The sequence below is a fragment of the Schistocerca americana genome, chromosome X, assembly GCF_021461395.2.
Source record: "Schistocerca americana isolate TAMUIC-IGC-003095 chromosome X, iqSchAmer2.1, whole genome shotgun sequence".
In the NCBI taxonomy this organism is placed as follows: Eukaryota; Metazoa; Arthropoda; class Insecta; order Orthoptera; family Acrididae; genus Schistocerca; species Schistocerca americana.
The window spans coordinates 867,912,041-868,488,756 of NC_060130.1; the positions used below are offsets into that span (position 1 = coordinate 867,912,041).

The following is a 576,716-nucleotide window of genomic DNA, read 5'->3' on the forward strand; positions in this document are numbered from 1 at the left end:
TCCTGTACTACGTGTCATACTATGATATAATTTCAAAGCTACATTTAGTGGTATATATGCATATCCTCTGCAAAATTCTTCGCGAATAGCTTTAGTAGTAATGACATAATAAATAGAAATCACAAACCTGATGTTGCGGTTATTCAAGAACAGAATTGTTTATGACGTCATATCTCCTGAACTATATATCGTAAGTAGTTTTTGCTACCATAGCAAATGATTCATTACCTTAGAGAAGATTTGTACCAAATTTGATTGAAATCGGTGTACTAGTTTAGGAGCAGATGTGGAATATCGTCACATGATGCGGCCGTTTTTGACGAATTACATTGTTCATGACGTCATATCTCCTGACGTATGTGTCGTATGTGGTTCTTACCCCTACAGTGATAGTTTTCCGATAATAGGACTATGTGTACCACGTTTCGTTGAAATCGGTCCAGTAGGAGGAGATGTGGAACATACATACATACACATACAGTCATTTTTATAATATGTATATATTTGTGATTGGGTTTCCATAGCACCACATTGCAGACGAGTCCTGTTTCTTTTTCTTCGTTTTATAAATCTTTTGGTGTTTTCCGACTAATTCTTTTTCAATGGAGTGGATTTGTCACTTGTGTGAATTGCATTTTCTGTCCAGTTAGCAATACAATAAATAAATAAGGGGCTTTGTTAGAATTGTTTGCAATAAATGCATGTAACGCTTATAAGCGACAGACAGCAGGCAGCATTTATCACATGATCGGCATGCAGCTAAAGTGTACTTGTATTTCTATATCTAGCACCTCTTCCGCAGACGTTATATTCGTTGCCAATATTACGTTCGTGCACAACATGAATTTGTCGCAAAACTAGACATTAGTCTTGCGATCAAAATTTAGGCGTGTTCATAATTTGTATTCAGCCAGGTATCGATTACGAAATATAAATTCCAGCAGTATCTTATTATAACTTGAAACTGCTGACTTCCCTTGCAGAACAAAGTTTTATTCATCCATAAGAATTATGAAAAGATACAGTGGCGAGCTAAGTCGGTAACTATGTAAAGTTATTTCCTCGAAATAAAAATCATAGAAGGCCGTGCGGCTGCAAAGAGAAGTGATTGCAGCGCTCCTGGCAGCTAGCCCCGAACTGTTTTGACTGAGTGGAACGCTGCGCCTCTGGTAGCCAGCGTACGAACTCCAAACGAATCAGCTGGCGGCATCTAGTTTATTCGCCACAAACTTACAGGTTTCGCAGGGCTATGATTTCAGCTCTCAGCGCACGTGCGCTTACAAGCGTCCGCCTCGCGCGTTAACGGCTCACACTGGCGACCGCAGCGAACGTGTTAAAACGGGACTTACATTAGGGCCCACAACACATTTATGGCAAGAATAATTTCACAATTAGAAGGCTCAGGGAGACCTATCTACGACAATATTTCTTTGCTTGAATAAGTCAAAATGAAAATTAATGAAGCGCCAGGTGAAGTAGGGGAAAAAGTATGGGGCAAAAATGCAAACGGTTTTGCAGAAGAACACTGGCCTGAAGGAGTCTTGTGCAGCTGCCAACATACTTAGTGGAAAATCCAGCACTCCTGATTGCAGCATTCCTGTCCAACATGTGCCGAAAATGAAGTATGCCCCTGTCACATCTGTTGATGTAGAATGTTCTTTTTCAGCGTATAAATTAATTCTGACTGCCAAGCGCCACAGTTCTTCACTAGAAAACCTAGAAAAGATTTTTGTTATTTATTGTGAAGCAAACTATGGTCAGAATATGTGAAACTACGAATGTATTAATTAAACCATTGCCCCATCTTTTTTACAGAGATCTTTATCTTGCAGGAACTCAAAAATATTTGGAGTTATGTTCAACATTAGTGTTGTAGATTGCTGTGCTCTGTAACTGTGTAAATATTCATTCTCCTTGTTTTAATGACTAATAAGATGTTCATACTGTCAATACTGTGTATTTTAATTTATTTTTATTTTTTCTGCATCATTTTTATTAGAGCCTATTTTAGGTTTTATATAGCCTAAATGAACTACTGAAGGAGCTTATTTTAGGTGCCTAAAACACACTTTTTTACGACCTAAAAATCCGTGGTCTAGTAATAACACCTAACCAGAGAATAATCGCTGGATAACTAAACCACTGACTGTGGCAGGGTTAGTAAAGTTAACCGGAGAATGTTGTTTTGACAGTGGTAGGAATAGTTACAGAATTAATGATGACAAGACTGTTTGCTAGAACGAGGAAGGAGAAGAAACAGGGACATCACACGAATTGTTGATGACTATGACGATTCCAAAATGTCGTTCTTCTACTTTTCGGTCTCGTGCATGAGAAATTGGAGTGTATAAATGAAGTGTGAAACTATTTCCTAACGTAAAGCTTTTTGCTTGTAGTAGGCCAAATAGGTACTTCATGAATTATATTCTGTTGTATTGTAAAAATGATAATCATTGCCAAAACAGTCTCGCTTATTTGGTGTGTGTTACAGTTACTGCAATATTAGAAAGCCCTGTTTTGTTTTATCCAGCACACAGTGGCAAAATAGACGTTACCAGATCAAGAAACCACACCAGTCTTGGGTACTATTTGCATTAACAGCTTTTTCAGTATTAGACAACGACATTTCTATTTTTCATGTAGCAAAACGTTTGACGAACTCTGATAAGGTAATAGTTCTTTCGCAGAAAGGTAAGCACTTCATGTAAAGCTATAGTAAGATTACATAGAAAAATCGCTGGGACCTAAGGATTGAAGAAATGTGTACTGTCTTGCCAGTCTCTTGTCTTTACTGGTTTTAGGCATCCTATATTTAATTTTATCACACAGAAGAGGAAGTTATTAGCTAATAGACAATAAAGAGTCCAGATTTTCTGAAGAGTTCTAGTTCTACTGATTACAAATAATCCTATCCAGTATTAATTGGGAGTTTTCTTTTTTCTTTCCTTTTTTAAGTGAGGGGCAAGACGTCAAACTGGCCTAGTGGGAGCAGGAGAGGCACTACAGGACGTTTTAATTTCCACTGGCCTGAAATAGTTTGATGGCATCCGTTACAAAATATACGCATTTGAGTTCCACGGAGCGAAATAAATCTTCTGCTCATAAGCACTGACAGCAAATTTCGCCACACCGTTCCAATGGATACATTTGTCATACATCTCACATTGATTTCCCCACTTATTTCATGCAGTGTTGCTTGTCTGCCAACACTGATGACTACGCAAATGTCACTGCTCTTGGTCGTTAAGTGAAGGCTGCTGGCCACTGTGTTGTCTGCAGTGAGTAGTAGTGCCTGAAATTTGGTATTTTCAGAACACTCCTGACACTGTGGATTGCAGAATACTGAATTCCCAAACAATTTCTAAAATGGAATGTTCCCTCCAACTACCATTCCACATTAAATGTCTATTGATTCTCATCATACAACCATTATTAAGTCAGAAACTTTTTCACATGAATCACCCGAGTACAAATGACAGCTCCACCTTTTGTACCTTGTGTACGTGATACTGCCGCCCTCAGTGTATATGTGAATAATATAGTGTATGCAACATCACCTCATCATGATGATGTGGCAGAATTATTCCTAGCACAAATATTGTAAGAGCAGTATATGTGTGCACGGAAAAACAAAGTACATTTACATAATCAAAGTGCCATCTTCTATCAAGTATGTGCGTATCCAGAGATCAAAGTGTATAAATCAAATAGTCAAGTGTACATACATAGAGGTGTAAGTTAGAGGTAAAGGACAATCTAAGAAAATATGTGGCATCAGAAATGTGTTAGTGTGGAAGTAAATGTCACATGACTGGGGCCCTTTTGCTTGCCACAAGCATGATGCACGAATGAGTATACAGCTCTCCCTGAAGAAATTTACTAATTTACCACATCTTCGTCAATTGTTGTTCTCTTTCCACCATTTTTATTTTACAGATTGGTACTCCCTATGGCTTGTACTGACAACTCCTTTCCACTATCCTCCGTATTTGCATTTTCTGTTACTCCATTTTAACTGCTTTTCTTTTACAGCTGGGTATGCCATAAGGACTAATAAAAAACACATCATGAAGTTTCAATTCTAGTTTTCATTCATCACTTCAGTCTGCATACATAAATGTCCAAATCCAGAACGGATAGAAGTTTTATGTCATGTATGTTTGAGTCTCGTAAAGGTCTGTGGAACCACATAGTTTTGTCTGATTAAAGAATCTATGCCTAGGTTTCAGGTAGGATTCCCCAGTTCCTTCAATGCTGAGGTGCTACTCCAATAGTTGGAGAACCTCTGCAATGTTGTTCAAATTTAGGAGGAATACCGAGTGGGGTGAAGCATGAATGAGAATTTGGATGGAGGAGAGAGGGGTGCTAGAGTAGTCCCCGTAGTTGTGCAAAGCCACTGCACCAGAGTGGCTTAGTGGTTAGTACATCTGCCTAGTGAGCAGGAGACTCTAGTTCAAATCCTGGCTGTAGTACAAATTTTCATTTGTCGCTTGTTGCATATATACGTCAATGCTATTGAAACTTAAAATTGTGACAACCCTACGATGGGTCCACTTTTGCCAAGGAATCCTATACCATTGCGTTCGCAATACAAATATCCAGATTTTATATATCTGATTGTACAAGGAAACCCGATTAGAGTAATTAACTACTATACGTTCACCTGTTTGCATCTGACAGCCTTTCCTTATGGCCTGGAAAAAGTTAGACACCCTTACTTCGCCGTTTTATATACATCTTATGCTCTTGATATATGGCTTTTTTTTGTTCAAGAAACTGCAAAAAAGTAAATATCGAAAAAAACAATTTTTAATTAAAAATAGATGTGTGGGGATATGAGGTGGCAACCCTAACATGTTTTGCTTATTTAGACGGAAGTTTCGTTCAAGCCGCGATCAATTTCTGCAGCTAACGACGTGTACATGCGACACATCTTCCGAACAACGAATACTGAATTTCGGAAACTGTATTCCGCTGTCGTGTTTACCTTTCGATGTCTGAAGCGGATTTGACAGCCCAGTTAAATAACCCGCCTTAAAAACAGCTGATAAAGTTTATGATATAGTCAGCACAACCGCTTCTGTCTAATGCTTTTACTTATCCTTCACTGCGCAAAAAGCCACTCCGTCCTTGTTAGCCGAAAATTCTTAAAGAAACAAGGCGAAATCTGACAGCCAATGCACATTTCAAAACCGATTGCATACACATTGACATAAGAACGAAAATCGATTGCGGAATTCGAAAACCGACAACCAGAGGCGGATATCCAGAATCGATTTTGAAGTATTTACACGACCATCTAGAAGCGGTATTTGGAAATCGGTTTATGAAGTCCGGATTTGGGAGCCTCTTGTAATCAGGGTGACACGGAAGCTGTGGGACCATCCAGCGAGCAAAGAGCGACAATTAAAAACTAAACTGCTAGGAGTTTTTTTTAAAATTTTTGAACTTGTATCTCTTTCTCGCTTGTTTGCTTTGACATTTTAGCGGCAAGAATTGAACAGTTGTCAGATTGGTTGATTGTTTCTTATGTATATGTACCAAAATATTAATTATTAGAGGTTGTTTTTAGCCGGAAGAATAAACCCATATGTAATGTAAGTTGGCTGTTTTTCAGCGATTTGTAGTGCAGGTAAATATGTGAACAGATGTGCAGGACATGTAATTAACTTTTTACTGATTCTGATACAACGCACCGGTGTCTCAGGTACTTGTACGTAACAAACTGAGAATATGTGTAAAAGGTCCCTCTAACGGTGTTTTGGTGTCATTTTGTGAATGAAGGTAGCAAGGAATTAGGTTCGTAGAACACGTTGATCGAGAATTCTAATAATGAATGAACCCTAAGTGCGTGCGTCATTCTTATGAAGAATTTTGTGCGCTTGCTGTGAAGTATGCTGCATTCACTAGTTTAAACCAAGCAGTAACAACGAATAAGACTGATTGGATTGTGTGTACTCGAAGCTGTGAACGTTGAGTTAGTGACAGGTGCTAGTTGGAATTCTTACAGCACAGTGCAGCGTAACGTCGTAAAAATGACAGTTAGCGGTGCTTTGTTGTTATCTTGTAGTCTCATTCTTTCGAAATGTTTACAAACTATATGTGCCAGAATTCTTTGATTCGATCTTTTGTAACAGCTGTTCAAATCTCCAGCTTCTATTTCGTTCAGTAACGTTTGTCCCTCTCATCATACCTTTTCTGCATAAAATATTCTCATTTGTGCTTTTGATCTTTAGATTTGTACTGCATACAACACCGTTTTTCAAATTTCTTGTCACCACAATTTTTTTTTCCAGTATCGTATCGTATTTCGTATTATTGAAATAAAAATAAAAGTGCGGTGCTGCAAGTTGCCCAGTTAAAAATACAAATTAATTAGTTCATACTATAAAATCGTTACCTAGTAATGCTTCAGATGAAACTAATCTTTATGTGCAATGTTGGTTTCAAATTTAAGCTGCTAGAGGTGAAAAGACCTTTCCTGTCATTGACTAAGGTGTCGGTGCTGAAGAATACAATATAATATGTTCAGAGACGCTATTAACCAGTATGGCATCATACAGTAATGTACATTGCTACTATCAAAGTACAGGAAGCCCTGAAGAATACTGGCGTTTTGAGTAGGGAAGCCGTATTTAATAACGCCACCTTCAAACATATTAAAAATTTCACAACATTGAGCCAGTGGGGAAAAAAGGGGTTTTTCATCAAGTACATAAATATAAGTACAGGATTTGAAAGGATGGAGGGAATAGTCATACTACCCATAATTATGTGCATTTGTCTAACACAACTTCCAGAAAATGAAATTTATCCTCCATATTTTCAAATAGTTTTGCAGTCTTTGTTGCTCCAAGGACGATCTGCTGCCAGAAGGGATGTAAGTTCACTGGCAAAATCAGTACAGAATTGTAAAGGTACCATCAGGATGAGATGCTTTTCCTCTGTTTAACAAGTTTAGTTGATTTTCTGTTACATGATCACTTACCTCAGTATCTGAAGATTGGGTGTCTGTGCAGTTATTGAAAGGACAAACTATCTTAGGATTTTTTGCCGTGAAACAATTGTGGATTACTGAATTTAGTATTTAGCACTTCAGTCTGCCATCCTCCGTTTCGGGGCTATTATAAGCAATTGGTGACTGTATAGCTCAGTTTGCCGACTTTGAAACTAAAGCTACTTACAATTTTTTCGTGGGGTCAGTTTGAAAAATTTTGCTTTTTAATTCATTGAAACCATCTTGCAGTGCTCTCCTTATGCACGTTTTGATATCTTTTAGTTTTTTTGCTGTAAACAACACTTAGATTTTATTTAAATCTGTGATGAAACTTTCTTTCCTTTTGTAGCAGCTTTCTAACACAGCTATTGAGCATTTCTTAATGCTCCTAGCTTTCCCAGAACTGTCTCAAGGAGAGTATTCCAAAAGATTGAACTGAACAAGGTGGGAGAGGGGTTAAGACGTTGGACTCAAATTTTGGAGGACCATAGTTCAAAGCCCAGTCTTGTCTAGAAGACCATTTGGATTTATTTTTTGTGGTTGCTTTATATTGTGTAAGGCCACTATTGGCAGTGTTTCCTTTTAATGGTACACAGCCAATTTCTTTCCACCCCCTTCTTTGATCTAAGCTCCATTTCTAATTAGTTTGTTGTTCCTGAAACATTAAATAGTAGCCGGCTGGTGTGGCCGAGTGGTTCTAGGCGCTACAGTCTGGAACCATGTGACTGCTATGGTCGTAGGTTCGAATCGTGCCTCAGGCATGGATGTGTGTGATGTCCTTAGGTTAGTTGGGTTTAAGTAGTTCTAAGTGATGACCTCAGAAGTTAAGTCCCATTGTGCTCAGAGCCATTTGAACCATTTGATTAAATAGTAAGCTACCTTCCTTTTCAAAAGGACTTATTTAAATATTTGAGAAAATATTTTCCATAGAACATCAATTTGACTCTTACACAGTTATAGAGGACTATTGGATATGTGATGTCCATTAGTAATGAGAATAATGTAGGCCAATGCAGGATATCAGATACTTTCATGAACACATATCAAAATTATCTTGACATAATTTTCCAATAATGATGCAAATGGTTCAGTTTATAGCATCCTTAATTGATTTTCTCTTTCTAAATGTGCACGAGTATTGTTTTCTGACTGTAACAATCTTGCGTTTCTGAGAGCCACACACAAATTTTTTCTTAAATTTTTACTCATTACATTTAACTGGCAAATTGGATGGTATGATTTTGCTACTTATTGAGCCTTAGCATGGTGATCTCTGCTGTCTTCCATATGGTTGACATACCATTTTGAAGTAGATAGACATTACATGATTTTGTTGGACATGGCATGCCTTAATCTCTTAATATTTATGGATTTTTTCACGCATTTTAACAGACTATTTTTTTTATCAGTATTGGATCTCTTTACTTTTTCTTTTATTCTGTCTCATTTCTGCTGTGTCATCTGAAAGTAACTGTACTGAAATGTACTGTGTCCTCACCGTGGTGTGTTCTTTTTTTGTCATGACAGATAAATCCATTACAGGAGCTGTTGTTCCACTGTTCACATTCTGGATTTTGTTATTTTTGTGTGCCATCTCGTGACTTAATGCCAAACTTCCATTGATCTTGTGTTGGCTATTGGTCACTTTCTTGAGAGCATCTCATTTTTCCCTGTTTAAATTGAATATGTACTCCTGTTGTCGATATTTTGTCTAGACCATTTTGAACTGTCTCTCAGAATAAATGAACTCTCATGGTAAGACTTCTCCCACTTCTCATTACACTATTCTGCTTCGTGCATTTGATTAGCTAGGTCTATGTTCGTATTTGAAAATGAGCTACTGCATTGCGAAATTTAGAACAATATAAAAGACTTAATGAATTCTAATTCTATTTCCTGTATTAAACTTTGCATATCTAGTCCCTTGTCCTCTGTTTCTTTGCTAAGCTAAAGCAATAATTTTGCATGCACATATATTATTACAATGTGGTTAGGTCTTCCTACAGCAGATATTTTTCATTTATATTTAATGTACATATAATGTGTATTTATATCTTGTCCAAATACTGGAATCATTTATATTTAATGTACATATAATGTATATTTATATCTTCTCCAAATACTGGAATAATAAGTTTGTGATAATGGAATGTCCAATCTAGTCCTTTATTTCTATAACAACAGTGTGATTGTTGCTGAAATGAATGTTTTTTGTAGTATTAACATGTATTTTAAAAACTACATTACTGAGAGTCATGCTATGTTAAACAATAGGGGTGTGCTGAGTAGTGGTTAAATAACTATCTTCAGCATTGGAGTCAAATTTCCCAGAGGTTGCACAATTACATTTGGTACTACACCTATTTTCCAGAACAGCCAAAACTCTGGAACTGAATCTCACATTTGTGAATTAGAGTGTACAGGTGGCAATCAGTTGTGTTGAAACTTCAAAATCCTGTGGCTCATACTAGCAGCCTGTTTGAACATGTTGCTGAGATGTCTATCCCAGAGCCTTCAGTTCTGTTCAAGAGAGTGTTGTATATGTTTTTGCCTGTTCCTTGTATCATGCGACAAGTTGCAATCATGTGTAATGTATCAGTAGGTTCACAAATAAGAAAAATTTTCTCTGAAAACATAACATGAGCTCCAACAGAACTGGGACTTTTAAATCTCAGTCTACAGCAATATGTGATAAATATAACCCAGCCACATACATACTATCTACACAGAAATTCATCTGTGGAGTAGAGTGAGTTGTCAACTAGAAATTATTTCACCTTGGTTTTAAATTGTTCATTATCTGCCAGCACCTTTAATTCACAGAGGAAGTGGTCCAATATGCCTGCATACTTTGTTCCTTTCTGTTCAAGAGTAAGATTGAGTTGTGTAATGGATCTGTTAGAAAAGTATCCGACCTTTGGCCAGGGGAAAAAAAGACATGGTTTACCTGGAGCGTAGGACACACCACCCACCACAAAAGTAGTTCACTTGGGACTCCCCACACTTCTTCCAGCAGTGCTTCCATTATTGTTTAGCTAGGCTGTCATTGCTGCCATAATGTTCTTTCAATGGTCTATTGAGTTTGGGGAACAGGCTGAAGTCCCCCGGGAGACATATTGGTAGAGTAATGAGCTTGTTGAAGCACAGAAATCTGGTTTTTCGCTAAAAAAAAAAGTCTAAATCATGTGTGAGGAATGAGCTGGAACGTTGTCATAATGGAGACATCAATTTACTATTGACTGCAAGTCTGATCCCTTGTGCCACACAGCATCACATAGACAACAGAGGATATCCCTGTAGTACTCTTTGGTGATTGTTTGACACTGTGGTGCATACTCGAGTCAAAGGAAGCAGTCAGCATCACTTCAACATTGCTGTGCACTTGGCGGGCCGCCTTTGGCGTTCGTGATGGGGATTGCTTCTACTGTGATGACTGGGGTTTGATTTCCAGGTTACACAGGACTCGTCATAAGTGATTATGAGGTTCATTACGTCAGGGCCACTGTTTGTGGAGTCCAGCGTGTCCTGTGAGACTTCGACATGAAGTTGCTTTTGCTCTGCTGTCAGCAGCTTTGGCACAAATTTTGCTGACACTCTTTTCATGGCCAGATCTTCGGTCTCAATGGAATGTGCCAAAGAGTACTGATGCCCGCCTCTTCCACAATTTTTCTCATGGTCATACAACAGTCCAGCATCACCACAGTGTTCGCTTTGGCAATAATCTATTTATTTCAGCATGTTGATAGCAAATCGGGGTGTAGCTTTCTCTGCACTGATGTGCTGACATAAACCCCTCCTAAATTAGTGTGATGCCTTCAGCATCCTGACCAAAAGCTGTCTGATCCTAATGGTTTCCACCTGGCTGTCACCCAGTTTCTGGCAAAATTTGATGCACTAGCACTGCTCCAGTCGTTCCATTATTTCCCTCACTCAGCTGACAGGACTGGAGGAGAAAAATCCACACATGCCCATGAAGGTTCAAGGATGGCTCATGAAAGTGCCCCAGACTCAAATCCATTAGGCGTTTGCCCCGGAAAAACCAAAAAAAAAGTTTGGGTACTTTTTTTTAACAGAAGTCGTATAGTGGAAGCTATTTTTGAACCTAGTATTATATTTATGAACACTGTTATCATTTTCAAATTGTGCCTAATTTTTCATAACCAACTTCATCAGAGGGTAAATGGGTATTGTCAGACTTTTGTTAGCATGCCTGATTTTTTTTAAACAGTTTCCTACATGAAGCTCAAGAATGAACACTGGATGCTATCTTTACATGTTTCTGTGCAATGAATACTTTGTGTCTGTGTGAAATTGCTCCAGAAAATTATTCCATATGGTATTAATGAATGGAAATATGCAAAGGACACTTTTATGATGTTTTCATCACCAAAATAAACAATTACACATATACCAAATGTTACTGGACAAAAGTGTTTGAGAAGCTGTGTGTGTGGTATCCAGTTAAAAGTGTTGCTCAGTATGCACACACATACTTACTCATTATACCTTGGAAGCCATAAACTTATAGTTTTCCAAAAGACTGTTGTGATTTGTACAGTCAAACACCTTAGGTACAAAAATTCTGGTGATTATGATGATGATGATGATGATGATGATGATGATGATGATGATGATGACAAAAAGAAGAAGAGGAAGGAGGAGAGTGTGACATGTGAATGGTATACTCTCATGACCATTAGGACAAGCAGAGGTTCTTGGATTGGACAAAGAGGAAAGGCTCTACCTTGACCTTATGGAGAAGTTCTCGTAATATACCCCTGATGTCTTTGTCCGTCTTTGGCCTGGCCTTCATCCTGTATCATTACGGGGTGGGCATGTTAATTATTGGATGTGGCAATGATAGTGGTTGTGTGTGGCTGAATGCCATTCTAGTATTCTCCTGACATTAATTAAGGAAACCACAAATACTGGACTATTGATGGTTGGACAGTAATTTGACCATGACTCCTCCCGAGTTTCAACTTACTTTATCACTGCAGTCATGTTAGGTTGAACGCCAGCCTCAGTGACTACAAAGTGTACAACTGCCCCTTCTCCATATGGGAATGAGAATTTATATTGTTTTCATATATGCTACAAGCCAATATTGACACAGATTTGCATATCATCTGAATGTTTCACGTAAAAAAATACTTTGAAGATTTTTGTAATAGTGTAAAATTTGGCATTATGGAAGTGTCAGATTTCACTTGTCTGCTTTGACCCATGACATCATCAATATGGCGGAAACATCTATCTCCAGCGCATACAAAATGATGACGATTATGTCGCTGCATACACATGCCAACAAATGCGAACAAAAATAAAAATGACACAAGTATGTCTCACTCCAAAAATAAAATGAAACTAATGGGACAAATGCAGGAAATAGGGGGTTTAGGGAAGAGAAAAGCTAAATATATAACAATACAAAACACTGCACCATTACAAAACAAATAATATAAAAAAAAGAAAAATTCAGCTTACAACATGACGCTCCAGCCACAAAACCAACAGGCATCGTACACTTCACTCGACTAATATACCTAAAATGAAGCCCACGATACCAAAAAGCCATCTGTAATCAAAATATGTATATAAAACTAACACCGACAACTCATACAAGTGGAATCGAACATTTCCCTTGACCTATATTCCTCAAATGCAGCTCTCAATTTGAGAGAGAGAGAGAGAGAGAGAGAGAGATAAGCAACCTACAAATCCGAAAAGTGGATCGAATATTTCCCTGTACCTACATAGCCCAATCACAGCTCTCGACACCAGAAACCCAACGCCTATGATTTCCGACAGTGGAATTGGACTGTTCTCTTTACCTATACATATCAAACGCAGCTGTCCATGCCTACTAGCAAACCATAAAAAAAAAAAAAAAACACACCCACAAAGTTCACACACCCACATAACTTACAAAACACCACTGTAATTAAAACCCTACCAACTCTAAACCCAAATACCCCATATTCACTAGATCAATTAAAACACCACCAAAATACCATAAAACCAACAAAAGCCTCTGACAGTATCACCTACGTTGGACACACACACACACACACACACACACACACACACACACACCAGAAAAATCTAAAATATGTACAACCTCTCACCCATAAACCAACCCCAATCCACCCTATATCACTTGCCCCCCTCCCCCAAAAAAATGTGGGAGAGGCAGTCCTCTCCAACATAATCTCTAAACACTCCCTGCCCCAGCCCATAAACTACCTCATTAACTGCACGAACAATTACCCCTTCGCCCTCCAAAACACACACACACACACACACACACACACACACACACACACACACACACACACACACACACCTCCCCACAGTCTTCAAAGAACACGAAAATTCAAAAATTCTCAGGTACACTCCTCCACCAGCGATACTCGTCTAAATGAGATTGCAGGTTGGAAGAGTGTGTCTTACCCCTCCCACGAAACCCCTCTATGATATTAGTACAAGGCCCAGTGTCATAATCTTTAAACTGAATGCTATGGTTAACTCTAAAGTGTTCGTAATCCTTCTTTCCCAAACCCCTATACTACGAAAATGCATAGCGTTACAGTACTCCTCAATATATTCCTCAACCTGCTGCACTAGTTCCCTCTTACTATGTCCCTGCAAAACCCTAAAAACACAATTAGCATACCCCCCCGCCCCCCCCCCCCCCCAAAAAAAAATAACAGACCTCCAGAGTCACAAACCAACCCGAGAACTGCCCCTCTCGTACTTCCTCTTACCAAACAGTGTCTCATCAATTTCAACAACCATCCCCAACCCACCCAACTTCTCCTTATACTTAATGTGCTCCAAACAAACCTCATGACAAAAAGAAAACCATTCTAAACAGTCTCACGCAAAAATTTAGAGGACCGATAACAAAAATAGTACATAAGCAAGACAACCTCCCTTATGGCCGACCTAGATTTCTCGAACCACGTACCATGCCTTATCAAACATCAGATATTGTTATGCCGACAACGCCACATATACAAGTCTTGGTCCAAGGTGCCAGAATTTCTGTCAACTTCATGTTGTGCTCACAAGCGTAACGCCGAAAATATTCGGCTATTAGCCCGAATTAGCCCTAAAACCTGCAGAAACTTTATTATGGACAATATATCATTACCCATAGCAGCACGTAAAGAAATGCTCATAAACTTGTCTGCTATATCCATCCCTAAAAGAAAAACACACACACACACACACATATATATATATATATATATATATATATATATATATATATATATATATATTAGATTTCACTCCATACAACAACCACGAAACTAATCAGACACTAAAAAAATGCCAAATATATAAACAAAAAAAAAGAAAAACACCCTAAATAACCCACTCAAAACAAAGCAAACACTTCCACAACCCACGTTACCGCACTGACTACCCAGATTCAGAACCATGTTACCATGGTGATAACCAAGACTCAAATGAATCAAATACTACATGTTAAACTCAGCACGTCAACATTCACCACCAGAGGTCAACGTCAAATACAACAATGTGACATCTACAAACACAAGCAACTCAAAACCACCTCACTGCAGTGACATCACATACCACAACACCATTACGTCACTGGTCAGAGCAGATGGGTGGAATCAGACGCTTCCAGTGAAACTGAAACTTTTATGAAGAATTTGTACTTCTTCCCAATAAAAGGCCCTGTTCCAAAACTGTTGAAGAATTGCAGCTGTATGTGTAGATATTACATTACTGTTCTTACTAATAACTCTGTAAAGCCCCTAGAATGGATAGTGAAATTTTTAATTGGCTTAAAGTGTTACACCAGAAGTTATCAAGCTGGCCTCAAAAAGCAGATGTTTTCATTGGGAACCTGGTTTACTGGGCAAGGCTTCTAATCTCCATTTATCTAAGTTGATCAGCTCTCGGTCTGGTTCAAGTATATCACCTATGCTGCTATTTTTTTGTGATATCATTGTTGCAGTTACAGGTAGCACATCTCAAATGTGCATCTTGGATAAAGAAAGGGATGGTGGCTTATTGTTTAAAATCCAGTCTTAAATGGCATTTCAAATCATTTTGTATTCATTGCCTCAAAATAATCAGGTGATGTGGCATAATTGGCCTGCGCAACCTTGATGTGTTGCTGACATAGAGCAACAATGACCTTACTGAACTGCTACTACTCTGCCCCACCATTTGGGGTGCCTTTACGTACGCTGCAACTTTTTTTGGCATGAAACTCAAATAATGTGCTACTGCATGTAAATTACTAATTACTGGAATTTGGAGTCCATGATATTTCTTAAGCTTCCCAGTCATTCTTAATGATACCAAAATGTCGGGATGGCTTTAACATAATTTCTACTAGATGGTGTCATGTAGCATTTCGCCTTCACTGCAGCTGAGGTTCAGTTTTCGAACATGGAAAAAGAAACCTGTACTTTCTATTTTTTGATTACTGCCAACAACCAAACTCGTGCAGTTCAGTGCTACCACAAAATTTCTGTAAGTACTAGAAATCCTAGCAAGATCCTAGAGCAATTTGCCTGCATTCAGACTGGATATTCTTCAAGTATGCAAGTAAATGATGCTCCCCATGCTAGTATTTACCATTATGGGAAATGATGTATCATGCGGCTTATTGAATACACTAAGATCTCTTGTGGGTGAATGATTGCCCCCCCCCCCCCCACACACACTCACTCACTCATAACTGCATCTCACCAACTACAGTTGTCTTGTGGAAAGGTGGCAGAAATGGAAATGAGCTGTGGGTTTACATGTAATTAATTCTGTGTGTCAGTGTTTTTAATGTTCAACACATTTGCTCTAGCAGTTTTAATAGTCTAGTAGGGACCATTATTCATTGAATAAATTAGTTAATGTCTGTGTTCAAAAGACACTGAAGGTATGAGCCACGAATATCTGGATATGAAGTTTCCAAGTGAGAAAGGCTACAGTGGGGTTCTGACTGCTGCGATGACAGAAATGTTACAGTTGTAAATATATTGCACTTCTGAAAAAAAGTGTGTCCATGTAGGATACAGAAGTCATAAAATGTGGAAGGAGACCTTGCAGAATAGATGACTAATGTTTTCTGGAGCCGTCTAGTCATTAAACAAAAGTGTAAGGTTGTAATCTTAGTGAAGCTAATGTAGTTCATTGAAAGCATCAGTTTTAATGTGGAATGTATTCATTAAAGTGTTGCACCAAATTATAGAAATGTTACTGTTATAAATACTACACTCCAATGAGACCGATGACCTCGCTGTTTGGTCTCTTCCCCCAAACAACCCAGTCCAACCCACTTGTTTGTCAATAGTTCCCAGTATTCAGGTTGATCATCTGTTCTAAATTGAACAGTAATGCACCCCTTGCAAGAAAGGTCACATGGGCAATTTCATCTCAAAGCATACAGGTCAACAGTGAATGTGTCACATCATTATTTCAGTTTTCTGAATAAAAGTATGTTGAAATGTCAAGACAGCTCCCAAAAACTAGAATATTTTAATTCTTTGATGATTTGTTAAACATTATAAATGTCACTAAATGAGTGTGTTTGTGAAAATGTGTTAACAAATGGAAAATAAAAAAACTGTAATAAGCAAGAAGTGCTACAGGCATGGAATTATTTTTAATAAAAACCTTTTTCACAATACTATTAGACATGGTTAACACATGCACACTTCTGAGCCTTTTCTCATCTTTGATGGGAAAAATAAGCTATGAAAACTTGCAACTTTTAGCAAAATTCAAAATTATCTTTTGAAAATATGAATAGTCGTAGAATGTTAACTGTCTTGGGAAATGATAAAATGGAAGGACTGCTAATTATCAGCTATGACATTAGTGCCTGAAATTCTTAATCCATCAAAATATTTCTATATAAAGATGAGAGAACCTGAAATTTTTTGATTCTTTGTAAATTATTTTCTCTAAAACCCCTATCCTGAATATTCTAAAAATTGCCTGATATGTTTGTTGCTCATTGTACTTGTGGGCGGCACAATCAGAATGGACAGTATTTCACAGTGCAAAATTTATGAAACTTTTATGTTCGACTTAGCTACTCTCAAGATAAAAAACCTTGACACTTAAAAATTTAAATTGAGTGCTGATATTGAGTAAATGTAATGTGAAATTGGTATAGCCTAGTTAAAATAATTACTTTAGAGCTTTATAAGTGAGAGGGAAACAATTACTCATTTTATTCAAGCATTTTATATTTTTTTTAAAAAAAAATTGCTGTGTTGTCTGAACAAGACACAGCTAGGGAGAAAGCACAACAGGCACAAAGATGCGAGCGCCATAGACACTCGCTTTTTGTGTGAGTTCCACCAGCGCCACGGGCAGTGCTGAGGATGAAGGTATCGACTTCGCCTTGGCCAATTGCTGACTGAGTACAACCCATCAATGACTGGATGACAATGGACAGAAGCCTGCTTGGAAGATAGGCGAGCAGCTCTCACCCACTTGGATATAGATCATTGTCCAGGGCTGACCTAGACAGGGAATGTCATTTAGTGGACTCTTCGAAGTGAACAGATGGCTGTTGTAAATTGCATTTGCAGGGCTGACCCTGGGGCATAGCTGTGTAATAGTGGCAGGGAGAAATTGTCTTAGCAGTGTACTGCACCAGAAGCCATTTCATGAATCCAGAAGCTTGGCCTACCGTAACAACAGTGGCAACTCAGCCTCCACGGCAGTAGGGATGACAGTTTACAAAACTGGTGACGAGGGCTTACAAAAAAATTAGATATAGAAAACAGCTTTGTGTATACATTTTTCTGTTTCTGGTATTATTCAAAAACTGTTATTGTCTTCTGTCACGATTTTACTTCTTTATTACATCCCATGAATTGCAATTGCGTACACTATAATGATCAACACTCCCAACACTGCACTTTTCAAAAGAATTCTCTCTTTTTTTTTCACATGGACAAGGATGGTCTAACAAGAGCAGCGCTTTGGAAATGGGAACTGCATACTGATCTGTTGATGATGACCATATGAAGGAACTTGCCGGAGGTGTCATAAAGGAGACGGTTACATCTTGCACCTTATTGGAGACACTAATTATTTGTCCCACCCACCACTGATTGTCATACACACAAGAGATGAAGTTGTTCACAACAAAGTCTTATGAAGTGTGCTGAGGTCTCTAAATTTCACAGACAGTAACAGGCTGCAGTTCGTGGAGAACTGTTCTTGCTATGTATGTGCCCCTCCAGGATGTTACTCAGTAGTGACTTGTCTGAATTCCTGCCACTGGCTTCATAGCAGACCAATCCTCTCTCTTTTTTTTTTTTAAATGGAATTCCTGTAATGTACTTTCATTTAGAAGCAAGTTTCATGTTTTGTAGTAATTTTGATGTGGTCTGTACAAATTCAATACAATCTCTTATAGCATCAACAACTTCATGCAGGAGATTAACTCTTGATGCAAGATGTTTACAGAGACCTCCTACCCCATTGGATGCACTTACTCTATGGTCTGTTGCTGAAAATATCCATTTTGTCTTTATTCCTGTACGATGTTTTCCAGACTCATAAAGCTGAAAGCAGTTTTTAAAATGAGCTACTGCACCATCAGTCACATACACATGTTTAGGAAATGTATAGTCTCTAGATGCTATGTCATCATGTAATGGAACTGACAGCATAGCATGCATGTACACTGTTAGGAATGAGATCATCAATAGCAAAACAGTGTGATGCTCCAAGCAAATTCGCAGCACATGTGAATATTGACACCTGCGATGGCTGCCAGTGGTAACTTCAAATTTCATTCTGCAAAGCAAAAGACCCGCTCTCAACAGAGAAGAAATGAAGAAGTAATGTCATATTCTAGGATGTGTCTGATTTTGCTTCTGCTATGGCCTATCTCTGAATTCTGCGTATATGATGTGCTCTTTTCATGACTCAATTCATAACCTCTGTAAGAAACTTCCCTAGCTCCACAGTCTTCTTCACCAACTTTTCACCCTCTCACAGTGCATACATTGTCATTGTCACTATCCTGAAGGTGTAATGTTTCAGTGGTCATCTCTTCAGCACCTCCCCCTGTGGGTCCGGGGGCTAGAATAGGCTTGAGGTGTCCCTGCCTGTTGTAAGAGGTAACTAAAAGGGGTCTCTCACTTTTCGACCCTATAAGTTCAGGTCCCATTTTATAGTTTGACCTGCCACTTTCCAAATTGTACAGAAGTGTGGGCCATACGGGGAAGGACGCCTTATGTGGTGCATGAGTTATTCATAGTGCCCTTAGATTGGATCTCCTGAACCTATTGTCATGGCTTTCCATCTCCAACTGCAATTCAACTATTAGGGTGAGGACACTTTCCGGGGTATGTCATCTTCTGTTGTCTCCTGTCCTCTTTCGCTCCCGTGACAGTATTGCATTTCTCTGCGCCCAATATCCAGCATGGTAGCCAGTCCATTGTGGTGGGGCCGTCATGTACCCATTTGGTGGTAGCCCCCTGACAACACAGGGATCGCACTGCTGATGCCTGAGCTGTAAACTCCCCGTGTATGCCAAGGGCATCAGGACTCCCGGCAACTGCCATCATGCCAGTTGGCCTTTGCTGTGGCTGGGTGGTGCCTGTGGGGAGAGCCCCTGATCAGAGTGGGTGGCATCAGGGTGGATGACCTGCAATGAAGCGGACTAAGTCATCTCTTGCTGGTGACCGTATGGCACCAGCAGTCTCTAAGAAGGGCAAGATCGAGTACAGTGCTGACAGATATGACCGTAAATAGTTTCCATCCTTCACTACGTCATGGGAGGAATGTATGGCTACAGAAAGAAGAGAGCCATATTCGCCTAGGTATTTGGTCTGTAGTAGAATGGACGTGGACTCCTTTCTAGCTATGAAGCCTCAATTTTTTGTTGTAACGTCTTGAGGAGAAGTTTGGGGAAGTGACAGCACTGTCTAAGATGAAAAGCGGTGCATCTTGATTCAGACCACATCCCCAGCCCAATCCTGGGCGTTATTCGCTTGTGACCGGCTGTGTGATATTCCTGTTTCTGTCACTCCCCATAAAAGCCTCCACATGGTCCAGGGGATTATTTTCCATCGTGACCTCCTCTTGCAGTCTGACGACGAGCTCTTCGCCAATCTAGAACGGCGGGGTGCTCATTTCATCCAGTGTGTTTACAGGGGACCCAAAGACAACAGGGTTGCTACCGGTGCCTTCATCTTGGCCTTTTAGTGTGATTAATTGCCTGAAAAGGTCAAGGTGATGATCTACCGATGTAACGTTAAACCATACGGCCCTCCTCCTATGCGGTGCTTTAAGTGATGGAAATTCGGGCACGTCTTCCCGCTGCACTTCCAATGCCACATGTTGAGACTGCAGACGTCCACTGTATCCAATACTCCATGTGCACCTCCTCCCCCTTGTACCAACTGCGTAGAGCAGCACTCCCCCTGCTCGTCAGACTGCACAGTACTCGAAAAGGAGTGGAAAATCAGGCAGTACAAGACACTGGACCAGTTGACTTACCAAGAGACTAAATGTAAATGTGAACAATTACACCCTGTTCGGTTGACGTCCACATACGCTGCAGTTACATTACCATCGCCATCACAAGTACCAGTCGTACCATACTCTGTGCCATGAACACTGGGCCCTCCAGGCCTCTAGGATACATCTGCCCCATTGGTGATAGAAGGAAAATCTGCTTCCGTTGCTCCCAAAGTACCTACTTCGGGAGCAAAGCCCCCCAAATGCAGGGGACATCGGTCCTCCCCAGCCAGAGAAGCAACAGCCTCCTCCGGCTCCTCTTGTGTGGAAGGGTTCCCTTGGGACCCTCTCTCCCAAGGTTTCCACAATTGCCACAGTGGATACTCGTCAGTGGCTAAAGGAGCCAAAAGCTGCTGGACGAAGAGCTTCACAGTCTTCCTCCGTACCCGAAGCTACATGAGAGAAGTCCTCTCAGCAAGCCCCTAAAGAGAAGCGAGAGGGCAAGCAAACAAAGAAGTCTGCTAAGAAAAAGAACCCTCCGGTAGCCCCAACACCATCACTCCCTATCAATTCTGCACCTGCGGATGAGGTGGAGATCTCAGCATCCCCTGAGGACCTGGATCTCACTGATGCCTCATCCACAATGGGAATGGATACAAATACTCAATTGGTGGCAGAGGGTGACCCTGAGGCGTAACCTGCCTCCTTGCATGCTTCATGCCTTCCCCGACTTACGATGATGTCATCTTCCATTGGAATTGCGGCGGTTTTTTTCCACCACCTGGCTGAGCTACAGCAGCTGTTAAGCTTTACACATGCTTTCCACATTGCCCTACATGAAACCTGGTTCCCTGCAATGTGGACCCCTGGCCTTCGCGGCTGTAGGGGATATTACAAGAATCGTAGCGACTATAATAGAGTGTCAGGTGGAGTTTGTGTCTGTGTCCTGAACTCAGTATGCAGTGCACCTGTGCCCTGTCAAAACCCTCTTGAAGCTGTGGCTGTCAGGATGAGTCTGGAAGTAACTGTCTGCAACGTATATCTTCCTCCAGATGGTGCAGTACCCCTGAATGCATTGGCTGCACTGATTCATCAATTCCCTAAACCTTTCCTACTTTTGGGAGATTTTAATGCCCATAACCCCTTGTGGCATGGCACTGCTTACTGGCCAAGGTAGAGTTGTCGATACTTTCCTGTCGCAACTCAACCTCCGCCTCTTAAATACTGGGGCCCCCACACATTTCAGCGTGGCTCATGGCACTTATTCGGCCATTGATGTATCCCTCTGCAGCTCAGGACTTCTCCCATCTGTCCACTGGGGAGCCCACAATGACTTGTGTGTTAGTGACCACTTTCCCATCTTCCTGTTGCTCCCCCAGCACCATTCCCACAGATGTCTACCAAGATGGGCTTTAAACAAGGCAGACTGGGAAGCTTTCACCTCTGCTGTCGCCTTTGAATCTCCCCCACATGGTAGTTGAGCAGGTCACTAGAACGATTGTTTCTGCGGCGGAAAACACGATCCCTTGGTCTTTAGGGTGTCTTCAGCAAAAGTCAGTACCTTGGTGGTCCCCGGAAACAGCTGACGCTATTAAAGAGTGTCGGCAAGCTCTACAGTGACATAAGTGGCACCCTTCCCTAAAACACCTAATAGCTTTTAAACGGCTCTGTGTCCCTACTCGCCAGCTTATAAAAAGACAGAAACAGGCGTGTTGGGAGAGGTATGTCTCGACCATTGGGTACCATACATCACCTTCCCAAGTCTGGTCAAAGATCAGACGTATTTGTGGGTACCAGACCTGACAGGTGTGACTAGCATTAACATCAATGGCGTGTTATCTGCTGACACAAACGCAGTTGCCGAGCACTTTGCTAAGCACTGTGCTCGAGCCTTCGCGTCACAGAATTATCCCCCAGCATTTCGCACCCTCAAATGGCAGATGGAAAGGAAAGCCCTCTCTTTCACTGAATGTCACAGTGAACCCTATAATGCTCCATTTACAGAGTGGGAGCTCCTCAGTGTCCTTGCACATTGCCCTGACACATCCTGGGCCAGATCGGATCCCCAATCAGATGATCAAATATCTCTCATCTGACTACAGGTGACATTTCGTCATCATCTTCAACCAGATTTAGTGTGATGGTGTCTTTCCATCGCAATGGTGAGAGAGCATCATCATTCCAATGCTCAAATCCGTTTGACATGGATAGCTATCGACCCATCAGCCTCACCAATGTTCTTTGTAAGCTGTTAGAACGTATGGAAAGTCGGTGGTTGTGTTGGGTATTTGAGTCACGTGGCCTAGTGGTTCCACGTCATGGTGGTTTCTGCCAGGTTCTCTCTACTGTTGATAATATAGTTTCCTTCGAGTCTGCCATCCGAATAACCTTTTCCAGATGCCAACACCTGGTTGCCATCTTTTTTGGTTTACGAAAATCTTATGACACAACCTGGCGACATCATATCCTGGCCACAATATATGAGTGGGGTCTCCGGGGCCTGCTCTCGATTTTTATCCAAAATTTCCTATCGCTCCATACTTTCCGTGTCAATGTTGGTGCCTCCCATAGTTCCCCCCCCTTTCCCATATCCAGCAGAATGGGATCCCACAGGGCTCGTTATTGAGTGTATCTCTATTTTTAGTGGCCATTAACAGTCTAGCATCAGCTGTCGGGCCGTCGGTCTCACCTTCTCTGTATGCAGACGACTTCTGCATTTCATACTGCTCCTCCAGTACTGGTGTTGCCGAGCGGCACCTACAGGGAGCCATCCACAAAGTGCAGTCACAGGCTGTAGCCCACGGCTTCCAGTTTTCACGTGCAAAGTCATGTGTCATGCACTTCTGTTGGCGTCATACCATTCATCCGGAACCAGAACTTTACCTTAATGATGATACACTCACTCTAGTGGAGACATATCGATTCTTATGACTGGTTTTCGACACCCGATTGACGTGGCTTCCTCATCTTCGTCAGCTGAAGCAGAAGTGCTGGCAGTACCTCAATGCCCTCTGCTGCCTGGGCAATGCCAACTGGTGTGCAGATCACTCTACACTGCTGCAGCTCTACCGAGCTCTTGTTCAATCCCGCCTTGACCATGGGAGTCTGGTTTATGGTTTGGTGGCGCCCTCAACGTTGTGTTTACTTGACCCAGTGCACCACTGTGGCGTTCGACTGGCAACAGGAGCTTTCAGGACCAGCATCCTGGTGGAGGCTGGAGTCCCTCCATTGAAAGTTAGGCATGCACAACTGCTCGCCAGTTACAATGCACACATTCATAGTTCTGAGCATCCATATTACCGTCTCCTTTTCCCATCCACAGCTGTTCATCTCCTGCATCGGAGGCCCAGGTCAGGGCTTAAGATTGTGGTTCGCGTCCAATCTCTTCTGCCTGAAGTGGAGTCCTTCCCTTCACCACCTATACTCGATGTCCATTCACATACACCTCCATGGTGTACACCTAGGCTGAAGCTTCGCCTGGACCTTTCACATGGTCCTAAGGACTCAGTTAACTCCGCAGCTCTCTGCTGTCACTTCCATTCGATTCTTGACATGTACCAGGACCATGAAGTGGTTTACACTGACAGCTCGATGGCTGATGGTCACGTTGGCTTTGCTGATGTTCATGGAGGACATACTGAACAGCACTCCCTGCCAGATGGCTGCAGTGTTTTTACTGCATAGCTGGCGGCCATTTCTTGTGCTCTTGAGCGCATCTGCTCATGCCCTGGTGAGTCATTTCTTCTCTGCACTGACTCCTTGAGCAGCCCACAAGCTATCGACCAATGCTATCCCTGCCATCCTTTGGTAGCAAACATCCAAGAGTCCGTCTATGCCCTGTAACAATCCAGTCATTCTGTGGTGTTTATGTGGACCCCAGGCCATGTCGGAATCCCAGGAAGTGAACTTGCTGACAGGCTAGCCAAACAGGCTACAAAGAAGCCACTTCTGGAGATCAGCAGCCCTGTTACTGACCTGCGATCATTATTATGCCACAAGGTTTTTCAGTTTTGAGAGACGGAATGTCGCAATCTCAGTACGGACAACAAACTGCGTGCCCTTAAGGAGACTACGAATGTGTGGAAGAGCTCCATGCAGGCTTCTCGCAGGGACTCTGTGGCTCTCTGCTGGCTCTGCATTGGCCATACATGGCTAACACGTGGCTACCTCCTCCGTTGTGAGGACCCACCTCAGTGTCACTGTGGGTCACATATGACTGTCGTCCACATCTTGCAGGACTGCCCACTTTTAGCCGCTCTGCGGCAGACTTTTAACCTTCCCAGCACCCTACCTTCGGTGTTGGGTGACGATGCCTCAACAGCAGATTTAGTTTTACATTTTATTCGTGGGGGAGGTTTTTACTACACCATCTAAGGGTGAGCATTTGGCCTTCTGTCTGAGGTCACCACCCTCCCTCCATTTTAACTCTGTTGCACTTTCTTTGCATTTGTTTGTCTTGGTGGTCATATTTACCCTACACGTGTTCATCTTGACTTGTCTTTTTGGGGTTTACATTTTAATGTATTGCAGAGTGGCTGGCTTATCCTCTTTTTAATATTATGATCAGCCAGCCCAGATCATGTGCTCTATGGTTTTAATACCTTATTCTACTTTTCGTTGTGGTGTATGTTTTCCCCCTTTTTTTGTTCGTTCCATTTGTTTTCTTTTTAGGTGTGGTGTTGGGTGTTTTTTTTTTTGTACCTTGAACCTTGCTTGCGTCACGAAAAATGGACTGATGACCCTGTAGTTTGGTCTCTTTATACCCCAAACCAACCAACCAATCTTCAGCACCAGGACACACCGCACACTCCTCCAAACAAGATTTATCTTGCGGCTCTTGACATATACACAAAAGCATTCTTCCCTGTAACCCTACTTATGGGGAAACAAATAAATTTCAAATTAGTGCAGTAAATATATGTGCATACTTCCTTCACTGGCTGGCATTTTACCTATTTTGGTCATAAGGAGTAGAATTTTAGAGACCAATTTTTAAATTTGTCTTCTCCTTTTTCATTATGAGATATGCTTATCTTACTGATCTTATCATATATATTTTTACCTTTTTAACTTTCTCGCCATTTTCACTAACAGAAATCGCATCAGCCTGATTAGGACTTTGCATGCTGTGATCTTTGTCACCATTTAGGTAATATTCCAGAGCAACATTAAGCATATCATCTTGCAATGGCTACCCACAGTAGGAATCTGGGCATGTCCAAATACCTTTTTCATTCTTTATTTTATGAGCTTTTGAAATTATATAACACAAGGAAGTGGGTATGTATTTCTGTATCTGCTGCTTGGAGTAACTATCTTTTATCAGTGTCAGTATAGATGGCCACCTAGATAGCAGTGTATAGATTTTGAAACCACACATCACATTGGGTTGCGTGTCACACTATCTTCAGGTTCTGTACCAAGGACATCTACATTACACACTTCACAAAGTTTGGAAGATGTTTCTTATGTAAAACTTGTTTCCAGTTCTTCCATTTTTCTTTGTACTTACTGTTTTCTTCTTGTGCTTCTTATCTTGTCTGGGCGTTTAAGGTGGGTATGTTAGGGGCTACAACAGAAATGCTAACATTCAACTCATCGACAGCTTCACACCCAGGAATACAAATATCTGCACGGTTTTCTGCAGTTTCACATTTCAGTGACAGTGATTGTTCAGGTGGGTTATCACTAAATTCTGTGTTGTTGCGTGTATAGCAGTTCCTGCGCAATGGATGTGAAGGTATCAGTTACTTGAGGACCAAGATGTTTCTGCAATATCTCTGAAAGTGTTTTTTAAATTTCTTAAAAAACCACATTTTGTGTCTTTTTTTTTATAGTCCTCACACCCCTGACTACTGTATTTACTCAATGATACTATATCCAACAAGAAGTTTAAACCAGACACAAAACGCAATGTAGAATGATTCACTTTATTGACAGAAGAGAGCTGTTATAAACAGAAGAGAGTTGGAAACAGTGTTGCCAACATGCATATTTTATTTTAGAAATTCAATGATGCAAAATATGCAGAATATTGAAAAATTTCTAACACTTTAAACAGAAAAATATTTTCAACTTTGATAGCAGTAACTACTAAGACATTAGACAAACAATATATTGTACACTTTTCATAAGTCTTGTGATGGGGGTTAGTGAGTAAACAATTCATAAAAGTGCCATTTTTTAAAATTTTAAGTAATAAATATTTACATAATACAAAATTTTAAGTAATAAATATTTACATAATACACATACCCAAAATTTACATTTTTCAAAGGATTGTACCATTTACAAAAGCCAAGATGAAATGAAAATTTTTATTTCTTAACACATAGGCCTATGATATAGAGATCTAATGTTCGTTTTTTCCAGAGAAATTCATGATCATGAATTTACATGTACTGTTTGATTTGAAATGAAATTGCCCACACAGCATGGTACACTTCCCAATAAAATTGCAACTTCATCTTAATCAAACCTGCCGCCATAGCCGAGGTCGCTAGCCTCTGCCGTAGCACTCAACACTGAGGTGAACTGGTTTGTACCCTTGTAGTGGGTGAAATTTTTACTGCCAGTATTTAGATGCCAAGGGGAAGACATATGGTGGCATTAAGTTCTATATCACCAGTCTTTGTGCCAAAGTCCTAGATTAAATTTCAAATCTGACCGCAGTGTCCATGAAGTGAGGGGATGTGACATTGTTGATGGTGATCCAACTGTCGGATGGGGACATTAAGCTCAGCGACCCCCTTGGTGGTGTTATTCGAGAGCAATAGCTTCTGTGGCATCTCTGAGTTTTACCCCAACTCCACCGAGTAAGGTGGCACCGTTGTTAGCACACTGGACTCGCATTCAGGAGGACAACAGTTCAAACGCATGTCTGGCCATCCTGATTTAGGTTTTCCATGATTTCCATAAATTGCTTTGGCAAATGTTGGGATGGTTCCTTTGAAAGGGCATTGATGACTTCCTTCCCTAATCCGATGGGACTGATGACCTCACTGTTTGGTCCTCTTACTCCAATTTGACCAACCAACCAACCACCCAACCCACTCCTAGAGGGCTCACATTTCTTCTGTGAGTTTGTCTGTCCACTAAGGGACACCAAACCTTGGAGTGCTACTTCCCTCTCCGTGCTGCAAGTCTGCCTTTGTGCTATTCTTTATTTCTCTCTGCCTTTCCATTGGATGGTCTTCTTGGTGACAATTGTGCTTGGATCTGGTTTGTGTTTTTGATATTAGTTTTCTTCCCTTCTGGCATTCTGCAACTTTAATTTAGTTATATGGTCCCCTTTTTGCAGTTTAGTTGCTACTTCCTTTCTAAATTTTAAAGATTTGTGATTGTACAGGAGAGATCACATGGTGCTGTGTATATTCCACCTTTGTGCCTTTCTTTCTTGCAGTTGTGCTACATCCAAAACTCATCACGGCAGCCATTCTGTGTGTGCATGTGCATATGCATGTACACGTGTTTGTGTTGGGAGGGGGGGGGGGGGGGGGGAGGTCGGGGGTCGTCACGTACCTGCAGAGTGGTGGCCCCTGCCCATTAGTGCCTGAGCTGGAAACTCTGCATGCAGGCCAAGGTGTAAGGTGTATGTACTCATCATGGGAAGGGGTTGGGGATACCAGACAATGGTTTATTGGCCAAGTAACTGTTGCAGAGTGGCATCTGTGGGGAGAGCCCCCATTTGGTGTGGGTAATACCACGGTGGAAGACATGCATATGAAGCAAATTAAACTTTCTCCCAATGGTGGCTGCACAGCCCCAGCAGTCTTTTGTGAAACAAAGACATGTTACAACTTGGAGGGAAATGTTCCTTTCCCTGGCTATGCCATGAGATGAATATAGGGCGCAGAGGCAAGGTGAGAAATACTCCTCTCCCACCCCCCACCCCCATTACTTGGTTTGTTCCAGGAGAGATGGGGATTCCTTTTTGACTACAAAGCCACTGTTCTTTGTTGACCACATTGAGAGCAGGTTTGGGGAAGTGGCAGCGATTTCAAAAATGAAAAGTGGCTCTTTTCAGCTTAAAATGGCCTATGCCGCTCAGTTACGGGTGCTGCTCATCGAAGACAAGCTGAGTTATATTCCTGTCACTATAACTGCTGATAAGTCTGATTATGGTACAGGTTATCATTTTTCCACTGACGTCACCCTTTAACAGACTGATGGGAAGTGTGATAATTTTGAGTGACATGGTGTGAATTTTGTCCGTCGTGTTGAGTGAGGGCCAAAAGACAACAGACTGGATGCTAGAGCCTTCTTCTTGACCATTAAAGGTGACACTTTGCCTGAGAAGATCAAGATGACAGTGTATCACTGTGATGTGTCAAGCCTTATATTCCTCCTCTTGTGCAGCACTACGCTATGAATGCATGCAATTTGGCTATACGTCTTCGCATTACAACACCAGGCTCATCTGTAGGAATTGTGGCCGTCAGTTGCACACAAGTGCTCTTTGTTCGCCCTCTCCCCATCTGTGTCAACTGTGGGGAGCTCCATTCCCCCTGTTCAGCACACTGCACCATTTTCAAATGAGAAAAGAAAATCCAGGAATACAAGACCCTTGACTGCCTCACATACCATGAAGCCAAGAATAAAATACAATCGGCTTCATCTTACACATGTGATGATGACATATGTCACTGCTACAACTTTCTCTTTAGTGACTGTGCCATTGCCCTCTCTGTGTCTTCTACATCTGGCCCTTGGGGTCGCTCATGTACTCCCGCTCCTCTGGTGGTTGGGGGTCTTCCTCCTCCTGCTTCTCTACACCCTCTTTGGGAGCATCAACTCCCTACTATATTCCGGGGACATCAGTCTCCAATCCCAGCTGGAGGAGGACTGCTCTCCTCCAGCACCCCTCATCAGCAAGGGATCCCTCAGGATGTTCCCTTCCCAGGACTCTGCTCACCTACAACTGGATACCAGCTGTTGGCTGTAGGTCATAGGACTTCGTGTTCCTCCTCTGTCACAGAATCTGGGGCTGACAAACCCTCACAGAAGTGTAAATCATCTAAGGACAAGATACTTCTTGTCCTTTAATGATTAAGACTCCAAAAAGAGGGAGATTCTGATGGCCACTGTGCTGCCAGGCCCTGCATGTTCTGCCTCTGTATCTGAGGCAGTGTTGCTGGTGGCCACTGTGGCCCAGGACCACACCACACACCATGATTGGGAACAAATGTGTGTTGATGGTGTGTCTTCATACCAGTGGCAGCAGATGGCAGTAAGATGTGGCTTATTCCTTGGTCTCTTCAGGACCACACAGGATACTGATAGCGTGATCTTCCTGTAGAACTGAAGCAATTTTCTCCACCACTCGGCTGAGCTGTGACGTCTTTTGTGCACTTCTCCTGTTTTTGTGTCTTCCTCCAGGAAACTTGTTTCCCAGCAATGCAGATCCCTACCCTCAGTAGCTGTCATGGCTGTTTTAAGAATTACACTTACTCTGAAGGAGCAACCCGCCAAGTTAGCCGAGAGCGCTAATGTACTGCTTCCTGGACTTGAGTAGGCGCACCAGTCCTGGATCGAATCCGCCTGGCAGATTAATGACGAGGGCCAGTGTGCTGGCCAGCCTGGAAGTGGTTTTTAGGCCGTTTTCCACATCCCACTAGGTGAGTAGCACGCTGGTCCCCACGTCCTACCTCAGTTACACGACTCGGAGATATTGAAACACGTTCACACTATTTCATGATTTACACTAGACGCAGACAGTTGGGGTACACTGATTCTGTCAGTATGATGATATGGGGTGGCATCAGGAAGGGCATCTGGCCACCACTTCAAATTAACCTTGCCAAATCCAGTTGTAACTATGCTGACCCTGCGCAAACTGCAGGACAAAGGTGAAAGAAGAAGAAGAAGAAGAAGAAGAAGAAGAAGATGACAACTCACTATGAAGGAGCATCGGGTGGTGTTTGCATGTATGTTCTGGACTTTATCTACAGTAAACACATGCTACTCAATATTTCTTTGGAGACTGTGGCTGTTTGTGTGGGAATTTATCATCTGTGATTTTTATCTCCCTCCTGACCATGAATTGTACCAGAATGCGTTGTCTGCACTATTTCCTCAGCTCTCCCCACCCTTCCTAATACAGGGTAACTTCAATGCCTGCAACCCTTTGTGGGGTGGAACTACAATCACTGACTGCAGTAAAGCTGTCAAAAACTTGCTTGCAGAGCTCGATCTTTGTCTCCTGAATACTGGTGTTTCTACAAACTTCAATGAGGCCTATGAGTCTTATTTGGTCACTGATGTTCCCATTTGCAGCCCAGGTCTATGTGACAGTGATGATTTCCAAATTGTTTTGACCCTCCCTGGGCATCCACCCAGATGGGATCTCTCCAAAGCTGATTGGGATGCCTTCACCACTGCTGTCACCCTTCACACCCAGCCAGATGGAGGTATCTATGTAGTTGTCAAGAGCAAAAATGCAGCCATTCTATTGGCAGCTGCCCCAGCGATGCCCCCAAAGACAGTGAATCAGTGTACCCTCGAAATCACTGTGGCCCTTAGAGATTGCAGGTGGACTGCCCAATGCCATAAGTGAGAATGACATCCATTGATGGAGCACCTCTTGCCTTTAAACTGCAACGTGCATATGTCCGCCACCTCATAAAATGACAGAAACAATATTGCTGGGAGCAGTATGTTGCTCTTGTTGGACCATGTACCCCTCCTTTGCAGGGTTGAGTGAAGGTTCAACACCTCTCTGGACACTGGTACCCTGTGGGTATACGTAGTAACTTTGTGAATGGTGATGTCTACACTGATCCAGATGCTGTTGCCGAACATTTTGGTTTTCGTTATGCTCAAGCCTCTGTGTCTGAGAATTATCAGCCTGCATTTTGCATTTTCACACTGTGGGTAGAGTGACTTCCTTTATCATTTACTACACATCACATGGAACTTTATAATGCTCCATTCAGTGTTGGGAACTCCTCAGTGGCGTAGCCCTTTGCCCTGTCACAGCTCCAGGGCCACACCACATCTGAAGTCAAATACTCAGACACTTACCAGTGGATTGCCTATGTTACATTCTTGCCAGTTTCAACTGTGTCTGGAGCAAGGATGAGTTCCCATCTCAGCGGCGAGAAAGTGTGTTTGTCCCAGTACTGAAACTGGTTAAACTTGCCCTTGAGATAGACAGCTATCGCCCAATTAGCCTCACAAATGTACTTTGCAAGTTGCACAAATGTATGGTTAACCAATGGCTGTGTTGGTACCTTGAGTCTCATGATCTTTTGGCTGCATCCCAGTTTTCGCTCAGGTCATTCCACTGGTGACAATTTGGTTCACCTGGAGCCCACCATCTGGATGGTCGTTGCATGTTGTCAGCACCTCATTGCTGTCTTTTTCGACCTACAGAGGCCTTATGACACGGCATGGCATCACCAAACCCTTACTATATTACGTGAGTGGGGTCTCCATATGTTGCAGGTTGAAGTGGGCACTTCACTCAGTTCCCCTCATATGCAAGAGAACATGGTCCCACAGGGCTCTGTATTGAGCATCCCCTTCTTTCTGGTGGCCATCAATGGTCTAGTGGCAGCTGTAGGGTCTTTGGTATCGCCCTCCTTATATGCTGACAAGTTTTGCTTTTATTATTGCCCCTCTGGTATGGTTGTTGCTGAGCATCACCTATAGGGCGTTATACGAAAGGTGGCGTCATGGGCTCTCACCCATGGATTTCGGTTTTCAGCCACCAAGACACATGTCAAACACTTCTGTCGCCATTGTACTGCCCACCTACACCCAGAGTTTTGCCTAGATGAACAGTTACTTCTTGTAGTTGAGACGCACAGCTTTCTGGACTAGTTTTTGATTCTCAGCTGACTTGACTTCCATACCTTCGCCAAGTTAAGCGAAAGTCCTGGCAACATCTCAATACACTTCACTGCCTCAGTAGCTGGGGTGCAGATCGCTCTACCCTTTTGCGGCTCTACAAAGCTCTGATTCTGTCCTGCCTTGATTATGGGAGTCTTGCACATGGTTCAGCATCACCCTCAGCATTGCAGATACTGAACCTCATTCATCATTGAGGGGTTCAACTTGACAGGAGCCTTCTGAATTAGCACTGTGAACTGCATACTAGTCAAGGTTATAGTCGCTCCATTACCTATCAGGTGCCAACAACAGCTGCTGAATTATGCTATACACATTTGTAGCTTCCCTGAACTTCCCAACTACCATGTCCTTTTCCCAAGAATAGAGTGCCACCTCCCACAGCAGCAACCCAAAACTGGATTTACAATTGGTGCATGCCTCCACTGCCTCTGTTCGGAACTGCAACTTCCTTCACTGTCGCCTCTGGTCAGGGAGACATCGCATCTGCCCCCATGGCTTGTGCCCTGACCTTGGATTTGCCTTGAAGTCACCTTTTGTTAGAAACATCCATTGACCCCACAATTTTTCACTGCCTGTTCATGGCTGTCCTTGAGAAGTATCTGGGTTTGGAAGTGGTATTCACTGATGGCTCAACAGTCAACAGACAAACTGGCTTTGCGTACACTAATGTACAGTGTAGAGAACTCCACTCTCTGCCAAGTGGGTGCAGTGGCTTCACTGCTGAATTGATGGCCATTAAATTAGCCCTTAGCCATATTCGTTCTTGCACCGGCAAGAGTATCCTACTCTCTAATTACTCCCCTAGCAGCCTTCAGTCTATAGACCAGTGCTACTCTCCTCAGCCACTGGTTATGGCTGTCCAGGATCTTGTCTCGGACCTCCTTTAAGCTGGCGACCAGTAGTTTTCATTTGGACCCCCAGTCATGTTGGGATTTCAGGAAATGAACAAGTTGGCCAACTGGCCACCAGGATCCTCCCCCCCCCACCCCCCCCCCCCCCATCCCCTCTTGTCAACCAACCAACCCAGCAGTTTCCTAGACCATTTTCCTGGCCCCACTTCATACTGTTTTCGCTTCAAACCTTCAAGCTCTTTACAGTGCTACTTTAATTCAAAGCACATCTTTAATGACACATTGAAAGTTTTCTGTTCATTTTTATATTACTAGTATCCAGTAAAAATATTACTTATAGCAGGCAGTTTCATAGATAGAAACAAAACTAATATTTTACAGCTCTTTTAAACAACTATTTCAGCTGAGTACAGGACAGTCACATCTGGAGGACACACTAAATAATTATCCTAATAATTTATCCAGAAAGTATAGTGAATTTAAACTAACTATATTGGAAATCTAATCATGTCTGTTGAATAAAAAGTTAGCCTTGTGTCATGAACACTTTTGGAAAAAACAGCACCTCACAGAAATTTGAGTAACCACAGAAGACATTGCAATGTTGCTACTCAACACTGTCACTGTGGTTACCTCACAGACCAACATTGGCTCCATAACAATGGGAATAGATATACACACGGCAATATACTCAGTACTTGACTGGCACAGGTGGCTGATAACTAAGCACGCAACACTTGGCACGAAGCACAAAATAAGGTCAACGGTGGTTTAATCCCACATGAGCAGTGGCAGCTCCATTTACTGCTGCTCGCAAGTCAACACTTTTGTCAGAGGATCTGCCCATACTACGCAATGTGTGTGACCTCCATGGCAGACTTTCTAACTACTCCACTGCTCTACCCATGCCAGCTATTTCGAGTTCTCTGGCGGGGGTGCTAAATATGTCCCTCCCCCTCCCCTCCCCCCTCTCGGCCCCCAAAAAGGTCATCCAGGGCTGAAAATAGTAGGGTTTGGGCTGTGATCTCCAGCACAGAAAGCGTTGGAGGACCCGGCAGTGGATGGACAACTGAAGGAAGCAACATCAATGCTGCTGGCTGTACTAGAAGCGTGTAAGTACAAGGAGGCTATGCTAGTGGTGGGTACAACAGTGGCAGTAGGAATGAGGGCATCTCCATATCAACAAAGGGGAGAGGTGCTGGATCGAAATCAATGATGGAGGCGCGAGCCTCACTGGGCCCCAAGGGTGCAGATGATGGGAGGATGGCAAAGGGCATGTAGGAGTATTGCTCATCAGTGTGGGATCCATACCAGGTCGGGTTGACGGAGGAGATAGAGAAGATCCAAAGAAGAGCGGCGCGTTTCGTCACTGGGTTATTTGGTAACCGTGATAGCGTTACGGAGATGTTTAACAAACTCAAGTGGCAGGCTCTGCAAGAGAGGCGCTCTGCATCGCGGTGTAGCTTGGTGTCCAGGTTTCGAGAGGGTGCGTTTCTGGATGAGGTATCGAATATATTGCTTCCCCCTACTTATACTTCCCGAGGAGATCACGAATGTAAAATTAGAGAGATTAGAGCGCGCACGGAGGCTTTCAGACAGTCGTTCTTCCCGCGAACCATACGCGACTGGAACAGGAAAGGGAGGTAATGACAGTGGCACGTAAAGTGCCCTCCGCCACACACCGTTGGGTGGCTTGCGGAGTATCAATGTAGATGTAGATGTAGATGTAGGGGGTGGCAACAGTGAGACATGTGCTGCAAGTGGGAGCCCACCCCTGGAGTGATGATGTGATCTACCCTGCCTTTCTAGTGACCAGAAGGCCGCAGTGGTGACGCTCCAATAGGATGTGGGTGCAGCTGATTTGCATGTCGGGTCACTTGTTCCCCACTGCCATCCACCACCGACTGTTGCCAACATTTGTGGCCCACCATGATATCTGGCAGCCACTCTGACTGCTGGCAGGAGGACAAGGCCCAAAAGGCAGCCCCAGGAGGAAAATGCAGAGGGCAAGGTGGTTCGTGGCACGTGGCACAGGGTGCAACAACTCCCGGAGGTCTCCATGGCTGGCACCCATGGAAATTCTCCACCAGACTACATCCTTTGACGGGCATTGCCCGGTATGTAGCCAGAGAACTCAAAATAGCATTTATGGCGAAAAGAATCAGACACAGACTTCTTCATTTGGCTCTTGAATGTAAGCACAAAGTGCTCCACCACCAACTTAGAATCCGGGCAAAACGTGGTGGTAGTTAGATGCTCAACTCCAACTATACAAATTGCCTACAGTGTGACACAGCAACTGGAGTCTGTGAGGAAACCATGGCAGGAGACAGTCGCTCAACAGATTACTCCTCTACAGTAAATGTGACTACGCCTCGGACAGTGTTGAGTCGATCGCAGTGGGGAAAAACTTACATCATGCTGGATCTGCATCTAAAGAGATGTATTCCAACCAACCCATCAGGGTCACTGAAATGATTTTCTGGAGAAGTGGGTCAGAAGCCATGGCAGTCACGACCTCTGGTGCTGTCAACAGGAAATCTGATATGGTTTGTTGCAAGGCATTATCCAATGGCAAATGTGGATCAGGCCCCACCAATATCTGTGATAGTGCATCAGTAGTGGCATGCTAGGCAGTGGCGTGGTAACGAATGCCATAACAATAGTTGCTGAGAAAGAGGGCTCATCATTGCAACCAAAGGGCAGTCCAATCCAGCAGACTGGAATGACGGCCAAAAAACGGAAACCAACAGCTTGTAGTTGGTGATGAGAAGAAACCTTGTCTCCATACAGAATGTCATGAAACTTTTCAACCCTGAAAACAATAGCTAGCGCCTCATTTTCCACTTGTGAATAATCACATTGCACAGCGGAAGGTGTCTTCGATGCGTAAGTTATGAGCTGTTCGGTTCTGTTTGTGTCCCAATGAGACAGGGCAGCGTCAGTTTCATACTGGGACTGTCGGAGGCCAGGATTAAAGGTATTCCAGGGGTAAAGGAAGCCAGAAAGGGAGCAGAGCACGAATTATACCTGAGAGACTGAAAAGTTTGTTGACTATCCACAGGTGAGACAAACTGGCGGTGCCGGTTGAGAGGTTGGTGCCCTTCATGTAGTCTTCCATGGGGACAAGACCATCTTTACTAAGCACATGACCCAAAAAATGCAATTTCAGGGAGAAACAACTGCACTTTTCCAACTTGCAGGGGCATTCACCAGGAGGTGCTGTAAAACCGACTAAAGGTTTTGTAAATGTTCCACTCGAGTAGGGCCTGTGACCCAGATGCCATCAAGGTAATTGATACAACAGGGAATGTCTTTAATCAGCTCCCAGCTGTGACAAGATTCCAAAATGCAAGCAACTGAAGTGATGAAGCCCAAGGGAGGTGTTAAGGAACAGGAAAGTCCAAGAAACTGCATCCAATGGCAACTGCAGGTAAGCATCATATATGTCAATTTGGGAATTACACTGCCCCCCTCCTCCCTCCCACAGATACTTCGTCAAAAAGACTGCCTACTGCAGAATGAGATACCAGTCTGAGACACATTGTGTGTTGACCGCCTGTTTAAAAGCACCACAAAGGCACATGGGGCTGTCAGATTTCTGAATCTCCAACAAAGGGTGGGCCACTGACTCGACAAAATAGGGGAAATGATGTCATGATCCTGCCAAGACTGCAACTTAGCCTTTACCTTATTGTGCATAGTGAAGGGAATGTGGTGGGGGCAACAAAATTTAGATGCTGCCGATGGCTTGAAAGAGAAATATGTGCCTCGAAATTTTCTGCCCAGACCAAGCACGAACAGCATCAACGTAGATCACCACACACTACACAACAGTTTAGGATGGTAAGGGGCAACTGATTTTTAGGTGTACCTGTAGGGCAGTTTCAGTGTCCTTCCTGGAAAGGCCACTTCCACCACCAGGAATGCAGCATGTTCATGAGTTTGCTGACAGACTGTAGCACATTTGGGACACTCAAAACAACTCTTGTGTGAGAGGCCTTGCAGATCAGTGATCCAGGCCACATGCAACTGTCCGAGGTTCTTGTGGCACTGGTTAAACTGCAACCCTGATGCCACCACATGTGTTTCACGGGCAAAATACTGCATAGAGCAACCAGTGGAACTCATTAAAGGGAAACTTCTTGGGCTCAGTGGAGGCCTTCCAGTTTTGGACAACTTTGTATAAACCCACACTGCTGGATGACGAGGCAGCTTTATCAACTGAATCGACGATACACTTTACTTGACAGTACAGTGACAACTAAGCACATGACAGCACTTGGCACGAAGCGCAAGGCGAGGTATGCAGCAATTTAACTCTGCATGAGCACTGCCCTGCTCCATGTGCTGCCACTCACAGGTAAACAATTCCACCAGTGGATCTGCCCTGCGTGGCAGGTTTATGAACTACTCCAGTGCTCTACCTGTGCCAGCTCAATTGCCTCCATTATGCTGTCCGCTGATGGGGATACTAAAGAAATCATTCTGACTCTTATGTTACTGCAACATTTGCTGAGGCAGGCTGTCAAGTAACGCACATTCCGTCTCCAGGCAATGAGAGGCTGTTTGCCATGGTCTGGCATCTGCAAGCTGAACAAGAAAACTTTTGAGTTCTTAAATTTAAATGACAACTCTGTTTCATCCATAATTTAACAGAATAATCAATTATTCTAGTCAACTTGCATCTCTGACAACAATCATTAGCAGAAAGGTTCTGTGAATTACATAGACATAGTCACATAGTAAGATAGTAGAAAGTAGTTTCCTTTTTTCCTTCCTGTTTTGTTCATTTTTAGTAGCATATTTCTTTGTGATATTAAAATGTGGAAATTACTAATAATTATTATATAAGTTTCGTTACATTTAAATATGTGGATTCCATAGCCTGTTTCAGCTCTCCAAATAATAGGCTGTAATTCTTAAGAAGAAATGATTGAATGAATAAATGACAGAATATCTACTAATAAGCTGTAATTTTTTTGAATGGTTGGTCACCTTCCGCATAAAGCTGGTGAGAATGTATCACACTAGGTACAAACCGCGTCTGTGTTAGTTTTAAAATGCATCTTTCTATGTCGATCATGCTCTGAGAAAAATCTCTAAAAATAGCTGCTCCAGTACGACACACCAGTTAAATCACTTTCCTAGCATGTACCTAAAACAGATACTGTATCTTAAGTTTTCATAATATTTGACAAGTAACATTCATCCAAAAGGACAAGATAGTGTGTTAAACTTTAATTATCTCTAAAATTAGAATGGTAGCTAAATTTGGTTTTTAATGTAAACTTTTTGTTGAATTAATAGCAGACAGCATACTTTCACCTCTAATGCTACTGAACTGAGTAATTTTAAAAAGATTACAAAATTTCCAGTTCTGGCATATTTGATCAAATTTTCTGGAACTCTGTATTTTACATCTTTTATGGTGTAGATAGACTAAGATGTTCTGTATCATTCATTTTATTGGAGGTGATTGCACAACATTTCTGTGTGCTGCATTTAGGTAGCAACATGAGTGTGGAAAGATGTGTAATGTGTGGAGCACCATAACGCATAGTGATGCGTTAACTTAACAATACACAACGTTCTTCGTCATTGTTCGATTGTTGTATCATTGCATTGCAGATGTATGCTGGCCATCGAGAAAGTGGGATACGAGATGATACCCTCATACTTAATGGAATGGAAAACCGGACTGAGAAAATGGAACAAAATAAACATCTCTTGGTTGTGTATAGAGACCTTCGATTACAGTGCATGACAGCACTTCAGAATCTGAATGATCAAATATCAATGTGCGTATTCTCTGTTTATAAGCTTAATTAGCATAATATTCTTTAATCAATTATTTAATTACTATATTGAACTATTTACTATATGTACTGTATTAGGATATTATAAAGTTTATTTCAGTTGTTCTGACTGGTTTAGTAAATTTTGCATGCTATAAGTTTTGGAGTTCTCAAAATTTGATTTTAACTCCCAGTTCATAATATTTGGGGATAGTTTTTCAGAGTTGATTGAAATTGTAGAGGCTTAAAATAAATCACTAACAAGCTTTTGCACTTTTTAAGAAAAAGTGGAGAAATGTATGCAGTCTCTAAATTTATCAAATCATTTAACATAGCGACTGGAATCTGACATGATCGGGAATGACTCACGAATCTGCAGAGACTGCTCAACAGGCCAAGGGCATCAGAACAGTGAATTTCCACAAAGTAAACATGTGAATAACAATGAGAGAAAGACAAACAACGAAGATGATGCGGCGGAGTAACAAGTCCAGCAAGTAACTCAAGATCAAAAACCTAAGAGAAAGCAATTCAGAACCAAAACTATGGTGTGTAACGAGATCAGTACAATAGTGCAGTAGGGCAGCTGCATGTGCTGATAGGCCGGCAGTACAGACATGTTTCCATAGCCAGCACTGCATTGGCAACAACAGTGCCACAGATTATAGCAGCACTGTTTAACGGCCGTCATCAATGTCCACAACTGCTGGCAAACTCTCAGACTTGCCAGGTGGAGATACCAGATCCCTCTCCCCTGAAATGGTGGCCAGGCGAACTGTTGGCACACTAGGAGTCCTGACACTGAAGCCCACTGACTGGTAGGAAGAACCTGACACATCATTCGATGGTTTGGCATGGATGAGCATTCGTGGTCCAACAGTAATGCTGCTGGCAGGTGTGGACAGAATCGATTTGTATGACAGTGCTCCAAACCTATCGGACTGTCAACTATTGTAAGGTGCCGCTCATGAGTGGCAAGCACAAGGATTGAGAGGGCCCATACTTCCAAGCCTGACAGGCAGCACCCAGTGTGCTATGTCTGGGGCTCCTTGGCTTTGGGGCCAGGAGATGGGGGAGTGTACGCAGCTGCTGTCCATGGAGAAGTTCCGCTGAGCTATGGTCATAACATGTAGGTGCTCAGATATAATGTGAACGCAGCTGTAGAGGTGGAAGTGCTCACTACTGTCAACATTTGTTGTTTAAATGTTCACACCCTGTGCTTCACTTTTCTGTTGGAGGACAGGTGAAATGATGTAGCAAACAGGTGCTTGATGCAATTGGAGGTGCAGAACTGTTCAAAAGCCATTGCTGTGAACTGGGGTCCATTGTCACATGATGGTGCACAGAAGCCCATCTATGGCTAGCGTCTGTATGAGTGAATTGAGGGTGGTGTTAGTGGTAGTGGTTGCCATGCTGACGATGTATGGGTAATTAAAATAAGTGTCTATGACAACGAGCCACATAGAGCCTAGAAAGGGGCCTGAAAAGTCCATGTCAATGTGATTCCAGGGGTGTTGGGGTGATGGGGGTGGGCCATGGAAGAGCAGACTGCACACCATGGCCTCCACATCATTTTTTAGTCCTCACTAGTGGGCATGTTGCCTTGCATGGGCATTCATTTGCTACATACCCCAATGCCCATGATGGAGTAGTTGCAAAACCTGAGGGCTCGTGGTAGACAAGATGACAACATGATGAGTATCTGCCTGCGAATCAAGCAGGAGAACATCGGAGATGAGTGGCAAATGGTGGGAAAGACATGCCCAGACCCAGAGTTTGTGGTCGTTGGACTTTGTAAAATATGTGAGCTACCCATGGAGCTCACAGTGCAGAACATACTGTAGGACAGGGTGTGTGTCTGTAGTGATGAGAGTAGCTGTAATAGGAAAACCTCCAAAGCGTGCTGCCATTCCACATTGAGGTGGAAACAGATTTTTTGTTGGCCTAATGCTGGGTTGGGTCCTAAGGTTAGATGAGAGAGGGCATCCATATTTGTTTGTTGTGCCGTCAGCTTGTATTTAATGGTATAATGGCCGGAGCTGAGGAAAAGTGCCCAATACCATCTGCTTTGGAAGCCAGGAGTGTGGGCCAAAGAGTGCTACTTGTGGTTTGTGATAGTAGTGAGGTTAAACTGGGTCCCTAATACGTAAACATGACACTTTCTGAATGGCAAAGATTATCGCCATAGCCTTCTCCTTGATCTGTGAGTAGTTCTTTTGAGCAGGTGTCAGCGCTTGGGAGGCATAGGCAATTGGTTGTTCAGTACCTTCATTCCTCATATGTGCCAGCACTGCATCAGTGCTCATGGGAGAAACACCAGTGGCAAAAACCTCTGTGCATGGTGGAGAAAAGGGTGTAAGGCAGTGCGCTGAGCACAGTGTGTGCTTCATCTGTGTGAAAGCATGCTCACAGGCAGCCATTCACCTGTACTGAAACCATTCTTCTGCAATTGGTTGAGCAGCTGCATAAATTGGGATGCTTGTGAAAGGAACACAGAATAATAATTCACCTTACACAAAAAGGCCTTGAAGCTTCTGTAGGTTTTGGGGGTGGAGTAAAGATTCAATAGAAGAAATGTTGCACTCAGTGTGCTGGATCCCAGCTTTAGTAATTCAAATGGTTCAAATGGCTCTGAGCATTATGGGACTTAACATCTCAGGCCATCAGTCCCCTAGAACTTAGAACTACTTAAACCTAACTAACCTAAGGACATCACACATATCCATGCCTGAGGCAGGATTCGAACCTGCGACCGTAGCGGTCGCGCGGTTCCAGACTGAAGCGCCTAGAACCGCTTGGCCACCAGCGGCCGGCCCAGCTTTAGTGAGCAAGTGTCTGAGGCATTCCACCTGCTCCTGCAAAAACTAGCATTTGTCTAAGCGGCATTTGAAACCTGCATCACACAACCTAGTAAAGAGGGTGCAAAGGTTGTGCAGTGGTCCTGATGTGTAGCACCTATGACAGTTACGTCATTGAGATAGCTGGTACAAGTGGGAATGGACACGGTTAACTGCTCCAGGTATCTCTGGAAGATTTCTGGAGCTGAAAAGATCTCAAAGGACAAGGACTTGTATATGTATAAGCCAAAGGGTTGTTGATGACCATAATGCACACAGGTCATTCAGCTCGTGGAAGGGAACTGTGTGTGAGATGACCTGAACCTCATCAGTGATTGAGGATCCAAACAGCAAGAAGGTATTGAAACTGAAAATGTTGCCAGCCCAGTGACTATTGATAATGCACAGAGTTATTAGTTGTGTAACTGTTTTATACAGATAGCCGTACTGTAGGTGCAGCCACAATGGAGGGATATGTGTTGAGAGGTCAGACAAACATGTGGTTGCTGAAGAGGGGAAGCAGCCTTTTCAGTAGTTGGAGGGACAACAGTCTGGATGACTGACTGATCTGGCCTTGTAACATTAACAAAAATGCCTTGCTGTGCTGGCACTGAAGATGGCTGAAAGCAAGGAAAAACTGCAACCATAATTTTTCCTGAGGACATGCACATTTGCTGTATGGTTAAATGATGATGGTGTCCTTTTGGGTAAAATATTCCAGAGGTAAAATAATCCCCCATTTGTATCTCCGGGCGGGGACTACTCAGGAGAAACTTCATTATCAGGAGAAACAAAACTGGTATTCTACGTATCGGAGTGTGGAATGTCAGATCCCTTAATTGGGCAGGTAGGTTAGAAAATTTAAAAAGGGGAATGGATAGGTTAAAGTTAGATATAGTGGGAATTAGTGAAGTTCGGTGGCAGGAGGAACAAGACTTCTGGTCAGGTGAATATAGGGTTATAAATACAAAATAAATAGGGGTAATGCAGGAGTAGGTTTAATAATGAATAAAAAAAATAGGACTGCAGGTAAGCTACTACAAACAGCAGAGTGAACGCATTATTGTAGCTAAGATAGACACAAAGCGTACGTCTACCACAGCAGCAGAAGTTTATATGCCAACTAGCTCTGCAGATGAGGAAGGGATGGGTGAAATGTATGATGAGATAAAAGAAATAATTCAGATAGTGAAGGTAGACAAAAATTTAATAGTCATGGGGGACTGGAATTCAATAGTAGGAAAAGGAAGAGAAGAAAAAGTAGTAGGTGATTATGGAATGGGGGTAAGGAATGAAAGAGGAAGCAGCCTGGTAGAATTTTGCGCAGAGCATAACTTTAATCATAGTTAACCGTTGGTTCAAGAATCATGAAAGGAGGTTGTATACATGGAAGAGGCCTGGAGACACTGGAATGTTTCAGATAGATTATATAATGGTAAGACAGAGATTTAGGAACCAGGTTTTACATTGTAAGACATTTCCAGGGCAGATGTGGAATCTGACCACAATCTGTTGGTTATGAACTATAGATTAAAACTGAAGAAACTGCAAGAAGGTGGGAATTTAAGCAGATGGGACCTGGATAAACTGAAAGAACCAAAGGTTGTAGAGAGTTTCAGAGAGAGCATTAGGGAACGATTGACGAGAACAGGAGACAGAAATACAGTAGAAGAGGAATGGGTGACTTTGAGAGATGGAATAGTGAAGGCAGCAGAGGATCAAGTAGGTAAAAAGATGAGGGCTAGTACAAATCCATGGGTAACAGAAGAAATATTGAATGTAATTGATGAAAGAAAAAAATATAAAAATGCAGTAAATGGAGCAGGCAAAAAGGAATACAAACACCTCAACAATGAAATCAACAGGAAGTGCAAAATGGATCAGCAGGGATGGCAAGAGGACAGATGTAAGGATGTAGAGGCATATATTACTTGGGATAAGATAGATACTGTCTACAGGAAAATTAAAGAAACCTTTGGAGAAAAGAGAACTACTTGTATGAATATCAAGAGCTCATATGGAAACCCAGTTCTAAGCAAAGAAGGGAAAGCAGAAAGGTGGAATGAGTACATTGAAAGGTCTATACAAGTGCGATGTTCTCGAGGACAATATTATGGAAATGGAAAAGGATGTCGATGAAGATGAAAAGGGAGATATGATATTGCGTGAAGAGTTTGACAGAGCACTGAAAGACCTGAGTCGAAACAAGGCCCCGGTAATAGACAACATTCCCTTAGAACTACTGACAGCCTTGGGAGAGCCAGCTCTGACAAAACTCTACCATCTGGTGAGCAAGATGTATGAGACAGGTGAAATACACTCAGATTTCGAGAAAAATATAATAATTCCAATCCCAAAGAAAGCAGGTGTTCACAGGTGTGAAAATTATTGAACTATCAGGTTAATTAGTCATGGCTGCAAAATACTAACATGAATTCTTTACAGACGAATGGAAAAACTGGTAGAAGCCATCCTTGGGGAAGATCAGTTTGGATTTCGTAGAAATGTTGGAACACATGAGGCAATACTGACCCTACGATTTATCTTAGAAGATAGATGAAGGAAAGAGAAACCTACATTTCTAGCATTTGTAGACTTAGGAAAGCTTTTGACAATGTTGACTGGAATACTCTCTTTCAAATTCTGAAGGTGGCAGGGGTCAAATACAGGCTATTTACAATTTGTGCAGAAAGTAGATGGCATTTATAAAAGCCCAGGGCATGAAAGGGAAGCAGGAGTTGGGAAGGGAGCGAGACAGGGTTGAGCAAGCAGTAAAGGAAACAAAAGAAAAATTTGGAGTAGGTATTAAAATCCATGGAGAAGAAATAAAAACACTGATGTTTGCCGATGACACTGTAATTCTGTCAGAGACAGCAAAGGACATGGAAGAGCAGTTGAACGGAATGGACACTGTCTTGAAAGGAGGATATAAGATGAACATCAACAAAAGTGAAACGAGGATAATGGAATGTAGTTGCATTAAATCGGGTGATGCTGAAGGAATTAGATTAGGAAATGAGACACTTAAAGTAGTAGATGAGTTTTGCTATTTGGGGAGCAAAATAACTGATGGTGGTTGAAGTAGAGAGGATATAAAATGTAGACTGGCAATGGCAAGGAAAGTGTTTCTGAAAAAGAGACATTTGTTAACATTGAGTATAGATTTAGGTGTCGGGAAGTCGTTTCTGAAAGTATTTGTATGTAGTGTAGCCGTGTATGGAAGTGAAACATTGGACAATAAATAGTTTAGACAAGAAGAGAATAGAAGCTTTCAAAGTGTGGTGCTACAGAAGAATGCTGAAGATTAGATGGGTAGATCACGTAACTAATGAGGAGGTACTGAATAGAATTGGGGAGAAGAGAAAGTTGTGGCACAACTGGACTAGAACAAAGGTTTGGTTGGTAGGACATGTTCTAAGGCATCAAGGGATCTCCAGTTTAGTATTGAGAGCAGTGTGGAGGGAAAAAATCATAGAGGGAGACCAAGAGATGAATACACTAAGCAGATTCAGAAGGCTGTAGGTTGCAGTAGGTACTGGGAGATGAAGAAGCTTGCACTGGATAGAGTAGCATGGAGAGGTGCATCAGGCCAGTCTCTGGACTGAAGACCACCACAACAACAACAACAACTGTTTTACATGCAGTTTAAATTGTGGATTGACCCCCAAGAGGAATCAGACTCTCACCATGTGCGACCAGCTTACGGGAGGGTGGGGCTATGAGAGGGGAACTCAGATGAGCATGCATTGGGAGTTTAATCAAAGAAACAGTAGCTCCTGCACCCACCTGGAAATGGACATCCTGGTTTGCAAGCATGAGGTTGATGTACAAGGATCGCCTTGAGGAATACCTGCCTTAAGTTCATGCAGAATCCCATGATCCATGATGGGAGTGGGATCTGACTGTCCTGACAGTTTGCAACAGACAAATTGGAGATGCCCATCATTCTCACAACAGGTGCAGGGCTTCCAGCGATCTGGACAAATGAGCACATGGGTGCACTGTGAAGCAGTCAGTATGCGACTGGTTGTTGAGAGGGTACTGACACATTCAAAATCGATGAATCACACTGCTGCCGAGAAAAAGATGTACAAGTTTAATGCCACTGAGGCAATGGCTGGACCCTGCCTCTTACAGTTGAGCCATGAGGTGTCCATTTTCTGTCTGCGTGATCTCAAAAGAGCACACAGTTTTCAAAATACCATCCAAGGATTGTCTAGTTTGAGAGCTGTGGTGCATAGTTCTGGATTGGGAGTGAATTGGACCACTATGCCGCAGGTCAAGGACTCTGCATAAGAAATTTTGCAAGTTTCGTTCATAGAAGTAAAATTACATCACCAAAGCAACCCTTGCAAATCCTTCACTCACGAGTGGTAAGACTGATCAGGTTGCTTGTGGTATTGATGGGACTTGAGTGATGATGCGATCACAGGGAAACATTGTGAGTAATAATTTGACAATGAACACATCACCTTGAACACGATCATGACAAATTCGAGAGTGGAGTCAATTTCTTTAGTAAGAAAAACGTCTGCAGGTTAGCCCAAGGAATGAAGAGCGACTCTTGGAGAACATCATCAGAAACCTGAAAAGCATCAAAGTGCTGTTTGAGCCACAACAAATACGTGTCCCAAACCTCTTTGGCATTGTTAAATGGTGGAAACGCAGGTGGACAGCTCCCCACAAGGGGAGTGACCACAGCTTGGATGGTGTGGGAACCCTGAATCTGCAGTTGGTTCATCAAAAGTTGAATTTCTTGCTGTTGCTGTTGAAATCGTAGGCACTGCTGCCACTGATGTTGAAACTGCTGCCACTGATATTGAAACTGCTGCTTTTCATCCATGGATGCTGCAAAACTTCTAATTAGTCACCAATTATAGTGACTGCTATGTGACAAGTTCTGGAATGACTTGAGAATCTCACTGACAGGCCAAGGGCATCAGAACAGTGAGTCACTAGAAAGCAAACGGGTGGATAGCAATGAGAGAAAGACAAATGATAGAGTCAGCAAGGTGCAATAAGTTCAGTACAACAATTTGTAGCAAGATCAGTACAATATCACAGTGAAATCACAACTAACTGACTGAATGAGTGGCTATGCTGCTGGCTTTATAGGGCAGCTGTGAGAGCTGACAGACTGGCAGACGTGTGTCTCTGTAGCCAGTGCTGCAGCAGTGCCCACAGCTTATAGAAGCACAGTCTAGCAGTTGTCGTTGGTCCCTGCCTTCCGGTGGCCTTTCAAACTCACCAGGTGAGGATACCAGATTACATGATGTGTATTCAGTAATAAAATAATTTTAAAAAACTTGTCAGTAACATGCACTGTGAATAAGATAATACTGATGATAAACTTTTCCCTTGGTGACTAGGCAGAAGTTTATATGCCACAGGTTGGAGAGGCACACTTCTACACTAACATTAGTGACTGAAGCTATGTAGTCATTGGCTTAAGTTGTGTCAAACATTCTTGCTTCTATTAACATATGACATGTAGTAAAATAGTTGATGTGGTACATGGACACTAAAAAGGCCATAGCTCTTCTGCTGGATCATTAATTAAACCTTTTTTAAATCTATGTAGAAAAAACATCTGAATTCACTTGTGTGATATACTACATCTTATAGAAGAATTTTCAGCATGATGGTATCTGAATTCCAGGCAGCCAGCTGACTGGGATGGTTTGTGATGCTCCGTCCATGGTTGTGTGCAGCTGGACTAACATGTTGGTAATTGAGAAGACCTGGTTCATAATTGCAGCTGGTAACAGTTAACTTCTCCCAAACTTCTAGACAACTGAGCTGAGTGTAAAGTTTTTGATCATATTTAGATGTGCTCAAAGGATGAACAAGCAAATGGGTAGTGGGCAAGGATTGGACAGTGACCTCAGGTTAAGTAATTAACAGAAATTTAATAAAGAGCACTGGTTTACTAATGTAAGTTGCTGACAGCAATTAAAGACTCTTAAGCCGGAATTGGGAAGCAAAATAACTGATGATGGTCAAAGTAGAGTGTATATAAAATGTAGACTGGCAATGGCAAGGAAAGCGTTTCGGAAGGAGAGAAATTTGTTGACATCGAGCATAGATTTAAGTGTCAAGAAGTCTTTTCTGAAAGTATTTGTATGGAATGTAGCCATGTATGGAAGTGAAACGTGGACAGTAAATAGTTTAGACAAAAAGAGAACAGAAGCTAACGAAATGTGGTGCTACAGAAGGATGCTGAAGATTAGATGGGTAGATCACATAACTAATGAAGAGGTATTGAATAGAATTGGGGAGAAGAGAAATTTGTGGCACAGCTTGACTAGAAGAAGGGATCAGTTGGTTGGACATATTCTGAGACATCAAGAGATCACCAATTTAGTATTGGAGGGTAGTGCGGAGGGTAAAAATCGTAGAGGGAGACCAAGAGATGAACACACTAAGCAGATTCAGAAGGATGTAGGTTGCCGTAGATACTGGGAGACGAAGAAGCTTGCACAGGATAGAGTAGCATTCAGAGCTGCATCAAACTAGACTCTGGATTGAAGACCACAACAACTGAACAAGCCAGAGTTAAGAACTGAACCCATAGTCAATTTCATGTGGAGGAGACAGCTAATAGAAATAAGCTGGAGAGCTGTACATGGCCCCATGTCCAACACCTCAAATTCCAACACCATAAAGTGGGGATGGAGAAAATTCTTTCAGAGAGCAACCATTCTGGTCAAGATCAAGAAACCAAGAGAGAGCTCTTGACTAGGTTGGCTTCTCGGGACGGTGTGGCCCTGTCATACAACTTTGGTCTCTCTTTCCAATTGGTTTTTTGGAAAAACTGAATATTGGTTCTAGGTGTGACAGAAGTGACCTTGGTCAGTAACCAACATGCCTTAATGAAACTGGAAAATGGCACCTTCCACTCAAAAGATGGAAAGTTTCTCTTGTTCGAAGACAGATGTCAGAAGAAAATAGCGTGATGGACAAAAATGGGATGAGGGTATGTGCATTTATCTGGTCCTACAAGGTCTTACAGGTGTGACCACTAGTGCTCACATCTGCTCTGTTCTCCATCTGTGAGTGTGTGGTATGCACTTTCTTTACCTTCACATTGACCCCACTGCTGCTACAAAAATGAATAAGGTATTAAAAAAACAAAACAAAAGCTCTGGAAGGCAGTATCACATGTAAAGGAAAAAAGTTGTCTTCTTGTTGGCCATGACATTCTCAATGATCTCCACTGGCAGATCGGCAGCAGCTCAGCTGTAAGTGTTACATGGTGGCACTTACATTGGATGCTATGAATTGAGACATGGTGAAGTGGAGAAACCACGCTCCCTATGATTGCACAGCAATGTGATGTGGACTGCAATGAACTGAAGGTACCCCAGCTTTGAAGCAAGGACTTCAGCGATGGCAGTGGACACTGCAGAACTGACATCTGGCTGCTACATGACATGGGAGGACTGGCTGCTGACATCCCAGTGATGACTGCAAATGGGGTGATGCTGTTGGGTGGTGGCATGCTGTAATGAGGCAAAACTCAGGATTGCGTGCATTCCCACCAGGCTGGTAGGCCACGTGGCATGTTAGACCAGGCCACGTGATAGCACAAACTAATAGCATGACAGCACTAGCTCAGCTACACCAGTGCAGTCAGAATTTGCTCGAAACACAATTAGAATGACCCAGGGGACACACAAAGCTTATAGAGAATATGATGGATGCAGTGAGCATTATCCCTCTGCTGTTGAACTGCACCTGTTGTGACCATGTGAGACTGGATTTCAAATACACTGCCCCATTGGAATTTAAAATGAATACCACCCTGAAACTTTTTTTGTTGTATCTTTTGAAATTTCCATTTTTTTAAATATCATGATATGTTGCTGCATCTACCCAATGCTATTGAGGACGTGCTAATTCATTCATTAAATCAATTTATGAAGCACAAAATGTATTAAGTCAATTTAGACCATGTGTCTCATAAGCTGTCTTTTAGTCACAACTGTGACTGCAGAAAAGTTCATAAGTCGGTTTTCCTTATTGGATATTGTCAATGGAAGTGAGGACATTGTCACTGTTTCTGTGTGATATCTCCTGTGGATCATATGCTTCCTTCATAAGCAAAAGAAAATTATGGTGAATCTTAACATGCTTATAATACATGTGCCTTGTAATTTTTTGTCGTGTTCATACTAACTTTGTATTGCATAATTAAGGTTATTGTCATTAAGCACGTTATTTTTGCATGCAACTGAAGAGCTACATGAATTGTTAACAACTACCTACTTACTATTGTGTCAGTCGGTTGATTGTGTGGTTAAAATCTCACAAGTCTGTATATGATGAAACCATAGGAGCTCATTACCCTCTATTGAAAGTACAGAGCTCAATTTAATATTTCATTCTAAGAGGACCAAGAAGTTAATTGTGATTCGTTAACTGAACTTGCATTTTAGTAGTACACATGGTATCTTTGTATCAGTTATCCAATCAAAAAATTTGTAATTTCCATCTCAATAGCGTAAATTGATAGATTACATCAGCTTTCAGCTCTCCGTTTTGACCCTGTGATGTTATGACTTTTGCTACAAATCACAAATATCCACTCATGCTCGTTGCCCAAGTTCCAGGCACTACTGTACTCCTGTAAGGACCTGCATTCAATCAAGGCTGTGGACCATTACTCTTGGCTGTGAAGGAAGGAAGGAAAGAAAGAAGAAGAAGAAGAAGAAGAAGAAGATTGGAGTTCAGTGTCCTATCAACAATGAGCTCATTAGAGATAGAGCACAAGCTCAGATTAGGAAATGAAAGAGGACAGGAGTCAGCAGACTGCTTTTGTGCTTTTCAGATTCCTTTTGTAGTGTCAATGTGTTTGAGGCATCCAGCTGCTTCCCATCGGTATGTACATGATGTCCCACAATGCTAACAGTACGGCATGGCCGAACAGTGATGCAACACCACTGTTTCTGTCAGTGATATCCTCCGGACTCAGCAACTATGACAGCATCAGCTAAAGCACAACTGCCATCTCCAGCACTGCAGCAGCCTTGACTGACTGTGTAAGCACTGTGGCTGGTTTTCTATGTCCTAGGGCTCAGTTAGCCCCACAGCAGCAGCTCTGATTCTCATGTCTCAGGGCAGTTTGCACTGATAGACAGTGGCAGTTGAAGCACAACTGACATCTCCAGCACTGCAGCCACTGTGACCCACTGTAGAAGTGCTGTGGCTAGCATGCTATGTCCCAGGGCTTGGCTGGTCCCATGGCAGCAGCTCTGCATCTAGTGTCTCAGAGCAGGCTCTCCAGATAATAGGTTGAACTGCGGACCCTGTACTGCATTCCAAATAACGCCCCAAGTCTCATGGCCCAATGGTGGTAGTGCTGCGATACTAACACAAGATGATTTCAGTATGACAGTGGCTAGGTTTTTATGTGCTCGCAGGCTGTGCCTACTTGAGTTTTACTATGCCTTATGGCACATATACTAAAGACTTCCATGGTTGCTGGTGTGGAAATGCTTCTGCCTTTTTCCGCTTAAGTGCTGCTGTGTTAACTATTTCCACACCTTGCCTGGCTGCCTTGCCTTGCAATGTGCTATGGCTGTGTTCTGTTTTGTAAGGCATAACATTAGTACTCACTTGCAGCTGGCTCTGCCGTAACCTGCTTCATAATTTGCGCATTTCTGCTGAAGTATGGTTGGTATGCTACAGAAAGGAAGGAGAAGGAAATCAGTTGTGTCCTTATCAAAGGGTGCACTTTTTGCACAGCTTAAAATCTGTACCAGGTCTACCAGGTTGTATCTCACTGGGTGTGTGATGAAGCAAGCTGGGATTTGTTTTCTTCCTTTCTTGTTTTGCCATCTGCCTCCTTAAATTCATTTTTTCACTTCTGCCTAATTACCATTAACATATGCGAGTATAATCTGCATTTTCATAAAAGAGAAAGGTTGGCCCTCAGTTTTAAAGAATATAACACAAGATCTACTTTTGTGCTTAGTTTTATGTATGTAATTGGTTTTCTGATTTATTTTGACTATTCCTAGTTAGTATCTTCCATTATAAGGCGAAATCTTTAATTGTTTCGTAACTTAAATTCTATTGTTGACATATAAACAAGTATAAATTATGTACTAATTATAAACATTTGGAGGAATGGTCAAAAGTATTCTTAAAGATTCTATTTGGCTCTATTTGAAAACATGCTAGCAAAGCCAGCCCTTAATTAATTCCATAGTAATGAACAGTTTTGTCAAAAGTATTGTTGCTTAACAATATCCAGTAATTTCATCATTTAAACAAATAATTCGGCCTAACTCTTGTAGTAGAGGAAACTGTTACAAAGAATCAATTTTTTGATGTATACAGTTAATCGAATGAATGAAGTTTTAATTGCAATTTCTGTAAATTAAACATCAAACAATGTGTAGTTTCTGTACCTATTATTGTGAGGATATATAAGGGCCCAATTTTTGGTCCCGAGACAGTCAGTCCACGGCAAAGTTTTAGACGAGGAACCCATATTGGTTAGATCAACAACAATGCATCCACTTAGCTGTGAAATAAGTGTTGCAGCATACGCTGTGTGTTAAAGCAATGACAGTGTCTGTTCCACACTTACATTTTTATTCTACAATAACAGTGAACTGTTTGGTTAGGCTTTTACTGCTCATAGATGTTCAACATTAAACTATTGTAGCAGTATGTGGATGTTCACCTACAATCTATTAATGAGGCTTATCGGAAGTTAAACAATAGAGCACTGGCCATATATAACTGTGTATTATTGGGAGGGGGGGGGGGGGGGCTGTGAACAGTGAAAGTAAATAGCTGTGAAACGCAACATTATTTACTCAGTGTTGAAATTAAAAACCCCATTTTTCAGCCAGTGTAGCAATGCAGTACGTCGACACCGAGGACAATCAATGAAGAAATAAAACAAGTGAACGTCACATGTGGTGCTTGGTGTTATAGTGCTCTTGTGCTCTTGGTCTTTCTCCTGGGCATGCAGGGACTGTTTGTGAGGCAGCTGTCTTGCTTCTATGGTCCTGGTGATGAGATGTTTCATGAAGTAATCCTGAGTAGTGTCCATTTGAAATGGGAACAAAGTATCCTTTGTCATTTTAGCCTTGCAACTGTGAGTCATAAAAAACAGTGTGAAGCCTGTGGTGTCCTGCTTCACTGTGTTATGTGCATATGTCACAATGAAAAGTTTTATATCCCAGTTTCTGTGTTTAACATCATCATACAATGAAAGCATATCTGCCGGCATCTTATTAAAGTGTTCTGTGAGGTCATTTGTCTGGGGGTGATAGGCAGCTTGTAATCCACTGGGTGATGCTGCAACGTGATACTAGTCTGTACTGGAAAACTTTTCCATGATCAGAGGTCATCACACCAGCTGCCCCATGCTTCAAAACAATGTCTTCTACAAGGAACCTTGTAATTTATATAGCTGCGGCAGTCTGCACAGCTTTGGTGGCAGCTTGCCAGGTGAGGTAATCAGTGCATACTATTATCCAATGATTCCTATTTGTTGACTTCAGGAACCTGTCAAAGAGGTCTATTCCGATCTGGTGGAATGGTGCTGCTGCAGGCATAGTTGGTATCAGTGCCTCTTCCCTTGCTGACATTCCTTTCATAGGCTCAGATAGAGTGTAATGGACTGGTATAGACCTAGTCATTGATACCTGTTTCTGATTCTGTCTAGCATCTTTATGAATCCCAGGAGACCAGACGTTAGCGTGTTGCGGAAATACAGCAGGAGAGCTGCCCATAGATGAGCTGGTATGACAAGCAACCATTTTTGTTTGATTAGATCATATTTCCAATTATACAGTGTTCCATTTATTAAGTGGAATTCTCCTTTGGTCCGTTCCTCCACAAGGCCAGCCAATTGGATACTCACAGTGAAGCCCTTTTCAGACTCTGTGAGGTGCTGATAATGCTGTCACACGTAAGTGTGCAGCATCTCTATGTCCTTCACAGTGACTGTTTAACATCTGACACTGTTTACACCCCCTTATATACCCTACTAGGCCCAGTCACAACACTAAACATAAACAACACTACTCCACTCTGTTGATCGGTCTACTGGCCACAGAGAATTTCAACTGTAATCATTTACATACCTGCCAATGGTGTGTGTATATGTATGAAGTTATACTGCCATCCAACCATTTTGTGTGGGTGCATAAGTTTTTTTATCAGTGTATTTCATTGTAATATTCTTACACAAACTCATGGTTACACGAGTCATGAAGCATAGCAATACAGTTATGTGTTTGTAGATCAGCATTACTGAAGGTATTCTTCCTAAATTGAGGTATTCATCATTTCTTTATTATATTTAGTTTACTTTGTGCTAAGGACCAAAGCAATTATTTTGTTGTTGACAAATGTGAACACACTTACTGTAATGATTTCACTGATGACAGGAAATTTAATCTTAAAAACATCATATAGAATGAATATTCTTCATATCTACCTCTACATACACACCCTGCAAACCATCATATGATGCATGATGAAGGGTGCCTTGTACCACTGCAAGTCATACCCTTTCCTATTCCACTCACAAATCGAGTGAGGAAGAAACAACTGTTTATATGCTGCCCTAATTTGTCTTATCTTGTCTTTGCAGTCCTTCCGTGAGATGTGCATTAATGGCAGAAGAACCATTCTGGAGTCAGTCACAAGTGCTGGTTCTCTAAACTTTCTCCATAATGTTTCATGAAAGGAATGTTGTCTTGCCTCCAGAGGTTCCCATTTGAGTTCACATTTCTTTAAACCTCATGTGTTTAACAAAAATACTGATAACAAATCTGTCAACACACCTCTGACCACTTTGGAGTCTTATTTTAATCCAACATTGTGAAAATGTGAAACACTTGAGCAGCACTCATGAATGGGTTGCACAAGTGTTCTATACATGGTTTCCTTTATTGGAGCTTCACATTCCAAGAATACTCCCTGTAATCCAAAGTCAACTATTCAGTTTCCCTACAAATGAGCTGGTTTGCTTGTTCTATTTCATGTCCCTTTGCAGCAGATATTTAATGGACATGACTGTATCAAGCAGCATGCCACTAATACTATATCTGAACCTAATCAGATTGTTTTTCCTACTCATATGCATTAGCTTACAATTTCGTACATTTAGGGCAGACTGCCATTCATCACATTGAAGAGAAATTCTGTTAAAGTCATCCTGTATCCCCTACAGTCTCTCAACAATAACCCTTTCCCGTACACTAGAGCATCAACACTTCTACCAAACGGTGGTCCTATAAGCAATTTTATAAGTAAATAAAGTAAATTATTGAAATATGTCAACAGTCCTTGAATTATATAGTGAGACATGAAAGATGAAGGAGTCCATACAAAGATCAAGCCGTGATGTGTACTCAGTACATAGGTTCCTTCACTTGCATCCTTAGATGCCCATAACTAAGATCAGATAAACAATCTGAAGTATGTCTCATGAATAAAATCACACCACATGCCCTACTGTCCTGTGGCAGAAAACTAGATTCTCTCTTTCTTGCTCAATATCCTGAACTGTTCTTCCTTCTTCTCTGTCCCTCCTGCTGCCAAAAGCACCTCTTCCCCACCAGCATCCACCAATGTCATAACACTCCAGCCACTGAGAGCTCAAGCAGCTCCCCACCAAGTTACACACTTTGACATACAGTATATGCAAATACATCAGCGTTCCTACACTAATGATTCTACAACTACAATAGGTATTCTAATCAAGAGGTCATATCATGACGTTTCTGCTGACACCCAATTCATATTACACGTCTCATAAATATCTGTGGCACTTCTAGGATACCATCATTTACACTGAAGTGCCAAAGAAACTGGTATACGCATGCATATTGAAATACAGGGATATGTAAATAGGCAGAATACGGTGCTGTGCTCGCCCATCCCTTTATAAGACAACAAGTGTTTGGCGCAATTGTTAGATTGGTTACTGATGCTACAAAGCCTGGTTATCAAGATTTTAGTGAGTTTGACGTGGTGTTACAGTCGGCACATGAGCAATGGGACACAGCATCTCCAAGGTGCCAATGAAGCGGGTATTTTCCAAAATTGCTGTGTCCGCAAAAAGATCCTGCAAAAATGGGACCAGCAACGACTGAAGAGAATTGTTCAATGTGACAGAAGTGCAACCCTTCTGCAAATTGCTGCAGATTTCAATGCTGGGCCATCGACAAGTGTCAGCATATAAACCATTCAATGAAACATCATCAATATGGGCTTTCGAAGCTGAAGACCCACTCATGTACCCTTGATGACTGCATAACACAAAGCTTTGTGTCTCGCCTGGACCTGTCAGCACCGACATTGGACTGTTGATGACTGGAAACATGTTGCCTGTCAGATGAGTCATGTTTCAAATTGTATAGAGCAGATGGATGTGTATGGGTATGGAAACAACCTGATGAATCCATGGACCCTGCAAGTCTGCAGGAGACTCTTCAAACTGGTGGAGGCTCTGTAATGGTGTGGGGCGTGTGCAGTTGGAACGATACGGGATGCCTGATACGTCTAGATATGACTCTGACATGTGACACATACACAAGCATCCTGTCTGATCCCCCCCCGCCCCCCCCCCCCCCCCTGCAGGCCTGGAGGTTAGAATAGGCCCAAGGTATTCCTGCCCATCATAAGAGGCAACTAAAAAGAGTCTCACACCTTTTGGCCTTTATGTGATGGTCTCCTGTATTGTTTGACCTCCATTTTTCAAAATTTACCCAAAGAGTAAGCCAATTAGGGAAGGGCGCCTTACATGGTGCATCACGTCCATCATGCATTGAGATCTTTAGCCCACTTTCTCATCGTGACATTACAGTCCTGCTCATCCTCGATCTTTTGAGCGAGGACACCTTCCTGGGTGCGTTTTCCTCCACTCACTATGCAGTGTCATTTTCTGTGCGGACGAGGACCATGGAATTCTTTGCACCTCATATCCAGTGTGGTAGCCACTCCATTGTGGTGGGGCCACGCTCTGCTGATGCCTGCTCCGTTAACTACCCACGTGTTCCAAGGAGTGCATGCCCATCACCCTGGAGCATTGGGACACCTGGCAATGGCCATCCTGCCAGGTGGCCTTTGCTGTGGCTGGGTGGCGCCCATGGGGAGGGCCCCTGGTCGGAGTTGGTGGCATCGGGGCGGATGACACGCGATGAAGTGTACCACATCATCACTTGCTGGTGATCAAACACCAGCAGTCTCTAAGTATTCCAAGTCTCAGTACAATGCAAGGAAGTATGATCCTAAATCATTCCCCTCCCGGGCCACACCATGGGAGGAATGCCAGGCTAAGGATGGCAGCCAACCTCAGTACCTCATATGTACGAGAGCTGATGGGGACTCCTTTGTCTCGATGAAGCCTCAGTTTTTTTGTAGAGCATTTAAAGAACAATTTTGAGGAGGTGCAGGGCTTGTCCCAAATGCGGTCAGGGTCCATCTTGATAAAAACGGCTACCTCTGCACTGTCACAGGCATTACTCACTTGTGAGAAGTTGGGGAATATTTCTGTTACCATCACGCCTCATCAGAGCTTAAATATGGTCCAGGGTATTGTATTCCACAGGGACCTTCTTTAGCATGTCTGATGATGAGCTGTGTTCCAATTTAGAGTGGCGAGGAGTTAATGTTGTCTGGCGTTTCCATCGGGGTCCAAGGGATAATCATCAAGTTGCCACCAGTGCCTTCATCTTGGCCTTCAAGAGTGACACATTACCCAAGAAGGTCAAAGTGATGGTCTACCACTGATGTCAGGCCATATATCCCTTCCTCAATGTGGTGCTGTAAGTGCTGAAAGTTCTGCCTTATGTCTTCCCACTGTACCTTCAGCATCAAATGTCGAGATTGTGGACATCCATCCCATCCCAATACTCCATGTGCCCCGCCTCCCAGCTTTGTCAACTGCAAAGAGCATCATTCCTCTTGCTCACCAGACTGCAGGATTTTACAGCAAGAAAGGAAAATTACGGAATAAAAGACCCTGGACTGCCTGACCTACACTGAGGCCAAGAGGAAATTTGAGTGCCTACATTCTGTGGCTATGACCTCTTCTTATACTGCTGCCCCATCAGTTGCACAAGTTCCAGTCAGCTCTCAGAGCCAGAGTACTACACCTGCCCCCTTGATGGTGGGGGGCACTTCCCTCCCTGTTAATCCCACACAACCTACCTCGGAAGCCCTGTCCCCCCAACCATTGGGGACGCCTGTCCCCACATCTCAGCCAGAAAAGCATAAGTCTTCTTCGGCTCCTCTTGCTAGGAAGGGGTCCCTTGGGTCACTCCCTTCTCACGTTTCTGCTAGTGGCTCAAGTGTCCAAAAGCAGCTGGTCGTAGGGCTTCACGCTCATCCTCAGTCCTGGAAACTGAATCAGTGAAGCTCTCCCAGCCAGAGAAACCCAAGGATCAGCGAGAGAAATACAGAAAGAAGACCCCCAAGACCAAGGGAATTGCTGTGGCACCCACACCACTGCTGCCTACAAGCTCTGCATCTGAGGATGAGGTGAAGATTCTGGCATCTGCAGAGGACCTAGATCTCGCCAGTCCCTCAGACACAATCGATATAGCCTGTTCAGGAAATAAGTCGGTGGCAGCAGGTGACCCTGAGGTGTAGACTACCTCATTGAGTGTTTCATGCCATCCCATTCTCACAATCACGTCATCCTCCAGTGGAATTGCGGCGGTTTTTTCTACCACCTGGCTGAGCTATGGCAACTGTTAAACTTTACACCTGCTTTCTACATTGCCCTCCAGAAAAACTGGTTCCTGGCCAAGCAGACCCCTGCCCTTCGTGGCTACAGGGGATATTACAAGAACTGTAGTGACTATTATAGTGTGTCAAGTGGAGTTTGTGTTTATGTCCTGAACTCGGTAAGTAGTGAACCTGTGCCCCTTCAAACTCCTTTTTAAGCTTTGGCTGTCAGGATACGGACAACACAGGAAATAACTGTCTCCATCGTATACCTCCCTCCAGATGGTGTGGTACCCCTGAACGTATTGGCTGCACTGATTGATTAACTCTCTAAACCTTTCCTACTTTTGGGAGATTTTAATGCCCATAACCCCTTGTGGGGTAGCACCATGCTTACTGGCCATGGCAGAGATTTCAAAAATTAACTGTCCGAGCTCGAGCTCTGCCTCCTAAATACTGGGGCTGCCACACATTTCAGTGTGGCTCATGGTAGTTACTCAGCCATTGATTTATCAATTTCCAGCCCAGGACTCCTCCCATCTATCCACTGGAGAGCACATGATGACCTCTGTGGTAGTGACCACTTCCCCATCTTCCTGTCACTCCCCCCGCCGTCATGCCCATGTATGCCTACCCAGATGGGCTTTAAACAAGACAGACTGGGTAGCCTTCACCTCTGCTGTCATCGTTTAATCTCCCCCACATGGTGCCATCGATGTTGTGACTGAGCAGGTCATTACATCGATAATTTCTGCGGTGGTACACACAATCCCTCATTCTATAGGGTGCCCCCAGCGAAAGTCAGTACCTTGGTGGTCGCCAGAAGTTGCTGAGGCAATTAAAGAGTGTCGGCGAGCTCTAGAGTGACATAAGCGGCACCCTTCCCTTGAGCACCTAACAGCCTTTAAGCAGCTCCATGCCAGCAGTTGCCTACTTATAAAACGACAGAAACAGGAATGTTGGGAGAGGTACATGTTGACCATTGGTTGCCATATGTCACTTTCCCAATTCTGGACGAAGATCAGACGTGTTTTTGGGTACCAGACCCCAACAGGTGTTCCTGGCGTTAACATCAATGGTGTGCTCTCTACCAACACAAATGCGATTGCCGAGCACTTTGCTGAGCACTATGCTTGAGCCTCTGTGCCGGAGAACTACCCTCCAACCTTTTGCACCCTCAAACAGTGGATGGAAAGGAAAGCCCTCTCGTTCGCTACACACCACAGTGAGCCCTATAACGCCCCATTTACAGAGTGGGAGCTCCTCAGCGCCCTTGCACATTGCCCTGACACATTCCCAGGGCCAGATTAGATCTACAGTCAGATGATTAAACATCTCTCGTCTAACTACAAGCGACATCTCCTCATGATCTTCAACCAGATCTTGTGCGATGGCATCTTTCCATCGCACTGGCAGGAGAGCGCCATCATTCCGGTGCTAAAACCTGGTAAAAATCCTCTTAATGTGGATAGCTATCGTGTCATCGGCCTCACCAACATTCTCTGTAAGCTGCTGGAACGTATGGTGTGTCAGTGGTTGGGTAGGGTCCTGGAGTCACTTGGCCTACTGGCTCCATGTCAGGGTGGGTTCCACCAGGGTCACTCTACCACTGATAATCTTGTGTCCCTCGAGTCTGCCATCTGAACAGCCTTTTCCAGACGCCAACATCTGGTTGCCATCTTTTTTGACTTACGTGAAGCATACGACATGACATGGCGACATCATATCCTTGCCACATTGTATGAGTGGGGCCACATTGTATGAGTGGGGTCTCCAGGGCCTGCTCCCGATTTTTATCCAAAACTGCCTGTCACTCCATACTTTCCATGTCCAGGTTGGTGTCTCCCATAGTTCCCCAGATTCAGGAGAATGGCATTCCGCAGGGTTCTGTATTGAGTGTATCTCTAGTTTTTGTGGCCATCAATGGCCTAGCAGCAGCTGTAGGGCCATCGGTCTCCCTTTCTCTGTATGTGGATGACTTCTGCATTTCGTATTGCTCCTCCAGTACTAAAGTTGCTGAACAGCGCCTATAGGGAGCCATTCACAAGGTGCAGTCACGGACTCTAGCCCACGGCTTCCAGTTTTCAGCCGCGAAGTCGTGTGTTATGTATTTCTGTTGGTGTAGTACTGTTTCATCTGGAACCAGAACTTTACCTTAATGATGATTCACTCACTGTAGTGGAGATGTATCGATTCGTAGGACTGGTTTTCGACACCCAATTGACTTAGTTACCTCACCTTCGTCAGCTTAAGTGGGAGTGCTGGCAGCACCTCTGTGCTCTCCGCTGCCTTAGCAACACCAACTGGGGTGGAGATCGCTCCATGCTGCTGCAGCTCTACAGAGCCCTTGCTCAATTCTACCTTTACTGTGGGGGTCTGGTTTACGGTTCAGCAGCACCTTCAGCGGTGCGTTTCCTTGACCCAGTGCGCCACAGTGGCATTCGCCTAGTGACGGGAGCATTTAGAATGGGTCCAGTCACCAGTGTCCTGGTGGAAGTCGGAGTCCCTCCATTGCAGATCTGACATACACAACTGCTCGCCAGTTATGTTGCACCATGCATTCATAGTTCTTTTTAGCATCTGAATTACCGTTTTGTTTTCCCACCCACGGCAGTTCATCTCCCGCATCGACGGCCCAGGTCAGGGCTCATGATTGCACTTTGCATGTGATTCCTTCTCTCCAAACTGGAGTCCTTTCCGTTACCACCTCTACTTGAGGTCCATTCACGAACACCTCCATGGTGTACACCTCAGCCGAAGCTTTGTTGGACCTTTGGCATGGTCCTAAGGACTCCGTTAACCCCACCGCTCTCCACTGTCACTTCCTCTCAATTCTCGACGTGTTCTCAGGCTCTGTTGTTGTTTACACCGATGGCTCGATGGTTGATGGTAATATTGGCTTTGCCTATATCCACAGAGGCCATATTGAACAGCATTCCTTGCTCGCTGGCTGCAGTGTATTCACTGCAGAGCTTGTGACCATATCTCGTGTACTTCAGTACATCCGTTCCTGTTCTGGTGAGTTGTTTCTTCTCTGTTCTGACTCCCTGAGCAGCTTACAAGCTATCGACCAGTGCTACCCTCGCCATCCTGTGGTAGCGAACATCCAGGAGTCCATCTCTGCCTTGGACAGGTCCAGTCATTCAGTGGTGTTTGTGTGGTCTCCAGGACACGTCGGTATCCCAGGCAATGAACTTGTTGACAGACTGTCCAAACAGGCTCTGCAGAAACCGCTCCTGGAGATGGGCGTCTCTGAAACTGAGGTGCGTTCTGTCTTACGCCGCAAGGTTTTTTGGCTTTGGGAGACGGAGTGGCATAACAGTAAGCACAACAAACTGCATATCATTAAGGAGACTGCGAATGTGTGGAAGTGTTCCCTGTGGGCTTCTCGCAGGCAATAAGTTATCTTTCGTTGACTCTGCTTTGGCCATACATGGCTCACACATGGTTACCTCCTCCGTTGTGAGGACCCACCTCAGTGTTGCTGGCTCGCAAATGACAGTTGTCCACCTCTTGCTGGACTGTCCACTTTTAGCCGCTCTGCAACAGATGTTTAACTTTCCCAGCACCCTACCTTCAGTGTTGGGCAACAATGCCTCAATAATAGCTTTAATTTTACATTTTATTCATGAGGGTGGGTTTGATCATTTGATCTGAGTTTTAGCGCATGTCCTTTGTCCCTCTGTATCCTCGACCCTAGGGATTTTAGGGTGGGGGTTTTAGTGTTTGCAGAGTGGCTGGCTTCTCCGTTTTTATTCTCTTGCTCAGCCAGCCATGGTAATCTGCTTTCTTGTTTTTAATGTCCTTTCGCTGTTTCTTGGATCTTTCTGTGATTTTCTTGTCCTGCTTTGTCCATTTTAGTGTTGGTTGTCCTCCTGTCAATCTTCTGGTTCTTCCTTTCTCCTATTATTGTGCTGTACATCTTCTTTGTTTTCTTCTTTCCCTTGGGTAATTGTTCTACTGGGAACAAGGGACCGATGACCCAGCAGTTTGGTCCCTTTCCGCCCTTTTTAAACCAACCAACCAACCTACCTGTCTGATCACCTGCATCCAGTCTTGTCCATTGTGCATTCCAATGGACTTGGGCAATTCCAATAAGACAATGGGACACCCTACAAGTCCAGAATTGCTACAGAGTGGCTCCAGGAACACTCTTCTAAGCTTAAACACTTCCGCTGGCCACCAAACTCCCCAGACATGAACATTCTTGAGCATATCTGGGATGCCTTGCAACGTGCTGTTCAGAAGAGGTCTGCAACCCCTCATACTCTTACAGATTTATGGACAGCCAGGCAGGATTCATGGTGTCAATTCCCTCCAGTACTACTTCAGAGATTAATTGAGTCCATGCTGCATAATTTTGCAGCACATTTGCGTGCTCGCGGGGGCCCTACACGATATTAGGCAGGTGTACCAGTTTCTTTGGCTCTTCAGTGTATGTTATAATCAGCACTGATTGTAGATTAGTAAATTGATTCACTAGTAACAATTTTATCAGTTTAAGTTTGGAGAATGGTCTGGTTTGACACCCTCAGGTATATAAACTCAATATTTTAGAATATTTAACAGCAATGGAATATTCATTGTATCACAATGACAGCTACTGTGTGATGCCATTATTGGACATGTGGTTTATTATGTATTATAAAGTTATTTATCACTCAGTAAGTGTAAACATTTGTGGCAGAATGAATGGTTTGATTGTAAACATTTATAGGTTTGTTTATAAATAAATACTTCTGCTACCAGTCACGATTTTCTTTATTTTACTATTTGCACGACGCGTTTCGAGAAATAATTCCCATTTTCAAGTGCGTTTTTTATGATGTGTGTTAAGCCATTTCTTTTGATGTTGTCAGTGTGTGTGAGTCTGCTTCACTTTGTTGACTTTTACTGTAATACATAAGAAACGCGATTTTTAGTTGGGTGTCAATATTTTCTGTGAAGTATTTATTTATAAACAAACCTATTGTATCTACAGTCGCAGGCTTTCAAAAACCATTTATAATGGATCAAATCAGTAAACATTTATGATTGCAGCTGGTAATTTTTTATACGATGTATTGTCTTCTGTTCATTGAGTGAGTGCTCTTGCATTTACTATACTAGTCTTCCTGGCCTCATTTCAGGTTATTTAAGTATGTACTATGCCTGTTGTTATGCAGTGATATATGCTATTTAGGGTCCATCTGTCTGCGGTCCAGCACGGCTGACCTACAGCCACCTGTAAATGACATTCCGGCAAAGCCTGGTAGCTTGCTCAAGCTAATCCTCTCCTTGTCCCTAAGTACTCTGAGTATGTGCTCAGCAGACACTTTACTGAGACACAAAATCCACATAACTATTTGTTATATTCCACTGCAGTCTCAGGATTTTCCCAAGACTCGTTAAGTTACTGTCTTCTATTGTAAGTGCATCCTGATCGCACTTGCTGAACAGAAACAATTCCATGATTGCTGAACAAATATGAACTATACAACCTGTCAGTCACCTTACAATGAGAGTGGCTCCCCCACGTTGAGTATGCTTGAAGGTGCTTCAGCAGCAGAGCCTATGGGAAACAAACAACGCTTTGAGGCACCTCTTGTAACATGCTAGTCTCCCCTCTGCCACTCTACCCTGAGGCTGCAGCCTGCAGACAGCTTCCTGTGCCAACAATGTCTCAAGCTTTTTGTTAACTGTGGCCAGCACTTTCTGCATCATGCACACAGCAGGCACACCCCCTATCCATTCTACTACTACAATTTGAGTGAAAACAATTAGTAGAAAACAGTAAATAAAGAGGAGCCCTGTTGTCTTTTATAGAGAAGGATATGCACTACCAAACTCGTTAAAACAGAAAACAAACTACTACACTAAGACTGCCATTGACACCACTTTGCTGCAAACTGAGAGACAAGGAAATATTTAATTATTGTTTCACAAGTTTACATTTTCAATTTTGAAACTTACTGTTGGATTAAAACTGCATGCAATACCAGTGCTTGAACTTGATCTGTGCTGCAAATTGAAAAATTAATCTTGGATTTTTAATATTGTTAAATCTGTTTTATGGTATAAGAAATTTTTATGTTTGTAGGTGGTGGGAAGAGTGTGAGAAACATCCAAACTTAATACAAGAACTGAATAATCAGTCTTTGGAAATACAGAAAATAAAAGAAGCTGTGCATGTGGATAAAACATTATTGTCACAATATGACCATAAAGCAAAGACACTTTTAAGGGACTACATAGGACTGATGGTAAGAATTTTTAAAAAAATATTTTCCATAAATAATAAGGGTAATTAGACTTCTTCCTCAGTTAGTTCCTTTTTACATAAATGCAGGTTGAAGATAACGATGATGTTTTCTGCATATGTCATTTGAGCCAGTAAAATCACGTTTAAGTGAATAAAATGAGAGAATTTCCACATTAGGGTATACAGGTAATGTGTACAATGGTGAAGAAGAGAATTTCTCAACAAAAAGGTAATAGATCATATAGCAGCTAAAAAGATGCGCTAACAGAAACTTCCATGAATGCAAAAACTGTCTGAAGAGACAATAAGAGCTATTCTGATAATAATCAGTCATAAAAATTATTCATCTGAATTTATACTGTCTGTTGTCTTCTTTAATGTTCTTATATTATGTCCCATTATTAATGTTCAATAGAGAGACACTTTGAAAGACAAAAGCAGGAAATTTTATTTACATTAAATGGAGTTATGATTAATATGAGGATAGGCTTACAAAGGGAGACAGTGATTATCAATAATCAAGCACACATGGAGATTGGCAGGCTCTGCACTCATTACCATCTAACAAAAATTCTGTCATTGGTCTTAGTAATGACTCTTCATGTCTGTTGCTTTCTTTCACCCACATATGACCCCTGTGTAATGCTATGTGTGGTATCTGTTGTGACAGTGCCACGACATTTAAGAGTGCCGCCACGTCAGTACGGCGATAGTGGCGCTCCGCAACTCGGCTGAGTGCGGGAGTGCCACCTAGCTACGATCGGTGCTGGCCGCATGTCACGGCACGGCAGTCGAATGACCGATACGGAATTGGTAGCATGTAACCAGCTATTGTTTCTACGTTTGTATATCCACGCAATTTATTAGTGATTAAAGGTTATAACACTTTTTGGCGACGAGGTCGGATATTTCTGTTCCTGCGTTGTGGATTTGTGTGTTCGTGTCAGGGCAGACATGGAACAGCTTATGCAAGCGCTCATTGAACAACAAACACAGCTGACAGCTGCTATTCAGGCGTTGTCGACGTCGCTTACTCATCGTCTGTCTTCCTCTTCTCCGCCTCCGTTCCCTCCTTACGACGAGGCCGCTGAAGACTGGGAGGATTATGAGAAGCGTTTGTGGCAACACTTCTTGGCTTTCGGCATTGTTGGCGCTCCTGTGTGTAAGTCGTTATTTCTATCTTGGATTTCCCCACGGATCTATCAACTGCTATCTCAGTTAGCCCCGCTGCGGGAACCTGTCTCTCTGTCCTTCCAAGAAATGTGTGACTTATTGTCTACCTATTACCAAAAAAACACCCACGTTGTTGCCGCCCGCGTGGCGTTCTACTGGTGTCGTAAACAGCCACATCAATCTTACCAGGCTTGGGCGGCGGAACTACACGGTCTGAGTAGGAAATGTCAGTTTGTCACGGACACTCATCATGAGTCTTACGTTGATTCAATGGTTAGGGATGCTATTCTACGGCTTGCTCCTGATAAAGAAGTTCGGCAACATGCCTTGCAACTGCCAAACCCGTCATTGTCGGAAGTTCTAAGCATCGCTCAATCTTTTGAAATGTCTCACGCTGCTGGTGTGCAAATAGACGCGTGGTGTGATGTAGGCGCTATACAGACCACTTTCGACACGGACAATTTGTCTGTTTCCCAGGGGACCGACGATGTGGCTGCGGTTCACTCGCGTCAACGATGTCGCGTTGGGCCGCCACGCTCGCAGCGAAAACAGCAACCACAGAAGCAGGTTCGTTCCACACTTCCTTCTTGTCCACGTTGTTTCGTACAGCATGACAGGGCTGCGTGTCCAAAACGTTGGGCCACGTGTAATTCATGTAGGAAAAAAAGCCACATTGCTTCTGTGTGTCAGTCCCCTAAAGTTCCTGTCGATGAGGACGAGGCATCGGACATGGATGTTAACTGTGTGCTTTCTCAAACAAATAAGTTGTTTGTTACTGTTCGTGTTCTGGATAAAGACATTCGAATGCAAGTGGACACTGGCTCTGCAGTAACTCTCATTAATTCTCGCACGTATTTGGAGTTGGGCTCTCCTCCCTTGTCTCCAGTTACGCGAAATCTGAGAACTTATAATAAGCAGAAAATTCCTTTCATTGGCCAGTTTGATGCTTCCACTGCCTACAAGTCTGTTGTTAGGCCCCTCACATTTTATGTGGTGGATCATGCGGGCACTGAAAACCTGTTCGGTTATGATGCTTTCCAATTGTTCGGGTTCTCCATTGATGATGATATTCAGTATCAACAGCTGGATGGATTGTGTTCTGAATTCTCGTCCATATTCTCTGCTGGTCTGGGTCGTGCCAAGGATTTTGAAGCCCACATTACTCTTAAACCTACAGCTCACCCTAAGTTTTTCCGGGCATGCCCTATTCCGGTGGCGTTGCGTGCACCTGTCAAGGCTGAGATAGACAGGTTAACAGCTTCAGGGATTCTCCCTCCTGTTACCTCCAGCGAATGGGCATCGCCAATCGTGGTGGTTTCTAAACCAAACGGGAGTCTGCGATTGTGTGGTGATTTTAAAGCCACTGTCAACGCTCAGAGCCTCATTGACACTTATCCTCTTCCCCGTCCTGAGGAGTTATTTACCAAGCTCGCTGGGGGCCAGTTCTTTTGCAAACTTGACTTATCGGAGGCGTACCATCAGTTGCTGTCGGATGCGTCTTCCAAGGAATTTCTCGTCATCAACACTCCTTGTGGGTTGTATCAGTACCAGCGGTTACCGTTTGGCGTCGCTAGCGCGCCGGCCATTTTTCAGCGGTTTTTGGAACAGCTCACGGCTTCTGTTCCCGGCTGAATAAACTATCTGGATGACATTATTGTCACGGGGGCCTCCACTGAGGAGCACCTTCGCAATTTGCGTTCACTGTTTTGGGTTCTGCATTCGGCTGGGTTGAAGTGCAATCTGGACCAGTCACAGTTCTTCCAACCCTCCATCGTGTATCTTGGTTTCCACTTGTCCCATGAGGGTATACGTCCTCTATGTCAGCATGGTGCGGCCATTACCGCTCTACCCAGGCCGTCTACGGTAAAAGAACTTCAGGCGTTTCTAGGCAAGATTGCTTATTATCACAAATTCATTCCATCCACGGCAGTGGTAGCTCATCCTGTGCATCAGCTGTTACGCAAAAACGTTCCTTTCTGTTGGTCCGACGAGTGTGAGCAGGCTTTTGTCCACCTGAAGGCTCATTTGCAGTCGGCGCCTTGTCTTGCCACATTCCGTCCGTGTCAGCACTTGGTTCTGGCGACTGATGCGTCCCAATATGGCCTAGGAGCTGTTCTCACCCATGGGTATGAGGATGGGTCAGAACAACCCATCGCCTATGCTTCCAAGACCCTCAACGATGCGCAACGGCGTTATTCTCAAATCGAAAAGGAGGCGCTTGCTATCATTTATGCTCTAAAAAAGTTCGGCGTTTTTTTGTATGGTTCTAAGTTTCACCTCATCACCGACCACAAGCCGCTGGTCTCTCTGTTCAGCCCATCGGCGTTGCTTCCGGATAAGGCAGCTCACCGCCTGCAACGTTGCGCCTTATACTTGTCTCGTTTTCACTATGAGATTCACTATCGCCCCACGGCCCAGCACGCCAACGCTGACGCATTGCCGCGTTTGCCGATGGGCCCCGACCCGGTTTTCGATCGAGATGAACTACTCTGTTTCCACATTGATGAGGCAGAATGTCGTGCGGTCGAGGGTTTTCCGCTTACAGGTTCGCAGGTCGCGTCGGCTACTGCGCGGGATCCGGTCCTGCGTCAGGTGATCGGTTTTATTCAACGGGGTTGGCCGGACAGGACCAAGGGCCGGGCATCGAATCCCCTTCGCGACTACCATGCCTTGCGCCTTCCTCTGTCTGTTAGTGATGGTGTTGTTCTTCTGGCCACGGATGGCGCATCTCCACGGGTCGTGGTGCCAGCCTCTCTTCGCAAAGATGTTCTCAAACTGTTGCATGAAGGCCATTGGGGGATTTCTCGGACTAAGTCCCTGGCCCGCAGGCACGTTTATTGGCCCGATATTGATTCAGACATTACCCACATGGTTGCTGCGTGTGGTCAGTGTGCTCAACAACTGGCTGCACCCCGTACAATGCCCTCTCCGTGGCCTGACCCGGCGCAGGCATGGGAACAGGTGCACGCTGACTTTGCCGGCCCCTTCCTCGGCACTTATTGGCTGCTGTTGATTGACGCCTTCTCGAAGTTTCCGTTTGTTGTCGATGTCCGTCGCCCACCACTGTGGCGACGACGCTGGCTTTGTCCAAAATCTTTGCTCTAGAAGGTCTTCCATCCACAATCGTCACGGCAATCGCCCTCAGTTCTCTTCGCAGGCCTTCCATGATTTTTGTACTGGACACGGGATCCATCATGTTACAGCACCGCCCTTCCATCCGCAATCGAATGGGGAGGTCGAGCGCCTTGTCCGCACTTTCAAAAGCCAGATGAAAATATTCCTTAGTGATTTTTCCACAGATGATGCTCTGTTGCATTTTCTGAGTTCTTATTGCTTCATGCCTCTGGGTGATCGCAGCCCTGCTGAACTCTTGCATGGCCGCCAACCGCGCACTCTACTGCACCTGCTTCACCTTGTCAGGCCTTGTCCTGTGTCCCCTCGTGCGGGAAAATACCCGGTGGGTGCCGACGTGTGGGCACGAGGGTATGGATCTCGCCCTAAATGGACTCCAGGGGTGGTCAAGGCTCTTCGCGGCCGCCGGCTTTGTGAAATACGTACGGACGACGACATGGTTGTTCACCATTATGATCAGATGCGCCCACGAGTGATGGCCACGCTGGTGCAACCACCCCTTCCTTGGCCTCCACCAGCCCGAGAAGCCAGTCTTGTCGCTGCTGCCGATCTCCCGTGTGTGTTGCTGCAGCCAACATTGCTACCACTTCCGAGTACGCCGGAACCGGCCCCAGTCGCGACGCTGCCTTCTCTGGGACCCATCTCGCTGGAGCACACCCTCAGGTCCACGACACCTATGGATGCTGCTCCGGAGTTTTCACCCATCATCTCGTCCAGGAGGCACGTTCCACGCACGGGCTTCCGTCCTGGACATTTTCGACTGTACTCTCGTGTTTCTCCGCGGGATCTTCTCGGGGCCTCCCAAGAGGCCATGGATGTCTCCGCGCTGTCCGTGTCTCCCAGGAAGTGAGTGTTTTTTTTTCAAGGGGGGAAAAGTGTTGTGACTGTGCCACAACACTTAAGAGTGCCGCCACGTCAGTACGTGCAAACGGCAATAGAGGCGCTCCGCAACTCGGCTGAGCGCGGGAGCGCCACCTAGCTACGAATGGCGCCGGCCGCATGTCACGGCATGGCAGTCGAAAGACTGATACGGAATTGGTAGCATGTAACCAGCTATTGTTCCTATGTTTGTATATCCACGCAATTTACTAGTGATTAAAGGTTATAACAGTATCTGTCACTGACACAGTGTTAAACTTATTATCACTAGATATTGTGTAAAATTAGTTTTTTCTGGTGAGCTCTCAGATTTTCTTGACATGAGTGATTAATGGTGCACTTCCAGATGTTCAGCTGATTTGTTGTTTTCATTTCATGTCTGGCATCTTGGCAGCGAGTGCATAAAATAGCACAACTCACAGCCCATGAATATGATGACTGGGTCAGTCATCAAAATATCAGGCATAGAATGGAACTCAGCTGAAAATTGGGAAGCACACCATTGATCACTTTACTCTTGTAAGGTAATGAATGTCACCCGATACACCAAGAGCTCTGTCATCAATGCCCTCTTGGGTTTTACCACCACATAGTCTAGTGGCTACTCTTTGTCTTATGTCAAACATACAAAATGAACTCTACACTCCGGGTGCCTGTGTACCAAGCCACACCATTCTATTGTTCATCAACCATCAGAACAATCTTTTAATAGTTGTCTGTGAACAGTGAAGCCACTCGGGATGTGTTCATACGCCTGTCTTCTAGGAATATTTAAGTGTGAAGTCCCTTTTACGGCTGTGAGAGGTGTTATTCCACTGAATATTGGGCAGATTGGAATAAAGGTGATACAAATAAACTAATATAGCAGTCAGCAAGCTATGGGAACATGTCATCATTGAGTTACTGTAGGAGGATACAAGATGACTTGGATGAAATTTATAGTTGGTGTGATGAATGGCAGCTAGCTTTAAATGTAGAAAAATTTAAGGTAATACAGATGAGTGGGGAAAACAAACTCATAATGTTGAAATACAGTATTAGTAGTATGCTGCTCAATGCAGTCACATCAATTAAGTATCTAGATGCAATGCTGCAAAGCAATTGCAACTGAATGAGCATGTAAGAACTATAGTAAAGAAGGTGAATAGTCGGCTTCAGTTTATTCGAAGAATTTTAGGAAAGTGTGGTTCATCTGTAAAGGAGACCACATGTAGGATACTAGTGTGATACATTGTTGGGTACTGTTAGGATTTGGGACCCACATCAGATCGAATTAAGCCAAGACATCAAAGCAGTTCAGAGGCGGGCTGCTAGATTTGTTACCAATATGTTCGAACAACACACAAGTGTTATGGAGATGCTTCATAAAATCATATGGGCATCACTAGAGGAAAGGTGATTTTCTTTTTGAGAAGGACTGCTGAGAAAATGTAGAGAACCAGAATTTGAGGCTGGCTGCAGAACTATTCTACTGCTGCCGACGTACATTTTGCATAGTAGCCATGAAGATAAGATTGGATGGACTAGAGTTCATATGGAGGCATATTGATAGTCACTTTTCCTTTGCTCTATTTGTGAGTGTAACAGGAAAGGGAATGACTAGTAGTGGTACAGGGTACCCTCCACTACACACCAGAGTACATATGTAAGTGTAGACACACCTGCAGGTGATACAGAGATAAATATGTGCCGTTCCACTGTGTGCTAACATCTCAGTGCTAAACCAGAAGGACTAGCATCAATGTAAGGAAGAGCACATGAAGTAAGTGCTAACCAACTGGAGCCAGTGGAAGCCATTGTCTTGTACCTCTCTTTGTTTCCTGAGACAGGTTAAAGTAGCACTCACTGATGTACAATGTAAAGAATTTTACTTATGTTTCATTTTATGTAATTCTCATGCAAATTTGGAGTGGTTCACTTCCCTTGTATACGTAGTTCATGTAGAGGCCGCCATGTAACCAAACGATATGTTCTCCATACAGCCTGCTTTTTGCAAACAGTAGTATTCAATGAACTGTGGGTGAAGCCCGACGAACAGGGACTTACATGCTTTGAGCAAAAATAATAGTGGTATGTAATATACAAACAATATGAGTTAAGCCATTACTTGTAACTTTTTATGACATCATCTGACTATGTACTTCTTGTATTCTTAGCATTGAGAATGGATAGCCTCTAGCCGAAATCTAGATCTGCATAATAAAATTTAAAAAGGACAACTGATTGCTGCAATCTATAATTTACAAGACAACAGGAATTCTCAAGATAGGAGAGTGCTGAAGGATTGCAAGTAGAATATCGGAGATGGGTGTACGAAATCAATTTAATGAATTTGTAGAAAAGAAATAAATGTAGAACTATATAGAAAGACATAATGTGGTTTTCTATAAAACACATCTGCAAATATTTTTACTGATTAGCCCAATATAATATGAGATCCTTTTGGTATGTGGCTTCTTGCATACTTTCTGCCAAGACAATGCTCCAGTCAGTTTAAGAAAGAAACCACACAGCTAATTTTTCAAGTTGATAGAATCATTTGTATGTCTCTGTTTGTTTCCCAAGTATGGATGTGAGTTCTCAATAGGGTGGTCTCTATATTCATGGAAACGTGGTAGCCTCTGCACCAAACACAAATTGTTCTTGTTTAACCTGCAACTATGCTTCAAAATATGTGAATATCTGATAAACAGTGATGCAGTGTGTGTAAGGAAACACGGTTTACACAAACTGCAGAGGTGTGAAAAGGCAATATAAAAAAGATGAACTGGAGCAAATTATGAGCAGCACTGTCAGAGCGCCACACAACCATCAGTTTGTAATACTAAGAAAGTAAATGAACCCACTGGCAATGATGTAACTTCACCAAAAAATCTTTTGCTGTTAACCAATAAGGATTTGTGTTTGTTCAAAGCAGAATCACATTTCCATATTTATATACTAGGCAGTAAATATGGACATTGGTAAATACTATATCTGTTACTTTTCAAAGGTTGAACATGTGAACAGGCTTGTGTGCATGGTTATTATTCACAGTACGTAGCCATTAATGTAATTTCTGCACACAAATAAATAGGTTAATAAGTGTTTAAGAAGTTGATTCAAATGGTTTTTAACTGATGGACATTGTCACAAATTTCCAGTAAAACAGAATTCAAACAGTTGCTAAAATTTGGCTAGGTTCCTGTTTTTCTTCATGAACCCCTAAGGGAATTTTGTACTCCCAGAGATATATGTGTTAATTGAATCTGGACCAAGTCAATCAAGAGTAATATATTAGTTAACTGTGAATGATGAAACGACAAATTTGTCTATTTAGTACATAATTAAATGAATATGTATTATACTTAACTTTGGCATACCCTCTGAGATGTCTTCACGTACTAACAGGGGATAGGGCTACCTTCCAGTGGTACATGCATCCTTGTTGTATACTTGTTAGTCGAACTTATAAAAGTACCCACTGAAGACATGAAGTCTGTATACGAGTCTGTGATCATGGTGGGCAGTTTATTTATAATTCTCCAACTTGATCACATATGTTGTGGAACTCTCATTACCAGTTCTAGCGTACTGCCATCATCAGATAATTGAATCAGACACAAAATCATTATGGAATATCTGTACACATCTGTAATGAAAGTAGTAAATACTGGTTTTGCGGGGAAGAATGAATGATCAGTCAAATAAAACAGTTTCAATTGAAAGAATGAAAACATGTTCCGAATGACAGAAAAAATTACAGACTGGTTTCACTTGAAAAGAAGAAATGAATAATTCTGTCAATTTACAAAACTACAATGGACTATGTTGATGGTTTCATTGAGTTGCTCTGACAGACTGATTTCAGTCAAAAGAATAAATGATCAATTCATATTATGCATAAACTACAATCGAATGAGTCCATTGTTTTCCAACAACCGACTGAATTGATTTTCATTCAGTTATTCCCACTGGTACATGTGTCTCATTGCTTGTCACTCAATGTCGGTGGGCATGTTGCCTAAGAGCATAACACAGCAGAGCTATTAATGAACAGGCTGCACCATGAGTAATCACAATGCGCAGCCCTCTGGGCTGGGAATGCTGCCGGCTGCTGGGCCATGAAAGCTTGGTGGCTCTGGACTGGCGGTCTGAGCTCAGCTTACCAACCCGGTCGGCTGGCCCATGGCCCATACGGCTTGGCTATGAAACATGGTCTGGGCAGGCTGAAACCATCACTGTGCACGACTCTAAACAAATACTGGCCATGAAAATTACTTCCTTCATGATGAAACTAGCAACATATTTTTAATCGATTGTGTTCCACAGCATTCATAAGTTGTAGAGATGACATTATGTAACACCTTGAGCTGCTATTCAGTTCATTCCTTGTTGTGTGACAACTTATAGTCAAAGACCACTCTCCAGCACCTGTTGTACACGTGCCATGAATGTAGGAAAATTTCGGGTGCAAAGGATATTTGAAAATTATAGCAAAAATACAACCAATGTTTAAAGATTTTTGCTAACATCAATACATATACATGACTTCTATTAGAGACAAAATGTTCACTGACACTTCCTGGCAATGCTAGGCATCTTTTTATTGACTCAGCCTGCCTTGGGACTAGACGGTCTCACTGAACTAGTAGGGTCTTTGCTAGCCAGGTGTGCTGCATGTGCAGACTACCTACCCCAGTAAATTGATGGTGTGTTTTAAGAAGAAAACCTTAAGAATGAGTGTCTGTAAGAGGAGAAATATATTTTAGAAGCCAATAAGGAACTGTTATTTTACTGGGCCTACCACCTTCAAACGGAGCAGATGACTGGATTATAGGTGACACACATTGCATATACATGCCACAAAGTGCATATGCCGTGCTACCTGCCAGTGGCATAACCAATAATAAGACACCTTGCATCACCAGGGAGCCTCAATGAACATTTCGTCTCTAACAAAAGTTGTTGCCAATAATGTGATCTATCACCCCTAGACATTTAATGCAGATGCTTTATAATATTTATAAATAATATTTGGTCATGCCGAGGAAGATTCTTTGAGTGTTGACTGTCTGTAATTGACACTCCATACATCCACCTCTGCATGACCAAACATCATAACATTGTCTTGCTATTAACAAAAATCCGTAGGTATTGCTTATATTTCTGCAAAAATTTTCAAACATCCTTTTTGCCTAAAATTTTCCTGTATTTACGAGCAATTATCTGCTCCTGAAATCTTGATAATGCCATGAAAGTGCCAGAAGGAAAAATATTAGCTTTCTGATTTCCTGCCCATTAATTAGTAATTTGAAATTAACATTTTATCTTCATTAGTCATTTGTCATTGGCTGCCTGATAACGGTCTCCTCCAGGGATTAACATGCACTATGGTCTTCAGCTGTAGGCATCCATGTTGTTATTGCTTGTTTTCTGATGTTGTTTACCTTTCTTCCATTAGGTCATTGTCTTTTCTTAGTTCTTTGAATCTGCCATAGTACGTCTTTGGCCTAGCTACCATCTGTACATGTGGCTACATGTCCCAACCATCTCTACATAATTTTCATTATATTTTCCACTCTACTTTGTAATGTGTAATATTCATTTACCAAAAGCGTTTGTGGCTACTTTTACTCTTCTCTGGACTTCTTTTGCTGTCCCTCCAGCTGTTGTCTTCAACTCCCTGCCACGCTGGATTAGCCGAGCGGTCTAAGGCGCTGCAGTCATGGACTGTGCGGCTGGTCCCGGCAGAGGTTCGAGTCCTCCTTCAGGCATGTGTGTGTGTGTTTGTCCTTAGGATAATTTAGGTTATGTAGTGTGTAAGCTTAGGGACTGATGACCTTACCAGTTAAGTCCCATAAGATTTCACACACATTTTTTTTTCTTTTTTTCCGCTCCCCTAGATGCAAAAACTCTTAAACTGCTTCTGTGAGAATTGGTACTATTTTGTTAATGAAGCACAGCATTGAGGATTGGGATCATGTTGGGTATTGTGGGCAAGAGGAGAAAGTAGACTGGGATTTTTTTTTTGGGCGGGGGGGGGGGGGGGGGTAGTTGGGAAAAGATGGCTCATTGTAGTTGCAGTGAAGGGGACTCGTATGATGTGGAGGAATTGATTGGGAAGGGGAAATACAACAAAGTAAGAGGGGAAACTGCAGAGAGGAGAGTCTGAGTGCAAGATGAGTGAAGTTAGGGTTAAGACACAGGAGTGGAGGTGCATTTGGGACAGGGTCTAGTGGAGGTTGAGGCCAGGATGTTTACTGCAGCAAAGGGCCAATTCCCATCAACGTAGTTCGGGGAATTTGGTGTTGGGGAAAGGATCCAGATGGCATAGGTTTTGAAGCAGCTATTGAAATCAAATGTTTTTCTCGGCAGCATATTCCTGACCGGATGATGGTCAGCTCTGCTCTTGGCCACAGTCTGGTTGTGGCCATTCATTCATATGGACGGTTGGTTGATGGACATACGCAGAAATACTGATGTGCAGAAGTCATGGCAGAGGTGATGTATGATATGACTGATTTCACAGGTATCTCTACTGCTCATGGAAGATGCCTGTGGTGGAGCTGGAGTAGAATGTTGTGGGTGCATGACTTGGACAGGTCTCGCATCTCGCTTTTCCATAAGCATATGACCCATTTGGTGAAGGGGTTTAGAGTAGCTGTGTCGTAATGACAGACTAAAATGTTTCGTAGATTTGGTAGGTAGTGGAATACCACTTTTTCTGGGATGGGAAAGATTGCGGGTAGGATGATCGTAATTTCGAGACACGAGGATAAGTAGCCCAAGCCATGGTGAAGGTTATGGTTAAGTTGTTCCAGTCCAGCATGATACTGGTTGAAAGGGGAGGAGGGCGGGGGGGGGGGGGGGGGGAATTCTTCTGCAACGTAATGGGCAAAGGGTTGTGGGTGGCCACACATTAGAGTAGAGTCATTTTAGTGTGAAAGAGATGAATGCTGTCAAAACAAAGGGACTGTTTATGGTTAGTGGGCTTTATATGGACAGAGGTTTGTAGGATGCCATTGGAGCGGTGTAGACCAATGTCCAGCAAAGTGACTCACTGAAATGAGGGAGACCAGATGAAACGGATGGGAGAGAAGGTGTTGAGACTGCAGAGGAATTGGAATAGTGTCTTAGTACTTGTCATACAAACTGACTGGTCAGAGAGATGTTGGGTGCGAGAGCAAGAGATGGGAGGATTACCTTGAAATACTACTTGAACAGAATGGACTGCCTGGTCCAACATGAAGGTGATGATGGTAATGCTGACACTAATGTTGCACTTGGATTAGTTACTGACATGTGTGGTCTGAGGTTTTCCTGGCATACAGAAATCTTGAAAATTTCTCAGGTATTCAGCCGGGTAGCATCGTCCAAAAGGAGCGATATTTCGGCAAGCTGACTTCTTACCATCTTCAGGTGCCTGAAGATGGCAAGAAGTCAGCTTGCCGAAATATCGTGCCTTTTGGACGATGCTACGGCTGAATAGCCGAGAAATTTTCAAGAGTTACAGACATGTCCCCAGTTTTAAATGATGATCAGAGAAGTGTGGTATGTCTCTTAAGATATTGCCTGATCTTGGAACACCTTCTTAGATTGCTGGAGTAGAGATTTTAATGCATTACATAGGCTGGCCCATGCAATAATTTTACAAAGAGTAATGACCATGTTCTTAGATGCCCTTAAACAATGACCATCTCAATGTTTCTTAAACATTTGCAGCATCTTTACTATTATTTGTTGATGAGGTAGGTGATTTTGCAAAATCTTTGCTATTATTTGTCCATGGGTTAGGTGATTAATGGAAATGCTTATTAAAATTGAGTTGCCAGTTCACAGGATGGGAGTTGTGTTGCTGGTTGACATTTTGAGTGATGTGATAATCACACTTGAGTCTCAGAGGTGGTGTCAAAAGTCACTATTAGTGATCCAAGTGGCAATGATATGGCAGTGATTGAGAGAGAGTGAAAGAAGTGGTTTGCATCTTTGATATGGGATGCTAGACTGCTGGAGTTCCAGTTGAAGGAGGTGTTCAACAAGAGCCAAGTTTCTTTTCATGGGAGCACAGCGATTACCTACATGGGGCATTCAGAATTATTAGGTTTATGGGTTTTGGGAAGCAAGTAGGAGGAGGTTAAAGAGTCTGACAGTTGGCAGGTAATTACTACAGTTTATTACAACACTGGTGGAACCCTTGCAGAGACAATGATTCAATCGGTGCCTTTCTTAAGATTGTGAATGGCTGTTCTTTCCTCTGCTGAGAGGTTGGTGTTTTAGGGTAAGGACCAAGGAAAGGAGGATGAGGCCAAATTGGAGGTAAGTTAGACCATTATTACATATCATCATGCCTGCAAATGAGGAATACTCCATCCACAATCCTTCTCATCCCTCATAATGTGTTACCCACCACCTACCCAATCTACAAAATAGCCTAGTCTATCCTTACACCACATATATTACCAACCCTTTGCTGCATGGGTGATTTTGGAGTTTTGTAGGTTTTGGTCCAACAAAATCAATCATAGTCAACAAAAATCTAACCTTTAACCACACATCTTCCAGTTCACACGTCTGTCCTACTGCGACCCTCTCCTTCTCACACCAAACTACACCCTGGTTTCCTTCCAGGAATTCCTTATCTTCATCTTGGCATTATCCTCCTTTCCTGTGTTCCTTCCAGCAACACAAACTTCCCAATGGAAGAAAGAGCAAACATCCACAACCTTAAGAAATACCTCTATTTATGTGTCTCCTCTGCAGACAAAGGCTCCACCACCGTTGTGATAAACCACAGTGAATACCTGCCAGAGTATCTTCCGACAATCTCTCTTCCACCTACAAGCTCTGCTATAGTGATCCTATCCCAGAAGTCCAGGATTATCTTCAATTCCTACTCAAATCCTTCGGCTCATTCCATGATCTAGCACTGAATCCCTCCACCCTCTACCACCTCATCCCAGCAGCTCAACCACTTCTCCCTGGCCCCTGTGCATGTTTTATGCATTTTTCTCCATTGTAACTGGTTATGTTCTCCTGTGGGAAGAATGTTGGCTCTAGTTGTTAACATCTCCAACCCATTGCTTGCAGCCTAAATCCTCATATCAAAGATACAAACACAGCTTCATTAACCATCTCTCAACCATTCTAATTTGGATCCGTTCTCATCGCTGTTGATGTCAACTCCTTATACACCACCACCCCTATGCCCATGACCTTGCTGCTACCGAACACTACTTTCTTCAAAATACTACCAACTCCAAATCCACCATCTTATACCTTAAGCTGGGTCCACACGGAGCTTGCAACATGTTTCCAACAACGTTTGCAGCTACTATTTGATAGCAGATGTTTGCAACCTGTTGTAAACATGCATCAAAAGATAGATACAGATATACATGGCAATGTTGGTACATATCAAAGGAAAAAATATTTCTGGTCAGTCCCTACATATCACCATTGCATGGTACTAGCTTATGTTTATATTTCCTGTTGTGATTTTGTGTCCATCTATTGAGCTTGTTTTGCAAATAAGTGGACAAGGCAGCAGACTGTGAAGTTAGTGTCACTGTATCAGGCAGAGGCAGAGGAGTGCATGTGGAATGTCCAAAGTGAAAGGGAGAGAGAGAGAGAGAGAGAGAGAGAGAGAGAGAGACAGAGAGACAGAGAGAGAGAGAATAGCAACAGAAAGATCAGTGCTGTGAACACCATATACAAATGTACATGGTTCAGTTAATCACCTGGTGTTCATGGGCCACAAGAAACAAGACACCATAGGCAAAGAGGTACAAAAATTATGCTTCTTATCTTTATACTGTACAGTAACATTCAACCATAGTTAATTTGCCATGGGGCAGTTTCCTGTGGGCTTAAAAAATAATTTTCAAACTCTTCACAAATTTTTGTTCAAGTTGGAATCTCTTTGTGGTTTGTTCTGGGGCACAGTAAAAATCAATGCAATGTCAGCTCATCTCCATGTGCCGGGAATCATCTCACCTGTCTGTAAAATCATATTAATCAAAGCTTCCTTGTGGGGTATTTTGGTTGCTTGCTTCAGCATTTCACCTTGAGAAATTGTGGAGACAAACAGCTGCAAGGCTAACAGTTTGTGCCTTGTGTGTGTGTGTGTTTTTGGAAGACAGGAAAAACCAAAACTATAATACTTGATGTGTTTTCTACAACCATTCTAGCCCTACACAGTTGGTAATTAAAAATTCTTTCTTTTGAAACTTGAATGTGCCTTCCCTCATAATGTTTTCCTGTAATGGAAAAGATACATCTGCCAAGAAAACATATAGTAGGGCCTTTGGCCTTTGTCCCTCTAGGTATGCATTCACTTTGTGGCCTTTGAATGAGCATACTTATGATCATATTCTTGAATACACCTATGTTTGAAATTCTTTTTTGGCAGCCAATATCAGCATACAAAAAGTTAGAGGTGTCAACAGTAGCAAGCAGCACAATGTTAAATGACCATTTGTAATTGTAAAATTCACTCCCGCTAATGACACAGTTCTACAGGACTCTATGCTTTCTGTCAGTTGCTCCCAGACAATAGGGGAAGTGAAAGTCATGCTGTTTCATGTGAGTCATTTTCAGTTGCCGTATATGAAAGAGATAAATTTGATTATATGTTCCAGAAGATTTGACAGTAGAAAGAGGCGATGAAGGAGAGGAAGTTGCTGGCCTTCCTGCTTCATTGTCTTCTCCACAGAAAAAATTAAAATGATAAGTGGTGAGCAAGGCAGTTACAGTGTCACTTCCCAATTGCCGATGAAAGTTTTGAAGATGCAGGAAAATAAGGATACAGACAAATGCAGCACCAATGACAAGTATGTGGCATACATGCTAAGGAAACTACTGTATATACAGAGAGCAGTGACAGAACAAAAATTGAACAATTTCTTGCTTGGAGCAGAATTAGACATCTACGAGAGTATGGAGTCATTAGTGTGTGTGGGTGTGCCAAGTGCATCAACAAGTAGTGCTGATTCCCTTGTCAGTTTCATAAACAACACAAATACTGATGATGTAAACAAGAAAGTCATGCTTTCTGGTGATATATGTTCAGTTTTTTTTTAAATAAAATGAATAAAAATGTGTTAAAATACATATTTAACAGTATTTTTCACTAAGCTACGTTTACGTAATTGATCAGGAATTCTACCAGAGATCCACAAACTTGAAGTACAATTTGAGGCTTGTTTCAAAATGTGAAGTAAGTATCAAGTCCTTGGTTAATTGAAACTGTGTTCCTGCAATTTGTGTCCTTTTATTAAATCTTGGTGTACCACTTCCTAGACATTGACTTCTATATCTTCGATGGCTCCATACAAACCTCTGTGTGAATCAAGTCACTCACCATAAATAGTACCTTCATTTTGGTAGCTGCCATCTTTTCCACACTTTAAAATGTCTCCTACACACAAAATCTGGCCACATGTGGGCAGCATGTGCCCAATGATGAGCAGTACCTTTTCCAGTGTCCTAAAGGTCTTATTAAGGCCTTCACAGATAGGTATTACCCCAAAATGTAGTATGTAAACAAATTTCCCATGCCATTTCCGCACATGCCCATAATCCTCTGGACAAACCTTGTGACACAGCTGCAAAGAAACACTTACCCCCTCCTCCCTTGTCACCCTGAATTGGAAAAACTGAATTGTGTAACTTCCAAGGCACTGAAAACTGGGGATGTCAATTGTGAAATACTTTGTTATGTAGAACTGCTTCTCTGCTCAGCTGCGTTTATTGTTATTAACTTAGTTGCGAGCAATTTTGAAATGACTATGGCTACATTATCAAGCACTTTAGCACTGTTATCAGTGTGATATACAGCCCAAGGTATGTCCTGTCAATGTACTCCCAATGTGTCTTTGCTTGGTAAGTGTAAGATCTTAGTTAATAAGATGAACTTTAGACTTTTGTAGGTCCCACTGTAGACGATGCGGAGGGTATATTAACAAGATGTACTTGCCATGATATTTCACATAGCTAACAGTGCCAAAGTACCTGAATATGAAGCCATAGTTGCTTCAAACTAGATTAAAAGTAAATTAAAACAATAAACACAGTTGATTGGAAACACCATGTGACATGTTGCATAATTTGCTAACAGACTGTAACCTCACTCTTGAGATATCAGTTCAACATCTGCAGTGGCTGTTAAGTATAAGACAATAAAATGTGTTCAACAAGACAACTATTGTGTATCTATTTCCAGCCACTATGAAAGGTCATTTCTTTCTAAGGTAATGACATTTAAGGGGAAATGTAGTTTGCTCAAAGATTGTAATTAGCAATAGCGTGATAGAGCAGGTTAGCAAATTTTAACTGTTTAAAATGCATTATTTTGTGTGATCAATAAAATGAGCTGAGAAAAAAGTCAGATAAATTCCAATTGATATGTGGCACAATAAACATAATGATTATTGACAAAATAAGAAAGGATATACAAGTGAATTTTTATTAAGTGATGGCAGTTCCTAAGCTGTTGTATGGTTGTGAGAATTAGGCTTTGAAGAGTGAGGAGAAGATAGCCATTGAAATAGCAGAAATGAATTCCCTAGAATGGCTGAGTATATCCTTAGAGATGAAATAAGAAGTGAAAACACCAGACAGGAATTAAAGATATTTCATATGAATGAAAAGACAGAACAACATAAATGCAACTGTTCCAAGCACCTCTTATGAATGAAAGACAAAAGATGTGAGAGAGAAGGCTTTGCTGTAAAAACTGACTAGTCAGAGAGATGTTGGGTGCATATGCAATAGATGAGGGGATGATCTTGAAACCTTATTTGAATGGAGCAGTCTGTCATGAAGATCATGATGATGATGATAATGATGATTGGGATGTATTTCATTTGTTGATAAAAATGTTGCATTTTGATTGGTTGGAGATGTGTCCCTAGTTTTAAGTGATGTGAGAAGAATAATGTGTATCTTAAGACTTGGTGCAGTTTTGAACACCTTTCTAGACTGATTTTAATATACTAGATAGGCTGCCTTATCCAATAACTCTACAAGGAAGAATGACCATGCTCTTACACAACAACCACATCAGTGTTTCTTAAGCATGTGCAACATCTTTGCTATCATTGTCTGTGAATTAGGTAATGAATAGAAATGCTTATTAAAGTTGTGTTACCAGTACATGAAGGGGGTTGTGTTGTTGGTTGACATTTTGAGTGATGTTATTGTTCTGCTTCACTCACAATCAATCAGTACCTGGAAGGAATTATCTATAAACTTTGTGTTGTGTTCTTAGAAACTTGTATTCTTTGCTCCTATATTCTCTACTAAATTATTGAATCTCTTAAAAGTTAATTGTCTGTGCTGCATCATTTACTAAATTTTCATTCTTTATTTTTAGCATAAATGGAGACCTGAAATGGATAACAAAGAGCCATATTTCTTCAAATTTTCATATCACAGTGATGGCTTGATGACAGGTATTAAACTACTTCTTCTAAATTAATAATTTTTATTATTAAGACATACCTGAAGCATTACTTTGTAAATAGTGAAGCTGGCCAAAAGCTGTTGGGAAATCTTATTTATATTGAATAGTAAAAAAAGGTACTTCCTATAATCCATAATTTAATATGTAACCTTTAAATTTCCACAATGGTCACATACTTCTAGCTCTTCTCATAGTACAGCAGCATTCATGATTCCTCATCCAAGAGTTGTACTTCTCCCCAGGGGGTTCACAACTTTTTTGTGAGTTCTTGTGTGGTAAGCATGATACCCTTAGCCACTGCAGTACTACTTCTTTCCTGTGCTCTATTTTACTCTCCAACTACATCTTTTCTCTGACTTATTCCTTAGGACAGATTCCCTGCTGACAATGTAACTCACTTGTGGGACGTTGATTTTGACTTCTCCCACTTTGTTCCATTCTTTTACACCATATATTTTGGTTAATGTGTGATCTGTTCTCAACATTTAGGTGTGACATCCACATTTTCAAAATTATTTACAGATTGTGCTATGTGGACGTCATCTGGGACCCGTTTGGTGGTAGCCCTCTGACTAGGCAGAGATCACACAGTTTGTACCCTTGCTGTCACCCACTATATGTGTTGAGAAATATGTACCTGTCTGGTTGGGGGCACTGGCACTCCAGGCACTGGTCCTCTTGCCACGTGAACTTTGTTCTGACTGGGTGGTGCCATTGAAGAGAGCCCTCTTCAGGACTAGGCAGCATTATGTCAAATAACTGCTATCATGAAATATCCAAAGTTATCAGCTGGTGGCTGTGAGGCCTTGACTGGAGTTTAGTACGATCATTACTACCCTAGCAACTTTCCCTCCCTAGCTATGAAATGGGAGGAAAACTGAACCAAATGACTTGCAGACAGTTACTATCCTTTGTTCCTGGGTTGTACCTGTACAGCTGGAGGGTCCTTCTTCTTTACTAAGTAAATGTTCTTTGTGGAAAATATTGAAAATGTATTTGGCAAACTCTAGTCTTTTAGCAAATTACACAATACCTTCCCATAAGAACCTCAAAATGGAACAAGGATTAATTTGTTACCTGGACGTAATGCTGCAGACAGATGAAGAACTATGTGAATACTTGGAAATGCGAGGAATCCACTTCATATGTTAAGGCCCACCAAACAATAAGGTCGATACCAGCACATTCAGTCAGGTCAAAATAATGTGTTACGACTGGGATGTGAAGCGATTTGTTCCTCTCTCCAAGCAGTGTTTTAAACACCAGCTCTTCAGCGATATGTACATACAATTTCATCTGTGCAGACAATGGCTGATGACTTCACAGATATTCAACATGTGTATTACCACCTGTCTGTGTCAACTGCAAGAATGACAACGCTTTCCAATTCCCGAAGTGAGATAACCTACGCAAAGAACGCACAGTCCAGGAACTGCTGGTCTCAGATTGCCTTTTGTTTTATGAAGCTTGAAAGAACTATGATTGATTGTATCCAGTGTCTCAGTGATGTCGACCATCACCACTACTGTGTCCAAGTCTTCCATAGTACTTGGTGTATTTACTTCCTCAACATGGACATCTGGGAGTCACACAAATAAAACTGACCATAGGAACGGTAGGCCCTCCTGTCTCATGGTTTCTGTGGCACCATTTCAGAAACCAAATTCCACATCCAGCCAGTCCCTTTCAGGAACCCTCTCCCTGTAAATCTATGGATCAGAGTCCCAACACTAGCCAGTGGCTGAATGGGTTATGGGCTGTGGGTCCCAGGGCTGTCTGCTCTTCTTCCATTCCTACAGCCACAGTGGATAATCCCTCAGAAGATTCTTGACCCCCAAAAGTTGTGAAACAGGAGAGCAAATCAAAATTTACAGGGTATCTGCAACTAACTTTAGGCTCTTTTTGGTTCAAATAGAATTATTGTTATCTGATTTATTTTCTGATTTTAATGTAGAGTTTTTAACTGAAAACAACAACAAAGTAGAGCTCCAACATCTGATGAATTCATATAATCTTATTCCAGTAGTTGACTTTCCTGCCAGGATCACACCTGAGAGTCAGACTTTGATAGACAATATATTTGTAGGTTTAAGTTGGTACCATAGCTTTGCTGTCACCCCTGTCATGAATGGACTGTTTGACCATGATGGACATCTCCTCACTCTGCATGACAGTACACCCCTCAAAAAATTAATCTCCACTTGGAAATCTATTAGGTCAATGACTAGCAATGAACTAGAAGTCTTTAAACACAAACTGCAACAGATGGGCTGGAGCCCATTGTATAGGGTGGATGAGAGTAATGCTAAATTTAATACACACATCAAAAAAAGTTTTACATCATCTCAGTTCTGAGAGTTCCAGAACCTGTACAGAAAATTGGAATAGAGATCAAAATAAACATAATTTCCGCCCTTTTTATTGTTCATGAACACCACACATTGCATGTTGTACCACCATATAGCGAGACCTTCAGAGGTGGTGGTCCAGATTGCTGTACGCACCAGTACCTCTAATACCCAGTAGCACATCCTCTTCCTTTGCTGCATGCCTGTATTCGTCGTGGCATACTATCCACAATTTCATCAAGGCACTGTTGGTCCAAATTGTCCCATTCCTCAACAACATTTAAGTGTAGATCCCTCAGAGTGGTTGGTGGATCACATCGTCCATAAACAGCCCTTTTCAATCTATCCCACGCATGTTCAATAGGGTTCTTGTCTGGAGAACATGCTGGCAACTCTAGTCCAGCAATGTCGTTATCCCGAAGGAAGTCATTTACAAGATGTGCACGATGGGGGAGTGAATTGTCGTCCATGAAGACGAATGCCTCGCCAATATGCTGCCGATATGGTTGCACTATTGGTGGGAGCTTGGCATTCAGCCGTTACAGCGTCTTCCATGACCATCAGCATCATACGTCGGCCCCATATAATGCCACACCAAAACGGCAAGGAACCTCCACCTTGCTGCACTCGCTGGACAGTGTATCTAAGGCATTCAGCCTGACAGGGTTGCCTCCAAACACATCTCCAATGATTGTCTGGTTGAAGGCTTATGTGAAGCTCATCGGTGAAGAGAATGTGATGCCAATCCTGAGCGGTCCATTTGGCATGTTGTTGGGCTCATCTGTACCGTGCTGCATGGTGTCGTGGTTGCAAAGGTGGACCTCGCCATGAACGTTGGGAGTGAAGTTGCTTATCATGCAGCCTATTGCGCATAGTTTGAGTCATAACACGACGACCTGTGGCCACACAAAAAGCATTATTCATCATGGTGGAATTGCTGTCAGGGCTCCTCCAAGCCATAATCCGTAGCTAGTGGTCATCCACTGCAGTAGTAGCCCTTGGGCGGCCTGAGCGAGGCATGTCATCAACAGTTCCTGTCTCTCTGTATCTTCTCCATGTCCAAACAACATCGCTTTGGTTCACTCTGACACACCTGGACACTTCCCTTGTTGAGAGCCCTTCCTGGCACAAAGTAACAATGTGGATGTGATCGAACTGCGGTATTGATCGACGAGGCATGGTTCAACTGCAGACAACATGAGCCGTGTACCTGTTTCCAGGTGGAATGACTGGAACTGATCGGCTGTTGGACCCCCTCCGTCTAATAGGTGCTGCTCATGAATGGTTGTTTACATCTTTGAGTGAGTTCAGTGACATCTCTGAACAGTCAAAGGGACTGTGTCTGTGGTAAAATATCCACAGTCAACATCTGTCTTGAGGAGTTCTGGGAACCGGGCTGATGCAAAACATTGTTTTGTTTTGTGTATATCTGTAAATGAGTTCTCAGCCATTTTTGAAGAGTTATTCCCAAAAAAGTTATAAACAATAGTGATACATCACCGAACAAACCCTGTAAAACAAAGAGGGAACTTTACTGTATAGTTAGAAATTCTAAGGACTCGATGAAAACTGGCCATTATAAAATGTATGTAAGAAAATTAAAGAAGGTAATACAAAAATCAAAAGCATTGTATTATGAGAAAGAAATTGATAACTCTCATAACAAAATAAAGACTATTTGGAACATTGTTATAAGGCAGACAGGGAAAACCATAAGAACTTTTCAAGAACACAAAATACAACATGAAGGAAATCTAGTTCATGATCCTGAAAACATAGCCAATATTTTCAACAACTACTTCTTGTCAGTTTCAGAACAGTCTCTTGCCATTGTTTCGCTAATGAGACGATTTCTCTCTTTTGTTTTTTAATTGTAAGCAGCGGTAGCGTGCACAAAAGCAAGCCATGCCGCGAGCAGCGACAGGTCGTAAACACACATTATCAGAATGTGACAAACAATGCATGACACAGTACAATAATGCATTTTCAGCTTAGAGGGACGTAAACACCTAAAACAAAGAGAACAGCACTTATCAGATCAAAGAAAATAAGCAATCAATTCAAACCAGACAAAGCACATGAAAAAGGAAGGGTACCCGTATAAATACAGACGGAGCGCCTGACGCATACCAATGGCTACCTGGTAAAGCTTAACTGCTAAGCCTACGACTCGAACCAAACTACTGTAGCTGTATTGTCATTCATTTGACCTAAATTGTGTCTCATATTACAATGGACCAACTTTGTTTTGATTTGGAGGTGCGGCCTAAAACTTTTCTCTCCCCTTGAATTTCGAGTCTCAAATTTCAGGTGCGACTTAGATTTGGGAACATTTTTTTTCCTTGATTTCGAGTCTCATTTTTCAGGTGCAGCTTAGATTCGAGTGCGGCTTAGATTCGAGTAAATACGGTACCTCAATGTACAAAGCTACAGTGCTTTTTTACCATTTTTGCAGATGACAGCATCATTATGGCTGATTGTTGCACATTTGAAGATCTTCATGGATTTGTTAAGAATATTCTTATTGATTTAATAAAATGGTTTAGCATCAATGGACTCTTGTTGAACTTTAAAAAGACTAACTATATTCATTTCACTGCAACAGCTGAAACAGAGGATGGGTTAACTGTGAAGTGTGGCGCAGAGTCAATATAAAGAGTTGAAACAATGAAGTTTTCAGGTGTTTAATTGAGTCCAGAGTAAACTGGTCTCATCATATAATAGATCTTTGGAAGAGACTCAGCTCATCGATTTTTTTGCCTACACGTTCTCTCCATGGGTGGAAATATAGACATAATGAAAGTAGCATACTATGAATATTTCCATTCCCTTATAACATTTGGTATTATATTTTGGGAAACCAAACACTAGCAAAGAAAATACTCTTGGTCCAATAATGTGTTGGAAGAATAATGAGTGGCATAGGCTCTATATTTAGTAGTAGAAATCTTTTCCAAGAACTAAACATTCTTACTGTTACTTCCCAGTACATATTTTCTCTTGTGTGTTTCATCGGCAAAAATACAGATTTTTATATATTAAATAGTGAATACAATGGATATGATACTAGGAGAAAGCACAATTTCCACAATGATTGTAAAAACCTGACTATGGTGTGCAGTTCTCTGGTGCAAAACTTTTTAATGCTCTCCCTCCACATATTAAAAGCAAATTTGATAACCATTCCTCTTTTAGGGAGCATCTAAAGCAATTTTTACTGGAAAGGTAATTTTATAGTTTAGAAGAGTTTTTTTAGCCCAAGTGAAAAAAACCTAATAGATCTGTGGACCAGAAATTTTGAGTGTGATATACTATAGTGTAAGTTTGAGCAATGATGTAGGTAATGTACTCATGTAATATTCATAGCTATTTTTACTGTTTTTGTGTTTGTTTTTCACTTTCTCTATCTAATGTTTGCTGTAATCTGTCATTCTTACCACATGTGTGTAATGCAAACATGGAGTATTACTTTTGTATGATTGACTGCTTTAATACTACCTATGTATAGATTGTACACTGACTCACACCATATTCTTGTGAGTTTGACAGTTGGATTGATGGAGTAAGAAATAAATAAATAAATGATCCTGGAGTGGGACCTGTCCTGGCCCCTTCATACCTACTGGCAACATCCTCAATGTTATGATCCACTGGAACTGCAGTGGATTTTACTGTTACCTGCTGGAACAACAACAACAACAAAATTTGTCTTGTTCTGCAATCTGTGTTGTTACCCAAGAAACATACTTCTTAGATGGCCATTCCCCATCTCTTTGGAGTTAGCATGCATTTTGTGGGAATCTATTGGCTCCGGCAGAGCTGCACAGTGAATGAAGTGGAGCCTGGTCAGGATGGATGAGGAAGGGTGTGGGAAGTTCATTATATAGGTTCATTTTTTTTTTTTTTTACATTTTTGAAATAAAAGAGTTGAATATACTATATTCTGATATACTCTAGTTACTTGAGGTACAGAGGGGCTCGCCTAGGCCAGATAGCGAGTCCACCCGCCAGTCTAGGTTAGACATAGTGGGTGTAGAAATAGGGAGAAGCGATTCATGTTTAAATGAGCTGGTGGCTGATCAAGAGGAAAAGAACCAGAAGCAAATGACCTAACCCATCTTCTCTGTAAGAAGTCTGTCACACAATTGAATCAGAGACATACAGCATAAAGCCAACTGCTCTGGTAGATGACCAGATCAAAAGAGACAACCAATCTGTGCTCAGAGGTCCACAATGTGGCAGCATTCATTACATGCCACCTTTCTCCAACATCTGATTGGCTAGGCTGGTTTTTGCAGCAAAGTATCGCAAATGGTGGTGTGATGCTGATGCCACTGTCCTACGTGGCACCTAGGCACTGTAGGAACTCATGCTGGTAGTGGGTTGCAGCTTCAAATGCAAAAGAAAATTAGGTTCTCAATCAAGTACTGTATTAATTAATTACTCCCAATGACTCAGACTGGCTAGGCATCCTGTACAAGTGTTCCCATTTCCACCAGGCCCACATTCAGTGGGAGGGTTGCCCCTGTGGGGAGTGGGAACTTTGGGAGGACACATATTATGTTATATCTCAAAATAATCATGGGAGGGGGGCTTCAATTCTAGGTATTGGAGTTGGTCAAATACTTAAACCACAAGAAAGTGCCAAATGTTCATATTAACCCTCTTTTTGAGTGAGATGGTTCAAAGTTACTGCAATTTTTCAGTATAGATCCTGCATATAAGTCCTGGTAAACTTCATAATGACAATGTAGCACTTAAACATCACTGATAAAATTCCAAGTCTAAGTACACTAATATTTCTCTAGCCATAAAACATCTACATACTGACTCCATTAACAAAATTCCTGTTATATTGCAGAAGCCAAATGAACTCGTGTGCTTAATGTTTTGTCACATGTAGTTTCTAGTTAAGTACACAACTATTCACACTGAATCAATCATTCTGTAACTGATAACTTACAACTACACAAATGAGAAAATAAATGAGGTAAATATTATTCTCTGTACAAACTGCTATGTCTACTGAGTAATGTAGAAACTAGATGGTTCTTTCTTTCTTTCTTTTTTGAATTTTCATAAAATACCCTCTGCAGGCCAATAAGACTGTGTTGTTTGGATACAGCAGCAATAAAAAATGGAATCTTATAAATAATAGTAGTAGTCATTCTCTCAAGAAAGGGTCAGCACTGTATTCATATTGGTGGCTTGAAGTATCTCCAGGTTCTAAGAACTAACTTAAAACTATAGGGGGCAGTCAAGTGAAAATGAGAATATGGAAAAAAGTAAGTAAACTGTTTATTATTTCAGAAGTAATTGCCATAACAGTTAATAAATTTGTCCCACGGTGAGACAAGATGGCCAATGCCTTCATGGAAAAATGTTAGCAGTTGCCTGCAGGACTATGATTGTACCCAGATATGCATCTCTTCATCTAAAGTAAATCGGTGGTCTTGAATGTCTTTCTTATGGCCTCCAAAGATATGGAAATGGCATGGGGAGAGATTAGGACTATAAGGAGGATGTGTAAAGGCTTCCCAGAGAAACTTCTGCAGTGTAGTCGAAACAGTCTTGGCAACATGAAAGTGGGCCCATGTGTTGTCAAGGTTGCTTCGGCTATGCTCCAGATGTGTTGATGGGAAACTTACACATCCTACAGACAGTCCCCATCTCTTCCCATGTGATTTCCATATTTTGGCACCCATAAGACAGACATTTGTGACAGCCAATTTGGTCCGGATGAGGAGGTGTGCGCCTGGATACAATCATGGTCATATAGGCAACTGCAAACATTTTTTCCATCGAAGCATTGATAATCTTGTTTCATGTAGGTATAAATGTGTTAACAGTTATGGCAATTATTTTTGAAATATTAAACAGTTAACTTACTTTTTTCCATCTATCTCATTTTCATTTGATTGCTCCTTATACAAAACGTCAGGTGGCAAAACAAGAAATGGTGCACCAGTAACAAAGTAAGTATAATAATTATTATCCTATGTAAACACAACAAACAAAATTCCATTTATATTGATCCATGTTAATACAAATTTGCTGTCTCAAGTTGCCCTAAAATAGAGGTACAAAGTTCCACAAGAGTTGAGCAGCGCAATGTCATCCATAAAACTTAAACTAAATAATATACCCGCAAACTCGACGCCCACTCAAGATGGCCGCCGAGTAAGTGACGCCAGAAACCATTTCCAGAAAGTTAAGTGATTTAGACAGGAATATAATTTAGTTTAACGCTGACAACAAATTAAATACGTGCATTAGTGTATCGTTTAGTCTTGCCGTTAAAGGTTTGACTTTTTTTGCGTATTTTTTCAGAAAACACGAAAAGATCGTAACTTCGCGAAGTCGCGCTTAGGCTTAAATTTTGTAAACGTGTTTGTTTCTTGTTTCAAGGTAATTTAACTAGTTTCTCGGTAACAAATAAGTAAACTACCGTAAATAGCGTATAACTTCATTGTTTTAATACAGACTTCAGAAAAACAGCGTAACTTTATATCAGAAACTTGCCTATATACATTTGCTTATAGGCCTATTCTCGTAACGTTTTTGGAGAATCAAAGTTAAAGTATCTCGTTTAATTGTCCTTTTTTCATTCCATCGAGTGAAATATATAATAAATAGCGTATACCTTCGTTGTTTTAATACAGATCTCAGAAAAACAGCGGAATTTTAAATCAGAAACTTGCTTATATACATTTGTGAATAGGCTTAATTCTTATAACGTCTTTTTTGATTTTCGGTAATTTAATTGATTTATTCTAGCTAAAGTATTATTTTTGCCAAGAGTGAGAAGTGCCTGACTTGCCGTAGAATTGTTAGTTCTGGGGTTTGGTGTGATGGATGCAGTAGTTTTTTTCACTGGGAGGACTGCAGTGGCGTGGGTGTTGGGAAAGTGGATCAGGCTCATCAGTGGTTATGTAGGATTTGCAGCAGAGATAGGAAGATAGTGGAACAGGAGGGGAAAATTGCTGCCCTTCAGGCTGAGCTAGATCAGGCTAGGGAAGATCTGGACAGGTTAAGGAGGGAGAAGGGCAAAGAGAGGTGGGAAGTGGCAACAGGTAGCAGAAGGAACAGGCCTAGAACTAAGTCTGACAGTTTTGTGGTGAATGTCAAAAATAAGTTTGACCTGTTGCTTCAGTTAGAAACTGATGAGCCTCAAGCAGAGGTAGGTGTAGACAGGACACAACAAACTTTCAATAGGAAATTGAAAAAGAATGTAGGAAAGTCATCGAAAAGGAAGAAAGTTTTGTTGTTAGGCAGTTCTCATGCCAGAGGTGTAGGCCAACTTCTGCAGGAGGAATTAGGACCAGAATACCAGGTCACAAATTTTTTCAAACCAAGTGCTAGTCTGGATCAGGTGACAGAGGATTTAGGTTCACTCTGTAAAGGATTTACCAGGGAAGACACCGTGGTTATTGTGGGAGGGCCAGGGAACAGCATCGACAGAGATCCTGGGTACAGTATAGAGTGTGACCTGGTAAAGATTGCGCCGGCATCGAGACACACCAATGTTGAATTTGTATCTGTCCTGAGACGCCATGACCGGCCTCATTTGAACTCTTCTGTTGGGAGAGTTAATTTGGAGTTGGAACGGCTGCTTGGGTCGGGTGCGGGGGCTTATATTGGTGTGGTTCCTGTTGATTATCTCAGTAGGTGGGACTATACCAGGAATGGCCTACATCTCAACAGGAAAGGGAAGGGGAAACTGGCTGGGGTAATAGCAGGAAATTTAAGGGGGGGAGGCACTGCCATGAATGGTAAAATACCAGTGGTTACAGGTGTTGGAGCAGCACCTTTTTTAGGATAGGTAAGACAGAAAGATGTCAAGTTCTACGAGAGGTCAGGATTGAAACAAATCTTCAGTTTAGGAAAGAAATTAAACAGCACAATTCTAGCACATTGGATCACCAATCACAGCTATCAATTATAAATTTTCACCAATCACGAGAAATTTTATCTCCACCAAGTTGTATCTCAGTCCTAGGTAATTGCATTCATGAATTAAAGTCACCCAACCCAATTGACATAATCTGCCTCTCTGAACACCATGTGACCACTGGTATAGGAACTAGGCCTAAGCACAATGAGAAACTCAGACAGGAGAGTGCTGCAAATGTTAGAATAAGGAAAGGTTCTCATAAAAGTATAATTAAAAATAATGTAAGTATATTTCATCAAAATATTGAGAGTTTAAAGAATAAAGTAGATGAGCTTCTGGTTTGTTTAGAAGATTTAGAAGCTGAGAATGAAATAGATATACTATGCCTGTCTGAGCATCACATTGTTACTGATATGAATAAGGTAAATGTAAGTGGTTATAAGCTCTCTGCACATGTAATGAGAGAAAATATGGAGAAAGGAGGAGTTGCCATATATGTCAAAAGTTATCATTGTGCAAAAAGTATAGAAACAAAAAAGTTTTGTGTAGAGAAACATATAGAAGCATGTGCCTGTGAGCTTAAGTTAAATAAAGGCACATTTATAATTGTAACTGTATATAGGTCCCCATCAGGAAATTTTCATCTATTTCTGAAAAATTTGGACTCCTTGTTGTGCTATCTGTCAGACAGGGGGAAGCAAATTATTATTTGTGGGGACTTCAATGTAGATTCTCTGAAAGAGGGTAATAGGAAAAATGACCTTGAAGTATTACTCTCTTTCAATTTGACACCCGTTATTGATTTTCCTACTCGGGTGGTAAAGGATAGCAGCTCACTGATAGATAACTTCTTTATAGACCAAGATAAGTTTGACCAGATAAATGCTCAGCCTGTTGAGAATGGTCTTTCTGATCATGGTGCACAGCTAGTTACAATATATGACATAGCTCCATTCAGCAATACTAAACAGTCCTCCAAAGTAGTACGTTCAGTCAACGATTTAACAATTGCAAATTTCAGGGAAAGCCTACAGCAGTTAGACTGGGATGAGGTGTACCGTGAACCTGATGCCAATTTAAAATATAATTTATTTCATGACATTTTTGTAAATGCATTTGAAAACTGCTTCCCCAAGAAAATAGTTAAATATACTCGTAAGAAACCTTGTAACAAACCATGGCTTACTAAGGGTATAAAAATATCTTGTAACCGGAAAAGGGAAATGTATCTGACAGCAAGAAAGAGTAGTGACCCAGAAACTATATTAAGAAAAGTTATTAAAAAATCCAGGAGTATGTGTATCATGTCTGAAATCAGCAACTCTGATAATAAAATTAAAACAATTTGGAATATTATTAAAAGAGAAACAGGTCAACCAAGAGCAGAGGAAGACAGTATTACCATCAAATTGAATGAAAACTTTACGAACAAAAAGTCAGAAGTTGAAAATATTTTTAATAATCATTTTCTAAATGTTGTGGATATAGTAGGATCCAGGTGTCCATTAGAAGATGCTAGGCTGTTAATGGAAGAGGCCATACCTATGCAATTTGATACAATTGAAATCTCACCCACTTCTCCCTCTGAAATTAGGAAAATAATAAACTTGCTTAAAAGCAAAAACTCACATGGAATTGATGGGATTTCCAGCAAAATACTAAAAGCTTGTTCTCAACAGATAAGTAAGATTCTCAGCCACCTGTGTAATAGCTCTCTGGAACAGGGCATTTTCCCTGATAGACTGAAATATGCTATTGTTATACCTTTGCATAAAAAGGGGGATAGATCTGATGTCAACAATTACCGTCCAATCTCCCTTCTAACAGCTTTATCCAAAATTTTTGAGAAAGTAATGTATTCAAGAGTAGCTTCACATATCTGTAAAAATGAAGTACTAACAAAATGTCAGTTTGGTTTCCAGAAAGGTTTTTCAACAGAAAATGCCATATATGCTTTCACCAGTCAAATTTTGAATGATCTGAATAACCGAACACCACCCATTGGGATTTTTTGTGATCTCTCAAAGGCTTTTGATTGTGTAAATCATGAAATTCTGCTAGACAAGCTCAAGTATTGTGGCATGAGTGGGACAGTGCACAAATGGTTTAATTCGTACCTAACTGGAAGAGTGCAGAAAGTTGAAAGAAGTAGTTCTCGTACATGCAAAGATCAGCACATTCCTCAAACTGGGGGAACTATCAAGAATGGGGTTCCACAAGGGTCAGTCTTGGGTCCTTTGTTGTTCTTATTATATATTAATGACTTGCCATTCTATATTCATGAAGAGGCAAAGTTAGTTCTCTTCGCTGATGATACAAGTATAGTAATCACACCTGAGAAACAAGAATTAACTGATGAAATTGTCAATACTGTCTTTCAGAAAATTACTAAGTGGTTCCTTGTAAACGGACTCTCACTGAATTTTGATAAGACACAGTACATACAGTTCCGTACAGTGAATGGTATGATGCCATTAATAAATATAGACCTTAATCAGAAGCATATAGCTAAGGTAGAATATTCCAAATTTTTAGGTATGTCCATTGATGAGAGATTAAATTGGAAGAAACACATTGATGATCTGCTGAAACGTTTGAGTTCAGCTACTTATGCAATAAGGGTAATTGCAAATTTTGGTGATAAACATCTTAGTAAATTAGCTTACTACGCCTATTTTCACTCATTGCTTTCATATGGCATCATATTTTGGGGTAATTCATCACTGAGGAATAAAGTATTTATTGCACAAAAGCGTGTAATCAGAATAATAGCTGGAGTCCACCCAAGATCATCCTGCAGACATTTATTTAAGGATCTAGGGATATTCACAGTAGCTTCTCAGTATATATACTCTCTTATGAAATTTGTTATTAACAACCAAACCCAATTCAAAAGTAATAGCAGTGTGCATAACTACAGTACTAGGAGAAAGGACGATCTTCACTATTCAAGATTAAATCTAACTTTGGCACAGAAAGGGGTGAATTATACTGGCACTAAAGTCTTTGGTCACTTACCAAATAGTATCAAAAGTCTGACAGATAACCAACAAGTATTTAAGAAGAAATTAAAAGAATTTCTGAATGACAACTCCTTCTACTCCATAGAGGAATTTTTAGATATAAATTAAGAAAAAAAAGAAAAAAACAAAAATATAAAAAAAAATAAATAAAAATAAAAAATAAAGAAAAACAAAAAACAAAAAAAATTGTTTTATTAACTTAAGTATGTTGTTAAATTAACCTAATTATGTCATGTATTGGAAAATTCGACTCGTTCCACATCATTACGAAATATCGTATTCATGATCCATGGAACTAGTATTAATCTAATCTAATCTAATCTAATGATTCTATTACATCAAATATCCAGAACATCACTTTTCATGTAGCACATGTAGCTGACATAACTGAAGTTTCACATAATAAAATGACAAAAGAGAATGTGTATTTAGATTTACTAATGCATGAAGATAAGAGTTACGAGAAATTAATAGACATAATTTTAAATGTTACATGATGTATCGGAGTTCGTATCACTAGGGCTGGTGGCAGTGACAGTTACAATCCTTATAGAATAGAGACAATCATTCACTACAGTTTCTACTGCAATGAGGCCAGAGGCATGACTCTGCAGTGTGTTCAGATAGTGCAGCTACCCCACTGTCATTAAAAACTTGGCAGTAGCAAACTACATGTAGGAGGTGTGGACAGCGATGACACGCACCGGCAATGGCTGCCATGCATGCGGCAGTGCAAGAAAAGGAGAGTAATGGGTAGTGGAGGTGCGTTCTTGTGTGGCTGTGCTTATTGTGAATATGACAGCCGTGTTGAAGGCTGTGCAGTTTCACCATGGGGTCTGCTGCTTGTAGCACAGCATTCATAGATGACAGGAATCTTGAAGTGATTCAAAACTTTACTATCTTACTTGAAACTTGCTACATAGGACAATTTACTCAACCAATGCTTTCTTCTCTCTTGAGGTAACAGCAGCAAAAAATAAAAGTACACTTCATTTGCACATTATTAATCATATTATTGTTGGTAGACATCGTATATACTGTAAGGGGAAAAAGGTGGGATCATGAACCAAAGTTAATGGAATATATTCTGATTTAAGTCATGTATTCAAAAGACCAAATATGTCATTCACAGATAATACAGAAACAAAACAACAGAAAGTACTAAATACATTTCCACCAAGGACACTGTTTTACAGAATTTAAGTAAAAATATAAACATCTAGAAACTAAATCAATAGGTATCATGTACAATACCAGATAAAACAATAATTGTATCTCATGAATGTTCAATAAATCCTAACTCTCTAATCAGATCAAACGAAACACTTTAAAGTCTCTAGCCACCATGTGGTATGCGAATCAGTGAAATTAGTATCATTTTGGCTTACAAGATGTTAAACACTGAAAGAGGTTCAACTTTAAGCTACTTTCCAAAATTGATAGTGATGACAAAAAATAAGAAGGGATATGAAAACCAAGTATGAGGTGAATTCTTCCTCTCGTATGCAAAAGTAGAATATCACCTGTGTATTACAGCCCCCCTGCAGACAGTCTGTGGCAGGCACCATCCCAGCAAACAGCACTTCCCTTGGCAGACAGGACACGGAGTAAACATGCCAACTGGTAGCCAGGCAGTGTCCCAGCGACCGGCCTCTACCTACACAGTCATTGGAACCGAATGCCCCAACTACCCACGACGCTGGCAAAACAGAGACCACCAACGAAGTTGGCATATAAATGTTACATCAACTGCAGAGGTAATGCTATCCCCTGGGGGCACTGCCAGATATCTCTGACCTGTCATCGGACATTTCACGATTATAGACAAGTGCAGATGGGAATATAAACTGGAATACAAGAGCTTTTCACCACTGGTTGGGCCCTTTCATCAACATGCATCTGTCGAAAACAAAATGCGCCAGATATATTCTGCCCACACATCGCAGAATTTTTGTCATTTAAGATTGGTAGTTACGTAACGCAGTGAAGATATTAAAATTCTTAGTAATAGACCAATAGACAAAAGGAACAAATCATAAAAATAATCTTAGAATTCTGTCACAATGAATTTAAAATAATAGTACAAAACATGTAAATCACAATTAAACAGTGCAGTATGTGTCCATAAACACAAATGAATATTAAATATATTCAATAAAGAATGAACTGATGTAGTGTCACATGATAACAAAAAGTATAATAATGTGATTGAAATAATGACTATGAGAAACAGTGAATTTAAAATAAAATAGTGGAGTAGCAAATTAATTATAATAAAATAATAGTTCCGCATGTAGACATAAATTTGTTACAAAAAATTGAATAAAAATTCAACTATAATATCATGTCACATATCAACATAAAAAGTAATAATATGTCTCAGATAATGAGAAATATTGACTATTTTACAATTTTAACAAAAATATATGCACACACATTTCGGCAGAGTTTATGGGGGGCTTGGAACTAGCAGTGGTAAATGTTTTTTATGCGCTGAATGATGAGGCAGTGTCTAAAGTTTGTTAGACACACTAGATGTTGGCCAACAACTAAGGGTAAAACTGGCTAGTGTCCTTGCTATATTTATGGAACATAGTACTTTATAGAGAAACATGTAAGGAACAATGAACTACAGGTTGTGCACAGCACTGAACACATTAACTGGACAACAGTAATACAGATTGCAGAATAGGCAGAGCACTCATTTGCAATTGCTTAAATAATACCTGCTCCTGCAGGTGCTGTGGCATTGGCCAGGGAGAAAAAGGCTTCCGTGAGGCTGCCTTTTGCTGAACACAGTGAGGGAAAGTGGTGATAAGCTGCGTAATGTCCCCATTTATGACTGGCCAGTACACATGCCATTGGGCCAAAGCTTTGTTGCAAGAGGCCCCTCAAGGACCAACATGCAAAAGCCGCAGTACATTACAGTGTAAGGAAGCGGGAACCACAACCCGGGGACCAGTGTCCTCCGTAGCTAACAAAAGAAGCCTATGAAACACAGAAAGGCGATGCTGGGGGGAGTAGTTGTAATGCAAGCAATCTGAAGCATGGCCTGGGGGTTTTTCCGGCCAATCGTGCTGTACAAAAGAAAAGACCTGACTAAGTCCAGAATCCGTGGCGATGACCAATGCATTTGTCACACTAGTGATGGGAAAACCATCCACCACATTCAGGTTCTTAACATCTAAATAGAAACAAAGCAGCTCATCCTGATTGAATGTTGGGTCCAGCCCAGTCGTAAGACGAGATAAAGCATTGGCATTGGCATGTTTTGCCATCACCCAGTAGTGGATCTGATAGTGATAATGGGAGAGGAAGAGAGCCCGCTGCTGCAAACAATGCACTGCCTTGCCTGGCATGGAAGCTGAACGGTTAAAAAGAACAACCAATGGCTTGTAATCTGTGATTAAATGAAACTTAGAGCCATACTAGAAGATGTGAAATTTCTTGAGGCCAAATGCAGTCGCTAAGGTCTCTTTCTCAGTCTGAGAATACTGCTGCTGAACGGGTGTTAAAAGTCTTAGAGGCATGAACAACGGGTCATTCAAACCCGTCCATGTATTTGTGCACCAACACAGTGCCAAGACCGTGCTGAGAGGCATCTGTGGCCAACATGAGATGCCGACCCGGCTGGAAAGATTGACGCTGAAATTTAAGTGAAGCAAATGCTCAGTCACATGCTGGGGACCAGAAAAAGACACATTTTTATGCAAAAGCACTTGCAGGGGTTGAACAACAGTGGATGCGTCCAATAATAACTATATAGTACACAACATTACCTAGAAACGCCTGCAGTGCCTTAATGGAGGTCAGCTGCAGCAGAGCCACAGTTGAGTCAATATTGTGATGCAATGGTCTGACCCCTGTGTACAAAACCTCAAAACCTAGGTACTCAACTAACAGCTGAAAAAAAACTGAGATTTGACATGTCTGCACTTGAGACCTGCAGCCTGGAAAACAGAAAACAACGTTCAGAGATTTTTATGGTGTTATTCAATGAAAGAACCCGAAACAACAACACTGTCAGGGTATGTGTGTATTACGGACTGTGCGTTAATCATGAAACTGAAGTTGCCACACTAAATGTACCTGATGCTCAATGGAGGAATCGAAAGTGTGAAATGCATCTAACCCAAACAGGCCTGCAGTATCGAACAACAGATTTGTTAGGGACAGGAGTGGAGAACTGACCTAGGATTTGGAATCTGCTGTTTTTGTGGTTAACCAACTTCCGTGAAATCTGTGTGAGAGGAGGGGAGCCCAAGTCTACGTATGTTTGTGTATTTACTTAAGTCATTGGCATTTTCAGCAGTTTACTAAACACACACAAGTCAATAAACAATTTGCTCAAGGAAACAATCATTGTAGAGGTACAGTTTTTGTCCATCAGTACTACTGTGTCCATCACATTTGGAGAGGAGTTACACACCAATGCAATGTGGCCTTTCTCTTGACGCTTGTTGCAAACTCTCCAACACTTAGAGCATGCAGCATGCTCATGTTGGGCGAAGCAGTACGGGCAAGATAGAAGATGGAAAGGGGGGAGGGGGCGGCATGCAGCTGCTGCTGTGATGTGTCCTGTTGCTGCTATGGCTGTAACTGATGCTGCCCCTTGCAATGCTGAGTCAAAGTTTGTGCTGCTGCAGTGGCGTCCCTGTCACCCTGAACACTTGCAGCATGCCTAACCAGGGTGGACTGAGCATCTTCGAATACCTCCCCCCACACAGATATGTGATTGCCTGCAACCCTTGACACTTCAAAGGACTGTGCTATATTGGGCACATCTATAAACATCAGATTCTCACATTGAAGTGCTTTTTTGCATACTTCTCTATCTGTGGCGAGACAAATAGTAATATCATGTATCGTGTGATCAGCGTATGATATGTGATGGGTACTAGTGACAAATTTACAATGATGGCTCAACCCTCATAATTCTGCAGCCCAGGCTTTGTAAGATTGTTTTTGGCATTTCTAAATTCTACACTTGTTGCAATGACGTGTGACAGTAATATGTTCATCAAATGTTGAACTGGCTGTTTCTTGCAAAGGTGCAAGTTGGCACAACAACTAATAAATGGACACCAAAAGCTAGGAAAGAAAGAAAGCCCTACACAGGTTTTCATCATCCACGCAAAGAAACATGGAAATATTGGTGTATCCGTGTCTTGTAGGAATCCCAATCTTCAGTCAATTCATCGTATGCTGGCAAGTGTGGCTGTTGCACTTCTGGGAGAGTGACCTGCCACGAACACACAAATGCCACTTGATTTAGAGCAGTGGCAAGAGCCTGCTGTTATTCCGCTAAAGGTTGCTGTTGGGCAGTGATAGGTGGGAGTATTTCTTTCATTGAGATGTTCATCGGGTGACTTACCACTGACACTAACATGCAGAGAAAATGTAATCCCATCCTCCTTGTCAAATTTGCTGCAGCAACAAGAACAACCACGATTTATGGAGCATAGTGCTTTATAGAGAAACACGTAAGATACAATGAAGTAAAGGTTATGCATAGCCCTGAACACATTGACTGTACGACAGAAATACAGGTTACAGAGAGGCTGAGCATTCATTTGTGATCGCTTAAATAATACATGTCTTTGTGGGTCAGCAGAGCACGCCAGGGGGCTGACCCAGGTGCCCTCTGTAAGTGGGCCTGTGAACTGTATGGACACACATTTTCTGAAGTTGCTTGCATCGTGAGTGAAGGTACATGAGTTCTGTCAAGCAGAATGAGCAAATCAAAGATTTATGATGTACTACATAAAGTATATCAGGTTTGTAGTTATCTTGAGCAGCATGGTATGGGTGTTGGCTATGAATGTGTACACCGAGATACTTTGAGTACATGCGCTTCCAGTCTCCAGTGGGAAGCCACACAGTGCTGGCCATTGATTAAGGTGTCCCCTAGACATGGTGGCAAGGTGGGTTGTGGGTTCCACCAGTTACATGTGGTGCAGATCAGCACCTGTCCACTTTGCCACCATCATGGCTGATGCCTGGTAGACCAGCTTGTTTTCACAGTATCTCCTCTATGAGTCATCCCATTTACATACGCAGCTTGTCAGTTATTCTGCCACCCTTGGTGGGCTCTGTACAGTGCCTTGTCTCTTCTCTCTCCTCACTGTTGTGGCCAGTGCTAGTGGGAGTCCTCCATCAGACACCCATGCAGTACAATTAAATAACTAAGATAATTAGTAAACTATTGAATTGTATGTAGCTTTATGTGAGAAACATACATCATCTGATTCAAATAATCTATATGAAACCTAACCTTAGTTATGTACCCAGATGGATACAACATTTTACTTTTAAAATAATATTTACATTACACAAATTATGAAGTCTTATTTAATTAAAAATGAATATGAGACAAATAATATACAAAGAACCCTTCTCATCTGCACAAGAGAGATGTAATTTTATAATTGTATTTTAAGCATCAAATCTTACATTATTAAAATGAACATTCTCAAAAGTAAAATAGAGAAAGAATCCTTGTCCTCTGGACAACAGGGATGTGATTTTATTGTACATCATGTTCTTTCTTGAAATAAGCATTGATGATAAAAAAAAATATTTATATCACAAACTTTTGCAGAGAGAAATTCCACTAAATCCTCCACTGACTCAAGTGACAGTAAGATGGTGTGGCTCAGTGGTCACAGTAACATGGGACTACGTCAGCGCGTACATTGTGTAAAGTATAAGTACATTTGTCCATATGCAATAAAGCTTACAGTGGAAACATGACTTCAGTGCTCCTGAAAATTAATAAAATGTTATGACAGAGAGAGCCTCATACAAAAATCTAAGCATTTCTGAGGTTAACACCATTCTCAGTACTTTTCTGACTTTGCTCATCTCTGTATGTCCTCTTTTCATGACTGGCTAAAAGGTAATGACATGCTGTAGTTTTAGAGTCTTTACTAAAAGGAAATTCTCAATAATCCCACTCACTTTCTAATTGAGGATCAAAATCAGGACACTCAACCAATCCCAACAGATTCATCATCAAATCAGAATCACAGTAATATCATCATCATCATCATCATCATCATCATCATCATAATACTACTGCATCATATCACTCAACAAGGAATTCCACAATATGCCATGTATAACATATATCTATAAACCAGTCAGTCAGATTTAATAAATTGAGTCAATAGATTATGAAAGTGCAAAAAAAGAAAAAAGAATGGTATACTCTTTTACAGGAGTCCACTTAACTCAAGATTTATTGTTGCAACATACATGAAATGATTACATTTACAGATCAATAGCACAAGCAGTTCTGAGGTACCAGGTATCGACCCATGCTGCAACACCCATATAAGTACGTGGTGGAGCCTCCACGGGAGCTAATCCAGGCACTGACTCTGGCATTCAGTCAATCACACAGATGGCGAATACTGTCCTGGGATACATTAAACCACATCTGCTCAACCTGTTCATGTAGTTCTGTAAGAGTTGCTGGTTGATGAGTCATGCGAGTTGCTTCTCATCCTCTCATATCCAGCACTTGCACTGTTGGAGACAAATCTGGGGATCGTGCTAGCCAATGAAGTTGCTCTGTCTTCCAGAGCACATTGAACTTCATAGGCAGTTTGTGGGTGGGCATTTTCCTGCTGGAATAACACGTCATCTTCCTGTTGCAAGAACAGCAAAAGAACAGGTCTAACAACATTGTGCATGTACCAAGCGCTGGTTAGTGAAGCCCTCAGAAACATCAAAGGTGTACAAGACTTTTAGTTTATCGCACCCCAGACTATAAGGCCTGGCGTGGCCAGTTGTCTTGGATGAATGAACTCTATGAGACAGTGCTCACCAGGTCTACATCATATGGGAAAATGACCATCACTTGCATGCAGACAGAATCTGCTTTCATTGCTGAAGACAAGGCACACCATTCCATCGTCTGAGTGATCCTCTGATGGCACCAGTCTAGCCGTGCATGTTGATGCTGTGGTGTGAGTGGAAGACGGGCTAGAGATGTGCTTGCTTGTAGTCTCACTGTAACAACCAGTATACAACAGTTTGTGTTGACATGTCTGGGCTCAAAAGCCTTCTTATCTGTGCTATGGTAGCTGTACTAATTGCCATTGCAGCCCTTACAATATGATGATCCTGGCAGGCATCTCTACTGTGTGGACATCCAGAACCTCATGTACGGGTGTGAGAACAGTCACATGACTACTGATACCAGCATCATCACACAACTGATGCAGCATGTCTAACTTGGGTAGCAATTCTCTGAAAGCCCACTACTCAGAAGGCCACAATTTGACCCCTTTCTAAATCACTTGAATGGTTGTTGGAAGTACGAGTGCATCTCCGTGGCATGGTTGCCTGCTTACTCCACACTTTTGCATCACACTGAACCTTCTGGCTGTGAGCAATCCCTATTAAAGGGTAGACACAGATGGCACTCTGGCTGCTATGCCACTACACTATCTGATAGCGGACAACGTTGAAACCATTATCCCTCAGGTGACATATGCCATCATCAGATCAAATTTGACATCATCTTTCCGTGTGTACAAACTTTTCTTTCTGACAGTGTAAATAGGAGGGACATTCTGACGATTACCAATACTTAATGATCATATTGAAAGAATCTTCTCCACATTTCACACCAATCGCCATGTGAAGAAAAACACTGTAAAAAAAAAAAAAAAAAAAGATCAATACCTTAATCTTTTCAAACTAGGTTAAAAACCTTGTGACTTGAACTCCACATGAAATGAATCATCAAGCAGTACATGGGAAAAATTCATCATCATCAATTCACCAGTTCTCGAAGGTTCTGAGACTCCGCTGTTCTTTTCTCAGGAACACACGTCAGGTACGGGCTGTGGCTCCAAATTTTGAACAACTGACTTGTGATCTATCACTTGTTCTGGCTACACGTTTGAGTCTGTAACAGCCACAATTGTACTTATTTCCTGTAAACAGTCCCCCTCATTAGTTTTTTTTATACCCTTCTACTTCATTTAAACTTTCTGATACCTATTTGTCAGTTATTCCTCTAGTTTTATATGATTCCGCGCGATCACCTTTGTTTGTTCTATTCTGACACAGATTCAGCCTCCAGTTTTTGCCTAATTTCTATACTCTGCTTGTCCAGCTTGATTGATGATGTATTAAGGTCAAGAAAAATCATCAGATTTAATCAAAAAATATGTTATGTCTTTACATTTTTCAATCTATGTAAGGAATGCTGTGAAACCTTATTGTTCCAATTAGTTTCGCCATTGTTTCTAGTTTATGTGGGTAACCAGAGCTTACTTTGTGTCTACTGAATACAAGTGACTGGTGATCTACTCATTTAAATAAAATGTCTGACAGACAGGGGAAGTTTTTTCAAATTTAAATAAAATTTAATTCTCCTTACCAACTCATTCCATACCATTAATAGAATAATTATCCAATTACAATCATGTAGATACTACCTAAAAGTTTTCTCTGCAATCTTTCGTGCAACAAACGTGTTCCATATTATAATGTACCTCGTGAATATGATGTGTGGATCATGGAACTAACTAATGGACACTTCGGTGAGCTTCCAATCTCCTCAATGTACTTACTATTACTCTGTAGTAGTTTCACCTCCTTCGATTTGCTTAAAAAGCCTTGTATGAAATCTATGTAACTGATGTTGTGCATGAAGTTTTGGTTAATTTTGCATATGTCAGTATTGCCAGTAACATATTTACTTTCTAATTTCAGTGACTTGATAACTGAACCTTTCTGTTGCTTCCCTTTCATCTTTTCCATTACATTCTATGCAGTTTTGATCTTAGAATAAATATAATGAAAGGAGTGAAGGTAACAACTCATTGTATAGTGAAGACATTGAGCACATTTAAAAAACTAGTGCTCCGATCCTCTTTTGTACTATTTCTTAAGACCTCACAGTATTTTATGTAATGACCTACTGATTCTGATGCCTTGTGTTACCCCCACTGGTTGTTTATCACTACTGGAATTGTGTTTTATGCATCTTAGTAGAAAGTAACTGCCATAAAACTCGATAAATGCATTGTATTTATCATTCAATCTGTGTGCACTGTTCACCATTTAGAATTGTCACCGTAAGGTAATCAACCTCCTCTGATAACACGTTAGTAACTCCTTTTGTGTGTGTGTGTGTGTGTGTAAGGTAATCAACCTCCTCTGATAACACGTTAGTAACTCCTTTTGTGTGTGTGTGTGTGTGTGTGTGTGTGTGTGTGTGTGTGTGTGTGTGTGTGTGTGTATGTGTGTGTGTGTGTGTACGTACCTTTACGGTGGGAATTCTATATGGTGAACAGTGCACACAGATTGAATGATAAATACAACACGTTTATCAAGTATGATGGCAGTTACTTTCTACTAATATGCATAAAACACAATTCCAGTAGTGACAGTCAACTGGTGTGTGTAACAAAGCATAAGAATCAGGCACGTTTGTGTTTTATGGCTTTTACAAACACTATTTTCTCATTTTTCTGATTTTTTCGAGGGAAAGTATATCCTGCTTCAGAGAATTTATGACATAGTTTTAATTTCTCTGTGTGTTTGGTCATTACTGCCTTTGTGTCTACCATTACAGAGAAGTGAAATTTTGTTACAGGAAATTTTGATGGATGTTCCAAGGAAGGGAAAGACGAAATTGGGGCTATGTGCACAATCCTGCCTCTGGAATATGAGGACAAGTTGGCATACTATAAAGATCATATTGCCCAGTTACATGACATGAAGAACAAAATCAGAAGGGAAACATTAGCAGAAAGAAAAAAACTGTATGAACTTTTCACAGCAGAAGTTTCTCGGTACAAAATTACTTATTACTATTATTTTGTAATAATGTTCTTTTATGGTATTATATTTATACTTTGAAAATTTTTGTGCAATAATAAATATTATATCATTTGTCAACAATAGTCACTAGTTTTAAATTGAAAAAATACCATAGCAGCTGCATCAGTAAGAATACAAACTTATGGGACTATTACCTCAGTAGAAAAATATTCTGTTAAGCAGTAGAAATCTGAAGCGCTAACAAGAAACTCCTTGTGTGCAAGTTCACAAGTTCAGTCTTTAGTAAAGCTCATTTAAATTTTTGTGTTAACAATTGTGGCAGGAAAAATGTTAGCTGGTAATGACTCACCATATGCATCATGAGGGCAACAGAAAATTATTGTCCAGGATGTGCAGAAATCAACCTTCTATGGGATATATGTATTACACTTCACAAAATGGACATCATTGACATTCAAAAAATGTTCAAAACAAACAGTTAACTTGTACCATGTACACCGAATGGAAAATGGTGTCCCACAGTGACCACAAAGGTTCACACCATCAAGATCAAAGGCAAACTTCCTGGTAGCTACTCCCTCAGGATCTCGGCATTCATTTACTGTGTATAGGCTTGGTGGGCCTGGTGGCCATGGAGTTCCTGAGCTGGGGACTAGTAAGCACCGCCAGTCCCCTTCACCATGAGTTCTGGGCATGCTTCAGCAACCACTGTATGGTGTGGCAGTGGAACATTGTGTATCACAGGGAACGGGGATCTTGGCTTAACTGCCCGGATTGCAAGGATGGTAAAAACCTCTATGAAAAACCCCTCAATCTCAAAGTGTGCTACCCACTGATGAGGTGCATGTTGTTGAGGTGGAACAGTCATTAGCGGGGAACCTCTGGGGACCCTGCTGCACCTCAGTTGTATTAGGCTTACTTAGACTTAGGCACTTATTTCCCTAGCAGCTTGTGGGACCAAGCTGGAACCCTCAAAATTATCTCTTCCTCTATCTCCTCCTCCTCCCCCACCCCCACCCTCACCCCCTTCCCCTCCTCCTCCCCCCCTCCCCCCTCCTCCTCCTCTCAGTGAAAATGGTGGGCCACTGGTAACTATTAACACCAAATCAAATATGAGGGCTGGTGCAGCCAGTCCTTCTGACTCAGGAGTAAAGTCTAAGAGTTTTGGGTTTACTAACAGAACACATGCTGGCAGTCAAAATGTGTTTTTAATAGTAAAAAGGAAAGAAGGCAGCTTCAAGAAAGTTTTGCCTTTCTATATTCAAAAAGGGTTATAAGGCAATGCGGGCAGTTTAAAATCAGTTATGCGATTGCATGGCCTTGAGGTAGCGTTCTTGTTTCCCACACACGGGGTCCCGGGTTCGATTCTCGGCGGATTCAGGGATTTTTCCAGCCTCTAGAAGAGTGGGTGTCTTCATCATCATCATCATCATCATCATCATCATCATCAATCATCCTCATTATGGTCGGAGGAAGGCCATGGCAAACCACCTCCACTAGGACCTTGCCTAGCACAGCGGTGCGGGTCTCCCGCATCGTCCCCTATGCTCCTCGGAGTATGGGACCTCATCATCATCATCATCATCATCATCGTGCAATTGCCTAATGGGACACTTGGTGGAAACACCTGACTCCAACAAGTTACGAACCTACAGAAAGTGCATTGCCTTGGGGAATATGCCATCAAAAGTGAGCTGCACACCACCTTGAATTACAGCAAAGGTGTTGTGACATGCAGGGATCCGGTGGATATTTCCAAGGAGGAACTGAAAGATGAGTGGGCTCTCTAAGCTATACTGAGCATGCAAAATGTCATGAAGTGGGTGGATGGGGATCTTATAAAATCAAACTCCTTTATCTTGACATTTAATTGCATGAAACTTCCTGAGTATGTTAAGGCAGGTTTACTTCATCTAAGCACACATCATGATGTACTCAACCCAATGAGGTGTTTCAAATGTCAGCATTTTGGGTATACTACTCTTTGTTTTCACGGAGAAGCTACTTGTGGCAAATGCAGTAAGGCCGCTGACATATGTGTCCCTTGTTCCTCTCCACTGAAGTATGTGAACTGCTCTGGAGCTCACTCTGTCTGGAGTTGAGACTGTAGCGTGTATCTGGAAGAATGGAAGATACAAGAACTTAAGACTATGAACTGCATCCCATATAAAGAGGTCAAATAAATGTATAAAGCCATGCTGCCCCCAACTTTAACTGCCTCCTGCACTGCGGCTCTTAAACAGCCACTGCAGAAAGCTGATGCTGCAACACGAAAAGAGGTTTCTAGTGTCAGCACTAATATCTGCATTTGTCTGTGCACTTGCGCTGCTGCTGTCCATCCCCCCAGAACTCCAGGAAACGCCATGAATGCCATCATTGTGGAGTGCCCCTCCAAAGGTTCAGCCTGATATGCTGGCCAGTGCTGCTGCAACCACAGCTGCAGTTGTGGCTGCAAAGCTTACACAGGGGAAAAAATCTATGGAAAAACATTCACCACAGATGCAATCAGAAAGTAATCAGTCTGATGACGATGTTACCCTCAATGACATCTATCTCAATTCTTCTTTAGAGGTGATGGCTCTTGATGTTGGTCTGGGGCAATCATCTTGGTCCAAGACTGAGCCTCCATCAATTGTGGGCTCCGCTCCATGGCAGAAAGTCAGGACGAAAATGCTACCCCTGTGATAGATGGCTCCCACCCTCCAGTGGAGTGTTAATGGGTTCAGGACACATGTCAAGGAACTGAAGCTTCTAGCACAGGAACACTTCCTGTGCATGTGTTTGCAGGAAACACATTTTAAAGCATCTGATGGGGCACTACACTCTATTGCAAGAATGACCTGACTGGAGAAGGGGCCAAGGGAGGGGTTACTGTGTTCATAAGTAACATGCACCAATTCTCTGCTCTCCCCTATCTATTGACCTGCAAGCAGTTGCAGTTGAAATTCATGAACTTCGGAGGATTACAGTTTGCTCACTGGATTTACCTTTGCTAGATGCAGTAGACTCTTAGGCTCTCACAGATCTTATGGATCTTACAGAACAACTCCCCAAACCATTTCTCCTTCTGGGAGACTTCAATGCCCATCATATCCTGTTGGACTTGACCTCTACTTGCCCTTGGGGTTGGGTTTTGGAGAGCCTCCTGACACCTCAAGAGCTGTGCATCCTAAACGCTGGTACTCCCACACATTTCTGTTTTGCTACTGGGTCATTCTCAGCCATTGGCCTTTCTCCCTGCTTTCCAGCCCTCACAGACTGTTCAGTGGGAAATTATTGATAATCTTCATTCCAGTCTCCATTTCCCACTCCGCATTTACCTACTGAATGGAGGATTGCTTGAACATATTCCACCAAAATGGATGGTCAGCAGGGCTAACTGGATGCTGTTCAGACAGCTGCCATTGTTCGAACACCATGACAGCATCCAGGAATGGGTGGACCACATCACACGAATGGCTCATTGTGCCGATGACTTATCCATCCCAAAGTCTTCCAATCATCTTGGTGGGCTAATAAGTGCCATTCAGCTATCTGGAACAGGTGGCTCTTCGGTGGTTTAAGTGCCGCCCAACAGCAGACAACCTCATAGCCTTTCGAGTTGTGAGAGCCAAGGCTCGACTCATAATTAAGGAGAGTAAGAGAAGGTCATGGCAAGAGATATTGGACTCCATCAACTCTTCCCTCCATCAACTATTCCACTTGTTCTACCAAAGTATGGGAAGCCATCTGGAGGACTTCTGATAAACACAGTCTTTTACCAATGACAGTGCTGAAACATGAGTGTCTCCAGACAATGCCCGGAGACATTGCTCAGACACTGGCAGAGAATTTTGTAAACACTGCTGTCAATACAAGCCAGGATCTGGAATTTTGTTGCTACTGTGCAACTATAGAGAGGGGAAAGTTGGACTTCAGATCCAACGGTTCTGAGTCTTACAACTCCCCTTTCTCCATGCGAGAGCTGGAATTGGTGCTCTATGAGACATTTGACACTGCACCTGATCACGACCAAATCCGGTAGTGCATGCCAGCAGTATCAAATGAAATACTCTTTGAATGTTTTAATTTAATATGGCAGGAAAAGACCACTCATTTTCCAGTAATTATTGGAGTCTCACCTTAATGAGCTGAGTAGGAAAGACCCTGGAACGAATGGTTAACCATCATCTGATCTGCTTGTTACAGACCAGGCAGCTCCTTCGCCCCTCTCAGTGTGGATTCTGGAGATTTCAATGCACTGTCGACAACCTGACCCTGCTAGAAATGGCTATTCAGCAGGCTTTCCTACATAAACATCACTGTATCGACATATTCTTCGATATCAGTAATGCGTATGTTACTACATGGAGAGACAGTATTTTTTTTTTTTTTTTTTTTTTTAGGGACTGGAGTTGGTTATATGTTGTCAGATCATTTTGAGCATGGTGTCCCTCAGGGCATTGTTTTAAGTGTTACCCCGTTTGCCATAACCATAAACAGTATCACGTCTATGGTAAGGAGTCCTGTACGGTGCTCCTTATTTGTGGATGATTGTGCTGTTTTCTGTTCCCCCTCCACTGTTGCAACAGCAAGCCATCAATTGCAACCTATAGTGCGGAGGTTAGAGGAGTGGGCTGTAAAGACGGTATTTCAATTTTTGGCAGATAAGTGTTATATGTGTGTGTGTGGGGGGGGGGGGGGGGGGGGGGTCTTCTCATATTTTCAATGTATTTTATTTATTTATTTACACATCGAGTTCCATAGGACCAAATTGAGGAGCAAAGCTCTAAGGTCATCGAACGTGTCAGTACATGAAATTGCAACATAAAAGTAATGACAGATAAAAATAAATATTTATGAACTCGAAAAAAGTCAGTCCATATGTTTAAGTAAGTGCAATCAACAATACAATAAGAATCTGCTTAATTTTTCAAGGAACTCCTCGACATAATAGAAAGAGTGACCCATGAGGAAACTCTCCAGTTTCGATTTGAAAGCGCATGGAGTACTGCTAAGATTTTTGCATTTGAGAGGTAGCTTATTGAAAATGGATGCAGCAGTACACTACACACCTTTTTGCACAAGAGTTAAGGAAGTCCGATCCAAATGCAGGTTTGATTTCTGCCGAGTATTAACCGAGCGATAGCTGCTTATTCTTGGGAATAAGCTGATATTGTTAACAAGAAATGACAGTAAGGAATATATATATTGAGAGAAAAATGTCAAAATACCCAGACTTGTGAACAGGGGTCAACAAGAGGTTCGTGAACTTACACCACTTATTGCCCGAACCGCCCGTTTCTGAGCCAAAAATATCCTTTTAGAATGGGAAGAGTTACCCCAAAATATAATACCATACAACGTAAGGGAATGAAAATAAGCAAAGTAGACTAATTTTCGTGTTGAACAATCACTCACTTCTGATACCATTCGAATAGTAAAAATGGCAGCATTAAGTCTTTGAACAAGAGCCTGAATGTGGGCTTTCCACGACAGCTTACTATCTATATGAACACCTAGTAATTTGAACTGTTCACTTTCACTAATCATATGCCCAGTCTGTGAAATTAAAACGTCAGGTTTTCTTGAATTGTGTGTGAGAAACTGTAAAAACTGAGTCTACCATGATTTAGCATTAGTTTATTTTCTACAAGCCATGAACTTATGTCATGTACTATACTATTTGAAACCGAGCCAGTGTTGCACACAACATCCTTTCCTACCAAGCTAGTGTCATCACCAAACAGATATATTTCGGAGTTACCCGTAATACTAGAGGGCATATCATTTATATAAATAAGGAACAGCAGTGGCCCCAACACTGATCCCTGGGGCACCCCTCACTTGACAGTACCCCACTCAGACCCCACTTCACAGCCGTTATCAACATGGTGAATAACAACCTTTTGCTGCCTGTTGCTAAAGTAAGAAGTGAACCAATTGTGAGCTACTCCCCGTATTCAGAAATGGTCCAACTTCTGGAACAATATTTTGTGATCAACACAATAAAATGCCTTAATTAAATCAAAAAATCTGCCAAGCATTCAAAACCTTTTGTTTAACCCATCCAGTACCTAACAGAGAAAAGAGAATATAGCAGTTTTAGTTGTTAAACGACTTCTAAAGCCGAACTGTACATTTGATAGCAAATCGTTTGATATAAAATGATCAATTATCTCTCCCTACACAGCCTTTTCAATAACTTTTGCAAACATTGATGGCATAAAAATAGGTCTAAAATTATCTACGTTAACCCTTTCTCCCTTTTTATAAAACGGCTTTAACTGAGTACTTTAATCATTCAAGAAACTGACCATTCCTAAAGGAAAAATTACAAATGTGGCTAAATACAGGGCTAACATGTGCAGCATAGTACTTTAATATTCTGATAGACACTCCATCATAACCATGAGAGTCCTTAGTCTGCAGTGATTTAAATATTGACTCAATCTCCATGTTGTCTGTATCACAGAGGAGTATTTCAGACATCAATCTCAGAAAGGCATTTGCCATGAATGTTATATGATTTCCTGTAGAAACTAAATTTTTATTTAATCCACCAGCAAAGCTCAGAACATGATTGTTAAATACTGTACATATATCTGATTTATCAGTAACAGAAATATTTTACTATGAACTGACTTTATATCGTCGAACTTACACTGTTGACCAGACACTTCCTTCACAACTGACCATGTGGTTTTAATTTTATCCTGTGAATTAGCTGTTCTATTTGCATACCCCATACTCTTTGCCTTCCTAATAACATTTTTAAGCAACTTACAATACTGTTTGTAATGGGCTACTGTAGCTTGATTATGACTACTTCTAACATTTTGATATAATTCCTGCTTTGTTCTACAAGATATCCTTATCCCACTAGTCAGCCACTCAACCTGCCTATTACTGTTAGTACCCCATTTGGAATGTTCTCATGGAAAGCAACTCTCAAAGAGCATGAGCAATGTGTTAAGGAAAGCATTGTATTTATCATCTATGTTATTGGGACTATAAACATCCTGCCACTCTTGTTCCTTGACAATGTTTTAAAAACTCTCTATTGCTCTTGGATTAACTTTCCTACATAGTTTGTAATTAAATATGACATTGGTTTGAGTACAAAAGCCTTTTAGTGTTAAAGTTTGTGCATCATGGTCTGGAACGCCATTCACGCTTTTACTAACAGAATTCCCATCTAGTAATGAAGAATGAATAAAAATATTGTCTATGGCTGTGCTACTGTTCCCTTGCACCCTAGATAGAAAAACACAGTCTGCGTCAGATCATATGAATTTAGGAGATCTACCAACATCCTTTTTCCTGCTCCATCATATACCACCATTCACTACACTGTCACCTATAAGCTTTGCCAGCCTCCCCTTCCCATACCTATTGAGGTGCAGGCCATGCCTAGTGAAACCCGGTCTACTGATGGATCCAACTGGCACCACTGAAATGTGGCCCATGCTCTCTGCCATCAGCACCCTCTCCAGCCCCATGTTAATCTGCCTAACAGTCACATTAATATGAGGCCGATCATGACGCTGAAACAGTTGCACAAAATGCACGTTTGTGCCATCAGTTTGAGTAGCTATCTTTACCAGGTCACCACTTACATCATATTCCGCGTACTTATCAAGATTATTCCCTGCTCCACCCTCTATCACTATCTGATCCTCCTTCGTAAAATTCCTACGTAACTCCCCTATGCTGTAGGTCACCTGAGTCAACCCTGCGCTAGGCTTTACAATGCTGGTGACCTGGTACTCACTCCCCAACACTTCCTGCAACTGCTGACCCACACCCCTACCATGCAAACTACCTAGAAACAGAACCTTCTTCTTTCTGTTAGACATTGCAACTGACCTAGACCTCCTAACTGCTGAGGACTGCTGCATATTCCCTACATCTACAGCTACAAGAGGCTCCTCTCCACTCGACTGTGACAGTTGGTCAAATCTATTGCATATATGCAAAGTTAACTGTCTGAATACCTCCTCCTCCTCCTCCTAGCTGCCTTCTTGCCAACTGTCAGTTCCCATCCCCCACCACCCTTCACCCTCCTCAACCTATCTAGTTCCTTCTTTGCGCATTAAAACTGCACCTGAAGGGCACAGATGTTAGCTCCTGCTGCTCTATCAACTTATTTATACTACAGATTCTGCCTTCCCAGGAGAGGATCTCACTAAAATACCCACTGGCTTCCCCACTGCATTTCCCCTAATGAAAATACTTTGAACAAATCCCTCACCATAACCAACTACTCACAAACCTACGACAGAGCCCACACATCTTACTCGTGGTAAAATTGTTCAGTTGCTGAAAAAGACTATACGTCTACGTTACCTAAGTTCAGTTACACCAGTAGAACTATTTATAGAACTAACAATAGTGGTCTGGAAATTCTCTGCCTACTAAGAGAGCGACTACTTGTATTAATACTACTACACCACAACTAATACCAATACCAAGAAAACTTCACAAAATTATTAGCTAAAACCAAAAATTCAAGTGGCCACTTTGAACACGCAATGAAGTTAATACACTGAATGAAACTTTACTGAAATATTTCACTAGAAACAATAAGAAATGTCAGCTGAAAACTAAAGCACAAAATTTACTAAACGACTTCAACGCGCAGGAAACTCTAAGAGAACACAGTGAGCGAACGTTTCCAGAAGTTAAATAAATCATTATTTAGCCATAAACAGCTCGAATCACCACTGAAACCTGTTAAATTTAATATCTGTATAACAGTGCACAAATAACTTTGTCAGTACTTAGCTTGATTATGCTGTATATCATAACCAAGTAAAGTATGTTAGCAATCCTGTCTGCAGATCAACACAGTGACACCTTATTAGTATGTTCATCCACATTTGAAACACAATCCGGCAGCATTTCTGCATGGCATGGATTTGACAAGTCCTCGGTAAGTTTACAGAGGTATGTGGCACTAGATGTCGACACACAGGTCATGCATTGCCTGTAAATTACTGGCCAGTTGTTAGTGGATGTGGAGCTGGCACCCAATAACATCCCAAATGTTTTCCATCAGGTTCAGAGCTGGCGAGTTTTGTGACCAAGGCATCAATGTGAGTTCTCAATCATGCTTCTCAAATCACTGTAACCTAATTCTGGCCTTATGATTCTGACAGGTGTTCTGTGAGGTGCCATACCACTGGGGAAGACAGTAATACTGTTAGATGTTGAACCAATGGGGAAGATAATAATACTGCGAGATGCCATCACCTCCGGCGAAGACATAAAGTAGAAAAGATGTGGGTGGTTCGCAGTATTTTTTATGTGGTCCACAGCTGTCAAGATGCATTTCATCACTACCACAGATCCCATAGAAGCCCTGGTGAATGCCTCCCGCTCCCCAAGCTTAATACAGCCCACGTAGATCCCAGTCTGGTAGAGTGCATGTTTTGAACAGCTGTTCGCATGGATGGTGGCGTATTCAGACACTACCATGTACCTGGTTCTAATGAATGACATTATTCCTCTGATCTGTGGTCCATTCTCAATGACCCCATTCCCATTGCAATCTTAATTGATGATGTGGTTGGGTCAACATGGGAACCTGCAGGGGTCACCTGCTGGGATCCCGTATGTTCAACATTGTGCACTGAATGGTGTGCTCTGGAACACTTGTGCCTACACCAGCACTGTACTCTTTTGTCATAACTGTCACAGATTACCACCTATTCTGCCTCACATGGTGAGCAAATCTCAGACCCCCACTTTCTGTGAAGAGGCTCAGGCATCCCAACACCTTGTTGCCTGCTCATGGTGTCAGTGTCCAACTATTTTCCGTAACTCGTGATATTAGCATGTGAACAGCTGACCAGCTTCACCATTTCTGTGATGCTCGTTTGCAAGTGCAGGGCCATAACAATCTGCCTTTGTCAAAGTCCAATATCACTGAATTCCTTGATTTCCAGCCCATATAATTGCTAGAATGATTTTTCATTCATCTCTGGTGCTCTTACATACTTTCCTTACCAGGTCACATGCCCACAACACTACCAGGTGGGCAGTGATTATGAAGTTTAGGCTCATTGGTGCATCTTCAAAGTGACAGTTGGGTATTAATAACCTCCTCCAATTACCTTGGGGTTCGCAGCTCGTGGTTTAGTGGCTAGCATTGATACCTCTGGATCACGGGGTACCGGGTTCAATTCCCAGCCGAGTCAGGGATTTTCTCCACCCAGGGACTGGGTGTTTATGTTGTCCTCATAATTCCATCATTCACAAAGTGATGAGATTGGAACTGGAAAGAATGGGAACTTGTACAGGCACTGATGACCTTGATGTTGACTGCCCCACAAACCAACATAATCATCTCATCATTACCTTGGGATCATCACCAACTTGTAGGGATAAAAATGAACATAACTACTAAAATGGCCCCAGTAATTCAGTATAATATGAACAGATTCATTTAATTGTGAGGAACTGAATCATCTTTCATAGAGAAAATTGTTCTTGTGTTTGTAATGGACATACTTAAGAGCTGAAAATACTTGTGCTAAGAGGCTTTAATCTGAACAGAAACAGTAGATTTGATAACTGGGCAGCAGATACCATTCTTCAGAAAGTTTACTTTCTACCAGATTAGAAGGGGTCACTGTTAGAATACGTGTGTGATTGAAAATAATGATGTGCTCTTTGTATCTGCTACAGTGTGATCGTCTAGGAAGATTGCACTGCAAGATAACTTTCATTGTTGTACTAATAACTGCATCATTGCTTCTGTATTACAGAATTATCAATTTGTTGGCCTATCACTTAAAATGTTCTGTTTTATTGGAGCAAAATAATAACACATAGATTTTAGGTTATGTTACATTACCTGCATGATGAACCTGTTTGACTGAGAGGTATAACTTTTCCTGCATTATTAACATATTCAGTTCCTCTAACTCTTGCCTTTTTAATCACATTAAATTTAAACTTCTCAGAGCTTTTGCTTTTTTTTCTTTTAATTTTTTGACATTGCTTCAAGTTGATGTCATATTAGCTAAGTTGAAAACAATTTTTGTTGTTTCACAATCAATAGTTCATGATTCTTCCATTAGGGCAGCACTAATGTTCATTATAGAGCAGTACACATGTCCAAGATGACATTGCTAAAATGAATTCAATAAAGGAACACAATTCTCTCACATAAGAAGTAAAGGATTATAGTCATTTCTGTGCTGACAAGATGCAGCTGCTGTATGTTGATATGAACCTGTATCTGACTAATGTTTGTATAAGATGGACATATCACCTTTGTAAAATGGCTGTTTCAAATACTGTAACATCATATTGTGGGTTACAGTAGACAGAGATAAGTATTATATTAATAACAAGAAAGAGATATAGCTGCAATTTCAAGAATTTCCTCTTTAGAAAACATTTCAACATTTAGTGTGTCATTTATAAAAGTAGCTACTCCTCCATGGCTAATTTTAGTTCTACAGAAAGAACTTGCTAGCATCCTACAGGAATGTACAAAGCAGATTCAGCTTGTGTGAACCAGTGTTCATCTGTACAGAAGATATGACAGGGGTTTGTGTTTATGTTGTCTATTTCTTACGACTTACCGGTAAGTCTCTTCACATTTAGTGTTGGCAGTGGACACCCACTCAAGAAGTTTAGATATCTACTTTGTCCTAAGTTCTAAAGATTATTTTTTAAATGTTGATTATAGTCTAGGATGATTGGGTCCATGATTTTATTTAGTTCATCTCAAAGTTCCACTTCCAGGATCACTCAAATGAGCTTTCCATTTCTGTTGAAGTGGAGTCCATGACTACTGCTCGTGCTCAGTAGGAGCACATGTTTTAATTTTCTACACAGTTTCTGTAGCTCAGTGTGGCAGTGCTCAATTTCTGTATTAACATACGACCACTGAGGGACATCGTATCACACTGGTATGTTTATTATAGTGACATTTGTGTTGTGTAGTTTTTGTAACATCTTCCTGTGATCTGTTGAGTGCTGGCTTGCTCTCATTTTTGTAAACGCCATTTCTGACACTTATTGTGGTGATTGCCTGCTTTATTTCCTCTTTGATTGTCCTTGGTGTCGACATACTGCACTGGCTGAAAAATGGGGGGTGGAAATTCAACACTGACTACTTTAAATGATGTAGCCAACAGGTGCACATATGCCGTTTTACAGTTCTTTATTTTTTTATTTTCACTGGTCACAACCCCCCCCCCCCCCCCCCCCCCCCATAATACACAGTTACATGGCCAGTGCACTATTGTTTAACTTCTGATAAGTCTCATTAATAGGCTGCAAGCAAACACCAACATACTGCTACAGTAGTTTACTGTTGAACAACTACAAGCAGTAAAAACCTAACCACACAGTTCTTGCCACATAATATGGTATGTATCGAACAGACACTGTCATCGTTTTAGCATACGGCCTATTACACATATTTCACAATTAAGTGGATGCATTGTTGCTGTTCTAATCAATACAGGTTCCTCGTCTGAAACTAGGTCATGGACTGACTGTCTTGGGACAAAAATCGGGCCCTTATATATATTATCACAATAATAGGCACTGAAACTACACATTGTTTGATGTTTAATTTACAGAAATTGCAATTAAAATGTAACTCAATATATTAACTGAATACATAAAAAAATTGGTTATTTTTAACAGTTTCTTCTACTGCAAGGGTTAGGCTGAATTATTTGTTTAAATGATTAAATTAACATATATAGTTATGCAAACAATACTTTTGACAAAACAGGTGATTACTTTGGAATTAATGAAGGGCTGGCTTTGCTAACATGTTTTTGAATAGAGCCAAATAAATACTTTAAGATTACTAGTACTACTTCTTCCAAATGTTTACAATTAGTACAAGATTTATATTTGTTTGTAGGTCAACAATAGAATTTAAGTTACAAAACAATTACTGATTTCACCCTATAACAAAAGATACTAACTAGGAATAGTCAAAATAAATTAGGAAATCAATTACACACATGAAACTAAGCACAAAATTAGATCTGAGGGCTAACCTTTCTCTTTTATGGAAATGCATGTTATACTCACATATGTTAACAGTAATTAGTCAGGAATGAAAAAATGAATTTTAAGGAGGCAGACGGCAAAACAAGAGGGGAAGTAAAACTATCCCAGCATGTTTCATCACGCTATGATTACAATGTCATTGTTTTTTTCCAAATTGTTTGTTTTTGTTGTTAGTTCTTCAACTGCAGCACTTAATATAGTCCCAGGATTACCTTATGTGAATACAGAATATTCTCTGTGTAAAGCATAATGAAGAGGACCAGAAAGGCTTTGCCTGTGGCCATGTGTGTACAGTAAAAACTTTTTTGTGCTTCCAGCATAAGAAACTTTTTGTTTCCACATTTATCTAAATATTAATTGTGTTTAATTTCGCCTATACTGCTCATTTTTTTGATAACTGAATCAAGTACTGCAATTTTATTCAGCGACACTGGTGCATCATTTCCAGTGTTTTGTTTACCACTTTCTTGGTTTCTTGCTTTGTTTTTGTGTTTTGCTGCTGTACACTTATATTTATTTGTAGGCTCAACATATTTTGAGTTTATTATTACACCTGCTTCATAATCAGAATCAGTTTTTTTGTTCACAAATCACTTTTAACAATTTCAATTCAACTGCTTTTGTGGCTATTTTCTGTCACTGTTTCACTGTTTTCACAAGGCCCTTCTTCAGCTTTTTAATGGAATTTGACTGATAGGAGTATTTCACAACTTGTGGAAAAGTCCCAAGTCCAAAAACACAATTTTTCAAGAGACCAGACTTAGGATAGTTGTCAGAATTTGAACTGAACTGTATCTAACTATGTAACTCACATAGTGAATATATCTGTGGCTTCTCAAACTTCATTCTAAAACATATAATTTATATTATAGTTTCTCCTTTGACTTACCTTATAAACTGTGAGCTTCAAACTGGAAAATTCGCTGATGTCTTGAAATCCACAATTGTTGATCCAGTTTATAAGATGGGAGATAGAAGCAATACTGACAGTTACAGGCCCTATATCCCCTCATTCCCATAATATCAAAGGCCATAGAACTCTGCATAAAAGAGCACTTATGCAGATACTTTGAGTATACTAAGCTAATCTTTTCTTTACTTTATGGCTTTAGGGCTTGCCTATCCACCATTGAAGGTGTAAAATCTCTGGTAACAAATGTTCTATAATTCTTTGAAAACCATTGTTTTTTCTTGATCTGAGCAAAGAATTTGACACTGTATCACATGATGTCCTATTATCTAAATCTGAAAATAAGGGAATCAAGGATAATGAACCACCATTAATCAAATCATACCTCTTAGGCAGGAAACAAGCTATTACTCTAAATGATTGTAGATCAAATGCTCTGCCTGTTACTACAGGAGTACCACAAGGTTCTGTCCTGGGCCATTTTGTTTACTTTTCTTTATATGTATGATCTACCTAGCCTATGGTATATGCCGATGATACAACTCTTGTAGTGACCAGTCCTAATATAGATGAAGAAAAAGGAAAACACTGAAAATATGAAATAATACTAAATAAAAACAAAACAGGAATGAGATAAAACTTCCTGGCAGATTAAAACTATGTGCCAGGCTGGGACTCGAGCTCAGGAACTTTGTCTTTTGTGGACAAGTGCTCTACCGACTGAACTACCCAATCACGACTCGCAACCCATCCTCACAGCTTCAATTCTGCCAGTACTTCATCTCCTACCTTCCAAACTTCACAGAAGCTCTTCTGTGAACCCTACCAAACCAGCACTCATGGAAGAAAGGGTATTTCGGAGACATGGTTTAGTCTTTGGCTGGGGGGCTGTTACCAGAATGACGTTTTCACTCTGCGGTGGAGTGTGCGCTTATATGAAACTTCCTGGCAGATTAAAACTGTATGCCAGACCGAGACTTGAACTCGGGACCTTTGCCTTTCACAGGCAAGTGCTGTACTGACTGAGCTACCCAAGCATGACTCGTGACCCATCCTCACACCTTCAAATCTGCCAGTACCTCATTCCCTATCTTCCGAACTTCACAGAATCTCTTCTGCAGAGTGAAAATTTCAAACACCCTCCCAGGCAGCGGCTAAGCCATTTCTCCGCAATATCCTTTCTTCCAGAAGTGCTAGTTCTACAAGGTTCACAGAAGAGCTTCTGTGAAGTTTGGAATGTAGGAGACAAGGTACTGGCAGAATTGAAGCTGTGAAGATGGTTCTTGATTTGTGCTTGGGTAGCTCAGTTGGTAGAGCACTTGCCTGCAAAAGGCAAAGATCCTGATTTCAAGTGTCAGCTTAGCCCACAAATTAAAACCCTGAGCCAGTAAGGAAGAGCTTCAGTCTTCATATTATACTTTTTTCCACTCTCACTTAACTTACAGAAATATCCTATGGGGCAGCTCTTCCGGTGCAAAAACAACATTGTATGTGGCAAGAAAGAGAAAACATAATTGATAACAGTTACAGGCATTGTAAACAGAGAGTCATGCTAGCCACATTTTAAGGACTAAATACACGGTGAAGGAAAAATGCTGCACTTGGCAGCCGGCACACAATTCCTCATCCCATTTCAAGACAGAAGTGCATCTAGCAAAGCCTAGTCCCACCAATAGGCTTAATAGAAATGTGATTTAAAAAATGAGAATTTGGCAATGCTGTAACTGCATGCAGCATGGCCAAGAACAGGTAACATGAACTATGCACTGTGCTGGAGCTGACCCATTAGCTCAGTGAGACAAGGCAGTGCCATGGGGAACAGATACACAGACTCACCAATGTTCGAGTCGCGTTAGTGTGAAACACCTTTATTAAAAAATTGAGACATAACATTAACTTCTTACAGATATAAATGACCACTTTGTTTTGTCTATGACACAAATAAAGCCAATAAAAGATAATAGTGGATACAGTAACATTGTTTGTATCTAGTGGGGTACAAAAAATCCAGTAGGTAGGCTGCACTAGATTGCACATTATGCTACACACAAGCTTATCTTCACAGAACTGGTACATACACATACGAGGAATGTTCACTTTGGCAAAGATGTTCAAGGTGACCACCTTGCATTTGCAAAAACTTTGACACTCGCAGGATCATCCTATGCTGGACCCTACGCAACACCCTTGCATCCACCATTGCCAAAGCTGCATGCATGTGAGCTATTGGGTCATGTATATTCTACATCTACATCTACATTTATACTTCGCAAGCCTCCCAACGGTGTGTGGCGGAGGGCACTTCACGTGCCACTGTCATTACCTCCCTTTCCTGTTTCAGTCGCGTATGGTTCGCGGGAAGAACTACTGCTGGAAAGCCTCCTTGCACGCTCGAATCTCTCTAATTTTACATTCGTGATCTCCTCGGGAGGTATAAGTAGGGGGAAGCAATATATTCGATACCTCATCCAGAAACGCACCCTCTCAAAACCTGGACAGCAAGCTACACCGTGATGCAGAGCGCCTCTCTTGCAGAGTCTGCCACTTGAGTTTGCTAAACATCTCCGTAACGCTATCACACTTACCAAATAATACTTCTTTGGATCTTCTCTATCTCCTCTGTCAACCCGACCTGGTATGGATCCCACACTGATGAGCAATACTCAAGTATAGGTCAAACGAGTGTTTTGTAAGCCACTTCCTTTGTTGATGGACTACATTTTCTAAGGACTCTCCCAATGAATCTCAACCTGGTACCCACCTTACCAACAATTAATTTTATATGATCATTCCACTTCATGGGTGGAGTATTATAAACTTGTTTCTTTGAGTGTCCCTACAAATAAAAATTTACTGTATTAAGGTCCATAGAATGTGGAGGCCAGAGCATTGGACCTCCATGACCAATCCATTTCCCTGGAAATGCTTCATTTATATAGTTGCTCACATTCATTTCAAAGTGTAGCAATGAACCACCATGCTAAAACCATAGCTGTCCTGAACACCGAGTATGGCAAAGAAACATATGATACAGGGGTGCATTCAACTTGTCTGGCAATAGGTAAAGGCCCAAAAGCACTTCCCCAATGATTCCAGCCGACAGGTCTTGTGCCAAAGCTTTGCTGAAAGCTACAGTTATGGGTGCCTTGCTGGGTTCTGTTCCAACCAATAATGTCTACTGTGGAGATTGAAAATACTTTCACGAGTCAAGCTAGATTCATCAGTCTATATCAAGTTATTTATAAAATGTTTGTTATCTTCTGCTTGGTGCAAAAGCCATTAACAAAACTGTAGTTGTCATATACACTCGTCTGGTCGCTGATGTTGAGTTAACAAGTAATGATACGGATGCAGTTCTTTATCGTGCAACACTTTAACTACAAGTCACTGACATATCTGGAACAGCCTCAGAAAATTATAGTAAAAGGAATTTGCTAGAGGAGATGTCATTAATAGGTAATACCAAAGAGAAATTTGTAGCTGACATGAAAATGAAACTTCTTGTTTGCCCCTAAAATGTTGTGTAGAAAGACAATCATCAGGTTTTGTGCAAACTGCACTTTGTCATTTCAAGCGAAAAAAGTCACTTGAGCAGTCAGTGAATGCTATGACACATTCATATACAACAATGTCAGTGCAAGTATCAGTGGATTACTGTTTCCACAACTTTAAATTTATCTTCAGGAACATCAAGGCAAATTAGGACACAAATTTAAGGAAGCGACTGTTTACCTTACTCCATTCCAGATCTGTATAAATAAAACTAGTAATTTTTTTGAATGGTAGATGTTATGTATCCAGTAAAATACTTAATCTGTCCAAAGTTTTTGTAATGTTACATATTATTTTTATTTTAATGTATCACTCTTGTAATGTTTGGTGCAGTCTATCCAGCCATGACTGGTGAACTATACAGAATTGGTAATAAATAATTAAAAATGTATTAATAACTAGCAAGGCTGGGGTTCTCAACATTCTCTGCCTGATGCTGGAATGATAGAAGTATGAACTTGGAGCCCAAATGACAGGCATCGTTTGTCCCACATGCACCACAGTCAGCAGTTGGTTGCATCCTGTTCCCTCAGTGGCTGCTGGAACAGCCTCTTCGTCATGTTGGATCAGGCCCTCAGGGATACACAATGAGTGCACACGATGCTCCTTCCCATTCCTTGCTGCCATTACTGTAAGAAGTATCAACATTCACTGCACATTTGAACTGTTGATAGTTAATAGATCTCTTCACTTTTGTGCTTGTCTCCCCTTGACACGAGAGACAGAATATTTCCCAACTGGGGAAGAAAGTCTCAGTTTCAATGGAGGTAGCACCTCTGACTTGTTAATTAGGGGTATGAGTGCAACATCCTGAGTTCTCCCTGGTCCCTTTCTCCCCTATACATGGTCTCTAGACCTAACATTGACATGCCATTCACTGTAAAGTGGACAAGTAGTGATAGATCTTGTATTTCCTGCAGAAGAGATGCACAGGAGAGAGTAATAATTGAGGTACCTTTGGTATCTCTGTTACATGCCTCTTGGTACCCCTCCCAGCACACCCATTTGCAGAATATTACGGATTTGCTTTCAATTTGGGGTCATGATGTGCTACATGTATTACTAGTAGCCGTTGGAACTGAAGCAGTTAACAGCCAAAACCTTTTATGACAAACTTGATATAAAATTTACTGTTTCTCTGTAATGTTTTTGAGATTATGATCACTAATAAATTTGACAGTAATATTAATTTATGATAAATGCAGACAATACACACTCTTTTTAAAAGAGAAAACTAATGTGACATGATGTGTTGGTTATTTACTGTAAATGTAAATCACAAATACTTATTTACTATGACCGTGCATTCTAAAAAATGAACTTTTTCTCTCATGTCATTATGCAGTGAAATTAGGGAACAATTGTTTTTTTAATGAGGGTACCATTGCCAGAAGTTTGTAAAAAGCACAAATTAATTTTACAGTTACTAGCAATGTTAAAAGTTACACAATATATCTTGTTATGTATTAGTATTCACACAGTCAATTATTTTGTAGTATTTATTCAAAAGTAAAAACGCTAGAGATAGTACACTAGGTCAGTTAGGTAAGTGCTGGTTTTGTGAAAGTATCTTTCAAGACATTGAACAAAAATGATTAAGAGTGGTCACAGAATGTCCTCCTTAAATCAAGATAAACAGACTAGGGCATGAGTATGGCTATTCTCAAACATGAAAATGGTATTGCTCCTCATTACTTCACAGCTTGAATGTGAGTGTGGCATCATAAATGATGGTGAAACTGGGAGGCCTGTAAGCATTTAATTATCAGAGCATATGACTAAGATACCATATGAGTTGTGGGCAGCCCATAAAGTTTTAAGTGCGCTGCATGCTTGCCAGGCCACTAGAGATGCAGCAGGGGTAGATTATGGATGCTAATGAGGTTATGAATAGCCAATATAATATGAACAGGGAGGAAGGTAACAAGAAAACACTTTGATGGTCACTTTGCCTGCTTCAATGACTGCCTACAGGAAAATACTGCTACTGTACTTCCAGTTCACTGTTGAGTGCCAATCATTGGTATTTGTGTAATAGAATTCATAGGCTTCCAGATAACCAATCTCTCAGTTATCAATGAAATCATGGAACATTTCCAGTCATTACAAATGCCAACTAAATTGTGCACAATAATTATAGAAACTAGGGAACCAGCAGTCTAGACTCTGAGAAAAATATCACTTTGAAATAATCAAAGCACAATTTATTTCATCTTATCTTAATACAAAGCATTGCACCAAAAAGGAGATTATTCAGATCATTTCATTACTCACTACGGTGATCACACTGCAACTGATTATGCTGGAAAAATGACGTGATTCTCTTTTGGAATTTAATTGTTGTTTCATAATATTATGTACTTCCACAAATGGCATGTCACTATTTTTTTTTCTTTCCTTTTAGGGTAGGTGCAGCTGATAGTACATTCTGCAACCTTAGCCAACAGTTGGTGTCTACTTACAAAAATGTGTATGCAAAGAAAATGGATTGGTTAGAGGAGGAGGAAAGTCTACTTCAAACGGTCAACAAACTGTATTCAATAAGCCAGAGTGAAGCAGTTGAAAAAGCAGAGAACACAAAGCTCAAGAATTCACAAAGAGACCAAGAGCAAAATACAAAGGTAACAGAGCATCAAAACGTAGTGTAACCAGCATGTAAAGCATTGCAAGCAGTTTCCATTTTTTTCTGCTAACAGAAACCACTTCAGCCTATCATAGTTTATGCAGTAGAAAATGTGTCTTAATTTGTGCACCAATATGAAAACTGTTTTTTGATAATACACAACTAATGCAGCCCCAAGTAACATCCTGTTGCTGCTAAATGGTGTGTTGGAAACTTTAGATAACTATTTACAATGGATTTTAATTTTCTGAAATTTATTCAGAAGTCTGAAAAAGTGGAGTTTACAGTGGTACTTGTCCATGAGGAAGTGTAAACATTATTGAACTAGTCTAATTTGAAGCACTGCTTCATAGCCTACAAAATCATGAGATGAATGCTTGACATGCTTGTTGTTTACTTATTTGGTGATGCTTGGGTTTTGGGTCACAGGCTGTGGTCTGAGGCATGATTTCCTCCTTAAAATATCAACTCTTACAATATTAGACAAAACACTAGACAGAAATTTATATATAAGACGATTGTCTAAGACCCTTTAAACTATAAGCCACCAAGGAAATAATAATAATAATAATAAAATAATAATAATATATATATATATGGCTTTTGGAACAGACAAATGTAAGAAAAATGGCATAGTCAAGGGAAAACACACTAAACAAGAAGATTACATATTGGATAACCACAGCGACTGCATAGAAGCGATGGAAAAAACAGATGCCTATAAATATCTAGGATAGAGACAAAAAATAGGAATAGATAATACAAATATTAAAGAAGAACTAAAAGAAAAACATAGACAATGACTAACAAAAATACTGAAAACAGAATTGACAGCAAGAAACAAGACAAAAGCTATAAATACTTATGCTATACCAATATTGACCTACTCATTTGGAGTAGTGAAGTGGAGTAACACAGACCTAGAAGCACTCAATACACTTACACGATCACAATGCCACAAATATAGAATACATCACATACATTCAGCAACTGAAAGATTCACATTAAGCAGAAAGGAAGGAGGAAGGGGATTTATCGACATAAAAAACCTACATTATGGACAGGTAGACAATTTAAGAAAATTCTTTATATAACGAGCAGAAACTAGCAAAATACACAAAGCAATCACTCATATAAATACATCGGCTACACCACTGCAATTTCATAACCACTTCTACAACCCTTTAGATCACATAACATCAACAGATACGAAGAAAGTAAATTGGAAAAAGAAAACACTACATGGCATGCACCCGTATCATCTAACACAGCCTCACATCGATCAAGACACATCCAACACGTGGCTAAGAAAAGGCAATATATACAGTGAGACAGAAGGATTCATGATTGCAATACAGGATGAAACAATAAACACCAGATATTACAGCAAATATATTATTAAAGATCCCAATACCACAACAGATAAATGCAGACTTTGCAAACAACAAATAGAAACAGTAGATCACATGACAAGTGGATGTACAATACTAGCAAATACAGAATACCCCAGAAGACATGACAATGTAGCAAAAATAATACATCAACAGCTTGCCTTACAACATAAACTTATAAAACAACATGTTCCCACATACAAGTATGCACCACAAAATGTACTGGAGAACGATGAATACAAATTATACTAGAACAGAACCATTATAACAGATAAAACAACACCACATAACAAACCTGACATCATACTCACCAATAAAAAGATGAAATTAACACAACTAATCGAAATATCCATACCCAATACAACAAATATACAGAAGAAAACAGGAGAAAAAATTGAAAAATACATCCAACTGGCTGAGGAAGTCAAGGACATGTGGCATCAGGATAAAGTTGACATTATACCAATTATACTATCAACTACAGGAGTCATACCACACAATATCCACCAGTACATCAATGCAATACAGCTACATCCAAACAGCTACAGAAATCTGTAATTATTGATACATGTTCAATTACCCGAAAGTTCCTAAATGCAATATAACACATACCATACAGTTAAAAGGAAGTGACGCTTGATCAAGGTCCGCGTCACTTTCCATTTTTAACCAGACTTAACGCCTGAGAAAGTAAAGAAATAATAATAATAAACCCTGTGGAGGCCCGTGAAAAGAATAGACCTTCTGTATGTTTTGCCAGTCATAAAAGGCGACGAAAAGAGCAAACCACTAATGGGGCTATCCCCGCTTTTAGTGTGATTAGTTGGTTCAGGACAGAACTAATGAAGCCTCGGACAAGCGCTGTCATGTTCGGGGACGACGCTTGAACCCTAAGCCCGTCCACAATGATAACAACACTGCTAGCCACACGGAAAATGATTTAAATCCAAGTAGAGGTGTTTTGCAGGATATGCTTCCTGCAACCACTCCAGAAGGAAAACAAAGACAAAGGATGAGATGCTCAGATGAAGTTAACTGACACTTCATGTTCTGTTATTACCAAACAACAAACTTAGGAACCAACACAACTGGATACAGATCACAAGTATACACAACATTTATTGCCAGATACCCAGAACTAAAATTTTTAACAGAACAACGAGTAGCTGATCAGATCCGTGTAATAATAAAGAATAACAGGATACCCCAGTCAGAATTAGAAAACATCAAACAACAAGTACAACAAATACTGGAACAAAATAATGTGCAATCAGAAGAAGAAGAAAATACAGTAATGGAATCAAACATCCCAGAGCAAACAAACAAAGAACAACATGCATCAATTAAACAATCAGAGGAAAACAAAATCTTAAGACAGCCACCAGAACAAGCACAAATAGACCACGAAGTGACACACATGTTAGATATAGAAGAAAAATTTCAGCTTACATATATAGAATACAAAGACACAAATACAGACATTAGACCATTCTTGCATAGACCACCAAATAACCCACAAGCCAAAACAACAATAAAAACTATCGACACAATCATACACAACAAAATAAATGAAAATACAACAATGGAAGAGTTACAAGTACTGGTTTATATAGGAGCGCTCACTACACTAAATATACACACTAGGCAGAGATCAGAACCAACCAAGACACAGAAGAAACCCACAAAACCAGCATGGCAACACAGGTTACAGATCAGAATAGAAAAACTGAGGAAAGACATCAGACAGCTAACACAATTTATAAGAACTGAAATATCAGACAAAAAACGAAAAAGGTTAGGTAAAATCTCACAACAAGAAGCAATAGAGCAATTAGAAGCATTGGCCAAATGACTTAGAAGATACAGAAAAAGTGAAAATAGAAGAAAACAAAACCAAACATTCAACACAAACCAAAAGAAATTTTACCAGACAATAGATAACCCATACATTAAAATAGACAATCCACCAAACGTAACAGACATGGAACACTTTTGGAGCAACATATGGTCAAATCCGGTGCAACATAACAGGCATGCATGGTGGATACAAGCAAAAACAGACACATACAAGATGATACCACAAATGCCTGAAGTGATAATTTTGCAACATGAAGTCACACAAGCAATTAATTCTACGCACGATTGGAAAGCCCCTGGAAAAGATAAAATAGCAAATTTCTGGCTAAAGAAGTTCACCTCACCTCATTCACATCTAACTAAATTATTTAACAGTTACATTGCAGACCCATTCACAGTCCCTGATACACTTACACAAGGAATAACTTATCTGAAACCTAAAGATCAAGTAGACACAGCAAACACAGCAAAATATCGCCCCATAACATGCCTACCAACAATATACAAAATATTAACTTCAGTCATTACACAGAAATTAATGACACATACAACACAGAACAAAATTATAAATGAAGAACAAAAAGGCTGTTGCAAAGAAGCACGAGGATGTAAGGAGCAACTGATAATAGATACAAAGGTGACATATCAAGCTAAAACTAAACAAAGGTCACTACACTACGCATACATTGATTACCAAAAAGCTTTTGATAGTGTACCCCACTCATGGTTACTACAAATATTGGAAATATACAAAGTAGATCCTAAATTGATACAGTTCCTAAACATAGTAATGAAAAATTGGAAAACCACACTTAATATCCAAACAAATTCAAATAATATCACATCACAGCCAATACAGATTAAGCGTGGAATATATCAAGGAGACTCATTAAATCCTTTCTGGTTCTGCCTTGCTCTGAACCCACTGTCCAACATGCTAAATAATACAAATTATGGATGTAATATCACTGGAACATACCAACACAAAATCACACATTTGCTATACATGGATGATCTAAAACTACTGGCAGCAACAAATCAACAACTCAACCAATTACTAAAGGTAACAGAAGTATTCAGCAATGATATAAATATGGCTTTTGTAACAGACAAATGTAAGAGAAATAGCATAGTCAAGGGAAAACACACTAAACAAGAAGATTACATATTGGATAACCACAGCGACTGCATAGAAGTGATGTAAAAAACAGATGCCTATAAATATCTAGGATACAGACAAACGATAGGAATAGATAATACAAATATTAAAGAAGAGCTAAAAGAAAAATATAGACAAAGACTAACAAAAATACTGAAAACAGAATTGACAGCAAGAAACAAGACAAAAGCTATAAATACTTATGCTATACCAATATTGACCTACTCATTTGGATTAGTGAAATGGAGTAACACAGACCTGGAGGCACTCAATACACTTACACGATCACAATGCCACAAATATGGAATACATCACATACATTCAGCAACTGAAAGATTCACATTAAGCAGAAAGGAAGGAGGAAGGGGATTTATCGACATAAAAAACCTACATTATGGACAGGTAGACAATTTAAGAAAATTCTTTATAGAACGAGCAGAAACTAGCAAAATACACAAAGCAATCACTCATATAAATACATCGGCTACACCATTGCATTTTCATAACCACTTCTACAACCCTTTAGATCACATAACATCAACAGATACGAAGAAAGTAAATTGGAAAAAGAAAACACTACATGGCATGCACCCGTATCATCTAACACAGCCTCACATCGATCAAGACACATCCAACACGTGGCTAAGAAAAGGCAATATATACAGTGAGACGGAAGGATTCATGATTGAAATATAGGATCAAACAAGAAACACCAGATATTACAGAAGCATATTATTAAAGACCCCAATACCACAACAGATAAATGCAGACTTTGTAACAACAAACAGAAACAGTAGATCACATCACAAGTGGATGTACAATACTAGCAAATACAGAATACACCAGAAGACATGACAATGTAACAAAAATAATACATCAACAACTTGCCATACAACATAAACTAATAAAACAACACATTCCCACATACAAGTATGCACCGCAAAATGTACTGGAGAATGATGAATACAAATTATACTGGAACAGAACCATTATAACAGATAAAACAACACCACATAACAAACCTGACATCATACTCACCAATAAAAAGATGAAATTAACACAACTAATCGAAATATCCATACCCAATACAACAAATATACAGAAGAAAACAGGAGAAAAAATTGAAAAATACATCCAACTGGCTGAGGAAGTCAAGGACATGTGGCATCAGTATAAAGTTGACATTATACCAATTACACTATCAACTACAGGAGTCATACTACACTATATCCACCAGTACATCAACGCAATATAGCTACATCCAAACGTATATATACAACTACAGAAATTTGTAATTATTGATACATGTTCAATCACCCAAAGGTTCCTAAATGCAATGTAATGTGCACCATACAGTTAAAAGAAAGTAATGCTTGATCAATGTCCACGTCACTTTCCATTTTTAACCAGATGTAACGTCCGAGAAAGGAAAAATAATAATAATAATAATAATAATGGTGGTGGGTGGTTGTGGTGAATATGACAGAGTGCAGTTTCATAACATTTAAACAAAGGTTTAAGATTGGTCTTAATTTTGCACCTTGTTTGCCCCAGAATGGTTTATATTATTTGCATTTGATTTTCTTGGTAGGACTTCACCTGGTCATGAATGAACACCCCGATACCTTTATATTCCAATTTAGAAAGCAATAGACTGTGAGCTATAAAAGTGAGAGCATTTTTCAGATTATGAAGAAATAGTGTGTGATGTGTTCCAGAAACAATGGAACTATTAACTAAATTACTCTGTTTCTATGCTTTTAAAGAATCTGATATAAATGATTTTTGTTTGTTTGTTTTTGAGAGCTGACACTGCAGAGATATTGGTCTCTTATATTTTATGTGAGTCTTGGCACCTTTCTTAGAGACTTTATGTTTGCCTTTTTCAATTTCTCTGAAAATATGACCTTTAATCATTGGTGAATTTCAAAGTTCAGCAAGGAGCATGATCAATTCTGTTGCAAATTTTTAATATCTGATCAGGAACATTGTCCTCAACAGCAAGATGCACAGTGACACACTTTTAGTCACCAAGTAACTAAGATCTGATATCCGAAAATGTAAGAGTAGTACACTTTAATATCTGATTCATGTACTGCATTGAACAACAGATAAGTAACGGTCACATGCCAAGTTATGATACATCTCAATAACAAATACCTGGAAAAGCGATAGGAATTTGGTAGTGACAGCAGAATTAAAAATATTAAATAGCAGGCTGGAGAAAAATACTGGCTTTATATTCACATTCAATATCTTAAAGTTAACAGAGTACATAGTGGTCAGATTTATTTACCTAAAAGTCAAGCCATATGTACTGAATATAATACACTGTCTTAGACACCAGCAGTTTGGATAAACCACCACATATTGTACATTTCAACCTATTTGGGGGAGAGAGGGTTCAACAATACATACCATATTCTGTACCATCTCTGATAAGCCTGTCACTCGGAGCAAAGAGTGTTCAGTCTTTATTGAGCAAAAGAAGATTCAAGAGATAAAAGATACCCAGTGCATACCAATCATTGACAACAGTCATTTGGCAACCAACTCCAAACAATGACAAACATAAATATGCACTTGCAAATGCAGCTGCAGAACTGGATCCTTTAATAAAGAAACAAGTAAGCCTACATCAGAAAAAGCCATAGGTAACATGATTTAGATTCCAGAAAGAGATTTTCACTCTGCAGCGGAGTGTGCGCTGATATGAAACTTACTGGCAGATTAAAACTGTGTGCCCGACCGAGACTTGAACTCAGGACCTTTGCCTTTCAGAAGTACTGGCAGAAGTAAAGCTGTGAGTACCGGGCGTGAGTCTTGCTTCGGTAGCTCAGATGGTAGAGCACTTGCCCGCGAAAGGCAAAGGTCCCGAGTTCGAGTCTCGGTTGGGCACACAGTTTTAATCTGCCAGGAAGTTTCATGATTTAGATTGCTACACTGTCCCGGGAAACATAAACATGGGAAAATACAAAATCTCTAAAAGTACATTTGTACCATAACCCCCAAAAGGAAAACACTTAGATAGAGCACTGAGCAAAACTGCACAGATACCATGTTCAAAGTTATCATTGGTCATAACTGAATCAGAAGAAGACTAATTAATGGAGGACATTGTGTTTGAAGTATGCTCAAGGGATTCAACAAGGACCTCTACCAACCCTCTGACTAATACAATGTCCATATTTCCACAAAAAGGTTATAAGGGAGGAGGGGGTACAGAGAATAATTCAAACTGTTATTAGTAAAGTGGCTCCCACCCTATGGTAATGGATCATAAACAGTTTCAAGATACAAATGGAGGAGTTAAAACTATTAATACAGAGTACATATATGTCTTTGTGTCTACAAGAGATACGTTTTAAGGAGTTTGACTCCCCTGTGCTATGTGGTAATAACCTCCACGGAAAGAGTATCATCAGTGGGGAGAGAACTAAAAATTTCATAGATGATGTGTACCACTCCTAAGTTCCCTCCCTAACCACAAATTTACAAGCAATTGCTGTATCAATGGATGTGTGTCATAGGATCACTTTATGCTCCCTCCATCTGTCCCTCAAGAACCAATAGCCTCTCACCAAACTCCTCTCTCTCTCTCTCTCTCTCTCTCTCTCTCTCTCTCTCTCTCTCACACACACACACACACACACACACACACACACACACACACTTTTACACCTGCACATGTAGTTGCTGTACACTTTCAGTTGTCTAGCACACAAGAAGAGGGATGCCTGTAGATACATTCCTGTTTCTCAAGACATGTAATGCCTCCAAATTTTTTATGTGAAAACTCTTAAAGCTTTTTAACTACAATAAACTTTATTAATGTGCTATATCTGTATTCTTCATGTCTGCATATTTATTTCTCAACATAGTCACCCTGACAATGAACACATTCCTCCCAACAAGAGACCAGTTTACTGATACCATCACTGTAGAATGGAGGCAAGACCTCACCTCTACTTGCACCGCTTCGTCCCTATCAAGGTGTTGTTTAAGTTATGGAAACAAATTAAACTTGGATGGGGTCAAGTCAGGACTGTCTGGAGGATGATTGATGAGGATGAACCCAAGGTGTCAGATTGCTGCAGATGTTGCAGTACTTGTGTGTGGTCTGCCATTGTCATGATGGAGAGGGTTCTCCATGTGTGGACTAAGTTTTCTGTGGTTAGAAATTTGATCACAGCAGACTGTTTATCACACACTGTCACAGTTACTTAAGACAGTGTGATGTTACATGCTACACTTTGGAGTTGTCTAGTGGCAGAGGATTACAACCTGTGTCAGCAAACCGTGAAAGGTGACCAAGTAATATGCATGACACTTAATATTTCCACTGATATTGAGAACGGAACAAAAAATTTGGAGGCATTACTTTTCAGTACACTTTGTAGTACAAAGCTCTGTGCTAGGTTGATTAATATCTTTTGTGTAATTATGCTTGTGTGAGAGTGATATAAGAGAGAGATATGCCAAATACCTAGTGGTTGTAATTAAAGTGCAGCTACTCACAGAGGTCCAATGTGGGCTGCAATTATCAAATGGTAGATATTCTAATACGATAATGTGAAACTAATTTACACTAGAAAAAAATTAGTTCCAAATTTGGCCATCTGGTGCAAGTCTGGTGCTCTGAATGTGAGAAAGATGTATTGAAATGTTTGCGTATGTGATGGACTAAGAACAGGATGAAGGCAGAAATAATCAAACACGTGAGAAAGTTATAATGTTAATTTTATTATTAACTGTCTTGTTCAATGTGAGCACCGGAGACATCAACAACATGCTGTACAGTGCCAGATTTGCACCTGTTGGCCAAATTTGGAACTAATTTTTTTTCCAGCGTAAATCGATTCTGCATTAACACATTAGCATACTTACCAAGTTTTGCTGCTATACCGTAAGTACAGCCCACACTGGACATCTGTGGGTAGCTGCACTTTAATTATAACCATGCTGCAGTATGGAATTTAAACGATTTACCCAATGCCAGTGAGTGATTTTTGAGAACTACTTCATCTTGTTGGACCATCAGTTGTGCTAGATAATACAAAAGACAGAGGCAATATACTAATGGCAACAATATTAGCTCTAATGCTTCAATTTCCTGCTGTATCATTTCCAGGTATAAGTTTGTCAGGTGCTGGTGAAATCCCGAAGTTGATGGGCACTTAACATTTCTTTCTCTGGGAAACAAAACACTTGGTTGTTGCTTAATGTTTACATGCAAATATGGTATATTGTTCCATGAAGGTTCAAGTGCTGACCACCTGCCAGGAACCTGACAGCTTTTGAGATAACAAGGGCAAAAAGCCATTGTATGATAGTAAGAAAAGTTGGTGGTATGAATTCCTTAACTCCATAAATTATTTCAGCAAATCTTTGTTTGTGTGTGAGACCATGATGAGCATTTCAACCAAAGGTTACCTATTAGTGCTGTAATGAGAACAGTATTTTCCAGACCAACAAAGAAGACATTGACCAAACCATTGTGGAAGATATCTCTTGATGTACTGACACTGTCCTTCAGGAACCAGCTTCTTCTGAGAATAAAGTTGTTCTTACAAAAGAAGGTATGCCAGAATTAAACAAAAACTTACCTTGTTGGCGTTCTTGAGAAGGTCTTCCTCTGGGTAGATGATAAATTTTTACATGTAAAGTAATATATTTTAATATTAACAGCCATCCCACTTGTGTGACTAGCGTCTTACCTCCGTAACAAAACAGTAAGTCTCATTAGCAGACTGTATCACAGGAGTAAAAGTAAATTATGATGGGGCACAAATGAAATATCACAATTAACAAAATTTGATTCTGGGTTCTTTCTTGCGAAATGTAGTTTGAGGAGGGCTATGTGAGAGACGTTCAATGAATTCTAAAGTAAAGTTCTATGTACTGACTTGGCAGAAAATCCTAAGAAATTTTGGTCTTATGTCAAAGTGGTAGGTGGATCAAAACTGTGACCAAAATGGTACTAAAACAGAGGATAACAGACTAAAGGCCAAAATACTAAATGTGTTTTTCCAAAGCTGTTTCACAGAGGAAGACTGCACTGTAGTTCCTTCTCTAGATTGCTGTACAGATGACAAAATAGTAGATATCGAAATAGACGACAGAGGGATAGAGAAACAATTAAAATCGCTCAAAAGAGGAAAGACCGCTGGACCTGATGGGATACCAGTTTGATTTTACACAGAGTACGCGAAGGAACTTGCCCCCCTTCTTGCAGCGGTGTACCGTAGGTCTCTAGAAGAGCGTAGCATTCCAAAGGATTGGAAAAGGGCACAGGTCATCCCCGTTTTCAAGAAGGGACGCCGAACAGATGTGCAGAACTATAGACCTATATCTCTAACGTCTATCAGTTGTAGGATTTTGGAACACGTATTATGTTCGAGTATAATGACTTTTCTGGAGACTAGAAATCTACTCTGTAGGAATCAGCATGGGTTTCGAAAAAGACGGTCGTGTGAAACCCAGCTCGCTCTATTCGTCCACGAGACTCAGAGGACCATGGACACGGGTTCCCAGGTAGATGCCGTGTTTTGTGACTTCCGCAAGGCATTCGATGCAGTTCCCCACAGTCGTTTAATGAACAAAGTAAGAGCATATGGACTATCAGACCAATTGTGTGATTGGATTGAAGAGTTCCTAGATAACAGAACACAGCATGTCATTCTCAATGGAGAGAAGTCTTCCGAAGTAAGAGTGATTTCAGGCGTGCCGCAGGGGAGTGTCATAGGACTGTTGCTATTCGCAATATACATAAATGACCTTGTGGATGACATCGGAAGTTCACTGAGGCTTTTTGCAGATGATGCTGTGCAGTATCGAGAGGTTGTAACAATGGAAAATTGTACTGAAATGCAGGAGGATCTGCAGCGAATTGACGCATGGTGCAGGGAATGGCAGTTGAATCTCAATGTAGACAAGTGTAATGTGCTGTGAATACATAGAAAGATAGATCCCTTATCATTTAGCTACAAAATAGCAGGTCAGCAACTGGAAGCAGTTAATTCCATAAATAATCTGGGAGTACGCATTAGGAGTGATTTAAAATGGAATGATCATATAAAGTTGATCGTCGGTAAAGCAGATGCCAGACTGAGATTCATTGAAAGAATCCTAAGGAAATGCAATTCGAAAACAAAGGAAGTATGTTACAGTACGCTTGTTCACCCACTGCTTGAATACTGCTCAGCAGTGTGGGATCCGTACCAGATAGGGTTGATAGAAGAGATAGAGAAGATCCAACGGAGAGCAGCACGCTTCATTACAGGATCATTTAGTAATCGCGAAAGCGTTACGGAGATGATAGATAAACTCCAGTGGAAGACTGCAGGAGAGACGCTCAGTAGCTCGGTACGGGCTTTTGTTAAAGTTTCGAGAACATACCTTCACCGAAGATTCCAGCAGTATATTGCTCCCTCCTACATGTATCTCACAAAGAGACCATGAGGAGAGATTAGAGCCCACACAGAAGCATACCGACAATCCTTCTTTCCACGAACAATACGAGACTGGAATAGAAGGGAGAACCGATAGAGGTACTCAGGGTACCCTCCGCCACACTCCGTCAGGTGGCTTGCGGAGTAAGGATGTAGATGTAGATGTAGATGTAGATGTTTCTGTGTATATAAATGGACTACAAAAATCTCTAAGAGATTTTGGGAAATAGGTGCATACAACAGTCTTCTTTCAGCTCTCGCACATTATATTGATAAAATGCAGTATTGTGATGAGACGATGCTGATTGTTGAGTAAAGCTTTGAAACGTTGTTCATTATAGCCTGATACATTATCTACAAAAAAGTAGGCTACAAAATCCTTGTTTGAATGATTCTTGATTATTTGCCTCATAATTTGCTCTCCTTATTAGGTAGAATTAATAGAGAATAGTTATAAAACAAACATTACATGTGGAATTTTCTGGTAAATGGTACAACAGAGGCAAAGGTGTTGTGCATCACAAAAAGGCTTGTTGTTAAAATTCCAGGAATGTACATTCCTGGAAGGTTCAAGCAACATGCATCCTACTGGTCACTAGTGTACTTCATGAAATGAACGTGATGGTAAAATCTGATAAACTTGATCTAATACAGAGGTTCATCAACAGTCATTCTACATGTGCACCATTTGTGCATGGAATAGGACAGGGAAAAATTATAATAGTACGCAATTTATGATTTGCCACACTCAATAATGTGGCTTTTGGAGTTTGTATATAAATGAAGAAGAATGCTTGAAATGACTGTAGAGCAGGTTTCTGATAAAAGTAGCAATCATTTCACTGTTAATATTTGAAACTGACTGAGGAGCAAAGAGACACACATTGGTAAAAAGATGAACATATGTCTGGAATTGTGTTAATATCATGAGTATTTAAAATGTGTTATTTCTTAAGAGGAAGTCGTTCATGTTTGTGAATTTTCTATGTACTTCATTTATGGATTGTACCACATATGCATAATTATAACTATTCATAAAAGTAGCTAACTGAAGTACACTTTGTTCCCATTAATAACTGGGTATCTGTAAGAAATTTTCTTTTGTGGAGTTGCTGTACGGCCAGTGTAGTATGATACAGGTCTGCCCTTCACTGAAAATAAATAGGGACAGTTCTAAGTTCTCATAATATGTTTAGCAGGCGGTAGTCCAGTATCATACAACAAGTTTTGACATATGTGGTTTTAATTCATCAAACTATTGAATGACACTCAAACAGCAGATAAACAAAGCCACACTTCTTCTGTTAAATTTTGTTGTAAGATCACTGGGATTTTGCAACTATGGCTTAAATTCCACATTAGACTATAAGCTACATTATAACCAGCTGGGTAGGTTAGTTTACAAATTAGAGAAAAGCAAGAGCATATGTCCTCTTGTAGGACCATACCCTGGTGACTCACATTGATGTTCAAACTTCCCTTCAGTTTGGAGACAGCCTTACTTACAAAATGTCAGTCTTGCCTATTTGGTTTCATCACATATTAAGGCATAGACAGTCCTTATCTGTCTTTTTTGTACCCTAGCTAAAGTTTGAAACCATAATTTGCTAGTGACTGTGATACCTGAAATTTGCTTGAAATTCCATAGACTGAATGACCTAAACTGTTGTGTTCCAGTTCTTAACTTTCTCAAGTGATTTCAGTGACAAGTCTTTTTTTGTTTAATGGTGTGGGGTAAGTATGGGAGATATTCATTAATTACAAGATAGTGCCTATTTCATTTTTATAAATAATTTTTTATGCAATATTGCAATTTGTAATGAGTAAAAGTGTATTTCATGTTATTACTTCCGTTCCTGCCAGTACTGCAATGAACTTGAAGTAATGCTTGAGAGTTACAAGAAGAAATGCCAAGCAATTGAAAGAACATCACAGACCGCTAGGAGAGAAACTGATAGACAGCAGAGTACACTGCAGGTAAATATATTCATCCATTTATATACCAGGAAGTTTGAGTGGTTTTAACAGTAATTCAAGTTGTGTCATCTTTGGCAGGTAGCATGTTATGAAACTCATGGTGTTTTCACACAGACAGCTGCTAGTTGAATTCCTTTTATTTTACAACCAATTTTAGTCTTTCAGACCATCTTCAGGTACAAAAACATCACCACAATGTACATATTTCCACATTATGATTATTACAACTGTCTTGATATTGCTGAATACAGTGGAAAAGTATACTTGTTTTGATTGCTAAACAGTCATCTTCAGAACTCCTATCTTCCAAAAAAAGACAAAAAGGCAGTATCTATTGTTAAAATTGGAAGGTGTATGAATATGAAAAATAATATATCCGTCTGTCTTGTTACAAGGTCACATGTCACAGCCATGGTGTACATATTTCGGACACACAATACAAATGGCCATTCCTGCTTCTGCTGATTAATTAGGGACCTGAAGTCCCAAATGCTTAAAAGATGTTTCTTTTGATAATGTAAACTTGCCAGTGGAATGTCTGATTTAGACATTTTTCTTCATGTTGTTAGGAGAGTTTACTTGAAGAGGAAAAAGTACGTGAAAAAAGAAAATGTATATAAATCTAACTTTTTGTTATGTAGTGCTTGGAACATGGAAAGAGGTAATATATTCACTTATGGTGAGAAACAAAAGGTAAATTTCACTACAGAAGATGTGGGATTCTTAATTAAAGTGGAGTTAATAGTACACTGTAAAATGAAAGGCATGTGAATTGTTATGGGATTGTCAGCATTGATTGAGAAGAGAATCAATGAAATCATAGTCATAAGGTCATTTCTCTCTGGGTGAACAATGAAATGCTAAAAAGATGTGTTTCATTATTGAGAAATTGGTCTATGAAAGAACATTATTTGTGTATTTTAGCATAATTTATCAGTGAATTTCTTTCTGTAGCTTAAGTCTGTTAGTCATTAAAACTGCTAATACTTGCTGTAATTCTAATTTCAGGAAGACATAGAGAAACTAACATTTGTAGTAAAACAACTTAATAAACAGCTAAAAGAACTAGATGTGAAAAGACAGGAGCAAGTTAAACGTTTTCACCATAATATGAACTCACTTTATAAACGCCTGAAAGTGGTGGAACAGAGTATACATAAGAATTTCACCGAAAGGTCCAAAGATCATGACTTACTTGACAAAGAAATTTCAGCAGCAGCTGAGATCATGTTGAAGAATGGACAGTTGCTACAAATGGAACTGGAAGACTTAATTCAAGATGTTCTTAGAATGCAATCTAATGTTGATAAAGCTAAAATATAAATTGGGACTTTATAATACTGTGGTGGAAATGTGAATGCAATTTTGGATGTATTAATTTTATTGACATTTTTATGTTTGTTACTATTTTAATCATCGTAATTTTTGGGTTGTTGCTTATAAGTTTCTGAAAAGTTGTTGTCAAATGATCATATCTGAAGAACCAGAGATGCACAAGACCATATAGTAGTACGTTATCTTCATTTTGCCTCCTCCTCCTCCTCCTCCTCCTCCTCCTTTAATTGGCAGCTCATACTACTATTTAAGGAGGTGCAAGAGTTGGTGGTACGTAATTTGGGTCTTCAACTTTGCACTCAGTTTCCAGATTATTTGGAATCACATCATCAACAAGTGTCAAGAAAGTATCTAGCTTACAATCCAGTTCACATCCTGAAATTTTTAGTGCATATGGATCAAGGCTGGTTGAATTTCGAAGATATATCTGAAACAAGATGCAAAGAAACATCAATTACTTCCCTTTTGAGATTTATATATCATAATGGTACATTGTTATCCAAATAATAAATTAAACAGATATTAAGCTAGATAAATAAGGATTACATTTTATTTATGATGTAGGCATATGGAATGACCCAAGAAAAACTGGTGTAAAGGTATCAACAGTTTTTGTTATGGCAGTAAGTGAAATAGAAAGGAAAAAAGTACTAGAGTAGCCAACATTTACCATATAAAAGATTACAAATACAACTGTATAAAATATTGAATTATGAAACATACAGACAAAGGAGTAGAAATTGGAGGAAGAAGAGTAGGGTGTTTGAGATTTGCTGATGACATGGTCCTTCTAGCCACAGGGGAAAAAGAACTACAGGATTTGGTGGGCACCATTGCAACTAACGGAAAAAAATATGGAATGAAAATTAACACAGATAAAACAAAAGTATTGGCACTAGGAGGAAATAAGGAAATAAAAATTATGCTGAATGCAGAAATACTAGAACAGGTGAAAAATTTTAAGTATCTTGGAAGCAGGATAGACACTGACTGGAAGTGCACCACAGAAATTAAAACAAGGATAGCAATGGCAAAAGAGGCGTTTTATAAGAAAAGGAGAATTTTCTGCAGCAGTCTGGACAGAGTACTCAGAAAGAGACTCATAAAATGTCTTGTATGGAGTGTCCTTCTATATGGCGCTGAAACATGGACTATGAGGAAAAAAGACAGAGAAAGGCTGGAGGCTTTTGAGATCTGTACATGGCGAAAGATGGAAAGAATAAGTTGGATGGATAGAGTAAAAAATGAAGAGGTACTGAGAAGAGTGGGAGATAAAAGACAGTTACTAGATGTAATAAAGAGAAGAAAAAGAAATTGGATTGGGTATGTATTAAAAAAGAAGGACGGACTGATAAAAACAGTTTCAGAAGGTTATGTAGAAGGGAAAACGAAGCGAGGAAGGAAGAGATTCCAGATACTGGATGACATGATGGATGGTACAACACACAGCAGCCTTAAGAAGGAAGCAATGGATCACAGAAAATGGAGAGGCAAAGGACCTGCTAATATAGCAGATAACTGATGATGATGATGACAGGTGGCAGCCAAATGAAAATGAGACAGATAGGAAAAAAAGTAGGTAAACTATTTATTATCTCAAAAGTAATCACCATAACTGTTAACACATTTATCCCACTGTGATACTAGACAGTCAGTGCCTTCATGGAAAAAAATGTTTGCAGTTGGCTACGGAGACATGATTGTACCCTTGTGTGCACCTCTTCATCCGAAACAAATCGATGTTCACAAATGCCTTTCTTCAATGCTCCAAAGATGTGGACACTGCATGAGGAGAGATCGTACTTTTTGGAGCATGTGTAGGAGCTTTCCAGCAAAACTTCTGCAGCGTTGTCGAAACAACCTTGGCAACCCATGTACCCACCAGCCCACACATTGCCAAGGTTGTTTCTACTGCATTGCAGAAGTTTTGCTGGAAAGCTGTTACACATCCTGCATTCAGTCCTGATCTCTTCCCTTATGATTTCCATATCTTTGGAACCCCGAAGAAAGACACTTTTGGCTGTCAGTTTGCTTCTGATGAAGAGGTGCATGCCTGAGTACAATCATGGTTCCATGGAGAAGTGCAAACATTTTTCCGTGAAAGTACTGACCATCTTGTCTCACAATGTGATAGATGTATTAGCAGTTATGGTGATTAATTTTGAAGTAATGAACTGATTACTTACATTTTTTCTCATCTCTCTCGTTTTCATTTGACAACTCATTATACATAAAACTGCTGTTGATTACAAACAAGACATTATGTAAAACATGTACAATCATGGGCATAAGTTAAGGAATATTATAGATTCATAGAAATCATTGCATCATAGCAGTACTGTGCAGATTAAATTTTGCTGTGACAGAACAGAAAAATGTGCTATACATCTACATCTACATCCATATTCCGCAAGCCACCTGACGGTGTGTGGCGGAGGGTACCCTGAGTACCTCTATCAGTTCTCCCTTCTATTCCAGTCTCGTATTGTTCATGGAAAGAAGAATTGTCGGTATGCTTCTGTGTGGGCTCTAATCTCTCTGATATAGTCATAGTCATGGTCTCATGGTCTCTTCGCGAGACATACGTAGGAGGGAGCAATATACTGCTTGACTCTTCGGTGAAGGTATGTTCTTGAAACTTTAGCAAAAGCCCGTACCGAGCTACTGAGCGTCTCTCCTGCAGAGTCTTCCACTGGAGTTTATCTATCATCTCCGTAACGCTTTTGCAATTACTAAATGATCCTGTAACGAAGTGCGTTGCTCTCCGTTGGATCTTCTCTATCTCTTCTATCAACCCTATCTAGTACAGATCCCACACTGTTGAGCAGTATTCAAGCAGTGGGTGAACAATCGTACTGTAACCTACTTCCTTTGTTTTCGGATTGCATTTCCTTAGAATTCTTCCAATGAATCTCAGTCTGGCATCTGCTTTAGCGACGATCAACTTTATATCGTCATTCCATTTTAAATCACTCCTAATGCGTACTCCCAGATTATTTATGGAATTAACTGCTTCCAGTTGCTGATCTGCTATTTTGTAGCTAAATGATAAGGGAACTATCTTTCTATGTATTCGCAGCACTTTACACTTGTCTACATTGAGATTCAATTGCCATTCCCTGCACCATGTGTCAATTCACTGCAGATCCTCCTGCATTTCAATACAATTTTCCATTGTTACAACCTCTCGATACACCACAGCATCATCTGCAAAAAGCCTCAGTGAACTTCCGATGTCATCCACAAGGTCATTTATGTATATTGTGAATAGCAACGGTCCTATGACACTCCCCTGCGGCACACCTGAAATCACTCTTACTTCAGAAGGCTTCTCTCCATTGAGAATGAAATGCTGTGTTCTGTTACTTAGGAACTCTTCAATCCAATCACACAATTGGTCTGATAGTCCATATGCTCTTACTTTGTTCATTAAACGACTGTGGGGAACTGTATCGAACGCCTTGCGGAAGTCAAGAAACACGGCATCTACCTGGGAACCCGTGTCTATGGCTCCCTGAGTCTCGTGGACGAATAGAACGAGCTGGGTTTCACACGACCGTCTTTTTTGAAACCCATGCTGATTCCTACAGAGTAGATTTCTAGTCTCCAGAAAAGTCATTATACTCGAACATGATACGTATCCAAAATTCTACAACTGATCGACGTTAGGGATATAAGTCTATAGTTCTGCACATCTGTTCGACGTCCCTTCTTGAAAACAGGGATGACCTGTGCCCTTTTCCAATCCTTTGGAACGCTATGCTCTTCTAGAGACCTACGGTACACCGCTGCAAGAAGGGGGGCAAGTTCCTTCGCGTACTCTGTGTAAAATCAAACTGGTATCCCATCAGGTCCAGCGGTCTTTCCTCTTTTGATCGATTTTAATTGATTCTCTATCCCTCTGTCGTCTATTTCGATATCTACCATTGTGTCATCTGTATGACAATCTAGAGAAGGAACTACAGTGCAGTCTTTCTAGGTGAAACAGCTCTGGAAAAAGACATTTCGTATTTCGTCCTTTAGTCTGTCATCCTCTGTTTCAGTACCATTTTGGTCACGGAGTGTCTGGACATTTTGTTTTGATCCACCTACCGCTTTGACATAAGACCAAAATGTCTTAGGATTTTCTGCCAAGTCAGTACGTAGAACTTTACTTTCGAATTCATTGAACGCCTCTCGCATAGCCCTCCTCACACTACATTTCGCTTCGCGTAATTTTTGTTTGTCTGCAAGGCTTTGGCTATGTTTATGTTTGCTGTGAAGTTCCCTTTGCTTCCGCAGCAGTTTTCTATCTCGGTTGTTGTACCACAGTGGCTCTTTTCCATCTCTTACGATCTTGCTTGGCACATACTCATCTAACGCATATTGTACGATGGTTTTGAACTTTGTCCACTGATCCTCAACACTATCTGTACTTGAGACAAAACTTTCATGCTGAGCCATCAGGTACTCTGAAATCTGCTTTTTGTCACTTTTGCTAAACAGAAAAATCTTCCTACCTTTTTTAATATTTCTATTTACGACTGAAATCATCGATGCAGTAACCGCTTTATGATCACTGATTCCCTGTTCTGCGTTAACTGTTTCAAATAGTTTGGGTCTGTTTGTCACCAGAAGGTCTAATATGTTATCACCACGATTCGGTTCTCTGTTTAACTGCTCAAGGTAGTTTTCAGATAAAGCACTTAAAAAAATTTCACTGGATACAAGACCTCTTCAGCTGATTGTCCACTGGAAGCATATTTACCTGACCAACTGATCAGCTGAAAATGGCCAAGTACAGCCAATTAATCCCAAGATATGTAAAGGCATTGGTAAGTGTTTACTGCACATGACCAACTGAAGGGTGCATTCCAGTGAAATGAGATTGGTCAGACATAGTTAGTTCAAGCAGGCATTTGGTGCTGCTTGTGTCTCAATTTATAAGTAAAAAACATAATACTGTGTGATTATATGTATTGAATATGTAACAGTTTCACAACAAAAAGGTAATACAAACCTGACAAAGTGTACATCTAGAAATGAAAGAAATTGTGGTAACTGTAGCTAAATACAGTGTTGAAAAATACATTGTCAACTGCACATCCATGCTTTATACCTAGTAATCTATAAAGTAGTCAAACCAAAAATATGGCGTCATTCCTGCAGTTCATCTGTGCTAAAGGACATCATAAATTTCTCTTGAATGGGATATGTTGCATTGACATTACAGTTTTTGCTGTCAGAGGCATATCTTTTTATTGATAGTGTTAGCTGGCAAGTGAATGTAGCCACTTCATATTTCTCATTCTAAATAACAATGTTTTGTAATGGGCCTATAAATTTGACTATTACATCAAGATCAATAGGTTTTTCAGTTTCATTGCTTCTTTGCAACGATCTCCACTATTCAAAATGGAAATTCTACCACTCATTGAGACTTAGAAAAATACTTGTTAAAAGTCATTGGAACTTAACCAAGTTTTGACATTGGGGAGGGTCTCACCGAATAAGTCTTTATTGGATAGCCTTCCTAACCCAAGAGAATGTAAGGCACAACACTATTTGTTCTTGGTATCATCTAATGATTTGCTGCTCTCATAACTCCCTCTTGAAATTTCATAGAAAGTCTAGAACATGAAAAAACACAACCCTCAGTCACTTTTCCATTTGCCCCTATGTGTACAGTTAGAAACCTGTAATCTAAACCAGGTACAACTGGTAAGATGATTTGTGGGAGGAAGGGTTGGGAATATTTATAATTTCTAAACATGCCACTTGAATTTCATAGACTCTTTATCCTCAAGTGCATGCTATCTATGCACCTCAAACAATTTAATAAGTCTTATTTCTTCCAAGAACCATTTACTGTTACTTTGACATCATATTTGGGAAAATGTATTTGCGAAGCATTCTTCACCCCCATGAGGTATGCATTTTCTAGAAAGTAAAACTTTCTGTCCATATTCTAATGAAGTAATTCAGTTGCCTGGTGATGACCATGTGTTGGGCATTATTTGGTTGTAGTATACAAGCTTCAGTGATTGGCCATATTTGGCCGACAGTGTGATCGACAGGTATAGGCCCAGTGGACAGTTAGGCTCAGTGTTCCTGAACAGTCTGTGGGGGCAGTGGTCATGAGCATAGAGGTTCTGACTACATTTTGTGTCCATTTGGCATCTAGAGTTACAGGAGGTGGAATGGTGCAGTATACACATGTGCATGACATTACAAATGGCTGGATTGGAGGCCAGCTATAGTGGATCAGAAGCTGAATATCACCTGTTGCATGACTTTATGGCTGTGAAGATCATTTCAGTAGTGAATAAACATTTAATAGCCCTACAGGCAATGTCAACAGTGGGCTGAAACAAAGCACCAAGTTTGTTATCTTAAGTGCACCAAGTTTGTTATCTTAAGTGGACCAATATTTTCAATCAGCAGAGCAATTACCCTGGTTAGAGATGTAGCAGAAACTTATGTGTCACGCTTCCCACATCAGACTGTCTGTCATTAGTTCTGAGAAGCTTTTCTGTATATATGCCCCTCACAAAAAGACAACATGTGCCTCAGGAATCTGCTGACTTTTCCACCATGTGTAGACGTATGAAGAGGGAAATAGTGTCCTGTCCAAGGACAGTTGCAGTTTAAACTAAAGATCGATTCCCACCATCTGTGGCAAGCCCCTGGAACATGTTATACAATCATGCCAATTCAATTTTGTGGAACATCCCAGTGTACTCATCTTGAGCATCATCATGCTATGAGCATCTAAGGCCACTGCATGTTTTTTTTCTGAGGGTGCTGTACATGTGGATGATCTTGCATTGGCATGTGTACCATTTTGAAAATCACATATTTAGAATAGCTACCGCACTTAATGCACTTCAGTTAAATTGAATATACATGGGCTTGTCCATCCTGTTTTGCCATGTAAGGACACCCCATTCAATACTGACCTTCTGCACATAAGCAGCAATGGAACACTGCACACAGTAAGTGGCACTCATATGCCCTGGCCAGTTATCAGGTATACCGTAACTGTGCCAAAACTCGAAATGTTGCTGGTGCACCTATTTGAGAACCTGGAAAATTCCCTAATAAATGGATAGGTCAGTAAAATATTGCCACAGATTAAAAAATAGTTCAACATTCTAATTATGAAGCTTGTCACTAAGAATGCCTGATGCTATAGAAAACTTTATCTTTTACCAGTATTAGTCAAAATGAGTATAAGAGAAATGCACCTTCAATCTTCGGAAACCACAAATGTTTGTAAAGAATACAGTATTGAGTTTTTGCTACTACTATGAGCTGCACATTCTATGAAATAACTGAGTTTAACTTTTGCTAATATTATGAGCTGCACCTTCTACGAAATAACTGAGTTCAATAGTTGTATGCTAAATTCAATGAAAATTGTAAAACAGTCAAACTCAATAGTGAATACTCACTAAATATAATTACCAACAACCTGTTACTGTTATGTACATTATTCTGATGAGAATAAGCTTATGTCACTATACATCTCAATGCTGTGCTGCAGTGTTTCCTCTACTACTTAAATTATTCTGGTCATTTTACCAGCATTATATCATTTGCCTCCATATACCCTCTTTATTTAGGAGTTCATCAGTCCCAATTTGTTCTTCGTATATGTGGTTACTTGCTGTTCTTTTTGTTTCTGTATAGCCCTCCTGACATCAAACAGCCCTTGCAGTGCTCCCTTTTATAAAATTTTGCCATCTTCAGTGTTGTAACTACAGGTTTGACAACTTTCTACAGTGTGTTTTTAATATGAAATTAGCAAATTACAGACTTCACTTCAGGTCACATAAGAGGGCAAAGTGAGAAAATATAAATTTCACATGTGCTCACCTGGACACTGTGCTCTCCACTCGTTTTGTCTTGATGTAGTTCTATCATAATTAGTGCACCATATGCAGGGATTTGTTCATCCCATACTTTCAGTGCAAGGAGTAAATTTGATATAGTTGAGTCATGCCCAGCATACATATAAAATTTTCTTTGTGATGGTCTTAAAGTCCCATCGGCTTTTCCTTTCATGTCATTGACTATTTTTCTTAATAGTGGACCTGAAGAAGAAGAATTTCTGAAAAATTGTTGGTTGAATACATATGCAGCCACTGCAAAGCATTTGAATCATGTACAACTGAAGAAAATTCCATTTTTTGAACTCATAAAAATCAGTGAATTTGTTCACTTCCTTCAATTTTTAAAAATTGTTATGTGGAAGAATTTTGTGAAAATTTACCTACTTCCATGTACTTCTAGTTGTACAATTGCTAGGAACTATGTATGACATGAAATGACTGTGCTGATGACTTGGGAGTATATGCATGGAATATTACAAGGAATACTTATATGCAAACAATTTAGTATAATGTGTCCCTACACTGTGAACCCAAAATCCTGGGCACCTGTTGCTGTTCATTACAATGGTAAAAACTATGGTAAAAACTATGCTTAGAGGATGTAATGTCTGGGAAAGGATTTTGAACTAATTTATGATACATTAAAGGCTGGATGAGCTCTTCATTCCCTTTCTTCCTGAAGCATGGTGAACACTTTTTTAGTGACTTTCACCTGGACTGCAACAGATGCTCTTTATTAACTGTATAATTCCTTCCTTCCTTCATTCATTCATTCACACACTGTGTTCTGTACATTTCACCATAAAGGTGAGCCTCTAGAAATATGGACTTTATTCATTCATCATATTTTGTAGATCCCATCAAGAAGAACCATCCTCAGGGATGTGGGATGAGTCAATGTATACATTTACAAAAGACAAGGAAATCATGAAAACTTATCTGTATGCTGTATTAACAATAAACTATCACTATACTGCTTCATGTTATTCATGCGTATGTCATGTAAATTTAATTGAGTAAATTAGTAAAAAACTGTTGCTTTTGAAAAGAATCTGCTGCCTCCTCAGTTTTACTATACAGGTGGTGTTTATCTGTTATTATCAGCTTAGTATTTGCTTGATTACAGTGGTATTTTTCAAAGAAAATATTTTCTTACATTTGTAAATACTGAGTTCTATTTACGGTACATTGCAACTTGTTGCGCAGCTTTAAAACAAACGCTGCTACTTGCTATATAGCTAACAGTTTCAATACTTGAATCTAGATATTCACATAATTTGTAGATAGAGTGGCCAGTGATGTATTTTTTAATTTTCTTTTGAATTGGTAGGGTTTCCCAGTTTCTTTCTTTATGTTAGATAGGAGGTTTTTAAATATCTTTCCACTGGAATGCATGACTCCATTGTGAGCCCTAGACAAGGAGGCAAAGTCTGTATGAAAATTATTTTTATATCTTTTATTGTGACTGTGTAAATTACTGTTCACCTAAAACCAATTTTTATTATTAGCAACAAAAGCCATGCAAGATTATAAGTATTGGGAAAGAAGTGTAAGAATAGAAGGGGGGTCAGCAGAAGAAAGTGCTATCCCACCAGAGCACATTTTGCATTACTGTATGTTATATGTTTGATCAAATCAAGGAGGACCACATAAATATAATAATATGATGCAATTTATGTAGTGAAGAACATTTTCTAATGGTACACAAGGAATTACTTGCTTCCAGCTTGTGGTGTACTTGAAAACACAACAGATTATGTGATCAGACTAGTCCTTAATAAACAGCACTTCCTTCCACTGACCCCTTCAGTTCCAATATCCTTAAAAAGGCTTCTGCAACATGTATGGTTGTTTACTTTGTACAACATTCTTATTGTTCATTTCTGCTGAATGAACACTATACTTACTTTAGGTGCCTGTCCCAGAAGATAATTCCATTAAACAGCAGTGACTAAAAAATGTGATATAAGCCAACACACTTGTCTTTGTGTCAACACAGTGAGAGATGCTTCTATTGGCTTAAAAATGAACTGATACATGGAAATGAAGGCTTTCTCTATGCATTTCAGTGATGAAGTCTTCTTGGGTTATCAGGCGAGTCAAGGTGTCATTCTGTGACAACATTTCAACAAGTTTCCTACTCGTCACTTTCAGACAATGTATGAAGATGATGAATAGGAAACTTGTCGAAACATTGCCAGAGAATGACTTGGTTGATAACCCAAGAAGTCTTTCTGATCAACCTGAACTGAGTTTCTTGATTAGTTTATTTATGTGATGACTCTATTTTAACTTGTTATCTAGCTGGATCCTAAGGAATTTTACCCAATGTGTATGGTCATTAGTGTCTACTTCTGGTACTAACAAGCATTTTGATAGTGTGAAATGGCATAATATGATCCTTTGTGACATTTAGACTTGACTGTGAGCTGTGAACCACTTGTAAGCACGACCTGCTATCATATGAGTTATTTCTGCTATGACTGAGTTTATATCATTGATTCATATGCTTGTGTTATCAGCAAATATTAGAGTTTTTAAATATCTCATTGAAGTAATCTGAACATCATTTATGCAGATCAGAAACAAGAGTTAGCCCAGCACCAATTCTTGTGACACTCCTATTGTGTTCCCCATTCTAGTGTTTGTTTCATGCTGGGAACAAAATCTGTTAATGAGACCAGGACGGATGCCATTAATGCCATAATACTTCAGGTTACAGAATATACCAACAGGATAAATGCTCTTGTTTAGTGCTGCTAGGTATTGTATGGCTTTTGCAGTAGACACCCCCTAGCAAAAGCCAAACTAAGAGGCAGTTAACAAGTTTTGCTTAGTTAAATGAGGCAGAATTTTCTTGTTCAGCACTGCTAGTAATTCATTTATGAGGTATTGTGTTGCTCTTTCATTGTGGGTAATCCCTTGCAAAACCCAAACTAAGAGGCCATTAACAAGCTCTGCTCAGTTAAATGAGTCAGTATTCTGTCATAGGCCACTTTCTCTAACACATTTCAAAATATTGGAATGAGTGTATAGGTGTGTAATTATAAGTGGTTTGCTTGTGCCTTGCCTTGGTAGATGGGAACTGCAACAAGAACAATGTCATCATCACATAAAATCTAAGTAAATACTTCCCTCCCCCACTCCCACTCCCCCTCCACCCCGCACACACATACCTTGCCATGGTGGGGTGGCTTGCATGCCTCAGCAATACTGATAGCCATACCGTTTTTGCAACCACAATGGAAGGGTATCTGTTGATATGCCAACCAAATGTGTGGTTGCTGAAGAGGGGCAGCAACCTTTTTAGTAGTTGCAGGAGCATCAGTCTTGATGATTGGGTGACCTGGCTTTGTAACTTCAAACTGTACTTGGTGAGCACCCAGACTGAGAAGAAAACCCAAGAATTTGGGAATTTTTCTTTCAAAATTTTATCACCTTATATTTTGTGATTTCAGTACTGTGTTCTATGGCTAGGCAGTAGCTGGACCTGGGTGTGTCATACCAGATGTTACTTGGTGTGCCTTGGTCCATGGCTGGTTTACGTGAGTAATGGTCCAACTGTGGGTACTGCGGACAGGGGACACTATTTCAAGCCATTGCTGACAGTAGGACATCTTCAGGCACCACACTGCCAGCCAATAGGAAAGCTGGAAATCGTCATATGAGGGACCTGGAGCAGGCCAGCTAGAGGCATTCAGGACACACAGTTGTTCTCACCTACCACCTCTCCTCCCAACTAGATGGTATGCTGGCTCCTATTTTAGGACATCACGCCCTCAGAATGGCTGCGGCAGCCCCATAACACCACAGCACATGCCTTTTGCTGTATTTCTTTGTAATATGGCTTGGAGCAAATGTGGCACTGAAGTTCTTGTTATGTTTCTCATTTTGAGAAATTTCCTAGCACACCCGGGCATCCACATCCCACCTCCATCCTAACTTGGCTGTCTCTGCACGAACATACGTGACCTTGCTGTGCTGGTACTGCGAATGGAAGAAATCAAGTGGAAACTACAGCCATTATTTTTCCCAAGGGGATGCAAATCTACTGTGTGGTTAAATGATGATGGAATCTTCTTGAAATTCTGAGAGTAGCAGGGTCAAATACTGGGAGGAAAAGGTTATAAACCACTTGTACAGAAACCAGATGGCAGTTATAAAAGTTGAGGGGCAGGAAAGGGGAGCAGCAGTTGAGAAGAGAGTGAAACAGTGTAACCTATTCCAGATGTTATTCAATCAGAGCACTGAGCAAGCGATAAAGGAAACCAAAGAAAAATTTGAAGAAGGGATTAAAGTGCAGGAAGAAGAAATAAAAACGGTGAGGTTTGCCAGTGGCATTGTAATTCTGTCAGAGACAGCAAAGAACTTGGAAGAGCAGTTGTATGGAATAAACAGTATCTTGAAAGGAGGATATAAGATTAACATCAACGAAAGCAAAGCAAAGCTAACGGAATGTAGTTGAATTAAATCAGGCAATGCTGAGGCAATTAGATTAGGTTCAAATGGCTCTGAGTACTATGGGACTTAACATCTGAGGTCATCAGTCCCCTAGAACTTAGAACTACTTAAACATAACTAATCTAAGGACATCACACACATCCATGCCCGAAGCAGGATTCGGACCTGCGACTTTAGCAGTTGCGCGGTTCCAGACTGAAGCGCCTAGAACTGCTAGGCCACAGTGGCCAGCAATTAGATTAGGAAATGAGACACTAAAAGTAGCACAGGGTGGTTATACTTAAACTTCCGATACTTCAACCAGTGTAGATGGAAAACTATTAACCATATGGGTACCCAACTTTATAGGAATGATGTTCAGACTGTGTGGTGCAGGATTTGCATTGTTAGTAATGTTAGTGTCATGAATTGGCATTTGGGGTGGGTACTGGTATGGAGACATGGGGTTAAAACACAAGCATCAATATGCATTACAGTTGAAGGCAGTCAACATGGCTCTGGACAAAGTGAGCAGGACTTTACTCATAAAATTTTGTTATCAAAACAACAGCAATAGTGCTGCTGCTGTTCATAAGTATCTACGCACTAAAGAAATAAAGAGAGGTCCTCTTTCCATGTAGTGGGGTTGAAGAACATGGTTCGGAAGTTTGAATTAACTGGTGATTTGGAAATTGTTCCTGGGAGAGGCCAACAGCCATTTGTACCACAATTTTTTTAAAGTTATTGTTGCAATGGCTGAGATACGCAACACTAATGCACATTGCAGGTTGAAGATGAGTTTGACTACACACGTGACTGGGCTATAGCTGCATAGCACAAATCATTTGAGGCTGCAGAAGACACCTTGAGCTCTGACTTATAGATGCTGAGAGACTACTTTCACAAATGAAGACAGCACTGAACGCAGCTAAGAATGACGTATCGTGCTTCCACATTTGTGACTGCTCAGCAAGAAGAGAGCTTAATTGCAACTTCAGAGGGAAGTGACTCAACCATAACAACTACCCTAAATACCTAGGAGTGGATAGGACACTTTTCTTACAAGGGGCATCTGGCAAAGATCACAGGTCAAATGAGGACAAGGAATAACATCCATAAACTGTGTGGCAGCTCTTGGGGGCTCCACAGCAAATACACTTCATACATCAAGAGATGGGCTTATCTGTTGGATGGTGGAATTCTGTGTTCCTGAATGGGTTAATAGCTCACATATGAACAAGATTGATGTACCAAATGACAGTATGCGGATTATCAGCAGCACAACAAAATTGCCCCTACTTTATGGCTGTCCTCTTTGACTCAGTACCACTACTGCACTCAAACTTCAACATTCACAATGTCTGGGAACAACACTGCAAAGAGCACTGCCCACTACCTACCACAATGTTGAAGTTTCACAATCATATAGAAGCCTCCTGGTTTCAACTAATCACGCAAAGTGTGGGCAGCATTAAACCAAATACACACTGGCCATGGCAGAAGGTTCGATACCCCCCCCCCCCCCCCCCCCCCCCCCCCCCCCCCATAAATTGTAAAAACACAATTTCCAAAATGTGACTGTGGAGCTGAAAAGCAAACAACCCAACACATAGATGAAAAATGTCTATCTCCGAGATGGTTATGAAGTGGGGATTTCCCCGTACTACTATTTCAAGAGTGTACCGTGAATATCAGGAATCTGGTAAAACACCAAATCTCCAATGTTGCTACAGCCAGAAAAAGATCCTGCAAGAATGGGTGCAATGACAACTGAAGAGAATTGTTCAGCATGACAGAAGTGCAACCCTTTCACAAATTGCTGTAGATTTCAATGCTGGGCCATCAACAAGTGTCAACGTATGAACCATTCAACGAAATATAATTGATATGGGCTATCGGAGCAAAGAGCCTACTTGTGTGCCCTTGATGACTGCATAACACAAAACTTTACCGACATTGGACTGTTGATGACTGGAAACATGTTTCCTGGTCAGACGAGTCTCATTTCAAATTGTATAGAGTGGATGGACATGTATGGGTATAGAGATAACCTCATGAATCCATGGACCCTGTATGTCAGCAGGGGACTGTTCAAGCTGGTGGAGGCTCTGTAATGGTGTGGAGTGTGTGCAGTTGGTTTGATATGGGACCCCGATATGTCTAGGTATGACTCTGACAGGTGACAGGTATGTAAGCATCTATTCATGTCCATTGTGCATTCCGACAGACTTGGGCAATTCCGGCAGGACAATGTGACACCCCACATGTCCAGAATTGCTACAAAGTGGCTCCAGGGACACACTTCTGAGTTTAAACACTTCCGCTGGCCACCAAACTCCCCGGACATGAACATTATTGAGCATGTCTCGGATGCCTTGCAACGTGCTGTTCAGAAGAGATCTCCATCTCCTCATACTCTTATGGATTTATGGACAGGACTGCAGGATTCATGGTGTCAATTCCCTCCATTAGTTGATTCCAGGCCATGTCATGTTACGGCACTTCTGCATGCTAACAGGGGCCCTACACAATATCAGGCAGGTGTACCAGTTTCTTTGGCTCTTGAGAGAAAGAGAGAGTCTATGATGTATGCCATATGAGAAATAAATAAATGTAGATATGTGTAAGCACAGCATATTTAAGTCTGTCAGGAAGTATGTCACGAGGCATTGACTGATTACAAAGACAGCTTAAGGGTAATCTCATATCCTATAAAATCACCAAGATTTCATTCTGCACAAAATACCATTATAGCCGCCAGAATTACTAGTTTTTAGTAACCTGGTGAATTCTGTAATCTCCTTAGAAGTAGTAGTTTTGAAACTAATGTCTATTGGAGGTGTATGCAGTGTCTACACAAGTAAATCTAATGCATCAGTATTTGATTATTTAATACTAAGTGCCATGTTTGCTGTCTCTGTGAAGAAGCTGTCACTGGATTTGGTCTCCAATGACTTGAAAGTGTTACCATTTTTTCCCAGAGTTATTTTCTGGCCACATAATTACATTTGGATCACTATTTTGTTTGTTTCTTGTTTAATAATGATCCAAAACGTTTTGCTTTATTCTTCACCTGTTTTAGTTTTTCAGCATAGTATATGAGTTTCACTTTTTTAATGACAGATTAGAGGATTTCACAATACTTGTGATAATTGAGTTCAGTATCTTGGCTACTGTTTTTTTCTCTGAATTACAAAATACTTTAATCCCAGGAATTATCTACCCCTTATCCTTGCCACAGTTCAGTTGTGACTTTCATTTGTTTCAGGGGAAAATGACACAAAGTACTGTAGGAATATGTTTAAGAAAGAGTTACATTTTCTGTCAACACTATCTGTTTTTCTGTTATAAAAATTTCTCCTCATCATTGTTCCTTTAATTTCTCTCTGACTAGTGGTATAAGGAAATCTTGTGCTAGAAAATGGTACCTTCACAATATTGCAAGAAGCTAAAACACAACTCAGGAGTTTGATAGTTACTTTAAAAAATATAAATCTATCTTAAATAAAATAATAAAGGAGACAAAGAAATGAGACAATGACAAATACATAGAAGATGCTTCAAACAGCACCAAAGCAATCTGGCAAGTTGTAAAAAAAGAAACCAAATCTTTCAAAAGTAGAGTTAATAATATAGTATTAAAGGCTGGCTTGGAAAACATTAATAACCCACAGGAAGTAGCTAATATGTTTAATAACTATTTTCTAAATGTAACAGAGAAACTACTACAACAGACTTCTAATAGAAAACAGCATACAGAAACAGGGAAAAAAGTCTCAAGTAGATCAATGTTTCTGTACCCAACAAATGTAGAAGAAGTACAGGTTACAATAAAAAGTCTCAAAATGAAACACTCTGCAGGTGTAGATGATATACCTGATTTCATTATAAAGAAGTGTGGGGACTTGATTACTGAGACCTTAACCCACCTATGTAACCTATCTTTTGCTACAGGAACTTTTCCTTCATGTTTGAAAATAGCAAAAGTAAAGCCATTACACAAGAAAGGAAACAAAGATGATATTTCCAACTACAGACCACTGGCACTTCTCTCTTTTCTCAAAAATATTAGAAAGGCTTTTCAATAAGAGGCTAACAGACTTCTTAAGAGGTAAATGGCATTCTGTCAGAATCTCAATGTGGATTTAGAGCAAACCACTCAACCGAATCTGCAGTTCACTCCTTTCTATTAGAGGCACCGATAGCATTAGACAACAAAAAACTTACCATGGGCATATTTTTAGATTTGTCAAAGGCATTTGACACCATAAATCATGACAAATTGCTACACAAGCTAGAAAATCTTGGCATTAGGGGAACAGCTAACAATTGGCTCAGCTCTTATCTTAAGAACAGGGAACAATATGTGGAAATAGATCAAGAAAGGGACAATGCCATTAGGAAATACAATTCCAAGCTACTGACTGTTAAATATGGAGTGCCACAAGGATCAGTAATGGGTCCTGTTCTGTTCTTACTCCATGTAAATGACCTAAACATAAGCAATGACAGCAGTAAAATATTTCAATTTGCTGATGATACAAGTGTTCTAATTACAGGAAACTCAGAAGAATCTCTTGTAAAAAACATAAAAGAAGCCACTGACAGGCTAACATGTTACTTTGATGACAATTACTTAATAATAAACACTGAAAAAACTGTAGCTATGGATGTATTACACACAGCACAAACAAAAAATTTGATATCACCCAATCTAGAGCTATACGGACAGACAATTGCCAAAACAGCCCATACCAAATTTCTTGGACTTCATCTACAAGACAACTTGAAATGGAAAGTACATATTGAGCAAATGAACAAAAAATTAAGTACTTCTTGTTTTGTGCTGTGTACATTAAAAAATTGTACCAGCTACAACACCCTTCAGTGTCTATATTATGCAGTTGTACACTCTCGCCTCTGGTATGGGATTATGTTCTGGGGAAATTCTGGAGATGCCATCAAAACATTAAAAAGTAAAAAAAAATTATAAGAATAATGGAAGGGGTAGATAATCGCAAATCATGTAGACCATATATATATGACTGTAATAGAGGGAAACATTCCACGTAGGAAAAATATATCTAAAAACAAAGATGATGTGACTTACCAAATGAAAGTGCTGGCAGGTCGACAGACACACAAACAAACACAAACATACACACAAAATTCAAGCTTTCGCAACAAACTGTTGCCTCATCAGGAAAGAGGGAAGGAGAGGGAAAGACGAAAGGATGTGGGTTTTAAGGGAGAGGGTAAGGAGTCATTCCAATCCCGGGAGCGGAAAGACTTACCTTAGAGGGAAAAAAGGACGGGTTCACACACACACATATCCATCCACACATATACAGACACAAGCAGACATATATTTTTTTTTTTTCCCCCTAAGGTAAGTCTTTCCGCTCCCGGGATTGGAATGACTCCTTACCCTCTCCCTTAAAACCCACTTCCTTTCGTCTTCCCCTCTCCTTCCCTCTTTCCTGATGAGGCAACAGTTTGTTGCGAAAGCTTGAATTTTGTGTGTATGTTTGTGTTTGTTTGTGTGTCTATCGACCTGCCAGCGCTTTCGTTCGGTAAGTCACCTCATCTTTGTTTTTTATATATATATATATATATATATATATATATATACACACACACACACACACTTGAAAATATAATGTATTTAAAGCAAAACTTACATACAAAAAGACCACTCATCACTCAAAATCACACAATACACACCTATGATACAAGACAAAAATTAGATGTACATGTTCAAAGTGCCAACACAAAGTTATTTCAAAACAGCCTTATCCAACTATACAATGCCTTACCAGATACCATTAAACACATACACATACACATACAAAACATTGGTCACTTCAAATCTAAACTGAAGTCTTACTTGGTTGATCACTGCTTATACACAGTAAATGAATACCTACAAAACTAAATTTTTGTGTGTTTTCCCAATTTAGTCTCATTCAGAAGAACATTTGTATTTTATCTCTCTGTATATAGTGTAAAAACATTTATTTAAGTATCCATCATTAATTGATATATTAATGTGTGTTATTATGTACAAAGGTATATTATATGTAAAACTGTTAATATTAACAAAAAAAAATCCAAATATCTCTTGCACATTGTGCGGCTGTAGATGAAAATGGATCAATAAGTCAATCTGAACACTGTGATGGAGCCGATGTTTATGATCTTAAAGCACACTATTTTTCTTCTATAAGTGTCTGACTGGTCAATAAAGATTATTTTTCATATTTGATCATCATGGTCAGATAAATAGTTGACTATTGTTTCAACTACAAAGAATGATTCTCTAGCTAAGTGCGCATAACCTTATTAACACTTTCTAGCTGTTTTATGAAGTATATGGCATTTACTGCTGATGGCCTTTAAACTGTCAGTCCTACAGTCTCGTACGTTTCCAAATCCACTATTATGGAACAGGATTCAAAAAGCTGTTGAGCACAATAATTGTTAACCTGAAAGGCCTGGGACTTAACTCCATTTTTGCATATATAGCCACTCTCCTTTCCTTCTTAATGGTTGTAAAATAGTATAACATTAGCTTGTATCCATCAAGATGAATCTGTTCAGTTTCGTAACTCTATTTATTCAGATTTCTAGTTTCTTATTTGATGGCTGCTGGAAACCAATTATAGACTTTTGCACCAGAATATAAAACACTATTCTGGACCCTAGACATGGATACACAGTTTATATGAATATTATTTTCATTTTCAGTATTGTGGTTGTGACTTTTACACTTCATTCTAAATTCAGTGATATTTTACCATTAGGAAGCAAATGTATTGGCACAGGAGTATAAGAATCTGAAGATTAGTAATGAGGCTTCTGCAATATGTTTGGTTATCAATTTTACCCAATATTCTTAATGCACATTGGTGATTGGCACATCAAGCAACGTGCTGGCCTAGCCCTTGTTCATGAATGGCTCCGTTACACTCATCGACAATTGTATTTTGTTCCCAAGGAATTGTTTCAACTTCAGTTAATGACTGCTTCCAAACTTTCAGCTTTTTCTTGGGATTGGCTGGATGGTGCTTAATGGTCACAGTCTGACTGGGCATTTCTTTCTGTAACTGCCTGACATTTGGCGAAGTTTGGATGTTTATGTGGCTTGGAGTCTAATACTATATCCCAACATTGTGTGATATAGCTTTTGATTATGAGGCTTTATCCATGCTAGGGAAAGGTTTAAACTTTGCACCAACTCCCAAACATTTGTCGGTGGTTGATTTTATTAGTACTGCTGTTTTTAAACTACCTCCTCGTGTTGCAGAGGAGGCTAGGAGGCATGTATGTCGTATGTAGATCAGGGCACTTCACCCAAAAGTGATATCACACCAGCTGAGGGGGCTGCTTCTCGTTCACTTAGAGTTTATCTGGGTATTGTTACTTTGTCTGTGGACAAGGGCAATGATACCATTGTTTTGGGCAAGCAGGATTATGTTCAAAAGATGCAGCATTTACTGTCTGATTCAGCATATTGCAGGATTGGTGCTCACCCCACAAAAAGTGTTGAGAGAAAGACTTACAGCCTCCTGAAGAAAAATTCCTTATTGCAGTAGACTATTAAGAGTCTTAATTCTTATTGTGCTGTTCCCTCTAGGTTATATGGCCTCCCTAAGGTCCACAAGGAAGGGGTTCCTCTTCATCCAGTTGTGAGTAACATTGTGCCCTGACATATTGCTTGCGACTCTGATGAACCATGTAGTAGGTAGGTGTGGTCACCACATGAAGAACTTGGCAGATTTCTTATGTCAATTTGAGGGAATGTGTTTGAATGATTCCAATATTCTAGTAAGTTTTGATGTGGTCTCTCTCTTCACCTGTCTTACTCTGTCTGATTTGTTGCAGTTAATTAAGATTATGTTTGGTGCTGAATTAATGAACCTACTTTGACATGTGTTGACTTCCACTTACCTTTTATTCAATGACCAGTACTATGAGTAGACAGATGGAGTTGTGATGGGAAGTCCATTGTCACTTATTATTGCCAATTTATTTATGGAAGATTTTAAGGAACATGCCTTGGAGTTGGTGGCTTTGAAACCTGCGTGTTTTTTTTTTTTTTTTTTCAGATATGTAGATTATACTTTCATTGTTTGACCACTTGGCAGTGAGAATTTGAACAACTTGTATTTGTTTCATGATGGAGATGCAAAAGGATGGCTGTCTTCCCTTTCTTGATGTGTTTGTCAGTAGGAAGGGTGATGGTATGTTGGGACATGCCATTTATAAGAAGCCTATTCACACTGATCTGTATTTGCACGCTGATAGCTGTCTCCATCCAACTCAACATGAAGGGGTGCTTGTTTACTTGGTCCACAGGAAACTCATCATTTCAAACCCTGTTAGTTTTTCAGCTGAGTTAGTCCATCTTGAAGTCACCTTTGATCAGAATGCAGAATGGTTATAGTGAAAGATCAGGCATGTGTTGCACTATCAACCAACTGTGCACCTGCTGAGTGATGAAAATACTGAGTTGGCTTCACAGTCTACAGCCTTTTTGCCTTACACAGGGAGCATTTCATACAGGGTTGATTGTACTTTGTGGAAATATGATGTAAAGTGTGTTTTTCAACCACTGTCTAAGATGAGAATCCTTTTAGGCTCTGTAAAGAATGATCTTGGTTTGTGTAATGTGGATGTCTCCTGTATTCCTTATAGTTGTGGCATGATATATATTGGTCAGACTATATGGACTGTCAGGGACTGGTGTACTGAGCATAAGCAACTAACAACATGGAGATTCTGGCATGCCCTTCCAGCTACTGGGGTAGTGCTATTAAGGAAGATGTTGAAATTAAATTAGCAAGTAACCTTATAAATAGTGATGGTAGTTTTTGTTTAAATTCTGCATGGAATCCTGCTCTCTCCCTTGTCAAAAAACAGAGGAACAGAGTTTATGCTACCTCACCTATTGATTACGAATTTCACTATCAATAATTTCTGACAGCGGTCATCTCTGGTTGTGATGGCGCTAATGTTTACAATGTGTGTCAGTGTTATCTTTCTCAAATTATCTGAAAACCGAGGTTTTAAATTCCCTTGCACAGTGCTTACTTTCTGCAGTTTTGACTTGAAAATGGTAGGATGTGCTCCTGTTGAAATATTGGTAGTTGTTGACATCACCTGGCTGCATTTCCATACGTTATTTGAAGAAATATTTGCTGTAATTGCATAATATGAGTTCCTGTATGATTAACAATTACGTTGTTTGCTGTGAACCAGTTTATGCCTGTTCCATTAATCTCTCCACTGTGTTCTGAACAGATGTGTTTGGGTCCTTTACTAGTTAACTTGTATGTTCACCAGATACTACAGTTTTTTTTAAGTGATCCAGTATCTTTGTCAATATATTTATGTAGATCAAAGGAAGTGGTGTGGCCCACATACTGAATCATGTGGAACATCATATTTAATGTTTACCTCACTCTGAATTTAATTCATTTCCTGTGATATCATTTATTAAAGTTGTTGTAATCCGCACTTTAGGGCCAAGAATATTTCAGCAGATTAAAATTGTCTATTAGTTCAGAAAGTCAAAGAATAATAGTTCTTGGTGGAAATTAATATAAACTATAGTTCTAGACAGGAATCAATGTGCAGTATTTCCCAACTGAAAGTGATATAAGTCCAAGCACTACTGTTCTACTGTGCACATGTATAATAAGTATAGTGTTAAGCAAAGTTTGATTAAACTGGGCTATGGTGGAACCCACATGCTCATCAGTTGAAGCAAGGAAAACATCAGCGGCAGTGGTAGTTCAGTTGTAGAGGCCAAGTCAAATAACAGCAACTGAGAGAGTCCACTGCCAGGCAGCCTTATATTTGCCCACTACTGAAAATCAGGAACCCTTTCCAGAGGTAGATGATATTACTTACAGTCTGTCAGTACATTCATATCTCTCATTTGCATTTTTAGCAGGGTTACTAGAAATGTAGCCCTCTGTTTTCCATTTTTAAGATATTGGCTCATCCATACAAAGAGATGCTTTTAATACTATACCATTTTAATTTAAGTTGTAAAATTTTGTGCTCTTCACAATCAAAGGTTATGTCATGGTAATGGAAAATGTCAACAGGGTATTTTTTTCTTATTCAGTTTTACCAGAACTAAATTTTTGAGATCACATTTTGTGTGGCAGCTGAATTGAACAGTTGTTAATCAGAAAAGTGATGCAATATTCTAGGTTAAAAAACCTCCATAAAAATTTTGGGAGTACACCGAGTTGAGTTTTGGCTCTACAATTAGAGATAGCCTGGTTATTCCCATTTAACTGCATATTTACATCTTTCAGGAAATAAACCTTAATGTATTAACTAATTGCAAAGGTAATTCATGACAAGAACTGTCAAGTGAGCACAAGGTTCAGTACTTTGTGTGAAATATCATCACAGTCAGAGGAGTTACTGTCTTTCAGTGCCTTAATAATTTTTGTGACTTCTAACAGTTTGAACCTGCTGATGGAGAATACAATGCCTGCCTAAGGAAATATAATACACCTGTTTTGATGATCCATTTTTGCCCCATGTTTTCTCTACTGTTAAGAAGAACTGATTGAATGTAGCAGACACTGTCATCATTTTTCTTTCAGCTACTGTTATCAGCTAATTGAATACTATTTGCATTACTGAGTTCATTAATTTTATGCCTGTTGTTGTTGTTGTTGTTGTGGTCTTCAGTCCAGAGACTGGTTTGATGCCGCTCTCCATGCTACTCTTTCCTGTGCAAGCTTCTTCATCTCCCAGTACCTACTGCAACCTACATCCTTCTGAATCTGCTTAGTGTATTCATCTCTTGGTCTCCCTCTATGATTTTTACCCTCCACACTGCCCTCCAATACTAAATTGGTGATCTCTTGATGCCTTAGACCTTGTCCTACCAACCAATCCCTTCTTCTAGTCAAGTTGTGCCACAAACTCCTCTTCTCCCCAAGTCTATTCAATACCTCCTCAACCGAGCGAGGTGGCGCAGTGGTTAGACACTGGACTCGCATTCGGGAGGACGACGGTTCAATCCCGCGTCCGGCCATCCTGATTTAGGTTTTCCGTGATTTCCCTAAATCGCTCCAGGCAAATGCCGGGATGGTTCCTTTCAAAGGGCACGGCCGACTTCCTTCCCCGTCCTTCCCTAATCCGATGAGACCGATGACCTCGCTGTCTGGTCTCCTTCCCCACACCAACCAACCAACCAATACCTCCTCATTAGTTATGTGATCTACCCATCTAATCTTCAGCCTTCTTCTGTAGCACCACATTTTGAAATCTTCTATTCACTTCTTGTCCAAACGATTTATCGTCCATGTTTCACTTCCATACATGGCAACACTCCATACAAATACTTTCAGAAACGACTTCCTGACCCTTAAATCTATACTCAATGTTAACAAATTTCTCTTCTTCAGAAACACTTTCCTTGCCATTGCCAGTCTACATTTTATATCCTCTCTACTTCGACCATCATCAGTTATTTTGTTCCCCAAATAGCAAAACTCCTTTACTACTTTAAGTGTCTCATTTCCTAATCTAATTCCCTCAGCATCACCCGACTTAATTCGACTACATTCCATTATCCTCATTTTGCTTTTGTTGATGTTCATCTTATATCCTCCTTTCAAGACACTGTCCATTCCGTTCAACTGCTCTTCCAAGTCCTTTGCTGTCTCTAACAGAATTACAATGTCATCGGCGAACCTCAAAGTTTTTATTTCTTCTCCATGGATTTTAATTCCTACTCCAAATTTTTCTTTTGTTTCCTTTACTGCTTGCTCAATATACAGATTGAATAACATTGGGCTCGCATTCGGGAAGACGACGGTTAAATCCTGCGTCCGGCCATCCTGATTTAGGTTTTCCGTGATTTCCCTAAATCGCTCCAGGCAAATGCCGGGATGGTTCCTTTCAAAGGGCACGGTCGACTTCCTTCCCCGTCCTTCCCTAATCCGATGAGACCGATGACCTCGCTTTCTGGTCTCCTTCCCCAAAACAACCAACCAATAACATTGGGGATAGGCTACAACCCTGTCTCACTCCCTTCCCAACCACTGCTTCCCTTTTATGTCCCTCGACTCTTATCACTGCCATCTGATTTCTGTATAAATTGTAAATAGCCTTTTGCTCCCTGTATTTTACCCCTGCCACCTTCAGAATTTGAAAGAGTGCATTCCATCAACATTGTCAAAAGCTTTCTGTAAGTCTACAAATGCTAGAAATGTAGGTTTGCCTTTCCTTAATCTATCTTCAAAGATAAGTCGTAGGGTCAGTATTGATTGCCTCACGTGTTCCAATATTTCTATGGAATCCATACTGATCTTCCCTGAGGTTGGCTTCTACCAGTTTTTTCCATTCATCTGTAAAGAATTCATGTTAGTTCAGTAATTTTCACGTCTGTCAACACCTGCTTTCTTCGGGGTTGGAATTATTATATTCTTCTTGAAGTCTGAGGGTATTTCGCCTGTCTCATACATCTTGCTCACCAGATGGTAGAGTTTTGTCAGGAGTGGCTCTCCCAAGGCTGTCAGTAGCTGTAATGGAATGTTGTCTACTCCCGGGACCTTGTTTCAACTTAGGTCTTTCAGTGCTCTGTCAAACTCTTCACGCAGTATCATATCTCCCATTTCACCTTCATCTACATCCTCTTCCATTTCCATAATATTGTCCTCCAGTACATCGCCCTTGTATAGACCCTCTATATACTCCTTCCACCTCTCTGCTTTCCCTTCTTTGCTAAGAACTGGGTTTTCCTGTGAGCTCTTGATATTCATACAAGTGGTTCTCTTTTCTCAAAGGTCTCTTTAATTTTCCTGTAGGCAGTATCTATCTTACCCCTAATGAGATAAGCCTCTACATCCTTACATTTGTCCTCTAGCCATCCCTGCTAAGCACATTTTGCACTTCCTATCAATCTCATTTTTGAGACGTTTGTATTCCTTTTTGCCTGCTTCATTTACTGCATTTTTATATTTTCTCCTTTCATCAATTATATTCAATATTTCTTCTGTTACCCAAGGATTTCTGCTAGCCCTCGTCTTTCTACCTACTTGATCCTCTGCTGCCTTCACTACTTCATCCCTCAAAGCTACCCATTCTTCTTCTATTGTATTTCTTTCCTCCATTCCTGTCAATTGTTCCCTTATGCTCTCCCTGAAACTCTGTACAACCTCTGGTTTAGTCAGTTTATCCAGGTCCCATCTTAACTCCCCACCTTTTTGCAGTTTCTTCAGTTTGCCTAAGATGTTACAAATTGCCTTTGCTTTGTTCTCAGAATTTTGTATTTCTTCTGCATAGTGTGTGTGTCTTGATGTTTTTTATGGCATCATGAATTTTACATTATTCTTTGACACAAATCTTTAAGTACTGATAAGTATTTAAGAATTGCATTCATCACAGATATGTCCAGCGGTGTAAAACAAGTAATGATGAGTCAGACAGAGAAGGTTTGATTCCAAATCATTGTGTGTGTGTGTGTGGGGGGGGGGGGGGGGGAGATGTACGTGCATGATCACAAGATCATCACAGGTTAATTTAAGTGCCACATAAGCCATTGAAATGTGAAATGCTACTTCATTAGTAACCAGTGTAACAGCCAGAATGTTGAATGCAAGCATGCATTGTGTTGTACCGTTGCTGGATTTCAGTTTATGGAATGAAGTTCCATGCATGTTGCAGTTGGTCAGTTCATACAGGGGGATGGTTGATGCTGTTTGTGAATGACACTGGAGTTGTCATCTTATGATGTCCCATATGTTCTCGATTGGAGACAGATCTGTAGATTGGGCAAGACCAAGGCAATATGTCGACACACTGTAGAACATATTGGGTCACAACAGTGGTATATTTGCAAGCTTTATCCTGCTGGAAAATGCTCCCCCCTGAAATGCTGCTTGTGAATGGCAGCACAAGAAGTCAAATCACCAGATTGACATACAATTTTGCAGTCAGGGTGTGTGGGATAACCATAAGAGTGCTCCTGCTGTCATACAAAATCGCAACCCAGATCATAACTCCAGGTTATGTCTAGTGTGTCTAGCATGCAGACAGGATGGGTGCAGGTCCTCAACTGGCCTCCTCTTAACCTACATGGCCATAATTGGCACTGAGGCAGAACCAGCTTTAATTAGAAAACACAACAGACCTTCACTCTGCCTTCCAATGAGCTCCCAATTGACACCACTGAAATCAAAAATGGTGGCGGTTAGGTGTCAGTGGAATGCATGCTGCAGGGTGTCTGGCTTGGAGCTGTCCTCGAAGTAACTGATTTGTAACAGCTCGTTGTGTCATTGTGGTGTCAAATTTTGCTCAAATTGCTGCTGCAGATGCAGTAAGATGTGGCAGAGCTATACATTGTACATGGTGGTCTTCCCTCTTGGTAATGCCATATGGCCATGTGGAGCCTGGTCTTCTTGTGACCATGACCACCACCGCCAGCAGTCCTGTACAGTGGCTACATTCTTGCCAAGTCTTTTTGCAGTATCACAGAAGGAACATCCAACTTGTCATAGCCCTATTACATGACCTCATTCAAACTCAGTGTGGCGTTGATAACGGTGTCTTTGTCACTTCAAACACAAGTTGACTAACATAAACTCAGTCTCAAAGGTAATTAATGTTCACAACAGTTACAGCATGTATTGAAAGCAAACCCGATTTGCATCCTCACAGTTGCACTACTGGCACCACACGCAACTGGTGCGAAATTTGAACAGACATCATTTTTCAGACATAGAAACATGCTACCAACTTTCATTTATGTTGCACACCTCCTCCTAAGTGCTGTGATTCTTTACTGTCTGTTTATTTTCTCTGCTGGATTAGATTGCACTATTTATGGCCCATCATTACCTTCTTATCTGAGAGTTGTGTTTCATGTTAACAGAAAGTGAAATGGACTTTCAGCATGTTCAAAAGTTTGGGAGACATTGGACTTCATTTATATGAAGCATGATTTACTAAATCAAACAATGGGAAATCCAGGATGGAATGTAACAATATTATGAAAAGGATTATTTTCTCTGCTGGATTAGATTGCACTATTTATGGCCCATCATTACCTTCTTATCTGAGAGTTGTGTTTCATGTTAACAGAAAGTGAAATGGACATTCAGCATGTTCAAAAGTTTGGGAGACATTGGACTTCATTTATATGAAGCATGATTTACTAAATCAAACAATGGAAAATCCAGGATGAAATGTAACAATATTATGAAGAGGATAGTTGCTATTCACCATATAGCGGAGCTGCGGAGTTGCAGACAGGCACAACGAAAAGACTGTCACAGAATAAGCTTTTATCCAACAAGGCCTTTGTCAAAAATAGACCACACACACACACACACACACACACACACACACACACACACACACACACACACATGACCACATATGACCACAGTCTCTGGCAGCTGAAGCCAGTAGTGCAACTGAAGCCAGCTGCCAGAGACTGTGGTGATCATGTGTGTGTGTGTGTGTGTGTGTGTGTGTGTGTGTGTGTAGGTGTGTGTGTGTGTGTGTGTGTGTGTGTGTGTGTATGAAAGTAGATAAAAATAAATCTTACCTGCTCTGAGTTTCTGTAAAACTCTGTTGTAGCCATTGAGGGTGAAACTGTATGCTGTTATAGGGACCATCTTGTGAGGATAATATTCTTTTGTCCATTCTGGTAATTGTAATGAAAATTCTTCCTGAAATTAATAACAATAAAGCAGTCACTGAAATATTATTAAAATATTGGCTAAACTCACAATGTTACCCATTTCAAAAATGCAGTGATATTAAAGTGAATAATGCAAAGTAGACCTTTCCACAAAAAAAAAAAAAAAAAAAAAAAAAAAAAAAAAAAAAAAAAAAAAAAAAAAAAAAAAAAAAAAACTGTTTGTGAAAACAATGGGTATGTACCCTAGCATTGTGTAAATAAATGCATGTTATAAGAGCTTACCTGATTCGATCAACACATGAGTATTACGGATACTTCATGAACTCAAGTAGGAAACCCTGGAGGGAAGGTGATATTTCTTACATGGAACACTATTGAGAAAATTTAGAGAACTGGCATTGGATTACTGAAAAATTCTACTGCAGCCAATGTATAGTATTTTTCCCCTCACTCAGTTTGTGAGTGAAACAGTAAAGAAAAAGACTAATATTGGTACAAGGTACCCTCCACCACACACTATGAAATGGCTTGCGGAGTATGTATGTAGGTGTAGATTCAGTGTGATAGAGATAATGTGAATGGACATTCTGTGGCAAATTCAATTTCACTAGAGACATCATATAACATTTTAAAGGGATAGCCCTCTTTAAAAATTTCAAAAAATCAATTTTTTTGCTTGAAATGTTCTCTGGGGTATCTACTTTATTGTAATGTTCATCTTAAGTTCACCAGAAACAGAAACTCCATTACATGCAGATTCATGAAGATGATATGTGAAAAAAATTATAGACATTGTGGCCAGTGTGACAGCATGTAACATCAGGACAACTTAACAGGCATTATGGAAATTATGAACATGCTTGAACTTGAGATCAGACCGGACTGATACATCTTCCGCACAGAAGTGGACGAAAAGCATAGTGAGCAAACAGAGCAGCAGATGACAGAAGTTGCCAAAGAGGCCTGCAGCACCGCATGGCCAAGAAAAAGACAGAGAAAGATCTCTTTCTGCATCTGGACGGAATACTGTATGGACCAGTGATCACTGACTAAGGGTATGTTTAAATTAACTGCAAAAAATATAACTCAAAACTTTTAACATATTTTTCTCAAAACAGATTCTTACAAATCAATGGGAGGCATAACTTGAGAAAGATACATACAATTTTGATCAGAATACGATGCCAGCAGTGGCATTCTAAATTGAATTTTCTGTGAATGTGCTTAGCCATTTTGTGATATCTTCAAAAGTCTGTTTTTGATGTAAACTTTTGTCTTGATATTCTGAGCAAAGAAAGTTTCAATAATTACGATTCTGTTAAAGCTTAATATTTTTCAAGTGACTTTTGTTTTAACACATTACCATTTTGTTCAAACTTAATATTTTTCATTTATCCTATTTATACTGACAGAAAGTATATTGAGAATGAATTTTAGAAAATTATTTTGTTACAGGTCCAATAGGAGGGCTTTGGGAATTCCCATTGATGACTAATGTTCCAGCTGCAAGGAGTCCTTCCATCTGGTTGCAGGGAGCATCCAATGTGGACACAAAAATGTGTGAGGAATAAAATTATATTATCAGATATAGCATTACTTGTTATTAAAAAAAAAAAAACCTTACCTATTTTTCTTATGTTCAAAGAGGACTACCCCCTTAAGGCAAATGCCAGGATAGTTCCTTCCAGAGTTGAGTCCCACATATTGTTCCCGTGTTGTCACCTAGCTCATGGAATCCCTCACAATGGCCTGACCATCAAATCACCTATTTCCAACTGCAACCCCCCCTCCCCCTTCATAATGACCTCTATCTGTTCAAATTGTCAATCCATAGCCCTCACCAACCTAGTCCTGAAAAACTTTACAACTCAGGGACAAACCTCCTTGCAATACCTCCTCTCTAGCCATAAAATTCTCCTGCTCTGCAATCCCAAATCCGTGCCTGTCATATATTGAAGACACCAACCATTTCCTCTACCCCCACAGGGGTCACCAATTTTTGGAGAGTACATGCTTGGCTACCACAGGGCCCCAGCCATTGCAGTACTGTTTCGTCTTTCTGTGCTGCGAACCTACACTTCGTCTATCTCTTACCTCCTTTGACTCTTGACCGAAGAGTCCTTTTAGTGCAGACCCTATTTGGGGGTCTGGGGCATGGGGACTCCCAGCAATAGTTTACTGGCCAGGTAGCTGTTGCTGTGGCTGAGTGGTACCCATGGGGAGACCCCATTCAGAGTGAGTGGCACTATGGCGGATAGTTTGCACATGAAGCCACTTAAACTTTCTCCCACTGGAGGTCACACAGCCCCTGCAGTCTCTTCAAATAGGAAGGTCTTGTATGATGCAACAAAATATGAAAGTATGATTCCAACACATACCCTTTCCTTGCCACTCCATGGGAACAACTCAGGACTAAACGACAAGGAGCGTAATCAACCCCTTTCCCCCACCCCCAAATCAGGACCAATTGGGACGCCTTTTTGGCCACAAAGTCTTTATTTTCTTGTGGAAAACATTGAAGACAAATATGGGGAATCATAGCCATCCCTAAGATGAAGGGTGGTTCCCTCCTCATGAAAACGCCATCTCCTGCCCAGTCACATGTGCTGCTGTCTTGTGAAAAGTTGGGTGACATTCACATGACCGTCATTCCCCACAAGAGTCTCAATATGATCCAGAGCATCATATTTCACCCTGATCTTCTACAACCTGATGATGAGCTGTGGGCCACCTTAGAGCGAAGGGGTGTGCACCTCATCCATTGTGTCCATAGGGGACCAAAGAAAAAGAGAGTTGCTACTGGAGCTTTCCTCTTGGCTTTTGATGATGATACATTGCCTGAGAAGGTCAAGATGATGGTCTACCGGTGTGATGTGAAACCCGATGTTCCTCCTCCTATGAGGTAATTCAGGTGTATGAAGTTCAAACATGTGTCTTTTTGTTGCACTGCTACCTCCGCCTGCAGGGATTGTGAATGTCTGCTGCACATGAACGTTCCTTGTGAGCTCTGTGTCAACTGTGGTGAGCTCCACTCTCCCTGCTCAACATATTGCTCATTTTTTAAGCATGAGAAGAAAATCGAGAAGTATACGGCGTTGGACAAGCTCACATATCAAGAGGCCACAGAAAGGTATGAACGTCTTAATCCCAGACAAATGACACAATCTTACATTACAGCTGCAATGTCATTGCCTTCTCTGTCATGGTGCCTTCCTCTGTTGTGCCTCTTACACCTCTTACAGTGGGTGCTCAGAGCCACCTGCTGATACTTGCTCCCCAGGTGGTTCGGGGGTCCTTCTAGTGCATCCACCACACCCACTTCTGGTGCATTGGCTCCCCACGTGCAGGGGGCACCAGTCCCCATCCCCCATCTGGAGGCACCTTATCCTCCTCCAGCTTCTCTAGCAAGGAAGATGTCCCTTGGGGCTCTTCCCTCCACGGTTCCTGCTGGTCGACAGCCAGACTGCAGGCAATGGATGAAGAAACAACAGGCTGCTGGCTGTCAGATTTATTCTTCATCTGTCACTGAAACCAATTCAGGAAAACCTTCTCAGTCCTCATCTTCTAAGGAAAAGTAGGACAAAAATAAGTCCTCAAAGCTGAAGGAAACTCCAGTGGTCCCCATGCCACTGGACTCTGCATGTGTAGTGCCAAGTGGAGATCCTGGTGGCTCCTGAGGCACCAGATGTCCCGAGGCAATGTGCCACAGAAAACAAAACCTATGTCAATGGATCCCCTGATGGCTCAACTAGTGGACTCTGGGTCATAACCTGCCCCCCCCCCCCCCCCCTCCGGTTGCTTCACGACCCCAAAGTAATCAGACAGTCGTATCCTCAAGTGGAAGTGGAATTGTAAGAGATTTCTCCACCACCTGGTTGAGCTACGGCAGCTTTAAAGCACATACTCTGCATTCTGTATTACCATCCAGGAAACATTGATTCCAGCAACTCGGACCCTTGCCCTTTGTGGATACCGAGGTTATTTTAAGAACTGTACTGACTATGAGAGGGTGTTGCATGGAGTTTGTACATATGTGCTGACTCTATATGACCTATGTGACCTTGTGCCTCTTGATACACCATTGGAAGCTCTGGCTGTTTGGGTATGTGGACATCAGAATTTTATCCTCTGTAATATTTATCTTCCTCCCAGTGATGTCATGTGCAGGATGGACTGTCTGTATTACTCTCTCAGCTCTTCTCACCTTCCCTATTCGTGGGTGACTTCAGTGCACATAACCCTTTGTGGGGTGGAACAGTGATCATTGGCTGTGGTAAAGACATTGAAACATTACTGGCACAGCTTGATCTTTGCCTCTTGAACTCTAGTGCTCCCATACACTTTAATGTGCCACATGCAATTTATTTGTCCATTTATATCTCCTTTTGCAGCCCTGGTCTTCTATCATCTGTCCACTGGAGAGTCCATGATGACCTGTGTGGTAGTAACCACTTCCTGATCTTCGTGTCCCTACTTCAGTGTTGCTCCCCTGGATGCCTGTCCAGATGAGTTCTGTGTAATGCTGACTGGGATGGGTTCACCTCTGTTGTCCTTAGCTTCCCACTGTAAGCCAGTGTTGATGCAGCTGTTCTGCATATGGTGGCAACCATTCTTTTAGCAGCCAACCAAGCCACCCCCTCTTCCTTGGGATCACCCCATTGGAAGACGGCACCCTGGTGGACCCCAGAGATTGCTGTGGCAATCAGAGATCATAGGCAGGCTCTCCAATGACCTAAGTGGCATCCTTCATTGGAGCACATCATTGCCTTTAAACAGATCAGTGCCCGTGTCCACTATCTCATCAAATGATGAAAGCAAGAATCCTGGGAATGGTGTGTTTCCACCACTGGATCATGTGCCTCTCCATCACAGATATGAGCAAAGATCAGATGACTCTACAGCTTCCAGTCCCCTCCAGGTGTACCAAGTATTTCCTTAGATGGTGCCATTTATACTGATCCAGACACTGTTGCTGAGCATTTTGCTGAGTATTACGCTCAGGTATCTGCATCTGATAACTATGACTCCACCTTTTGTTTCATAAAACAATGACAGAGGTGAATGCGCTTATCTTTTACTACCCGCCACTTGGAGCCATATAATGCTCGATTCAGTGAATGGGAAATCTCCAGTGCCCTAGCCCATTGCCTTGATACGCTCCCAGGATGCAACTTCATCCACAACTAAATGCTGAAACGTCTCTCAGTGGACTGTGAGCATCACATCCTCTCCCTCTTCAATTGGATCTGAAATGAAGGTGAATTCATTTCTCAATGGCGAGACAGTGTGATAGTTCTGGTACTGAAACTGGGTAAGAGCCCCCTCAAGATGGACAGTTATCACCCAATCAGCTCTACTGACATTCTCTGTAAGTTGTTGAATGCATGGTGAGCTAGCTGCTGTGTTGGCTGCTTGGCTCCTGGGAACTTTTGACTGCATCTCAGGGTGATTTTTGAAAAGGCTGCTCCTCTGCTGATAATTTGGTTCACTTTGAATCCACCATCCAGATGGCCTTTGCACATCGCCATGAACTCATTGCTGTCTTTTTTTACCTACAGAAGGCTTATGACAAGACAAGGCATCCCCACATCCTTACTATGTTACACGAGTGTGGTCTGCAGGGTCCACTCCCAGTTTTCTTCAAGAACTTCCTGTCACACTCTATGTTCTGGGTTCAAGTGGGTTCTTCACTCAGTACCCCCAATATCCAAGAGGACGGGCTCATGCAGGGCTCTGTACTGAGTGTCCCCCTCTTTCTGGTGGCCATCAATAGTCTAGAGGCACCTGTGGGGTTTTCGGTATCGCCCTCCTTATACGCTGATGATCTTTGTTTTATTATTGCTTCTCTAGTATGGTTGTTGCTGAGGGTCAGCTACAGGGTCACATACAAAAGGTGCACTCATGGGTTCTCACCCAAGGCTTTCCATTTTCAGCCGCCAAGAGTCATGTCATGTGCTTCTGTCACCAAGTGGATGTTGAACCCTAATGTTTCTAAGACACCCATACAGAAGCTCAGAAATTTACCCTTGCAAATCCACACACCAGAAAATAACTGGCACTATCCCTCTGGTCGCTGTTGGATCATGTAATGTACATAGAAATGAAGAAGCCTTATGGGCTTCAGTGCATGATGGCCTTGCCTTTCTGTCAATCCACAATCTGTCACAGGCTGCCCTCATCCATTCAAAGAAAAGAGGAAGACAAAAGAAAAATATGCAAATAGTCTTCATAGTCCAGTGAAACATGTACGGATTCAGGATGTATGTGAAAGAAATTTACTTTTTTGTTCTGGGAAGATCCACCTGCCTTTATTTACCAACAAGCAATTTTAGACTTATTGAATCCCTTGTACTAGATGGATAAAGCATCCACTGAAATGCTGATCACACCAAGGAAACACAAAGGATATGCCTATCAACAATAGTACATACTAAATGCTCCAGTCACATTAATGTGATGATAATGATGATGATGATGATGATGTTTGGTTTGTGGAGCACTCAACTGTGGGGTCATCAGCACCCGTACGAAGTCCCAATATTCACACAGTCCAATTTTTACTCAATTCAATCTAGCAACTGTCATGAATGATGATGATGGTGATGATGATATGATGAGGACAACACAAACACCCAGTCTCCAGGCAGAGAAAATCCCCATCCTGGCTGAAAATCGAACCCGGGAGCCCGTGGTCCAGAGGCAGCAGTGCTAGCGACTAGACTACGAGCTGTGGACGTCACATTAATGTGGCCACCATCTATGTTTGACATCAATATGAAATAACCACTCACATATGGCAGATGACAGCACTAGCAGTGAGGACAATATGAAGCGTGTTTGGGGGGACACAGAAAACAGTGCAGTCATTGTTGTAATGTGAAAATGAAGTAATTTATCTGACATCCAAAAGGGCGTGATGACTGGCTTTTGGACCAAGATCAGAAGCATTTCTGAAAAGTCTAAGTTTTTAAACTGTTGTGTGCTACCACGGCTAAAGTATACCTTGCATGGCAAAATGGTGCTAACTATAACTGGTGCACAACAAGCAATAGATGACAGGGCTGAATGACAGCTGTGGAGATGTGTATGAGTGAATAGACATGCAACTGTTGAGCAACTGACCACCCAGGTGAATCAAGATGCTACCAACAGTGTCTCCTCAATGACTGTTCAGTGAACATTGCTGTGTATGGGCCTCTGCAGCAGGCACCTGGTTCAGGCACCCATGCTGACTGCTGTACATTGGCAATGAAGTCTGGAATTTGCACGCCAGTACTGTAACTGAACATCCACTGAGTGGTGGCAGGTGCCCTCTCCAGATAAATCACATTTTTATGGTCCATTGGGACAGAAAGCAAACACCCTGCAACAATTGACAGAAGGATCCAGGCTAGAGGAGGGAGTGTTATGGTCTGGAGAATGTTTTCATGGCATACCCTGAGTAATTCTGGAAGGCACAATGGGCAAAATAGTATGCACCTATCCTTGAGGACCATGTCCACCACTACATGAAGTTTGTTTTCTCTCAGCACAGTGGCATCTACCAGAAGGACACTGCAAAGTGTCACACAGCTCGCAGTGTACATGTGTGGCTCAAAGAGCACCATGATGAGTTTACCATACTTCCCTGCTCACCAAAACCCCTTGGATTAAAACCCAATCGAGAATCTGTGGGACCACCTTGATAGGGCTGTTTGCACTATGGATCTGCAACCAAGAAACCTAGCTGGCCACAGCATAGCTCCACATTGCTGTCAGTACCTTACAGATCCTCACTGACTTTCTTCCTGCCTATCTCATTGCAGTACACTCTGCAAAAGGTGTTTATTCAGGCTTTTGATAGGTGCTCACATTAATATGACCAGACAATGTACTTCCTCCCTAAAATCGACTTGTGATAGTGTAAAAATATGCTTCTTTTATCTGCCCCCTACCCCCCTCACCATCATTCACTGAGAGGCAGCTAGGTTGTCGATTTCAGTAATATTATCTGCATACTTGTCATCCCATGAGGCATTGCTGCTGCGTGGCAAAAGATTGCTTGCTAGCCTCAATACATGGTTCTGATATTGAGTGTGTTCTGTAAGCTCATTGGCACTCATGCCCATAAAATAACCCCCATCCCCTCTTCCCCCCCCCCCCCCCCCTCCCCACACACACACACAATACTCTTTCACATTCATACTGACTTTTTTCTGCCCATTCTTTCAGCTTCATTGTAGCAACTGCCATGACAATTAATATTAGTGAGACAAGATAAAAAAACTAAAACTACAAAATTTTTCGCAGATAAAGAGCATCAAACTAGCATTTATACTGTAGACATCGTACTGTTAACAGCAACAGCAAACAAAATTATGCTTGAAAAGCTCCCCAGTTGTGTGCTAGCCAAGGTGAGCCAAGGTGACTGACGGTCAAGCACTTGCTCCATCCTTCCAAACCCACGGACCGCACCACAGTGCATATGGCCGCAGATACACAAGGTGCCAGAGACATTGATCAGCCACCGATCAATGTCTCTGGCACCTTGTGTATCTGTAGCTGCATGCGTTGTGGTGCAGTCCGTGGGTTGAAAAGGACAGAGCAAGTTCTGGATCATCAGTCACCTCGGCTCACACTGAAGATGGCTGAATGGTATACAGCAGAAATATTAGAAGAAGACATTGAATTTATGTGGCTGCACACCCAAAATTTTATGGAACAATTTTTGTGCCACAAAAATATGAAGATGCACATCTCGTATATGATGTCCCTCAAAGCAGTTCTTGTAGCACACCGGATTCTTCAGAAGATGCAATCAGGATAACTGTAATTATAAGTGAACGCATGGATAGCTAATTTACTTCAAATAAGTCCTGGGATGCCTTTATTATATCTTTGTTAGCAAGTGCTGTAAAACAATATCAGTTTAATGGTATGAAATGAGTCATTGTAAAAAGTTAATACATTTTGAGAGCTTGAGCATGGTAAAGCTAACTATCCCAAAAGAAGAGGCTCCAACTAAATCCTGTCCCTGACTGGCAAGACTGGGGTGCAGCCAAAATCTCTTGTGTACCTCATTAAACTCTGTAGCTCTTCATACATTTTCAGTAACTTAACAATATTCATTTACCTTCTGAATTAACCGGTTTAATGTAGAGCAACATTATCATATTAAGGCGCTGATGACCCCTAGGCTCCTCCTAGTATTTTCTATGTCCTAAGTGGACTTTAATAGTTAGTACTTAATAAAGGAAATTCTGAGTTTTGCTACACAACACTTGTGGTTCCCCTATGTATTGACTGCCAAGCAAGATTACCTCTCAGGGCTTGCATATGTCTCCCCTCTGCTATGATTCACTACCATGCCATATAGTCCACTCACCACCACTACCTCCTTGGAAACCAGCTTTCTACTCACTGCCATCATATTCTGCAGTGCTACTAAAGGCAGTGAATTACTTATGTCATAAGCCAAGTTCTAGCAAACATAAAATTTAGAAAATGAAATACATTCCAAAACAGGAGGAACCTCCCACATCCCCTCTGATGTTTTCTTTTCAAAATTCATATTTTTTGAAACAAAATTTCAATTTTGAAAATGACATGAGTCATGGTATTATGGCTTGTGGGGGGTAGCCTCTACAATTGGTTCTTACTTCTTCCTGTGCAGTAAACTTAGGCTTTCGCCAGACGTCAAAAACAGATATAGAATCTCATAATGATCTACCATAAACAATTTTTTTTTCATTAAATGGTCTCATTGGAGATTTACCAAAAAGAAACTGATTTTACAAGTTAATATAAACCACACTGATTTTCAGTTCCTTATTATCCATATGAATTCTCATTCTATTTCTGATGCTCTTGTACTAGCTACTATCTACACCCATTACCATTTTTAGTATGATAAACAACGAACACAAAGTAATATAGAAAATGCCATACTTTACATTCAGCTTTAAAGACAATGAAGACAAAATTGAAATATTCTCTTCAGAGTTTTTTGATGGTAATCATTAGTGAGCTATCTCTTCATACACTAATTTGTACATAGAAAATTAAACATTTCACTCACATTGTTTGACTGCTTGGTTACCTTTCTATAGAAATCCTTAACTGCATTCTTTAACACTTAAGTGTTACATAAATGGAAATATAAAAGTATTTCACGTGCAAAAGATGGAAATTTTCTTATCGTTATGATAAAACATAACTGAAGATGTTATTAGCAACTGAGGAAAACGGCTGCAAATATTAACATTAATAAAGACAGGTGCCTTTATAAACAACACATAATGGCCCCAGATGTTCAATTACACTACACACAGTATATTTATTCTACTTTTACTCTATAACAGCACCTGGCTGTCCATCAGAACACTTTTAACAAACATTTATGACATGAGTGTCATTCTTTTATAGCATGCACCACTGAGACATTCTATTTGTTTAAACATTGAAACAATGTTTCACTTGTTATTGAATCTGCATATCCTGAGTGCTGTGGTCCCATTATGCTTCATTATTCCCAACTGTCATGCATTTTCCAACTGTGTCTTTTTCCTTGCTGTCTGGGCTCTGGTTTTGCCTTTCAGCTCTACATCTGCATCTACATCTACATCCATACTCTGCAAGCCACTTGACGGTGTGTTGCGGAGGGTACCTTGAGTACCTCTATCGGTTCTGCCTTCTATTCCAGTCTCATATTGTTCGTGGAAAGAAGGATTGTCGGTACACCTCTGTATGGGCTCTAATCTCTCTGATTTTATCCTCATGGTCTCTTCGCGAGATATACGTAGGAGGGAGCAATATACTGCTTGACTCCTCGATGAAGGTATGTTCTCGAAGCTTCAACAAAAGCCCGTACCGAGCTACTGAGTGTCTCTCCTGCAGAGTCATCCACTGGAGTTTATCTGTCATCTCCGTAATGCTTTCACAATTATTAAATGATTCTGTAACAAAGCGTGCTGCTCTCCGTTGGATCTTCTCTATCTCTTCTATCAACCCTATCTGGTACAGATCCCACACTGCTGAGCAGTTTTCAAGCAGTGGGTGAACAAGTGTACTGTAACCTACTTCCTTTGTTTTCGGATTGCATTTCCTTAGGATTCTTCCAATGAATCTCAGTCTGGCATCTGCTTTACCGACGATCAACTTTATATGATCATTCCATTTTAAATCACTCCTAATGCGTACTCCCAGATAATTTATGGAATTAACTGCTTCTACTTGCTGACCTGCTATATTGTAGCTAAATGATAAGGGATCTTTCTTTCTATGTATTCGCAGCACATTACACTTGTCTACATTGAGATTCAGTTGCCATTCCGTGCTCCATGCGTCAATTCGTTGCAGATCCTCCTGCATTTCAGTACAATTTTCCATTGTTACAACCTCTCGATATACCACAGCATCATCCGCAAAAAGCCTCAATGAACTTCCGATGTCATCCAAAAGGTCATTTATGTATATTGTGAATAGCAACGGTCCTACGACACTCCCCTGCAGCACACCTGAAACCACTCTTACTTCGGAAGACTTCTCTCCATTGAGAATGACATGCTGCGTTCTGTTACCTAGGAACTCTTCAATCCAATCACACAATTGGTCTGTTAGTCCATATGCTCTTACTTTGTTAATTAAATGACTGTGGGGAACTGTATCGAATGCCTTGTGGAAGTCAAGAAACACGGCATCTACCTGGGAACCCGTGTCTATGGCCCTCTGAGTCTCGTGGACGAATAGCGCGAGCTGGGTTTCACACGATCGTCTTTTTCGAAACCCATGTTGATTCCTACAGAGTAGATTTCCAGTCTCCAGAAAAGTCATTATACTCAAACATAATGTTGTTGTTGTTGTGGTCTTCAGTCCTGAGACTGGTTTGATGCAGCTCTCCATGCTACTCTATTCTGTGCAAGCTTCTTCATCTCCCAGTACCTACTGCAGCCTACATCCTTCTGAATTTGCTTAGTGTATTCATCTCTTGGTCTCCCTCTATGATTTTTAACCTCCACGCTGCCCTCCAATACTAAATTGAGGCTCCCTTGATGCCTCAGAATGTGTCCTAACAACGGATCCCCTGCTCTAGTCAAGTTGTGCCATAAAATCCTCTTCTCCCCATTATTCTATTCAGTACTACCTCATTAGTCATATGATCTACCCATCTAATCTTCAGCATTCTTCTGTAGCACCACATTTCGAAAGCTTCTACTCTCTTTCTGTCTAAGCTATTTATCGTCCACGTTTCACTTCCATACATGGCTACACTCCGTACAAATACTTTCAGAAACGACTTCCTGACATTTAAATCTATACCCGATGTTAACAAATTTTTATTCTTCAGAAACGCTTTCCTTGCCATTGCCATTCTACATTTTATATCCTCTCTACTTCGACCATCATCAGTTATTTTGCTCCCCAAATAGCAAAACTCCTTTACTACTTTATGTGTCTCATTTCCTAATCTAATTCCCTCAGCATCACCCGATTTAATTCGAATACATTCCATTATCCTCGATTCACTTCTGTTGATGTTCATCTTAGACCCTCCTTTCAAGACACTGTCCATTCTGTTCAGCTGCTCTTCCAAGTCCTTTGCTGTCTCTGACAGAATTACAATGTCATCGGCGAACCTCAAAGTTTTTATTTCTTCTCCGTGGATTTTAATACCTACTCCGAACTTTTCTTTTGATAATACGTGTTCCAAAATTCTGCAACTGATCGACGTTAGAGATATAGGTCTATAGTTCTGCACATCTGTTCAATGTACCTTCTTGAAAATGGGGATGACCTGTGCCTTTTTCCAATCCTTTGGAACGCTATGCTCTTCTAGAGACCTACGGTACACCGCTGCAAGAAGGGGGGTAAGTTCCTTCGCGTACTCTGTGTAAAATCGAACTGGTATCCCATCAGGTCCAGCAGCCTTTCCTCTTTTGAGTGATTTTAATTGTTTCTCTATCCCTCTGTCATCTATTTCGATATCTAACATTTTGTCATCTGTGCGACAATCTAGAGAAGGAACTATAGTGCAGTCTTCCTCTGTGAAACAGCTCTGGAAAAAGACATTTAGTATTTTGGCCTTTAGTCTGTCATCCTCTGTTTCAGTACCATTTTGGTCACAGAGTGTCTGGACATTTTGTTTTGATCCACCTACCGCTTTGACGTAAGACCAAAATTTCTTAAGATTTTCTGCCAAGTCAGTACATAGAACTTTACTTTCGAATTCATTGAACACCTCTTGCATAGCCCTCCTCACACTACATTTCGCTTCGCGTAATTTTTGTTTGTCTGCAAGGCTTTGGCTATGTTTATGTTTGCTGTGAAGTTCCCTTTGCTTCCGCAGCAGTTTTCTAACTCGGTTGTTGTACCACGGTGGCTCTTTTCCATCTCTTACGATCTTGCTTGGCACGTACTCATCTAATGCATATTGTACGATGACTTTGAACTTTGTCCACTGATCCTCAACACTATCTGTACTTGAGACAAAACTTTTGTGTTGAGCTGTCAGGTACTCTGAAATCTGCTTTTTGTCACTTTTGCTAAACAGAAAAATCTTTCTACCTTTTTTAACATTTCTATTTACGGCTGAAATCATCGATGCAGTAACCGCTTTATGATCACTGATTCCATGTTCTGCGTAAACTGTTTCAAATAGTTTGGGTCTGTTTGTCACCAGAAGGTCTAATATGTTATGGCCACGAGTCGGTTCTCTGTTTAACTGCTCAAGGTAGTTTTCAGATAAAGCACTTAAAAAAAAATTTAACGGAATCTTTGCCCCTGCCACCCGTTATGAACGTTTGAGTCTCCCAGTCTATATCCGGCAAATTAAAATCTCCACCCAGAACTATAACATGGTGGGGAAATCTACTCGAAATATTTTCCAAATTATCCTTCAGGTGCTCAGATACAACAGCTGCTGAGCCAGGGGGCCTATAGAGAGATCCAATTACCATGTCTGAGCCTGCTTTAACCATGACCTTCACACAAATTATTTCACATTTCGGATCTCCGTCAATTTCCTTTGATACTATTGCACTTCTTATCGCTATAAACATGCCTCCCCCTTCACTGTCCAGCCTGTCTCTGCGGTTTACATTCCAATCTGAGTTCAGAATTTCGTTTCTGTTTACATCTGATTTCAGCCAACTTTCTGTCCCTAGTACTATGTGGGCCTTGTGACCGTGTATTAATGAGAGCAGTTCTGGGACCTTTCTATAGACGCTCCTGCAATTATTGTTATTCCCTGTTGCATTTTGCCTACTCCTACCTTGCCGCATCTCAGGAGGCGTCTTGCCGGGCCTAGGGAGGGAATTCTCTAACCTAAAAAACCCACATGTGCACTCCACACGTACTCCGCTACCCTTGTAGCCACTTCCTGTGTGTAGTGCATGCCTGACCTGTTCAGGGGGATCCTACATTTCTCCACCCAATAGCGGAGGTCGAGAAATTTGCACCCCAGATCTCCCTGGTTACAACATCTTAGCATTTCTTTGCATGTCAGCCTTGACATCTGGATGCCACCTTCTGAGTAGCCATTAGCACCAGACTGGGCTTGACATCTGGATGCTACCCTCTGAGAGGCCATTAGCACCGGACTGCCCATCTGCCCTTGCACTTTAAAAACCACACCAGACATTAGCTTCCACTTGATTCTGTATCTACATGGCCGTTCAACTCAGGTGGGCCTCTTGTATGTTGACCAAACATTTCATAAATCATGTTACGCACAAGTTCTCGACATTAGTTGCCTGCTGCCAATAACATACCCCATTCTACGAGGGTGGTCCCATAAGTACCCGACCTGACCGAGAGATGGCAGTCGTTGTTGAAAAATATCTCTGGATTAGAAAGTATACAATCTATGAAGCATATGTTTCAAGTTTGAATACACAACATTGTTTAATATTTGTTTGGCAGCCAACAGTAGTCAACGTTGTGAGTGAACTTGTGAAAATGAAGAAAATTGGTCATTGATATGTGATACAATTTTTTTAAGTTTTTATTTTATTTATTTATTAATTGAAGAACTCAGTGCAACCAATATTAAAGCTGACCTAGATTCTACTTTGGAAGAGTCTGTTCTTTCATTGACAACAGTAAGATATTGGGTAGCTGAGTTTAAACAAGGCCATATGAGCTGCCAGGATGAGCATCGCAGTGGTCGACCAAATGAGGTGACAACTTCAGAAATGGTAAAAGAATTCACAAACTGGTACTGGATGATCATTGACTGAAAGTGCACAAGGTAGCAGACATAGCAGGCATTTCAAAAAGTGTGGTACATTGCATATTATCTGAAAATTTGGGTATGAGATTATTGTGTGCCGCATTTGCTCACACTACAGCAAAAACAGTGTTGCAAAGATGTTTAAATTGAGTGTTTAGTGAAGTTTCGCAGCAACAAACCTGATTTTTTGTGCTGTTTCATAACCATGGGTGGAACATGGGTCCACCACTTCACTCACAAGACAAAAGAACAATCAAAAGCACGACCGCTACGGTCGCAGGTTCGAATCCTGCCTCGGGCATGGATGTGTGTGATGTCCTTAGGTTAGTTAGGTTTAAGTAGTTTAAAGTTCTAGGGGACTTATGACCACAGCAGTTGAGTCCCATAGTGCTCAGAGCCATTTGAACCATTTGAACAATCAAAATAATGGACACAAATTTGAGAACCGGCTCCAAAGAAGATGAAGACCGTTTCATTTTCAGGCCAGATCATGGTGTATTTTTTTTGTCATGTGCATGGGATAATTTTCATTGACTACCTTGAAAAAGGAAAAACTACCAACAGTGAGTATTATGCGAACTTATTGCAATGTTTGGGCAAAGAAATCAAGCAAAAATGGTCGCATTTAGCCAGGAAGAAAGTGTTCTTTCTTCAGGACAATGCACCAGCTCAGAAGCCCATGATTGCAATGGCCAAAATTAATGAATTAAATTTTGAATTGCTACCTCATGCAGCCTGTTTGCCAGATTTAGTCCCCTCGGATTATTTTCTGTTGCCAAACTTGAAGAAATGGCTCGGTGGTCAAAGATTTTCAACAAATGAAGAGGTATCAAACTTATTGAACATCGCTGGGAAAAGTGTATAGAGCTGAAAGGAGATTATGTTGAAAAATAAATACTTTTTTTCCCAAATTTTTGTGTTTTCTTTTTTGGGTCAGGTACTTATGGGACCTTTGTTTAATACTTCATTCTTAAACCATCTTTCATTTATTCACAAAGGAGATGCTTCTTTCAGTACCCTGTATTCAGGATTGTCATAGCCAAACAGCCTTTCCCTAATTACCAAGGTATTTTTTAACATTGAACATGTAATATGTGCCTTTTACTCACTGGAATTCAGGATGTGATTCTTCTACTGCATTTGAATGGGATGCTCTGGTCACCACACACTGCTGTTCAAAATTCTTGTAATGTATCTTTACCTGGTTCCTAACAAGGAATGATTTTTCATCATTTTCCATTAAGCTTGTACATTTTGAATACACATTCTGTTGCTTCCAAAGCCAGTTCTTTAACCATCCGTTTACAGCTACATAATTTGCTTTTATTTTTTAAGTAATGTAGCGTACCTTCTTATCATTTTTCATTGCATTTGTATTGTTTGAAAACACTTTCTGGTAATTCAGAATCAAATTCTTTAACCCTTCATTCATAACTTTGTTACTTTTATTAATTCCCTTTACTTTAACTCTCAATTCACAGTTTGCTAGTATTGTTTCAACATTGCTTCGAATACTATTTGCTTTCTGTGATTTTACTGATATTTACTGGATTTGTATTGAAAAAAATTCACTCATCATTGTCTCGCAGAATTGATGTAGCACTTCTTTGCAAGGACCATTAATGTTTACTAACTTTTTTATTACTCTCTGTACCATTTGCCTTAATGATCACACTACTCTTTTCAAAACTCAAGCCGTCAGTGTGCTGTACCAACAGATCCTTTCCTTTAATAAAACTGATACATTGGTCTGCCACCACCTTGTCAATTATTCTCACTACTTTTTCTTTATTCACACTACTTGCTAACTTATTCCCCGTAGCCTTACCAAGAATTGGCATTGTTAGTTTTTGGAATGACTTTCCCTATGTCGTCAAACTTTTGCTTAGTTTTCCCAAAAAGTTCTTCCATTTTATTGTTAGTTGCCTCATTAATTTTTTTCATGTTAACAAATTCATCCCTACATATTTGGTTGGTCCCTAGAACACTTGTTACACCTTCATCTACATGCATAATCCACAAGCCACCACATGGTGTATGGCAGTGGGTATCCTGCACCACTGTTATAACGTCAAGTTTAACACATATATTTCAGAACAACACAACACATATAAGTCACAGAGTAAGTTGACAAGTAAGAGATGTGTACACGTTAGCATTCGAATGAGCACTGAGTCCCAGTCTAGCGGCCGCTGCTCGGCAGGCCGCTTAGGTGGCGCAGCTGCTGCATGGCTGGCAGACAGCGCCGCACGTAGAGGATGCGCATAATTGCGCGGCGGCGCTTTGAATGATCAGCAAGTCACAACACTTTTCCCCCCTTTGAAATTGTTGCACTGGTCTTGATGGAGGTGTCCTGGAGATGGCTAACGTCCATAGGCATTGTTTGACTCGCCGTAAAGTCTCGAGGAGGAGGCTTCCCATACGGACGGAAGTGTCCCCGATGATAACGTGTCGAGATGACAGGAGACGTAGGGGTCGAATCTGCTGGGGCCCCATGCACCAATCTGCCCATTGCGGCAAGTCCAGTTGATATCACAGGAGGCATGGGCGATGTGTCGGCGTCTGTTGGAGGAGGAGGCGAGTAGATTTGCTCTGACAGAGGATGGTCATCTGGTTCCTGCATGGGCACGTCTCCTGGTGGCGTCCGTTCTTGTGCTGGCATCATGATGACGGTGAGAGGGCTGCGTTGTGAGTATTGAGAGATGCCAAGATCCCGAGCGTCAGGTAGAGCCAAAGGGGGTGTAGCAGCATTCGGAACAGGCGTTGCTGGCACACGAGGCCGAAGCTGGTCCGAATGACGCACTGCAACACCCGTGTCCGTCTGGATTTCATACAGGCGTCTGCCACGGTGTCTTAAGATGTAGCCCGGGCTCCATTTTGGCCACCTGCCATATCCCCGTACCCAGACGAGGTCGTCGGCGGTGAACCGGCCAAGTGAAGGCACCCGCGGCCAGGAGGTGGAAGGACGCAGAAGATGAAGTAGCATGCGGGGCTGTCGGCCATGTAAGAGCTCAGCCGGGCTGTGGTCGCCCATGGGGGTGAAACGGTAAGACGCCAGAAACTGGAGAAGCGCATCATCAGCAGCAGAACAAGTCAGAATTTTCCGAATCTGAGCCTTAAATGTGCGGACCAGTCGTTCAGCCTCACCGTTGGATTGTGGATGGAATGGCGGGGCTTTGACATGAATAACGCCGTGACGAGCACAAAAATCTGCAAATTTGGAAGAGGCAAATTGCGGACCATTATCAGTAACAAGAGTAGAGGGGAGGCCTTCCAAAGAAAAAATGCGGGCGAGAGCACTGGTGGTTGCCGCGGTGGTAGGTGACGTGCAACGGACAATGAAAGGAAAGTTAGAGTAGGCGTCAATTACGAGGAGCCAATAAGTACCTAAAAAGGGTCCCGCAAAATCAGCACGGTGACAAAGATGACTTTTGGGCAGCGGCCTGTGATGCACAAGGGCCACAGGCAGCGACAATGTGTGCTATTTCAGAGTCGATGCCGGGCCAGTACACATGACGGCGCGCCAGACATTTTGTGCGAGACACACCCCAGTGCCCTTGGTGAAGGAGGCGCAAGACCGAAGCACGCAAAGACGCAGGTACCACAACATGTGGCGAAGCATTGTCAGTGGAGAGGAGGATAACACCATCCCGAGCCGTGAGGTGGTAGCGCAAAGTCTAGTAGTTCCGCAACGGATCAGAAGTCTTAGTGGACGGGCGATCTGGCCAACCCTTCTGAATACAGCGTAAAACCCGGGAGAGGGTAGGGTCAGAACCCGTAGCAGCCACCAGCCTGTCCCCAGTGATGGGGAACCCGTCCACAACCCGCTGCTCGGCAACATCCAGTTGGAAACGCAAAAGTTCGTCCCTATCGAATGCCTGATCAGGACCCATGGGAAGGCGAGACAGAGCATCAGCATTTGCATGTTGAGCCATTGGCCAGAAATGAATCTCATAATTGAAACGATACAAGTAAAGAGCCCAACGCTGGAGGCGGTGTGCAGCCTTCTCGGGAAGTGACGTTGATGGATGAAACAAGGAAACAAGTGGTTTGTGATCCGTAACAAGATGAAATTTTGAGCCATAGAGAAAAACACCAAACTTATGAAGAGCATAAATAATGGCCAAAGCTTCTTTCTCAATTTGAGAATACTTTTGTTGGGCATTCGTCAGCGTTTTGGAGGCATAAGCAATGGGTTGTTCCGAACCGTCAGAAAAACGGTGCGCAAGGACTGCTCCGACCCCATATTGAGAGGCGTCTGTGGCAAGAACAAGATGTTGGCCAGGTCAATAAGTAGCCAGGCACTGGGCCTGTTTCAGCATAGTCTTCAATTTCTGGAAAGCCGCTTCGCATGACGCGGACCAGTGAAAAGGCACGTTTTTTATGCAACAGGCGATGCAACGGCTGAGCCACCGAAGCCGCAGATGGTAAAAACTTGTGATAGTATGCTATTTTCCCCAAGAAGACCTGCAGTTCCTTAACAGATGTAGGGCGAGGAAGGGCATCGATCGCAGCGACAGTTTGTTGAAGCGGACGAATACCATCCCGAGAGAGTTGAAACCCCAAGTATGTGATAGATGCCTGAAAAAATTGTGATTTCTGAAGATTACACTTAAGACCGGCAGTCTGTAAGACATGAAAAAGTGTGCGGAGATTTTGAAGATGTTCTTCAGTGGTGGAGCCAGTGACAACAATGTCGTCCATGTAATTGATACACCCAGGGACAGGAGCAATAATTGTTCCAAGAATCGCTGAAAGAGAGCAGGGGCGCTAGCAACCCCGAATGGCAAGCGTTGGTATTGATAGAGGCCGAAAGGCATGTTAAGGACCAGAAACTGCCGGGAAGCAGTGTCGAGAGGAAGTTGATGATAAGCTTCTGACAGGTCAATTTTAGAAAAATACTGGCCTCCAGCAAGTTTAGTGAACAGTTCTTCAGGACGGGGCATAGGGTAAGTGTCGATGAGGCATTGAGCATTTACAGTGGCTTTGAAATCGCCACAGAGACGAATATCACCATTTGGCTTAGCCACGACAACGACAGGAGAGGACCACTCACTGGAAGTGACAGGAAGCAAGACCCCTGAAGTAGTGAGACGATCCAACTCCCGTTTTACCCAACCACGAAGGGTCACAGGAATGGGCCGAACCCGAAAAAACTTAGGCCGAGCAGTGGGTTTGAGTGTGATATGAGCTTCAAAGTCATTTGCACGGCCTAACCCAGGAGAAAAAAGGGACGAAAATGTCATCGACAAGGAATCCAGTTGAGCATAAGGAATAGCATCAGAGACAATATTGACAGAGTCATCTATGGAGAACCCAAAAACGCGAAAGGCATCGAAACCAAAAAGATTTTCTGCGTTGCTCTGGTCGACCACAAATATGGGAACAGTGCAAACGACGGATTTGTAAGATACCTCAGCATTAAACTGTCCCAAGAGAGAAATCTTCTGTTTACTGTACGTCCGTAATTGCCGAGTGACAGGTGACAGGAGTGGAGAACCCAACTGAAGATTCGTCTGAGAATTAATTATAGTGGCAGCAGAATCGGTATCCACTTGCATGCGAACATCTCAACCAAGGATTTGGACAGTGAGGAATGACTTCCCTGAAAGGGAAGAAGTGCAATTGACAGACAACACAGAATCAGAATCAGCGTCATGTTCATGAACATCATGTATGCGGTCGGATTTGCAAACGGAAGACACATGACCTTTCTTTTTGCAATTGCGACACACAGCCCAACGTTGGGGACAATCCTCGTGTGAATGTTTCGTAAAACACCGCGGACATGAAGGAAGTTGCCGGGGTTTTGCTGCAGTTTCTTAGCAGGTTGTTTACGGCTGGGCCGAGGCTGCACATGGGAGCGCAGTGCGGCCATGTTGGCCGGCGGGGACGCGCCGCACGTGTCGTCAACAGCGCACAGAGGTTGTATTTCCCTGACATCACCCCACGCCTCTATTTGCACCCCAGCGGCGCGAGAAATTTCTAAAGACTGCGCAATGGAGAGAACTTCATCTAGAGTTGGATTCGCCAACTGAAGGGCATGTTGCCGAACTTCTTTGTTGGGCGCCGACTGGATAATAGCATCCCATACCATGGAATCGGCATAGGATTCTTTGTGAACGTCAGTAACAAATTGACACTTTCCACTGAGGCCGTGAAGTTCAGCAGCCCAAGTGCGATAGGATTGATGTGGCTGTTTTTGACAACGATAAAAGGCAACACGAGAGGCTACCACATGCGTTTGCTTTTGAAAATAGACAGACAGAAGTGAGCACATTTCAGCAAAGGACAAAGACGCAGGATCCCATCCTCGTCACCAATTGTTATAACGTCAAGTTTAACACATATATTTCAGAACGACACAACACATATAAGTCACAGAGTAAGTTGACAAGCAAGACATGTGTACACGTTAGCATTCGAATGAGCACTGAGTCCCAGTCTAGCGGCCGTTGCTCGGCTGGCCGCTTAAGTGGCGCAGCTGCTGCATGGCTGGCAGACAGCACCGCACGTAGAGGACGTGCGTAATTGCGTGGCGACGCTTTGAATGATCGGCGAGTCACAACAACCACTACTAGTCATTTTCTATCCTGTTCCACTCACAGATAAAGTGAGGGAAAAACAACTGTCTATATGTCTCCATATGAACTCTAATCTTGCCTTTTTGGTCCCTATATGAAATGTTTGTTGGTGGCAGTAGAATTGTTCTGCAATCAGCTTCAAGTGCCAGTTCTCTAAATTTTCTCAGCAGAGTTCCTCAAAAAGAATGTTGCCATTTGAGTTCTTGAAGCATGTCTGTAATACTAGCATGTTGGCCGGACTTACCAGTAACAAATCTAGCAGCCTGCTTCTGAAGTGCTTCGATGTCTTCCTGTAATCTGACCTGGTGCAGATCCAAAACACTCAAGCAGTACTCAAGAATAGGTCACAATAGTGTCTCCTTTACAGTCTCCTTTCCAAATGAACTATACTTTCCCACAATTCTCCCAACAAACCAAAGTTGACCACTTGCCTTCTCTACTACAATCCTTACATGCTCATTCCATTCCACATTGCTTTGCAATGTTATGCCCAGATATTTAATTGACATGAGTGTGGCAAGCAGCACACTACTAATTCTGTATCTGAGCATTACGGATTTGTTTTTCCTATTCATCTGCACTAACTTACATTTTGCTACATTTAGAGCTAGCTGCTATTCATCACACCAACTACAAATTTTGTCTAAGTCATCTTGTATCCTCCTACTGTCACTCAGCTTCAACACTTTTCCATACACTACAGCATCATCAGCAAACATCAACCAGTTGCTGTCCACCCTGTCTGCCAGATTATTTGCGTATATAGAAAATAATAGTGGTCTTATCACACTTCTCTGGGGCACTCCTAATGATAGATTCTTCTAGTTACTATTAATTTTCCTAGAACATTCTATCACTTTGTTGTTAGTTTCTTCTGATTTGTTTTTCATAGTTATTAATACATCCTGCACATTAAAGTCAGCATTTTTACATTTATTAGTTCCATTTCCTGTGGTTATATCCTCACTAATGATTATCTGAGTATTTGCCTCGGCTAAATTGTCTGCAGCACTCCCAGCCCGCTGAGCCATTTCCTGCCCCTCATTTACTGTTAAATCATTCATCTTACATCCCTGACCTCCCTTAGATTTCTCCAGTGGATATAAGTTAGTACTAATGTCTTCTGCTGAATCTGTCACTTCTTGATCCATGTTTTGCTCTGCATTTTCTGCTAAGTCACTCTTTCTAACTTTTTGACTTGTCCTACTGCTCCTAAGCACCATACCCTTATTCATATATTTTTCAAAACAATTATTTACTCCTTCTTATAACTGATGTGAATTTTTACTCACTTTAAGTAAGTTTCATTGCTCTCTGGATGACATAGCTATTGGTAGATTGTGCTGACACTGTGCTGGTGCACTTTGGGCCTTCATATGTGCACCTCCAGTGCACCCCATCTCTGCTGTAGTATTTGACAGGTTCCTGCACGGTCCCTGTGTGCAATGATGCCTCCTCCAGGTATGTGCCTGGCCTCATCACATCTGCTACTGCTATCTTCTTCCTTCTTACTTGCTATGTCTTCTTGGTGATTGTTCATTATATTTTATTCATGAAATGTTTGTAATTCTGGGACATGATTTAACGTTTCCACAACATGAACTTATTATGTTTTGCAACACACTTTTTGCACTCCATGACATGCACAATTTTAATTCAACATTTCTGCCTGCAAGCCACAAATTTTCAATTCATAGATCACTTTCTGCTTCTCTTTCAAATTGCACATTCTACCCTTATCATAAGTTTTTCAACAAAATAGTTTTTTTCCAGTGAAGGTTATCCCTAGCATAGGGTTTCCACATGAAAAACCGTCTCACTGTACTAAACTGATAAAAAAAATTCTCATTTTAGCTGCAATTCTGTAGAAAGTGGTGTAGGTGACGTGCAGTGTAACTAGTCATGCATTCCCACCCGAGACTGTGCTAGTTAAGCTAAACCTTTTGGGTCCACAGCTCATGGTCTAGTGGCTAGCATTGCTGCCTCTGGATCACAGGGTCCTGGGTTCGATTCCCGGTGGGGTTGGGGATTTTCTCTGCCTGGGGACTGGGTATTTGTGTTGTCCTCATCATTCCATCACCATTCATGAAAGTGACTAGACTGGACTGTGTAAGGATCGGGACTTTGTACAGGAGCTATGACCGTGCAGTTGAGCACCCCACAAACCAAACATCATCATTGTCATCATCATAAACCTTTTGAGCACTGTTGTAATGAATTGGCACATAGGATTTCCTCCTACTTATCTTCTGTGAATCTCTCATTGATGTTGTCCCTCAAAACAGTTCTTGTATCTCAATGGATACCTGTAATTATAAGTGGACATGTGGATAGCTAAATTACGTGAAATAAGTCCCAGAATTCCATTACAGTGTGTTTATTAGTAGACACCAAAAGCAGATATTAACAGTTGGATGGATAGGGTGTGTGCGTGCTGTGTGCAGGCGCAGGAGGAACTGGCCGCAGTTCACGAGCAGCTGAGCGTGCTGTTGGTCACAGTCAGCCGCCTTCAGGCTGCTGCCTCGAGGTGCAGCGATGGCGGAGGGTCTGGTGCGTCGCTTGAGACACCCCAGGTGTCGCTTGCTGCATCCGCTGGCTCCACTGCCGAGGCACCTTCTAGTGTACCCAGCGCGTTGGGGCCGCCCTCACCTCAGGGTGAGTGGCGGACTGCACACACGTTCACGTCGCTCGAGGCAGAGGGCCAATGTGGAGGCAGGCTGTCTGGCCTCGCCCGTTCATCTTGTCAGTGAGCAGGTGGCCGCTCCTTCAGCAGGGCCCGAGCAGGCACACGAGGGCAAAGGCTTACTAGTTATTGGGAGCTCCAACGTTAGGCGGGTGATGGAGCCCCTTAGGGAAATAGTGTACAGGGCTGGTAAGAACTCCAACGTGCACTCGGTGTGTCTGCCGGGGGGCCTCATCCAAGATGTGGAGGCGGCCTTGCCTGCGGCTATCGAGCGTACGGGGTGCAGTCGTCTGCAAGTAGTTGCTCACGTCGGCACCAATGATGCCTGTCGCTTGGGTTCTGAGGCAATCCTCAGTTCGTACAGGCGGCTGGCAGATATGGTGAAGACCACTGGGCTCGCACGTGGGGTGCAAGCAGAGCTCTCTATTTGCAGCATCGTTCGCAGTGTGGATCGGGGTCCTTTTGTTTGGAGCCGACTGGAGGGTCTCAACCAGAGGCTTCGTCGACTCTGTGATGGTCTTGGCTGCAGATTTCTAGACTTGTGCTATTGGGTGGGGAATTGTAGGATGCCCCTAGATAGATCAGGGGTGCACTACACAAAGGAAGCGGCTACTCGGGTAGCAGAGTACTTGTGGTGTGCTCATGGGGGTTTTTTAGGCTAGGCAGTAGTGCGAGGTGTCCTGATGAACACTCACCAGTCGATGTGCAGGCAGGGAAATCAGGACATGCTCAGTGTAAGGACACTTCAGCTGTCAAGATATTAGCAGTAAATTTTCAGAGTGTTCAGAATAAAGTTCCTGAATTTACTGCCCTCCAGGAAGCATGTGGCACACAAATTATTCTCGGGACTGAGATCTGGCTGAACCCTGAGATACGAAGTTCTGTAATATTTAGTGAGTGTTGGAACATATATCGGAAAGACAGATTAGACATCGTAGGAGGTGGTGTCTTCATTGCAGTTGACAAAAATATTCTGTCTACTGAGATCGAAGTAGAGTGTGATTGTGAAGTTATCTCGACATGTTTAACAGGGCTAGGAGAAATAAAGTTAATAGTTGGGTGTTATTACCGGCCACCAGGTTCCACCGTGACAGTTCTAGAATCATTCAAAGGGAGTCTACACCCTGCATCGCAGAAGTACCTGGATCATGCTATATTAGTCGGAGGCGATTTCCACCTACCTAGTATAGACTGGGATGTCTATGGATTCATTACAGGTGGTACAGACAAGCCGTCATGTGAATTACTTTTGAACACATTATCTGAAAACTGTCTTGAGCAGCTAAATCAACAGCCAATGCGTAATGGAAATCTACATCTACATTCTACATCTACATTTATACTCCGCAAGCCACCCAACGATGTGTGGCGGAGGGCACTTTATGTGCCACTGTCATTACCTCCCTTTCCTGTTCCAGTTGCGTATGGTTCGCGGGAAGAACGACTGTCTGAAAGCGTCCATGCGCGCTTTAATCTCTCTAATTTTACATTCGTGATCTCCTCGGGAGGTATAAGTAGGGGGAAGCAATATATTCGATACCTCATCCAGAAACGCACCCTCTCGAAACCTGGCGAGCAAGCTACACCGCGATGCAGAGCGCCTCTCTTGCAGAGTCGGCCACTTGAGTTTGTTAAACATCTCTGTAATGCTATCACGGTTACCAGATAACCCTGTGACGAAACGCACCGCTCTTCTTTGGATCTTCTCTATCTCCTCCGTCAACCCGATCTGGTACGGATCCCACACTGATGAGCAATACTCAAGTATAGGTCGAACAAGTGTTTTGTAAGCCACCTCCTTTGTTGATGGACTACATTTTCTAAGGACTCTCCCAATGAATCTCAACCTGGTACCCACCTTACCAACAATTAATTTTATATGATCATTCCACTTCAAATTGTTCCGCACGCATACTCCCAGATATTTTACAGAAGTAACTGCTACCAGTGTTTGTTCCGCTATCATATAATCATACAATAAAGGATCCTTCTTTCTATGTATTCGCAATACATTACATTTACATTTACACAAAAGTATTTTGGATCTGGTAGCCACGAACAGACCAGACCTCATCGATGGTGTCAGTGTTGAGACAGGGATTAGTGATCATGATGTTGTCATTATGACTATGGTTATGAAAGTTAAAAAGTCGGTCAAGAAGGCTAGGAGAGTATTCTTACTAGAAAGAGCAGATAATCAGTTGTTAGCATCCCGCTTAGTAAATGAATCGACTTAATTTACTTCTGGTACGATGGACATGGAAGAATTATGGGCAAATTTTAAACACATTGTAAATCACACATTGGACAAGTATGTGCTGAAAAAGTGGGTTACGGACAGAAAAGACCCACTGTGGTTTAACAGCGCAATTCGGAGAATGCTCAGGAAGCAAAGACAGTTGCACTCACGGTAAAAGAAAGATCAGGAGAATGAGGACAGGCAAAAGTTAGTAGAGATTCGTGCTGCTGTAAAAAGAGCGATGAGCAAAGCATACAACCACTACCACTGTCATACCTTAGCAAAAGATCTTGCTGAAAACCCAAGGAAATTCTGGTCTTACGTAAAATCGGTAAGCGGGTTGAAGACTTCCATCCAGACACTCACTGATCAGTCTGGCCTGGCAATGGAAGACAGCAAAACGAAAGTTGAAATTTTAAATTTAGCATTTGAGAAATCTTTCACACAGGAGGATCGGACAAACATACCGCCGTTCGAGTCTCATACAGATTCCCGCATGGAGGACATAGTGATAGATATCCCTGCGGTTGTGAAGCAGCTGAATGGGTTGAAAATAAATAAATCGCCAGGTCCTGATGGGATTCCAATTCGGTTTTACAGAGAGTACTCTACTGCATTGGCTCCTTACTTAGCTTGCATTTAACATGAATCTCTTGCCCAACGTAAAGTCCCGAGTGACTGGAAAAAAGTGCAGGTGATGCCTGTATATAAGAAGGGTAGAAGGATGGATCCTCAAAATTACGGACCAATATCCTTAACATCGGTTTGTTGCAGGATTCTCGAACATATTCTCAGTTCGAATATAATGAATTTCCTTGAGACAGAGAAGTTGCTGTCCATGCATCAGCACGGCTTTAGAAAGCATCGCTCCTGCGAAACGCATCTTGCCCTTTTTTCACGTGATATCTTGTGAACCATGAATGAAGGGTATCAGACGGATGCCATATTCCTAGACTTCCGGAAAACGTTTGACTCGGTGCCCCACTGCAGACTCCTAACTAAGGTATGAGCATATGGGATTGTTTCCCAAATATGTGAGTGGCTCGAAGACTTCTTAAGTAATAGAACCCAGTACGTTGTCCTCGATGGTGAGTGTTCATCAGAGCTGAGGGTATCATCTGGAGTGCCCCAGGGAAGTGTGGTAGGTCCACTGTTGTTTTCTATCTACATAAATGAACTTTTGGATAGGGTGGATAGCAATGTGCGGCTGTTTGCTGATGATGCTGTGGTGTACGGGAAGGTGTCGTCGTTGAGTGACTGTAGGAGGATACAAGATGACTTGGATAGGATTTGTGATTGGTGTAAAGAATGGCAGCTAACTCTAAATATAGATAAATGTAAATTAATGCAGATGAATAGGAAAAAGAATCCCGTAATGTTTGAATACTCCATTAGTAGTGTAGCGCTTGACACAGTCACATTGATTAAATATTTGGGTGTAACATTGCAGAGCGATATGAAGTGGGACAAGCATGTAATGGCAGTTGTGGGGAAGGTGGATAGTCGTCTTCGGTTCATTGGTAGAATTTTGGGAAGATGTGGTTCATCTGTTAAGGAGACCACTTATAAAACACTAATACGACCTATTCTTGAGTACTGCTCAAGCGTTTGGGATCCTTATCAGGTTGGATTGAGGGAGGACATAGAAGCAATTCAGAGGCAGGCTGCTAGATTTGTTACTGGTTAGGTTTGATCATCACGCGAGTGTTACGGAAATGCTTCAGGAACTCGGGTGGGAGTCTCTAGAGGAAAGGAGGCGTTCTTTTCGTGAATTGCTACTGAGGAAATTTAGAGAACCAGCACTTGAGGCTGACTACAGTACAATTTTACTGCTGCCAACTTATATTTCGCAGAAAGACCACAAAGATAAGATAAGAGAGATTACGGCTCGTACAGAGGCATATAGGTAGTCATTTTTCCTTCGTTCTGTTTGGGAGTGGAACAGGGAGAGAAGATGCTAGTTGTGGTACAAGGTGCCCTCCGCTACGCACCGTGTGGTGGACTGCAGAGTATGTATGTAGATGTAGATGTAGTAACTTTTTAATGGTATGAAATGATTAATCTCATAAAGCTAATAAAGTTTGAGAGCATGTGCATGGTAAAGCCGACTATCACATAAGAACAGGCATGGAATACATCCTGTCACTGACTGGTGAGATTGGGGTGGAGCCAAAACCTTTTGCTTACATTGTTAAACTTTGTAGCCTTTTGTACATCTTCAGTAACTTAACAATACTCATGTGTCTATTGAATCAACTGGTTTACGGTATAGCAAGATTATGGTTTTAAGATCCTGATGACCTGTAGGCTCTAACTAATATGTGCTATGTCAAAAGTGGACTTCAATGACAATATTTAGCAAAGAAACTTCTGAGTTTCACTCCAGAACACTTGTGTTCCCCTACGTATTGACTGCAAGCTAGATTAACTCTTAGGGCTTGGGTACTTCTCTCCACAGCCTTGAGTCCATATCTTGTCACATGGTCCACTCGTTACCACTACCTTCATGGGAGTGAGCTTCCTATGTGCTGCCATCATATCCTGCAGGCTGCTTAAAGCAGTGAATTACTTCTGCTATTTGCTGACTTTTAGTAAATATAAAATTTAGAAAATAAAGTACATTTCCAAAACAGGAGAAATGTCACACTCTGCTGCCAAAATGAATGGGCAGTATGGCTGATAAGTTATAAGACAAGATGATGAAAGTGCTGATTTTGGCTTCTGAAAAGCCAGAAGGCATTCTTCTGACAACTGAAAGGGGACCTGTTTTCAACCAGACAGTTTAGCGAGTGGGCTATGGAGGCCACATGGAGATAAACCAAAGACAGTAATTCACTTCTCCTGGAAACACTTGAATCTCCTTTATGAATTTAGGCACAAGCATGCTCTGAATGACCTCTACACATTCTTTGGCAGGCCAAAGGCCCACTTCACTGAGAATATTTCGTAAATAAGTGACCACTGGTTGAAAGAAGGCTCATTTCGAAAAATTACACGCAAGAGCTTTATGTGCAAAGGGTGCAAAAACCAGACGTAAACTGTGCAGATAATCTTGTGTCACATGTCCAGTGACCACAATACTGATGTGATAATATACACAATACTGAATTTCTGTAATAGTGTATTGAAGAGACCTCTGGAATATGGCAAAGGCAACGGCCATGCCATAAAGCAACACTTTATATTGATATAGTGTGAACGGCATGTTCAAGACTAAATTCTTCCTTGAGTCTTCACTTCAAGGCAACTGAAAATATCCCACCACAAGATATATTTTATAAAAAGAGTTTTCTCCTGAAAGTTTAGAAAAATGTTTGTCTGTATCAAGCAAGGGAGAAAAATCAGTATGAACCAAAGAGAGCCTTCAGACTTGCTAACCACCACTAATGGTGTTGCCCATTAATTGTAGTCAATGGTGGCAAACCCTGTTGTCATTCTAGTCTGTGCAGTTAAATCTTAACCTTGTCCTTAATGACCATTGAAGTTGGGTAAGCTTTACAAAATTGCAGACTTGCTGTTAGTTTAAAACAATGAAGGCCCGAAAGTCAACTGCCCTTCCCAAAGCTGTTTCAAATTGTGTACAAACCATATCAGCAGCTTAACATGGTACCGATGAGCTGATACATTTCTAGCAAACAAAAAAGTCATTGAAATATCTTTCACTTTAACATGTAACAAAATTTACAGAATGCCAGCACATGATAAGTGCCGGAAATGTTATCGATTTGAATAGACTGGGGCTGATGCATGGTGCCCACCGTGCTACAATATACTTCTACAGCAGGACCTCCATGTAAACACTTGTAACATTCATCCTCACAGTGTGGACATTCCTGTCTGGGATGCAAGGAAAAAGAGCCCAGGCAAGCTGTAAACAAAGTTTATCACCACAAATGATGGCTGGTATTAGCACAGGTCTGCCCTCACTAAATGGAACTTGGTTACCACTTCATAGCCTGTTACAGAAAACCTGCTGTGCTGTATCACTGTGGCTCTTGGCCACATGTGAAGTCTGTTAAAAAATGTATTGTACAACTTGCAATAATTCAGATGCACATGCATTTTGCAGCACTTCAGCCAAGGAGGGGTCTGACTGTCTTAAGGCTAGTGTGCAGATATCCTTATCTGAAGCTAAGCAAATCACTACATCAAGAATTGAACTTTCTGCATATGGTTGACAGTGCCCCACTAAATTTTGGTTACATGCACACAAATTTAAAGGCTGTAAATTCAACTAAATACTTAGGGATTATGATTATGAATAACTTAAATTGGAATGATCACATAGGTAATGTTGTGAGGAAAGCAAACCAAAGACTGTAATTTATTGGTTTAACACTTCAGGTGGGACTGATGGATGACATTGAAAAAGTCCAAAGAAGGGCAGGTCATTTTGTATTATCAAAAAACAGGGCAGAAAGTGCCATGAATATGATACACAAATTAGGGTGACAGTCTTTAAAACAAAGGCATTTTTCATTGTGGGAGGATCTTATCACAAAATTTCAATCAGCAACTTTCTCCTCAGAGTGTGAAAATATGTCATTGGTGCCCACCTACATAGGGAGAAATGATAATCATAATAAAATAAGAGAAATCAGAGCTCGCATTAAAAGATTTAAGTATTCACTTTTCCCACACACTGTTCAAGAGTGGAACAGTAGAGAAATAGTTTGACGGTGGTTAGGTGAACCCTCTTTGTTGCTGTTTGTGGTTGCTTTAGGGAGCAAAACAGCCGAGTTCATTAGCGCCTGGATGAACCCTCTGGCAGGCACTTAATTGTGAACTGCAGTGTAACCTTGTAGATGTAGATGTGTAGATGAACAGTTAACAGAGGCTATGCACTGTTGAGTCATTCCACTATGCAAGCAGTGTCTCCATTTCTCATGGCAGCCATGACATATTTACAATTCCACTTGTGTTGTATGGTGAGCAGTGATGTACTCAGATATATTGCAAATGTTATATAATGTAGAAATATGAAGTATAGTAATTTTATATTCAATATTACATGTAGAAAAGATTAATTTGTGAAATGTCTGCCAGCTCAGCTGCGTGGTAACGTGTTCGCCTCCCATGCAACTGGGCCCGGGTTTGATTCCTGGTCAGGTTGGAGATTTTCTCTGCTCATGGAATGAGTTTTGTGTTGTCCTCATCATCATTTCTTCCTCATCACCAGCGCGCAGGTCTCATCGAATGAAATAAGAATTGCACTTGGTGGCCGAACTTCCCGGATGGAACCTCCCGGCCAACGATGCTGTACGCTCATTTCCATTTTTTTTGTGAAATATGAAAACATTATTTGTTGAAGAAAGCATGAATATATTTTTTAAAATCCAGAATTTTAAGTACAGGTTGGTTACATTCAGATTTTGCTACTTGAGATGGCGCCTATGAAAAATGAGTGAACACAGGACATGAAACTTTGTGGAAACATTTGTAAGGACATGCAGAAGAGAAATAATGAATAAACCACTGAAAGAAACACATGTTAATTTCTGTATGAGAGGGTTCAAATCCAGCAATTTTAGTGGTTACACAGTTTGGAACCATCGGCCAATGATTAGGTTTTCTCCTGGATGAGACTGAGGGCCAATTGCACCATAAAGTGGTGAATAAGTTACTGTCTCCATGGATGAGAATGCTGGATGCAATGAGTGATCTTCAAGCAGTGCACAAGCTGTCTCACTACAGCTAAACATTTCATGGTTGACCATTCAAAAAGTGCTGTGAACAATTGTGAAATGATATCCATACAAACTTCACATTAGACTTTGCTCATACATTTTGTGCAAGGGTTGAAGTTGAAGACATATGGCCTTTGTAACATTTTGTGGAGCGATGAAGCATACTTTACACTCATTGGGGCAGTGTACATTCATGTTTGTCAGATTTGGGAATTGTCACTGCCAACAAATGTTCATGAAGTTCCCATGCATAGTGAATGTGTCACTGTGTGGTATGGCTTCGTGGCACACTTCATGATTGGCCTATTTTTCTTTGAGGAAAAGTGACCCCAGGGACCAAGGACATGCAATGTTAATGGCACATGTTACTGTGATGTACTTCACTAATCTGTGATTCATGCTCTGCAGCAGAGAGATGCTTTGGACTCAGATATTTTGATGCATGGTGAAACTCTACCTCACACTGTGCATGAGGTCACTTTGTTACTCAGTAACATATTTGAAAAAAACTGAATCATTGGCTGATCATTTCAAACTGCACAGCCACAAAGATACCTGATTTGAATCCTATCATGTTGCAATGTTTTTCATTCAATGATTTGTTTGTTATTTATCTCCTGTATGTGCTTACAAATGTTTCCACAAAGCTTCATCATCCTGCAACTTCTCGTGTGTTATGGGGCCCCTCTCAAGTAGAGAAAGTTTAATTATAACTATCCTGTAAATCAGAGTTCAAAATGATTAAGAAAATCCTATAAAACACACAGAAAAACAGTGGTACAGTAATATGAATTATTTTGTGGCATCTCTGATGTGAAGCATTCTTTGACTATGCTCTTTGGTTTTGTCTTTTTGTCTTTGTGTTCTAGTGCTAGGGTTCAACAGCCACCTTTCTGTATTCGTTCTATTAAGTGACAAAATAAATGTCGTTTGTGATCCTAAAAGTATCTTATTATGGTTAGGCGCCACGTAAAACCCACAGTGGTGACCCCAACTTTAATATTGTGCATTTGGGAATTATTTTGTGCTTATTTTCACCTGTAAGGGACTTTGTGTGCCGGCCCACATTGTCTTGAGAACAATGGATCTACCAGTGTCATTTTGTGCAAATGCGTCACACCATAGCAATTGTGCTTGCATTTTTAATAGTGTTCATAATGTACAGTTGGTTAATAGTGAACAATTTACTGGCCCCTACCATGGCAGCGGCCACTTACCTGTTGCCGGTCCAGCATGGCCACCGTCAAATGCTGCTATGCAGCAAGGCCTGCTGCCCGGACAGTGCAAACCACTTACTGACATTGAGAACGATAATCATGTGAAGGACGTTGTGTTTCATCCTCTGGTTAAGCAGTCACCTTCCGATTGGTTTGATGTGCAGACACAGTTCAAGAACTGTACTCCAAATGCTCATACGCATGGGTTCGCACATTCTTACTTGCCTGATGTCATTCCACCACTCCCCCTCCCCCTCACCCCAACTCAGCGACACCAGTCGCCTCACCCACATTGGTCGCTGCGACCATCGCTCCATGATCATGATCACATCAAGATCACTTTCTGCCTGCTCTCGTAGCAGCTCTGGCTGTTTCTTCCATGCCGGTTTCGGGATCAGCCCCCCCTTGGCTGTACCGTGACTGCCTTCTGCTCACTGTTGCAGCAGCACTGGCCGTTACACCCACGCCGCACCTGTCTCCAGGCCTGCAGTTGGGACACATTGTACCATTGATTGTGCTGGCCCACTCCTCTTCGTGTGCTGCTTGCAGCTGCCCCCCTCACGCAGACCTCGGGTGACGCATCGCCCACCGCTACTGCACTCCTGGCGTCAGGAGCTCCCTCAACCACCAACATGGATCTTTGCTTGCCTGTGCTACATCAATATGTGTTACCTGGCAGATTTCCTTGCATTGCAAAACGACAACCCAAAGACTTGATTCGCCCTGGTGGACCATCTACTGGATATCCTTGGGATCTCGGACAACGACGAACGTTTCGTCTGCCTGGTGAGCCACCTCCATGACCACCCTGACCAAATCAGTGACCTGCTACTCTCGCTGCCCGCTTCGCCCAAGTATGTGATGGCGAAAACTTTCCTTATCAAACGCCTATCTTCAACTCCGGCTGAGGCCATCCACCACATCATCTGTGACAAGCACCTCAACGACCGCACACCTTCGCACCTCTGGCAGCGCCTTTGTACATTGACTGATGACCAAGCACTACCCGACACCACACTGTGGACTCTGTGGATGGCCAAACTTCTGTCAGACCTACAGCTTCACCTGCTATTGCACGTAACCGACCCTCTCGAGGTCTGCCTACGCATGGCCGATCAGGCCTAGGCAATCATTCGTCACCTGCTTTGCTGGTTCCACACGACACCGGTAGAGGCCAGCGCATGCACCTTAGCAGCTCAGCGACCTGCCACGAGCTGCCTCCTGGCAGCCTACAGAAGGTACTACCTGCGCCCTCCCGACAGCAGCCAACCTCACACAAGCAACAGCCTCAGCGTTCTTGAGCTACGGTGCAGCCAGATGCATCCCCCACCCGCCACGCAACGCCATGCCTCCGAGCTTACCTGCTTTGCTGGTACTATGCAATCTATGGGGATGCCGCTCGCAACTTCTGCGAGCCTTGTGCGTGCCCAAACGATTTCGGCGGGCATGTTTAGGTGCCACGTTCACCTCGATCATCAATGGCGACTACCTTCCAATGCCACACTGCTTGCACCAACAGCGTGACACCTCTACATTACGGACTTGTCTTCAGGCACGTGCTTTGTCGTCGACACCAGCGCCGATGTCAGCGTTACCTTGGCCAAGCATGTGGGCAACACGCTTCCTTCTGCTAATCTCACACTGATCGCTGCGAATCACTCTCATATCACGGTCCTCAGCTCCATCAAGATGTCACTTCGTCTGTCCCTGGGCGCGACATTTCCTTGGACTTTCCACGTCTCCAATGTGGACGAACCTGTGATCAGGTTGGACTTTCTACACCATTATGAGCCTCTCTTTCCTACTGTGTCTTCGGTCTGCTTCGCTCCTGTGTCGAGCTGCACATTTCCTGCTGCCAGTTCTGTGCAGACGCAGTTGGTCCTGCAGGATGCTCCTGCCCCCGCTTCACGGGATCCTTCACATCGCATGGCCGTCGCGCCATGTCCACAGTTCCCGTCAGCCGCCGAGGCCCTGCCCACCTCACTCTGGCCTGGCTCGGACGCTCATGTTCCCATTTCGCAGGATCGCTCGTTTCCATGGCTACTGCGCCACGTGCTCAGCCATCGCTCACTGCCAATGCTTCTACATCCCATCCCGGCACATCAAGGTCAGTCAGCCGCCGCCATTTGTGCCCGCCCCCCCCCCCCCTCCCCCTCTCGTCCCACCACACATGCCTTCCTTCGTGGGTCTTGGCAATCAGCAATGGCACCTGCCACCAAATCCACACCACGGACAGCCCTCCCGTACGTCACAAAGCTCGACGTCTTAACGCTCCGAAATTGCTGTGAGCAAAAGAGATAGTTCACTTTTTCTTGTTGGTTACTTCTATGTGCCCTTCCTCTATATTCCCACACATTTTTCACCTTACCAGTTTAATGTCACTTCTGCATGAAAATAGACTACCAGCCGTTTGCTTCAGGGTTTACTGGCTTCGGGTGTGCTCTGACGAACGGACAGCAACTGGTCCTCTCCTATCCACCTGGTGTCTATGAAAGACAGTTCGCTATGCATGTGCAGCGACTACAGGTCCCTTAATGCTAGGACTATTATTGACAACTATCCGGTTCCTCATTCGAAGATTTCATGCAGTTACTGCATGGCTCGAAGTTCTTTTCCGTCTTGGACTGTTCGAAGGCATATCACCAAACTCCAGTGCACCCGCCAGACATTCAGAAAATGCCGATCATTACGTCTTTCGGCCTTTTCGAATACTGCTTCATGCCCTATGGTGCTAGCTCCACCCCGCTGTGCTCTGCACTGCCAGGGGGGGGGGGGGGGGGGGGGGGGCTGTGGTGTCTCTGATGTGAAGCAACAGTTCTTTGACTATGCTCTTTGGTTTTTTCTTTGTGTTCTAGCGCTATGTTTGACAGCCATCTTTCCGTATTCGCTCTATTAAGTGATGAAATAAATGTTGTTTCCATTCTAAAAGTGTGTTATTATGGTTCAATAGCACATAAAACCCACAATTTCACTGGTCTCAGCATACTTCATGGCCTACTTGTAATCTATTAAATATTATGGTAATAGATTTCTACAACCTATTACTTGGTTGGAAGTGTTATGTTGTAACCTATTAATCATAGTTAATAGTTCAGCTCATTCACAGTAAGGACAAACAGTTGGTTCATAGCAATTGCCACTAGGTCTCTTGTGACACTGATGCCAAATGGTTTTGTTACTTGTGGGCACTTTGCCTGTGCTACTTCAATCGGTGGTCACTGGTCAGGCCAAGCTAAAGCTTTTTGGGTCCAAAAATGTGTAATACGAATTATTTGTGATGTGAACTCAAGAACATCCTGCAGAGACCTGTTTAAGGAATTAGGGATGCTAACTACAGCTTCCCAATATATTTATTCCTTAATGAAATTTGTCATTAAAACTAACCTCTTTTTCAAACAGCTTAGTTCATGGAATCAGTTATAGAAATAACAATAATGGAATTAGTGCTAGAAATAACAATAATCTTCACAAAGAGTTACAGTCACTTACTCTGGTCAAGAAAGCTGTCCATTTTTCAGGGACACAGATTTTCAATAACTTGCCAACAACTATAAAAAGCTTAGCCATTAATAAAGTTCAGTTTAAGAGGAGCCTAACACCTCCTCCTCCATTCATGAATTTCTTAGTGGAACCAGCTGATGCATATATGTTACTAATGATGTCAAATAATGCGAGTGTTAGTACAATTCGACTTCTGCACAAATTCACTGCAGTAGTGTGATCACTGTAAATAAGTGCTGTAAAATGATACTTCTATTTGTTGATGCATGGCTACTACAGCCTGAGAATTATCATATGTACCTCAGTGTATTGCACAATTACAGTTCTTATGACAAGTTACTTGTTGCCTTTGAAATTTTTTTACTTATTCCACATCTATAAGGAACATTTCACTTGGGACTTGCATATTTGTTTTTATATGTAAATATTAATTGTGTATTTGTGTTTTGCAACATGTTCTACATACTGGAGGATTGTGTATTTGTGTTTTGCAACATGTTCTACATCCTGGAGGATATCTTCATGGTGGATATATTTGAATGAAAAGTACATCTAATCTAATCTAATCAGCCATGTTGTACACTGATGACAGCAGAATATCCTACACACTATCTGATCAAGAGAACCTGGACACCTATTACTGGATGTTAATATAGGGTGTGTCCGCCCTTCGCCTTTATGACGGCTTGACTGTTGGAAACACTTGCAGTGAGGTGTGTGAATTGCTTTGGAGGAATGGGAGACCATTTTCTTCAAGTATCAGAACCAGAGAAGGTAGTTATGTTGGGCCCTGAAATCTGCAGCAAACTCAAAATTCTAACTCATCTCAAAGTTATTTTGTTGGGGTCAGGTCTGAATTCTAGGCAGGCCAGTCAGTTTCAGAGATGTTACTGTCCACAGATCATTCCCTCACAGTTGCTGCTTTATTACAGGGTGCATTGTCATACTGATACAAGCAATTATCATCTCTGACCACTGTATACAGCTCACAATACTGTAAAATACGGTCATACTCTTCTGCATTTAGTATTTTATGAAGTGCAATGAGGGGACCACACCCTAACCATGGAAAACATGCCCATACCATAACACCATCTCCTCCATACTTCACTGTTGCACTATACATTATGGCAGTTAACATCCTAAAGGCATTCATCAAACCCAAACCCTTCAATTGGAATGCCACAGCATATAGCACAATTCATTACTCCAAAATGCTCATTTACTGTCATCCACTGTCCAGTGGCATTGTTCTTTACACCACCTCAAGTGTTGCATAGCACTGACTACAGAAATGTGTGGCTTAGGAAGAGCTACTTGACCATTGTGCACCATTCTTTTTTACTCCCTACACACAGTCGTTATGCAAACTGGACAGCTGATAATTCTTTGGAACTCTCAAGTGATTTCTACCACTGATTTTATGTGATTTTTTACAACAACCCTCTGCAATGTTCGGCTGCCCCTGACTGTTATTACATGAGGTATGCCTGGTATTGGCTTAGCTGTGATTGTTGCTATGTGTTTGAACTTCACAATAACATATTTCATTGTCTTAAAAGGAATGTATAGGTATGTCACCTTGAAAATGTTGTATAGAACCCATTTTATTTGGTTCAGATCTTCATATACTTCAGTAGTAAGACTACATTAATATGTCATTAATAATATTCATGTAATACCACAGTGTACAGTTTAGGTACATAGTGTAGCATGCTGGTATACCATCTTGGAAATGTATATGTTTGGTTCAATTCTTCATATGCTATAAGTGGTGGGAGCACACCAATATGAATTCAATGAACAGTAACATAATACTGAAGTTTATCTTCAGCCATCTAATATAGTTCAAAGAGGTATCGTGATCTGCCTACCCCACTACCCTTTCCCACCACCTCAACCCAGGCACACTCCCAAATCTGTTCCATGCCTCAGCGACCCCAAATCCATTCTTTAACCCTTTTTTATATAAAGGAGTCACCTATGCTTTTTTCCAGTCACTTAGGATTTTGCATTGCATGAGAGATTCATGATAAATGTAAGTTAAAGACGGGACCAATGCTGTAGAGTACTTTTCGTAAAGCTGAATTCAGATTCCATCAGGACCTGGAAACTTATTTTCTTTCAATTCTTTTGGTTGTTTCTCTATGCCAGGGATGCTTATTACTATGTTTCCCATACGGGAGTCTGTGTGGTGGTCAAACATTGGTATGTTTGTATGATTCTCCTGCATGAATGATTACTTAAATGTGAAATTTAAAACTTTGGCTTTGCTTGTGCTATTTTCTGCTGCCACGCAAGACTGGTCAACAAATGAATGAGTAGAGGCCGTAGACCCACTTAGCAATTTTACATAGGATCACAATTTCCTCATCATCTCAGCAAGATCTTTTGCTAAGGTATGATCATGATAGCTGTAAGATTTATACATCAGTCTTTTTACAGACGCATGATTTCTGTTAACTTTTGGATGTCGTCATTTGTGCTTTCTCTCTTGAGCTGGGAGTGCAACAGCCCTTGCTTCCTCAGCATTTTTAAAATTTCATTGTTAAACCATGGTGGGTCTTTTCCATTCTTAATCCACTTGTTTGGCACATACTTCTCCAGAGTATGATTTACAGTCCATTTAAACTTTTCCATAATTCCTCTATATCCATTGTCCTGGATCTGAAACTAAGTGGTGTCATTTCATTGTGTAAGTTGGATGTGTTTATCTGCTCTCTCTAGCAAAAATACTCTCCTAGCCTTCTTGACTGATTCATTAAGTTTAGGACCAAAGTTGCTATGATGACATCGTGGTCACTAATCCTTCTCACTGTATTAACACTGTCGATTAGGTCAGACCTGTTTGTAGTTACAAGATCTAAAATATTTCCATTGGATGTGGGCTGTTGAACTAGAACTTCGCAAGACTGTCTGTCTTTACCCCATGCAAGGAATCCATAAATGTCCCAGTCTATACTTGGTATACTGAAGTTGCCTCCAACAAATATTGCATGATCATTTCTGTGGTACTGAGTATAGACTTTCTTTAAATGACTCTTATACCATCACATTGGAATTGGTTGGCCCATAAAAACATCCAACAATTGACCTGATTTCACCTAGGTCTGTTATAAGCAACCAGATAACTTCACTGTCACACTCAGATTGAACCTCATAGAGACAATATTCTTGCAAAATGCAAAAACACATCCCCTCCTATGGTGTCTAATCTGTCTTTTCGATATATGTTCCATAAATTGCTAAATAACTCAGAGCTTTCCACTTCAGATTTCAGCCAGCCAGCTCTTGGTCCCGAGAATAATTTGAGCATGAGACCTTTCCTGGAGGGCAGTAAAGTCCGGATCTTTGTTATGAAAACTTCAACAGTTTACTGGTAAAATTTTGACAGTTGAAGTGTCTTTACTCTAAACACAGTCAGATTTTGCTATCTGCAAGTCATCTGGCTAGTGTTCATCAGAGTACCTAGACCTACCGCCTAGCCTAAAAAACTCCCATGTGCACTACACAAGTGTAATGCATCCCTGACCTAGCAAGGTGAGTCCTACAATTCCCCACCCAATAATACAGATCCAGAAGTCTGCAGCCAAGACCGTCACAGAGTCAATGAAGCCTTTGGTTGAGACCCTCCACTCGGCTCCAAACCAAAGGACACCAGTCAACTCTGGTAACTATGCTGCAAATTGTGAGCTCTGCTTGCACCCTGTGCATGAAGCCAGCAGTCTTCACCACCTCCACCAACTGCCTGTATGCACTGAAGATGGCCTCATAAACCAAGCAACAGGTGTTGCTGGTGCTGACGTGAGCCACAACTTGCAGACGACTGCACCCTGCATGCTTGATAGCCTCAGGCAAGATCTCCTCCAAACCTCAGATGAGGTCCCCCAACAAACATACTGAGTACAGCCCCCCCCCCCCCCCACGCCCCCCTCCCCCCAACAGACATACTGAGTACACATTGGCTTTATTTCCAGCCCTGAACTCTATCTCCCCAAGAGGCTCCACAATGTGCCTACTAACACTGGAGCTCCCTATAACTAATAACCCCTCCCCCTGTGTGCTTGCCCGGACCCTGCTGAAGGAGCGGCCATCTTTCCACCCACAAGGTGAATGGGCGAGGGCAGATGGCCAGCCTCCACAATGGCCATCTGCCTCAGGTGACACAAATGCATTACCGCCTACCAGTCATCCTCCTGTGAGGGCATATCCACTATATCAGGTACAATGAGAGGTGCCTCAACAGCAGAGCCAATGGGCAAACCAAGCAACACCTGAAATGTCTCATGCAACGCAACAGATTCTCTGCCACCACTATGTCCCAAGGCAGCAGCCTGAAGATGACTGACCATAGCCAAAAGCAGATTTAGCTGTTCATGAACTGTGGCCAACTCCTACTACACCTGCACAAAGCGTACACACATCCTACCCATCCCAGTATTACGAACTTAAGAATTGACTATAAAAGCGCAGACAGAAACCTAGATATGCAACATGCTAACCTCTCGATGTGTCATCAGTGGAGGCTGATGTCTTATGAGCTGTGTATCTGGCTGTTCTAAAAAAATGAATACTCCACTACAGTCTGCCTGACAACACTTTATAGCTACAAACACGCTCTGTAGGCATGTACCAGATGGCAACTGAAGCCTGACTGACACTAACTAGGTTCAAGTGAGCAGTCCCTGGCTCTTCAGAACAAACAAATGGATAACTAGAGTGCTACTGACTGCCTGAACTTACACTTAGATACAAAACCTCTTAAACAGAGAAAAAATGAGGAGGAAATTTAAAAAACATAGAAGAGATATCTGCCATTGCCCATGTTATTTCTCTCTCAGTGGGTTGGAGTTTATGGTTTTTCATTATGCCATCAGCTGTCAGCTTTCTCAAAAATAGTCATGGTGGTCTCTCATAAATGCCAAAATCTCTCATGATCTCTTTTTGCTCTCCATCATAATTTAACAGCAATACACCCTCACTACATAAAAAGGCTTGTGGTTCTCTGCAGTAGACCCACCTGTCTACTCCTGATTGCATGAAAGCTCTCCTTACTGATATAGGGTGTAAATTGTCTTTGTAGATAGCCTGATGAATTTGGAATGGATTAATCTGCAGTTTGATGGATCACAGTCATGATAGGATCCACTTCCATCTGGGTACACTTAGTTGGCTGTACAGTATACCCTAATCTTTGCTGAATATTATTTTGATGCATCCTTTTGGGCACTACATGATCTACTAACTGTAAGCAGGTTGGGAAGTGTGGTCACAGCAAATTGTTGACCATTTACCACTGAGCATATCCAGAGTTTTGTGATAGTGAATAGCTCCATTCCAATGCTGAAGTTCATGCCCTGCCTTATGTTGAGAAAAACTGAGGTTTGAACCCTAAAGCAAATGGCCATATAGTCCAGTAGCATGTTACATGCGTTGAAGGCCTCACGTAGGAGGAATGTATGTGGGAGCTGTGTGATGAAGTCATTGAGAGCTTCATGGCTTAAACCTACATTAGGGGACATACACGGGGAACATAGGTGTCACTTGTACAACATATGCACTTCTGTAGCATTTGCTTGCAAGTTGGTGTTTACAGGGGTGAAATTAGCACTGATGAATGTAGCCACACCACCGTTTTTTAGTCTACTCTCCACTAAGATGATAATTTTTGTCTAGGCTATAACCCCTCAACTATGAGATGATGTTACTGACCTTGAAATGGGTCCTTTGGAGACAAAGACACAAGGGTCTTGTCTGCACAAAGTATCATACTTCCTCCACATGCATTCTGAACCCACTGATTTTTCGCTGTAGTATGGGAGCCATTTGTTGATATAGTTTACCTGTTTCTTCCCTCTTTATGTGTAAGAGAAGACATTGCAATGATGAGGGAGCTGAATAGACTGGATGGTTCACTCAGTTTCCAATGGGGTTGGATGTCTTTGGACTGTTTATCTGTATCCTATGGGTTTTATTGACACATTTATCCTTCTTTGGTGACAGTGGTAATTTTACAGGTTAGAACATTCAGATTTTTTAATTGTCTGTAGGAATATAGTAGTAACTTGGAGTTTGTTGTTATTATTTAACATCTATTTGGCAGTAAATGCAAATTTAGAGGATGATGTACTTTTGCAATGGCACATGTGATCAAACAGGGATCACACCACCTTAAGAAAATAGACATGTCTCTGTGCAAGCCAAATGTTGACAGCCTGGAGTCCAAATCAATGTTCAGAAAACAGCCACATATCACACAGTCATTATCAATAAGTCCACCAGAGAGCATGTAGTGCAAATCCGTGAGCTGAGACAAGTGACCAGAGACCATCCGTCCTTGGCAGTCCTTAAATGTGCCACTGCTGTTTATGCTCATCATCTGGAGATCTATGGATTTATAGCTCCATGTCATGCATAGGGATCTTGCTGGATGTATGCATAATTATGTCAGTTGATCCATAAATATGTCTGGTGGGATTACATGGAAAAAGATAGTGGTTGTAATGCTTTGTACAATTTCTTGGTAGCAGCATAAGTATTTCAGTTGTCACCTTGGGTGTCTGTATCTTTAATCTTTTCTGATACACATGACACTTCCTATACTAGGAAGTGCTATTTGGAGGAGAGGGACACATTGGGGAGATGAACCGGTAGCTCCATTGGGACCCAACATGCAAAGTAGTCCAGGACCCCTTTCGTGAGATATGATAGTAGGGAAAACAGTGTGCTATTCAGATACTTATCATAATACATGGTAACTGAGGAAAGCAACCCATTTGACACATATTTCTACATGTACTTTGTGGGCAGTTTTGGGTTATTTTATTGATTTTGATCACACTGGCCTCGTAGTATTTTCAAGTGGGCACTAAAAACATGTTGCTGTACAACTTCAAACATCATCATTATCACAGTCACTGAGAATTGTCACCTAATACAGAAACTAACAGGTAGTCTTAAAAATAATTAAGACAATGATGTTAAAATTATTTCTTCACTTACCTCTGCTTTTAGTGTGCTGTATAGAGACTGAACATCATCAGGATTCTGTATACTGAGACCAGTTATCTGAGTAAGGTTCACATACAGTTCCTGTGCATTTAATGCAGAGAGTCTTTCTTGGACCTCTTCACTGTTCATGACAGCTTCCAGTTCTTGGTGATATTTGGGACATGGGATTCTTACTAGTAACAGCTAAGGAAAGTAAATATACAATATGAGGCTACTTAACGTTATTCTGATAATTGTAATGTACTTTTAATTAAAGGAATCTGACAGAGAATATTATTGAGTCACTCCTTTGCAGTCTTCAGTTCTTTCTTTTAAAAGCTAAAGATAGTATACTGGTGTGCAAAACTAAAGAATGAAAGTAACTTTCATGTGAATTGTTACTGCCAAGTAACATAGTTTGATGAACCTCAGACCATATATAGAATGAACTGCTACAGTATAGTACATTATGTAACTTTAAAAAAATGCACAATGAGACAAACAGAAGTGACACTTTTATTCAAAGGCAATAATTTTACTGATGTCACTGTGATTCATGATAGAGCCCTGAACATTGCAGGTGGCAGTACATAGTTCTTAATGGGGTGTGTGACCACCAAGAGTGACAATTGATGCTCTGCAGTGTGCTTCCATGCTGGCCTCGAGGTTGGTAAGGAGTCCTTGTGGTAGGGCAGCTCAGTTGACAACTGCTGGATGGTCAGTGGTGCATGTAGACATGCTGCAATACATCTCCCCAACTCATCCCACATGTTCTTAGTGGTATTTAAGTAGGGGGAACAGGTAGGCCAGTCTATTAACCAAATAGCTTCTCATTCCAAGAGCTGCTCTACCTGCACTGTTCAATACTGTTGCACATTGTAATTAAAAAAATGAAGTCAGATCCAAATGCATCCTTGAAAACATGCACACAGGAAATGAGTACAGTGTCACAATAATGATGACTGATGAGTGTACCATGTTCAAAGATTTGGAGGTCAATACACCCATGCAACATTATGGCTCCCCACACCATAACTTCTAGACCACTAAAACACATGTATTGGACAATATTCCTGGCTGCATTACATGATCCCACCTCTCACCATATGAAGATATGACCAACATTGTTGCAAATGATCATTTTGGCAGTTCAGGTGTTACAGCATGGAGACATAACGTTGCATGGGCCCACCAATCTCAAAATCTTTGAATACAGGATACTCTCCAGTCAACATTATTATGACACTGTACTCCTTCCCCATGCATGTCTTTTCAGGTTTGTTAGGGGATGTATTCAGCCTCGACTTCCTTTTTGTGGATGACAATGCATGACTACATCAAAAAGTGCAAATGGAGGAGCTCTTGGAGTGAGAGAATATTTAACAAACTGACTGACATGACCATACCCCTGACTTAAACTGCATTGAGCACATGTGGGGCACATTGGAGAGATGTACTGCAGCATGTGGGTATAGTCTAAGTTTCAACGAGCTATGTTCCTTGGCAGTGACACATCATGCATAAATTACTTTTCTCCTTACGTTTTGCACACCAGTGAACTACCATAAGTTATTGTATTCATACAAGAAGCTGAACTATGTAACTCTATTGTGTGGTAAATGAATTGTCAAATTATGTTGCACGCTTAATCATACTTAGTGTGCCAGTTTGCATAGTTCATAAACATCTAAAGAAAACAATAAGGCTAATTAATGATACAACAGTGAAATATTTCAGAAAAAGTTAAACAATGTCAATTACAGTGGCAGTTACAGGGAAGGTAATACTACAACAAAATTCAATATTTCTTCTCAATAAATGTGTCTTCACTTTTTAAAATGGTTTTTTCTTCAAAAAATGATTTTTGGTTAAGGAAAATGTGAAATAAAGGCTGCTGAATGTTATGCTAAGTAGGTTCAGCATATGACAATCATTTCACATTCACACACACACACACACACACACACACACACACACACACACAGAGAGAGAGAGAGAGAGAGAGAGAGAGAGAGAGAGAGAATATGTGTTTCATAAATAAAACTCACATTATCAAAAGCAAGTGGCAGAGTGTGTACTGGAATTGGCTGCCAGTTAAGCTCAGGGTTCCATCGCTGTTCATCATTTGGAGGTAGCAGCCCTGCCAATTCCAGCTGAGCAGACATTATTGTTCTATCAACATCTGTGCTCCAAGCAGCAAGTATTTGTGGTGAATAAGTATTTCCAAGGAATTCACCATACCTCTGACGGAGCCACTTGCCCTGCTCATACTGAGATAATTTTCCAGCCTATAAGAACAAAGTTATATTTCACTTTAAAATTATTTAATTACAATATATTGTCTGTAATGAAATTGTATGTATGATGTACATTTTATGTAACTGTACCAGTGCTTTTTTTACTAATACTCTTTCATGTATTTCTGATGTAGAGCCTTTGAGAATGGCATAAGGCCAAAATGCACAAGGCATATAAAATTAATAAATTTAGTGATCAAGAATAATATCAGTTACTGAGTGCATTAGAAATGGCCACAGCATCTCACAAATCATTTATGCATTTTGCTGCTGAAAGTGTATTGATACTACCTTACCATCTATATATACATATTTAAACTAACAGTTAGTATTCTTTAAAAATGGAGATGGCAGTGGTGGGAGAAAAATAGTACAAACACTGTGATGGCAACAACAACAGCATCCAGCATTCACAGATTCTGAAGGTCATGCACTGCCGTAACAAGTCTCCAGTTCCTTTGGTTTAGTGGCTGAGGATGAGCAATTTCTTAGAAACTCCTCATTTCTGAAGTTTGTGTTCTAAATTAAATTCTCATTTGTTTTCTCTTAGTACTGCAATATTGCATGTTGTATCCAGAGCCATCTACATCACGATGATAAATTTGGTGTTGTGTTGATCTGCTGCATTCTTTGACAATACAGACATTCAGTGATATAAAATTGTCAGTACACAACTAGATCATCCATCCAGGGCAGTTCGAAACCCATGAGGGCTATCTAGAGCTGTGGTATCAAGTGTCATGAGATAATGCAGAGTTCCTGCCAAAATTTTAGTTCTTCCATTTTTGTATTACCCTAACAGACATACTAACAGAAATGGCGAGGCATCCAAGAAGGTTTTTATCTTTAATAGGAAGTACGCTGAAGTGCCAAAGGAACTGGTATAGGCATGCATATTCAAATACAGAGATATGTAAACAGGCAGAATATGGTGCAGCAGTTCGCAATGCCTATATAAGACGACAAGTGTTTGGTGCAGTTGTTAGATTGGTTACTGCTGCTACAATCACAGGTTATCAAGATTTAAGTGAGTTTCAACATGGTGTTATGGTCAGCATATGAGCAATGGGACATAGCATTTCCAAGGTAACGATGAAGTGGGGATTTTCACATACAACCATCTCACAAGAGTACCGTGAATATTAGGAGTCTGATAAAACATCAAATCTCTGACATTGCTGCGGCCAAAAAAAGATCCTGTAAGAACAGGATCAATGATGACTGAAGAGAATCATTCAGCATGACAGAAGTGCAATCCATTCACAAATTGCTGCAGATTTCAATGTTGGGCCATCAACAAGTGTCAGCGTGCAAACCATTCAATGAAACATCATTGATATGGGCTTTTGTACCATGTACCCTTGATGACTGCATGACACAAAGTTTTATGCCTCGCCTGGGCCCATCAACACCAACATTGGACTGTTGATGACTGGAAACATGTCGCTTGGTCGGACGAGACTCGTTTCAAATTGTATTGAGCGGATGGACATATATGGGTATGGAGGCAACCTCATCTCCACCCCCTCGTACTCTTACAGATTTATGGACAGCCCTGCAGGATTCATGATGTCAGTTCCCTCCATCACTACTTCAGACATTAGTTGAGGCCATGCCACATTGTGTTGCGGCACTTCTGCGTGCTTATGGGGACACTACACGATATCATGCAGGTGTACCAATTCTTTGGCTCTTCAGTGTAGTATGGTGAAAAATTCATTAAAAAAAGGTTTATACACTGATGGAAAAAAATTTCAACATCAAAAAATAGTTAATGTAGAGTAATGAAATTTTGGGAAAACATTTGTATAGGTAACATATTGTGATTAATATTCCAAAATCACAGGTTAATGTAAGCGTGAGCTAAGCCATTGCAAATGTGAAATTCTGGTACATTAATAACTGTCATAACTACCAGAAGGTTGAATGCAAGCATGCAAACGTGCATGCATTGTGTTGTACAGATGACAGATGTCAGTTTGTGGGATGGAGTTCTGTACCAGTTGCACTTTGTTGGTCAATATTGGGGAGGTTAATGCTGCTTGTGGATGATGCTGGCATTGTAGTCCCATGATGTCCCATATGTGCTCAATTGGAGACAGATCTGGTGATCAAGCAGGCCAAGGCAACATGTCAACACTCTGTAGAGCATCTTCGGTAACAACAGCAGTATGTGGGCGAGCATTATCATCACGTTGCACCCCCACCCCCGCACCCCCGGAATGTTTTCATGAATGGCAGCACAACAGGTCAAATCAGCTAGACTGACATACAGATTTGCAGTCATGGTTAGTGGGATAACCATGAGAGTGCTCCTGATGTCATACGAAATGACACCTCCTGATCATAACTCCAGGTGTAGGTCCAGTGTGTCTAGCAGCAGACAGGTTGGTTGCAGGCCCTCAACTGGGCTGCTCCTAACCAACACCCAGCCATCACTGGCACCAAGGCAGGGAATTGGCTTTCATCAGAAAACACAACAGTCCTCTGCCCTGCCCTCCAATGAGTTTTTGCTTGACACCACTGAAGTCACAAATCGCTGTGCTTTCGGGTTTGTGGAATGCACGCTACAGGGCATCTAGCTCAGAGGTGTCCTTGAAATAACTAATTTGTAACAGGTCGTTGTGTTACTGTGATGCTAACTGCTGCTCAAATTACTGTTGCAGATACAATATGATGCACCACAGCCATATGCTCAACATGATGATCTTCCTTCTCAGTGATGACACATTGCCGTGTGGAGCCCTCTCTTCTTGCAGCTGTACATTCCCATGACCACCATGGCCAGCAATCATGTACAATGACAACATTCCTACCAAGTCTTTCTTCAATATCACAGAGGGAACATCCAGCTTCTCATAGCCTTACTACACGACCTTGCTCAAATTCAGTGAGGTGGTGTTAATGGTGTCTTTGTCACCTTAAAGGCATTCTTGACTGACATCAACTCCCCACATCCAATCTCAAAGGTAACTAATGTTCACAACAAGTACAGCTTCTATTTAAAGCAAATCTGATTTGTGTCCTCATGGTGACACTACTAGTGCCACTCTTATGCAAAAGGTGCAAAATTTTACTAGACATCATCTTTCAAAACATGCCTAGCAAAATTTCTTTATTTTGCACAATTCCTTCATGGTGCTCAGATTAGTTTTCCACCAGTGTACTATAATTGCTGTATCAAATCTCTTGCAACCCCCTGGTTGCAAGAAGCTCCAAACCAATACTGCTGCTCAATAGCAATGTATAATATGGTCTGCTGCTTCTGCATCCATACTCTGCAAACCACATCATAGGTGTGATGGAGGGTACATTGTGTATCACTGTGTCTTTCGCCCTTTCCTGTTCAAGTCACAAAATTTTTTTATTTATTTTTTATTTATTTATTTATTGTTCTGTGGGACCAAATTAAGGAGAAGCCTCCATGGTATTGGAATGAGTCAATACATGAAATTATAACACAGTAGTAGAAACAGATAAAATGAAATATAAGAAACATATTTATGTGACAAGTAGTAAGTTTAAATAAAGAAAATCAACAATGTAACACTGGAATTTGCTTAATTTTTCAGCTCTTCCAGGAGCTCCTTGACACAATAGAAGGAGTGAGCCATGAGGAAACTCTTCAGTTTGGACTTAAAAGGGTTTGGGCTACTGCTAAAATTTTTGAGTTCTTGTGGTAGCTTATCGAAAATGGATGCAGCAGAAAACTGCAATCCTTTCTGCACAAGAGTCAAGGAAGTGCATTCTATATGCAGATTTGATTTCTGCCTAGTATTAAGTGAGTGAAAGCTGCTAACTCTTGGGAATAAGCTAATATTGCTAACAACAAACGTCATTAAAGAAAATAGATACTGTGAGGGCAATGTCAGAATTCCCAGACTATTGAATAGGGGTCGACAAAAGGTTCTCAAACTTACACCACATGCAGCTCAAACAGCCCGTTTTTGAGCCAAAAATACACTTTTTGAATCAGAAGAATTACCCCAAAAAATAATACCATACGACATAAGCACATGAAAATATGTGAAGTAGACTACTTTTCGTGTTGAATTGTCACTTATTTCAGATACTGTTCTAATGGTAAATAAAGCAGCATTTAGTTTCTGAACAAGATCCTGAACATGGGCTTTCCACAACAGCTTACTCTCTATCTGAACACCCAGGAACTTGAACTGTTCTGTCTCACTTATAATATGCCCATTCTGTTTGATCAAAATATCGGTTCTTGTTGAAGTGTGAGTTAGAAACTGTAAGAACTGAGTCTTACTGTGATTTAGCATCAAATTATTTTCCACAAGTCATGAACTTATTTCATGTACTACATTATTTGATACTGTTTCAATATTACACACAAGATCCTTCACTACCAAGCTGGTGTCATCAGCAAACAGAAATATTTTTGAATCACCTGTAATACTAAAAGGCATATCATTTATATAAATAAAAAACAGCAGTGGCCCCAGCACCGACCCTTGGGGAACGCCCCACTTTACAGTGCCACTTTGGGACTGAACATCGCTACCACTCTCAATATTGCGGAGAATTACCTTCTGCTTTCTCTTCTTAAAGTAAGAGGCGAACCAATTGTAAGCTACTCCCCTTACTCCATAATCGTCCAACTTCTGCAGTAATATTTTGTGGTCAACACAGTCAAAACCCTTCGTTAAATCAAAGAAAACACCTAGCGTTCACAACCTTTTATTTAATCTGTCCAAAACCTCACAGAGAAAAGAGAATATAGCATTTTCAGTTGTTAAACCATTTCTAAAACCAAACTGTACATTTGACAGCAAATTATGTGAATTTAAATGCTCCAGTAAGCTTGTATTTACAACCTTCTCAATAACTTTAGCAAACACCGATGGCACAGAAATAGGTTTAAAATTGTCAACATTATCCCTGTCTCCCTTTTTATAAAGTGGCTTCACTACCGAGTACTTTAATCGGTCAGGAAACCAACCACTCCTAAAGGAAAAGTTACAGATATGGCTAAGTACTGGGCTAACATACATAGAATAATACTTCAGTATTCTGCTAGATACCCTATTATATCCATGAGAGTTCTTGGTCTTTAGTGATTTAATTATTAACCCAATCTCCCTCTTGTCAGTATCATAGAGGAGCATTTCAGGTAACAGTCTCGGAACACAAGAGTGCTATATGATTCCGTGTTGCCTGTTGGGACTAGGTTTCTATTTAGTTCACCTGCTATATTCAGAAAGTGATTATTAAATACTGTACATATATGCGACTTATCAGTAACACGGACATTCCCACTACGCACTGATTCTATATCCTCGACCTGTCTCTGCAGACCAGCCACTTCCTTTACGACTGACCATATGGTTTTAATTTTATCCTGAGGCTTAGCTATTCTATCTGCATACCACATACTTTCTGCCATCCTAATAACATTTTTAAGCACCTTACAATACTGTTTGTAATGGGCTGCTGCATTTAGATTTTGACTGTTTCTAACGTTTTGATATAATTGCCACTTTGTTCTACAAGATATTCTTATCCCTCTAGTCAGCAACCTAGGCTGCCTGTTTGTGCTAGTACCCTGTTTTGAACATTCTAACGGAAAGCAGCTTTCAAAGAGCACGAGAAAAGTCTTGAGGAAAGCATTATATTTATCGTCTACTGTATCAGCACTATAAACATCTTGCCACTCTTGTTCCTTGATAAGGTTTACGAAGGTCTCTACAGCAACTGGATCAGCTTTCCTAAACAGTTGATAACTATATTTAACATGTGTTGTAGCACAAAAATCTTTTAGAGTTAAAATTTGTGCATCATGAGCTGAAAGGCCATTCACCTTTTTGCTAACAGAATGCCCTTCTAGTAATGAGGAATGATCAAAAATGTTGTCTATGGTTGTTCTATTGTACCCTTGCACTCTCATTGGAAAGAATACGGTTTGCATAAGATTATTTGAATTAAGGAGGTCTACCAGCATCCTTTTCCTTGCACAATCACTTATACAATTAATATTGAAGTCACCACATATAACTAACTTTTTGTATTTCCTATAAAGTGAAACAAGAACCTCCTCTAGCTTTAGCAAAAATGCTGTGAAATCGGAGTCTGGGGATCTATAAATAACAACAGTTAGAAGTTTAGCTCCACGAAATTTAACCACACCTGCACAACATTTAAACCCCTTTTCACTGCAGTACTTTGAAACATCAATTGACTCAAATGGGATGCTGTTTTTCATGTACATGGCTATTCCCCCACACTGCAAAGGGAGCCTAGAAAAGCTGCCAGCCAACCTGTATCCTGGTAAAGGAAGCCTCTGAATTATCTCCTTATTTAAGAAGTGTTCAGATATACCAATAATTTCAGAGTCAACATCTATAAGCAATTCTCTAACTTTATCTCTAATACCTTGTATATTTTGATGAAATATACTAATTCCCTCATTACACGGATACCTATGCTTTGTCGAAAGTGGTTCCTTTGTTAGAGAGATTTCCCTTAAGCAGGAATACCTATCAGCTGACTTCAATCTAAAAAAGGCACACCCACTACTACAGGAATTTTCCCATGAGTGATCCCACCACCCCCACCTATGCTGTCACCTATAAGCTTTGCCAACCTTCCCTTCCCATACCTTTTGAGGTGCAGGCCATGTCTAGCGAAACTCGTCCTGCTGATGGACTCCACCAACACCACTGAAATGTGACCCATGCCTTCTGTCATCAGAGCACCCCCAAGTCTCATGTTATTACGCCTGATGACTGTATTAAGATGAGGCCGATCGTGACACTGAAACAGTTCCACAAAATGCACATTCGTGTTTCCAGTCTGAGTGGCTATCTTTTCCAAGTCACCATCTATGTCATACACCCCATCCTTATCAATACTACTACTAGCCCCACCCACAATCACTACCTGATCCTCTTTAGTAAAATCCCTACATAACTTCCCTATGTTAACAGTCACCTGAGCCAATCCTGCATTAGGCTTCACAATGCTGGTGACCTAGTACTCACTCCCCAACACTTCCTGCAACTGCTGGCCTACACCTCTGCATGAGAACTACCTAACAGCAGAACCTTCTTCTTTCTCTTCGACTTTGAACTGTCCTAGCCACTGTAACTGCTGAGGTCTGCTGCATACTTCCTACATCTACAGCTACTAGAAATTCCTCTCCACTAGACTCTGACGGTCATATCTATTGCAAACACCAATAGTAAAACTATCTGAAAATCTCCTTCTCCTGGCAGATCTCTTGCCAACAGCCAGTTCCCATTCCCCAACCCCCTTCTCCCTCCTCATCCTATCTAGCTCCTCCTGTGCGTTTTTGAACTGTGCCTGAAGGGCACAGATCTTATACTCTGCTCCTCTATCAACTTGCTCTTGCTACATAACCTGCAGCCTGCAGTTCCAAGAGAGGACGTAACCAGAATGCCCACTGGCTTCCCCACTGCATTCCCCCCCCCCCCCCCCCCCCCCCCAGTGAAAATACTTTGAACAAGTCTCACACCTTAATCCACTACTCATGAACCTACGGCAAAACCCACACTTCTCACTCTTGGTAAAATTTTACAGTTATTGAAACAAGAAAACTACTTTATCTAAGTTCCGCTACTGCAATAAGAAGATGTTAAAAAACTGACTGCAATAACCACAAACTTACTCTACGAGGGAAGTAACTACTATTATTAACAGTATTAATCAACAACACATGAGAATATAACAAAAGAATAACACAGAAAGAAAATCAAACGTCTAATGACACAGTAACAAAACTGAAAACAGTTCCCAAAAAGTTCTTCTGAAATTATTTCACCAGAAAACACCAAGAACACTGGTTGAGGACTACTAAAGTTCCTAAATAAACCACTATACACAAACAATTAATTAGTACTTAACTTTCGATGTGCTGCTACAGCTGCAACTGGTCAGTGCGGAATGTAAACACAGGTAAGAGGTTAAGTTGCTCGATACGAAACACTCACAAATATCAGATCACAACACAAGAAAGGCAGAGGTGAATCAATAAACCACTAATAAGTCACTTATATAGTAAATATTATAACAAAAACCATTAAAATATGTATCTGAAACCTAAAACTATATAAAAACTTAGAGAGCGATCTCACACGCAGTCACGCGCTTATGACGTCACACCAAAGATTCAAATGGTGTGCAGGAAGTACAGTGGTTGTTGCTAAGCCTCCATGTGTGCTCATATCTCTCAGATTTTACCTCCATAATCTTTGTCTTGAGATATATGTAGGAGGAAGCAATGTCTAGATTGCTCCTTCTAGGGAAGTACACTTATAGAATTTAATGGTAAACCACATTGTGATCCACAACACCTAGTGTCTGTCATTTTAGTTGAATGAGCACATCCGTGACACTTTTGCACTTTTTAAATAAACCTGTGATGAAATGTGCTGCTCTTTATTGGGTCTTCTCCATTTTTGCATTCATTTCTATCTAGTACAGATCCCAAACTGATGTGCAATTTTCAAGTTCCTTTGTGGGTGGACTACAGTTCTTGAGAGTTTTTCCAATGAATTTTAGTCTTTCATCTGCCTTTGTAGTGATTATTTTTTGTGATAGTTGCATGTTAAGTCAGTCCATACATATACTTTCAGTTATCTAATGGATGTGACTTCTCCCAGTGATTGGTCAGCAGTCATGTATCATCTGGGTATTTCCGCCTATTTATGTGCAGTACGTTAAATTTGTGTATGTTTAGGATCAACTGCCAATCCCTGCAACAACCTTCAAGCCCCTGCATCTCTTCCTGCAGTTCACTACAATTTTTTAGAATTCCAACCTCTATATATACAGCAGCATAAGCTGCAAACAGCCTCATTGAGCTTCCAGCATTATCCACTAGGTGAATTATACACTGGCAATGACCTTGCCACAGTGGTAACTCCAGTTTCTGTCAGATCACTGAAGTTAAACACTGTGAGGTTTGTCTAGCACTTGGAGGGATGACCGTCCATGTCTGCCGAGTGCTGTTGGCAAGTGAGGTGCACTCAGCCATTGTGAGGCCAATTGAGGAGCTACTTGACTGAAAAGTAGTGACTCATGTCATGAAAACTTACAATGGATGGGAGAGGTATATGCTGACCACATGCCCCTCCATATCTGTATCCAGTGAGGCCTATTGGCTGAAGGTGACACAGCGATTGGTCGGTACCTTTGGGGCTTCTGAGGGCTCCTAAGACAGAGTTTAGTTTTATAACCAACAATATATAAACCAACAGCTGTATTTAAATCTGCATTTTATTCCAAAGGCAACAAGTTTTGGTATTCCATTATGCCATCATCAGGCCCTCTGTGGCAACATAGTGGCTGAGCTTATATGTTACCATTGAGGGCTGATGATGGCATAATGTAATGTTGAAACCAGTTATCTATGGAATAAATCAGAGATGAAAATATGGCTGTTGGTTTATTTATTGCTGGTTATATATAAGAGGGTTGCTCAGAAAGTGAGGCACTGCATTTTTTTTCTTCAACAATTCCTTATTGAACATAATAAGAATTACATGCATGAAAGAATGGCGTTTTATCTACACACCCTATTTTTTCATGTAGTCTCCATTCTGTTCTAAGGCCTACCTCCTGCATGAAACAAGGGCGTGTATGCCCTGTCAGTATCAATCTTTGTCCTGATGGCAGAGCCAGTGCTTCACTGTGTGAATTACCTCCTCATTGTCCTCAAAATGTCTTCCATGAATGGCATCCTTTAATGGCCCAAACAAGTGGAAGTCCAAAGGGACTAGGTCAGGGCTGTCACTTGTGACAGCTGTGGATGGTCTCCCTGACCACTGCAAATTGTGGAGCTCCACCAAATTGCCTTCTGATGCCCAGTGACTAACTGTTGTCCTGTCAACAGCAGCTGCTCCATAGACTTTGCACAAATGTTTGTGAATATTCCCCACAGTTTCTTTCTCTGCAGTGAGAAATTCAATGATGGCACGTTTCTTGTAATGTACATCACCTACAGATATTATTTTGAAACTGTCCTCCAGCTACAATATCTGTTGGAAGTGACGGAAACTTGGCACGCTCACTCAGAAGACTTCAAATAATATGTTTCGCATTTGTAGAGTTGTTTTTGGCAAGGGGAAAATGTGGTACATTACTTTCTGGACAACCTTTGTACATTGGCTGTCATCCTGTCATCTCTCCTAGGAAGGATGGATGAAATGAAATTAAGAGTTTAGTTTTAATTTAATTTATACACCCTCTGATGACCAAAAGTATCTAGACACCTATTAGTGGACATAAATATAGAGTGAGTCCACCCTTTGCCTTTTTGATGGCTTGAACTGTGTGGCTTGAAAGTGTTGGAGACACTTTCAATGAGGTATCTGTATATCTATGGAGGAATGGCAGCCCATTCTTCCTAAAGAAGGAAACCAGAGAAGTAGTGATGTTGAACAATGGGGTCTGCAGTGAAGTCAGCGTTTTAATACAACCCAAACTTGTTCCTTTAGGCTCAGATCAGGACTCTGGGGATGCAATTCATTTCAGGAATGTTATTGTCCACAAACCATTGCCTCACAAATGCTGCTTTATGACAGGGTGCTTTGTCATGCTGATACAATCAACCATCATCTCTGAACTGTTCCTCTAGTGCACACACTACACAATGCTTTAAAATGTGTTCATATCATTCCACATTTAGCATTTTCTTAAGTGCAATAAGGGGACCACACCCTACCCACAAAAAACACTCACATACTTTAAGACCACCACCTCCGTACTTCATTGTTGAAATTACATACAACGGCACATAATATTCTCCTGGCATTTACCAAACCCAAACCCTTACATCAGATTGCCAGAAGGTGTAGTGTGTTTCATCACTCGTGCTCACTCATTTCCAGACATCCACTGTCCAGTGGCATCGCTCTTTACACCACACCACCACCACATACAAGGGAAGTCTCTTGGCTCGAACAGGAATTCGGTGTTCTAGTTTTTTTTAGAAGCATTATGTCTCACTGTGATTAATATGGTGAAAGCATTCAGTTGTGTTACTCATACACTCCTGGAAATTGAAATAAGAACACCGTGAATTCATTGTCCCAGGAAGGGGAAACTTTATTGACACATTCCTGGGGTCAGATACATCACATGATCACACTGACAGAACCACAGGCACATAGACACAGGCAACAGAGCATGCACAATGTCGGCACTAGTACAGTGTATATCCACCTTTCGCAGCAATGCAGGCTGCTATTCTCCCATGGAGACGATCGTAGAGATGCTGGATGTAGTCCTGTGGAACGGCTTGCCACGCCATTTCCACCTGGCGCCTCAGTTGGACCAGCGTTCGTGCTGGACGTGCAGACCGCGTGAGACGACGCTTCATCCAGTCCCAAACATGCTCAATGGGGGACAGATCCGGAGATCTTGCGGGCCAGGGTAGTTGACTTACACCTTCTAGAGCACGTTGGGTGGCACGAGATACATGCGGACGTGCATTGTCCTGTTGGAACAGCAAGTTCCCTTGCCGGTCTAGGAATGGTAGAACGATGGGTTCGATGACGGTTTGGATGTACCGTGCACTATTCAGTGTCCCCTCGACGATCACCAGTGGTGTACGGCCAGTGTAGGAGATCGCTCCCCACACCATGATGCCGGGTGTTGGCCCTGTGTGCCTCGGTCGTATGCAGTCCTGATTGTGGCGCTCACCTGCACGGCGCCAAACACGCATACGACCATCATTGGCACCAAGGCAGAAGCGACTCTCATCGCTGAAGACGACACGTCTCCATTCGTCCCTCCATTCACGCCTGTCGCGACACCACTGGAGGCGGGCTGCACGATGTTGGGGCGTGAGCGGAAGACGGCCTAACGGTGTGCGGGACCGTAGCCCAGCTTCATGGAGACGGTTGCGAATGGTCCTCGCCGATACCCCAGGAGCAACAGTGTCCCTAATTTGCTGGGAAGTGGCGGTGCGGTCCCCTACGGCACTGCGTAGGATCCTACGGTCTTGGCGTGCATCCGTGCATCGCTGCGGTCCGGTCCCTGGTCGACGGGCACGTGCACCTTCCGCCGACCACTGGCGACAACATCGATGTACTGTGGAGACCTCACACCCCACGTGTTGAGCAATTCGGCGGTACGTCCACCCGGCCTCCCGCATGCCCACTATATGCCCTCGCTCAAAGTCCGTCAACTGCACATACGGTTCACGTCCACGCTGTCGCGGCATGCTACCAGTGTTAAAGACTGCGATGGAGCTCCGTATGCCACGGCAAACTGGCTGACACTGACGGCGGCGGTGCACAAATGCTGCGCAGCTAGCGCCATTCGACGGCCAACACAGCGGTTCCTGGTGTGTCCGCTGTGCCGTGCGTGTGATCATTGCTTGTACAGCCCTCTCACAGTGTCCGGAGCAAGTATGGTGGGTCTGACACACCGGTGTCAATGTGTTCTTTTTTCCATTTCCAGGAGTGTATTTTGCCCACTATCAGACTTTAAAAATGTACATGAGGTTCCTCAACAAAACACATGAAACAATATGGGAGTGGCAACTGACCCTTAACATAGACAAATGTAATGTATTGCGAATACATAGAAAGGAGGATCCTTTATTGTATGATTATATGATAGCGGAACAAACACTGGTAGCAGTTACTTCTGTAAAATATCTGGGAGTATGCGTGTGGAACGATTTGAAGTGGAATGATCATATAAAATTAATTGTTGGTAAGGCGGGTGCAGGTTGAGATTCATTGGGAGAGTCCTTAGAAAATGTAGTCCATCAACAAAGGAGGTGGCTTACAAAACACTCGTTCGACCGATACTTGAGAATTGCTCATCAGTGTGGGATCCGTGCCAGGTTGGGTTGACAGAGGAGATAGAGAAGATCCAAAGAAGAGCAGCGCGTTTCGTCACAGGGTTATTTGGTAAGCGTGATAGCGTTACGGAGATGTTTAACAAACTCAAGTGGCAGACTCTGCAAGAGAGGTGCTCTGCATCGCGGTGTAGCTTGCTGTCCAGGTTTCGAGAGGGTGCGTTTCTGGATGAGGTATCGAATATATTGCTTCCCCCTACTTATACCTCCCAAGGAGATCACGAATGTAAAATTAGAGAGGCTTTCCAGCAGTCATTCTTCCCGTGAACCATACGCGACTGGAACAGGAAAGGGAGGTAATGACAGCAGCATGTAATGCGCCCTCTGCCACACACCGTTGGGTGGCTTGCGGAGTATAAATGTAGATGTATATGTAGAATAGGCACATTTGGGGAAAGCAATATTTGGACAATCCTCAGAATCGCATTCTTGAGCTGCAAAATCAATTGCCATTTGAATCACATTTCGAATTCACTAACATGTGCAGGAGTATTGTACCCAGCTGTTTGCCAGGCATGTTGAAGTATAGGCTGATACACTAATATTTTGTTGTTTTGGGCAGAATGAGTGTGCATGCAATGTCTTTACTCACAAATGAACCATTTAAAATTTTTATGCCCTTGTGAGAGCAGTCCAGAAAACATAAAGTCATAAATAATTCTGGTTATTTAAAACATTGTTGTTAACAACATTCACGAAAAAGGATTTTAAATGGTCTCTTGACGTTTTCCCGCTTGTGCTGGCCTCCAAGTTTATGTTTGGTGGAAAATTGTCTTTCACAGCCTTTCTAACTCTTGTGCCAGCAGTTTTTTTTTTCCTGAAGAAAAATATACTTTTTTTTGTTAGGTGTCCAATCATTGAAAGTCCAACATGTATTGCGTAACTATGATTTGTACTGTGTGCAGACTGGACCAAGGCAACTGTTGATTTTTCCCCAGTTTAGTGTTGAAGCAGAGGTTAGTTTATAATTAAATGCACTTTGATCAGTGTTCCAAGTTCAGTGTGGGTGTACCTGGAAACTTGCAGTTTTCTGGTTTACTTCTTCTACAGAGTGGGCCCCAGACTGGTGAATATCTTGGTATTCCTCTACATCTATGGCTGTCATGAAAGCACTGATGTGTCTTTGGCACATTCTGGATTCTTTCTTGACACATCCTATGAAAGCTGCAGAACATTTAAATTCTGTGTGCCCAGTTTCTCTTGATTTTTGCATTGCTCAAAATTTCAGGTGGCACCAAAGGGCACATTTTCCTTCATTCCTTGCTATATCAAATTGGGATAGAATGTATTGTTTTATCTCCAATTATTTGATTGCCTTGTTTCTGTGAAATAGATGTTCATTACATCATCTTCTCCACACAAGCAAATATTGTGTTGTATTGTATGTTGACTGGGGGCCTAGAAATGATGGAGAGGCTCTGTCCCCACCGCAGCCGCAGTGGTCCACAATCCCATGACAACTACTGCAGTCCACTTCACCCCTCCTCTGCCCCACCGCCCCAGGGAACATCTCATATCAGATGAGTGTAACTCCTATGTTTGCATGGTAGAGTAATGTTGGTGTTCGTGTATGTGGACAACTTGTTTGCGCAGCAATCGCCGACATAGTGTAGCTGAGGTGGAATAAGGGGAACCAGCCCGGATTCGCTGAGGCAGATGGAAAACCACCTAAATACCATCCACAGGCTGGCTGGCTCACCAGACCTCAACACAAGTCTGCCGGGTGGATTCCTGCCGGGGACCAGGTGCTCCTTCCCAATCCAGAAAGCTGTGCGTTAGACCGCACGACTAACCGTGCGGGCAAGCAAATATTACTTTGATGTTCAATGTGCTTTTTATAGATGGATGTCTTTCAGAAATGAACTGCAGATTGCAACTTTAGTGGAGGCATATGATAATCATGGTAAATACATTCAAGATGTTTTTCTGAAAATTTTATTAAAATATTAACAGTACTGGATTTATTTTCTGGATTCATTGTCATCAGAACTGTTAGGCTCTCTTTTGAGGAGTACTGTTTCCACCACTGCCACTAGCACTTCAATCTTGAACACTATTGCTCATCTATAAACTCATTTTCTTCATCCACTGTCCTACCCAATGTAACTTCAGTTGACCAGTCAAATGAATATTCATGTGTCTGAGTGATCAGATCTTCAAAGAATGTTGCAGAAGTGTCGTCGTCTTGTCCTACACTCTCTCCCATTGGATAACACCTTCTTAACTTGGATTTTTGCTGTATATACATGAAAACACTGACGCATGTATACTTAACACATCAGGTACTTGCTGAGGTAACTGATTGACTGGCATGTTAACCCCCCCTCCCCCTCTCCTCCTCCTCCTCCCCCTCCCCCTCCCCCAAGACTGCAAGCGCTGTTGTGTACTAACCAAGAGAAACATAGCCACATGTCATTGGAGGTGTGATTAGAAATGTGAGATGGGTCTGTGTAAAAATGTTTAAATATGAATCCCTGTTTGAGCCAAGAGACATCCCGTGTTAATATTGGTGACAGTAATGTGTATGTTATGAGGAGCTGCTTGATCATTGTACCCCATTCTTTGTAACTCCCTACACACAGTCATTATACAAGTGATTCCTTCCAGGAATTTCATGCAATTTTTGACAACCACCAATGCAATGTCCAGTGGTCCCTGTCCATCAGTACATGAGCTCTGCTTGGTCTTGGATTGGATGTGATTGTTCCTTTACATTTCCATTTCACAATGAAATCACCGACACTGACTTTAGAAGGGTTAAAATGTTCCTGAATGATTTGTTACTCAGGTGACATCCCATGACCAGTCCTCATTCAAAGTCACTGAGCTGTCCTGACTGACCCATTCTGTTGTTACTGCTTCCCTACTGACAGCAAATACTCCCTGCCTCCCTGTATACTAGAAGATCTGTCTGTCATGATATCTGGTGGTCAATTTTACATTACTTAGGGATATCCAGATACTTTTGATCAGATAATCTATACAGAATGGGCAGAAGCAGCCTGAAAAACTTGTAAGGGCGTTGCAGGGTAGGTTCTGCTGAGAAATAGTGGTTAAGAAAAAAATTGATACATTGCACTGTTTCTGAGTTAATTAGCACTGAAGTTAGCCAATTGGGCCATTGCACATGCAAATTCAAGTGGCTGCCAGAGACTGTGTCGCCAGACGTGTTCTTCATGAGGTTTCCTTAAACCAAATGAGGGAGCGATACAAAGTTGGACAAGGGATGGCAGTAAGGATTGAACATGAGCCAAAGGCAGACCAATCTAGTGAACTGTCATCAGTGCTATGAGAGCAACTGATACTAATTGTATCTGGCGGGCCACTTGAATTAATAGCACAGTGGGTTGATTGGTTAAATTCAGTGCTAATTATCTTGGAAGAGGCACAACATATTGAATTTTTTTCTGAAAGTTATTTCTCAGCTCAACCTACTCTGCAGCACCCTGATAAGCTTTTCACACTATTTTTGAATCCCTGTATATTGTGAACATTAGTAGTCGTGTGACACTCCCTTGGAAGTGTCAAAGTTACTTTGATGTGTGGAAATTTTTCTCTGTTAAGAAGGAAATACAGTGTTCTATTTGCTAGGAATCTTCACATCAACCACAAAGCTTTTCTGACATTCTGTACAGTCGTACTTTATTCATTAGGTGACAGTACATAGCTATATTGAAAGTCTTCTTGAAGTCAAGGAACCAAGAATCAACCTCGGCCCCAGAAGACTAGTTTCTAGATGAATAGAGTGAATTGGATTTCAATGCCATTACACTGCACTTGAATGAAGGATAGGTTGTGACTGTATTTTCCAGCTTGGCCTCGGATGAGACCAACAGTATGTGACAATATTCGACTTTAAATTTTTTTCTTCTGTGGCTTGTGTGATCTTTGATGCAGTTCAGGGCAAAAAATTAATAAAATTAAATCATACAAATAAAGTCTGGATGGCCACTGTTTACAGTATAGCTCAGAGCCCCCATATGCTAATGCATGGAGGGGGGGGGGGGGGGGGGAAACACACACACACACACACAACAGTGGGCCACCCTAGTGTGTGGTTGGGCTTAGATATGTTGGCTACACTACATCTAAGGGGGCCAACACCCACACGTCACATGTTCCCAATGCTCTAATTTAACTGTAGTCCAAACATATGCAGACATTGCTAATCTAAAATCATGTACCCACTCACAGTAGTTTAAATTTTACAAAACACTTGGTTTATTACTTTTTGACACCACAAATGAAATTAAAGTTCACAATTCCTACTGATGGTTTATGTGCAATGGACCCTATCATCAAATTGCAATAACCTACAAAAATCTTTCCCCAGAAATGTTAATGTTCAACCAGCACCACTTCCAAATACAAGTCCCACACTGTTTAATCATGAAAAATATACTAACTCCAACTTGCTAGCTGGATGCAACTGTAGAAAAAAATAGAAAAATTAAAGTCCACATGAGTCTGTCCCACATGAAAATTATTCTAAGTTCAGTTGTGCACAAAAATATTCTATTTCCAACTTGCAAACTGAATGCAAGTACAATTGGGGTCTATGTTCACATGAGTTGTTGACAAAATTCTGAAGTTCACTCACGTAGAAAAATATTCTAAGTCCTCGCTAATGACTCGCCATGGAAATTTTACAAGCCTGAAGTGAAAAACTTAGCAGTCTTATGTAAACCGCAAAATGCGACTGTTGTGCCACCCGTGTGGATCAAACCACCACAGATCTTGCCTCACCAAGGTCTTAACCACAACCGACTCTTTCAAAATGCCAACCGCACTTATAAATCCTTGACTGGTGTGAGTCAAAAGAAATACTTTGTATTACCTTAAAATACTAAAAACCATAATTATAACATTTTATATATGTATTATACATCAGATAACAAGTAAATGTTCTTAGCTTGTTATACATGCCTTTGATTTTTTTCTACCTACAATAGCTTATTTATAAAAAATGATTTTGTACCAACTGTCACATTTTTCCCCAGGTTTTATAAAATAAATAAATGCAAATAAATACAGTTCACCATGCTGATGTTCCCTACTTACATCTAGTCTTGGATACCGCCATTACTTTTATGATTTTAATTATTTTTTTTGTTTATAAAAATAAAATAAAAAAATTTTGGAGTGCAGAGGGCACATCCCAGCCTTTAATACAAAACTGCGTACTATTTTAACATGTCTACTGTGACTGGCTGATAGGGCTCATTGATATCTATACATTGTCACCTCATTTGTTGTAAATGCATAATGAGCTGGGGAAATGTACTTTTTTTACAGATAGAGCAGTACTCCAAATATTCAATTTGTAAAAACTTATAAAGTATTTCAGACATTGATGGGTACCTTTACTGTCACAGTTGTCTTATTTTCCTTGTCAAAATGAGCCTGCTAGCTCCTCAGTACCTCAAGTGGTTTAATATTTAGTAATTTTAGTCTTATTTTTGCACATTGCAATGGTCACACAGAGTTGCCATTTGGACTCTCTCCACTTTCAACTCCAATGTCTCTGTTTTTCCACCTCAGGAAATGGCCCAGCCACTGCTGTCCACCATTCCACCAGGATTTCTCAAACCTGAGAGCTTGTCAGTCACATATCAAAGTGACCACCATCTGTGTGCAGAAATGTGAACTCATCCCTTTACCTGTCCATAAAACTGTCCCACCACACACACCCATTTGCATGGCTGTCAACACATTGTGAAGAAGGTGAAGATGCAAGCTGGGATATTTTTACTCCCCCTCTTGTGTTGCCATCTGCCTACTTAAATTCATTTTTTCATTTCGACTAATTACTATTAACATACATGAGTATAATCTGCACTTTCATTAAAGAGAAAGCTTGGCCCTCAGTTTTAAAGAATATAACACCAGATCTTCTAATTTATTTCGACTACTACTAGTCAATACTTTCATTATAGGGTGAAATCAGTAATTGTTTCGTAACTTAAATTCTGTTGTTGACGTATAAGCAACCATAAAATCTGTACTAAGTATAAACATTTGGAGGAACAACTAAGAATATTCTTAAAGGATCTATTTGGCTCTATTCGAAAACATGTTAGCAAAGCCAGCCCTTAATTAATTCCAAAGTAATTAACAGTTTTGTCCAAAGTATTGTTTGTGTACTTATATTTGTTAATTTCATGATTTAAACAAATAATTCAGCTTAACTCTTGTAGTAGAAGAAACTGTTAAAAAGAACCAATTTTTCAATATATTCAGTTTAATGAGATAAGTTTTAATTGTAATTTCTGTAAATTAAACTTTAAACAATGTGTAGTTTCAGCGCCTATTACAGTGAGGATATATAAGGGCCCAATTTTTGGTCATGAGACAGTCAGTCTATGGCTGAGTTTCAGACGAGAAACCTGTATTGGTTAGAATGACAACAATGCATCAACTTAACAATGAAATAAGTGTTACACCAATAGGCTGTATGTTAAAACACTGATAGTGTCTGCTGCATACATACCTTTCTATTTTTCAAGAACTGTGAACTTTATGGTTATGTTTTCTACTGCTCGTGGATGTTCAACAGTAAACTATTGTAGCAGTATGAGGATTTTCACCTGCAGCCTATTAATTAGGCTTATTGAAAATTAAACAATAGTGCACTGGACACATAAATGTGTATATGGTGGGATGTGAAAAGTGAAAGTAAAAGACAGAGAAACGCAAATGTGCCTCTGTCGGATACATCATTTACAGTAGACAGTAGTTGCACTTCCACCCCCTATTTTTTCAGCCAGTTTGTTTACACTGAGGACAATCAATGAAGAGATAAAGCAGGCGAGCATCATCACAACATGCACACTGGCTGATCACGATCACACATTCGTGCCAGGATTCTGTTACTCATCACTCTAGTGGTGCTGTATGCTCACAATGTTCTGTTATTATATCACACAGAAGAGTAAATGTTAAGGTTTATGTAATCAGCTTTGGTAAGCAAGTTCGTTCAATATGCAGTCATCAATCCTAGTAGTGGACTTTGTTTTCAAGGTAATGCTACCACTCATATGGCTCAACTGTCCAGGAAGTGTTTAATGTGGATTAAGGTGAAATGGTACTTTCCTTGGCCTCTATTGTTGTCAGATTTGAATTGGGCCTCTCTCAAGCAGTGGGACAGTTTCTTTGTTAGAATGATATAAAACCCCTGTTGCTACCACGCAATAAATATAGGTTTTTGAGTCAGAAGCTGGAACATGCAGGATAGGATCATCATTGGTAAGTGGGCATGAGTGGGTTGCCATAGTCAAGTCATGTGCTTAATGAGATTTAGATGTCCCAATATACTGTGTTTCCCTTTTAAGCTTAAGAATAAGAATGCATATGGAAATAGATTACAATTGCAGGGAAAGACAGGAAGGAAAGTATTCTGTTTTTGTTATCTTGAATCACAATAATAAATAAAAGCATTGAATGACTCATTGCATATGTATAAAAACAGGCTACAATTCTTGATACATAGCACAATTGTTGTGACTCGCCAATCTTTCAAAGTGCTGCTGCGCAGTTACGCGCATCCTCTACATGCGGCGCTGTCTGCCAGCCATGCAGCAGCAGCACCACCACCTAAGCAGCCAGCCAGCCAGCAACCGCTAGACTTGGACTCAGTTATGATTTGACCGTTAAAGTGTACACACATCTTACTCTGTTTACTTGATCTGTGACTTTCATGTATTGCGTCTTCCTTGAAATATATTTGTTCAACTTGAAGTTATAACAACTGGCGATAAGGATGGGATTTTTCTTTTCTGTCGTTGACCCACGTGTTTCCATGGCTACTTTAGAGCAACTATTGCAAGGTCTCATAGAACAGCAAACGCTTCTCACAAATGCGATTCATGATTTCATCACAGCATCAAATGCGGGGCGTCTCTCGTCATTGTCTCTACCTACTTTTCCTCCTTACAACGAGACGGCGGAAGACTGGTCTGATTACGAAAAACGTCTTCGACAGCACTTCTTGGCATTTCATGTCGCGGATGAACAAACATGTAAGTCTCTGTTCCTTTCATGGATTTCACCTTAAATGTATCGGTTGTTGTTGCAATTGGCTCCTTTGAAAGATCCTGCGTCTTTGTCCTCTGCTGAAATGTGCTCACTTCTGTCTGTCTATTTTCAAAAGCAAACGCATGTGGTAGCCACTCGTGTTGCCTTTTATCGTTGTCAAAAACAACCGAATCAATCCTACCGCGCTTGGGCCGCTGAACTTCACGGCCTCAGTAGAAAGTGTCAATTTGTTACTGAAGTTCACAAAGAATCCTACACCGATTCCATGGTATGGGATGCTATTATCTGATCGGCGCCCGACAAAGAAGTTAGGCAGCGTGCCCTTCAGTTGGCAAATCCGACTCTAGATGAAATCCTATCCATCGCTCAGTCTTTTGAAATTTCTTGCACCGCTGGAGTGCAAATAGAGGCATGGGGCGATGTCGGGGAAATACAACCTTTGTGTGATGTTGACGAAGCGTGTGGCGTGTCCCCGCCGGCCGACGTGGCTGCGTGGCTGCAGTACACTCCCAAGTGCAGCCTCGGCTTAACTGCAAGCAAACCTCTAAGAAACTGCAGCAAAACCAACAGCAACTTCCTTCATGTCCGCGGTGTTTTACGAAACATTCATGAGAAGATTGTCCACAACATTGGGCCGTGTGTCACAAATGCAAAAAAAAAATAAAAAAAAATAAAAAAATAAAAATGGTCTTGTGCCATCCGTTTGAAAATCCGACCGCATGCATGATGTTCATGAACGGTTCTGAACAACCCATTGCTTATACCTCCAAAACGCTCATGGATGCCCAACAAAAGTATTCTCAAATTGAAAAAGAAGCTTTGGCCACTATTTATGCTCTTCAGAAGTTTGGTGTTTTTCTCTATGGATCCAAATTTCATCTTGTTACGGATCACAAACCACTCGTTTCCTAGTTTCATCCATCAACGTCACTTCCCGGCAAGACTGCACACCGCCTCCCACATTGGGCTCTTTACTTGTCTCGTTTCAATTATGAGATTCATTTCCGGCCAACAGCTCAACATGCAAACGCTGATGCACTGTCTCGCCTTCCCATTGGTCCTGATCTGGCATTCGATAGGGATGAACTTTTGTGTTTCCACCTGGATGTTGCCGAGCAGCGGGTTGTGGACGGGTTCCCCATCACCGGGGACTGGCTGGCGGCTGCTACGGGTTCTGACCCTACCCTCTCCCGGCTTTTATGCCGTATTCAGAATCATTGGCCAGATCGTCCGTCCGCTAAGACTTCTGATCCGTTGCGGAACTACTAGGCTTTGCGTTACCAAATCACGGCTAGGGATGGTGTTATCCTCCTTTCCACCGAAAATGCTTTGCCATGTGTTGTGGTACCTGCGTCTTTGCATGCTTCAGTCTTGCGCCTCCTTCACCAAGGGCACTGGGGTGTCTCTCGCAGAAAATCTCTGGCGCGCCGTCATGTGTACTGGCCCGACATCGACTCTGAAATCGCACACATGGTTGCTGCCTGTGGCCCTTGAGCGTCACAGGCCGCCACCCCAAAGTCATCTTTGGCACCGTGGCCTTCGCCTGAGAAACCCTGGGAGCATATTCATGCTGACTTCACGGGACCCATTTTAAGTACTTATTGGCTTCTCGTTATTGACGCCTACTCTAACTTTCCTTTCATTGTCCGTTGCACGTCGCCTACCACTGTGGCAACCACCAATGCTCTAGCTCGCATTTTTTCTTTGGAAGGCCTCCCCTCTACTCTTGTTACTGATAATGGTCCGCACTTTGCCTCTTCTGATTTTGCGGGTTTTTGTGCCCGTCACGGCGTCATGCATGTCATGGTTCCTCCGTTCCATCCACAGTCAAACGGTGAGCCTGAACGACTGGTCCGCACATTTGAGGCTCAGATGAGGAAACTCCTGACTTCTTCTGCTGCTGATGATGCGGTTCTCCAATTTCTGGCTTCTTACCGTTTCACCCCCCATGAGCGACCACAGCCCAGCTGAGCTCTTACATGGCCGACAGCCCCGCGCACTACTTCATCTTCTGCGGCCTTCCAGCTCACGGCTGCGGGTGCCTTCGCTTGGCCGGTTCAGCGCCAACGACCTTGTATGGGTACGGGGATATGGCAGGCGGCCAAAATGTAATCCTGGCCACATCTTGCGACACCGTGGCCCACGCCTGTATAAAATCCAGACGGACACGGGTGTTACAGTGCGTCATTCAGACCAGCTTCGGCCTCGTGTGCCGGCAATGCCTGTTCCGCATGCCGCTACACCACCTTCGGCTCTACCTGACACTCGGGATACTGGAATCTCTCATTACTCACAACGCAGTCCTCTCACCATCATATCGGTGCCAGCACAAGAACCGATGCCCCCAGGAGTCGTGCCCATGCAGGAACCAGATGACCATCATCTGTCGGAGCAACTCTACTCGCCTCCTTCTCCTACGGACACGGACACATCGCCCATGTCTCCTGTTATAACAACCGGACTTGCCGCAACGGGCAGATTGGTGCATGGGACCCAAGCAGATTCAACCCCCACGTCTCCTGTCATCTCGACCCGTTATCATTGGGGACACTTCCATCCATACGGGAAGCCTCCTCCTTGAGACTTTATGGCCAGTCAAACAACACCTATGGATATTAGCAATCTACAGGTCACCTCCATCAAGACCTGTGCCAAAAATTCAAAGGTGGGAAAAGTACTGTGACTCGCCGATCTTTCAAAGTGCCGCCATGCAGTTACGCACTTCCTCTACATGCGGCGCTGTCTGCCAGCCATGCAGCAGCAGCACCACCTAAGCGGCCAGCCAGCCAGCGGCCGCTAGACTTGGACTTAGTTATGATTTAACCATGTACACACGTCTTACTCTGTTTACTTGATCTGTGACTTTCATGTATTGCGTCTTCCTTGAAATATATTTGTTCAACTTGAAGTTATAACAACAATAGTACATCCATCTGAGCATGTCATCAATTAACAATGTGATTGAATTTCAAAGAAAATGGTCTGCTTAACACAATTTAAATATTTTTAAAGCACTTCTTATTCTGCATGTAAGCATGGTATTCTTCTAATGTGTAAAAGGGATTTTGTAAAAGGAATATCCTTAGTTGAAATTTAAGCTTCATTGTGGATAGGGTCATAAATTTACTGGGCAGTGCATTGGCTAACTTTAAACCTGCATGATGTGTACCCTTTTCATAGAGTATTGGTGTGTGGCTGCTGGTGAAATTTTTTTTTTTATTTCTGGTATTGTACTGATGCAAATCAGAACAAATGTTGGACTGCAGTCTTTCAACAAGTAATATAGCTATTTGAAATGTACATGTTCATTATGGTTAGCACACCAGTTTTTGGAAACAAGCCGCAGCATGATTCCTTATATTTTGCTCCACAGATTTTTGAAGTAGAAGTAGGATGTTTAGATTTGCTGTGTTTGTTGCTCCCCAAATTTCTATTCCGTAATTCAGGTGAGAGAAAAATAGAGCACATGGAATGCAGTCTTTAGGACATCTGTGTCTTTGCAGGACTAGGTAATCATAGTAATTGCAAGTACTAAAACTTAACTGCTAGAGCGTCAACATGTGTGTCCCAATAATTTAGATTGCTTTGAATTATTAAACTGAGGTATTTTACACCAAACTCTTCTTTTACTAATTCATTGCCTATGTATAGTTTAATGTCATCATTAAAACTACTATTGTTAAACTCCATGAGACATGTTTTACTGCTGCTTACATTTAAGTAGCTTTTATTTAAATACTGAACAATTTCACTTGTTACATTACAGTAGATCTCTAGTTCATTAAATGATTTCTTTTTACACACAATTGATGTATCATCTACATACAGAACTATTGTGGAACTGTGAGTGCAATATCCTATGTCATCTACATAAATCAAAAGCAGAAGAGAAGCCAATACTGAGCCACGAGGCAGTCCATATTTTATAGTAATGATTCTGGATTTGTGAGCACCACTTTCAGTTTTAAGCAGTAAAAACCGTTTTTGGTTATTCATGTAAGATTTTACTAGGTCAGAGCAGTGTCTCTGATGCCAGTGTTCCATAGCTTATCTAGTAGGATAGTGTGATTCACTTGCTCTTGATGACACTTCTCTCTTTAATTAACTGAGCAGCTGCTGTGCTAATTGATTTACATTTTAAGAATCCATTTTGATTTTCAAACGTTAGGTTGTGCACCTGGAGAAAGTTTATATTTCTGTTATATACGACTTTTTCAACTATTTTGGAAAATACAGGAAGCATTGAGAGTGGTCTGTAGTTCTGGATCTTGAGTTTGTCACTTTTTTTAAAGATTGGTGTTACCTGAGCTATTTTTAGTCTGCCCGGAATGGTGCCTGATTTTATTGCATTATTTAATGCTACAGACAAAGGTACAGAGACATTTTGTCTACACACTTTTATTGCATTAATACTGAAGCCATCATGGCCTGTGGAACTAGAAGATTTTAGAGAGCTAATGTTGTTCAGTATTTATTTGCAATTTGTGGGGGATAGATATATGCTATGCTCAGATGGATTGCCTTTAAAATTGTACTACAGGTTATTATGTTTGCCATTGATAACTTCCCCTACTGAAGAAAAATATTCATTGAATATATTAGCAATTTTAAGTTGATCTTTCACTACCATCCCACTGTGTCCAATTATAAAGTCCATGCAGAATTTGTCTCGGCCTGTTCTAAAACAGTTTATCACTCCCCAGACACCAGTAGTAACATTGTGTGGAAAGCCTGAAGCTTGAATGAGATTTTCACTCTGCAGCGGAGTGTGCGCTGATATGAAACTTCCTGGCAGATTAAAACTGTGTGCCTGACCGAGACACGAACTCGGGACCTTTGCCTTTCACGGGCAAGTGCTCTACCAACTGAGCTACCGAAGCACGACTCACGCCCGGTGTTCAAAGCTTTACTTCTGCCAGTATCTCGTCTCCTACCGTCCAAACTTTACAGAAGCTCTCCTGTGAACCTTGCAGAACTAGCACTCCTGAAAGAAAGGATACTGTGGAGACATGGCTTAGCCACAGCCTGGGGGATGTTTCCAGAATGAGATTTTCACTCTGCAGTGGAGTGTGCGCTGATATGAAACTTCCTGGCAGATTAAAAGTGTGTGGCCGACTGAGACTAGTTCTGCAAGGTTCACAGGAGAGCTTCTGTAAAGTTTGGAAGGTAGGAGACGAGATACTGGTAGAAGTAAAGCTGTGAGCACCGGGCGTGAGTCGTGCTTTGGTAGCTCAGTTGATAGAGCACTTGCCTGTGAAAGGCAAAGGTCCCGAGTTCGAGTCTCGGTCGGGCACACAGTTTTAATCTGCCAGGAAGTTTCATATCAGCCTGAAGCTTGTTTGCATCAGAGATGCTTCTGGTCTGTATTACTAAATCTTCATGGTATTCTTGATAAATTTCGAAGGACTCCCTTAGCTTGAGATTTTGTCCGTTATTTGACATTACACTTGGAATAATTTTAATTCTTCACTTGCTTCAATGACATCATTATTTATGCAGATACTTTTGTTTATATTTTTAGTTTGTTTAACTTTTGTGGCTACAACTGGCATGTGGCATTAAAACAGTAGCAGAAGTATCATTATATGAGGGCTGTTTTTCCCCCCCCCCCCCCCAACTTCCAATAGGCTATAAATAAAAGACACGTTCATAGAAAACAATTCTTTTACTTCCAAAAGTTTTGTATCGTTAGGGTTACTTTTCGACATAATCACCAAAAAGATTGAGAAATTTATAGTACCTGTGGACAAGCTTTACAATGCCCTCTTCAGAAAATGTTGCCGCCAATGATGTCAAATGAGCGTTGACATTTTGAAGACCTTCATTGGTTTGAAAGTGCTACCCTCCTAGCTACGTCTTCGGTTCAGGAAAAAGGTGAAAGTCACTGGGTGCCATGTCAGGACTGTATGGCAGATGATCGAAAATGTCCGATTGAAATTGTTCAAGGAGCCATTGGGTTGTGCCAGCAGTGTGTGGACAAGCGTTGTCATGGATCAACACAATTCTTGAAGTCAGCATTCCTCTTTATTTGTTTTGAATGGCTCTCCGCAAATGTTGTAAAGTTTCACAATGAGCAGCTACATTGATAGTGGTTCCAGGCTGCATAAACTCTACAAGCAACACACCTTTTTGGTTCCAAAACACAGTAGCCATAACCTTTTTGTTGAATGTTTGTTTGAATTTTTTTGGTTTGTCTGGTGAATTTGGATGCATCCATTGTTGTGATTGTCATTTTGTTTCCAGTGTATCATATTGGATCCATGTTTCATCTCCAGTAACAATTGATTTCAAAAAGTTCATGATAACGGCCAAGGAAATTCAAAGCTGGCACCATTCGGTGACTTTTGTGAGCGTCTGTCAACATTTTTGGAACCCAACTAGCACAAAGGTTTTTGTAGCCTAAATGTTGAGTAATGATAGAGTGTATGGGAGATCTTGAAACTTCGAGAATTTCTATAGACAAATCAGTTATGATGAACCTACAATTTTCTCTAACCATTCTGTCAACTCTTTCAACAAGGTCAGCTGTAACAACAGACTTGCATCCTTGGCCCCCTTCATCATGTACATCATTTTGGCCATCTTTAAACTTTCACCACCATTCATGCACAACACCATCAGTCATGAAGTTATCACCTTACACTCGGCTCCTTCCCTGATGAATTTCTGCTGCACTATTCCCCCCCCCCCTTTTTTTTTTTTTTTCAGAAACTGAATTACACTTCGTAATTCACACTTGGCAGGAGCAAGAATGATGGCAGCCATGTTCACGTGGCTGTAGTGCTACACGGACTGATGCCTTGAGGTTGTCAATGGTGGAGTTGCGCAGTAGCCTATAGCGCATGTCCACTTTCTGCCGCTTGCATAGCTTCTACACTAAGTGATCGGAGGTTGAAAAAAAAAATGGCCCTCGTACATAATTCTTTTGCTTACATATAGTTTCTTTGTCCACAGCTTGTGGTCTCGCAGTAGCGTTCTTGCTTCCCAAGCACGGAGTCCCGGGTTTGATTCCCGGTGGGGTCAGAGATTTTCACCTGCCTTGAGATGACTGAGTGTTGTTGTGTCGTCTTCATCATCATCATTCATCCCCATTATGGTTGGAGGAAGGCAATGGCAAACTACCTCCACTAGAACCTTGCCTAGTACAGCAGTGCAGCTCTCCCGCATCATCCCCTACGCTCTATCAAGGAGTATGGGACATCATCATCAGCATAGTTTCTTTTTGCCTCCAATTGAAGCTGTACTGCATGGTGATTAGTGATGGCTAGTTTTGGAACAGATGAACAGTAGGAAAGATGGGTCATGTTTGTTATTATGTTACCCAGTTATGTTTTGCTGTTGCCAATTTCTCTACTTGGCTCATGGATAAGTGGAGTAGGAGGTGTAGCTTTTTGGAGATGGCGTAAGTGGTTAATAAGTCTATATTTATATCTCCTTTATTATAGTATTTGTATGGCCATTTAACCAAGAAAATGTACTGTCTATATATACCAGCAAGTAAGATAGATTTTTGAAAAATGTATCCATACATGCCCCAAGTGGCTTATACACACCGATAATTCCTATATTTTCTCTACTCCATTTTAGATTTATTGCAGTAAATTCTGTGTTTCCTTCTATGCAGTACGCACTTAGTCAACAACACTGAAATTACTTGCTTTAACAGTGAAGTTTGCTACGCTACCCCCACTCTTGTTTTTCCTACTAAAACCAGAACAAAATTTAATGGAGAGTGGTCGACTAATGCTAATTAGGTCTTCAGTATACCGATGCTCAGTAATTACTAAAATATCAGGTTTATCAAGACATGTAATAATATCCAGATCATTGTGCTTGTTTTTAAGAAATTCTGGTGAACTATACTATCCTGCTGAACTATACAGGATGATTTACGCCTCCCAAACTGTCCAGCAGGCTTTGCAAGTTTCCCAGGCTTGCCTGCAGATTCTGATTTGATGTGTTGCACCATTCCTGGCAATGCACTTATTTACACCACTTTTAATTTGCTGACAATCTTTTTGCCTCTTTCATTCATGTGCATACCGTGAGTTGTGTGCAGATCTCTTTCTAGATTTCTGACATTTACCAGGGACACACTGTGAAATTTATTACATATTGTTTTAAGCCTATCATTTGTCTTGTGCGCTACCAGGTTCACTATAGATTGTTCCATTAGATCATGTCTCTGTGGAAAATTAATGATAATTACTTTAGTGTTAATCAACTTAGTGAGTGCCACTTTCATGTATCTGATAGTGTCATTTGCTTGATTCTTTGCTACATCATTTGTACCTCCCATGATTATGAGACAATCATTCGATGGCAAACTACCTCCACTAGAACCTTGCCTAGTACAGCAGTGCAGCTCTCCCGCATCATCCCCTACACTCTATCAAGGAGTATGGGACATCATCATCAGCATAGTTTCTTTTTGCCTCCAATTGAAGCTGTACTGCATGGTGCAAGCTAGCACATGGTGGTCAAGCAGAAGATACCATAAACACTGATGTTTGTCTACCTGTATATTCTCTATCTTTCTATCTTTATATGCTGCGCAGGAGAAACAATTGCCATAGATTGCTACTGTATGCTGTTCTCTTATTCTGTGGTGCTATCATATTTCTTTCATATGTTGAGCTGAGATCTTGTATCAGTCATGTGTATCTTGCACACACATCATTGCTACATCATTTGTACCTCCCATGATTATGAGACAATCATTTGATGAAAAAGAGTCACTATCTTGCACACAAGAGGTGCTCCAGGTTAAATGTGACACACAGCTGTAAAGTCATCCTGAATACTCGCGATGTTTTGTGCTATTCTGCTACTGTGACTGCCTCCGTGTACTAGAATCCATCCCTTCTTGTGTTTCTGATTCACGTTGCTTCTTTTGTTGTTCTCTTGGACCTGTTTCTTCCATACGTTTTCATGGATTTCACTGCTGTTATCTTGGACAGTTTGTTTGTGTTCACTTAGGTCAGCACATGAGGTTAGTGCTTGTTTTTTAAACTTATTACTGGCAGTTTTTTTACAGTTTTAGATGCTGCACTTTGTTTGCCCAGACTTAAATGCTACATCTTACATTGTTTAATCAAGAATCTGATACCTGTTTTTAGTAATAACATTTATGGAATTATTTTATTGACAGCTCTGTGAACTGGAAACTTAGTGAGACTCCCTTTTTTCATTTTTACTCTGCAAGCTAGCGCATGGTGCTCAAGCAGAAGATACCATAAACACTGATGTTTGTCTATCTGTATATTCTCTATCTTTCTATCTTTATATGCTGCGCAGGAGAAACAATTGCCATAGATTGCTACTGTATGCTGTTCTCTTATTCTGTGGTGCTATCATATTTGTTTCATATGTTGAGCTGAGATCTTGTATCAGTCATGTATGAACGTTTACTGTAACCTTCACGTGTGTAATAACATTCTTGTAGTGCCTTACAGTGGAATTTGTGAGGCATCTCTGTAACTTTCAATTGCTAGCTAAATGATACCCATCATGTGTTGCAAACATCTTCTTTAAACACTTCCAGTTTTTCAACAAAAACTAAAATATGTCTGAACAGGCCTTGGAAGACCCAACGGTACTGACCAGCCACCGTGTCATCTTCTCAGCCCAGGAGCATCACTGGATGCAGATATGGAGAGGCATGTGGTCAGCACACAGCTCTCCTGGCCGTAGTCAGTTTTCGTGACCAGAACCGCTATTCCTCAGTCAAGTAGCTTCTCAGTTTGCCTCATGAGGGCTGAGTGCACCTCAGTTGCCAACAGCATTCAGCATACAGGACACTCACCCATCCAAGGTTACCACTGCGAAGGCCGTTAGCCAGTTTATCAATAAATATAATAATAATCCCTCGTAGATGAACAGTACTAAAGGGTGCCTTTAACAAGTTTCTTTGAAGCTGTGTCGCACACAAGTCGTACCTACTCAGAGTTTGCTCGGTGATACACAGTCTGATGTATCTCTTACTTTCCCAGTGTTATAATTAATGTACTCATTCTACATCTCTATGCCCTGAGTCACAACAGTGTGTGACAGAAGTTATCTTTTACTGTGTAAGTGATAAGCAATGAAGATACAAGCATAATTTTGGTCACAAATGTTTCCAATACCTGTCTGAACAGACATATTTAATCCTTCTTTTGTGAATGGAACATATTCCACTGCACAGGAAAGAAGCATAACCCAACCTGTTTCTAAGATCCAAACCCCACAATCGCCTTGTGATTACTGTCCAATCAGCATATTGCCTGCTGTACACAAAGCCTTGATAAAATTTCTGAACACTGATTGAATTTCAGTTTATGTGACAAATGTCAGTCCTGCTTTCGTGAACACAGTAACTCAAATACTGCATGATTAAGGTAACTCTTGACCTTATAGACTTCAGGAAAGTTTTAATGTTGTCAGCTTTGATATACTGCTCAGAAAAATGAAACAGTTAAAAGTTTTAGATAGTGCGCTGAAGTAGTTTGGAAACTACTTGAAAAACAAACAGGACTCTGCTGTCTGTGGGAATAAAATAAAATAAAATAAAATAAATAAGTGGTTTATTTGTCCATAATAACTTACCAGTCATGGACATACCGTAGTCTGTTCACAAACACAAGAACATTAAAAAAGTTTAGAAGTAAAGATAAATTATACACAATAACATTAAAAGTCCTTGATGGAGTACAAACATTTATCAATGAACAATTGCTTTAATTTTGTCTTAACTATGTTTCCTTTTAACAATTTTATATTATTTGGCAATCTGTTATAAAAATGTCTTCCAGCAGAAAATGGACTATGATCTGTTGCTCTTTTATTACTAAATTTTATGTGGTAATCCTCTCCTTTTCTTGTATTATAATTTTGGATTTCATTATTGGTTACACTATGCTCCATATTTTCTTTTACAAACAGTATAGTTCTGAGAACATACAATGAATATACTGTTCACATGTTATACATCAGTACCATGATCATCCAGATGAATGATGGTCTGTCTTCAGTGTTAACTTGAAGACAAAAACTGGGAAATACTAGATGGTTGGAACTAAGCATCAATGTTTGTGTTCATTACATCATCATCATTTGTATATATGACCATCTCAGTGCTTCATATGTCTAGTTAGGATGGTTGCAGTCAGACAAGTTGCGCAACTACTATACGTTATGTCTACTTCATCAGTTCCTCAATGCACAAACACCTCAGTACCTTGTGTTAGAGCTTAAATACCTGTCATCTCATCATAATCTAAACACAGGGTCTCACTTATCTAGTATCTTAGCTGTGCTGGTTTGTAAAACAAAAACATTGACAAACTCCTTTACTATTGCTGCTGTCTGACTTTGGATCAATCTACCCTCCACTCTGCACACATTCAGTTGCCTTGATACTTTTAAGAATCTGGAGCACTTCCTTCCTTCACTCTCACAATGTTTCCCTAAAAATTAACATATATGACCAATTTTCCCTCAATCAAATAGTGAAAGCAGTGCTACTATCTTCTCCCTGTTATGCTTCTTTCCCCTTTTCATTCTCTATGAATCAAGCCAGTTTCTTTTCCCTTAATTTCATTAAGTGTGTTATCACATTCCTCTTTCTTGCCCCCTTGTACTCCATTCTCTCATCCCATTGCTGCAAGCACTCAAAATTGGAACCTAACTCCTCATAATTTGTGTTTATTATTGTACTTGCCATGAAAGAACATAAATCAGTTTTTATCTAAACTAATTCAATTTCGAAATGTTGTATAACATGTAATGTTAAATATGTTAATGCCTGGTTAGATATAAGAGAGAGCCTGGTGGTCCTTAACCTGTCCACCTTAAATAAATCAATGCATTAAAATGTTTAAAATTTTGAATATGATTATTTCTGCTTATGGCTCTCAACAAATGCTTTTGTTTGGGACTGAAATTTTGGCTAACTTTCATTATCAACCATATGTCATAGATGCTCCATCATTCACTGATAATGATTGAAGTAAACTGCATGAGCTGGTTCCCAATCAGTGATGGCAGAGACAAGAAACCAACAAAAATAATTGTAACATCTGAACTTCTTTGTGCATACTACCTCCTTCATAGTTGGAATACAGATACAGCATGGCACATATATCTTCTTCCTTTTTCACTCCTGTTGGAGTACAAAAAGAATGATTGCTGATATGCTATCACGTAATCTGTTATTAGTTTAATGTTATCTTTACAGATGCTATGGAATGTAGTTTCTGGTCTACAACTAGTTCTTAGAATTTTCTATCTCAACCTTTGCAAGACATTTTCAATGCAATAACAAACCTGGTTAGCTGTACATTATGAAGTAATTTCCTCAGAATGCACTGATATGACTCCAAATCAGAAGTTTTTTGACTCAGTCTGGTTCCTCTATCCCTGGTGCCTGGGATATCTTGTGTGAAGATTGTAAGTTGGGTTTCACATGAGCAATGATTTTATAATCAATGCTGATTTCCACAGATAAGCTCATTTTGTTTTAGTTAGGTCACTATATTTCAACCCATATGTTCTATAATTCAGCTACAAGCATAGCTGAACGACATACGACAATTGTTCTGTCAGTTCCCCTGCCATTTTTTAAAGATAAGTGTGACCCAGGAAACAGTTATCTTTCTCAAGTGATCTTTGCTACATTATGCTTAAGGATGCAGCTACTGTCTTTAATTATTGTGCTAGGTACATAACTAAAAATGGTAAGCTTTTCTGTTTGGCATGTAGTTGCTCTCTGAGTGTCAGGACAAGTTATGCATGCAGAGGACTAAATAATCACAAATAGATTAATTTGTGAATGAAAGTTGTTATACTGTAGGGAACTTACATTAGTTAGTTGCCCCCAGCCTACAGGAGCAAAGTCATCGTTTACATAAGGATCATTCGGATATGTATCGCCTGGAGTACGTGGACCATGCCGAAATACCTGAAACATGAAACAAATATGAACGTTAAAACAATAACAAAATGCTTTCTTCAAAAATTACACTGGAAAATGGTGAAAGCATTGACCATCCTCAAAATAGCAAAGTTTTTTGAGAAGCACTAGTTTAAGTTTGAATATAAACTGACCATGCGCAGCAGTGCACTCTCCAAACTATGCTCAGCAGACATTATCCAAATTATAATCTGACAAACTGTGCATATGTTGGAGATGTGAATTAATTTACACAGTATGAATTTTTTACTCTGCAGCAAAGTGTGCACTGATATTAACCTTCTGACAGATTAAAACTGTGTGACAGACTGAGACTTGAACTTGGGAGCTTTGCTTGTCACAGTCAAGTGCTCTACTGACTGAGCTACCCAAGTGCGAATCACGACTCATCATGACAGCTTTAGTTCTGCCAATAACTCATCTCCTACCTTCCAGGCTTCACAGAAGTTCTCTAAGGGGGAATGCATTTTGAGCTAATGGGCAGAAGAGGAAATACTGATACCATTCAGACAGAAACAGTCTTTCATCTCTTTCCTGGATTATATTTTTAAAAACTTGGAACTAATTAATTTCAGAGGTAAATGGAACTGACATTTCAGACACTCATAATTTCAGATGTCTGTTTTGTCTCATTGTGAACTTTAACAGTTTACTTTTTGTCGATCAGCCTTTGCCTCTCGCTAATTAAGAATTTGAATAATTTATCATTATAAAAGATTAATTTTAAGATGGATGCCATACTTGTAAGTAGGGGATTCAGACAACAGCAGCATAATAAGGTTCTGTACACTTTGTGATTTACTAACCTTCAACATTTTTCATAAATCAGAAAATAATGAAGTCTTATATTCCATACAAAATATCCAAATCTAACCTGGTTGGTTTTCAAAACATCACTTAGTTTCAGAAATTTTATCATGTTTGACTGTTCTCTTTAAATAGCCATCCCTCCTCCAAAATCAGCAGTCCACATCCAGCTAGCATGATGCTCACATCTCTGTGCCGGTTAAACTGAGAGTCTGTGATTGTCAACCAATGATTTAACTTACATATGTCGATATGCAAGAGGCTTGGTCAGACAAGTGAGCAAGAAACATCCATGTAGAAGGAAGTCTGTCACCAGAATTTGTACATGCAGTAACTATGTGGGTTAAAATGAAAGCCCCAGATGTACTACCGGATATGTGTAACAACTGAGTATGTGAAGAGTCAGAAATCTTATAACATCTTGGCATTATAAAATCATGTGTTCAGTAGTAAAATGAAACATTAAGATGCTAATGTTCCACAAACACTAATTATTGAATCCTGTGATTAATCTCGCTGACTGTTAATTAATCTTGGTTATTGTACTGCAGTTTATTTTGTGGACATTCTTACTTCCATATTTCTGTCACTGCACATTATCCCACTGTGCAGTTCAACCAATACTGTGTCTCTGACTAATGACTGAATTAGTCCTCTTCTGGATATGTTGATGAAGGAAGAGATGCACATCTCTTTATCCGTTTAAACTGTGATCTATAGAACTGGAACTGGTCATCAGTAACTTTACAGTGTGAATAAGGTGGGAGGAGACAGTTTTAAAATTCATCTACTGTGTGATATAATATCATTTTATGATATATTACCAATGGACATCAAGACGTGAGACTTTGAGATGCTTGAAGCCGAGTACATCAATAAGTACATCACAAGATTAATGGGTCAAGTAGGAAATTCAGACAATCTGAGAATGGTGAAAAGCAACATTTGTTGCATAGGATGTGAAATATTTTTTTACAGAATCGTTTAAAACTCTTCTCTCATGCATTATTGTTCCATTTCTGTTGGATTTCTTATGCCAATATTTGCCTTACAATTGGGGAAAACTACCAGAAAACTCTCATTAGCATAACCTACTTTTGCTTTGAGTTTTCATTAATTTGGGTCTTCTTTCAGTTTTGTTTCTATTTTATTTCCTTTCTTATTGTAATGCTTTTGTTAGACTGTTGATGAATTCTATTTCATCGGAGAGTAATTTTTGAATGCTACCTCCCCGTTTTCATGTGTAGTTGTCTGTATCTGCCTCTGACAGATACAGTGACCTGTGGTGAGTCTGAGATTGCTACATTCTAAGAGCTACATATCTTTTGCTACTGTTATTATAAATTTTTAAATATAAATTTTATATTTTAGTCAAAATAACTGAGTAATTTTACAACTGATTACAATTTGCTGCCTAGTGTTAAAATAAAACTTAAAGCAATTAAAATTAAACTAAATAATGTGCAATAATGTAGTGTTGATAATTTTTAACTGATACATAATCGAGAAAACGAGATAGAAAAATTGTTGGATATTTACTTATAATGTTGAGTATTTGAATTGGGAAAAAAAAATTATTGATGATCTTGTAAACAGAAGAGGTTCTGGGTTAACAAAATATTAAGGTAGATTTTTATTATCACTATTGGCTACAAATCCATATTTAGCCTTTGTCAGTTCATAGTCATCCTCATCGACGCGCAGGTCGCCGAAGTGGCGTCAAATCGAAAGACCTGCACCAGGCGAACGGTCTACCCGACGGGAGGCCCTAGCCACACGACATTTCCATTTTATAGCCAGTACAGTAGTTCATAGTCATCCTCATCGACGCGCAGGTCGCCGAAGTGGCGTCAAATCGAAAGACCTGCACCAGGCGAACGGTCTACCCGACGGGAGGCCCTAGCCACACGACATTTCCATTTTATAGCCAGTACAGTAGCAAAAACAATAACAGATAACAAATTAAAAGTAAAGAATTTGAAGAACGAAAACGGCATAATTTAGTAATGAAAAGGAAAGCTTCAGTTGGTGCTGCGTTAAAAAATGAACAAAAAATCTCAAAAATTAAAAGGAATAATAAATCTTAATAAATTTTAATATAGAAAATCTTGCTAAGAAATTAAAAATTAGACATTATAGAGGTGTTTTTCACTGATGAGTTATGTAATGAATCCAAAAAATTTGAATGTAGTATAGTTAATTTAAATATTACTGAGAAAGGTGGTACTTATTGTATTTGTTATTATAAATCAAATAAGATGAAAACTGTTATTGATTCATTTTGTGGAAATATACTAAACCAATTAATTAGTTATTTGAGAAAAATGATTTATATTATAATGATTTCATTTGTGGTTATTTTGGTTAGCTCTGTTAAAATTATTACTGGATAATTATAGACATAGTGATAACAGTGCTTTAGCTGCCACTAAGTTTAATGCAATTTTAAATTTCGTAAATGGACACCTTTGGATAAAAAAACAAAGTATGAAAAATTACAATAAAACTTAGACTCAAAAATTCACAAATATAATTTGGAAAAAATATGTTGTATCCTTACAAATTAATGAGAAATAGAATCAACAATTAGTACAAAAATTAACAACCATGAATTAGAAGAAGAATAAAAAACTAATAAAAAATTATCAAACATAAATTAGAGAAAATTTAAATGCAATGGATTCAAAAAGAAGAAAGTAAATTGAACAATTTGAGGAGGAGTTAGGTAAAAGTTTTCACGCAACTAGGACTTACAATTCTTTTAAAAATAGAAGATTAGTTGAGTAGAGTGATCGAATTAATGTTATGCTGCTGTTACCAAACATTATTTAGCAAAAGAATTTAAAAACTTGTTAAAAATGTGAATACACAGATAAAGCACCAAACAAATTAAAAATTGTTTTGAAAATATTGAAAGCAGAGTACCTATTGTTAAATGTGATCCTGATTTTATATATATATATATATATATATATATATATATATATATATATATATATATATATATATATATATATATTATGTAGACTGGAGATATATATATATATATATATTTCTCCAGTCTACATAATCTTTAAATTCTCTCATAAAATTTTCTGGTAATTTTTGATAATTCCAAATACAAAGCCAGTTTTCCTTGTCTTTATACCTTTAATAAAATTTTCTAATAATATTATTAATATAATAAAATGTTAAATGTATCTATGTTATCTTTAAATTGAATAATAACATTTTCAGATAATGTTTGAAAATTGTGAAATATAAATCTAGTTTATTATGTCTTTAAATGCTCTTAGAAAATTTTCAGGAAAAGCAAGTAACAATCCATTCACCTTCATCTTCAAATGTTTATTTCTTTAATACAATAAACAACAGAAATTCTATGTTTCATCTGTTTGATATGAATCATATAGTTTTTTTTTTAATTTTAAATTTTGATATATATTTTCATATATAAGACGATTATTAAAAATTATCAAAATATTATTATTGTAACTGACATTTTTTTCAATAAGGTTAGATTTATTAAGTTTAGAATATTCTTTAGTTTTTAATTCTTTTGTTCTGGGTTTTAATTCTTTTATTTTTAGGCTTTTAAACTCCCCGTCTATAAAAAATGATTGGATAGAACAAAAATGAAAAACGTGTTTATATTTTTAAAATTTAATCTCAAAAAATTGAATGTTTTTCATTTGTATGTTTTTCTAAGTTATAAATTTATGAATAACTGAGTTACAATCATTTTCACATTCTGTTATGAGTTTTGATTTTCTGATTTTTTATTTATTGTGATATTGTAAAAATTTATTTTTTATTTGGTTTTGTTCATGAAATTCAGTTATTTTTTATTTTTGGCGAAATAAAAGTGGTGTGCTTGAAACTGATTTGGATTTCCATTGGCTGTATAAATAAAATGGGGGCACCACTCGAGCAAGTGCTTGCAGCCCCATTTTATTTCTACTGTTGTCAGACAACAGCCTCTCTAGTTGTATTACTTTAGTAAAGAAATGCTTTTAGAGTTTAGCAATCAGAATTTTGCTATTTGGTTTTCGTATCGGATACAGTTTGATTAACTTTAAAAGTACATCAAGATGGGAGTGGCTCAAAACTGTCTTTTTTATTTTATTTATTTATTTATCTCTTGTTCCAGTGATCCATGTTGTGACACTATCACAGGATATGAAACGTGTCAATTATACAAGCTTTTGGCCAGAATTTATGGTAATACATAAAACAAAACAAAAACAGTAAACAGTAACTTAGGTCCCACTACAAAAAATACATGTTAGAGATAGATAGAGATTACAAAACAAACAACATTAACTTAGGTCCCACTACAAAAAATACATTTTAGAGACAGATAAATATTACAAAATAATAAGTGTTACAGAGAAATAAATATTGCAAAATATATGTTTACAATAAAAATATTCGGTATTACAAATACAAATTTGGGCACACATTTGCAATTTACAATACAAGAAATGTTAAAAACCGTAATTCAGGATCTCTTCTATTGTATAAAATGATCCTTGCAATAGGAACTGCCTTAAGGTTTTTTTAAACAAGAGATCATCATCTACCAAACACTCAATTCTTGAAGGGAGGGCATTAAAAATCTTATAGCCACTGAAATGGACTCCTTTCTGCACCATACTTAGATTTGGCTGTTCATAGTGGATATCATGTTTCCTTCTAGTATTGTGACTGTGATATGCACAATTCAGCTTAAAGATGGATTGTTCTTTCCTTGTGAAGCACGTCAACGAGTCTGCTGCCAGCAACTCGCTAACTTTGCTAGGGATGATATTTTGCAGTTTCCCCTGATGCGAGTTAGTGCAATGTTTCACCCACTCACATTTGTCGCAAGTGACCAACTGAGTGCGCACACATCCAGCTGGGTTGTTTATGTGCACATATTCCTCCATGATTTCTACACACTTTTTGTGATCTGTAATGCACCAAACGTAAACGGAGATGGTCTGTCAGGTACTCAGCATTCTTTTCTGGAAATCACAGTCTCCATAGCTTTGTTTTCTGGTCGTCCCTACGAAATAAAGCACACTTATGAATTTTATAGTAGTGGAGTGTCCTGTCATAACCCTTGCTGCCAAAATTTTTCATTTCGGGGTCATCATTTTGTGCTTATCGCCTGGTCTTGTAGACAGTATGAATCTCTCTTTCTCCTTCTACTCCTTCCATGCATAAGTATCTGAACTCTTCATTTACTTCTTCCTCATCATTGCCCTCTTTCCCCAACAGGTAGCCATGGCAGTGTGTCAGCTATGCAACTTTTAGTTCCTTTTATATATCTTATGATATAGTTCAATTGCTGCAAAAACATTTCCCAGTACATAAGACGATCATTTAGCAACCTACTTTCCCGCAGTAAACTAAGAGCTTTATGATCGGATAGCACGGTTACCTCCTTATCCTCCAGAGACAACCATAACTTTTTGAACCCATACAAAAATGCGAATAATTCTTTATCAGAAATGCTATAGCCCTTCTTTTGTTTATTTTACATACAGCTCGCAAGAGCTACACTTCTGTGTTCTATCTCTTCTCCTACCAACTTTTCCTGGAACACCTCACATGTGATGCCATAATCGAAACTGTCTGTAGCTAGACAGAACGGCAGTGACATGTCAGAGTAGTATAACGTTTTACTACTGCACAATTTGTTCTTTATTGCTAAGAAATCCCTCTCACATCGCTGTATATCCTTGTCGAGTTGTTCTTTAATAGTTCCTATAGGTTTGGAGTATTCATCACCCTATCACCCAGAAATTTTCGTTCAAAAACCGCATAACCCTCGGTATGATTTTAGTTGTTTTCTGGTCCAGACCAAGAGTACTTTCCCCCAAAAACACGCAATGTTCGTGCCAAGATTCCGTGGCAGTCAAAATATCGTCCACAAAGTCAACAAGTTTGCTCATTAATCGATCTCCTAGTAGGTGACTGAACACTCTCCCGAAAATCGCAACAGATATTGTTAATCTGAATGGTACCACTCTGAATTGACAACTTCATCCTTTAAATGGGAAAGCAGTATTGCCTACTCCCTTCAGCCAGCGAAAACTGTCAAAAGCCACAGGTCAAATTGACTCTCGACATCAGTTTTAGAATGTGAAAATTCTGTAAGAGGTCTTCCATGTTGTCTGGCTGATCTAGTTCTCTCACTATAAGCTTATTCAATTTTCGAGTGTCTAAAACAATTCTATCTTAGTTATCCTTCTTTTTAACAATTGCAATCAGATTACGGTAATCACTCCTACTTTGTTCCACAATATTTATTCTACGATCTGCTTTAACATAGCCTGCACTGCCTCCCGATCAGCAATAGTAATCGCATATGGTTTTATTCTGATAGGCTCATGTGGCCTCAACCTAATTGAATGCTCAAATCCATCGCCCTACCATGCATGTGTAAGAAAATATCATCGCACTGACTCAATAAATTACACAATTCCTCCCTTTCTGTGTTCGAAATATCTTCAACTGTTTCAGTAGTTTCTTTTATTTGGTCATACATAGAATTAAAATTGTCCCAACCTTCAGTAATTACTGTATGAGCAAGTCATTGGTCTCCAGTTAACAGATTTTTGGATTTTACTTTCCTTATATTGCACTTTAGTTCGAATTCAAGTTATTTCTCAACACAGTTCAAAGAAGTTTTATATTTACCAAGGTAATTTGTACACAGTAGAGAATCTTTAACTAAACCATTCTCTATAATATATCTCATACTAAAATAGTAATCACTACACTTAAACTGCAAATGCATTTCATGTTTTATGGGTTTACTTAGCCCACCAACTGCTGCCTTTATCTTACCGCTGTTGACCAGAAAAATTACAAAGTTCTCATTCTTGTTTGTATTTACAAATTGCTCTCATACTGCCGATACATTACTACCAGAATCTAAAAGTGCACTTATTTTTTCATTACCCACCTCAATTTTTAATATATTTCTTCCTTCGCTAAACACTGCGCCCTCAAAAGCATATTTTCAATATCCCTTCCACTCTCCTTCTTATGTACTGTATACATTACAACATCAGACAAACCTTGAATTGCATTACCACGATCAAACAATTCATCAAACACTTCCTTTGCCTTCAAGACCTCTTGCTGGTTTATATTTCTCCTGCGCTCACCAGACAGATAGTAACGACTTCAAAATTTTCCTGTACCATTTACAATCATTTATAGAGTAGTCACTTTCTTCCTTGCCATATCATTCAGTACTAACGTCATCTCCTAAGCAAATACTTTCCCCTTATCCACTTCTATAGTCTCAGAATCACCCTCTGAATCATCTCTAGTCTTTAAATCACCCTCAGAATCCATCACTTCGTCATCCTTGTAAGCCTCAAATATACTCTTCCCTCCCTCTAAAGTTATCATATTAATAGCTGCAACATTCTCGCGCTTAACCAAACAACTTAAAACTTTGTCTCCTGTACACAAACCGTCACTTGTTTCCACCGAATCACTACAGACTTTATCACTGTTAACTCCATTAACTTCCGCCAGTAACTCGTACGATTAGTAACTTAAAACATCCATCAATACATTATAGAAATCACCACCAATAACGCCATCAATCTCCTCGGATACACCACTCAAATTGCCATTACTGCATCGTACCACATCAGAATTCACAGTACCTTTTAAGTCGGCCGTATATGGAACTACCTCTGTCTCCGCAACATTTTCTCTCGTCTCAGATCTCTCCAACTCTTTACATTTTGATATGCCACCTAACAAATTACTTTCATATTCATCCTTTCGCATCTACTCATAATTCATGCTTTCATCAAGAACCATTGGCGGCAAGTGTACACGTAACTTTAAACCGCTCTGCAGTTTTTGAGGACTTAATTTCAATCAAGTGTATTGTTTGTGACGAAACAGTGCTAAATGGAGTTAGAATATGCGTGTTTAAACATAAATGGTGCCATTCACGCTGTTATGCTCAAGAAGATTTTCAAATACAGTGTAAATGTGACAGAGTGTAACGGCCGCGAGATCGCGAGTGAAAAGTGCTACGCGGGAATAGAAGACAGCGTGCATGACGAACTTCAAAAAGAACTTGACATTATAAAAAAATATATAAAAACAATGGAAAATTTGGTACTAACCGTACGGGAACTGTCTGAATCGTCAAGGCAACAAGATCTCATTAATGCTAGCCATAAAATTCGTAGGTATGCACAACCAAATGTACAAAGTGTAAACAGTACGACTGTAACTAGAAATATGAACGAACTGATCACTCAAAAAGACACAAGTGAATTAAACGCAAGAAAAGAAAGTGTTAATAGTGCATCTATGGATAAAAATATGAACAAACTATCCACACAAAAATATACATGTGGATTAAACGGAGAAAAACACAAGGTAAATATTCGTGAGGAAAAAAAAGTAAACAACCACGTTATGCATAAGCAAGAATACAAGCAACAGACATATATTTTTGCAGATAGTCATGGGAGAGGAGTTACGGAAATTATGAGAAGAAATCACCCAGACCTTAATGTAACAGGCATCATCAAACCAGGCGCGCCATTACGCGAAATTCTGAAAAACAGTGACAACATATTAACGACCGGTAACAGCTGCATCATAATAGGAGGCGCAAATGCTGTTTACTGTAATGAAACTTGGCGTGCAACGAGAATCCTAAAGGAAACAATCAAAAGGATGCCTCGAGTGCATTTCTACATTGTTAGTATCCCCAGGAGGCACGATCTGATGGAAAACTCGTGCGTAAACATCGAGATTGTTACAGCAAACAGGCTATTTGAGAAAATATGTAGAGGTTTCCAGAATACGACTTTCGTAGAGGTAAACAGTGTTCAAAGAGAGCACTTCACAAGACATGGTCTCCACATGAACGTAAAAGGGAAAAAGATTATTAGTGCCGAAATACTTAAATTCATTAATGAGTCATTATCTGCAGTAGAGCTACAACAAACACCAGTAGCAGCAGCAAAGGCTCAGATATTCTCAGCAGCAGTGTCAGATAAACCAATAGCAGCAGAATCACCACAATCATCAGCAGAGCTGTCGTCATCAGCAACAGCATCCAGAACAGAAGACCCCATAATACTACCTCAAGGCAATGAAAATGCATGTGAGGAAAACATACAAAGGTCATTAGCCGCAGCAGCTAACAAAGAAGGGCAGTCACCAAGTCGGGGAGCACAGGAGCCACCTGCAACAGCAACCACACAGAAGAGGTGCCTGAGGCCTGGGAGATCAACAGCAGAAGCAGCTTCCAATCAAGACAGATGCCTGAGAACTAGGAGACCTGCTACACTAAGTGAGGATTTTTTATGGTACCGAGTAAGCAGAAAGAGAACATGGAAAAAGATGTAAGTAAAACTGTCCATATTAAATACCAGTGTGACAATAGTGAGAGGAATATAAACACCGGACAAAGATACGATCCAGATTTAATGACACAAACTGAAAAAAATCACTGCATAGTACCAGAAGCAAAGGGAGCAAGTGAAGTGCTTAGTATATTACAGGAAGGGGAACTATTACATTTAAAGCCAACTGTTAGAATACTTCACCAAAATGTTCAATACATAAACAATAAAACAGAGGAACTAGAGGTAATATTACAGGAGTATAGGCCAAACATTCTAGTAGTTACAGAACATGGGCTAAAAGAAAATCACATAGGAATGTACAACTTGAAGAATTATGTGAAAGTAGCCAGTTTTTGCAGAACTTCCTATAAAGGTGGTGGGGTTGCCATTTTTTCTAACTATAAATCAACTAAAGCCATAAATATAACAAAATATGCAATAGAATTGAGCTTTGAAGCTACAGCACTGGAAACTAAAATTGCTGGGAATTTATGTTGTGTATTAGGTTTGTATCGATCACCAAATGGTATAATTAAAACCTTCTTTGAACAGCTGGAAGATATAATCCAACACCTCTCAAAAACATATGCTTATTTGATCATTATAGGAGATCTGAACATAGACACGAGTAAAAATACAGACAATACTAAGACCCTACTGGACTTATTGTGCATATACAATCTAAAAATAAAAATAGATAAACCAACCAGAGTAACAAAGCATAGTGAAACTATTATTGATCATGTAATAACAAATATTCCTACATGCTATTGTGACACACAGGTAATAAACTCCACATTAGCAGACCATTTTGCAGTCATGATAGACATAAATATAAACACAAGTGATTCAGTGCAGAAGATATGGGAGATGAGAAGACAGAACTACCCACATAACATAAATCTGCTAAAAAAGATGTTAGAGGCAGAAAACTGGGAAACAATATCTGCAGCTAAAGATGCAAACACCAAATGGAACCAGTTTTATTCTTTATTCAATTATTATTATGATGTTACATGTCCTGTTAGTAAAAGGCTTGTCAAACAGCAACAAAAAAAAGAAAAGCTGGGTGACTGGAGAAGTAATCCATGCCAGAAATAATCTGAGAGTGTATTATGACCTCTCCAAACAAAAAAATAATGAGGTCTGCAACAACACTGTATAAAATAAAAAAGAAAGAGTACTGTAGTTTTATCAGAAAAACTAAAGCATCATTCATCAGGATGTCTATAGATAAGGGAAAGAACTAATCAAAAGGTTTATGGTCGTTCATTAATGGAGAGAGAGGAAAAGTAACAAATCGGGCAGAGGACATCTGCCCACTGATGAGTGGGAAAAGCAACGCAAACCCTCTAGAAGTAGGCAATACTTTTAACAGATATTATATTACTGTAGCAGACGAATTAATAAGTCAAAATAAAACAAATGCAGTAAGTAAATTGTTAAACCCCCCACATACAAATCATACTATGGTTTTCATACCTACAACAGATGCAGAAGTGTCAAACCTAATAAAACAACTTAAAATTAAACATTCTTCTGACTTGGATGGTGTCACATCACATCTCATAAAGGAATGCAGAGAATGTATATTAAAACCATTGACACACTTGCTGAATGCTGCGATAGAAGAAGGTATATTTCCAGATTCACTGAAAGTAAGTAAAGTGAAGCCAATATTTAAGAAAGGGAACAGGGATGAATTAGGAAATTACAGGCCAATATCATTGATCTCAACATTTGCTAAAATCTATGAAATGATAATAAAGAATAGAATTGTAAGTTTTATAACAAAGTGCAGTATACTGCATTCATCACAACATGGTTTCAGAGAAGGGAAGTCAACAAAAACAGCATCAACAAATATAATTGAGCACATTCTTAATTTACGTGACAGGCAACAAAAGACTTGTGGGATTTTTATTGACCTATCTAAGGCATTTGATTGTGTGAACCACTCAAAATTAATGATGAAATTATATCAGTATGGAATTAGAGGAAAATGCTATGACATACTTAAATCATACATTACAAATAGGAAACAATGCACAGAAATCAGACATACTAGTGGGGGAAATATAACAAACTACATATCAGAATTACAAACAGTTAAACACGGTGTGCCGCAAGGGTCTGTGCTTGGGCCAATACTATTTATACTCTACGTAAATGACTTCCCTAGCTATATAAATCAGAAACTTATAATGTATGCTGATGACACAACAATCATTTGCACAGCTGACACAAAGGAGGAGCTTGAGAAGGAAGCTCTCCTGACTATTGAAAATGCAAATAAATATTTAACACAAAACAACCTGTTTATGAATCAGTCTAAAACAATGAATGTAGTATTTCAGACCAAGCATAGTGAAAATTATAATATAAATGTTAATATAAATGGAAAGACTATTAAAGAAGTAACCAGCACAAATTTTCTAGGAACTATAATAGACAAACATTTGGCATGGGGGGAGCACATAGATGCACTGTGTAAAAAGATAAACAAACAGATCTTCATCATGCATAAAACAGCTAAGACCGTGGGTGATAAAGTCCTCAGATCTAAGTATTATGGACTTGTCTTCCCACATTTGTCTTATTCAGTTCATATATGGGGAAATGCACAAGCTGGCTACCTAAAAAGAACATTCACAATTCAGAAAAGGGCAGTGAGATGCATTGCAAAAATACCACCAAGACAGACCTGTAGGAAAGCTTTTGTACACTATAATATAATGACAGTATATTCACTGTATATATACCAAAGTATAATGGTGGTAAGGTCAAGTGATAAACACCTCCTAAATAAAGATGTACACAAACACGATACAAGAGGAAATGAAAATTACTACATGATAAACAGAAATTTAAAACTGACTATGACTGCCCCAGAAGAAGCAGGCAAAAGGTTCTTTAATAAACTCCCCAAAATCATTAAAAAAGAAACAAATCTAAAATGTTTTAAAAATCATTTGAAACTATATCTCACAGAGAAATGTATATACAGTTTGAGTGAATACTAAGATGGTGTTTAAATATATCATTACTGAAATTACCTGTAAAAATTATCATTTCTGTATGTTTTTTTTATTTGTGTGTACGTATAATGTGAAACATGTAAAACCTTTGTATGATTATGGACTATTTCTGTTTAATCATTTGTTTCATTTATATATATATTGAAATCAAGTTTGATGTTAATAGGCTATTGTATGACACACCCAATACTCTCAGCTGGATTTTCAGCTGGAGTCCATGGGCAAAGAATAAATAAATAAATCAACAGAAATAAATGTACGGACTCCTTTATTCGAGATATCTAAATCAGTAGCCTCAACTTTCGCGACTTCAGCCTCTAAAACATCACCTTTGCGCTCCTGTAACAATAAATCACCCACTTCCGCCTATACATAACAAAATTCACCAACTGACGAGACTACTGCTATGCCACCTTCACAAATACCTTTACATTCTTCCGTCAAAATACCACAAAATTCATCTCCAGCTGACGAGACTACTGCTTCGCCCCCTTCACAGATAGCTTCACCCAATTTCTCTGATGCAAAATCATCTCCATTACTTTCACCTACATTATTATAATAATTACTACTGACTAGTGCCTCATTATCATTCGTCATACATTTCGACTCCACCTCTCTCTTGACCACAGACTCTTTCAACAAACATGCATTCCATCATTCACTTCCCTTTCGCTAAATAAATTTTTCAGCTTCATATACGCGTTACAAATTTATCTACACATTTTACAACCTTTCTTGGGCCCTCTTTACGGTTGCGCTGATCAAAATTATTTCCCATTTTATTCTTACTTATTATAATCTCCGAAATTTGCAGCTTCTTGCCAAATTTTCGACACCGACAGAACTTTTAAAATAACATGTCCTTTTCAACGCCAGTTTATTTCGCCATCCTCGGACCTGAGATGTGGTTATCTCTAATTTCCCGACCTCGTATTTTCAGTTGCATTTCGTGAGGATCCTGCACCTAGGGTCCTGCACTTCAGATCTTCGTTCCCAATTTTGACTTTCGTTATGACAGTTCCCGTTTCCATTTCCCCTGTGAAAATTATTATTATGGTGATAACTATTTTGGTGATTATTATAATGCCCATTCTGGTACTCCTGTTAGCTGATTGAATTTCAACGTCTGTTCAAGTTTCTCAATAAAATCTAAAAACTCGCAATGTTATTTGTCTGGCTGTCTAAAAGATCCCATTGTAAAAATTCCGGTAAGTGTCTCTTGAGCGTCGTTATCTCCGACAACACTCCCAGCGGACGATTTATATGCGTCAACATGGACAGGTCACGCTCACAAAATCTCGCATCAACTCACTTCCATGTTTCAAATTTTCACTTCGCCGCCAAGTTCGTCCTGTCTCTTTTCCAACCTGTCCCCAAAATCCTTTTCACTGTGTCGACTCTGGTGTTTTGTTTACAACTGCCCTTACACAACGATAAACAAAAGCCTATTGTCGTTTAACAAAATAGTACATTATGATCAATGTTCACTCCGAGCGGGTTAGCGAAGTGGTTAGCACACTGGACTTGCATTCGAGAGGACGACGGTTCAAAACCGCATCCAGCGGTCCTGATTTAGGTTTTCCGTGATTTCCCTATTTCGCTTACCGCAGGTGCCGGGATGGTTCCTTCGAAAGGGCACGGTCGCTTTCCTTCACCATCCTTCCCTCATCCTAGCTTGTGCTCCATCTCTAATGACCTCGTTGTCGACGGGACGTTAAACCATAATTTCCTCCTCCACCTGAATGTTCAGTTCCACAAGAAATCAGTTCTTCAAATAATTAATGTTTGCTATTGTACTCAGCACTCGAAACAGTTCAGAGACGACTTGTATTCTTTGTTTCCATTTACGAAAAGTTAATTGCTCACCTTAAAAGCGGAGACTACTTACGGACACTTGCAATAAGCGGGCGGCACACACAACGGAACACTAGAACTAAACACGGGTTGTGCAGATACATTCATAATTCAAGTAAGTTCACTTTTACGCAGTTTCACAAGTTATACGCGATATGTCAGCAATTATTAACGCCATGCGAGACTCACACGGACGCGAAACAGATCCACAGCAGAGTTTAGCACATTCCCTTATAACTGACAACGATCGACTAACTCTTTCGTCATTTATACATGCTCGGACGGCGAATGGAGCACTTGCTCCAAAACTGCTTCCAGCTCAGGCAACAGCGCCCAGTCAGCACCCTTTATGACAACAAAATTATTGCCGACCGCTGTGGCCGAGCGGCTTTAGGAGCTTCAGTCCGGAGCCGCACTGCTGCTACGGTCGCAGGTTCGAATCCTGCCTCGGGCATGGATGTGTGTGATGTCCTCAGGTTAGTTAAGTACAAGCAGTTCTATGTCTAGGGGACTGATGACCGCAGATGTTAAGTCCCATAGCGCTTAGAGCCATTTGAACCAGTTAGGAACAAAATTATTCATATCGTTGGTAGTTGAATACTAACAACGATCCTAATTTTTCTGTAAGCATCTCTGCACTTTATTTTAGTTCTATAACATCTTTAGCCCGCCAGTCTAAAATTTGAACTCTATAATATAGTACTGTCATATTGGCTTTGTAGCTTAACAACAAAAGTTACTTAATCTAACTCGTTGTAAATTTTTTTGTTAAGAAACATGGTTTTTTCTTAATAATTCAAAAAGTAGATTAGGTATCTTCATGGAAGCTTCTACCATATGTTTTTATGATAAACTGAAACCAATTCCAGAACCAGAACTCTGTAACTTAATATTACGTGCTTCTAATATTGCGAGAATAATGGAATAATTCAAAAAGTGAAACACGTAGCTTCCTGAAAACTTCTGCCGCGTGTTTTTATGATAAATTTCATATAATTCCAAAAGAGTAATTTTCTAGCTTTAATATTATGGGCCTCTTAGAATTTTACAAAAAATTCAAAATATTTAACCTTTCCACAGTCTTACATAAACTGACCCAGTTCCGAAACAATATTTAAACATTTAATTTTATATACGTATATGGTACAATCTCTTTGTTAGCAGCTCATGCTCATGTCAGGTTCTCTGTTGGACTGACCTTGGCTGAGAAACTTGGGAAAAAATCAATACTTCACTCGCGTTACTAGATCTGGCTTTCTTCCCCACAGAGAGATCATGTAGGGAAAACTAGAATCAATCCAAGTTGTGGGGGTTCCTGGTGCAACAATGCCTGCAACTGGAGGCTTCCCGACTTACCAGTCGTCCTAGCTGATGATATATCTGCATGAAGCTCCTGCCAAAGGGTACGATAACGAAGGTGATGATTGTGATGACATCGAAACCACACCTGCAGTAGTAGCAGACACCCACGCAGCTTCGGCGTTATCTGCAGGTCCTCCGCTATTTCCACAAGAAATGGAGTGTGGTGACTGTGAGAATACCGAAGAGTATAAGAGTTGAAAGACAGTGCATTGCAGCGAAAATCAGGTTTTTCTATCAAATACAAAAAATTCTAGCATTTAAAGCACTGCTAAAAATGATATTCAGTTAGACACAGTAAAAATTTATATCTCAGAAACTAATGTCCAGTTAAGTTGCTTGGCAGATCCCAGTGCACTACAGGTTGCACTTAGACGTATTATCAGAGCTGGCATCCTAAAGGGACAGCTATTGCGTAACCTACATCCAGGGCATTAGCCAGGATTCATTTGAGAGTAAATAATCTGCCAACAAAGTATAAACCGCTATGTAACCTCCTTCGGGAGACGTTCACGAGAAGATATGAACCATTTGACATTGGGTATTTCTACGTGGATTTTGCAAAAGCATATGGACACGTTTTCTTTAATTCAGCCTTCCCCTCTCCGAGGTGCTTCGTTCACACTCGGAACACATAAAATGGTTAAGATACTACAGATAAATGCTGTGCTAAATAAACCGGCTATGACTGAAATACGAAAATTAATTGACGAGCTGAGTGTTGATATAGTCTGTTTGCAAGAGCCAGACTGTCGAAACAACAAGCTCCCACATTTTCTTGTGGATGTATTAACAGTTACTGGCACAAGGAGGCTATGTCTGGCATTGTCATTACAAGTAGGAAATTCACTGGAACTAAGCTGTGCAGCTATGTAACTAGCACATTGTCACAGTAGAAGTAAAGAATACATGCAGTATTCCAGCCTGTCGTACCTTCAGGGCGGTATGTCTATATGGACGAGGAGCGTGTCTCCGTGTGGCACCAGATGCGAATGCAAAATCCTCTCTGTGGCGCAGTGGGCAAACTGACGAATGAGGTGAGATACTATAAGAATAATACAGGAACTGGACCTCATTGTTTTAAACATACAAGGCCATACGGGTACATTCGAGGGAAGAGCAGGTGTAGCCACCAACATACATATCACTTTAGCAAATCGCATGGCAACAGCTAAGATGTTGGCAAGTGCTCCAGTACCCAACATCCAGTGACCATAATGCAATTGCCATCGGAGGGGAAAGTGGTAACAATAGCGGGAGATAAGCAGAGGAAAGTCTGATTGGCTAATATATAAGGAAAACGGATTGGGATGGCTTAGTTGCCTACACTATAGCACATCCAATGAAATCGCTTCAGGTACATGTAGACTTCAGTGCACAGCTACTAACTGAACTCTTGCAAAAAGCACAGGACATTTGTATCCCTAAGAAAAAGGTAAATAGTCAGGCTACAGCCCCTTTGGGCCAAGAACGTTCCACGGTGAGGCGAAAGGTAAGATCAAGAACAAGAGCTTCTCAACGTGCTTTAGGGCAATCAGAGCGCACTGTGAGGCTCCATGAATACAAGGCAATTAAGATACCCTACAAAACATTGCTTCATGAAACTAAAAGAATACACTGGGAGAAACTTCTACGAAGACAACGGCAATTTGACATATAGGGAAGACCGTATAAATTATTTACTGAAAAGGTTAAGGCACCTACTGTCATGTCCACCGCTCGTAAAGTGATGGCTCAATGACGGATGGATGGAGGGAGTCAACAGAATATCTGTTGACCGCCCTACTTTCTGACGATAATACAAACATCGATACCGAAGTACACGCACAACTTAGAAGTGAACTACATAACGAATACGACAATTATATTTTGATGATACCTTTCGCTTGAGAAGGAGTTGCTATCGGAATTTCCAATCTCAAAATCGGAAACGTGCCTGATCCCGATGTTGTCTACCCTGAGGTGGTGTGGATGGTAGGTCCACTGACAGTGTCATATTTGACAGCATTACTAAACAAGGCGTTGTGAACAGGTGGGATCCCGGCGACATGGAGAACAGCTAGAGCAGCCGTGATTAAAAAGGGAGGGATAAAGAGGCGGCATCGCCGAAAAGCTACAGACCTATTTGATTATTAAACGCCTCGGCCAGAGTTCATGAGCGTCTGCTCTGTGGCCGGTTGCAGGCGCACAGGGAGCTCTTGGGCCGAAACAAATGTCCATATGGATTTAGAAAAAGAAAGTCTATAGACGATACGGTTAATAGAGCCCTCCAGATTGTAGAAAATTCGACAACGAAGTGTGCAATAGCACTTACGACTGACATCGCAGGTGCATTCGATGATCTTTGGTAGCCTACAATGTTCGCTCGCCTCCGAGATCTCAGGGTCCCCAAATGTCTGTATAAGAGCTTTGTATCTCACTGTAGTGGACGCAGTGTCCAGTGGGTTGCGGGGCAGAACAAGGTAATCAAAAAGATTACCAAGGGCTGTCCTCAAGGCTTCATAAGTGGTCCATTATTCAGGGTTCTTAGTACTGAAGTCCTATTACATCTGTTAGACGGGGCAGATGCTGCTTAGATGTTGTTGCAGATGCACATGACATCCTATTAATTGTGTCTACAGACTCCAGGTCGAGACTTGAGCAAAAAACAAATGATGTGCTTGCTCAGATATAGCGTTGGTGCAAGGGCAACAAACTGACTGTAGCTGTTCATAAAACTACGTACGTACTTTTGAAGGGAAGACTTTCTCTTGCCAGAAATCCTTTCCTACGGCTTGACAGAATGTCTGTAAAACGCAGCAGTGTTTTTAGATATTTTGGTATTTTTCTAGACGAGAAATAATTTCTAGAACATGTAAAACCTGTAACCCAGAAAGCGGCTAAAATTAAGTATGAGATTGCCCGTGCTGGCCCTGCTGACTATAAATTACCGTGGTATGTGGTGCTGTTATATCACTAAGCTATCTTCAACACCATTGTGGGCTTCGCTGCCGGCGTCTGAACGCATCGATAGGTAGATACGTCACAATAATGCGGCGAATTCAGCGGAGCGTACTTCTGAGGCTCGCCGGTGCCTTTCGCACTACACCTGTCGAGGGTTTACAGGTGTTTTTCGGAATATGTGCGATGGATATCGTGGTACATTACAATGGAGCACTGTATTGGTTCGGGTGTGAACAGTGTGATCGTGTGTATGAGATTACAGGAACTCATATTACTAATAATAGAGAATTGCAAGCCTGGAAGTTAGATGAATGGCAGTTTGACTGGGACACTAGAAGCACTGCAAGGCGGGTTTACAGCGCATTCTCAAGCATAACGGTCAGCCCCAAACTGCGCGAAGTGCCCCTACTCGTGGTATGGTGCACCTATTAACAGGTCGTGGCTCACATACCAAACATTTACAACGAGTGTGATGTAGTAACACACCAACCTGTGAATCTACGAGGGCAGTTCAATAAGTAATGCAACACATTTTTTTTTCTGAAACAGGAGTTGTTTTATTCAGCATTGAAATACACCAGGTTATTCCCCAATCTTTTAGCTACACAACACTATTTTTCAACGTAATCTCCATTCAATGCTACGGCCTTACGCCACCTTGAAATGAGGGCCTATATGCCTGCACGGTACCATTCCACTGGTCGATGTCGGAGCCAACGTCGTACTGCATCAATAACTTCATCATCATCCGCGTAGTGCCCCCCACGGATTGCGTCCTTCATTGGGCCAAACATATGGAAATCCGACGGTGCGAGATCGGGACTGTAGGGTGCATGAGGAAGAACAGTCCACTGAAGTTTTGTGAGCTCCTCTCGGGTGCAAAGACTTGTGTGAGGTCTTGCGTTGTCATGAAGAAGGAGAAGTTCGTTCTGATTTTTGTGCCTACGAACACGCTGAAGTCGTTTCTTCAATTTAAGAAGAGTAGCACAATACACTTCAGAGTTGATCGTTTGACCATGGGGAAGGACATCGAACAGAATAACCCCTTCAGCGTCCCAGAAGACTGTAACCATGACTTTACCGGCTGAGGGTATGGCTTTAAACTTTTTCTTGGTAGGGGAGTGGGTGTGGCGCCACTCCATTGATTGCTGTTTTGTTTCATGTTCGAAGTGATGAACCCATGTTTCATCGCCTGTAACAATCTTTGACAAGAAATTGTCACCCTCAGCCACATGACGAGCAAGCAATTCCGCACAGATGGTTCTCCTTTGCTCTTTATGGTGTTCGGTTAGACAACGAGGGACCCAGCGGGAACAAACCTTTGAATATCCCAACTGGTGAACAATTGTGACAGCACTACCAACAGAGATGTCAAGTTGAGCACTGAGTTGTTTGATGGTGATCCGTTGATCATCTCGAACGAGTATGTTCGCACGCTCCGCCATTGCAGGAGTCACAGCTGTGCACGGCCGGCCCGCACGCGGGAGATCAGACAGTCTTGCTTGACCTTGCGGCGATGATGACACACGCTTTGCCCAACGACTCACCGTGCTTTTGTCCACTGCCAGATCACCGTAGACATTCTGCAAGCGCCTATGAATATCCGAGATGCCCTGGTTTTCCGCCAAAAGAAACTCGATCACTGCCCGTTGTTTGCAACGCACATCCGTTACAGACGCCATTTTAACAGCTCCGTACAGCGCTGCCACCTGTCAGAAGTCAATGAAACTATGCGAGACGAAGCGGGAATGTTTGAAAATATTCCACAAGAAATTTCCGGTTTTTTCAACCAAAATTGGCCGAGAAAAAAAAAGTGTTGCATTACTTATTGAACTGCCCTCGTATAAAGGAAGGTTCCGATGACCATGTCGTTTTCAGTTGCCCCATTTTTAAAGTAGAGACTGCAGAGAATTAGCCTGGAATCTGCAAACAATTGTTAGTGACCAAAACTTGTGGACTACAGTTAACATGATTGAACGTAGAATACCTAAACGGCAAGTGCTTAACTTCCAGTTTGTACGACAACGTGCACACTCTGAATATTAGAATAACGTCAACAGACCAGAAGAAGCGTTTCCTCCATATAAATTTAATTGACAGGAACTTTAAAATACATATACATAAATAAGAACCATTAAAAAAAAGAGAGAAGGAAAGAAAGAATGCTATCGCCACCCACACTAATATGCGTATGCTCGTGGTTTGCAGAGACTCGCACGTACCAGTGTGGGCGATATAGACTAGTGTAGCAACAATAGGTTTAGAAGTAGGTATAGTTTTAGTTAGTCGTCAAACCTCGAGCTATTCCGAGGCTGCCAGTAACATATCTAGTAATACGAGGATTGGAACTTTAATAGTGGCAACTATTTATCTACAGCTCGTACGAAATAGATGCGTGTTTCAAAGTTTTACTGACCTTCAGCATTGTGTATGACCCGTTGTCAGCGATGTGGAAGTCGTAGGATACTCTTAGCAGTGCAAGCTGTGGTGACAGTTCGAGCGGCGCGGTCTATTGCCCGACGAATTTGTAGCAGTTCTGAAGCGAATGCCGTGAAGTGTTTCCTTCAGTTTAGAAATCGAGTTGAACTCACGAGGGCTTAAGTCAGGGGAGTGCAGTAGCTGGTATAGCACTTAGCAGCCCCATCGGTCAAACAAATAGTAACAGCTTGCACTGTACGTGCTTGAGCATTGTAGTGAAAAATGATGGTCAGGTCCTGCAGAAAGTGTCATCACTTCTGTCTCTAAGCTGGTCGTAGGTTGTGTTCCAAAAATGAACGGCATAGAGACAGGAGAGATGATACTTTCTGTATGACCTGGCCATCATTTTGCAGGACAATGCTCAAGCACGTACAGTGCAAGCTGTTACTGATTTGTTTGACTGATGGGGCTGCTAAGTGCTATACCACCAACTGTTTCCACTATTAAAGTTCCAACCATTGTATAAGCTGGCTGTTATTCATTTGGAATCAATTCCTTTTCTTTTATGTTAGTTTTTAATTGATTCTTATTTCCAGTATTCTGTTTTGCTTCTACATTAATAATAATTACCAATGGCTGCTGTTAACGTTACGTATTGCTACACACATAATAAAACATTGTATGTCACCATGGTAGCCATGTATGGAAGTGAAACATGGACGATAAATAGTTTGGACAAGAAGAGAATAGAAGCTTTCGAAATGTGGTGCTACAGAAGAATGCTGAAGATTAGATGGGTAGATCACATAACTAATGAGGAAGTATTGAATAGGATTGGGGAGAAGAGAAGTTTGTGGCACAACCTGACCAGAAGAAGGGATCGGTTGGTAGGACATGTTCTGAGGCATCAAGGGATCACCAATTTAGTATTGGAGGGCAGCGTGGAGGGTAAAAATCGTAGGGGGAGACCAAGAGATGAATACACTAAGCAGATTCAGAAGGATGTAGGTTGCAGTAGGTACTGGGAGATGAAAAAGCTTGCACAGGATAGAGTAGCATGGAGAGCTGCATCAAACCAGTCTCAGGACTGAAGACCACAACAACAACAACATGTCACCATGATTACTCAATATGTACGAACCTGTTTAGAGTTTCAAAATAACAGGTTTAAAATTCCTGGCAATAAATTGAATTTAATTTAACTGAAAGTGTATGGCAAACGTTACTTCTAAGTCACGTCAACAATGTTCTGTCCCTTTAAAATCTGCGCATTGAGCGATGGTAATGTGACAGTCTATATGCCCCTGTCTGTGACCCAATCTCTCTTATCTTATTCCGATACTCCCTATGCGAGGTATACGTTAGTAGCAGCAAAATTGTTGCACAGTATTCTTCGAATATTGGTTCTCTAAGATTGCCCAACAAGGCTTCCTGAGGAAACGTCGCCTTTCTTTCAAGGGTTCCCATCAGGTTCTCTGAGCATCTCTGATACACTTTCTTATGGGCTGTATCGACTAGTTAAGACCCTAATCAATGTACCAAATGAAGTACTCTCTTGGCCTGCAGGAGATAAGAAAATAACGAGAAGAGGATATAATGGAACGTAGGCAGATGACATTAGAGGCGGATACAGAAAAACCTCAGGTAGGGGGCGCTAAAGACATCTTGAGGTACTTTTACCATAATAAAAAATAATCAAGTTACATGCAAAGCTTAAGAAAGTTTTATTTAAACTGATTATACATATATACAAGACAATGCCACCTTATGATATAAAAAAGGAACAGCGGTGGTTCTCTTCCTTAAATGATGAATTCAATGCGCCTATTCTTCCTGACAAATTGGTTAATTACATCGTCAATAGGATTTTAGTAAAAATATTGTTACAAGTCTCTTAAAAATTTGTACTGAGAAATTACTGTGAATTGCTATTACTAATACTTAACAATCAACTCATCACTCTCCTTCTTGACTAATCTTCACACGTGCGCTTGCTACAACTAGGACTATTTAGTTATTATTTCTTCAGTCTTAATATTTATGCTTATGAATGTAAACTAGCTTCCTATTCGGCGAATAGTCCGTATTTAGAACGCTACGTATCGAAGGTTCTCTGTACAAGAAAACAGTAGAATATTCGCTTTGCAGAACAAATGCCAGACAGAATAACGTATCGAGATCACTGGCAGCAACTTTTTTCGTAGGTATGTGTTAGGTATATATGTGCCAGACAGAAACGTATAAAATACGATGACGCAGACGCGCGTGCTACATAGGAAAGTACAACTACTCAATAGCTCGATTCAATCGAGCTGACTGACGAAAATTTTTGAAGATATGCTGGAGCATCATCTATATGTATAGCTGAATACTGTAATGCACGGAGAAGTCTGGAGATGGCATCAGTGTTTATGCAACTAGTACAAGAACTTCATTGGATTCTTACTTTTTAGCAATAAAGTGGAAGTTTCATCCTTGGAAACACCAATCTAGGCTACACTCGTCATCCCCCCCCCCCCCCCCCCCCCCCCCCCGGCCCCCGCACACACCTTTGTCCTGGTGTGCAAAGAGCCTATGTGGAGTTTAGAAGGAAAGAATAAAAAAAATAAATAAATAAATAAAAGAAGCTTAAAGGTTAACGTCCTGTCGATATCGAGATCATTACAGACTTAAGAACTCGGACTGACAAGGGCAGGTAAAAAAATCAGGGTCGTCCCTGATGCCGAAATTGTTTCGGCTTACGCCTCATTGTGTACATGGGTACATTAACATGCTGAAGCGGGAATTGGCAGATAAAAGCTTTGACAGGGGCCGTGAGGCGCTTTTGGGTTGCTCGCATTGTAGAGCGTTGACCGCTATAGACAAAAGTCTGGGTCAGAGCGTCAGTCCGGCACACATCTTTAATCGAACATGGCATTCCCATTACTCGACTCACTGCACAGCAGAGTGGAAGTAACATTTCGAAAAAAAGGGAAGCTTCAGTATTCTGCGTTACACTGACACTTAAGCTCCGCAAGATTTCTTCCCACTGCACCTGTAAAACGTACTAAACGAGTTCCTATGCAGAATGTGGAACCCACTGCACCAGAACGCTAATATTTATTGCTCATTACATCAATATCTCTTTGACATAGCGACCAGAGATACGAAATATGGTAAAATTTGATTGCCTAGAAGCATTTTACAAATCCCCTCATACAATAAGTAATGCACTCGAAGTATTTGGTGTGACTATAGTTATGATAGCTTCTAATAAAGAATTTTTTTATATACTATAAAAGCAGTAAAGTGTATATAGAAGTAGGAATGCGAGTTCAACGTAGAGACCTGAACACGGTATGTGCTTGTGAAAGCTGCCAAAGACGACTTCGTGTCATCCTCTGGGCCTCATCATAACATTCTGCTCACTCTCACAGCAGCAAGTTGGAATGGAAAGTGGTCCGCACGTCTGCATATTGCCGTCGCTACACTGGTTCGGCCAAGTTTCACGGAACTTGGCGGTGACACGTCACGCGAAGTTTACTTTCGACCTTAAGTTTGGCACATCATTGTATTACCTATGTGCTGCGTTTCCTCCCCTATTATATCATCATCTTGTATGCAGAATACAATGTGTATAGTTTAGGTCAGTGAAGACAGCATACATGACGAAAATAAGGGACATTATGTTTACCAATATATTTCCAAGCTGTTCAAATTACTTAATAGTTATGACCGAACGTGATACGTAAATTTTGTCCTTGAGAAATAAAACAGTACTATGAAAAAGCAATATCTGGAATATGTAATAAAACTAAATTTCCTCTTACATGCCGTTTTGATTACTATTGTTCTCAAAAATAAAAGTGACTAAAGCTTTCTGGTGTGAAATTTTCTTAATCTCACCTGTAGTAAATCACTGAATCACGATATTTTTTTTTCCACGAGATTAGAAAACTGCAATTATTAGGCTTATCCATGCAAAGGTCGATATTAAACGCACCTAACAGTACTACCCACCGTCCTAACACTGTTTTCTAAAATAAAAAAAAAATAAAAAAAATAATGCATTCAGAAGATATTGTACGTAGAATCACTTTGTATATAGCCAATGTCAGAGTCGTTGACTCTGCTTAGTACACGTGATCCATTGAAGCTTTTGCATGTGCAGTTGCTGAGGCGCAGCGATGTTAAAAATCTTGAAAATGCATTGTTTTTTACCTCTGGCATATATGGAAAGCTTAGGGAGACGAAATCTGCGTTTCAGAAGGGTTATTATAACATGCGAAATACCTATATACTGCATATTCAAATAATACACTACTGGCCATTAAAATTGCTGCACCAAGAAGAAATGCAGATGATAAATGGGTATTCATTGGACAAATATATTATACTAGAACTGACATGTGATTACATTTTTACGCAATTTGGGTGCATAGATCCTGAGAAATCAGTACCCAGAACAACCACCTCTGGCCGTAATAACGGCCTTGATACGCCTGGGCATTGAGTCAAACAGAGCTTGGATGGCGTGTACTGGTACAGCTGCCCATGCTGCTTCAACACGATACCACAGTTCATCAAGAGTAGTGACTGGCGTATTGTGACGAACCAGTTGCTCGGTCACCATTGACCAGACGTCTTCAATTGGTGAGAGATCTGGAGAATGTGCTGGCCAGGGCAGCAGTCGAACATTTTCTGTATCCAGAAAGGCCCGTACAGGACCTGCAACATGCGGTCGTGCATTATCCTGCTGTAATGTAGGGTTTCGCAGGGATCGAATGAAGGGTAGAGCCACGGGTCGTAACAAACCTGAAATGTAACGTCCACTGTTCAAAATGCCGTCAATGCGAACAACAGGTGACCGATACGTGTAACCAGTGGCACCCCATACCATCACGCCGGGTGATACGCCAGTATGGCGATGACAGACACACGTTTCCAACGTGCGTTCACCGCAATGTCGCCAAACAACGATGCGACCATCACGCTGCTGTAAACAGAACCTGGATTCATCCGAAAAAATGACGTTTTGCCATTCGTGCACCCAGGTTCGTCGTTGAGTACACCATCGCAGGCGCTCCTGTCTGTGATGCAGCGTCAAGGGTAACCGCAGCCATGGTCTCCGAGCTGATAGTCCATGCTGCTGCAAACGTCGTCGAACTGTTCGTGCAGATGGTTGTTGTCTTGCAAACGTCCCCATCTGTTGACTCAGGAATCGAGACGTGGCTGCACGATCCGTTACAGCCATGCGGATAAGATGCCTGTCATCTCGACTGCTAGCGATACGATGCCGTTGGGGTCCAGCACGGCGTTCCGTATTACCCTTCTGAACCCACCGATTCCATATTCTGCTAACAGACATTGGATCTCGACCAACGCGAGCAGCAATGTTGCGATACGATAAACCGCAATCGCGATAGGCTACAAGCCGACCTTTATCAACGTCGGAAACGCGATGGTACGCATTTCTCCTCCTTACACGAGGCATCACAACAACGTTTCACTAGGCAACGCTGGTCAACTGCTGTTTGTGTATGAGAAATCGGTTGGAAACTTTCCTCATGTCAGCACGTTGTAGGTGTCGCCACCGGCGCCAACCTTGTGTGAATGCTCTGAAAAGCTAATCATTTGCATATCACAGCATCTTCTTCCTGTCGGTTAAATTTCGCGTCTGTAGCACGTCATCTTCGTGGTGTAGCAGTTTTAATGGCCACTAGTGTAGCGTCAAAAACTGTAAACACTTTGTGATGGTCTTTAACGGGTTTGGTTTCTCTCGAATGAGTTTCAGCTCCTCAATTGACAATCGACAAGGACATCTCCTGTGATATTTCCGTGAAGAACCTAGATATAATCTTAGAGAAACAGAAATTATTGGTAAACAAAACGAAGATCAGGGCTTAACGTCCTGTCGACTTCGAGGTCATTAGAGACGGAGTACAAGGTCGGATTGTTTCAAGGATGGGGAAGGAAATCGGAAGTGCTCTTTCAAAGCAACCAACCCGGCATTTGTCTGGAGCGGCTTGAGAAATCACGGAAAATTTAAATCTGGATGGTCCGACGTGGATTTGAACTGTCGACCTCCCGAATGTGAGTCCAATGAGCCACCTCACTCGGCGCTCTACCTTTCACACTTGGCGTTAAAATTGTACACTACTCTTTACTCTGTTTACCTATTTAACGTATGATGTTACGTTATCAATTTAGCATATATTGAAGACAAAAATAAATTTGCAAACTAGAAAATGAGTTCAGTAAAGATGGAAATTTCAAGATGGAAATTTCAAGTCTTCCAGCCTCCAGTTCTTCCAGCGATGTGAGTGCTTTTGAGGATACGAGATACTCTTCCACACAGCCACTGGACGCTCGCTGATAGGAGTCGTTCACATTATTACTGAAGTTTTTGTAAATACTAAATATTGAATACTAAGGACGTGCTGAAGAGCTGATATGTTTTACTGTATACTTGGGCATTTTTGGCTGAACACTTAGACGGCTATATTATTAACTACAGTGAATACGCCATGTGGTACTGCTTTTAATGTAAGAATAGCAAAATAACGAGAGGTAATCTTCAGGTTATGCTGAAATACGCTTGATTTAACAATGGTAATAATGAAATTGACTATCAATTTAAAAGAGACTCAAGGCTTTTCCTAAATGTTCATTAACCCTCGCAATTCCAACGTATTTTCAATAATCTGTATTACCGGTTTTTAAAAAAATTGTTTATTGTTGCTAACTTACAACAGACTTTTTAAAAAGTGGTTCTGATGTTGATGTAGGGTCCAGAACTTGAAAATATGTTTCAGCACACTCTTAGAAATTCCAACGCTCTTTCAGTAACGCGTACTACCACAGAGGGGACTAGCATAAAAATGATGACTTTTACTCACAACACACTTTTTAAAGAGATATTCATGTGTGAGTAGTCTCGTGAATCTGAAAATACTAAATATGACATTTATGTGAAAAAGTCATATTACTACTGAGACTTAAATTTATGGAATCCGGTAGAAGATCTCATTGAAAACAATAAATATTTTTTCTTCAAAATTTTAAAATATGAAGTACCTGACCAGATTACAATATTTTGAAAAGGTGGGCACAAAGTCCCCCCCCCCCCCCCCATCTCCCTCCTAGCATTGCGAGAATTAAAATCAAAAACAGCGTAAAGCACTAGGAACTGCCTTACATTATATTTATATTCCGATTAAAGTTCTTCTCAAATACATACAGACGATAAATTTAAATATGAAGCTATATTTGCCTTGCAATGAAACTTTTGATCAGATTAAAAGTATAGGTAACCGAACGAGATGGAGCACTGGTTAATGACGACTTGCATTCAGGAATAGCGTGGTTCAGATTCACGTAAGGAGATCCAGACTGAGGTCTTTCATGGTTTACCTACATCGCTTAAGGTAAATGCCCAGATAGTTCCTTGGAAAACGGCAGAGTCGATTTCTTTTCCCATCCTTGTTATGCTCGAGCTTGTGCTCCGTCGCTAAAGACTTTTTCCTCAACGTGATTTTAAACCGCAAACTCACATCCTTCCGTACTGTAGAGATTTCACAGTTTTTTGTTGATAAATATGAATGCTCTACCCCGCAGCGGCGGAAGAATCCGTCAACATTACTTCCCTCCTTTCAAAAATGTGTGCTGGACTGGAACTTGAACGTGGCAGTTAGCTACGGTGTGCAACGCTCTAAAAATTGAGTTACCGAACACACCTCACGACTCGATTCAAAGCTTCCGCCTGCCAGTAACTCCGTCCAAACTCAAAAACAGAGGCCGAGTTTATTATTTAATTTCAATTTTTCAGAAAGCAACTGTCCATTACTGCTTGAGAATAACGGTGATAATGAAACTTCCTGGCAGACTAAAACTGTGTCTGGACCGGAACTTGAGCAAGGGACCTTTGCCTGTCACGTACAAATGCTATACCGACTGAGCTACCCAAGCACAACTCACAACCTATCCTCATAGCGCCAGTACCTTGTCTCCTGCCTTCCTAACATTACAGAAGCTCTCCTGCGAAACTTGTACGAGTAGCATTCCTGGGAGAAAGGATATTATGAAGACATGCCTTAGCCACAGCCTGCGGGATGTCTGCAGAACGAAATTTTCACTCTGCATCGGAGTGTGCACCGATATGAAACTCTCTGGCAGACTAAAACTGTGTGCCGGACCGAGACCCGAACTCGGAACCCTCGCCTAGTCGTATCAGCGCACACTCCTCTGCAGAGTGAAAATTTCATTCTGGAAGCACTGATAATCTACATTGTCTACGCAAGTGTCTAAAAGTTTGATATAATCTGGTAAAACAGAAATACGGGAAGATAAATGTGAAAAATTACTGTAAATTAGCCTCAGGATCCTCCACAATTCTTTCAAACCAAAATCGTGCTATCAGAATAGGAGGAAAGAATACTTGCTAGTCGAATAGCTTCTTGATTGGAAAATAATAAAAATCCATTTGTTCGATCCATAACGCCGCAGTATTTTTTGCACCTTAGATGTGAATACACTCCTGGAAATGGAAAAAAGAACACATTGACACCGGTGTGTCAGACCCACCATACTTGCTCCGGACACTGCGAGAGGGCTGTACAAGCAATGATCACACGCAGGGCACAGCGGACACACCAGGAACCGCGGTGTTGGCCGTCGAATGGCGCTAGCTGCGCAGCATTTGTGCACCGCCGCCGTCAGTGTCAGCCAGTTTGCCGTGGCATACGGAGCTCCATCGCAGTCTTTAACACTGGTAGCATGCCGCGACAGCGTGGACGTGAACCGTATGTGCAGTTGACGGACTTTGAGCGAGGGCGTATAGTGGGCATGCGGGAGGCCGGGTGGACGTACCGCCGAATTGCTCAACACGTGGGGCGTGAGGTCTCCACAGTACATCGACGTTGTCGCCAGTGGTCGGCGGAAGGTGCACGTGCCCGTCGACCTGGGACCGGACCGCAGCGACGCACGGATGCACGCCAAGACCGTAGGATCCTACGCAGTGCCGTAGGGGACCGCACCGCCACTTCCCAGCAAATTAGGGACACTGTTGCTCCTGGGGTATCGGCGAGGACCATTCGCAACCGTCTCCATGAAGCTGGGCTACGGTCCCGCACACCGTTAGGCCGTCTTCCGCTCACGCCCCAACATCGTGCAGCCCGCCTCCAGTGGTGTCGCGACAGGCGTGAATGGAGGGACGAATGGAGACGTGTCGTCTTCAGCGATGAGAGTCGCTTCTGCCTTGGTGCCAATGATGGTCGTATGCGTGTTTGGCGCCGTGCAGGTGAGCGCCACAATCAGGACTGGATACGACCGAGGCACACAGGGCCAACACCCGGCATCATGGTGTGGGGAGCGATCTCCTACACTGGCCGTACACCACTGGTGATCGTCGAGGGGACACTGAATAGTGCACGGTACATCCAAACCGTCATCGAACCCATTGTTCTACCATTCCTAGACCGGCAAGGGAACTTGCTGTTCCAACAGGACAATGCACGTCCACATGTATCCCGTGCCACCCAACGTGCTCTAGAAGGTGTAAGTCAGCTACCCTGGCCAGCAAGATCTCCGGATCTGTCCCCCATTGAGCATGTTTGGGACTGGATGAAGCGTCGTCTCACGCGGTCTGCACGTCCAGCACGAACGCTGGTCCAACTGAGGCGCCAGGTGGAAATGGCATGGCAAGCCGTTCCACAGGACTACATCCAGCATCTCTACGATCGTCTCCATGGGAGAATAGCAGCCTGCATTGCTGCGAAAGGTGGATATACACTGTACTAGTGCCGACATTGTGCATGCTCTGTTGCCTGTGTCTATCCCTGTGGTTCTGTCAGTGTGATCATGTGATGTATCTGACCCCAGGAATGTGTCAATAAAGTTTCCCCTTCCTGGGACAATGAATTCACGGTGTTCTTATTTCAATTTCCAGGAGTGTAGTATGTTGACTTCTAGTAAAGTTCACGACATGATATAATAAAGACGCTATCGTTTAGACCGTGTCTTCTAGAGAGGACACCTTGAAACATGCACGACCCAGACTGCATTTTAAATCGCATTGTAGTATTTCAAGAATTTGCGACGGTTCCGAGACAGAAAATGTTTGTCAGAGGCCAGTAAACGGTGGGCCAAGTGTAACACATGCATAATAGATGTCTGTAAGACAATTATCTGCATTGTTTAAAACTGCCTCAAGTAGTTGCAAATTCTTGACAAGTTGTAAGTCTACTGTGTATCGAAAGCTCAAATCAGGTGCCAGACGTCCGACAGTGAGTGTCCCGGTCACGATAAAGGAGAGACCCAACCGTTTAGCGTGGAGTCAGCAACGTCGATCTTAGATTATAATTGGGTACAGAATTATGGTCTTCACGGACGCATATCGTTAATTTGTCGAACGAACCTCGTCTCACATCCATTTGGAGAAACACTAGTAGGCTGTACAGTCACGGGAACATCTGAATTTGTGCTCCGCCTCTAGTTACCTTGTCATCGACGAACATAAACCCTAATCTCCCTTACTTCCTTTTTCAGCAGCCACTACCAATAATTTTTTCAGACTTTCGGATTCGCATGAATTATATCTTCAGAACCACTAAACGAAATCTGTCCTCAGCCCGAAGGTTGGTTTTACTTCACTGTGTTTTACTAGGTTTACTAGGATTGGTGATATTGAAGGTTTTGTGCCCTTACTTCCATTCGACCTTTGAATTAACTTACCCAAACAGTTGTAGGGGGCCTTACAGTTTAACGTATACTGCGAAGCACAGTGCAAATTGGCCTTTTTGACATATGCAAGTCACAGTCAGAGGTGAAAGACCCTATTAGTGACAGAAAAAGGTCTAGGACCAACACAGGATTGAACCGCAAACCATTTGAGTCTACCACTAAATCACTTAGCCAGCGAGCAAAACAAACAGCCTCAGAGAGATCGTCACATGTCGCTGTCAAACAAGTTGGAAACTGTTTATGCGGCAAGTGTGTTGTGATTAAGCTTAACTGTTTCCTGATATCTTGTGCCTTTGTCTCTAGATCGTCCTTTCCCTTGGGAGGCAAGTGTATCGTTGCCAAGGAAAAGTTCGAAGTACACATATACTACCGAAGAAAGTATACTACGGTAAACAACACAAATATATTGTAAGGCGTATTAAAGATAACCCTTTCACCAGTTTCTTGTAACAGTTGTTGAATATACCGAGTGAGGTGGCGCAGTGGTTAGCACACTGGACTCGCATTCGGGAGGACGACGGTTCAATCCCGTCTCCAGCCATCCTGATTTAGGTTTTCCGTGATTTCCCTAAATCGTTTCAGCCAAATGCCGGGATGGTTCCTTTGAAAGGGCACGGCCAATTTCCTTCCCAATCCTTCCCTAACCCGAGCTTGCGCTCCGTCTCTAATGACCTCGTTGTCGACGGGACGTTAAACACTAACCACCACCACCACCAGTTGTTGAATATAAGCTTCCGACACATGGTTCTACCGACTTCATATTAGGGGAAGTGTAGTCAAATGAGTACTTTTCTTCCAAAATGGTTCAAATGGCTCTGAGCTCTATGGGACTCAACTGATGTGGTCATCAGTCCCCTAGAACTTAGAACTAATTAAACCTAACTAACCGAAGGACATCACACACCTAAGGACATCACACACATCCATGCCCGAGGCAAGATTCGAACCTGCGACCGTAGCAGCAGCGTTTCTTCCAAAAGTTTTTATTTTCTTACGGTAGTTGTAACACTTAGAGGAGTCTAGGGACAGGTTCTGTAAAAACGTGTATTAATTAATTTAATCTAGGCGGCAATGTTGAAAGTGACCTAAATATCAAACTGGGCAAAATGAAGTCCAAAAATGATCACGTAATTAATAGCTATGTTCTTCGAATAACCATATTCCATGATTTCCTCTACAAGTTAGCATTACGTTAATAGCGATTGCAGTGTGTAAACATAATTTGACTTTGGATTCTGTATAATAATTAGCGTGTGTAGCTCAATTTTGCTGCCTTTGCAAAAGGAATTACTAGGGTTGGAACTTTAATAGTGGCCACTATGTATTTACAGCTCGTACAAAACAGATACGTGTTTCAAAGTTTTACCGACCTTCAAAGTAGTCACCAGCATTGTGTATAACCTGTTGCCAGCGATGTGGAAGTCGTAGGGTACTCTTAGCAGCGCCAGCTGTGTTGACAGTTCGAGCGGCGCTGTCTATCGCCCGACATATTTGTAGCAGTTCTGAAGCGAATGCCGTGAGGTGTTTCCTTCCTGTTTATTTTTGGAACACAACCTACGACCAACTTAGAGACGGAAGTAATGATACTTTCTGCAGGAACTGACCATCATTTTGCAGGACAATGCTCAAGCACGTACAGTGCAAGCTGTTACTCATTTGTTTGACTGATGGGGCTGCTAAGTGCTATACCGCCTACTGCACTCCCCTGACTTAAGCCTTCGAAAGTTCAACTCGATTTCTATCTATTTTGTAGTAGCAGTAAATAAATAGTTGCCACTGTTAAAGTTCCAAGCCCCGCATTTTCAGCCAGAGAAGTATTTTCTCCTCAGCCGTTGGAGAGCGTATGAAGCTCTATTACGATATAATGACGTAACTTCCATCTCCGTCGTTCAGACCGGTAGCATGTGGCAGAGCCGTCACGCTCGAACCGGATGTACCCTGGTGGCTGTGATGCTGGTAGTACAAAATCATTCATGAAAGTATAGAGGGTGGGTCTCGGGCCACACATGGTCAAATACCTGTTGTTATGGGTAGGAAAACTAAGTCTTTTTTAGGATAAATCCAGACAACAGGTTCCCCTGCCTAAAGAGTATCTCCAGCAGTTTAAAAAATACTAAAACACTCACTCACAAAAGAGATTTTAACACTCCAAATATCACACATACAGATGTCACAAAGAAAAACAGACCATTGGAGTTCGCAGCTCGTGGTCGTGCGGTAGCGTTCTCGCTTCCCACGCCCGGGTTCCCGGGTTCGATTCCCGGCGGGGTCAGGGATTTTCTCTGCCTCGTGATGACTGGGTGTTGTGTGATGTCCTTAAGTTAGTTAGGTTTAAGTAGTTCTAAGTTCTAGGGGACTGATGACCATAGATGTTAAGTCCCATAGTGCTCAGAGCCATTTGAACCAAACCATTGGAAAGAGTAACATGGGGCATTTCACAGACTTAACAATCCTCCATGAAAACATGGAATCAATAAAAAATAAAAATACAACTTTTGGAAGTTGAGCTCCAATCTTTGAACTGCACAGTAGTTTGTGTTACTGAGCACTGGTGTAGAGACACAGAAGTTCAACATGTAATATTACCATTGTATGAAAGTGCAAACTCTTACTGCAGAACTGCTTCAAGGGATGGACGCTCATGCATTTATATCAGAAAAGGAACACAGTTCAAATCAACACATGACCTCAGTACAGTAAGTGAAGAAAAACACATTGAAATATCAGCTATTGAATTAACAGGGCTTGATATCACCAAGAAATTAATCATTTTGTGTGTGTATAGATCTCCCAGTGGTAGTATGGACACTTTTTTGAATAAATTAACAGAAGTTCCAGATAAAGTCTCAAGTACAAAGGTCAACATAATTCTGTGTGGGGACATTAACATCAACACTAGTATCATAAATGAATCCAGCAGCACCCTCATAAATATCCTTCAAAGTTTTTGAATGTCCCTATTGGTCAATAGTGCAACAAGGGTTACTACAATGACTGCATCAGTAATTAACCATGAGGTCACAAATATTGACAGGGAAAAATGTAATCTAGCTGTAAAAGATCTCGGACTATCAGACCATCTCCCTCAAATAACAACAGTAAAATCAGACATCGAATCATTCCCTAAACTACAAGCCTACGAATGACATCTATCAGAAATCAAAACAAAAGATTTTTCAAAAGAAGTAGCAAAACAAAGATGGGATGAAGTGTATAAGGTTCAAATGGTTCAAATGACTCTGAGCACTATGGGACTTAACATCTGAGGTCATCAGTCCCCTAGAACGTAGAACTACTTAAACCTAACTAACCTAAGGACATCACACACATCCATGGCCGAGGCAGGATTCGAACCTACGACCGTAGCTGTTGCGCGGTTCCAGACTGAAGCGCCTAGAACTGCTCGACCACAACGGTCGGCGAAGTGTATAAGGAAACCAACGTGAATATGAAATTCTCTAAATTCTCCACATTATTTAAATTGCACTTTGAAAAGGCATTTCCAAAAGTATGCATGTCTGTATCAACACCTACAAAAACAGATGGATAACAGCAGGTAGTAAGAAGTCCTCCCAAACACTTAAATTTCTCAGTTACATGAAAAAGAGTCGCAATGATCCAAATTCTTAAATTTCTATCATACATACGAAAAGATCTATACGAAGGTTCTGATTGCTGCAAAAAAGTCATTTAATGACAAAATAATATACAATGCAGAGAATAAAAGCAAAGCAGTCTGGGATGTTATAAAAAAGGAAACGGGGAGAGGCAAACAAACACAGAATAACATACTTCTAAGGGAGGGGGATAAAGTAATAAATAATCCACAACACTTAGAGAACTATATAAACGAGCATTTTTCAGGTATTCCAGAGAAGTTACAGCAAAAATTCCCCAAAACAAATATAACACCTGTAAATAATGTTGCACTAAGTACAATGATGTTACCTCCAACGGCAGAGAATGAAGTCAATAAGATTGTTCTAAAACTAAGGAATAAAAAGTCAGTACGCTTAGATGAAGTACCAATGTGCGTACTGAAACAATGCATAGGGATTATACAAGGCCCCTTAACAAATATAATAAATGAATCCTTCACATCAGGGACATTTCCAGAGCAGTTAAAACAGTCAAGAGTTGTACCTTTGCTTAAGAAAGGTAGTGCAGAAGACATAGAAAATTACCAGCCCATTTCCTTGATGTTACCATTCTCAAAAATAATATAAAAATTATGAAAGACAGATTAATGAATTACCTGAATAAATACAATCTTTTAAGCGAATCACAGTTTGGTTTCCGAAATAGCAAAAATACGGAGTCAGCCATAGTAGAATTTACAAAAGTTGTACTTGATGCTCTTGACAAAGATGAGTGTGTCAGAGGCATATTTTTGGATCTTTCTAAGGCTTTTGATACAGTCGACCACAAGATTCTATTAAATAAATTAGAAGCATTAGGAATAAGAGGGGTAACTAATGGCTGGTTTCGATCATACCTAGCAGATAGGGTACAAAGAGTAGAGATAACACATACATCAAATAGATTTAGTAAATCAAATACATTTAGTAAATCACTTATCAGAGCCAAAATACATTTATATAGGGATTCCACAAGGTAGCATATTAGGACCAATACTATTCCTGATATACATCAGTGACTTTCCCAGTAGTGTTACTCATGGTGAAAAAATTCTCTTCGCTGATGACAGCAATATTTCAGTCATTGAGAAAACAAGAGAACTCCTTGCAGAGAAAGCAAATGAAACTCTCAAGGAAGTTTACGATTGGTCAATAAGCAATAAAGTGACAGTGAACATACATGCAGTGTCTTTTAGTTACATATTATTCATATTTACACTCAATTCTTAGCTATGGCATTCTTTTTTGGGGAAGAAACGCACAAAATATGAACACAATTTTCAAACTCCAGAAAAGAGCCATAAGTATAATAACCAAAAATAGTAGTCGAGCTTATTATAAAGATCTGTTCAAAACACTGGGGATTTTAACTGCTCCATGTGAATACATTTACCAGTCAGTTGTACATATCAAAAATAACATTGGTAATTACTACACAAACAGCTCTGTCCATGACCATGGAACAAGAGCTAGACTCACTTACATTTACCAATAAAAATAAACATAAAACTCAAAACAGCGTTTTCTACCAAGGAATAAAACTGTACAAAAAGAGATTAAAGAAATTGCAAAAATACACTTATTTAAAAAGGCAGCTAAAAAGTACCTGTTATGCAATACATTTTATACATTGAAGGATTACTTAGACAATACAGAGTAGAGGTCTGGTTAAAAAAAGTTATACAAATAAATAATAATAATGATTATAAAACATCCAGCATTCCACATAACACCTTCACACTATGTTTTTTCCCTTATTTATTTCCTTTTCTAGAAAAACTTACCCCCAAGCTATGTATAGCACAATACTAATATCTCTTCCTCTTTCTGAGCTCAACACCTCGCTCATTATAGAGGGATGCTGACTCAGTTTTTCAAGATAGCAAATGGGAAATTGCGGTACAGAAAATGGCCCAGAGATCACCAGTGTGTGTGTGTGTGTGTGTGTGTGTGTGTGTGTGTGTGTAGTGAGTGAGGTGTTATGAAACAATGTGTGTATAGTGTGTGCAGTGACTGGTAGTGAGATATGAGTGAACAGTGTGGCGTTACATTATGTAATAAGTTATTTGTAAAAAAAAGTATAGTATACCAGGAGTAAATCTAATGATAGTCTCTAACTAGAAGTTTATAAGTACATGTGCATGCGAATTAGCTTATTTTAAATTGATATAAACTTCTAAATACTTTGATATGTCCAATATCCTCGTTAAAAGAGATCTACGGATGAATACAGCTACTTACTACTACTACTACTACTACTACTGCTGCTACTGCTACTTCATCGCCTAATTGGGCTGGCTTCGCGACGAGGACTTATTCCTAGTCAGCGGACTGTACACCAGTCCTCTCATTCTTCGCTTTCTCTTCAAATATTAGACTACGACAAAGCATTAAACAGTAAAAATCCCCGCAGTGTTCGTAGTATGTGACGCTATTGATGGTAATTCGTCCGAAGGATGGAAACGTCAAGTGTGGCGGACCGTTGGAGCGATTCGGGACGATTTGTGAATTTACCTGCAACAGGCTCCACCTTTCCCATTCCATTTCCATCGTAACACAGAAGCAACGTAACGACGTACGGCATTGTTGGTTCGGAGAAGCCAAGGGGTATGTTCAGGCGCCTAGTCGGAAAGAGTTTTCTTCCGCCGCGCACAATCGCCCCTTGTGTCACATGTATATTTCTTGTGCACAGGTGAGTGCCGACACTAGCCGGCTTCTCTCGAATAGCATGAAAGGGGCGAAGTACGGATCACCATCAACAGTGTCACGTACATTCACTTCATGAGACACTGCGGAGAGGTTCAAATGACTCTGAGCACTATGGGACTTAACATCCATGGTCATCAGTCCCCTAGAGCTTAGAACTACTTAAACCTAACTAACCTAAGGACATCACACAACACCCAGTGCGGAGAGGTTTGGAATGCAATCCAAGACATTGGCGTGAAGTCTGGTAGATCAGGGACTACACGCCACCACCTCTCCTGCCCTTAACGGTCAAATAATGGTAGTGAAAATTTCACCCACGACTAGGATTCAAACCGGCTTACCTCCGGGTCGAGCACCACCACACAAGCGTGCGTTAGCGACCTCAGCTACGGAGGTGGGTCGTAGCACCTAAAAATAAAACCAATACACCACACAAGGTCCTATGATCGTAACCCCCATAATATAGACACGCACTCGAGAATTAGTAATTATTGGTTTGGAGGATACGGCAGATCCCCTTGGGTAGGATATTGTGAAGAACGCAATTTACGATATACCAGAATGTCACTACGCTCAGATTTGAGAACAAGGTTTTATTAGTCATAATGGAGGTCAGATGAGGTACGTGAAGTCTTTACTGGGAACATATTCATTCAAAGCTTTGACGTTTGATCCTTGGACGAGCTTAGGATTTTTCCTGTCACTTAACGCCACATTAACCTCGAGTAATGCTTGGTGTAAACCAAAAAAAATCCATTTTCAACCGTGGTTCGAATTCCACTGAAGCCTTAGGTCGTCCTTTGACCGCGGGATAAGGGAGTTTACAGCACAGAGAAATGCACGGCGTACTACTTACAAAAGGAATATGCGTTTTGAAACATCTCGATACTCAAACAAAAAATTTGGGGTGATTATCATTTCATTTTATTGCAATAGTCTCCTTGGATAGTACACATAAATTGTAACGTGTTGACCTTGTGACGTACCAAATGCTAGCCACTGGACTTTCGTTAATTCGCCGCGTCCTTTCAATAATGCCTCTGTGTATATTCATATCTGGCAACGTGTCAACCGCAATCCCTTCCCTACAATGGTTGCCACCACGCAGATATCTTAGTGCTGTTCGTCATGGACGGTTCGAGAACATGTTTCCACACAACAAGCAACTAATCATTTGGCATCTCCCTCCCCCCTTTTTTCCTCTTATACTTCCAATTTCGCTATAATTGTGATGCGTACTGTATACAAATATCGCAATTGGGCGTCCCTCTCAGCCGCTACTAACTTTTACAAGTCCTGTATAGAAATCCTACAGTTTGGCTCCTTGGCGCTCCTCCCAACTTCGTGCCCCAAACGGGGGCTTGTGTCGCTTGAGCTTTAAACCGGCCTGCCTGTTCCTTTAATAGTGAGTATATTTTTCAAAGTTGTTTATCTATCTATTGGGAACATTACTATCACTGTAGTCTGTGGTTACACTGGTCCCAGATTTAGCTGTTTCACTTGCTGCTCTTTCAGAAAGAGGTGGCACAGTGGCTAAGGCAAAGGACACGTATTTGGGAAGAGCAGTGTTTAAGTCTCTTTACAGTCATTGTGATTTACGTTTGACGTCATTTTCCTAGACATTTTCTGATGGTTGATCGAAAACGTTAATGTAACACCTTTATTCACATTTTGTTCCATGGTAGACTCTCCAAGATTATTTTTTATTGAGGTACTGATAGAATGTTAATTTGTACCGAATTCTAATGTGCTGTCATACGATGCCCATGAAGGAAGAAATGTTGAACCCTTGGACATTTAGTGAGAATTCTTGAGAGACGACATTTTCGGATGTAATGGGTATAAGGGCAGATATTTTTATATGTGACACAACATGTACACACATCAATGTGCTGGTTGTTTTTTCTCTGTGTCACACAGTCTTCCCGCAAAAACGTTACAGACCTAACGACCTGATGTTTTTTGAATGGTCGTAATTGCACTACTAAGTGGGCTATGCCTGTCCGTATAGACTAACCGTTCTGTGTCACGCGTCCATACTTCAACACCTGATTTACTGCCCAGAGGAAAATAAGCATTAATGGCGTGTTCTTGCCATACGTACTTGGAGCTACTACCTAACCTAAAAACATATGACTTGTAACAGCTATAATTATTAATATTTGTGTTTACTGACACCACTGTTGGTCAGTTTCGGCTCCAGAGCCATTTTAAAGTGAACAATCAATGAACACATGTCATATGACGGCCAAACAGCAACCAGGGCATCTAATATTTCACTGTATCATACAATCAGCAAACTTGTAAGCATGAGTGGTGCAAAACTGAAGACTGTACGGGTACGTTTTCTGGTTCTGAGCCGCGCGGGATTAGCCGAGCGGTCTCGGGCGTTGCAGCCGTGGACTGTGCGGCTGGTCCCGGCGGAGGTTCGAGTCCTCCCTCGGGCATTGGTGTGTGTGTTTGTCCTTAGGATAATGTAGGTTAAGTAGTGTGTAAGCTTAGGGACTGATGCCCTTAGCAGTTAAGTCCCATAAGATTTCACACGCATTTTTGAACTAGTTCTGACGAACAAATCTTGTTTGCCAGCATGAATGAGAACTCTAGAATTATAGGTACGTCAATTAAAACTTTAGATTTATTATTTTTGGTCCGCAGCTCGTGGTCGTGCGGTAGCGTTCTCACTTCCCACGCTCGGGTTCCCGGGTTCGATTCCCGGCGGGGTCAGGGATTTTCTCTGCCTCGTGATGACTGGGTGTTGTGTGATGTCCTTAGGTTAGTTAGCTTTAAGTTGTTCTAAGTTCTAGGGGACTGATGACCATAGATGTTAAGTCCCATAGTGCTCAGAGCCATTTGAACAATTTTTTTTTATTATTTTTGTATATAATGAAGACAAGAAATTTGTTTAAATAGTATGTTATTTTCTGTGTGTATGGTTTATACCTGTTTAGAAGTGACATGACCATGTCATTGTACAAAATGATCAAAGGACAAATAAGTATTATTGTTATTGTTATTAATATAGAGTCTCCGCGGAAATACTGTCTTCTTTCACGAATTTTCAATAGACTGTGAAACCAAACCGGAAAAAACTGATTAAATGATTGTGACATTTGGGAACGGACAGTCCGCAAGGTACTGGCAGTGTTGCGCAACGTTCAGGCCAAGGCCAGCTACTTCCACTGACCCCAGGCAGCGGACAACTTGTTGAGTTCTTCCCAAGGACAACTTCCATGTTACAATTTAACAAACTAACTGCAGATGTGGATAAAGTTTCACGAATCTAATTTCTAGGATGAAACCAATTTTATGTTCCATAATGAAATTTACCAGGAAGCTCCTCATTTGTGGCTTATGTATTTGCGAACTAATTGCTACAGCGGAATAGTCCATACGAGCATCTCGCCTACGGGTGTATGGCGCCTCTCCAAACCATGCATTGCTTATTATGTATTAACGGTGTTTTGGCGTTTAGTCACATAGTTTCAGAGTAAACGACCTCGCTGGCTGTTGTGTCACAAATTCGACTAATGACAAGAGAAGCTCATGCAAAAAAAGAAAAAACAAAAAAAAGAGGATATTGCATATGCTGTTTTCAGCTGGCTATCATGCCAGCTTATTTCATACGTCATCCACTGAGGTTACTGGTATAGCCTTTATAAGGTAAATATCGGGGGATTGTAATGATCGTAGGTACCAAAGGATCTAGTGTTCTTTTTACTGATCTTTGTAAAAAGTTCTTAATTTTGTAAGAACATAACGAGCGAGGATGGGCTGTCTTAACATATCGTGATTTATATACAAGACTAGATAATCTTCAATCTAGGGTTGCTTTTTTGTGACAGTCACAAGCTGTTACAACAGAAGACTATTCAACTGTATACGGTTCTGTTTAGTAATTCAAAGGATGTTTTGCAGCGCTCTCAACGGAATTTATGACGGATGCAGCATACAACTAAATGAAGTGAAAGCACAACCTCAAAAATATCTTTAATATCTGTCTATAAAAAATACTGCTTACGGATTCTTCGTGTTGTTAAGTCGGTACCCATGGACTTCACATATTCAGTACTCTAGAAACTTAACAAAATGTACTGCTTTTGGCAATAAAAATTGTACTCTATAGAAGAATCCGAAATACGAGTCCAGAAATAGTGAGGATAGCATACTGTGTTTGCTATTTGCGTCCATCAGTAAAGGCGAATTGAGGTGATTAGATTACGTTAGTTGGAATATGATCTGAAATATGGTGTGCTGTCGACGTATGTGTGATTCTGAAGTGTTTTCACTGTGTAAAATTACACACAAATTTCCATTTGCCACAGGAGACAGACGTTGTAGAAACGTTTTAAACCATATCAATGTCCAGAATAGGTGTGAATGTAGATTTTCCCGGAGTACACTACAAACGAAAGGCCCTCGGGTTTCCAGCCTGGTGGAAATGTTGAGATACCGCGATTAGCGTTTTGGTACAGATTTAGCGGATACAACAGCTTCAGTTCATCAGATGATGCTACTTTCAAGCCCTTGGTAAGTGGATCAGGGTAGAAAGCAACGATGTTCATACGAGATTCACTCCAAAAGAAATGCACACTATTTTTGTAAAAATACAGTTTTCATTCTGCATGTGTGAAAGTTTTACAGTGTGTAGATACATCCTTCCCGCTTGTTTTCAAACTTAGTTCAACCTTTTCCCGTGAGTGGCACCATCACAGCATGTCTTCAAGATGGTTGCTACACTTGACGTTCGATAGAAGCAACGTGCTGTCATAGAATTTCTGTGCTGTGAAAACGAGACAATGGGAAACATGCTCAAGAGGTTGAAAAAGGTGTATGGAGATGCTGCTGTCGATCGCAGTACAGTTAGTCGGTGGGCAAGCAGGTTACATGATGAAAGCGGGCACGGCAATATTGAGGATTGCCCTCGCAGCAGCAGGCCCTAGTACTGCACACACTCGAGACAATGTGCAGAGAGTTAACGAATTGGTGGCCGCTGACAGACGCATCACAGTGAACGAATTGTCACGCTACGTTGGGATAGGGGAAGGAAGTGTTTGCAGAATACTGAAAGTGTTGGCGTTACAAAAGGTTTGTCCCAGGTGGGTTCCCAGGATGTTGACAGTGGCTCACTAAGAAACAAGAAAAACGGTATGCAGCGAACTTTTGGAACAGTACGAGAATGGTGGAGATGAATTTCTTGGAAGAATTGTGACAGGTGATGAAAAAGGGCTCCATCATTTTTCACCAGAGACGAAGAGGCATCAATGGAGTGGCATAATGCAAATTCACCCAAGAAAAAAAAAATTCAAAACCACACCATCTGCTGGAAAAGTTATGCCTTTGGTGTTTTTCGATTCCGAATGACTCTTGCATGGGACATCATGCCAAGTGGAACAACCATAAAGTCTGATGCATATGTGACGACACTGAAGAAACTTCAAGCATGACTAAGTCATGTGAGACCACATCGGCAAAAGCAGGATGTTTTGCTGTTGCACGACAATGCACGGCCACATGTCAGTCAAAAAACCATGGAAGCGATCACAAAACTCGGATGGACAACACTGAAACACCCGCTTTACAGTCCTGACCTGGCTCCATGTGACTATCATCTCTTTGGGAAACTGAAAGACTCTCTTCGTGGAACAAGGTTTGAAGATGATGACTCCCTTGTGCAAGCTGCCAAACAGTGGCTCCAACAGGTTGGTCCAGAATTTTACCGTGCGGATAAACAGGCGCTGGTTCCAAGATGGCGTAAGGTAGTTGAGAGGGATGGAAATTATGTGAAAAAATGAAAATATTGTTCCTAAAGGATGTATCTACACAGGGTAAAACTTTCAAACATGTAGAATAAAAGATGGATTTAAAAAAATAGTGTGTATTTCTTTTGGAGTGATCCTCGTACAATTTCTGTAGACTACGAGAAGATAGTTTGCGAGTTTTGTGTTGTCGTTCGATTACATCCCAGGTGTAGTCGATAAGGTTGATACCTTGTCGTTGAGGACATCTACTGGAATACATTATGATGCTCCTCAAATAAGTGCATAACGATTCTGTCTGTATGGCATGAAAATTTATCCTAATGGAAACTGCTATGTGTGACTGGAAGGCATCGGCCACGACTAGATGCAAGTTGTATTCAGTACGACTACCGTGGTCCACAGCTTTCCCGTAGTTTTTTGTAACAGCCACAGTTTACAGTGAGGCCAACATGAATAGTCGATATAGCAAAAGGCTGCCACCACCGACTTGTGTACATCTCGTAGTGCATGCACCCGGAAAACTACTCGTGGAGACGGTATACAACCATGGACGTTATGCAACAGCAAAGGTGGAGATAGCAGTCCGTTATTGCTAGCCTTATTCCTAACATTCCGTCTGTTACACTTGGCACCAAGATGGGCCTAAATGCTGAGTACCCCAGGAGTTGAGTCTTTGGTGGATGGATCGGGGTTTTGCTGAACCCTGGATTAACGAACTGAGGGTTGTTCAGCGTCGCCAGATGTATACCACCGTAAGCTCAGCGACTACTGATTCACTTTGCAGTACGGGATGGGGCTTTTTATTGGTGGGAGGACTAGAATAGGGTGCACTCAGCCTTGTGGGACTGAATGAGGAACGACTTGTGAAATAGTGGCTCTGAGATCTGGAAATCTAGTAGCGGCCAGGAGAGCTGTATACTGATGGCATGCACTTCTCCAGTGTAGTGACCAAAGTCATGGGATATCTCCTAACATGGTGTCGGAGCTCCTTTTTCCCGGTGTAGTGCAGTAAGCCGACGTAGCGTGAACTCACGAAGTCGTTGGAGGTCTCCTGGAGAAATTGAATCATGGTGCCTCTATAGCCGACCATAACTGCGAAAGTGTTGCCGGTGCAGGATTTTCTGCACGAAGTGACCTCTCGATTATGTCCCACAAATGTTCGATGGGATTCATATCGGGCGATGTGGCTGGCCAAATCATTCACTCAACTTGACCGGAATGTTTCTGAAACCAATCGTGAATAATTGTGGCCCAGTCACGTGGCGCATTGTCATCCATAAAAATTCCGTCGTTGTTTGGGAACATGAAGTCCATGAATGGCAGCAAATGGTCTTCAAGTAGCAGATCATAACCATTTTCAGTGAATAATCGGTTCACTTGGACCAGAGGACCCAGTCCATTCTACATAAACACAGCCCACACCATTATGGAGCCTCCATCAGGTTGCACAGAGCCTTGTTGACAGCTTGGGTCCATGACTTCGCGGTGTCTGCGCCACACTCGAACCCTACCACCAGCTCATAACAACTGAAATCAGGAGTCATCTAACCAGGGCTCGGTTTTCTAGTCGTCTAGGATTCAACCGATATGGTCGCGGACCCAGGAGAGGCACTGAAGGCGATGTCGTGCCGTTAGCAATGGCATTTGCGTCGTCGTCTGCTGCCATAGCCCATTAACGTCAAATTTCGCCGCACTGTGCTAATGGATACGTTTGTCTTACCTCCCACATTGATTTCCGCGGCTGTTTCACGCAGTATTGCTTGTCTATTAGCACTGACAACTCTAAGCAAACGCCGCTGCTCTCGGTCGTTTAAGTGAAGGGCGTCGGCCACTGTGTTAGGAGTGTTGAGAGGTAATGCCTGAAATTTGCTATTCTCGGCACACTCTTGACACTGTGGATATCAGAGTACTGAATTCCAAAATGGAATGTCTCATGTGTCTAGCTGTAATTAGCATTCCGCGTTCGAAGTCTGTTAATTCCCGTCGTGCGGCCATAATCACGTCGGAATCTTTTTCACGTGAATCACCTTAGTACAAATGACAGTTCCAGCAATGCACTGCCCTTTCATACCTTGAATACGCATTACTATCGCCATCTGCATATGAGCATATCGCTGTCCCATGACTTTTGTCACCTCAGTGTACACTGCACCCGAATAACGCGATCTGGCAGAGGAAGACATTGCGGCCGGTCACCATCGTGTGTTCCTCTGGGCCCCATTGCGGAGTTTAGCATTTTTCAGTGTAATTACTGAACAGAACACGTATTATTTGTTTTATTTTGACCGGTTCCACTCATCAGACATGACCATCCTCCGATATTCATTGCCCCAGTGGCAGCAAATTGCAAATTAAACACACCACTATGGAAGCGATAGCGATTCGAGAGGCCCTCATATTTGAGAATGGCTCTGAGCACCATGGGACTTAATATCTGAGGTCATCAGTCCCCTAGAACTTAAAACTACTTAAACCTAACTAATCTAAGGACATCACACACATCCATGCCCGAGGCAGGATTCGAAACTGCGACCGTAGCGGTCACGCAGTTCCAGACTGAAGTGCCCTCATATTTGATTATCATGCGGGGCTCCATTACCTGCTGACAGTATCAGACTCAAAAATCATATTTCAATCTACTGAAAACTCAAAATGGAACAGCAAAACTAATATTCAAATATAGAAAAGTATACGAGAATCGCTGCTATAAACGAAGAAATATGAGAATCTCTTTTGCATAGACTCCATGTCTTGCAGGATTGATTTGCAAATCTACCAGTTGCTGATGGAGGCCAGTGTTTCTGGCCCTGTGATGAACGTCAGACTACCACCTAGCGATTTCAAGCTATGGATGTGTATATCTGGGCGAGGGAGAATGGGCAAAGTATTGTCGACTTTTAGTCTGCCATACAAGTCAATAATTAGCAACTCCTCCTGGCTTCGAAAAATTCAGGCGAGCAGGAAATTGATAACTATGCAGGTGCAAATGGATACCAACCGTAGTTCGATTCCTTCCCAATTACATCGGATAGACGTCAATGATAAACATTTCTGGTTCTGTCTGAAGACGGAAGAAGAAGACATAAGTATTTGAACACGGGGGACACAATTCCAAAGTACCGTTATCCAAGACGGCGGGGATGACGTCATCCAAAATGGCGGCCGTGACGTCATCCAAGATGACAGATTTTGGCGGGAAGTTAAAATTTTGGCGGGAAAGTACCACGCCCCCCTCCCCCAGAAAAATGGCGGGAAGTTTGAATTCCAACATGATAATGCCTCACACCTAGAAATATGGCGGGAAAAATGGACTTGTCTTTATTATTTAACTGGTTTCAAGCATGTGTGTTCCCCACGGGGTCTGGACTCCAACTGACGTAGTTCATATCGTCGCCACCAGAGAGTGCCACTGTGACATCATTGAAGATGGTTGATTTTGGTGGGAAGATGCGACACTTGGGCTACCTCCACTAACTTAACCCCCTCCCCCACCCTCCAGAAAATGGCGGGAAGTTCAAATTCCAGTACGATAATGGCGAGAAAAACGGACTTGTCTTTATTATTTAACCAATTTCAAGCAAGTGTGTTCGCCACTGGGTCTGGACTCCACCTGGCTTAGTTCATATCGGTGCCACCAGAGGGCGCTCTCCTGACGTCAGCTGATGATGCAAGTACAGTTATTCAAGATGGCTGCACCCAGTGTATCGACCATGTGACTTGATACACAGAGAACGCTGTCTTGATGTCAGCTGATGACGCGAGTACCGTTATCCAAGATGGCGACAATTTTTTTTTCTCCACTCAGATGACCGGAATCGGTGGTACACATTCATATAGGCAAGAAAAGGGGATTACTATAGTTTCAACTACCTAGTTTCAACTACCTGTCAAGGTAATCCGAGTACCAACTTTCCAAAACCGAAATACATGCCCTTGGATCAATGCATATAGGAAATGTGTCCATGTACTCGAGGGGCGGGCAGTCGCCTTCCCTCCCACGAACACCTTGCACACAAAATAGTGCAATTGGGCTAGGATCTAAGCAGAGTGTATGACCGGAAATCACGTGACCGGAAGTGCAATCATTTCGGATTTGTAGAGTATAAAAGGATGCAAGTTGGCTGCATCTAATCAGTCTTCTGGGGTAGATAAATGTGTCAACATGGATTCCTCCAAAGTGCTTAACATGCCTCAACTATTAGGGAGGAGGACGAGACCAACTTGGATGACGTCACGGCCGCCATCATGGATGAAGACATCGCCGCCATCTTGGATAACGGTACTTTGGAATGGTGTCCCCCTTCTTTCAATACTGACATAAACAGTTACTGTCTTCCTGTAGTTGCTTCGAAGAACAGTAAAGCCTTTACTGCAAAACCAGGTGAAACTAAAGGTTTCTTCCAATATGCCCTTCTGTTTCACGCCATGACGAAGATCTTCAAATATACATTGGCCTTTCGTGTTTTATACGAAATAATAACACTTGTATATGAAATTTGGTATTCGATTTGTGGTAGCATAATAAGTCTACTTCCAAGTGTATACTTACTAAATCCTACTGATGTTCATTTTACGTTCTAGTTTGTCTATAGTTGATATCTCACGATTCCTTAGCTTGAACCTACGTGAAAAGTATAAATATAATTTAAAATCATTGTTAAAGCTATTTACATCGTGATATCTTTGTATATACGACTTTGCATTTGTACAAAACTGTTGGCAGTGTGTTAAAATAAACCCACAGAAGGAAAACGCCCGGCACCGTCGTCAGCACAAAGGTATGCTGCCACTAGTGCGGCAATGAATATCTGAGGATGCTCGCTTAGTACGACTGCAGCCAGTCACAATGAATAAAATAATACGCGACTTGTGGCTGTATTATGTACATTAATAACAACGGTCGTTGTGTCTCCTGCGTTTGCTTTCGTTTCTCGTTTCGACTTTGCCCGATTACTTCACAACCGGTTTCATCCTCCTCAAGGTGCGAACTTACAGTCCTAAACCCATGCCTTCTTCCAAATTTCAGCGCTATGTAAACACCACCATCGTACATAAGGCATAATATGTTACTACTGGAATATGCGGTCAAGCCACACGTGAGGAAGGAACTTCATTACATCAGCAAACAAGGGTACACGCTTTGGGTAACCACTCAGTCCCGAGACGAGAGACGCCACGGAAGCACAGATATCCAGCAATGACTCTCTTGGCCGCACATGTTAACTACTGTAAAAAGTTCGAAACCACTGCCTTATGTATTCTAGTAGATATGATAGCAATCACTTAAGTTTTGCATAGTGAACAGTAACCCACTAAATAAGTCATCAGTAACTGCCTATGCATTTCAACGCAGCCTACAGTGAGGGTGCTGACCCAAATGAAAATGGAAGTGCCCTCTGAACCACTCTATATAGACTTTCAAAGAGAATTCAGTAAGATCCAGAGCATAACACAAGGGAGTTTACGAAGACTCATGGCCAGTTTCAGAGATGGGAGGGCGCCAACATCAAATTGGACACCTAGACCAGGGAAGTTCAGTAGTACTCACACCCGATTCTTGAGAAGGGATGTCGTCCAATATCGACGTCACAATCTGCGCTAAAGGTAATTTAGGAAGGTTCACAGCTAGTTTCCGAGATGAGGTACCATCATTATCAAAGCCAAGGTCACGTCAAAAGCGTCCAGTTGAGGACAGACAGCGTAGACTGTTCTTAGGCACCAGGAAAATAGTTGCAGATTTCAGGAACGTGCAGTCCTCATCCCTTGGCTGTTCTGTAAACAACAGATCCTGAGGTCTAAAAACAAGTCCAAACTCTACAGTATTCTCTAGAAGAAAACTCGCTCAGCCGCGCGGGATTAGCCGAGCTGTCTCAGGCGCTGCAGTCATGAACTGTGCGGTTGGTCCCGGCGGAGGTTCGAGTCCTCCCTCGGGCATGGGTGTGTGTGATTGTCCTTAGGATAATTTAGATTAAATAGTGTGGAAGCTTAGGGACTGATGACATTAGCAGTTAAGCCCCATAAGATTTCACACACATTTGCACACTTTTTGAATACTCGCTCACTTCCCAATCACAGTAATTACGACCGTTAGACATGACCTGCTCATCGCGAAGTTCATGTCGTCTCCCTCTATTTTTGCTGTTCAGAAGAGCCCAAGCTGTTCTTTGAAAAAAAAAAAAAAAAAAAAAAAAGGCAAAAGAGTCACAGGTTATAAAGCTAATTTCGTATTTTGTAACCAGAAAATTTCTCACATTCTAAAGCCAATCATATTTGCTACATCCTTCGCTTCTGTTGACAAAAAGACATGCGAGAAGAAAAAGTTTTGAAGGCAAATCATATCACCACAGTCTTGAATAACACGTGCAGCTGCGAGTGTTCGAACAACGGTGGTCTCCAGCTAAAATCAGTAGTCTCTACCGCTCTCCTACAGTGCTGACGGACGTTGATTCAACAATCCTCAATTTAACAGCTGATCAGCCATAAAAAGAACAACAAAGCAAGCAACCCACGAATACAATGGCACTATCATCTCCTACAACAGAACACAAAAAGAATCTATCAGACAATTCTTCAGTGGTTTGAATAGGGTCAGAATAATGTGACATATCATTTCTTGTACGTGCATGCGATCTTTGACTGTTATCGAGGGAAGGTGGCTTTCTTCATCCTGGAGCTGATGAGCTGGTCTTTCCCTAATCCTCCTAAATGGGTTACGGCAGGATAGCACATGTATGACTTACTGGGAGAGTCTTTCCTATTGATGGCCAGTGCTTCCAACATCCATTACAGAAGAAATTCTTAAAATCCTGTAAGAAAGCAGTATCTTAAGGAAGTACTGTGAACAGGAGGAGGAACTGGTCAATGAGAACGCCTAAATTATGGTCCTAATTCTGATTGGGTGGAATGCCTAAAGGTTAAATAATGTTGTAGTGCGTTTTGGAGACCCACGAAATTGACGGAGTCGGCCGGCAGCCATTTTGTGGTTGAGGAAGTGAGTCATGGGCCCTACGGGGCGGACTTTGTTTTTAAAGTGGTTAATATTTTGGAAATCCACAGTTAGTCATCCATCCTTCGTGATCAGTGCAGTTACTTCTCCCGTATGGAAAGCCTACAGAGCATTCAGTGGTGCGTTTGTGTGCACGAGCGTGGAATTCCCCGTTGCTGTTTCTCTCTTTCTCTCGGCGAGTATTTGAGATTAGTAGGCGAGAAATTGTTCGGTAACAAGAGAGACCTCAGAGCAGTGCGTGGAGCCATTAGCTATCTGGAGATGGTGTTGCAAAAATTGACAGACTTGGCAAATGTTATCTAATACCAACAAAATTAATTTGTTTCCATTCAGATTTGAAAGCTATTTTTCTGTCACTCTTCCTCTATTGAACTTTGAACTGTATTCGTGTTTTGTTACTCTGGTTACCATCAGTGACAGTTGCTATAACCATTTGGAGGCGGTGCATTGATCTTTTAGAAATGAAAACACTGCTGGGAAAAAATTAGTACATTATTTTAGAGGCTTCCAATTCGCTCAAGATTAATTGTTACAACAGTGCATATGGAGTACATGACATGATTACATGTAGAGATCAAAAGCACAAGCGGTTCTGAGGTACACTCCTGTTAGTACGCGGTGTAGCCTCCACGAGCGGCAATGCAGACTCTGACTCTGGCATCCCGTCGATTGTACAGAAGGCGAATACTGTCCTGGGATACATTATGCCACTCCTATTCGACCTGTTCACGTAGTTCTGTAAGAGTTGTTGACTGACAAGTCGCATGAGTCACTTCTCAACCCATCATAGCCTACACGTGCTCGATTGGAGAAAATTACAGAGATCACGCTGGCAGGGAATTTGCTGCACGTCTTGCAGAGCACACTGAGTTTCACAGGCAGTGTGTGGGCGAGCATTATTCTGTTGGCACAACACATCTTTCTCCTATTGCAGGAACAGCAAAAGAACAGGCCTAACAACATTCTGGACATACCGAGCACTGGTTAACGTCCTCTCCAGAAACACCAAAGGTCAACGAGAGTTGTAGCTTATCACACACCAGACCATAAGGACTGGGACGGGGCCAAGAAACATCAAAAATCAACGAAAGTTGTAGTTTATCACACGCCAGCCCATAAGGACTGGGACGGGGTCAATAAACATCAAAGGTCAACGAGAGTTGTAGCTTATCACACGCCAGATAATAAGGACTGGGATGGGGCCAAGAAACATCAAAGGTCAACGAAAGTTGTAGCTTATCACACGCCAGACCATAAGGACTGGGACGGGGCCAAAAAAAAATCAAAGGTCAACGAGAGTTGTAGCTTATCACACGCCAGACCATAAGGACTGGGACGGGGTCAAGAAACATCAAAGGTCAACGAGAGTTGTGGCTTATCACACGCCAGACCATAAGGACTGGGACGGGGCCAGTGTGTCTTGAATAAATTAGCCCTATGAGATCTACTTTCATTGCTGAAGACCATGACGCGTCATTCCATCTTCTAATTGGTCCTCTAACGTCACCAGTCGAGCCATACACGTCGATGCTGTGGCGTGAGTGGAAGACAGGCAAGAGGTGTGTGTGCTCCTAGTCCCACTGCTAATAAATGGTTCACAATAGTTCATGTTGACACGTCTGGGCTCTCAAGCCCTCTTATTTGTGCTGTGGTAGCTGTACGATCTGCCACTACTGCCCTTATAATACGATTATCCAGGCGGGTATCAGTGCTGCATAGACGTCCAGAACTTCTTTAAGGATGTGGGAATGTTCACGTGACCAATGATACGAGCATCGTTACACAGCTGACGCTGCACAAAAATGGCTCTGAGCACTATGCGACTTAACTTCCGAGGTCATCAGTCGCCTAGAACTTAGAACTAATTAAACCTAACTAACCTAAGGACATCACACACATCCATGATCGAAGCAGGATTCGAACCTGCGGCCGTAGCGGTCGCTCGGTTCCAGACTGCAGCGCCTAGAAACGCACGGCCACTCCGGCCGGCGACGCCGCACATCCAACTCGTGTGGCAGTTCTCTGAAAGGACTATCCTGTCAATTTGATCCCTTTCAGACTCGCTCGGTTGGCTGTAGGAAGCACGAGTGCGTCTCTATGGCATGGTTGCCTGCTTGCTTCATACGTTTGCACCACACTGAGCCTTCTGGCTATGAGCATTCCCTATTAAAGACTAGACACAGATGGCGCTTTGGTAGCTATGCCACTATGCTATATGTTGGCGGACGACGCTGAAACACTTATCAGCACATGTACTATCCCAGACGTGGCATGTGCCATCATAGAATCAAAATCTACGTCGTGTTTCCAGGTGTACTAATTTTTTACAGCGGTGTGTGTACTGTCACATTGAAACCACAATCAAGTTCAAATCCGTAAGCAAGTTGTCAATGAAGTACGATATTTACAACTGAAACTACAGCACCCTGGATCTGGATCTTGTCAGTGGTCCTCTGTACGGTCATACTGGTGGATCCTCACGTTCTGATCGTGTTGGTACATTCTCTGCATTACGATGACGCACAATTTTAAGACATCGTTGAGTTTGTTTGGAAGTGTCTTAGCGGCCAATGCTTGTCGGCGACAGGGCGCCGTCTATGCATACGCCGATCACCTTTTACCATGACAATTCATGGCTCTAAAAATGGTTCAAATGGCTTTAAGTACTATGGGGCTTAACATCTGAGGTCATCAGTCCCATAGACTTAGAACTACTTAAACGTAACTAACCTAAGGACATGACACACATCCATGCCCGAGGCTGGATTCGAACCTGCGACCGTAGCAGCAGCGCGGTTCCGAACTGAAGCGCCTAGAACCGCTCGGTCACAGCGGCCGGCTTGACAATTCATATTTGGAAAACAATTCAGATATCGCTGTCATTAAATGAATTGCTTTTCAAGTAGTCGTTAGATCCGTAGAAAATAGCATATCGTTTTTAATTGTTTCATATTGTACGTATCGAAAGAAAACTAACAATCGACAACAATTTGCAGCATCCGTACTATCATCTAATTATATTGCGAAAAATTTTGATTCTTTCACGGTCTGCACTATCTGATTTGTAATATCTTTGGCCGGCTTGGGTGGCCGAGCGGTTCTAGGCGCTACAGTCTGGAACTGGGCGACCGTTACGGTCGCAGATTCGAATCCTGCCTCGGGCATGGATCTGTGTGATGTCCTTAGGTTAGTTAGGTTTAAGTAGTTCTAAGTTCTAGGGGACTGATGACCTCAGAAGTTAAGTCCCATAGTGCTCAGAGCCATTTGAACCATTTGAATTTTTTTTGTAATATCTTCGGCCATATCATCAGTCCGACGTTTCACAGTGTTGTCAGCAAATGGTATTTGTGAAAGTTTCTTTTTAATTATTCATTCAAGAACAATATTAGCTGCTTTCAGCAAACAGAGTTTGACGAGTGTTTCTCCGACTAAATGACTTTTCTTAGCCTTTGCGATGAGTAGTGATAATTCATAGGAACCTAGGATCTCTTTTTCAGAAGGCTGAGCAACAGATCCAGTACTATCCAACTTAACACGTTTCAATCTCACACATTTTGCAGAAAAAACTCCATCGCTTTACCCTTTAAAGGGCTGTTCTTAGTCCACGAATGCCGTTCGAGACGAGAAGGTCTCATAGCGTCACTGCTCAATACTTCACAACTAATAACACGTTGTGGCTGGTCGACACCATTATTTTGTACACCAACAAAACCGTATTTAATGTAATCATCACTGTATTTGCATTTCTTTGGCAAACTCATGACGAAGTAAAGAAAAAAAAATGCTTTACAAGCCGACATTTCACTTTCACATCAAAAGTACGCACAACTAAACTGCTTGTTTGATCGATACTGTCTGAACAACTCAGTCCAACTAAGACTCGAACGCCAATCCTGCTTAGAAACAAAACCACGACTTGCGCCACTCACTATATCGTTGAAGCTGTGAAAAATTCTACACAGAAGACAGCTGGCACGAAGTGTTACAAATCTGGACGACGTGCGACGATCGGCCAAGTTTTCGCACGTCTGCTGAACTCGTACGTTATGATTTCCAGTGGTCAGATTGGCTACGACCAGTTACTGCGCTTATATTCAGGCTAATGACCTACGACTAAAATGAATCTCAGAGTACACAGAAAATACTGGGTACCCAGTAGACAGTTCATTGTAAGCACGAGGGTCACTCCAAAAGAAATGCACACTAATTTTTTTTAAATCCATCTTTTATTCTACATGTTTGAAAGTTTTAAAGTGTGTAGATACATCCTTTAGGAACAATATTTTCATTTCTTCACATAATTTCCATCCCTCTCAACTGCCTTCCGCCATCTTGGAACCAGTGCCTATACACCGCACGGTAAAATTCTGGACCAACCTCTTGGAGCCACTGTTTGGCAGCGTGCACAAGGGAGTCATCATCTTCAAACCTTGTTCCACGAAGAGAGTCTTTCAGTTTCCCAAAGAGATGATAGTCATATGGAGCCAAATGGTTCAAATGGCTCTGAGCACTATGGGACTTAACTGCTGAGGATTCGAACGTGCGACCGTAGCGGTCACACGGTTCCAGACTGTAACGCCTAGAACCACTCGGCCACGCTGGCCAGCTCACATGGAGCCAGGTCAGGACTGTAAGGCAGGTGTTTCAGTGTTGTCCATCCGAGTTTTGTGATCGCTTCCATGGTTTTTTGACTGACATGTGGCCGTGCATTGTCGTGCAACAGCAAAACAACCTGCTTTTGCCGATGTGGTCGCACATGACTCAGTCGAGCTTGATGTTTCTTCAGTGTCGTCACATATGCATCAGAATTTATGGTGGTTCCACTTGGCATGATGTCCCATGCAAGAGTCCTTCGAAATTGAAAAACACTGTAGCCATAACTTTTCCAGCAGAAGGTACGGTTTTGAATTTTTTTTCTTGGGTGAATTTGCATTATGCCACTCCATTGATTGCCTCTTCGTCTCTGGTGAAAAATGATAGAGCCATGTTTCATCACCTGTCACAATTCTTCCAAGAAATTCATCTCCACCATTCTCATACTGTTCCAAAAGTTCGCTGCATACCGTTTTTGTTTTTTCTTTGTGAGCCACTGTCAACATCCTGGGAACCCACCTGGCACAAACGTGTTTTAACACCAACACTTTCAGTATTCTCCAAACACTTCCTTCCCCTATCCCAACGTAGCGTGACAATTCGTTCACTGTGATGCATCTGTCAGCAGTCACCAATTTTTTAACTCTCTGCACATTGTCTGGAGTGTGTGCAGTACGAGGCCTGCTGCTGTGAGGACAATCCTCAATATTGTCGTGCCCGCTTTCATCATGTAACCTGCTTGCCCACTGACTAACTGTACTGCGATCGACAGCAGCATCTCCATACACCTTTTTCAACCTCTTGTGGATGTTTCCCACTGTCTCGTTTTCACAGCACAGGAATTCTATGACAGCACGTTGCTTCTGACGAACGTCATGTGTAGCAGCCATCTTGAAGACCTACTGTGACGGCGCCACTCACGGAAACAGGTTGAACTAAGTTTGAAAACAAGCGGGAAGGATGTATCTACACAATGTATAACTTTCACATATGCAGAATGAAAACTGCATTTTTACAAAAATAGTGTGAATTTCTTTTGGAGTGACCCTCGTACTAACACATTTGTCTTGGTTAAACAGCTACTTTTTAATAACTTAATGCGTTGGTACCACTCGCCCCAGCCGCGCCCCATTTTATACGACCTCACGCCTCCCTTGGGGGTGGGGGTGGGGGGCGTGCCCACAATTTGAAAACCAATGCTCTACAGGATGTCCACATGTTGCCTTGGCGTGGTCGATCACCGGAGCTGTCTCCAATCGAGCACATATGAGACACCATCGGACGTCAACAACAGCGTCATCGACAAACGGCATCAACCGTCCCTGTATTGACCAAGTTCAACGTGCATAGAACTCCATTCCACAAACTGACATCCGGCACCTGTACAACACAATGCCTACACGTTTTCATGCTTGTATTCAACATTCTGGTGGTTACACCGGTTATTAATGTACCAGCATTACACATTTGCAATCGCTTATCTCGCGCTTATTTTAACCTGTGATATTGCAATGTTAATCACTCAAATACGTTACCTAGACAAATGTAATTTCAAAATTTCATCACTCTACATTAATTTTTTTGGTGTTGCGATTTTTTTCCGTCACTGTATGAATGGAAGGTGGTCATGCTTTCGAATGCTTACAGAAAATGTAATGACGTCGTTATTTTATGGCAATTCAGCAGTGCCCCAGTTCGACACTGTATTGTGAAAGTATCTACGTCATAAATTATATTAATATTTCCTGCCATTGTTCGGTATAAGCGGTAACAATGCCCACTTAGTACTAGGGACAGAAAGCGGCCTAAAATCAGAAGTAAAAAGCAACGAAAGTCTAAATTCCGAGTGGAATATATATCGCAAACATAGGGTGAACGCTGATGATGAGAACTTGTTTATAGCCATGAAAAATACGATATCGTCTAGTGAGATTAATAAAGATTCTGAATGCGAAATAATCTGAGTAAAGACAAATATTAAAGATGGATCAAACGTGGCCATCGGATGCCTTTATAGACCCCTACCTCAGCAATAATAGTGGCGGAATACATGAGGGCAGACTTGGAGAATATTTCGCGTGAATTTGCTGGTCGCATTATGGTTTTGGGTGGTGATGTTAACTTACCAGCTATAGATTTGGTAGATTGTAGATGCAGATCAAGATGTAGAACATGACATGACATTATAGTAATTCAGCCCCACACCAGTCACAGAGAATAATATCAGATATCTTAAGTCATAAATTATGGTAATATTTCCTACCATTTTGCAGAATCTGGCATGACGTCATTAAATTATAGTAATTCAGACACACCCCAGTCACACAGAGTAACGTCAAATTGTGTTACCTCACAAATTATGGTAGTATTACCGCTGTTTTTAAGTAAGATAACTTTGCTGATGATGACCCTTTCACTATGGTACACAGAGTACACATGATAGGTCTCACACAATTGAAATAGTAAAAAAACAGAGGGCGGCGGGGGAACTTGATTTAAATCTTCCCATTGGCCTAGACAGAGAAGAGGCGAGGGGGAGGTTGACCTAATATTAGATCATTATCTGTCTTGGAACTGTCTCAGTGGTGGGTGATTCATTTTCTTCCAATTTTTATGTCACACAATTGCTCAAGAAGCGTGGGCGATGTATCCGGTTACATCCTGACCTTGACCGTACCACACACAAGTGTCCTACAGCCGTGAGCAGGGTATCAGGTTACATGCAGACATTGAATGTACCACAAGCTATTGTCCGAGACCTAGAGTGGTCCGTCGCACGATATTTACCTGTGCTCGTTCTAGCCCCCAACATCTACTGACAGGAAGGCCTAAAATCCTGATTAAAGCTCAAGGAAATGTTGTTCAGATCTTTCGGACTGCGAATTTGTGCCATACAAGAAAAATTTACTTTAGGGTCTTCTTACAATGCTGCTCTGCTCTAATAAACGATTTTCTTTACCCAAGACCCATCTGATAACTAGTGTCCTTGGGACTGTGGAGTCTACACTGAAAAGCCAAAGAAACTGGTACCCCAGCCTAATATCTTGTAGAGCCCCCGCGAGCACGCAGAAGTGCCGCAACACGACGCGGCACGGACTCGACTGATGTCTAAGTAGTGCTAGAGGGAATTGACACCATGAACCATGCAGGTCTGTACATAAATCCGCAACGGTACAAAAGGGTGGAGATCTCTTCTGAACAGCACGTTGCAAACCATCCCAGATATGCTCAATAATGTTGTTGGCTGGGGAGTTTGGTGGCCAGCGGAAGTGTTTAAACTCAGAAGAATGTTCCTGGAGGCATTCTGCAGCAATTCTGGAGGTGTGGGGTGTCGCATTGCCCTGCTTGAATTGCCCGAGATCGTCGGAATGCACAATGGACATGAATGGATGCAAGTAATCAGACAGGGTGCTTACATACGTGTCGCCTTCAGAGTCCAATCTAGACATATCTGCATACAGCCCATACCATTACAGAGCCTCCACTTGCTTGAACAGTCCCCTGCTGACATGCAGGGTCCATAACAGTACAATGTCGGTGTTGACGGGCCCAGGCAAGGTGTAAAACTTTGTGTCGTGCAGTCATCAAAGGTACACGAGTGGGCCTTCGGTTCCGAAAATCCTTATCGATGATGTTTCGTTGAATGATTCGCACGCCGACACTTGTTGATAGCCCAGCATTGAAATCTGCAGCCATTTGTGGAAAGGTTGTACTTTGTCACGTTGAACGATTCTCTTCAGTTGTCATTGGTCCCGTTCTTGCAGTATCTTTTTCCGGCCGCAGCGATGTCGGAGAACTGATGTTTTACCGGATTCCTGATGTTCACGGTACACTCGTGAAATGGTCGCACGGGAAAGTCCCCATTTCATCGCTACCCCGGAGATGCTATGTCCCATCGCTCGTGCGCCAACTATAACACCATGTTCAAACTCATTTGAATCTTGATAACATGCGATTGTAGCAGCAGTAACCGATCTAACAACTGCGCCAGACATTTGTTGTCTTATATAGGCGTTGCCGATCGCAGCGCCGTATTCTGCCTGTTTAGATATCTCTTTATTTGAATACGCGTGTCTACACCAGTTTCTTTGGCGCTTCAGTGTATATTATTAGCGAGAAGCGAAACAAATCATTATCTGACAACACTAAATCAGAAGGAGCGATGAACAAATGCCGAATGGAATTCACGTGGATATTCTGATAGTTTATAGTGCAAGTAGTAAATTTGAATCCCCATTTCGGAGCTCATTAACGAAGTCACGACATTAATTCTACAGCTTAGAGCTCGCGAATTGGCGATTTCGTGCCGAATGCTATTGCGTGACATGTAATATCGACCTGTTTGTCATAGCAACGCTTTGGCGTGTTTTAAAAATGCAGGTTAACCTTTATATCCTAAAGATAACGAATATGGTGATGTGTCAGTATATGCCGGCCGCGGTGGCCGTGCGGTTCTAGGCGCTCCAGTCCGGAGCCGCGCTGTTGCTACTGTCGCAGGTTCGAATCCTGCCTCGGGCATCGGTGTATGTGATGTCCTTAGGTTAGTTAGGTTTAAGTAGTTCTAAGTTCTAGGGGACTGATGACCACGGCAGTTGAGTCCCATAGTGCTCCAAGCCATTTGAACCATTTTTTTTTGTCAGTATATATGGTAGCTACTAAATTTAGAAACACATGAACTGATTGATAAAAGAAAGAAAAACGCAGGAATTATCTGTGAACAAAGTGGAGCATTGGACTCAGATTTGCGTATGATCCTAAATCAATCACACGATCAATCACCAACTTTCTCCTCTGAATGCGAAAATATTTTGTTGACACCGACCTTCATAGGGAGAAACGATCACCACGATAAAATAAGGGAAATCAGAGCTCGTACGGAAAGATATAGGTGTTCGTTCTTTCTGCGCGCTATACAAGATTGGGATAATAGAGAATTGTGAAGGTGTTTCGATGAACCCTCTGCCAGGCACTTAAATGTGACTTGTAGAGTATCCATGTAGATGTAGATGTAGATTTAATTGTTCTTTCCTAAGTGCCCAGAACTATCTTTTATTTCGCCACTGCCCAATTATGCTAAAATATAATTTTCCTACTCGTGCTGATGTGAACGATTCCGAACACATCCTTCAATCATTTAATTTCTAACTGACGGAAAGATTCCCTTCAAGAACAGGTAGTTGCGCCTGCTGCTATCGTCTATACTCACACCTGTTGAGCCGACAAAAGTATGTTAGCAGTACTATCACTGGGCCGTCAAATTTGTCTGACAGTTTATATAAACTTCAGCAATAGTCAGTGGAGGCCGATGCACGTTCTGGTTGATTACGAACAGTACCCAGTGAAATATTACCTAGCGCACCTGTGATCCGATCAACGGAGCCGGCCGGTGTGGCCGAGCGGTTCTAGGCGCTTCAGTCTGGAACCGCGCGACCGCTACGGTCGCAGGTTCGAATCCTTAGGTTACTTAGGTTTAAGTAATTCTAAGTTCTGGGGGACTGATAACCTCAGATGTTAAGTCCCATAGTGCTCAGAGCCATTTTTTTTTTTCGATCGTCGGAATACATTTAGGGCATTCATTTATCTCATTGGGGACAGTTGTGAAATATCAACGATTTCTCTCCACGCAGTTAAAACAAAATTACTTTAAAGCGTAATTTTAGTAAATAACAAGCTCAAAACGGATACAAATTCAGCAAACATATAACCTTGCATCCTGCATAACGGAGAGAATGCACAAGTATTGGACGGAAAACTGAGAAGTTTTCTAAAAAAATCTTATTTTGATTCAGATTTCTACTTAAGGTGATTAAGAAAATTTATTCCAAGTTATATTGTTTCAAACTGTACTACGAAAATTGGTTTAAGTGCCGAAGAACAAGTTGAATATTCGCAGCAAGAAGTGACACTTAGGCACACTAGTTTGCTTAAGTTATCAGAGACAGAGTAGCAGTTAGCGTGGTTGTTTACTTCGGTCGATACTATATAGTTCAATTCTTTTATCTTGGCGGCTCGCGCATGCCCGCCCAGACGCGGGAGATTGCTGCGTTGCCAGTTGCACACGACGCACGCGCCAATAGAAGCAGCGCCATAGTATAGCATAGTTCGCAAGCTTATGTTTAGGGGGGAGCGCGCAGTTCATGAAGTAAAGCCACCACGGCCGCATTAACCCTTTCGCTGCTACAAAGACGTGCTCCCTGCATTCCGCGCTGTGCGCGATTTTGTCACTGCACTGCTCGCCTGTGCAGACACGTGGTGTTCCGACTGCTTTGACACTCTTATCAATCGATTCCACAAAAACTATTTGGCCCAAAAATGAGATTTTTACACATCTTCTTGACTGATACCTTCCTCCCATAAATGACTTAATTTTGTTTCGATATTCAACGCAGTTATTATGCAGCATTAAATATAGTAAACCATTGCACGAAATTTTGAAGAGTTTGCAGAGGTAAAAGTCCATAGAGTATACTTTCCGTATGGTCGATTTTAGTTGCCACAATGTTGAGAATGAAATGTGGACAAGATACCTAAATTTCATATAAAATTTACTGTATAGCAATAGCTCATTTAAGTACCACATAGGTGTCGTATGTAATATTGAGAAATATTCCGTCTTTCGTGACTGTAACAAAAGTTTTATTTACACTGAGCACGTTTGGCATTTTTTAAAGCACTTCAATCAATCAAAAGGAAGTAGACAAAATACATTAAACAAAACTGTGGTCTTACAAAAACATTAGGACTTGAATATACCGTCTATCAGTGAAGTGCTCTGAGCTATGTCAAATATAATTTTTGTGTGTGGCACACACAAACATCATTTATTTGCTAAAACACTGATCTGCTAACACAAACGTTGAATATTGTGTTACCGCAGAACAAAACTACGAAAGGTGACTTGGCAATGGAGGAGACAAAATACTGTCCACTGAAGATGCTTCAAAAGAGAGAAACGCGTCTGGTCTAAATAAGCCCCTTATTACAATTGCAGAAGAGGAATATATTTCAGTACCATTGGTAAAACTGCGACCGTGGAACAAAAACAAGAAAGAGAACATGAGTACCATTGTGTATGTGCCATACCTTTCCTTGATTGAAGTGCTTTAAAATAAAGCCAAACGCGTCCGGTGTAAATAATACTTTTATTACAGTCGCGAAAGACGGAATATTTCTCAATATTACATACAACACCTATGTCGTACTTAAATTAATTAATTAAATTAAATGAGATATTGTTATACAGTAAATTTTATATGAAATTTAGGTATCTCGTGCACATTTCATTCTCAACATTGTGGCAACTAAATCGACCATACGGAAAGTATACGCTATGGACTTCTACCTCTGCAAACTCTTCAAAATTTCATGCAATGGTTTACTACATTTAATGCTGCATAATAACTGCGTTGAACATCGAAACAAAATTAAGTCATTTATGGGAGGAAGGTATCAGTCAAGAAGACGTGTAAAAGTCAAATTTTTGGGCCAAATAGTTTTTGTGAAATAGAATGATAAGTGTGTCAAAGCAGTGGGAACACCATGTGTCTGCACAGACGAGCAGTGCAGTGATGACAAAATCGCGCACAGCGCGGAATGCGGCGAGCACGTGTCTGCAGCAGCGAAAGGGTTAATGAAGAGACAAAGCACTAAAAATTTCAAAAAATTGCATTTAAACAAATATAATTCGTGAAGTAAGGAACTTCGATATTGTTTTTAAATAATAAATATATTAAGCACCACACAAGGTTTGAACTCTTAACCTTTCGCGTAGCAGCCCAACACCTTAACCCTTATGCTAACGCACCTCATCTGAGTGCATAACGCTTAGGGGACTATAATACGTAACGCAAAATACTGATAAACACTGTTGGTAACACTATGAACTACTCACGCTTCGTCGAAGTACAATAGGAAATAAACAATTACCGCTGTTCTTTATTGCGAAAAAGCTGTTCATGAGAGTGATACAAACACCTTTCCTTGCTATCGCCTGAATTAGGAGTCTTATTGCTTGTTTGGTTTAATTAATTACACTCGTGGAAATGGAAAAAAGAACACATTGACACCGGTGTGTCAGACCCACCATACTTGCTCCGGACACTGCGAGAGGACTGTACAAGCAATGATCACACGCACGGCACAGCGGACACACCAGGAACCGCGGTGTTGGCCGTCGAATGGCGCTAGCTGCGCAGCATTTGTGCACCGCCGACGTCAGTGTCAGCCAGTTTGCCGTGGCATACGGAGCTCCATCACAGTCTTTAACACTGGTAGCATGCCGCGACAGCCGGCCGAAGTGGCCGTGCGGTTAAAGGCGCTGCAGTCTGGAACCGCAAGACCGCTACGGTCGCAGGTTCGAATCCTGCCTCGGGCATGGATGTTTGTGATGTCCTTAGGTTAGTTAGGTTTAACTAGTTCTAAGTTCTAGGGGACTAATGACCTCAGCAGCTGAGTCCCATAGTGCTCAGAGCCATTTGAACCATGCCGCGACAGCGTGGACGTGAACCGTATGTGCAGTTGACGGACTTTGAGCGAGGGCGTATAGTGGGCATGCGGGAGGCCGGGTGGACGTACCGCCGAATTGCTCAACACGTGGGGCGTGAGGTCTCCGCAGTACATCGATGTTGTCGCCAGTGGTCGGCGGAAGGTGCACGTGCCTGTCGACCTGGGACCGGACCGCAGCGACGCACGGATGCACGCCAAGACCGTAGGATCCTACGCAGTGCCGTAGGGGACCGCACCGCCACTTCCCAGCAAATTAGGGACACTGTTGCTCCTGGGGTATCGGCGAGGACCATTCGCAACCGAAGCTGGGCTACGGTCCCGCACACCGTTAGGCCGTCTTCCGCTCACGCCCCAACATCGTGCAGCCCGCCTCCAGTGGTGTCGCGACAGGCGTGAATGGAGGGACGAATGGAGACGTGTCGTCTTCAGCGATGAGAGTCGCTTCTGCCTTGGTGCCAATGATGGTCGTATGCGTGTTTGGCGCCGTGCAGGTGAGCGCCACAATCAGGACTGCATACGACCGAGGCACACAGGGCCAACACCCGGCATCATGGTGTGGGGAGCGATCTCCTACACTGGCCGTACACCACTGGTGATCGTCGAGGGGACACTGAATAGTGCACGGTACATCCAAACCGTCATCGAACCCATCGTTCTACCATTCCTAGACCAGCAAGGGAACTTGCTGTTCCAACAGGACAATGCACGTCCACATGTATCCCGTGCCACCCAACGTGCTCTAGAAGGTGTAAGTCAACTACCCTGGCCAGCAAGATCTCCGGATCTGTCCCCCATTGAGCATGTTTGGGACTGGATGAAGCGTCGTCTCACGCGGTCTGCACGTCCAGCACGAACACTGGTCCAACTGAGGCGCCAGGTGGAAATGGCATGGCAAGCCGTTCCACAGGACTACATCCAGCATCTCTACGATCGTCTCCATGGGAGAATAGCAGCCTGCATTGCTGCGAAAGGTGGATATACACTGTACTAGTGCCGACATTGTGCATGCTCTGTTGCCTGTGTCTATGTGCCCGTGGTTCTGTCAGTGTGATCATGTGATGTATCTGACCCCAGGAATGTGTCAATAAAGTTTCCCCTTCCTGGGTCAATGAATTCACGGTGTTCTTATTTCAATTTCCAGGAGTGTAGTAGACTATGAAGCAATTGGTATAAAGAATGCTTTTTCCAAACTTTCTATAAAATAATGTCTGCTATCAAGACATTGCTTTTGTTCTATTACTTTATTTATGACTGAACGTTTCTAAAACTGAAGACACTCGACCATGCTCTGCACTGCAGTCGAGATGTGGCAACGTCGTTCTCTGTTCATTGGCTGACTGTGTTTTGTGATGTCAGATGCGCAGAACGAACCTAAACTCGGCCGCCAACATAAATGACGCGCACTTTAATCTTGTGTGAGTGAACAGGTTTTGTAGCCATTTGCGTCACATTCCACACCGCGACGTAACGTTTCCATATCAAAACGTCGCGTTTTTCTGTTACTAAACCAAGCCATCAATATAAAGAGAAATGAGATCCCTCTATCTGAGTCAGTTTTCCATAAAGGTCAACTCATAAGGAAGCAATAGTACCTTACCAATGTGTCTAGTCTTAGATTAAGCAGATGCAATAAACAATTACCTACTGAACATAAAGAACGAGTATTTTACTTTCCTAATTAATACCCATTGCAAAAAAAGTCAAATCTTGTCCTTCGTTTGCGCCCCGCCCTTGCCACAGTGGTAACACCGATTCCCATCAGATCACCGAAGTGAACCCCTGTCGCGCTTGGCTAGTAGTTAGAAGGATGACCATCCAGTCTTCTGAGCGCTGTTGGCAAGAGGGGTGCACTCAGCTCTTGAGAGGCAAATTGAGGAGCTACTTGATTGAGAAGTAGCGGCTCTGGTCACGAAAACTGGCAACGGCTGGGAGAACGGTGTGCTGACGTCATACCCTCCGTCCTATCCGCATCCAGTGACGCCTATAGACTGAGAATGACACGGCGGTCGGTCGGTACCGTTATGGTCTTCCGAGACCTGTTCCTACGGAATTTTTTTTTGTCCTTCTTTGGCTTGAAAACTTCTGTTCTAAAACTAGTCGGTAATGGATCGAGTCACTAATGATATCACGTAGAGAACACTGTTTAAAACCAGTCAAAATTATACTAAAACAAGATTTGAGATAGTATACGCAAATAAATGATTCAGTGTGTAACTTCCCCCTCACTTATCGACCTTAATGAGAGTGAAAAATTAAACCGCGTGTACCTAGTGGAAATTTGGGAAAATCAATCGTCACCGAAGTTTATCTGTCGGTAAAGAGGGAAGAAAGGGTTACATCTAAATGAAAGGAAAAATGCAAATGAAACTGGTGGAAATTAATTTTGAAAGAGGGTAAAGTTAATAAAGAAAGTAAATGTGCAGTCGTTATGTTAACAATTAACTAGCAGTAATTAGATATTTGAAATTTTGGGAAAATTATGGTCGCCTGTCCTATGGACAATTACTATAGTAACTGAAAAAGAAAGGTTTTACACATATAATTAGCACTAGAAGCGTGGCAACTGAAGTTTGACACGTGTAGTGTGAAAACTGAAAGTTTGTCAGAAGTAATAAATTTCGCTACACTCTGACTTAATTTAGCAAAAGACTTAATAAAACTGGAGAATTGAAAGTTAATTTAGTGACTGAAATTAATAGTGAGCTTTGTTTTTGAAGCTCATCGAAATTCAGTAAAATACAGTTCTTCTTGGGCTACTTCAACAATCATTTCAAAAGCTACTTGAATCTACGAAATTTAGAAATAAGAGATTTTACTTTGAACTTGAGTTAAATGATTCTGAACAATTAACAATAGTAATATTTAGTATGTACCAAGCTGAGCTGCAGTCACAGGTAAACTAAAATATGCTAACAAAACTCGCACTCTTAATTTGTGCTTGTGTAATCTAAATATTGTAGTCAGCTATGAATACCTTAACTGAACTTTGAAACTAAAGCAGTGAAATGGAATGATATTACTTTAATGCTTGTGTCTGAATTTCAACGACACTCGGGTTCATTTCGGAAAAGGAAGGGACCCTGCTTGGTAATGCAATTGGGACAATGAGCAACAAAGGTTCATGCTAAGTTGCTGTAATTTCGTGATGCAACAATTTTAAAAGCTGAGGTCTGCCATACAGTTCTAAAACTTTACGTGCTTCCAGTCTTCCTTGTTGGTTGATTGAAGGTTTGAATTCGTCGGTCGAGGAGGTGGCGACAGTCACTCATTGTCGGCCGTCGCTGTTGCAGAAGCTGGATGTTGGCGCGCCTTCTTCTCGACACTGTCACCAGGCGAAACGGGCTCTTGATGTGCGCCTGCTAATGTTTCCCGTCCGCGACACCGTGTCAGAAACTATCATAGCAAGTCGAGCGCAATTACATGCTGCCAAACCCTGAAAGCGCGGCAACTCGTGGGAGCGTCACACAACACACCTGCTCCACCGCACTTCCAGCCAGACTCCTCTGCTCTGCCCGCGCTCCACGCGGCAGAGTTAACACTACCAAAGATCCTACACACTTTGGTTCTTCACACGACCTATCGATGTAATCGTTCGATAGCATAGTTTTCCCTATGCAAGACCCAGTGTAAAAATACAAATAATATTTACAAAACAAACCAATTATACATCGACATAAATGCAGAAATATATATATATATATATATATATATATATATATATATATATAGATATAGATATATATATATATATATATATATATACACAAATAGTAAAACAATTACAATATATAAAGACACAGAAATGTCATATCTTCAGGTAACAAATAAAGGAAAAGAATTTATATTACAATAGATGGAAATAGGAGGATAGGCATTTCCGGCATTACAAGCGCACTGAAAGACTAAAATATTCTGAGAAACTGATATTCGGAATAAAATGTGAGTTAAAACGACCTCCTAAACTTACAGTTGTAAATCTTTTGATAATAACTAACATTTCGTTGTTCTTATAGAAACCAAGTGGAAATGAAAATCCATGCATAACTTTCTGTGCAGTTGTTACGGATGTGTGGTTAAAATGTAAATTGTTTTTCTGCGTAATGTTCGCTGAGCAAATGCTGCAGTTCCTGTTGGATGAGTGCGCATTTTAATCCTATACCCCATGAGAGACTATGGCTACGGGGATGGCACAGTTAGAATTCCTGAAACACTGGAAGAATGATCAACGGCCTTCACAAAGTTCACGAACTGCCACTGCAGATCGTTCTGACCATATTTTTCAGGACTGAGAATATTCTTTGTGATGCACAGAATTGCCCCAACATCTGATGTTATAAAAAATAATAAAATGAAGTCAAGCAAACTAAACAAGTTTTTTGATTTCAGTGATCATGACAGTGGAGATCATTCTTGTAGTGAAAATAGCAGCACTTCGTTTCTGTACAAGATCACACAGATGATTCTTTCAAGATAGATTTTGTCTCTCTTCAGTTCTAAGAATATAAAATGTTCAGCCTCACTGCCCATTTGATCATCAGCTGCCAAATAACTCTAGGTTTTGCTAATGTTATGCACTAGAAACTGTATGCGCTTTGTCTTCTTACAACTGAGATCCAATTTTTTATCTGTAAACCACGCACTGTTGTTACTCATCTCTCTGTTTGCTAAATCACTTACATTACTTTTCATGTCTCTCTCAGCGGCACTTGTCATTTGAGAATAGAAAAAGGTTTGAATTATCCGTCACATTTAGTGGTAGGTCCTTGATTTTAAATTAGGAAGAGCAGTGGAACCAGAATGGAACCCTGCGTCACCCTCAACTAACAGCAACCAGTTCAGCTCAGTTTGTCTGCTGTTCGTTGATTCTGAATGATAAACTTCCGGTTCCTTTTGGCAGATACGTACAAAAGAAACCACGGTAAGATTTTCCGCTAGTACCTCAATGATTGGGTAAATGTATACTATTGTCTACACAATCAAATTCTTTCGCCCACAGGTCTGAAAAAAATTCAGGCGATGGGTATACGGAAACGCAACACAGATGAAAATATTGGAAAAGTGCACAATACGATACTTGATGATCTGCAATTTAGGGTGTATCATTTAGGTTTCACCATAGGCATAGCATAAGAAAAAATACAAGACATTTAAACACGAAGAATTGTTGTTGTTGTTGTTGTTGTTGTTGTTGTCTTCAGTCCTGAGACTGGTTTGATGCACCTCTCCATCCTACTCTATCCTGTGCAAGCTTCTTCATCTCCCAGTACCTACTGCAGCCTACATCCTTCTGAATCTGCTTAGTGTATTCATCTCTTGGTCCCCCTCTACGATTTTTACCCTCCATGCTGCCCTCCAGTACTAAACTGGTGATCCCTTAATGCCTCAGAACATGTCCTACCAACCGATCCCTTCTTCTAGTCAAGTTGTGCCACAAACTCCTCTTCTCCCCAATTCTATTCAATACCTCCTTATTAGTTATGTGATCTGCCCATCTAATCTTCAGCATTCTTCTGTAGCACCACATTTCGAAATCTTCTATTCTCTTCTTGTCTAAACTATTTATCGTCCATGTTTCACTTCCATACATGGCTAGTCTCCATACAAATACTTTCAGAAACGACTTCCTGGCACTTAAATCAATACTCGATGTTAACAAATTTCTCTTCTTCAGAAACGCTTTCCTTGCCACTGCCAGTCTACATTTTATATCTTCTCTACTTCGACCGTCATCAGCTATTTTGCTCCCCAAATAGCAAAACTCCTTTACTACTTTAAGTGTCTCATTTCCTAATCTAATTCCCTCAGCATCACCCGACTTAATTCGATTACATTCCATTATCGTCGTTTTGCTTTTGTTGATGTTCAGCTTATACCCTCCTTTCAAGACACTGTCCATTTCGTTCAGCTGCTCTTCCAAGTCCTTTGCTGTCTCTGACAGAATTACAATGTTATCGGCGAACTCCAAGTTTTTATTTCTTCTCCATGGATTTTAATACCTGCTTCGAACTTTTCTTTTGTTTCCTTTACTGCTTGCTCAATATACAGATTGAATAACATCGGGGAGAGGCTACAACCCTGTCTCACTCCCTTCCCAACCACTGCTTCCCTTTCATATCTCTCGACTCTTCATACTGCCATCTGCTGTCTGTACAAATTGTAAATAGACTTCCGCTCCCTGTATTTTACCCCTGCCACCTTCAGAATTTGAAAGAGAGTATTCCAGTCAACATTGTCAAAAGCTTTCTCTAAGTCTACAAATGCTAGAAACGTAGGTTTGCCTTTCCTTAATCTTTCTTCTAAGATAAGTCGTAGGGTCAGTATTGCCTCACGTGTTACAACATTTCTACGGAATCCAAACTGATCTACCCGAGATCGGCTTCTACCAGTTTTTCCATTCGTCTGTAAAGAATTCGCGTTAGTATTTTGCAGCTGTCACTTATTAAACTGATAGTTCGGTAATTTTCACATCTGTCAACACCTGCTTTCTTTGGGATTGGAATTATTATATTCTTCTTCAAGTCTGAGGGAATTTCGCCTGTCTCATACATCTTGCTCACCAGATGGTAGAGTTTTGTCAGGACTGGCTCTCCCAAGGCTGTCAGTAGTTCTAATGGAATGTTGTCCACTCCCGGGGCCTTATTTCGACTTAGGTCGTTCAGTGCTCTGTCAAACTCATCACGCAGTATCGTATCTCCCATTTCATCTTCATCTGCCTCCTCTTCCATTTCCATAATAATGTCCTCAAGAACATCACCCCTGTATAGACCCTCTATATACTCCTTCCACCTTTCTGCTTTCCCTTCTTTGCTTAGAACTGGGCTTCCATCTGAGCTCTTGATATTCATACAAGTGGTTGTCTTTTCTCCAACGGTCTCTTTAATTTTCCTGTAGGCAGTATCTATCTTACCCCTCGTGAGATAAGCCTCTACATCCTTACATTTGTCCTCTAGCCATCCCTGCTTAGCCATTTTGCACTTCCTGTCGATCTCATTTTTGAGACGTTTGTATTCCTTTTTGCCTGCTTCACTTACTGCATTTTTCTATTTTCTTCTTTCATCAATTAAATTCAATATCTCTTTTGTTACCCAAGGATTTCTACCAACCCTCGTCTTTTTACCTACTTGATCCTCTGCTGTCTTCACTATTTCATTCCTCAAAGCTACCCATTCTTCTTCTACTGTATTTCTTTCCCCCATTCCTATCAATTGTTCCCTTATGCTCTTCCTGAAACTCTGTACAACCTCTGGTTCTTTCAGTTTATCCAGGTCCTATCTCCTTAAATTCCCACCTTTTTGCAGTTTCTTTAGTTTTAATCTATAGTTCATAACCAATAGATTGCGGTCACAGTCCACATCTGTCCCTGGAAATGTCTTACAATTTAAAATCTGGTTCCTAAATCTCTGTCTTATCATTATATAATCTATCTGAAACCTTCTAGTATCTCCAGGGTTCTTCCATGTATACAACCTTCTTTCATGATTATTGAACCAAGTGTTAGCTATGATTAAGTTATGCTCTGTGCAAAATTCTACCAGGCGGCTTCCTCTTTCATTTCTTAGCCCCAATCCATATTCACCTACTACGTTTCCTTCTCTTCCTTTTCCTACTGTCGAATTCCAGTCACCCATGACTATTAAATTTTAGTCTCCCTTCACTACCTGAATAATTTCTTTTATCTCATCATACATTTCATCTATTTCTTCATCATCTGCAGAGCTAGTTGGCATATAAACTTGTACTACTGTAGTAGGCGTGGGCTTCGTGTCTATCTTGGCCACAATAATGCGTTCACTATGCTGTTTGTAGTAGCTTACCCGCACTCCAATTTTTTTGTTCATTATTAAACCTACTCCTGCATTACCCCTATTTGATTTTGTATTTATAACCCTGTATTCACCTGACCAAAAGTCTTGTTCCTCCTGCCACCGAACTTCACTAATTCCCACTATATCTAACTTTAACCTATCCATTTCCCTTTTTAAATTTTCTAACCTACCTGCCCGATTAAGGGATCTGACATTCCATGCTCCGATCCGTAGAACGCCAGTTTTCTTTCTCCTGATAACGACGTCCTCTTGAGTAGTCCCCGCCCGGAGATCCGAATGGGGGACTATTTTACCTCCGGAATATTTTACCCAAGAGGACGCCATCATCATTTAACTATACAGTAAAGCTGCATGCCATCGAGAAAAATTATGGCCGTAGTTTCCCGTTGTTTTCTGCCGTTCGCAGTACCACAACAGCAAGGCCGTTTTGGTTAGTGTTACAGGGCCAGATCAGTCAATCATCCAGCCTGTTGCCCCTGCAACTACTGAAAAGGCTGCTGCCCCTCTTCAGGAACCACACGTTTGTCTGGCCTCTCAGCAGAGACCCCTCCGTTGTGGTTGCACCTACGGTACGGCTATCTGTATCGTTGAGGCACGCAAGCCTCCCCACCAACGGCAAGGTCCATGGTTCATGGGGTGGCACGAAGAATTAACTACAAGAAAACTTAATTCAAGATGGATAGCGCATTTTCTGAGTGCTGACGAAGGAAAAATACCAAAACGAATTTCTCGCCAACACACGGGCCTTATCAAGAACGTAATTGGCAACATTATAAGAAAACAAAACGGAATCTGGGAACGATGGCTCAGTAACTTTGACAACCTGCACAATTTAAAGCTCACCCAAGGAGTTCCGACGGATAAACAAGGACAGTTTCGATCAACGCAGACATATTATGGAGATGCTGCGAGGACACAAATGGGAATCCCTGGAGGGAAGGCGACGTCCTTTTCGCGAAAAACTATTGAGAAAATTTAGAGAACCGCTGTTTGCGGCTGACTGCAGAACGATTCTAGTCGCACGAATGTATATTTCACTTAAGGACAGCGAAGACAAGATAAGTGACATTAGGGCTCGTACGGAAGCATGTAGACAGCAGTTTTCCCTTGTTCAGTTAGCGTCTGGGATAGGTAATGGAATGACTAGTAGCAGCACAAGGTACCCTCCACCATGCACCATATGGTGGCTAGCGGAGTGTGTATGTAGATGAAGATGTAAATGAAGAGAATTTGGCCCCTGCAACAGTTGGAGAAGTAAGAACTACCCTAAAACGACTAAAGGACAACAAAGCAGCTGGAACAGTCAAAATCCCTGTAGAATAACTGAAACAGGGTGATCAGTAATTGGAACAGCTCCTTTTAAAAATAGTGACGTTGATCTGAGAAGAGGGACAAACACCACAACAGTGAAAAGAAAGAGATATGTGCACACACTATAAGAAAGGAGATCAAATGGAATGTGCAAATTATTGAGGAATAACAATACTAAACGTGGGGTTGAGGTGTTTTCTAACTCTTCCAAATCGTCCAGAGAGCATCAGGTCCAAGCCAATGGTGATTGTTCCCTGGAATATCAACGGTAGATCAGGTTTTCACTCTGAGACAAATCTTACAAAAATCACATAAAAATGGAATTGGCACACATGCGTTCATAAGGCTGCATATGATAGTGTGAATGGGGGTGAAGTATATGCTACCCTGAGGGAAATGAGAATGCCTGAGAAGCTGATAAGTCCGGCGAAGAGGACAGTGAGCAATGTGAGAAGCAGAGTCAAGGTTCCAGCAGTATTATCGCAGCCACTGTAGAGTCACAATGGAGTAAGCCAAGGGGACGCGCTGAAGTGTCATTTTTACGTAACACTTAAACGTGATAGGAGACGCTAACCTGCTTGCCAGGGGGACGATCATGCACAAATCGATGCAAATATTAGCCTACGCCAATGATACAGGCATTTTCGCAAGATACCGGTGGGCAATTGACGAGTCATTTACTGCATTAGAAGAGGCTGATAAATACACGGGACTGACAATCAGTGACTCTAAAACTAAAATATATGGCTCGTGCAAGAGCACGCATGGGAAACTTTCTGAAGTATCTGTATCTGATTGATAAATTTGAGAAGATTGAAGAGTTTAAGTAGCTAGGATCGACTGTGATCTACAACAATGATACCTCGTGCGAAAAAACTGCTAGCGACAGCCAATAGAGCTTGTTTTTTCCTAACAAAACTACTTTCTTCAATGTTCTTATCTCTCATCACTAAACTAATCATCTACAAAACACTTTTAAGATCAATGCTCACATATGCCTCGGAAAATTGGCCACTAACAGTAAAAGATACCAATTTGCTGGCTACCTTTGAGCAGAAGGTATCCCGTAGAATAATAGGCTCTGCTGCGAAGCAGGGGGTGGAGAAGACAGCATGACAATGAGTTTTATACCATACAAAAAGAGCTACCTACTCAGAAAAATAGTAAACTTAGCAATATTGAGGTGTGCCGGGAATGTGGCACTGGTGGGTGACGCAATGGTGTCGAAGAAGATACGAGTACAAACTGGAAGGCAAGAGGGCGCAGCTAACCGAAAACCAGGTGGACAGATGGTGCCAAAGAAGACCTACGAAGAATGGCATACATGAACTGAAAGCACTAGCACCGAATCGGGAAATCTGACGGGAAATCGTTGGAGCGGCGAAGGTGCACAATGAACTGTAGAGCCATAGAAGAAGCCTTGGGCTGGTTTAAACAAAATCTGACTGATTTTGTGCTCCGATTTTTTCAGTTTCATGAGACATGGGTTCACCACGACCACCCCAGAAACTAAACAGCAATCAAAGCAATGGGCGGAGGCCGAGAGTCCAGGACCAAAGAAGAACAAGTGACTTCATTTGCAGAAATTTTATGACAGTGAATTCTCGGATTCAGTTACGGATCAAAATTTTTCTACGTATCGTGAGTAAAGACCATCTTCAGACCTGAGTACACGCAGTTTGCTAATCATATCAAGCTTTGATATGCAAAAGTGGTACAGTCATACAATAATAATAAAAACAATTAGCAGGAACCGGTTTTAAAGAAGTAAATCGTCTCCCGCCAGGAAAATGCAACTGGCCATAAAAGTGGTTAGGCAATAGTAAAGCAGAGATCTGAAGCAGGAATCGTTAAAACTTCTACCGCACCGTATTCACCATGTTTGGCTTATCATATCATTAATATCATTTTAGTCGCCTCCACAATTTTCCGGCTGCAGGGGGAAGGGGTCTTTCGTTCGACCTGAAGATGATGGGCTGGTCTTTCCTTAATCCTCCTAAATTGGTAGCGGTCGGAGCTGGCTAGGCTAGTTTTAAGGGAGAGTAAGTCTCCCATGACTGCCGATATTTCCCAACGAGAATGACGAAAAATTTCTAAAAGTCCTGCCAGAAAGCAGTATCTTCAGATCTATTAGTGGCAACAGGAAATGGGCAATTAAGAACCCTACGTTATGCTTCTGATCATGATTGACTGGAAGGCCTAAAAGTGAAATGATTTTATGGAACTGTTTGCGTGCTCGCGAAATCAGAGTAGTCGATCGATAGCCCTCCTGGTTGTTGGAGTCGTGGACTCAATGGGTGACCAACGAAGTATTCCTTTCAGTACGGAAAGCTGAGAAGCCAATCATTGATGCCAAAGCATTTAAGCTAATATTGTATTCGTTTCCGTAGAAACTGGAGTGCAGTGTTTGTGTTACTCTTACTCTACTGACTTTGAACTGTATTCTAGTATTGTTTTTGTGGAGATAACCGGCAGGAGTGGTTAGAAGCAAGTTGGAGACGGTGTGTGAACCCTTAGCGGTGTACATACTTCAGTCCTGTGGTCGGAACTCTGAATCTTTCTGACGGCAGTTGGATCGCTGCAGGGCATTAATCATTCACGTTGGAGTAATAAGAGGTTTAACCGTACCTCGCGGGTTAAAGCGAGGATGGCGACCGTTCTTTAGACTGATTTTAAGAGTATGTGGATTCAGGTCGCAGCTGCGCCTGAGATTTCGTGCGGTGTCACGGAAGCTAAGACGCACGTGTGAAATAAATGTTTTAGTCTGACTTACTTATTCACAAGAAAGAAAACTCTGGATGTAAAACTTTTTATGCATAATGAAAAGCTTGCCGCAACTATGGATGAATGTTTTGGAGACCTACATCATCTCTCTGCAAAGAGTGTTGGACAAAGTGCGTTGGCCTAAAAGTTAGTGTAATTTTTACCTAAGAAGGATAATCTTTCACTAAAAGAGCTAGAAATTTTTGCTTTACTCGACCAGAATACAAAGGGCTCTTATGTTATTGTCAACTAACATACGAGGGTGGTTTGATAAGCGCAGTAAAAAAGCAAGAGAAAAATGTTTGTTGCGTAAACAACTCACCTTACTTCTCGACATAGTTTCCTTTGAGGTATATACACTTGGTCCAGCTATCCCCCAGCTTTTTCATCACATCGGTAATATAGGTTCTGTCAAATTCGGCAAAATATTTGTTGACTGCAACTATCACTTTCTCATTTGATGAAAATTTCTTCCCAGCATGCCAAAGTTAGAAGTTAGGGAACAGAAAGAAGTGACTTGGGGCTAAGTGCGGTGAGTAAGGTTGACGAGGAACCTATTCGAAGCCCAATTAATGGACTTTCGCCACTGGTATCGCTAATGTGGGGTATGGTGCATTATCGTGGCGAAGAAAAACTTTCTTGCGTGCCAACCTTGGTCTCTTTTCACCCAACGCTAGTTTCAAACGATCCAAAAATGAAGCATAATACGGTCCAGCTATGGTCCTGCCTTTTCCCAAGAAATCTATGACGATTATTCTTTGGGAACCCCAGAAAACAATGGCCGTCACCTTACCAGATGACAAAATGGTTTTTCCCTTCTTCCGCGCACTTTCGCCAGCGTTTGTCCATTGTTCTGACTGCCGTTTCGAATCTGGTGTGTAATGACGGATCCAGGTTTCATCAAAAGTCGCAATTCGGCGCAAAAGGTCTTGCGAGTTGCGATTAAACATCTCTAGACACTGTTTTGAAATGCTGTGCCCGATGCGCGTTTGGTCGACTGAGAAATCGTGGTACGTACTTCACACACGGCTTCTTCATAATCAATTCTTCTGGCAGGATTATGCATTCGCTCAGTTGAGATGGCTACAGTCTCAGAAATCTCACGAATTTTTATTCGGCGGTATTGCATTACCATATCATGTGTTATTTACTATGGTTTCCTTTGTGGTGGCCTCAGTTGGACGCCCAGAGCACACTTCGTATTCGGTACTTGTCCGACCATTTAAATTCACTAATCCAAAAGTAAATGGTCTTCAATTATGTTGTAGAGTCCGTGTGAACCGATTCTGGTTTGATCTGTGCGACCGTCCTAGCTTTGAATGAAAACGTTTGATGACAGCACGGAACTCGGTTTTCTCTGCGTTCAGTCACAGTTGACGCACTATCAATTAAGACGGCTGTCAACAATAAACTGTACGCTGCACATCCTTGAAATTCTTTATACGATCATTGGAATTACCAAGCTTAGCAACCATGAAGGGCCAACAAATATGTTCCATTCTTTCATAGAAAGTTACCAGGCTAATCAAACCACCCTCGTATTTTTCGAAAAGGAAGAATATAAATTGTGGTTTGGTATACTTTCCTCCACTCCAACATGCGAGTTCTTCTGCAGTGCCAATAGTTACTATGTGTTTTATTGAGTCCATTCTCCGTAAATGTGGCCTCACCACTCAATAGTAGTAACAGCCAACCATCGCCCTCGGTATTTAACCAGTAACACAAATCGATTCAGGCCGCGCTGTCTGCAGTGTAAAGCTGTGCGTGCTTGTTGTCAGACTACATCGAACTATGCTATTTATGTGGTGCTGATCCTGCCTATATTGTTGAACTCCTCGTACAGCGGATAAAGCGCACTGGCATAGTATTGCTTTCACAAAATGCGCTAAAAAATGAAACACGACAATTCGGAATATGAAGTGTTGGATTTCTTTAAGAACAACAGTAGCACTAATATCAAAATGCTGTAAATACACACCACATTCGGACTTTGTTCATTAACGGAAACATGTATCATTTTTAGCTACCACGTATAGAATGAGATAGTTAACTGATGCGTCATTCCGGCGCATTCGCAACCGCCTGTGGCAACAAATAACAGGAAGCAGGTTAAACCGGCAAGATAGAAATCGCACGATATGAACATAAAAAAAGCCCCGAAAACGATTCTGGGTAGAGCATATTTATGTCTACGTGAGCATCACTGCTTCAAATCGCGATTTTTGTCACCTCTCACAATATTAATTATGTGTTTTCTCGTCACAGATTTCATTTTATGTCAGTAGTTCATGGTGCACTTTTTTAGTTCTGTATCGCATTAACCTGTGCACCATATGCTACTGTCTTCCCAAAACGCGTAACCAGTGGATAAACAAATGCACAGTTTTTGCAGCACTGTCACTTACTACTATGATTGTGTTTACAAATTGGCAGAGATATTTTGGCAATTGCTTTTTGATTCATGTATTCTTTCCAAACTTATAGATTAGTGGACAATCGTAGTTACACGTATTACTTGCTTGAACAGTCCTTAGAGTGCCACAAATTGTTACACTTCGGTTTAATATGCATTCCTTTCATTCTCAGAAAAGGAGCGACAAAACCATACACTCATTCACACACATCGTTGCTCTCAATATTTTTCATGCTCGTATATTGCTACTGCAGCCCGAGAAAGAAAAGAAACGCGTGATTTGCAAGTGTTATTGGCCCTAATGACCTCCGCTTCCTTAGTCGAACATTCGAGAGACGCACGCTCCAAAAAGTGGATGCGAACAACTCGTTCTTTCATATCACAATACACCCAATTCGACTTACAAGAAAAAACCATTTAGTTTCTCTCTGAAACATAATTAGTTAGTTCAGGTCAAGCCTTTCTGCATCTACAGTCCTTTGTTCAAAGATAACGCTACAAAAAGGTATTAATCAAGTATCATAATTCTGAATAAGCACAGAAGTGTTAGTAAACAGTCAAATCTCACTTGTATGGAATCGCAGTAATCCAGTATCGGCGCTACGTCTTCGCAATTTATGGAAACTCCTTCAACTGCTTTACACTTACCGTGTACTCAATAATCGCGTGCGTGACATTTTGGTATTAATTTCTATGTGCACAGCCTAACAATGAACTTAGACGTGTATCCACCTACCAGTTTGGCAGTACTAGTAAAGTGTTGTACGGAAATCCGTTACAAATCAAGAGAATAAGTTGCAATCAACCGCTCCACAGAAAATGAAATGCAGCTAGTGTAAAACTGTTACTGTGGAGATGACGCGCTCAAGGGCCAGCGTATACAAGTGGTTTGAATGTTATTAATTTTTAAAAATATTACGGCGATTATGTACTTTTACACAGTGACCACTAGGATGATTCCCATTTTTTCAACTCACTGTGCATCTTCTGTGTGGCAGATGTTCTATCCTCGTTCTACGATACATTATCTGATTATAGGTATCATTCAGAAAATCTATTGCTGGACGTGAATATGGGTTGCGTCCATCCTTCGAACTCATGGCGGTTTGAGCTGTGCTGGTGACATGGTCAGTGAGGTGTCTGCACGTCTATGGGCGAATGGCAGCAAGGAGCCGAAACCGAAGACGATAGTGGTGTTGGACGCTTTGGTCTAGAGCTAAATCGACGTTCTAACTGATCCAAAAGGTGTTTCATTGGTTTCAGGTCGGGAATCTGGACAGGACAGTCCGCTTCAGAAATTTTATTACCCACAAACCATTGCCTCACTGATGCTGCTATATGACAGGGTGCAGTCTTATGCTGAGACAAAGAATCATCGTTTCCGAACTGTTGTTCTGCTGTACACAGTACACGTTCTGTTCTTCTGCATTTAGCGTTTTCTGGAGCGCAATGGGAGGACCAAACCCTATAATACCTCCATACCGGAACACCACTTCCTCCGTGTTTCACCGTTGGCACTACACATCATGGCAGGACAGTGGATGGCTGAAAACGAGTGATTTTGGAATCACACTATGCTCTGAAGCAATCCAGTGGGAGGATTTGATGTTCTCCAGACGTTCGCCAACTCCAAATCCACCCACTGGATTGCTTCGGGCATGGCGTGATTCCAAAATCACTCGTTTTCAGCCATCCACTGTCCTGTGGTTTCGCTCTTTACACCACCTCAAGCGTCGCTTAACATCGACTACAGACATGAGTGGCTTACGCGGAGCTGTTCGACCATTGTACCCCCTACGTACACTCATTGTGCTAGTAGGAGTGTTGGTAGCACTTTGGAACTCACGAGTGATTCCGTGCAATTTTTTACAGCCTGCCTCCGAAATGCTCAACCATGCCTACTCTTTAGAACAGGGCTTAACAACTGGCCAGTCTTGAGCGCGAGTACTCGCGTCTGCTCAGGCACGTGCTCGCGAGCAGGTGCAAGGTCGCTGAGTAGCGTCGGAGGGGGGGAGGCAGGGGAAATGCGCGCGCACGTTTGAATAGGGCCGCAGCGTGCCTATTGAATTCGCGCCGACTGTGTAATGTTTACACTACTACGATCAGCTTCAACAGTCGCTTCGCTGGTTAAGAATCATGTCAAGTCGCCGTTGTGTAACCCCAACCATGCTTTCGCAGTTCAACCCCCATTGCGAGGAATTGTATCTGTTTACAGAAAAAGAGGGTGTTGCAAAATGTTTAGTATGTCACAAAACGCTGAATTCTTTTAGGAAATTTAATTTGCAGCGACATTATATGTCGTACCACGCGAAAGAATACGGAAGTGGAAAATGTGATGGACCAGATCGTGCAAGTTATTAAACTTAAAAGGAAGCTATCCGAAGAAGATCTGGACGACGAAGAAAAATCAACTGAGGCAGAGTGAGTTACAAAATTGCTTTGCTTTTGGCAAAATCCCTGCGCCCCTTAACTGATGGCGATTTAATAAAAGAATGAATGGTAGTTGCAGCGGAACATTTGTGTCCATCTCAAGTTGAACAGTTTCGGATTGTGCCATTATCTAACATGACCATTATGCGTCGCATACAGGACATGGCAGACGACGTCCAGAGTCAGCTTGCAAATATCTGTAAAGATTTTATGGCGTATTCCCTAGCTCTGGACGAAAGTGTTGATATCACTGGAACAGCGCAGCTTGCCATATTTATTATTGAGATCTTCAGGTGAGGGAGGGGCTCCTCGATGTAGTAGCCATGAAGAACACTACAATCGGAGGTTATATTTTAAGTAGTGTTGAAGAAAGTGTTGAAAATATAGGATTGTCGTGGAATTCTTTAGTTTCAGTGTCTACAGACGGTGCACCAGCGATGACAGGGAAAAAATCAGGTTTCGTTGCGCTGTTGAAGGAGAAAATGCAAAAACTGACCGTGCCGAATGAAATAAGGGGCGTTCACTGTGTGATCCACCAGGAAAACTTAGGTGCAAAGAGTATCACTCTAAAAAATGTGATGAGTATTGTTGTTCGTACAACCAATTGTATAAGGAAGCATGGGCTACAACACAGGCAATTTAAAAGCTTTCTTGAGGATGTAGAAAGCCAGTATGGTAGCCTGCCTTATTACAGCGAGGTCCGCTGGCTTAGTCGTGGCGAATTATTAAATCGATTTTTTTGCCTATTAGATGAGATAAATATGTTCATGGAAATAAATAACATGTGTGTTCCTGAATTGAAAGAGCCTTCGTGGAAATGTGATCTCGCATTCTTAGCAGATTTAACTAGCCGTCTGAATGCTTTGAACATTTCACTACAAGGTAAAGATCTGCTAATTACTCATTTCATAGATCGAATACGAGCTTTTAAAATGAAATTGACACTTTGGGTGAGTCAGCTGGAAACAGGAAATCTAGCTCATTTTCCTAAATTATCATCCATGCAAGATGTTCACAAAGACTGTGAACGTTATTCACATAGTTTAGTTGCCCTTAAGGAAGAATTTGATCAATGCTTTTAAGATCTGACAGCACTAGAGAGTCATTTTTATATGTTCTCCTCTCCATATTCAGCGAATATTGAAGAGATTCGTCCTGAGCTGCAACTAGAAATTATTGACCTGCAGTGTGACAGAGAATACAGAGACAACTTTCAGAACAAGAAAAACATTTTGGAATTCTACAGACACTTCCCTCAGGATAGATTTCCTCGCTTGCACAAACTGGCGGCTACAATAATATCAAAGTTCGGTTCCACGTATGTTTGTGAACAACTGTTCTCTGCAATGAAATGTAACAAGACGTGCCTGAGAAACGCATTGTCTGATCGAAATTTAAACTGCACGCTGCGCTTACAATGCACAAGAACCATTACTCCGAACATAGACGCAATTGTAAAGGGCAAAAAGTACAAGATAACGGAGAATCCCACACTTCAGTGACTCCATTTATTGTATAACAGTTCACAAATTAATACGAATGTAGAGGCATACAACACTAAGCTAATAAAATTATGTGGCACGTGTACATTCTCCTTTATTTGTTTCATTTGTCGTAGTAATAATTCGTGAGTGATATCCCTGCGGGTGGCCGGATTTGCATTGACTGGCGGCAGCTGTTGTGTGCCTCACGTGACTCTCCCCACTCTGTGGGGTAGCGTGCTCGCGCTGCTCCGTGCTCGCGCCTTGCTGCTCACAGCTTGCTCCGCGAGCACGTATGTTGTGAAGCCCTGCTTTAGAACATGAGGTTTACTTGGTCTTGGTTTAGCCGTGGTTGCGTATCCACTTCGCAGTGTCATCGCCAACAGCTAACTTGGATAGTTTTAGCAGGGTTGATGTATCGCTGGTGGATTTATTACCCAGGTGACATCCAGTGACTAGTCCACTTCGAAGTCACTGAACTGTTCTGACTGACCCATTCTACTGTTACTGCTTCTCTACTGACAGTAAAATACCGTCCCCCCCCCTCCCCTCCTTTTATAGTGGCCGCCTCTAGTGACATCTAGTGATCAGTTCCACATTACATAGGAGTTTCCAGATACTTTTGATCAGATAGCATGCAATTTCACTCAGGCTCGGGCAACAATAATATGAAATTAATCCTCAGTCACCATCAGTTCGTTGGTACCTAACAAACAAAAGGGGAACAAATGTCCTTAGAGTTTAATATGGCTCATCTGATTAACAGGGGTTCGATCATACACTATTGCTACAAGCCCTTATAGAAGCTACTAGCACTGCTCATGAACACCTTCATTAGTACTGACATGCAGTGAAATAATTAAATAAATAAATACATGAAAAGTGATCATTAAAAGAGAAACGTTATGAAAAATCCCATCGGACAATAATCTGGGCCACAACAGGCAGGTTATCCATGACTATATGATTATTCAGATAGTTACACGCAAGTATGAACCCAAATGCTGACCTCACATACATTGTCAGATAATCGCAATTGAACCAAAATATCGCTGAATGATTAATTTGTAGTGCAAGCAGTGCATTTTGCCGTCAGTAGCAAGTGCGGATTGAATGCCTGAGCAGATCAACAAAATTAGAAAAAAAAACTACAGCGATAATCACAAATTTCGACATCGGTGCACTAGGTTTTAAACAATAACAAATTTTACTGCTGTCGGAGTTATTTAGTCACTGGGAACCGCCCTGTGACTAAGTTCACCTGCACTTAAAGTTCCATAATTATTTTTAGTCCCGAACTGGTGGACATCGAAATATTTATTGGTCCGAACTACCACACTATAACTCAAAGAACTCTGAGGCCGCACAGTATCTTTCAAACACCTTCCCAGTTCAACATCACATCGATAAAAAACCCAAGAACCCAAATCTGACTTGCATCCCTATTTACAACCCTGGTGAGCTTAGCTCTACCTTACTCCATACAGCAACTTACAACTTGACCACCATTCATGAAATTCGGCATATTTTAACTTATATACATTTTCAATATACACAACAAATGCTCATGGTTAATTAGCAAACACATATCACATTATTATATTCCATATGTAGCAATAACAACTTGCTCTATACAATTTTATACTTCACAAACGAAAATACAGTGAAACTAGTCAACACAGCCATTTCTACACCTTGGCGTTGCAATCCTATATTAGTCAAATGACGATCTTTTGGCCGGCCGGAGTGGCCGTGCGGTTCTAGGCGCTACAGTCTGGAACCGCGAGACCGCTACGGTCGCAGGTTCGAATCCTGCTTCGGGCATGGATGTGTGTGGTGTCCTTAGGTTAGTTAGGTTTAAGTAATTCTAAGTTCTAGGGGACTGATGACCTCAGAAGTTGAGTCCCATAGTGCTCAGAGCCATTTGAACCATTTGACGATCTTTTATACGTATATACATACAGAACTAGTCACGTACGACGTAACACCACCTTTATTTCGTGAACGGTTCCAGATATCAAAATGAGACTTTCGGCAAATAATAGTACGCTAAGGTGTGTGTTGAAGAGGCCTAATTCTTGTAGCAATCGAGATATTGAAGCAAGTATTATTGTTTTAAATGGAATGATATACTTTTTAACGGCGTCCGAAAGCGCTTGGAAAGACGAATACAATGATATATTGTTTGTTAATTTTGAGGTTGAAACTCGTCGCGAAAGAATTCGAGAAATATACTAAAACTGGAAAGCAAACCGGCCAGAGTCGGCTAATGCGGTGCAAACTCCGCGAAGTAGAGCTCCCATGCCAGGCTCCATCGTTATATGCAGCAAAACAGTCCTACTCTACTTAAAAAAAGAAAAAAACATCCTCATTTCCTACACGACATAGATATAGGGTTAGCTATAGTTTTTGCATTAGAATCTACGGCATATACTAGCTTCTGGTGCATCAGATGGGATTAGGAAAACTGTTTCAAATGTGTGTACGTTTCCAGATTTTTGAGGAAACAACTACAGTTTCGTCAGGCAGTTTTGCATTTAAAACCTCCCCCTTGCTTCTTACTTGTCAAAGCCGAAACAGAAACGTCGGTCATTAATATTTCATACCGTTTAGCAGCCTTACTCAAAGAAAAATAAAATAAACTAGCTTCTTAACTTCCTTAGATTTAAAAATAATAATAATACCAAACGTGGCTTTGCCTGGAGACTCTTGAATGCTTCTTAAAAGTAAAAGACCTGTTTTAGGACAAATGTGTCTATAGATACTACTCCAGATTGTAATTAGACGGAACACACTTTAAATAAACTAAACATTTTATTTAGAATGCCTGAGGTCATGTCACTCACAAAATAAACACTTTTTGGAACGAAACGAAGATTTTACACTTTACTTCAGCATGTGCTCAAATTCTTTACCATCAACTGCAAAGGGAGATGAAAGTACGTTGGATGATATGTCGTTGCGTGCTGTGACGATTCGAAGGCGCATATCGTCTGGCGTAGATGGGGCTTGATAACAGACTGCATCTTTCAGTGTTCCCCGTGGAAAGAAATCAAGAGGAATCAAATCAGGGGACCTGAAGCATTCCGTCCGATCCAAGGGCCAGGAAACTTTTCATTCAGTATTTGCGTTTCAACACGGGAAGAGTGAGCCGTCTTGTTCGAACCACATCCACTGACGCTTATCCAGTGGTATGTCTTCTAGGAGAAAAGTTAGAATGTTCTTAAGAAAGTGATCATACGTATTTCCATTTAATAACAATTCGGGCAATTGCCTGGCGCGACGAATAGCGACGATCAGGATAGGCATCTCTATACCGCCGTACCTTATCGTCAGCATATCCTTGACATTCGCCGCATAAAAGTAGCATGTCTAACTTCTCATTGGTGTACATGTCTGAATGCTGAGAATGTTGAAGCAGAAATGACCTGCAGATAGTCGATGCTGCACCCGTTAGTTTTGCAGTGCAGACAGGTAAACAGTCGAAAGGCTTTATACAACGACGTAGCTCAGCATGAGCATGTTTACAACTCAACAGCCGATTCCGGTCGACTTTTCTTTCAATTTTAGAATATTTCTAGGATTATTTTGACAAGAATTTCAGCCTCAAAATTATCAACCATTATATCACTGTACTCGTCTTTTCATGCGCTTTCGTATTCCATTGAAAATGTAAGTCAATATATTAAAAAAATCATAACTGCTTTAATATCTCGATCGATGCAAGAGTCTAAACCCTTTATCACACACCAAAGTACGTGCCCCTTTGCGTGCTATACTTTGCCGAAAATATCGTTTCGATATCTCGAACTGTTCACGAAATAAAAGGGGTGTTATGCCAAAATCCATTTTATATATATATATATATATATATATATATATATATATATATATATGTGTGTGTGGACTGATAGGAGAGTAGGATGGAACTCTTATGCTGGAGATAATCAATAGTTAGCATGTGGAAAAATCATAGTTTTGGCACACGTTTTCAAATTATTTATGAAACAATGTATAACTATTTATGTATTCGCAAGGGGACCACACCGTGCTACAGGTCGAAAAAAAAATCGATTTTCCGTTTTCATCATATTTCGATAGATTAGGGTTTTATTTAAGTACTCTGAAAAGGATTTTGCTGCAAAAAATTTTTTTCGAGCATTTAAAGAGCATTTTCCTACTACGTGTGTTTATGTGCCACGACCACTTTTCTGTCACCCACTTTTCTGCATATATTTTAGATCTTTATATCCGCTACATTGCACGTTAGGGATTTTTTTTTTTTACACCCGAGTGTATTGGCTATCCTTGGAATGCAATGGTCGGTGTTCTTTTGTTTCTGCTGTTTGTAAACAACACGCTTTCAAACACGCGGTTAGTTTTGTTCAATTGTGATGCGAGTAGTTGTTATAGAAAACTTGCAGGTATACTATGGGCAGGCAATTAGGAGAAATAAAGAAAATCTGGAGGCAATGAAGAGAGATGTTTGGGCCATATTCTTCCATAAGTCCTCTACTGATGATAAGCCATATCATGGATTGTGTCCATCAGGAGAAAATTCGTGGTGCAAATAAAATAGGGCTCAGGCAACTGGAGAATCTTATTCTCACCAGCATTCTCTTCCTGCTGCTGTTATTACTGCAATTAAACCTATTTTCAGAGACTTGGCTCATCCTGACCTTCTAAGGAAATGTCTGTATGGGCAGACACAGAACCCAAATGAACGTTTCCACAGCATAATTTGGAACCACCTTCCTAAAACTGTATTTGTAGGCATGCATACAATGAAACTAGGAGTTCATGATGCTGTTATTACATTCAATTGTGGTAATGTTGGAAAGTGTTGGGCACTGAAAAAGCTGGGAATTAATCCTGGTGAAAATATGATCACTGGGCTGCGACATTGCGATAAAATGAGGATGGCTGATGCAGACAGGCCTGCATCTAATATGGCCAAGAAAGCAAGACAAACATCCAGGAAGGTGAAAAAGAAGCTGAAAGACCTGCTAGAGGCCAAAGAATGGCCACCATATGCAGCAGGACAGTTTTAATTAACTGTAAGTAACAAATTTCAACAGTTTTTTCTTTAAAGTCAATTTACCGCAATCTAAAATTTTCATTACATATGACCCATTATATCAGAAACTATCATAGATAAATGAATGAAATTTTCAGAGACTCTGCATAACATAAAAAGCCACCTCTGGTACTATATTCATTAATATTCCCTCATTAGGAAGTTCACAAAAAATATTTTCTGCAGAAAAAACTTAATATTTCTTATTAATAAATTTAAAAAAAGTATTTCTTAAAAACTATAAAATGGAAAAAGTATATTTAATTACAGTTGACTCTGTTAGTGTCATGTAACATACAGTAAGAATATTAAGGTCCTGCATCAAATAGTTTTTTTTCAGAAATGGTTCAAATACTTGCCTAAATTAACATGGGTTAGGTAGGCATGTTCATCACTTAGTTGACACCATAAGCTACTAGACGGTGCGTCACATGCATATATTGCGTATCTGTACTATTAGTTATTGATTTTATAAAGAATTTTTAGTGTTACATGTTCGTAATTTTGTTATTAAAACATTATACACATGCTAATAATTTTAGTGAGCTCGTCTCAATATCACGAATCAGACGGCGGTACCCATCCTCTCTATTCCAAAAAAAAAAAAAAAAAAAAAAAAATGGTTCAAATGGCTTTAAGTACTATGGGACTTAACTTTTGAGGTCATCAGTCCCCTAGACCTTAGAACTACTTAAACATAACTAACCTAAGGACATCACACACATCCATGCCCCAGGCAGGATTCGAACCTGCGACCGTAGCGGTCGCGCGGTTCCAGACTGTAGCGCCTAGAACCGCTCGGCCACCCCGGCCGGCCTTCTATTCCACTCGGAATTTCTAAGTTGCCGAGTAGCTGATACAAGTCGTCCGAATTCTGCCACGGCCATCTGGCCGCCCAGTCCAGCGTCCAGTTTGACTTTCCTGGCCCAGCCACACCACAAAAACTTGCCAGCCACGCGTCGCTCATCTAAACATCCTCCACACACGAAGTGGACACGTCGCCTGTACTGCCGAAAGTGTATGTACAGAAGAAAGTTACAGAGTAACTGAGAATTCCCCAGAGTCGCGAATAAACTGATGTATATGAATTAGCCTCACTGCAAATGTTTCCGAAAAAAATTTTCTCACATACCTCCCAAGAAGTTAGGTCATTCAAGCCCGCCTTTCCGAGAGGGAAGGAGCGCCTGGTCCCCGACACGAATCCGCCCGGTGGATTTGTGTCGACGTCCGGTGAACTGGCCAGTCTGTGGATGGTCTTTAGGCGGTTTTCCATCTGCCTCGGCGAATGTGGGCTGGTTCCCCTTATTCCGCCTCAGTTCACTATGTCGGCGATTGCTGCGCAAACAAGTTCTCCACGTACGCGTACACCACCATTACTCTACCACGCAAACATAGGGGTTACACTCGTCTGGTGTGAGACGTTCCCTGGGGGATCCACCGGGGGCCGAACCGCACAATAACCCTGGGTTCGGTGTGGGGCGGCGGAGGGGTGAAGTGGACTGCGGTGGTCGTCGTGGGGTTGTGGACCACTGCGGCTGCGGTGGGGACGGAGCCTCTCCGTCGTTTCTAGGTCCCCGGTTAACATACAACACAATACAATACAATAGGTCATTCAAACAGATCCGTTTGGTTGTTTCAGGAATCCGTCTTTGTCAGGTGATTTGTTGCTGGATGCACTCGCGGATAATTATAACTATGTATGTAACATTTCAGTTGTATAAGAGCAAGAAACGATAGAAGTGTAGAGCTTAACGCACCGGCGACATAGAGATCATTAGAGGGGAAATGCAAGATCAGATGAAATGGATTTCGCTGCAGTATCGCCTGAGCAGCTGAAAGTAGCTGAAAAATTCATGGTTGTACTAGCTTTTTGATGAATATTTCAACTAGCAACTTGCTCGAAAAAAGGTTCATCCCTTACCTACCTGCAAACGTGGTGAGATTAGATTCAGGGGAACACGGAATGGAAGAGTGACCCTTATGAACCGAAAAACAAGCAAAAAAAACTGTGAAATAAGAAGAAAGCAACAACTAAAATAAAGGCAGTCTGTACGAAAGTGTACATCGCTGAAAACGGTATGTTTTGTGTCACCTGACATGCTGTAGCAGGAGTAGTTGCTGTTGTTGTTGTTCTTGCTGATGTTGCGGTCTTCAGTCCGAAAACTGGTTCGATGCAGCTCGCGAGGCTAGTCTATCCTGTCCAAGCCTCTTCATCTCTGTGTAACTACCACAACCAACGCTCATTTGGATCTCCTTACTGTATTCAAGCCTTGGTCTCCTACTGCAACTACAACCCTCCACATTTCTTTTCGTTACGAAATTGACAATTTCTTGATTCCTCAGGTTGTGTGCTATCAACCTGTCCCTTGATTTAGTCAAGTCGTGCCACAATTTTTTCTTGCTTCAGTTCGATCCATTGCTTCCTCATTTCTTATTCGATCTACCCATCTAATTTTCAGCATTGTTCTGTAGCACTACGTTTCTTATTGTCTATTATCTTCTTTACTGTTTGTCATTCATATTTCACTTCCGTACAAGGCTACACTCCAGGCATATCATCAGAAAAGACTTCCTAACACTCAAATTGATATTAGATGTTAACAAATTCCCCTTTTCCAGAAATGCTTTTCTTGCTATTGCCAGTCTACATTTCAAATCTTCCCTACATCGGCCATCATTCGTGACTTTGCTGGCCAAATTACAAAAGTCAGTACTCCTTTCTGCGTTTCCCATTCTAATCTATTTCCATAATCGTCGCCTAATTTAGTTCGACTACATTCCATTACTCTTGTTTTACTTCTGTTCATGTTCATCTTATTATCTATTCTCAAGAGATTACTTTTTTTCTTCTCGCGGAACTTTAACTCACTGTACAATTTTCTTCTTGGTTTCCTACACAGCCTGCTCAATTTAGAGATTGAATAACGCCGTGGATGGACTACAAACCTCTTCCACTCCCTTCTCAATTATGGCTTCACTTTCATGACCTTCGACTATCATAGCTGCAGTCTGGTTTCTGTACAAGTTGTAAATAACGTTTTCGGCCTTATATTTTATTCCCGCTGCCTCCATAAATTCAAAGACTGTAGTTCAGTTCACACTGTCAAAAGTTTTTTTCTAATTCTACAAATACTATAAACGTAGGTTTGCCTTTCTTCAACCTGCCTTCAAAGATAAGATAGGGTCAAATGGTTCAAATGGCTCTGAGCACTATGGGACTTAACTTCTGAGGTCATCAGTCCCCTAGAACTTAGAACTACTTAAACCTAACTAACCTAAGGACATCACACACATCCATGTCCGAGGCAGGATTCGAACCTGCGACCGTAGCGGTCGCGCGGTTCCAGACTGTAGCGCCTAGAACCGCTGGGCCACCCAGGCCGGCTAAGATAGGGTCAGTAATGCTTCCTGTGTTCCTACATTTCTCCGGAACTGAAACTGATCTTCCCCAGGATCAACTTCTACCAATTTTCTTCTGTAAATAATTCGTGTCAATATTTTGCAGCCATGACTTATTAAGCTGATAATAATAAAATAGTTTGGCTCAACGGCCTGGTTCGATAGATCACACACTTGTCAGCACCTACCTTCAGTGGATTCGGAATTATTTCATTCTTCTTGAAATCTGAGGGTGTTTCGCTTGTGACATATATCTTGTACGCCAGGTGAAATAATTACGTCGTGGCTGCCTCTCCCAAGGATCTCAATAATTCAGAGAGGATGTTGTCTACTCCACGGGCCTTGTTTCCACTTACGTCTTCTCGTGTCCTGTCAAATTCTTCTCGCAGTACCTACTTCTTTATTCTACACGGATGTTCATAAAAAACAGAACACCCTGAACGACTAGAGATAGGACGTTCATATTCACAGGACATGTGCTTTAGTATGTTCTGCAGAAATGATTAGCATTTGAACCATGTCGGTCCGCGGATTTGAGGTCAACGTCGATATCGCAGCGCAACACCACCTACCGGTAAAATGTGTCTGCGGCTCTTGTTGGCGCTAAAAATCGAACGTAATGGATCTGTGTGAATTGGGCAGACGTGCAGGTTACCTCGCAGACGTATGCGCGAATCATACCGTCAAATCAGTGAGTCTGAAAGAGGGCGCATTATTGATGTGAGAGAATGTGATGCATCCATCCACAAAATTGCTACTTTTGTGGGACGAAGTGTTTCGGAAGCGCAACGGCTGTGTGCAGAATGGTTCACGGAAGGCCGTAGAACACGACAGACGGGTCAAGTCGCACCACCTGAGAAGATCGACACCTCATCAGAATGGCATTGCAGGACAAATCTGCGTCCTCCTCGACTCTGGTGCAACAATGGAACAGTGTTGGACACCGTAAATTTAAATATTTTCAACATTTCGCGGCCCTGTCAGCAACTGTATAAATATTAATTTTAATTTTAAAAACCAACAGCCTCAGATGCAAAGTTTACCTAGATTTACCTAGGTTTCAGTCGGAATAACTCAACCTTCTTCAGAATAAAAGTAACTATCGTTTGTCCATAGCGGACATCGTCAAGCTAAAACTAGATTTTTAGACCTAGTCATAATAATGACGATGTTGGCTTTATATTATCCTTCCCACTCATAAGTTCTTTTTAGGTGATTAAACTACGTGCTTAAGCACAAAATTTTCCTAGACAGGCCACACGTTGTAAGCACGTGATGTCTTCCTCATATCATGACCAACGAATACTTCATAAATGTTAAGACAGTCGATCTAAGTACGTTGTGCACAGGATAACATATACGCCTTTTCCTCAGCTGTACCTTTCTTTTATCTCGCTTCACTAGTAACTTTAACGTCAGGTGTTAGGTTCACGTCTTGTCCCAACAAGTACCCATCACACATTTTATGCGCTGGCGCAAGGTATTGTGTCCGCCTAGGCGGGCCTCATGACGCTACGGTCAGTTCCATTACAGCACTCGTGGCTGCTGGGGCCGAGGCAGTTTCAGATAAGTTTTTCAGTCTGACGATAATTTATGGATTTGTAGTTTTAGCTTGATGATGTCCACTATGGACAAACGGTAGTTACTTTTATTCTGAAGAAGGTTGGGTTACCCCGACTGAAACCTAGATAAATCTATGTAAACTTTGCAACTGAGGCTGTTGGTTTTTAAAATTAAAATTAACATCGTAAACTATCAGGGGCGACCTTCCGTCGGCGCTTATTACGGCATGGTTTAAGTGCGCGTCGTCCACTTCTCCGTCCACCTTTGACTAATGTGGAGAAACCTGCTAGACGGCAATGGTCTATGGAACGACGTAACTTGGGAAAGGAATGCCATCAGATAGTGTTTTCGGATGATCCCAGGTTCTATTTGTTTGAAAATGATGGCTGCATTTCGGTTCGGCACAGACAGAGGGAGCAGCATCACAGTGACTGCGTTTGCACAAGATATAGAGAGCTCAAGGTCTTATGGTGTGGGACGCTATTGTGTACAACCACAAATCACAGTTGGTGCGTGTCCAGGATACTGTGGCCAGTGTGACCTATATGAATGACATCCTGCGACCCGTAGCCATACCCTTCCCGCACACCACCTCACACTACAGTTTTTCAGCAAGACAACGCACGACCACATGTTGCTGCACGAACACGTGCCTTCTTGGTGTCACAGCATGTCAGCCTTCTGCCCTGACCAATCAGATCACCAAAATTGTCGCCAACTGAAAATATGTGGGATATGGTGAAATGACGCGTGCAGCACTGTGATCCAGTGCCAACCACCACAGATGAACTTAAGGACGAGGTGAATGCAGCATGGATGGCTACACCACAGGACGCAGCTCGCGCCTTATACCCGTCGGTACCATCAAATTGGAAATTTGTGGTAAGGACTGTGGGACCAAACTGCTGAGGTCGTCGGTCCCTAGACTTACACGCTACTTAATCTAACTTAAACTAAGGACAACACACACACCCATGCCCGAGGGAGGACTCGAACCTCCGAAGGGGGGAGCCGTGCGACCTGTGACAAGGCGTCTCAGACCGCACGGCTACCTCGCGCGACAATGCCATCACGTATGGGACAAATTATCAGGGCCCATGGCAGACCCTGCGCCTACTAGGTAACAGGACAATTGCTGAACCGAGATGACTGAAATGCTAATCATTTCTGCAGAACATACTCATGTACATGTCCTGTGAATATGAACGTCCTATCTTTAGTCGTTCAAGATGTTCTGTTTTTTTTCTGAATGTGAGTGTATAATATCGTCCTCAAGTTCGTTCCGCTTAAATAAGCCCTCTATCTAGGATGAAAAACAATTCGTGTACTCTGATTTCGCAGCGCGATTCCTCATATACTAGCAATACGAAAATACCTATCACAAAGTTTTGTCATGCTCATACACTCCTGGAAATGGAAAAAAGAACACATTGACACCGGTGTGTCAGACCCACCATACTTGCTCCGGACACTGCGAGAGGGCTGTACAAGCAATGATCACACGCACGGCACAGCGGACACACCAGGAACCGCGGTGTTGGCCGTCGAATGGCGCTAGCTGCGCAGCATTTGTGCACCGCCGCCGTCAGTGTCAGCCAGTTTGCCGTGGCATACGGAGCTCCATCGCAGTCTTTAACACTGGTACCATGCCGCGACAGCGTGGACGTGAACCGTATGTGCAGTTGACGGACTTTGAGCGAGGGCGTATAGTGGGCATGCGGGAGGCCGGGTGGACGTACCGCCGAATTGCTCAACACGTGGGGCGTGAGATCTCCACAGTACATCGATGTTGTCGCCAGTGGTCGGCGGAAGGTGCACGTGCCCGTCGACCTGGGACCGGACCGCAGCGACGCACGGATGCACGCCAAGACCGTAGGATCCTACGCAGTGCCGTAGGGGACCGCACCGCCACTTCCCAGCAAATTAGGGACACTGTTGCTCCTGTGGTATCGGCGAGGACCATTCGCAACCGTCTCCATGAAGCTGGGCTACGGTCCCGCACACCGTTAGGCCGTCTTCCGCTCACGCCCCAACATCGTGCAGCCCGCCTCCAGTGGTGTCGTGACAGGCGTGAATGGAGGGACGAATGGAGACGTGTCGTCTTCAGCGATGAGAGTCGCTTCTGCCTTGGTGCCAATGATGGTCGTATGCGTGTTTGGCGCCGTGCAGGTGAGCGCCACAATCAGGACTGCATACGACCGAGGCACACAGGGCCAACACCCGGCATCATGGTGTGGGGAGTGATCTCCTACACTGGCCGTACACCACTGGTGATCGTCGAGGGGACACTGAATAGTGCACGGTACATCCAAACCGTCATCGAACCCATCGTTCTACCATTCCTAGACCGGCAAGGGAACTTGCTGTTCCAACAGGACAATGCACGTCCGCATGTATCCCGTGCCACCCAACGTGCTCTAGAAGGTGTAAGTCAACTACCCTGGCCAGCAAGATCTCCGGATCTGTCCCCCATTGAGCATGTTTGGGACTGTATGAAGCGTCGTCTCACGCGGTCTGCACGTCCAGCACGAACGCTGGTCCAATTGAGGCGCCAGGTGGAAATGGCATGGCAAGCCGTTCCACAGGACTACATCCAGCATCTCTACGATCGTCTCCATGGGAGAATAGCAGCCTGCATTGCTGCGAAAGGTGGATATACACTGTACTAGTGCCGACATTGTGCATGCTCTGTTGCCTGTGTCTATGTGCCTGTGGTTCTGTCGGTGTGATCATGTGATGTATCTGACCCCAGGTATGTGTCAATAAAGTTTCCCCTTCCTGGGACAATGAATTCACGGTGTTCTTATTTCAATTTCCAGGAGTGTATTTTCGGCAGCAAATGGACGTTAAAGATTGGCAATATAGCTACACTATAATCAAATGTCCGGTAACAGCCACCGTAAGGAGATAACAATAGTGCTGTGCAGTGGGTGCAGTGGATAGCGTTTTGGGTTAACATGCAGGAGGTCGAGGGTTCGATGTTGGGTCGAGGCATATTTGCGTTTATTTGTTAAATGTAGTATGCGTGGGAGTGTACCTAGCATTTTAATCGTCATACAGCGATTCCAATGGGCCTTCTAAAAAGCGTTTGCACTTACTGCGAACACAGAAATTGAAGTATGATTGTTTTCATTGGTCAGATTTTAAAGAAGACCGTTACACGTCGCGGACGCGAATTGTTTCGCACCAGTGCGTCTACTAGATTCCAAACCGGTTTTCTGTATACCCTCCCAAATGACCCCATCGATTAGTACCACGTTCAAATCCATTACATTCGCTAGGGCCTTATGTCACCAGTAAAGCTAGCAACGTGCTTTGCAAATAACTGCCAAACTTGGTTACCATTTGTATGTATTATCACCAGGGAACCACTAATTATGCCTTTCAAATTAGAGTCTGATAAGCACATGCTGTTAAGTACGTATCTCTGTGCTTTATTATTATTATCATTATTATTACAATTGATGGAAATGTAGAAACATCACATCCATTACCGTTAGGAAAACAGTGTAATTCGAAAACGAACATTTCATAATTAGCAGTGTCTGGATGAATCATGCAGAACAAAAGCTGTAAGAGAGGTGATACGCGTTAGGTGGAACAGCCCGTTGTGACTAATGACGTGTTTATACTCTACGTGCTGTTTACCAGACAGGGACTAGATGCTGACGGAGTAACGCACCCGTGACAGACTCCATGTACATTCGTACAAATATCGTATTTTATTCTTGTGTTGTTCTAAAACAGTGTGGCAACGTATGGCATACACTAACGACGAGTATGTGGATATGCTTCTGGTCCTCGGTGTATCTGATTATCAGGCTGGTGTTAGCGCTCGTGAATATGCTGCTGGATATCCTGGTTGACGTCATCCAGATCAAAATGTGTTTCGTCGCCTGGAGCTTTGCCTTCGGGAGACAGGTTCTCTCCTTCCACCATCGCGTGACAGAGTTCGTCATCGGACTCGCCGCACTCCAGCTACTGAGGCAGCTATTCTGGAGATGATACACCAAGAACCCCAGCGAACCACACGTAGCGCAGCAAGGCTGCTGCGTGTCTCGCAACACACGTCGTTGACGTGCTGCGCGAGCATGGTCTGCGCCGCTATTATTTTCTTTAGCGCAACACCTGAATCCTGCAGACCGTCTTCTGCGGATGGAATTCTGTGAATTGTTCCAACAACAACAGAAAGCCAACGACTATTTCATAAACACTGTAATATGATCGGATGAAGCAGAGTTCACTCGTGAGGGTGTCTTCAAGATGCACAATGCCCACCATTAGTGTTACGTTAACCCGCCCGTCGCTCGCGACCGTGAATATCAGGTTCGCTTTGGGATCAACGTCTGGCCCGGAATATTGGAAGACAGGAATTTTGGTCCCTACTTGTTGGCTGGCCGGTTGACTGCTGGAAGCTAATATGCATTCCTCTCAAACTTTTTGCCTGACGCAGTGGAAGATGTTGCAATTCATGTTCGGCGGATGTTATGGTTCCAGCACGGTGGTGCATCTTCTCACTTTGGAATTAATGTGCGACGGTATTTAGACAGAACATTTCTAGGAAAATGGTTCGGACGCGGAGGTCCAGTTGTATGGCCTTCGCATTCACCTGTCCTAAATCCCCTGGATTTCTTCCTGTGGGACACTTGAAGAAGCGCGTGTATCCTACTCCGCCGACGCATGTGGACGAACTGATAGAGCGTGTTCATGCTGCTCTTGCATCTGTGGATGCAGCCATGTTGCGAAGAGTCCAGAGCTGTATGATCCAGCGGGTCGCGCGATGTTTGGACATGCAGAGGGATCGCTTTGAGCATCTGCCCTGAGGACAACGTATTCTTTTGTAAACGTCATGCGGTCATTAACATGGATATTATTATTGTTGCTGATTGCTAATGTGTCACATCTGAGCATACGTACTGCATATGGTATACATGACTAGTGGATGTTGATCTATTTAACTATGGAATCGTCTTTAGCATCTCAAAACTGATGTTGTTTTTGTAATTGTTCTGTCCTATGACAGGTCATTTGTTTCAAATATTTCTGACTTGTCTAACCACGTTTTTGTTACGTTAATCGTCACAAAACGCTGTACTGGGTAAATGATACGTGTGGCTTAGAAAACGGTGTATACTACAGTATTAAATGGCAGAATGAAACTGGCACATAAAAATGAATACAACTCCACCCAGAGTCTAACCGTCGATCTCTTGCATGCTAACTGCACCGCACTACTACTATCTGCTGCCAGAGGTAGTTACCGCAAATTTGATTACATTGTTGCCAGATTGCCAGTCTTTAACGTCCATTTATTGCCGGAAATATGCGCAGGATGAAATTTTGTGGCCGACATTTTTGTATTGCTAGTATGTGAGGAATCGTGCTGCGAAGTTCGAGTGTGCGAAGTTTTCCTCACCCTACACATTTCTTACCTTCGCTTATTATCTGAGCTCTTGACATTTGTGAGAAACAAAATATTGAAAATCTGCCTCGTAGTGGTTGAAGGCGGTCATCACCACCTCGTAAATACCCTGAGAAAAATGCAACAGAACTACGTACTAGCCGGCCGCCGTGGCCGAGCGGTTCTAGAGCGCTTCAGTCCGGAACCTGCTGCTGCTACGGTCGCAGGTTCGAATCCTGCCTCGGGCATGGATGTGTGCGATGTCCTTAGGTTAGTTTAGTTTAAGTAGTTCTAAGTCTAGGGGACTGATGACATCAAATGTTAAGTCCCATAGTGCTTAGAGCCATTTGAACCAGTTTTTGAACTACGTAATATCTTTTTTAAGGCAACTGGAATAACTGTGTCGATCCAGACAGCACGCAACCGTCTTACACTATCAGTTTGACCTCTAGGAATGCATAGAGGATCTACGTAAACGGAAAAAGCTTGAGGACAATAGGATAGAAAAAGAAGAAGAAGTAGGTGAAGATGAGATGGAACAATTCAGGAGGAATTCTGTGAGTCGGAGCGTGAAATGTTAGGTCCCTTAATCGGGTAGATAGGACAGAGGATTTACAATGGGAAATGGACAGGATGAAGGTAGATATAGTGGGAATTAGTGAAATGCTGTCGCAGAAAGAACAGGAAAAAAATTTGGTGGTAAGGTCTTATGGGGTCAACCTCCTCAGGTCATCTGTCCCTAACCTTACGTACTACTTAATCCAATTTAAACTAACTTACGCTTAGGACGACACACACACACACACACACACACACACACACATATATATATATATATATATATATATATATATATATATATATATATATATATATACCCATCTCCGAGGGAGGACTCGAACCTCCGACGAGGGGAGCCACGCGGTCCTTGACAAGGCGCCCTGGACCGAGCGGTTACCCCGCGCGGCAATGAACAGGACGTTTGGTCTGGTCAGTACAGGGTCATTAACACAAAATCAAATAAGGGTACCGCAGGAGTAGGCCTAAAAACGAATAAGGAAATACGAATGTGGATAAGCTACTATTAACAGCGTAGTGAACGCATTGTCTTAGCCAGGATAGACACGTAGCCAACATTCACCACAGAAGTACAAATTTATATGAGAACTAGCTCTGCAGCTGATGAAGAAATTGAAAGAATATATGACGAGATAAAGGAAATTATTCAGTTAGCTAAAAGAGAGAAAAATTTAATTATAATGAGTGACTGGAATTCGGTAGAATAAAAGGAAGAGACGGAAAATGAGCAAAAGGACATGGACGAGGGAAAAGAGTGAAAGAGGAAGCCACTTCCTAGAATTTTGTACAGGGCATACACTAATCATCGTTAACACTTAGTTTAATAATCATGAAAGAAGTCTGTATACGTGTAAGAGATCTGGAGACGCTGGAAGGTTTGAGATTGATTACATAACAGTAAGACATAGGTTTTGAAACCAGATTTTAAACCGGAGGGCATTAACACGGAGCAGATGTAGGCTATGAACATAATTTATTGGATATGAACTGTAGATTAAAACTTAAGAATTTCAAAAAGGTAGCAAATGAAGGAGATGGGACCTAGATAAATTGAAGGAATCAGAGGTTGTTAACCATTTCAGAGGGAGCATTAGGCAACATTGGACTGGAACAGGAGAAAGGTATGCAATAGATGACGAATGGATAGCTTTGAGAAATGAAATAGGGAGTACAGGAGAGGATCACATATGTAGAAATACAAGGTATTGTTATAAAGTGTAACATAGCTAAGCATAAATGGCTAAAGAACAAATGCAAAGCTGTAGAAGCATGCATAACTAGGGGAAAGTTAGATGCCGAGTATAGGAACACTCGGAGGAAAGACAAGCAATTCAATGAATATTGATAGGGGTTGAATGTTCGAATGTTGTTGCTATGATGTACGCCAATTCGGCGGGAAACTTCCCTTGCTGACATCCCTTCCTGCCGAATACACGCCCTGTCTAAGCTTGAAATGATCCCTCCAGACATGTTAACAGACTGAACAGTGTGTACACGCCGCATTGTCCCGTTTACGACTGGAGTCCGCTAGGAAATGCATTGTAAATGAATGTGTACTTTTATCTCCAACAGAGAGGAGGTTGTACGTGGTGATTTTCTGTTGTCAAGAGAGTATTAAGAAAGAAGTTTCCCTGGAAAAAGAAATGCTGTTAAAGTCTTGAGAGAGATCGCAAACTTTTTATGAGCAATTCATATGTAGGGTCACCAGGAGAGACGTAACTGGCGGCGGTTCTCACGCTGAGATAATGTGCGCGTTGCCACATGCACTGGAACCTAGCACGTGTGACGCGGCCTTGCGAAATGTGCATTGGTCACAAGGCCACTTCTATGGTAAGATGGATAATTTTAATTGTATGTAGCTGTTCTGTAAAATTACCGCCGGAAAGGCTTCCTGGGGAAGCCCTAGAACTTAATTATTCCTATGATGTATACTTACCTATTCTGTAAGAATGTTTAATAGAAAAAATAATCAGAATGAACCCGATAGATACCTGCAATAATCAAGTTCCCATAAATGAATGACACTTCCTTCGGTCGCTAATCTAGCCTACAGAGTGTGTATTGCTGAGTGAGGGCGCGTAAGCCTGTCTTCTACTTCCAGATTTGGTTGCTGCGTACGCAGCCTGTGCACAATTAGTCACAGATCTCCGTGAGATTCGTCACATTTTCGTTATGCTGAAATGCGAAGCTTTACTGTCTCGTATAGACCAGAACAGGCTAAGAGACACAATGTCTCCAACATACCGTCAGTCTTATTTGTATCTAGTGCAGGTTGTAGCGTCAGCGCTGTTTACCCTAAACTATTTGTTCGTTGTATGAAGGACGTTCACAGATCCAGTGGATGTTTGCACAAAATGAGGCAGTCTATCGAACTATCTTCACAAGCCTTTAAAAATAGATGGGAAAGACGGAAGAGATGGATGAGAATTCTCAATATACATTACGCAGTTCCATAGGCGGTGGGTACTGCAGATTTGCTAGGAAACGATACTGCAATACCGTGCAGAAAGAATTTAAAGATTTGGTTGACAATGAAAGAACAAAGAATTACAACGATATAGATGGGATTCATTGTTCAGTACATCAGTAGTTTGCAGGCGTACAGGACGTGAAGATGTTGGTGGTTGTTGTTGTTGTGGTCTTCAGTCCTGAGACTGGTTTGATGCAGCTCTCCATGCTACTCTATCCTGTGCAAGCTGCTTCATCTCCCAGTACCTACTGCAACCTACATCCCTCTGAATCTGCTTAGTGTATTCATCTCTTGGTCTCCCCCTACGATTTTTACCCTCCACGCTGCCCTCCAATACTAAATTGGTGATCCCTTGATGCCTCAGAACATGTCCTACCAACCGATCCCTTCTTCTGGCCAAGTTGTGCCACAAACTCCTCTTCTCCCCAATCCTATTCAGTACCTACTCATTAGTTATGTGATCTACCCATCTAATCTTCAGCATTCTTCTGTAGCACCACATTTCGAAAGCTTCTATTCTCTCCCTGTCCAAACTATTTACCGTCCATGTTTCACTTCCATACATGGCTACACTCCATACAAATACTTTCAGAAATGACTTCCTGACACTTAAATCTATACTCGATGTTAACAAATTTCTCTTCTTCAGAAACGCTTTCCTTGCCATTGCCAGTCTACATTTTATATCCTCTCTACTTCGACCATCATCAGTTATTTTGCTCCCCAAATAGCAAAACTCCTTTACTACTTTAACCGTCTCATTTCCTAATCTAATACCCTCAACATCACCCGACTTAATTCGACTACATTCCATTATCCTCGTTTTGCTTTTGTTGATGTTCATCTTATATCCTCCCTTCAAGACACCATCCATTCCGTTCAACTGCTCTTCCAAGTCCTTTGCTGTCTCTGACAGAATTACAATGTCATCGGCGAACCTCAAAGTTTTTATTTCTTCTCCATGGATTTTAATACCTACTCCGAATTTTTCTTTTGTTTCCTTTACTGCTTGCTCAATATACAGATTGAATAACATCGGGGAGAGGCTACAACCCTGTCTTACTCCCTTCCCAACCACTGCTTCCCTTTCATGTCCCTCGACTCTTATAACTGCCATCTGGTTTCTGTACAAATTGTAAATAGCCTTTCGCTCCCTGTATTTTACCCCTGCCACCTTTAGAATTTGAAAGAGAGTATTCCAGTCAACATTGTCAAAAGCTTTCTCTAAGTCTACAAATGCTAGAAACGTAGGTTTGCCTTTCCTTAATCTTTCTTCTAAGATAAGTCGTAAGGTCAGTATTGCCTCACGTGTTCCAGTATTTCTACGGAATCCAAACTGATCTTCCCCGAGGTCGGCTTCTACTAGTTTTTCCATTCGTCTGTAAAGAATTCGTGTTAGTATTTTGCAGCTGTGGCTTATTAAACTGATTGTTCGGTAATTCTCACATCTGTCAACACCTGCTTTCTTTGGGATTGGAATTATTATATTCTTCTTGAAGTCTGAGGGTATTTCGCCTGTTTCATACATCTTGCTCACCAGATGGTAGAGTTTTGTCAGGACTGGCTCTCCCAAGGCCGTCAGTAGTTCCAATGGAATGTTGTCTACTCCGGGGGCCTTGTTTCGACTCAGGTCTTTCAGTGCTCTGTCAAACTCTTCACGCAGTATCGTATCTCCCATTTCATCTTCATCTTCATCTACATCCTCTTCCATTTCCATAATATTGTCCTCAAGTTGGTGGTATGAACAGTAAAATTCCTGATGTGGCACTCATATTTCACTGTATGTTGCAACTGTTTCCGATGGGACTGAACGAAGAGCTTGGAGACTTTACATATTATTGCAGAGTACGTTGGTTAAGTCAAGGAGAAGTCTCGAAGGATTTTTCGATTTAAAACTCGCCATTGTTGAATTTATGACGGAAAAGGAGTGCAGTAACAAGAATTCGGAATGGGCTGCAAAAGTCGTATTTTAAGATGACTTGCACACTGCCCACAGTAAGACATTGCAAAGTGAGAAACAATTTATTTATGATCTGATGAGGTTGCATTTAAAAAGAAAATCGCCTTATACAGGAGAAGCATTTTTGACAAACACAGTTCAGTGTCCAGAGCACTATTGTTAAAGCAAACCGAGGTTTGAAGAATTCATTGTGGCCTCGAGGAATTACAAAGATAGTTTCATAAACGTTTTGAGGACACGGTCAGTCTTATACCTGTTTTCGAGACCGCTTGAGTTGAAAGCGCCCCTGTACACATGCAGATGTAGCTGATTGATCTATAAGGTAATTGCTGTCTTAATGACAAATCATTTTACGTTAAAGCTGTCCAGGACGTCTACATTGCTTTCCACAGGATGAGTTTCCACGTCTCCATAATGAGGTTGCAAAAAAAGAAACAAAAAAAATGGTTCAAATGGTTCTGAGCACTATGGGACTTAACGTCTGAGGTCATCAGTCCCTTAGAACTTAGAACTACTTAACATCACACACTTCCATGCCCGAGGCAGGATTCGAACCTGCGACCGTAGCGGTCGCGCGGTTCCAGACAAAAGCGCCTAGAACCGCTCAGCCACAGCGGCTGGCGAGGTTGCAAAAGCGCTGCAAAATTTCCATCGGCATATTTGTGCAAAAAAAAAAACCGTTTTTCGAATACGGAAACTAAATAATTCACGACTACGTGGCCATTTGAGTGCGAAAATCTGTGAAACTGCGTCTGTCCGTGTGCCGACAGTTTGTACCAGATTAAAATTGTGACTTCAGTGCGCAAAAAATAATTAAATAATACTGAAATTTTGTTTTGTTTCTGATATATGTTGTTGAGAAATCTGAAATGCCGGCCGCGGTGGCCGTGCGGTTCTAAGCGCTCCAGTCCGGAGCCGCGCTGCTGCTACGGTCGCAGGTTCGAATCCTGCCTCGGGCATGGATGTGTGTGATGTACTTAGGTTAGGTAGGTTTAAGTAGTTCTAAGTTCTAGGGGACTGATGACCACAGCAGTTGAGTCCCATAGTGCTCAGAGCCATTTGAACCATTTGAAATCTGAAATACGAAACAAAGTCGTAAGCAGTGCGACTGCACTGCCATTTAAATGCGGTGCGTTCGCAGTTTCTCCCTCTCCCTCCTCTTTGCACTCAGACAGTGTGGCGTGGTGGTGGTGGAAATGTGCACAGAAGCTGAATGCTATGGCACTCGTGCCAGGGCATGGCCCACGAGCCGAAATCTAGGACACCCCTGACCTAGCGTGTCGCACATAAAACGAAAGGTAATACGAAAACAGTTCTCCACGAGCATCACAGCCGGTGGTAACAAGTCTCTTCGTGAAGCGTGCTTTTTTCTGCAACATGAAGTGGACCTCGCAAGCGGGTTTACAAACTGCATTGCAGTTCTTTTTCCTCACAGTGTTTAAGCTCTTCATGAGTGACACATACTTTTCTTCATCCCTTTTACCATAGTTTCACTGAACTAAGACAGCAATAAGAATTGTTATGCTGCAGTTCGAACACATTACTCAGACATTTCTGATACATTAGAATGCAAAAGGTGCTCACGTCACATGGATTTCCGTGGATTAGATGATAGTAGCTAGTACTTAAAGCGACGTTCATTACATGAGATGAAGTCGACAGACGTTTGGTAGATGCTGCTGTGGCACCCTGGCTGGACCCACAGTGACAACACTTATTCACTGACTGGACGAACAACAGGGATCCTGTTTTACTTCCTTCGTTACCAACTGCTAACGGCCACAGCGCACCAGGATATTCGGACCGGCAGCGTGATGATTTTCGTCCACCGGCTCTGTCAAGCAATAGAATGACGGCAATTGTTTGGCATGGCGGATCGTTGGTGGTTTTCTTGAGAGCGAAAATTTTATTGTAATTATTGTCTCCACTGGTTTTAATACTTTCAGCTGACGTTGAAACTAAAATGTTAATGTAAATGTAAAACAAATACAAGCAAGTCGTGCTGCCACTGATGACAGCTTTCTCTATAGATACATTATAATTACGTACTGAGCATTGTGAATCGGTCTCGAAACAATAGTTCTACCAGTACCTAAGGAAATATAAAACTACAAGTAGCAGAGAGTAGCGGATCACTGCGGTTTCTGGACAGACTTAAGACTGGGCGACGAACCACTTTCGCTTATGTCAACACCAGAACTTTCTTATTATCAAGATCATTCCTAGAACCCTGCCATCATCGCATCTGGCCAAGTGCACCACAGTTATTCCGGAAATCCTCACATCAGAATCACCATTTTCTTATCACCCATTACCCTGTACACAGTAACACATCTCACCGTGGACACATCACAAGCTCTCTGATGCAATGGACAACTGACTCCAGGGATAGTGGTGTGTGTGTGTGGCCCAGGTTAATGCGCCGGTGCGATGAATGCGGTCGTCATGTGACACACGTGCTATGAGCTGAGTTGTGTACAGTATGTCTGTTTGGTTCAAATGGCTCTGAGCACTATGCGACTTAACTTCTGAGGTCATCAGTCGCCTAGAACTTAGAACTAATTAAACCTAACTAACCTAAGGACATCACACACATCCATGCCCGAGGCAGGATTCGAACCTGCGACCGTAGCAGTCGCTCGGTTCCAGACTGTAGCGCCTAGAACCGCATGACCACACCGGCCGGCATGTCTGTCTGGTGGTCAGGGGTGTACGCTCTTTATCATATGCAGTCACCCTGGATCCTTACGAGAGTACAGCAGAACTGCATGCGTCATTGCAATACATGTGAAGAGATTGGCAGTCATTGCTTTGAACAATTACTATGAGCTATGTTATAGCCTGCCTATGTTATATACCTGATAGCAAGCCTTCGAATGAAGCACTAGCATAACGGTTGAATTCACGGAATCGTTCATTTGGAGAAATGCATATGGAGCTTGAAGATGGCATAATGAAATGCCGAAACTGGCAGCCTTCAAAATAACATAAAATAACATCTTACTTTACATGGTTGTTGGTGAATTTCATTGACATTTACAATTACTTAACCAGACGATATCCCCTATCTGTGATGGACCAACAGAGATTGCCTATGTGTGGTGTCTACAGCATCACTCTTTGTTCCGAACCTAAAAAACCACGAGCATCCCTTTCAGCCACTATTTACAATTAAAAATGGCAGTAACAAGAAATATTTCTGTCGAATATAGCTTCTATCTATCTTTTTCTCTTACCTCTTTAAAATAACGAGGGAAATATTTTGGAGACTAGAGGGCAAGACCATATCTTTCTGCACTAACACATGCCTTCTTGGTGCCACAGGACGTCAGCCTAATGCCGTGGCCCGCCAAGATTACCAGACTTGTCGCCAGTCGAAAATGTGGAGGATATGGTGAAACGACGGGTGCAGTGCTATGACGCAATAGTAACCACCACAGAAGAACTTTGGAGCCAGGCGAATGCAGCATGGATGGCTATACTGCGGGACGCCATTCGCGTGTTACACGCTTCGATGCCACCACAGATAGGCAAGTTATCATGGCCCATGGCGGACCTTGTGCCCATTAGGCAACAGGACGCGTGCAGTACCGAGGTGACTGAAATGCTAATCATTTCTGCAGAACGTACTACTGTACTTGTTCTGTGAATATGAACGTACTGTCTCTAGTCGTTCAAGGTGTTCTGTTTTGTGTCTATATACGATTTAGAAGCCAATCTGAGCAGCCATCTTAGATTGTTTGTAGATGATGCTGTCATTTGCAATCTAGTTAAGTACTCAGAAGATGAAAACCAATCGCAAAATGAATTACAAAAGGTATCCGTATGGAGGGAAAGGTAGCAATTGACCCTAAATAACCGCGCGGAGTGGCCGCGCGGTTTGAGGCGCCATGTCACGGATTGCGTGGCCTTTCCGGCCGCAGGTTCGAGTCCTCCATCGGGCATGGGTGTGTGTGTTGTGCTTAGCATATGTTAGTTTAAGTTAGTTTAAGTAGTTTGTAAGTCTAGGGACCGATGACCTCAGCAGTGTGGTCCCTTAGGAATTCACACACATTTGAACATTTGACCCTAAATAACGAAAAGTGTGAGGTCGTCCACGTGAGTATTAAAAGGAATCCATTACACGATAAGTCACACAAATATAAAGGCTGTCAATCCAATTAAATACGTTAGAACTACTATTACGAAAAACTTAAATAGGAACGATCACATAAATAATATTGTGGGAAAGGAAAACCAAAGATTGCGTTTTATTGGCAGAACACTTAGAAGTTGTAACAGGGCTACTGAGAGACTACCTACGCTACGCTTGTACATTCTCTGCTAGAGTATTGCTGTGTGGTGTGGGATCTTTACCAGACAAAATTGACGGAGGACACTGAAAAAGTTCAAAGACGGGCAGCTCGTTTTGTATTATTCTGGAATAGAGGCGAGAGCGTCACGAATGTGGTACGCGAACTATAGTAGCAATCATTAAAACAATGGCTTTTCCGTTGCGTCGAAATGTTTACACAAAATTTCAATCATCAACCCTCTCTTCCGAATGTGAAAATATTTTTTTAAATATTTTTGACTCCTCCTATATGGGCAGAAATGACGATCGTAATAAAATAAGGGCAATCAGATCTCCCACAGAATAAAATATGTGTTCATTTTTTCCACGTGCTATTCGAGAGTGATAAAGGTTGAGAAATCGTCTGAAAGTGGCTCTGTGAACTCTTTACGAAGCCATTAATTGTGATCTTCAGAGTAGTGATGCAGATGTAGACGAAGGAGTGACGGACTTCGATCTACACAGATTCATTGACCGTTATTTCATTGCATTAATTTGCTGTGTTAACGATCATAAATGGACTCCATGGTTTGGGACTTAGTTTTTCTGCTTTCCCGAAATAAAGCAGGTGGTATTATAGATCTCAGGTTCTTTCTTGGAGGAAATCTTGACCATCATCAACGTCTTAGAAGCTGCGAAAACTGCCGTACAGTATCTGCGCGACTATGCTGATTTGGTAGCATTTCGCACCGAACAGCAGCATCCATTAGGTCTCGTATGTAAATCAGTTGAAGCGGTGTTGAATATAGGCTGCAAATACAGCTGCTATTAAACATGTACAATGCTCTTTCCTTCTAAACTGCCACACACATCTCTGTACTATTAAACCACTCGTGTTCTGTTCACCACACTCTTCATAAATTCGACAGTTAATAACAGCTGTTTTTAAATTCAAAAAATGGTTCAAATGGCTCTGAGCACTATGGGACTTAACATCTGTGGTCATCAGTCCCCTAGAACTTAGAACTACTTAAACCTAACTAACCTAAGGACATCACACACATCCATGCCCGAGGCAGGATTCGAACCTGCGACCGCAGCAGTCGCGCGGTTCCGGACTGGGCGCCTAGAACCGCGAGACCACCGCGGCCGGCTTTTAAATTCCCTCAGTAAATGAGCATCATAGCGCAGTTGCAATTAGCTAAGTGACTTTTTTTTCAGTCTGCAGGGTCCACTACTTGACCTAGAAAGTTTCGGTGAACACATTGTTTCTATACAGTGGTGAGGCCAGTGACCCAACAGAAACAGATACTCGTTGTAGCAGAAGAAGACTGTGATAACATTTGGTACTCATGACAATTAAATACTTTTTAACAAGGCACTATATGGAATACATATTTCAATTGAAGTAATCCTGATCCGGAAACGATCGAGTGGACAAGGGACCTCTTCTGTTGCAAGCTCTTTGGTTTTCATATTTTTGGAGTAGGTAGTGTGGATCAAAACAAGGGAAAAAGTGCACTAAATATTGTTTCTAAAATGCACACCTTATGCGCTGTGGACACTTGTTCAGCAGAAAGGATGTGTTTCGCAGAAGTGAAGATGAACGAGTGCTCACAGCTCTTAGTTATGCATTTTAGAGCCCATATCTACCAGACTTTTTCTTGTTTGGTCCATACGAGCTGCTCCAAAAATATTCTGGGGGACGACGGTTCAATCTCGCGTCCGGCCATCCTGATTTAGGTTTTCCTTGATTTCCCTAAATCACTCCAGGCAAATGCCGGGATGGTTCCTTTGAAAGGGCGCGGCCGACTTCCTTCCCCGTCCTTCCCTAATCCAATGAGACCGATGACCTAGCTGTTTGGTCTCTTCCCCCAAACAACCCAACCCAACCCAAAAATATGGTAGCCAAAGAGCTTCCAGTAGAAGAGCTCCTCCATTGTCCGAGGTAAAAGAACTATTTTCACTTTGTAGACTGGGTCCCTTATATGTGTTGCCATATTGACCCTTCCCATCATCCCTGAAAGTTTGTAACACCATAACGCAATCACCCTGCATTTCTAAGGTGATCACCTCATGGTAGCGCTGCAAAGCGACCTGGGCGAGACCAGCTGTAACCCGTACAATGAATATATTCCTTATACTTAATTAAAAATTTAACCTTCTATTTGAACGCTATCGAAAGATGCCGACATCTTTTGTCTCTCCCGACCGGGAGCAATCTGCACCTGCACATTAGCTAAGAATATACATGTAGACTTTTACAAGATGTCTGCCTTGTGTTCTTCACTACAATCTACAGAAAGCATCCCATTACCCAGCTTAATGCCGACTCTAGACTGCCTGGATAAACGAAAAACACAGCCAAACCAAAACTCACTCATACCCACTTGACTAGAAACTGCTGTGTTCTGTATTTACAAAACATGTTATTAGGTTAGCGCATAAGTTTGTAGCGATTTTGTCTTGCACGTTTGTATTCCGGTTCCTATGGGTTTATTTATCGATTGTCACTTTTTATTCGTAGTTCACCATTGCTATTTGAGTTTACATATTGTCATTTCGTCATTTGGAGATAGCGAGTCGATCGGTGGAAGCTACACTACTGGCCATTAAAATTGCTACACCAAGAACAAATGCAGATGATAAACGGGTATTCATTGGACAAATATATTATACTAGAACTGACATGTGATTACATTTTCACGCAATTTGGGTGCATAGATCCTGAGAAATCAGTACCCAGAACAACCACCTCTGGCCGTAATAACGGCCTTGACACGCCTGGGCATTGAGTCAAACAGAGCTTGGATGGCGTGTACAGGTACAGCTTCCCATGCAGCTTCAACACGATACCACACTTCATCAAGAGTAGTGACTGGCGTATTGTGAAAAGCCAGTTGCTCGGCCACCATTCACCAGACGTTTTCAGTTGGTGAGAGATCTGGAGAAAGTGCTGGCCAGGGCAGTAGTCGAACATTTTCAGTATCGAGAGAAGCCCGTACAGGACCTGCAACATGCGGTCGTGCATTATCCTGCTGAAACGTAGGGTTTCGCAAGGATCGAATGAAGGGTAGAGCCACGGGTCGTAACACATCTGAAATGTAACGTCCACTGTTCAAAGTGCCGTCGATGCGAACAAGAGGTGACCGAGCCGTGTAACCAATGGCACCCCAGACCATCACGCCGGGTGATACGCCAGTATGGCGATGGCGAATACACGTTTCCAACGTGCGTTCACCGCGATGTCGCCAAACACGGATGCGACCATCATGATGCTGTAAACAGAACCTGGATTCATCCGAAAAAATGACGTTTTGCCATTCGTGCACCCAGGTTCGTCGTTGAGTACACATTGCAGGCGCTCCTGTCTGTGATGCAGCGTCAAGGGCAACCGCAGCCATGGTCTCCGAGCTGATAGTCCATGCTGCTGCAAACGTCGTCGAACTATTCGTGCAGATGGTTAATGTCTTGCAAACGTCCCCATCTGCTGACTCATGGATCGAGACGTGGCTGCACGATCCGTTACAGCCATGCGGATATGATGCCTGTCATCTCGACAGCTAGTGATACGAGGCCGTTGGGATCCAGCACGGCGTTCCGTATTACCCTCGTGAACCCACCGATTCCATATTCTGCTAACAGTCATTGGATGTCGACCAACGCGAGCAGCAATGTCGCGATACGATAAACCGTAATCGCGATAGGCTACAATCCGACCTTTATCAAAGTCGGAAACGTGATGGTACGCATTTCTCCTCCTTACACGAGGCATCATAACAACGTTTCACCAGGCAACGCCGGTCCACTGCTGTTTGTGTATGAGAAATCGGTTGGATACTTTCCTCATGTCAGCACGTTGTAGGTGTCGCCACTGGTGCCAACCTTGTGTGAATGCTCTGAAAAGCTAATCATTTGCATATCACAGCATCTTCTTCCTGTCGGTTAAATTTCGCGTCTGTAGCACGTCATCTTCGTGGTGTAGCAATTTTATTGGCCAGTAGTGTATATTGTAAATGATTTTTTTAAAATTATAATACAATACTTTACTCTTTACTGTTTGTCTTTTCTGAAGTCGTCGAACTAGGAACGGATGATCCGCATTAGGATAGTTGGAACCTTGCTGTATTTTGTTTTCCTTACACAAAACCGCTGTCCTCATATTTATGACTGCGAGGCAATATAAACCAGATCCAATATTTTGTAACAAAAATAGAGCTAATATGTATTTTAGCTGATACCGAGTTTGGTAATCGCGAATTATCTCTCAACGACTGTTAATAAATTGTAAGTAAAACGCAGTTATCACTAAGATTAAATTTTTCTTTTCATTATGCTGGGCAAATGATAAATATTGTATTAAGTAGTTTTTAAATGTTTAAAAATCTAACCTGTATAGCCTTTGCCAATAACGTACCAAATCAGTATATTAACTGTCCAGATATGTCGAATGTTATCGGCCTGTTAAGAAAAACCAACAACATTAGATTGATAATGACAATAAAATATTATGTTATTCTTTCTCAGCGAGAGGTGGTGCTAACTAGTGTTTTCCATAATGTGAATGAATAGTGCATTTATGGAGGATATAAGATACACTACGGTTTCTAAGCATTTTTGTTGATAACGTGTGATGCATTTAGCATTCATTTTGAGCGAGGTCAGTAACAATTGTATGTAAGATCATCGCCTGCTGTTAGTTAATCCATAACCATCGCGGACTTACGTGACTGCAGGAAAAGGTCAATGACAATGAACACGCAAGCACCTTCCGACTGTGACAACCCGGCTTTGTCCGGTTTCCCTGTTTACGGCAGGTACTTCTACAGCTCTCGCTCCCGTTACTGCACCGGAAGACAGTCCACTGATAAACGTGTGACCCAGTTGTAGTCATCCATGGTTTCAGTCCGGAATACGCCGTTGGGGTACTGCACGGTAGATTTTTTGCCAGCGTAAACCCTGAAATTATTAGCTCTGTTTTGACAGCAAAACCCAAAATTGAAAAGAAAACGTTGAAGAGTGAGTTAAAGCAACTGATGAATCTAAGGGACGCTGTACATCGGGCAGCCAAAGGACGTCCCATGCCGAAAAATTTTATTGCCTACAAGAAGATGGAGAATAGAAGCGCTAAGCTCAGACATGTCCATACATTAAGTGGCAACAGACACAGGCTAGTTCTCCTATGAAAAATCTGTGTGGTCTAGGCAAAGTAAAAGTTGCAGCTTATCGCATTGTCCTTGCCGAGAAATGAACACGGCCTTCATGTTACTGACCACCAACAGTGAACAGCAAACAAAAATAAAACTTACCAATCATTTCACAGGGGCAAATGAGGGTGATTGTTGTTGTGGTCTTCAGTCCAAAGATTGGTTTTATGCGGCTCTCCATACTACTCTATACTGAGCAAGCCTTTTCATCTCCAAGTAACTACTGCAACCTACAACCTTCTGAATCTGCTTAGTGTATTCATCCCTTGGACTCCCTCTACGGTTTTTACCCTCCACTCTTTCCTCCAATACTAAACTGGTGACCACTTGATGCCTCAGAGTGTGTCCTACCAACCGATCCCTTCTTCTCTTGCCAAAGATTTCTCTTCATCCCAAATGAGGGTAGGTGTGATAAACTCTTTAATAAGCGTATCGTCTTTTCTTGGCTGCAATTTTCGGAAGCTTTTATGGTTCAAATGGCTCTGAGCACTATGGGACTCAACTGCTGAGGTCATTAGTCCCCTAGAACTTAGAACTAGTTAAACCTAACTAACCTAAGGACATCACAAACATCCATGCCCGAGGCAGGATTCGAACCTGCGACCGTAGCGGTCTTGCGGTTCCAGACTGCAGCGCCTTTAACCGCACGGCCACTTCGGCCGGCAAGCTTTTATGTGTAAGCTGCATGTGCACAAACGAAACTATATAAAAACCAAGAAATTATCACAGCCACGAAAGTAAAGAGTGGATCAGAAAACGAATGTCAACAGCTTTTAGAACAAAAACGAGCTGCACATTATCGATGAAATAAAATCAAAAGTGAAAGACAGAAACACCATAGTCATTAAATCGGATAAATGTAACACGTTAGTGATTATCATTCAACAAGAATATGTAGAGAAACCTGAGAAATTATTCGCAGACAACGACATAAAACAGATAAAAAAGTACACGGTCAAAATAATTCAGATCAACTTAAAAAACCAACTTGGCAGCATACAATTTTTATTGACTCCAATGGAAAAGCTACTTCTTTTTGGACAACATGGTTGTGGAGAGAAGCAGCGATTAGTACGATTAATCAATAATTCAAGAACAGTCTTAATCGCATTTATTATTGTTATTATGCCGCCAACCGGTTTCAACCCGACGTAGGGGTCATCTGGGCGTTTACATCATTGGTCGACTGCTGGTGGTGTCACTCCTGTCTACATAACGACCAATGGTGTAAACGCCCAGAAGATGACCCCTACGTCGGGTTGAAACCGGTTGGCGGTATAATAACAATAATAAATGCGATTAAGACAGTTCTTGAATTATTGAAAGCTACTTCTTCTTCTTCCTGCTGTCCAGTATTAGGCCTAGTTGCATGATACGGTCTCAGTCCATATTCTGGCTGGTCCTCCTACATCTCTTCTACCTCTGGGAGGGAACTTGAGGATTTTTCTGGGGATCCAGCCCACCTGCATCCATAGTACATGGTCCTTCCACAATCGTCAGTAGTTCTTTGCTTTGTTGAGAAGGTATTTTACTTTGAGAGCCATAAGGATGTCATCCGATATCTTCTCTGCCCATCGCAGAGGATGGTGGGAAAGCAGCAACATATAGTATGAACAATAAATAGAATGGGCTCAGGCTACAGTTATGGTGTTACAAGTTTTATTGCATTATCGATTTCGAGACTTCACGTCTCATATCCAGATGTATTTTAGTACACAACTAATCGATAGTTACGTGTTAATTTCCCACATCACAGCAGGTTGTCAACACGATACCAGTAACCACAGCCCACGTCCGCAACACTATGCAAGCGAGATTACACCGGTGAAGAAGAGACTCTGTGAGTTGTCTCTTGCCCACCGCTGAAGTGTCGCTTGCATGGTGTTGCGGACGTAGGGTGTGGTTACCGGTATTTTGGTCGACGACCTGTTGTGATCTGGAAAATTAACATGTAACTGTCGGTTAGGTTCAAATGGCTCTGAGCACTATGGGACTTAACAGCTGTGGTCATCAGTCCCCTAGAACTTAGAACTACTTAAACCTAACTAACCTAAGGACATCACACACATCCATGCCCGAGGCAGGATTCGAACCTGCGACCGTAGCAATCGCGCGGTTCCGGACTGCGCGCCTAGAACCGCGAGACCACCGCGGCCGGCTAACTGTCGGTTAGATTTGTACTGAACTACATCTGAAGATGATATATGAATTCTTGAAATGGATAATGCAATGAAACTTGTAACACCATAACTGCAACCTGAGACTATTTTACTTATTGTTAATGTCATCCCATCTTTTCCTGATCCATAGTGCGTAGGCAGCTGTTCTGCTCATGAACTGCGTATCGGCTCTGATTAGCTTCCTTTTGGCATCTCTACAGAGTGTCCAAGCCTTAATGCCATGCAAGAGGGTAGGTTTGGCCATGATGTTTGTATAGTGTGAGTCTAATGTATAGTGTGAAATGGTCTGAAGGAAGAGTGTGTTGTCTATTGAAATTTTGGTCCTCTTATGGTCTTCATGGTAAAGGCCATATCTTTGATTTTATTCAAGGCGACCTCCGTGTTGAACATGTTTGCTGTTATGTGCAGGTGATCTCTGTAGATCATCCTCGGATTCTGCGAAAAGTACCTGGTCATCTGCGAACAGTAGTGTGTGTAGGTCAGCTTGTCTATCTTGGTTATGCCATGAGGTTTTATCTTCATTCACTAGTGATTTTATCTATATCTGTATCTTGAACAGAACCAGTGAGAGGCAACATCCTTGTCTAACTCCTTGGTCAATGCCTTTCCATTCCGGCAGCTGTTATCCTTTTCTGACTGCAGTCACATTTTGGCTGCACATGTTACGGATCGTTTTTATGATGTGTGATGGGATGTTTTATTCTGCCAGGATGTTCCGAAGTTTTTTAAAAGCAATAAATGCCAGATATGATTCAAGATTAAATTCTTCCCTTTTTTAAATTAGCATCTTTAGTGTGAAACAGCCATCTGGGCATGATCTGCCGTGGCTTATTCCCCTGTTGTTACTGCAGCCTCTGAGACCACATTTTTTTAAGGACTGAGATGACAATTGCTCTCTATCATCTCTGTGATGGATGTTCTCCTTTGTAAATTCTATTCATAAAGTTCAACAACCGTTTCTTGAGTGTCTTGTCACTGAATTTAAAAGGTTCCATACTAAAGCCGTCCTTGTCAAGGGATCTGTTCCCTTTACGGTATTTTAACATTGGTTCTGTCTCTTTGCTCTTTATAGTAGACTTTGTCTAATGTTAGGTATGTTTCCTCTGCTTGACCCATGATTTGATTCTGAGTCCATTGCTCTTACAAATATTTTAGCCAGGTGTCTTTGTTTATCACCTGAATATCTTAGTCACAGCTTACTTCCCTGTTTAATTTATTTCTTAGGGAGTCGAATGTTAAGGAAGGTCTTATTACGTCTCTTTCCATTTGTTGATGAAACGGTCCCAGTGTTATCTGTGCCGCTTCCTGCTTTCTCCTTTAGCTGCTGTTCTTTTCCTTTTATATTCAACAAAGTCCTCTGCTTTCTTTGTTGCCGAGTATGGATTTATTAACATTTATCCTAGGGCATTCATAGCAAGAGCTCAAATACGGCTGCACAAAAAAATAACAAAATATCTGGGTATTTAGTAATGTGCAAGAAGCTAACACATACTTGAACGAAGCTTTATACACGAGATTGAAAGAAGAGTACACGTTTCAGAATGCGTACGCAGTGAACATCAGCATTCAATTTGGCAATGAAGTAAAAGACATCATTATTCCAGCTAATGCTAACTAAGCGTATTGGATATTTCAAATCTAAATACTAATATACCTATTAAAAAAACACTGGATGATATACAGGAAAAACTCATAAATAACAAATAAATGAAGTGTTGGAGAAGTGTATGGAATGTTAGATCTACGTTCAGCAACAAATTTTGTAAACATGTCAATGATATAGTGATCAGAAACAGTTTTTCCAGGATGTTAACTGAAATTTTTATCGCAGAGCTGGAAAAAAATCTTCACTAATTATTAGCACATCACAGGAAGAATAACTTATTTTCAAGGATATGTCGATGGTTCAATCATACTTTTTAAAGGAAGGAAGCATGACATCAAAAATTAGCATCCAAACTCAACGATCTGCATGCAAAAATCATCTTCACTGTTGAAGATGAAGAAACCGAAGCTATAAACTTTTTAGACATTATCATCTGTAAAAATAATGAAAGACATATGTTCAAAATTTACAGAAAACGGATGATTTCAATAATATAATAAGCGAGTATACTGCGTGCCATACAGAACTGGCAGGCTCTTGAAGATAGACATAAACTATCCCGAGAAAGAATCTTAAGCATGGCTACAGAAGCAACTGTACAACTGTAATATAGGGAATAAAAATAGCCACCAGTTGCGGAAGGTAGTAGTCAAAAGCTCTGGGCCTTCTTCAAAAGTCTTATTGCATTTTACATGTTGATCAAGATGTGGCGCCAATAGACTTAGTCATAATTAAAACTGGCAATCGTAAAAGCAGTCATCTGGCTTGGCTTATTGGCGGCACATCATGATCAGCATGTAAATCATAATAAGACTTCTAAAGAAGGCCCATTTATACAGCGTGGAGAAAAATTGTGTCGCGAAATTTTAGTCCTGTATAGCTGATGCCTGTAGGAAACAAAATGACTAATGTTGTGTAGGTCGACAACGCACCATTTTTAAACTACGGAAGCCGCGCGGTGTAACCGCGCGGTCTGGGGCGTCTTGTCACGGCCACGGCGGCTCCCCCCGTCGGAGGTTCGAGTCCTCCCTCGGGCATGGGTGTGTGTGTTGTCCTTAGCCTAAGTTAGATTAAGTATTGTGTAAGTTTAGGGACCGATGACCTCAGCAGTTTGGTGCCATAAGACCTCACCACAAATGTCCATTAAATTACAGAAACTTGGCACCACGCGCTTCGACTGGCCTCGGGATTGCATGTTGCTGGATGCTCTGGACAACGCATGACTGCGAATGCTTTGCGTGCCAGAGATCGGGGCGAGGGACGTTTGTATGTGTGAACCGACAACCACGGCACTGCCCGTCAACCGCCGAACGGCAACAGGGCAATCACACGACCAATCGGAGCGCGTGGCGCCAAGTTTCCGTAGTTTAAAAACGGTGCGTTGTCGACCTACTCAGCATTAGTAATTTTGGTTCCTACTGGCATCAGCTATCCTGGGTTAAAATTTCGTGATACAATTTTTCTGCACCCAGTATAGCTTGAACCTTAGGTCAAGAGCTTTTGACTACTACCTTCCGCAAAAAAATGGTTCAAATGGCTCTAAGCACTATGGGACTGAACATCTGAGGTCATCAGTCCCCTAGACTTAGAACTACTTAAACCTAACTAACCTAAGGACATCCTAGAACCGCTCGGTCACAGCGGCCGGCCTACCTTCCGCAACTGGTGGCTGTTTTAATTACGCATATACCGAGAAAGCCTGCTTGCAAAGATTCATGAACCGAATTTAAATGATGACTCTATGATTTAGGTTGGTTGATTTGGAGGAGGGTACCAAACATGAGGTTATCGGTTCCACCGGATTAGGGAAGGATGTCGGCAGTGCCCTTTCAAAGGAACCATCCCGGGATTTATCTGAAGCGATTTCGGGAAATCACGGAAAATCTAAATCAGGATGGGCGGACGCGGGTTTGAACCATAGTCCTCCCGAATGTTAGTCCAGTGTGCTAGCTCCTGCGCCACCTCGCTCTGTTTAGGAATATACTACAACCCCATACGTATCACTCCCGTAGCGACTGTGAGAACGAGAAGAAAGTAATAAAACCTATTAAGGAGGAGTTTCAAAGGTCATTCTTCCCGCGTTCCATGCTTGAATGGAACGGGAAAAAGCCTTAGTACACTAAAGTGACAGATGTAATGGGATAGCGATATCCACACATACAGATGACGGTAGTTTCGCGTATACAAGATATAACAGGGCAGTGCATTGGCGGAGCTGTCAATGGTAATCAGATGATTGATGTGAAAAGATTTCCGACGTGGTGTGGCAGCATGACGCGAATTAATGGACTTTGAACGTGTAACGGTAGGTGGGACCAGATGCATGTGACGCTCTATTTCGAAAATCGTTACGGAGTTAATAGCCCGAAATCCACAGTGTGAAGACTGTGCCGATTCGTTAGATGGTTGATTTGAGGGAGGGGACCAAATAGCGAGGTCATCGGTCCTAAGAGCGTGCCGAGAATACATTTCAGGCATTGCCTCTCACAACGTACAACGCAGTGGCCACAGCCTTTACTTAACGACCGAGAGCAGCGGCGTTTGCTTATTGACATCAGTGCTAACAGACAAGAATCAATGCGTGGACGACGGAAGTCAGTGCCTTTGCTAAAACCATGACATAGTCAGCAGTGCCTATCCTGGGCTCGTGACCATATTGGTTGGACCCTAGACGACTGTAAAACCGCGGCCTGGTCAGATAAGTCGCGATTTCAGTTGGTAAGAGCTGACGGTAGTGTTCGAGTGTGGCCATGGTCCCAAGTTGCAACAAGGTACTGTGTAAGCTGGTGGTGGCTCCATAATGGTGTGGGATGTGTTAACATTGAATGGACTGGGTCCTCTGGTCCAACTGAACCGATTATTGACTGTAAATGTTTATGTTCGGCTACTTGGAGACCATTTGCAGCCATTCATGGACTTCATGTTCCCAAACTACGATGTCATGTCACCGGGTCACAGTTGTTCGCGATTGGTTTGAAGAACATTCTAGACAATTCGAGCGAATGATTTGGCCACGCAGACCGCCCGTCATCAGTTCCATCAAACATTCATGGAATATAATCGAGAGGTCAGTGCGTGCACAACATCCTGCACTGGCAACACTTCCGCAAGTATGGACGGGATTAGAGGCAGCGAGACTCAGTTTTTCTGCAGGGGATTTCCAGCGACTCGAGTCCATGCACCGTTGAGTTGCTGCACTACACCGGGCGAAAGAAGGTCCGATTTGATATCAGGAGGTTCCCCCCTGACTTTTGTCACCTCAGTGTAATTGGTACATTGGGACGTACGCTTTGCATTGTATTCCAAGTTGTCTGCAGCGTATAGATGCAGATCCTCGCGTAAGAGACAGTGACGAATGGTTTTAAAAGGAGTGACTTGAACAAAATGCATAAAAGAATTGAAAGTGAAATGCGGCAGCTTCTGAGAAGCAAAACCATACGGAACGAGTGCACAAAGTATACAAGGAGACCCAAATTCGCGTACTCGGTCACCAGGGCGTGGTTCCTAGCACACTAAAAATACAAAAAGTGTAGTGTATGCTTCTGGTAGAAAATGGACGCCAAAGAACAACACTGCAAACATATGTATGACAAATATTTTCATTCATTACAGTGCTGCTGTGCTGCTCAGTTAGTGCTGTGAGGAGAGTGTTTCGTTAGAATGGTTTAGTTCGCAAGTTTTCTTTCAGATCTACGTGTATTTATTGTAATTTCCTGATTTTAGGCTCCTTAATCGTTAAACAGCAGTTACAGCAGGATTTATACAAAGCCCGGACAATTATTTAGTACTATACCCGAAATGAGAATACAAAAAAATGGTTCAAATGGCTCTGAGCACTATGGGACTCAACTGCTGAGGTCATTAGTCTCCTAGAACTTAGAACTAGTTAAACCTAACTAACCTAAGGACATCACACACATCCATGCCCGAGGCAGGATTCGAACCTGCGACCGTAGCGGTCTCGCGGTTCCAGACTGCAGCGCCAGAACCGCGCGGCCACTTCGGCCGGCCAATGAGAAGACAATCGTTATCATTATTTTACTTTGAAAGACGTGTTTTAGCTTTAAACATTTACTCTTTTGCCTTGCATGCACTGCACCCCTCTACGCTTTCCGGCCCATTGCCCGCATTTCTTCAGTTATATGCCCTCCACACACAATGAAACATGACAGCCATAGCAACTGATGTGGATACATCGTCTTTGTCTCGTCAAAAAATCATGTGCCATGAGTATTGGTGCATATCACGGTCGTCAACATTCATCATCTTGAAATGCATAGATATAAATTGCAGCCGGCCGGAGTGCCCGAGCGGTTCTAGGCGCTACAGTCTGAAACCGCGCGACCGCTGCGGTCGCAAGTTCGAATCCTGCCTCGGGCATGGATGTGTGTGATATCCTTAGGTTAGTTAGGTTTAAGTAGTTCTAAGTTATAGGGGACTGATGGCCTCAGAAGTCAAGTCCCATAGTGCTCAGAGCCATTTGAACCATTTTTTATAAATTGCACTTATACACATTTAATCATACACCTGCCTGCAGTTCTATGAACAAGTGTGTATAAGTGAGATTTTCACATCGTTGACTTTGTCAAGAAATGCGCTGCCCCTTAAAGTGCAGTTTAAAAAACTCAGAGTGGATCTCTACAAGTCCGTATGTAAAAGCGCCATCAAAAACATATGTAAGAGGGTCGATGTGCTTTAAGGTCAACGGTCCACGTCGATAAACGAAGCGATTACATGCGGTTTTCCACAGATAAGGAATGCGGAAGAACTGGTTGCGCGCTTTCGTGCTGCTCTTGTAACAGTGGAAGCGACGAGTTCAAGAGAAACGTGACCCAGCGACTGGCTAAATATTTGGAGATGCATGAAGACCGCTGTGGGCACCTGCTATGAAGACTGTCAAAGTTCTGCGAAAGACACGTTGTCATTTATAGTGTATTCAACCCTCTGCTTACTAGAAAATCTGTATAACGTTACGTGTTGTTTAAACTGACATGAATTGACAAATCTTAACTACTTATATCATGGATCGCCTTTGTGGCATGAAAACTTTTAAAATAATTTTATTTATTTAAAGTTTACATTTTAAAAACACAATTTTTATACTTTTACTGGTGGATTTCTACGGATATGTAATTTATTCTCATTCTAAACAAGTGTTTTTATAATATGACTCCTATTGTAAATTTGTGCACGGTGCACACTCAGACAATAGCGGAATGTTCCGAGCATACAGGTCTGATGCACTTCATTACCAAGGTTCCTAAACGATAATCTTGTAGGTCCCTGGTCTTCTTTCAATACATCTTTTTTGCGCCACCTACCAGAAATTCTAGCCGAAGGGGAGCAAATTTTTCATTTCTAGTATGAGAAACAATAAGTCACACCAACAGAATTTGCAGTACATTGTTCTTCTCCTTCTTTGTAAAGGGATTCTTTATGATCATCATCATCTTCGTGTGGTTCTGGATTTTCACCGACTTCTACCTCATTATCATCATAACTGGAAATACAGCTTTACTAAGTGGGTTTTCAGGATCAGAAGACTGCTCCAACGACACCCTTATTTCATCTCATAGTCTTCTCCTCGGTAACATTTTTTATTGTAGAACAGACAACTGTCATGAAATAATAACCCAAAATAAACATGTGCTTACCACATGTAGGACTGTTGAATACTGAAAGCATAACAACGCGAGTCAACAATAGTAAATGACGTAACAGACGCTGCGCAGACACACATCTGGTTGTTTCGAAATTGCTGCTAAACTCAACGGGCTTGCGAGGTCCGTACAGGAAGAAACGTGAACTAGCACTTCAATCTAAAACCACAAGTGCATTTTTATAATCATTTTCCACAACTATGAGTAACAAGATAGGTCAGCAAAAATCCTAAAATTTCCTTAAAATGAAATATACAGTTACTAATACAGAAGATATCAAAAATCACAGACGGGCTACTGAGGCCCGATGGTAGTTAATGGTTTAAAATATAATAACTGGGCGCACTGAATGTATTACACTGAAGAGCCAAAGAAACTGGTACACCTACCTAATATCGTGTAGGGCCCCCGCGAGCACACAGAAGTGCCGCAACACGACGTGACATGGACTCGACTAATGTCTGAAGTAGTGCTGGAAGGAACTGACACCGTGAATCCTGTAGGGCTGTCCATAAATCCGTAAGAGTACGAGGGGGTGGAGATTTCTTCTGAACAACACGTTGCAAGGCATCCCAGATACGCTCAATAATATTAATGTCTGGGAGTTTGGTGGCCAGCGGAAGTGTTTAAACTCAGGAGAGTGTTCTGGAGCTACTCTGTAGCAATTCTGGACGTGTGGGGTGTCGCATTCTCCTGCTGAAATTGCCCAAGTCCGTCGGAATGCACAATGGACATGAATGAAAGCAGATGATCAGACAGGATGCTTACGTACATTATACACTCCTGGAAATTGAAATAAGAACACCGTGAATTCATTGTCCCAGGAAGGGGAAACTTTATTGACACATTCCTGGGGTCAGATACATCACATGATCACACTGACAGAACCACAGGCACATAGACACAAGCAACAGAGCATGCACAATGTCGGCACTAGTACAGTGTATATCCACCTTTCGCAGCAATGCAGGCTGCTATTCTCCCATGGAGACGATCGTAGAGATGCTGGATGTAGTCCTGTGGAACGGCTTGCCATGCCATTTCTACCTGGCGCCTCAGTTGGACCAGCGTTCGTGCTGGACGTGCAGACCGCGTGAGACGACGCTTCATCCAGTCCCAAACATGCTCAATGGGGGACAGATCCGGAGATCTTGCTGGCCAGGGTAGTTGACTTACACCTTATAGAGCACGTTGGGTGGCACGGGATACATGCGGATGTGCATTGTCCTGTTGGAACAGCAAGTTCCCTTGCCGGTCTAGGAATGGTAGAACGATGGGTTCGATGACGGTTTGGATGTACCGTGCACTATTCAGTGTCCCCTCGACGATCACCAGTGGTGTACGGCCAGTGTAGGAGATCGCTCCCCACACCATGATGCTGGGTGTTGGCCCTGTGTGCCTCGGTCGTATGCAGTCCTGATTGTGGCGCTCACCTGCACGGCGCCAAACACGCATACGACCATCATTGGCACCAAGGCAGAAGCGACTCTCATCGCTGAAGACGACACGTCTCCATTCGTCCCTCCATTCACGCCTGTCGCGACACCACTGGAGGCGGGCTGCACGATGTTGGGGCGTGAGCGGAAGACGGCCTAACGGTGTGCGGGACCGTAGCCCAGCTTCATGGAGACGGTTGTGAATGGTCCTCGCCGATACCCCAGGAGCAACAGTGTCCCTAATTTTCTGAGAAGTGGCGGTGCGGTCCCCTACGGCACTGCGTAGGATCCTACGGTCTTGGCGTGCATCCGTGCGTCGCTGCGGTCCGGTCCCAGGTCGACGGGCACGTGCACCTTCCGCCGACCACTGGCGACAACATCGATGTACTGTGGAGACCTCACGCCCCACGTGTTGAGCAATTCGGCGGTACGTCCACCCGGCCTCCCGCATGCCCACTATACGCCCTCGCTCAAAGTCCGTCAACTGCACATACGGGTCACGTCCACGCTGTCGCGGCATGCTACCAGTGTTAAAGACTGCGATGGAGCTCCGTATGCCACGGCAAACTGGCTGACACTGACGGCGGCGGTGCACAAATGCTGCGTAGCTAGCGCCATTCGACGGCCAACACCGCGGTTCCTGGTGTGTCCGCTGTGCCGTGCGTGTGATCATTGCTTGTACAGCCCTCTCGCAGTGTCCGGAGCAAGTATGGTGGGTCTGACACACCGGTGTCAATGTGTTCTTTTTTCCATTTCCAGGAGTGTATGATTAAAGGTATCGGACACCCCCAAAAACATACGTTTTTCATATTAGGGGCACCCCTCTCAGATTTAGTGATAAGAAGGCTCAGTGGACAGCCCGTCAAAACCTGAACGCAGATCAAGCATGAAAACAGAAAGATGGTGTACTGAACTGTGAAAAAAAGCAAAATAGAAACAGTGAACGGTCAAAGGACAAGAGGTGCAATATAGAGCTCCCTAGACTCGCAACGGCGTCGTGTTTATGTGGTCACGGACTTCGACTGGCAATTTTTTTTCTTTCTTTTTTATATCGCTGTTTGCTATGTTCAAATTTGTGTCTGTGTCGTGTTGTAACGTCCGCTGGCAACAGCGAGGTTTAAGGAAGGGACCTATACTGACAGTTGCCGGCCGGAGTGGCCGTGCGGTTCTAGGCGCTACAGTGTGGAGCCGAGCGACCGCTACGGTCGCAGGTTCGAATCCTGCCTCGGGCATGGATGTGTGTGATGTCCTTAGGTTAGTTAGGTTTAATTAGTTCTAAGTTCTAGGCGACTGATGACCTCAGAAGTTAAGCCGCATAGTGCTCAGAGCCATTATAATGACAGTTGATTCACCACAACTACTGTACTAGCAGCCGAAAGGAAGTAGCTTTCGAAAGGGAACCGCAAATGTTTGATGACAAGACAAGTCAACCGAATCCTCCGCCGGAAAATACGTCTGGTGTGTCATACACGGCGTTAGTGACAGTACGTGTGTCATATGATAGGAATCTCTTACCGAAGTACATAATTTGTTCGCCTGGTGAATGAGATATGCCTCCTTGTCCAGTTTAGGAGATCGTGTGAATGTGATCACTCACACAGAAATAACGAAAACATAATGGTTTGTCACATAAGCTGCAGCAAATGAACGCAACAGTTTCACAATCACACAGTTTCTCTGTGCTCTGTCAAAACATACGTTTTCAAAGTTGCGTTCCGTTTTGGAAGTTCTGACTTTTGAATTCCTTTGTGGTAACGTAGTTCACAGCCGTTTATTTGTTATTTTCATTTCTGGTAGACGTCTATGTGGTATCTCACCTGCTGTCACTATTCATCACGTTTTCTTGCGACGGTAATGTATTCTTACCAGATGACATATTCTACTGTCAGTGTATGGTATGACAACTGCCAAGACTACAGAAAGGGAACAAAACATTTCAGTGACCGGACGGAAAGTTCATAATGACGTGAAAAACAAAATATTGACACGGAAGAGATCTGAGCACAGCTCATTCACGTTAGTCCTTCCTGTTTTCATGCTTGGCCTGTGTTCAGTTTTTGACGGGCTATTCATTGGGCCATCTTACCACTAAATCTGAAGGGGTGGGGCGTGGGGAGGGGGGGGGGGGAAGAGGTGCGATGTACCATGATGAGTTTTCCTTGTGAGTCGCTACTGGATTGCAATTTATACTTCGCGTTTTACTGACCCTGTTAATACATATCCATAAAACGAATATCGGACTATACTAATTTTGGAGCGATCCGCGGTACGGGCACGTAAAATCCCGATTTAAACATAATTTTGTTTGTAACAGGAAACAAACCGACGCCTTCTGTTATTACTGGACGTCGCATGAAAGACGTGATGAGCACTGTTTGTTTGAGCTGACTCTAGCTACACAATGCAAAAACGAAATTGCAGATATCTGCCGAAACATCAGAGAAAATGCTCCTGCCGACTCTTAGGAGAGACACTCGGTATAAATAGGTATAGGTATGGCTGACTGTTATATGAATGGTGACCATTATTTCTAGAAGACAACAGTTTGTTAATTGTGGGTGCGATGCTGTGCTGGAAGTATATGTCAAATCAACAAATTACAATACAGGATAGAACGCTTGTGTAAGACTGTCACTGAACTTACAACGCCTCCTCTCAAGAGCCCACGCTTCAGAGTTGATGGTACTGTACCAAATGAGCTGGAAAGAGTTGACACAATGCCCGCTACCCTCTTATGGTGCTGGACAACAAGCACACATCAGGTAACAAAAATGGTTCAAATGGCTCTGAGCACTATGGGGCTTAACAGCTGAGGTCATCAGTCCCCTAGAACTTAGAACTATATAAACCTAACTAACCTAAGGACATCACACACATCCATGCCCGAGGCAGGATTCGAACCTGCGACCGTAGCGGTCGCGCGGTTCCGGACTGAAGCGCCTAGAACCGCTCGGCCACTCCGGCCGACCAGGTAACAAAGAAAACACGTAGAACCATTACACCATTCTGCTAGGAGAAAGAACACACTCGGCCTGCGCGTGCGTAGCGGGAGAAAAATTCCAAGCTCAGTCAGGATTTGTGCAAAAGTAGCGCCTGCAACACAAAACGAATTGCTCACCGTCCGATCGCAGCTGTAAACGATGCTTGAATCAGGTCAGACTATCGAATAACTGAAGGAAGGTCAAGGAAGGCACAGCTTAAAAGAGCGAAAAAAAAAATGGTTCAAATGGCTCTGACCACTATGGAACTTAACATCTGAGGTCATCAGTCCCCTAGACTTCGAACTACTTAAACCTAACTAACCTAAGGACATCACACACATCCATGCCCGAGGCAGGATTCGAACCTGCGACAGTAGCGGTCGCGCGGTTCCAGACTGAAGCGCCTAGAACCGCTCGGCCACATCGGCCGGCTTAAAAGAGCGACGACCGTAATATTTCAGCGGTGAAATCTTATCGCCACCGTGCATTTTTTTTAGTATAAGACGTAAGGACCAGAAAGACGTCTGACAAACTGTTTGTAGAATGCTTTCTAGCTTGAACTCAAGTTAGTACAGAATTTTTGAAAGCCAGATTGATCTATGCTGCAATCCACCAAGTACTCAGTACAGTTAGAATCGAAGCTAAAAAGACAGTGAGTGAAACGGTAGCTGTGTTTCTGATGTATAGATGAAACTCTGTCAGAGTTAATCAGTGAATAGTGTTTATGGTCGTAGTTCCATAAATTTTAAATGGAGTTAATGTACACAGAATGCTAAGGACTATAGTAAACTGTCAAATAGAATAAACATGACATTTAAATTAGAGAGCGTACAAGTTAAGTGAAACCAGTACCATTAAACTCATTTCTGGGGCTAAATCCGATTTTAACGAATATTTCTCTTCTGAGCAAATCACCACTGTTTTCAAAAACCAGAAAATAAAAAGCAGACACTTCACAAATGGAGGATATGTGATAAAAAAATTCTACATTGTTTACTAACCGGTAACAACCAGAAGCTAATGATTCACCTCAACTAGTTTGACCTGTCATATGATGTGAGTAGCGTTGCCAGTTAAACGATATAGAAAATAGCTTTTGTATGGCGGATCCTCCATTTTGGCAATTTTGCCTTTTTTGCGAAAAATTGTTATTTTAATCCTCTTAAGACCCAGCTTTAGCCTCCTTCGCAAGAAATGTGTGGCAGCGCAAGTTCAGGCCGACAAATTTCGTGAGGCTTGTCTGCAAAATGTGACGTCTTGAAAACTATCCGTCGCTCTGGAAGCTCTGGTAATATCGTGAGATTATGTTCGAGCTGCATATTAGACTGAGAAGTTGAAGTATTAATTTGCAGGAGGGAATATAAGAAGGAGAGCTTTGAAAACCGTAAGGCTTAAAAATAAGATTATTCAGAACAAGTGACTTAATGATCGATATTAGAGGATATGCGCTAGGTAAGGGTGCACTACTCTTTTTTTTTCAGTGTTTGTTCCAGAATGCTAGATACACGTGTAGTGCCACAGGCTCACTAGAGCTGAATTTGCTTCCATTGTACACTCTTCAAACAGTCATTAATTTTTCACTGAACGCCAAGTAAAATCATTTGTTCAAAGTAGGAGAAAATTTCGACAAGAAATGCTGGCTTCCGAAAGTTTTTCGGGTTGTTATGCAGTTTTGCGCAAAATTCACGTCCAGGTTAAAAGCAGAGAAGTGCACTTTTTTAAACAAATACTAAGTGAAATTGTATTATGACTTCTGTTCCTGCGCACGAGGAACTTTTCCATGCTGCATATTATCATGGTAATTATCGACAGGCTACTTGCACAACATTTACTGCCGAGGAATCATGACCTAAGAAACTGCTGGACTGGGTCAATGAATGATAAAGCCTTACTGCTAAAAAATATTATAGCGTGAATAGAGCAAAATAAAATTACGTTTCGACAATTTATTTGAATACTGAGAATATCAGGACAAATTCCTGTCAGCCCTATGTGCATTTATTGTTATTCGAAGTAGCCAGCCGCAGTGGCCGAGCGGTTCTAGGCGCTTCAGTCTGGAACCCCACGACCGCTACTGTCGCAGGTTCGAATCCTGCCTCGGACATGGATGTGTGTAACGTCCTTAGGTTAGTTAGGTTTAAGTAGTTCTAAGTTCTACAGGACTGATGACCTCAGATGTGAAGTCCCATAGTGCTCAGAGCCATTTGAACTATTTTGAAGTTAAGTAAAAATTTCATTGCACATTTATTGGGATTAAAAAATAATAGATGTTTGTATAAAATAGTTTAAAAAATGCTTAGCAACCCACCTCCATCGAGTACAAACGTATGAACAGCGATCTGTCAGATTGTATCATAACATTAAAGCCACTTACCATTCCAACTGCATAACAAATAAAATAAATTGTCATAAATCTGTAAAACTGTGCTTCACGAATTTACCTGTGTTGTGTATTTTCTGTATCATTGGGTTTTTCACATATTTTAAACAATCTAAAAGATCAATTTTCACGAATAATTTGCAAATATTGACCTAGCTATATTACTTATTGTACCAGCTTTAATACAGTCACAAGTTACAAAGAACAAAAGAGCGAATAAAATACAAGGAACATCAAAACACACTGAACGATATATTTGATCTTACAAATTATATTGTATATGCATTCTGCGAGAAGGAAAGAGAGCTATCATTATTTCAGAGATACGCCGTAAGTCTGTATTTAGCACTGCGGGAAGTTGAAACTTCTTTGTTGCTAAAGGGAACGTTTTTTCAGGCGACTGTCACCAGCATCGATGTATTAGGAGAACTGCGTGATACACACTGTGCTAGCTTACAATATATTTACTCACAACCGGTTTCGATCATTGATCATCTTCATAGTGCTGGTACAAGAATGGAAAGAAAGTGAAAACTGTGAATATCAACACAAATTACATTTTCCTGACAATTACTCGGAAAAATTAAATCAATGTACGAAAAATATCGATTGTGACAACTACACATCTCATACACGCCATTTAAGGGGAGTTGGAATGCCGGAAAATGGAAAAAATTCACATTTTCAGTTTTTAACCTTATAACTTAATTTGAAATTTTCTGCTTAAAATGGTGCAAAATTTGTTAAGAAATTCCAATTGGAAGTATTTTTATTTAATTTTTCAAAATTACATGTGCGCCCAGCAAAGTTACCCATCTTGTGATTTGTACACATTTAAATCTTCGCATTTCCGAAAACATTACATATAGAAGGCTGTGGATTTCACTCTTCAGTTGTAGAATCTTTGATCCTTCCATAGGTACCATTGTTTTTACGACTAGCTGTGTTTATTGTTCAGTTTTTGATCTGTGAGTGTTTGTTTTGAGCCTCGAGTTTAGTTTGTCGCTCATTTGGAGTTTGTTATCTGTCTTGTTTTGACTTTCAGTGGTGAGTGCGTAGTTTCTACGATGCCTAGGAGTGCATCATTATTTAAAAAGCGAAAGTTTCGCGGTAATAGATTTACAAATAACGTTTGTTCAAGTGATTCTGCTTCAGCACCTGTTGATGCTGGTGAAAGTTCTGACGTTTGTACAGCTGAGATGTGTGAAGGAGACACGCCCACCAGTGCATCAAAAAAGAAGTTATCAAACTGTGCAAGTGAAATTACAGATGAAGCTTCTAATGAACAATATGTTTTAGTCGACTTTCCTGTTTTTACTGAGTTTATGAAGAAATGTTTGTGTTGTAATCTTTGTGGAGGTTCTTTTGATATGAACATAACAAAATCTATAGGACTTTCCTGCAAAATTGCTATAGTTTGTGCCAGTTGTGAAAATGAGACCTGTTTTTGGAGCTCTAAAACATGCAGTAGCAATTTGTTTGAGAGTAATATCAGGCTAATGTATGCAATGAGAGCAATTGGTAAAGGACATACTGCTGCTCAAACATTTTGTGCCATAATGAATCTTCCACCTCCACCTGCTAAAATTGACAATTACACTGAAGTGATAGGAGATGCTGTTCAGTCTGTAGCAGATTTATCAATGAAAGCTGCTGCCAGTGAAGCAAAATATATAAATGAAGGAAACCCAGATATCCCTGTTGCTTTTGATGGAACCTGGCAGAAAAGGGGTCACACATCCAAAAATGCTGTTGCTACTGTTACTAGTGTGGACAGCGGTAAAGTTTTGGACTATGAAGTGCTCACTAAACATTGTTACCATTGTGCATCTGGTAAGATAGAAGCAGCTCACATATGTAGCAAGAATTATGAAGGTACGAGTGGAGGCATGGAGGCTGCCGCTGCTGTGAAAATGTTTAGCAGATCAGAAAAAGAACGGGGAGTATTTTACACAAAATTCCTTGGAGATGGGGACTCCAAGGCATACAAAAGTGTTACAGAATCCATGCCATATGTCAATAAGACAATAACTAAACTAGAATGTGTCGGTCATGTTCAGAAACGAATGGGCACTCGTCTAAGGAAACTGAAACAGAATCTGAAGGACAAAATTTTGTCAGATGGTAAAACCATTAGAGGTCGCCTGTCAGATAAAATTATAAATGAATTACAACAATACTATGGTATGGCAATAAGAAATAATGCAAATAATTTGCAGGAAATGAGACAAGCTGTATGGGCCACATATTTACATCGATCATCAACTGATGATAATCCTCAACATTTTGCTTGTCCAGATGGTCCTCAGTCATGGTGCAATTATAGAAAATCTCAAGCTACTGGGGATCCTTATCACCATAAAAATTATATTCCATTGGCTGTTATGGAAGTAATTAAACCAATATATAGAGACTTGGGGCATCCTGATCTTCTGCGAAAATGTCTTCATGGTTGTACCCAGAATCAAAACGAGCCGTTCAACAACCTCATTTGGACTCGTGTACCTAAGAATGTATTTGTTGGGATAAAAACATTGAAATGGGGAGTCAGTGATGCTGTTATTTCATTCAATGATGGTCATATGGGTAGGCTAAAGGTCATGGCAAGGCTCGGCATTGCTCCTGGTATCAACACCATCAGAGGTCTTCAGCTTCTGGACAGCGTGCGAGTAAGGAAGGCTCAGTATGCAGCTGAATTTAATACAAAAAAAGCAAGGGCAGCAAGGAGAAGAAAGCTTCTAGGTGAAGAAGAAGAACTAGAAGATGACCCTGATTACTCTGCTGGACACTTTTGATAATAGAATAAAAGGTATTTGTGAATTTTCATAATAAATTACTTTAATCGCATTTTCTGGCATTTGACATTTTTAGTGTTACATGTACCTTTATCTCATAAACCACTCAACCAACAACATTCAAATTTTCAGAAATGCTGCAAAACAGTTCAAAGAGGCCACTGAACTAGAATCATGACAAGAACTGGCTTATTCTCTGAACTAGGGAAGTTTATGTTATACTTTTTCCAATAAAAAATGGCTTAATGGTAAAAAATTCATAAATACTATACCAACAAAAAGAAAACATTGGTTCTAGTTCAGTGGGCTCACAATATATGCTGAAAACCTCTGCCAGAATTTCAAAGTTCTGAAGATAATAGTTCCAAAGAAAAAGGTACACAAAGTTAGCAAATTTAACATTGGCGAGATAGGGCATTCCAACTCCCCTTAACCAGAAAAGTATACGCCATAGCTGACTTGCAAACCTCAGAAAAAGATACTTAACGCTCTAATACCGGCTTGTTTCCATTTTTGTTCAAGCTCTTTGAAGATGATCAAAAACCGATTCTGAATAAATATATTTTAGACAGCGCAGAGTGTACCATGCATTTCTCCAAGTAAATTGATTTAGATTACTTTTTGTTAAACCAGAGCAACGTTCTCGAAGCGGTCCAAATCGGTGATCCGCTCCGTGTTAGTTGGCATAGGTCATAGGAGATAGGGACGCTTATGTGCTTGACAGATTTATAACCACAATTCTCGTTCGTTGCTGAAATTCGCAGGCATGAGAAAAGCTACAAAACGCAACAAGAAATCCTCAGAATAAACGGTGTCTCGATTCAACCAATATCTCACATCACCGTTCAAATGGTATAGAACTGCATGAACAGAAAACGAAACAGAGATGAAAATTTATTTTGCAAATAAACGTATGCATACAATGCGGCGGATAAATCAGCCGTTTCTTTTAGAAAACTATCGATACCTTACGGAATGTAAATGAGATATCTGAAATAATAACTTGTTTCTAATAATGAGTCCGATGGCAACGAATGTGAGTTCTGCATTCACTGCGAAATCCTGAGACAGACTTGAACTGGCTGAACCATTTCTCTTCGATAATTCAATATTTCTTCCTTTGACCCTTATTTTCAAATATTTACACTACTGCCCATTAAAATTGCTACACCACGAAGATGACGTGCTACAGACGCGAAATTCAACCGACAGGAAGAAGACGCTGTGATGTGCAAATGATTAGCTTTTCAAAGCATTCACACAAGTTTGGCGCCGGTGGCGACACCTACAACGTGCTGACGTGAGGAAAGTTTCCAACCGATTTCTCATACACAAACAGTAGTTGACCGGCGTTGCCTGGTGAAATGTTGTTGTGATGCCTCGTGTAAGGAGGAGAAAACCATCACGTTTCCGACTTTGATAGGGGTCGGATTGTAGCTTATCGCGATTGCGGTTTATCGTATCGCGACACTGCTGCTCGCGTTGGTCGACATCCAATGACTGTTAGCAGAATATGGAATCGGTGGGTTCGTGAGGGTAATACGGAACGCCGTGCTGGATCCCAACGGCCTCGTATCACTAGTAGTCGAGATGACAGGCATCTTATCCGCGTGGGTGTAACGGATCGTGCAGCCACGTCTTGATCCCTGAGTCAACAGATGGGGACGTTTGCAAGACATAAACCATCTGCACGAACAGTTCGACGACGTTTGCAGCAGCATGGACTATCAGCTCGGAGACCATGGCTGCGGTTACCCTTGACGCTCCATCACAGACAGGAGCGCCTGCGATGTGTACTCAACGACGAACCTGGGTGCACGAATTGCAAAACGTCATTTTTTCGAATGAATCCAGGTTCTGTTTACAGCATCATAATGGTCGCATCCGTGTTTGGCGACATCGCGGTGAACGCACATTGGAAGCGTATATTCGTCACTGCCATACTGGCGTATCACCCGGCGTGATGGTATGGGGTGCCATTGGTTGCACGTCTCGGTCACCTCTCGTTCGCATTGACGGCACTTTGAACAGTGGACGTTACATTTCAGATCTGTTACGACCCGTGGCTGTACCCTTCATTCGATCCTTGCGAAACCCTACATTTCAGCAGGATAATGCACGACCGCATGTTGCAGGTCCTGTACGTGCCTTTCTGGATACAGAAAATGTTCGACTGCTGCCCTGGCCAGCACATTCTCCAGATCTCTCACCAACTGAAAACGTCTGGTCAATGGTGGCCGAGCAACTGGCTCGTCACAATACGCCAGTCACTACTCTTGATGAACTGTGGTATGGGGTCGAAGCTGCATGGGAAACTGTACCTGTAGACGCCATCCAAGTTCTGTTTGACTCAATGCCCAGGCGTGTCAAGACCGTTATTACGGCCAGAGGTGGTTGTTCTGGGTACTGATTTCTCAGGATCTGTGCACCCAAATTGCGTGAAAATGTAATCACATGTCAGTTCTAGTATAGTATATTTGTCCAATGAATACCCGTTTATCATCTGCATTTTTTCTTGGTGTAGCAATTTTAATGGCCAGTAGTATATTCCGGAGGTAAAATAGTCCCCCATTCGGATCTCCGGGCGGGGACTACTCAAGAGGACGTAATTATCAGGAGAAAGAAAACTGGCGGTCTACGGATCGGACCGTGGAATGTCAGATCCCTTAATCGGGCAGGTAGGTTAGAAAATTTAAAAAGGGAAATGGATAGGTTAAAGTTAGATATAGTGAGAATTAGTGAAGTTCGGTGGCAGGAGGAACAAGACTTTTGGTCAGGTGATTACAGGGTTATAAATACAAAATCAAATAGGGGTAATGCAGGAGTAGGTTTAATAATGAATAAAAAAATAGGAGTGCGGGTTAGCTACTACAAACAGCATAGTGAACGCATTATTGTGGCCAAGATAGACACAAAGCCCATGCCTACTACAGTAGTACAAGTTTATATGCCAACTAGCTCTGCAGATGATGAAGAAATAGATGAAATGTATGACGAGATAAAAGAAATTATTCAGGTAGTGAAGGGAGACGAAAATTTAATAGTCATGGGTGACTGGAATTCGTCAGTAGGAAAAGGGAGAGAAGGAAACATAGTAGGTGAATATGGATTGGGGGGAAGAAATGAAAGAGGAAGCCGCCTTGTAGAATTTTGCACAGAGCATAACTTAATCATAGCTAACACTTGGTTCAAGAATCATAAAAGAAGGTTGTATACCTGGAAGAATCCTGGAGATACTAAAAGGTATCAGATAGATTATATAATGATAAGACAGAAATTTAGGAACCAGGTTTTAAATTGTAAGACATTTCCAGGGGCAGATGTGGATTCTGACCACAATCTATTGGTTATGAACTGCAGATTGATACTGAAGAAACTGCAAAAAGGTGGGAATCTAAGGAGATGGGACCTGGATAAACTGAAAGAACCAGAGGTTGTACAGAGTTTCAGGGAGAGCATAAGGGAACAATTGACAGGAATGGGGGAAAGAAATACAGTAGAAGAAGAATGGGTAGCTCTGAGAGATGAAGTAGTGAAGGCAGCAGACGACCAAGTAGGTAAAAAGGCGAGGGCTAATAGAAATCCTTGGGCAACAGAAGAAATATTGAATTTAATTGATGAAAGGAGAAAGTATAAAAATGCAGTAAATGAAGCAGGCAAAAAGGAATACAAACGTCTCAAAAATGAGATCGACAGGAAGTGCAAAATGGCTAAGCAGGGATGGCTAGAGGACAAATGTAAGGATGTAGAGGCTTGTCTCACTAGGTGTAAGATAGATACTGCCTACAGGAAAATTAAAGAGACCTTTGGAGAGAAAAGAACCACTTGTATGAATATCAAGAGCTCAGATGGCAACCCAGTTCTAAGCAACGAAGGGAAGGCAGAAAGGTGGAAGGAGTATATAGAGGGTTTATACAAGGGCGATGTACTTGAGGACAATATTTTGGAAATGGAAGAGGATGTAGATGAAGACGAAATGGGAGATAAGATACTGCGTGAAGAGTTTGACAGAGCACTGAAAGACCTGAGTCGAAACAAGGCCCCGGGAGTAGACAACATTCCATTCTACATCTACATCTATACTCCGCGAGCCACCTTACGGTGTGTGGCGGAGGGTACTTATTGTACCACTATCTGATCCCCCCTTCCCTGTTCCATTCACGAATTGTGCGTGGGAAGAACGACTGCTTGTAAGTCTCCGTATTTGCTCTAATTTCTCGGATCTTTTCGTTGTGATCATTACGCGAGATATATGTGGGCGGTAGTAATATGTTGCCCATCTCTTCCCGGAATGTGCTCTCTCGTAATTTCGATAATAAACCTCTCCGTATTGGGTAACGCCTTTCTTGAAGTGTCCGCCACTGGAGCTTGTTCAGCATCTCCGTAACGCTCTCGCGCTGACTAAATGTCCCCATGACGAATCGCGCTGCTTTTCGCTGGATCATGTCTATCTCTTCTATTAATCCAACCTGGTAAGGGTCCCATACTGATGAGCAATACTCAAGAATCGGACGAACAAGCGTTTTGTAAGCTACTTCTTTCGTCGATGAGTCACATTTTCTTAGAATTCTTCCTATGAATCTCAACCTGGCGCCTGCTTTTCCCACTATTTGTTTTATGTGATCATTCCACTTCAGATCGCTCCGGATAGTAACTCCTAAGTATTTTACGGTCGTTACCGCTTCCAATGATTTACCACCTATGGCATAATCGTACTGGAATGGATTTCTGCCCCTATGTATGCGCATTATATTACATTTATCTACGTTTAGGGAAAGCTGCCAGCTGTCGCACCATGCATTAATCCTCTGCAGGTCCTCCTGGAGTACGTACGAGTCTTCTGATGTTGCTACTTTCTTGTAGACAACCGTGTCATCTGCAAATAGCCTCACGGAGCTACCGATGTTGTCAACTAAGTCATTTATGTATATTGTAAACAATAAAGGTCCTATCACGCTTCCCTGCGGTACTCCCGAAATTACCTCTACATCTGCAGATTTTGAACCGTTAAGAATGACATGTTGTGTTCTTTCTTCTAGGAAATCCTGAATCCAATCACAAACCTGGTCCGATATTCCGTAAGCTCGTATTTTTTTCACTAAACGTAAGTGCGGAACCGTATCAAATGCCTTCCTGAAGTCCAGGAATACGGCATCAATCTGCTCGCCAGTGTCTACGGCACTGTGAATTTCTTGGGCAAATAGGGCGAGCTGAGTTTCACATGATCGCTGTTTGCGGAATCCATGTTGGTTATGATGAAGGAGATTTGTATTATCTAAGAACGTCATAATACGAGAACACAAAACATGTTCCATTATTCTACAACAGATTGACGTAAGCGAAATAGGCCTATAATTATTCGCATCTGATTTATGACCCTTCTTGAAAATGGGAACGACCTGCGCTTTCTTCCAGTCGCTAGGTACTTTACGTTCTTCCAGCGATCTACGATAAATTGCTGATAGAAAGGGGGCAAGTTCTTTAGCATAATCACTGTAGAATCTTAAGGGTATCTCGTCTGGTCCGGATGCTTTTCCGCTACTAAGTGATAGCAGTTGTTTTTCAATTCCGATATCGTTTATTTCAATATTTTCCATTTTGGCGTCCGTGCGACGGCTGAAGTCAGGGACCGTGTTACGATTTTCCGCAGTGAAACAGTTTCGGAACACTGAATTCAGTATTTCTGCCTTTCTTCGGTCGTCCTCTGTTTCGGTGCCATCGTGGTCAACGAGTGACTGAATAGGGGATTTAGATCCGCTTACCGATTTTACATATGACCAAAACTTTTTAGGGTTCTTGTTTAGATTGTTTGCCAATGTTTTATGTTCGAATTCGTTGAATGCTTCTCTCATTGCTCTCTTTACGCTCTTTTTCGCTTCGTTCAGCTTTTCCTTATCAGCTATGATTCGACTACTCTTAAACCTATGATGAAGCTTTCTTTGTTTCCGTAGTACCTTTCGTACATGATTGTTATACCACGGTGGATCTTTCCCCTCGCTTTGGACCTTAGTCGGTACGAACTTATCTAAGGCGTACTGGACGATGTTTCTGAATTTTTTCCATTTTTGTTCCACATCCTCTTCCTCAGAAATGAACGTTTGATGGTGGTCACTCAGATATTCTGCGATTTGTGCCCTATCACTCTTGTTAAGCAAATATATTTTCCTTCCTTTCTTGGCATTTCTTATTACACTTGTAGTCATTGATGCAACCACTGACTTATGATCACTGATACCCTCTTCTACATTCACGGAGTCGAAAAGTTCCGGTCTATTTGTTGCTATGAGGTCTAAAACGTTAGCTTCACGAGTTGGTTCTCTAACTATCTGCTCGAAGTAATTCTCGGACAAGGCAGTCAGAATAATGTCACAAGAGTCTCTGTCCCTGGCTCCAGTTCTGATTGTGTGACTATCCCATTCTATACCTGGTAGATTGAAGTCTCCCCCTATTACAATAGTATGATCACGAAACTTCTTCACGACGTTCTGCAGGTTCTCTCTGAGGCGCTCAACTACTACGGTTGCTGATGCAGGTGGTCTATAGAAGCATCCGACTATCATATCTGACCCACCTTTGATACTTAACTTAACCCAGATTATTTCACATTCGCATTCGCTAATAACTTCACTGGATATTATTGAATTCTTTACTGCTATAAATACTCCTCCACCATTGGCGTTTATCCTATCCTTGCGGTATATATTCCATTCTGTGTCTAGGATTTCGTTACTGTTCACTTCCGGTTTTAACCAACTTTCCGTTCCTAATACTATATGCGCACTATTTCCTTCACTAAGAGATACTAATTCAGGAACCTTGCCCTGGATACTCCTGCAGTTTACCAATATTACGTTAACTTTTCCTGTTTTTGGTCTCTGAGGACGGACGTTCTTTATCAACGATGATAATGTCCTCTCTGGTAAGCCGTCAGGTATTTTATCGTTTCGCCCAAGGGGGGGGGGGGGTCCCTCTAACCTAAAAAACCCCCGTGTGCACGCCACACGTACTCTGCTACCCTAGTAGCTGCTTCCGGTGTGTAGTGCACGCCTGACCTGTCTAGGGGGGCCCTACAGTTCTCCACCCAATAACGGAGGTCGATGAATTTGCAACCATTATAGTCGCAGAGTCGTCTGAGCCTCTGGTTTAGACCCTCCACACGGCTCCAAACCAGAGGACCGCGATCGACTCTGGGCACTATGCTGCAGATATTAAGCTCAGCTTGCACTCCGCGTGCGATGCTGGTTGTCTTCACCAAATCAGCCAGCCGCCGGAAGGAACCAAGGATGGCCTCAGAACCCAAGCGGCAGGCGTCATTCGTTCCGACATGTGCTACTATCTGCAGCCGGTCACACCCAGTGCGTTCAATAGCTGCCGGAAGGGCCTCCTCCACATTACGGACGAGACCCCCCGGCAAGCACACCGAGTGCACACTGGCATTCTTCCCCGACCTACCCGCTATTTTCCTAAGGGGCTCCATAACCCGCCTAACGTTGGAGCTCCCTATAACTAATAGGCCCGCCCTCTGTGACTGTCGGGACCTTGCCGGAGAATCGGCCACTGGCCCAACAGGCGAGGCATCCTGTGGTGGCTCGGAAACGATGTCATCACCACTAGGAAGCACCCCGTACCTGTTGGAAAGGGGTAAGGCAGCTGCCACGCGGCCAGATCCCACCTTCGCCTTTCGGCCAGGCACGCGCGAGCCCACCACTGTCCGCCATTCACCCTGGAGTGATGGCTGACCGGTAAGATGCTCACTGCCGGAAGACGCAGCGACATCAGGGGTTCCATGTGATTCCAAGGCCACCGAAGTAGGCATAGGTCTCACCACAGTTGCCCCAACGCCACTACGAGCCGACGCCTGCGCCTCGAGCTCGATGAGCCTAACAGACAAAGCCTCCACCTGCCCCCGAAGAGTGGCCAATTCTCCTTGCGTCCGCTCACAACAACCACAGTCCCTACACATGACTATGTTTACCCTACTCTATACGGTGACAAATTCCCAAGATAATCTTCTGATGAGCTACTCTGATAATCAAGAAACACTCACTGAAATACGAGACGCGAAAACTACGCTAGGTTTTCCCAGAAAAACTATTTAAAAGCTAAGCGCAGCAAATAAGTACAAAAACGCTTTATACAAACAGTACTCGCTGCAGCTGGTGCTCTCGCTCTGGCTGTCACAAGACAACTGCTGATTCAAGTGACTAGTGGCTAACGGCCGCGAAACAAACAAAAGACGGTTTTAGGGCGCTTTCTGTTCTAAACGATCAAGAAAACACTAAGAAATCTAACACGAAAACTACGTAAAGTTTTATCAAGAACTGTTAGTTACTATGCAGAGCAGGTAAACACAAATAGAATCCCTTCCTTAGTGGAAGGTCGTAAACAAAATGCAAAATAAACGCTTTATACAAACAGTACTCGCTGCTGCTGGTGCTCTCGCTCTGGCTGTCACAAGACAACTACTGATTAGAACTACTGATGGCCTTGGGAGAGCCAGTCCTGACAAAACTCTACCATCTGGTGAGAAAGATGTATGAGACAGGCGAAATACCCTCAGACTTCAAGAAGAATATAATAATTCCAATCCCAAAGAAAGCAGGTGTTGACAGATGTGAAAATTACCGAACTATCAGTTTAATAAGTCTCAGCTGCAAAATACTAACGCGAATTCTTTACAGACGATTGGAAAAACTGGTAGAAGCGGACCTCGGGGAAGATCAGTTTGGATTCCGTAGAAATGTTGGAACACGTGAGGCAATACTAACCTTACGACTTATCTTAGAAGAAAGATTAAGAAAAGGCAAACCTACGTTTCTAGCATTTGTAGACTTAGAGAAAGCTTTTGACAATGTTGACTGGAATACTCTCTTTCAAATTCTGAAGGTGGCAGGTATAAAATACAGGGAGCGAAAGGCTATTTACAATTTGTACAGAAATCAGATGACAGTTATAAGAGTCGAGGGGCATGAAAGGGAAGCAGTGGTTGGGAAAGGAGTGAGACAGGGTTGTAGCCTCTCCCCGATGTTATTCAATCTGTATATTGAGCAAGCAGTAAAGGAAACAAAAGAAAAATTCGGAGTAGGTATTAAAATTCATGGAGAAGAAGTAAAAACTTTGAGGTTCGCTGATGACATTGTAATTCTGTCAGAGACAGCAAAGGACTTGGAAGAGCAGTTGAACGGAATGGACAGTGTCTTGAAAGGAGGATATAAGATGAACATCAACAAAAGCAAAACGAGGATAATGGAATGTATTCAAATTAAATCGGGTGATGCTGAGGGAATTAGATTAGGAAATGAGACACTTAAAGTAGTAAAGGAGTTTTGCTATTTAGGGAGCAAAATAACTGATGATGGTCGAAGTGGAGAGGATATAAAATGTAGACTGGCAATGGCAAGGAAATCGTTTCTGAAGAAGAGAAATTTGTTAACATCGAGTATAGATTTAAGTGTCAGGAAGTCGTTTCTGAAAGTATTTGTATGGAGTGTAGCCATGTATGGAAGTGAAACAGGGACGATAACTAGTTTGGACAAGAAGAGAATAGAAGCTTTAGAAATGTGGTGCTACAGAAGAATGCTGAAGATAAAGTGGGTAGATCACATAACTAATGAGGAGGTATTGAATAGGATTGGGGAGAAGAGAAGTTTGTGGCACAACTTGACTAGAAGAAGGGCTCGGTTGGTAGGACATGTTTTGAGGCATCAAGGGATCACAAATTTAGCATTGGAGGGCAGCATGGAGGGTAAAAATCGTAGAGGGAGACCAAGAGATGAATACACTAAGCAGATTCAGAAGGATGTAGGTTGCAGTAGGTACTGGGAGATGAAGAAGCTTGCACAGGATAGAGTAGCATGGAGAGCTGCATCAAACCAGTCTCAGGACTGAAGACCACAACAACAACAACAGTGTATTACAATGCAGACTGCTGTTAAATTTCATGCGCAGACGACACTTCAAACCTTGCCTATGAGTAGCAATGAATTGTACGATGTCTGAAACAAATAAAATGACAGAGGCTTCTATTACATGAACAAATATTTTTTATTGTAAGATATTCCAAGAAAAGAATGTTTTCGGTAGCACGGGTAGTATTTTCCTAATGTGTGACAGTTATGTAGAACTTCCAGCTATCTGTTAATCAGTTTTTGCGAGTGCATCTGCCTTCTAATTATAGGCATCATTTACACTGATCAGACAGAACATTATGACCTCCTACCTAATAGCCGGTATGCCCACCTTTTGCACAGATAACAGCGGCAACGCATCGTGGCATGGAAGCAATGAGGTCTTGGTAGGTCACTGGAGGAAGTTGATCTGGCGAGTTAGACGGCTAGCACATCAATTGGAACTCGCCACTGTGTTCCTCTAACCACTCCATCATACTCCTGGCCTTGTGACATAGCGTATTAGCCTGATGAAAAATGTCGCTGCAATTAGGTTCAAATGGTTCAAATGGCTCTGAGCACTATGGGACTCAACTGCTGAGGTCATTAGTCCCCTAGAACTTAGAACTAGTTAAACCTAACTAACCTAAGGACATTACAAACATCCATGCCCGAGGCAGGATTCGAACCTGCGACCGGAGCGGTCTTGCGGTTCCAGACTGCAGCGCCTTTAACCGCACGGCCACTTCGGCCGGCGCTGCAATTAGGAAACGTGATTGTCATGAAGGGGTGTACGTGGTCTGCAACCAGTGTAAGATACTCCTTGGCCGTCATGGTGCCTTGCACGAGCTCCACTGGACCCATGGATGTCCACGTGAATGTTTCCCAGACGCAATAGAGCCGCCGCCAGCTTGTCTCCGTCCAGCTGTACAGATGTCAATGAGCTGTTCCACTGGAAGATGTCGGAATCGTGCCCTCTCATCGGCATGATGAACAAGGTATCGGGCTTCATCAGACCATGAAAAGCTCTACCGCTGCGCCAGCGTCCAGTGCCGGAGGTTACGTGTCCATTTCTGTGGTAGTTGCCGATGTCATGGTGTTAACATTGGCACATGCGTGGGTCGTCGGCTGTGGAGGCCCACCGTTAGGAGTGTTTTGTGCACTGTGTGTTCAGACACACTTTTACTCTGCTCAGTATTAAACTTTGGTGTTAGCTCCTCCACAGTTCGCCGCCTGTCCTGGTTTACCAGTCCGCCCAGCTTACGACGTCTGTCACCTGTAATGAGGGGTGGCCGCCCAACCCCATGACGTCTGGACGTGGTTTCAGCTTGGTTCCGCCACACAAACTACAGCATTTCTCGAACTCCCGACAAGTCGTGCAGTTTCCAAAATGCTCATGCCGAGCCTCCGGGCCATCAAAACTGCCCTCGGTCAAACTCAGATACATCGCGAGACTTCCCAAATGTACATTCGGGCAGTACGCTCACTGATACTAAACACACCGCGTGTATGTCTGACTAGCAGTCATTTCTGGCCAGATGACGCTGCTATCGCTTGGACGGGTTTATATCACTAATAGGTCGGTGGCCATAATGTCAGCCCCGAATCTACGATATTTCCGAACCGAGGCAAAAACTTGATAGTGGCACCTCCCCTACTCGAGCGTTTGAGATAGGACGTCAAAAATTAAAAAAAATAGATTTTACAAAAATATGTCCATTTTGTAGCGCACATCTTTCTAAAGAGTTTGATATATACAACATATGTTCGAGGAAACGTAAGAGATGTTATTTCACACAGCATTCTTCTATCGCACGTCAATGTATTTCACTCTGTGGAATTCAAACGTGTATATTTTGTAATGGAAGCCATCAAACCAATATTCATTGCAGTGGAAAGTAAAATGTCCTGTGGTGCCTCTCCCGTCCCTGTCGGCAGACTTGACATCCTACGATTATTTGTAACCGGGCGAATAAGAACACTTCAGAAAATTTGCACTCTTTATTGCCTATTAGCTAACAGCTTTCACTTTTGTGGGACATAAAATTAAATGTAGGAAACATAAAACCAGTGAAGACAAGAGACAAGCAAGACAGTACACATTTCTTCAAACCGTAGGTCCCAGCAATTTCTCCTATCTCATCTTGCTACAGCTGTACACGGCGTGCTTTCCTTTCTGCAAAAGAATCTATTACCTCATCAAAGTTCGTAAAAACGTTTTACTACATGAAAAATCAAAATGTCGTTGTCTAATACTGAAAAAGCTGTTAATAGGAATAGCACCAAAGACTGGTGCGGTTTCTCGATTTGATTACGTCTATTTTGTCACTGTCTGCTAGATAAAACGCCAAATAAGCGAGATTGTTTTGACACAAGGGGTCATTTTTGTGACACAACAGGATATAATTCACGAAGCACCAATATCAAATGCCTATGAGGCCTACTACAATCAAAAAGTTTTATGTTATGAAATAGTTTCATATTTCATTCGTACGCTCCAATTTCTCAAGCAAGAGAGCGAAAAGTAGTAGTACGAAATTTTTATATAAATTAGGATTCGTCATATTCTTCTATATAATTTGTGTGATGTCTCCGTTTCTTCTCCTTCCTCGTTCTGACAAAAACTCGGTTCTAGGCGCTTCTGTCTGGAACCGCGTTGCTACTAAGGTCGCAGGTTCGAATCCTGGCTCGGGCATGGATGTGTGTGATGTCCTTAGGTTGGTTAGGTTTAAGTAGTTCTAAGTCTAGGAGACTGGTGACCTCAGATGTTAAGTACCATAGTGCTTAGAGTCATTTGAACCATTTTTGACAAACACTCTTTCCCTGACTAGTTCTGTAACTATTCTGTCATTGTCAAAACTTATTCTCCAGTTAACTTCACTAATCATGACTGAATTACCGGTTTAATTATCCCGCGCTTGTTCTCCTGTTAGGCGTTATTACGTGTTCGTACAACGCGTTTTCCGCGCTGTTCCGAGAATAGAACTTTAGCGTCTGCTAACCGCGGACTGTACAACTGGTCCTTTCTAGTGTAGCGATCTGGCATAAATTTTCTGTCAGAATTTCATTTTCTTGGATACACCGAGAAGATAATATATAATCTTTATAATGTTATTCCTGTTAATCGTTTATTTCCATTCTGGTAGTCTGAAGCTATGGATTTCGCTATTAATTATAACAACGCTGATCATTCGTACACCCAGTCAACCACATAAACAAGTATCGATTGGCATTCACGCGTTCAGGTTTATTCCCGTCAGTTCGTATAGCCCCGTCACCTTTTGTCTGCGAGAAAGTTTATTTCTAGATGCGGCGGGGATTTCCCTGGCAGAGATGTCGCGTACACTATGCACGCATTCAAAAATCTTGGACAACCGCAGAATCACCGTGGACGAGATCCATCGGCTACTGGGTATTAGTGTGGGCACCGTCCACATCGTAATGCATCAACACTTGTTCTTTCGAAAAATTTATGCGCATTGGGTTCCTCACCAAGTGAGCGCCGAACAGCGAAATACTCGAATGGCGCTATCTTTGAGTCATCTGCAACGTTATCACGAGGAGGAATACGGCTTTCTGTCGCGTATTGTCACAGGTGACAAAACATGGTGTCACCATTTTGAACCGGAAAGCAAGCGTCAGAGCAGGCAGTGGAAACATGTGACTTCACTACCTCCATTAAAATCAAAGGCCGTGCACACCACCGAGCGAGGTAGCGCAATGGTTAGCACACTGGACTCGCATTCGGGAGGACGACGGTTCAAACGTGCGTCCGGCCATCCTGATATAAGTTTTCCGTGATTTCCCTAAATCGCTTCATGCAAATGCCGGAATGGTTCCTTCGAAAGAGCGCGGCCGATTCCCATCCCTAATCCGAGCTTGTGCTCCGTTTCTAATGACCTCGTTGTAGACTGGACGTTAAACACTTATCTCCTCCTCCTCCGTGCACACCACTTCTGGTAAGGTCATGATGTCCTTTTTTGACCACAAGGGCCCACTGCTTGTCGAATTCCTGGAACGGGGAATCACCATCAATGGCCAGCGTTATCAAGCCACGTTACAGAACCTTAGACGAGCCATCAAGTCAAAATGCCGAGGCATGTTATCCAATGGCGTTATCCTCCTGCATGATAATTCCCACGCGCTTCAGTGTGGAACCACGCGGCTGCTACGGTCGCAGGTTCGAATCCTGCCTCGTGCATGGAAGTGTGTGATGTCCTTAGGTTAGTTAGGTTTAAGTAGTTCTAAGTCTAGGGGCTGGTGACCTCAAATGTTAAGTCCCATAGTGCTTAGAGCCATTTGAACCATTTGATAATGCCCTCCCGCACACGGCCAATGTGGTAAAGACGACACGCAGCAGTTTCGGTGGGAAACGCTGGAATGTCCACCGTAAACTCCCGACGTTTCACCGTGTGACTTTTATGTGTTTGGACCTCTAAAACAAACTATTCGCGGACATCGATACGCAGCGGACGACGAAGTGTGTGGCTGGGTCCAGGTCTGGTTCCGACAGCTGCCTATTAGCTTCTTCAAGGATGGAATCGACCGGCTAGTGTTGCAATGGGGTAAATGTGCCAGCAGTTTTGGAGACTATTTTTGAATATGTGTAGTGTGTATAACTACATTTTTGAATTAATAAAACCGTTACCGTTACTTTACACTAGTGACCGGGTTTCATTTGAATCCTCTTATACCTTGGTCTACTTCAAAATTTTTATTCCCCACCCCCAGTGCTTCCCTCCAATACCATACCGCTAAATCCGCGATGCCTCAGAATGTGCATATCAATCGATCCGTTCTTTGTGTCAATTTGTATCATAAATTTATTTTGTCCTCAATTTGATTTAGTACCTCAATATAGTCAAGTTACATGCTACGGAGTTTCGTCTCAGTTGTGCGATTGAATTCGTGATTTCCTGTAGAAAGCTCACAGTTCGTAGTAATTGATGGAAAGTCATCCAGTGAAACGGAAGTGATATCTGGCGTCCCCCAATGAAGTGTTATAGGCCCTCTGTCGTTTCTGATCTATATAAACGATTTAGGAGGCAGTCAGAGCAGCCATCTTAGACTGTTTGCAGATAATGATGTCATTTCCCGTCTAGCAAGTCCATCGGGAGATCAAACCCAATTTCAAAATGATTCGGACAAGATATCTGTATGGTGCTATCTAAGGCTGTCACTTCAACTAAATACTTACCGAATTACTATTACCTATTAAATTGGAATTATCAGATAGATAATGCTGTAGGAAAGGCAAACCAAAGACTGCGTTGTATTGGCAAAACGCTTAGAAGGTGCAACAGGTCTATTAAAGAGACTGCCTACACTAGGCTTTTCCGTCCTCTCCTTGAGTTCTGCTGCAGTGTGGAATCCTTACCAGACTGGACATCGAAAACGTTCAAAGAAAGGCAGCTCGTTTAGTATAATTGCAAAATAGGGGAGAGAGTGCCACGGATATGATATGCGAGTTGCAGTGGTATGCATTAAAACAGGGGCGGGCAGGAATCCTGCACATGTGCGGTGCGCTTGCACGCGTGCAGTTAACAGGTGTTCCGCGTGCACACAGGGGCAAGCTGGCCACCCGCTTATCTCTCATCCCCACCATACCTTCTGTCCGCTCCTTCCTCTGTAATGCGTTTTGTTTCCTAGCTTGCTGTATTGAGTGAATGAATAAGGTTAGTAGGAGTGCTTGAAAGAAATCATGGTTTGAAAGAGTACCTATTACCTACGATACGTTTTATTTAATTATCACAGGTGGAGTTTACAATACGTTTAATACCTGGAACAAAATTTCTACATACAGACAAACACAAACAGTTACGTAAATTTTCATCACTGATGTTAGCTCTTAACCGAGACTTATTAATTCAGCAAATGGTTTTCCAGCTCTCGCTATATTAAGCGCAGTCTTATAACTTGCATATACCGCTGGGCTATTATTGTTGTCGTCCTGAAAACTTGAAAACAGTGCTCCATAAAATGTTAAATCAGTTAGATGAGAGACATGACGAGAGAAAGTTGCAGATCTCTCGTGACAACAGCAACTACGACAAATTCAAGTGGCTCTGAGCACTATGGGACTTAACTGCTGTGGTCATCAGTCCCCTAGAACTTAGAACTACTTAAACCTAACTAACCTAAGGACATCACACACATCCATGCCCGAGACAGGATTCGAACCTGCGACCGTAGCGGTCGCGCGGTTCCAGACTGTAGTGCCTAGAACCGCTCGGCCACTCCGGCCGGCCAACTACGACAGATTCATCTGGTATCGTCAGATCGCTCTTCTTAAGCTCAGTCAATTCCCCACCCGCTCAGAATCCGACAATAAATTGTACTCGTCCTTGTGAAATTTATTATAATGGCCTTCAATACCAAACTTCCGTTGACCATCGAGAATACTGCCACATATTAAACATTTCGAATTTTCACGTTTTTGCACAAAGAAAAAATGATTCTCCCATTACTTTTTAAAAGATAGCAAATCTCCACTTCTCCGTTTCTTGAAATACAACGTTCACTACATAGTGCTCGCTTCGCATCAATGTCCGCAGCTTAGCCTGGCACTACACTGCCGCAACCTGCCGGCTGTCGCCACAGCCCCGGTCGACGCCTGCACGCGAACAGCACACGTGCAGCGCTGTGCGTTCATGAGCCGCGTGCAACGTTTGCCCGCCACTGCATTAAAACAAAGGCGTTTCTCGTTGCGGCGAGATCTTTTCACGGAATTTCGGTTTTCAGCGTTCTCCTCCGAATGCGAAAATACTCTGTTCACACCTACCTATAGGGAGAAATAATCATTGTAATAAATAAGAGAAATCAGATCTTGCACAGAAAGAAGAAGTGTTAGTTTTCCCCGCGCGCTGTTGGAAAGTAGAACGATAGAGAAAATAATGAGGAAAGAGGTTCGATGAATACTCTGCCAGAAACGTAAGTGTAAACCGCAGAGTACCTATGTAGATGTAGATGTAGTAGTTCTTTGGCCTCTCGGCAGTCGTGTTATTCAAGAAACCTGGAAACTAGGTGGAGCACTCTCATACTAAACATACGACACTGCTGAAGTTAAGCGTTGAATCCTCCCTGAAATCGTCGTCGTGGTGACAGAATGATCTGTAGCGCAGCCCGAGGTATAGTTTAGTTTGGAAGGTGACAATTTATTTGTGAGTTGGCGAAGACAATGAATGTGAAAGCAGAAAATCTGGTTGTGGTAAACAAATGACCGGTAGCGAAGCGTAAGGTCAGCGTTCGCGCCTTATTGAAATATGTAAGGGGGGGGGGGGGGGACACTACGTAACTTTTACCATAGATCATGACGGTCGATGTAGGCGACGTTTCCTTTCATTTTGATTTAGTAAGCGGCAAAGCGTCACGGAAATGGAAATGTTCATTCAACCCCAGTGACAGACATTGCAAGAGAGGCGTTTTGAATCACGTTATGGTCTACTGTTAAAATTACGAGAGTGTACGTTCGTAGGAGAGTCAGCCAATATATTGCCTCCTCCTACGTATGTCTCGCGGAAGTAACGTGAAGATAAAATTAGAGAGATTCGTGCCCACAAAGAAGCTTATCAACAATCGTTCTTCCCGCTAACCATACGAGACTGGAATAGCAAAAAGGGGAAGCGACAGTGGTACACAAAGTACCCCCCGCCAAACACCATAACGTGGCTTGCGGAGTGTAGATGTAGCCGTAGATTAGCTACGCGATTTACCCATCTAATCTTCAGCATTTGCCTACAGCACCACATTTAAAAAGCTTATCGTTCACTTTTCACTTCCGCACAAGGCTGCACGCCAAACAAATAGGTTCATAAAAGACTTCCCAATACTTACATGTATATTCGATGTTCATTTATTTTATTTAGAAATGCTTTCCTTGGTATAGCCAGTCTGCATTTTGTATACTCTCTACTTCGGCTATTTTCTGCTCAAATACCAAACCCCTTAACTACTTTTACTGTCTTCCTAATCTAATAACCCGACAACGATAGGGCGAGCGATGTGCTGATCACATACCGAATTCCAGTGACACCATAGGCAAAGGATGATATGGCGATCGGTCGGGCTCGATTGGCCCGCTTAGGGCCGTAACGCAGAACTTTAACTTTTCCTAATATAACTCCAGCAACTACGGCTGTTTTACTTCAACTAAATTCCATTACCCTTGTTTTACTTTTTTGATGATCGGATTATAACCCCCTTTTCAAGACACAAGCCATTCCGTTCAGCTTCTCTCTCACTTCCGTTGATTAGATTAGATTAGATTTACTTTCATTCCAATTGATCCGTAGTGAGGAGGTCCTCCAGAATGTAGAACATGTCAGAGAAACAATAATACACGGCAAATATTTACAGCTAAAACAAGCTAGTATCTTCCAGAGGACCCTAGTGGAATGTTCGTCTTTTTTTAATGAACACTATATGAAAGGCTCATTTTACAACACTCATTTACTAATATCGCATTAATGCACTGAATTTAAAATAAAAAAAGTTTTTTTATTTACAAGGTAATAAACATGTAACAGAACTACTACAATACTTATTTACAATGAACACATTACGGCACTGAAATGGTGCAGAAGTCAGATCGTATTTTTATATATATATATATATATATATATATATATATATGTGTGTGTGTGTGTGTGTGTGTGTGTGTGTGTGTGTATCAGTTGGTTCTACTGAGCAATTCATCAATGGAGTAGAAGGAGTTGGCCACCAATAAATCCTTTAGGCTTCTCTTAAACTGAATTTCATTGGTAGTTAAGCTTTTTATGACTGCTGTCAAGTTATTGAAAATGTGTGTTCCTGAATAATGCATACATTTTTGTACAAGAGTGGAAATGGAAATGAAGTCTCATGCTTCTTGATAGAGCGTAGGGGAACGATGCGGGAGACCAGCACCGCCGTACTAGGCAAGGTCCTAATGGAGGTGGTTTGCCGTTACCTTCCTCCGACCACAATGAGGATGAATGATGATTATGAAGACGACACAACAACACCCAGCCATCTCAGGGCAGGGGTAAAATCCCTGACCCTGCCGGGGACCGAACCCGGCACCCAGTACTCGGGAAGCGAGAACGCTACCGCGAGACCACGAGTTGCGGACTGTGCAAGAGTAAGTGGCTTCAAATCCTTGTTATCATTATTTTTATTTCTAGTATTGATTCCATGAACTGAGATGTTGGTCTGAAAAAGTGATATATTTTTAATGACAAATTACATTAAGGAATAAATACATTGGGCATCAGTAGTTAGTACCCCTAGTTCCCTAAACAGGCCTCTGCAGGATGTTCTTGAGTTCACACCACATATAACTCTAATTGCACGTTTCTGTGCCCTTGTCTTGATGAATTACCCCAAAAAATAATCCCATATCACATTATGGAGTGAAAGTAAGCATAGTATGCCAGCTTTTTCATTTTTATAATCCCTATGTCTGACAGAATTCGCATTGCAAATAGAGATTTGTTTAGACGCTTCAGAAGTTCTGTGGTGTGCTCCTCCCAGATGAATTTATTATCAAACTGTAATCCCAAGAATTTAACAGTGTCCACTTCTTCTATCTGCTTGTCATCATATGTTAGGCATATAGTCGTGGGACACCCCTTACAAGTTCTGAACTGCATGTAGTGTGTTTTTTCAAAGTTTAGTGACAAAGAATTGGCTAGGAACCAGTGATTAATGTCCACAAATATTTTATTAGCCGATCTTTCTAAGACTACACTTGATTTGCTATTTATTGAAATGTTTGTATCATCGGCAAACAAAACAAACTTGGCATCTGGTAATATTACTGATGAAAGGTCATTGATATACACAAGAAAAAGTAAGGACCCTAAGATGGAACCTTGTAGAACTCCACACGTAATTAGTTCCCAGTTGGATGTTGTCTGATAGCTTAATACATGTCTCTTTCCTAATAACACCCTTTGTTTCCTGTCAGAGATATAAGATTTGAACCATTTTGCAGCTTTTCCTGTTACACCATAATATTTTAATTTACTTAAAAGGATATTGTGTTTTACACAATTCCTTTGACAGATCACAAAATATACCAGTTGCCTGCAATTTCTTGTCTGTTGAATTAAGTACATTTTCACTGTAAGTGTAGATAGCCTCCTCAATATCAAAACCCCTTAGAAATCCGAACTGCGACTTTGACAGTATGTTATTTGTGAAACGATCGTTATAAAGCCAATTGTACATTACTTTTTCTAAAATTTTTGAGAACGCTGGCAAAAATGAAATTGGACGGACATTTGACGCTATTTCTTTACCTCCCTTCTTAAACAGTGGCTTAACTTCAGCATATTTCAAACATTCAGGAAATATTCCATTGATAAGCGACTGGTTACACAGAAAGATTAAGGAAAGGCAAACCTACGTTTCTAGCATTTGTAGACTTAGAGAAAGCTTTTGACAATGTTGACTGGAATACTCTCTTTCAAATTCTAAAGGTGGCAGGGGTAAAATACAGGGAGCGAAAGGCTATTTACAATTTGTACAGAAACCAGATGGCAGTTATAAGAGTCGAGGGACATGAAAGGGAAGCAGTGGTTGGGAAGGGAGTAAGACAGGGTTGTAGCCTCTCCCCGATGTTATTCAATCTGTATATTGAGCAAGCAGTAAAGGAAACAAAAGAAAAATTCGGAGTAGGTATTAAAATCCATGGAGAAGAAATAAAAACTTTGAGGTTCGCCGATGACATTGTAATTCTGTCAGAGACAGCAAAGGACTTGGAAGAGCAATTGAATGGAATGGATGGTGTCTTGAAGGGAGGATATAAGATGAACATCAACAAAGGCAAAACGAGGATAATGGAATGTAGTCGAATTAAGTCGGGTGATGTTGAGGGTATTAGATTAGGAAATGAGACACTTAAAGTAGTAAAGGAGTTTTGCTATTTGGGGAGCAAAATAACTGATGATGGTCGAAGTAGAGAGGATATAAAATGTAGACTGGCAACGGCAAGGAAAGCGTTTCTGAAGAAGAGAAATTTGTTAACATCGAGTATAGATTTAAGTGTGAGGAAGTCATTTCTGAAAGTATTTGTATGGAGTGTAGCCATGTATGGAAGTGAAACATGGACGGTAAATAGTTTGGACAAGAAGAGAATAGAAGCTTTCGAAATGTGGTGCTACAGAAGAATGCTGAAGATTAGATGGGTAGATCACATAACTAATGAGGAGGTACTGAATAGGATTGGGGAGAAGAGGAGTTTGTGGCACAACTTGACCAGAAGAAGGGATCGATTGGTAGGACATGTTCTGAGGCATCAAGGGATCACCAATTTAGCATTGGAGGGCAGCGTGGAGGGTAAAAATCGTAGGGGGAGACCAAGAGATGAATACACTAAGCAGATTCAGAAGGATGTAGGTTGCAGTAGGTACTGGGAGATGAAGAAGCTTGCACAGGATAGAATAGCATGGAGAGCTGCATCAAACCAGTCTCAGGACTGAAGACCACAACAACAACAACACATATAGCTGAATATGTTGCTTAACTCAGACTCACATTCGTTTCTGACAGAATTACAATTTCATTCGCAAACGTAAACGTTTTTATTTCTCCTCACTGAACTTTGATCTCTTTTCCAAATTTCTCTTTCGTTTTCCTTACTACTAGCTCAGTGCATAGATTAAATAACGTTGGGGATAGGGTACAATTCTGTCTCACTTCGTTCTCAACTACAGCCTCCCTTTCATATCCTTCGACTCTTATACGTTTATTCTAACGAAATCGAAATGTGTATAATTTAGTAATAATGTGAAGACAAGTGTGTTAAAACAGACGTGGCGTGGCAAAGCCACACTATTTTGACTTAGCTTTTGTGCACCTTACTTTCGTAAATAGATTTTCGCTAGAAGGTGGAGCAAAATTTGTGCTTAAAACCTTACAGTTCAGAACTGGTCATTATGTCCGAAAGACGTCCCACGGCTATGTTTGGTGCTAGAATCAGGTTTACGACTACTCATTAACATAAATACGCCTGCAACTGGTTTGGCCCCATGTTTCTTTCGGACAAGCTGCTCAGAGATATGACAGGAACGCTCACTCGAAACAGAAATTTCTAGTAACCATGGCCTTTAAAACGCATGCCTGAAGAACATCTTCGATACTGTGAAACAAATCTCTTCTACTGCAGACTCCTCGCTTTTTGGGAGAAGGTTGCATGGACCCAAAAAAAATCTGGTAAACACGGGGTCGAAAATGCTTACATTAACAGGTATGAGCACTTGTTGAGTAAAAGAAAGATGTGTTTTTCCACAGCAGCGAAGATGAAAAAGTGCTCATAGCTGTTAAGGTATGCATTTTAGAGTCCATGTTTACCGACTTTTTTTCGTGTTTTGGTCCATACTACCACCTCTGAAAATATGGAAAGCTTGCAGCATAAAAAATTTGATCGCATCATCGGAGATGAAGTGCCCATAGCTCATTAGGTATGCACTTTAGCGCCCATGTTTACTAGACTTTTTTGCTTCGAATGATAGCTCTTGTCATATCCCCGAATATTGACGATTCCTCATGGAACATTCTGTATGAGAGATGTGATCAAAAAATAAGGGAAATTTTTTCTTAAAGAATCTTTAGTTATTCATCAACGTCAACTTTATGCCCTTCAAAGCAATTCCCCTCAGATATAATACACTTGTTTCAGCGCTTTTTCCAATTATAGAAGCACTTCTGGAACTCACTTTTCTTTCCGGTGTTCAGCTCCTAAAGGATTCTGTTTTTACCTCATCAGTGGTGGCAAAACGAAGTCTTTCCGTGTTTCTCTTCAATCTCGGGAATAAAAAGAAGTCACAAGGGGCAATATCCAGTTAAAGCAACATAACGCTTTTGTTCTTTGCCAAAAAATCACGAACAAGCATTGAGGTGTGAGTGGGAGCATTATGGTGATGCAATTTTCACCATTGGTTTTGCCACAATTCTGGTCGTTTTCTTCGGATTGCTTCAAGTAAACGGAGCGTAACTTTCAGGTGGTATTCCTTATTGACCATACGACCACAAGATCTCACGATGAACTACCCGATTACAATGGGATAAAACATGTGAAGAACCTTCTCATGTGATAGACCTTGTCGAATTTTTTTGCGGTCTTGGCTCTTCAGGCAGTTTCCATTGGGACGTTTGGGCCTTGGTTTCGACGTCATACACGGATACTCATGTTTCGTCACCTATTACAACCTTCTTTAGAAGTTCTCTGACGTTGTCGACTTCATTCAGCAGATCCTGAGCGATGTCCACGCGACATCGTTTTTGGTCGAAATTAAACAATTTCGGAACAAACTTTGCTGCTACATGTTCCATGCCCAAAACATGCTAAAATTACTTTGCATGAGCCAGAGGATATGCCAACATTATAAGCAAACATTCTGATGGTGATTCCGCGGTGCCAGAACCATTTTCTTTACTTCTTCCACACTCTCGTCAGCAATTGACGTGCTAGGGGGTGCAGGGTGATCGTCATCTTCAAGGTCTTCTCGATCCTCTTTGAAACGTTTATGCCACTAGTAAACTCATGTCTTACTCATAGTAGATTCGCCAAAAGTCACAGTAAGTATTTCTAATGTGGTGCTGCACTTTATTCTATTTTTCAAACAAAATTTAATGCAAATTCTGTGAGCCATCTTTTTCGACAATAAAAATTCGCCGATCACTAGAAACACGTATAATCTTTTCGACTGTCAACAACTAACTAAATATTCAAAACGGCTTAAAATGCAAACATACACCAGGAACATATGTACCAACAAGATAAAAAAAATTTGAGACTCAAATGTATAAATCCCGTGAAATGTAAAATTTCCGTAACGTTTTGACCACGCGTCGTATAGTCTTCTACGACTGTAATGGAAGTCATTTAGACCATATGTGTTTCGTTTTATTTCAAAGAGTCTTCAGTGGTCACTGCAACGATGTGGTTTTTCATGCAAATTTAATTTAATACACGAGTACTGTTTACCATCTTGGCCAACAGATTTGTAAGAAAAACCGCATTGTTACAGTGACTACCTAAGATTTGAAACGCTAATGGCCAAAATAAGACTTTTATTATAACTGTGAAATACGGTTTACAACGTATAATCCTTGAGCAACTGCGAATGCGGAAAAGAGACCTAAGAACAAAATGGACAACACGGAAGATGAAGAGGTCGGATAAAACAGGCACAGCGAGGGAAACGTCGGAAAGAGTCTCACAAGGGGACCCTCCATACTGTAAATCACGGATTATGATGCGCTTCAAATATGTTGCAGAGGCACTTACCCTGAGTACCCGGCTATTCGTTTTTTTAGCGACGGGCCTTGGTTTTTGAGAAAATCGATTTTGAAGCTCATTGCGGGCTTTGTATGCCCGTAACATTACATATATTCCGAGCAAGTCAGCGTAGCGCAGCGCTAAAAGTTCACGGCTATCCCGGTGAAGGTACTGTGTTCGAGTCCTGCTCTTGTATTTTTGTTTTATTTTTTTTTCAAAATCGACCGAATTTTTCAATTTTATTTCAAAAAGTATCAACAAACAGTGTAAAGTGTGCGAAATTATAAAGATATATTCAGTTATTAATTTTTTCTTTCATACAATATTACAAAACCTTATTTTTCATCGTGCACATTGCTTGATGTGACAGAACAATATTGTGGGTGATACTTATCATAGAAACAACCGAAGCACAAAGTTTCGGAGCACCACGCTCATTTTATGAAAGCAACCGTCTTGCAGGCGCACGGTTTCTTCATGAGCGATACCGCGAAACACAATTCTTTTGCATTCAAAAAGATTTCTCTTTCATCCGCCAATTTCGATGCGAACCATGCGTATCTAATCATGCTTTTAAAATTAGATGCGCTGGATTGATGTATGTTAAGCGAATGTAATTTTATCGAATCTTCCCTAGAAGCGATCTCTCTATTGTCTTTCACCAAGTCGGGAGAATTCTGAATAATTACGTGAAGATTTTCACCTGTCGGTAAAAATAAACATCGCAGGGTTGGCAATAAGGAGTGTACTTTGGTGGGACCACTTTTAGGGTGCAGGTGCTCGCTTTCATCAGTGAATAGATGATCGTATAAGTTGAATCGGTTTGCCCTCCCCATGAGTCGATAATGTACAAAAAAAATTTCTGTCCCACGTACGGAAGAATTACAGAACGCAAAAATTCTTCGTACACCAGTTTCGTGAACTTCCCGGATTTCGTGCACCACTACATTTCAGTATTTCCCAGTTAATTCGTCTACTAGTTTTTGAACGTTAGGACCAAATTTTCAGGACGGTTCTTGTATACATAAAACAAACATATGGGAGCAGGATTCGAACACAGTACCTCCGGCGCGGTAGCCGTGAACCTTTACCGCTGCGCTACGCTGACTTGCTCGAAATATATGCAATGTTACGGATATGCAAATCGCGCAATGAACTTCAAAATTCATTTTCTCAAAAACCAAGGCCCGTCGCTAAAAAACCGGAGAGCCAGGCACTCAGGGTAAATGCCTCTACAACATACTTGAAGCGCATCAAAATCCGTGATTTACAGTATGGAGGGTCCCCTTGTCAGCTGTCGAACCATTAATTTTTAGTAGTTGAATGGCGGAGTTAGGCTGTGACAGCAGAGGCGCGGACTTACGACTGAGACGAGACGCAGCTCGGCGGTTGCACAAGCCGCGAGCAACAGCAGAGGCAGCGGCAGTCGGCGCGCTACCATGTCTGGTGTTCGACTGGCGCCGAACCGCGCAAACAGCGCTACGTTGCCCTAGTCCCCACTCCCGCACACCGCTGCTTCTTCCTGCTCGCGAACACAGACCCCGCCGCCGCATAATCCGCAATGAACGTTCGCAGCCGGTATCTCGATGTACGTCGCGTAACTATTAACGCGTGTTCAGCTGTGACCGGACTCGGTGCCCCAGGTCGCAAACGCACGCCTTTGCGGTAGCGCTCGACTCTGAAGTATCAGGATAGAATCCACGCAAGGAAATATGCTCAACGGACAAAATATTAGTCACCCCTGTAAGGGCCGGTTCCCTCACAGGGTACTGTGCTTCGACTGTTCTCCGACTGTGCCACGAAGGATAGGATCGCGCCTGAGCTCGTCCTATCACTTTGCATATTCGTTAAGTCCTCTCCATGAACCATGGACCTTGTCGTTGCTTGCGTGCCTCAGCGATACGGATAGCCGTGCCGTAGGTGCAACCACAACGGAAGGGTATCTGTTGAGAGGCCAGAAGAACGTGTGGTTCCTGAAGACGGGCAGCAGCCTTTTCATTGGTTGCAGGGGTAACAGTCTGTATGATTGACTGATCTGGCCTTGTAACATTAACCAAAACGGCCTTGCTGTGCTGGTACTGCGAACGGCTGAAAGCAAGGGGAAACTACAGCCGTGATTTTTTCCCCAGCGCATGCAGCTTTACTGTATGGTTAAATGATGATGGCGTCCTCTTGGGTAAAATATTCCGGAGGTAAAATAGTCCCCCATTCGGATCTCTGGGCGGGGACTACTCAGGAGGACGTCGTTATCAGGAGAAAGAAAACTGGCGCTCTACGGATAGGAGCGTGGAATGCCAGGTCCCTTAATCGGGCAGGCAGGTTAGGAAATATAAAAAGGAAAATGGATAGGTTAAAGCTAGATATAGTGGGAATTAGTGAAGTTGGGTGGCAGGACGAACAAGACTTATGGTCAGGTGAATACGAGGTTATAAATACAAAATCAAATAGGAGAATGCAGGAGTAGGTTTAATAATGAATAAAAAATAGGAACGCGGATAAGCTACTACGAACAGCATAGCGAACGCCTTATCGTAGCCAAGATAGACACGAAGCCCCCGCCTACCACGGTAGTACAAGTTTGCATGCCAACTAGTTCCGCAGACAACGAAGAGATTGAAGAAATGTATGATGAGATAAAAGGAATTATTCAGATAGTGAAGGGATACGGAAATTTAATAGTCATGGACGACTAGAATTCGACTGTAGGGAAATGAAGAGATGGAACAGTGGTAGGTGAATACGGAATGGGGGTAAGGAATGAAAGAGGAAGCCGTCTGGTAGAATTTTGCACAGATCATAACTTAATCATAGCTAACACTTGATTTAAGAATCGTGAAAGAAGGTTGTATACGTGGAAGAGGCCTGGAGACACTGGAAGGTTTCAGATAGATTATATAATGGTAAGACAGAGATTTAGCCGGCCGCTGTGGTTCAAAATGGTTCAAATGGCTCTGAGCACTATGGGACTCAACTGCTGAGGTCATTAGTCCCCTAGAACTTAGAACTAGTTAAACCTAACTAACCTAAGGACATCACAAACATCCATGCCCGAGGCAGGATTCGCCCCTGCGACCGTAGCGGTCTTGCGGTTCCATACTGCAGCGCCTTTAACCGCACGGCCACATCGGCCGGCCGGCCGCTGTGGCCGAGCGGTTCTAGGCTCTTCAGTCCGGAACCGCGCTGCTGCTACAGTCACAGGTTCGAATTCTGCCTCGGGCATGGATGTATGTGATGCCCTTAGGTTAGTTAGGTTTAAGTAGTTCTAAGTCTAGGGGACTGATGACAAAAAAATGGTTCAAATGGCTTTGAGCACTATGGGACTCAACTGCTGAGGTCATTAGTCCCCTAGAACTTAGAACTAGTTAAACCTAACTAATCTAAGGACATCACACACATCCATGCCCGAGCCAGGATTCGAACCTGCGACCGTAGCGGTCTCGCGGTTCCAGACTGCAGCGCCAGAACCGCGCGGCCACTTCGGCCGGCCGGGGACTGATGACCTCAGATGTTAAGCCCCATAGTGCTTAGAGCTATCTGAACCATTTGGACAGAGATTTAGGAACCAGGTTTTAAATTGTAAGACATTTCCATGGGCACATGTGGATTATGACAACAATCTATTGGTTATGAACTGTATACTAAAACTGCAAAAAGGTGGGAATTTAAGGAGATGGGACCTTGATAAACTGAAAGAACCAGAGGTTGTAGAGAGTTTCAGAGACAGCATTAGGGAACGATTGACAAGAACACGGGAAAGAAATACAGTAGAAGAAGAATGGGTAGATTTGAGGAATGAAATAGTGAAGACAGCAGAGGATTAAGTAGGTAAAAAGACGAGGGTTAGTAGAAATCCTTGGGTAACAGAAGAGATATTGAATTTAATTGATGAAATGTGAAAGTATAAAAATTCAGAAAACGAAACAGGCAAAAAGGAATACAAACGTCTCAAAAATGAGATAGTCAGGAAGTGCAAAATGGCTAAGCAGGGATGGCTAGAGAACAAATGTGAGGATGTAGAGGCATATATCACTAGGGGCAAGACAGATACTGCCTACAGGAAAATTAAAAAGACCTTTGGAGAAAAGAGAACCACTTGTATGAATATCAAGAGCTCAGATGAAAAAGCATTTCTAAGCAAAGAAGGGAAAGCAGAAAGGTGGAAGGAGTATATAAAAAGTCTATACAAGGGCGATGTACAATGAGGGCAATATTATGGAACTGGAAGAGGACGTAGGTGAAGATGAAATGGGAGATACTTAACTGGGTGAAGAATTTGACAGAGCACTGAAATATCTAAGTCGAAACAAGGTCCCGGGAGTAGACAACATTCCATTAGAACTCCTGATAGCCTTGGAGAGCCAGCCCTTACAAAACTCTACCGTCTGGTGAGCAAGATATATGAGACAGGCGAAATACCCTCAGACTTCAAGAAGAATATAATAATTCCAATGCCAAAGAAGGCAGGTGTTGACAGGTGTGAAAATTACCGAACTATCGGTTTAATAAGTCACGGCTGCAAAATACTGACACGAATTCTTTACAGATGAATGGAAAAACTGATAGAAGCCGACCTTGGGGAAGATCAATTTGGATTCCGTACAAATTTTGGAACACGTGAGGCAATAGTGACCCTGCGACTTATCTTAGAAGCTAGATTAATGGAAGGCAAACCTACGTTTCTAGCATTTGTAGACTTAGAGATAGCTTTTGACAATTTTGATCGGAATACTCTCTTTCATATTCTTAAGGTGGCAGCGAAGGGCAATTTACAATTTGTAGAGAAACCAGATGGCAGTTATAAGAGTCGAGGGGCATGAAATGGAAGCAATGATTGGGAAGGGAGTGATACAGGGTTGTAGCATATCCCCAATGTTATTCGATCTGTACATTGAGCAAGCAGTAAAGGAAACAAAAGAAAAATCTGGAGTAGGAATTAAAATCCATGGAGAAGACAAAAAACTTTCGGTTTGCCGATGACATTGTGATTCTGTCAGATACAGCAAAGGACCTGGAAGAGCAGTTGCATGGAATGGGCAGTTTCATGAAAGGAGGTTATAAGATGAAAATCACCAAAAGCAAAACGAGGACAATGGAATGTAGACTGACTAAATCAGGTGATGCTGAGGGAATTAGATTAGGAAATGAGACACTTAAAGTAGTAGATGAGTTTCGCTATTTGGGGAGCAAAATAACTCATGATGGTCGAAGTAGGGAAGATGTAAAATGTAGAGTGGCAATGGCAAGAAAGCGTTTCTGAAGAAGAGAAATTTGTTAACATCGAGTATAGATTTAAGTATCAGGAAATCTTTTCTCAAAGTATTTGTATGGAGTGTAGCCATGTATGGATGTGAAACGTGGAGGATAAACAGTTTAGACAAGAAGAGAATAGAAGCTTTGGAAATGTGGTGCTACAGAAGAATGTTGAAGATTAGATGGGTAGGTCATGTAACTAATGAGGAGGTACAGAATAGAATTGGGGAGAAGAGGAATTTGTGTCATAACTTGTTTAGAAGAAGGGATCGGTTGGTAGGACATTTTCTGAGACATGAAGGAATCACCAATGTAGTATTGAAGGGCAGCGAGAAGGGTAAAAATCGTAGAGGGAGACCAAGAGATGAATACACTAAGCATATTCAGAAAGATGTAGAGTGGAGTAGTTACCTGGAAATGACGAAGCTTGCACAGGATATGGTAGCAAGGAGAGGTGCATCAAACCTGTCTCTGGACTGAAGACCAGAACATCAACTACAACAACAGGTTTCAAGTATCTTATTTCCACATAACCTGTGCGCCTGCCGTGCTGTAGGCTATCCGTCGGGAGAGCGATTCGACGACAGATGACAGGTGCGCAGCGGGAACACAGTACGTCACGTGGAAAATACATCAAGGCTGCCTTCACAGTGGCACCGCAAACGACCGTCAGACGCCGTTGCCAGAGGTTGCCCGATAACATCGGATGAAAGCTTGGTCACGGAGCGTCCGGCCTCATTCGTGAGTTTTTGGCGGGGTCGAGCAGGCTATGTTTGGTTAGATTATAGTCTACGTATGAAGTAGGTTACGTTTCAACCTCCATGGGTGGGACCACGACGACTGTATGCTTGGAGACGAGTGCTGCAATCTGGCGTTTGCTATTAATGAGATGCCGAATGAGCTACACTATGTGATCAAAAGTATTCAGGCACCCCCGAAAACACGTTTTTTATATTAGATGCATTATGCTGCCACCTACTGCTAGCGGCCTCAGGAGTCATTAGACATCACGAGAGAGCAGAATGGGGCGCCCTGCGGAACTCACAGACTTTGAGCGTGGTCAGGTGATTGAGTGTCACTTGTGTCATACGTCTGTACGCGAGATTTCCACACTCCTAAACACCCTAGGTCCACTGTTCCCGATGTGATAGTGAAGTGGAAAAGTGAAGGCACACGTACAACACAAAAGCGTACAGGCCGACCTCGTTTATTTTTTAAATTTAAATGTCAAGTTCCGTAGGACCAAATTGAGGAGCAAATCTCGAAGGTCATGGAACGTGTCAGTACTTGAACTTACAACATAAAAAGTAATAACAGATTAAAATAAATGTTCATGAACCTGAAAGAAAATCAGTACATAAGTTTAAGCAAACGCTATCAGCAATACAATGAGAATCATCTTAATTTTTCAAGGAACTCCTCGACAGAATAGGAGGAGTGACCCATGAGGAAACTCTTCAGTTTCGATTTGAAAGCGCGTGGATTACTGCTAAGATTTTTGAATTCGAGTGGCAGCTTACTGAAAATGGATATAGCAGTACACTGCACACCTTTTTGCACAAGAGTTAAGGAAGTCCGATCCAAATGGAGGTTTGATTTCTGCCGAGTATTAACCGAGTGAAAGCTGCTTATTGTTGGAAATAAACTAATATTGGTAACAAAAAACGACAATAAGGAATATACATATTGAGAGGCCAATGTCAAAATACCCAGACTCGTGAAAAGAGGTCCACAAGAGGTTCGTGAACTCACACCACTTATTGCCCGAACCGCCCGTTTCTGAGCCAAAAATATCCTTCTAGAATGGGAAGAGTTACCCCGAAACATAACGCCATACGACATAAGTGAATGAAAATAAGCAAAGTAGACTAATTTACGTGTCGAAATATCACTCACTTTCGATACCGTTCGAATAGTGTAAATGGCAGTATTAAGTCTTTGAACAAGATCCTGAACATGGGCTTTCCACGACAGCTTACTATCTATCTGAACACCTAGGAATTTGAACTGTTCAGTTTCACTAATCATATGCCCGTTCTGTGAGATTAAAACGTCAGGTTTTGTTGAATTGTGTGTTAGGAACTGTAAAAACTGAGTCTTACTGTGATTTAACGTTAGTTTATTTTCTACATGCCATGAACTGAGGTCATGTACTGCTCTACTTGAAACTTAGTCAGTGTTGCACACAGCATCCTTTACTACCAAGCTAGTGTCATCAGCAAACAGAAATATTTTAGAGTTACCCATAATACTAGAGGGCATAACATTTATATAAATAAGGAACACGAGCGGCCCCAACACTGATCCCTGGGGCACCCCCCACTTGACAGTACCCCACTCAGATCCCACATCACAGCCGTTACCAACATTGTGAGGAGCAAATCTCCAAGGTCATGGAACGTGTCAGTACATGAACTTACAACATAAAAAGTAATAACAGATTAAAATAAATGTTCATGAACCTGAAACAAAATCAGTACATAAGTTTAAGCAAACGCTATCAGCAATACAATGAGAATCATCTTAATTTTTCAAGGAACTCCTCGACAGTTAAGTTAGGAAGTTAATAGGAATATAAAAAATGGGAGGAAGGTTTATCTGTTTAGCAAGAGTAATAGAAGGCAGATTTCAGACTACCTAACAGATCAAAACGAAAATTTCTGTTCCGACACTGACAATGTTGAGTGTTTATGGAAAAAGTTCAAGGCAATCGTAAAATCCGTTTTAGACAGGTATGTGCCGAGTAAAACTGTGAGGGACGGGAAAAACCCACCGTGGTACAACAACAAAGTTAGGAAACTACTGCGAAAGCAAAGAGAGCTTCACTCCAAGTTTAAACGCAGCCAAAACCTCTCAGACAAACAGAAGCTAAACGATGTCAAAGTTAGCGTAAGGAGGGCTATGCGTGAAGCGTTCAGTGAATTCGAAAGTAAAATTCTATGTACCGACTTGACAGAAAATCCTAGGAAGTTCTGGTCTTACGTTAAATCAGTAAGTGGGTCGAAACAGCATATCCAGACACTCCGGGATGATGATGGCATTGAAACAGAGGATGACACGCGTAAAGCTGAAATACTAAACACCTTTTTCGAAATCTGTTTCACAGAGGAAGACCGCACTGCAGTTCCTTCTCTAAATCCTCGCACAAACGAAAGAATGGCTGACATCGAAATAAGTGTCCAAGGAATAGAAAAGCAACTGGAATCACTCAACAGAGGAAAGTCCACTGGACCTGACGGGATACCAATTCGATTCTACGCAGAGTACGCGAAAGAACTTGCCCCCCTTCTAACAGCCGTGTACCGGAAGTCTCTAGAGGAACGGAAGGTTCCAAATGATTGGAAAAGAGCACAGGCAGTCCCAGTCTTCAAGAAGGGTCGTCGAGCAGATGCGCAAAACTATAGACCTATATCTCTGACGTCGATCTGTTGTAGAATTTTAGAACATGTTTTTTGCTCGAGTATCATGTCGTTTTTGGAAACCCAGAATCTACTCTGTAGGAATCAACATGGATTCCGGAAACAGCGATCGTGTGAGACCCAACTCGCTTTATTTGTTCATGAGACGCAGAAAATATTAGATACAGGCTCCCAGGTAGATGCTATTTTTCTTGACTTCCGGAAGGCGTTCGATACAGTTCCGCACTGTCGCCAGATAAACAAAGTAAGAGCCTACGGAATATCAAACCAGCTGTGTGGCTGGATTGAAGAGATTTTAGCAAACAGAACACAGCATGTTGTTATCAATGGAGAGACGTCTACAGACGTTAAAGTAACCTCTGGCGTGCCACAGGGGAGTGTTATGGGACCATTGCTTTTCACAATATATATAAATGACCTAGTAGATAGTGTCGAAAGCTCTACGCGGCTTTTCGCGGATGATGCTGTAGTATACAGAGAAGTTGCAGCATTAGAAAATTGTAGCGAAATGCATGAAAATCTGCAGCGGATAGGCACTTGGTGCAGGTGTAAGTAGGCTGTTTATGTTTTCTTATTGGCAACGTTACGTAGCGCTCTGTATGAAAATCACTGGCTGTGCTGTGTGCAGTTTGTGGCTAGTTTGCATTGCTGTCTGCCATTGTAGTGTTGGGCAGCGGCAGCTGGATGTTAACAGCGCGTAGCGTTGCGCAGTTGGAGGTGAGCCGCCAGCAGTGGTGGATGTGGAGAGAGAAATGGCGGCGTTTTGATATTTGTAAAAATGGATGTTATGATCTCCTATATATATTATGACTTTTGATGATATTAAGGTAAATACATTGTTTGTTCTCTATTAAAATCTTTCATTTCCTGACTATGCCTATCAGTAGTTTGTGCCTGCCGTAGTTTGAATCTTTTATTTAGCTGGCAGTAGTGGCGCTCGCTGTATTGCAACAGTTCGAGTAACGAAGATTTTTGTGAGGTAAGTGATTTGTGAAACGTATAGGTTAATATTAGACAGGGCCATTCTTTTGTAGGGATTATTGAAAGTCAGATTGCGTTGCGCTAAAAAATATTGTGTGTCAGTTAAAGCACAGTCTTGTATAATTCTTCAAAAAGGTGACGTTTCATATGTCGACCCTTAGCCGAGGATACCTCACTGGAATCTTCTGATTTTCTCCTTGTAGTTTGTGTAATTAGCGTAGATTTTGTTTATTGCTAGCGCGTAATTGTAGAGAGAATCTCCATTGTAGTTGCAGTCTTTCATTGTTGTACAGTAAAACAGTTGTGACATGCATGTAGATTTGCACCAAGTATTTAAGTAGACATTATTTCCATTTCTATGTTAATGTGTTATCTTATTTTGCTCTTCAAATTGTGCTTTTCTGTGTTATCGTGTGAAATATTGTGACAATAATGGCGTGTGAAAAAACGTAACACTAGGCTCCAAAGTAAACTGAGAAATAATAGTGACGACGAGCTTAGCTTATCAGCGCCGCCGAGTAATGAATTTAGTAATGTTCAAAGTAGTAATTTGGTAACTGTGCATAGGGAAATGGAGCGGGCGTCAAATAATGGTGTAGACAGTGAAACAGGTAGTGAACAGGGAAGCATTATCGATCGATCGGTCGGCAACAGCTCGCCTCAGGAATCGGGAATGACAGAACACAATATTGCAAATACTGTAGACTCAGGTTTTGGGTTCTCACCGTTTTCTCAAATGAGTCAAGACACATTTTCCGCTTGTCAAAATGTGAATGTTGCCGGTGCAAATTCACTGCCGAAAAGCACTGAGGAACATGTTTCAGACACCAATGCATTGTTATTACAATTAGTACAACAAATCGGACAAACACAGCAAAAGCTTCAAAAGTTAGACACGATGGAACAAAATCAGAGACAAACACAGCAACAGCTTCAAAAGTTAGACTCATAGGAACAAACTCTTGAACAAACACGTGAAGATTTAACTACTGAGTTACATAACATTGAATCGAAACGTCAAAAAGTCTGTAATGACGTAAAAACTCAAATTTGTGAGCATTTTCAACCTATTTTTTCGCGGCATGAAAATGCATTACAGAATCACGAAGCAGCCATAAAAGAACTGCAAACTATTGTTCATCAAAATCATGAGACCTTGCAAGCTAAATTTGACTCAGTTGCATCTACCGATTCGGTTATGGAACTTGCAAAAACTCACGAAAACTTAAAGGACACAGTAGATACTCTGAAACTTGGTTCAGAAAAACACACTGAGGAAATAAGTACACTAGCGGAGAAAGTAGCCGAACTTTCGGATCAGTTCACTAATTTATCTACGAAGTAGATGATAATCTGAATGACACAAAACCGGTAGTCTTTAATGACACAGAAGAGTGCAAACAAATTAGGAAATTCAATCAAAATCAAATCAATATACAGTACAAAAGAGAAATCCGGGAAGTACAAGATCAGTTGGCACAAGTAATACAAAAATTAAAAATTTCAGAGGACACTCGCGCTCCAACACGGGAAGAGGAGCTTAGAAATACGGAAAAGCCGCAAAATAATAACTCAGGGCATTTCGGAAGTTATGAAAGAAATTGGCAATGTGCACCGAATTTTGAGATGGAACGGCCGACACGACCTAACAATGACCGATATGCGACTCGCCGACATGATGATTTTGACTATAAGCTGTTCATTACTATACGTAAATTCAAAACATTTAAGAATTCTGGCAACGACATTCATCCAAAAGCATGGCTCCATCAATTCTCTCATTGTTTTCCTCCCAACTGGTCGTTAGAACACAGATTAGAATTTATGTGTGGCCACTTAGAGAATGAACCAGCTGTAAGAATGCGATCGGTCATTCACAATTGTCACAATGAAGGAGATTTTTATCATGCCTTCCTCTCAGCATATTGGTCTCAAGCTACACAAGACCGAGTAAAACACAGCATCATAATGATGAAACATTTCGAACAATCTGAATTTTCCAGTCTTGTGAAATATTTTGTAGACATGTTGCACAAGAATCAGTACCTGACAAACCCATACAGCCCCTCAGAACTCATCCGCATTTGCTTAATCAAATTACCTGAACATTTACGACATATTATTTTAGCAGGACGTTGCAAAGAAGACATTGAGGCTTTTCAGGGACTGTTACAAGAACTGGAAATTGACACTGACAATCGGGGAACGCGGAAACATTTACAACAATTACAACAATTACAACATTTACAACAATTACAGATCACATCCGTAACAATTCCGCGATGACAGAAATAATAGACGACAAGGCTATTCTTTCAGCATAAATCGTGACCGAAACAGACACCACCCGTATGACAACCGTTGGCAGAGTAGTAATAATTACAGGGAAAGATCGCATTTCCGTAGTAATGAATATGACAGAGACAATCATAGAAACAGACAATTTGGCAACGGTCCACCGTGCAGTGATAATGCAAGGAGAAATTCTCCACCACTTAACCGACAAGAAAGAAACTACAGGAACTACCGACATGACGACAGACGATATAATCATAACGACAGACCTGAATTTCATCAGAACTGGCGGGATTTAAACAGGGCTGGGCCCTCTGGGCAAGGTGAATTTGTAGAAGTTAGACCTCCAAATCCCAATAACGACGCGCGCCAACAAAGGAACAGACAATGACTCACACCGCAGGCAGCCATGTGCGCCGGCTGGCTCAGAGAAAAATAATATAGACGCTAACCTTCAGAAAAATTTTAGCACTCCTCACCGACGTATACCGCATGATAATTCCGTTCAAGTTTAAACTCTGAGTACTAGGAAGAGTAAAGGACTGCACCACGTTTCTCATGTAAAACCGTTTATTAAAAGATAATTTGCTATTTAACTTAGTCTTTGCTATAAAATTTTTCACTTTACATTACTAGTATGCTTAGTCAGGCTTATAATCTGTCAACATGCAACAATGTTTGAAGTTAAACATCCAGTCTAGAACCTAGGGAACATTTTTAAACAGAAATTACGAATGTATTGTTATAGTGAACAGATGACACAGTGTTGTATTTGTACATTCTTGCTTGTTAGTTGCACGATTACGTAACGACTATCAGGCTTACATACTTAGGACACATACTGGTACTGCTAATGAGATTTTAATGCAACATTTTGGTTTACTTGAAAATACATTCTGGATTTAAAGTACTTTCAGTGAGATACCAGATGACACAGTGGTTAGTTTATGTGACAGCCACACGATTTTATCACGACACTACTAATGAGTGACAATTTACAATGTTGCTTTTTCAGTGTTTCTGTTTTATATCTGCACAGTTTTTCTGAATTATTCTGGAAAGTAAAATATGTTTTAGTAGTAACTTTTGTGGTATAGCTACAATGAGACAGCCTTTTCCGTAGCACAACAATACGTTACAGCACAGTACTTTCTTCATCACGGAAATAAGCATAATAACTAAGATATCTATACATAAAGCATTTCACTTTTGTTTATCGTGAGGTAAGTACATTGAATTCTGCAGAACTTAGCTTTCGGAGGACGATAACTACGACACTTCCACAGAGATTATCTTACAACAAGACGCACAGTTTAGCGCTACAGTACACGTATTTGAGTGATTAATTTTGTACTTAAAACATTTATTTTTAAAAATATTTGAAGTACAATGATACAAAGCTTTTCCGTGATACATTTCATTCCATTACAATAATCTGTAACACCTGGGGGTATAATTACATTAATCCTCAGGGGGGTACACGCCTACTTTGTGTACCATGTGTTTGGCAAGCACAAGGAGCCCTAGCTAATATAGTATTTGCTTATACAACTTTACACATCGGTACCATATTTCTCTAACACAGAATTACACAGCTATCTGATTATTTAACAGAGGAACAAACATTCTTTTTACTACGTTAGTGACAGATGTTTATGTAATTGCACCGTTGGATAACTTCACACTTATGAAATTGTATTTTGTCTGTACTTTGTGAAATGCTCATATTTTTCTGGAACCATTGTGATACTATGAGAGCTTTGAATGATATATTTGGTATGGGATCATGATTTTAAAGTACGTTTGAGGTAGATGACACTATTGAAATGAGCAGAGAATTTTCTTTAGGTTTTGAAATTATTGCATAAAGCTACGATGTTTTCGAGATTTGACTGAGGTGTTTTGATGTAATTTTTACGACGACAAATATGTATATGTGTAATAAGGTAAGGAATAATGAGTAGTGGTTAGGGACTCTGACTTGTGAAAAAGGATGTTGGAAACCAAGAATCGTACTTTAAGAGTTATGAAATGTGTGTAAATGTGTGAATGTATCACAATGCCGGCGAAAATTTTTTGCACACTGTTATATTCATAGGATTTTGTTTCTACACATTTGTAACGCAAATTCTCAACCTGTGATTTTTTTTTTTCATATGAGGCTGTCACTGTAGCGGAAACTGGTGTCGTAAATATTTCGGTAAGAAAGTTAAGTGACCACCTGCACGTAATGCGTCGTGGGCACCCAGCTGGGCGACAGTCGCCTGGAAAAAAGCCATTAGCGTGTGCCCCTTTCAGAGGCACAGGTGGAAAAAAAAGGGAGGCCATTATCCTCGCTATTGACATTCCTTTGTAGAAAGCACCGCAAATACGACATGCTCATTACTTGGAAAGATACTTACATCTGCACACCTGATTATGACAAGCGTCTTTCTCGAGAATTGAGAGAATTTTTTACTACCTTATGAAATGCCAGATGGCTAATGAATGATGTTTCATGCCTTCCTTTGTACATATTTGCTCATTTTCTTTAATATCTAGTTTTTAGCTGCACTGTAGCATTGGTTAAAATAAAATTTAATAGATGTACTAATATAAATATTTTATGCATTGTTGTCTGCCATTGTAGTGTTGGGCAGCGGCAGCTGGATGTTAACAGCGCATGGTGTTGCGCAGTTGGAGGTGAGCCGCCAGCAGTGGTGGATGTGGAGAGAGAAATGGCGGAGTTTTGATATTTGTAAAAATGGATGTTATGAACTCCTATACATATTATGACTTTTGATGATATTAAGGTAAATACATTGTTTGTTCTCTATTAAAATCTTTCATTTCCTGACTATGCCTATCAGTAGTTAGTACCTTCCGTAGTTTGAATCTTTTATTTAGCTGGCAGTAGTGGCGCTCGCTGTATTGCAACAGTTCGAGTAACGAAGATTTTTGTGAGGTAAGTGATTTGTGAAACATATAGGTTAATATTAGACAGGGCCATTCTTTTGTAGGGATTATTGAAAGTCAGATTGCGTTGCGCTAAAAAATATTGTGTGTCAGTTAAAGCACAGTCTTGTATAATTCTTCAAAAAGGGGACGTTTCACAGGGAGTAGCAACTGCCCCTTAACATAGACAAATGTAATGTATTGCGAATACATAGAAAGAAGGATCCTTCATTGTATGATTATATGATAGCAGAACAAACACTGGTAGGAGGTACTTCTGTAAAATATCTGGGAGTATGAGTGCGGAACGATTTGAAGTGGAATGATCATATAAAATTAATTGTTGGTAAGGCGGGTACCAGGTTGAGATTCATTGGGAGAGTCCTTAGAAAATGTAGTCCATCAACAAAGGAGGTGGCTTACAAAACACTCGTTCGACCTATACTTGAGTATTGCTCATCAGTGTGGGATCCGTACCAGATCGGGTTGACGGAGGAGATAGAGAAGATCCAAAAAAGAGCGGCGCGTTTCGTCACAGGGTTATTTGGTAACCGTGATAGCGTTACGGAGATGTTTAACAAACTCAAGTGGCAGACTCTGCAAGAGAGGCGCTCTGCATCGCGGTGTAGCTTGCTCGCCAGGTTTCGAGAGGGTGCGTTTCTGGATGAAGTATCGAATATATTGCTTCCCCCTACTTATACCTACCGAGGAGATCACTAATGTAAAATTAGAGAGATTAGAGCGCGCACGGAGGCTTTCAGACAGTCGTTCTTCCCGTGAACCATACGCGACTGGAACAGGAAAGGGAGGTAATGACAGTGGCACGTAAAGTGCCCTCCGCCGCACACCGTTGGGTGGCTTGCAGAGTATAAATATAGATGTAGATGTGAATAATGACCTTTTGCTGCCTGTTGCTAAAGTAAGAGGTGAACCAATTGTGAGCTACTCCCCTTATTCCGTAACGGTCCAACTTCTGGAGCAATATTGTGTGATCAACACAGTCAAATGCCTTTGTTAAATCAAAAAATACGCCAAGCGTTCGAAACTTTTTGTTTATCCCTTCCAGTACCTCACAGAGAAAAGAGAATATAGCATTTTCAGTTGTCAAACGACTTCTAAAGCCGAACAGTACATTTGATAGCAAATCGTGTGATATAAAATGATCAATTGGCATAGAAATTGGTCTAAAATTATCTAAATTATCCCTTTCTCCCTTTTTATAAAGCGGCTTTACTACTGAGTACGTTAATAGCTCAGGAAACTGACCATTCCTAAAGGAAAAATTACAAATATGGCTAACTACAGGGCTAACATGTGCAGCACAGTACTTTAATATTCTACTAGACACTCCATCATAACCATGAGAGTCCTTAGTCTTCAGTGATTTGATTATTGTCTCAATTTCCCTCTTGTCTGTATCACAGAGGAGTATTTCAGACGTCAATCTCGGAAAGGCATTTGCTAAGAAATTTATATGATTTCCTATAGATACTAAATTTTTATTTAATTCACCAGCAATGCTCAGAAAATGGTTGTTAAATACTGTACATATATCGGATTTATCAGTAACAGAATTATTATTACTGCAAACTGACTATATCGTCAACCTTGTGCTGCTGACCAGACACTTCCTTCACAACTGAGCGTATGGCTTTAATTTTATCCTGTGAATTAGCTATTGTATTTGCATACCACATACTTTTTGCCTTGCTAATAACATTTTTAAGCACCTTACAATACTGTTTGTAATGGGCTACTGTAGCTTGATTGTGACTACTTCTAACATTTTGATATAATTCCCGCTTTGTTCTACATGATATCCTTATCCCACTAGTCAGCTAACCGGGCTGTCCATTACTGCTAGTACCCCGTTTAGAATGTTCTAATGGAAAGCAACTCTCAAAGAGCATGAGAAATGTGTTATGTTGTGTGTCTGTTGCTGACAGAGGTCGCCGACAGTTGAAGAGGGTCGTAATGTGTAATAGGCAGACATCTATTCAGATCATCACACAGGAATTTCAAAGTGCATCAGGATCCACTGCAAGTACTATGACAGTTGAGCGGGAGGTGAGAAAACTTGGATTTCATTGTCGAGCAGCTGCTCATAAAACACACATAACGCCGGTAAGTGCCAAACGACGCCTCGCTTGGTGTAAGGAGCGTAGACATTGGACAATTGAACAGTGGAAAAACGTTGTGTGAAGTGACAAATCACGGTACACAATGTGGCGATCCGATGGCAGGGTCTGGGTATAGCGAATGCCTGGTGAACGTCATCTGCCGGCGTGTGTAGTGCTAATACTAAAATTCGGAGGCGGTGGTGTTATGGCGTAGTCGTGTTTTTCATGGAGGGGGCTTGCAGCTCTGTTGTTTTGCGTGGCACTATCACAGCGTAGGCATACATTGATGTTTCAAGCACCTTCTTGCTTCACACTGTTGAAGAGCAATTCGGGAATGGCGATTGCATCTTTCTACAAGATATAGCACCTGTTCATAATGCACGACCTGTGGCGGAGTATTTACACGACAATAACATCCCTGTAATGGACTGACTTGAATTCTATAGCACACCTTTGGGATGTTATGGAACTCCGTCTCCATGCCAGGTCTCACCGTCCGACATCACTACCTCTCCTGCGTGCGGCACTCAGTGAAGAAAAGGCTGCCATTCACCAGGAAACCTCCCAGCACCCGGTTGAACGTATGCTTGCGAGAGTGGAATCTGTCATCAAGGCTAGGGGCGGGCCAACACCATATTGAATTCCAGCATTACCGATCGAGGGCGCCACGAACGAAGTTCAAAAATGGTTCAAATGGCTCTGAGCACTATGGGACTTAACTTCTAAGGCCATCAGTCCCCTAGAACTTAGAACTACTTAAACCTAACTAACCTAAGTACATCACACACATCCATGCCCGAGGCAGGATTCGAACCTGCGACCGTAGCGTCGCGCGGTTCCAGACTGTAGCGCCTAGAACCGCTCGGCCACCCTGGCCGGCCGACGAACGAAGTCATTTTTAGCCAGGTGTCCTGATACTTTTGATCACATAGTGTATATCTGTCTCGAAAAGAACGTTTCGAGTACTGTACACTCTGTCTTCAGTTATTGGAATCACGAATAACCAAATGAGTTTTACAAAATACCCATGTATCACGAAAATATGTAGTTTCAATGATACACCGTACTAAGGATCTCTCCAAAACACGATATTCAGCGTATGGTTTATTATGCCACAGTGGCGACTTCGGCGTATAAAGGTTTTGCCAATGAGGTTATGAGCACATAATGGTTTATTTACGGGGTGAAAGTAGATGTTTCTATTATATGATGAATGGATAAAATTTGCGTGTGAGTAAGCAATTATTATTTAATTAATATAAAGTATGAAACTTCCTGGCAGATTAAAACTGTGTGCCCGACCGAGACTCGAACTCGGGACCTTTGCCTTTCGCGGGCAGAAGTAAAGCTGTGAGTACCGGGCGTGAGTCGTGCTTCGGTAGCTCAGTTGGTAGAGCACTTGCCCGCGAAAGGCAAAGGTCCCGAGTTCGAGTCTCGGTCGGGCACACAGTTTTAACCTGCCAGGAAGTTTCATATCAGCGCACACTCCGCTGCAAAGTGAAAATCTCATTCTGGGAATATAAAGTATATTTGCGGTTTCACAGCAGGTGACTTCATTCTGTCGGCAGCTCGTGGTCTAGTGGCTAGCGTTTATGCCTCTGGATCACGGGGTCCCGGGTTTGATTCTCGGCCGGGTTGGGTATTTTCTCTGCCCAGTAACTATGTGTTTGTGTTTTCCTCATCATTTTATTATTATCATCATCATCATCATCATCATCATTCGTGACTGGCTGGACTGGACTGTGTACAAAAATTGGGCTGTGTAAAAATTGGGCGGTCGCTGATGACCGCGTAGTTGAGCGCCCCAAGAACCAAACATCATCATCAGCATCATCACTTTGTTCTAAAAATGGTGTATATTAATGCAATAATGTCAGAGGTATATTCAGGTAACCAGATTCTAGTACTGGAAGCTTCACTGCTCTTTCAACACTTGCCCAATGGATTTTAGAATGGACGCAACAAGATTTCTGGAGGCAGTATTATTTCAGATTCTGTGTAATTGAAGAAAATCGACTATATTACAATGTCTTTTAGGGCACTTGCACGGAGCATAGCTCCAAAATTCGATATAGAATAAACTGACAATTCCGTAGTATTTGTGGCACGAGAGTTAAAATATTAGCTCATAAATTAGTATTTAGGGCATGGTAAATAACATCCAACACATCCCACAAAAACTTTGCAATTGCACTTTTCAACAGGGGGTGTAGGTCTAATCATTGGCAAGATGTAATCCAAGGGTGTCAAATATTAAAGTGCCACTTCTAATTTTACTTGAGCCAGAAATGCATCTTCAGTTGAGTATCGGAGTTTTTAATAGAGCTCAAATCACACTTCTAGGGGAGCACCAGAAATCTGTTTTGCTGAATTTATTTGAGGTTGTGCAGACATATGTTAGTTAACCTTCCATGACTGTCGTCCGCAGCTCGTGGTCTGCTTCCTGTGCACGGGGTCCCGGGTTCGATTCCCGGCGGGATCAGGGATTTTCACCTGCTCGAGATGACTGGGTGTTTGTGTTGTCCTTATCATTTCATCATCATTCCGGAAAGTGGCGAGATTGGACTGAACAGAGGTTGGGAATTTGTACGGGCGCTGATAACCGCGCAGGTGAGCGCTCCACAAACCAAACATCATCATCATCATCATCATCAATGACTGTCATTCAGCAAACGTATGAAAGACAAACACGAAGTGTGGAATAAAATACTCTGAAACCTAAAGCACTGTCAAGTGGAGAAATATACGTGCATCACATTTGCAAACCACTTCATGGAACATAATAACCAGCCTACTGGCATACGCCAGTAAGCAGTAACAGTAATTTGAGGACAGCTAATGTCCGCCTACCACAACCCAAAAAGATCCACCACAGTAACTTTAATCATACGATTCACCATCCTTGTCACTTGAACAATTTATTTTTCGAGGTTATAATATGCACCTAAAAATTCCCGATAAAGATTTTGCTTATTTGCGCTTTCCAGTAAACCTGCAATTTCAGTACATATATTCCGAGCATATGAAATTTTTTTAGCCTCAGGATACCACAAACTACTCCTTTCACTAAACTTATTAGTTTCTCATAGTAAACAAACTGTTTTGAATTTCACCGACTGTCGTCCGAAATCTGTACGTTCGGGCGATGGGATCGGCTACACTGCGACCGCACACGTAGTGGCGCAGTGATGTGGAAAGATCGGCAGTCTTCGGACGATGTTGGTCGTCGGCAGAATCCACCGATATCGGTGCCACTGTGACCGCATCTAAGTCGCCTGTTGGCAGTCATTCGGCGTTCGGCTCTTTCCGACTGTACCCGAATTACTACGAATCTCTCTCGAACGCACGTATCCTATCTGATTTACGACAAATCCGGTAAGCATCGGTTTCGTTTTCCTGTTCGTGTTACTTTTTGTTGTACTTGCTAAAGGTAACAGTGATAATACTTTTCACATTCAGCTACAATTTTGCTTACTTGCAGGTGATGAATGCAAAAGCAAATGGACGCTACTGAGGTCGCATTTTACTCGAGCTCGTGCTTGACGCAGCCACATCAGGCTAGGCTGCAAAGAAGATAAAGAAATGGTGAACGGAAGATGAAATGCAGTTTTTAATTCCGTTTCTTCAAAAACGTGAGACTCTGAACAACGCTCAGTGTTCCCTAGATGACGTAAGTGGAGAAGAAGACGATGATGTTGACACAGGTCCATCCTCGGTGGATCGCAATACTTCCTCTCCTGCAAGATCTACAACATTAAGACGTGCTGCCCAGATATACAGAAGCCTTGTATCTTCGATCTCAGGAAGATGAGACAGAAATAAATTATTGAAGTTAATAAAACTCATTCTAATACACTTTACAAATTTCACAGGGTCATCAGCGAGCGTGTTAAGTATCGTGTTGAATTCTCCCTCTTCTCCTCTAGTTCTGAACGGAGGGTGAACGCAGTAACAATGTCTCTTTCTTTCCCGCTCTTGTTTTTTCCTCAACAAAACTAAATGAGTCTCTAGAGCCAAAGCTCCATTGGTGACTGAACACAACTCGCACACGGTTTATTATGTGGGAAAGCGCGCGACGCGACATGGCCAGAACACAGTGGGAGGAACGGTGCCCCTGAAAGAGAACACTGGCAGCACTCGACCGATGTGGATAGTATGTAATTGGTACTAGGCTGTCAAGTAATCCTCCAACACTGGCGTAAGTCATGGTAGTGAAGGGATGTATATCTGCCTGTAGGTTGTGCAGAATCAACGCAATGACCTGAGACGACCTGGAGACGTGACAGAATGACAGAAAGGAGATGCCTTGTTCCGATGTGCCCTTGACCACGCCTTGGATGAAGTCTGCAGCTATGGCGGTATATGAATGTGGACTGTCCAACGGTTCTACAAGGAAGGAAGTAAACGGAAGATTACGGTTTAACGTCCGGTCTACAGCGAGGTCATTAGAGACGGAACACAATCTCGGTTACGAAAAGGATGGAAAAGGAAATCGGCAGTGCCCTTTTGAAAGGAGCCATCCCGGGATTTGCCTTAAGGGGCGGACACATGCGGAATTGGAATACTTTGAAAAAAAAATCTTGTTAAGTCCATAGTTTTCAAGACACTGTAACTAAATTTCGCACAGTTGTGCATGTTTATTAACGTTATGCGTTTTAAATTATGAACAACTGAAATTTTTTTCAGCGAGGTGAGTACAGATGTTCCCTTTTTGAAAAATCTGCCAGAACGAAGTTAATTCATTTCTGTACAGAAATATAATTACCATTATTACAAACATCTGTGGAACAGACTTTTGGTATCTTCCTTTGCTGGATTTTTACCGGTTTCCAACTATCTGTGAAAAAACGCATCAAAATTTAGGGCTTTTCTCTTACACAAATGCCTTACTACTGTATTAAATGAAAATTCCTTCCACAGAATATTTCACTATAGTATTGACTATTGCTCTGATATCATAGGTTCGTGAAGGGACTGTACATAAAGTTTCCAAAATGTGAGTCACAGGAAACCTGAATCAAAGATTTTACAGTGTTTGAAAAAGGCCTTAACTTCTGTGGCTGAACTAGTGCAAATCATATGATACTATATATACTATACTATACTATATATTTCACTATAGTATTGACTATTGCTCTAATATCATAGGTTCGTGAAGGCACTGTACATAAAGTTTCCAAAATGTGAGTCACATGAAACCTGAATCAAAGATTTTACAGTGTTTGAAAAAGGCCTTAACTTCTGTGGCTGAACTAGTGCAAATCATATGATACTCCTCTTCATCCTTCTTCTGTGGTTAATCTGATTTTCAAACTGAGTAGCAATAATGTCAACTGCAGCAATTCTCCTGCTACCGTTTTCGTTGAACACAGGCAGTGTGAAAGCTCCTGGATCAAATCCTAGCCTCTGTAGAGTTCGTAGTCTGCAAAGATAATTAAATTGTAGTAATTACACTTTATTGAAACGAGGCATGCTGCAGATTGTAATAATAGATTTACATACAACTTTCGTATACGTTATTCGTTTGCAACCACTTGTAACCAAACACAACAAACCAAATAATACAAAATCTGCGGCAGTGATGCTATTCCACAGCCGCCGTGATGTACCACACAAGCTTTCCCTGCATGGTGATTCCATAAAACTGGAAGAAAACGCTATAGGAATAAATAATGTGAGGAAGTACATAACAAGAAAGGGACATGGCACCGTGCGAGCTTCTTCCAAATGTTATTTTGTACTTATGAGTGGAATTGGAACATGATCTTCAGGAATTGAAATTTGAATGCCATGTAGTAAATGAAGAGCCAATAAATTTTTTTCATAATTTTGGTCGCTGTCACGTATGTCCCCCTTAAGTGGTTTAGGGAAATTTCGGAAAGCCTAAATTTGGAAGGCCGGGCAGGGATTTGAACCGTCGTCCTCCCAGTTCGAGTCCAGTGTGGTAACCACTGCGCCACGTCGTTCGGTTATCCACAAGGAATGGTGTACCACTCGTCGCCATGTAACAAAACAGTAGTGGTCATAGAATGCGTCGAGTGTAATGACGGCCCAATGACGCTTTTTACCAACGTGTAATTCAAACTGGATGTTTTGATGGTGTTTTTCGTACAATGATTTGGGCCCACACATTAACCAGGATATTTATTTCAGTTTTCTAAGTGATGTACTATATTTACATCTACATATATTCTCTCCAAGCCACCCTACAGTGCGTCACGGAAGGTACCCTGTACCATTACTAGTCATTTCCTTTCCTGTTCCACTCGCAAAGAGAGTGAGGTAAAACACGACTGCCTGTACGCCTCTGCATGGGCCCTAATTCTCGTATCTTATCTTCGTGTCCCTTACGCGAAATATGTGTTGGTGACGATAGAATCGTTCTGTAGTCAGCTTCAATTGCAAATTCTTTAAAATTTCTCAATAGTGTTCCTCGAAAAGAAATTCGCATTCCCTCCCGGGATTCCAAATTCTGTTCCCGAAGCATCTCCGTAACACTTGCGTGTTGTTAAAACCTACTGATAACAAATCGAGCAGCCCGCCTCTGATTTGCTTCGCTGCCTTCCTTTAATCCGACCTTGCACGGATCCCAAAGACTCAAGCAGTACTCAAGAATTGGTCGAATAGCGTCCTATATGTGGTCTCCTTTGCAGATGAACTACACTTTCCCAAATCCCCCCAATAAACCGAAGTCCACCAGTCGCCTTCCCTACCACAACCCTCACACGCTCGTTCCATTTCATATCGCTCTGCAACGTTCGTCCAGATATTTAAATGACTTGATTGTGTCAAGCAGAACACTTACTACAGCTGCATCCGAACATTACGGGTTTGTTTTTCCAACTCATCAGCCTAAACATACATTTTTCTACATTTAGATCTAGGTGCCATTCACCACACCAAGTAGAAATTTTGTGTAAGTCATCTTGTATCTCTTACAGTCAAGTAACTTCGATAGCTTCCCGTACATCACACCATCCTGTCCGCCAGGCCATTTACAGTATCTGATCAAAAGTATCCGGACACCCATTAGTTGCTATCAACATGGGGTGTGTCCTCCCTTCGTCTTTATGAAGGCTTGAACTCTGCTGGTGACACTTTCAATAAGGTGTCTGAATATCTGTGGAGGAATGGCAGCCCAGTCTTCCTCAAGCGCCGAAACAGAAGAAGGTGGTCATGTTGGACGCTGGGGAGTGCAGCGAAGTCTTCGTTCTACCTCATCCCAAAACACTTATATTGGGTTGAGGCCGGGATACAGTGCAGACAGTCCCTTTCAGAAATGTTAGTGATCATAAAACATTGCCTCACAGATATTATTTTATGAGAGGATGCAATATCACACTGATACAAACAGTAATCGTTTCCAAACTGTTCCTCTACTGTAGGCACTATCCAATGCTGTAAAATGCTTTCATATACTTTCGCACTTCGCGTTTTCTTGAGCGCAATAAGAGGACCACACCCTAACCACGAAACACAACCCCACACCGTAACCTCTGTACTTCACTTTTGATATAAGGACGATCAAAAAGTTTCCGTTCGAAGGCCACATTAAACCCTTGCCTGCATATCGTTGCTTGTGTACACGCATCAGAGTCGCGCTGGGTTACATACGCGCTGCAGCAACGTTCAAAAAATGGCTCTGAGCACTATGGGACTTAACTTCTGAGGTCATTAGTCCCCTAGAACTTAGAACTACTTAAACCTAGCTAACCTGAGGGCATCACACACATCCATACCCGAGGCGGGATTCGAACCTGCGACCGTAGCGGTCGCTCGGTTCCAGACTGTAGCGCCTAGAACCGCTCGGCCACTCCGGCCGGCTGCAGCAACGTCCTCAAATGGAAACCTTTTGATCGCCCCTTATATTACACGTGGGGGCAGGTAACGTTCTCTACGCTGTCGCCAAACCAAAACTGCCACATCGGATTGCCACAGGATATAACGTGATTCATTACTCCAAATCACTAGCTTCCAGTCACCCAGTGTACAAAGCTATGAGTGGCTTATGAGGAACTACTGCTCCACCATTATACCCCGTTCTTTTTAACTCCCTACGCACAGTCATCGCGCGATCTGGACTTCTGGTAGCACTTTGGAACTCTCCAGTGAGTCCTTCCGCTGATTTCATGCTATTTTGTGCAACCCCTTCGCAATGTTCGACGTGAGGTCTGCCTGGACTTCGTTTACCTATGGTTGTTCCTTTGCGTTTCCACTTCACAATTGCACCACCAACAGTCGACTCGAACAGTTTTAAAAGTGTTGGCGTGTCCCTGACTGATTTGTTACTGAGACGGCATCCAACGACCAGCCCACGTTCGAAGTCACTGAGCTCTCCTGGCTGACCCATTCTGTTGTTACCGCATCTCTATTGACAACACAATGCTCCCTGTCTCCTTCTATGCTGGCGGTCCGCCTCTACTGATGAATTTTGCATTACACTGAGGTGTCCGGATACTTTTGATCAGATAGTCTATGTATACAGGGTGGTCCATTGATAGTGACCAGGCCAAATATCTCACGATATAAGCATCAAACGAAAAAACTACAAAGAACGAAACGCGTCTAGCTTGAAGGGGGAAACCAAATGGCGCTATGGTTGGCCCGCTAGATGGTGCTGCCATAGGTCAAACGGATATCAAATGCGTTTTTTAAAATAGAAACCCCCATTTTTTATTACATATTCGTGTAGTACGTGAAGAAATGTGAATGTATCAGTTAGACCACTTTTTTCACTTCGTGATACATGGCGCTGTAATAGTCACAAACGTATAAGTACGTGGTATCACGTAACATTCCGCCAGTGCGGACGGTATTTGCTTCGTGGTACATTACCCGTGCTAAAATGGACCGTTTAGCAATTGCGGAAAAGGTCGATTTCGTGTTGATGTATGGCTATTGTGATCAAAATGCCCAACGGGCGTGTGTTATGTATGCTGTTTGGTATCCTGGACGACATCATCCAAGTGTCCGGACCGTTCGCCGGATAGTTACGTTATTTAAGGAAACAGGAAGTGTACAGCCACATGTGAAACGTCAACCACGACCTGCAACAAATAATGATGCCCAAGTAGGTGTTTTAGCTGCTGTCGCGGCAAATCCGCACATTAGTAGCAGCAGATAAATTGCGCGAAAATCGGGAATCTCAAAAACGTTGGTGTTGAAAATGATACATCAACATAGATTGCACCCGTACCATATTTCTATGCGCCAGGGATTGCATGGCTACGACTTTGAACGTCTTGTACAGTTCTGCCACTGGGCACAAGAGAAATTACGGGACGATGACAGATTTTTTGCACGGATTCTATTTAGCGACGAAGCGTCATTCACCAATAGTGGTAACGTAAACCGGCATAATATGCACTATTGGGCAACGGAAAATCCACGATGGCTGCGACAAGTGAAACATCAGCGACCTTGGCGGGTTAATGTATGGTGCGGCATTATGGGAGTAAGGATAATAGGCCCCCGTTTTATCGATGGCAATCTAAATGGTGCAATGTATGCTACTTTCCTACGTAATGTTCTACCTATGTTACTACAAGATGTTTCACTGCATGACAGAATGGCGATGTACTTCAAACATGATGGATGTCCGGCACATAGCTCGCGTGCGGTTGAAGCGGTATTGAATAGCATATTTCATGACAGATGGATTGGTCGTCGAGGCACCATACCATGGCCCGCACGTTCACCGGATCTGACGTCCCCGGATTTCTTTCTGTGGGGAAAGTTGAAGGATATTTGCTATCGTGATCCACCGACAACGCCTGACAACATGCGTCAGCGCATTGTCAATGCATGTGCGGACATTACGGAAGGCGAACTACTCCCTGTTGAGAGGAATGTTGTTACACCTATTGCCAAATGCATTGAGGTTGACAGACATCATTTTGAGCATTTATTGCATTAATGTGGTATCTACAGGTAATCACGCTGTAACAGCATGCCTTCTCAGAAATGATAAGTTCACAAAGGTACATGTACCACATTGGAACAACCGAAATAAAATGTTCAAACGTACCTACGTTCTGTATTTTAATTTAAAAAACCTACCTGTTACCAACTGTTCGTCTAAAATTGTGAGCCATATGTTTGTGACTATAAGAGCGCCACCTGTCATAAAGCGAAAAAAGTGGTCCAATTAAAACATTCATATTTCTTTACGTAGTACATGAATATGTAATAAAAATGGGGGTTCCTATTTTTAAAAAACGCAGTTGATATCCGTTTGACCTATGGCAGCGCCATCTAGCGGGCCAACCATAGCGCCATCTGGTTTCCCCCTTCAAGCTAGACGAGTTTCCTTCATTGTAGTTTTTTCGTTTGATGCTTATTTCGTGAGATGTTTGACCCGGTCACGATCAATGGACCACCCTGCATGGAGAACAACAGCAGTCCTATCACATTTTCCTGGGACGCTCCTGACGACACTCTTGTCTCTAATGAACACTTGCCGTAGTGGACAATATAACGGGTTCCATTACTTAAAAGGTTTTCGAGTCACTCATATGTGTGTGAACTTATTCCATATACTCGTTCCTTCGTTAACAACCTGCCACGGGGCCCCGTGTAAAATGCTTCCCGGAAATATAGAAATATGCAATCTGTCTGTTGCCCTTCATCCATATTTCGAAGTATATCATGTGAGAAAAGGGCAAGTTGAGGCTCCCACGAGCGATGCTTTCCAAGACCATATTGATTCATGAACATACACTATGTGGTCAAAAATATACGGTCACATGGCTGAAAATGACTTCGCTGCGCCCTCCATCGGTAATGCTGGAATTCAGTATGGTGTTGACCCACCCTTAGCGTTGATGACAGCTTCCACTCTCGCAGGCATACGTTCGATCAGGCGCAGGAAGGTTTCTTGGGGAATGGCAGCCCGTTCTTCACGAAGTGCTGCACTGAGAACAGGTATCGATGTCGGTCGGTGGGGCCTGGCACGAAGTCAGTGTTCCAAAACATCCCAAAGGTGTTCTATAGGATTCAGGTCAGAACTCTGTGCAGGCCAGTCCATTACAGGGCTGTTACTGTAGTGTAACCACTCCGCCACAGGCCGTGCATCATGAACAGTTGTTCCATCGTGTTGAAAGATGCAAACGCCATCCCCGAATTGCTGTTCAACGGTGTGAAGCAAGAAGGTGCTTGAAACATCAATGTAGCCCTGTGCTGTGATAGTGCCACGGAAAACAACACGGTTGCAAGCCCCCTTCATGAAAAACACGACCACGCCATAACACGACCGCCTCCGAGTTTTACTGTTAGCACTACGCACGCTGGTAGATGACGTTCACCGGGCATTCGCCATACTCACACCCTGCCATCGGATCGCTACATTGTGTACCGTGATTTGTCACTCCACACAACGTTTTACATTCTTCAATCGTCCAATGTTTATGCTCCTTACACCAAGCGAGGCGACGTTTGGCATTTACTGGCGTGGTGTGTGGCTTATGAGCAGCTGCTCGACCATGAATTCCAAGTTTTCCCACCTCCCGCCTAACTGTCATAGTACTTGCAGTGGATCCCGATGGAGTTTGGAATTCCTGTGTGATGGTCTGAATAGATGTCTTCCTATTATACATTACGACCCTCTTCAACTGTCGGCGATCTCTGTCAGTCAACAGACGATGGTCGGCTTGTACGATTTTGTGGTGTACGTGTCCCTTCACGTTTCTACTTCATTATCAAATCGGAAACAGTGGATTTAGGAATCTTAGGAGTGTGGAAATCTCGCATACAGAAGTATGACCCAAGTGACAACCAGTCACCTGACCACGTTCGAAGTCCATGAGTTCCGCGGAGCGCCCCATTCTGCTCTCTCACGATATCTAATGACTACTGATGTTGCTGATATGGAGTACCTGGCAGTAGGTGGCAGCACAATACACCTAATATAAAAAATGTCGGTTTTTGGGGATGTCCGGATACTTTTTATCACCTAGTGTATCTTCGATCAAAGACGGCCGAAACGATGAGTGCGCTGAGGGTGAGTTGGGCAGTCCATAGCACCTCTGGCCCCCGCGGGACCGAATGACGTTAGGAGGCGCGAGGGGCCGGCATCACGTTTGAAAATGCCACTCCCACTTCCCTACCAGCGTCAAGCATCAGTCTTTGTTTCCTTTCGATATCCAAAGCCCGCCCTAGCGCCCTAGTAAGTGTGTACCGCTTTTCTTTGTTGAAACTGTTGCTGTTTATTCTAATCTCGGCCAGCTCCTTTATAACGAAATTCCAATATGTTGACACATGAGCCAGGACTTGCATCTTTTCCAACTAAATTTTGTGTCTGTTTTCCAGGCAATGCTCAGCTATGACTGACTTGCCAAGCTCCCTTAGTTTAATATGTCACTTGTGCTCGGTACAACGCCTTGCAACTGTACGAATTGTTCGGCGGCGATGCTGTCGCATCTTGTGGGGTCAATTCGCTTTTCCCACGTGTCCGGATAGCCGAAGCGGTTATGGTGACCCCTCGCGTAAAGCGGGAAATCCGAGTTTGAGTCCCAGTTCGGCACAGATTTCCACTTGTCCCGACTGAAATTAATTCAGTGCCCAATTGCGGCTGATTTTAAGAGAAATGCTGATATCATCCGCAATTCGGCATTAAATATATACATACATGGTGTTCATTTTAACTGAAGGCACTGAAATATCTCGAAGACTACACATCGGATCAAAAAAAGTTGTAATCCCAATTTGTTTGTCTCTTAGGGGTACATCCAATGATGCCACACGTGACCTCCAACCGTATGTGAGTGGCGGGGGGCAACTTTTAAATCTTCTATGGGAACCCCTGTTTTTTTTATTGTGGATTACGATTCTACGACAAAATCTGCATATGTTATGTCTGAAGCATTTTCTTCCTTTTACCACAGATGGCACTGTAATCGGAGGAATAGAAATGGGTGCACAATCGTAATTTACAACATGCTACTCAATGGCCCTCAAATATCCAACTGCTCGTGGGAGCCCATCTCCGTGCTGCGAGGGTAGGACAGGCCAGTATGTCATAGCTCCTAATTGGAAAACCCATTCGCAACGTTGAATTGCTCTGACATATTGACTACTCAACGGGCCACTGTCACCGTGCTTCGAGGCTAAAGCTGCTCTAGTTTCCTAATTACAGTAAGTGTTGAAATGTAGCACCGCCAACTTCAATACACTTAGCGATACGCTTTTCAAATGACCGTACACAGGACAGAAGCATATCTGTGGGAATATCAGCACAGGCGTTTCTGATGTGGTCGACCATGTCTTCACGGCCTGTTGGCACTTGCTGGTAGATCTTATCTTTTAAATACCCCCACGGAAAAAAAATCCGGCGACTTAGCGGGCCAATTAATAGGGCCACCTCTGCTGATGCACTAACCAGTGTAAACACGGCCTAATACCTTCCGTGTTTCAGCTGTGTAAAGCGCTGAGCAACGGTCATACTGAAACCACATACGTTGTCGAACGTCCAGGGCAGCATCCTGCAGTAGTACCGGTAGTTCATGAACCAAAAACACTCGATATTTGCATCCATTCAAAGTGCCGTCGATAAAATACAGCCCAATGAGCTTGTTCCGCATGAAGCCACACCATACGTTAACCGACGTTGATGGCCAACTTGCCGTTATCAGTGGGGATCGTCTACAGTCCAGTAATGCATGTTATGCTGAGTAACGGTACCATGGTCTGTGATTATAGACTCATCGGAAAATAGTACCTTGGCAAAGAACGTGAGGATCGTTTGCATTTGTTCTCGTGTCCATTAACAAAACACTATCTGGTTATGTAAATCGGAGACATGAAGTTCTTGATGGAATGATACGCGGTGTGGATGGTGCTTATGACGATGCAGTATTATGACGACACCACCTACGGACATATCGGAATCGCGGTGTTACTGTTGGCCGCTTATCCGTGGGCTTTGGTGCGCTGCCACTAGTACACCTATTTCATTAGCTTCTCCTATAACACGTTTGCTTTCTTTGCTTATACCGGTCTGTACGCTGCCATCAGGCATAAAGACGTTCACAACCTTGTAAAATAACGAACAAGAGCTAGCTTTCTCTGGAAAACTCTCGGCATACAAGGTAACAGCAGCCTCACCATTTTTCCTAAATTCTCCGTAAATCAGGATCACTTCAGCTTTTTCTTCTGTGGGTGCAGCATTCATCGTCTACTTGCACATCTGTTCTCCATCGACAGGTAGGTGTGCAGGCAATAAACACTGCATAAGTATCGTAATGTTTAGAGCCGCTGTGTGTTCTACGTCTGCACGATCAGGTCGCAGTGTAGTGACTCGTATGACATGTCGTAGTTCGCTACACGGCCACGGTGGCGCGTCGAGTAGCCTTGTTCGATACGTCGGAGGAATTCAACGTTTCGAATGGGGTTTCCAATTAGAAGTTATGAAGTACTGGCCTATCCTATTCTGGTAGCACGGAGGTGGAGTCCCACGTGCTATTGGATATTCAAGGGCCATTGAGTACTGTGTCGTGAATTACGACTGTGTACCCATTTCTACTCGTCTGATTACAGCCCCATTTGTGGCGGTACGAAAAAAATGCTTCAAACAAAGCGTATGTAGATTTTTCCGTAGAATTTTAATCTGCAATAAGAAACAGGGGTTCCCACGGAAGATTTCAAAGCTGTGGTTTTCGAGATATTTCAATGTTATTAGTTAAAATGACTTCACCCTGTATACGACCGCTGTATCAAAAATGGTGTCTGTTCTGCCTGACATGTCCGAGAGAACAGTCACCACACATATAAAAATAAGCTACAATTTTCTGTCTTTCGACTGTTTTCAACTGGTGAATTAAGTACTTCGCTTTAGCGAATGGAAGCAGACACAAGGTCGTGGCGGAGGCCGGGGATGGTGGCAGGAGGGGGAGGCGGGGTTAACCCGCCTATGTAGCGCGCGATTTCAGAATTGCACATCAGTTTCAAGCGCAGAAACAATGTGGATAGTTAAAGATTTTTTTCTCGTAATTTATCTTTGATGTCACTAGTTAAAAAGAACTCAGACAGTTTTGTAGGGAAATTGGCAATCAGTGCAAACAAAAAGATGTCTGGACAAGACATCCGGCTTATCACTTGTCAGAGTAAAATTTTCCCGTCTTACAAGCTTTGCGACACGAAACCACCAGCTCATCAATAAAAATGTGGAGGCAAATTTTTGCTTCTCCACATTCATTAGCAATTAACTTTCAACGCGACGGACGCATCTTGTGTCACGATTATTTGCTACTGCGTCCACAAACTGGAGAGCTGCTCGCTGAGTAAGGCATAACATACATAAATTAAGTCATATGGTGCTGCTGGCTAGGCAATCCTGAGGGGTGGGTTTCATCATCCAATTGGAAAAGTTATTTTTTTCACGCACAATGCCATATTTCCTTAATGAAGTTTAAGAATTGTGTCTTAAGTGAATCTGTTGAATCTGTTGAGTGCGGTTTTAGAGTTGCGTGTGTGTGTGTGTGTGTGTGTGTGTGTGTGTGTGTGTGAGAGTGTGTGTGTGTGTTTTGTTGATGACGAGAAGGAAAATGAAGAGGATGGAACCCTTTGTCGACACACAGACTACAAGGGATCGCCGGCCTTCACTGTATGAGACACTGTGGAGTATCTGCAATTTAATCCAGGGCAATAGCGCAAAATCTGATGAGCAGGAACTGTACCCCACCATCTGTCCCCCATTGCCGACTATATACTAGTACAGGCACACCGGGCAAAAAATGTTACTCCGAGGAGATACTGCACTAATACTATGTAAAACCACCTCCAGCCTCTGATAACCGCGTAAATACGGCGAAGAAGAGAGTCCTAAAGTTTCTTCAAGTATACCATATCCAGCTGAAGCTACGCCTTGATGATCAGATCCCGTTGTGCTACCAAATTGCGAGGATATTGATTGCTACATCTCACCTCCTGTTCCATTTTCCGTGGAATTGAGATCGGTTGATTTAGCGGGCCGTTCGAAGTGAGTGTTCGTCAAACAGGTAAAGTACGCGTGTAGCCCTTGAATTCGGCTGCTGTCATCCTCCAAGCATCAACATGCAGATGTTGAAGAAAGGGCAACAGTAATAGCATTCCTCGCGTACAGAAACAACTGAAGGAGTTGAAAAAATGGGTCACCAGGTCCCAATAGAATCCCAGTTCGGTCATACGAAGAGTACTCTACGGCATTGGCCACTTACCTAGCTTTTATTTATTGCGAATCTCTCGTCTCGCGCAAAGCCCCAAGCAATTAGAAAAAAGCTCAGTTGACTCTTGTGTATAAGAAGGCCAAAATAAATTACAGATCAATATTCGTAACATCGGTTTGCTGTAGAATCCGTGAACATATTTTCAGTTCGTAGATAATAAATATTCTTGAGACCGACAAGCTTTTACTATGTGATCAAAAGTATCCGGACACCCCCAAAAACATACGTTTTTCATATTAGGTGCATTGTGCTGCCACCTACTGCCAGGTACTCCGTATAGTGACCTCAGCAGTCATTAGACATCGTGAGAGAGCAGTATGAGACGCTCCGCTGAACTCATGGACTTCGAACGTGGTCAGGTGATTGGGTGTCACTTGCGTCATTCGTCTGTGCGCGAGATTTCCACACTCCTAAACATCCGCAGGCCCACTGTTTCCGACGCGATAGCGAGGTGGAAACGTGAAGGGACACGTACAGCACAACAGCGTACAGGCCGACCTCGTCAGTTGACTGACAGAGATCTCCGACAGTTGAAGAGGGTGGTTATGTGTAATAGGCAGACATCTATCCAGACCATCACACAGGAATTCCAACTGTATCAGGATCAACTGCAAGTACTATGACAGTTAGGCGGGAGGTGAGAAAACTTGGATTTCATTGTCGAGCGGCTGCTCATTAGCCACACATCACGCTGGTAAATGACAAACGATGCCTCGGTTGGTGTAAGGAGCGTAAACATTGGACTACTGAGTGGAAAAGCGTTTGAGATGTTTTGGAACGCCGATATCGTGCAAGGCCACACCGACCGACATCGATACCTCTCCTCAGTACAGTTCTCCGTGAAGAATAGGCTGCAATTCCCCAAGAAACCTTCCAGCACCTGATTGGACGTATGCGTGCGAGAGTGGAAGCTGCCATCAAGGGTAAGTGTGGGCCATCACCATATTGAATTCCAGCATTACCGATGGAGGGCGCCCCGAAGTCATTTTCAGGCAGTTGTCCAGATACTTTTGATCACATAATGTAGATGCTGGAACCATGCCCGTATAATTAGAAAACCGTGCCAGCCTAGGCAGTCAGTGGTTTTTACTTCCGACTATGATGGCGAAGACAGCCATTGGAAGCTCTAGTGTCTTATTTGAAATGACACGGCTTGCAAACAGAGAAGATTTTATTCAAGACGATAGAAGCAAGCGATACACGAAAGAAGTAAAAGTATCCTTTCCCAGTTGTTCAGAATTTCATAAGTGTGCCATAACATGTTCTGCGTCGAACATCAGCCTATATATAAGTGATCAAAAATTTGCGATCAGCCCTTGAAGGCAGCCGTGTGACATAGGTAACAGAAATGGAAAAGTAACTAAAATTCCTTTCATACACACAACTACGTTAAAACAACACATACAACCGTGTAAAAAAAATACACACAGAAACAAAGACATAAAACAGAGCGAGAAAATAATGAAACAAAATTTCAAGAAAAGAAAAAGTTCTTCATAATCACCTATTCATACTGGAAAACACACACACACACACACACACACACACACACACAGGAATAGATCACTGATAACACAAAGCCCCATTCAAGACTTCATAATAACATTCAACAGCTGGCAAAATCATCCAAAACATAACATCAAGTAATCAAATGTTAATTTCCTAGTGCTGTGGAAACGAAAATTTGTATAGCAGAAAGCATAAGAAGAATAGCTGCAGAAAAGGAAACAGAGCACATGTAGACCAGCATACACGAAATATGTAAGTAGATATGTATACTATCTCTACGTCATAGATAAGCAGAAAACGCCAGGACTGTTTATAGCCTCAATATATGCCCAAAATGTACAGCAAAATAGTTTAAGCATAAATATGTATATTTTCCAGGTCACTGAAGATTACTTGCAAATAATAAAGGAAAACCATGTACAGTAAGAAAAAATTGTTTTATTCAGTTGTAATTAGACACATATAAAGTAATAATTATCAGCAAAATAAAAATGAACAATTTACCAGAAGCAGTAAAGAGCAGATGTTTTCTCTCTGGATTACTTTAGCTCGCATTTCTATTTAAAAGATAACTCTTTCATTTATCTATGTTAATAGTGGTTGAGGCACGTAGCTGTGAACTAAATTAGTTAAAGAAATACAGCAACCAGACACTTTTTGTATAGCTTTATTTATGCCAGCATGTGAGGCTTTCATGTACCATCAGTTCGCCAAGTAATGCATTAGTGACTAAATAACATTCTGGACTCAATATTTGATATTTGAGAGAAGCAGAAACCTCCATCCAGTTCTCTTGATTTAGGTTTTCCATGGTTTCCCTAAAACAATCAAGAAATATGCCAGAATGTGTCCACTGGAAAAGAACAGCCAGTTTCCTTCCCCATCCTCACACTATATGAGTTTATTCTCTGCCTTTAATGACTTCAGACAATAAACTTTTTTTCATAACTCAAAGATGATAAGATGATGGTTAAAGAGCAGTTCAAAAGCCTTTCAGCGCAAAATATTAAGACAATGATATGACAGTTGCTCAGGGACACAGTGTCCATTCTCTGTCTTAGCAAATGCCACTGGCAGAGTTGGTCCTAGTTCCCACCTTGGGTACTCACCAATGTAGGTCTCTGCATTTGTCAGGATGAAATTTAATCACTTCCCCTCTACAAGTTCATCAAGCAGACTGCATATAGGAGTTTGACAAGTCAAGCTGATATCTTTGAGAAAGGATTCGGCCATGGGCTGGGCTACACCATTTGGAGAAAGAAGATAGAGTGTCACAATAATGAGAATACATATTCATCTTCATCTAGAAATCATCCATGTGTATTCTGATGATGATGTGGAAGGGATAACATGTCTCCAGAACTCATAACGTGACTTCATTTTGCTCTTTGACTAAATACTTCTAGCTTTAGGCCATGCGATCTGAAAAACTAGTGCTGTGATTATCCTGTGTTCAAAGTGCAATCTGTCGGCATATTAGCAAATTTTGACAGTTACAGTAGATGGAAATTGCCAATGTTGCCCCAATTATTGGACCAGTTGGTGATATCCTTTTAATACTGCCTACCCTACTTATAAAATTGGGACCATTCCTAAAAAAATTAGGGCCATTTAATTCAACTTATTCATTACAATTATAAAAATTATATCTATGAAATATATCAATTACAATTATAAATTTTAATGGAATATAAAACAATTAAAAATCTATGACACAAAAAACTGAATTTTATTAATTTTTTATATGTTTAAATTTTTGATTTTTAATTTAATTCTTTTTCATTTTTAAAAATCTGAAAACCTTACATCCTATAAATTATAAAAAAAATGTTGTAAATCAGCATTAAACTTGTTTTTTCATTTTAAAAATTTAATAAATTATCAAAATAAAAAGTATGATTGATGTATAGGATGAATTTAAATTTCACAAAAATACATTTAATAAACCAAGACAGAATAATAAAGAAGAGAGAAAAAAGTTAAATGTAATATTTGCAAATAGTGTTTTAAATTATCTTTAATTAGAGAACATACGCAAAGTAATAATGTAAAGATGGTATTGATTTTATGAAAGTAAAATTATATGATCTTCATATTGGGAATTTATTATTACTTATAAAGAAAAAAATTAAAGAAATTTTGGAAGAAATAAAAGTCATATCCTCTCTTTTTATGACTAAAAACTGTGTATTTTCATAAAAATCACAATAATTTATTATTACATCTCTATTGTGATAATTATTATTTACCGAAGACTCTTCTGTTTATTGTAATTTCCCAAATATAATAAAAATATAGACATTTATATAGGTCTATTATTGTTAGATAATTAAAAACAATTTCTTAAAAATTCACAGTCAGTATTCTACACTGAATATCGTAAGTTAAATTCTTTTTTCCATAAAAATTATGTATGCTAAAGTATTATTAGGAATTTTATCATGGAAAGTACCATATAATTTCATAGTTGTTTTTTTATTTGCTACAATATGTTTTCTTATACTCATATTTATGATATAAGCAGGATAATTTGTAATGAAATTATATGGATTTATATCAGTTTCTCCTTTTAATTGTGTTAGTCGTTTAAAACCACAAAATCAATCATATGCTTCTAAAAACTTATTTGGTATATCCAAATTCAATATTTATTGAGGAAAAATTTTATCTCTTCCATTTTTTGATAAATATTTTCTAATTTAGCGTTATCGAATAATGAAAAATCAACCAATTGATCATTTTTTCCTTTTGTTTGAAAAAGACAAAATAAAATTATGCATATCAAATGCTGCTGAGTATTATTGATTTGTTATGTCTATTTCAAAATTATTTTTATTACTTAATCTGGTGATATTTATAGTTTGTAATATAAAATATATATTGTGGGATTTAAGGATGTTTTTATCTTTCTTGATCTACTTTATAATTGGGTCATATTTGACAATAGGTACTCTTATTTCCACATTTTCAAAACAGTTTTTGCTTCATTTGGTAAAATATCATTTATTCCAACTCCAGCATAATTTTTATCAGACCATCTAATAACAGCATCTCCAGCACTATAATCTAAAGTAAAAATAACAGTTAAATCGCTTTCTTTATTCTCTTAAAAAACTGTCAAACATTTCTAATGGATAATATACTTATTTTCTTTACTTTTTATTTTACCATTGTTAAGAATATGTCCTTCAATATAAATGTTGTTAGAAATGGATTAAGTTAAATTTAATAAAACTGATGAAGAAGTAAAAGGATTGTTGCATTCTTGATAAAAAATTGTTTCGTTTTTTATAGTTACAAAATCAGATAATTTTGCAACATAAAAATCTATTAATTTGTAATTACATTTTCCATTATATGTTGGGTAACCTGATCCATCACTTTCAACTATTTTAAACTTCATATAGGGTGATTTTTTTCACCATGTACAAACTCAAGGGATTGATTTTGAGAGGATAACGAACAAAAAGGTCTAATGAATTTATGTCCAGGAAGAATGGTTTCTGTACTAGTCTAATGCATGCTGTACCATGAACCAAGTTACAGTATGTGTTGAAAATGGTTCTCATGTGCCTCAACAGATGCATGTATGTGGTGTACCATGTTCTGTCTCCTGCAATCATATTGGCCTGGCTGCATCTGAACAGTGAGTGAATACACTGCTCCAGTGTCTACAAATCTGATATAAGCTTTCTGCCTGCTATCCGTTGACACTTGCCTTTCTATAAGCAAACACCGTGTTGGCAAACTCTCGATTTGAATACAGAACCATTGTGTACAATGCTGTATCATACCCACTAAAAGGTGAGTCAGCAAGAGAAGAGAATCGGATACAACATTACCAGTTACTATGGCACCAGAGGGCACTAGGGCATGATGGATGAGGAATAGTACCCCCCTCTAGGAGGAAACTGTGAATACTATAACTGGGGCTGCATGGTACAGCACATATTAGACTGCATCCGCTGCACCAAAGTATGATTGAATAAATGGTCTCTAGCATGGATACCAAGCATTCCTAAAAAATTTATAAAAACATTTTATTAAACAATTTATAACTCTCAACCATTATCATCAGGACCCATTCCTCATTTTCGTTTCCCATACATTACTACTCTAACTACTGTTGCTGTTAATGCCAGCCGGTGTGGCCGTGTGGTTCTAGGCGCTTCAGTCCAGAACTGCATGACCACTACAGTCACACGTTCGAATCCTGCCTGGGGCATGGATGTATGTGATGTCCCTAGGTTAGTTAGGTTTAAGTAATTCTACGTTCTAAGGGACTGATGACCACAGATGTTAAGTCCCATAGTGTTCAGAGCCAATGGAACCATTTTGCTGCTAATTCTGAAGCATCTTCAGCTGGCATTCTTTTTTGCCACTATCTGAAGTTCTTTATCTGCTTCATTTCTTTCTTCTAAATCTTTATTATCTCTATATGCAAGATCATGTTTTTTGCGAGCTTCATCGAATGGATTTATTCCTTTATCACCGTTAGCCAATCTTTCTCCTAGGTCACAATAATTCCAAACACAAATATACATTTTAAAAGGCTATCTATTAATCAAAGTATTAACTATACCTTTCCTATATTTTTCCAATTTCGAACAAACTTGAGATAGATTATTCAAAAATCTAATTCAATAAGGTGTTCCTTTTGGAGTATTAATAATAAAGTCACTAAATTATTTGTTAACATTTTTGGTACAGTAACTTTTTCATTATAATAATTTTATTTCCAGATAATTTTTCTCCATCGTTTACCGCTACTCTATAGATTAATTGATGCACGTCACACATCCAAATAAATTTGGTTGACTTTTGTGTAATTTTTTAATTGCCTTTCACCACTTTTTCATATTGATATGAATTTTTAAATCTACTGGTATTTTATTGAATAAGCATTGGTGATTTTTTATCAAAGACGTATTTTTATTTTCCTTTACTAGATTTTATTGTATTTCGACATTATCAGAATATAATGCACCTGAATAACATATCTGCATAATTTGATGAATCATCAGCATTAAATTTTCATTCATATGATCTATAGTAATTGCTTTTTACTTAATAGATTCATTAATCCATTTGTTCCTTTGTGTGTTCTGTCACCAACTCTTAATTTGCCACCACCAAATTTTACTGGTAATGCAAAAATCTCTGTCGTCACTGATATTGATAAGTTCTAGCATTCTTTCACCAACATTCGTTTTTTTAATGTTTGATACGTGTTCTTAATATTTATATTTTTTTCCTATAACTTCATCATATCTATTCAACAAGTTTTTTATTTCTGATTCACATAAAGTATAATCTCTATCATATTGCTTGATTGTTGGTACATAATTAAGCTTTTCTACATAATATTGTTGTTAATGATGACAAGGGACAGTTTGTTTTTCAAATTCTATAATTTCTTCAATAGCTGATGAAATTTTATCTCTTATATGTTCGATTGCATCACTTGCAGGTTGGTCCTCTTTGTTATATACTCTGTTCTATGTTGTTTCTTCCATTTTTAAATTCCTCTTCTAATTCGCTTTTATGCTTCTATTTCGTTTAGCTTTTTAAAAATAGACGATCATATTTTGCAAATATTTATTAATGATAAAAACATAAATAATTTATTTTTAATGTTTATCTTAACATTTAATACTTATGTTTAATGTTCATTTTTATCTTCTTAAGATACCTTTAATTTTATTTATATAATTTACTTTGTTAATTTTTCTTGTCATATCTATTGCAATAATCCAAATTTATCAACAATCCACAATTTGCTACACATTTCTTGACATTTATCAAATTTGAAATCGCTACCAACAAATTCATGATATATTTTATTTAAAATTGTATCAATTTGTCAAAAAATTTATAAAAAATTAAATTATTTATTACCAACCACTTGATATTATGAATATGTTTGAGCTAAATAAAAATAATCCATACCTTTATGTCTTCCCCTTTAAATATATCTTGATTTTCAAGAATAAAATCATCAAATATAGCTACCAAATTATCTTGACATTCATATCTAGTGGTTCGGTTTCACTAATATTTGCAATAAAATTAGCATTTTTTATTTTTTTTATTTTAAATTTTTTCGCCTTTTTTATAAATTCGGAGTATTTAGGTGATCTAAACTTTAGAATAAATATATAAATTATTTTTTATCCCAGTTTAACCAATATGAAGGTAAAACATAATTATCGACCATAAATATTCTTGTTCCCCATACACTTGGTCCAATTATTACAAATTGAATAGAATTAGGTAAGATCTTAACATGTGTATGTTAAATTTTTTCCTCACATATTATTATTTTTGGATCCCAATCTATATTATTCTATTTATTCTAGTAAAATGTATTTATAAGAAATGAGTCAAGTAATTCAATTAAGCGTTAATTGCGAGAGATTGCAGGGCACTCTCACTTCTGATTCAGTGTAGAGAATACGATCTATGGCGATTTGACATCATATACTGTGATGAAATGGTGGGCAACAGTTTATGGTCTTGTTTGCGTGCTCTAGGGAAAGAAATACGGTAAGCTTCACCTGCGTTCAAAGGAACAGGATGTCGACTTAAACAACTGCAGTTAAACCACGGCAATGGTGGGCGACAAAGCGTGTTTTTTCTGGAGAACGGTGAGGAGACATTTCCAGACGGCCACGTGCAGCAGTGGCATTATGCAAAACACATTAGCTTGGTGCCAGACAGCGGGCAGACGTCCAGGTATACGGCCTATCGCCGAAAAGGCACCAACAGCGCATTGTAGGCCTTGTTAGGGAGCAAGCTGCCAAAAGAAATGAAAACGTTCTGCAAATGTCCGTGGGACAAGGAAACTGGCGCCCAGACGTCCAGACTCTATTTCAAAACATGCTTTCACAATGCACGAAGCTGTTTGCGTGTTTATGGCCATTCTTTGCAAACTCTGAAAACGACACAACAGAGGAGATATCAAGCTGTTTATGGAGGGCTGTGCTTCGACCCTGTATTGTGTTAGCAAAAGACACGCCAAACGTGTGGGAAAGAGGCCACGAAGCTGAATTTTTTCCGTTTTCTGCCAATTAACTTTAAAGTCTCACATTGGTCAAATCGGTTTGCAGTGCAAAGACCATTCTTCGAGCTTAGAATGCTGGGCTCCGACTCGTGATTGGCTTGTGCGAAAGTGGGGGAAGTCAAAAAAGAGAAATGTGCTTATGGAACCGAGCTGAGGAGAAAACACAGAGAAAGGAAGATTAGCTCTCTTGTACAAGTCTCTTGTACTGGTACATCGCTAGTAAAGAACTGCAGATCTCTACCTAAATGGTGAGACTTGTCTCCTTTGCTAGTGTGCGACTTAGAGCCTGTGTCAGCCACCTTCTGAACCGTCAGAGGTACAGCATATATCATCAAGGTCACAACGAGTGATGTGTGCATGTACTCATTTGTCTTGAGTCGGCCGTGTAAACATTTGACATATACCGAGATGCACAGCAGTGGCACGGAGTCAAATTGGTTTGGTAGACCAGCAAACAGGTCCACCTGCACACTGGAATCCATTGGGATTTCAGAAGCTCTTAGGGAAGTACCTGTGTTCTGAACTAACCGAACGCGAGACCGCATACTTGCATTTTTCGTGAGCGCGCATTTAATAATAGATTGCTGCCGTCCATGACTTCATTCGCAAAAAAACATCATGGTGTGCCACCTTGACCAGTAGCATGGTAAAGTATTCGCTGCTGAGACATAGCACTATAATATCTATTTCTCAGCACCCTGTTCTTTCGAACCACGTTTTTCCTCATTTTTGTATGGTAAAATATAGATGCTTGGTGGTGGCATAGTTTGATGCCATAACCTGGATTCACGTGCATGAAGTGACACAGAGCAAGTAATGTTCTGGTTAGTGTCGTGTGTCGATCCCCAGCCCATCACTTTGTCCACCATCGATCCCATTTTAGTATGGCTTTTGTTAAATAAATATCTTTTGTATGATATTTCCTTAACAATTTTGTTGTCTTCTCATGTTTAAGACTGATAAATCAGTTGTGAATTAGACTACAACTTCTCCCTGAGTTCTGATTAACAGTTCCTTCACATTTTTATGGCGGTCTAGATCAGAAACAGAACGAGTAGCTTTTTCACTTGGTGTCCACTGCATGGATTTTTACTTCATTAACATTAATCTCCTTTCAATTCTTCAGTTCTCCAAAACACATTAAGGCTACCTATAGAAGATAATTACAGAAAAGTTGCTTTAATTAGTTTTATACAACTTTTTTAACTCCAAATACTACATCAAAAAGTAATAGCTTATATTATGATGAAGAAAAAATAAAAATTCCTGTTGGTCAAAATAATTTAAAAAATTTAGGAAAGTTTATTCATACTAAGGAACCTAATATACAGATTAAAGAAGATAAAATTTTAAATAAAGTAATTATTGAAAGAGATGCTAATTATAAATGGATATAAAAGATAGTACTGGGAAATTTTGAGGTTTTAATAATCAAGCTATTCAAGCTAAAGAAAAAATTTTTGCCAATATTTTATCGAAAATAGTTCCTTTAGAATTAATTCAGATGCAGTTTAATATAACTGTTTGTAAAATATAATGGTTATTCAAATTTAGAAACCTGCATTACTGCTTCTCTTAAACCAGAATTAATATTTGGTCCTCCAATAATTTATAAACTGTATTTTCTTTCATTTACTCCTATTTATAATAAATTTACAGCTTTAAACAGAAGTATAAGTGATGAAATCAATAATTTTAGTGATTTCAATGGCGCTATTGTAGTAGTTTTTTAGAAATGAATTTTTTTTAAAATAAATATGTTGTATAACTTCTTAGAAAATTAATCCTATATATATATATATATATATATATATATATATATATATGTAAACAGGATTATATATATACAGGGTGATTCAAAAAGAATACCACAACTTTAGGAATTTAAAACTCTGCAACGACAAAAGGCAGAGCTAAGCACTATCTGTCGGCGAATTAAGGGAGCTATAAAGTTTCATTTAGTTGTACATTTGTTCGCTTGAGGCGCTGTTGACTAGGCGTCAGCGTCAGTTGATGCTAAGATGGCGATCGCTCAACAGAAAGCTTTTTGTGTTATTGAGTACGGCAGAAGTGAATCGACGACAGTTGTTCAGCGTGCATTTCGAATGAAGTATGGTGTTAAACCTCCTGATAGGTGGTGTATTAAACGTTGGTATAAACAGTTTACAGAGAATGGGTGTTTGTGCAAAGGGAAAAGTTCTGGACGGCCGAGAACGAGTGATGAAAATGTAGTACGCATCCAGCAAGCATTTGTTCGCAGCCCAGGAAAATCGACTCGCAGAGCTAGCAGAGAGCTGCAAATTCCACAATCAACTGTATGGAGAGTCCTACGAAAAAGGTTAGTTATGAAACCTTATCGTCTGAAATTGGTTCAAGCACTGTCTGCAGCTGATAAGATTAAAAGAATCGATATCTGTGATTTTATCCTTGCTCAAACTGAAACAGATGAATCTTTCGTTTCAAAGATTGTGTTTAGTGATGAAGCAACTTTCCACACTAACGGGAAAGTCAACCGTCACAATGTCTGTATATGGGGCACTGAGAATCCGCGGTAAACAACTCAGTATGAATGTGACTCGCCTGAGGTGAACGTTTTCTGTGCCATTTCAGCCAATAAAGTTTCAGGTCCCTTTTTCTTCGAAGGTGCTACTGTAACTGGACTACAGTATCTGGAGATGTTAGAGAATTGGCTGTTCCCTCAGCTCGAACAAGAAGCACAACAATTCATATTTCAGCAGGATGGAGCGCCACCACATTAGCACTTATCTGTCCGTAACTACCTGAACGTCAGCTACCCGAGGTGATGGATCGGCCGCCAGGCAGCCCGTGACAGAGCACTTCATCACTGTCCTCCAAGAAGCCCTGATCTTACCTCCTGCGATTTTTCTTATGGGGGTATGTTAAGGATATGGTGTTTCGGCCACCTCTCCCAGCCACCATTGATGATTTGAAACGAGAAATAACAGCAGCTATCCAAACTGTTATGCCTGAAATGCTACAGAGAGTGTGGAACGAGTTGGAGTATCAGGTTGATATTGCTCGAGTGTCTGGAGGGGGCCATATTGAACATCTCTGAACTTGTTTTTGAGTGAAAAAAAACCTTTTTAAATACTTTTTATAATGATGTGTAACAGAAGGTTATATTATGTTTCTTTCATTAAATACACATTTTTAAAGTTGTGGTATTCTTTTTGAATCACCCTGTATATATATATATATATATATATATATATATATATATATATATATATATATATATATACATACATGGAAATTTTTACAATTTATAATACTTGCACACTGAATGGTAAAACTAAAACTAAAGCTGTTAACATTAAATAATATAATGAACAATTAAATAGTATTGATAATTTTTTGTTGATGCTCAAGAAAACAAAGAAATATAGAGGAACCTGTGAAAATTTGCTTATTGATTAGGTATTCCAATTGAGAAGAAAATTAGTGAACTTCTAACAAGATAAGAAATATCATGTTCTGCATTAACAAAACAAGAAGTTGGTTTTTTATCAATTTCATTAACAGTATTAGGCGTACATGTTTCATTACCTGGTGGTGCAGCAGCTATTGTGCCATCTGTTCTTACTGAACAAAAATATGATACAGAAATAGAGGAACAAAACAGATGTCATTTAACGATGGAAAATAGTGGTACTGAAGTAAAAAATGTTTCAAATATAATTAAAGTAATATTGCTATATCAATATTCAATTTACAAAATCTCGCTAAAAGCTTAAAGGTTATACATTGTAGGGGCGTTTTTATGATTAATGAATTACATAAGAAACAAAAAAACGTTCAATCTGCTATTGTTAATTAAGATATTTGTGATAATGTTTATACTCAGTGGATCTGTTATTATAAAACAAATTATATTAAAATTATTTTTTATTCATTTCGTGGCAATATGACAAAAGAATTAAATGATTTATATTATAACTGTTGAAAGAATAAAAAATTTTGATGAATTTAGTTATGTTCATTAGTGTCAAACTATGATCATATAAGTAAATTTCAGAACATTTTAAAAATAATAAATTCACTTTTTTGTAATATAATAATAATATATGCAGAATTAAAATTAAAAATTAATTTAAGAAATAGAAAATGTTCAATCATTAGAATCAAAATTTAATTAAGAATTAAAATCAAAAATTATACATAAAACCCTGACATAAATGAATTAGGAAAAGAATTAAATAGAAAATTATCAGATGGAATTAAATAATATCTTTCATTCTTCTAAGACCTTTTAATAACAGAAGATTAGTAGCAGTGGGTGATCAAATTAGTGATTATGATGCTGTTACCAATCAATATTTCGAAAAAGAAGTAAAAGATGTTATCATAAAGTGTGAATATAAGGCCGTTTAACACAATTCAGTATTTGTATAACTAACACGGTATAAGTAAATACTATAAAAAAGGAAGTAGAGAAATCATTATCGGATTACATTTCAAAAACCGAATTAACGCCAAACATATACCAATTCATTAACATTGAAAGTGAAATTTGTGACAAACAAATAATAGAATTCACATTTAAGTTGAAAATGAACAAAAAATTCATAATTTACGAGTATGCTTTTATTGTTCTTGTTGGTAAGAATATGAAGAAAGATATAACATTAAATGATTACAGTATTTTGTGAAGTGTGTTTGATAGTCTTTAGGAAATAACTTCTACCATCCAATCAATACCAGTAGTGCATAACTCACATTTTCAGTAAGACTAAGTGATAAAATTGATACAACAACTGAAGATCATTGATTGGAGTAATGCTTATTAATTTATTTATATAAATGTACTATCACTTTTGATTTGTTTAAGAAAATTAGTGAATTAGAATGAAATTTTTTATGTAATATTACTAGTTCCAAATCATTAAGTGGAAGATATGGTGAATTGGTTCAAATGGCTCTGAGTACTATGGAACTTAACTTCTAAGGTCATCAGTCCCCTAGAACTTAGAACTACTTAAACCTAACTAACCTAAGGACATCACACACATCCATGCCCGAGGCAGGGTTCGAACCTGTGACCGTAGCGGTCGTGCGGTTATGGAACTCAATAATTACTTTAAAATATCATGGTTGCAGAACAATGTGAAAGTTTTGTTTAAATGAATATCATACACAATATACACCATGTGATTAAAAGTATCCAGACATCTATCAGAAAATGACTTACAAGTTCGTGGCGCCCTCCATCAGTAATTCTACACTGCAATATGGTGTTTGCCCACCCTTAGCCTTGACGAAAGCTTCCACTCTCACAGGCATACATTCAGTCATGTGCTGTAAGGTTTCTTGGGGATTAGCAGCTCGTTCTTCATGGAGTGCTAACACCGAGGAGAGCTATCAATGTTGATTGGTAAGACCTGCCACAAAGTCAACAGTCCAAAACATCCCAAATACTGCTCTGTAGGATTGACGTCAGGAGTCTGTGCAGGCCAGTCCATTACAGGGATGTTACTGTCTTGTAACCACGCCGCAACAGGCTGTGCATCATGTACAGGTGCTCCATCATGTCTAAAGATGCAATCGCCATTCTAAATGCTCTTCAACAATGGGAAGCAAGAAAGTGCTTAAAATATCAATGTAGGCCTGTGCTGTGATAGTGCCGCACAAAGCAACAAGGGGTGCAAGCCCACGCCATAAAAAACATGACCCCACCATAACACCACTGCCTCCATATTTTACTGGTGGCACTATAGATGCTGGCAGATGACGTTCACCAGGCACTCGCCATACCCACACCCTGCCATCATATCACCACATTGTGTACCGTGATTCGTCACACTACGCAACGTTTTTCCACTGTTGAATCGCCCAAGGTTTGTGCTCCTTACACCAATCGCAGCATCATTTGGCATTTACTGGCATGACATGTGGTTTCTGAGCAGCCACTCGACCATGAATTCCAAGTTTTCTCACCTCCCACCTAACTGTCATAGTACTTGCAGTGGATCCCGATGGAGTTTGGAATTCCTGTGTGATGTTCTGAATAGATGTCTGCCTATTACACATTACAACTCACTTCAACTGTCGGCGGTCTCTTTCAAAAAACAGAAAGGATGGCCTGTATGCCGTTGTGCTGTACGTGTCCCTTCACGTTTCCACTTCACTATCACATCGGAAACAGTGGACCTAGGGATGTTTAGAAGTGTGGAAATCTTGCATGCAGACAAATGACACGAGTGACAGCCAATCACCTGACCACGTTCGAAGGCCATGAGTTCTGCAGAGCGCCACATTATGCTCTCTCACGATGTCTAATGACTACTGAGGTCACTGATATGTAGCACCTGGCAGTAGGTGGCAGCACAATGCGCCGATTATGAGAAACATATGTTTTGATGATATCTGGATACTTTTGATCACACTGTGTATATCACAAAAATCAAATTCTTTGTGTACACTGACAATGTGTTTTTAAATATTTTTAAAATGAACATTTAAAACGAATTCTGAGTTATGAATATTCGATTATATTATTATCATTTATAATGATGGCAACATAAAAAATGATGAAGAATATGTACATTCAAAAAATGTATAAATTGTCAAGAAATTAAAGATTTAATTTGTTTTTGTAAAAATCCAAGAACTAAAGGCAACTATTAAAATAAATGTACAAAATATATTCTAGGCTATATTAAAAACAAAAGAAAATAATTCTCTATAAATGGGTCTTTTTAAAGTTTTGGAACACTTAGAAAATTTTCACATAAGATATATTTTAAAAAGAAGCATCAAAAGTATTGTTTGATACATCTTTGAAACTTTTATTTATCACTTACACATAATACATTGCAAATTATGGTAAATAAGTTTTCGAAATTTTATTGATGTTATGAATTAGAAGGCAGCTATGATGGTTGGGTATATAGCATTGCAATCAAAGAACATATAACTGATTTGTTTTTTGATGGAAAACATACGTCTATTAAATGTGACTTCTAAAGTATGAAAAACAAAAAATAATGGTTTTTAAAGATGAACATTATTAAATTGAAATAATTGTTTGATTTTTTAAAAAAATAATCATCTTTATTAATCAGTTATATTTGTGAAGTGGGTGATCCATCTCATTCATATTTGTGTATTCAATTATATACTTTCTTATTATCTTTCGCTTAAACCAAGGATTATCTAAGTCTGTTGTTGAGAAGTTTTTGTTTTGTTTTATAATTTCCTTAAAAGTGTGTCTAATACTGTTTGATTATACACTGAAGTGCCAAACAACTGGTATAGGCATACATACTCAAATACAGAGATTTGTAGTCAGGTAGAATACGGCGCTGTGGTCAGCAACGCCCATATAAGACAACAAGTGTCTGGCACAGTTGTTAGATTGGTTACAGCTGCTACAATGATAGGTTATCGAGATATAAAAGTGCGTTTGGATGTGGTATTATAGTGGTTGCACAAGCCATGGGACACAGCATCTCCGACATAGCTAAGAAGTGAGGATTTTCCCATATGATCATTTCATGGGTATGCCATGAATATCAGGAATCCAGTAAAACATCAAATCTCTGACATCGCTGCAGCTTGAAAAAGATCCTGCAAGAATGGAACCAATGACGAGTCAAGAGAATCGTTCAATGTGACAGAAGTGGAAACCTTCCGCAGATTGCTGCAGATTTCAGTGCTGAGCCATCAACAAGAGTCAGCTTGCGAACCATTGAACGAAACGCCATCTATATAGGCTTTCTGAGCCAAAGACCCACTCGTGTACCCTTGAGGACTGCCTGACATAAAGCTTTAAGCCTCGTCTGGGCACATCAACACCGAGATTGTACTGTTGAGGACTGGAAACGTGTTGCCTGGTTGGACGAGTCTCGTTTCAAATTGTATTAAGTGGATGGACGTGTAGGGGTATAGAGACAACTTCATGAATTTATGGTCCCTGCATGTCAGCAGGCAACTGATTAAATTGGTGGGGGTTCTGTAATGGTGTGGTGCACGTGCAATTGGAGTAACATGGAACCCCAGATATGTCTAGATACGCTCTGACAGATGACATGTACATAAGCATCCTGTCTGATCACCTTCATCCATTAATATCCATTGTGCATTCCGACGAATGTGGGCAATTCCAGCAAGACAATGCGACACTCCACATGTCCAGAACTGCTACAGAGTGGCTGCAGGAACACTTCCGCTGGGCACCAGGCTCCCCAGACATGAACAGTATTGAACATATATGGAATGCCTTGCAATGTGCTGTTTAGAAGGTATCTCCAACCCCTCATACTCTTATGTATTTACGGATAGCCCTACAGGATTCATGGTTTCAATTCCCTCCATTACTACTTCAGACAAGAGTCGAGTCCATGCCATATCATGTTGCAGTACTTCTGTGTGCCCACAGGGGCTCTACTAGATATTAGACAGATGTACCAGTTTCGTTGGCTCTTCAGTCTAGATTTGAATTTCTTTTCCATGAAATGTGTATTTATTGTACTAATAACTCGTAAATGAAATAAAAAATATGTAGTAGAAATGCTATAGGCAGTTAAAAAGAAGAGTGTAAATATTTTATCTGCACAGTTCCTGAGTTCACAGCAACAAGAAAGGGTATTGATTTACTTATAGATAAGTTTTTATTTAGATTAAGGGGAATGTGAATCCTGGGGATGTCGCTCCTAAAGATCTTAGAGAGCTAATTTATAAGATTTTTCTGTTATAATTGCTAAGGAAAAAATTTATTACTTTATAAAAAATGAGTAAACTTAAATTAAAAAATTAATAAATCAAAAAGTTTAAAAAATTTGCTGTGTGTGGCATTTTTAATTGTTTTATATTTAGGTAAAATTAATAGTTTTAATAGATATATTTTATTGATGTATTGTGGCAAAATTTTAATTAATAGATTGAATTGACTGGTCCCCATTGTTTAGGAACGGGGTTCAGTAGTAATACATGGGAATTGCAGACTACCTCCAAAATTGGGGCTGCATTGGCAATGTCCATCTAATAGTTACATTATTTAACCACAGAAAAGTCTCCTTCCTAAAGTGATATCGATCCAACAAAAGCTTTGTGTACCATCCCGGCCATGCTTGTACCAGTTTGTATAACTATCAGTTGGCTGTACAGAATTTGGTTAGCCTTCTTGAGCATCCAATTTTTTGGTGTTGTAATGCGACCTATCGTCTACGTCTACGTCTAAGCCTACATAAATACTCAGCAAATCCCATTTAAGTGCCTGGAGGATGTTTGAGCTAACAAAACCTTCATAACAGTTTCCTGTTATTCGAGTTCTGAACAATGCGCTGAAAAAACGAACACCTATATCTTTCTTTGTGAGGCGTCAAAAAATATTTCCGCATTCGGAGGAGAAAGTTGGTTGGTTCAAATGGCTCTTAGCACTATGGGACTTAACTTCTGAGGTCATCAGTCCCCTAGAACTTAGAACTACTTAAACCTAACTAATCTAAGGACATCAAACACATCCATGCCCGAGGCAGGATTCGAACCTGTGACCGTAGCGGTCGCGCGGTTCCAGACTAGAACCGCTCGGCCACCCTGGCCGGCGAGAACGTTGGTGATTGAAATTTCGTGAAAAGATCCTATCGCAACGAAAACCGCCTTTGTTTCAGTAATGTACTCCCCAAGTCCTGTATCATGGTACTCTCTCCACTATTTCTCGATGACACAAAATGTGCTGCTCTTTTTTGAACTTCCTCGATGTACTCCGTTAATCCTATCTGGTAAGGATCTCACACCGCTCGGCAATACTATAAAAGAGGACGGACAAGAGTACTGTAGGCAGTCTCTTTAATAGATATGTTGTATCTTATAGCTGTTCTGCCAATAAAACGCAATAGTTGGTTCACCTTCGCCAAAACATTTGGTATGTGTTCTTTCCGATTTAAGTTCTTTGTAATTATAATTCCTATGTATTTAGTTGAATTTACAGCCTTTAGATTTGATTGACTTATAGCGTAACCGAAGTTAAATGGATTCGTTTTAGGTCTCATGATGATGACCTCACACATATCAAATTTTTTGGGTCAACTGCCAATCTTCGCACCAAACAGACATCTTTTCTAAATCGTTTTGCAATTTGTTTTGGTCTTCTAATGACTTTACTTAACGATAAACGCCAGCATCATCTGCAAACAACCTGAGGCGGCTGATCATATTGTCCCCCAAATCGTTTATATGGGTAAGGAACGGCAGAGTACCTACACCACTACCTTAGGGAACGCCAGAAATCACTTCTGTTTTATTCATTGACTTTCCATGAGGTACTACAAATTGACTTCTCTGACAGGAAATCACAAATCCAGACGCATAACTGAGACGATATTCTAGAAGTATGCAATTTGTTCACATGTCTCTTCTCGATTTACACACGGGAACCAGCCTACAACAGATTGATTGAAGCTTTTTGGTAATTAGAAACATAGTTGACAGTTATAATCTATTATCACGTTCCTCAACAAAAATGTTTTTCATTGGTTCTGTCCAAAATATGTGTCAGCGTCATTGTTATTTTGGCTGCAGACTGAATGCGCGAATTATTTCATTAGCTGTTCATCTGGGCAAGTTCACAGTTCCTCGGCTAAATCAGTGACCTTCAGTAACATTCAGTATTCGATTATCTCTTTAATTTTCGTTAGATACATTAATACTCACTCGCTGTGGTAATATTTCATAGACCCCTGATATCACCATACTCTTTCTCCAGAGAAAACATCCACAAAGGAATTCTAATGCATTATAACGCTTGCTACGTCCATTAGTGTCGTTACGTTGTGACGAAACTGTACAGTCTATGCTTCCTTAGCCACGTGGCACGGCCCCTCGGTGAGTGCGCGCTGCGTGATCTCAAGCGTGGAAACTGCTGGCCTCGTGCTTCCGCAAAGCGTGCGAAGCGGTTCCGCCACGCAGACGCTGTGCTCTAGCTAACGTAAATAGACAACAACACACTGTGGTGCACGTATCGATACAACTGTTGCTAGCAGCTGAGTGCGCTGGATAACGGACGAGGAGAGAGAGGAGTCACTGATAAACACTGCAACTCGATACGTCATCCAATCCCGATTGAGGTGTCCCTTCTTATAAAGTTTTTCGCTTCTTGTATAAAGTTAGGCAAGTCAGACTGCTTGAAATGCGTCTCTCCTAGACATATTCAGGCAGGCTTGTGGTAAGATCTTTCGCTACTCAGTATGTAATTTGAAACAATTTAAATACCCCTGAAGTATGAGTGATATCTGTCAGAGAGGTTTCTCCTAATCATCATCTCGGTAATTCTGTAGCAAGAGAGAGAACAATATGAGCAAATGGTTCACTTGGTAATACGACCGTTGACCGAGCGGTGCTAGGCGCTTCAGTCCGGAACCTCTCGACTGCTACGGTCGCAGGTTCGAATCCTGCCTCGGGCATGGATGTGTGTGATGTCCTTAGATTAGTTAGGCTTAAGTAGTTCTAAGATCTAGGGGACTGATAACCTCAGAAGTTCAGTCCCATAGTGCTCAGAGCCATTTCAGCCATTTAATACGTCCATTTCGTTCCCTCTGTCATTTACATTGGAGGTTGTTGATACCCCTCCCTTCCACCCTTCCTCAATCCCCCCCCCCTCTCTCTCTCCCCCCCCTCTCCCTCTCCCCAATGAACTTAGGACGTATTGACTTCAAACCGATTCAAACTGAATACTTAGCTGACCAGTTAACGTACGACATAGGGTATGAATAAAGCGTCATGGATTGCCTTACGCTCCCTGTTGAGGGTTACATAGCCTTTACAATGGACTTGCTTCTGTCTTCTTGACTTTTGCTTCTGGCGACTGCTTTCCCCTTCTGTGGCGGTGGGGGTAACATTCGTTTCATCTGCGGTCGTGACTGACTGATTGAATTCTTAGGTTAACTGAATCAATTTAGAGATTTCATCCCATGACCCATGGATCTTGCCGTTGGTGGGGTGGCTTGCGTGCCTGAGCGATACAGATAGCCGCACCGTAGGTGCAACCACAACGGAGGGGTATCTGTTGAGAGGCCAGAAGAGCGTGTGGTTCCTGAAGAGGGGCAGCAGCCTTTTCAGTAGTTGCAGGGGCAACAGTCTGGCTAGCCGGTATGGCCATGCGGTTCTAGGCCCTTCAGTCTGGAACCGCGTGACCACTACGGTCGCAGGTTCGAATCCTGCCTCGGGCATGGATGTGTGTGGGGTCCTTAGGTTAGTTAGGTTTAAGTAGTTCTAAGTTCTAGGGGACTGATGACCAAAGATGTTAAGTCCCATAGTCCCATAGTGCTCAGAGTCATTTGAACCATTTTTTGCAGCAGTCTGGATGATTGACTGATCTGGCCCTGTAACATTAAACAAAACGGCCTTGCTGTGCTGGTACTGCGAACGGCTGAAAGCAAGGGGAAACTACAGGCGTAATTTTTTTCCCGAGGGCATGCAGCTTTACCGTATGGTTAAATGATGATGGCATCCTCTTGGGTAAAATATTCCGGAAGTAAAATAGTCCCCCATTAGAATCTCCGGGCAGGGACTACTCAGGAGGACTTTGTTTTCAGCAGAAAGAAAACTGGCGTTCTACGGGTCAGAGCGAGGGATGTCAGATCCCTTAATCGAGCAGGTAGGTTAGAAATTTTAAAAAGGGAAATGGAAAGGTTAAAGTTAGATATAGTGGGAATTAGTGAAGTTCGGTGACAGGAGGAACAAGACCTCTGGTCAGGTGAATACAGGGTTATAAATACAAAATAAAATAGGGGTAATGTAGGAGTAGGTTTAATAATGAATAAAAAATAGGAATGCGGGTAAGCTACTATAAACAGCATAGTGAGCGCATTATCGTAGCCAAGATAGACACGAAACCCACGCCTACTACAGTAGTACAAGTTTATATGCCAATGTATGATGAGATAAAAGAAATTATTCAGATAGTGAAAGGAGACGAAAATTTAATAGTCATGGGTGACTGGAATTCGGTAGTGGGAAAAGGAAGAGAAGGAAACGTAGTAGGTGAATATAGAATGTGGGTAAGAAATGAAAAAGGAAGGCGCGTGGTAGAATTTTGCACAGAGCATAACTTAACCATAGCTAACACTTGGTTCAAGAATCATAAAGGGAGGTTGTTTACATGGAAGGAGCCTGGAGATGCTGACAGGTTTCAGATAGATTACATAATGGTAAGACAGAGATTTGGAAACGAGGTTTTAAATTGTAAGACATTTCCAGGGGCAGATGTGGACTCTGACCACAATCTATTGGTTATGAACTGTAGATTAAAACTAAAGAAACTGCTAGAAGGTGGACATTTAAGGAGATGGGACCTGGATAATCTGACTAAACCAGAGGTTGCACAGAGTTTCAGTGAGAGCATTAGGGAACGATTGACAAGAATGGAAGAAAGAAATACAGTAGAAGAACAATGGGTGGTATTGAGAGATGAAATAGTGAAGGCAGCAAAGGATCAAGTAGGTAAAAAGACGAGGGCTAATAGAAATCCTTGGGTAACAGAAGAGATGGTGAATTTTGTTGATGAAAGGAGAAAAAACAAATATGCAGTAAATGAAGCAGAGAAAAAGGAATACAAACGTCTCAAAAATGAGATCGGCAGGAAGTGCAAAATGGCTAAGCAGGGATGGCTAGAGGACAAATGTAAGGATGTAGAGGCGTAGGGGTAAGATAGATACTGCCTACAGGAAAATTAAAGAGTTTTGGAGAAAAGAGAACCACTTGTATGAATGTCAAGAGCTAAGATGGAAACCCAGTCCTAAGCAAAGAAGGGAAAGAAGAAAGGTGGAAGGAGTATGTAGAGGGTATATACAAGGGCGATGTGCTTGAGGACAATACTATGGATATGGAAGAGGATGTAGATGAAGATGAAATGGGAGATATGATACTGCGTGAAGAGTTTGACAGAGCACTCAAAGATCTAAGTCGAAACTAGGTTCCTTTAGTAGACAACATTCCATTAGAACTGCTGATAGCTTTTGGAGAGCCAACCCTAACAGAACTCTACCATCTGGTGAGCAAGATGTATGAGACAGGCGAAATACCCTCAGACGTCAAGAAGAATATAATAATTCCAATCCCAAAGAAAGCAGATGTTGACAGATGTAAAAATTAACGGAACTATCAGTTTAATAAGCCACGGCTGCAAAATACTAAAACGAATTCTTTGCAGACGAATGGAAAAACTGGTAGAAGCCGACCTCGTGGAAGGTCAGTTTGGATTCCGTAGAAATGTTGGAACACGTGAGGAAATACTGACCCTACGACTTATCTTAGAAAATAGATCAAGGAAAGGCAAACCTACGTTTCTAGTATTTGTAGACTTAGAGAAAGCTTTTGACAATGTTTACTGGAATACTCTCTTTCAAATTCTGAAGGTGTCAGGGGTAAAATACAGGGAGTGAAATGCTATTTACAATTTGTACAGACACCAGATGGCAGTTATAAGAGTCGAGGGGCATGAAAGGGAAGCAGTGGTTGAGAAGGGAGTGAGACGGAGTTGTAGCCTATCCTCGATGTTATTCAACCTGTATATTGAGCAAGCAGTAAAGGAAACAAAAGAAAAATTCGGAGTAGGAATTAAAATCCATGGAGAAGCAATAAAAACTTTGAGGTTCGCCGATGACATTGTAATTCTGTCAGAGACAGCAAAGGGCCTGGAAAAGCAGCTGAACGGAATGGACAGTGTCTTGAAAGGAGGATATAAGATGAACATCAACAAAAGTAAAACGATGATAATGGAATGTAGTCGAATTAAATCGGGTGACGCTGAGGGTATTAGATTAGGAAATGAGGCGGTTGAAGTACACTCCTGGAAATGGAAAAAAGAACACATTGACACCGGTGTGTCAGACCCACCATACTTGCTCCGGACACTGCGAGAGGGCTGTACAAGCAATGATCACACGCACGGCACAGCGGACACACCAGGAACCGCGGTGTTGGCCGTCGAATGGCGCTAGCTGCGCAGCATTTGTGCACCGCCGCCGTCAGTGTCAGCCAGTTTGCCGTGGCATACGGAGCTCCATCGCAGTCTTTAACACTGGTAGCATGCCGCGACAGCGTGGACGTGAACCGTATGTGCAGTTCACTGACTTCAAGCGAGGGCGTATAGTGGGCATGCGGGATCCCGGGTGGACATACCGCCGAATTGCTCAACACGTGGGGCGTGAGGTCTCCACAGTACATCGATATTGTCGCCAGTGGTCGGCGGAAGGTGCACGTGCCCGTCGACCTGGGACCGGACCGCAGCGACGCACAGATGCACGCCAAGACCGTAGGATCCTACGCAGTGCCGTAGGGGACCGCACCGCCACTTCCCAGCAAATTAGGGACACTGTTGCTCCTGGGGTATCGGCGAGGACCATTCGCAACCGTCTCCATGAAGCTGGGCTACGGTCCCGCACACCGTTAGGCCGTCTTCCGCTCACGCCCCAACATCGTGCAGCCCGCCTCCAGTGGTGTCGCGACAGGCGTGAATGGAGGGACGAATGGAGACGTGTCGTCTTCAGCGATGAGAGTCGCTTCTGCCTTGGTGCCAATGATGGTCGTATGTGTGTTTGGCGCCGTGCGGGTGAGCGCCACAATCAGGACTGCATACGACCGAGGCACACAGGGCCAACACCCGGCATCAAGGTGTGGGGAATGATCTCCTACACTGACCGTACACCACTGGTGATCGTCGAGGGGACACTGAATAGTGCACGGTACATCCAAACCGTCATCGAACCCATCGTTCTACCATTCCTAGACCGGCAAGGGAACTTGCTGTTCCAACAGGACAATGCACGTCCGCATGTATCCCGTGCCACCCAACGTGCTCTAGAAGGTGTAAGTCAACTACCCTGGCCAGCAAGATCTCCGGATCTGTCCCCCATTGAGCATGTTTGGGACTGGATGAAGCGTCGTCTCACACGGTCTGCACGTCCAGCACGAACGCTGGTCCAACTGAGGCGCCAGGTGGAAATGGCATGGCAAGCCGTTCCACAGGACTACATCCAGCATCTCTACGATCGTCTCCATGGGAGAATAGCAGCCTGCATTGCTGCGAAAGGTGGATATACACTGTACTAGTGCCGACATTGTGCATGTTCTGTTACCTGTGTCTATGTGCCTGTGGTTCTGTCAGTGTGATCATGTGATGTATCTGACCCCAGGAATGTGTCAATAAAGTTTCCCCTTCCTGGGACAATGAATTCACGGTGTTCTTATTTCAATTTCCAGGAGTGTAGTAAATGAGTTTTGCTATTTGGGGAGCAAAATAACAAATGATGGTCGAAGTAGAGAGGATATAAAATGTAGACTGGCAATGGCAAGGAAAGCGTTTCTGAAGAAGAGAAATTTGTTAACATCGAGTATAGATTTAAGTGTCAGGAAGTCGTTTCTGAAAGTATTTGTATGGAATGTAGCCGTGTATGGAAGTGAAACGTGGATGATAAACAGCTTAGACAAGAAGAGAATAGAAGCTTTCGAAATGTGGTGCTACAGAAGAATGCTGAATATTAGATAGGTAGATCACATTACTAATGAGGAGGCACTGAATAGAAATGGGGAGAAGAGAAATTTGAGGCACAGCTTGACTAGAAGAAGGGATCGCTTGGTAGGACATATTCTGAGGCATCAAGGGATCACCAATTTAGTATTGGAGGGCAGCGTGGAGGGTAAAAATCGTAGAGGGAGACCAAGAGATGAATACACTAAGCAGATTCAGAAGGATATAGGTTGCAGTAGCTACTGGGAGATGAAGAAGCTTGCACAGAATAGAGCAGCATGGAAAGCTGCATCAAACCAGTCTCTGGACTGAAGACCACAACAACAACAACATCCTTTCTAGTGCATTTGCAAGTACAAGTATTAATTTTACCATTAATCATTTTTGTTTACTTTGAAACATAGTTCCTCATAGGTGATTTTGAAGACTGTAAGCCCAAATAACGTATTAAAACCATGTGGTTACATCACGTTGTATCCCATCATGGCTTCAGTGTGCGCTACACGCTGAGCAGTTAACATGCGATGGAGGAGATGAGCGTAGTGACTGTGGTTCATCAGCTGCCTCACCACACTTGATGCTGGTTGTATAGCCTTTGCATGCAATCGTAATATGGCCATATTTTTCGAACCTGTGTCACAAGACCTCGCTTTTACTCAAATGGAACCTGTCTTGAGGTACTAAGTTAACGCTGTCGTATTAAAAGAGTAACAGATCCTTCATGATGATACTGAATATCCTGTTGTATTACATTTACAGCGACGCATTGCTGTTCCCATTCCTTCATGTCTGATACATTTATATTTGCACACTCATGCTCATAACTTAGGAATAGTGGTGATACATGGTGAAACATCGCTCTGGTGGGCAGTTTGCAGGTTTAAATCATCTCGGGGTATGACCATGCGGTGCATTTGACCTGCGGTCGTCGCACGGTGGCGCAGAGGTATATTGATGTCTGTCAGATTACGGCGCAGCGAAGAAGTGTGCAGACGTTTTTAGACGTGCTAATGCTGACTGTGTGTTGAAAATGGCTCAAAGAACTCATGTTGATGACGTTATGAGGGGTAGAATACTAGGGTGACTGGAGGCTGGTCAAACACAGCAGGTCGTAGCATGTGCCCTCCGTGTGCCACAAAGTGTGATCTCAAGATTATGGCAACGATTCCAGCAGACAGGAAACGTGTCCAGGCGCTACAGTACGAGACGTCCACAGTGTAGAAAACCACAAGAAGACCGATATCTCACCATCAGTGCCCGCAGACAGCCACAGAGTACTGCAGGTAGCCTTGCTTGGGACCTTACTGCAGCCACTGGAACAGTTGTCTCCAGACACACAGTCTACAGACGACTGAACAGACATGGTTTTTTCGCCCAGAGACCTGAAACGTGCATTTCACTGACCCCTGGTCACAGGAGAGCTCGTAAAGCCTGGTGTCAAGAACACACTACATGGTCATTGGAGTAGTGGTCCCAGGTTATGTTCACGGACGAGTCCAGGTATAGTCTAAACAGTGATTCTCGCCGGGTCTTCATCTGGCTTGAACCAGGAACCAGATACCAACCCCTTAATGTCCTTGAAAGGGACCTGTATGTGGGTTGTGGTTTGATGGTGTGGGGTGAGATTATGATTGGTGCACGTACAGCCATGCATGTCTTTGACAGAGGAACTGTAGCAGGTCAGGTATATCGGGATGTCATTTTGCACCAGTATGTCCGCCTTAGTAGGGGGACAACCTTCGCGCCAGGCCACGCTGCATTGTTGCCAAATTTATTCAAGATGGCGGCGATGACGTCATGAAAGATAGCGGCATGTAGACTTGGAAACATCACATGACGTCATCCAAGATGGCGGATTTTGGCGGGAGAATAGTCCAATTGTGCTATGTCCACTAACCTAACCACAAGAAAAAATGGCGGGAATTTTGAATTTTGGCAGGAAAATAGTCCAATTGTGTTACGTCCACTAACCTAAGCCTCCAGAAGAAAAAATGGCGGGAAGTTTGACTTCCAACAGGATAATGCATGCCAAGACCGTACTTGTCTTTATTATTATTATTGATTATCATTCATTAACATTCATTATCATTTATTATCATCCATTATCATTTATTAACATTCATTATCATTCATTGTCATTTATTATCATTCATTATCATTCATTATCATTTATTATCATTCATTATCATTTATTATTATAGGCCTACCTCCACTAGAAAATTGCGCCAAATTCAAATTCCAACACGATATTCTCTCGAAAACTGTACTTCTATGTATTATTATCGTTTATTATTTATTCAAGATGTCCGATTTTCTCGGTGAGAAAGCCATTCTCCTTACATCCATAACAAGAATCTATCACAAGTTCAAATCCCCAACACCGTAATTGATCACATGTACGAGCTTTCTCCGTCACTTATCTTTTTTTTTCACTGGTAGCCTATCATAATCGCGTCAAATAATAAACTGCACTTATAGTAACGTAATTCACGTCCTTTGATTTTGCAGGGGGGAAGGGACTGAAGACTTTATTTCAAGCAGTACGGGCATCACTTGTTCTCCAACACATTCAGCACACACATCTTTGATATCGCAGTGCAGTCACCACGACGTCCGCGCTCCAACTGAATTAGTTCAAATCCTCGCCACTCCCTGGCCAGTGCAAGGAGACACTGCCTATGCCCGTCACGTGAGGTGCGGGGGCGAGCCCAGCGATCGCTCCCACGTCGTAAACATGTTTTCGCTGGACATGCTGGAACTTGTCGAGTTTGATGTCACAGTGGCCCATTGTCCGCTCACTTCGTGCATTCGTCGCCTCCACACATTTCCCGCCAAAATTGTCTGCCTCGGAGCTGAATCGCACGATGGTCAGCCATTTCCCTGCAACACTTTCGGCACCACGTTCCAACCTGTCGATGCCGACCTCACACAGCCATTCGCCACGTGTCCCTGTGCAAGCGAGAACACAGTGCTACACTTTTGGCAGCAAAGTTTGCTCGACAGTGGAATCCGCCATGACTATACAACAGCACCTTTGGACCACACTAGAACGCCCGCTAATTGACTCGCTCTGGCGCACACGCGTACAATTGCTCACGTCACACACCCTCCATACACACGACGGACATAACCTTCTGTAAATACATGGAAAATGAATCTTTATTTCAGACGTTACGGTCATGCAGGTGTGTCCCAACTGACTTCTCCATGCTCACACAGTGAAACTCCAGAGCGCAGCTGACGTACGCGTGGCTGGCTGAGCCCGCTTCCTCGCCTGCTGATGTCAAGCACACCCCGACGGCTAGCACGCCAGGTAGTCGGCGGCGAGCGGCGAATAAGGGTCCCGCCACAAATGGTTGGCCGCGCCCGCGAGCACTTAACGCCGGACACGATGGAACCTGTCGACCGCGTGCCGTACAAAGGATACGTTTGGCGCCAGAGTTTGACCGACTGTGGAATCCACCATGACCGTATAACAGCGCGTTTGCTCGTCGCAAGAATGCTCGCTAATTCACTCTCACCACCCCAGCTATATTAAATAATTGAATTTACAATTTCATATACGTATGCAAACGTGTTCAACTCCCTAATTTCAATTACTTTTCGAGGACCAGAACACTAACTCCTCTTCCTAGGGACCAGTGCCAAGTTTGAAATCTGCCAGTAAACAAAGCTCACTTGCGCTTCCGCCAACAACCTAAGAAAACTGTTTCAAACTAAGCCACCAGCACTCAACCTCTTCCTACATGTTTCTGGTAAACGGACTCACCCTGCACTAGGTCCATGGACTGAGGAACCAATTTACTTTATTTAGGAATGGAGTATATATATATCACACCGACATGTCCCACATCATACAGACCTGCAAAACACTCCTACATAACTCATTTATAATGTTCTAGAGACACGCTTGCTAATTGTAAACAGTTAAAAATAACTCATAGCACAGCCTACAGACATGCGAACAGCTCGTAAATAATGCAAAACATTTACCTCCAAATAGCCAAACAACTGCTAATTTTCGCAAATAATTTCAGTGCATAGGCTGATGGAAGGAAGAACGAGTGTACTTGATTTATTTGCTACATATCTTTTTCAAACTTTTACTTCTCATAGGTTTCGATATGTAAGGCTGACATAAGGCAGCTTCTGAACTCCAGTAGTGCACTACACTTGGCAACACAACCACACCCACCAAGATATTCATTCCATTCGAGACCTGTAACTCCTCTACAGATAAATTTGTCCAGTTATTCGTCTACTCACTCACATTCTGACCAGATTGCCGTTATTGCGCAAAAACAGCTCAGACTGCGCTGTGCTGCTCGGGGAAGTAAGGAAGGGCCGCACTATATTTGCGAGGGCCTGTAATCATTGTGTACACACTTACCCGACAGACGGGTGTTTATAGAGTCGGTGACAGGATGACTTTTAATTTTCACATGTTGGACGCTACTGTTATACGTATCTGTTTGCTTGTAGGATGTACCAGCTGCTAATAACTATCATTTTTCATATAGACCTGATGGAGTAATAGTATTATTTCTAATAATAATAATAATAATAATAATAATAATAATAATAAATGATAATGAATGATAATAAATGACAATGAATGATAATGAATGTTAATAAATGATAATGAATGATAATGAATAATAAACAAAAGTGAGGTTTTGTAGCCATTATCATGTTGGAATTGGAATTTGGAGGGGATTTTCTAGTGGAGGCAGGTCAATAATAATAAATAATAATAAATGATAATAAATAATGAATGTTAATGAATGATAATCAATAATAATAAAAAGGCAAGTACGGTCTTTGCATGCATTATCCTGTTGGAATTGAAACTTCCCGCCATTTTTTCTTCTGGAGGCTTAGGTTAGTGGACGTAGCACAGTTGCACTCTTTTCCCGCCGAAATTTAAAATTCCCGCCATTTTTTTCTAAATGCACTTTGATTTACGCGGCCCCCACCCTGTCGCATGCTTGGAGTAAAATCGAGACTTCAGCGTCATAACTAAGTTAGCTGTGGGTATTTGTGAGGGTCTGTAGTCATTGTGTACACAGTTACCCGACAGACGGGTGTTTACAGAGTCGGTGACGGGATGACTTTTAATTTTCACACGTTGGACGCTACTGTTATACGTATCTGTTTGCTTGTAGGATGTACCAGCTGCTAATAACTATCATTTTTTATATAGACCTGATGGAGTAACAGTATTATTTCTGACTCATGATCAGGTGTGATCATTGGGCACTAGACGTGTCCTCAGGGCTATATTGGGCTTGTATCATAGAAAGGAAAAGTTTTACGATTGGGGTAGAGATAGCTCAGGGTAAGGTGACCGGGGAGAAGGATGTATGTCTGACAGGACGGAAAAGTGAGCGATCTAAGGTTATTAACCGTTCTTAAGTGCTGAACGTTCTAGTCTTAGGAGTGTGTGTGTTTATGTTTTCTCTCTCTCTCTCTCTCTCTCTCTCTCTCTCTCTCTCCTACCGGAACCTTCGATGCACCGATCATGGACTCTAGAACAATACTTTACACATGATAGATTGGATGATTTGCTTAAAAATCTATCGAACTACATTGTGTATAAATATCACTCCATTCTTGTTCTGCTTAACTGTATGCCATTAAATTAAGGCACTTTGAGATCTGTTACTATAGATCGATATGGTGTGCTAAGCTCCAAGACTTGGTTACATTTCGAGAAATGTGGTTTACTTGGATGGATTAGGACTAGGAAAACTCTATCCAGTCAAGAGAGGTGGAGTGTAGCTGTATTCGTCTGCTCGGTTGAGGAATAATTGGGTAGCGATGTTGCAGGGTACTATGCCGAGGTGAGGATGGTCTTTTAATGTAAGAGGACTAGAAAGCAGAGAGATTGATCGAGTACTATGCGCGAGGTCTTAGAAATATGTATAGCGTTGTCTGGTATAATTTGATCGTCTTTATGTGTTCGAGAATTAAGTGTGAATGGACGTGTTGAGCAGTCATCTATGAATGGTCGCAATGATACTTGCAAAGTAGAGGATGTATGGTTTAGCTATGATACTGAAATTAAGAAAACAAGCTGTCACATGATTGGCCAATGTTGGACTTACCGTAAAATTTTTCGCAATATCAGCTGTGATGGATAATATTATAGTAGATCGGTGGTGTCTTATCCATTGCATCTGTGCATTGGGTACGACATAATGATTGACTGACAATGCTTGCTTGAGTTGGGGGAGAAATTTTGGTTAATGGACCGCAAACTTCCAGGGTTGCTAGCACCGAAAACTGGGATCCTGTACTTGTGTGTAAAAATGACCAATCACTAGAAATTGAATGCAGAGTTATAAACTGTTCGGTCACTGCAACATATGAGTTTAAATGTAGAGGTTGTCAATCACTTTCGAGGGAAGTGGCTACAACGCCAGCAGGCTCTTCTATTTTCCTTGTGTTGTGGGTGTCCTTTATGTACGAGGTGCATTCAAGTTCTAAGGCCTCCGATTTTTTTTCTAATTAACTACTCGCCCGAAATCGATGAAACTGGCGTTACTTCTCGACGTAATCGCCCTGCAGACGTACACATTTTTCACAACGCTGACGCCATGATTCCATGGCAGCGGTGAAGGCTTCTTTAGGAGTCTGTTTTGACCACTGGAAAAACGCTGAGGCAATAGCAGCACGGCCGGTGAATGTGCGGCCACGGAGAGTGTCTTTCATTGTTGGAAAAAGCCAAAAGTCACTAGGAGCCAGGTCAGGTGAGTAGGGAGCATGAGGAATCACTTCAAAGTTGTTATCACGAAGAAACTGTTGCGTAACATTAGCTCGATCTGCGAGTGCGTTGTCCTGGCGAAACAGCACACACGCAGCCCTTCCCGGACGTTTTTGTTGCAGTGCAGGAAGGAATTTGTTCTTCAAAACATTTTCGTAGGATGCACCTGTTACCGTAGTGCCCTTTGGAACACAATGGGTAAGGATTACGCCCTCGCTGTCCCAAAACATGGACACCATCATTTTTTCAGCACTGGCGGTTACCCGAAATTTTTTTGGTGGCGGTTAATCTGTGTGCTTCCATTGAGCTGACTGGCGCTTTGTTTCTGGATTGAAAAATGGCATCCAAGGCTCATTCATTGTCACAACTGACGAAAAGAAAGTCCCATTCATGCTGTCGTTGCGCGTCAACATTGCTTGGCAACATGCCACACGGGCAGCCATGTGGTCATCCGTCAGCATTCGTGGCACCCACCTGGATGACACTTTTCGCATTTTCATGTCGTCATGCAGGATTGTGTGCACAGAACCAACAGAAATGCCAACTCTGGAGGCAATCTGTTCAGCAGTCATTCGGCGATCCCCCAAAACAATTCTCTCCACTTTCACGATCATGTCGTCAGACCGGCTTGTGCGAGCCCGAGGTTGTTTCGGTTTGTTGTCACACGATGTTCTGCCTTCATTAAACTGTCGCAGCCACAAACGCACTTTCGACACATCCATAACTCCATCAGCACATGTCTCCTTCAACTGTCGATGAATTTCAATTGGTTTCACACCACGCAAATTCAGAAAACGAATGATTGCACGCTGTTCAAGTAAGGAAAACGTCGCCATTTTAAGTATTTAACACAGTTCTCATTCTCGCCACTGGCGGTAAAATTTCATCTGCCGTACGGTGCTGCCATCTCTGGGACATATTGACAATGAACGCGGCCTCATTTTAAAACAATGTGCATGTTTCTATCTCTTTCCAGTCTGGAGAAAAAAATTCGGAGGCCTTAGAACTTGAATGCACCTCGTAAAATCATTCAATGTTATGCTATCGACTGTAAGAATATGATTTATAAGGTGTAAGGTATAGTTTCCTGTGAGAGACCATACATCATTCCGTGTTAATGTCTGTTTAGAATCAGACAATGACTTCGAAGTCGCGGCAGAAAGACGAAATTCTCGGCAGTGTGCAAAAGCGTGTTAGAAAACACTGGTTGAACAAGGGCCAGAGGCAGCTTCTCATTCGGTTAGAGTATGGATGATCAAACTTCAAAGGGCTCTCTGCAGCGTGTGTGTATATTTAATATGATCTTGTTCATATAGGCATTTGTAGTTTGAGGTGTTGGATTTGGTGAGCTGTTAGGAATTCTTGGATGGTTGCACTCTGAGTTATTCAGGGGGAGTATTGTGAATTCCGTTTGTCCGCACTGGAGGTGGATGGCATTGGTGCCTTCGTGACTTTTTCGCTGTTTGATGGTAGAGGATAAAGATGATAGGGTGTTGAGGATCTGTTGTACTTGTACCTAGTTTGAGGCGTACAACATTGCGCGCATTTTCGGCGAATGGTCAAAACAAGGTCCTGTTGTAGTAACTGAGATCTTTCTGTTTATAGACAGGTTGCAGAAGGTAATAGATATGTCTTTCTCTGACTTAAATTGCAGAGATCAGGGACCAGGCTTTGAATATTGTCGTATGTGCTTGATGCTTTGTATAAAAGTTTGAATCTTTAATTGGGTTTGGTATTTCTGGGTGTGTGTAGAATTAATTTTACTGTTGAAAGTGCGAGAAAGATGAGTTGATTGTTGTTTAGATAGAGGCTACGTTTGTAATTCGAAAAGAGGGGATGAGAATGGTAAATTGATTGATGGGCATGGTTTCTGGGGTGATATATGAGTGTCAAGATGGGGTTGAGGACGTTTGCGTATGTTGATGGTGGGTCGGGTGTGAGGTTAGGTGCGGTGGGAGGTGTAAATTATGTCTTATTTTTTTAAAGAAAGTTGTAAAGTAGGAATAATATTGAGAAGGTTTTTAGATGGCTGGTCACGCGACGAGGCGAGAGCAGGGATGTGTAGTTATGTTTAGTTAAAGGGCCGTGTAATGTCTTGTAAGGAGCAATGCGCAGTGTGCTACAGTGTCATAGGAGGTAAACACATGTGGTGCTATGATGTGTCTAGCGTATGGAGGCTGCGCTTTGGTGTTATGCTACGATGATATAAAGTTGACTTTCACCCGCGTTCGGTGGTCGCGGCTCGGGATCGCGGTCCTGGACGGACGTATGTGTGTGCTTTGACCGCTGACGAGCGCGTTGACCGCGCCAACTCACGCTTTCGGAAGCTGAGCAGGGGCTGTGCGAGGTCTGAAATAAGACAGATGGGTGACTTCACGATCCAGTGGGCAGGGTGCAGAGTGGGGGTACCTGCGCACGTCTGCTGAGTTATTTTGCGAGCGGATCTGCTGGCTCTGCTATGCGTTATTAGGGTAGTTTACGAGTACTGAGCGTATCTACACATCTGTGTGATGTATTATTTAGTAGCGGTTTGCTATAGTGGGTACTGAAATTATGATTGGCTCAAATGGCTCTGAGCACTATGGGACTCAACATCTTAGGTCATAAGTCCCCTAGAACTTAGAACTACTTAAACCTAACTAACCTAAGGACATCACACACACCCATGCCCGAGGCAGGATTCGAACCTGCGACCGTAGCAGTCCCGCGGTTCCGGACTGCAGCGCCAGAACCGCTAGACCACCGTGGCCGGCGAAATTATGATTGGGTGCGTGTCTGTGGGCTGTGCAACATGGTCCAGGGCACATCTGCAATTGGTGTTTTGTGATAGCGTGATAGATACACTGTTCGAAAAAAAATAAATAGTGTTCTCAATGCAGCGCAGATCAGAGTGATTTGGTTTTTCTCTCACCATCTCGGCTGCATGCGAGTGTTAAATGTTTTCCCAGCTGCGTTAATCGACTGTGTCAACGAGCTATGAGCTATTTTGAGAATAGACGTGAAGGCAGGTCCAGACCTGAGACGCCGGCGCTATACATGAGAAGAACAATGCAGCTTTCACATGTGTCGGCTGTCACGAGCGCTCGGAGACTCTGGAATCCCCTTCCCCGCCGACCGCACGCGCGCGCGGCCTGCCTTGGGGGGTAATCTGCTAGGCGCAAATTGATAAGCGTATAGCACGTGTGACGTGACACGACACTACAGCGTGACACGCAAGTGCCGCACGTGTCACTCGGGTCCAGCGCATATTGCGAAGCGTACACCATACTTCGCACGCGCCGACTGGCGACGCTCTGCGCTGACTAAACCGAAGTGCGCGCAACCTCTTATCTTTCTCAAACGATTTTACAGAAACTATTCTCTGAAAATATATGATTTTTGCCTTACTTGTAGCGTTATATGTCAGCTTCGTGCCCATCACCTCGCTAATGACCATTCTTATTGTGATGTACACATTTTACTAAGACACTACACAAAATTCAAAAAGTTTGCAACGAGAATTAGGCGTCGCTATGATTTTGCGTTTGGTGCGTATTACACCATATGTTACTGATATGAAATTTAGCTAACATGCTGAATTTTATGTTTAGACTTGGGAGGAGATCTCTATCTGCCTCCGATCTCGAGAAAATGGATCCCATGCAGCGCGCTCACTTCCGATCTCACGCCCGCGAGAATGAAATACTCTCGTATCTCCTAAACCGCTCGAGACATCGAAACGAAAGTTTGGCGAATGATAGCACACAATTATTAAATTGCCAATTATTAAACACATGGAACTTTCTTATCTATGGCGATCTATCACTACTTATACTTCTTTTTTTATTTATTTCACTCCAGTGACTGTAATTTTTTAAGAGTTATCGACAGCTAGCGAAACAAGAGCTTCCTAGTATGAAAATAAACATGAAATTTCTTCTTTTATGTTGCTGCAAACCGATACTACGAGGTTTTTCGTAATCTATTGAGCTCTGTAATTGCCAATTACTTGTTTAATGAAGCCCTACGTTTCGGAATTCTGTCTCTATAGCTGCTGTGAGATGAGTTTGGCAAATTACATTGTGACAAAGGAAGTACAATTAAACCAGTCACCAACATAAATGTGGCCTTTACTCATAAATGGTGTTGCTTCTTCGATTGAGAAAAGGTTAACAACTCACACAAAAACAGATTGGCAGTTCTGTTGGAATTTTGGTGGAATCCCCGTAACCCATCGTATTTTTAACACTGAGCGACGGGAATGGAAACTTACCAAAGGGTTTTATTCCTTCTCTTGATCTGAGCAGTATTAAAATAATGACAAGCGTTCCTTCAGGCGGAATGATAGGCACATGCCAGATACTGTTTACTCACCTAGGGCTTGCCAAACTGACAATGCGTGATCGCGAATAAAATAGTTGTTATTGAGAAAAATAAACAATTGATCTGTCGCACAACACAATGGTCAGTGTATTGTCAGCAGCGAAGGATAATGCACGCGACAGGAATGCACAAGTTAGCCATGTGTGCCTTGTGAGATGGAGTTCGAAAAACATTGTCATGAAGGTAGATCTGCCTTTGTCAGCAGCACATTTCAACAAATTAAATACATCTAATCATAACACTCTTTTAGGATATTCCTACTTTCGTAATAATACCGACCATTTTCTTCATTTGTGTAGCCTGTTGTTGTATAATTAGTTTATTAATGCTGATAATGTCCATACAACAATTGAAATGCTTTTTCTCATCACGGTGAACCAATTAAAACATTATTATTTGTGACTGCTTTTCGACTGTTTCTAGCTTGCAGTGGAAATATGTTGTTGACATGCATGTAGTACGGTGTGTCGTATTACATTATTACATACATATCAGAGTAATCACAGTGAAACTTCTATACTTCAGATCTTGGACGCTTTTTACCACAAGAACAAAGGGATCACACCTGTGGAGATTATCCCTTTCTAAATTTTTGTAACAGATCGTACAGATACGCTAGCTTACTAGGCAGCGAGAATATAACCTTGTTTTACTTTCCTGCCTTGATTCTTAATCACATGATTTTATAATATTCCTTGCTTCCTTATTCACTACCCTCTGTCCCTTCTTGCGATCTGAAAACATCACGGAGGCATATGGTGCAATTCCAGCGGCCAATGGCTCATCAGTTACTGAAGTATACATTTTTCTTGACAGAAGAAAAACAAAACAAAACTATGCAGATATAAGTAACAGAAAAGTATAACGTGCTAACGAAGAAAGCTGGAGCGTTTAAATGGCGAAAAACGAAACACTACCCAAAAGCAATAAAATTTAGTACACAGTAATACTACCACTGCTGATACGCGCCGTTCTGATGTGAGCATATGGCCGGGCTACTTTTCCGCTCCCCGCCTCAAAACAAACCTATGCATATATAAATAATAGAAAAGTATAACGTGCTAACGAAGAAAGCTGGAGCGTTTAAATGGCGAAAAACGAAACACTACCCAAAGGCAATAAAATTCAGTACACAGTAAGGCAAAATTTATCGTATTGGCAATACTACCACTGCTGATATGCGCCGTTCCGATGTGAGCATATGGCTGGGCTACTTTTCCGCTCCCCTCCTCAAATTTCCCACGGTGCTAGCGAGGCAAGCGCGACGCGCGGCGCGAGAAACTGTGCCTCAACCACAACGCCGCGCGACCTGGCGTAGGCGCGTGTCGCGTCCCAGTCGCGTCGCGTCGCAATTTGCGCGGTCCCACTTGAACCTGTGATGTTACAAAAACGCGCGCTGCGCTGCGTCGCGCCACACGCGCTATACGCGTCTCAATTTGCGCCTAGCTTAGGCGTCACGTGTGACGTGACACGACACTACAGCGCGACACGCACGTGCCGCATGAGTCGCGCGGGTCCAGTGCATATTGCGACGCGTACACCATACTTCGCACGCGCCAACTGGCGACGCTCTGCGCTGACAGCACCGAAGCGCGCGCAACCTCTTATCTTTCTCAAACGATTTTACAGAAACTATTCTCTGAAAATATATGATTTTTGCCTTACTTGTAGCGTTATATGTCAGCTTCGTGCCCATCACCTCGCTAATGACCATTCTTATTGTGATGTACACGTTTTAGTAAGACACTACGTAAAACTCAAAAAGTTTGCAACGAAAATTAGGCGGCGCTATGATTTTGCGTTTGGTGCGTATTACACCATATGTTGCTGCGTATGAAATTTAGCTAACATACTGAATTTTTGTTTAGGAGATCTCTATCTGCCTCCGATCTCGAGAAAATGGATCTCATGTAGCGCGCTCACTTCCGATCTCACGCCCGCGAGAATGAAATACTCACAACATCTCTCGTATCTCCTAAACCGATCGAGACATCGAAACGAAAGTTTGGCGAATGATAGCACACAAGGAGGAGAGTGTTTTGCCAATTATTAAGCACACGGAACTTTCTTATCTATGGCGATATATCACTAATTATACTTCTTTTTTTATTTATTTCACTCCATTGACTGTAATTTTTTAAGAGTTATAGACAGCTAGCGAAAGAAGAGCTTCCTAGTATGAAAATAAACATGAAATTTCTTCTTTTATGTTACTGCAAACCGATACTATGAGGTTTTTCGTAAGCTATTGAGCTCTGTAATTGCCAATTACTTGTTTAATGAGGCCCTACGTTTCGGAATTCTGTCTCAATAGCTGCTGTGAGATGAGTTTGGCAAATTACATTGTGACAAAGGAAGTACAATTAAACTAGTCACCAACAGAAATGTGGTCTTTACTCATAAATGGTGATGCTTCTTCGAAGAAAGGTTAACAGCTCACACAAAAACAGATTGGCAATTCTGTTGGAATTTTGGTGGAATCCCCGTAACCCATCGTATTTTTAACACTGAGCGACGGGAATGGAAACTTACCAAAGGATTTTATTCCTTCTCTTGATCTGAGAAGTATTAAAATAATGACCAGCGTTCCTTCAGGCGGAATAATAGGCACATGCCAGATACTGTTTAGTCACCTAGGGCTTACCAAACTGACAATGCGTGATCGCGAATAAAATAGTTGTTATTGAGAAAAATAAACAATTGATCTGTCGCACAGCACAATGGTCAGTGTATTGCCAGCAGCGAAGGATAATGCGCGCGACAGGAATGCACAAGTTAGCCATGTGTGCCTTGTGAGATGCAGTTCGAAAAACATTGTCATGAAAGTAGATTTGCCTTTGTCAGCAGCACATTTCAACAAATTCAATATATCTAATCATAACACTCTTTTAGGATATTCCTACATTCGTAATAATACCGACCATTTTCTTCATTTGTGTAGCCTGTTGTTGTATAATTAGTTTATTAATGCTGATAATGTCCATGCAACAATTCAAATGCTTTTTCTCATCACGGCGAACCAATTAAAAAATTGTTATTTGTGACTGCTTTCCGACTGTTTCTAGATTGCAGTGGAAATATGTTGTTCACATGCATGTAGTACAGTGTGTCGTATTACATTATTACATACATATCAGAGTAATCACAAAAAATGGTTCAAATGGCTCTGAGTACTATGGGACTCAACTGCTGAGGTTATTAGTCCCCTAGAACTTAGAACTAGTTAAACCTAACTAACCTAAGGACATCACAAACATCCATGCCCGAGGCAGGATTCGAACCTGCGACCGTAGCGGTCTTGGGGTTCCAGACTGCAGCGCCTTTAACCGCACGGCCACTTCGGCCGGCAGAGTAATCACAGTGAAACTTATACACTTCAGATCTTGGACGCTTTTTACCACAAGAACAAAGGGATCACACCTGTGGAGATTATCCCTTTCTAAATCTTTGTAACAGATCGTACAGATACGCTAGCTTACTAGGCAGCGAGAATATAACCTTGTTTTACTTTCCTGCCTTGATTCTTAATCACATGATTTTATAATATTCCTTGCTTCCTTATTCACTACCCTCTCTGTCCCTTCTTGCGATCTGAAAACATCACGGAGGCATATGGTGCAATTCCAGCGGCCAATGGCTGATCAATTACTGAAGTATACATTTTTCTTGACAGAAGAAAAACAAAACAAAACTATGCAGATATAAGTAACAGAAAAGTATAACGTGCTAACGAAGAAAGCTGGAGCGTTTAAATGGCGAAAAACGAAACACTACCCAAAAGCAATAAAATTTAGTACACAGTAATACTACCACTGCTGATACGCGCCGTTCTGATGTGAGCATATGGCCGGGCTACTTTTCCGCTCCCCGCCTCATATTTCCCACGGTGCTAGCAAGGCAAGCGCGACGCGCGGCGCGAGAAACTGTGCCTCAACCACAACGCCGCGCGACCTGGCGTAGGCGCGTGTCGCGTCCCAGTCACGTCGCGTCGCAATTTGCGCGGTCCCACTTGAACCTGTGATGTTACAAAAACGCGCGCTGCGCTGCGTCGCGCCACACGCGCTATACGCGTCTCAATTTGCGCCTAGCCTTAGGCGCATAGGTGATATCAATCTCTCCGGTGATAGGTGCGAATGCGACTGTGTTGAGGTCATGTTTGGGGGAGACCGAGCAGAGACTTTTGGTCGGTTTGGCAGCTGGTGGTGTTTGGGCGCGTCTGTTGCACTGTTTTGCGAGCATATCTGTGCACTGTGCGGTGCTTTATTTGGAGAGTTTAAGAGTACAGAGCTCGTCTGCTGATATTGTGTACTGCATTATTTAAGAGCTGTTTGCTATTGTGTGGTGAAATTAGGAGTTGTTTACGTGTTTGTGGCCTGTGTCAGATGACCACTGTCGGATCAGTGCGGGTGTTTTGTGACAAATATACTCCACAACTAAATAAAAGGGCTCCAAATAAATAGAGTGTAGCCCCTCCTTACTTCCCCGAGCAGCACAGCGCAGTCTGAGCTGTTTTTGCGCAATAACGGCAATCTGGTCAGAATGTGAGTGAGTAGACAAATAACTGGACAAATTTATCTGTAGAGGAGTTACAGGTCTCGAATGGAATGAATATCTTGATGGGTGTGGTTGTGTTGCCAAGTGTAGTGCACTACTGGAGTTCAGAAGCTGCCTTATGTCAGCCTTACATATCGAAACCTATGAGAAGTAAAAGTTTGAAAAAGATATGTAGCAAATAAATCAAGTACACTCGCTCTTCCTTGCATCAGCCTATGCACTGAAATTATTTGCGAAAATTAGCAGTTGTTTGGCTATTTGGAGGTAAATGTTTTGCATTATTTACGACCGGTTCGCACGTCTGTAGGCTGTGCTATGAGTTATTTTTAACTGTTTACAATTAGCAAGCGTGTGTCTAGAACATCATAAATGAGTTATGTAGGAGTGTTTCCATTCCTAAATAATGTAAATTGGTTCCTCAGTCCACGGACCTAGTGCAGGGTGAGTCCGTTTACCAGAAACATGTAGGAAGAGGTTGAGTGCTGGTGGCTTAGTTTGAAACAATTTTCTTAGGTTGTTGGCGGAAGCGCAAGTGAGCTTTGTTTACTGGCAGATTTCAAACTTGGCACTGGTCCCTAGGAGGAGGAGGTAGTGTCCTGGTCCTCGAAAAGTAGTTGAAATTGGGGAGTTGAACACGTTTGCATACGTATATGAAATTGTAAATTCAATTATTTAATATAGCTGGGGTGGTGAGAGTGAATTAGCGAGCATTTTCACGACAAGCAAACGCGCTGTTATACGGTCATGGTGGATTCCACTGTCGGTCAAACTCTGGCGCCAAACGTATCCTTTGTACGGCATGCAGTCGACAGGTTCCATCGTGTCCGGCGTTAAGTGCTCGCGGGCGCGGCCAACCGTTTGTGGCGGGACCCTGAGGCGCCGCTCGCCGCCGACTACCTGGCGCGCTGGCCGTGGGGGTGTGCTTGACGTCAGCGAGCCAGCCGGCCACGCGTACGTTAGCTGCGCTCTGGAGTTTCGCTGTGTGAGCATGGGGCAGTCAGTTGGGACACACCTGCATGACCGTAATGTCTGAAATAAAGAGTCATTTTCCATGTATTTACAAAAGGTTATGTCCGTCGCGTGTATGGAGGGTGTGTGACGTGAGCGGGGCGGCGGAGCAGCAATTGTACATTTATTACGCTTGTGCGCCAGAGCGAGTCAATTAGCGGGCGTTCTAGTGCGGTCCAAAGGTGCTGTTGTTTAGTCATGGCGGATTCCACTGTCGAGCAAACTTTGCTGCCAAAAGTGTAGCACTGTGTTCTCGCTTGCACAGGGACACGTGGCGGATGGCTGTGTGAGGTCGGCATCGACAGGTTGGAACGTGGTGCCGAAAGTGTTGCAGGGAAATGGCTGACCATTGTGCGATTCAGCTCCGAGGCAGACAATTTTGGCGGGAAATGTGTGGAGGCGACGAATGCACGTGGTGAGCGGACAGTGGGCCGCTGTGACATCAAACTCGACAAGTTCCAGCGTGTGCAGCGAAAACATGTTTACGACGTGGGAGCTATCGCTGGGCTGACCCCCGCGCCTCACATGACAGGCGTAGGCAGTGTCTCCACGCGCTGGCCAGGGGGTAGCGAGGATTTGAACTAACTCAGTTGGAGCGCGTGGTGACTGCACTGCGATATCAAGGATGTGTGTGCTGACTGTGTTGGAGAACAAGTGATGCCCGTACTGCTTGAAATAAAGTCTTCAGTCCTTTCCCCCTGCAAAATCAAAGGACATGAATTACGTTACTATAAGTGCAGTGTATTATTTGACGCGATTATGATAGACTAACAGTGAAAAAAAAAGATAAGTGACGGAGAAAGCTCGTACATGTGATCAATTACGGTGTTGGGGATTTGAACTTGTGATAGATTTTTGTTACGGATGTAAGGAGAATCGCTTTCTCACCGAGAAAATCGGACATCTTGAATAAATAATAAATGATAATAATACATAGAAGTACAGTTTTCGAGAGAATATCGTGTTGGAATTTGAATTTGGAGCAATTTTCTAGTGGAGGTAGGCCTATAATAATAAATGATAATGAATGATAATGAATGATAATAAATGACAATGAATGATAATGAATGTTAATAAATGATAATGGATGATAATAAATGATAATGAATGATAATGAATGTTAATGAATGATAATCAATAATAATAATAAAGACAAGAACGGTCTTTGCATGCAATATCCTATTGGAATTCAAACTTCCCGCCATTTTTTCTTCTGGAGGCTTAGGTTAGTGGACGTAACACAATTGGACTATTTTCCCGCCAAAATTCACTATTCCCGCCATTTTTTCTTGAGGTTAGGTTAGTGGACATAGCACAATTGGACTATTCTCCCGCCAAAATCCACCATCTTGGATGACGTCATGCAATGTTTCCAAGTCTACATGCCGCCATCTTTGATGACGTCATCGCCGCCATCTTGAATAAATTTGGCAACAATGTAGCGTGGCCTGGCGCGAACGTTGTCCCCCTACTCGCCTTTTCAGGGGTGGAGTGGGTCCCACTGTCCTCCCGATGGATGATAATGCGCGGCCCCACCGAGCTGCCTTCGTGGAGGAGTACTTGGAAACAGAAGATATCAGGCGAATGGAGTGGCCGCCTGTTCTCCAGACCTAAACCCCATCGAGCACGTCTGCGATGCTCTCGGTCGATGTATCGCTGCACGTCTTCAAATCCCTAGGACACTTCAGGAACTCTGACAGGCACCGGTGCAAGAATGGGAGGCTATACCCCAGCAGCTGCTCGACCACCTGATCCAGAGTATGCCAACCTGTTGTGTGGCCTGTGTATGAGTACACGGTGATTCTATCCCATACTGATGTCGGGGTGCATGCGCAGGAAACAGTGGCGTTTTGTAGCACATGTGTTTCGGGACGGTTTTCACAACTTATCACCAATACCGTGGAGTTACAGATTGGTGTCGTGTGTGTTCCCTATGTGCCTATGCTATTAGCGCCAGTTTTGTGTAGTGCCACGTTGTGTGGCACCACATTCTGCAATTATTCTTAATTTATGAGTATGAGTGTAACATCGTGGCACTTCACAATACCTTTTCTGAAATTTAGTATTGCGTGTAGCCCAAGTCCACGGTCCAGTCACATGAATGTGACCACCTGTCAAAAGCCTGAATAGCCACCTTTTGCAGCGCAGACCGCTGCGAGACGTACAGGAAGAGAGTTAGTCACGTTACGGAAGGTACCGCCAGGGATATGAAGCCATGCCGACTCCAGTGCTGGGGCCAGCTGCGATAAGTTTGACGGTTGAGGATCCACGCCTTCCATTATGACGAGATCACCCAGGGAACGCCACGAAATCATTCTTCAGGCCATAACGCACCATCTTCCACTCTGGACCCTTCCTATAGTTGTTGCAGGGCAGCACACCTCAAAGGCCATCAGCCGATGGAGCGTAAAACGTGATTCATCTGAAAAGGCCACCTGTCGCTATACAGTGGAAATTCAGTTGCGGCGGTGGCATGCAAATTCCAGTCTTCGTCGCCGATGAACAGCAGTCAGCCGGGGTGCATGAACCAGGTGTCTGCTACAGAGGCCCACACACAGCAATGTTTGTTTAACCGTCGTTGGGGAGTCATTATTGGGAGCCCCGTGGTTCATCTGGGGTCAACAGTTACACCTCTATTCACCTATACATATCTTCAGAGCCATCATTCTCCCCAGTCAGCTATGGCCTGTGGTGCACCACCGTTGCCTCGAGGCCAGTTTTGGATTGGGCCATTTTGTCATGCACAGTACACTTTAACCATGGCGGCACGCTAACAGTTTACAAACTAGACCGTTTCGTAAATGCTTCCACTCTTGTCCCGAAAGCCAAAGATCATGCCCTTTCGGACCTGGACTGTTTTCCGCGTCCCCCGACAAAATTCACGGACCCTCCGCTGCTAGTGCTGCCATCTGCTGTCTGTGAGTGATTATTGCACGTTGACGTCGGACATAGGCGCTGGTCACATTAATATGATTGGACCGTGTATATATCCAAGATTCATTCACCATAACAGACGATTCAGTAACACTGTAGGCAAAATCACCAAGGCTCCATTCACAATATAAAGTAGATCATCTGGTGGGCAACTATAAAACACTATTTTTTAATACATAGAAGTATCGTACGTGTACAGGAAGTGCACAGTGAGAGAGTGGTTCCCGTTAGTGCAGATAATTTCAGTGCTGATGGAGTAATGGTTTCTCAGCTGCTATTTTAGCTGCGTTCGACAACACAAGTATGGACCATAGCCAAAATATAACCGTATGTACAGCTGCAAAATATTATTTCCTCCCATGTACGTTTCGCACTAGTAAAATCTGTGAAATTAGAGCTAATATGCACCCCTACCGATAGTCAGTATTTAGGTTCGTCACCGATATTTCTTAATATCTGTGGAATACTTATCAAGTATTTGTTTTGATAAAGTTGTAAACTACGTGCCAATCTCTTACACTCTATTTACGATTTCGCTAGCCAGCTTATGGGGATAGGATCCGTTATAAGCTGCTGATTGAACTAAGACTGGATAAGAGGATTATACTAGGAAAATTGTTTATTTGCTGTTGCACACCGGTACAGCTCCACCTACATAATGGTTATTGCTACAGGTACAGACAATCGTCATCAACATAACATTTGCTGGTGATAAGCATTCTGCTCATATTGCTATGCTACTTGCATTTTTTCCTTTATTGTTATTTTCAAACCTTTACAAAAAAAAGGTAGTCCGGCAGCGGCCTGTCTGCCGCTCTTCGGCCATAGAAAAACGTACATTAAACAGGTAGGCATAAAAAAACATACACGGAGGATAAAAACAGGAGACATACATACTAAAATAAAGGAATGCGTTCACGGACACATTGGTAGTATAAAAAAGTTCAGCACTATATACAAACGGAGACACAGAGTTGCACACGTGAATGTAGGAGCACTGAAGGAGAGACGCTGATGAATTAATGGGAAGAAAAACACTAGCACAATGGCGACGAACTTTGGCGCACTAAAAACGTAGTGTTTGCACGAAAAAGCCGGGGGCCTGCCATAAGGAAGAGGGAAGGGAGGAGGGAGGGGAGGGGATGCCAGGGATAGAAGAAAGGGAGGGGGAAGGGAGGGGGTGTGGTTGGGGTGTGTGGAAGCCCAAGGGGGGGAGGAGAGGGAGAGAGGAGGGAGGAAGTGAGGAGGGAGAGAAAGGAAAAGAGGGTGCCCTGGAGGAGAAACACAGGAGGAGGAAGGGGAGGATTAAATCTTGTAGGAGGGGTAGACGGAGGAGACAGGGACATCATCCGGGAGGGGAAGTTGGCAGAAGCTACCTTGGGCAAGGGTATGGAGTGTGGTAAGATGGAGAGTGGGTAGGATGCAGGTGTACAGGCGCGGTAGCGGACGGGGGTGGGAAAGGATTGGAGAGACGAGTGGGTGAGGGGGATCGAGTTTACAGGGGGTGTAAAGGATCCGTATCCATTCAAGGAAGAGGAGGAGATGTGGGAAAGGAATTAAGTTGTAGAGGCTACTTGCATTCCGAGCATGGGAAGATATATGGACGAATGGTGAAACTTGGATTACGTGAAGGTATGTTTTTCTGGACAGTGATCGGAACACTCTGGCAATTAGTCAATAATCTCGGTGTGAGATCACAACAATCGAAACGCTGCAGTTAGATTTGCGCAAGGATCCAATATACCTATCAAGCTACGATAAAAGCGTCACTTCAGTACCTCTAAATTTCATCCCTAGGTGGCGGCCGCTGCGTTAGGGGCGCTGTGTATACTGAGGTGGCAAAAGTCATGGGCTAGCGATGTGCACGTATACAGATGGCGGTAGTATCGCGGAAGGTATAAAACGGCAGAGATGTTATTTGTACTCAAGTGAGTTATGTGAAAAGGATTCACATACCACTATGGGGGCACAATGAGAATTAACGGACTTTGAACGCGGAATGGTGGTTGGAGGTAAACGCATGGGACATTCCATTTCGGAAATCGTTAGGGAATTCGGTATTCCGAGATCCACTGTGTCAAGAGTATGTCGACAATACCAAATTTCAGTCTTCACTTCTCACCACAGGCAATGCAGTGGCCGACTTAACAACTGAGAGCAGCGGCGTTTGCGTAGAACTGTCAGTTCTTACAGACAAACAACGCCGTCGGGACAACCGCATAAATCAATGCGGGACGTACCATGAACGTATCCGTTAGCAAGGCGCGGCGAAAGTTGGCGTTAATGGCCTATAGCAGCAGGCGACCGACGCGAGTGCCTTTGCTAACAGCATGACAGCCTTAACAGTTAGACCATAGGCGACAGGAAAACTGTGGCCTAGTCAGATGAGACCCGGTTTCAGTTGATTGGGGCTGATGGTAGTATTCGAGTGTAGTGCAGATCTCACGAAGCCATGTACCCAAGATGTCAACAAGGCATTGTGCAAGCTGGTGTTGGCTCCATAATGCTATGGGCTGTGTTTACATGGAATGAACAAGGTCCTTTGGTCCAGCTGAAACGATCATTGACTGGAAGTGGTGATGTTCGGCTACTTAGAGACAATTTGCAGCCATTCATGGACTTCATGTTCCCTAACAATGAAGCGCCATGTCACCGGACTACAATTGTTCGTGACTGGTTTGAAGAACACACTGAATAATTCGAGCAAATGATTAGGCCGCACAGATCGCCCGACAAGAATCCTATCGAACATTTATGAGACACAATAGAGAGGTCAGTTCGTGCACAATATCCTGCACCAGCAACGCTTTCGCAATTATGGACAGCTGTAGAGGCAACATGGCTCAGTTTTCCTGCAAGGAACTTCCAACGACTTGTTGGGTCCCTCTGACGTCGAGTTGCTGCACTACGCGGTCCAAAAGGAGGTCCGACACGATATTAAGAGGTATCACAGGACTTGTGTCACCTCATTGTATAACGGAGAAGTTAACTGTGTCAAAAATCAGAGGAAGTATACTCTGGGCACTACAGTATGTATGCACTGTATGTATGTATGTGCAACATGTACATACTTGTATCATACTTCTGACGTGATGGGGATTGGGGATATAAGAAATTGAATTGTAACATACATCAAACAGCATGGAAAAAGTTAGGATTCGGCGCTCGTTACCAGTCGTTGACCAATTGGAAGAGTTTCTTTCTTCACACGATTGACTGGTGAAACCTGGTGCCCAGAAACTATATAGAAACGGCAAAATGTGGAAAGGAGAAGGACTATCGAATATTACTGCCTTCCAACTCGTGAACTGCATGCGAAAGTAGATAACGGATAAGATCAAGCAAGAAATATATGAAAGAAGTTAGAGCTGTAGGAAAGCGAGTGAGAAGAGAAAATTATGACATATAAGAATTCTGGCCACCTACCAGTTGAGAAGTGCAGCATTTTCACACCTTACAAGACCATGACAAATATGTACGCAGAGATACATTGAAGAGCCAAAGAAACTGGTACACCTGCCCAATATCGTGTAGGTCCCCCGCAACCACGCAGAAGCGCCGCAACACGACGTGGCATGGGCTCGACTAATGTCTGAAGTAGTGTTGGAGGGAACTGAAATCCTGTCTCCTGCAGGGCTGTCCAAACATCCACAAGCGTACCAGGGGGTGGAGATCTCTTCTGAACAGCACGTTGCAAGGCATTCCAGATATTCTTAATAATGTACATTTTTGGGGAGTTTGGTGGCCAGCGTGAGTGTTTAAAGTCAGAAGAGTGTTCCTGGAGCCACTGTGCAGCAATTCCGGATGTGCGGGGTATCGCATGGTCCTACTGGAATATCCCAAGTCCGTCGGAATGCACAATGGATATGAATGAATGAACAGGATGCTTACATAAGTGTCACCTGTCAGATTCGTATCTACACGTGTCAGGGGTCCCATATCCCTCCAACAGCACACGTCCCACACCATTACATAGCCACCACCAGCTTGAACAGTCCCCTGCTGACATGCAGGGTCCATGGATCCACGAGGTGTCTCCATACCCGTACTCGTCCACCCGCTCGATGCAATTTGAAACGAGACTCGGCCGACCAGACAACATGTTTCCAGTCATCAACAATCCAAAGTCGCTGTTGACACGCCCAGGCGAGGCGTAAAGCTTTGTGTCGTGCAGTCGTCAAGGATACACGAGTGGACCTTCGGCTCCGAAAGCCTATATCGATTATGTTTTGTTGAATGGTTCGCACGCTGACACTTATTGATGCCCCAGCCTTGTAATCTGCAACAGTTTGCAGGAGGGTATCACTTCTGTCACGTTGGACGATTCTCTTCAAACGTCGTTGGTTCCATTCTTGCAGGATTAGATGTTTTACCAGATTCCTGATATTCCTGGTACACTCGTGAAATGGTAGTCGGGAAAATCCCCACTGCATCCCTAGTTCAGAGATCCTGTATCCCATCGCTCGTGCACCGACCATAGCACCACGCTGAAACTCACCTAAACCTTGATAACCTGCTAGTGCAGCAGCAGTAACCGATCTAGCAACTGCGCCAGACACTTGTCGCCTTACATAGTCGTTGCTGCCTCTTTACATATCTCTGTATTTGAATAAACGTGCCTGTAACAGTTTCTCTGGCGATTCAGTGTATGTAGGTAATATCCTGTTTGCAGACAGGTGCGAATTTTTTAACCAGGAGGTTACAGAAAGTCATTTCCAAAGGCTGTGTCGATTGCAACCATCTACTGATACTAAAATAATCGGAATAGCTGTACGTATCTGTATCAGAGGAAAGTGTTACTACTTTTTTAGGACCAATATCCGAAGACATAATAAAAAATTCATGCCAAAACACAGAGATTCCGGAGTAGGCGATACCCCTTATGAATTTTATAGAAACTTTCTGGCCAGTCATCAGGAGAGAGCTAACGGAAGTAGCGAGGGAAAACGAATCTGGAGTAATTGTACTCGTTTCCCCAAGTAAATAAAAAGAATAAAGGGTTTCAGGCCTATAAAGTTCATATTCGCACCCACGGAAACAAATAATAGGGCCAAAATAAACCAACAAACCCATCCAGACAACCAAGGAACCGGAAACTGTGTGTTACAGTATTTCAGATTTCCGCAAGCAACAATACATTTACTGCTGCCATATGGTTTTCGAAGAGCAAACAATCGGACATCTTATGGAGGCATTCCCAATCCAATGTTCTGTAAGACAGAGTTGTCCTTTATCAATGGTACTGTTCGTCATTTAGAAGCATTAATCTGTACGATCAACACCGGGACTACACGGCCGCTCACCGTCAATCTCTGCTAGCATAATGCTAACGGAACCCCAAGACATCGTAAAAATCTTGATACACAGTTTCAGATCGTCGCAAATAGACACAGCCCAGTTACCCGCAATTGTGTTCGCCTAACTACAGTGCCTTGTGATAGATCGGGACTGCCGAAGCCGCCGCCGACTCACCAGGGCTACAGTAATCACGCATTGCCCACGTCAGGGCAAGGACACTGTCTAGCAACCGGGCGCTGTGCGCATGTAGCCGTCCTGTCGCGTTAATGTTGAACTATGCTCCGTCTGCCTTTAATTTTACGTATTTGCATGTGAACAATGTGGATCATTGCCCTCGTTGTTGACCGTCCCATAATATTCTCGCAATGTTATGACAAAAGAAGAGGAAGCCCTGTTATTAATCCAACCTGTTAAGGATCTCAGACCGCCAAGAATATACTCGTAAGAAAAAAGATCGCTCAAGCAGTTGTTTTGTAGCCATTTACACTGAAGCGCCAAGGAAACTGGTATAGGCACGCGTATTCAAATACATTGATATGTAAACAGGCAGAATACGGCACTGCGGTCGGCAACGCCTATATAAGACAACAAGTGTCTGGTGCAATTGTTAGATCGGTTACTGATTCTACAAAGGCAGGTTATCAAGATTTAAGTTAGTTTGAACGTGATGCTATAGTCGGAACACGAGCAATGGGACAGAGGATCTCCGAGATAGCGATGAAGGGGGGATTTTTCCGTACGACCATTTCATGAGTGTATCGTGAATATCACGAATACGGTAAAACATAAAATCTCCGACAGCGCTGCGGCCTTAAAAGGATCCTGCAAGAACAGGACCAACGACGACTGAAGAGAATCGTTCAGCGTGACAGAAGTGCATTTCATCCGCAAATTGCTGCAGATTTCAAGGGGCCATCAGCAAGCGTCAGCCTTCCTAAAAATTCAACGAAACATCATCGATATGGGCTTTCGAAGCCGAAGGCCCACTCATGTACCCTTGACGACTGCACAATACGCATCGCGTGGGCCTGTCAACACCGACACTGGACTGTTGATGACTGGAAACACGTTGCCTGGTGGGACGAATCTCGTTTCAAATTGTATCGATTGGATGGACGAGTACGGGTATGGAGAGAACCTCATGCATGCATGGACCCTGCACGTCAGCAGGGGACTGCTCAAGCTGGTGGAGGCTCTGTAATGGTGGGGGCGTGTGCAGTTGAAATGATATGGGACTACTAATATGTCCAGATATGACTCTGGCAGGTGACACGTATGTAAGCATTCTGTCTGACCACCTGCATAGATTCATGTCCATTTTGCATTCCGACGGACTATGGCAATTCCAGCAGGATCATGCCACACCCTACACGTCCATAATTCCTACAGCGTGCCTCCAGGAACACTCTTCTGAGTTTAAACACTTTCGCTGGCTACCAAACTCCCCAGACATGAACATTATTGAGCATGTTTGGGATGCCTTGCAACGTGCTGTTAAGAAGAGATCTCCAACCCCTTTGTACTCCTACGGATTTATGGACGGTCCGGCAGGATTCATGGTGTCAATTCCCTCCAACACTACTTCAGACATTAGTCGAGTCCACGCCACTTCGTGTTGCGGACTACTGCTTTCTCGCGGGGTCCCTTCACGATATTAGGCAGGTTTACCAGTTTCTCTGGCTCTTCAGTGTATTTCATGAAAAATGAAGTACATTCGTTAATGCTTCATCCTAGGTATTTTACGGTAGTTAACGTTTCCAGCGACAGTGTAGAACATCAGTACTGTATATTTGCCCTCATTTTCGAATAGGCTAACCCTGACGCTGATGTTCTTCTCACAGAGCACGAATGACAAGGCTCTAGAGCAGTGGTTGTCAAACTTCTTTGCTCGGAGCCAATATTGTCATTGTGGGACAGCTTCTCTGGCCTTATGTGTACCAAACTTATTATTAATTGATTCGCCGGCTCCCGCTATTGATCGTTAACAGTCGACATCACTCGGAATACTTCGTGTCTATTGTTCTCTGTTTCAGATTGCTGCCAACCTCAGCGACCCAAAAATTGCGACGTTGTAATTGCGTGACAATGTGGCGTTGTCTGTGTGAGCCGATGTTTAATTGATTAATAACAGTAACAGCAATTATAGTTAAATGCGTTACGCAGTATGAGACAAGATGGCCAATGTATACTAACCGTTTTGAATGTCGTTTTTCACTGTGGTGTGTTACAACAATCTTACTTTAATTAATTTCATATTCAATACGACAGATATACACTGCACTTGAATAAGACCTCTCTGTAATGTGCATTCATGAATCCATGTTATTTCCGTGTCAAATTTATGCCATAGGCGGGTATTGCACTACTTTGTTTATTTGTCAAAGTTGATAAGTCAGATATTTGATAGTGTAATAGGGAACTTTGTCAACCCCCGCCTTTCGTCAAAGAAATATGATCAAATCTAGGGCCTCACAGTAGATTTGATCACATAAAAGTCGTTGGTCTTCTGTTCATGGCAATGTGAAATGTAATTGCTTGGAGCACTGGCATCGTTACAGCTATTTGACGTCTATAGTGTGTTTGTTAACACAGCTGCAAATTTTAGTTGGTGTGTTCCTTCGGCTCTTTTTAATAACTTTGCTTCGACTAGGGTGAGGGGGTGGATTGAACGAGGGGCTCAATGTATGCTATGAATAGTGTGCTGATGGGCAGCTGGGAAACGATACCGACGACTTCAGATTCACAATGGCAGCTACAGCAATCCACCTCAGCGTCTGGAAAGCCAGAATAGAGGAATAGGAAGAGTCTAAAGTAAAAACAAAATTCTTAGCTCTCCATTCTACTTGGTCTATTTTTGAACTCTGGATGCCACAAGTTAAAAAGTGCTTAATCTGTTTCCTACTTTTTATTGATTTTGTAGTTGTTGGAACGCTAATTATATTAATTAAATTATTCAAAAATAAAAATAGTTGCTAATACCTATACAGCGTACTAACATTTATTTACCTTAAGATATTCCTCCTTCACTGCTTTATAAATCGGTTCACACGTTTCTGGAATTATTTTCGATAATGTGCACTTTGGTATTAGAGTGCTGTATTGTTAGCTAGATTAGCTCTCTCCTGTAGTAAGAAATCACAGTGTTATAGTGAGTCTGCCTTTGCACATACGCTACAGCATTTCGCAAGTGAGTTTTCTGCTTTGTAATATGAGGAGCCACTTTACTGAGCAAATCGGAAATATCGTCTCATTCATTCGTAAGTAATTTATATATGACTTTACGTTTACCGCTTGCAGCTCCCTTAACAAATTGTGCTGAGTGCTTATATTATCTCGACATTAAACCCACTGCTTCACCCAAGTATGTAACACAATGCAACTGTGGTACAAGCTGTTGTTGTCCGCCCTCTTGAACTTTGATGGAAAATATGATGACACTGTAATGCACATTTAAGCGCCACGTCAAAGAAATTTGACGAATATTCGATCATATTTCTTTGTCAAAGAAATATAATATTGTAACACCGGCCTTTTGCCGCAGTTTCTTTTCCGACATGCCAACACAACCATCTCAACACTGGAATATCATTTCTGACGACACGAACTTGAGAACACCACAATATCCAGTCCGCAAGCGGAAAAAATCTCCGAGTAGGCTTGGAATCGAACTCATGCGCGTTTGGGTAGCACTCCGCCGCGCTCACCGCGCAGCTACGAGGCGGTCACACGCTCGTGAGTTGTCGATACTAGAAGATAGTAAAGCATTCAACCTCTCACATCCTCTACGCCAGCAGTAACCGCGCTGCTTACCAGTTTGCCTCTGAAGTAAGCGGCCAACTTCACGTAATTCTCGCCAGAATTCAGGAAAAGGAACTAAAATTAAGCACATCTAAACATGTTATTGTCTCCGTGACAGTGTGCGATTTGGAGGGGGGGATGGGGGGGATTTCCCCCCTCTGCATCAGACCATCCCCTCCTCTGGTTTTATTTTATGCATCCCAACATGGGATGTTTATTTCCCACGCACTGGAGTAAAACTTTACATATAATTTAAATTTGTGGAGACGAACACTGAAAGTTTTTAATACAGTCTTACTATGAACACTATTAATATGTTTGCTTATTAATTTTGAAAACGTGTTATGCAGAAGTTAAGCATTTTAAAACATTTAGAACTAAGTGACAAGACGACGCACGCCTCATTTCCGTAGCATGCCACAATGTCGCAAGACGTCGCCCCACCGTAAACGAGGCTTTAGAGCCAGGTCTGTATTGTATGGCGGATGAGATGTGTTGCGTACGAAACTAAAACCTGTAATCAGATCCAAACGTCGTGGAAAACTGTGAAGAGGTGTCATCCTGCAGCAAGATAACGCTCGCCCACATTTTGCCAAACGGACAGCCGACGCAATAAAGGAGATGAGATTTGAGGTGCTGGAACATCCACTATACAGTCCAGATCTGGCTCCAAGCGATTTTCACATGTTTGGACCCTTAACGGAAGCACTACAGGGAAGAAGATTTGAAAGTGATGAAGACGTCATTTCTGCGGTGCAAAATTGGTTACAGACGCAACCGATAAACGTATTTTCTGATGAAATAAAAAAAACTCGTAAAACGTCGGGAAAACTGCATTGAAATCCAGGGAGGTTACGTAGAAAAATAACGCATGTTTCAGTTTTCTATCATCAGAATAAGTACAGCTTTTCACAAATGTGCCTTTACTTTTTGAATTCCCCTCGTATAACTGTAGGTAGAAGATTTTGTAAATAAGCTTTACCTGTAATGTACTTTTAAAGATATAACAAGGGATGGCTTTTCTGATAGTGAATAGTGAGTTTCGGCATTAACATCTATTTATAAATAACTGTTTAACCATGGGTAACGCCACGGTCCAAGCAAGTAACATATATAATTATACTAACCTCCTAAGACATTCCCCCCCCCTGCTAAAAGCACAAATCGCACACTGCTCCGTAACTATTTTTGCTTGGCAATGAGCGGGAAAATGATATAATTAAGATGCTCATAACGTTAGTTGGCGTTACTGAATTCGGCTGTTCGTTGCTAAATGCGTGTTATTATTATAAAATGCGGCCGAGAACGGCGGGCCGCACAAATACTTGATTTGTGCCGCATGCGGCCCGCGGACCGCAGTTTGACGACCACTGCTCTAGAGAGAAAAGGCGAAAGTGGAGGGCGAACTCGCCATTTTAATGTGATCGTATCGGTCTAGAGAGAGAAGCGGGAGGGGCGGCGTTTCTCTCCTTTTTTAAATTGCCCCCAGAGGCGTCTGTGATGACCTCGGCACGTGTCGACCTTGTTGCCCGTCGGGTCCTGCCACCTGTTGCCGCCGCAGAGACGCTAGAGTAGGCGGGAGGCGCCTATTGTACGACGAGCGGCGCCATTAGTCGATCTCCAGCCGGCTTTTAGGAAGGTCGTGCCTTTGCGCGAAATGGATTACACCTGCATTTTTTAGTTTGTTTTGTTTCTTTAAGTAAAGTGAATTTACTCTACCACTCTTATCCTACTGTAGGGATACTGTTTTAGAAGGCGATTTTTACCCGGGTGGTACATTGTGGACCACCAACAGGACGACGGCGGCACAAACACTGCAAATGGCACTGTTACGGCGCGGTACGAGGCAAGGCAGCGTTGTCTTGTATTTTGCATCCGATCGCGGCGTCCCTGCAGCACGGAGATGGCGTGGCCCGGAGTCGAAGCCTGGCCCGACGCTGACGAATAGGGACGGTAGGTTGCTAGGTTGGTGGCCTCTGATGGCACTAGCTGCCAAGCTGATTATCTGCGGAGTGGTGCGTGAGCATTGGAACGATTATACTTGGGTCTCCTCCTTGCATTTTCTTAACTTAAAAGTACATTTCCTGTACCTTTCGTATCCTATGATGGGGGAAATTATTTAATGTTTAGATTTATCGATGTGTCTGAGTGGATTTTTTTCTGTGGTTGTTTACGAGTCTACGAGGGCAGCCTTATACTGACGCAGCACTTTAATAATGCAGGCACTGAATTGAGGAAATTATTAAACGCTGGATATGGGTGTATCTACTAAAATTTCACGCAATGTTAATTGTTTACTGTGTACTGTGGTACAGCAGTGCATTCTGTTTAAGTGTTGCACTGTGCTAGTTCTTCAACATTTATATCATATATCAGTACATGTTTGACACCATCCACTACCTAATTTGTTCCAAAACACAGTGAGTAGAATATGAATGAGAGTTTTGGACCATAGAACATATTTTTAAAAATTCCCTGTTTTGAAAGCGGGGTGGTAATTTTACTGTATCCCCCAGTTAAAAAATTTATCTAAACTCACAAACTAAATTCTCATTTATTTAAAAATATAAAAAAATTGATAAATTTTTCCTTTATAAATAAGTTCACCCACATTGTGTTTATCTATACCCACCTACAAAACTTTCATTTATTCCATAAATACAAATATTTAATAAACATTTATCATTATAAATAAGTTCTCCCAAAAAGTATTCCTCCATACGAACCAATGAAATTTTCATTACAAAATTAATTTTAAGGTATGTTTCTACCACAAACATTTTCATTTTTAAAAATCTAAATTCTTTTATGTAAATTAAAACGAACAAATTTATTCCAGAGCTGAGCTATTTTGAAACTTAGAAAATTATTGTAAAGAAAAACGTGCATAACATTATTCTGATTTAGAAAAATATTGTTAAGGAAAAAAGTAATTGAGATATAACTAGGTGAGACCTTTTGGAATTTAATGATTATTTTAATATGAAAAAATGAAGATGAGAGAACTAAGATATAAGGCTATAAAAGAACTTCGAAAAATTTGTAAAACAAGAAATTTAAAAAATTAATCTAAACTTAATAAACAAAATTAAATGATATCATTATTAATCCTGTTGACAATATTGGTAATAATGATAATGACTGGAATAAATATTCTTTAAAAAAACTTTATGTAACTTTTAAAATTAGAAATTTGAAAAGATAATCTAAACTTAATAAAATACAAACGATTGCTCTTATCAATAAATCTGAGCACAATATTAATAATACTGATAATGACTGGAATAAATATCCTTAAAGGACTTCCTAACATCTGTAAAAGCAGAAATCAAAAAATTATTCTGAGCTTAATAATAAACAATTAATCACTCTTATCAATAACTCTGAGAACAATATTAATATCAACAGCAAAACAACTGAAAATGCAGATACAGATCATGAAATTATTCAAAAAACCTATCAGGAAAGTTTTTCAGCTCAGAACTTTCTAGATGATAATTATTTTAAACCATGTAAAACAAAATTTTCTGCTTTTCAGTAGAGAATAATAACTTATGAAATTAATAATTTAAATAATATAGTTAAACCACAAGAATATTTTGATCAAATTAAAAAGATTTAATCACCAAATTAAATAATATTCTAATGAAAAGAAAAGTGATTAAAGTTATATGAAATTTTGTTACAATTTTATAAAGCAAGATGAAATATAAGAATTTTGTTTTAAAAAAGTATCAAAGTTTTAGTAATAACTGATGTAGAAGACAATTACCAAACCTCAAGGAATCAACTATTAACTTAAAGGAAAGAAATGCAAAAGAAAAAAATCTGGTTGATCTTAATTATTTTTAAATAGTTTGGATGTAAGTGTTAACAGACACAATCAATTTCTGGCGCTTCTTACGTTGGTCTTCCAAAAGAAATTCAAGATAAAAAAGTTGTAATTAAGGTTCAAAAATAAAGATGAAAAATACTTTCTTTATTCAGTAAAGTCATACTTGTAGCTAGCAAATGATCACAAGGGAAGAGTTAGTAAGTATAAAAATACAGGATTAGAAATTTTTTGAAATGAGAAAATTATATTTCCTGTTCAATGAACCGATATTTGAAAAAAAATTTAAAAAATCAAATATTTCCATTAACGTTTATGCTTATGATGAAAAATTTATTGTATATGCTCTTTACCATATTAAAATAACAAAGAAAAACATGTTAATATTCTTTTAAATGGAAAATAAAACAATTATCGATATTGGTGGATAAAAAATTTATCTAGATTAATTACTTCACAAACAACTAAACACAATGGAAAAATGTATCCATGTGATAGATGTGTAAGATATTTTCATTCACAAGAAAATTAGACAATCATGAAAACGATTATAAAGAAAATAAAGAAGTAAGTGTTAATATGCCTCCAGAAGGTCAAAAAATTAAATTTCAAAATATTAATCATTCATTATGATTACCTTTTACCATTTATGCAGAATTTGAATGTATTTTGAAAGATGTTCACACTTGCCAACTAAATCTTGAAATAGCTTATATTAATAAATATAAAAACCCTATACTATTTTCATTTAGCTATTGTATAAAATATTCCAACAGTGATTATAAAAACCCTGTGATCTACTGGCAAAAGTGCAGCAGTAATATTTGTTGAAATGTTAAAACAAGAATCTAGAAAAATTAAAGAAATATATGACAGAAATGTACCAATGGTAGTGACTCAAGAAAATAAAATAAATTTTGAAAATCCAACAACTTGTTTTATTTGTGACGAAGAAATTACTGAGAGAGGAAACACAGTAGAGGTCATTGTCATTTAACAGGAAAATTTTAAAGAGCTGCACACATAGATTATAATGTTAACTATAAAAATCCTTGCTTTATTCCAGTTTATATTCATAATTTAACAAATTACAATGTTCATTTGCGTATCAAACAATTTGAATAAATAATCAAAAAATTAACAGCATTCAAATAATGAACAAAAATATGTTTCTTTCAGTAAAAATCTTGAAAATGGATTAACATTAAAATTTTTGCATACGTTAAAATTTATAGCTTAAAGTATTGACAAACTATCTTCTAATCATACAAAAGACCAATTAAAGTAACTTCAAAATATTTCAAATATGAAGGATTAGATTAAATAATTAAGAAACGAGTTTATCCTTATGAATATATGGATCCTGGAGAAAGAGTAAAAGAAAGAAAGATACCTAAAAAAGAATGCTTTAATTCAACCACGAACCACGAATGTAACATTTAGTTGCAAGTACACGGATAAAATATATATGTGACCGATTTCTTAGGATGATGATTCTACCTGTGCGTGCTTGGCATGCAGTGCCGGTAACCTGTGCGGGGATGATTCACGTTTCTCATTAATGGTAGGAGCTGTCCGAATGGAGAGGCCTGATGGAGTGTAGGAATGTAGATGAATTAACTGTGTTGTCCTCTAGACGACCGAATAGCAGAATAATACTTAGTATATGTTGGATAGCTTTCGTGATCACGTCGAAATTTGAGAAGATTGAATATGGAGGTGTGTTTGTGCTGGACCGTTATTCCCTCCCATGTAAATTGTTTGGTTGACTGCTTCTGCACATTTTGCGCCTTTATTTAGTTGAGAGAAGATCGATTGTGGTGTGTGCATCTAACATGTGGAATACACGTTTGCTGCTTCTCTAGATATGAGAAAAACCTCAGCTGAGCTTGTAAATTATAGGGATGATTTGGAATCTGCTACATCACCGACATTGGTATTCGTGAGTGGAAATATCAGTTTTCTATGTTTTTTTCGAGTTTTTTTCACATAAAAGTCTTCGCAGACAGGATACGTTTCTAATTAATCAGTGATCTAGAGCACACTCCACCTCGCTGAAGTTTGGGGTTTATAGAGAAATAATTTCCAGTCTATATCTTCGGGATTAGGTTGCGCGAGCGATCAGTAGGATACTGCGGTGTGCTTGATATCAGGAAGTACTGCGAAAATCGTATAATATTATGGCAACCCATGCGAAGATACATGTGTTCTTGTAATCCCAGAGTCTGGAGATGGGTGCAGAAAAGCAAGCAAGGAAGCAGGTTTGGACCAGAAATAGAAACACGTTTGTGCCGAGGGGGAACAAGCCTGAATTTGTGGAACAGTTGTGAGAGTGACTTCAGTCTGCTGAGGGTGCTGTAGTCACCTGTCGGGGTGGAAGACAGCTGACCTCGCAGGGAAATGTCTAGTGCTGCGAGGAGTGTATACAGTGCTGTCCGTCTTCGCAGTATTTGTATGAATGATGTGAAAGGGCTGATTGTGTAGGGCGCAGGATACCAATTGTATGTTTACTACATCGACTCGGTATGCGGTGATATATTTCTGGGTTGGAGGTCAGTTTCGAGCTCTAATATTCAAGCTCCTGTCCTCAGTGGGAGAGCAGTGTAATTGAGTAAGAGTTTTTCAATATTTGACGATATGTAGGTGCACTGTGCAAGGTTTAATTGTTGGTGCAATATGAAAACCTCGTCTGCAGAAAGAAAAAAAGGCAGACAGTGCGTACAAACCGGCGGCATCAGTAATTCGGCGGGTAAATTCGATTAGAGCCAATCATAATGCACAATTCATTCACAAGACATCCTTTGTGCTGGAAAATAGGTGACTCTACATAGCAGTGAGAACGTTTGCGTATGTTGAAAGCAGGAAGGGTAAAATGTGATAGATGGGGTGCCATGTTAGGATCGCGAGGACTGATGCATTCGACGTTATTCTGCACTACTTTCGTAAACAAGTTCTGTTAGGGCAATAATTTCCGTGCATGCAAGCTGAGACATCACAAAAGCTCCTACAAAAGCGCACTTCAGTATTTCTGGGGCACTATACAATTTCCAAGAGTTCGGCTTGGTTCTTATTTTAGACAGCCACGTGGCTTCAGTATAACACTGAGAATGTTGCTAGATGCGCTTGTGATGGTATTTAGCTACATGCATCGATGTGTCAGCCACACGTCATGCATGTCCCTTTAGAATTGCTAGGGAGAAAGCAGCCTGTGCTATTCTGGAATGGATTTCTGCAGCGTCTGCGAGGGTGAGTTACTCAGCAATTAGGTCTTCGCTGGACCGCAGGTAGAGAGAGGGATCACACCAGCAGTGGTGAACACATGTGTGCACAGCCCAGAGGATGACTTGGCGCCTATTTAGATAGACATGTGATGTGAGTATAACACTCAAAGAACTTTAACAGTAGAGGTGACTTTGACATGGAGAGTGATGACTCACTCTGGCTTGCGTCCAACAGTGGCTCATGGAGGTGTCGATGTGTGTGCGCCCTTGGAGCATCTGCACTCTGAAAATAGGTCTTTGCTCCCGTCCGGTCACGTCAGCAACGATACCTAGGTGATCACATATTTCGAGAGCAATTGCCCTGGTGTCAAGTATGAAAGGGATTCCGCTGCCTCATGCTTGAGGGACCTGAATGGGCACCAATGCGTCACTTTGCGGGCGGTGCCGATGCATCCCGACTTCTAGGAGCATGTGCGGTAGCCTCCTGTGTGGTCCAGTGGACAGGGGGTGGCGGGCGGTGCTTGTGCTGTGCATATTGTTGGCGTGTCTATTGCATTATTTTGCGAGCAGGTCTGTAGGCTGTGTTATGAGTTATTTGGACAGTTTACGAGTTGATTTTGTGTCTGTACATCAGTATACTGCATTATTTAGGAGGAGTTTGCATGTCTGAGTGCTGTGTACTGAAATTATTTCGGTAATTTAGGAGCTGTTTGCATATCTGGAGAGCATTATTTAGGAGCAGTTTACAGGTCTGTGGGCTGTGTGGCGTGACCCCAAGCATGTCAGAGTGTGTGTTTTGCATCAGTATGATAAATACACTATGTCAAGTCCATCCCTGAATAAATTGTTCCAAAATAAATAAAGTACACTCCTTCCTCTCTCCAGCAGCCCAGAACAGGCTGAGTCATTTTCCCCTCCAGGCAGTCATCTTGGGTTATGTCACAGAATGGATAACAGCACCCTCTGGTGACAGTACTGTGTACTAGGTCCAGACATCATGGTGAACACACTGTTTCCCGCCAAAATACGCCATCTTGCATAATGGTACTTGTGTCATCAGCTGACATCATGATCACCATCTGGGATTACGTCACGAAATGGACGACAGCGCCCTCTGGTGGTGGTACTGCGTACTAGGTCAGTTGGACTCTGGACCTCATGGTGAATACAATGGATAACAGTAGTGCCTCAAATTGTTTAAATAAACACTGGTGCAAGATTTCGGCAGTTGACAATTAGCAAGCATGTTTGCAGAGTCTTTTAGATGGATTATTATTTTGACAATTTACGAGTTGTTTGGCTCTCTGGACATAAATGTATTGCATTATTTACGAGTGGTTTGCAGGTCTGTAGACTGTGCAATGCATTATTTTGACAGTTTACAACTAGCAAGTGCGTCTGTAGAGCATTATACATTGGTTATTTCGGTAATTTAGGAGTAGTTTACAGGTCTGTAGGCTGTGTGGTGTGAACCCAAGCATGTCAGAGTGTGTGTAATAAATATACTATCTATCAAAATCCATCCCTAAATAAAGTGTTCGGAAATAAATAAAGTACTCTCCTTCCTCTCTCCAGCAACTCAGTGCAGGCTGGGTCCTTTTCCCACCAATCCCTAGGAAGAGGTGGCGGTCGGATGACTTAGGTTAGTGGAGGTAGCTCAAGTGACCTATTTTCCTGCCATTTTCTTAGGTTAGTAGAGGTGTTCTGCATTGTCCTGATGGAATTTGAACTTCCCGCCATTTTCTGGGGGAGGGGAGGGAGGGGGCGTTAGGTTAGTGCAGGTAGCCCAATTGACCTACATTCCCGCCATTTTCTAAGGTTTGTAGAGGTAGCCTTGGTGTGTTGCATTGTCCTGATTGAATTCGAACTTACCACAATTTTCTGGGGGGGGGGGGGGGGAGGGAGAGAGGTAGGGGGGAGGGGAATGCTAACAGTGGGTGAGAGGTTAATTAATTGATCAATTTAATTAAGTGGTGAATCAAACTGATGAGAGTGAAAGGAGCTACTCCAATAACTCAGACCTGAAAGTGTGCCTGTACTAGCGAGAGGGGTGGGGGTTGGGGGAGGGGGAGGGTGCAAGGGGGCAATTGGATAAGTGCCTGTCAATCAAAAGGAAATGGGGGTGACATGGAAAACCACTTAACACAACAATAGGTTAAGTACCTCTCAATCAATGGAGAATAGGTTAAGTAACTGTCAATCAAAGAAGAAAAATAGGTTTGTCCCTGAGTGCATACTTGCCCCTGATGTAGGCAATCCGCACTAACAAATTGTGCCACAAACCGCCTTTCCCCTCTACTCACATGTCTGTAGCCTCCAGAGCCAGAGAATCAGAACGTAGGAGACACATCCAATTACAAGTTGTGTGGAGTAGGAGATAATGATATACTACCACTGGGATCAGTAATAATGAATTTTTCGTTCGTTAGAACAGAGCTTGGCAATGTGTGGAAGTTGTGTCTCATGTAAGCGAGTGCTACAATATGATCCTAGGGTTGAACTTTTTGCATCAAGTCTCTGTATGTCCATCTTTTTAGAGATGGTTGAGGGTTCGTCTGCTCGATAGAAGATGTCACATTAAATTTGCATCAATATCCTGCCGTAACTGACCATTGGAAATGTAAAGTGGAGTCATTCTGCCTAGGAGCAGTTGTTTTCAATGTTGATCTCTTGAAAGGAGAGTGTAATATATGAGACAATCCAGTTAAAACGTGAGCAATGACATTAAGGCTTGATTCGCATGATTGAGTGTCGTTTGGCACTAGAAAGTCGTTATGGGTGAATGTCGAGCCTTGTAACATATTGATTATTCCTTGCTACTGTAGTGTTATCTTGAAGCAGTGAGAAAGGAGGACAGGCGTTCCAAAGCGCGGAAGCGGAGACGATGCTGAGGGCAGACGAAACTAGGAGAGATATTGTTATATGAAGTAAACCGTAAGGGGAGAGCCTTGCGAAAATGCAGACGTCCCCAGAAGCAGTCCCAGGACGTTAGTTACTCTTCAAGGAAGAGTAACTTCATATGTAGTCTAGACGCTGTATTAGATTGCCACCGAAGAACTTTGTAACCAACAGGCACATACTAGCGTATAAAGCCAGCTTGATACCAGCCCTGAGAACAGCAACGTCAGTAGGTTCACAAGGGTTAGAAAGAGAGTGAAAACGCCAAAAACTGTTGACCTAGCAGTCCCTATTCCGGGGAGCCCGAGGGGCAGGGCTAAATGGCGCATAACAATAAGGTTGCAAGCCTTATTTGGCAGAGAAGTTACGTTTAGCTTTCAGCTGAACAATGTTGATACCAAATACGGACTTAGTGAAACTGCATTAACATCCCCGCCTTAGGAGCAGTAGAGGGAACCTAACTAAACCGTGATTGGCAGGCACCTGCAAGAGGAACATTGTACTGAAATGCAGGAGGATCTGCAGCGAACTGACGCGTGGTGCAGGGAATGGCAATTGAATCTCAATGTAGACAAGTGTAATGTGCTGCGAATACATAGAAAGAAAGATCCCTTATCATTTAGCTACAACATAGCAGGTCAGCAACTGGAAGCAGTTAATTCCATAAATTATCTGGGAGTACGCATTAGGAGTGATTTAAAATGGAATGATCATATAAAGTTGATCATTGGTAGAGCAGATGCCAGACTGAGATTCATTGGAAGAATCCTAAGGAAATGCAATCCGAAAACAAAGGAAGTAGGTTACAGTACGCTTGTTCGCCCACTGCTTGAATACTGCTCGGCAGTGCGGGATCCGTACCAGATAGGGTTGATAGAAGAGATAGAGAAGATCCAACGGAGAGCAGCACGCTTAGTTACGGGATCATTTAATAATCGCCAAAGCGTTACGGAGATGATAGATAAACTCCAGTGGAAGACTCTGCAAGAGAGACGCTCAGTAGCCCGGTACGAGCGTTTGTTGAAGTTTCGAGAACATACCTTCAACGAAGAGTCAAGCAATATATTGCTCCCTCCTACGTATATCTCGCGAAGAGACCATGAGGATAGAATCAGAGATATTAGAGCCCACACAGAGGCATACCGACAATCTTTCTTTCCACGAACAATACGAGACTGGAATAGAAGGGAGAACCGATAGAGGTACTCAGGGTACCCTCCGTCACACACCGTCAGGTGGCTTGTGGAGTATGGATGTAGATGTAGATATAGAAGAAAGAAGAAGAGGCCGGACGTCGAAGCCGGGCGCTGGAAGACGGGGCTAGGGCAGCGTGTCTTCACGACTACCGACACCGCGGACGTCGCGGGGGTGGCGGAGCGCCAACGAGACGGGTCCTTATCGCGGTCCTGGGAGGACCGCCAGGGCAACGCTCCCACGACACCGAGCCAGGGCAGCGCGGAAACACATCCTTCAGGAGGCAGCAGGCGTCTCCAGCAGCGGCAGCAGCAGCGGCTTCAGCGGCTGCGGGCTACGCAACATCACGCCCGGCCCGAGACAGCGCAGCGCCGGACAGGCGATAGCAACTCAGCTCCAAGGACAGCACGTCGGCACGCGTCTGCACGTACCAGAACAGCGCAGCGCCAGCTCGCCTCTACTCAGCACGTCGCATCACAAACAAAGTGAGTCATGACGACCCTTAACTCTGCCGATACTGAGAGCGGACTGGCTACGGCTAGTATTTCGATAAGCGAAGCATTAAAGTTGATCCCTCAGGCCATTTATGGCACTAACTCAGCATTAAATGAATTTATAAATAATGTGGACATAGTCTTTGAACTAGTACGTGAAGCAGATTCTCCTATCCTTTTAAAATTTGTCAAAACAAGAATCCAGGGTCCTGCACGAAGCAAATTGCTCGTACGCGAACTACACTACTGGCCATTAAAATTGCTACACCAAGAAGAAATGCAGATGATAAACGGGTATTCATTGGACAAATATATTATACTAGAACTGACATGTGATTACATTTTCACGCAATTTGGGTGCATAGATCCTGAGAATCAGTACCCAGAACGACCACCTCTGGCCGAAATAACGGCCTTGATACGCCTGGGCATTGAGTCAAACTGAGCTTGGATGGCGTGTTCAGGTACAGCTGCCCATGCAGCTTCAACACGATACCACAGTTCATCAAGAGCAGTGACTGGCGTATTGTGACGAGGCAGTTGCTCGGCCACCATTGACCAGAAGTTTTCAATTGGTGAGAGATCTGGAGAATGTGCTGGCCAGGGGAGCAGCCGAACATTTTCTGTATCCAGAAAGGCCCGTACAGGACCCGCAACATGCAGTCGTGCGTTATCCTACTGAAATGTAGGCTTTCACACGGATCGAATGAAGGGTAGAGCCACGGGTCGTAACACATCTGAAATGTAACATCCACTGTTCAAAGTGCCGTCAATGCGAACAAGAGGTGACCGAGACGTGTAACCAATGGCACCCCATACCATCACGGCGGGTAATACGCCAGTATGGCGATGACGAATACACGCTTGCAATGTACGTTCAGAGCAATGTCGCCAAACACGGATGCGACCATCACGATGCTGTAAACAGAACCTGGATTCATCAAAAAAATGACGTTTTGCCATTCGTGCACCCAGGTTCGTCGTTGAGTACACCATCGAAGGCGCGCGCTCCTGTCTGTGATGCAGCGTCAAGAGTAACCGCAGCCGTGACTTCGAGCTGATAGTCCATGCTGCTGCAAACGTCGTCGAACTGTTCGAGCAGATGGTTGTTGTCTCGTGAATGTCCCCATATGTTGACTCAGGGATCGAGACGTGGCTGCACGATCCGTTACAGCCATGCGGATAAGATGCCTGTCATCTCGACTGCTAGTGATACGATACCGTTGGGATCCAGCACGGCGTTCCGTATTACCCTCCTGAACCCACCGATTCCATATTCTGCTAACAGTCATTGGATGTCGACCAACGCGAGCAGCAATGTTGCGATACGATAAACCGCAATTGCGATAGGCTACAATCCGCTCTTTATCAAAGTCGGAAACGTGATGGTACGCATTTCTCCTCCTTACACGAGGCATCACAACAACGTTTCACCAGGCAACGCCGGTCAACTGCTGTTTGTGTATGAGAAATCGGTTGGAAACTTTCTTCATGTCAACACGTTGTAGGTGTCGCCACCGCTGCCAACCTTGTGTGAATGCTCTGAAAAGCTAACCATTTGCATATCACAGCATCTTCTTCCTGTCGGTTAAATTTCGCGTCTGTAGCACGTCATCTTTGTGGTGTAGCAATTTTAATGGTCAGTAGTGTATCTTGCACATGGGCGGAAGTAAGACGCATTTTGTTAGAAAATTGCGCATCCAAGCGCACGTTAGACGTTTATGCTTGTTCCATATTTTCGAGTAGGTAGTCAAAGGGACTATCAATCGCAGATTGGGCTAGTAAAGTAGATTCGCTTCAACATCAATTTCGTGAAGCTGTACACGGTGCCATGACAGCGTCAGAATTGGCTGGATCTGTGGCGTTAGTAGGAAAATTAAGCAGAGCAGTATTCATTCAGGGATTTATGATGAGCTTATACAGCAATTGTGCGTGCAAGGGACGAAAACATTACCCTGACTGAAGCGGTCGAGGTCGCTTTGACGGAAGAAAATGGTTGAAATGGCTCTGAGCACTATAAGACTTAACATCGGAGGTCATCAGTCCCCTAGAACTTAGAACTACTTAAACCTAACTAACCTAAGGACATCACACACATCCATGCCCGAGGCAGGATTCGAACCTGCGACCGTAGCGGTCGCGCGGTTCCAGACTGAAGCGCCTAGAACCGCTCGGCCACATCGGCCGGCTTTGACGGAAGAGTCAGCAAGGAGGCGACTTGGATATTCCCTATGCTGGTTTAATTGGAAGAGACTTCTTTACGAAGTATGGCGTAGTGATCGTCTACGCAAAAGAAACATTATGGGTTAGGGGCAGATCAGTTAAACTGTGTACAGGGGTGGAGACACCAAGCCCACGTACACAAGAGCCGGAGCTTAAGCGGCCGCCGATGGAATACGAAACTGCAGAGAGATACCGGTAGACAGACGTGTCGCCGACAAGAAAAAGTGGCTACCGAGCGTGGGACAGGCCAGGTGGCAAAAACAGAGTTAGGTCCTCACGAGAAGAGGATTTTGAGGATAGATGTTGCAGATACTAGCCTAGAGGAAGGCATTGTGGAAAAGCAAGAATTGCAGGAAGGAGTGTACCTCCCAGAAGCGTTGGTGAGAATAAGAAAGGGCTCTTGTTTAATTAGTGTGTTAAATACACGAGAGGTGGCGATTTCTCTTGAGATGCCTCGGATTAAAGTGGAGGGAGGTCCACAGTTCAGCACTAGGCCGCAGCGGACTGTGTATAACGTAGAAGACTCGAGCAATAAAAAGTCGAGAATCAGTTTACTGAAGGGGAATTTACGACTAGATCATTTAAATGATATAGAAAAACAGTCCTTAATAGAGGTGTGTTCTGCGTATAATGACATTTTCCATCTGCCTGGAGACAAGTTGACATATGCAGAGACGTTTCGACATGGGATACAACTGATTCCTGAGGCACAGGAGCGAATTATTTGTTCCCGCCCATACCGAATCCCTGAAGCTCAGAAAGAAGCGTTGCAACAAAAGATAAATCAAATGTTAGAGGACAATATAATCGTTCCTTCCACCAGTCCTTTCAACTTTCCTCTAATAATGATTCCAAAAAAGATGGATGCATCAGGTGAAAAGAAATGGCGAGTAGTTGCGGACTTCAGGAAGCTAAATGACATTACTGTCAACACAATCTTCCCACTTCCACGAATTGATGAAATTCTGGATGGCTTAGGCAAAGCGAAATATATTTCAACTCTTGATTTGGTTCAAATGGTTCAAATGGCTCTGAGCACTATGGGACTTAACTGCTGAGATCATCAGTCCCCTAGAACTTAGAACTACTTAAACCTAAGGACATCACACACATCCATGCCCAAGGCAGGATTCAAACCTGCGACCGTAGTGGTCGCGCGGATCCAAACTGTAGCGCCTAGAACCGCTCGGCCACCGCGGCCGGCCTCTTGATTTGGCACAAGGATATTATCAGGTGTTATTAGAAGAAAAAGATAGAGAACTTACAGCTTTTAGTACACCATATGCTCATTATATGTATAAAAGAATGCCCATGGGACTTCCTTCAGCACCTTACACCTTCCAAAAATTGATGAATGCCGTATTAACTGGGTTGCAGGGTGACAAGACGTTTACTTATTTGGATGACATAGTAGTTTTTGGTCCATCTCTGGAAGAGCACAATTCCCGATTGGGTGAAGCCTTCGAGAGACTAAGACAACATAATCTGAAGTTGCAGGTTGATAAATGCGAATCCTTAAGAAAGGAAGTCACATATTTGGGGCATGTTTTGACCGCAGATGGGTTAAAACCGGATCCCAACAAGTTGATAGCTGTGGCGGAGTTTCCACAGCCACAAACAACAAAAGAATTGAGATCTTTTATTGGATTAATAGGGTATCATCGGCGTTTCTTAAGTGACTTCAGCAAAGTGGCATTACTTCAGCAAAGTGGCAAAACCACTCCATGAATTATTAAAAAAGGGTGTTAAGTATGAAAGGGGCGCAGAACAAGAAAATGCGTTCCGAATGATAAAAGAGAAGCTACTTAACTCCCCAATATTGAAGTACCCAGATTTTTCAAAAAAGTTTATCATTAAAACTGACGCGAATTCATTTTGCGTTCTATCACAAGGAGAAATAGGCAAAGACTTCCCCGTGGCCTTTTCATCCAGAACCCTAAACAATGCAGAGCGAAATTATAGTACAATTGAACGGGAATTATTGGCCGTGGTTTGGGCCGTCAAACATTTCAGACCGTATGTGTTTGGTTGCAAGTTCACCATCTGTACCGATCATAAGCCATTACAGTGGATCGGAAATATTAGCGGTCCGCCCTCACGTTTAATGAAGATGAGACTGAAATTAGAAGAATACGATTACGAAATTGTGAAAAGGGGAAAAACAACCTGGTTGCTGACGCGCTCTCGAGAGTGAGAGAGTTCAGGGCGTCTGATAACCGGCCGGACGGCGACAGTAGCCTCGGTCAGGGTACGGCCGAAGAGGCAGCCACAGAGCAGGTCCCGGACTCACAAGGAGGCCGTGCACCAGCGGAGCCAATTACAGGGGGAGGTATAAACAAAAGTGAGGAAACACCGGTAGGTCAGGTAGACGAACAGCAGGAAATAACTGATGCAGAAGAGGCGAAAATTTTGCGAGAATTCCATGATGCACCCATAGGTGGTCATCAAGGGATAGTGAGAACCTACGATCGTAAACGAAAATACCGAACGTGGCCCGGTATGAAGAAGGACATTGAGGACTATATTAGAAAATGCCCCAGTTATCAGAAAAACAAAATATCACAGAATAAGACAAAAATGCCTTTGGTTATAACACCAACGCCGCAAGGCATATTTGATCGGTGTGATATTGACATTGTCAGTCCATTCACGGTAACCGAGAGTAACAACATGTATATACTGACATTTCAAGACGCGCTAACGAAGTTCGTTGTGGCCGAACCCATAGAAAAACAGGACGCAAACACTGTGGTTCGCGTCCTCGTGGAAAAAAGTAATTTTGAAGTTTGGAATGCATTCGGTAATACTCAGTGATAATGGCAGCAACTTCTTGAGTGACACGCTAAAGAGAGTGTGAAAAATGTTAAGGATTGACAGAGTACAAACTTATTGTTACCATCCGCAGTCAAACGGCGCATTGGAAAGGTCGCACCGCACCATAACAGAATTCCTAAGACACTATATCAACAGACAGCAAACAGACTGGGACGACTCGCTTCATTTCGCTGTCGTCGTGTTCAATACCACACCTCATAGTGCAACCAATTATACACGCCATTTGTTGTTTTTAGGTAGAGAATGCAACATACCTGGATCACTGCAAAGAGATCCCACAGGTGTTATGTATAATTACGATGATTATGTTCTTGAATTAAAACAGAAAATGAGGCAAATGCACCAGAGCGCAAGGGATCATAACAAACAGTGTAAACAGAAAAATAATTAATAATAAAGAACGAAGAACCCAAAAGACTTCAAAACAGGTGATCAGGTTCTGTTGTACGATGAAAGTGTCAGAAGAGGTAGAAGTCGTAAGCTAGACACCCTGTGGCGTGGTCCCTTCACTGTAGTAAGGACAAAAGGACCGAATGTAGTTATCCGTTTAAGAAGAAACAAATTTTTAACCGTACATGCCAACTGATTAAAGAAAGTCTACTAAAACCGGATTTTCTTGAAATTACAGACGAGGAAACTGATGGGAGTGTTGTATCTGGTGAGATGTATCGCTGCTGTGTACGCCCTTGAACACTATCAAGATTTTAGTGTGGACAAATTTCCTTCGTCCCCAGGCTTGTATTATGACAGCAATGGCAAGGTACAGATCTACAGTGTGACGTGGAAAATCGTAAAATTATATTCATTTAGGAGAACTCCAAGCTAAAGCTGATAAAACAGATTTGCATATTAATCTATAAGTTACTGTAAACACAAATTTACCAGTCTGGTAATTGGTGATCGGGAAGCATACAGTGGAACAGGCTTTAGAACGGCATGTCCGAAAGATACGAACTACACAAGGTCTAATTGGGCAATTAACAAGGCAAGATACACGTAGAAAAAGAGGTGTCTTGAATTTTGTGGGAGAAGTCAGTAAAATTCTGTTTGGAACCTTAGACGAACAGGATGCCTCGTTTTTCAAATCAAAGATTGATTTAATTGAAAGCGAACATAGGCAGTTGCTTAAGCTGACAAAAGAGCAAGTTACCGTAGTCAAAGCCACTTTGACAAGTTTCAATCACACAGTATCTAGCCTTGCACGCAACGAAGAAATTATTGTCAAGAACATGGAGAAACTTCATAGATACATGAATGAATATGCTAATAGTACAGGTCAAAAAATATAACACTTAGCTGTTCTTACTACTGTTAATGAACAACTGATACAGTTGGTACCAATATTTATGGAATTAGAATGGGAATACGAGTTGTTAATTGCTGCAATCGTAAACGCACAAAAAGGAATACTAGAACCTAATATAAATAATCCAGTTCAAATAGTTAAGTACTTACAATTAATTCTGGATGTCGTTAAAGATAAGAAGTTCCCAATTGCGTTCACAGAACAGGGTGGGTACCAGCTGCTACGCATAATTGATGTTGATGCTTTCTTGTCAGGCAATATACTAAGTTATGTACTAAATGTTCCATTAGTGGAAAATGAGTTGTTCAATTTATACAAAGTGTTACCTTTACCTTCAGAAGTTGATGGAAATCAGAATGTATTCATGTACATACAGCCCGAGACAGATTATTTGTTAACTGACGAAGCTAAGCCGCACTATGTCAAACTGAGTACCGAACAACTATTGCGTAAGGAAATAGATCGTGTTCGAAAAATTTGTAAACAAAAGTTTGTTTTAATGTCCACGTACGATAATGAAATGTGTGAAGATAGAATGTTGCAACCCATAAGGGAAATTCCTATAGATTGCATTAAAAAGTTTGTAAAATTGAATGATAGTATATAGGTTCCCTTGAGTCAGGATCAGTGGTTGTTCGTTGCCCCGAAAGAGGAAGGGTTGACAGTTTTGTGTAACGATAACAAGCCCACAGATGTACTTGTGAAAGGTACAGGAAAACTGGCCTTTTATGGCAGGTGCAAGGGATACGGAACACAAGTGTTCACACAGTCTGAACAAATCATAAGAACTAACGTGACTAGTGAGGACATAGTGCCCGCTCTAAACATGCAGATTGATTGTTGTATAATTAACAAAGAGCAAAGAAACATATTGGAGCTGAAGTTAGACGTGCCGTTAGAGCATGTAGTACAGCATTTAGACGACTTCAAAGTCGCTGGTGATAAATTAGCCGAAATGGAGGAAGAGATAGCATTCCAAAAACAGCACAGTTTCTCGGAAATCTATTGGTATCTTTATTTGTTCTGGTCTTACCTAGGAGTTGTAATACTGACTATTTTGTTTATATGTTGTTTGTACCGATGTTGCAAATGTTTCCGAGATTGTTTCAAATACGTGTGGAAAGGCATTGGAGATGATTGGTGTGGCCGAATATGTGTGCAAACAATAATAGTAGATTCGTGCGAAGGGTCAGAAATGACACGCATCCGGAGAAGACGACCCCTCCGAAACAGCGGTCGAAGTAGTGACAAGCGAAATGAGGACTCTGCTACTTCAGCACGCAATAAAGAAAGTATTCCGCTACCGATGCCAGTTCCGCGTAGGGATCAAAGATAAAACAAGACACTGAAGAAACCCCCCCCCCCCCTTAGTACATAAGAAACCAATTTTGTACTTCATGTCACTCTACATAAACTGAATAATGTAAACATGTATACTCTTTTGATATTGCTTATATTAAATGTAACATACAACTTCTGCATTGTTGTGTATCTGTGATGAAAAAAAATTATGTAATAAATAAAAACAATTAACCAAGGATAGCAATTAAGTAAGTAAATATATTAAATTTTGGATGTATATGTGATGTACTTGTAAAGCGAACATTTTGTAAAACAATATGTGACAACGATGTTTTCACGTAAAAGAGATCCATTTTATGGTGATGATCTATGTCTACAGTGAAAAGGGTTTTATGTTGTGACAAGACACTAAAGGATTGTTCATAGACTGAAGTGTTTAGCAAAAGGTGAATATAATTAATAACATTTCTAGTGATAAGATGTTTTAAGCACAACAGAAGCACGTTTACAAATTTGTTGAGAAGTGATTGTCAACAAATTTCTTCCACGAGGGGAGGTGTAATATATTGATTACTCCTTGCTACTCTAGTGTTATCTTGAAGCAGTGAGAAAGGAGGACACGCGTTCCAAGGCGCGGAAGCAGAGACGATGCTGAGGGCAGACGAAACTAGGAGAGAGGAAGTAAACGGTAAGGGGAGAGCCTTGCGATAATGCAGACGCCCCCAGAAGCGGTCCCAGGGCGTTAGTTACTCTTCAAGGAATTAACATGTAACTTCATATGTCGTCTAGACGCTGTAGTAGGTTGCCACCGAAGAACTTTGTAACCAACAGGCACATACTAGCGTATAAAGCCAGCTTGATACCAGCCCTGAGAACAGCAACGTCAGTAGACTCACAAGGGTTAGAAAGAGAGCGAAAACGCCAAAAACTGTTGACCTAGCAGTCCCTATTCCGGGGAGCCCGAGGGGCAGGGCTAAATGGCGCATAACAGTAAGGTTGCAAGCCTTATTTGGCAGAGAAGTTACGTTTAGCTTTCAGCTGAACAATGTTGATACCAAATACGGACTTAGTGAAACTGCATTAACATCCCCGCCTTAGGAGCAGTAGAGGGAACCTAACTAAACCGTGATTGGCAGGCACCTGCAAGAGACCTACGGGATTGGCTGGATGGCTTTAAGTGGGAAAAACAGTGCCCCCACACGACTCTTTAAAACCCCTAGGCTCCGCATTTTGGCAGAGTTCTCAGTCAGACGATCTGGGCGCCGAATCCGGGTCCGTCGACTCCAACCTCGGTCCAGCTCCGCGTAAGTCTTCTCTCTCACTTGGAGTGCCTCAGTGAACAGTGTCACATTCAGTATGTTTTGTTTTGCAACTGAGTTGTTTCGTTAAGATGCTGCTAGTGTTTGCTACTGTAGTTAGCATCCACTCCTGGGACTTCTGCACTGGCTTCTCTTGTAACAGTGTTATCCATGCTTTTTCTAACCCTAGAACTAGCCTCCAGTGTATTAGTTAGTCCTGTCTGGAATAAACAACTATTTCAGAATCCTGTTTGCCCAAGAGTCTCCACAACGAGTTCCCTACCGAGTCTCATCACCTGCGTTTCTAGTAAATGCCTGTACCAGTGTTGGCTCAGATAGAAGAAAACAATCAAGTGCCTTCACTGTGAATTGTCCTTCTGCCTTCTGCGGTACGCTCGGGAGCGCAGACTGTCCAGTAACCCCTTTTTCCCTCTACCACCTAAGTCAGGACATGACAGCCTGACTTACCAGTTGATGTGTTATGCATAACAAAACTGCTGTAAGGTAGTGAAGTGTTGGAAACAGTGTGTTGTTTGGCGAAACGTAGTATTGTATGCATACAAGAGAGGGCAATGGCAAGGTAGGACCCGTCAATGTAGATGATTATGGGTCGAGGAGATTGAGCTATTGAAAGCAATATTATAGGCCACATTGGACATTCGAGATGAGAAAGATTGCTGCACAGTAGGTGTAGGCTGTAAGAGGGCACAGGATGCTGCTAGGACTGTATTGCATGAAAAATTGAAGCATTTGGAAGGAACAAAGAGGATGCAGATGGGGGCTTATTACTGGAATTTCAAGACTTATTTTTTCCACCAGGGCACCAGTAACGCAGCACAAGATTATGTCAAGGAACGAAGCCCAGGTGTATCAGTGACTGTACAGAAAGCCACTATCACTGCAACCAGGTTTGGAGGAATTTATAAATCAGAAATTAGCTGATGGGATAATAGAAGAAAGTAGTGATCCCTGGGGGTGAGGGATTGTAATCCTGCTCAAGAAGTTTATGAGTGGCTCAAAGAAGTGTCGCTTTTGTTGCAGTGAGCACTATTTGAATAGTAAGACTATAGCGTGTGCCAACCCAATTCACAGAAACAATAGCTCATCTACGCCAATACCAGTACTTCTCGACAGTGGAGTTGAAGAGTGGATATTATTAATTAGAAACTAGCCGAAGGATAGATCGAAAACGACACTTTCAGCATCTTCGGGAAACTATCAATACAGAAGAATGTCCTTTGTGTTAAGAAACGCACAAGCAACATTCCAGCGGTTATTGGACAGGGTGCTGAAAGGATTAAAACCACGTCAGTGTCTGGAGTATATCGATGACATAATCGTCTTTTCAAGGAATATGCAGGAGCATAGGCAACGATAGAGGGATGTGTTCAAGAGGTTATAAGCAGCTCATTTGACACAAAGTACTGAAAAATGTCAGTTTTCACTGGAAGAAGTCAACTTTTTAGGCTATATCACTAGTAAGAGAGGTGTGAGGACTGATCGTAGACTAATACAAACAGTGCAAGATTTTCTGGTACCACGAACAACCGAGGAGTTACAATCTTATCTGGGTCTCATAAATCATTACAAGAAGTTTGTGAGCGGATTTGTGGATATAATATGACCATGTATACAGTTGTTTAAAAAGAGTATTAAGCTTTTGTGCGCAGGGAAACGCCAAGGAGTGTTTGTCGAACTGAAAAAGGTATGAACATCGAGACCTGTGTTTGGGTTTCCGGGCTTACAGGAGTCAATATTAGCATGTGATGGATCTTAAAATTAGCATGTGATGCTCTTGCGAGTGTTTTAAGTCAGGAGGTCGATGGTCAGGGAGGCCCTGCACCTTTTTCGTCGAGACTGTTGAATGGAGCCGGCCGCGGTGGCCGAGCGGTTCTAGGCGCTTCAGTCCGGAACCGCGTGACTGCTACGGTCGCAGGTTCGAATCCGGCCTCGGGCATGGATGTGTGTGATGTCCTTAGGTTAGTTAGGTTTAAGGCGTTCTAAGTTCTAGGGGACTGATGACCTCAGATGTTAAGTCCCATAGTACTCAGAGCCATTTGAATCATTTGTTGAATGGAGTGAAGAGGAATTACTCTATAATGGAGAGAAATATGCTTAGCTTAGTGTATGGAGTAACGTACCAACACACTTTCGGTGTTATATGCGTGGTAGAAAGATCAAGGTAGTAAAGCACCATGCTGCTTTGAAGTGGTTAGTAGGTTTGAAGGACCCATCCAGTCGATTGAGGAGGTCAACATTAAAACTCTGAGTACGAAGTAATCCACAAACCAGAGAAAAACATGCAAATGCAGACAGATAGAGTAGGAAGATAGCGGTGATAAAAGCACAGGCCACGACCTTGACAAATAGCAGGCTGCACAGAGCACGACGAGGAATGTAAACGATATGCAAGGCAGCAGCAATTCAACATGCGTGACGGACTGTTGTGTAGAGACCCTGGGTGGTTGTGGGCACTGAGCAGTTAATCGAAGCATGGCAGAAAAATACTGGTGGAAGGGAAGGAAGGATGATATTGATCAATAAGTTAGAAATTGTATAGAATGCACGGCAAGCGTATTTGAATCGAAAGTAGGTGCTATTGCAGCGGTTTCCAGAGGTGATGGAATCATTTGGTTTGATCGAGATGCACGTGTCAGGACCATTCAGCTGAACAGTGATACTGAAGTTGAGGGAGCCAGGGACAATAATTACGGACCAGGGGACAAACCTCATGTCAGACCTGATTTATGACAGTTATTAAGAGTAAAATAGTTCATAACGAGTCCACTTCATCCTCAGGCTAACAGAAGAATGGAACGAGTTCATCGTACAATTGGAAAGATGCATGGTTGTTATCTGAAAGCACACCATTCAGATTGAGACAAATACCTATTCTTTGTAGTGAATGCGTATAACTCCGGAGTACACACTAGCACAAGGTTGTCATTATTCGAGGTGGTGTATGGGAAAAATATACCGTCACCATTCGGTATGGTTGGACAGAAAGGAGGCAGTACGATAAGTCGGTCCAAGAATTTGCAAGAAAAGTAAGGAAAATATGGAGAAGGATCCAGCGAGCGAATACTAAGTCGCTGGAGAAGCAAGAGAATGCAGTGAAAGGAGTGGGAACGTTACTGAAGCAAAAGCAGGAAAATGGGTGATGTTATCGATGCCACGAGGTCAAGGAAATAACCGATATCTATTGCCTTTTTGTTATTTTAGTTATTTTTTTTTCTTTTGTGTGTATTATAGGTCGCTTGCATTGTTTCACATAAGGTTGAATTTATTTTTAGCGTGTGTCTGTAGTGTATTCGGACATGCTGTCAGAGACAGCGGGCTCATGAGCCACGACAGGTAATAATGGTCCCTGTCCTCAGGGTGCCATACATAGAAAGAGCAAGAGGAGAAGAATGCTAGCTTTGGCAGTGCTGTGCCTCTTCGCCAGAAGCTGAGTGGGGACACTGCAAAATCATCAGCTGGAGGGTGAAGTTGTATTTGCCAGGTAATGAGATGTAGTGTTACACAGTAACAAATGGTCATTGAGTCAAGGAGGCTTGAAGAGGTGTTATCAAGGATACAACAGTTAGCAGAAAGTAATGGGGTGCCTAGAGACGGCACCAAGGAATGTAGGAAATTATTCGGGGTATATGTACGGGTCTTCGTTGATCATCGGGGCTCATTTCGAAATGGGACTCGTCACTGAAGTCAATTTTACTCGAGTCCGTGAGATTCCAGGCCGAAGACGTATCTGGAGACGACCTGGAGAGTGGTGGGATACCACCCTGACTGTTGCCCACCATACTGCCCAACAACCTGGAATGGTGGTCAAGGGTACCATTCACTTCATACCAGGACCTCTTTCGTTGTCATCTGCAGCACCCTTATAGCATACCAATACGTCGACGATATTCTATGCCCCGTATTGTTGCCCTTCATGGTAAGCCATCCTGGGCTTACATTTCAGCAAGATAATACCCGCCCCCAAACGGCGGGAGTTTTTGCTGGCTGTCTTTGTGCTTGTCAAATGCTACTTCCCCTGGCTTTACTTTTTCAAGTGGGGTGATATCACCCCTTTCACTGAATATCGTGTATGTAACGCCTTTTATACCACACAATATCACCTGGACCGAAACAGTGTTTTTGAAAGTACGCAAACACGTTCAAATCGGACTCCATCTAGTGTGTTAGAAGCGTCATGACAACATTAGTTTTGCCACATTTGGTTGGACCTACAATAATTGCTCATATATTTTCGGGAAGAAATATTCTATTCTTCTTGAGGTTTCTCTTTTGTATCTTCACAGGACCAGTCACCAACAACAAAGTCCTTGTGACGAGGATGTTCCACCCGCCCTGCCATGATACTAACTACGTCAGGTAGCGACAAGTGGTGGGACAGACAAACTCGTAAGGATGATAATAGTATATATATATATATATATATATATATATTCCTCTTGTATCTCCTTGAAACTGACGGGTACCTCACAATGCTCTGGTTTTCAAACGCAAATTGAACCTGTTTCTCTTTTAGTTCTGTGTTCATCCAGAAACAAAGGTCCCACTCCAAATCATCAATATGTACGCTATGCTCACATAGAAAGCTTACAACATCATTGTATGAAGAGTCTATGTTTTAGAACCAACAACTCAGTCTTTCCAACTGCAAGGCGTAATGCAGTATCTACATCGTATAACTTCGTAACTGGGCGCACCATTGATAAACACATTTGTCACCTGAATTCATACATAGTGCAGAGCCATTATACACAGTTATAATAGATGTCTCACCAGTAAGGTGAATGTCTGGGGGGGGGGGGGGGGGGATATAGCTCTCTGCGCGACATATTCGGTAACTGAAACCTAAGTAGGAAAATGGGTGACGTTATCGGTGCCATATACTCCAAAGGAGGAAACAAAGAAGTTGGGGTTCGCAGCTCGTGGTCGTGCGGTAGCGTTCTCGCTTCCCACGCCCAGGTTCCCGGGTTCGATTCCCGGCGGGGTCAGGGATTTTCTCTGCCTCGTGATGACTGGGTGTTGTGTGATGTCCTTAGGTTAGTTAGGTTTAAGTAGTTCTAAGTTCTAGGGGACTGATGGCCATAGATGTTAAGTACCATAGTGCTCAGAGCCATTTGAACCATTTTTTGAAAGAAGTTGGTAACGTGGTACCAGGGCCCATAGAAAGAGATTGAGTCCACTTAACCAGCTATAATTGCCAAAAAGGTCAATAATTGTACAAGTTGGTCACCTGCAGCCATTCAAAGGTGTGCCAGAAGCGATTCCATAGGAGGTGGGAATGAAACTGAGGAAAGAGCCAGAGAAGAAAAAACGAGGGTAGGAGCAACAGCAGAAAGAGATCCAGATACCTCATGTTCGATGTGCATTGAGGCCAAGGAAATAACCGATATCTACTGTGTTGGTTTTTTTTAGGATAGCATGTATCTGTAGTGTATTCGGACATGCTGTCAGAGACAGCGGGCTTATGAGGGACGACAGGTAATAACGGTCCCTGTCCTCAGGGTGCCATATATAGGAAGACCCTGAGGAGAAGAATGCCAGTTTTGGCAGTGCTGTACCTCTTCGCCAGAAGCAGAGTAGGGACACTGCAAAATCATCACCTGCAGGGTGAAGTTGTATTTGATAGGAAATAAGATGTTCTGTTACACAGTCACAGACGCTCATTGAGTCAAGGAGGCTTGAAGAAGTGTTATCAAGTATACAACAGTTAGCTGAAAGTAATGGGGTGCTTAGAGAGGTCACCAAGGAATGTAGGAAATTATTCAGGGCATATTTACGGGTCTTCGTTGGTCATCGGGGCTCAGTTCGAAATGGAACTCGTCACTAAAGTCAATTTTACTCGACTCAGTGAGATTCCAGAGCGAAGACGTATCTAGAGATGCCCTGGACAGTGGTGGAATACCAGCCTGACTGTTGCCCACCATACGGCCCAACAACCTGGAGTGATGGTCTAGGGTACCATTTCGCTTCATACCAGGAACTCTTTCGTTGTCATCTGCAGCACCCTTATAGCATACCAATACATCGACGATATTCTACGCCCCGTTTTATCGCCCTTCATGGTAAGCCATCCTAGGCTTACATTTTAGCAAGATAATACCCGCCCGTAAACGGCGAGAGTTTTTAGTGGTTGTCTTTGTGCTTGTAAAACGCTACTTACCCTGGCTATACTTTTTCAAGTGGGGTGATATCACCCCTTCCACTGAATATCGTGTATGTAACGCCTTTTATACCACACAATATCACCTGGATTAACAGATACATGGACTGAAACTGTGTTTTTGAAAGTACACAAACACGTTCAAATCGGACGCCATCTAGTGTGTTAGAAGCGTCATGACGACATTAGTTTTGCCACATTTGGATGGAGCTACAATAATTGCTCATACATTATCAGGAAGGAGTATTCCATTCTTCTTGAGGTCTTCTTTTGTATCTTCACAGGACCAGTCACCAACAACAAAGTCCTTGTGACGAGGATGTTCCAACCACCCTGCCATGATACTAACTACGTCAGGTAGCGACAAGTAGTTGGCATATATAGACAAACGAACTCGTAAGGATGATAATAGTATGTGTATATAAAGTAACTTCATCATTCATTTCGACAATGACTGATGAGAAGCTGTTTGAAGCAATTGTCTACTGCTGCATGATTCTAGGGGCAGCATTGAAAATAACGACATTAATAAGTGTAATACTTCGACTTTAATGAGAGAGGTACGAAATAATGCACAAATGCAGTTTCAGATATTATATATATATAGAACATACGCGCGGAATTTATTGCATATCCTAAAGCCATATTTGGGAAATATTTTACAGGTGCAAAAAGGATAAAGGAAAAGCCTGGTCATTTTTTTAAATACTACATCCAAGGTGATATATATATATATATATATATATATATATATATATATATATATATATATATATATATATATGTATACAGGGTGAGTCACCTAACGTTACCGCTGGATATATTTCGTAAACCACATCAAATACTGACGAACCGATTCCACAGACCGAACGTGAGGAGAGGGGCTAGTGTAATTGTTTAATACAATCCATACAAAAATGCACGGAAGTATGTTTTTTAACACAAACCTACGTTTTTTAAATGGAACCACGTTAGTTTTGTTAGCACATCTGAACATATAAACAAATACGTAATCAGTGCCGTTTGTTGCATTGAAAAATGTTAATTACATCCGGAGATATTGTAACCTAAAGTTGACGCTTGAAACCTCCGACGTTCAGTCGCATGTTGTAACAAACACGGGCCACGGTCGGCGAGCAGCATCTGCAGGGACATGTTTACGATGACGACCGTGTTTACGGGTGTGGCTGTAGTGCACTGTTGTGGTTTGGTCTAGCTGTCGCAGTGTCCGCATGTAGCGCTTGCTGCTATTGTTATTCTGCATTCGTCTCCGCACGCAGACCAACTGTAGTACACCGTGTTACCAGACGTCTGCGATAGTGTAGTGTTGTAGGAACTGTGACCATGGTGTATTCGAACTCTGAAAAGGCGGAGATGATACTCATCTATGGCGAGTGTCGACAAAATGCAGCTGAAGCCTGTAGGGTGTATGCAGAACGTTACCAGGACAGAGAGCATCCAACGTCCCGCACATTGCAAAACATCTACCGCCAACTGTATGCAACAGGTATGGTCGTAGCACGCAAACGGGTCCGTAACAGGTCCGTCACAGGAGAAGCGGGTGCAGTTGGTGTGTTAGCTGCTGTTGCCATGAACCCACACATGAGTACACGGGACATTGCGAGAGCCGGTGGACTGAGTCAAAGTAGTGTCATGCGCATATTGCATCGTCACCGCTTTCACCCGTTTCATGTGTCGCTACATCAGCAATTACATGGTGATGACTTTAATCATCGAGTGCAATTCTGTCAATGGGCATTAACAGAGAATGCGTTGCAGTTCTACCTGATGAAGCGGGTTTCACAAACCACGGGGCAGTGAATCTACGGAACATGCATTACTGGTCCGTGGACAATCCTCGCTGGCTCAGATAGGTAGAGCGACAGCGACCGTGGACTGTAAATGTATGGTGCGGAATCATTGGCGACCACCTCATTGGTCCTCACTTCATTGCAGGGGCCCAAACAGCTGCAACATACATCGCGTTTCTACAGAATGATCTGCCAACGTTGCTCGAAAATGTCCCACTGGAAACGCGTCGACGTATGTGGAATCAGCATGATGGTGTACCTGCACACTCCGCAATTGACACTAGGCTGACCCTTGACAGGATGTTCGACGGGCGTTTCATAGGACGTGGAGGACGCATAAATTGGCCAGCCCGTTCTCCTGGTCTTACACCTCTGGACTTCTTTCTGTGGGGTACGTTAAAGGAGAATGTTTACCGTGATGTGCCTACAACCCCAGAGGGTATGAAACAACATATTGTGGCAGCCTGCGGCGACATTACACCAGATGTACTGCGGCGTGTACGACATTCATTACGCCAGAGATTGCAATTGTGTGCAGCAAATGATGGCCACCACATTGAACATCTATTGGCCTGACATGTCGGGACACGCTCTATTCCACTCTGTAATTGAAAACGGAAACCACGTGTGTACGTGTACCTCACCCCTCATGGTAATGTACACTCTTTGACATAAAACTCGACCGGCAGCCGGCCGCTGCAGAGGCTAAGTCCGCGCCGATCGTGACATGGGACAAATAAACTGGCCAACTCGCTAATTCTCTAACTTCGGCAATCTGCACAATCTGGCAACAATGTTGACTGCGGCACTTCCTAGAGGAAGTCTTGTCCCATACAAGAGAAACCATACGCTGTTTACGCCCGTGGTATAGTGGTACCGTGCGTTGTTTCTGTCTACAACCTCTGTGGATCGAAACTAGCTGGCACAAAAAAAAAAAAAAAAAAATTATAGCCTCTTCCAACTGAATGCTGAAGACATGAATGTAATGCTAATGCAGATTCAATCTATTTCACTTTCTATCACACCGATATTTATTAAGACTCGTGGTAATCATGACATTCTATATGTATGCTGCAAGAGATTGCACGTGGACACATTCGACATCGAGGTGCAAAGTGTTTGATATCTTAGATTATATTCAATTAAAATAAGCTTTCTGTGGTGTCACCGCCAGACACCACACTTGCTAGGTGGTACTTTTAAATCGGCCGCGGTCCATTAGTACATGTCGGACCCGCGTGTCGCCACTGTGTGATCGCAGACCGAGCGCCACCACAAGGCAGGTCTCGAGATACGGACTAGCACTCGCCCCAGTTGTACGGACGACGTAGCTAGCGACTACACTGACGAAGTCTCGCTCCTTTGCCGAGCAGATAGTTAGAATAGCCTTCAGCTAAGTCAATGGCTGCGACCTAGCAAGGCGCCATTAGTAACATTGCATGTATCTATGGAGTCTCACTTATATCGTCAATAGCGATGTACCAAGGATGGATTAAAGTTAAGTATTCCAGAAGCTACGTACTCTTCTTTATAGCATTCATTACGTATCCTCTTACAGACCTATCTCTTGCCTGCGTAAACTAAACGCATGCCTTTCGGCTACTTCCGTGGCGTGGCTGTCTTGCTACGCCACAACAGTTGGCGACGACGATTAAAACGATTTTCTTCTTTATCCTTACTTGATTAACTTGTGTCATGGCTTCGCCACACTCTCCAGATGTACTGTCCGAATTTTATCGCTTGCAGAATCAGCAGACGCAGGCGTTATTGGATGCCCTTGGACAGCTCGTCCAGGGTCAACGTGCACTGCAAAACGATGCGGCCGCCGCCGCTTCATCGCTACCGCAGCCACAACATGCAGTTGCACCCCCATTCCGTAATTTTCAAGCAGCTAAGGAAACATGGACGGAGTAGTCACACCAGTTTGGATTTCATCTCGCCGCCTACAGAATTCAAGGTAACGAGCGGCAGCCTCATTTATTGGCGTGTGTAGGCGTGCAAACGTACCGTGTGATCGTGCAAATATTTCCCCGACGCGACGTAGCAACTCTGTCCTACGAAGAAATTTTGTCTGCTTTAGATGACTATTTCAAGGAAACAGTTAATGTAGTTGCAAAAAGGTATACTTTCTTTTGTACAAAACGTATGACCGGCCAAACTAATAGGGAGTGGGTTGCAACATTGCAAGGCCTTACTCGGGATTGTGCTTTTGAGTGTGAATGTGGACTCCCTTATTCAGATACTATGGTACGTGATGCAATAGCACAGAACGTTTCTGATGTTCGTATACGGGAACAGATTTTGAAACTAGTGAATCCCTCCCTTCAGCAAGTGATAGACATATTGGATAGACAAGACACGCTTGACTTTGCTCAGGAATCATTTGCAACTTCGCCAGCCGTGTGTAACATTAACCGGCACGCCGGACGTGCTGCACGGCCCGGTAAACTGCCCTCGCACACGTCCGCGCAGCTGCCGCCACGCTCTAAACCAGGTGTGCCGCAACAGCATACAAATGCAGTGAAATCATGCCCGCGGTGTGCCACTAGACATTCGCGTGACAATTGCCCGTCACGCCAAGCTATTTATTTTTACTGTAATACGAAAGGACATGTTCAAAGTGTTTGCCAGGAAAAGCTCAGATCAGACACTCTCAACCATTCCAGGCCCTTTGCTTCGCGCTGGAATCGAACCAAGAATACTCAGGCTCGTGAACCTTCGCCCGTGGACATTCATGTAGTTAATTCCACTCCGTCCAGTGCCACTTTCTCTAACAGTGACTGTGTTCGTCCCACGAAAAGTGTGCGTCGACGTCGCCGGAAATCACGTCAATTAGCAAGTGATGCTGTACCTGTATCAGTTCAAATTGCACGCGAAAGTCGCTCTTGTCGTCGGCAGGACAATAAACTTGTTGTAGATTTGGACTTTAATGGCAAGGTCATACCATTCCAGCTCGATACCGGAGCTGCTGTTTCATTGATCAATCACGACACGTACAAACAACTGGGCAAACCTCCGTTGCGTGCCGCAAATGTTAAGTTACATAGTTATTCAGGTCAGAATATCCCTGTGTTAGGACAGTGCACTCTTCTTGCAACATACAAGGGACAAACAAAACTTGTGTCATTTTACGTTCTTCGTTGTTCTAATGCAGTGAACTTGTTTGGTTTAGATTTATTTCAGTTGTTTAACATGTCTATAGTAAATCAGGTCCTATCAGTGAATCAGACTGTGCCTTCAGACAGTGTTTCTCGTCTGTGTGAAGAATTTGCAGACATTTTTGCACCGGGCTTAGGTTGCGCTCAGAACTATGAAGCACATTTGGAACTGAAAGTCAACGCGCAACCGAAATTTTTCAGAGCGCGCAATGTTCCTCACGCATTGCGTGATGAGGTCGCAAGAACATTAAACGATTTAGAATCACAAGGAGTAATTGAACGTGTGCAGGCTTCTCTCTGGGCCTCACCCTTAGTAATTTTGCCAAAACCTTCCGGAAAACTGAGACTTTGTGTGGACTTCAAGGCAACAGTGAATCCACAACTAGTGATTGCAACTTTTCCCTTACCCCGCCCGGAAGATCTTTTTGCTAAACTGTGCCCGGGTAAATATTTTTCGAAGTTGGACCTAGCGGATGCGTACTTGCAACTCCCAGTGGACGCCGAATCCCAGCGCGTCTTGGTGGTTAACACGCATCTTGGTTTGTACCGATTCAAAAGACTGCCATTCGGGTGTGCATCCGCCCCTGCATTGTTTCAGCAATATTTACAAACTGTTTGTGCGTCGGTCCCTACTGCAGCGAACTACAGTATCTGGACGATATTGTGATCTCCGGAAAGACAGCAGATGAGCATTTAGCACACCTACGAACATTATTTCAAGTGTTGCGACAAAATGGTCTTCGCTTGCGGAAGGACAAGTGTGTGTTTTTTGCTCGCGACTTACCATACCTGGGACATGTAATCAATGCCCAAGGCATACATCCGAGTCCAGAGCACCTCCGTGCCATACAAGACTTGCCTTCGCCGCAGAATTTGAAGCAGCTACAGAGTGTGCTGGGAAAAATTAATTACTACCACAGGTATATCCCGCGTGCCTCTTCCATTTCAGCTCCGCTTCATAGCTTACGCCGTAAGGGTGTTCCGTTCGTCTGGACGACGGAATGCGAACGCGCCAGTTGAAATCGGCGTTGCTTTCAAATACTTGCCTTACGCCATTCGATCCCCAGAAACCCCTGTTGTTGATGGTAGATGCATCGGATTTTGGGATCGGTGCTGTGCTTGCGCACAGAGATGGATCGCATGATCGCCCTATTGCCTTTGCATCCAAATTGCTCTCGTCTGCGCAAAGAAATTATTCACAGATAGAGAAAGAAGCTTTGGCTCTCGTGTTTGGTGTTACTAAGTTCCATGATTTCTTGTATGGTCGTCACTTTACCATCATCACAGACCACAAACCTTTGACGTCGCTTTTTCATCCGAACAAGCCTGTACCTCCACGTACAACGCAGAAATTCATTCGCTGGTCTATTTTCCTCTCGCAGTACCGCTACAATATCTTGTATCGGTCCACTGCTAAGCACGGAAACGCCGATGCGATGTCCCGTTTGCCTGTTGTTGAGGATAGAGCATTCGATTCCTCCGAACTTGCTTGCATGTTCATTGATTCGGAAACCGATGCTGTGGTCGAATCGTTTCCGATTGATTTTCGTCGTGTAGCTACAGCCACTGCTGCTGACCCTGTCCTTGCTACCGTTTTGCGTTTTGTTGCTACGCAATGGCCTTTGTCAAAGTCTCGGATCGAGGATCCGTTGGTTCGCCGATATTTTGCTCACAAGGAGAGACTTTTTGTTCGACGTGGTGTTTTGTTGTTGCGTTCTGATAATGATCAGTCCAGAGTCGTGGTCCCACGTTCGTTACAGTCCTCTGTTTTACTGCTTCTTCACCAAGGACATTGGGGTATAGTGCGAACGAAACAACTTGCTCGTCAGCACTGTACTTGGTTCGGAATCGCTGCTGCGATTACGAATATGTGTTCTTCTTGCATGGCGTGTGCCGAACAACAATCCGCACCGCCGCGGAAAGTCTTTGCATGGCCAAAAGCCACTTCCCCTTGGCTACGCTTGCACATCGATTTTGCTGGTCCATTCTGGAATGCTCGATGGTTGGTTCTGGTAGATGCCTTCAGTAATTTTCCTTTTGTTGTCCGGATGTCTTCCACGACGTCAACTGCCACCATCCAAGCATTGTCTGCTATCTTTTGCATTGAAGGTCTTCCGCAGACTATTGTTTCCGCAATGGCCCACAATTCATGTCCGCAGAATTACAGTCATTCTGCCGGGCCAATGATATTCAACATCTGACATCCGCGCCGTTTTCGCCTCAGTCAAACGGTGCCGCTGAACGATTGGTCCGGACTTTCAAGTCACAGATGTTGAAGTTGAAAGAGTCGCATTCTCGGGAGGACGCGTTGTTGCTCTTCTTGTCATCGTATCGCTCTCAGCCCCGAGATGGTCGCTCGCCGGCTGAGTTGCTCCACGGTCGTCCTCATCGAACCTTGATGTCTTTGCTGTACCCGCCGCATCAGGTTCCTGTGCAGCGGCAGACTTCTACTTTTGCTCCAGGCGACGTTGTATTCTATCGCAACTATCGAGGTTCACGGCGTTGGCTCGCAGGGCGCATTCTTCGCTGCCTCGGCCGCGCGATGTATTTGGTTTTGGGGGCCTCTGGTGAGGTGCGTCGGCATCTCAATCAGCTGCGCCTCTGTCGTCGCACGGGTTCTGCCGCTCCCCGTCTGCTTTCAGCGACGGTGCCGTCCGGTCAGCGCCCTGGGGACCCATCTACTGGCTCGCCTCATCCCCAGGAGTTACCGACGATGCCTTCCATTTTGCCCCATGGCGACGCGCCGCCGCCGCCTCCGCCGCCGCCGCCTGTCCTGCCGGCGCCGCCCGCAGTGGACGCTTCGCTGCAGCCGCCAAGCGCCTCCCTGGGTCACGCGCCGCCGATCGCTTCCCGTGACCAGCCGTCCTCCGCCATGGAACTCTTGCCCGCTCCGGACCACATGGCGTCTTCGCGCGTCGGATACCCCGACGCAGTGGAGGTCGACCCTTCGGCCCCTCCTGTCTCTTTATGGGCGCATACACCGCATGTTGACGTGCTCCCTGGACTAGGTTTTCAGGCGTTTCCTAGATCCCCTCGGACCGAATGGCCGGGTGCGGGTGGCACAGCCTCGCCTGTTGTTAGGCTCCCAACCTCATCGCATACGTCAACATGGGGTCCTCCCCACGGCGGGCGGAAGCCTTATAACACGACCGTTCACCGATTTGCGGGGGAGGAATGTGGTGTCACCGCCAGACACCACACTTGCTAGGTGGTACTTTTAAATCGGCCGCGGTCCATTAGTACATGTCGGACCCGCGTGTGGCCACTGTGTGATCGCAGACCGAGCGCCACCACAAGGCAGGTCTCGAGATACGGACTAGCACTCGCCCCAGTTGTACGGACGACGTAGCTAGCGACTACACTGACGAAGCCTCGCTCCTTTGCCGAGCAGATAGTTAGAATAGCCTTCAGCTAAGTCAATGGCTACGACCTAGCAAGGCGCCATTAGTAACATTGCATGTATCTATGGAGTCTCACTTATATCGTCAATAGCGATGTACCAAGGATGGATTAAAGTTAAGTATTCCAGAAGCTACGTACTTTTCTTTATAGCCTTCATTACGTATCCTGTTACAGACCTATCTCTCGCCTGCGTAAACTAAACGCATGCCTTTCGGTTACTTCCGTGGCGTGGCTGTCTTGTTACGCCACAACACTTTCGATGTATTTTTACTTCGTTTGTATTTTGAGATGATTATGAACGTTACGGAAAATTATCTCACATGCTTTATGCTGAATGAGAAACACTGAATCATCCGTTTTGCTTTCCCTGCGTTGTAATGATATAATGTCGGCGTCAACAGCCGTCTACAACGCCGGAAGCTGAAACTTAATTCATTCTGGATTAATGATAATCGAATGCCTCAAATGAATACATAGCCCACAAGGCGACGTCATAAACCATAAGGGTAGAACGCCGCATAAAAACCAAACGTGCGCGCTCGTCTCCCCCTCTGAAGAACCGTATAGGACACTCACGACAAGCATTTCGCTAAAGAGCTGTCTCGTAAGAGAGCTGAGAATTGGCAGTGTCGTAGCAAGTGTTTGTCAACACTGTGATACTGCATTTATTTCCGGGTGTAGCCCGGCATTACGTCGCTAAATTCACTTGGAATTCGTTTTTCACATCGAAGACTCATACGATATAATCCACTGTAAGATGAGACCCTTAGAAAGTATATTTAATTTCTGGACTCCAAGAACGGCATTCTTCACATAAGTAACACCTGTTTGTGTGTTTAATGTTGCGTTTTGAGGCTCAGACAATATCGCAATGACTATAGTCCGCCTGTTGCCGCCAGTGTGTCGTCAGCTCAGCGATTCCGTCATGCGTTGCGATGCTGGTGCTGTATGAAATGGCAGTTCCAATCTCGGTGAAGGCCGCTGAACACAACGTTTTATTTTCCATTTTAACTAATGGAGTTGCAAACTGCTAAATCTGAAGAATGCCTTACAGATAAATCTTCTTGCAATTTCGACTTAGTAAATTATGTTAATATCATGAATGTCTGTTTTGCAAATGTCAGGTGCTTCACTGTAAAATAGTTTCCGAAAAGATTCAAACCTACTGCCAACGATTCGAATTTGAGCTTTGTTCGTCATATAGGTCTAACATGTCAGGAGGTTGTTTATGAAGTGAACATGTAGATAAATATAGTTTCTCTCTTCTAAATTTTGCAATAGCATTTAACTGTAGACGTTTGCTGACACCGGCGTTATCAATTCCTTTCCATTCTATGAAACCTCAAAATCGATAACTTTTTCTGGTTTAAATCTGACGACCTTAACTATCACTTCCGATCAACGTTAAATACTTCCTGAATCCATACATGGAACTCCAAATGTGCAGTGTTCCTGCACTGCTACAGAGCATGCATTGGAATGTATTCACACAGTTTATCGCATAGGCTTACCATAAGGAATGAAACAAAAACTGTAATACACTTTACACCACAGACGCTCACTCTGGCTTGAGGAAAATATCCGAATATTGGCCAAAAGTTGCACAAATAATGGCCTTTGAAAGGAAAAGAAAGAGGTATGAAGCATTTATAAATTCATCAAATGTAGTGAGGTGGTTTAATTTCGTCTAAGTCTGTCAAATTAATTTCGGACCATACGCAGCTCTTGCCGATTAATGTAATACAGTCATAGACTGTGCGGCTGGTCCCGGCGGAGGTTCGAGTCCTCCCTTGGGCATGGCTGTGTTTGTTTGTCCTTACGATAATTCAGATTACGTAGTGTGTAAGCTTAGGGACTGATGACCTTAGCAGCTAAGTCCCACAAGATTTCACACACATCTGAACATTTTTGAATGTAATACAGTACCCATGTACTAATCAGGGCGTCGGTCTATGTTGCTTTCGAGCGTGAATGGAAATCGTAGAAATCTTCTATGGAGCAACATTTAATAATAATAAAGCGTTTTAAATTATCAATAGCGATGAGCGGTAGCAGGCGCTTTCGATAAAGAACGGGGGAGTGCTGCGCCGCTGCTGTCGCCACGGCCTCTGCCGGTAGCCAGCAAATGGATCCCGGAGCTTTGCCACATGCGACGTCCAGACGAGGACACTCTGCAAGAAATCTGCCGCAAAATGGTTACTGGATAAAAGTTTGTTATCGGTGTGATAGAAAGTGAAATAGATTGAATCTGCATTAGCATTACATTCATGTCTTCAGCATTCAGTTGGAAGCGGCTATAAAATTTTTTTGTGCCGGCTAGTTTCGATCCACAGACGTTGTAGACAGAAACAACGCATGGTACCACTATACCATGGGCGTAAATAGCGTATGGTTTCTCTTATATTGGACAAGACTTCCTCCAGGAAATGCCGCAATCTACAGTGTTGCCAGATTGTGCAGATTGCCGGACTTAGAGAATTAGCGAGTTGGCCAGTTTATTTGTCCCACGTCGCGATCGGCGCGGACTTAGCCTCTTCAGGGGCCGGCCGCCGGTCGAGTTTTATGTCAAAGAGTGTACATGTGCGTCAGTGAAAAAAAAAACAATAAAAAGGTGTTAGCATGTGGACGTAATGTGCTGTTCCAGTCTCTTCTGTTCCTAAGGACCATCACCGTTCCCTTTGGATACCTACTTAATTCGGTGCTCTCCGATACACACGATCGAACAGCGGAGGAGTGGTACTCAAGCGTCAACTTTAGGTTACAATATCTCAGGATGTAATTAACATTTTACAATGCAACAAACGTCACTGATTACGTATTTGTTTATATGTTCAGATGTGCTAACAAAACTAATGGGGTTCCATTTTAAAAAAACGTAGGTTTATGTTAAAAACATACTTCCGTGCATTTTTTTATGGTTTGTATTAACCAATTACAGTAGCCCCTCTCCTCATGTTCGGTCTGTGGAATCGATTCGTCAGTATTTGATGTGGTTTACGAAATATATCCAGCTGTAATGTTAGGTGACTCACCCTATATATATATATATATATATATATATATATATATATATATATATATATATATATGTGTGTGTGTGTGTGTGTGTGTGTGTGTGTGTGTGTATGTGTGTGTGTGTGTGTGTATGTGTGTAATTTATAATAATACTGTAATTAGGATGTAGTATTTAAAAATGATCACGATCTTTCTTTGTCTTTACTGCACCTGTAAAATATTTCCCAAATAAAGCTTTTTGATACGCAATAAATTCGGCTTGTATCTCCTTGAAACTGATGGGTACCTCACAATACTCTGGTTTTCAAACGCAAATTTAACCTGTTTCTCTTTTAATTCTGTGTTCATCCAGAAACAAAGGTACCACTCTAAATCATCAATATGTACACTATGCTCACATAGAAAGCTTACAACATCATTGTAGAAAGATTCAATGCTTGACAACCAACAACTCAGTATTTCCAACTGCAAGGCATAATGCAATATCTACATCATATAACTTCGTAACTGGGGCGCACCATTGATAAACACATTTGTCACCTAAATTCACACATAGTGCAGAGCCATTATACACAGTTATAATAGATGTCTCACCAGTAAGGTGAATGTCTGCGGGTGGGGGGGGGGGGGGGGGGGGATAGAGCGCTTTGCACGACATATTTCGTAACTGAAGTCAAAGTAGGGAAATGGGTGATGTTATTGATACCATATACTCCAAAGGGGGAAACAAAGAAGTTGGGTAACATGGTACCAGGGCCCATAGAAAGAGACTGAGACCACTTAACCAGCTATAATTGCCAAAAAGGTCAACAATTGTACAAGTTGGTCACCTGCAGCCATTCAAAGATGTGCCAGAAGCGATTCCATGGGACGTGGGAATGAAACTGCATTTTCAGTTTCTATCTTTACATGCAAGCCTCAGTCATGATGTGCTTCTATACCCCCATTTACATGTATCATTCTACTAAGAGTTAGATTGTACATAGAACTGAAACGCATGGGCACTCTTGATACCTTCTTATCCACGGCATCTGTGCTCTGCTCCTGCACTACCATGGGGATGCCCTGGTGGGAGGAGTCATAAGTTGGTGACCAGTACTGACCATCATCTTGCTGTTGTTTAGGACCACCAGCAGCATTCAAGACATCGGGAACAGGCGGGGCATCCTCAGCACCCAAATGAGTGGAACAGACAATAATAGCTTCTTGTCCTGCTACAGCATGCTGGCAATGTATGCCACAGGAACCTACATGGTTGCTAAAGGATTGGACATGCTGGAGGCTGCTGCTGCTGCAGGTCCAGAGGTCAGTGCATGTCTCAGCAAGATGGCGGCTGAAGTTGCTGCAGGTCTGGATGCGGTTAGACGTGTTGGTGCTTGCCCCTGCAAGCCTCGACATGTCTAAGGTTACTGCTGAACGAGGAGGAGGAAGTGTTACATACAGAGCAAGACACAAAAACAACCAATAATAATGTTAACAACAGACAAAGATTTGTACGATATAGGATACTTAATTTTCCGTTTCTTCCTGTTCTGCTGGGCTGTGCTGGATCTCGACTCCTGCTGCTTTTGCTTCATGGCCCTTTTTCTGCTGCTGCTCCTGCTGGCTGACTGAGTGAGACTGAGGCCATGGAGCTGCAGAGCCCGCCTTATATCTCCTCCGATGATGTCACCAGATACTACCATCCCATTGGCTGAAGCCTATCATGTGACCAGATTCAGTGTTCCTATTGGTTCCTGCCCTTTTTCTGGACCACGATCTTGGATTACGTCACGGGAGGGCAGGGAGAGGGCCAACAGCGTCCTGTGGTGATGGGGTTGTGAACTAGGTCAGTTGCACTCTTGCCCTCAAGGTGAACACACTGGATGGAGCTAATGTCTACGAAAATTCAAATTGTTTAACCCTTTGACTGCTGGGGACATGTTAACTCGTCATGCCTCGCTGTTCCCCTGGCGCGCCTGACATGTTTAAGCGCTGCTCTACGGTTTTCTCTACAGTGCCAAGGACGTGTTGACGTGTACCGTGCCACTGGCCTTTTCACCGCTAGGGACGAGTTTAGGCGCGCTAAACACAGTTACCTAAGCGCGACAGACGTGTAAACACACATGGTTGTCTTTCCACCCTGCTCTTCCATTAGCTGTCCAGTGGTCTGACTGTATAGTCCGAGAGTGCGTATATGTTTGTTGCTATTGTCCCTCTTTGCAGAATTCGACTTGGCTTCCCGTGTTTTCGTCAGTTTTCTTGTATTCTACGGGAGAACTTTTACGTCGCTGTAGTTGCACAGATAAAGAAATCCTGGATATGCTCATTAGGAGCGACAGTGAGTGTGAATTATCTGAAGTTGCTAGCAGTGATGAGTCTTCAACAGAATCTCGAAGCTGTAGCCCTCAGCCCTTTACATCAGAGGGGAGAGCAAGAATTACAGTTCCGAGGAATCAGAAACTGACAGTGAAACGGTTCGGAAAAGAGCGAGCTTAAGTGACAAGTCTGACCGGAAACCATTACTTTGCTGACTCGAGTTCAGGACATAAATTTCAGCTAGATACTGACCCAAGCATTCTTTCATTTTTTGTGATATTTATGTCTGAAGAACTGTTGCAATTTATTGCAGACGAAACAAATCGTTCTTATGTTTAGACCAGAGAAAATACTACAGAATCTCTGAATTCTCGACTGTCAAAGTGGAAAGACACTGGAATTACGGAATGTATTGTTTTGTTGCTATTTGTCTCCTAACGGCACAAGTTAAGAAGTTAAAATTAAGTAATTACTGGTCCAGAGATACAGTTTAGACCACACCAGTTTTCAGGGAAATTATGTCCCGAGACCGTTTTTGTCTACTTCTGAGAATGCTACACTTCGATGATAACTCTGTGAGTACTGCAGGCAGCAGTTTATTTAAAATTAGGACGATTGTTGAAAGAGTTCGTATGACGTTTCGTAATTCATTTCGTCCACATCACAAGCTTTGTATACATGAAAGTCTCTTGCTAACCAAAGGACGATTATCTTTTAAGCAATTTATTCCAACCAAGCAAAGTAGATTCGGAACATAGACATTTGTACTGTGTTACTGTCAGAGAGGGTATATTTTATTGTATATACAGGCGCAACAACAGAAATTGGGTCCCACAATTTAGGGAAAAGTGGCAACATAGTGCAACTCTTATGGGGCCATATTTGGAACAGGGTCGTATTCTATATGTCGATAACTGGTACTCCAACCCAGACCTGTTCCTCTGGTTTCCCAACCATGGAACAGCTACGTATGTCACTGTTTGTGAGAATAGGCGCAACATGCCAAAACAACAGAAAAAATTAAAACGAGGAGAAACCGAGTTTAAGTCCACTGACAAGATACTTGCTATCAAGTGGTGGGTAAGAGACAGGTGTGCATGTTGACCACAAGTTACGCAACACAAATCGTTGAAACAGAGAAGACTTACAGAAATCCTGGCGGAAAAATAAAGAAACCGCAATGTATTGTAGATTACAATTCGAGTATCAATACTAGGAATAGGAACAATATACATAAAGATTTCAAATCACTTACTCTTGCCCAGAAAGGAGTCCAGTATTCAGCAACGCATATTTTCAATAAGTTACCACCAACCATTAAGTGTTTAGTTTCAGACAAGGCACAATTTAAACATAATTTAGAAGAATTTTTGGTGGCCAACTCCTTCTATTCCATCCGTGAGTTTCTCAACAAGTACAGTAGACCATTTTAATGAAAATTTATTATACTTTAATTTTTGACAATACTTGGTTGTAATAGCCAAGAAACTAGCAAATGTCTGAATGATGGATTTAATGAAAGCAGATGTAAGTATTAAACCTGTAAATATTAAACCTGTAATATTTAATTCATGTACATCATTTTACTGTTTATTGACTGAGGATCATTAAAATTAATGAAACTCAAGTTTTTCTAATTACATTTTTGTAATGTGTTTATCTGACATGTTCCACACCCAGGAGGATTCCCTCTTTTATGGGTCTATGGAATGAATAATTAATCTAATCTAATCTAATCTAATCTAATCTATGGATGCAGTTGACCGCTGTGACATGTTACTGAGCTCAGTGGCATCAGTGCGTAAGACTGTGAACTGGTACAAGAAATATTTTTTTCACATTCTGGATTTGTGCATTCTATATGCTCATGCTCTCCACCGGTCGGTAACAGGGCGAATAATGGCACTCGCAGATTTTCATCTTTCTCTCTTAAGGGAGATTATAGAAAAATATGCCACAGAACGGGAAAAAGCTGGTAGTGGAAGGCGCTACGGTGACGAGACTCTCCTGCGATTTACAAGGAGACATTTTCCAGCTGTTGTGAATTAACATTCGCAGAAAAGTACGCAAATGCGCAGATCCGTGTTTTGCACTGAACAGAAAGTGCGCCAGGAAACCAAATACCAATGCAGAACTTGGAACGTTCCATTGTGTGTTGTACCCTGCTTTGAGACTTGTCATATAAAGAAGCATTACTAATCATTGGGAACTAAATCTGAGAAAATGTGTTGACACTTATGAATGAATCACTAAAAAAAAGGGCAAAAAATCTAAAAAAAATATAAATCTATTTTTAATTCGCCAGTGCCGGTCCAAAGAAGGATGAGAAATAGATGCAACAGATGTAAAATTATTCAACAAATGCCTGAGTTCTTCATATGTAACAGTTTGCTGGCAAATGAACAGACTTTTTGATTGAGATGGCACAATGTCTGTACTGTGGCAAATGTAATTACGCTGTACATTGCGCCAGTGTAACAAAACCCGTATATTAATCTAAGTACTATACATTTAAATTATTAACACATAACATATACAGTTATATTCTTTTATCCTTAGTTGTACAAATATAGATCACATTCGGTCTACTTGTACAAAACCTGTTTTCCATAACTGATTTCAAACGCCCTTGATCAACCAGAAATAATATGCCAAACTTTAAACTCTATTCTCAGTGCGATTTTTCTTGTTCCTTTGCCTCTATTGTTAGCCAATATTGGAAATTAAACTCACTGTTCTGGGGAGGGTGGGGGGCTTAAAATTGGTTGTTCGAATGAGACTGGCTATGAAGCATTAACAGAAAATGGCTTTCATCTTTTCATAAAAGTCAACATCTTTTCGACTAATTTGTAGATTATTGGAAAATAGTAAGGGAATATAAATTTTTATCCCATATCTTTGTGCTATCAATCTATTGCACTCTAAATTTCATTTCGATCATGCGTTCACTCTACTAGATATGCGAATCCAAAGTTTACATTGTTTTTGGGCCTGATTTTCACGCCCATCTTTTATTCCAATAATACAGCTCGGAATGGTTTATAGAACATAGTTTTTTAGTAAAATCAGACCGAAAATACCGCATTTTTTACTTTTTTACAAAATCTTGCATTTTGTGCTTAATTCATTCAGTACTAGAAAGTGCCATGCAAATGAAACTTCATATTTGAGAGCCTTGCGTTGTAAGGTTATTAAATGCCAAGTTTCACGTTCGTCATAGCATTAGTTAAAGAGATGCAAGAAACCAAACTTCGAAATATTTTCAGGCGCCTATTTTTCTGGCCGATTTTACGTACAATTTTCTGTCTCAATATGACTCGTAACATTCTTTTCAATATTATTCTTAAGAGAACGCTTAAAGTCGTACAATATGGCCGAATTTGATTTCTTTACAAAAACTATTGACCGAGATATTACAGCTCAAAGTGGCTAAAAATTCACGCTGACTCTGCGCGAGACCTGATCAGTCCAGTAGTATTCAGCATAGGGCGTTTTGGGCAGCGCGGGCTGCTCCGGTCCCGGCGGCGGCTCCGTGGGACAGGCACTTAGCACAGGTAGCTGCGTTACGTCGCAGGCAGCGGCGCCACAGCGCGACAAGAAGATGGCGCGCCTCCAGCAGTCTAAGGGTCAAACAAACAATATACCGCAGTACATACAAAATAAAGACATCCATCCATCCTGTCCAGCAGTCCAGCACAGAGAGAGTCCTTTTCCCACCAATTTCCAGATAGGTGAGGAGAGAGGAGGGGAGAGGGGTGGAGGGGAGGAGGTGGAGTTAGGTTAGTGGAGGTAGCCCACCTGAACTTCTTTCCCGCCAGAATCTGAACTTCCCACCATGACGTCAGTGCAACATTGCCACATCTATAGCCGCCATCTTGAAGAAATTTTGGCAACAATGTTGGGTGGGGTGACTCGAGATTTATTCCACTACTGACATCAATGAGTGTAATGGACATTGCTGTCAAATAATAAGAGAAACACAATGTGTTTTTATTTTAAAATTTGTGTCTTGAAGCCAGTAAGTGAAAAAATGAACTTTGTTGTTGTTAATGTTGAAGAATGAAATGTAATGTTCTTTTCCGACTAAAATTTATATGTAGAATATGTTTAGTGTTTTTTTTTTTTGTTTTTTCCCATGCCTTCTGTAATATATTATATATTTTATCACTAACCAGTGCTCCTAGATGTAACAGTTAGGACACAGATTTAGTGGATGGGGAGCTGCCACTAAATACAAAATTAGTACATGTATTCTCTAACTAAATTATTGGCATACTTGTAATTGGGCTCTTGCCCTTCAGTAGTAGATTCAGCATTAGTTATGTTAAATGCTAACAGTGTTACCAGCAGATGTGTGCCTGCTTTGAGTAATAGAACGATCAATCCTGGAGATGAGTGCAATATTTGACTCAAGCATCTACCATGCTAGGAATATAGTTGTACACCCAGTAAACTGGGAGAAATAAATAAATAAAAATATGGTAATTCAGTTGTAACATCAATTGTGTCAATTCCACTCATTTTGCCTCTAAAATAAATTTTCACATAACCACTGTCTAGGAACTGTAAGTCCTCTGCACTCAAGTATAAGAATCTCGATGGGAGAAACAACTTTTCAACTTCCAGCTCTACCAATATTGCCCACCTATTAGGTGTAGATATTTTCTTAGCCTCGATTACTGGAAATTTTTCATTCATACACAGTGTCGGAAGATTTGCGAAGGGCTTCACATTGTGAGTTCCACTGTCGATGCTGTTGAGTTTTCCTAAGGAAGGATTCTTATCTTGAAATATAAATTATATTCTCTCACTATGATTGTAGTACATAACTGTGAGCAGTATTAGCACATGCATGTCATCAAGCCCTGTGACTGTAGAATAATGGGTGTGTTGCTTTGGTTAAACTACACTATGCATGCTGAAATGGCACTGTTTAATACTGTTGCCATGGCAGCTGGTGCTCCATGGGCCGTAGATGACAGGGGTGAGCGACGGCTGCATAGAGGTGTACAGACGAATAGATGTACAACTGCTGAGCAACCGATAGCCCAGGGCACATACCACCAGTGTGTGTATGTGTGTGTGTGTGTGTGTGTGTGTTTGTGGAGAGGTGTGCAGATGAATAGATGTACAACTGTTGAGCAACCAACAGCCCAGGGCACATACCACCAGTGTGTGTATGTGTGTAACTTTTCCAGTTCCATTGTTCATTATCTTGACACGTCCTGACAGACCAGCTTATGCAAAAAAGGAACAATCGCATGATAGTATTTTTTGTCGCTCAAAAGCAGTCGGCCTGCACATACATAATTTCGGAGACTCATAAAAGACCACAGCATTCTTCGTTCGCACTACTGAGAGTGCAGTGCACTCAGTACTGCCAACCCTATCGCAACCCTATCATATATTGAATAATTGGCATGTCACTGTATGCTGAAGCCCGCATTGGAATGTAGCTGCAGGCTGTCACTACCAACGTCATATACATTGCAAATACATATTCACAGCACCTGAATATTTAGCATAAATGTATTACATAGTCTCATTATTTATGGAGTGCTTACAGAAAATCTCCAGTACTTTGCTGCCAGCACAAAAGGCATTAATTATGCCAACTAATTCTATATCCTTTTCACACTTATAGTTTCGTCTATTTCATCTCCTTTCATAAGGGGATGACATAATTTGAACGTGGAAGGCATTCCAATTCAATCAGTTTAATGCACATAAAAGTATCTTACCGTGGTATATTTTGCGATGTGTGTGCAGTATGTGTGTGTGGCGTATTGTGGTGCATACACCAGTGTTGTGCCAATTTATACACAGCATTTACACCACATATATATACAGGGTGGTCCATTGAACGTGATCAGGCCAAATATCTCACGAAATAAGCGTCAAACGAAAAAACTACAAAGTACGAAACTTGTCTAACTTGAAGGGGGAAACCAGATGGCGCTATGGTTGACCCGCTAAATGGTGCTGCCATAGGTCAAACGGATGTCAATTGCGTTTTTTTTTAAATAGGAACCCCCATTTTTATTACACATTCATGTAGTACATAAAGAAATATGAATGTTTTAGTTGGACCATTTTTTTCACTTTGTGATAGATGGCGCTGTAATAGCCACAAACATATGGCTCACAATTTTAGACAAACAGTTGGTAACAGGAACGTTTTTTAAATTAAAATACAGAACGTAGGTACGTTTGAACATTTTATTTCAGTTGTTCCAATGTGATACATGTACCTTTGTGAACTTATCAATTCTGAGAACGCATTCTGTTACAGCGTTGTTAAGGCGCTCAGTCCGGAATGGCGCGACTGCTACGGTCGCAGGTTTGAATCCTGCCTCGGGCACGGATGTGTGTGATGTCCTTAGGTTAGTTAGGTTTAAGTAGTTCTAAGTTCTAGGGGACTGATGACCACAGATGTTAAGTCCCATAGTGCTCAGAGCCATTTTTTTGTTACAGTGTGATTACCTGTAAATACCACATGAATGCAATAAATGCTCAAAATGATGTCCGTCAACCTCAATGCATTTGGCAATACATGTAATAACATTCCTCTCAACAGCGAGTAGTTCGCCTTCTGTACTGTTCGCACATGCATTGACAATGGGCTGGCACATATTGTCAGGCATTGTTGGTGGATCACGATAGGAAATATCCTTCAACTTTCCCCATAGAAAGAAATCCAGGGACATCATATCCGGTGAACGTGTGGACCATGGTATGGTGCTTCGATGACCAATCCACCTGTCATGAAATATGCTATTCAATACCGCTTCAACCACACGTGAGCTATGTGCCGGATATCCATAATGTTGGCAGTACATCGCCATTCTGTCATGAAGTGAAAGATCTTGTAGTAACATCGGTAGAACATTACCTAAGAAATCAGCATACATTGCACCATTTAGATTGCTATCGATAAAATGGGGGCCAATTATCCTTCCTCCCATAATGCCGCACCATACATTAACCCACCAAGGTGGCTGATGTTCCACTTGTCACAGCCATCGTGGATGACCGCTGTTGCTGAATGACGCTTGGATGATGTCGCCCAGGATACCGAGCAGCATACATAGCACACGCCCATTGGACATTTTGATCACAATAGCCATACATCAATACGATATCGACCTTTCCGCAATTGGTAAGAGGTCCATTTTAACACGGGTAATGTATCACGAAGCAAATACCGTCCGCAGTGGCGGAATGTTACGTGATACCACGTACTTATACGTTTGTGACTATTACAGCGCCATCCATCACAAAGCGAAAAAAGTGGTCCAACTAAAATATTCATATTTCTTTATGTACTACACGAATATGTAATAAAAATAGGGGTTCCTATTTTTAAAAAAACGCAGTTGATATCCGTTTGACCTATGGCACCGCCATCTAGCGGGCCAATCATAGCGCCATCTGGTTTCCCCCTTCAAGCTAGACGATTTTTGTTCTTTGTAGTTTTATCGTTTGATGCTTATTTTGTGAGATATTTGGCCCGGTCACTATCTATGGACCACCCTGCATATATATACACTCCTGGAAATTGAAATAAGAACACCGTGAATTCATTGTCCCAGGAAGGGGAAACTTTATTGCCACATTCCTGGGGTCAGATACATCACATGATCACACTGAGAGAACCACAGGCACATAGACACAGGCAACAGAGCATGCACAATGTCGGCACTAGTACAGTGTATATCCACCTTTCGCAGCAATGCAGGCTGCTATTCTCCCATGGAGACGATCGTAGAGATGCTGGATGTAGTCCTGTGGAACGGCTTGCCATGCCATTTCCACCTGGCGCCTCAGTTGGACCAGCGTTCGTGCTGGACGTGCAGACCGCGTGAGACGACGCTTCATCCAGTCCCAAACATGCTCAATGGGGGACAGATCCGGAGATCTTGCTGGCCAGGGTAGTTGACTTACACCTTCTCGAGCACGTTGGGTGGCACGGGATACATGCGGACGTGCATTGTCCTGTTGGAACAGCAAGTTCCCTTGCCGGTCTAGGAATGGTAGAACGATGGGTTCGATGACGGTTTGGATGTACCGTGCACTATTCAGTGTCCCCTCGACGATCACCAGTGGTGTACGGCCAGTGTAGGAGATCGCTCCCCACACCATGATGCCGGGTGTTGGCCCTGTGTGCCTCGGTCGTATGCAGTCCTGATTGTGGCGCTCACCTGCACGGCGCCAAACACGCATACGACCATCATTGGCACCAAGGCAGAAGCGACTCTCATCGCTGAAGACGACACGTCTCCATTCGTCCCTCCATTCACGCCTGTCGCGACACCACTGGAGGCGGGCTGCACGATGTTGGGGCGTGAGCGGAAGACGGCCTAACGGTGTGGGGGACCGTAGCCCAGCTTCATGGAGACGGTTGCGAATGGTCATCGCCGATACCCCAGGAGCAATAGTGTCCCTAATTTGCTGGGAGGTGGCAGTGCGGTCCCCTACGGCACTGCGTCGGATCCTACGGTCTTGGCGTGCATCCGTGCGTCGCTGCGGTCCGGTCCCAGGTCGACGGGCACGTGCACCTTCCGCCGACCACTGGCGACAACATCGATGTACTGTGGAGACCTCACGCCCCACGTGTTGAGCAATTGGGCGGTACGTCCACCCGGCCTCCCGCATGCCCACTATACGCCCTCGCTCAAAGTCCGTCAACTGCACATACGGTTCACGTCCACGCTGTCGCGGCATGCTACCAGTGTTAAGGACTGCGATGGAGCTCCGTATGCCACGGCAAACTGGCTGACACTGACGGCGGCGGTGCACAAATGCTGCGCAGCTAGCGCCATTCGACGGCCAACACCGCGGTTCCTGGTGTGTCCGCTGTGCCGTGCGTGTGATCATTGCTTGTACAGCCCTCTCGCAGTGTCTGGAGCAAGTATGGTGGGTCTGACACACCGGTGTCAATGTGTTCTTTTTTCCATTTCCAGGAGTATATATATATATATATATATATATATATATATATATATATATATATATGTGTGTGTGTGTGTGTGTGTGTGTGTGTGTGTGTGTGACATATTATTTGTCTACAGGGTTGAAAAATAAGAAAATTGTTGGACACACACACACAAAAACACACACACACACACACACACACATACAGGGCTATTACAAATGATTGAAGCGATTTCATAAATTCACTGTAGCTCCATTCATTGACATATGGTCACGACACACTACAGATACGTAGAAAAACTCATAAAGTTTTGTTCGGCTGAAGCCGCACTTCAGGTTTCTGCCGCCAGAGCGCTCGAGAGCGCAGTGAGACAAAATGGCGACAGGAGCCGAGAAAGCGTATGTCGTGCTTGAAATGCACTCACATCAGTCAGTCATAACAGTGCAACGACACTTCAGGACGAAGTTCAACAAAGATCCACCAACTGCTAACTCCATTCGGCGATGGTATGCGCAGTTTAAAGCTTCTGGATGCCTCTGTAAGGGGAAATCAACGGGTCGCCCTGCAGTGAGCGAAGAAACGGTCGAACGCGTTCGGGCAAGTTTCACGCGTAGCCGCGGAAGTCGACGAATAAAGCAAGCAGGGAGCTAAACGTACCACAGTCGACGGTTTGGAAAATCTTATGGAAAAGGCTAAAGCAGAAGCATTTCTTAAACAGGAGATTGGAAAACCGATGGATCGGTCGTGGTGGAGATCATGATCAACAATTCATGTCATGGCCTCCACGCTCTCCCGACTTAACCCCATGCGATTTCTTTCTGTGGGGTTATGTGAAAGATTCAGTGTTTAAACCTCCTCTACCAAGAAACGTGCCAGAACTGCGAGCTCGCATCAACGATGCTTTCGAACTCATTGATGGGGACATGCTGCGCCGAGTGTGGGAGGAACTTGCTTATCGGCTTGATGTCTGCCGAATCACTAAAGGGGCACATATCGAACATTTGTGAATGCCTAAAAAAACTTTTTGAGTTTTTGTATGTGTGTGCAAAGCATTGTGAAAATTTCTCAAATAATAAAGTTATTGTAGAGCTGTGAAATCGCTTCAATCATTTGTAATAACCCTGTATATATATATATATATATATATATATATATATATATATATATATATATATATATAGGTATGGCAGGCACCCACGAAAGTAAATATAATAAGACATGGCAAATATTGGTTTCAACACAAACATGTTTTTTCTATATGGCTACCACATATTATTCCATACGCAATCAATAACATGAGAAATCACAATAACAATGGCGTTGGTTGCATCACAATACGTGAATTGCATCCCGGGAAATTGGAATACAAAGTTGCCTAATGAAATGAACGAAATGTGACACTTTTGCACTTCCTGCAATGCAAGCGTGACCCGCATGCTGCTCATAATCGTTGTTGTGAACGTCGCTGCGATCGAGGCCTTGATGTAGCGCCACGTGATATTGGCAGTATCTATGTCTGTGCAGAATACACGCCACACTTGTTCGAGGGATTCCCATCTGCCTCTCCATTTCATGAATACTTGCATGAGGGTTTATCGCAGTGGCCGCCAGAACAGCTACTTCTGCTGCTTCATGTGTTATGCCTCTGCTCCGGATCCACATTTGTGGAGATAATCACCCCGTTGCGTGAAGCCTTCTAACAATATTCATGACGGTACAGCAGATCGGACGAAGTATATTAAAGTACCTGCGTTGCATGTGTGCCATTTTGGTGGAATTCTCCATACAGTAATATCATATCAACCATTTCCTGGTTTGGGAATACCATGGCGCATGTCTAGAATGGATGCACTGCTAAATTAATATCACGATAACAACAGTGACACCAGTTACAGTGTACAGTACGCTGGTGCCATGAACCTGTACGTAGTTCCACACAGAAGAACCTGCTTCATAGTGAGACGTCCGCCCCTGGTAGCTGAGTGCTCAGCGCGACGGAATGTCGTGCCTAACGGCCCGGGTTCGATTCCCAGCTGGGTCGTAGGTTTTCTCCACTCAGGGACTGGGTTTGTGTTGCCCTTATCATCATCATTTCATCCCCATCGACACGCAAGTCGCTGAAGAGTAGTCAACTCAACGTGAAACACTTGCACCAGGGGAACGGTCTACCAGACGGGAGGCCGTAGCCACACGGCATTTCCATAGTGGGCCATTCACACACACAGCACTGATTGCGGCCCATTCCTGTACACAGCTACAGAGGCGAAGCGTTGACCTGGGCAGTGTAACAGGCTGGTGTACACCGGCTGGTACTGTTCTGTAGTCTGTACATAAATACAGGGTGACAGTTATTGAACTATGTGAAATACAATCGTCGTAACTTCTGAACGGTTTGTGTTAGGACGTGGGGGCATGATGGGAATTAGTATGCGCATAATGGTTTGGTTTAGCGACGAAGCCCATTTTCATTTGGACGTCAATTAGCTAAATTGACGCATTTAGGGGACTGAGAATCCGCATTTCGCGATCGAGAAGCCTCTTTACCGCCGAAGGGTAACTGTGTGGTTGTGCAATGTCCAGTCGCGGAAATCCCTTGATGGCACGGTGAGTACTGAATGGTATGTGAAGATTTTGGAAGATGATTTAATTCCCATTATCCAAAGTGACCCTGATTCCGACAAGATGAGGTTCATGCAAGACGGAGCTCGACCCCATCGAAACAGGGGAGTGTTTGATGCCCTGGAGGAGCACTTTGGGGACTGCATTCTGGCTTTGAAGTAACCAGAGGCCATTGGCATTGGCCTCGATTGGCCGCAATATTCTCCGGATCTGAACACATGCTACTCCTTTTTGCGTAGCTATATTAAAGACAAGATGTACAGCAATAACTCCAAACCACTACTGAGCTTAAAACAGCCATTCAGGTGGTCATTGGAAGCATCGATGTTCCGACATTTCAGCGGGCATGCAGAATTTCACTATCGTCTACGCCACATCATCACCAGTGATGGCAGGCATATCGAAGATGTCATAACCTAAATCCGAATATCTGTAACGACGTTTACATGTTGAATAAAGTGTGTGCAATCCGTAATTTGTAACTAATTTACTTTTTTCATATAGTTCAATAATTGTATGCACGAGGGACACAGTTATGTAAATATCAGGGTTTGTGGGAGGAATCCCTATTATTACTTTTGGCCGTTGTGATAACACTGAAAGAAAGAACAAGTATGTCAATCACACCTCGATTACGAGCAACGCGCGGGTCACGCTTGCATCACGGGAAGTGGAATAGCGGCGCGTTTCGTTCATTCCACGCGTCAAATTCGCGTACTAATTTCTCGGGATGTTTTGTTGTTGTTGTTGTTGTGGTCTTCAGTCCTGAGACTGGCTTGATGCAGCTCTCCATGCTACCCTATCCTGTGCAAGCTTCTTCATCTCCCAGTACCTACTGCAGCCTACATCCTTCTGAATCTGCTTAGTGTATTTATCTCTTGGCCTTCCTCTACGATTTTTACCCTCCACGCTGCCCTGCAATACTAAACTGGTGATCCCTTGATGTCTCGGGATGTAACTGACGTATTACGATGCAACCAACGCCATTATTATTGAGATTTATCATGTTATTGATAGCGTATGGAATAATATGCGGTGTCCATTAAAAAAAAAAAAAAAAAAAAAACTTAAGTTTGTGTTGGACCATTTAAAAAAAAAAAAAAAAAAACTTAAGTTTGTGTTGGAACCAATATTGCCGGCCGTTGTGGCCGAGCGGTTCTAGGCGCTACAGTCTGGAACCGCGCGACCGCTACGGTCGCAGGCTCGAATCCTTCCGCGGACGTGGATGTTTGTGATGTCCTTAGGTTAGTTAGGTTCAAGTAGTTCTAAGTTGTAGGGGACTGATGACCTCAGATGTTAAGTCCCATAGTGCTCAGAGCCATTTTTTTTTTTGAACCAATATTCGCACACAGCTTAGGACGTCTCATAGTATTTATTTTCGTGAGCCCTGCCGTAGATTCATACCTGTGAAAGCCGTAAGCCGTTTGTCAGTATCTGCCGTGGTTCCAGAGATATTGGCGGTGAAAAGTTTATGTGGGACATCCTATATACAGGGTGTTGCAAAAAGGTACGGCCAAACTTTCAGGAAACATTCCTCACACACAAAGAAAGAAAATATGTTATGTGGACATGTGTCCGGAAACGCTTACTCTCTATGTTAGAGCTCATTTTATTACTTCTCTTCAAATCACATTAATCATGGAATGGAAACACACAGCAACAGAACGTACCAGCGTGACTTCAAACACTTTTTTACAGGAAATGTTCAAAATGTCCTCCGTTAGCTAGGATACATGCATACACCCTCCGTCGCATGGAATCCCTGATGCGCTGATGCAGCCCTGGAGAATGGCGTATTGTATCACAGCCGTCCACAATACGAGCACGAAGAGTCTCTACATTTGGTACCGGAGTTGCGTAGACAAGAGCTTTCAAATGCCACCATAAATGAAAGTCAAAAGGGTTGAGGTCAGGAGAGCGTGGAGGCCATGGAATTGGTCCGCCTGTACCAATCCATCGGTCACCGAATCTGTTGTTGAGAAGCGTACGAACACTTCGACTGAAATGTGCAGGAGCTCCATCTTGTATGAACCACATGTTGTGTCGTACTTGTAAAGGCACATGTTCTAGCAGCACAGGTAGAGTATCCCGTATGAAATCATGATAACGTGCCCCATTGAGCGTAGGTCGAAGAACATGGGGCCCAATCAAGACATCACCAACAATGCCTGCCCAAACGTTCACAGAAAATCTGTGCTGATGACGTGATTGCACAATTGCGTGCGGATTCTCGTCAGACCACACATGTTGATTGTTAAAATTTACAATTTAATCACGTTTGAATGAAGCCTCATCCATAAAGAGAACATTTGCACTGAAATGAGGATTGACACGTTGTTGGATGAACCATTCGCAGAAGTGTACCCGTGGAGGCCAATCAGCTGCTGATAGTGCCTGCACACGCTGTACATGGTACGGAAACAACTGGTTCTCACGTAGCATTCTCCATACAGTGACGTGGTCAACGTTACCTTGTACAGCAGCAACTTCTCTGACGCTGACATTAGGGTTATCGTCAACTGCACGAAGAATTGCCTCGTCCATTGCAGGTGTCGTCGTTCTAGGTCTTCCCCAGTCGCGAGTCATAGGCTGGAATGTTCCGTGCTCCCTAAGACGCCGATCAATTGCTTCGAACGTCTTCCTGTCGGGACACCTTCGTTCTGGAAATCTGTCTCGATACAAACGTACCGCGCCACGGCTATTGCCCCGTGCTAATCCATGCATCAAATGGGCATCTGCCAACTCCGCATTTGTAAACATTGCACTGATTGCAAAACCACGTTCGTGATGAATACTAACCTGTTGATGGTACGCACTGATGTGCTTGATGCTAGTACTGTAGAGCAATGAGTCGCATGTCAACACAAGCACCGAAGTCAACATTACCTTCCTTCAACTGGCGGTGAATCGACGAAGTACAGTACATACTGACGAAACGAAAATGAGCTCTAACATGGAAATTAAGCGTTTCCGGACGCATGTCCACATAACATCTTTTCTTTATTTGTGTGTGAGGAATGTTTCCTGAAAGTTTGGCCGTACCTTTTTGGAACACCCTGTATATTTTGTCTAGAAAGGAGACATCCAATGACACTTAACTCGACCCGTCTGTCGCACCCCCAGAGGGTGGGAAGTGGGTCAACTTTGAAATCTTCAATAGAAACCCCCAATTTTTATTGAGGATTCGATTTCTCTGGAAAAAAATACGTAACTTTTATATGGAACAATGGCGCCGAAATCAACGCAAATCGAACTGGGTTACAAACCGTTGAAAAGAGATAGGGGAATGTTCAATATGTTAACCATTGTCTGCAAATACATTTTGTACCATTCAAATAACCGTCTATGATGTACAGACGGGGAACATGCATCACAAGCCGTGGTCGGCCTCACGCTGTATGTGCAACATCTCTAAGTGAAAAGATGTAGTTCCATTGTGTCAAGATTGACTGCGACAGTACTGCGAACGACGTACAGGGAAATAGCGGCACAAAGCTGTCGCCTTTCACTTTATTGCAAACATGTGGCCGGCCGATGCGACCGAGCGGTTCTAGGCGCTATAGTCTGGAACCGCGCTACGGTCGCAGGTTCGAATCCTGCCTCGGGCATGGATGTGTGTGATGTCCTTAGGTTAGTTAGGTATAAGTAGTCCTACGTTCTAGGGGACTGATGACCTCAGAAGTTAAGTCCCATAGTGCTCAGAGCCATTTGAACCATTTTCTGCAAACACGTCTTCCAACGTGTGCAACGATGTTGTCGATTGTACAAAGGAAACATATGAGACTCATCCAGAAATTAAGTTTCCCTATTTTTTAAAAATAAAGTCCACATAGTTACATGAAAAACATTATTGCCAGCAGGTATAGCAATGTTTGACCTATTGTTCGACATAGTCACCAAAGGAAATAAGATACTTGTCATTCGTGGGATCAACTTTTGTATTCCTGTGTCACAGAAGTGTGCCGCCTGTGACTGGACCCTGCATATGACAGTCGACCTCAGTTCTTCGTCGTTGTCAAAGTGGTGGCCGGAGGACAGGAATTTCTTGAGATGCAAGAAAATATGAAAATCACTGGAGCAAGATTAGGACTGTGTGCTGGTTGATCAAACAGCTCTCAGGCGAACTTGTGCGAAACAGCAGCTGTGCGCCGAGCCGCATGGGGACGAGAATTGTCATGGAGCAGCACAACACCTGCTGTAAGTATTCCACGCCTCTTGTGCTGCAGTTTCCACATTGTTTCACAGTAACGGTCAGCATTCACTGTTTCACCTCTGGGCAGGAAGTCAATGAGCAGAATGCCCCTCCTGCCCCAGAAGACCGGGCACATCACTTTCTGCGCCGACAGAGACTCTTTGAATTTCTTCTTGACTGACGATCCACTGTAATGCCAATGCATTGACTGCTGCTCGGTTTCCGAGGACAAGTGAGAAATCTACGTCCCGTCGCCCGTGAAGATCTTGAGGAACTCGTCGCCGTCACCACGATACTGCTGCAGAAATGCCAGTGCTGTTCCAAAGCGTTACGTTTTGTGCTCGGGTGTCAGGTTTTTCGGCACCCAACTGACACACCTAGCTTGAACAGCAGGTACTTAGTGACAATTTCATCCAACAAAGATCGCGATATCTGCGGAAAATGGCTGCTGAGCTCCGTAATCGTGAAGCGACGGTTCTCCAGGATGCGCTGCCGCACCAGCTCAACCAGGTGCTCATTGATGAGGAACGGTCGTCCACTGCGTTCTTCATCACGGACACCGTGACGACCTTCGGATAAAAGCCTGCATCAGCGACGCACCATTTGTTTGCTAATGATACTCTGCTCGTAGACTTGACAAAGCTGACGATGAATTTCGATGGGATCTATGTTTTGCCGGCCGGAGTGGCCGAGCGGTTAAAGGCGCTACAGTCTGGAACCGCACGACCGCTACGGCCGCAGGTTCGAATCCTGCCTCGGGCATGGATGTGTGTGATGTCCTTAGGTTAGTTAGGTTTAAGTAGTTCTAAGTTCTAGGGGACTTATGACCACAGCAGTTGAGTCCCATAGTGCTCAGAGCCATTTGAACCATTTTTGGATCTATGTTTTGTGTATTGATACCTTATCACTGACCGAAGCTCGCAGGCGGCGGGAGAACGAATTAAAGAGACCACTGCCGCGACGCTGACACTAGGAGGGACCTGTCAGGCTGGCATTTGGTTGTCACATCATACGCCAGTTATGCATACACAATTTTCCCGGCTAAATACGTCTAAGTTAAAGCACAACATTGGGAACTTACCTTTTGGATGTGCCTCGTTTCATTACGTCGTACTTTGCGTCAAGCAGGCACTTAGGACGTTATGCCAACCTGTTCCCTGAGAAGAATATTCCTTCTCTAACGACATTTGACAGTGTTATCCAACTGGTTACCGGAGCTGGAAGTGTTTACTCACACGAAGAATCCGATCACGCCTGCGTCGAACGAAATGCCACAGCGGATGTTTTAGCTGTAACTGCTGCATATCTTCACATTAGTTCGTGGCATATCGCACGGGTGCAGGTACTTCAGGATGAAGTGTGTGCCCACATCGCATGAACACAAATACCATCCATATCACCCGTTGCTGCATCAAGTCCTACATGGGGGCGACTTTCAGAGCCGCTTGATCTTCTCGCCGCAGCTCGTGGTCGTGCGGTAGCGTTCTCGCTTCCCGCGCCCGGGTTCCCGGGTTCGATTCCCGGCGAGGTCAGGGATTTTCTCTGCCTCGTGATGACTGGGTGTTGTGTGATGTCCTTACGTTAGTTAGGTTTAAGTAGTTCTAAGTTCTAGGGGACTGATGACCATAGATGTTAAGTCTCATATTGCTCAGAGCCATTTGAACCATTTTGATCTTTTCAATTGGATACAACTAGCAGCCAGTGATGATTTTCATTCATAGGTACTCTTCTCTGACGAAGCAACGTTTACGAATCGTGATCACGTTAATCGGCATAATATGCATTATTGGGCAGTGGAGAATCCCCATTGGGTAAGGCATGTCGAGCTTAAACGCCCCTGGAGTGTCAGTGTTTGGTGCGGTATGCAACATACCTGGATAATTGGCCCATACTTCATAGACAGTAATGTGAGCGGTCGAATGTATGGCGACTTATTAGATAATTTTTTATCTATACTACTGGCAGACGTCCCACTTTAAACAAGAATGGATACATGCGTTCAACACGATAGCTGCCCAGTGCATTACTCATGGATATCTCGCGAAGATCTGAATCGACACTATCCTGGTCAACGGATTGGACGAGAAGGTCCTCATGAGTGGTCTGCGCGTTCATCCAATTTGACGCCTCCCGATTTTTTGCTGTGGGAAACGCTAAAAAAGAAATGGTACACGGGGGTACCAACAACCCCGGTAAATATGCAGAAGTGAATTATCACTGAATGTGCAAACATTAGGGAAGCGACACTTTGGTGTAGGATTGTCTTTTAGATATAGAGTACAATGCGTATTGAAGCAAAAGGACACTATTTCGAACATTTGCTTCAGGAGAACATGAAGATTTGTCAGAGGCAAGGGGAAGCTCCTAAGACAAGCAGCCCGATGGCGAGGGACAAGGAGATTCGCCTAAAACAAAAACCCCCGTGGTGAGAGGCAACAGCACTTACCTAAGACAAGCACCTCGATGGTGGGAGGCAAAAGGTCTCACCTAAAACAAGCACCTCATTGGTGAAGGGCAAGGGACTCACCTGAAACGAACATCCCAATGGTGAGAGGCAAGGGGATTCACATTAAAAAAGCAACCCAAAGGGAACAAAACACAACTACGCTCATGTCATTGTCCCTGGGCAACGCTAAATGTAGTTGTTACTACACTGATAAACAGACCAATGACCTATTCTAACCGTTTTATACTTCGGCACCATATGTGGACACCATAACGCGTTATGTGAAGAATACTGTCCTTCTACCCTCCTGAAATCCTAATCTGTTGGGTAATTTCCTGAGATACTATAATGTTTCAACAGATGCTAACCCATTTTGATTTGCGTTGTTTATAGTGCCATCTGTCACGTAATGATAAAACTGTTCCATACAGAAGCTATGCATTTTTCCCTAGAGAATCCGAATCCGCAGTAAAAATTGGGGTTCCTCTCGAAGATTTAAGAGTTGATCTTTCTCTCACCCCCAGCGGAGTCGAGTTTACTTTTTTTAGGATGTCCCTTTTTCGAGGCGAATAACGTTTATTACAAATTTCTTTTCATATGGGTTCAAGTGTCCCAGATACTTCCAAAAACAGTTTTAACTGCCCCACCCTGTGGCTATATATAAACAATTCATGTCCGACAATTACAGTAGTATCCACTCATTGTCATGCTGTATTCATCCTGATTGCTTGACATACCAAAAACCTGGATGTAGAAGGCTGCTACTATACCTAGTGTAACAATTCTGCGTCCTGGTTCAGCACTGGATTAGGGGCTCTTTGAGCTGTGGACTGTTCCCCCATATGGGGAAAGGGGAGAGAATTCCGGGAATAATGTCATTACCCGAGAGAAAGATGCTGGCGTCTGAAATTACAGGGAAGGAGCTGATGGTGATGTCAGCAATTCTGAGAATACTGATGTTGATGTGCCCGTACTGGCACTGTCTCTCTATGGATGCTGTTTTATGCAGTGAAGTCACAATGCTAGAAAACTGAAGGGCAATGCAGAAAGACCAGCAGAGGATTAGCGTTGGTGCAAGGTTCGACAGTTGACACTCAACAAAAAAATGGTTCAAATGGCTCTGAGCACTATGGGACTCAACTGCTGTGGTCATAAGTCCCCTAGAACTTAGAACTACTTAAACCTAACTAACCTAAGGACATCACACACATCCATGCCCGAGGCAGGATTCGAATCTGCGACCGTAGCGGTCGTGCGATTCCAGACTGTAGCGCCTTTAACCGCTCGGTCACTCCGGCCGGCGACACTCAACATAAACAGGCATAAAGACCCATTATGGTATGACTACGTGGTTCCAGGACAATCACTGGAAATACAGGGTGTTTATCAATGAATATCGGGGTTTTAATGCTTTATAATATTTATTACATTAAACTTACAGTTATAAATATGTCAAATGAAAGAGCAACTCAAACAGTTGTGTTTGGTACCAGTGCGCATGCGCAGCGCGCGGTGTTTCCGCCGCAATTGGTTGAACTTTACTGTACTCAAGCGCTGGATAGGCCGCAAGGGGCCCAATGACAGGGCTTGCTTTGCATGGCCTCCACGTTCACCCGACTTAACGCCATGCGATTTTTTCTTTTGGGGCTTCATCAAGGATCGTGTGTACGTGCCTCCGCTACCAGCAGACCTACCCTGAATTAAGAAACCGGAGTGAAGCAGCTGTTGCTACAATCACTGAAGACACACTTATCAACGTTTGTGAAGAACTCGGTTATAGACTTGATGTGTGCCGTGTACAAATGGTGTTCACATTGAACATTTATAAGGTTCTTGGTAAAACTGTTGAGTTGCTCTTTCATTTGACACATCATTTATAACTGTACGTTTAATATAATAAATATTATAAAGTGTTAAAACCCCGATATTCATTTGCACTACTGGCCATTAAACTGCTACACCACGAAGATGACCTGCTACAGACGCGAAATTTAACCGACAGGAAGAAGATGCTGTGATATGCAAATGATTAGCTTTTCAGGACATTCACACAAGGTTGGCGCCGGTGACGACACCTACAACGTGCTGACATGAGGAAAGTTACCAACCGATTTCTCATACACAAACAGCAGTTGACCAGCGTTGCCTAGGGAAACGTTGTTGTGATGTCATGTGTAAGGAGGAGAAATGCGTACCATCACGTTTCCGACTTTATAAAGGTCGGATTGTAGCCTATCGCGATTGCGGTTTATCGTATCGCGACATTGCTGCTCGCGTTGGTCGAGATCCAACGACTGTTAGCAAAATATGGAATCGGTGGGTTCAGGAGAGTAATACGGAACGCAGTGCTGGATCCCAACGGCCTCGTATCACTAGCAGTCGAGATAACAGGCATCTTATCCGCATGGCCGTAACGGATCGTGCAGCCACGTCTCGATCCGAGTCAACAGATGGGGACGTTTGCAAGACAGCAACCATCTGCACGAACAGTTCGACGACGTTCGCAGTATGGACTATCAGCTCGGAGACCATGGCTGCGGTTACCCTTGACACTGCATCACAGAAAGGAGCGCCTGCGATGGTGTACTCAACGACGAACCTGGGTGCACGAATGGCAAAACGTCATTTTTTCAGATGAATCCAGGTCCTGTTTACAACATCATGATGGTCGCATTCGTGTTTGGCGATGTTTGGCGACATCAAGGTGAACGCTCATTGGAAGCGTGTATTCGTCATGGCCATACCGGCGTATCACTCGGCGTGATGGCATGGGGTGCCATTGGTTACACGTCTCGGCCACCTCTTGTTTGCATTGACGGCACGTTGAACAGTGGACGTTACATTTCAGATGTGTTACGACCGGTGGCTCTACCCTTCATTCAATCCCTGCGAAACCCTACATTTCACCAGGATAATGCACGACCGCATGTTGCAGGTCCTGTACGGGCCTTTCTGGATACAGAAAATGTTCGACTGCTGCCCTGGCCAGCACATTCTCCAGATCTCTCACCAATTGAAAACGTCTGGTCAATGGTGGCCGAGCAACTGCCTCGTCACAAAACGCCAGTCACTACTCTTGATGAACTGTGGTATCGTGTTGAAGCTGCATGGGCAGCTGTACCTGTACACAGCATCCAAGCTCTGTTTGACTCAATGCCCAGGCACATCAAGGCCGTTATTACGGCCAGAGGTGGTTGTTCTGGGTACTGATTTCTCAGGATCTATGCACCCAAATTGCGTGAAAATGTAATCACATGTCAGTTCTAGTTGAATATATTTGTCCAATGAATACCCGTTTATCATCTGAATATCTTCTTGGTGTAGCAATTTTAATGGCCAGTAGTGTACAAACACCCTGTAGTTATGTCCTTGAAATGTCTAGGACTAGGCCTATGCATATGGAGTGTTTAAAGTGGAACGACCACATAAAACTAGTTGTAGGTAAGACAAATGCCAGACTGAGATTCATTAGAAGGGTTCTTAGGAAATGCAGTCCACCTAAAAAGGAGATATCTTACGGAACCCTCTTTCGACTAACGCTTAAATACTGCTCTCCAGTCTGCGATCTGCACTAGATAGGGTTGATAGAGGGAATAGAGAAGATCCAAAGAAAAGCAGAGCGTTTCACGGCCTATTCATTTAGTAAGATCAAAAGCTCAGTCAGCTCCAGTGGCACATTCTGCAAGAGAGGCGTTCTGCATCATGGTGTAATTTACTGTTAAAATTCCGACAGCATATGTTCCTAGAAGAGTCGAGAAATATATTGTTTCCTCATGTTATATCTCGCAAAAAACGTGTAAGTAAAATTAGATATATTTCAGATCACATGAAGGTTTACCAACAATCGTTCTTCACGCGAACCATTGGTGTCTGGAGCAGGAAAGATGGCGAATTGACAGTGGTACACAAATAGCCTCCCCCACACACTATAAGATGACTTACAGTGTGTTGATGTAGATATGAAATAACTGAATTTTACTTATTGTGAACATTCATTATGATAGGAACAATAGATGAGGGAACTTTGGGATATGCAAGGTCCTAAATTTAGTAAATAGAGATGCAACCTCTGGCAACAACTGGGCTGAGCATCTAGTCCAAATGAGCTCGGATTACATGCTGCTTCAGCTCGACGCCAGAGTCATCAGTCGTAGCGACAAGCAACTGGTGGGTGCCATTCTCACAGCATCTCATGACCAGATGTTTTCATCAGGTGGGAGATCTGGAGAACGAGCTGCGCAGGGCAACAGTCTGACACCCTTTGTATCGAGGTAGGTCAGGAGAGCATGGGCAACGTGTAGCCTTGGGTTATCTTGTTGAAAGGTAACATCAGGCAGACATCAAAGATAGGCCACCGCGATCGTCCTTAACACGACACAAAATGTAACAGCTTCTGTCCAAATTACCGACTATGCGAAGCACACTAAATCGTATTGTGTACCCAATGGCACCCCATATCATCACGCAATGTGCTGGGCTTGACGAGGACGAATCTAAAAAAATTTGTTCAGTTCGGAGCCATGATACATGGAAACTTCCATCGTGATGCTGCATTCAGCAGAGCTGGAACTCGAATGTAAAGACAACGTAGGCGCCTCTCCCTGCCGCTGTGTCAAGGGAGGCTGCAGCAATGGTCACCGTGCACACAGTCCGTGTAGGTATGTCTTGTTGAAACGTGTCGATTTCCCGACTTGAAGTGCATGACGTCGGTGTAAGATCCTGCACAGCCGAACGAGCAATGTATCTTACAAAGGCATATCACGATCTTCTCATGAGGAAACATAATTCGAATAAGATGTCTGAATGAGAAATCAGATGTATTAAAACTCCGCCCGAATAGGCCATGAAGGCCCAAGGGTACGACCGGACGCCATGTCTTCTTCAGCCCACAGGCGTCACTGGATGCGGATATGGAGGGCATGTGGTCAGCATACCACTCTCCCGGCCGTATGTCAGTTTCCGAGACCGGAGCCGCTACTGCTCCATCAAGTAGCTCCTCATTTTGCCTCACAAGGGCAGAGTGCATCCCACTTGCCAACAGCGCTCGGCAGACCGGATGGTCACCCATCCAAGAGCAAGCCCAGCCCGACACCGCTTAACTCTGGTGATCTGACGGTAACCGGTGTTACCACTGCGGAAAAGCCGTTGGCAATCAGATGTGTTACGTATCCTTATACACCGAATGTAGATGGAGTTACAACTACCCACATTTTGCAACACACAGGAAAGCTAGGCCAGAGACCAAGTTCTTGATGTCTCTGCTGCTGCCGCAGTCTCGCTGTATATCAACATGGTCCGAAAGAACAGACACCATTTTTATGATTCAGCACCCGTATACATAGAACGAAAGTGAAATTTTCGCATCTCAGGTGCATCCGGGCATCGCATTAAATGCGAGGGCGACATGTCAAAATAGCTGCCAGACTGGGACTCAAACTCGGATTCTCCACTACTCTAGAACAGGTGCCTTAAATGCCTTGGCCATCCGAGCATATATCCCATCCAGGCCAAATTCCCATGTGCACACTGCAGATGTAGTTAGTGCCCTCCGTCCACTATCGCCTATTTGCTCGCAGCTCTTCAGCTGAGCCCCACCAAGGATATGTGCGAAAGAACAGACACCACACATATTAATATATACTTATATGAGCTTTGACGGCGAAATGATATCTTCTGTGCAGATGCATTCACTCGTCCGAACGCTTGCAGGGCTTCAAGCCAAGAATATCTTCTGTCTTTGGTGATGATGATAATGATGATGATGATGATGATGATGATGATGTTTGGTTTCTGGGGCGCTCAACTGCGCGGTCATCAGTGTCTGGTTTGGTGGTGGTCGCAAGAAGGTATTGATGTCTAATAGTGATCCCACATAGGGAAGAAACTCTCTTGTCTCGTCCCTCTGCTCCCTGCTTTGCCACATCTAATATTTCCTTGAACGCTCTTGCACATCGGGCATCACTGAACCCATTTTGATGGAACAGTAGCTTCAGGTGTTGCGGTTCGGTTGGGAGGGTTTCCTTGTCACAGACGACGAGCGCCCTATGGAAAAGTGTGGTTCAAATGGCTCTGAGCACTATGGGACTTAACATCTATGGTCATCAGTCCCCTAGAACTTAGAACTACTTAAACCTAACTAACCTAAGGACATCACACACATCCATGCCCGAGGCAGGATTCGAACCTGCGACCGTAGCAGTCGCGCGGCTCCGGACTAAGTGCCTAGAACCGCTAGACCACCGCGGCCGGCGGAAAAGTGTGGCTTAGCACCGTACGCCTCTGTGCCGGTGGTGGCACGTCATGGCACACAGGTACAGATCTGGCTGGGGCTGATAGATCCATAGTGAATGCAATCCTGGCTCCGCAGAAAAAAAGATTCTTGGCCGCACTTTCTTCCAGCAATGAGCGCTTAAGAAGCTCAGAAGTCATTTTTATTATCCTCGACATTGAGTCACTTGGGAGCTTCCAGTAAGTGTCTCCATCAGGTAGTTCACATATCTTCGTGTTGCAATCCATTTGTTCCATAATTATGGCTGTTTTTCACTTTTCAACAGGAAGAAACACAGTGCTCTCATTACTGTGTTATATGCGCTGGCCATTGCGCTCAGCCCTGGTCACGTTCAGTGCAGATGATCAAGAAGCTTCTCCCTCAGGTATCATGGCCAACTTGTGTTTTACCTAACGTCCACAAGAATGGGATGCCCTTCCGGCTCATCGTATCCAAAAATGGTTCACCAGCGCACAAACTGGGAAGCACTTGGTCACTCTCCTTGCTCCCCATGCGGATCACTGCACACATCATATAAGAGCTCATTGTATTTTATGAGCAGAATTAGAAATGATCTAGCTTTTTAGGCACACTCTTACATCAACTTCCTTTTCATACAATGGTCAGTATTACTATCGCATTTGCGACTGTCGAGCCTAAAATCATCAAGGCTATGATCGAGGACACTCCGCAAACGCTTCCAAACGACGACATCAAGGTAGCTCTGTATGAATTAGGATTTGCTGCAACAGTGGTAGACGGAACGAAGACGCGTGGCACACTGAGTAGAATTCCGCTAGCCGTTGCCATTCTGCCAGACACAGAGCAGCACAGAAAGTTCCATGAACTGACCAGACTCTGTGTACTGGTAGTTTCATTACAATCACTCTGTTCCGGAAGAGGATCACCCCAACTTGCGATGTCAAGGACTGTACCATGTCGCTACGCACTGCAGAATGCCGTGGCGATGTGTCAAATGTGCTGGAGAACACGACGGTCGGAACTGTGAAGTGTCAGAACTTACAAAAGTAAACTGCTACCATTGCAGAGGTCAACATCCCGCCAGTTATAGAAGATGTATTGTACATAAAAAAGTCAGCAGACGGCAGAGAGGACACCCAGCGCTCGGGAAGAAGAATTCCACGTGCAGTCCAACGACCGGCAAAAATCCGCCACCCACAGTCCAACTGCGAACGCAAGAAATACCACCGTCATCGCTCATAAAAAGGCGTACAATATACGATTGAAAGTCTTCATTGTCAGTGACCTGAATGCAAAAAACCCACAATGGAATTCTCTAACGACCACAAGAAATGGACGGATACTACTTCGAGCCATTGAAAGAGCACGTGCATCAGTGCGTGGACCTGACGGGCCGCCGGCCGGAGTGGCCGAGCGGTTCTAGGCGCTACAGTCTGGAACCGCGTGACCGCTACGGTCGCAGGTTCGAATCCTGTCTGGGGCATGAATGTGTGTGATGTTCAAAATGGTTCAAATGGCTCTGAGCACTATGGGATTTAACTTCTGAGGTCATCAGTCCCCTAGAACTTAGAACTACTTAAACCTAACTAACCTAAGGACATCACACACATCCATGCCCGAGGCAGGATTCGAACCTGCGACCGTAGCGGTCGCGCGGTTCCACACTGTAGCGCCTAGAACCGCTCGGCCACCCCGGCCGGCTGTGTGTGATGTCCTTAGGTTAGTTAGGTTTAAGTAGTTCTAAGTCTAGTGGACTGATGACCACAGCAGTTAAGTCCCATAGTGCTGCTCAGAGCCATTTGAACCATTTTGAACCTGACGGGCCTGCATATACCCATACGACAGAGGTGCACCTGACATCCTGCACATAGGAATTGTTAAACACATTCCAGGACCCGTCACTCACTAGGTACTCAACCTGATCTGAATGCAAGACGACTCAACACCAGTAAAAATAACTGGAATGAATACAGACGACTGGTTCAGAGGATTTTACGAGACGTGCAAGCCCAGGTAAAAGTCGACATCGACACACAATGATAAATCTTCTCAGGTGATCATATGAGTGGAGGTGTCATCTTGCCGCAACATTTCAAAGAGTTTCGTACCTATCCTCTTCACCTCAAGAATCTCATTTCACGGAAGTATCTCATTTCACGGAAATCATCACCGAAGTCCTGCATTCATCAGGTTCAGTAATCGCACGGAGGAGATAAGGAAGACGCCAAGAACACCTGCCACAGGACATAAAAGACCCGACAGATAAAGTCGCCGGTTTCGACCAGAGTAGAAAGGTACAGTGCAACCTCAACAGAATCCGCACTGGACAAGGAGCGGGCAGTAAATCACTGTTCCAATCGGGAATGGCCGAAAATCATTCATGTGGAAAGTGTGAAGCCAGAGAGCAAACAATCTTCCACATGTACTTGGAATGCCTAAATGTCCACTTTGAAGGGTCGCTGCACGTGCAGCACTGGATTGATAAAAACACCGTAACCTGTGTGCGTGATATATTTGCACCCCTTCTTTAAATTTTTTTTTTATCCATATTTTACCATGTTTGTACAATTCCTGTTCGTCTGTATGTTACTGGTTGAAAAACTGCAACCAGTGTTCATGATATATTTGTATTCATTTTTAAACTTATTTTTCAATTTTTATACATATTCAACATGTTTACACAATTCTTGTTCGCCTATATGTTATGCACCTGTTACTCAAGCAGCAATGTGTAACGTTCCGACGAAAATAAATAAATATGGACCTCATAATAAGACTAATGCAATAGGTGACGTATTCCAAACCAACTTTCAGCCTATGGAGGAAGACATCAATCATCAGCGCATTCAGGTGGAGGAGGGACGGCTTCTCGTCTTTCTGGCGGCAGAAGACCCACCTGAAGACGACACAGCAGCCATTACAACAGAAGAAGTACGGCACAGTATTAAGCACCTGCCTAACAGCAAAGCACCAGGCCATGACCGCATCAACTCAGTAGTGCTCAAAGCACTCTCACATGAAACCTACCACTATACCACGCAGATCTACAACAAAATTCTACGCCAGAAGATTTTTCCTCGGTACTGGAAACACCATCGTCAGTCTTGCGCCAAAATCAAGGAACAATCGGACTGATCCCTAAAACTAGAGGTCCATCAGCACGTCGAAGAAATGAGACAGAAGGTGTCCCAAACCGTGAATGCACTAAATTCCCTCCTTAAAGAGAACTCGAGTTTACCTGTGGATTGAGAATCTGTAGAAGCTATGTTCAAGGCATAATGGACTACGCCTGTTCGGTCTGGGGCCTGGCATCGGTTAATCACGCCGGAAGACTTCAAAAACAACAAAATATCGACCTTTGACGAATCTATCATTTTCCGACAGACTTTCCATCCAGGTACCTGCACGGAGCTGCAGAGGAAAAGCTGCTCATTGAGAGGATAAAGGGCCATTCTGAGAAGCTGTTCAGCAGGCCAGACGTTCATTCCACATTGCAATGGTCAAGGAGTGCTTGGTTGAAAGCTCGTGGCATTTTGACCACCTTACGCATCTGGAAGCCTAAGAACGCTTTATTCGATATTAACGCTGTGGAACTCTGCACTCTCACAAAGCAAATTCTGTTTGCAGAAATGTTTGTGTGTCTTCTTGGCAGAGGTCTATAATATCGAAAGGACAATTTTTACGCAATGTTTCAAATAACATTCCATCTTCAGGGCTTTTCCATTACAGAGTGGAAAACTGAGATGAATTCCAGACGCACCTGTGCTCTACAGGGTGTTAACTTATGTATGAGTCGTTTGTGTACGTCATGTTTTCCGTGTCGTTCCGCAATAGTGTAGCCGTCAAATTGTTGCCAAGATGTAATGGTTTTCCGCGAATTTTGATATGGAATGGAAATGATTTCACACAATCGTTCATCACTGAAAGAAACAATGGAGCGAGGTGGTTTTTCGCCAGCGGGACTCAGTTAAGCTATCTCAGTTCTGATAAGGAGCTAAATGTGTCGTGGAGACCGAGACAGTTCGGCGCCAGTAATTTGCAACGTACTGCCCACTACATAAAGGCTGTGATTCGATATGGAACTCCATGTCGTAAGAGACGTCGAACATGCATGATTGAACGAAAGAAAATCAGTATGTATACTGGCATCCAGTCTGCATAAAAACATGAGTTCATTGAGCCAGTGGTAAAACTTACAGTTTCTGCGATAAAAATATTATGAGATGATGGTGTACAGGCTTTACGGAGAACAAAACAAACGCGCACGCACACACGCGCACACACACACACACACACACACACACACACACACGCACACAGAGAGAGAGAGGGAGAGAGAGAGAGAGAGAGAGAGAGAGAGAGAGAGAGAGCGTGACAGGCAAGCGTGCTTGCGTTTATAGGACTGTTCACTGAAGCTCGAACCTGACCAACAGTAGCTATTCGTCATTTATAATTTGTGGGAGGTTGTTGGAAATATCTTGTGTCGGTAATGTTTGTATATTCTGGAATATTCGATGTTTAGGCAGCCATGTTTAGCAGTAGGCAGCCAACTGGTGTCCTAGTTTCAGTGCCAATAAGAGCAAAGCTATCATCACCACCAAAAGATGTCCACCTCAAACGGATGACATCGGGCACCACGACTCCATGTAATCTAGGAGTTCTCCTAGACGTAAAACTCACAAAGCCCTGAATGCACTATATTCCCTCCTTAAAGCCAGTTCACACTGTCCCTCACGTCTCGCCACTCAGGTAAATTCAAGTCACGTGATCATAACTCGCATTGTTGTCCTCAACTGTTCTTTTCGCGGGAAGCCGGCCGAAGTGGCCGTGCGGTTCTAGGCGCTGCAGTCTGGAACCGCGAGACCGCTACGGTCGCAGGTTCGAATCCTGCCTCGGGCGTGGATGTGTGTGATGTCCTTAGGTTACTTAGGTTTAACTAGTTCTAAGTTCTAGGGGACTAATGACCTCAGAAGTTGAGTCCCATAGTGCTCAGAGCCATTTTTTTTTTTTTTCGCGGGAATTGCGATCCTCGCAAGATGCTTTTCAATTGTTTTTACGTGCGAAGTGCACAAACACAACGCGGTGTCTTATATACGTGGATGCTGGAGTCCACATTTGCACGAAAATGACATTTATTGGACTCAGATGGTTTGCAGCTTGCAGGGATAGCTTGTATATTAGAGAAGGGAGACAGAAGTGCAGAACAATAAAAAGAAAGTCCATAAGTCAAAAAAATGCCACTACGTGGTACAGAAGGGGAATTTCACACGTTATACAAAGAGTTTGAGGATGAGGAATTTGAATTTTATATTTTGGAAAGTGTAAGCATCAATTTTTTTCATTTGTTACGTCAAACTGCACCCAGAATTACTAAAAGGAAAGCAGCGTTACGAACTGCCATAACACCCCGTGAAAATTTGGTTTAAGGTTAACTTTAGTTGCTAATCCAATGTAAATTTTTGTGCATTAGTCATATCTCCCTCAATGCCTTTCTCTTCAAGATATATAGGTTTTCTTTACATGTTGTGTTTGGCTTTTAGTAGTTCAAGTGCCTTACTTGTACTGATGGCCAACTAATCAGTCTGATTCTACCCACAGTACTTTTTCACTTCAAGTTGCAGCCATGTTGCAATCCATTTCATTGTAAAATATTAAATATCGTACCAATATCTATAAAAATCCACTTTATAAAAGTAGTAGAGAGCAATTAATATAGTACGCTAATGTCGTACAGTTCAGACTGCTGTCTCACCACCTCAATTAATCTGTCGTCATTTATTATAAATTTTAACAAAAGAAATAACGAAATGAAACAATTTATAGCAAATAACGAACAACAAACAACTGGTATCAACGACGAAAACCACGATGAAAAGAAATATGGAATTCTGCCCACGGCAGTATATCGGGAGGAAATGAGTTTGTGGGTCACTTGATCAGCAACGGAAGGATGACGTCAGCTGTGAACACTTCCTTCCAGAGAAAGGGTGCCGTGACGTGCCACGACGTGACGGAACGGGCAGTGTGGATTGTCCTTTAATGAGAACTCGGCTTTACCTGTGGTCTGCGGGCTGAGAATCTGTAGGAGCTATGTTCGACTGGTAATGGGACTGTGCCTGTCCGGTCTGAGACTTGGTAGCGGCTAATCACGTCGGAAGACTTCAAAAACAACAAAATGTCGACCTTTGACGAATCTACACTCCTGGAAATGGAAAAAAGAACACATTGACACCGGTGTGTCAGACCCACCATACTTGCTCCGGACACTGCGAGAGGGCTGTACAAGCAGTGATCACACGCACGGCACAGCGGACACACCAGGAACCGCGGTGTTGGCCGTCGAATGGCGCTAGCTGCGCAGCATTTGTGCACCGCCGCCGTCAGTGTCAGCCAGTTTGCCGTGGCATACGGAGCTCCATCGCAGTCTTTAACACTGGTAGCATGCCGCGACAGCGTGGACGTGAACCGTATGTGCAGTTGACGGACTTTGAGCGAGGGCGTATAGTGGGCATGCGGGAGGCCGGGTGGACGTACCGCCGAATTGCTCAACACGTGGGGCGTGAGGTCTCCACAGTACATCGATGTTGTCGCCAGTGGTCGGCGGAAGGTGCACGTGCCCGTCGACCTGGGACCGGACCGCAGCGACGCACGGATGCACGCCAAGACCGTAGGATCCTACGCAGTGCCGTAGGGGACCGCACCGCCACTTCCCAGCAAATTAGGGACACTGTTGCTCCTGGGGTATCGGAGAGGACCATTCGCAACCATCTCCATGAAGCTGGGCTACGGTCCCGCACACCGTTAGGCCGTCTTCCGCTCACGCCCCAACATCGTGCAGCCCGCCTCCAGTGGTGTCGCGACAGGCGTGAATGGAGGGACGAATGGAGACGTGTCGTCTTCAGCGATGAGAGTCGCTTCTGCCTTGGTGCCAATGATGGTCGTATGCGTGTTTGGCGCCGTGCAGGTGAGCGCCACAATCAGGACTGCATACGACCGAGGCACACAGGGCCAACACCTGGCATCATGGTGTGGGGAGCGATCTCCTACACTGGCCGTACACCACTGGTGATCGTCGAGGGGACACTGAATAGTGCACGGTACATCCAAACCGTCATCTAACCCATCGTTCTACCATTCCTAGACCGGCAAGGGAACTTGCTGTTCCAACAGGACAATGCACGTCCGCATGTATCCTGTGCCACCCAACGTGCTCTAGAAGGTGTAAGTCAACTACCCTGGCCAGCAAGATCTCCGGATCTGTCCCCCATTGAGCATGTTTGGGACTGGATGAAGCGTCGTCTCACGCGGTCTGCACGTCCAGCACGAACGCTGGTCCAACTGAGGCGCCAGGTGGAAATGGCATGGCACGCCGTTCCACAGGAGTACATCCAGCATCTCTACGATCGTCTCCATGGGAGAATAGCAGCCTGCATTGCTGCGAAAGGTGGATATACACTGTACTAGTGCCGACATTGTGCATGCTCTGTTGCCTGTGTCTATCCCTGTGGTTCTGTCAGTGTGATCATGTGATGTATCTGACCCCAGGAATGTGTCAATAAAGTTTCCCCTTCCTGGGACAATGAATTCACGGTGTTCTTATTTCAATTTCCAGGAGTGTATCATCCAAGTACCTCCAACGAGCTGCAGAGGAAAAGCTGTTCATTGAGAGAATAAAGGACCATACCTAGAAGTTGTTCAGCAGACCAGACCATCGTACAACCTGTTGAATCGACGCCTTGGACGCCAAAACGAGGATGCTCCATCCAGGAGGTAGTTCTGCTCTGGCTGTTCGTTGGTGTCAGTAATAAACGTTATTTCATTTCTAAGTGTTGTACTTCAATGACGACCCTGATTTCGGATATGGACTTGATTGTGGCTACGGCATGACATTGTCTGGTGGAGACCTTGAGTACTTCAAAACATTTACATCACTGTGGCTCCAATTAGGCAACGTAAAAGCCGTCGCCTACACAGACAGGAGCTAGGATACAAGCAGTAGATCGTTTCTAAGATACATATATTCAAGAGATAGTTGAATTCCAGAACAACAGTAAATCAGCTGCACACAAGGCATCCATCAGTGTTTTCCGGAGATGCTGGTCAGGATGTGACAAAATGGCTCAAACGATTCGACAGAATCGCCTAATACAATGGGTGGGATTACATGATTGTGTTTGGAAAACGTGTACGTTTACTTGGATGACATAGCTCAAAAGTGATTCGCGAACAACGAAAGGAGCTCAATAGCTGGTATAATACCCAGGCTGAACTGAAGAAAATGTCTGGCGACAATAAGTTGCAAGCCGTTTATCGGAAGAACAATTGAAGAACAGGACCCAACGTCATAGGGAAACAGCACAGTACTATATACAGGATGTTTTGGCCATATGTCACTTTCTGAACCGAAATAAGACAGAAGCTGACAAAATCTCATACTTGATCTGGTAAAGGACGTCACAACAACCGAGGAACTAAGCACATGGTGCCACCACATCGAAAAGAAATGCAACAGAAGAGAATGGGGCAAAAGAAGTACGACCGATTCCCACTTGTGGTCTGTATGATAGTTGTGGAAGACTAACATGATCCTACCCCTCTTATACGCCAGGTAGTGAGAGAAGACAGACAGAACCTTGTGGCAACTAAAACTGTCAGACCGAGTAAGTAAGAGATAGCAGCCATGAATGTCGATCTCATACTTCAGAAGGTAATACAGAATACTGAAGAAAAGGTGTGTCAGTCTTTCGCACCAATCTCTGCCACTAGCTGAACGAACCATGAAGAAAGGACATGGCCAACTCTGACTTATGTCGCCAAAGTCAACTGACCATCCAGCATCTGACCAATGCAATTGCACCCAACTCCTCTGTTAAGTACAATGCCCCAAGGATGAATCAGACATTTGGAGGTCAGAGGTGAACACGCTAGTGTGTTCCACTGTGGATGCCTATAAACAGTGTACCGAGCTGCAGACAAAGAGGGCGAGGTTTTGACGGCTAGTGCACCACCCGGCGTGAACCATCACAGCAGGTTCTTTGTACGTCAGTCAACATCAGACAATTACAGTCGACCTGAGGGATGAAGCCCACCGGCGTACCATTGATGAGGTCGCTCCCCAACACACCATAGTCATTCCCTGCTTTCATACAGAGGTACCAGTCATTCGAGTAACTGCCGACTTCAGGAAATGTAAGCAAGGCGACTGTCTATGTAGATGAGACCGACACAGACCCAAATCCTCTGTGGACGAGACTCACCAAGGTTCCAGGAACCCTATTAATATCATCATCGACAGCCGTCTCGCACAGGTGCAAGTTGACTCAGGGACTTCCTTTTCTGTAATGTCAGGTGCTTATCATCGTCAGCTAAATAAGAATATGCTCTGTGATAGGAAACTGATTTGGCTGAAAGTCGTAAATGGGAAGTACATCATTAGGTAGGGGCTGCAGGTTCTGGTACCAAATGCATTGTTGCCAGATTTCTGCTTCCCCATCCCTCTATGGTGTCAAGAATTATTGCCAGATTTCTCGTCATAGGCCAATTACCTTATAGATGAAATAGTGGAAAATTAAAAAGTGGAGGGAAATTTTGAAAAAAATTGTGGGAAATTCAAAATAGCCTAGTTGTGCTAGAGGATTTTCCCCCATTCCTATGATGTCACTGTAGAAGGAGGGCTGTTGTCTTAAGTATAAATTGGCGAGAAATTCTAAAATTCAAGATGGGATATTGTCATATTGGTGTGAAAGTCAAAATTTCAAGGGGACGATCCAAGACGGTGATCTTTGCATACTGGCTCAGGATCTATGACACCAGAATCCAAGGTGGTGGCCCAAGATGGTTCCCCATGCAGGTCCAAGCCTGCCTGCTATTCACAGCGAGGACCAAACATGTTTGTTGCCCTTGAAAGTCCAAAACTGTCTGCTAAGCAAAGGATGCCAGTCTGAGCCTGTTGGTTACATAAATAGGTTTACACCCTACAGTTAGTAAACAGTCTGAACTTGCCTGTTGACCTGCATTGTGCCATCTGTCAGAGGATCAGAATGGAGTTCAATATGCAGCAACAAGTATCTTTGATCATTTGCCCACTAAATAATATGTCTGACACACAGCAAAGCAGATTTTAAAACTAACCTAAAATCATTTCTCCTGGACAACTGCTTCTCTTCCATGGACGAATTTCTGTTTAAAAACTGGTAGCTACAAGAAGAAAAAGAAAAAGTCTTGTAAGTACAGTTGTATGAGTAGGACTAAAATAAATAACGTGTTTATTAATGTTACCTCACTTATCACATATACACATCCTGTAAACTGACTAGCTTCATATTATTTCAAGGAAGGAATCGTTCAAATGATCTATGGAACATGTAACTAACTAACTAAGTAACCTACTATCAGTTCAGTTTAACTCAATTCCAGTTGAATTCAACTGAATTAAATCCTGGGACAAAGGGCATTGTCTTTCAAGATCACCCCCTTTCCCTCTACCAGTTGAAATTAAATTAAATTAAATGAATTCAATTCAAAATCAGAGCCAACTTTTCCTAAGCTTAAAAATGTTGCTCACCCAGCTGTCCAAAGTTTAAGCAATTCCTCTCTGATGTCAGTCTAAGTTTGGATCTGTCCACTTGTGCTGTGCTGTGCTGGGAAAGACTAGAAATGTTTATGTCTTTAATGTTACACTAGGGAAAAGCCCTCTATGCCACGAACCTCCATGGCTGCAAAGTTCACTGTCAGCCGTGGGCTGACTTGCAGGCCAGTGATGGGCCAGAGAGCTTGGAGACCACCACTAAGCCCATGTGCACCACTGTCAATGAGCCAAGGTAGATAGCCGCCGATACGTGTTACGTCCCCATCGGTCAGTGACATGTAAGTGCACACAGATGCATGTTACTGATTCTACAGTATAACAAAAAGTGGAAGATAGGAGTTCCAGCTACCATCACTGATATGCTGTTGTGATGATGCTACACGTCCTCTAACATCACAATAGTAGTAGGGCAAGGCGGTTTCTACCCCAAAGTACCGTTATCGAAAATGGCACAAGGGCGGCGTCACCCCAAGGGCGGTTTCTACCCCAAAATGCCGTTATCCAAGATGGCGGCCGTGACACAAGTACGTGACCTCACGTGTTGTCAGCTGATGACGGGTGACGTCATTCAAGATGGCGGGAAGTTTGAATTTTTGGAGGGAAGGCTACCTCTACTAACCTAAGAAAATGACGAGAAAGAAAGGGCACTTGGGCTACCTCCACTAACCCAAATCACCCGACCGCCACTTCTTCCTAGGAACTGGCAGGAAGTTTGAATTTTGGCAGGGAAAGGAAGGGCACTTGGGCTACCTCCACTAACCTAAGTCACCCAACCTCCACCTCATCCTAGGAACTGATGGGAAGTTTGAATTTTGGCGGGAAGATAGGTCAATTGGGCTACCTCTACTAATGTAAGAAAATGGCGGGAAAGAAAGGGCACTTGGGCTACCTCCTCTAACATAAGTCACCTCTTCCAAGGAACTGGACATAAGTCTTTATTTAAACAATTAGAACGAGTACTGCCATCAAGTGTGTTCCCCATCTTCTTGGAAAATGGGTGTCAATTTTGATCTAAGAGCTTACTCCTGCAGCTGAGGTGAGTTAGTATGGTGTCGCCCCCACTAGAGGCTGCTCATTCAATTCGAATATAATTTTTATATATTTGTTTAAATTTGCTTAAATTTATATAAATTTGATTAAATTTGTTAAAATTCATTATCTACTTAAAGCATTAGTGTCATGTTACCGCCACAAGAAGTTGAGATTTAGGTGGTCCGTGTTTTAATAGCTCTATTACATGCACTCATTTAGCTCTACACAAAAGTCTTTATTTAAACAATTAGAGGCAGTACCACCATCAAGTGTGTTCGTTATCCTCTTGGAAAATAGATGTTAATTTTGCTCTAAGAGCTTAATCTTGCAGCTGACAGGAGTTAAAATTGTGTTGCCCCCACTAGAGACTGCTCATTCAATTCGAATATAATTTGTTTAAATTTATTATCTACCTACAGTAAAAGCGACTTAGTTCGATTTTACCACAAGAGGCTGAGATATTAGTGCTTATTGAGCTGTCGGTGTTCATATAGGTAAGAAAAGGGATTCGCTACGATTTCAAATGCCTAGTTTCAACTAATTTTCAAGGTCATCCAACCACATTTCCTGCATACGTTGAGGGACGGATATCACCCAGTTTATTTATTATGCTGATACAAAACACCCTGTCAGCGGTCTGGAGGGGGGAAAATTGGTGTAAAAAAGGAATCAGCCGGTTCTGGGCTGTTGGAGAGAGGTAGGAGTGTACTTTATTTATTTTTTGAACAATTTATTTGGCCACAGATTTCACCTAATTTATTTATTTACTATGCGGATGCAAAAAAACACACCCTGACATGCTTGGAGTTACAATATACAGTTTACAGATCTGGAAACTACTCCTAAATAATGCATTATGGTGATTTGCAGAGACACAAACAACTCGTAAGTTACTAAAATAATCCAATACACACCATGTAGACGAGAAAACTACTCGTAGATCACCGAAATAATGCATTCAAACACGTTCACAACACTTAAACTCCCTAAAATAATTCAATCCACAAACACTCGCAATTTTCAGCCATTCGAACCCTGATTCTACTGAATGGAAAGCCTAAGTCCACTCTTTAACACATGGAAACTGTCCACATGCGGTAGAGGAAGGTGAAGTTAGTGTACTTGATTCATTTTACTTGGGAAACTGACTCAATTATCCATCCTAATTACTTAATTCATCACAAAAATCGGTCCTAATTTCACAACTATATGCATAGCGCTGTCCAAGAATGGCTTAAATTCGCGAAAATTAACTATACTATACAACTTGTGTTATCCTGCTGGGAAAAAAAAATTCGCAATACCACACGAAAGTGTGCAAATATTTATCCCAATTACGTAATTGATCACTAAGTTCCACCCTATTTACACAACTATATGCATAGCACTGCACAAGATCGGCAACACCCCTCAAAAACTGACAACTAGTCTTATCCTGCTGGGAAAAAGAAAATTATACCACTCGAAACCAGCGACAGAAACACTCAAACTCTACCCTACACCTACAAGCTAGGGGGAGAAACGTTCAACTGACTAGATCCTGGTGTTGAACAGAGATGAGTTTAAAAAAAGTGTATTACCTGTAAGCATATAGCATCTACCCCTTTCTGACGTCAGAGTTCACTACACACGCCTACTAAAAAAAATCGCCCTAACCGAAGCCAATACACGCTATCACAGCTGATGGAAAAAAAGTATCACAATACTGGGGGGAAATCGTCGTCCTATAAAGACTGCGTTGTCATCCATATACAATCACAAACTACGAGATGGAGCTACTACACCGACAATCTCGCGGCCCGTGCGGCTCCCAGCCGATAGCATCGCCGAAATTCCTCGCGGCGCCAAGGCGAAAGTCCCGCTTTCCCCCCAAATGCATCCTGTTCGTCTACAAGTATACTGACGCAGCCGTCCCTAATGTCTACGAAACACCGCTGTCACAGGCCCGCAACGCCTCTTCCGACCATAGTAAATGTCCTCTTTGCACGAAAATAGGCGAAGTTCAGTTTGATTTAGTTTTATGAGCAAAATCGGTATAGTTTTTTCACGTTCGACTGAGAAACTTGTCACGTCTGCGAAGACATTTACGTTGAAACCGACATTTCCACTCGCGAATACAGATATCGGTGATTTAGCAGATTCCAAATCACCCCCCTATGATTTACAAAGTCAAATGATGTCTTTCTCATATCTAGAGAACCGGCAAACGTGTCTTCCACATGCTAGAGGCATACACCACAATTGATCTCCTCTCAACTAAGTAAAGAAGTCAAATGCGAAGAAGCAGTCAACCGAACAATTTACATGATAAGGGAATAATGGCCCAGCGCAAACACGCGTCCACATTGAATCTTGTCAAATTTCCAATTGATCACGAAAGCTGTCCAACACACACTAAGTATCAGTTCGCTATTCGGTCGTCTAGAGGACTACACGGTTACGTCAATTACATTCACGCTTTGCAACAGACCTCTCCATTCGGACAGTCCCCGTCGTTGACGCGAAACGTGAATCATTCCCACCACAGGCTACACATAGACAGCATCATCCTACGAAATCGAATCAGGGATTTTCTCTTCCTCGTGATGACTGGGTGTTGTGTGCTGTCCTTAGGTTAGTTAGGTTTAAGTAGTTCTAAGTTCTGGGGGACTGATGACCATAGATGTTAAGTCCCATAGTGGTCAGAGCCATTTGTTGCAAAAAGGTACGGCCAAACTTTCAGGAAACATTCCTCACACACAAAGAAAGAAAAAATGTTATGTGAACATGTGTCCGGAAACGCTTACATTCCATGTTAGAGCTCATTTTATTACTTCTCTTCAAATCACATTAATCATGGAATGGAAACACACAGCAACAGAACGTACCAGCGCGACTTCAAACACTTTTTTACAGGAAATGTTCAAAATGTCTTCCGTCAGCGAGGATACATGCATCCACCCTCCATCGCATGGAATCCCTGATGCGCTGATGCAGCCCTGGAGAATGGCGTATTGTATCACAGCCGTCCACAATACGAGCACGAAGAGTCTCTACATTTGGTACCGGGGTTGCGTAGACAAGAGCTTTCAAATGCCCCCGTAAATGAAAGTCAAGAGGGTTGAGGTCAGGAGAGCGTGGAGGCCAATCCATCGGTCACCGATTCTGTTGTTGAGAAGCGTACGAACACTTCGACTGAAATGTGCAGGAGCTCCATCGTGCATGAACCACATGTTGTGACGTACTTGTAAAGGCACATGTTCTAGCAGCACAGGTAGAGTATCCCGTATGAAATCATGATAACGTGCTCCATTGAGCGTAGGTGGAGGAACATGGGGCCCAATCAAGACATCACCAACAATGCATGCCCAAACGTTCACAGACAATCTGTGTTGATGACGTGATTGCACAATTACGTTGCCCATACATGTTGATTGTGAAAATTTACAATTTTATCAGTACATGCTGACGAAACTAAAATGAGCTCTAACATGGAAATTAAGCGTTTCCGGACACATGTCCACATAACAACTTTCCTTTATTTGTGTGTGAGGAATGTTTCCTGAAAGTTTAGCCGTACCTTTTTGTAACACCCTGTATATATCATCGCTATACTTACAATTAAAATATTACGATTGCGGTTTCAGTTGAATGACATTCGACAATGAGTGAAGTATCGGAAATACACTGTGCTGCCAGCTGTGTCTCTGGAAATAGAAATATCTGTACATTCTTATGACTTGACATACTCTTCCCTTTGCTATCACAGTATTCCACGTCAAATCCATACCTTTCTTACGACTGGACATAGTCAACTCCTTTACACATGTCGGAACACAAACACATACTTTATAAACCTTATTCTCATGGTGAACCTACCATAAGTATAATATGTCGTCAATAACTGATTGCTGACGATACGAAATAATACTGACTGAAAATCAACGATTGGTGGGCATGTCTCATAAGTTTTCTTGCAAGTGATACCACTGTGTCTTAGAAAGATACGCGTAATCTTCTTACAAATTGTCAGATGTTAAAAAACACACAACTATATTACCATCGCAAGCGGTCTTGGTTCTGCAGGTACATTCAAGTATCCATGTTAAAAGCTATATTCGCTTTATAAATCGAGGTACGACATTACCTCTGAATGAGGTGGTTTTTTGCCCAGACAAATACCATGACACTGAATATAGACGGTGATCGTTGGAGTATACTGGGATTTGGAATCAAGTCCTCCCAGTCAAGCACATACCTGCGTAGGATCCTATGGAGAAGTCCTTTATTGATTAGAGCCACTAGTGAATCGTATTTCTAGAACTCTCATATCTCGAAACGAGTCACCTTGCTCAAACCTATCTGCTACGTAAAATTCGAACCTCGTTTTAGGTAGCCCCTCCATGCGTCTTGCAACTGCTGCCATTTCTTCAGCTTTACGCATGTGATCGTTACAATTTAAGTCGGAACTGAGTCGGAGTCGGGGGAAACATATCTACCACCTTCTGCGGCCCATGTAGAAACAGGCTATGCTGCATTACTGCGACACGACTGTTGTTTGACCATTCGATGGAAAAGGGAACTGCGAGAAGGACAACGATTTCAGCTACTGCACTGTCGTGCGATCCCAAACTATATACAAGTACTATAGATACACGTCCATTTACATTTATCTTCCCAACATGCTATCTTCGTTATTCTGTACCATCCAACAGAGAAAAATTACCAACTATAAAAGCTCCACTAACTTCATCTGAAAGAGAACTCGATAAGATTTTTACCGCATCTCTCTCCTCCCATATATCGAAAACAAATACCACATGCATGCAGACATCAAGCACATATGACAATCGTACTAAATATACAGATTTGATCAACAGCACAGACCAGGTTAAAGTTTCATCACCTATACTGTAGGAGGATGATCGTATCCCAGGGACTATACTGTAAGTCGCAGGCCGGCCGAAGTGGCCGAGCGGTTCTAGGCGTTTCAGTCTGGAACCGCGCGACCGCTACGGTCGCCGGTTCGAATCCTGCCTCGGGCATGGATGTGTATGGTGTCCTTAGGTTAGTTAGGTTTAAGTAGTTCTAAGTTCTAGGGGACTGATGACCTCAGATGTTAAGTCCCATAGCGCTCAGAGCCATTTGCACCATTTTTTGTAAGTCGCAAGAGACGCGCCCTGTGACCCTGTGTCGTTGTTTGAAACATTGTTTTTTTTTCTCCTCTAACACTCTTTCTACACCACCAAACATTTTGTTTTTGCGCCACGACTGCGAGGTCTGTGTCAGGTTCTAAACTGACATTAACACGTTCTGATCCACGCTCTCTCACAGAAAACCAGACCTCGCACGGTGACGCGATTGACGTCAGCTGATGACGCGATTGACGTCATTCAAGATGGCTGCCATGACGTCATCTGATGACGCGATTGACGCCATTCAAGATAGCGGGAAAGTGCCACGCCCCCCTGGCGGTAAGACTGAATTTGGGGGGAAGATAGATCAATTCGGCTACCTCTAGACGTCGCACGGTGTAAATAATATTACTGCTGTTGCCATAACACACCACACACACTGGACAATTTAAAATAAAAGTCAGCTACAACATAAGGAAATTGGAAGAGTTTTGCGGCGTTGGCGTCAGTTTCCAAACTACAAACATTTAAACTCATCTGTCACAGTGACAGAATAGCTGATGGCTCTGCGTTCCGTTTCGACTGATTCCTCATATTGCAGTCATGTATGTGATCAGTGTTTTGGTGCTAGCCATCCCCAAAAGGTGCCACCCCTCCACAAAACTCCTTCTCCAACTCAAACAAGCGTTGTCAGTCAATCATTATGTGGTAACCAACAACATGGCAGTGGACAAAAATGGTTCAAATGGCTCTGAGCACTATGGGACTTAACATCTATGGTCATCAGTCCCCTAGAACTTAGAACTACTTAAACCTAACTAACCTAAGGACATCACACACATACATGCCCGAGGCAGGATTCGAACCTGCGACCGTAGCGGTCACGCAGTTCCAGACTGAAACGCCTAGAACGGCACGGCCACACCGGCCGGCTCCAGTGGACAGATGGGATGGAAAAGACACCACCAATCTAGTGAAATAATGAACATTACAGTTGACTGTGTGACCAATTCTAGCAATTTTATAGCAATTTCAACACAGAC

The 576,716-nt window shown here is 41.9% G+C and overlaps 2 protein-coding genes across 4 annotated transcripts; one reads left to right on the forward strand and one right to left on the reverse strand.

The window, feature by feature from the left end:
- The first annotated feature begins 5,411 nt into the window (after positions 1-5,411).
- LOC124554727 lies at positions 5,412-143,161 on the forward strand. Of its 3 annotated transcripts, none has more exons than XM_047128371.1 (8): positions 5,412-5,632; positions 38,806-38,975; positions 64,593-64,755; positions 83,293-83,371; positions 107,266-107,464; positions 127,349-127,565; positions 141,289-141,402; positions 142,411-143,161. In XM_047128371.1, the coding sequence occupies exons 2-8, from the start codon at positions 38,806-38,808 to the stop codon at positions 142,723-142,725; spliced, it is 1,257 nt and encodes a 418-aa protein (XP_046984327.1). In that variant the 5' UTR covers positions 5,412-5,632; the 3' UTR covers positions 142,726-143,161. The 3 variants fall into 3 exon arrangements, with proteins under 3 accessions (XP_046984327.1, XP_046984328.1, XP_046984329.1); XM_047128372.1 differs by having other exon boundaries at positions 5,412-5,597; XM_047128373.1 differs by lacking the exon at positions 5,412-5,632 and adding an exon at positions 5,642-5,707.
- Positions 142,771-408,557, reverse strand: LOC124554728 (venom acid phosphatase Acph-1-like). The gene is made up of 7 exons (XM_047128374.1): positions 408,420-408,557; positions 250,868-250,966; positions 216,891-217,130; positions 214,855-215,046; positions 170,638-170,761; positions 150,595-150,812; positions 142,771-143,164 (listed from the first exon to the last, which is right to left on the reverse strand). Exons 1-7 carry the CDS (start codon positions 408,495-408,497, stop codon positions 142,985-142,987), a joined length of 1,131 nt encoding a protein of 376 aa, XP_046984330.1. The 5' UTR covers positions 408,498-408,557; the 3' UTR covers positions 142,771-142,984.
- Positions 408,558-576,716: the final 168,159 nt, after the last annotated feature.

Excerpts from the sequence above, each read along its gene's own strand:
- LOC124554727 (XM_047128371.1), top strand. The coding sequence starts at position 38,806 with ATGTATGCTGGCCATCGAGAAAGTGGGATACGAGATGATACCCTCATA. Across the intron at positions 64,756-83,292 it reads GGGACTACATAGGACTGATG|CATAAATGGAGACCTGAAAT; the intron begins GTAAGAATTTTT and ends CTTTATTTTTAG. Across the intron at positions 127,566-141,288 it reads ACCAAGAGCAAAATACAAAG|TACTGCAATGAACTTGAAGT; the intron begins GTAACAGAGCAT and ends CGTTCCTGCCAG.
- LOC124554728 (XM_047128374.1), bottom strand. The coding sequence starts at position 408,497 with ATGGTAGCGCGCCGACTGCCGCTGCCTCTGCTGTTGCTCGCGGCTTGT. Across the intron at positions 215,047-216,890 it reads TGCCACTTGCTTTTGATAAT|CTGTTACTAGTAAGAATCCC; the intron begins GTGAGTTTTATT and ends TACTTTCCTTAG. Across the intron at positions 150,813-170,637 it reads TTTACAGAAACTCAGAGCAG|GTCCACTATTAAGAAAAATA; the intron begins GTAAGATTTATT and ends CTTCTTCTTCAG.